Here is a 576,716-nt window from a genome sequence, read left to right as displayed (position 1 = left end):
AACAGAGGTCTCACGGAGCTGGAAGGAACATCTGAGGCACTGCTTTTCTGGCCAGAATTACTCCTGCAACAGCACTTTATTTCTCCACCTCATATAAAAGTTTGCTTCTGAATTTTTTCCATATAATCTTTGTCACTTTGTGTGTGCTCTTCCTGAAAAGCAGCAAGGGCTGAGGGAAAAATGTGTAGATTCCTGCCTGCTCAATTATATTCAATATATACAGAAAAAGAAATTCTGAAAAAGGCAAAAACCCTGTCTGTGGCCGTTGTTCTTTGTTCAGGAATTTACATTACTGAAGTCTATGGTATGGTGGTGTATAAAGAGTCAGTACAGTGACCCTTGCTAGTTTCAATATTTCTCCACCCAGAAGGCTAAATCAAATTTTCTATATAGAAATTCTGTAGCTTTCTATGAAATTCTATGGAAGGACAGTTTAAGAGAATGCAGGGTACTGAAGCTATTATTAGTATTACAAACAATTCCTTTTTTTCATGACATTTCCATCTGTCACATATAATACAGACACTGTGCTTCATTTGCAAACATAGCTGGCCACGTTATCTGTGGAGTGAGTAATATTTCAAAGCCCCTTGATTGCTCAGTGTTGCTCAGATGATAAGTAAAGCCCAAATTTTATATTTCTTATTTGGTTAACTTTCACATTTCTGTTTCGTATCTGTTACCAGTATCTCTCTGCAGAAATGAACAATAAATAAAATGAAGTAGTGCTTTAAGCAGATAATACTGGGCTATTCTACATAACTTACTTAAAGTAACTAAATTTTTTCACAAGACACATTATTGCTAGAACATGAGCATTCAGGCACTAAGGATCTGTTGATTTTGAAGACAAATGCCTTTTCATATTTTGATCAGGGTCTTAAAAGTCAAAAGGTTTTCTAGACATCTAATTTCAATTAAAATGACAAAATATTACTTCGGTCATTTTGGCTGTAAAAAAGCGTAGCACTATTTGTTGCTATACATGATTGCTGATACAATGTGAATATCCTTTATTAGAAATTAGGTATGAAATCCAGCATCATAAATTATCCTAATTGAGGCTGGGATAGAGCTGATTTTCTTCCTAGCAGCTCATACAGTCCATGTTTTGGATTTGAGGCCCAGCTGATAACCCAGCATGTTTTAGCTGTTGCTGGGCAGTGCTTACACAGCACCAAGGCCTTTCCTGTTTCTCACACCCCTCAACAGTGAACAGGCTAGGGGAGCACAAGAAGCTGGGAGGGAATGCAGTGGGATAGGGGACCCCAGCTGGCTGAAGGAATATCCCACACCATTTTCATGTCATACTCAGTAATAAAACTGGGAGAAAGAAGGAGAAAGGGAGGGCATTTGGAGTTGTGGCATTTTTCTTCCCAGGTAACAGCTATATGTGACCAAGCCCTCCTTTACTGGACATTGTTAAACACCTGCCTGCCCATGGGAAGTAGTGAATGATTCCTTATTTTTGTTTTGCTTGTGCACACAGCTTTTGCTTTACCTGCTAAACTGTATTTATCTCATTTTTACCTTTCTGATTCTCTCCCATCTCACTGTGGAAGAGTGAGAGAGGTGGTGTACAAAGCTTATCTGCCTACCAGATGTAACCCACTTCACCCTTTAGTTTTAAAGCAGCACATAGTTACTATAATCTGGTATTGTATTAATGTGGAGCAACTCCTGGAGAAAACATTTGCTGTTTCATTCTGTGACAAAGAGAGAAGTTAGCTACATATATAATTCACCAGTGTTTTAACATCTTTAAATTTCATTTGTTAAGAGTTTGGGTTACATTACTTCTTCCAATTAAAAATGTCCTCTAATATATTCACTTGGGTAAAACTGATAAAAGCCCAATCCACTGAGTAAATGATTAAGATTTCTAAAAAGATAAAAGGCTGTAAAGACTGTGAAAGAAGAGCTGGAATAACTTTACAGTCTAACTTCCCTCTTGACTCACCCAGATAACCTTCAAAGGAATCAAAAGTAATTGAACTTTCAAACATTAGCACAGCACTTACCGGCTGTCACTCCAAACGTAAGGAAGAGGTAGTGCACACTGGAGGCATAGGCACTCAGGATCCAACCCAGGGCATTCAATATCCCTCCAATTATAGCTGTCAGGCGGCACCCACACATGCTGATGAATAAACCAATAAAAGGACCTGTTAAAAAACATGAAAAAAAAAAGATAAATTATTTAATTCTTTATGCTCTAGTAATTTTTCACATTGACTTTTTTAATGCTTTAAATAAAAGGTAAAACATCAGGCAACTTGTGCAATTCAGTTTATTTTCCATATTACCGCTTAAAATTATGGAAAGAAAAATATGACCAACTGATCAAATACTTAGCAAATACTTGCAAGACCTAAAATCAGAGTTGCCTCATGAAGGATAGACAGTTTAAACAGAGGAAAAAGCTGAAACTGCTGTTCCCAATGCTGATGCTGTGTGAGTGCAGGCCTTTTTCATAAGTAACTAGAAAGTAAACATTTTGTTTTGTTTTCAGTGGGATATTTTAGGCAGATCCAAACACAGCTTTTTCAGTCTTCATTTAGGGAGCCATAGGTGTATATATACATATACATGCAACCATATCCTCCAGATCTTATTTTGAATTGATCCAACCACAACTTAAGAGTAAGTTTTAATTCAGCTGCCAAACTGAAATATAAACTGAATCCAACATTTTCTCCTCCTAGATAGAGTACAGGAAGGACCACAGGCTTCACAGATCATCTGTTTCCTTAACTGTAGTGAGACCTTGAAGTCACAGGCTTCCTTTCCTATTCATCCCGTCTCCTGGACTGACATCCCTATCATCTTCCCTGTTGTTCCCTCTCTCCATCTAAATTGTAAAACTCATCCTAGGGACTTCAAAAGGGCAACTCAGGACAACTTTGTCAGCTCTGCTAACAAAATGGGAAACTAAGAAAATACTTTAGGGATGAACGGCAAACATATTCTAAAAATCTATGTAGTTTTGAAGTAACTGATGCTAGAACATACCTACAATAAGTGTAATGCCCATGCTGAGGGAGCTGACCCACGCTGTTAAGCCACGGCTCTGATTGAACTCTTCAAGCCATTCCATGTTGAGTACTCCAAGGGCCATTTGGGAACCCATGATAAGTATGTGCACAAGGAAAGAGGAAAATACAATCATCCAAGCCCATCCTCCATCAATGTTTGGATTAGGCTTAATTGGCTTACTTCCAACTTTTGAGTCGTCTCCAAAATCATACCCAATATCCTCTCGACTAGCATACATTTTCTCCACAGTATTCTGAAACAAATGCAGTAAATACCTACAAAATACACACAAAAAGATCAGACTTTGTATTTTGGCTATAGTGAGTACCACAAATCCCTATCATATTTCACCACTTTTATCTAGTGCAGTTCTCAAGTTAATACTGTGGTTTCATTGTTCAAATGTAAAATGCTTAGAAAATTGTCCAATTAATTTATTTCTTTGTGTACCTTATTATCATGGCTGTCTATGCAGGAGTATTTACAGGCTAAGAGTAGGCTGCATTATTTCCATTACTATAGATTCTACTTACTTTCAGGCAGCTGAGAGCACTCACTCTTCATGGGTTGACTGTGGTCACAAAAAAGACCGGTCTCTCTCTGTATATTTCTTCACTGTATCACCTTCTGCTGTCCCAATAAGATTTTGTGCCTTTGGGTTCAAGTTCATAAAGCTTTCAGTAAAGAAATGAAATCCTCAAGAGGCAAGTAGATGAAGTTACCCCATCTTTTCAGAGGAAACCAGTTTTCAGATGTATTTCTTCCTTAGCAGTGGCAGAACAAGAATGAAGACAGTAAAAGATAAAAAATTAAGGTTCTTGATTTTCAAAATGCTTTGCTTACATAAATCACAACAAGGGGATTGTTACTACCTCTCTGGGAAGCTTTTTGGTAGAGTCAACGTGACAAACAGTTTGCTATTATGCTTTCAGTTTCCATAGTATTAATCCTTATAATCCTACCAAAACCAAAGAATTCTTCCAAATGAATGTCAGTGCCTATTAAAGTCAAACTGAGACGCAGAGTTATGTGCATAGGTGCACATAGGATCAAGCCATACTTAGCTTAATTTCATTACTTCAGTTTATTCTGTTGCTACTCTGTAAACAAAGATTGCAACACAATGTGAAAATAATTTCAAGACCACTTTTAACTGATTAACATGCAAGGTGCAGAACCCAGCCTTCCCTCCATCTGATTTCTGCTGCAACAGATTGAAATATTACCCAACTGTGGAGCACCACACAGGTTTCCATGGAGACTAGAAATGTAATGATACAATTTACCAGAAATGGTAATTTTTTTGTCTTTCCTTCTCCAGAGAAATAAAAAGAAACATCAGCTTCACGACAGTTGAAACAGAGAAGAAAGTTATCAAAAATTGTTTTAAAAAAGCTCCTTATATATTCTGTGAGCCCTCAGAAGGTGTGTTTCTGGGCTAGCTCCTCACTGCTGCAAATGGGCAGTGAATGGACTAACTCAGATTCTGTACCAAATGAAGATTTGTCTTTAAATGCATGACTGCATTTTGCTTCTCAAGGTACTACCTTTCCAAACTATTTTACTTTTTTTCTGACTGCTAGATGAACACAGAGAGATGGCCCTGGAGTATTCCACGCTGATACACAGATGGAGTCAGAGCTGACTGGTCAAAGCTGTTCCTCTCACAGACACCAGTGAACACCTGTTGACATGTGTGACCTCCCCAGCCTGGCTGTTGGGTAAGTTACCTTTGCAGTCAAGTGCCACCTGACCCTTCCTGGCACTGCAGGTAATAATGTGTAACTAAGGGCAGCTTGGACACATAAGTTCCTCCAAGAGCACACTGATTTGCCTCATACAGTGAGCTGGAGCTAAAATATATTGTAATCCTGGCATCAAATTTTTCACAGACAAATACTCTTTAGTGACTAAGTTCTCCCTAGCCCTAATTTGGCCATGGCAGGTACTGGTGACAGGGAGGAAGAAAAAGAACTTGTGTACATTTAACACTGCATGGACAGATAAACTGGGATCGATTGATGAGTCCACACCTGGCTGCCAGTGGAAACAGGTACTGAAATGCCTTATAGGCTTTTGCTTTCCAAACTGAGAAACAGGAAGAATGGGGATGGTGCTTACAGGTCTTTCCAGAGGTACTGCAGGGTGTTTGAGGCAGGAAGGGTAGCAGGGGAGCCAGGCAGAGCCATGTGGGGGTGCAGACTTGTTTTTTGACGAGAAGACAACAGCCTGGGATAGCCTTATTTACAAACATAGCTCATCCTTCCTCTGCAAAGGGTAGGTCTTAAAGGTGACATCTCAACTCTTTCCTAACAATGTACTTGGAGCCAGATCCCCTGTTGCTGTAGTTTAGAGGACTACCTATGGAGGATTCAGCCCACTCACAAGAGAGAAGACTAAGTGCATAAAGGCGATAAACGCAGTGAATAATCATGCTAATGGGAAGTCATGAGAAACAGCAGAATGAAGGAAAATCACAAGCTATTATACATGCTCTGCATAAGATTAATGAAAATGTATGATGGATATTACGGTACATCTTTGATAATGGAATACAAAATTATGTAACTGAAAATTCAGAGTCAGGATGAAATGTGAGGCCTCACCTTTCTCTTTTATGCTTTTGACTGGTTTTGTGCACACCTGAATCCTGATACTGGATACAAAAATTTTCTTCTTTGGACAGGAAATTGATACATCTTTTACATATTTTAAATTATTTGAAGCAAAAATAATTGACATTGAGCTGCAAAGACATGACAGTCAACTTTGCAGTCTTGCTGACAGAATGGGCTTAGACTGAGTAGATGCAAGTTAATGTCATACTTGCATCAACCTCCACAAATCTTCAGAAAACGCATATATTTTCCCTTTGAACTGGATTCTTGCTTATTATTACTGTTTTACTGTTAACTTTTCCCTAACGTCACAATTTCAGAGTGAATACACTCAAAAGCAAGCAAGTCATCTCCAGTAACTGCACAGACTCTCAGGCTCTGGATAAAGTAAGGAATGGATGCCTGGATCACCTTCCCAGTACTGACTCATCTCCCCATGGCCTGTTGTGCCTGGGAGAAATGCACTTACCTGTCCTCAGCCTTCTTCCCACACCACAGCACAGCCAAAAACAGTCTCATGAAAGGCAGAGGAGCTCAAGGGAATCTTTGTAATTATGAAATCCTAGAGAGCCAGGGCAGTTTCCCCAGTAAGCAAGGCAGTGAAGACCCATTCACAGTAACAATGTTTGAATACAGCCCCTCACAGGGAATTGCATTTAAAGGCAGGACAATCTGGATTCCTGTTTGGTCAGCTGGAGAAGACCTAGATTTTTTTTTTCAGAAAAGCTTTTAGGACTGTATGCACACAAAGTATGCAGAGCTCTTAGAAAAATGGCCCAAACAGCAGTGCCTGCAAAGATGCTGAGCTTTTTTGAAAATCTGACTCATGAGCTATTTCAGGGACAAATGCAGGTGTTGTAATAAGACCATAGTTAGCAGCAAAACACCCAAGTTCCCTGTACTATCAGTGGAGCTATGGCTCTTTAGCCTGCAGTTGAATATATCATTGAAAAACATCTGATCTTGATATAAAGTCCATATGATGAATAATTGACATATACTTGGGCAACCTCTTCTAACACACGACTGCCTCAGTATTAAAAGTTACAGAATAAAACTGTACTTTAAAGGCACCTCCAATGGATAACTCATAAACATATTATAACTAGTAATGAGTTTTGCTTTGCAATATTCCCAGTAGACATACCACATGTAATTATTTGTCTGCTGAAGGCATACAGAAAAAAACATTGCTAAAAACATCGTTTATTTTGGTTTTCATATGTTTTGGCAGTCTGACCTCACCTAGCCAACACGAGCACTTCAGCTGTCAACGACTTCACTGGAGATGTGAACACTGGCCACTTCTGCCACTCAGAGCCCCAGTGGCAGGAGTGCGTGTCCAGCAAAGAACACAAAATCGGGGAAATTAAATGTTCAAAAGGCTAACTGCCAGGGTCACAAGTTTGCATAAAGCCGGCAGCGGTTCCATTTCCAGACTGGGAGTGCTTCCCTGCTGTCCCTTCCCGAGAGCTGTTTCCCAAGCCCTGCTCTGACCCCCCCGGGCGATCCCTCGGTGCTGTTCTGCCGCGGTGCGACCCACGCGTGGTGCCACGTCCCCGGGGACTGCGGGGATTGGCTCAGGCAGTAAAACATTTTTCTCCCAAGGGAACGGGCAGCTTTTGCCAAGGGAATGGTCAGCTTTCACCGGGCATGCACCTTTGTTTTGTACGGGGTTACGGGAGCAGCCCGAAGGCAGGGGATGTACTTTTCGCCCCAAGATAACAGATCTGGGAGCTCCACATGCTGAGCCTTCCCCCAGCACTCCAGTGAGGTTTCCCTATGCGATACACCGCCGGGGCGCGCACGGTCGCCCCTGCCCGCGCCGGGGCTGCTCCGAGGGCAGCGCAGCAGCGCCGGTGGCGAGCAGGGCGAGGGCCCGGGCACGGCCCGCGGGGCTGCGGCGGGGGCGGCGTTCTGGAGGGCGGCGCGGCGGCGGCACCGCCCGCCCGCGGAGCACAAAGGATGACCGCGAGTTACCCCGCTGCGGCTGCGGCAGCGGCGCTCCCGGCCCGCCGCGGGTCACAGGGGTCCCCGCAACCCCCGGGCAGCCCCGCGCCCCTGCCCGCGCTGCACCGTGCGGGGACAGCCCGGCCCGGCCCAGCCCTGCGCGCCTTTGCCGCAGGCGGTCCCTGCCCGCTCCCGTCCCGGTGCGGGTGCGGTGCTGCGGCTCCCGGCTCCTCCCGAGGTACTCACCGCGCCGGGCTCCGCCAGCGCCGCCGTCCCTGCCCGCCACGGCGCCGAGCCCTCGCTGTCAGCCCAGCCCGAGCCCCGAGAGCTGCTGCGGTGTCCACCTGCGCCCGGCCCCGCTCAGCCTCGCCCCTGCTCGCCGCCCCGGGGCTTATTTTCCATTGGAGTGCGGCACTGGTCTGGGGCCCCCTGCCCCCCGGGCGGCTCGTCTTCTGCACCGCCTTGTCTCCATTCCCTGCAATTTCAAATCTCCACGCTCTTTCATTCCTGCGATACCGGCTAATTCTGGTTTGGCGGAGCAGATTTGCAATCCTCTCACATGCACACTCTTGTGGCTGAATGAAGTTTATTGCTGCACAGGTTATCGCCGGAAATTTACATCCCAGAGAGTTAGAGGATATAGTCCAATAAAAGCAGCCAGTATCAAGATCTTAACGGCCGTTGAATTATGTTTACTTCTTCGTTGAATTTATGCAGCTAAACCACCCTAAGAATGAAGCTCGAAAGTTTCACTTTATGGTACCATATTTGTGTAATGAATAAGTATCAAAAATATTAGTCCCTTAGCAGAAAAGCTGCAGAAATACATTATTTTTTCAGACCAGTATCCACACCTCGGTCGTATCTTTCTGAATAATCTGACTAATGAGGTATATATTCTGCAGTTCATTGTTTTGATTATTTGCAATGAATATACCCAGGCTAAAGTGATTTTATGCCACCATACAAGACTTTCATCATCGAAGAATCTTGATGTCCTAGCAGTGCACCGAGTAGTATAAATGAAGACTGTTCAAGAATATCTAAGAAGTACTTTGAGAGAAAAGAAAATAAGGAGAGGCCAACAGGAATGTTTTAATGGTGTTATTAATGCTGTCTGTGTGCAAGACGTGGTAGTACAGAATCTGTTAGAATTGGTTTTAGAGGGGTTAAAATATGTGTTTGGGGCTTTTTATATATTTTTTTCCTACATTTTTATTTGACTGTTTGGTTTATCTGCTGTTTACACATGAAAATCTCATCTATTTTTTAATTTTAAAATTGTGCTGCTCCATTATGTATTTAGTCTATCAAATATATCATTATGAAACACTTCTATCTGGGTTAGATTCAAGTGTGTGGCAGACTATGGGCTGTTGCTATGGCTTCAGTCTTTACATAAAACTTACACTACTTTGCATTGTAGTCTTCAAAAAATAATCCTTTCCTACAATAAACAGCTGGGTTACTGTCAGAGACTTGTGATTGGGTTATTTATTTCTCCTTCATAAATAAAGCTAGATTTGTCATTTTAAAAGACTATGACACTGCATTGCAAATGTGTGTCATTCTGAAGTATACATATTCCTTGGTTCCTTTGCGTTTTACAGAAAATACCTTGCCCAACAGTGTATGGGCATTCTTATCCCGGAATTTAGCTTTGGTATTAGCTTTTTGGCCGAAGTCTGGTTTCTTAAAAGGTTAATGCTAGGTATTTGACATTTGAAATCTGCTGCTTATTGACTCATGTTATTACTCAAGTTTGAGACACATATATTCGCACTTGTGAATTATCTAACAAGCTAACGTGCTTTATTAATCTGGCACAGAAATAGATTTGACTGGCTGTTAACCCCACATTGCCTCCAGTACCTGAGATGCTGCCTGTGTGCCTAAATCCTTGTGCCAACAGAGATTTGATCTGATAGAGAATTCACTTAGCTGTGTCATACTGCTTCAGCAGTTCTGCTTCATGTGTCATTGTGGTTCTGGGCTATAAGCCTGGATTTGTGTTGTCTCTTGGGAAGGTGAGTATGTAAGGACCTACTTGAATTTTAACCATTAAATTGTGCAGGTCTAGCAGCAAGGGTACAAACTATGTTCAGTAAGGAAAAAGTCCATTTTGTAAGAATGGGAAAGACAATTCTATGGTATCAGAAAAAGTGCAGTTTTTGGCAAAGATGAATAAGGTGCCTGATCCAGTAAAATAAGATGTAAACCAAGTCTGACAGATTCTGGTGCACCCATGCACGATCCCATGCATCCAGTCACAATTCCATGGACTCGGCTTCAGACTTTTGCTCCTTGTTTTGCCATTCACTATTGCTGGCAAGAGTCCAGCTCAATGATCTTTGCCACTCCCCTTCGGGTAGTTTTAGATCGTTATCAGATCTCCCCTTATTTTCTTCTTTGCCAGGCAAACCAAGCCCAACTTCTTCAACATCTCTTCACAAGTCACGTGCTGTAAGCCATTTACCATCTCATCAGCCCTCTGCATGTCCCTCTCCTGTTTCTTGAAATCCTTCTTGAACTGGGGAGCCCTGAACAGGACATATTATCCCAGGTGTGGACTCATTAGCACTAAATAAAGAGGGATAATAATTTCTATTCATCTGCTGTCCATGCTCCCTTCCTAATGTAGCTCAGTGTATGGTTCACTTTCTTTGCAATGAAAACACCCTGTTGGCTCGTGTCCAACCGAGTGTCCGCTGTAACAGCCACAAGCTTTTCAGCTGCTGCTGCCCTGAGCCTGCACTGGTGCCTGGCACTGTCCAACCCCATCTGTACACTGCACTCCTCGTTAAACTTCATGGGGTTTCTCTTGACCCGGGTCTCAAAGGCCTCTCAACTGAAACTCCGCTGTTTGTTTTGAAAACCACCCCTTCTAAGTTAGTATTGTCTGAAAATCTGCTGCAAGTGCATCCTGTATCCAAGTTACTGGCACCACTATTGACTCCAGACTGTTTTGTTTGTACTGGTCACCAACTAAACATCAACCCATTGATTCCTACTCTTCAAGCCCAGCAATCCATCCAGTTTTACCCATCTAGCAGTACTAGACCATACTGTTCAGCTTTTTCCTCACCCTGGGCTCCAACCACTTGCTTAATTCCCATTGCTTACAAAGGCAGCTGTGCTGGAGAGCTTACAGACCATTCAGCCCTCTGCAAATGTGTATTGATGAACATATAAAGTGCTATTTAACTTCCCAGCATTTTTCCTCCACTTCTGCTGCAGTGCTGATTATTCTCCTCCCTAAAGCTCTCATTAAGTCAGCACCCTGCTTCCCATGACATGGTGGTGCTGCAGTGATTGATGAGGGAGTACAGGTTTGAAATAAAGCCTGGTTGGTGCAGGATCAAGACACAGAACAGAAAAAACATCCTCCTCCCACTTTTGTTCAATCACTGAACTTTTAACCAGTGTGAAGAAGCATCAAATAATCTGTTCAATTCTTTCTTTTACAATTATTGCTAATAGGAAAGATAATTTATGGTATTTATAGATTTTGCCTCTACTTTCTTCCAGAGGCCTCTTTGGGTTACTGAAGAATTCTGTGTATTTGCAAGGGCATGTTACATTGGTCCTGGAGTAAGAAGGAAAACAAGCCAAACTTAATGCTGTAATTTGCTATAGAGACTGCACAGAAGTACAGCTTTCTTATGACACCTTAAAAGCTTGTGTGTTCTCTTCATTTTGGTAACTCCAGATTGCCAAACAGAAATAATGCATATTTTCTTGTTTTCTCACTGCCTGTCTGAGGAGAATCCTTGGTATCTTTGGTGGATTCACCACAAACAACATTCTCAAACAATACCCCGAGCAAGTATGAACATTTTCAGCAACTCCCCCGCCTACTCCCATGATAGCTGCAGTCTTACTCAAATGGGAAAGAATGAACTAATTTGCTATCTTCAAGTTCACCAAAGACTGAGGATAGACCATGGGAATGGAATTCAAAAATAGAAGAAAAAGCAACATTTTTATCATTGCTGCCATGGAGAATTCCTTTTGGAGAATAACTACTTGTCTTTTCTTTTTCTGCTCTCCACAGCTGCATTACAGCAGCTACAGATATGGAGGGACTAAGAAAGTTCTGTCCAATTTTCTTAGATCCTTCAGGGGGACACTGCAGAATCATAGAATGGTTTGTGTTGGAAGGGACCAACAGATCATGTAGTTTCAAACCTGCTATGGTTGGGAACATCTTCCACTAAAGCAGGTTCCTCAAAGTCCCATTCAGCCTGGTCTTGAACACTTCCAGGGATGGGACAGCCACAGCTTCTTTGGGCAACCTGTGCCAGTGTCTCACCAAGCTCCCAGTGAAGAATGTCTTCATAATATCTAATCTAAAGCTACCCTCTTTCAGTTTAAAGTCATTAAACTTGGTAAAACACCCTCTGGGTATCCTATGAGAGATGTGAGAGTTTCCTGGAGTGTATTGAAAGGACAAAACAATGTTTCTCATCAGATGAGGATGCTGCAGGGGTTAACAGTCCTGCCTCAGAGGCTATTTCGTCAATGCCTTGACAAGATTCACATTAGAAGTTCCCCCAGCAAAACTGAGTATTGCCTCACATGAAAGATTGGGGCCAGGCTCTTCCTGCCACAAGAAGTGCAGTACGAATGAAGTGGGACAGTGAATGGGAACAGGACACTGAGCTGGCAGGGTACAGTGGGTGGGTAGGAGTATGTACAGTGGCTTCTGCTCCTGAACTGGAGTGCCACTACCCACATACTTTTAAGTTCTTCAGTGGCAGCAGCAGCAGCAAACCTGGGGTTTCGTGTTGTAGATAAAGATATCCATAGGAAAACTAATGTTTTGCAACTCCTTATAGTTATTTCCCTGATTCAGAAAGTCACAGCACAGGAGGAATGATACTTGCTCACAAAACAAAGGAAGAGATGACAAAACAGTCCTTTCTTGCAGTGCTGTTTAATTTCAGCTTTATACGTTAGCAATCCAAGTTCCATATTGAGGAGGTAAAACAAACTATGTTATCAAAAAGAACTCTATTAGTCCTAAGTGCTGTTGTAACACTAACATGTTTTGCACATGGTGATATCTTGCTTTTCTGGTTTAAAACGTGTGAGCATAAGGGTGTGGTTGCAGTTGGCTGAACATCTGAAGTACGGTGTGAGGAGAGAGAACTCGGGGGCCTCTGATATGATTCACAGTGGCACTGCAGTCACTTCCTCCTGGTCAAACTTGTGCATGTAAGAGATGGCAGAACATTCAGTGAGAACTGCATGACTTGGTCATGGGTCACACCTGTTGCAAATATATGACATTAACTGCAAATTCCAGCAAGGTCAAATTAGGACTGAACTAGTTAATATAAATTATTTATTTCAGTGGTACCAAGGCTGAGTCCTGCACCCTGTGGCATTCAAGTCACAGTATTAATCTGTGTGCAGTAGCTTTCTAAAATTTTCATGCTTGGAATATTTTACTCCAACGGGTCCGAAGTAAATGTTTTGCATGTCTTATCCAAATCAATAAATTTGGTTTTACTGCAGATTAAGCATAAAGTTTTAAATGTATTCCTAGCTTTGTTCTGTAGTTTTCTTCATGCTTATCTTGACGGGCATTTAGGTCAAAAGAATCCTGATCTGTAAATATTTTCAAAATATGATCTAAAACAGTGTTTGTGCTTGTAAATTTTGAGTTCATCTGAGATGGATTTGTGATTTTCCTTTTTGTTTCCCTTTTTATTCTCTGTAGCACCACTGCCAAAGTATTACATTCTTTATAACCAGTGCATGAAATATCAATGCTTTTATGAAATCCGAACATTGACATTTTGGTAACTTGATTTGTATAAAATCCCGAAGCAATATATTTTCAGAAAGGGTAATTTTTAAACACCAGAACTGCAATGATATTATGATTCATGAGAACAGAGCAAGTAAACAATGATTAGAGACAGGAGGAGACACGTACGCTGTCCTCCACTGGATCGAGAGCTGTAAATATGTCAGCCAAGTTAGAGCAGGTAACCCTCAATTCACAGCTAAACTTCATTGTGTGATTAGTGGCTCAGATCTCATAAGGTCGCCTCCATCAGTACTTGAACCAGGTATTTTCAGGTTGTGTGAAGCTGCCAGGGTGTTCTCAGTGTTCTCCTGCTGTTGCACTCCGCAAAGCTGCACGGGCTGTTTTGGAGGGCTGGGGTGTGACTGATCTGCATTAGGCCAACAAAACCCAGAGATTCTGCAACAGAGATCGCTGTGAGAGCTCAGCTGGAACTATTTGTACAAAAGCTGCCATTATGCATCCAAAGTAGAGTCATTCCTTCCTTCTCAGTAACTGTTCCAATGTCACTTGCTTGTTTTGTTGGGTTTTTTTCAGTCTCTCTCTGTACAGCACTCATATTATAGTACTCAATAGCTACAGTTTTTGCTAAACAGAGATAGGGAGGGAAGTGGAATGTATTATTAAATTGCCTCAAGTTCCTTAGAAAATTTTACTAAATATAAACAGGAGTGCAAAATAGAAGTATATTTTGTGGGTTTTTTTGATTTGTGAGCATTTTGTAAACTTCAAAATGAAATTCAGACATTCCATTAAGGCCTGGGTTACGTTTCCCTGTTAAGTTCTTGTTCTTGAGCTGTAAAGGGAGAGCTTCCTTTGAAATGTATAACAGCAGAAACTAAACAGTTGTTGCCTTGTGCTTAGTTTGTCTGTATCTCAGTGTATAAAGAAATATTTGCAACTTTTCAAGGTCAACTAAACTTTCAGTGGTAGATTATCACTGTGCTAATCTACATGTGAACCCCTCCCAGCACTCCTTCTCACCCTTTCTGCAGAGAGTTCCAAGAGAAAATAACAGTTCAGATTATATGCCATCCATGGTTGTCCTACAGGTACCACTACCTACAGGTTGCCCACCTTCCAAATGACATTACATGTATCAGAAACTCGGTCCTATTCAGGACTCTGAAGCTGGACCAAGTGCCTCGTGCTTCTGTGAGCTGGAGCAGTTTCCACACGTTTTGTGGGGCACACAGAGCACCAGAGCTTGTTTTCTTACCACACAACAAACTGCAAACCAGCAGGATCGTGAGTCCATGGGACTAAAGGTGTCAGATCATTTGTGTGGATATCATGGACTGGATCATCAGGGTATTTAGATGAAACTGAAACATTGACACATTCTGAGCAGTTACTGTCAAATTGTCTCTGGGAAGGTGAGACTTCCGTGAGATTAAGGGTGACCTGTTGGGTGGAAGAAATCGTGCTCTGATTTCTAAGGAAGCAGTGAAAACAATGCAATACCTTTAGGAATGTTTCACATCCAATACAGAATGAAAAGTGCAATATAGGTCATTTGTTTCATTATCAAATTAGTAACTGCTCTTCAATAATACAATTTCTGTTACTTTTGCTATTTATTTTAGATTTTTTAAATAAATATGTTAACATCCACATCTAAAGAAATCACCGTGGTGTAGTGATGATTGCAGAAAGTAACCTATCAGCAATGAAATTTTAGATTTCAGGGCTTTAATATTTTAGAAATTACCTCGTATTTGGTAATATAATGGACTAAATTGCTCCGGGTTTTTTTTCCCCCCAAATTTGATAGCATTGCTTTAAGTGGTGCAGAATGAAGCTGTTTTCAGAATCTGCCTAGCAACAAGAGCTGCTCTCTCTCCCTCTAGTGGAAGATAATAAAATAGTTTTCTTTCAGTTTTTTCATATGTAGACCATCAAATAATACTGTCAGAGGTTGAAAGTTTTTCTAAATAAGAATATATCATAATTTGTGTTTACTGTATAACATAAATGTTATACGAATAGCACTGTAATGCTTTATGTTTGCATATTAATATTTTTCTGCAAGTGCACTGTTTTTAAAGTGATTCTATGGATTGTAAAATATTTATATGTATAAGTATTTACAGATACCGAGACACTTTCTAAAAAAAACAATAAAGGCCACGAAGTTAAGATTAAAAATAACTCCTAATCTCAAAAGTAAAATACAGGATGCTTAATGTTGAACACAGGAGCAGCTTGCTTGGTATTTGCCAGATTGATCCTCAGTTTAAAAAGAAAGTACCTAAATTATAAACTTTTTATTTTAGCCCAAAGTGCTTTCAGTATTTGTGGTGTTCACCAAGAGGAGTGCCACAATACTTGGATGCAATGTGTATCTTCTTTTTATAATTAGATGCTACAATCTACTGCTTTGTTTCAGTCTCCTAATAAACAAATTTTTAAAGAACAGCATAAACATCTTCCAAGCATTTAGTATTCATTGGGAGTACAAACTGCTTATATAAGTAAAGATTTACAGGACTAAGTCAGTAATTAGGGTAGTAGAAAATACTTCTTATGTACTACTGATTAAACAAGATATGCCTATAATTACTCCACTTCTAGTTTCCAAAATGTACCAAGACCATTATTTCTTGGCTGGATTCCTGCTGCTGTTTTTCAGGGGCAAGTTTGATTTCTAATTAGGCTGCTGAGCTTCTTTTTAGTGTATTTTTCTATTTTGTGTTTTTATCTCACTTTCTCTATTAGTACTTTTCTTTCCCTTCCCTGTTGCCATACAACACTTCACACAGGTAGGTGAGGAAGCTGCCAGTCCAAGGGGATCTGTAGGCACATGCAGGTAACTTGAGAGTCTTCATCTTTTCGGGAGAGGCACTTTCCCACCTGCAAGTCACTGCCTTGCACTGAGTTTGTCACTGTGAACATTTCAGTTCGATTTCATTTGGATTTGTGTATTTGTTGTTCTTACCAAGTAACTAAAGGGTAACAAAGATACTCGACAAGAAGTGTTGGGCGACAATTCTAGGTTGCCACTGCCTCACTCAAGTACTAGCAGAAAGTAGATCTCTGAGCAAGACAGGAGAGGTTTTATTTTCTTGCACGGAGGAATGACTCCAAGGACTGTGGTGCAATGAGTCAGTCGAATTGTAATTGCTTTAAGAAGCAGAGAAACTTAGAGAGGGGGGTGAAACAGTGCACTGAGAGATGATACAGGAGAGATGGTGGAAATGCTAGTATGGCCTCCTGTCCGCACTTAAAATTCTCCCCCAGCATAAGGAAGAGAGGTAACGGAGGGACAGAGGGATGTGTGAGACAGTGCTTTTGTGGCCGCCCAGCAGCTCTGCACTTTCATCCCAAAAGAGATAAGCTGGCATAAATGCGTCCCATGCTCTGGAATCTGGCAAACTGTTTACGGCTCAGTTAGTTTGTGTTGTTTTGGGAGGGTGATAGAGAACGAAAAGCAGAGGAGCAAAGTGCGAAAGGGACATTTGTCCACAAATGGAGAGAAATAATAGATTGCTGGACAGGATAATGTCATCCCACACACCAGCCTGTAGTCGTGGGTTATGTTTTCCCAAATGCTCATTCCTTTCCTTTCAGTGTAATAAGAATGTAATAAACATTGTTATTTGAGGGAGAGCAAGGGCGTGGGCTCCCGGGGCGTTCATTCAAGCCAGCTCTTAACTTCGCCCTGGTTGCAAAGTGGACTCTGGAGCTCCAGTGGCCAGTGGTGCCGGAGGCCCTGGCACATGATGGAGGTGCCGGTGCTGCTGCTGCAGCCGCTGCAGCTGAACTGGCACCAAACACACTGAATGAAAAAACAAACTCATAAATGTCCTCTAGTTTAAATCAGTTGATCGTCTGTGGGGTTGTATTAATAGGGAATGCAAATATGATTTTAATACAACTTTATTACGTGTTAACAAAGGAAATGGTTGTTAACTTCTATATGTATCATTTTAGAAGTACTTTTGGTTCATGATTTGAAATGTTTTTTCACCCAATTAATGTGTTCCTCACACTGGGATGATGATTATTTCAGCCTCAGAATATTTCCAGGTGCACTGTCTCTAAGGTTAAGTATTGCAGACCTTCTCCTCAAGATCTTTTTCAAAAAGGCACATACTTTATTCAGCTCATTTCATTACTGACCCGACAGTTCCGCCTGTTTGTACCTTTCAGTGCATTTCTTAACAGAAATGTAATGCGACTGTAATGAGGAGCTATAATTAGTATTAATGAGGCTTCCTGGAAGGAGCAGTCATCGCAACATTTTACCGTCCCTAAAAATAATAATGTTCCAGTGCCTCTGGCTGCCTCCGATCCCGGGGCGGGGTCGTTGTCCCCCCGATCCCAGTGCGAGATCGGTGCTCCCCCCGATCCCGGGGCGGGGTCGGTGTTCCCCTCAATCCCGGGGCGGGGTCGGTGTCCCCCCGATCCCAGTGCGGGATCGGTGCTCCCCTCAATCCCGGGGTGGGGTCGGTGTCCCCCCGATCCCAGTGCGGGATCGGTGCTCCCCTCAATCCCGGGGTGGGGTCGGTGTCCCCCCGATCCCAGTGCGGGGTCGGTGTCCCCTCGATCCCGGAGCGGGGCCCCCTCAGGACGCGCGGATCCAGCGGAGGCTCCGTGGCGGCCCCGCCCGCCCGCCAGGGGGCGCCTGGCGCAGCGGCCGCCTCAGGGGCTGGCGCGGGCGGTGCCGCGTCCCGGCCGTGTCCGCGCCGTGCGGGAGCCGGGATCGGGAACACCGATCGGGAACACCTTCAGCCCCGTTTCGTGCCGGACATGGGCAGCACCTCCGTGGGGAACGCCCGGTGCCGATGTGACATGACACACCGGGCGGGCGCTTCGGGCGGTGCGCGTCGGGAGTGACGCCGGTGACACCAGCGCAGTGACAGCGGGTCGCGCTGGGGGCAGGCACCTTGCAGGTTCTGAAAATGTTGAATTATTTGGCAAGAAAACGCTGGTTTTTCTGGTTTTTTTTAGTATTTATTTTGTCAAAAATCCATCTGAAAATGTTGCTACTTCAGATGTAGCAAATTAGATTAAACATGTATTTTAAATCCTCTATTAATTTCTTTTACGCTGTTGCCAGTTTACTGAAGTTTTGATGGGCAATTTAAGTAAGGCCGCTATAGAAAATGGGCGGTTATTGCTGAATGCATAATTAGTCTGTATCCTTGGAATTCTGTAAAACTTTGCTGCACTAAATAACAGCTGTTAATGCCTGTGGAGTATCTTTAGTATGCACGATTCATAGTACTTTGCAAATCATTAAAACATTACATTGTTTCACAAACAATGCCATGTACGTCACAGAGGAGCCAAGACGCACACTGGGAGCAGACTGCCGAGAAGACGGAAATAATGAGCTCGTCCTTTGACCCCATTTTGATGACTCTTTGACCCAAAAAGTGGGTAGTGCTTGATAGGCGGGTAAGGCTGAAAATCAGGCCCTCTGAGGAGGTTACAAATTGCACGCAGGAAACCTTAGAACCTCTGGTATTCACATCAGGCTTAGAAAACTATCCATGGTTTCAATATTTATTGAAATACACCTGACATCTGTTAGAAAGGAGGGATCCTTGCTGTCAGCTCTGCTATTCTGAGTGCAGAATGCAGTACAGCAAGCATATGCAAAGTCTGACCTTTGTGTCAAAGTTAAACGACCCTGGTCTTGCTCCCTGCAGTTCTGGAGAGGTGGCGAAGTTTCTGGGTTTCACCATTGACCTTATCCCCACCTTTTGAGAAAAAATGTTGTGGACTAACTAAGAAGACTACAAAATGATGAGGTCTTCATTTTCCATAGTTACAGCAGCTTTACCAAACCACATCTAATCTTACTCCGTCAATAGCCAACTGCAAGCCCGTGTTACCTTTTGCAGAGTTACCATCAAGGCCCTTGACCTGATTCTGCCAGAGCGCTCCAGGCAGTTTTAGATATCTGTTCTCACAATATCATTTGTCAGACTGAGGTTTTGGCTTACAGAAGATCAGAAAGAAGAACAGTTATCAACTCATTGCCAAGTCATCATTTCAGGGGGAGAGCACAGCAAAAGAAAACTGTTACTACCTCTTCTTTCAAATGTTACATTATTTTAACTAATTTCACCCTCAGTGTTATTCACCATTTATTAATGTTCATTTACAAACAGAAGGAAAAAACCTCCTACATGTTGATAAAAATGGGGTTTGAAATACTTTAGTTATAGTAAATAATTAAATAAATTGGAGAGAAGCCTGGATTATGTAAATCTGTACACTATGAAAATTGCCAATAGATATATAGAGAGTCTCATGAAAGACACAAGTTTCATTATTGCCCACAACTCAGGACCAAGTCCATACCAAGGGAACACATATGACATTGATCCTGTAATTGCACATCTGGGGCCAAAACCATACAGAGAATTTTTCTGGATTTTTTTTCATGTATTTACAGATTTACATTTAAACTTGCTGCCTACTTTAAGTCTCTTGTTTAGAGAGGCGTGATGGGTTACTAGTTTTTAAATATTTTAGAAGTCTTATGTTCATCTGCTTCCTTCTGAACTTCTGGCCTCTTTAAGATGTTTCAATTTGACACCTAAAAATTGAGATGCTAATGACTTCTGATGCTTTGATAGCAGTGCAGTGTGTCGTATTGTTTAATGTATTTTGATTTATGTCTTTCTTAGTGCAGTTAATAATTTTGCCTACAGTTAGCTGGAGTGGCCTGCAGCTGCTCCCCTGAAATCTGTGGGAGTCTTTCAGCTCTGACGCCAGCATGAGCCGGGCTGTGCTCTAACCTAGAGACCATGCAGCTGGCTTTTAACATACTTAGCTGGGTATGAAATCATTGTATTAGTCAGAACAATGAGGAGGCAGAAGCAAAGCTAAAATTGAGGCTTTAAGGATCTGACTCATTCGGTTTCTGGCACAAGGAGGTGCAAATTGCACTTCCTGATTCTGCTGCGCACCTACCAAACCCCAATTACAGCACACCCCAAATGCGCTGGGCTCTGAAAAGACCCACTCACTGCGTCAGCACATCCCCATGTAACCTGTATGTCGTTGCTCTCGTTGCTAATGTACCATTTGGAAGCTGATGTTTGCAGGGTGTTAGCTGGAAGATGGCTGTGTGTTGCTGCAATTCTCCATGCCAGTTTTGCAGTCTTTGCCACCCCGAGAGCCCAGCTTGTAGTGCTGGTGCCCTGAGAGTCTTCAGCTGGACAATAACCTGACAGATGCAGAGCCTCCATCCTCTCTGCTGGCAATGAGCAGCATATTGCCTAGTGGGTTTTTTTTCTCAGAGATAGCAATAATATGGCTTTTCAGACATGTTCTATTTGTTCCATCAACCACAATATGTTATTACCCCAATTCCATACAACTATATACCAAAAAAAAAAAATATGAGAAAAGCCCAAAGCTGGCAAACCCACTGTTGTCTTGCTGAAAGCATGTTGCAGCCCCTTTCAAGTCACAAGCCCTGGCTGGGAAGTATCAACAAAATGCAGTGGGTTGTAGTCATGTGGGTCAGATCCAGCAGGTCCTGTGCATGGAGGCAGCCCCACAGTGCACTCAGCATGAAGAACCAGCCAAAGGAAATTCTGCCTGCAGATCTGTGCTGGTTACAGCAAAGGAGGAGCTTTTGAGGGCAAGTCAGAGAAGATGGTAGACACGTTTTACCCAGTGCTCTCGTCATTCCTGGTGCACACATCCCTGCTTGCTGCTGTTTGCTACATGACATACCAGCCTGCAGCTGGTAGTAAACCTGAACACAGCAGGGCATGCTGCAGCTAATTATTTAGGACTTCCATAAACATCTGCTTTGGGGAAAAGACTATTGTCATTCTACGGCTTGGGACCAAAATTTTGATGAAAATATGGAGGTTTTGTGGTTGTGTCACCCACATTTTCCAAGCCACTTCTGTTTTTCTTCCACAGTTAAAATGCACTAAGTACATCTGAGATTCTCAAAAGATATGAAGAGAGACCCAGGAAGGATTTTTCATTTAAAGGTGAGTTAGTTTTTCAGTTGAATTGTTATTTATATGTATTTATTTCTACAGCATTTAGGAGATGCTCTCTTGAACCTCCCTGGACAAATGGAAGGCCACAGGACTACGTAAAAACAGCAGTGATTCAATCTCAGCTGCAGAATTGAGTAATAAGCAGTGAGAATGATGTAGAGCTCAATCACACCTTTCATCTTGCTTAGCTATACTTACCTTACTGAGTATAGACCTTGTAAGAATCAGTTAATCTATCTCCCATGGGCTATTCTATTTCCTATTCCTTCTCATATTACTTTTAATATTCCATTATTAAGGAGGATTTATTTCTAAAATATTTTTAGACATTTCTTAGAAAATTTGGAAACAACTTTGAAGTCTTGTCTTTGAGCTGTTTAAGTTGGCTGAAGGGACAGGTGAGGTGAATTACATGCAATTAAATAGTTTATATAATTCGTGGCGTAAGAAACATATCAAAAGCTTTTTTTTTTTCCTATTCTACCTGGGTGGAAGAAAGATTTTTGTAAGGTTTTCAGAGAGGAATGCTAGAAAACTGGAACCCGAAGAATATTGACAGAGTGATCAAATGTCCTCCCCAAATAACAACAACAAAAGAAACAATGATGGTATATGTTCTCTTTGCTGTGAATCAGAGCAGCTAAATTATATACAATATGTCTTAGGCTACTAACAGGTATTCTCCTTAACACAACTAATTAATTAGGAGATTTGCATTATAAGTAAGAGGATCCGAGTTTTGTTACTTTGTTTCTCTAAAATTTTAGGCCACATTAAATCTATGATAGCTGTGAGGTTATTGTATTTATTAAATATTCGTATCTCTTACTATTACTTTTTTGAGTCTGTGGTGGCATAAAAAAATTGTAAATGCCTCAAGAAGGACTCACATTCTAAATAAGTAATGACATCCTAGACATTTTGGTTTTGAAGTGACTTCTGTATTTTAGCTTCTCTTTAATTTCTCTTGCCTCTTTTGCTTCTTTTTTTACAAGGAGCAGTATTTTAACAACACGGAGAAGGCAACAGATGCATGAACTACTCCAGTTTCAACAGAGAAAAAATACAAGGTGGGTTAACTTTTTTTGAATATACAGTCAAGTTACTATCCTTTAATTATCAGGTGTTGGTAGGCATTAGTGTACTGTTGAAATGGCTAGCTTTCTTTTAAATTCATGTTTTCCAACTAGAAGTCTGGTTATTCCCCACATAAAATTCCTATCAATAAAGGGATGAATTTAAGACTACAGTTTGTGTTACACTCAAAGAATGAAACTATACCCAGTAGGCTAAACATCAAAAGAATGGAAATACCACAGATTATTTATCTCAGTAGTAGAAAGAACTATTTCTGAGAAATATGGTTTTATACTTAAACTCTGCAAGATATATTTGAAGATTACTCTTAATATTCTTCAGGCAGTCTGCTCCCTAAGATTTGAGTCATATATGTCTTTATTGCCTCAGTAAGTTCAAACTTATAAAATTTTCCTACTTCTGAATTATATTTAGTTCATCATTCTCATAAATTAAGTTCACCATATTGCTATACTCCATTTGTATTGTGAACCTTCTTCAAATGATATTTCTTAGATTTTGGAATAGATCATTGGTACAAAACCAAAATACTTTTGAATGTGTCCCATCTTCTAAACATTTTATCTATAGCTAACAACATTCTTTCTCACGAGTCTGAATAAAACTGCAACACAAATTGGAAAGCATTCAGCATCAATTCCCATACATCCATCTCAAGCCAGTCCTATCCCATTGAAACCAGCAGTACCCTTTGGCTTTAGTGGAAGAGAGTCCATTATTTTAGCTAGAATTATACATCATTTCCTGGCATCATGTACTTTGGTCTGTGGTAGTTTTTTGCATCTAGGCACAGTAAAGAAATCAGATGGTATCCTTCTAGGCAGCTCGGTTTCCTTTGTTGTGAGATATGAGAAGGATCATAGTGGTCCCAGGCAAGAGCAAACAAAAAAACCCCTAGCTATCAAGAGTTTAGATCATAAATAACAGAACATTTGGGGTACATATATAATAGTTCTGGGAGGAAATATGTCATCAAGATTTAAGTAAATAAGGCACTTTTGCACTGTAGAGAGATTATTGTCTTTAAACAATGTAGTGGTTGTATTAGTCCTGTCTTGCCACAAGATGTTGTTCCTGCTGGTGTGTTGGTACTGTATTTCATAAATGGCAGAACAGTCAACAGGCATATTGCAAATGTGCAATATGATTAGATGCAGTCAGCTTTGTGACATTACAGACAGTTTTGAAGTTCCTTATCTGAACATCAGTCTGACCTGTTAGCAAGTGATGCCTTCCTGGATCTTACATTGTAATCCACATTTTTTCTTGTTTGAAGGCTCTCCCATATCAGGATTACAATTAGAATCAGGCCAGAATCAGAGCTGCTCATACAGTGCTATTTGGGATGAACTTCAGTTTCCTAAATAGAGGCTTCAGTGTCTTTAAAAACAAACCACCCTGCGTTGCCCAAGACATCCATATGGGGCCTGTCGGATATGATGGGGCTGTCAGAATAAGGAGATGTTTATTTCTGGAGCACAAAGTGGTTGAAATGTGTGACACTCCATAGCTGCCTCTGTTTAGGTAGGTGAAATCCTCTGGGTACTGTCAGCAGACAGTGCAGAGTCACTGCTGGCACACCTGCCCCCACTGTGGAAAGGGGAGCTCCTTCTCGTGTCACACAGCAGCATTCCTGGCTGCAGGAAGGACCACCTCAGGCTCCTGAGATACGGACACTTCACCATACAGGCTGAGCAGCAAGAGCATAAGGGGTCCTGAATGTCAGACTGGACTGCCCCTCTTGAGAGGGTGGAGTTTGCTTCTGCTGGGTGTGTATTCCTTTTGATTTGCATTACCAGACCACTTCAGGCGCTAAATATATAAGTATTATAAATCTTTTTGTTTTCGCAGTGACTAAACATCACTTTCAGATTATTAAATATTTCCAAATATGCTTAGTCAAAATTAGTATGGAGTCTTGAAAGTCAATGAATGTAGCAATTATAGAAGAAAGGATAAGACAGGGTAGAGTGGTAATCTGATTTTAATTACCTTTAAATCTTTACTAATTTATTTATCAGTGTAATGCCCATTGATAGTGCCTGAAATAATACAACTAACATATATAATGGGTTTATTATTTTGCATAAGTCCCAAAATGAAAGAGTTTTACTTTTGTAGATAGTCTAATTAAAAAGTCCAAATGAAATCTGTGGTGCCTTTAAACTGAAGCTTTAACTTCATGTATAAACATTGCTGATGCACAAACAGGTTTCATTTCTTATCAAATTCAGTGTTAACATTCTTTAAGCTTCTGTAATATTGGAAAGTCTGCAAGATGAAGATTTCTGTGTGTTGTGGGTAAAGACTTGTGCAAACAGGCCCCATGCCTGCAGACTAACGTAGATCAGCGTACAGATCTAAACTGCAGAGAAGACCTTTAACCACTGTTTTCTTTTGCCCGTACATAGGAAATGCCCAACTGACAGACGAATGACTAAGCAAAGCATTCCTTATTTATGCACATATGAAGTTGACTTTCTAGGGCCCCTGGCAACCACAGGGGTCAGTAGTTTAATTCTACCATGTGTATTCTGAGTAATCTAACAAAAATAATAGCAGTTTTCTGCTTATTTAGTGCATACCTTCAATGAGTTCATCGTTCTACACAACAAATGGAAGGTTGAGCGCCTGCTGCATATATATACATTTATACACATATATATGGATGAAGGAACTAAATGCACCATTTGCTAAACAGATTAGACCAGGAGGCTGGTTTGTGACAATGCAGTGCCTTTTAAAAATAGCTCCAGCCACCAGTATTGACAGTGCTGAACTGAAGCTGTGTGACTGCACAGAGCTCCAGAAAAAACAGAAGCTGGGCTGTGTGGAGTAGTTTGAAGCTCTGGAGCTGTAGCTGAAGTGATGCCTTAGTTTTAACAGGGTGACAGGAAGTGGTGAGTCAGCCCCCTGGGAGGGAAGCTGTAGTCACTGGCCACTGCCTTCCCTTTTGCTTAAATAAAAGAACAACGTCAATGTTTCTCTTCTTTGTGAAAAGCTAGTACATATGCAGTGTCTCACCTGATACAATCATCAAAATAAACTTCCCATGCTCTGTGTTTTCCCTCAGGCTTTTTGCAGCATGTGTCATTGTTTTAAATGCTTATCTCTTCTCCAAGTGCCCAAAGGCCACATGTATTTATGGAGACTGTGTGTCACTTTCTTGAGCTTGCAGAGTCAGGAAGGAGATGCTGACTCTGCCCCATACGTGTCTGTCTGTGTTCAGAAGTATTCTTGAAGAAGGTAACTGCAGCTGAATTATGTAAAATCTTGCCATGCAGCTTTGTCAAGTCAGAAACTCTATGCAGGGCCTGTGTTATGGCTTATTGTTCGCTAACAACCAAGCACAGGCTGGTCTTAGTTGTAATAGGAATGAGGCCATTGTGCTCTTGATGCTGAAAAGTCAGAGCAGGAACTCTCTAGACTCGTTTTGAGTACAGAAAGCCAAAAAGCACACACGTTTACTGCGGCGCCAGGTGCTTTGGAAAAAATCCCAAAGGATGCACCCCAAATCACATGGGTTTCATAAATTTATACAACTTTCTAACTACAGATTCAAAGATTACCTCATCTGTCCCACCCCATTCTCCCCCACAGTATGCCCCCCTCAAATCGCTTGTGTTTTTCTTGACTCCTTGGTTCTGGCGCGGTTTCCTGCCTTCTGAACCTGGTTCAAGGCCTAAACCCAGGTTTGTCAGGGCTGTTTCATCTTCTTTCTCGCTTTTATCAGTCTCTCCACAGGTGCAAGCATCCGTCTCTGTTTTATTGAAATTCTTGCCTGTAACGAATCTTTACAAGAAATTATAAACTTGCCCTTGAGAACTTCCAACCTTACTAAAATACATGAGTTCTGTGGCTAACACTCTCCTTTTAAAATGCTTAGTCTGCAATACATTAATTCTATGGCTAACAATTTCTAATAAAGTGCTTAATTTTATGGCTGCACTCTCAGAAGGAGCCTGGAAACCTGCTTGTCAGTAGTGAGCCTACGGCTGACAGCCAAGTGACAGTAGCCATGAGCAAAGTGAAAGCTCCCCTCAAAGTTGTTGTGTGACTTCCAAAAACAGGACTTATGCTCTGAAACTACCCAACTGCTTTGGAAGTGCTTAAACTGTGGTGTCTGTGTACACATGTACTTTCTTAACTGATGGTCACACAGACAAAGCTGAGACTCCTTAGTTCATTTGCAGAATTTTTGTTGCCTCTGAAATACCTGGCTTTGAATGCTTGTCTTGGTTCTCCATTTAAATTATTAAATTCAGTCTTCTCAGTAATGTATACTTTGGTTAAATGCAGGGAGCATCTATTAAAGATGTCTGAATATCATATACAGAATAAATTGCAAGTTACCTCAAGGAAACCCAGCATTTAAGACTGCATTTAAAAGATTCTGCATTTATATACAGTTAAGAGAATATTAGAGGTTGGGGAGACACTGAAATAGCAGAAATACAAGGCTCTGAGACAGGTAAACTTCTGTGGAGAACTGATGCTTACAACAGAACAGTTTCAAAAGCTCTGTGCACATAACATTTATACTTACATATTTTTTATATGTGGGGTTTTTTTGAAGTTGCTAGTGACAATTGGCAAAGTAAATTTATGTTTAAATGAAAATCATATCCTGCTGACTAAAATTTTATCTTAAATACTGCTCAGAACTGACATCTGTTTATATATTTGACATTCAGAGCAGATTATGTCATACTATGTGCCAGATACATACTATCAGCAATGTACCTTATTTTTCTAATAAATGTAGTACTTGTGAAAGATTCTAGAGTTGTGGTTTTGGAGGTTGATATATTTTAGCCATTAGGGTGATTGCATTACAAGTTTATTTCCCTGCACTACCCATCTGCCAGTTGAGGGATCATCAAGAAGGCTCAGTGAGCACCTTATTCTCTTTATTTGTTTGTTCTTGCTTTGCCCCATGAAATAGTTGAGTTGAGAACTGGTTAAAAGCCAGATCTCAGAGGGTTGTAATCAGAGGCACAGGGTCTAGTTGGAGGCCTGTCACCAGTGGTGCCCCCCAGGGTTCTATATGGGGCCCAGTATTGTTTAAGTTACTCATCAGTGGCTTGGATGAAGGGACAGATGCCTCCTGAGCAAGTTCACTGATAACCCAAAGTTGGGAGGAGCAGCCAATACCCCAGAGGGCTGTGCAGCCCTTCAGAAGGACCTCGAGAGGCTGGAGAGATGGGCAGAGAGGAACCATCTGAAGTTCAACAAGGCAAGTGCAGGGTCCTGCACCTGGAGAGGAATAACCCCAGGCACCAGCACAGGCTGGGGGTGACCTGCAGAAAAGCAGCTCTGCAGAGAAGCCCTGGGGGACAACAAGGTGTCCATGACCCAGCAGCGTGTCCTTGTGGCCAAGGAGGCCAGTGGTGTCTGGGGATGCATTAGGAAGAGCATTGTCAGCAGGTCAAGAGAGGTGATCCTGCCCCTCTACTCAGGCCTAGTGAGGCCACATCTGGAGTGCTGTGTCCAGTTCTGTCCTCAGTACAACAGAGACATGGAGCTCCTGGAGCAGGTCCAGTGGAGGGCAACAAAGATGATTAAGGGACCGGAACATCTCTCTTGCAAGGAAAGGCTGAGGGAGTTGGGCCTGTTCAGCCTGGAGAAGAGATGACTTAGAGGGGACCTCATCAGTGTATACAAGTCTCTGAAGGAGGGGTGCCAAGAGGATGGATCTAGGCTCTTCTCTGTGGTGCCAAGCAATAGGAGAAGAGACAACAGGCAGAAACTGGTGCACAGGAAGTTCTACCTGAATAAGAGGAAGAACTTCTTTTCTGTGCAGGTGACCGGGCACTGGAACAGGCTGCCCAGAGAGGGTGTGGAGTCTCCCTCACTGGAGATATTCCAGAATGATCTGGACGCAATCCTGTGCTGTGTGCTGTAGGATGGCCCTGCTTGGGCAGGGAGGTTGGACAAGATGACCCACCGTGGTCCCTTCCAACCTGACCCGTTCTGTGATTCTGTGGGTCAGTTTACAGAATTTTCACAAATGGTGCTTTTTATTATAAGGATGTTTTTAATTTCCATACTCTCTATATTCATTTTTCTGCTAAACGGCCATCAAAAGGAGACAGTTAAGGATATGCTTTAGAGGTTCTGGTATGAGATTATTTCAGCCATGAAAAACAATATCACATGTAAAGGTTACACTAAAATCAGCTGTGTGCAGACAAAGCTATCTTATTGTGAATAGCTGCTAACTGTGCTTGTGGTTGTGGGGAGAAATAGCACCAAGCTCACTGTACAGATTATGATATTTCTGGGGTTTGGGTTGGGGTTTTTTACAGGACCTGAGAGCTGCCTTTAAAGATCATGAACATGTTTATTAATTCATTAGAAGGAAAATGCTCAGTATCACTGCATATAGAAAATGTAGTAAAAATCTTTCTTTTACACAGATTATTTCATTGTTATTACTTCACATAGGTTGCTAATAGCAAAGACAGTTTGAGAATGCTTTCAAATGAAGAAAGAAGTTCAGTATTTTCTCCTGTGCCATCACCCCCTCTGTTTTCTCTTCTGTGACCCTGGTGCTGTCTATTATACAGTACAAGTACGTGATGTGAGAACTCCACAATTTGTAATCTGGATAATCTTTGGAGTACAAGGAGCAAGGGGCAGAAGAACTTTAAGTTTGATGGCCCTTCACCAGTATCTTGCTGTATATGCTGGTCATTGCAGTATTTACCACCGGTGCATCCAGTGAAACGCCAAGTCATCATTTGTGCTCAGATTATAACGAAGCTCAAAGCTACTTGCCTATTACTGTTAGAAGGCATAAAAGAAAGACCTCAAGATATATATTCAAAACAGAACCTCGTGGCCAACCTTGCCTGGAGCTACTTTTGTCAGAACAGCTGGAATTGTTTTAATTGTAGTTCTTATTATCATCACTGTAATTAACTACTGCCTCTTCTGCAGAGAAGAAAAACATGATGGCCATTTAAATAAGTCAAATAAAAAGGTCAGAAAAACTATTATTATTCATGGACTGCAACTGAATTTGCATCTTCTGCTACTTCTAATAACAGCTGTTGGAAGACACCCTGAAAACACTATTTTACAGTTTTTCTTATTTTATAATTTGCACTGTATTTTAAACCTGCGGTTGATGGTCAGAGAAACAAAGAGCTGCAAACCAAGTTATTCAACAGGCACTTACTCACCACATGGCAACTCTATCGACACAGCAGCTATTTAGTTTATTGAGTGACTGATCCTGTATGTAAAACTCTAACTCTTCCACCTTCTAAAAATTATGACTGTCAGCACTGTAAAATAAGAAAGAAGGACTTGGATATCCTGCACAAAGTGTTTTTATGGCACTGGCTGGAACTTAAAGGAAGTTGTACTGGTTGACTCCTTTAACAATTTTCATATCCTTATTATTATGACCCTACTACTATGAAGCTTACTATGAAACAAGATCTAGCAGAAGGAGGAGTATGAGCTGCCATCTGGGAATGCTGCAGGTTTGCCAAAGGAGATCTAAACCAGGATTTATTTGAAAAGAAATGAAAACCTACTTTCACTGGGCTGTAGTAAAAATGATGATTATAGAGAATATGATGGAATCCATCTGAAGGTAACCACTGTTAGATAGGAAAATAACAGCAGTAGAGTAAGTTCCAATTACAGCCTTTCCAAATGCAAAATCCACTTGCAGAACCAAGTTTCGGAACTGTTTTTAATATCTGAAAATATGCACACTATTTTGTCTTTACTTGTTACATTTAGAACAATTAAGTTTTATTAAGATTTTAGCAAGCTACCATTTTTTTGTGATTTTTTTCCCTTTTACTGTTGAATTCTGAAATATGTCAAAAAGTAGGAACACAAAATTTTTTTGTTTATTTATTTAAAGCAATGAGTTCTTGACCTAACCATGCTGATACATTGTTCTTTTAGGACCTCTAAAAGTGTACTTGAGGGAAGGACATGAATATCTTTTTACTTTCTTCGCCACATTCACTGTATGCCCTGGAAAGTCTAGACAATGCCTTCTGGAGTGAAGTAAAGCTAATTAAATCTTTGAGGTTTTATATTTAGAGAAGCTACCTAGACATAGAAATATGAAGAACTAGACTAATTTTTTGTTGAAAATTTTTCCAGCATTGTCAACCCCAAGAGACCCATTCATAAAATGAATGAACTGTCAGTTTTTAAATTATTATAAAACTAAAGGGAAGTGAATCTGGTGTTCATTTGCCTTTTAACCTTCCAGGGTAAAGCATATAATGATGCTTTGATATATATCTCTGAAACTAAAAATCATTTTCAAATAAATGCTAATACTCTTCCTAGTAATAGGATCCCAAATCCTGTCCGGTGATACTATGATGAGGGGAAAAAAGTTGCACTGTATTCAGGATAAAGTTTCAGTAACTGCTGCATTACTGTATCATTCACTACATAGTGACATGCTTAACTTGTGACATTTAAATTTGAAAGTAGTGGCCTTGTGTATGCAGTCTTGCTTTTGCAGATCCAACAAGCAGATGAAAAAGGAGGAGAAAAAGACTGCTTGTTTAGCAGTGAGTTTAGATGAGCCAATGAGATCCTCCACTGTAACCTAAAGTACAAAAAAAATGAGGAAGTATGAGCCCAACCACTTGCCAGTCTCTTCCGTGATCAGGCAGCAGATTAGCTGTTTTCAGCTTGGCCTTTATTTTAGCTTAGTACTGTCATAAATACAGCCCAGGGACTGAAAACTAAAGCCAGCTGATAACAAGTTCCACTTTCCCAGCTGGAATGAGCCCTGAATGTTAGGTATGAGAGGGGGAAAAAGTTTCCTGCCTCGCGGTATAACATAAGGAGAGAATGGTATCCCAGTAATGACTTGGCAAAAAGAAATGGCCTGAGGTTTGTGTGCAAGCTGAGCCAGACTGGGAGGCTGGTGCTGCCTGTGCCTGGAGCAGCCACCACCGGGTTTTGGGCTGGGCTGGGCTGGGCTGGGCTGGGCTGCTCGGCTGGGCCTTTGAGCCCGGACCATGCTTGTTTAAACCGAGGGTGCAGTGAAGGAAACATCACAGGATGTCAAAAACAACACAGGAACTCTGAAGAGTACATTCACACCTACTGAACAGGCCTTCTAGAGAGGTACACATTTCAACATCGCTGAATGCTATGTAAAAATATGAGAACAAACTATATAGTACCATAGGATCCATATTAGCAATGGAAGCTAAACGTTAATTCAGACAAATAATAGAAAATAAAACAACAAATATGTGGCTTTTAATTACTAATTTTTTTCCACTATAAATAAATTGAAATCCTGCTGCTTTTCATATTTCACGCTGCTATGCACAGTGTTGAAGCAGGGGAGGAGAGAGAAGATGAGAAGAGTCCTGCTACAGGGAGGTGGGGAAAGTCCGAGCTGACAGATGGAAAAAAGTGCTGTCATGTGAAGGCTGGAGTAACACACCATGAATTGGTCTGAGTATCACTTAACTGCACTGCAAATACAGGCCCAGATTTAGAATAACTGCAAACTGAAACCTGAACACTAGTGGAAACTCGTCTCTACAGAATTTTGGTAACACAAGTGAATGACTGAGGGGGTCTCTCTTCTGAGTGTCTTGTTCACAAGCACTTATTGCCCTGGCAAAGGGTCTTAGGTCCTGTATACCAGGAAGCAGTTCTCAGTTTTCTCTTTCTATGGCTTCTTTGGGGTTACAGCCCTGGGAGTAGATCATTAATGCAGATTTATGGTGGCTGTTATAACCATACTAATGTCGGTATCTTTTAAAGGCAGAGTTTGCAGTTAAATTCCAGTTGATAAACGTTTAGATAATACCAGATTTTATGCAGTTTAATCATAGTAAGGTGATTAGAGATCACAAGCTAAGGCAACCACAGACCTTTTCAAACAAATATACTCAGCATGTTATATTTAACAAGATGCTAAACATTCCAGAATCATCAAATCCTTTTTTCAAAGTAAGAGGTACTTTTTCAAAGTAAGAGGTAATGCCAGTGGAATCCTTGTCAAGTAGGCAAGAACTCATGAGGGCTGTTAATAATTTCTGACTTTTTCCCCTTATCCCTTATGAGAGTTCTAAAATTGCTACTTTTGCTTTATTGTGGTTTTATGCTTTAAATGCATAATGCACAGTATGCTGTTTCGTCCCTGCTCTTCCTACGCACTTGTCCAGTTGCACTGATCCATTTTATAGCGGCAGAGAACCTCACACAGCAGCAGCAGCCAACCTGCTTACCCACAGTGAGTAACCACAGCCTAGAGATGGCTGAGAACCACATGCTGTGTGGAAGAAAGACACATAGAAACCAATTGTCCTTGTGGTGATCCTTTTCCCTTCACTGACTTATGATTGTTACTGCTGGCTATGATATTCATATATTCTGCACTGTTAATGCAGAGGATATCTTCTGTGATTTACACAGAGGATTTCAGAGTGGTGACAGCTGTTGATGCTTATCATTTCAGAGGATGTAGACAGACACACCTTGGAGCGTATCTTCAAGCTTGCCTTCTGTGGCACTGCATCCTTCCCCCCCTCCTTGGGCCACACTCTGATCTCAGAAATGCTTGTTAGGCCTTGGCCTTGATGAACAGCACCTGGACTAAGGTCCTCTTGACCTTACCAGAAACACTGCTTCCAGGAACTTACGTTGGCTAACAAGCTCCTGGTTTTTAATGAACAGCCTTGGAAACTTGACTTATCTTGCTAAAATAACAACTTGAGTGGAACAACATTTTTGTTATCAAACTTTCAAAGAAAATTGCTGACCCCAATTGCAGCTAGGATGGAAAATTACTATAACTAAAGCCAACTCCCCTGAGATCCCATAAATGATGGTCCTAAGTGAGACACTTTGAGCTCTCCTGGACCACAGTGGACTGTGATGTATCTGACATCCCACTAGAATTTTTCTGTCCTCTTCTCTCAGTGGGACAATCTCTCAGAGCCAGTGAACTCTCAAGTTTGCTATACTATGTTGCCAACATACCAACAGACCACTCATTCACAACACCTTCACTACATATGTTCTACCATCCTGCAAAGTTTTTCAACACTAGTTCCAGGAAGGTCTCTTAGGCAGTGTGGTTCTGCCCACGTGTAAAGACAGGTTGGGAGATTTTACACATTTGAATTGGAAACAGTGATTTGGTCTAAATAGAGGCTAAACAGCAGTTTAAGAGAGCAGCAGGTAAGTTCTCTTCCACAGGAGCAGACATCTGCTAGCTATAACTGCAATCACGGAATTAGTTTTTCAAATTTTAGATTTCTCAGGAGAAAGCATGCTTTTACATGTATTTTTAACTTTTGGTGTTTCCACTTGGAAGTCAAGCTGGCATCATGTTTATCACGAGTATTCTCTCTCAGCGTCTTCAAACCAAAAGGCAATAGGTGTTGGTGATACATCCTGTTCTCTGTATTTGCAAGCACAGTGAGTAGTCAGGTCTCTGACAGTGGAGCAGGGTGATTTTTGCTTCATTTTTAACAAAAATCCTGGAAATTGAGTTCTGCCCTTGCTGGTATACATTCAGCCTGGCTTCCTGGACCTAGAGCCTAGGACCATACTGACTTAATGGAATTTGCAGTGATGTAACAGTTTGAAATTCAGCTTGAGAAAAAATTAAATAGATTTTCAGCTGAGTAAAAAGAAGCTACTTTATTACTTTCCAAAACAGATTCCCTCGCAGCTTTAGATGTTTGCAACAAAACTGGCTAGCACATTGTTGGCAAAAGATTTTGTGATCATGTTTTGCTTGGATTGTTCTGCTTTGTCAGTGTGGTTCAGAACACAAAGGCTATTGTTTAAAAAACCCATGAATGTTAATTTGCATTCCATTGCTGGGTTATTACACGGAGGGTGGAAAGAAAAAGCAAGCTCTGATTTTTAAAAAAATACACTGTTTTCTTTTCCCTTTCTTCTTCCTTGGGAATGGTTCTCCTTTATTTTAATGTTTCTTCTCCAGACTATGCTCTTAGAGACAGTGAGTGTTCTCTAGCACTTTTAGACAAATACAAGTACACCCACAGCTGTGTCTGCAGAATAGAATACTTCAGTTGGGAGGGACCACAACAACCATCTAGTCCAGCTGCATGTAGATCATCTAGGAGAGCTATATAAATAAAAAATTAACTAACAGAATCAATTCCATAATGATGTGTGTGAGCAGAGACACTTGCAATAACACACCTGCTCTTAAATTAGGAGGTGATTGCAGTGTGAAATTCCACACTCAGAGAAGACTCTGAGTATAGTTTCACAAGTGGCATAGACCCCATTTGGACCACACTGCCCCATCTGCCACCATCTATTGATTCTCAGCCCTGAGCCACATGTTCCAGCTGCCTCCACACCCCCAGTTCTAATGTTCATACCGCAGCATTGGGAGATGAATAAGCTCACTAAGACAACCAGAAATAACCTTACCAGAAGACAGTTAGTTTTTGCACTTCGCTGGTCTGGCTCCTCATGCAGCCTCACAAGCACTAAGGCTTAAGGAGGGTGGGAGAAACAGGACACAAGGAAGAGGAAAGAATAGGACTGTCAAGGCCCTGATGGCACTAATAAGCTTTTTATTTGCCTCCCCCACACCCCTGCCCATGGGCCCAGAGGCTCTATTTAAGTTCAGCTGTACCTATTTCTACCACGGCCATACCTGTGCCTGTCTGTAGGTTGTGCCTGTTGATCTGGGTCATTGTGGACTGTTCTGGCCTCAGACTTATGGACTGACTTCACAGCCTGATCTTTTCTCTCTCCTGTCACTATGGTCCTGGCTGGTGGTCACAAGGCTGGGCCACTTCCTGCTTGACCTCAGCCCTGCTCTGGCATCACAGACCCACCTGTGTCTGACCCTGACCTGCAGACTGACTGCTCAGCCTGACCTTGGATCTGCCTCATCGCCATGAGCTTGCCTGATGAGCTGGTTTGGCCCTGGCTACTGTCCCTAGCCTGCCCTGCTCCCTTATTTTAGGACAGTAGGATGGTGTCTGGTGAGCCATCTGCTCTGCTTGCTGTGATATATCTCCCTGTCCCTGGGGAGCAGCCAGCCGTGACAAGGACCCGGCACTGGGAGCAGTGTCATCTCTGACTGGCTCCTACCAGTTTAAACTAATTACAAGACTGTGTTAAGAGGTAGCAGGAACAATGAAGGTGGTGTTAGTTCTTCCAGGAGTTGCCTCCCAAAAGAGGGAGTCACACCACCTCCCCAGCCGCAGGTATATGTTCCAACCCTTCTTCCTTGTGCCAGCACAAGTGTTTGTGCAGCAAGGCAGTGAACCAGGAGTAAGAAAAGTAATGCAGTTAATTCTTGAAATAATGGACTGACCCCTTTACCTGAGGAAGGAACAAGCAACTTGTGTGGAGAAGAGTGGCTGACACAGCTTCAGCCTCAAGTGTTTGTGGAAGTCTGGAAGATCACCAAGGTTAGGGGTCTATCTGGGATCTCGGGAATTCTTGTGACTGGCCTAGGCTGAAGTGAGCGATGATGACGTGTCTTCCTTTCTGTCACTGCCCAAACTAGCTCAGGCAGGAAGGTGCTGCTGCACTTACATCCTGCAACTGGCAATGCAGACAGAGCTGTCCTTATTTAGGCCTTTATTAAACAAAGCAGCAAAACCATTTATGTAAACCCAAAGGTGCTGGTCACAGGGTTTACTTTCAGTTCATAGTGAATGAGGAGACGATCAAAACCGAGGTGTTCTGCACCTGGCTCTGCCCACTCAGTTGTTTGATGATGAGCCCATTTAGTACTGATTGGGGTTTTTGGGGTTTTCTACTGCCCAGCATTTTGATTGTTCTTTCCAAATGTCCTCTTCTGTCAAAACCAGCATGGAAGTAGTATCATAACTGCTATACCTGAACCAGCAGTGTTCAGAAGATGTTAACTGAGGAAATTCTTAAGGCACTAAGTGAAATCTCCAAGAGAAAACTCTCACTGTTGACCATACTGCTAACAGGGAAAACGGTGGTTAGCTGGAAATGGAGAATAAGCTTGTACTGCAGTTAATTAGTCTGGATTTGCTTATGTCTGTAGTGTCCAGCTCCTGTGTTATGCTAATTTAACTTTTATTTAATGAGGAAGAAGGAAAAGTTTTCATAGAAACTGATAAAGCCAGAACTGCCCAGCAAATAAAAGGCATCTTCAACATCAGCAGGTAAGAAACCTTTAAGAAGATTAATGAAGGAGAAAATGGTAATAATTGAGAATTTATTCAGTATGTTGTAGAGGAAAAATACATTTCACTAATTACTTGTTACTTATTGTTGGATATTCATAAAAGAACATTTGCTTTCTTCTGCCATTAATAATGAGGACTTAATTAAAAGTATTTGTTTTGGGACTAACAAGATACATTTGCATAAAGATTGTGGTATTCTAGAAACTTACGAAGCTCCAAAATTTATCAAATATCATGGACGTATTAGGAATGATTGAAAAAGCAGTCTAAAGGTTAGTAAAACCAAGCAGGCACATGAAACAAACTGCCAGTGTAAGTAAGGAGCAAGTGATGAATGGTACAAAGGGTGGAAGAAAGGCTAAGGATTATTCTTGTCTGGAATAGAGTCCCTGATGCTTGCTAAAGATGCACCTGTTATACCTCTTGTTGTGAGCTATATTAAGTCAGATTAAGCTTAATGAGTGCCAGATTAAGTGTTTTCCAGGATATTCAATAAGGAAAGGAGTCCAAGCCAGCTTTTAAATGTTTGTTGTTTGGTGTTTGTTTTTTTTAAGAGCTGAAAATATTGAAGGAGATTGGAATGGTTCTTGGAGAGACAATTTATTATTTTAACAGTTTTGTCCTCTTTTCTATATCCAGTTTGATGTTTTAAAGAAAAGCGGATGCAGTCATGTTGTCCTCTTCTTGGAAGTTATAACTGATGTGAGTAACACAGATGAGTGATTCAGGCCTCATGGCCATTATTTAAAATATCCTCCCACTTTTAGGTATGTATCTGGGTAAACCAACATAACCAGTAAGGAATTCTTGGTGCTTACGAATGATCTTGCAAAGGTCCAGAGAGAATTTCAAAATAAAAGAACGAATGAAAGAAAATTACCTGCTGTAAGGCCACAGCAACAGTATTTCCTTGCTGGTGAGCACTTCCTCACAGCAATTATGTCATGGTTTTGGAAGCCTTTTATAATGTTTGTATCTGACATCTCACTTGCATTTGTCTGTCAGCAATTCTTGGTTGGGATAACCCACTTGAGCACGTGGTTATGGGTTCCTGAGTGAATCATTTAACCTCTCTGCCTTTTTCTCTTTCCATCCATAAAATTAGCATAATAATGCTAATTCATTACAGGCTATACTTAGGCTCAATTAATGTTTGTAATGATCTCTGAGACTGTTGGATAAAACATGCTGTAAAAGTGTATTATTATTGTTAATAGAGCCTTTTGTACTACTGCACTCTAACAAAGCACTACCATTGCTCACCAGCTCCTAAATTTCATTGAAATCCCAAGGAGTTAATGGGATACAACTTTCTGTTAGTGTGTGCATTTATCTTCCTGATTCATTCAAATCATCAGAACAGTTTCAGTTTTGAAACATGGAAGAGCTGTGGAATTTGTGCAAAGAGAAATTACGTAATTTTGTAAGTGATCTAGGACTGAAAGCTTTTTAAACAGGACCTCACACTGACCTCAGTTCCAGCTGAACTAGTTCAGACTGCAGAGAGCTGTGATTTGTGCAGCTTTCCTAAAATGAGGTGCCTGTGTGGTCAGGAAGATAAACAGTCACAACTGTGTAAGGGAGTGGCAGTAGACAAATCTCAATCGATACCACTGAGGAAAAGTTCAGTAGTCTGGGCTTCAGAGTTAATGCTCTGGGGTTTTGGTTACACATACCAGGTTGACAGTGGGAAGACTCACTTAGAACTCCTCTCCCATTTGTCAGGAGCAGATGAAAAAATGAAGGACCAAGCTTCACAACTGGACTGGTTGGGAGAAACGGTTCAAGCAGATCTACAGCCCTCAAAGAACAGCCCACATTTAGCAGCATAATGAACAGCTGAGCTTGAGCATGTAAGTCTGAAATGGATTTTTGGTTGCATTGGTTCTACATTTGTTAGACTGTTTGGAGCTGTGAGACAGTCATCTATACACATGGGTGTTAGGAAATGAGATTTCTCTGTCCTGTTATGTGACATTTTACTTTATCAAATGCTAAACAGTTTTCTTGGGACTTTCAAAACATTTTCTCTTCTGCTGACATACTCCAGCTTCCTGCTTGTTCCAGTACTTGCACTGTTCAAAAATGATTTCTTACTATTTTTGATAATGAGAAATGTGTGTTATTCTCATCCTGTCTGTTCTTCAAAATAGCTGGACAGTCCCTACTAAAGCTTTACAGGGAAAAAAAAAGCAATAATTGAGAGAGAGATTATGTTCACAGACCTGATTCTTCTAAAAGTTATATGTTTCAGAATTAATTTTAATCATGTGTTTATAAAAGGAAAGATTTTGCTGATTTGAAAATGTAAAATGCCTGAATAGATTTTATGTTGACTGCTTCGAGAAACTACTTTTCTTCCAACCTACTTTTTTCCAGCCTAATTCTTATTGCTCTTCTTGTCTACTGCCTAGTACTGCTGAGAATGATTCAGCTTAAATGTCTGTAATCTCTCTACAGGATTTTATGTGACTGAGTGAAGCATCTTTCCATATCAAATCTTTGAGTCTCTTACTCTCTAAAAGAAAAGTTTGGCCCATAAAACTGGAAGAGAAGAAATAGGTGATGTGAACATGGATGTGCTGATCAACACAAGGGAAGCACAGGAAAAGTGCAGGTATGGGCATCAAGCAAGTTGTGCCATTTAGTAGAGAAAAAAAATAGAATTGATAAGAACAAAGTAAAACTGATAAAAATACAATACCTAAATTCACTAATCATGTGAATTAGCCTGGAGTGATAAGAGACAGAAATTTGAAACCTTTGTCATAGTGTCTGGCAGCACTTTAGAAAGCAAATAGGGCCTAAGGAAGTAGAATTAGATGGAGAGGACTACACTTATCAGTAATTAAAGCACTATTCTGAGAAAAAGCAAGGCAAAGCCACTTATTATTGCTAACTACCTTGAGTGTCATGTTACACAGAAAATACAAAAATACAGCTGTAAAGGTGAGCACAAATATCTATAAAGGCATCACTTTCTTCAGATATATGGATAGTATTACAGTTTTTAAAGAAATTCTCTTTGCTATTTGTTTACAGTGAATCCCAGATGTTCTAATCCTTAAAGATTTTATAGTATAGAGTACTAGACTATAAGTGGCTGTTAGAAGCATTTCACAAAAATACCCCATACAGTACCTCAATATATCTTAGTACATGGCTTGTCTGTGATCCTGCAGTTTAGGCATGCCCATAATGCATGTTCATAACACATTGATACAATGGAGTATCTCAGAATACATTTCAGAATATTCAGATACTTGCTATTTTTGTGGAGTCTCTGTATTTGCCTTTTATAAAAAGAAATGCCTTTAAATGCTGCTCTGCTTTTTGTTCAACCCCATCTAACAGGAACAGCATCTTAGACTGCTTACATATTATTTTTGGTGGCCTGTTTATGGGAGTGTGACAATTAAAAATGAAGGTGTGTAAATCATTACAGGAGTAACTAAGAGCAATTGTTTTCTGTCCCGGCAAATAATGGAAGACTTTGTTCAGCCATACAGAGACACAGAAGGAATTGTGGGGAAGTCTGGGAAAACTGTCAGCACTCAACTGAGTCAATCTGTATCCTTGGGGCAACTTAAGCTCCCTGTGTACACAAATGGAAGTCCAGGGCATGTTGGCTGGGTCAGGTACAAATGTGCTTTACTTTGGCTCTAGAAAGGCAAACTGTGGAGGTTCTATCATGAGTCCTTTTTTCCTTTCCATCCCCTTATCTTCTACAGCCCAAAGTGGAGCTTTAGTACTGAAGAAGGTAGCTTCTAAATTGTGTAGGATGTAGCAGTAGGATTTTGGACAGAAGGCATTTGACCAGCAAGTTAATGACTAGACTGAATGCCTGGGTATAGGGATGCCTTCCTGAATGTGTTAGGTCAGAGAATTTTAGTTCATAATAAAGGGTGTGGGTTTTTAATTTTCCAAAATAACTCTTAATTTCAAACTGAGTATTCACCAACAATGTGTTTTTTGCAATGGCAATAGTGGAATGAAAAGACAAATATAATTGATTACAGCTAAATTCAGAGGCTGAAAGAGTCATTCCAAGAGCAGGTTTGCTGAAAGGCTGTAGCTGGTTCTGGTATGCCTTTTAGAAACACCCACCCTGGATTCCCAGCTGTGCTTCATGACCCCTTGTCATTGCTTTGCAGGGATTGTATCACCAAGTAGTTCACTACAGTTTCTTGAGGGCCAGGGTTGATTCTATCCTTTGACTTCCATATGCTGCTCATTTACTTGACAAACTATTTTAGAAACAAACAAAAACAAAACCGTAAGTACTATGTGTCAACGAACCCAAGTGTATATATGTTTGCTCATTCATTTATTAAGCATGTTCATTACTATTAAGCACATCTTTCACATCCAGCATGTCTCCTATAGCTAGAGGGACAGTTTATTCCCTTGGTCCAGCTTGGATGTGAGTTGAATAAAGACAGAAGTGAACTGGTCCGTGTAAAACTGTGTTTGTCACTTTTTTTCTCAAAGTCTCCTAATCTTCATCCAGATATTTGCTGCTACAAGGTTGGTGCTTGGCAGAGTTCCCAGCCTACCCGACTGCCCTTTGTATTTCCTTCTTAGGAAGACAAGGTGTGGCAATACTTTTGAGACAAAAATCAGTACAGGTTTAGGGACTTTATGTGTCTTTCTTTCCACACCCTATCTCCTTTTGCCAAATGATTGATGTGGAGGACTAGGACTTTTCCTCTAAGAAACCATGTACCACAAGGAGGATGATGCAATATAAAGTGATGCTGGAAGTCTTCATTCCTCACCAATTTTGATAAGCTATAGTATGTGAGGAGAGATAAGTGATGATAAATAAAGGAAGAGGAAGCATGTTTACAAGTAGGTTGCTTGAAAGTGGGAAAGGCTGCAGCACAAATGGCCTGTGAGATCCAGTGAGGATACTTGAAATAGCCTGACTTTAAGCTGATTGAATAAAGAACTGACACAAGCTCATAGCATGGACAGAGACACTCCTGGCCCAGCAGAGGCAGAGAATTTTGAAGTCAGGACTCAAGCGAGCCAATGCCTTGGGACTGTAGCAGTTTTGGCACAAATCATGTTAGAGCTTAAAACTAAATTGCTGAGTGAGAAATTACATAAAATATGAATATATCTCTACCTTGAAAAATTGGGCCTACTTTGTACAACTTACAAATGCACCTTTTTGAATTTGTTTATTTACCGTGGCATGTATTGTGAAGCTGTAGAAGGATGTAGAATCTGCTTTCTGAACTGAAATGATGTTGAGTGTGAAGCAAAATCATTGCAAATTTAAGCCTGCAAAATTATTATTAAGCACTGAAAATTGCCCATGAAAGCAAGAAATATGCATAAAGATTTCGACAGACTCACTCCCCTGTTCCATGTGAGATATTTATTCCTCTGCTGTGTTCACTGCCAGCAGGCTTTTAATGTTTCCTAAATCACACAAGCCAAAACACCTTGCTGTGTGTGTCTGTCCCAGAGCAGTACTTCTCTGGGTGACTAAGAATGCTGACCTCAGGAATGCAGGAGCAGACATATTTGTTGCGAGACTCTGCAGAAATCAGTCTTCTGCTGAAAATTACTGTCTTTATACAAAACTATCACTGGCTTCTGAAATAATAATATCATACTTTAACAAACTGCTAATACAGCCCAAATCTTCCCTTCTTGAAATCTATAGGAGCTTTCACTGTGGTTTTAAACAGGGCATGACTAACGTGACAGTATACATTTGACTAAGAGATGAACATTAAATTAACCTCAGAACTAAGCCATATTTAATATTCCTAATTTAAAGTTGATATATGGTGGCATCAGACAGCTCTTAATTAAAAAGGCTCAAACCAAACAAAAATACAAATAAAGGCTTGCTAAAATCCTAACTTATTTTGTAATCATGCATTGCAATAGCAGTTGTTTTTGCTGGTCTGATCTGCCTTTCTGTTGGCTGGGTTCCCTTTCTGTGACAGATGTGCTATTTATGGAAGGGGATTCTGAATATTTTAAAGCACTGACTGTTAGGATCATCTCATTCCCAGCCTTTAAAATGAAAGAGAACAAAATGCCAAATAACTTCCCAAAGAAAAACCTCCAAATTGAACAGATACCTATTTAATCATTAAAAAAGAAACGGGGGGGGAGCCAAAATCAGATTGTCTGATTTTTACAAGAAATGAATACGTACGTACAGCAGCCTAGTTTTTGCTGTGCAACATTTTCTGATTTAACACAATATTTGATATTAGTCTTCACTTTTAAAAAGTGGTGCTCTTTTAGAGAAAAAAATAAATCATAAGGTACACAGGTTCCTAGGGAAAGAATATGTGTATGAAAATTTGGCTGCTTTCTTTCTCAGCCATATTGGCAGGTCGAATGAAAGACAGCGCTTCTCTGGGCAAATCTGGCCTCACAAGGAGCTGTTTATTTCTGCAGTTGGCCAGAAACCATTTATATTCTCTTATACATATGATAAATATTATTTACCTAAAGAATTCTTTCAGTGAAATATTTTCAGAGCTAACATGTTAATCTTCACAATTCTGCTCTTGTGCTGGGCATCAGCTTGCGGTATTCGCAGGTAGAGGGAGAGGAGCTGAGAGAAGTCACTGACATAGTGGGGGAGATTCTACTCTTTAAACAGGTAGATCTTACGGTTTGTTTTACCTCACCTGCTGGTTTAGCCTTCTGGGAAGGTAATTCAGGTTATAGTAAACTGCAGCATGGTTCTCTCATTCTCCCTTTGGAGACACAGTGACAATGAAAACAGAACCATTTTTGCTTATCAGGCGTTTTAAAAAAACCAGATTAGTAGTTTTTAATGTTTTTCTCTTTGCATATTTTTCATTATACATGCAAAATATTTTATTGTGTTTTTAAGTTTTCCAGAAAATAAGCCTTTTTTGACACTTATAAAAATCTAATTCCCACAATTACTCCTGCAGTCTCTGCAGAGGGTGATACCAATTTAACGTATGCAGCGGCTGAACAACATGCATGCTATTAATCTCAGAAGGTAACAGAAAGCCATTAAGTAGGTGATGTGATATTTTTAATTATTATTTCTGCTGGCTTTATGTTTCAAAATTATTTTTTCCTTAAAGACGACAGCACTTTAGTATCTGCATTGACCTCCATGATGTCAGAATGTCATTGTGCAACCGTAGCTAAGAAAAGCCTCCGAGAAAAAAAAAAAAAACAAAGGAGCTTTGCGTCTTCCAATAACATGAGATGTGCATATACAGTACGTAGCATTTTGGAATTCAGACTGTGGTAGTGAGTTGTTGCTTTCAGTTTGATTAGACAATCATTGTTTCGCTTTCCTTGCTTTGACAGTGAGTATGTTCGTACGCTGCTTAAGTCTTCTTAGTGCTATCTAGGTCAGTGTACTTAGGATAGCTTTTATGTTCTGTAAGTCTGACAGATACCATGCTTGACAGAGATCAGCACCAAATTTTCTTTTATTTATTATATCTGAGGATAGCAAAATGTCTTAAAACTGATCAGAATTGTATGCCACATAGCACCTACCGTTTCTGCATTGCAGATATATTTAGCTCTAACACTGCTTGTGGTTAACAGGGTGTAGCGTAGACACAGACAGCTGATCATGCAGTCAGACCCGGTGCTCGTGTGGTTTGTCAATACTGCTCAGGATTTTGATGGACTGTAAAAGAGAGAAAACAGAAAGGAAAGAAAAAGAAATGTTTTATTTGTCTGAACATTAGACTTTTAGCTCTATTATTTCTGCTATCATTGGCTTTTTATTTTATTTTTTAATTCAGAGACTTAAAAATTGAGAAAGCACAGCAAATGCATCCAGGATTTAATATGTGCGACGTGAAATCTTTCTGCATCGAGAGGATGTTACTGTAGTCGCTGCAGCGCTTCTCCAATAAGCAAGAAGACTGTTTTGTTTTCCTCGGCAGGCGACTCAGCCATTGCACAAGCAGATTTTGATAAGAGTTTGAAATGCCTACTACTGTATCATTGTAGAATTTGGAGTTTGCTAACAGTGTTAGTGACTGGAGCTCATCTTGCATCACCAGTTGATGACAATTTTCTTTGTTCCCTCCCACCCAGTTGAACCAAGACTCTGTAGCTGATACGCAATGTCACTTACAACATTAATCAGATACTGCATTTAAGGTGAGCTGTCCCTTGCCTCCTCCCTTACCAGAGCTGTGCTGCAGTATGTATCTTACTCCTGCAAGCCTAAAATGGCAGGCAGGATTAACGTTGCTTGTGCTGTGTGCATGCTGTGTATTGAATTCATTATACTGTGCCTAGTATCTATCTGAGTATGTAAATGGTCTGTGTGCCATGTCATGCAGTAGTGAAGAGTGGTTTGTGCTTCATTACAGGCTTAGATATTTGAGCATCACCTTAAGAATTCTTTTTTCATTTGCAATGTGGTGAGCTGTTAGCTTGTCATCACATTCAAACTACATTATTAGCCCTTGGAAAGGGAAAAAAAAAAAAGCAAACTGTGCTTCCAGATGGTGTCACCCTTTTTCTTCTTGCGTTTACTGTAGTTTAAATAATGTATATTGTATTGTTAATTAATGTGAATATCGAATTAAAGCACTTGAAACTTACATATTTATTATGCAGGTAGGAGGCACGTCGAATCTATTTTTAACTCTTACGCAGTCCACGTTGTGCAATGGGCTTTGGTTGTCGAGTTTATATTTTCAGCTGTGATATCAATAGGTTGATTTTCAGTAAATGTGACAAGTGGCCTTTGCAGTGGTCAGCTTCAAGCTTTGAACCCTCTGAGGAGGAGAAAAAAAAAAAGCCAACCTTGTGTTGCAGTTTCGGAAAACCTTGGATGAGGACGTGGGGTTTTTTTTTTTCCCACTCCTGCTTTCCCTGTTGATAAACTCGGTTCTCCTGATCACGGTCTATTCAAGCTGCTTCCCATCTGAATTTTGACAACTGCTTCTAAAAAATTATCAAGAAGACCAAGAATAGAACTTATCTCCATCGCTTTACATAAAAATGGCTGGGTGCATTGCCATGCTAACACTGCTCTAAGTGGCACATGCAGGTAGGTTGAGATTTGCATGTTTTACTGTTTTCTTGGTCAGTGTTGCAAGAACATGAAATGGGCTTTGGAATGTAGCTTTCAGTTTAAAAATGTACTTAACTGTTAAGGAAAACAACCTATATTAAATTGTTGGCTTCACATAATGGCATGACAGTCACTCATATCTGTTTTTTTCAAATCTATTGTGAAAGTGGAGCAATCATGTCTGTTAAAATAATCATATGTACTAAGGGCGTGGCAACGCTTATGCAACAAAAGAATTTTTGAAAACCCTATTGATTCCATTACATTTTAAAGCTGACTATAAGCATTACTAAGCTTGAAGATAAAATGCAGAAATAACAATTGAGATAGATTAGAAAAATGAAAAATATTTAAATTCTGTCGTAAGCGGTTTTGTGTTTTGTGCGAAATATTAAATAAAGAATAATGTTTTAATGCTTATATTTTCAGTATTAGCTACAAACATAAAACTCCAGTATTTCTTATTATTTAAAGATAGAAGGACTTTAAAGAGAAAGATTGATATAGATGGCCCTGTCAGCTTAAACTGAGTATCAGTTCACTGTGTTTTACTTCACACACAAAAGATTATGAAGTAAAAACTTAACAGCCTTAAATACAAAAATCTGAATTTGAGCATTAAGAATAAAAATAATTATGAGTACTGTATTACTTACCCCAACTTTTGTAATATGTTTGTTTCAGATTAATACTGGGCCAGAACCAGTTTCCTTGGCAACCAAATCCTTTTAAAAGGTTCAATGGTAGAGATGTAGAAAGATGTTATTCTCTTTAATAGCAATATCACAATGCAAATGGAAATGGTTGTTTCCTCCTAGTTCTAACTGAGAACTGATCTCATTTTATGTTTCCATGTGTCTATCAGTTCTTAAATGATGCCATGTTTATAAGGCTGTACACACAAAAACCTGTTTTATTCCTGTTTTGCAATGGTTGTTCCCAGAAACGTACCCTGGTTTCTTTTTTTAATTTAGCCTCGCCTTGCATGTAGGTCAAGGTTTGTACTATGTGTACATAAAGAGATAGTTTCATTATCACAAGTATAAAAATATTACTGAAATATTTAGCAGCTGAGAAATTTAGAGAATCAGAAGTATGTTTAAACCTTCTTTCACCTTTTCTGAATTCAGCCACAGTAATGCTAATAAAGCTTTCTTTAAATACTGAAGTGCAGGTACAGAACTGGTTTTAAGCATACTGCAAAGAACTCCTGTCAGACCTTAAACAAACCTTCAGAGAATAAGGTCACTTGTGGTCTGCGGTAATTTGCAGACCTTACAGATTTTGCAAAATTTGAGTATTATAATTCTTTATTTCTATTTTTAGCTATTATTTTTTACAGTGTCAGTTAAGTAAAATCATATGTGTACCACAGGTAACTGCCTATGCAAAATCAGACGTTACTAAATGTCTCCACTGAGCTTATAACGTAGTGTATCTCCGTGTCGATCCCTTTTGTACGTGACTTGAGAAATTCTCACTACTGCAATGAGACTTTTGCAGCAGGGAAGCCATTTTCCTTTCATGTCCTTGGCTTTAAAATGACTAAGTATATTTTGTGTGTATGAGGACCCAGCACTGAAAATGAATGCAGAGGACGCATTTAGAAGCACAGCCAATTATTAATAATAGCCTTGACAGTATCAGTAATATCAAATTAATTCTCATTTATTTCTAAATATATCAGTTCAATGCATTCCAAATGAACAGAGTGTAACTGTTCAGGAATATGACTTGTCATCTGTTGTAATAGGCAAATGCTTAACAATGATAATAAACCCATTTGATTCATAATTGTAAGATTAGTTTAACACAGTGCAATATTCCTCTGTTCCACCTAAAGAAGCAGAACTGAAAACGTAACAGACAACATCTCTCAAGTGACATATTAAAGTTTGCATTTTTTGTAATCTGATTTATCTCCAGTAGCCTGCTTCTGCTGATTATTCTCCTGTCTAAAATGTTAATATGGAGTGCGCCATTACATGTAGCAAGAAAGTGCATTTCTTTGTTTATTTTTGTGTGGTTATTTTTAAAGGAAATTGCTGAGCAAATGATATGTCGAAGCAGTGTATTTATTGCCGCTGATATTTATCTTTAGAAAGGATGGAGCACTTAGCAATAAACTGTTTTTATTATGTCTTTGTGTTCAAGCATACCCACTTAAGGCATTTTTTAAAAGTAGCTCTGTTCCATGAGCACGCTTCTCTATGGTTGTTTTAAATCCATTTGGCAATTTGCTCTTTGTTAAGGGGTGCGAGTCCTCTTGTAATTAATATGACTGAACTCAAGTGCTTTCATGAGTCCGGAAAAACTCATTGGCAGCCTGTGAACAGTAATTTCTTCCAGCTAAAGAAACTGATTTCTTTATTGAGGAGGAGTCTGGTAATTAGCAAGCTGTTTCCAGTTTGACTGTTATATGTGGGTTGCTGTACGTAGTTCAGAGGTACCTCCAGCTAATGCAGTGTCAGAATGTTGTAGCCAGAGGTGCCACAAGAAATGTGTAAACTTCATCCATTTTATTCTCTTTGGCTAAGGGGTTTAACCCGGGCAAGGAGGAGTAGGTGCAGTTTTTCCCACCTCCAGCACAGCCTGCAGATATTACTATTAGTGGGGCTTGTTGGGTTTTTTGGGGTATATTTTGTTGTGGGTTTTATTTTCAGTTTTATCTAGAAGTCTAATTGTTGATACTGAGCCTCCCTTTTTATAAATGAAATTTGTTCTTTTAAACATGCAAATTCCATTTATGCCAAACAGAAAATCTATACAAAGCATGAGTAAAAATAAAATCAAACTCAAAAACTATTCACTCAGAGATTATTCTACTTTTGATAGCATTTCTGCTTAAGGTTACTTCTACCTCTAAACTTCATTTTGATTTGAAACTGCAGGTCTCTCAGTGGATTCAGATAATATTTCTCAGACTATTAGACAGATTCTGGTTGTAATGAACAGGTACCAATTAACCCTTTCGAGGCATCTAGTGCCTGTTGTATTTTATCACATAAATTGCTTTAGTATGTATTAAAAAGGCTTTATTATGTATAATATTGTATTTGAATTCTAATATTACCAAATTTGGGAATTCTTTATCTTTGGTAAGAACTTTTACTGTTTGATTCCTCCAAATGAGCTGTTTAAGCTTCCAGTCACCATATTTTGGTCACTTATGAATATGCCTTTATTGGAAGTTGAAGTAATAATAACGGCTTAACACAATTTTCCTTCATTCTGGCCTTTGTTAGAGGCGATGTGAGCTACAGAATTCTCATTCAAATTAACCTGTACTGAAATGTACTCGGCTAAACCAACAAAAAAAAATTAGCTCACCTTCTTACCTTTAAAAGCCAAAGTAATGGATCCTGTATTTCCTGTACAATGTTATTTGTAAGAGTATTTGGTGTATTTGCAAATGGAAGATGCATCTCTGTGTTCTTAATTGCTTCCCTCTCATTGCTGCTGTATAAATGCCTATCAGCTGAGTCACAAGGCCTTATCTGTACGATTCTGCGATTGCCCTATGGAACAATTTAATTTTGCTGAGTATCTTCGAAACAAAATCCTGTTCTGAATAATTTTAATACTGTTACATGAAAACCTTTTTAGGATGTTTGATACATAATAACAAAATCCGCATGTTTGAGAAGGATGAATAATCATTTCAGCAGAGAGATAGAGGAAGTATATTCCAGAGAACAAGAATTGCCTAGAAATGTCATTATCACAGATACTCTGATGATATCTGTGACAAGAGAGACCAAAAGGGGTGGAATAGAAAGAGAAGAAAGGAAACATCTTTTGAAATTATTATTTTAAACTTGAAAATGTCCTTACATTTCTGTCTAGAACATATTATGAATCATTATGTCCAGTTTGCACTACACAGGTTAAACCATAATAAAACAATGCAGCAATGCAGCAGAAGTTTGGTTAATGGTACTGTTTTATTGCTGGTGTGTTCTAAGCCTCACAGATGTAGATTTGGAGTCCTACAGCACCCCAGGGAAAATTCTGATGAATTACATAATGTATGCGGAAATTAGTACTTGTCCAATAATTCAGTATTACATCTGGATTTTTCCCTTTGCAGGCTGATACACAGTAGCCACAGAGTTTACAAAAATTACTGAGATGGTTTTGCCGAAAATACCTGTCAATACCACTCTTAAAAGGCTCTAACAGAAGAACAACCTGATTTTAGGTGGGTAAGTTTATGGGGTGATATCACATAGAATTAGAGATAAAATATTTAACACTATAACCACTGCATTACATAATTTTTTTTCTGTTAAGTTCTAATTTATTATAGTAATTTAAGAGTTGTTCTCGCTATGGTACCACACTGCTCTATTCTCATGTCAATACTGCTGGATTTTTCCAGCTCCTGCTGGATTTCTATTGCCATAGAGGTTGGACAAACAAAATCAGGCAGAAGAGATGTTTGAAACAGGTTGTTAGAGCCACCAATGATCTGTACAAACCAAACAGATTGGTAGGGAAGCAAACCTCTGAGCTTGCCAGAATGTCAGCTCGAGATCCCAGTCACGAGTGCTCATTACAAACCTGTGCCACACAGGAAAGGCAGAACTCTTCGTGCCAGTGCCCACTTCTGACACTGTTGTGTTGGTTAAACTGTGTATAGTTCATAGAATCTCTAACTTTATATGTGGCCATAATCAGGGATGGTAAAAACCCTCTTGATTCATGAGCTGGAAAGAGCACTTTGTAGATTCAGTGCGATAAATATTCAGGATATTTCAAAAGAACAGTTCGCATTTTGCACATCTTTTTCAGATTTTAGAAGCTTCCTTTTTTCTTATTGTAATGTTCCATAACAGTCTTGGTTAGAATGAATATGTCTGATATCTGTGCTTTAAATTTAAGATACGTATGTATTGAATGGAAGAATCAGTGAAATCCTGATTAATTCGTTAATTTTTAATGTGGTCCTTTGTACCAAAGAATATAATTTGCGTTACAGAAAGGGAGAAATTCCACTGATTTCAGTAGCACTATTTGCACAAATTTCTGTAGGAAATGGTTTGTTGCATCACTGTCGTTCATGCTGTGGTATCTCTAAGTCAAAATAAGTAATTAAGGTTACCAGGCAGAATGTATGATAAGGAACCAAATTTAAGAACAAAAACAAAAACAACAAACCCACAAGCCAAAAAACCTCTTTGATTCCTAGAATACCTCAAACTGTTTTCTGTATTTAAGTTTATTTTTAATACATGATGTTGTGTGACATAGAAAATGGTAACAGATTTTCAGAGACAATAAAATGGCACTGGTGGTTTAAATTAATCAGGGAAATACTAAAATTAGATAAATTCAGGTCACCTGCACTTACAGAAGCAATGAGCTGCCAAACCTAAGTTGTACCTATTTTAAGTAAATTATCATGGAACACTTGCTCAGTATATTTGAGATAGAATACTGGGCCATAACCTGTTTCCTTGACAACCACATATGAATAAAAGGTACATTAGCAAAGCTGCAGATGTGTGTCAGTGAATGCTTATTAAGCAGCCCCATGCATTTACATACCATGTGCTCACAATAATGCATGCATCTTGAAAATCACCATTTAAAAAGATTTCTGGGCATGGCCCAATGTGGATTCCTAATACTCAGAGGTTTTAACTGAAAATCCCCATGTTTTCAATGGAAATATCTCCTGTGATTTTTTAACTCATCGCACTTTAAATTGGACTTGCGATAACTGGACGAAATTGGTGTGGTAGGCTTGGTCTGCAAATTGAAACCTCTCTCCAGGATTCTGAACACTCATAGCACTGCCTTCAGCAACAAAATGTGGATGGAAATGATGGTTGGTTTACATTCTTTCAGAAATGCTCAGGCATTCTGAATCTGAATCTTGTGCCAGCAGTCAGAAGCAAGCATGATCATATTGTTTTATACAGTGACAAACTAAAGGCACTAAATAAAAATGAAGCTGGTGTTGCTTGCAGCACTCTCGTTCTATCCAATGTACCCAGGGCAAGAGATAAGACCCAAGTGTTGTCTTCTACTAGTCAATGACAGGAAAAGGCAGGGCTGGAGAAAAAGCTGTGGAAGTCAAAATAACAGCTGTTCAAAGACTTTTGGAATAATATTTGGATGTAGCATGTAGGCAGCACTCATACTTTCTGTGCAAGTGTTTGTATAATAGTATTTTGGTTTACAGCCCTGGATTAAAAAGAAGCTCAGATAAATAAGGTCAGTTCTGTCAAATTTGTGTACTGACTTCAGCAAGTTTATGTACAGGTTATTTTTGGCCTTTCTTCTTAAAGTATTAATTTATATCTGGAATGAAAAGTGTATACAATGCTTTGGGTTATCCCAAAATTACATATTTTTAAGAAATAAGTCTAAAATCCTATTAATTAAAAAGACAGGGAAAATGGGAATCTGCAAATCCTGGCTTTAAATTCAGTGTGTGTAATCTGAGAAGTTGCTTATGTGACCAGTAGTCTAATTACATCTGCCTTGAAATCAATGAAAAGATTCCCATTTATTTTTTTTGGAGCGTACAGTAAGAGAGAAGACTTCATACATAACAATTAGATTTAGGAAATGAAGATTATCCTGACAATGCTCAACATTTCCCTAATTCTCAGCAGTTGAGAATCAATACAAGAATCTGGTATTAATTCCAGACAGTTTGAACACTGTCACATGAATCTTTTCATGATCCTGAACCATAAACAATGTGATTATACACCATCACATGCTACAATACCATTAAGGCCTTTGAGCAAGTAAGAGTTTGGGAAATTATTACAGAGAGAGAAAAGTCAACTGTTGTTTGGTTGGTTTGTGGTTTTGTTTTTGGGGTTTTTAAATTATTATTAATAATATTATTTGTTGCTCCCCATCTGAGCTGAGCTCACAGCTGAGCAGTTCATATTGGTGGCAGAGCAAGCAGCAAGACTTTCTTCTTGCTGCCAGTTGTTACCTGCTTTTGTTACAGTCCTTCTCCACTGCATGAGCAAAGGCAGGAGGGTGGAAAAGTAGGACTTAGGCTGAGCCACTTAGGTCAGCACAAAATGGAGCATAAGAAGAGCATACAAAGTTATTGTGTGTCCAGTAAGTTGTCATAATATTGACCACACAGAGTGATGATTCAGAGCAATAGCCATCACCTGCACGTTGGTTTTGGCTCACCAATATGACCAGCAAAACCAAAAATATTTTGGAATATTTTAAGGGATACTGGAGAGCAGTGGTGGCCAGTTAACAGCTTAAAAACAATCCTAGTTTTCAAAATGGCTGTGTCCAGCCCTCTGGCAGACCAACTAAATGAGGTGTTTCCAGGAAAAGGGATTTAGCTCTATTTTCAGTCTCGCATGATTTGCTACATCAGCTGTAGTAAAGGGCAGGAACGGCTGCACTGGCCTGGCCCCCAGCACACCTCACCCAGAATAACAGTGGCCCCTGAGTGTGCAGTGAATGCTGGTTCCCATATTCCAAGGATGTTTCCTCTGAAAATTGGAAAATGAGGGACTGAGTTCAACTGAGTTCAAAAGCTCAATACTTTATCTTTCTGATAACCTAACAGGCAAAAAAATACCACATGGTAATTGCTCTGAATGAGCAAATAATAAATGTTTCATTTGCTCCTTTTGTTTAAAGCTATTCAAACGTATAGATCACTACATTTGACAGCAGTCAACAACAGAAAAATGTCTGTTGTTGTCACTGTGTCTGTAAACACAGCTTCGTGCTTGCAATTGATCTGTGCTAGCTAAGGACTCTGATATGCCACACAAGTGTAGGCGGCTAGAAAATGGCTTGTCAGCAGCACATAAAAAATGAAAGACTTAAATGGAAAATAATACTAAGATTGTTCAGAGATAGCAAGATGTAAAGTCAGCTGATTCTTAGTACCAGTACAACATAAGCTTTTGTAATTTGTGCAAAAGAAGAATTTGGATTTATGTCAGTTATTGCTGTTGCTTCATTTTCTTTTTTTTTAGACTGATGAAAAAGATGTAGTTACACCTTTATGAACTGCTTGTTTATGTTCTGTTCACTGTTAATGGGACCCAGATTAGGCCATGCCTAAATTTTATAAAGGCAGCATACTTTGGAGAAAGACTTGGTTGGTGCACATGCACAGCTCACAGTTTGAGAGCCAAATGAGTTGTCCCAGGTTTCTCTCCTCTCCACCAGACTTGGAGGAGCAGGTGGCTGCTGCAAGCACTGTAACCGTGCTCCTTCTCCCTTCTTCTCCCTCCACTTAATGCTTGAGAGAAGGAGGAGGGTTGCACAAAGGAACTCTTACCCTTGCTCATGTAACACGAAGGGGAGTTGAAGCCACTTTGGGCTGCTGGGTCTTTCCTGTGCCTCACTTCTGAGTGTTGGCGTGTCTGAGAGCTGAGGAGCTGTGTTTCCTTCCTCAGCAGCATCACTGGCTGCTTTGAGCTCAGCAGTGAGAGCAAGGAAGACAACAGTCCATCCAGGAGTTTTCCTTATGGATAGGTTGGCCTGCTGTAGGCACTGAGACAGAAACCAGTCATGTCCTGGCCAAACTCCTGTTACTTATGATGAATTTGCAAGCCTGAGTAATGCTATATATATGTTGTTTCCTGCTGTACCTTAAGAGCTGAAACTGCTTGAGGAACATTGGAACATTTTTTTCCCAGGCAGTCTGAAATACTCTTAAAGAAAGAATGCCACATGCCACCAGCTGCAGAAGTAAGATTATCAGACTTCAGCAAAGCATCCAAACACCACCATTTCAGTAACCTTGGAACTGTTTTATACATTTTAAAGAAACTCTGACAATTTTCTCTGTACCTTGCAATTTTACCATATTAGAAATAATCCACTGCTAAACTACTTGGACTTCCACTGAAAAGGAACATAATATTTGTGTGAGGTTATATGCAAACATTTATATGTTTAATAGGAATTGGTATATATACACTAGCAAGATAGCTATTTTTAAAGTATATAATTTATATTGTGGCTTATACCCTGGAATCAGGACTGCACATGCAAATGAATCTTGTCTGAGTTCTCACAGTTGTCACCACAGTCCATTCACACGGGTCTGACTGCAGCACCAGCACCCCCATTTACTTAGCATGCAGTTGGTTTTACATGAAACATTATGATGATAAATCCTGGGTGAGGCCAAGACAGCCTTAGAAAAAAATTCTTATTATGAAGAATATTTTTAATACACAAGGAGCTGATGGGACTGTGAATTCCAGTAGCTCAAGTCATATATATATATATATATATATATATATATATATATATATATATATGGAAATTAGTTCCTACAATTACAGTATTAGTCACAGAAAAGATAATTCTTTTTTTAGCGGATGAGCTGAAGTTGCCTTAAAAAAACACCCTGTTAAAAAAAAAAAGAGAGAAAAAAGAGAAAGAAAAAAAGTCAACTTTCCTCCAAATCTGTTATTTTGTCTATAAAGATTGCCAGAGCATCCAGTGGTCAAGTACAAATAAATTAATGTCTCTAAGTGGGAGGTATCAGCTGTACAAATGATGGTTATGTATCTGATTTTCAAAATAATTTAAAATAATTATGATTAAGGGGGAATTAATAACCTAATCTTCCTTAAATTTGTTTCATGTAATGAAAAAAGATGCTTGTTCAGTAATGCATTTCTTTCTTTTAAAGGATTACAACAGGTTTAATTTAATCCATTTTATCGTATTGTTACTGACAACACACTTGTCACAAATATTTCTTGTGGCACTTGTGTCAGAAATCTTCATAAATACATATTATTATGTATATACTGATGCCTTAAGATCCTTTTGGTTTTTTTGATTTTTCTAATTTTTATAAACTTTATAAGTAGTTATATAGTAGATTTTAGAAGCATACTCATTGCTTCAGTAGGTGAATTTATAAGTAAGAATTCCAGTGATTCAGAAGAAGGAATTATACTCTTCATGGAGATATTCAGTATCTCTAAGATAATCTTTTAATGTGAACTGTATAAATTAGTGAAAGAAGAGGTGTGTATAGAGAAGTCACTGAAATTATGACAATTGCCTGACATGAACAAATTTCTTTCTGTATCTTTTAAAGAACCAGGAAAACACTGATAGTTCCAAGATAGAATGATGGGGGCAAAACACCTCCCCTCCTTATATTTTCTTATGTTGATATTAAATAGTTTCCTAAGATAATAAGCAGCACTTTTTATGAAGAGGCTCTAGCAAAGTTCTGACGTCCAGGCCCATCAAATATGACAATGACAAAATAGTTCATGCTTCTGGATTTTGTTTTTGTCTAAAATGAATCAGTTCCTACTATTCAGTGCTTCTAACGCATAGGTTTAAGATTTGAAAACAGAGCTACTGTCCAATGAAGCCTTGTACACAATACCTTGTAAAACTAAGCACAGGTTAGCTTTGGACAAAGTATTTTCAAGCAATCTTTAAGACAAAACCCCAAATTGTTCATTTTTCTAATAATGTTTTTCACCTGTCTCAAAGCCCACTTTTTCTCTAAGCTTCATAATTCCAAGTCCTGAGAAAACAGCATTTGCTGACTATTTAAAGTGAAAGGCTGAGAGAGAAAATATCTGGGAAGACTGTACCAAATGTATTGGAGCATCAGGCCAAATGAAATCAAGCTGTGTCCTTCTTTATCTACATGAGCATTTGTCAGTGCTTATGAAGCACTAATGGTAGTGTTGTGCTTGTTTCCTGAGGCAGTAAAAGATGTGAAAAAAACCTAAATTAGTGAGAATACTGTTTAACATAACTTCCTTGTACCATTAGTCTATGCTTTAAAAATATATATAATTACTATAATCAGATAAGGAAAAGGGTAAATGTGACTATACTGCAGTAACCAAATGTAATTTATTTCAGATTTTTTTCAAGGAAATGTTTCAGCTTTCTGGAGGGAAGTGGTAGGAGACAGCATGTCTTGAGATAAATAGCTCTTTGCTTTCTCTTCCTTCCTGGGAGAAGGCTTGGAAGAACAGTGAGGCCCTCGAAGTGCCGAGGCAGGTGTCAGAGTAATTCTCAGAGATGGGCACAGAGCCGCACTGACAGCGGTGGAGCAGGGGCTGGGAACTGGGAACGCCGCATTTCCTCGTCCTTCTGAATTCACAGTCCTTGCCTACGAACAGGTTGGCGGACAGGCCCAATATCCCGCTGTCCCAGTTATCCAGCACGAGGCGTTTGCCGTGGAACAGGGACAGGGCCCGGCCGCGGTGGCGGCGGAGGGCGCCGGGCCCGGCCCGGCCCTGCCCGGCAGACCTCGGGCGATCCCATCGCCGGGATCGGCACAGCAAAATGGCGGCCGCGCCGTCCGCCCGCCGCCGGGCCGGCAACGCGGCCCCGGCCCCGGCCCTCGACCGCCGCCCGCCCACGGGGAGCCCGCGGACACGGCGTTAATGGCCCGGTGTCCCGGGGACCGGGAGCTGCTCTGTGCGCGGGCGGAGCGCGGCGCTGGCAGGGACCGAGCGGCGGCAGGTCAGTACGCGGCTCCCGCGGGAGGGGCAGCGCGGGCACAGCGCTCCGCCATGAGCGGGGCCCCGCGCGGGCCGCGCCGTTCTCGGGCGCACACACAGCGAGGCCGCCGCGCCGGGAGCCCGAGCCTTGCGCGGACGGTGCGGGATTAGGAGGCGATAGCAGCGGCCGCAGCCACCGCCTGCGGGGCCGCGCGTTCCTGCGGCTGTAAAGGGGGTTATTTCGCACCGCGCTGCCCGCGAGGGGCCGCGGCCGTCACGGCGCGGGGGCAGCGCCCCCCCGCGGGCACCGCCGGCAGCGCCCGCGCCCCCCGCCCCGGGCCAAGCGGGAGCCAGGGCGGGACCCCCGGGTCAGAGTGGGACCCCCGGGTCAGAGCGGGGCCCGCGGCACCAAGGAGGGGCTGTGGTTACCTACAGCCGGGGCAGTCACAGCGCCCACAGACCCGGCTTGCTCTGGTGTTCTGAGCCAGGCGCTGCCCAGGCCGTGCACGTTGTTTCTGTGCGTTGCGAAAAGTTCGTGGGAAGCGTAAAGGAGGGAGCGAGAGGTGGGAAAGTTAATAGTGAGAAAGAGTCTCAGCTCTGAGCGTGGGGTTCCTCACCTGGCTTCAGAGGGCTGTTAACCTGACATCACATTCTTAGGCTAAATTCCAGCCCCCCCCCCCCCCCCCCCCCCCGCCCAGCTGTCTGAATTAAAAGAGGAAAGCGCCAGGCTGAAAAACAAACATTTAAAGTCTATAATGCTTATGAGGCTTTAACAAACAGACCAGGTAAGTAAGTGTCCGCTAGTAAAGGAGGAGGATGTGAGCAGCGAGAGTCTAAAAGAATGAAGCTCTAAATGTACTTGTAGAAATGAGGTGTAGCTCCATGGAGCGGAGCGCTGTCCCGCATGGTTCTGCGAGCTGTTGAACGGCGTTAGACATCATTAACATCTTGAGACGTTATTAACATCATTAGACATCATTAACACGGCCCTAGACATCATTAACACGGCCCTGCATGCGTGGGATTGTGAGGAGGCTGCAGGGACCCTGACCGGGGCAGCCATGCCATAGTGCCCAGGGGGCACTGCTGAAGTGATTCCATAAAAAGCTGGGCAGTCGTCATAACAGGGATGGTGGGACAGCAGGATTCCAGGTGAGCAAGGATCAGATCTGGGGGATATAGGCCATGTGTGTACTTAATTTGGGTTTTTTTGTTCGTTGGTGATGCATACCCCCATTTCTGCTGTAGAAGAAAATGGCATCCTTTAGGAGAGTTAGATACAGGGGAACGTCCCTTCTGAGCTTGGGAAGCAGCCTGGAAACAGAGAGAGACCCTGCAAAGTAGGTTAACAGAGTGGGGTGAGACTGAACATGAGGAAATTACGGAGTGAACGTATTTCCATAGTGTCATGTTGGTAAGCAGCAGAAAATATTAGCATCTTCAAAATCCCAGTAGAAATCTAGGGAATAAGAAAACAGGAAAACTCTTCCTACAGTTCATCAGTTATTTTGCTCATTTTTATTTTGACTAGGTACTAGCAACTGCCCCTAATGTTTTGGGGTTTTTTAGTTATGCCACTAGCCTGTGTTTCCAATTTAGCTGACTGAAGTGGAATAAAAGAATCTCTTGTCATATGTAATGGGGTACACTTGCCTGGCAGTGGATTTCAAAAGTTTAGCAGAAGTTAAAAGAATATTCCTAGATTGCAACAGTTCTCTTTGGTAGTAAAAAAAAAATATATTTGGTATTTATTTGCCAGTAAAACTTGTCGTGATCCGTTTGTTGACTTCAAAGTAATATTAATATAAAAATTAACAGTAGCTTCTTGTTTCAGCATTGTTCATGTAGAGCTGGCTGCTGTAGTATTTATAATTAGCAGTGGCCATCTGTGAGGCATAAGCAGTCAAATTTGTGTTTGGATGCTTCAATCTCTGGTACTGACATTAACTTTTAATATTACTTATTTTCACTTATGACTGTTGTCCCGCCATGGTATTCTGTTGATGTCAGAAAAGGTACCACTTATAATTTAATCAGCCTGCTGACCATCACACTTAAGTTTTAGATGAATATTTAACTCTTATTTCTCAAAGTGATTCAACAACTCTTAATGGGAGTTAAAGTCTGTTACTGTTTTTGCAGGAAATCTGCAAATAGAACCCATAACTCCCAAGAAAAAACTCTGCTGTTCATAAACTAAGTTTATCTATAGCTGTGCCAAAGACCATGAGGTTGTACTACACTGGTTGTTCATATTCCTCAGAAATTATTTATGTCTGGATTGAGAGTAAAAAGTGTAAAAATAACAGACATATTTGTGTCAGAAAAGGATGGCTCAGTCAGCTGAAGAGTTTTGTTGCCCTTCAGTAGGTCAGGTGGTATTTACATATATTTTGGGCAACATTTATGAGTAATACTAGAATTTCTTCAATAATTCTATAATTAAAATCATACAGAAGAATAGTTACATTCCAAATTGACTTCCCTGTGTTTTAATCAGAAATATTTAACAATAATACATCTGCAGAGTTTGCTCTCTGTGTATTTTGGTCTTGGTAGCGCTCCCTTGGAAAGTGAAGAGCAGGTTTTCATTTTACAGTATGAACTCCAAATGGAATGTAAAACATTCCTAAAATATTCCATTTATGTGTGTGCTAGGTAGGGTATTCTGATTTGATAGCATTTCAGACCCATTTTTTGCAAATACAAGAAGCACGACAGGTAAAATAGAAGGCAGTGGAGAATCATTGCAGACATGAATACATGGGCTATTTGGGGAGCGCGTAGGTGGAGATGGAAGAAGCAAAAAGTGTTGGCTCTGAAAATGAATTTTCTCTGGATTTTTTTTATAGCTTTCCAGGGAGATATATAGCATATGGTTTAACATGCAGCCAAAAAAAAAAAATTAAATTACCAAATAGCAAATGATAGTTTCTACCATGTTGACACAAGGAGTCTAGTTTGGTATTTTACTGAGCATACCAAAATATCCAGGACCACAAAAACTGTCAATCTGTATACGTGCAAGTGGAAATTTAAAATATTCACTTTTGTCCTTAGGAGGATACATTTTTAAATAGCAAGTTGAATAATAAGACTTGTACTAAACCCACTTGTGTTTGTATGCCTCTCATCATAGCAGTAGCAGGCTGACACACTTAGCAAACAGTCTGTCAGATGATGTGTCTTTGAACTACAACCAGCTGTCTCCAATAAAGAAACAGAAAAAAACCAGGCAAGTTCCTGTGGGGCAGTTCACTGGGAGGTAGAGTTGACATCATTTATTTCCTATACTCAGGAAATAACCCTATCAGTGGCTCCTGTTGTGAAATGTTTTTGATGTCTGACAGTTGGTTTCTAATACCACATCACATGAGCAAGTCAGATGTAATCTCAGACATTGTCAATGAGAAAAAAGAATCAATTATGGGACAGTGGCTGCTTGCTGCAAGGAAAGTGTTTTTGTCAGAATGCTTTCTGTAAAAGACTCGATATTACAGAAATATCTGCAATTATATGTGGGATTTTAGATACTGAACCAAAGCAGATAACCATATCTAAGCATTGTGAATTTCAGGTTATCATGCCAAATGAGTAAATATCTCTTATTTTAAGCAAAATAAGTGTCATAAACAAACCCATTGTAAATTACAATGTTAAGTTTAAAAGGCACAAAACAATGCATCTAGATTTACAGCTACTGTGAGTGTCCCTTTAATCAAAATAATATTCATCTACATTTCTATCACTCTTGCACTGATGAATTAATTTCTTGACATCTGTGGCATATGTAAGCATTAGAGGTATTTTTGTGAATCACAATTTTGTTTGTTCAGAATTCTCTGCCTTGAAAATTCTTAGTCATTTTACAGTTTTGGAAGCTTTGACCATTTGCATAGACAACAACTTGCTGATAGAAACAGTGGCTATGCTGCAAGGGACAAATTTTACTTTAAAGCTTCATCCATCACGTACCAATTTAGGGTCTTGTTCATAGTACATTCTGTTTGTCTTCACACTAAGGTTGTAATTGCTTTTTGGTAATTTGATTTGCAGTAGAGTAGGTGGTGGATTTGTGATAAAGTGTCCAAAGTGTCATTAGCTTAGTGAGGGCAGGGATGTGTGCCCAGTATTACTTACCTTCATGAGAAAGACCCTATTTTCCAGAAAGGGTTCCTTCCCAATTGCTTGGGTGAGGGAGCCAATGTGTTTTAAATGGCCATTGCTGTTTGCTCAGTGAATATGGGTCAAACCTTTATTTTGCCATTTGGATCAAACCCATCTTAATAAATATATTAGCATTCATAATGTAAATTATTTCAGAGCAAGGGTCATCATAAAATTTTTCCAGCTGAACACTGAAGTTTGGAGCAGCAGATGGAATGTTCAGAAAGTAATTCCTAACTCAGAACTACAGTGTTGTACTATCCTAACCTGTCTTACAAAATATCTGCATTGGTAATTTTCTTAAAGGTGCATTTTGATCCACAAGTTGAAAGAAAAGGGTCTTTAATAATGTGATTTTTTTTTTTTTACTGTAGTGATTTGTAAGTGCCAGTAGAACAACTATTTCTTCATGACCTGAAGTCAGAAATGGGCAGCAGTAATTGAAAACACTACACAGAGATGGGGGAAAAAAGGAACAAACCTCATTATATGATACAGATCTGAATTTTGAACAAAACAGAAAAATCATCTGGTTAAGACAGAGATTTTAAACAGATAAAAAAATCAATTGTCAAAATTCAAATTCAATTGTCAAATTAATTCATTTTTTCCAGTCTGTTTTTCATTTGTATTTTGCATATTTCATCTCAATGGAATAAACCAGTATATTCATACAGTAACAGCCTGGTTAATAGAATTATTTGGTCATCATTAAACCTCATTATTATGTATTGGCAGTAATTTAATGGTATTTACTATTGCAATTAAATCCTATTATTTGTTAGAAATTAAGAATACACTATGAAATTATAAAGTGTGAACACTAAATCTAAACTATAACTGAAGAAAACAATTGTTATTCTCTACTTGATTTGCTCACAAATTTTCACTCATTTAAAGTATTTATCTAATAAAATTTAATCACTATTTAAAAAATAATATTCTGTTCATGTAAATAATGTTATATGTACTCCACTGCTCTTTGTCAGATTGTGTTCCTTTTGCATTCGCTTGTTTAGAAAGCCTTATCCTGTAACTGAAGCTCTATTGCATGTGATTTAAATATCAGCTTAGTAGGGGGATCAAATGCACTTGTGTTGTAAAGTCGCTGTCTGACAAACAGCCCCAGAAAACAAAGTCCTCCGTATCCATGGAACCACAGCAATCCAGCCTTCCCCTTCTATCTGCCAGATCCCTCTGCCTGTGCTGGGGAATCACATCCAGGGCTCAGGGTCACTCAGTGTGAGCTGAGCAGGAGCACCCCCTGGTACAGCAAAAGTTGGGAGCCACAGTCCCCAGGGAAAAGCAGGGGATGGAGGACAGAATGACGGGGGGCAGGGGGGATCCTCTGTCTCCTGCTGGGAAGCTGCTGGTGCTCCTGCCTCCTTCATTTGTACATACATTTCCTGCAGTGGTGTTGGCACCAGTGAACGTAAGATGACTTAAACCTGGAATAATATGACGAGATTTACTCATTCTTAAAATTTAAAAGTTAATAAATAAAAAAAATTGTATGAAACTATAACTGTGCTCTGTAACTGAAATGGGTGAAAAATGCCTTCTAAATATCTTTTTTTTCTTGTAGATGACAGTCATGTCCCATTCAAAGGATCTCAAGGATGACTTCCACAGCGACACTGTACTTTCCATTTTAAATGAACAGCGCATTCGGGGTATTCTCTGTGATGTCACCATAATTGTGGAAGATACCAAATTTAAAGCCCATAGTAATGTGCTGGCAGCTTCAAGCCTTTACTTTAAAAACATTTTTTGGAGTCGTACTATCTGTATTTCAGGTCACGTACTGGAGTTAGATGATCTCAAAGCTGAAGTGTTTACAGAAATACTGAATTACATCTACAGTTCCACAGTAGTTGTTAAGAGGCAGGAGACTGTAACGGACCTTGCAGCTGCAGGGAAAAAGCTGGGAATATCATTTCTGGAAGATCTTACAGATGTGAATTTTTCAAGTTCCCCCTGCCCCTATGCATACTGTGTTAATGAGAAAGGGAATGTCAAAGAGGAAAAACACGAAAAGAGACACGAAGACTCCGCTGTGACAAATGGACCACGAATTACAAATGCATTCTCAATTTTTGAGACAGAAAGCAGTTTGTTTTCTCCACTTGATTTGAGGGCCAGCTTTAAAAAGGTGTCTGACACAATACAAGCTCCCAATATCAGCCTCGACAGAAGCGATGTTTGCAAAGATGCTGAGCCAGCCAGTACCTTGGCTGAACACTCCTATGCAGTTTCTTCTGGGGGAGACACTTCACAAGGAGCCCCTTTTGTGGAACAGGACAGCAGCCCTTCATACCAGGGGGGTGAGGACCGCTATGAAAATCACCAAGCCACGCCAGTCATTCAGCAGGGAAAACAAGCAGGTAGTACTCCTAAGCCAGCCTTTAAGCCCCAGAGTACGAGTTTGGCTGTAGCAAAAGTACCAGCCTCTACAGTAACCACTGCAGAAGCCCAGCATGAAGCAGTTACTGATCAGACAATTACTTCCTTTCCAAAACCTCAGAATAAAGCAGGAGATTTCCATTTATCCAGAGAAGAGGGAGACAGTTCTGCTAATGTTTCTGCATCTGAGACAACTGTCATTCCACCTGCTTACAGTTGTAACTGTTGTGCAAAATCATTCAGTGACGCGGCATCACTCACTGCTCATCTTCAACTCCATTCAGAGCATCAGGAAACTTTCATATGCAAATACTGCAGCAAACAGTTTGCAAATCTGAATATACTGGAAAGTCATGAGCAAGTCTGCATGAGATCAAGTAGCTTATCGGTTCACAATGGAAAAGAACAAAATTTTGCAGATAACTATACTGCTACAGAGGGAAGGAATGGAAGTTCATACGCAAACACAGAGCCCCTGTTGTCTGAAAACAGTGTCACTGATCGTTCCAATGCAAACTGCACTTTGCCAGAGACAGATCATTTGGTTAAAGTGGTCGATGGGCAGATATTATACACTTGTGTCGTTTGCAAGCGCAGCTATGTAACACTGTCTAGCCTTCGAAGACATGCAAATGTGCACTCGTGGAGGAGAACATACCCTTGTCACTACTGCAATAAAGTGTTTGCATTGGCTGAGTACCGCACCAGACACGAGATCTGGCACACGGGGGAGAGGCGGTATCAGTGCATTTTCTGTCTGGAGACTTTCATGACTTACTATATACTGAAAAATCACCAGAAGTCCTTCCATGCAATTGACCATCGTCTCTCAGTAAATAAAAAGACAGCCAACGGAGGTTTAAAACCCAGCATGTACCCATACAAACTGTACAGGCTCTTACCGATGAAATGCAGGCGAATGCCTTACAAGTCCTACCGAAATTCTTCATATGAAAATGTTCAAACAACTACCCAGGCCAATGAAACTACTTCTACTAACTGCTTCATTCCGACTTCTCTTAGCTCTGAGCTACCACCACTAAATTTTCAACATAGTATAATAGCAAACAACAGAACTCTGGCCTTGGATACATCTTCACATAATGATACAGCACCTTCCACAAATACTCAGAATTCTTCCTCTTGGGGAGTAAGTATCTTAAATTCTGACTTGCAGAGGGACTTTTTCACAGCTGAAAATAGAGTTTCCACTGCTGCGAATGACTCTGGTTCTCAGGAGTGTGATTCCTCAGTTGTGTCTTTAAGTAATGTGAATGAAAATTCCACCTCTGTCATCAGTTACAGCAGTTCTGCACCCTCTGTTATAATGCACAGTAGCAGAGTTTCATCAGTAATCATGCACAGTAAAACAATCACTTCCATAGAAAACAGTAAGACAGAATCTTCAGATAATCTGCCTAGTCAGTCCGTAAGCGATGATGGTAAGTATGGACCAGATAATTACGGGAAGTGCATTACAAAATCAAAAACTATTAAGGAGAAAAAGAAAACGCTGCAGTACAACAGAGCAGAAGTAACTGAGGATACACAGCATGTCACAGGATCTGGAGGTTCATCAAGCAAAACAGTAAATACTGTCCAAGAATCAAGTAAAACTGAAACATACATTGCAAAGCCTGCCTTACCTGGAACGTCTGCCGACAGCAATGTCGCACCTCTGTGTCAAATAACAGTAAAAATTGGTAATGAAGCTATTGTAAAAAGACATATTTTAGGATCCAAGCTTTTTTGTAAAAGGGGACGAAAATCTAAACATGAGTCCAAGCAGGACAATCTAACTGAGGAACCAGAAATAGAGGTAAAAGAAAAGAGCCCATCTAGACTTTATAGCTCAGAATGCCTGGAACTGACAGAAATGTGTGATGATGTAAGTGACCAGGACTCCAGTGATAAACCCTGGAGACCCTATTATAATTACAAACCAAAAAAGAAATCGAAACAGCTAAGAAAAATGAAAAAGACCAAATGGAGGAAAAAGCACGGAAGCAAGAACACCATTATGGAAAGCCCCAACACGTGCAGTCGAGAGTATGCACTCAGGAATGCTCCTGAGGAAAAGGCCATCAGCCAGGAAGACAACACAGAAATGCCTAATCTTCATTGTGAGCTCTGTGAAAGAGACCCATCTTCCACAGCAGAAGGTCAAGAACACGTGCACTGGCATGTAGCTACTTCAAAGCCTTACATTTGTGAGTTATGCCAAAAACAGTTTCAAAGTCCATCCACTTTAAAAATGCATATGAGGTGTCACACTGGGGAAAAGCCCTACACTTGCAAAACCTGTGGTAAATGTTTCTCAGTTCCTGGAAATCTACAGAAACACGAACGTATTCACCTGGGTGTCAAAGATTTTGTCTGCCAATACTGTAATAAGGCGTTCACTTTAAATGAAACACTCAAAATACATGAAAGAATTCATACTGGAGAAAAACGCTACCACTGTCAGTTCTGCTTTCAGAGCTTCTTGTACCTTTCTACCAAAAGGAACCATGAGCAAAGGCATGTCCGTGAGCACAACGGAAAAGGATATGCTTGCTTTCAGTGCCCCAAAATTTGCAAGACAGCAGCTGCTCTGGGAATGCACCAGAAGAAACATCTATTCAAAAGTCCAGCTCCACAAGATAGAAAAGAACAGTTTTGCAATGAAAGCACTAAACTTCTGGAAAATCCACGTTTCCTTGGCTCAGAAGGAAGTGAGGTGAAAAATACACAAAGTGTAACTCCAGAAGTTATACTCTGAGTGACAGCTGTTCAAAAGAGAATCAAAATCCAAAACTATATATTGGAGAAGATAGAGATGCATTGAATGGGGAAAGTCTCCACTCAGATTAGTATCATTTACTACAATAAAGTTTCTTCATCTAAATGTGTGTCAGTATATGCAAAAGAAGGAAAAATAACAGAAAAACTAGGATTTGCAATAATACAAACTTAATGTGAAATACCCAAAATACTTTTGCCACAATAGACTCTTGGAGAGAGAGAGAAAGGAAAAAAAAATGACCAACCAAAACCCTTCTACTTAACATTACAGGTAACTGGTCACTGAACTATTTTACAGTGCTGGTTTTGAGTCAGAATCGTTCTAGGCAAAAGAAATAAGTAGGTTCATGGTGTATCCCGTAGAAGGATTTTTTGCTGCAGAAACTATATATTGCATTTTTTAAAACAAAAAGTAATGTGTTTATAAAGGACATAACTGTAATCTAGTGTATTCTACAGTGAAGGTGGGAAGTGTTTCATGGGCTCGGGTGTACCGAAGTACAGTTGAGTTCTGCCGTGCTTTTCTGTAACTCAGCATTTACAAAACATAGTCAGGAGTTTAAACTACTCTTTTCCTTTCCATATTCAGTTTTGTAGTTACCATAATAACTGTTAAGTCTGAGTGCTTGTGTGGAGAGTATTCCAGATTTATGATATCTCTGAGACATTTAATAACAATTCAGTAGAAGTCATTATAGCCAGTCTTCCAAACTGCTTAAATCCCTATGTCAATGGCCTGGAGAGCTATTCAGGTGCATTGGTCTTAAGGAAATTGTCCTAAAACAGTCTAGCTTAAAGAAATCCTGTATAGAAATGTCCACCTCCTGGTGGGTCTGCAACTCCTGTCTTTTAGAAATATCCTTCTTCTCAGAAGAAGAGGAGATGTAGACAGAGTTTTCTTCCTCATCCTAGAATAATGCCTGGACACAAACAACAGAGCAATTCCCCATAAATACTTTGATTTTGAGAGGAGTTGGTAAATAAGATTGTTGCTTTCATATATATCCCTGGGGCAGTCCTTGTGTATAAACAGGAACAGGGGCAGTTTGTGGGGTTCCCTGTCATCTCCATGCCTTAAATGCAACTTTTAACCTTCAAATGTCCCTTCTCAGTGCTCCCAAGTGTGCCAGCACCTGGCCCCAGGCAGGCTCTGCCGCAGTGTCCCGTGGCCCATAGCAGAGAGGTGCCGGGAACAGGCTGGAGGAAGGAGTGTTGGCCTTCCTGCCTCCCTCATCCTGCCACACCGAAGGTCTTGGTGAGCCTTACAGCCCCACAGTTCACTAAGGACTGCTAGAATGGGCTTCTGAAAGACATCACCAAAATGTTCCAATTAACATTGTTTTGTGGAAATGTGATAAATTTTAACTGAGATGTTCAAAAAAAGTCAAAGCGGGTGTATGTCTACGAGTTGCATTTTATATGATAGGGCTCTGTTGTATGGTATCTGCATTTCCAATTACTCATATATGTTTATCCCTGTGAAGTGTTAAAAAATTAAGTCAGGACAAGGGTTAGTGATCCTCAGCTTCATTCTGTGTGATGGTTCACAGTTTGTTACTTAACTTCGTCTTCTTGAATATTTTAAGAGAAATTATAGCTTGGGTACAATAAAATTACAATTGAAATGATAATACAGTATTGATTGAAGTAATAATATAGTCCACTTACTTATTCCATCACTGGTGAATGCTATGAACCCCTTGAGAAATTTTGGCTTCATGGTAGCTTTGGTTCCATTTAAATAAGGATAACAGAATAATAAAACACAGGAAAATATAATGATGCTTCAAAGAAAGTACACAAAGATATCTTCTAAGTGGACTTGTATGGTGATAAATATAGACCAAAGCAAATAAGGTAGAATATTTATAAATACAAAGATAATTTTACAAATATTTTATATAACTGTATAGTTCATGAGAAAAATATTGTTAGCTTGCATTAGGTTTGGGGGGGTTTGTATATTTTGATAAAAACACAACAACTTTGTAACTCTGTATATTCTCTACAGTTTATAGCAAAGCAGTTTTAAGATGGCAATGTCATGTTTATAGTTCAGTTGTGGCACTTTTACTACAAGTAACACGTTGCAGTAATTAATTGAGTATTAATGACCAAATTAGAATTAAAGTATGTGTAAGAGAAGGTAAATACTATACGTTGTCAAAGACTGTAATTTGTTACATAATCACATCTGTATTTTTGTTTAGAAGAAAATATTAAATGCAGATGTTAAGGATTGATAAAGAGTCTAATTTTATTTTTAGAAAGAGTGATTATAACTCTGTTTTTGCTTAATTAAAACAACATATTCCTATTTTTCTGTAAGTCTCTCCATTTTTTAAATTGTTTTAATACCTATATAGTCTATAAGATCCACAGATACATATCATCTAATACTTATTTCGTTAGAAGATTAAGCAACACAGTTACCAAGCATCCCTTCATTAGGGTCAAACCAGCAAACTGAGAACATGCCAGAGCTCAAGGGAAGTGATGGTATCTCCTGGCACCGTTTAGGGTGAACACAGTGCTCAGCAGAACACAATCTACCTGCTCAGTGTCTCAGAGGACTTGGAAGACAGGTGAACTGTGTTTAGTACTTTACAACATCTTAAGCGTGTTCATGAAACTTGAAAAATTCTTTTCAGTTCTGATAATAACCTCTGTAATACAGATTGTGTATTTTACGTGCTGTACTTGAACTTTTTGGAACTACTATGAAGAAACATAGTTCAAAATGCAAATATCGAATTGCATATGAAAATATGAAGATACATATAAAATGGAAGACTATGCATATTCAAAGTACTTCCCCCTTCAGCTAGGTGTCACTCGTCTATAACCTGCAGTAAAAATTAAATTTAAGCTAAATTATGCAGGTCATTTTGGGATGGTTCTCAGGAGAGATGTATAACCAAAAAAAAAAAAATGGAAGTTTGCTACTTGTAACAAATACTTTTTTTTCTGTATTTCAAATACTAATTAAAAAGACAAGTGGATCATCATGAAGTTTTTGCATCTAAACAAAATGTTAGTCAATCCTCAGTTATGACATACGTAAAATTAGAACAAATGTACTCAATCATATTGCTGTCTTCTGTGAAATGAGATAGCATGACACAGCTAAACTCCAGGCATTTGAAGTAAGCCACTGCATGTCATCATCACTACTATTTGTTCTAAACATCCTTAATATAGCAGTTACCACTGACAGTTCAACACCTTGGCTGTCAGGTTATCTCACAAAAGCAAAGATCCATCCTCATTGTTAAATGAATAAATCCTTCCCCTAAGTCTGCAAGGCAGCACACCAGTGTTTGTTTTAACAGTGGCTTTAGCTGCACAGACCTACCTGTCATACAGATGCTCCCAAAATGTAACTTTGAGGTAAAAAATGAACATTATGCAATTGAAACATTATTCTCAATATAGTATGCAAGATTAAAAACAAGGCTTTTTTAAAATAAAAGGGAGTGTCAGGAATTGGGCAATGGCAGAAAATAATGTTGATAGGTCTATGCTTCAAATAAAGCTGATATTAAGTTAAAACATTAAACCCCAACTGTAGTCATAACTTTTGAGAGAGTATGGAGGCAGTAGAGTCCCACGATCTAACTTTCAAAATGAGGCAACACACAGTTCAAGCACACCTGTCCATTCTCAGAGTGCTGCCCTGCTCCTCTCTCAGATCAAAGCTCTGACTACCCGGGTTAGCCTCAGTTCACCAGCCAGGCAGGGCAGCCAGCCTAGACAGCCAACTGTACATAATCAACTCCTCAATTTGTACTGTAGAGGAACCTCTCATTTCCAACAGGTTAAAATTCAGCTTATGCAAACCCGTGTCTTTGTTCAGGTTTAGGTTTTGCATGCACACAAATACGGCTCTTAGTGGTGTGATGAAACAGTTCATTCCCCGCCACTCCCTGCCCGCCACCTTTAAACATATCTGTTATCCCCCAACCACCATGTGGAGTGTGGGCATGAGGAAGGAACGTCACCACTGCTGAGTGAGCAGCAGGTGAGAAGTTGGACACAGGAAAAGCCACCAAGAAATGAGGTGCAGCAGTGGCTGTCACATTATATGGCTCAATGCTGTATCATAGTAGCAACAGCAAGATTCGTGCAGAAATGAAAAATGGCCAGAGCACCACAGCAGGGGACTTCAGTTAAGAGACATATGACAGATGCTGGCCTGCAAACTTCCCTTTAACAGAAGGACAGACTGAAGAGGGCTTTTTAGGTGCAAAGTGAAGAATCCTAGTCCTATGTTGCTTTCTGAAACAGCTTTAGCCTGCTGAACTGCCTGTGTTTTAGGGTATGTCAGTCACTAAAGGCTTTCACCAGACTCTACCTAAAGGCCTGGAAGCTGATGTACCCTCAGCCTGACCCTCAGTGACACCGAAGTGGATGTGACACCTGCGGCTGGTGGATTATGCAGGCCCAAGACAGGTGCCCACCACCAATACAGACTGGGGCCAAGTCCAGGTGTTTTAAGCCAGATCCCAGAGTTTCACGTTAGGATCTGCGTCTTCAAGAAACGTTGCTATAAAATGTGAAGACCCTTCAATTCTTGAAGGCGGTGAGCCGCTGGAGCCTGTGAACACCTCTGGGTACCCTGGGACTCCTGAGGGAGGCGTTGCCCATGGCAGCCTGCAGGCAGCGAGACACCTGCTTCTGGGGCAGCGCTGGCAGACGAGCATTTCACACTTGTTTCACGGCATTTCTTACACAGCTGAACAGGCAAACGTGAACCAGTGAGAGCAGAGGAGATCCGACGGAGCCCATGGCGTGCTCTGCACAGAGGCAGGCGCTCGGTGCACCCCAAAGCAAAGCAGGCAGACGCCACTTGTCCTGGCCGTTCGATGTGACCCTTCTCAGCGCGGCGAACACAGCGTTCAACCTGCTGTGGGCTGCCGAGCCCCTGCCCCTCTGGGAGGCACAGGGCACCGAGTCCGTTAGGTTGGAAAAGACCTCTGAGATCATCGAGTCCAACCTATGACCCAACACCACCACATCAACCAGACCACGGCACCGAGTGCCACGTCCAGTCTTTCCTTAAACACCTCCAGAGACGGTGACTCCACCACCTCCCTCGGTGTCTGATCGCCCTTTTCTGTGAAGAAATCCTTCCTAACGTCCAACTTAAACCTCCCCTGGCGCAGCTTAAGAACATGTCCTCTCGTCCTGATTGTGCCCGCAGAGGAGCGGGCGGTCTGGGAGAGGCGAGGCGGCGAACAGGCCGACAGCCCGGCGCGGCCGCAGGGCCCCGGGCGGAGCCCCCGCACAGCCCGGCGGGAGGCGCCGCCAGGGCGCAGGCGCGGCCGCCCCCCGCCCGGGCCGGTGCGTGGTTCCCGCGGGCGGCGGGGGCGGGGCCGGGCCGGGCCGGGCCGCTCCTTCCCTGCCCCCGCGGCGCTCACTGCGCAGGCGGCGGCGCTGGCGCGATGGCGGCCGGGGACGGCGGCGACGAGGTGCGGGTGCTGCAGAACCTGCGGGGGAAGATCTGTAAGTGCGGCACTGTGGCGGAGCCGGGCGCCCACGGCCGGCGCGCTCAGGTGCCCGCTCCTGCCCCGGCTCCACCGCTCCCTCTGCGCGGCGGGGCGGGCGCTGGCGCGGCGGCCCTGAAGGCGGCGGGGCGGGGGCGGGAGGGCGCGGAGGGGCCGCGGGGCCGGTGTGGGGTCGGGGTCGGGCTGCGCTGCGGCGGCCCCGCGAACGGGCTTTGTGGCGGGAGCGGCGGCACGTGCGGGCCGGGCCGGGGTCTGCGCGGGGCCGGGGCCGGGAGGGCGGGATGGGGGCGTGCATGGATGGATGGATGGATGCGTGCATGGGTGGATGCGGCGGGGCCGCTGGAGGCCCGTAGGGGCCGGGAAGCATCCGTTACGGCGAGGGTTCACTTGAGCCAGCAGAAATGCCCCCTCCCGCCCGGACCTCGGGCACCGGAGTCTGTTTGTCAGGCAGAAATTGCGAAATTAGCGCGATGTGCAGGAAGTTGGTGGTGGAGGGCTGTTCTGGAAGCGGTCACTGGCGCTCCCGTGCCTCAGCGCAGCGTGTGTGCGAGCGGAGGGGGGCGGAGAGAGGGGCCGGTGGCTTTATTTTGGTGGTTCGGAAGTGCTGACTGCGGGCGCCCACACGGGCGGTAACGTGGGAACCGCGGCCGCGCTGGGGAGCGCTCGGGGAGCGGGACAGCGCTTCAAAGCCAGGGGCAGAGACAGGATGTGCCGCGGCTTCCTCGGGGTATCGGAACACACTCATTCCGCTCGGACGCGGCCCGTTTGTTTCCTTTCTCACGCAGCCCATCGACTTTTTTGAGAATGAAGCGACACGGGTTGATTCGGGCACGGCGCTGGGGTTGAGAACCGGTTGTGGAAACATGTTGAAGGATTAGTTTTGGTGGAGGAGTGGAGTCGTGTTTACTTAAATACCGTCATGCGGCGTAGTCTTCAGTAAATAGACTGAGCCATGAAAACAGCAGAGGGCCTGGGCTGGAGCTGCTCTCGCTCTGGTGTGTTGGTGATAGAGCCTTGTTGGGTATGCGAGGCTGAGCGCACACTTACCGAGATCTGCTGTTAGTAATTAGCACAGAAATAATACGTCAGATCGCCTTTAAGAAAGAATACTGTTAGGTTTGGGGTTAAAGCATGAATTCATAGAGTGGTTTGAGTTGGAAGGGACCTTGAAGATTATCTGGTTTCAGCCCCCCTGCCATGGTCAGAGACACCTTTCACTAGAGCCCCATCCAGCCTGGCCTTGAGCACCTCCGGGGATGAGACATCCTCATCTTCTCTGGGCAACCTGTCCCAGTGCCTCACCACCCTCACAGTAAAGAATTTCTTCCATATATTTGACCTAAGTTTCCTCTCTTTCAGTTTGAACCCATTACTCCTTGTCCTGTCACTGCAGTTCTTGAGGAAGAGTCCCTCTCCTGCTTCCCTGTAGGCCCCCTTGGGATACTGGAAGGTTGCTGTGAGGTCTCCACACAACCTGCTCTTTTCCAGGCTGAACAGCCCCAACTTTCTTAGCCTGCCTTCAGTAATCTTCAGCAACCAACTTTCTATGTATGCCCTAGGAAGCAGGTCATAGTCCTGTGAATGCTATGACCTGCTTCCTGTGAAATACATAAAAAGTAGGTTGCTGAAGATAACTGAAGCTGACTTATTTTTTGACACTGTTTTTCCTATCTTTTATTATAAGGTTTTGTCAGCATTGGACTACACAGCAACTTGATAAAAGCTTTCCACTTATTTTTTTTTTCTACTGTTAATTAAAGGCAAAACTCAAAATGTCTTGAGACTTACACTGAAACTAGTTTTATTGTCCCATTTATGTGTTCTGGATTGAGCATCTGATTGTATCATAGCTTTGAAAACAGAGGACTATGCCCTGCTTCCCAGGGAATATATAAGAAGTTGATTGCTAAAGATGAACCTGTAAGAACCATTTGGAAAATGAGTGGAAGTAACAGCTGCAATAAAAGATGTGTCTTGAAATAGTGTGAAAATCACTTTGTGAAGCCACTTGTTTCTTCTTACAAAACAAAAACTTTTTAAAAAATAGATGAGTTAAATATGCTGTGGAAACTTGGGAACCCTCTAATGCTTAGATGCTCTTTTGTCTTCTTTGCACAACAAATACTGTTTTATTTTCACTTCTTGCTAGTATTTTAATACTGGGGTTTGTAGGGGAAAACCCTGGAATGAACAATAATAAACAAATGTAACAATGTAATTCCCCTTGATCTGGAGGGATTAGCAGTAGCAGACCTCACTTTGGAAAGCTGAAATTCAGAGTCTGAAGGAATTCCTTGTAACTCATTTCTTACAAGTAGAATAAATTTCTGTGCCTAAACTTTCTTGGCAATTAAACTACTACAAGACTTGACACTGACTCATTTTATGTGTATTGCATGAGAGAGCATGGTAGTTTTAATGAGGTAATGTCAGTTCTGTGAAATTCTGCATGTATAGAAAACACCATCTGCAGTGAGTTGTTATTTATACTGTTTTGCAAAACACAAATAGGCAGTAAAATCTAAAGTTAGTGATGTTATACAAATCCTCTCACTAGATTTAGAATTGAAACATAGACTTAAAGGTGTTTTAAGTAGCCATTATGTACGTAGCAGTGAAAATACTGAGGAAGAAGACATTTGCAGTCCCCGGTGCCCTGGTTTTGTGGGGTGTCAGTCTTTGCAGCCAGTCTCCTGCCTCTGGTTTTCAAGTAAGAGGCAGGATGAACTAGTCTTACCAGTTTAAGACCCCATAATATCTTTGGAAAATGTATTACACTTAAGCAGGTTTTCAGCAAAAATCCACTGAAAGTCTGTCTTTCCTTTGTGATGACTCTTTTGGTGGCTCTATTTTATGTGTCACAGTAATGGCAAAGCTGCTTTACAGAGGTCTGTGGATGTCTGTAGCTTTAGGCATATCTTGCAGTGTAATGTTTTAAGCTGTAGAATTAGCTTCTGTTTTCATTTATGGCATTCAGTAGTACATTTTTAGGTGGCAAGTGTTTTTAGTTGCTTTGATTTTTGGATTGTTTACTGAAACCTGTCTTAATGGAGCACTTGAAAAATGTCCCTGTCGTCTCCTAGAGCTCATTTGACAAAATTCAGGATGCATTCTTTTTCAGACTTGCACTGGGATTTTAACACTGCTTGGTTATCTTGGATTATACTGCACTCCTGGAGTGCATTTAATTGTTCTATATAATGTTTAATCCTGTGAGGAAATGCTTTGGAGTTTATGTGCATTAATGTCTTCTGACAGGGACTCGTAACAAAGAAATCTAGGAGATGTACACTAATTGCACACTTACACTCGACAAAGGATGTTACATATATGCACTGAAAATCCAAACATTCAAGCAGATATCTGATGTTGTTAATACTTGGGTTTTATGCAACCATTATAGCCTTAGGTTTCTCAGAAAAAGGAAAACTTAGTGTAATTGAAGACTCGAGCCTTTTTTTCTTAAAGCAGATAAGCCCCTGGGAAAAGTTGGACCACTTACATGGATGAAAAGTCTCCCACAGTCACAGATATGGTGTTTGAAAAGATGTGAAATCTCATGTCAGGTGAAGTACAGAGCAAGTGCTCTGAGGTTATTTTTAACTCAGAACTGAGAATCATCCTCTGCCTACGAAAAACCTCAATAAATTTGTCTGTGCCTTAAAGCCAGACACTTGGGCTACAGAATAAAGGTTTTTATCTCATTAGGAAATCAAAACTTACATTTCTTCTGTTCCCTTGTGTAAAAAGTTTCTTTTAGTACAGAAAAACTGTGGTAGGCAAAAAAATAGTGAATTATGTAGAAATATTTAATTTTAACTCCTCTTAACAAAACATGAGACTATAGTAATTATGATTTCCTTTCAAAGTCCACTGTATGGTGCTTTTACAGTGATGATTAAATAAAGTTATATCTTAAATATTATACGTGAAAATAGGATGGTGAAGTTACAGAGTGTTAACTAAGAAATAAAGATTCTTATCAGGGGAAGCTGACACATAGTTCATGCTTATTAATTACAAACTTAGGGTGTCAGGAGCTCTCTAGGGTTTACCAACCTTTTTCATTACTTGATTTTTGTATTTCATATGTTTTATTAAAATAGCTTTAAAAAAACCCAGTTCACCAAATTTTAAGGCAGTGTTCAATCTGATGCTTCTCTCTGTTCTTCTGCAATATCTCACTTGAGGGTAACTTTGAGTTTAGTCCCTTTTTGGAGTCTAATGGCATTAAGAACAGGTTCTGTTCATATCTGTCAGTCTGTCAACATTAAGTGTAGTGTTCAAAAATTTCACGTATACTTCCTCCTCTCCCACACCCAAGTTGATGAAAAGCTCATTGATGCTTCTGAGAGCACAAGTTTTAACTGTGGAAGTTCCTTAAGCATCTGTTCATGCTTTCCATCAGTGTACATATCCCTGACTTGGAAAACATCATGCATGAGATTCAGTCTCTGTTCCCATTTAACTGTCATGTTCTCTGCTCTGATATAGTTGAGGTGGCCCTTGCGGTGCTGGACATTACTTACTTAACTTTCAAGACTGTAATAATTTAACTTAAATTAACCATTTAACACATACACACAAAAAAGGACTGTGGAGAAGAGAAAAAAACAGAACTCTGATTTTACATTTTAACAGCATAGCATTACAACTTACTCCACTGTACTTCATATCTGCATTTTTTTAAAAAAGAAATGTGTGACATTTCAAATCTAGTTTCAAACTGATTTCTGAAAGGTCATTTGTTATTCAGACACGATAAGTTATTAAAATTCAATACTTTGACATAGTTTTTATCCTGTTACTTTTTAATGTCTTATGTAAATAGATAATGCTAATTCCACATTTTGTTGGGAGAAGTATTTCCAGTAGCAGGCAAGGATGTGAAAGGTCCTGGCTCACACCTAATGCAGAGTAACACAGTTCTGGTTGCCTGTGGTTTAGACAGCAAAGTGGAACAGGGACAGGGAGCAACTGCTCACCAATTAGGAGCCTCTCCCAGGAGAGAGTTCCAGAAAAGCTTGTAGGTTTTTAGCAGAATAAAAGCTGAGAAGTGTCTGTTTGCTGTCTTAAAAAACATTCAGAGGGGAAGGAAATATCTGGGGGGAAATAACTGTTTAGCTGAAGGACAGTGTTACCATAACTTGATGTAGACGTCTGTGGCATTCACATCTCAGAAGAGCTTTCCAATTTGAACATTGGGAACTGGTTTTAGCTGTGACTGCTTAGGAGCAACTATTTCCAGAAAGGGCTGCCTTATGTCCAGCCTGTTATTGCAGTGGCCTAGCCTGAATACCCAGCAAATCTTTGTATTCTTTTGTTGACAATCTTTCTTTCTCATTAGAAACTTCCTTTTCTGCTTGTTCTTATCTATATTACAATGAGTCAGGAGGTGATTATTTCCCCCTTCTACTAGACCAGACAGTTAGGAAAAAGTAAAACAGTACTCATGACTGGTGTATTTTCAAAGGTTCAGCCAACTTAAAACCTGCTACTCATTGTGGCAAATGAAACAGCGATTTGATGGGCAAGTTCTTATTAATCAGCTTCCTTTAGCCAAAGTATTTGCAGAGAAAATACCAAGTGAACAGTAGCTCAGCCAGGTCATGTCTTGGTGTTATGACCTAATGCCACATCACCTCAGGCTGCTGGGATTTAGCAAGCTGTGCAGGGTCAAGCCCGAGATGAGACCTCTCAAGGGAAAGTGCAGGTGCTGCAGGAAGTGGTGCTTGTGAGTCAGTGTGTGTCTCGTCCTGTCGACTCTCATTCCACGTGAAGCTGGATGTAGCAATTGCTGTGCCCTCTTGGAGCTTATGAATTGAAAATTTATATGGAAATGCATGTGCTAACTGAATGGAAACATTAATTTTGGACACATTAAAACTGTAAACTTATTGTACTTAATATTTTGCAGGTTTTCCCCCTTCAGTATTTGCAGTAATTTTTTTTTTATTTACAGATGACGCCAAACACTTAGTACCCAACAAAATGAGAGACTTTTTCTGTACCATAAACTTGGACCAAGAAGAAGTTTTTCGTACACAAGTAGTTGAAAAATCTTTAAGGTAAGCTCAATTTTTAAATGGATATGCTAAGCAAGACTGCCCGAGTTCTGAATAAAAACAAGATGTGGATGTGCTTCTGCTTGTACCTCTTTAAAATGAGACCTGACTTGTGGCAACTACTCAGATGTTACAGCAATGTGTAAATCATAAGAGTAGTTGCAAGAAGACAGAATTGAGGCTTGTGAGTAGAATGGTGCTTTTAAAATGGAGCATGCTGAAACGCTGGTACTTTATTCTGTTCCATTAGGCATCATAATGTTCTTTTTCTTACCAACTTGTTTTCAAGGGAAAGAAATCTGCTTTATACTTGCTCTCTATGTCATTTCCTACTTCTGACGTGCAATTGGACTGTATTGGTGGAGTTCTGCTCTTAGTGTCTTTCTGGTAAAACCTGTTTCTAGAATGAAGGGACCGGAACTTTTCCATGTATGAGAGTTTTCTATGCTGTGGGATGTCCCCCTGAATAGGCCTCATTCTTTCTTGAAATTCTTCTGGGAACTGTAACCAGTACCCACAGAGAATGATTTGCTCTGCCTCCCTGAGCAGCACTGACCTGTAGATTCTGCTGCTGTTTTACAGCCTTAAAAACAATCAAACAAAAAAGTCATGCTAACAAAGCTGCAGAGATGTAGATGCTTTTATACCTCAAAACTGAGGCTCATACTGAAGCATCACTGCAACTGCATTGTTCAGAATATCTGAGCGACAGCTTCAGTTATCTGGAGGTGACATTAAACCTTCCTCTTAAAACCCAGAAAGTCTGCTCAAACTTTTGCAAGTTTTCCTAATTCCTGTTTCCAGGGGCTTTATTGTAGGTGTTTGTTCTTTGAGCTGTCTCTCCAGATGTTTCCAGGTGAGGAACAGCATATTGCTCACATGGCAAACTTAAATAGGGAGTTTTACTTTTTCAGGACATCATTTCAAAGCCTCCTTATGCTTCTGCATGAAAAACATATGGCACATATACACAATCAGGAACAAATATTTTGCTCCTGATTGCATATATGTGGCATTTGCTTTTTTCCTGATCTGTAATTGCTGTAGTCAGATTCATAAAATTTTCAGAATTTTCCTGTCTGCAGTTGAGATTGAGTACCAAACAAACTCAACTGAGTAATCCTTCAGAGAATAATGTTAAAGAGACTGTACTGATAAAGGAGAAAACATTTCACCTTAAAATAGACAGTAGTTTGATGAGCAAAAAAAAAAAACAACCCAACCCAGCATATCTTTGAAAAAGAAAGACTTTGCTATCCAATTTAATCATATAAACCCTAAAAGTTACTGCCATGCTTAGAAACAAGACCTGTTAAATATGATGTTTTGGCAGACATTTTTATTGTGTTCCGTTTAAGAACTATTAAATTTATATACTTGCACCACCCGATAATAAAAGAAGTATTAGTTGCATAGTAAAACATTTGATAGAACACCTTAGATTCATCCATTTTTTTTTTATAGTATTGAAGTTTTAAAACTGAAACTTGATTAAATGAGAACAATGATGTTAGTACTTTACAGAGGAAATGAAGAAGAAAATCTCACTATAACAAAACACAGTTGGGGAGAGAAAGGCCTCAAATAACACTCATGCCTCCTCCCTCTCAAATTGAGAATTTTTCACATGATAAGAAATTAATATTTTGAAGTTGAGAACATTGTTTTACGAGTTAGAGCCCACTGTTACTTCACAGGTAACTCCTTCATCCTCTGAATTAGAGCTGTTCTAAGTTGGATTCACTGCACGAGTTGGGTTCCAAACAAACTGGAGAAATGTAATAAAATAACTCATCCTCTGTTAGCAGCAACCAGAGCTGGATGCTTACACTTGATTGCTGGTGTGTATGCAGTAATTACAGCATCTTGGTGCTTACTGCTGTGTTAAACTAGAATACTGTACTAACCTAGAGGAGGAACAGGAGATGAAAGCTCCAATCTCTTATTAGTCTGAAAACTTTATAAATTGCTTTTCAGTAAGGTGTAGTACAGTATGATTTTAGTCATAGATACAACTTTGAATTTCATAGTTTTGTTTTATATTATTTGCTTGCTTTTTCTTACACACATAATTCACAGTCTGTCACTGTATTATGAGTTGCAAATTTATACAAGCTGTAATCTAAATTTTAGTCTATGAATATCCGCTAGTTAAACATCTGTGGAAGTACTTATCAATAGAATCAAAATTAGTTTTGGCTACAATGATTGGAAACTATCAAGAAGTGTATTTTTTTTAAATGTGCAAATGGATTTGAGCTTCCATTAACACTGGGAGAGTTGTTAGAGTGCAGATGTAAAATAAATGACTTTCCAAAGTTAGAAAAACAAGCATTAATACTGAAGTGAAAGAGGGATATTTTGGCTGATGACTCAAGAAATATTTCCTGACATGGTGTGGGATTTCTGTGCGTTCTGAAGAAAGAGAATTTTTTTCTGTTGGAAAGTTTAAAAAACATCCGTGAGCCTCTCAAATGTCTGTGGTCAAATATGAGGAATTGGGGGGAGGGGGGAGTTATGGTATGTATGTATCCTTTTTTTTTCCTTTTTTTTTTTTAATTTAAACTAAATTCAGTTTCTTTTTTTTCCAACTGAACTTTGTGGCGGTGCAAGATTATACCAGATTTTAGCACAAATGAAATCTCTTGTTGATGTAACTGTTGCTTTCATCAACTGACAGATCGTGGGGCATTGGTCAGTTCCTGTCACAGAACTGCCGAGTTAATGCAGCAAAGAAGGAAAGAGCAGAGGAGTGTGTCACACACTGAAATTTAATCTCCTGTATTACTGTAATCCAGTTCTTCCTGTATGACAGTCTGGTCTTCCTTTGAATTAGCACTATCTTCTAATTTTGTATCCGTCACACTCTTTAAAGTTCTTGCATCAAAGTCACAAATGAAAGTACTAAACTGACTGAATCCCTGAGGAACAGGATGAGTAAGTTCTCCATTTTAATTATTCCTCATTGGTTTAACCTATATTGTACCCAGTCAGCCAGTTCTGTATCCACCTAAGAATTTCTTTATTAATCCTTTGTATTCTCTACCTTAAAGTCTCTCCCTCTGCCTCATACTTTGCTAAAGAATAATCAACAGCTGATTCATAAAGCAGTGGTGTTAATTTGGCTAAGGAAAATGTATCAACATGAACAAAACTGTGTTACCTTCTGCTTATGTTCATTCTGTCGACCTGCTCTTGCTTGCAACCTCTGAGGCTTTGTGTAAAGTTGAAGTCAAAATAATAATAGTGATTGTTAATGGTTTTTCATTTCATTCATTGGTGGCTGGAGGGGGGGGATATATGTAGTTGTGAAGTTTGCTCTCTTCAGCCATAAGATACAGGTGGTAAAGTGTTTTTTGGAAGTCTCTGCTGATAGTCTTCATCCCAAACTAATTATAATTGGAGGCACATAGATCCATCAAGAATAAGGACTTAACCCTTGGTGATAGGCGGTGGTTGATGTGCAGTCTGGTGTTCCTCTGAGGATATTTGACTGAAGCTGAGCCAGGAGCAGTTTCCCTTGACAGCAGTGCCAGCTCGTTTTCCCACTGTTCCCTCTTTCCGCTGTAGTGCCTCTCTGTTTGTTCTGCTGCAACTATTATTTGTATAGCTGGTGGGGAAACCATAATGTGGAACTGACCTAAGTTTAAAATAAGCCTTTGTCTCATCGTTTTTTGGTCTGAGTTACTGTGTCAATACAATTAAAATGAGCAGTGATGGTAATAAGGAAGTCGAGGTCATTTAGGGCTGCACTGCTGCTAAAGGTAATGCTTGTGAGTTTATACCTTCAGTCATGGTGCTGAGCAGAAGAACCTGGCCCTTGAAATCAAAGCAGAATTGGTTGGCTTTGAAATTATTAATAAAGGAGGGGAAAATGGGTAGCTGAAAAACTGCAAGTGAATTTTTCAACTGATAATTCCTACGTTATTTCTCAGTGTAGTGCGAAGGCTGATACTGATTTGCCTGTTTTGAAGCCTGTGGTAAAAGGTTTGTGTTTGAACGAAAGGAACATTTTCACTTGTGAAATTCCTTATCATGAATTCCTGCAGTTAAAGCTCTTGTTTCTAAACATCTATCCTAGACATTTGCATTACTGGATTTTTCAACTGTTCTTTCCCAGAAGTTTTTAAGTTTTTTTAAGTTAGTTATAAGCTTTTCTTTTTAACTTTTTTAATGAGCCGTTGTCCTTAAGCATTAGATGGTGTTTTCTTTTTCTGTGATTATTTTGGAGGGAAGAGAGCAGGGATGGTGGCCTATTTTTCCTGATATCCTTTGAGTACCTAATAATGTGAACTGCTTGTTCCAAAAATAAGTGTATTTGTATTAGTTTAGTAATACAACAGTGTCAGAATGGTACTTTACTGGGAGACAAAAAAACTCCCAACCTTTGTTTCTGGGTGTGGTATAACTGTCATCACAGTACTTTACTGTATAAAATTAGTTTCATGAACCTGAACACCTTTCCCTGGTGATGTTAATACATTGGAATTGAAACTATTTTAAGGCTTTTAAGAATTCAGTTGTTCTAAAATAGCAGTTTTGTTTGTGGATGCACTTGACTTTCAGAACTCACCACTTGCAGTGACACAAGCAGCATTGTGGTTTTGTTCAGTCTTGAAACAGTGTTCTGACTGCTGGCTCTGATTCCATCAATAAGTATTCCTTAAGTTTAGTGGGAATATAAATTCCGTGAGTGAAGGTACCAACACGTTGTATGAAAGATGTGTAACATAGAGGAACCCAGAATCTTTTCTGCAGAGGGACATGCAAATGGCCCTAAATAGGGTGAACTGTAAACATTACACTGAACTTCACTAGATGCAGAAGTGTGGTGACCATTTCAGTGTGAGGGAGAACGTGTGTATTTGAAATTAACATTCTCTTTTTTACTGTTCTGTTTTATGGCTTCTAATGCTTAGGGCTTCCTTCCACAAGTCTGAATCTTTGAGCAGCAAGTTTGACATGGAAGTCAGAGCTAAGCAAATGTCAGTTACTGCAGTAATTAAATAAATTGTGTTTTAGTGTTATTTAACCTGTGAGTGTCTCAGGAAGTCATCTGAGATGGGTAGAGAACCGACTAGAATAATTTCAGGACAGAAAAATAAAATAGAAGTTGCAGAGGAGACAACACTTTCTCTGTGTGTGCTCTGAATTCTTCCTTTCTTGTGCATACCTGAGGCATTGCAGCATTGCAGTGGTACTGTGTGTTCTTGTAATGAAGTGGCTGGGAATGGCTTTGGCAGGTGAGTGTAGTGCTACAGTCTGGGACAGCAGTAAAAATGCAGCATTTTAATGTACATCTTCAATATAAATGTCATAAGGTGTTTTTCTGTTTTAACTTTGAGTTTTCCTTTTCAGCCCTTATTTTGGGGAAGAGTTTTACTTTGAGATTCCAAGAACATTCCAGTGGTTATCCTTCTACATTTATGATAAAAGTGTTTTGCAGAAAGACCTGCGTATTGGTGAGTGTCTGTGAGGTGCTGTCTACATCTTGCATAACACTTGGTCATTTTCAGTAGCATTATCTGTAGGATTAGGGATACAATTATTGGTGATGCATTTTTCAAAACACTGTGTATAGGGCACTTAAATGTTTCTTTAAATTTTGAAAATCGGGATTTTGTTTCCTTGCTTTATTCTGTTATAATAAAATATGTTTATTTTTTAGGCTAATAGGACATTTTATAATCTTATTATGGTCTCAATATGATTTTGTAATTCTGCTTGTTTCTTCTCCACTTCTACTTCATTGGAATATATGAATAATTGTTACTACTGGTAGATCTTTAAAGAATGAATTGCGGAATAATTCCACAATAATTACAATTGTGGAATAATTCTTAAAACTATTTATAGATAATTTTTTTCCCTGTCAGTGCAACCTGTGACTTAGTGACTTACAAAGCATTTTGCAGCAACTTATGTAGCTTAGGTGAAAAATTACAGGAGGTGAATTTTTTTTCTCTCCCGCTGTATAATGGTTTTATTGCAGCTGATGTTTGGATATAGTTGCTATAAAGCTCTAACAGTCTGCTGTGGAAGAAGCTTCACATTACTTGAATTGAGGAAGGAAATAATTTGCACCAGGATGCCAGATAATTTGGTATAATAACAGCTTTCCAAATAGCAATCAGAAAAGTAGAAGGCATGTACTTCAGTTTCCTGTTTAAACATTCTTCAACACCGTTTCTGTTCTCTCAAATCTGTTATGTTATTTCCAGCCTCCAGTGTGTTCTTTATTTTACCTCATCATCTTATTAGTGAGATCCAAGATAACAAATGGTAATTAACGTCATCAAGCTTTATATAAATTATTTTTCTGCTTTACTTATCCATGATATTCTTTGTTTCCACGTTTTTTTAATATCACATCATAAGCTTAAAAAAAAGCCTAAAAGAGAGTTTAGGAAAGATCAAACTTCAAACCTATTTAAATATTTGTTCTATTCAGATGAAAGTGATATTTATGCTTATCTCTCTGTCCCTTAGGAAAGGTGTCAATCAAAAAAGAAGATTTATGCAACTACACGGGAAAAGAGAACTGGTTTATGCTTCAACCTGTTGATTCTAATTCAGAGGTTCAGGTAACTACTAAATTGCATTTTCAAAGTTAAATACACATAAGGGCATGTGATGGTAGAAATTTGTATTGAGCTGTAGGAGATAGGGCTTAACATCTAATTCTCATGAGACAGTTGTGTCTTTCAGTTGGGTTAGAGAATAATGCATATTCTTCACTTTTAAACTGGTTGTGTTGTTCCTGTTGGTACTTAAAAGCAACTGTTTGGGAAGAGCCTTAACGGTATTTTGGTGTCTAAAATGCTTGCAAGAGGAGCCATGTACTTGAGACTGGTGAATGATTTATGAAACTCCTGAATAATTTTTTCTTTTGTCATTTTTGATGTGAACTGAAACAGTGACTGATTGTGTGACATGAAATGGTTGGTCTCTGAAACTTGAAGGTACTTGTACTGTGCTCATTTATCTTATCTTGAAATACTTTTTGCACTCAGTATCAAATAACTTGCACTTCAGAGTTGTATTTTGGTCTGTGGTTCAAATTCTTTGGACAGGGTTGTCCTAGTAATAGGTAAAAATGAGATGACTCTAGAAATTGTAGCAGTTCTCTTTTTGGTTTCAAGAGCAAAATAGTATTCTTGAGAATCTCTTAGCCTTGTTGCTGTGATAAACTATTAGATTTTAATAGTTTTTTTTCAGATTTGCCTGAGGGCAAAAGTCTTAGACTTGTCAGTGTTTATATTTTACTGGTAACCTGAAAGTCCCTCTGGGTAGGGAGAACCCTGTCTATGTCTACAAGAAGTGAATAGGCACAGAATTCTCATTATTTTCCAGGATTAATCATCTATGAGCTGTAAGTTTAGCCTGCAGCTGTTGGGTATATAGGAGGGCATATGATTTCTTTATATGAAGACAGATTTTCAAAATGTCTGAATACCACTTTCTCTTATTTATTGAAAATCAGTCCTCATTCAGTTAGGATAGGATGGAATACAGGAGTTCATTTGGAAGAGACCTTCAGATCATCTTGTCCAGCTGCAACTTTTCTCATTCTTCTTGAGATTCTTCCATGTAATCTGAATATTCTAGAGTACTTTCCAGATATAAACTGAAAGGCAGTTTCTGCTTTGAATTACACATTGTCATGGTTACTGTTTTTTTCTGTCATAAAAATGGATGTGAAAATTCAATTGTAATACTCCATTAATATAGAGTTTAGTGATTTCTTACATATTGGAAATAAAAAGTTTTTAATTTTCCATGGCTTTGTTACTCACAGCAGAACATAAGCTCTTAATGATACTTTTCTGTGGCTGGGACATGTGTAAAGCACTGTCCTGCATGACACTTCCATTAAAAGATGACCTTTTCTGCTGAGGTGTGCATTCCTCATGTTTCTCTTTCCTTGAGTTAGAGCATTTGGGTAGGTTTCTCCACTGTCCTGATTTATTTTTGCATAAAATTTTTAAGAGCAGAGCTGAGACTGGTTCCCATCTGCCACATTTGGCTGAAATCTTGTTGGTTTGGATGTGCCATCCAGTACTGAAATGTATTCCTAGGAGATGTCCAAGACTGTTGGTCAGACGTGGCTGAAAGTAGCAGGCTGTCACACAGTACATGTGCAGAAGAAGTGCATGAACGTTTATAGAGCTAAATCACAGTTTGGAGGAAAACAAAATATTTCTTCTCCTCATGACATGTAATTGATTGTTTTGTTCCTCTGGTCCCCTCCAGGTGGGTATTTTCCAGGATTTATGATGGATGTAAGGCAATAGAATAGTGTAGAAGTATTTTGTGTTCCATGATTATACTCAGGGCACTTTGCAGTTGCTTGGTTGAGGGGTTGTTGTTTTGTTTTGGTTTTTTTTTTTTTTTCCCCTGCATTTGTTTCAAGAAAACTGTGCTTTTATGTACCAATCATCTGTTCTTTTTGTGTTAACTTTGGTATCATTAGCAGCCTGTGTAGCAGGTATGTTAGTGGTGGAGGTACATATGAGTGTTGTAGATGTAGTTCGTCAGGTCTTGTAGCCTGGATGAGAAATTGTCAATTCTACCTTAGTAGGACAAATTAAAGCGTCACAGCAAAGACATTTGAGTTTTTTATTACCTTGGATAGTTTCTAGAAAGGCTTAGAAGTATGTTAAATGTTATGTCTTCTGTGGAATTAGCAAGAATTAAACTTGCTGATCCCTACAAAATAAAACTGAATTGGGGCAGTGGAAAAATAAACAGACCAGCCATTTTCCAAAACCACCTTACTCGTAATAAATTTAGAGCTTCTCAAGAGTCACAATTCAGTCCTACTGCAGGAGCTGTAGACCAGTTGTTTTCTATTCTGGATCACAGCTAATCTGAAGTGGAGGTGATTAAAAGTTCAGCAGAGTAAAAGCACTGTGTGCTTGAGTTGGTATCAGTTTGTAATGAAAAGGATTATAGGTGTTTCCTTTCAAGTGTGTATGGAAGGAGAGTGGCCTCTCCCCAGCCATTGAAAGTATGTAAAAATTACTTAGATTTTAGAAAGCATCTGCTCTGCTCCCTTTTTTATTTATAAAATCTTAATTTATCTGTTTTGAAATGGGGTCATATGGTTAAACATGCCCTTGATCTTTGTAATTCAAGAAACATTTATAGAGATTTGATCTATACTTGCAGAATACATTGATAAGATCAAAGTCTTTCATGCACTTCTAAGGTTTTTCAAGGTATCTTTAACATTCACTTTTCTCTTAAAATTGATAGAATTTATAATTACTGAAGTAATGAACTGTCTTCCTCTGATCAGTGTTTGAAAATCGATTGTAAGTCCATTTGTAAAGTTAAAATGGTACCTATCTGCCTCTGAACAACCCTGAGATTTACAGATGAAAAGTGCATTCCCATGAAGTGCACTGTTTGTTTATTTAGTATATAAGGATGGCTGATTTCTCTGTTTTGAACTAAACCTCATCTGTACAGCCACCTTTCAAACCCGGTTGCGTGTTATGTCAGAAGTTCTGATATAGATCTGCAGATCAGCCACTTTAGGAAACCATCACGCTGCTCTCAACAAACAAAACAGAAATGTACCCAAAACTCTCTGTGCTTGTTGGGGAAATACTTACTTAGAGCCACGTGTAAGTAGTCATCATGGTAGTGGGTTTTGAACAAACTACATCCACAGGTAGTTTTCAGGAGCAGTAAGATGCTGTTTTAGTGCTACTGTTCAGTGTAGAACACAATTTGTGGGTTTTGGTTTTTAAAGCAAAAAAAAGATGTTTAGGACATTCACAGGATCTGTTTTCTAAAACTAATTAAGTCAGCTATTACAGTAAGTACTACTAATGTTTTTTCATTTATCATTCAAAAACTTTGCCTTGTAAGGCTGTTGGTATGCATCAGTATCCTGTAAATCTATTTTTGTAATGGAGTTTCTCTGCTTGACAAATACTTTCTTAACGTACCTGTGTTCCAATCCATGTAGTAACAGTTTGCAAAACACTTGGCAGGCATCCCAAAACAGTTACGTTTAAAACTGCCTTGTAAAAGAAGCTTCACTTCTCCTCCCATGTGACGTACAGAGAGGGAAACGCAGCCTTTGCCCCAGGGGATTTACAATAACAACATTTCAGTTCTATGTCAAAACATAACTGCTGTAGAAATGTGTGCAAGGTCAGCTCAGGGGTTTAATTCCATTTTAGTGTTGTACAGCAAAGCTGCGGTTCAGATTATGACTTGCTGCCTTTGTCACGCTTGAAAATCACCTTCCGGATCCCTTCCCTGAGAATTTTGGTTGTGGGCAGACCAGTATCATCTGATGCTCCATTTAGCAAATAGACAAATTCTAGGAATACTAAGGAGAACACTGTTAGAGGAAAGATGCTGTCAGTGTCTGATTGTCTTAGATGTGAAAGCCAGCACAGATAGCCAGGCACTGAAAGGAGTAGCAGGTGTTGTTCAGGCGGTAGCTGTTTGGAGTAAGGTTAAGATACCAAATTTTGGTCATCCCAAGAAAGTTGCATATCATGGTTTGAAGTTTTTGAAGCCTTGTATTGACATGGTACAGTAGGTTGGCCCTTGCTGAGTTCTGAAGTTAATCCATGGTGTGCCATAATTTATGGATCATTTTTCTTAATATATCCTACCATATAGAGAGGAAGAAAATGAGGAAGCCGGGTTTAGCACCTATTGCCACCTTTTCCTCTGCTTTGACTGTGTTTGCTGTTTCATGAGTATATCAGCAGCCTTCATGAGATAGTTGAAAGCTGCAATGGGGTGCACAGTAGATTTCTAGATGATCTTCAGTCTGGTGTGATGGACAGGATTTCACAGCTGGATGTTAAATGCTGCTGGTTATGGCTGCTGCACACTATTCTACTTTTCTAGATATGCCCAACCACCTTCAGAGTCCAAGGTCATTTTAGAACTTTCTCCTGAAACGTCCATAAATCTGCTGTCTGTGCAAGGATTGTTCATTCCATGATTAGGACAAAATAACTGAGAGAGACACTTGCTCTTGATACTTCCTCATGCTGAAGAAATACTTGTGTATGTTAAATTTATGGAGGCTTGACCAATTCCTGTTCTGTCTGCAGTTGGAGATAATGTTTTTCTGTATCATTATCTCAAAGTTCAAGTGTATCCATCATACCCTACTTGCTTTAGATGAGGTATTTTTTTAAAGTGGTTATGTTGGAAATACATTAAATAACTTCTGTCTGTAAACTATATTACTGTTCTAATTCCTACTTTTAAAAGAAGGGCTTTTAAAACTATTTGTGTTTCTCTCTTGGTTTTTTTTTTTCAGGGAAAAGTTCACCTTGAATTAAAACTGAATGAACTGATAACAGATAATGGATCTGTGTGCCAGCAACTAGTAGTACAGTAAGAAAATACATCAATTCTTTAATATTTGTTTGTTTGTTAGAACATTATGTGATTTTTCTCTCTTGATACTGGATATCTGCACAACCTGTACCAATAGCATTTTTATATGACTTTCCCTGGAGCCTACCTTATGAGGGAATGGGTATATGCTTAGGGAACTCCTGCAGAAGCTTTTCACAGCTGCTCATCTCTGTTGCTGCTAAAGCACTCGCTTTTATTAGGACTGTTAGGATTAGTGTCTTGTAATTCCAGCTGAATTGGGTCTGGTGAGAAAGCTGGGAACGTCCAGTGTAGCTGACAGCCAGAACTTGTAGTACTGCTATTACTGACAGAACTGAGCTGCTGCTGGTGGTGTTGGGAACAGAAATTACTTTTTCAGTAGTAATATTTTGGGTTGATATGTGAAAATCCACTCCTAGTTTTGCTTCAGAATTAGTTTCTCATGGTTAACCATGATAAGGAATGTTAATAGAAAAAAAAATATAGGAGTTGTGGTTCTGGAGCAGCCACATTTCAGGAAAACTTCTTAGCAACAATGTCACGAGCTTTCATATTTTGACTCCAAAGTGTAAAGATGTTAAAGTGTGTCAAAGAGCATCATAGAAACAATTAATTTTTGATAGATGTTATTTCAAAAAGACAAATTTTGCCGGTATTAAAGCAAAAGCGCAGAATGAGAAATACTGGAAAATAGTAACTCCTCTATTGTTACTTTTAGAGTTGTGTTTGGTAATGATCCAAAGTGATGGCTTTGGAGTCTGAATATACAGGTTACAGTCGTTAGTCACAGAAGGCCAAAATTCCACATGTACTGGACATTCTGTTTCTTTTTATCACTGTTAATCAACACATTTAAATACAGAAATTGGTACAAAGCTAATGCAAATATAGCTGTACAAAAATGTTTTGACACTCATAAAAAGTTTATCTGATAAGGGCATACTAGAGGATACTGGTCTCTAAAAACTAATACTATCCTTTATTTCTGGAAGTCTGACAGCCCTCTATGTTACATGTCTCTGAGAGATTGACTGCTTTCACTGAAGAGACCAGTGCAAACCAGTACCTTGTGGAGATCAGGGAGACGGACAGTGTTCTCTTGTGTCTCAGCATGAGGTTCAGGAACAAGCCAGCCTTACTGCAGTTCAGAAAAAAGGCTTTTCTGCACTTGTCTCCAGACAGGTTGTGGGATAGGCCATGTGAAGAAAAGGATACAGACAGGGGAGTTATAAAGACTAAGGGGAAACTAAAAACTCAAAAAGTAGTAAGATTCTTTAATTTTGCTTTCCTGCATTGTTCATTAGCTTAGATTTATTTGAGTGAGAGGTTTTTTTAAAATCTTCTTTGAGCATTTAGATGAAAACGTGGGTTGTATTGCGAAACTGCGAGGAGAGGAAATGGTGTGTGGTCTTCTGTTTGTAGTGACTTGTTCAGTCATGTTCAGATCAGACTCAGTGAGCAGGGGGAGACCACTACACGGTCAGTTTTGGTAATGTAATTTGCATTATGAAGTGAAGATTATGTTCTTTCTGTTTTAGTCAACTATCTAAACCAAGAGGATTAGTTTAGTTGGAGCAGGACCCCCCAGAGTAGTCTCTGCTGTTCACTAACTTGCTTGGTATGAAAAGAGAATCTGGTTCTGTGATAGAACTAAGCCAGTGAAACTGGTAATGCTTTAGCAGCTGTTGCAGGCTGATAATTCAGATGAAATGGAAACTTGTTGTACATCAAGGAATCTTTATAACTTAAAGATAATTGTGAATGTGTCTACTTTTATAGTGGGTAGCAGCTTGGTTCATTGGGAGTTGTGCTACTCCTATTTTTTCCCACTTGCAGCACAAAGCAGAATTAGAACAGCTTTTCCCCCATGGACTATTCACCACCAAAAGTTGGCTGGAGCTTTACGACTTTCCCAACTTAACTTTCTGACAGATGTCCTTTTTTAAATTTATTTTTTTATATGTTCATGCATTTTTACGTTTCAAGTATTTTTATTTCTTGTAAAAACATGCCTGGGTTTTTCACACCATGAAGAAAAGTTGCTTTAGAAAGTTACTGTTGCAAATTTCAGTAGGAAGTGGTTTACTCACCCCTGGATGTCTTTATGACGGAGATGATTGATCAAAAGGAAACCAGGGTTCTCTTTTGATTGCTGTACTCAGTCACTCACTGACATGTGGGAGAGGACTGTGCGTTAAACACTGCACTGTTACATCAGTGCTTTTGTCTTCATCTGAGGTTGTGAAATACATTAGAGTTCCTTAAACTAAAAATTTTTATTAGTATTTTACCACACATGCTGATAGCCTTGAAATAATTGGATGCATTAGTGATACACTGTACATAAATATATTTCGGATGTACATGTGAGAATGTGAGAAATAAATCTCTCACTGAATATAGTAGTATAGAAATGGATGTGAGGGCATTTTTGAGACCATTTGATCTCAAAGCATGAGGAACTTACAGAAAATACATGTGGGATTATTAAATAAAAAATTTAAACTCTTTGAAAATCTATTTATTTTGTAAATTTCCCATAATAATTACTAAGTGATGCACTTATTGCTACGTTTCAGTAGTTACCAGGCCCTGAGAAGACACTGGATTAGTAACTCCTATAACAAAGCTGAAAGATAGGAAGTAGCAGAGCTGGGATAGAGTAAAAGAAAGACAAGGAGTGGGCACATATGTATATTTCTGTCCCTGACTTTTCTTTATCTGTCCTAAACTGCAAAAGTATTGGCTAAAGAAAGAAAAAAATTGTGGGTGTCTTACTTCATATCCAAATTAATAGTGTCTCAATGTAGTGAGAATGGGAAACTTTTGAACCTTCACCAGTTAATTTCTTTGTAGGATAAGAGAATTCTAAATACTTGTGCTGACTTCTGTGCATAGGTAAGTTGCTAATGGATTTCCACCATGTGTTCCCTGAGAGTCCAGAAGTTCGGGTGAAAAATTGTAGCTACAACTTTCATAACAGGAGATTAAAGATCATGTTCAGCGCACACACAATAGCAAGTAATTCAAGGGCTGTGATTCTGAGCTGTGATTACCTGGAGTCCTGTCACCTTTTTGTCCGTGGCAGAACCGAAGCAATAACTGACTAGGGGATGGATTCCTGTTGTTTTGATTCTGTAAACATGGTTTAAAGAGGTAGAAGCCTTTTTTGCTGGTCTTCTAGATTGGTTTTATGATGAGGATTGATTTGAAAACTTAATTCCAGTCACTTTTTTTGACATTCAAGCATAGTTAATCTTCCTTTGGTTGAAGGACTGTCTTAGAGATCACTTAGATGGGCTAAACCCTGATTCTACACATAATTTTTGTATTAATTGCAAACTTGCTGTTAAGTTCCATACAGATTAAGATCAGAGACTGTGAATTAAAATCGTGTTTTGTCTCTTATACTAATTGTTTCCTTTTCTAATGTGTGAATGAGGAGGGGGAAAAGATAGTGCAGTAGATTACCTGCTGACTCAGTGTGGCCTCTTTTTTTCAAAACCACAATGGCACGTATAGTAACACATTTCAGAAATATATGTTTGCAGGTATTTGTTCTGGGAGTCTGTAAAAACAAGTTTGCATGACCACTGTTTGCACATTTGCCGCTGCTGAAATAGATGATACTCAAACAGTTTCTTGCCAAATTAGGCAATTGGATGGTAGTACTTGCCTTCTCTGTGTTTAACAGCACTTCAGCTCTGAGAGAGGGTTTCGTGTGTTTGCAGTGTGAATACTTGATAGCCCAGAAATGGTTTATTACAACTAGATTTTGACTTCTTTGCATGCACTTTTCTAAATCAGTTATACACCATTCTGTCTTAAGTTGACCTGTTGTTTTGTTACAGCTTATGCTTCATCTGCTCGTATGAAGTTGTTCTAGGGAACCTAACAATTTTTTTTGAAGTGTTCATATCCTAATGGTTGCAGTTAGTGAGTTTTTGCCCTTGGTTAACTTCAGTTGATTCGAATGATAGAGTTAAGAGTCCCTCAATCATTGAGGAAGTTTACTATGGGCTGTGTCTTTTTAAGGACTTATTTTCATCTTATGAGCTGAATGTATGCCAGTTGTATCTGAAAGGCTCTCATTTCCCGTATGAAACTCCTCTTGCACAACAAATTACTGAGACATAAGGCAAGAATTAATGGAAATTGAAGTATATCTTACACTGTACTGGAACTGATCCGTAGTTTGAGAAAAGAACAAAAGTCCTTCTGTTAGCTGTTTCCTAGACTTTACATAAAGATACAGTACTTTAAAATATAAAATAGAATGCTTCTAAGTTCCTGTCTACTTCTTCAAACTCTATGCATTTATATCTTTTGAATGAAAATCGCATGTACCAGCCTAGGTAGATGAAATGATTTGTCAAAGCTGAAATATTTACCATGTGTTAGAAATGTTTTTATTATGGTCGTCAGAATGGGATTGTATATTTACTGTTACTTCTTTTTTTGATTTGTCAAAGTGTTTGACATTTTGTTGTTGCCTTTGATGGGATTTCTTGATAGTTGTTTTCCTGTTTAAGGAGGTAGCAGTTCTAAGCACTGATTCTGTGAGGAAAGGCAGAATTCTGGTGGAATTTACTAACTGGAAGACCTAGTGAGGTTGCACTTTTCCATTACTGTTAAGTCTGCTCTAATTGAGCCACTTAAAACATCTTCAGAATTTTTAAACATGTTTACTGGAGGCTGTTTGTTTAGCAGATGGAAAGTATCTGTAATGATTCAATCTCGGGTACTCAGTCCCGAGGGAGTAACAATCCGGTTTGGTGGTGCTGAGTTGATTTAATGGCTTCCTGCCCTTATTGGCTACTTGCCTTGTGCTGCCTTTGGAGCTTGTGAGGGCTCCTCCACGACCAGGTTAACTCAGTTTGCCAAACTGACAGCTGGCTCAAAACCTAAACAGCTTTGTGTAAGGTTGGTAAACAGAAACACCAGGTCGGTTCAGCTCAGTTGACTCAGCTGTGCTGTCAGATACTGCGTCTAGAGCAGACTCCAGGCAGGACCTGGAGTGAAGGGATGGGTATGACGGGCTAGCTTGGAGTGAGAGATGGAAGGGGAGGAGGTGAGATAGATCAGGAACAAATTCTTGAGCCTGATAGGTGTGAGAGACATTTGTGAATATTAGGAGTTGATGGTCAGGGGAGATGTTGGCCCAGGATAGGATGTCTAAGCTGGGTAGACCACACTTGCTGGCAGCAGAACTGGGACTTGTGCAGGAGGTGAAAGCCAGAGCTGCCCACACAGGGAAACTGACTGGAGCATGAAATCAGTTCAAAGTGACAGATCCGTATGATGAATCCAGAGATTCTGGTTCTGCTGCAAGGCTGTGTAGTTGTCAGTACAATGTTTTTCAACTTGCAAGAAATCACAGACAAGCTTTTCTTTAGTTTGCATATGTTGTGGTCAAGCTGGAAGAAGACCTGGGGAGAACAGAACAACCTGTAACCAAAAGTCCAGCAGACTTACATCTGTTTGCTAGAGAAATCCAGGAGCTTGGTGAACATGACACAGACTGTAAGAAGTAAAATTGTGTTGTTCTTGTTAAAACAGTTCAGTTTTCTTCAGATAAGTTTGACTGATCCATCTGCTATGAATTCCCTATGAGATTCAAGTTGAGGCTCATTTACAGGCACACTCAGTTGCTCTCACCTCAAATGGAAAAGCCCAAGGAGCTGTGAAACAGTCTGTTCACTGCTGCAGAATGCCCATTAGTCTGAAAGAATCAAGTCCTAACTGCCTCAAATCAGGTCCCCCAAATGACTGAAAAGTCTAGACAGTTTAATTTTGTCGCCACTCTTCTGTGCCTCATGTGTGTTGGAGGAGGAATCAATTAATGCTTATGAAACAATTGGATGTTTCAAGAACCCTTTTAAATGGTGGGTTTGAAATCACTGTAGGGTTCATTGTGATTCAAAAATTATTGAAATGCTGAAGGCCACGTGCTTGATAACTGGAAGAAAAATAACAAATGATTGTGCAGTGGTTCAGCACTAAATGTTCCCTGAACTGGCTAAGACAAAGGGACTTTTGGGGGGAAAATACCATCTGTTTTATAATCGTGCATACTCCAAAGAGGGTGGAGTTTTGAGTCAGCGCAGGAGTGTTAGTGTCTCTTGTTTCCCCACTTGAGTTTGAGTTTGCAGCTCCTCTTACTCTTTCAGCACCATTACAGTACAGAAATCATTTACTTATCAGTGTGTGTAGCTACTGTTGCTGCTATGTGACTTTAACTTGATCTGCACAAGTAGATCCCACATTATAGTATTGGAACACTTACTTAATTGTTTATATGAACTTAGAGAAGTCTGTTTTCTCTTTAAGTTACCTAGGTTTTGGATTTTATTCAAACTGGCAAATTATGACAACTGAAACTTACTTTCATTAATTTAGTTAAATTCTTGAAATATGTTTTTTTTAAATAGATTATTTAAAAGAGAGCAGGAATATAAGATTCAGATCTCCTTTGTGTTCTGTTTATGAAATTTTGTAATCTGCTGACTGTTTCCAGACTTAATAAATTAATGCTGCAGTGTACATGGTTACATTAGAGTATCATTTTGCTCGAAGTCTGGTTTCTGCTATGAATTTACCTCTTCTGCTTTGCTTTTGTTGTTCCAGCTGTTTTTAGTTAATGCTCATATGTGGGCAGCATCTGAAGGTTAGGCAGCTTGCTGTCACAGCTCTGTGTTGCTGCTGTGGTGATTCAAAAAGGTTGCAAGCCTTCAGAAAAGGTGTTTCTTTCCCCATGAGCATCAGTTACCAACCATCCTGTCCCTTTTACATCAAGAGTGGTGAACAGTGTGCCTGTGTACCTGTTAAATACCACCTTACCACTTACTGTATGAATTATGGAAGAAAACTGTATTTTTAGAAGGGCCATTTAACCCTGAACATGGGCTATTGTGAAAAGAATTTGAAAATAAACCTTAAGCACTATTTCAAAGGTAGAGCTAGAACTATAAGCTAATAGTTTTGGATGCTTAATTTTAAATAATATTTCAGGGTATGACTTTGCATTTCTCAACATAACTCAGAATGTAGTTTGTCCAAAACAAAATATTTGAATCCATTTTAATGCCTTCCAGATGTAGTTGCTGCTGTTGGATGAGGCCAGATAGCTTCTTGTGGGCCTTGAGAAATCAAATTTAAGAGTTAATGAAGTCTGCAATTTCTCTTAATATAGCAGTTCATTTTACTTAGGATTTTGTCATGCATGTGTGATACTGGAATGTCTTTTATCCAAGCAGTTCCAAGACTTTTGGTCTCACAGAACCCCCTAAGTTTGACTATACACTTGAATATTACTTTGAATTACCATCCAGAGAGCTCTAGTTACGATCTACTTCAGGTACATACATCATGTTGGATCAATGTATATATCAGTGTGTAAAAAAGGCAGGACTTAAAAAAAAGTTTAAAAAGAAAGGGTTGTTTGGGTTTTATTTTTTTAAGCCAAATATATTGCTTCACTGATCTATTGTTTGCTTTTTCCTTGTAGCATAAAGGAGTGCCATGGGTTGCCTCTTATAAACGGACAGAATTGTGACCCTTATGCAACAGTCTCTCTTGTGGGGCCTTCCAGGTAACATTTTAGTGTAGAATTAATAAATCTAAAATGCTGTGATTTTGAATTGCAAAAGAAGGTCGTAGGTTTCGAGCAAAATCTTTAAAACAGAGAAATCTTAAAATGCTTTCGTGCGTACATCACACCTTCCATTGATACTGTTCTTTCACCTTCCCCACCGTAATCTCAAGGTTGGGATGGTGTTTGGTCTGTCTGATTGGCCTGCACTAGTCAAGAACCACTTATCACTCAGTTCTTTCTTAGATTTCTTGATTTCTGCACTGTACTTCCTGTTAATTTTTGTAAAATTTCTGTATGGGATGATACAGTTAATTGCTTACCTTCCTCTCTTCCTTGTTTTTCTTAATGTGTGAGTTTCCTTCCAGCAGATGTTTAGCAGCTGGGGGGGAAGCAAGAGAGCCAAGGTTCTGGAACACCTGCAGGACACTACATTCAAAGGCCCCAGAGTTTAAATGTCTCCTTATTTTGGATCAGTAATCCTGAATAAGTGTTGGGGTTTTTCATTTAAGAAAAATCCCACATCCCACACATTCACTATCTGCAAGTCCCTGCCCTATAAACAAGCTAAGTTTCAGTTGCTTCTTTTCTTACCACGTGAAGCTTAAGTCCCTCTCCCTTCTCCAGTGCTGAGGAATTGCCATTGTGAGCATAACACCAGAATGTCTTACAGCAGACTTGGTTGTTTTAAAGACTGTGGAAGGATTGTCCCTGAGTAAGCCCTGCATGGGGCATTTTTTCTTCCTTGGTAATACATGATCACATTTTTTAGGTTTGACTTGGGGTTCTTTTTGATAGGGTCTTTTGGTTTGGTTTGGTTGGTTGGGTTTTCCTTGAGAGGACTGGGGAGATTTGACCATTATCCCTAGGGGAAGCCTGGGGCTGATTGCCAGAGAAGGCAAATTGACATATATTGTTGTTTGAGTCCTGTGATATGGATTGGAAGTGAGAGAATGTTGGTCCCACAAAATATTTGGCCTGTTGGTATGGGAATATATGTGCAATCTGACACAAATTCCTGGTGAAGATTTTCCAATCTCATGCATGTGTGACTCATGTACCATGACAGGAATATTTATATGGCCAATGCCTGAAAACAGGTAGTTGATACGTTCTTCTCCCTTATCTGTTTTTCCACCCACATTTTATATTTGTGTTTCTTTTAAAAAACCTTTTTATACTATCACAGGCCTTTGCTAAATAAAAAACCCCTGTATTCTTTTATAAACCTTGTAAAATTAAAAAAACCCAAACCAACCCACAAGGAAGTTGGGGAGCAGTTGTTTTTTTTGACCCTGTACTGCTCAGTATCTAACACTGGCAGTGATTGCTTTCGAAGACAACCTTCAGTCTTGGGTGTAGGCCTTTATCTGTGAAGAAGTAGTGGGTATTTCCCCAACAGAAGAGAGTGGGAAAAACAGAAATTGCAGTTGAACAAGATGAGGAAAAGCTTGTAAACTGCAGGCAGTGGTAAAGAAATTTAAATTTTAAATGCACTAGAAATTGTTGGTATATTTTAATTGATGTGTGTAAGTTTTACTTGTTTGTGAAATTAAATACAAACTTTGAACTGGATAGATGCATAATTAACTAGATACAGTATTTAAAATTTTAACTCTTCAAACTATATTGTGAATTAATTATATTTTAAGATTTTCCTCTATTTCTAAAAATAACAGAAAATGTTCTAACTTAAATGAATGGGTCCTTCTTGACAATAGAATGTCTTTATAATTGTGTGTTTAAGTTGTCTATGGTAAAAATTTTACCATATTGGAACAGGAATGACCAAAAGAAGACCAAAGTAAAGAAGAAAACAAGCAATCCGCAGTTTAACGAAACATTTTATTTTGAGGTAACTTTTTGTGTGGTGTTCTGCCTGTCTATCTATTTTATGCAATCCCTCAAATACTTTTAAGCAAGCTGCATGACAGTACCTAACACAGAAAGCCCTCCTCAGTGAACAGCTTTTACTGGCCTCTCAAATATAAGAGCATGACATACTTAAATTTCTGTCTGCCAGACAATAGCATTGCCCTTCAATTGCTCTGTGAAAAATTACTTCCTCACAAGCACATATGTGAAGGTAATTTGTTATCTTGAATTACCTGTTGCCATGAGTAGTTCTGAGACAGCTTTAATTTATCCTGTGGAATTCTAGTTAAATATTTTCAAGAAGATTGAGTTAAAAAATCCGAACAACTTATGTCTTTAATAAAGTAATGTAGTGATTATAGCCAAAAAAGTTTTATTTTTAAAAAAGTTAACATTGTCATTATTTAGGAGTTGATTTAATTTTATAGAAGTTATCCTACAATGAATTATGAGTTTAAATTTTCATGTGATTTATCTTGGTGGTAATAACTGTATTTTCATTGAAGCATGCTATACTGAGAGCTGGAAGGAGTACAACTGTTACATGTGCCTCAAATGTATTATAATTTACTGTATTTTGTATAGAGTATTAACATATGGTGTCTCAGTTACCTGCTCAAGATACTGAGTGTCATTTCTTAGGAAGTAAGGTATTAGGATAAAAATGTGATCCAAACCACTCTGATAACTTTATGACTTATGATTTATTGGAATTAAATTGAGAATGCAGTCAGTGTGTTTATAACTAGGGCAAGAAGAGTGGACTTCTTATTTGTTGTTTCTTTAAACCTTTCAGAACTAACTTTAATGCTTTCTTGGGGCTTATGCTAAAACCAAAGAAATTTTTGCCCGTGTCATGTCATACTACTTGTGTTTTTTCACCTGCTTTCTGGCAGGTTGGTCAATAGACCTTTCTCCTTTTTAGAAGGAACAGTAATTATTTATCTGTGTTAGAGGCAGGGTCTTCCTTGATTTTTGACATTTATAATACGACAGTAAAAAGTGTGTTAATAGGAGGAATTTACTTGCAGGTAACCAGATCCAGCAGTTACACCAAAAAGTCCCAGTTTCAGGTGGAAGAAGAAGATATTGAGAAACTAGAAGTCAGGTAAGTTATGTGGATTAGAAAGTGATTTCATAGAATTATTAAAAAATCATAGTATTTTATCATCAAGACAATAAATATGTTTTATCTTAGAGTAGCTCCAGAGAATTACTGATCAGACTTGTAGAAAAATCATTCTGATATAGAAAATGTCTTTTTTTTTAAATTATATTTCTTACTGAAAGTGAGTTTTGTTTTGAAGTAAATAGTGGTAGAGTGTATCTAGCAACCTGAACTTGTTTCCTGTGCCTGTGAGTAATGAGGTTGAGGACCTCCTGTCAATTTATATTAGTTTGGGCAGAATACTGGTGATAGAACTTGTACTGAAGGATATTAGCATATCCTTCACAGACCTGATCCCAGTATGTAGTTTCAAGGAACAAACCTCTTCTTTGACCTTCCTACAATTTCACATAGCTTTTTAGAGGAACATTCGTGTTTCATCTTTTCCTTGCAAATGCAAATACTCAAAGTATGGTCCCCTTTTCTGCTCCTTTACCCTCAGAGCAGGGCTGTCTGTATTTATTTGATGTAGTCAGAACAGTTGAGAGCCCCATACTCATGCACCAAATCTGCTGAATGACAGAAAGTCTTCAAGGCTAGCATGTTTACCTAATGGGTATCAGGAGAATTTAGCAGTTAATTTTAATAGCCATTATAGAACTATCTTGATACGTGCATTTTTAACTATTAGCGTCATTAATTAGAAATGTATCTTTCTTTATAGATATAAATATATTTAGAAAAATTAGTCATGCCCCAACAAATCTAGTTGTCTTTTGTTTTTGTTTTTGTTTTTTTTGTTCTTAACAACTGCTGTCTGTCAGAAATGTCAGAGAGGTAAGAAGTAATAGAACAAACCCAAGGTGCATGTCTGGAGTCTGGTTCCTTTTGAGGTTGTAAGCATACGAGCTGCTGCTTGGAAAAACAAGCGCATGTGTTGGTGTGGCATTGCAGTGTGCCAGATTCTAGCAGTTAGACAGAGATGTAAATATATGGCTAAAAAGTTCACTTGAATTACCTCAGAAGAAATGTGCACCGTTTTGGGGGTGGAGGCTGCTCAGAACCCATACATATTGCCAATATCACTTTTATTGATTGATGCAAGGTCTGCAAGTCTAACTTTCACTGTTTGTTTCTTTATCTGTTCTTTATGGGTTAATAAAAGCCACTTGTTTGATTCTTCTTGATTTATTTAGAATGGAGTGAGATTTCTAACATTTGCTGCCTGCATGCGTGTGGATTAGTGCTGTAAGGCAGTTATTGTTAACTTATTTCTCTCTGGGGGAAAAAAAAAATCAAACAATGTTCTTATTTTCAGGGTTGACCTGTGGAATAATGGGAATCTGGTACAAGACGTCTTCCTAGGAGAAATTAAAGTTCCTGTGAAGGTGTTAAGAAATGATTCCTTTCAAGCATGGTGAGAAATGGTAGTTCAGAAGTGAATTTGCTTGTCTTGCACGTTTTCCCTTGCAAAGGATATGCTTTATTCTACCTATTCATTAAACTATGTCTTCCTGTTGTAGTCAGGGTAAAACATGTTTTTAGAGTTTCCCTGCTCAATAAATTAACCTTGCTAAAGGGTACATTTGACTCTTCTGCCCCCCCATCTGCCCAAGGTTACAGAATAGTTGGTGTGTTTGAGGGGCAGGTACAGAGGGGGAACACTGAGTGTATCTTTGAGTCTGCTTGTGGGATGTGCATATTTTTCAACCTAACCATCAAACCGGGATTTTCTCAGAATTGCATCACTTATAATTAAATTTCTAAGTTGGACTTCCAGAATGACTGATGAAGAGTTTATTTAGTCCTTAAGTATGGCTTTTTTTCTTCCCGTCTCTAACCCTAATGCTCAGCAGCAGGAAATGATGAGTGTAAGAGATTTGAGTGCCTCAAAGTGTGTAGAATATTCTGCTTTTAGTGAACCTTTCACTCCAGAAAAAAGCATGGAGGAAGCCCTTGTGTGCACGCATAGAAAATGCATAGGAAGGAAGTGGATAAATAGGAATTAAATGTAACACAGGTCTTGGCTGTGCTCCCTGTACCCACCTCAGGCCCCAAGTGTTTTGGATGTGTCAAAGTTAAACTCGGACTCTTAGTGTTTGGCTGTGGTCCTAAACATAATAAATGTTTGTGTTGGTAGTTTCTGGTTTTTACACAGTGTGTTGCAGACACAGACTTGTTCTGCCAGTGCTCTGATCAACAGCTGTACGACCACATTAGCATAATGACATGCCTCTGTTAACAACCTGCTAAGAGAGAGATTAATCAGCATGGGCTCATTACCAGTGTATTGTGTTTGTGTAGCTTTTTGGATTGACCTGGCTCATATCTAGTTAACTTGAAGGATTGGTAAACAAAGTGGTTTGGGTCTGCTAATATGCTTTATAGGAATACCTTACATTGAACATCCCCATGTCCAATTATGATCTGCTTAGCAAAAACAGTTCTGTGATTAAAAATAACTGATTTTTTATACTCTTACTAATTTGCATAATATGTTTTTAAATGTGGCTGAAGTACAGCACATAAAGCATTAGCACTAGTACTAAATATTGGGAAAATAAGCCTAAGAGTCATGCTGTTAAGTAGAGGTTCTCCTGGTAAATCAGTTTTACTTTATATTAGCATGCCTTCATGGGCACTGCATCTGATTATGAAAAAAAAGAAGTCTGATCTCTGGATTGTAGAAGCACAAATATACATGATTGTAAAAGAATATTTGAAGACAGGATTTCACTTTGTTGGGGCGAGTGTTGAAGCTGTACTGTGACACTACTTAAAAGCTGTTAAAATTTTTATAGGGCTGCACCTCCTGTTGGAGCATAGTGGAACTACAGCAAAAGCCAGTGAAGAATTGTTTAGTGTGTTTTGTATTAAGAGCAGAAAAACACCCACTTTTTTCCTTTATCCTGTTTCTCAAGAATGTAGCCTGTTAATATTATGTATTTTTACTGGTTTCAGACTAGACTATTTAAATTCTTCACCCTAACTGTTTCATCTGCAGTGTCCAACACCCTAAATTTAACTTATATGTGAAATGAGATGGTCCAGTGTAATTTCAAACTATTCCTGCTATTTCAAGTAGCCTAGAAAAAGTATACTCTATTTTCCTGTTTTGAAAGATAGGAGAAAATAAATATAAGTTTCATTATGTGCTAAAGATGTATTAAGTGCTGCTCATTTCTTTCTTTTGTGTCTCAAGGTTGAGGCACTGGCATTTTTTCGCCAGTTTTCAGACTTAGTGTATGTATACTAAAATAATTGTGATACTTTATTGTAGAATTAGTCAAATGAATTAAATGGGAATCTAATATTTTAGAATTACCCTGTTGCTTACAGGTACTTACTTCAACCCAAAGAAAATGGAAACAAGTCTTCTAAAACTGATGATTTGGGATCGCTTAGATTAAATATCTGTTACACTGAAGACTGTGTACTTCCATCTGAATACTACACTTCCCTGAGGAACTTGCTGCTAAAATCTTCAGATGTTCAGGTACTTTTTTGAAAATTTCTTTAAAGTGAAAACTTAAAATGAATTGTGTAGTCCTGTGTGAGACAGTATGAATTACTTGTATCTAGATAATTGGTTTTGTTCCTTTGAGGTAATTACTTTTGTCACACCCAGATGAGAAGCTTCTAGAGCTTTTACTTCTGCAAAGTACCAGGATTTTCTTCTTCTTTTAGAAGAACTGGCAGACAGTGACATAACCTGTGCTATGTGACTGGAGGAGATAAAATACTTTTGTTAGTTGCTCTTTTCAACGTTGCATTTTTCCACTGGCTGCTGTTGACTTCCTGAATTTAGAAGTTTTCAAGGGACATTGATCCATTATTGGCACTGAAGAGGCAGATAATTAAAAAAAATGATCTGCTTCAGAATTGGTTTCTGATTCTACTTCTGAATTGCTTCTGCCTTCCCTAGCACGTTAATCAGCGTGACTGGATTTCTCCACGTGGACACAGTGACAAATAGGGAACTGTGGTAGATGGTTTGCATAACATTGGGACAGGAATCAAATTACAGTAACCAGGCTTGATGTTCTTAGGTCTTTTATAGCTTTTCATCACGTCAGTGTTTGTGAAATACTGGCAGAGGAGAAGAAAGATAAAGAGGAGGCAGATGTGACTGAAGTTTTTGCTGGCCTGTATTCAAATACTGCTTCTCTGGAATTCAGGAATAGCTGAGTATGTAGGCAGTGGCAGTCAGCAGCTGTCTTTTCTACTTAAATTAAATAATTTAGGTTTTGTATTGAAACTCCCAACTGCACAGTGGCGACAGACAAGTGTGAGAAGTTTTAATGTCCCCTGATTATAGTTTTAAAAGTCCTATAAAGATACATGACATTATAGTAAAGCAATTGCTTCCTGCCTCTTATTTGGATTTGGAACAAAGCCATACTCTAACCCTTTAGCAAGAATGAGAAGGGTGAGTACCTGCTGAATTCCATTCTTAAATGTCAATTATAGAGTAGATAATATCAATTTTCAATTAAGTAACTCTGTAGAACGGAAGCTTTTAATTGCCATGTTATACAGCAAATGTTGAAACTTTCTGTTAAGAAACTATGTCCATAGTCATGTTAGATCTGATCTGTTCTTTGTCAAATACACAAAAATATTTAACTACTTCACTCATGATTTCATGTTCTGCTTTCTCACAGCCCATTTCTGCATCTGCTGCCTACATCCTGAGTGAAGTTTGTCGAGACAAGTACGATGCTGTTCTGCCCCTTGTACGACTGTTGCTACACCACCATAAGCTGGTTCCATTTGTTGCTGCAGTGGCAGAACTGGATCTGAAGGACACCCAGTATGTATTTCATGTTTATTGATTTCATGCCTTCTAAAATTTTTCTTCAAAGGGCTTCATGACACAACATGAATAAGTAAGCGTGTTGATTTCTTTCTCTCACTATGTAAAACTGACTAAACACATCCGTCTTTTAATGCTACTTTATAAAAACATCCGTTAAAATCACTTTGAAGTTGGGAGTCAGACTTAATGGTTGTGTGCAATTTGGTAAAATTTTGTCTAAGAGCATATAGTTTTTATTTTAAAATGTCTTAATTTAGCCAATCTTCAAATTTTACTGGCCATTGGATTGGAACTTACAAACTTGGATGGAACTAATTAAATGGAACATTTTTTTATATTGCTAAGAATCTTTCCTGTTTCCTTTAATATGTGACTTCAATGAGGGCTACTGTTTTTCTGCAAAAATTCCTTGTAATTAAGAACGTGTCCCATGTGCCTTGAAAGTAGCAAGCACAGTAGTTTTTCCAAGTAGTGGTGTATGGGCTGTGAATTTGCAGTTCTGTGGTTAGGGGAGAAATGAAGAAGACCTGAGTAGTAGCCACTGAGGTGCCAGGTCATGGCCAGGTGTGGAAGGGGTTCTGTCAGCACAGCACAGTTCATTTCAAGGCTGGCTTACTCTTGATTTAAAGAAGGTGAGACAGCTTAACTCTATAGAAGGAAGTGACTCACAGAAAATAATTTTCTAAACTGCATTTTAGTACACACATTCCATTGTAACTGAACTGTAACAAAGAAAGCTTAAACTAAATCCCTCAGATTAGAAAGATACACTTTGCACAGCTGGCTCACCATTTTCTTCAACAGCTATAATGAGTAAAAAGCATAACTCTGGATTAAATATGTTTTGGTTTAAGTGTCTGAGTTTATTGGTGTAGTGGAGCAGTGTTGTATCTCTAAGATTTTTTTTTTTTCCACCATGACTGCTGGAGGAGGAATTGTGTATTAGTGAGGTACAACTTTGATTATTTTGGAGTTTTCTCTGATTGTACTTGCTCACATTTCAAACTGCACTGTGACTTCCATTGTCTAAAACGTCAGGATTTTTCTTATGGTTTTATTTACATTTCTGGCTTTGGTAATAGCTGTAATAACATTCTTGTTTATTCTCTTTCTGTTCCTGCCATTGCAAGCTCAGTATCTAGATTATGGAATTTCTGACTGAAATACATGAAAAATATTTTTAAAAATATTATGTAATAGCAAGATAAAGTATTAATTGAATTTTGTAGCCAAACTTATTTTATCCCTGCTCAAGTAAAATCAATTCTTTCCTTTACAGAGAAGCAAACACAATCTTCAGAGGCAACTCATTAGCAACTCGGTGTGTAGATGAAATGATGAAAATAGTGGGGAAGCACTACCTGAAGGTTACTTTGAAACCTGTTATTGATGAGGTAGGTTATCCTACCAAAACTTTTTACAGGACACTCAACCCTCAGGGGTATCCTGTGTTTTTGATAGGCATTCTGCTTAGAGCTCTGTCTATGGTAGGAATCACTCAAGTGAGGGAATCTGGAGGAAAATGAAATTGAGCAATAAATGGGTTAAGTTTAGAGGGAGGAGCTGCTTTTTGTTATTATGTTCCAAATGCTTCAAAATAAACAGTCAGTGACAGTTGTTCCAGCCTCCAACACATTGCAGAATTTGCCCACGTGATGCTTTATGTAATTGATCCATTAAAAAGACACAAACAAAAGTGAGGATGATCATTACATGCTGCTGTGGATAGTTAGGCCCTATTTAGAGTTTTCCTAAACCTAGGACAGAATCTGGCTTTAAATAGGTGCATTTCTGTACTTTCTGTCTGAGAAGTTGAACTCCTGTAGTTTTGTTTGTTTGTTTCAGATCTGTGAGTCTCCTAAGCCCTGTGAGATAGATCCCATCAAATTAAAAGAAGGGGATAATGTAGAAAGTAACATGGTGAGTTTCCTCATTGATTTTTAATAATTTAAATTTTCTCAAAATCTGAAATAAAAGCATTTTAAAAGCAGCTCTTTGTGATGGAAAGTGAGTAACTTGCAGTAGCAGTATAATTCTCTGATTTCAGAGTAAACATAGAAAAAGCTGTATTTTCTTATCCTTGTATAATTATGAACACAGCAATGGAAAACTCCAGTGGAAAACAGGATGGGGTGGAGAAACTAAAGATTAGTCTTTCTTACCAATTTTGTGGGTGTTTTGATTCCTGATGTTCTGTGCTCAGTGTCTAGATTATGATATACCTAATTAGAACTGCTTCAGCATTTTTCATTGAAGTTTTGCTTGCTGCTTGCCTGTTATTAGAGGATAACGTTAAAGACAATAGTTGCTGCAACAAAGTTAATATTCACTAGGTATACATGGGAAGTGCTCTTTCCTTGTTGTCAGATTACAAAACAGGTATTGATATATAGTTCTATATTGCCAGACAGTGTTTATATACTTTAATGTAAATGAATAGAACTAAATTATCTTTTAACACTAGTAATGCCATATAAATATTATGAGACTTCTTAAATATGCACTGTACTAAAATTCAGAATTGAATAGTCAGGCAGTGTTTGGAAAAAAATAATAATTGTTATGATTGTGTTCAGGGAAAAAAACAAACACAGAAATGTGGATGTTCACAGATTGAAAAAAATGCCTCTTTTCATACTTACAGGACAATCTACGCTATTACGTGGACAAAGTATTCCGTGAAATAGTGCAGTCAAGTATAAGTTGTCCTACCCTAATGTGTGATGTTTTTTATTCTTTGAGGCATCTGGCTGCCAAAAGATTTCCAAGTAAGTGTTCTCTATAAACTTTTGAAAGTGGTGTTTAGAGTGAAACTTTATTTCTGCGGTTATCATATGGGGATTGTTAAAATTCTTGCCCTGTCTAAAGCTGTGCCCTGAACTTCTTACTCAGGCATTTGTTTTTCTGTAAGTTATAGTGAAGCTTTGTGGTCAGTCAGCAGGAATTTTGTATTTTCTGATACAAAAACATAGTAGATCAGAAACTGCAAGACAGCAGCAAATGAGAAGTCACCAACCAAAGTATGAGATAATAGAAGAAAAGCACAAGTAGTACAGGAAGTGATTTATTTGAAAGATATGTCAAATTTGTAGGAGCTGTTCTGTTTATTGCTTCCAAAGAAGCAAGATGTGCACCTCAAAATAAATTCACTGTTTCCATCTTTACATGAACTACCATTCTGTTAACTGTGACTAGCACATCCATAACTTCTCTGAATTTAGCTTTACCACTGCTATAGCTGTACTACTTATGGGTAGTTTTGAGGAGTGGGATAATAAAAAAGTATTTAGTGAGTTTGTAAATACGACCAATATTAGAACAGCTTTATTCTTTCAGAATAGTTTTAATATAGGAATAATGTGGTAGGTCTGAAATACTCTTAAACTTCAGTCAATTAAAATCTGAAATGTCATGTAATAAGCTACAGGTGAAGAATATGCTTCTCATAATGTGGAACATTTCTCAGATTCATGTTTGTCACTGATACTGAAGCCATGAATTGCTCTGGTTTAGACAGTCTTTTTAGAATAGCAAACTTCCCAGATCAGATTCAAGTGGTCATTAGAGTAAGAATGTGATCCCACTGTATTTCCCAATATAAAAGTATAAATATACTCAATATTAAATGCAAAATCCTGATTTACATCATCAAAATTATATAACACTATGGTTTTATGAAGCAACTCAGAACTGGAATTAAACTTGTTCATATGTGTTGACTATTTGTCATGCAACATTAATGTATTTGACTTGATGTGTGAGTAGCTTTCCAAGGGTAATAAATCCAGTAAGCCCCAGTGTTTAGAGGCAACTACTGCAGTGTTTTTTCTCTGCTCCCAGCATACAGCCATACCTAATGAACACTGTGGATGTAAATGCTTGCAGTCATCTCATCATTCCTAGCAGTGGAGCTGATGAGCCAGTTGTATGGGAACAGAACTTCTCAGAGAAATAAACCCTCCATTATAAGTAGAACATTTCTTACCATGATCACCTTTCCCATTTCATGCGCTTCATTGATTTTTCTCTTCTATTTTAAAATATAAATATCTCCTCTGATGTTATCTTCTCAAGGATTTTTGTGTTAACTGTCTTCATTATTTCCTGTTAAGTTTAGTGCATGTTACATTTCATGGTTTTTCTCTGCAGATGACCCTCATGTACAGTATTCTGCAGTGAGCAGCTTTGTGTTTCTCCGTTTCTTTGCTGTAGCCGTAGTCTCACCTCATACTTTTCATTTACGACCTCACCATCCCGTAAGTTTCGTGAAGCTTTGTTCTGTTTTATTCATGCCGTCAGATCTGTTGATGTGGGAAGGCCTCAGTTATTTTCAGTGGGTATGAGTGGGAAATTAGGTGACTAAAATATCTCTAGGATCAGTTTTCAAAGGAAATAAGACATTTGCAGTTCTTTAAACATCAGATTTTTCAGTCTTTCTGGGGTGTTCTGAAATGATGTGGCAGAGCTATTAATACTAAAGATGCCGTGCCTTTTTAAGAAATATGCTTCTTGGTTAAAATAGCAACATGACTGAGGGTTCTTTAAGTTATAGGCCTCAACTTTCCACCAAGTTCTTTCCACCAAGGAAGTTAAATACCCAGAAGTCACTTTAATGTTTATTTCTGTTTGTGTGTTAAGCAGAGGTTGTAGATAATAATAATTGGTTGGTGTATTTATTCTGGACTCCACTAGTTGCAGTGGGTTGCCAAATTTTCTGTTTTCAGTTGTCAGGTAGATACACATAACAAAAAATTTTCAAAGATAGAAATATGGAGATAAAAACCCTGTATTTTCCTCATGAAATACAGAACGTATATGAAATCTGCTTCCAAGGTTATCTTTATTAGCTTATTTTATTTACTTAATGTGTGTTGTGCTTTCCAAAGAAAAAAATACATACTTACTCTAATTAATTCCTTTGATTATCCAGTTTGTTGAGTAAAAAAAAAAATTGAAGGATTTTAGAGAGTTAAACATTTGAAAGGGAACAGCAGGGCTGCATTTGGGGACTGTTTTTATAATTCTGTACTAAAATACAAGCAGTGAGGTAGCAAACAAATTAAGTAAAAGCCTTAAAGACAGCATTTTAGATTCATTTTGTATTGTGAAAATTTATACCATTTGTCCAGCAATAGTTCATTATGTTTATTATTCAGGAGTTTGTTAGATGTGTAGTAATGATTACAGGATTTGAGGGGTTTGAGATATTTTATAGGTAAAAATATTTTTCCAAGTACTAATATTAAATTCTAGTGATAGTGAGTAAAATATTAAACACTGTGCAGTAGTTTATAAACTTTATAATACTTCATATGCATTTTTTCTCTTGGGGCAAAGGAAAGGAATGAAAATGTGTCAGATTTACTACATTGTGTAATATAGCAATTTTTGTGACATTTTAATTTTCAAATCAGTTTTACCTGAAATTTTGAAAAAATGTGACTTCTGAATTTTGTTTCTTTGTTTTAGGATGCACAGACTTCTAGAACATTAACTCTTATATCAAAAGCCATCCAGACTTTAGGGAGTTGGGGAAGTTTGACCAAAAGCAAACTTGTAAGGCTGCTAAAATTATTTCTTATTTAATAGTCATGATGAACATTCTGTGAAAGTTTATTTATGTCAATATATGTTTTCTTTCAGTCAAGTTTCAAGGAGACGTTTATGTGTGAGTTTTTCAAAACATTTCAAGAAGAAAAATTTACTGAATCTGTTAAAAAGGTACCTTTCAGCTATATGTTTTTTAATGGTTGGTGTATTTGATCAGTCTTCATTATTAGAAGGTTGTGTTACTGTTCAGTTTTCTACTAGACAGCAAAAGAAAAGTTGTGGTCCATTTCAGACTTAAAACCCACCAAAAAACAACACAGCAAAGTCAACACAGTCAAAGTTTTATACATAGCAAACTAAGCTAATTTAATTTAAAAAATAAAGTATACTTTTTTTGAGACAGACTTTACTGAATCTGCTGTTCAGGAACTAATTAAAGAAAGCTTGTGTGGCTTATGGGCATCCCTTGTTGCCTTGTTCCAGTCCCTGCAATCTGTTTTCATCTGTTGCATAAAGTAATTGCTCTGTTCAAGGAGAAACTGTCTGTGTATATTTTCAAAACAGCTTTTGGTTTTAATGTGTTTCTGAATAGTATATATTCCCTGTATTTTTTTCCTTAAGTTCCTAGATGATGTTTCCTCTACTGAAAGTAAAGAACCCAGTGGTCTGAGCGAGCCGGTGCATCTAAAGGAAGGGTAAATACATCTTGAATCTGTACCATGTAACAGAATTGACTTTACTGTTTCTTCATTAATACCAACGTCAGATTAAAGCTTATTAAAATGTTTGATAGAGTGCAGAAATTCTGATATCTGTAGTTTAAGATAATTCTTTATTAGTTTGCAGAATGAGTTTAAAAGAACAGCTGTAAACTTTGCTAACACATCTCTTAAATACTGTCGGGGGGAAAAAGGAATTAAAAACAGCTTAAAACCTATTAAAAACTGACTGCATTACTGTCACAGTGCAGCATGTGCTCTGTGATGGTTTATTGAGGATTGCAAAAGTGTATTTTAAAAGAATGTATTAATTTAGAATTAATGCTGTTTAAGCCCAGCCAGCTACATTTAAAGTAGGAGAAAAAATTACTCTGTAATTGAAATACTTAATTTTTATAACAGCATTTTATAACAGCACTTACTATTGAGGTGAAAGTAAGTCATCCTGAGAAATAAACTGTTGTTTTCTTGGTGTTGATCAAGAATAGCTGATAGATTATTCAAACAACGTTCATGGGGACAAAATGTTTTAATTTATTTGAGAAGTAGATTTATAGGAAGTAAAGATTCTTCTGTAAAACAGGCATCGAAATTTCAAACAAGAAGGAAGTGTGTCTCTTATTAAGATACTGGATAGAAATGAAGGAGGAAATTCAAGTGGATCAACACTCAATTATGGTGTTATAAATTGATGGCTGTTGCTCAAAAGCATAAAAATTAGTTAGCAGTGAGTACACTTAAAGTGCACTGAATGCAGCTTGTGTCTGCCCTTGCTATTGAGTCATGTTCAGTGTCATTTAATTTATATTCAGTTTCTGATCCAGGTAAGGCCAAGTACAATCATATGAAGAAAGTGGCAGGAAGGAGAGGATCTTGTAGTTGGATACACCTTACTCCCTTTTGGAAAATTTGGAATTCTGGATCTGAATGAGTAAATATCCCCTCCAGATTTACTGCTACAAACACAAGTCTCAATTGTGTGTTCTTCAGACTCCTTTCCAGGAGTTTTTGGATCCCTCTACACGATCACCATGTTGGGAGGTGATCTTGAGGATCTGTTTTGAACAACCAGGAGATATATTTTTTTTTAAATATATAATGAAGTAGATCTTTATGTTGCTGAACAGTAATGTGTTGTCTCAATAAATGGTTTTGAAAGCTCTTCAGAAGAGTAATGATTGCATTTCATTTGACTGTGTCTTTACAGAGAAATGTACAAAAGAGCTCAGGGAAGGACTCGGATTGGTAAAAAGAATTTCAAGAAGAGGTGGTTCTGTTTAACAAGCAGAGAATTCACATACCACAAACAGCAAGGTAATTGTGTTTATTTTACTAATAGTTTTATTTTTCAGTGTTTTCTAAGTGTATGCATCTAATTTGTGCTTTTAAAAAGGCATCATCTTCTTTTCCTAAAATACCTATGATGTATTTTAGTTACCTTTGCCTTGATTAATAAATGCTTCTCTCTGATTCATGTCTATTTTCTCAATAATAAAAATGCATATTTTGAGAGCTTGAACTGCAGTGTCAGTGCACTGAGGTTCTAAAACAGTTCTTACACATTGCTTCACTCCTGTGTTTACAATTTTTTACAGATAAAGAACCAATTTTCACTATTCCAATCAAAAACATCCTTGCAGTGGAGAAACTTGATGAGAGCTCCTTCAACAAGAAAAATGTGGGTCAAAAGATAGTTTATATGTAATTCTTGATGTGTTCCTTAAATAAAAAAGATTATAATTAGTTTATAGAGTTAATGAAACCCCATTACCAAACACTTCAGCAAAAAGTCTTTTTAATGGATCAAGAATAAGAAGCTATGTGCAGTATCTCCAAGTACTCTGAACATTGTTAACCTGGAAATATGGAAATCTGCACCAGCTTTTCTGACTGATTCTGACTTCTGTCCTCCTTGCCAAATTTCTGGAATGAAGGTTAAAACTACATGACCTTATTACAGAGCACTTTTAATTACATTATGTTCTACTAGATACATATTTATTCCTTTCAATGAGAACTTCCTTCAGTACCCTCATCAGCTCACACAGTTGTCTGTGCTCACAGCCTCATTCTTGTCCTGTAACATATCAGTTATTTCTATTTTAATCCAGAATTCTGAGGCAGTGATAAAAGTTGATAAAAGTACAGCTAAAGCCAAGAATGGCTTAAAAGGAGAGACTTCTGGGAGTCTTCTGTTGCTCTCAGGATAGGAAGGTGAAGGTCATGCTTCATGAAGTCTGGGGTCACACTTGAAGATACGTAAATGAAGAGGGCAGAAAATGCATCATGTTCTAATTCTTTTAGGAATTCTTGTTTGGATGAGGAAGTGGTGTAGGTGGAACACAGGGAGCTGTTTGGGTGGGGTTTTTCTCCTAAGTAGGTCTGTGTATTTGAAAGAGGTGAAATGTCTGTCATTCTCCCTTGTCTCGCTTTCTATCTCAATTTGACATTGAATTGCCTGAACTTTGAAATCTCTTTGGACGTGTTCAAAGTTGCTCAGTAAGCGGATGTTTTTACTGAGCAGGATAACGTTGTGTTTCTTCTACAGATGTTCCAGGTCCTTCATGGAGAAAAGCCACTCTATATCCAGGCAAATAACTGTGTGGAAGCAAGTGAGTGGATAGAGGCTCTTTGCCGGGTAACAAGGTGCAACCAGAAGAGGCTGAGCTTCTACCACCCGTCTGCTTTCCTGAACGGGAACTGGCTCTGCTGCAAGGCCACCATAGAGAACAGCGTGGGCTGCGCTCGCTGCACCGCGTGAGTTGCTCCTTCCTCAAAGGAGAGTGCACGGGTTCTGTAGGAAATGGGTGATTCACTTCAGGACTTGAAAACGTGCGAGCAAGGCTTTCCCTGTCTGCTTCAGCAAGTTATGTACTAAAAACATGCCTTAGTGTAAGGAACAAAGTACTGGATTTCACTAAGTCTGTTACTTTGTCAGCCACTGTATGAAATTAAGGTAATCAGTTCAGCATGTAAATCACAAATATCCAGTGGTTGATTTCTTTTTCTGCAGAATAATAGATTTAATTCAGATGCCAAGGTGAATGCAGAAATAGGATCATCTATATGAAATAATTAAAATACCTTGCTACAGAGAGTTCAGCCTGGAAGTCTTCTCTCCCCAGTGACCTTGTTTCATGCAGTCACTTTTTCAGTTGAACCTCACATTTTTTAAAACAGTATGTTTAAGAAAATCAGCTAAATAACCTTGGATGTAGATTCTGATAAATCATTTGTGTTTTGTAGGTATGTCAGAAAAATGAATAACATCTTACGTAATGCTTTAATGCCTTTCTGTCAGCTGCTGATTTCTGAAAACAAATAAATGCTTTGATCTTTTTTAAAAATAAATTTATCCTTAACTGGATAGGTTGCATAAATTACAGACTATGTTTTGTGAAGCTGTGTGTGAGTGATAAGTATATTAAAAGGCTGTGTATATTGAAAAAGAATCAGTTTTTACTTGCTTTCAAGAATTACTTATCTTGACTACCTGTCTCTTTGTTCACCTTTTAGAGATGTTCCTGCTGATACACAAATTGAGATTGATGGAGACAGAGAGACAGAAAGGATTTACTCACTCTTCACTATCAACAGATCTAAACTACAGAAGCTGGAAGGTACTCAAATGATAATTCAGAAGAATTATACTGATATTATTCAGCTCTAATTCTTTAGGCCTATAACATCATTTTGTCTTAATAATTTACCTGAAAATAACAGAAGAGCAGGAGATTGTATTCCTGTCTTCTCAGTGCACTGGTGTCTGACGTTCTTCTGTCATTCCTTTACAGTAGATATGAGCTGTGCACATTGTTTAATTGAATTTCCATATATGTAATACCTTTAATAGTTTAAGCAGAGAGACTGCAACTATAGCAGCTTGTTCTTGTGTCTTTGCTGTCCCTTTCCTGACTTTGTGGTGAATTCTGTTGAACATGGTTGAGTTGCAAGAAAACATTGGACTTCTGTTAATGTGAAGAGGAGAGACCTGGATGCTCCAGGTGGTGAACACAACTAGCAGAGAATAACCCAGAGAACTGGAAATACACGTAGTTGATGCTGTCTCCTGCTTTTGTCTTCTTCCATTTTATGTATAAGACAGAGTAACTTGGAATTACCATTTATGTAAGAGTTAGATGTGTTTGTTAATTGTTGCAGTTCTGATTGGGATGATTGTGGTCGTTTTTGTAGAGGCGTGTGGAAGTATCGCGGTCTATCAAGGTCCACGGAAAGAGCCAGATGATTATTCAAACTTCACCATTGAAGACTCTGTAGCAACTTTTCATACACTTAAGCAGATAATAGATATAGTAGAAAAGCTGAATGAATCGCATGAAAAATACCAAAAGAAGAGATCATCTAGTGCTAAATATGGTAGTGAGTAAGTATCTCGTGTAATTTTGACATAGATAAATGCATGTTTTGGAAAAAAAAATCACAGAACAAGGCTAGGCTTGTTGAGGTAGAGATAATGAAGATAGAGTTAGACAGCACAGACGTGGAGAAAATAAGGTACATCATTTGTAGTAGTGCAGCTTTTTACCAGTTAGAAGATACAAGTTCTTCTGGTCTGACATTCATCTGTGTTCCCGTTGAGATTCCTCTGAGTGGGTGCAATGACTGTTTCCTTGCAACTTAACACCTGAAGTGCACCCAAAATTTATCCCTAACTATATTCCTACCTTTTAATTTTTTTTTTCCCCAAAATTTTGCATAAGAAATAATTGAAATATCAAGTTGTATGAAACTGTAAAAATTACCCTGCAGAAACATCTCTTTCAGGCAGTAGGTTTACTGTTTGTATTTCACTTGCCATATTCAGTGATAAACACTATTTCTGGTGAAGTTAAAAAAAAACCAAAACACTTGTTCTTTGGAGTACTTTGTTGTTCCAGAGCACATTTTTTAATTCTCTTCAGTCCTGGCTTATGTCTGTGGAACAGCTTAGCAAGTTTTCAGATTTCTTCTTTGCATCAGTAAGGATTGATTCACCAGGCAAAAAAATAAAAAAAACAAAGCTCAAACCCCAATCTGATTTGTTTAGGTTAGTGTTTGACCCAAGTTGTTTGGAAAATTTGATTTTGATTTGGAGGTCTCATGTGAAAGTAAATGAGGTTTTTGCAAATCATGGAATTTCACAATTAATTGTAGAATTTTTCTTTTAATACATTAAAATTGTATGGTGAGAACTACAAAGAAAATGTTAACCTTAAAAATATTTACATATAATATTTCATTTTTTTGCAGAGAAAATCCAATTGTTGGAAAAGTTTCCTAACCAAAACAAACTGTGGCACACTTGGATGAAAAAAAAGAAACTGGAAATGTTCTAGAGCGTTTTGGGGTTTTGTTTCATTTTTTTTGTTTGTTTTTTTGAATTCATTATAAGCATTTTTGCAAAGTATTTAAGAATGAACATAAATGCTAGTTGTGTTGACAATCTATTTAATATTTAATAGAAAAATATCTTCTTGGAAATCTGGTCTTTAAGGTTTATTCTCATTTTGCTGAAGAACTTGAAGTTCCAGGTTCTTGGAGTAACAGGTGTGAATAAATCTAAATGTTGTTTTGCCATTGTTGTCTTATTGGAAAGAACTTTCTAAACAAATAAGCTTTTTTAATGGAAGAAAATCCACACTGCATTTGTTGGTTGGATTACATCTCTCAATACATACACTGCAAACTTGCATGAGTTTACCATGAGTGCCTGCCCTGCTGATACGGATCTTGAAATAGAAATCCCGGGATACCATGACATGGAAAAGATCGGAAGCTTCACACTCGATACATTTGAATTTCTTTTTTTTTTCCTTGTATTAGGTGTTGTCAGGACTTGATTTATCTACAGGTGAAGTTTTACAAAATCTTGCAGTATATGCTGCAAGTAATCTGGACAGCAGATACCAGTGTTAGTTATGTTATTAAGTACTAAAGAAGAAATCAGGGAACTTAAGTTGTACCTCTTGTTTACATTTGGGGTGAGTAATATATGGAGTGACATTAGACCACTATCTATTTTCTTTAGCATTTTTTAAGGTACATATTTTTTCTTAATCTAAAAAGAAATGCAGGGTAGTAACATTCTTTTTAAATAGGTTTGCCTGCAGATAGAAAAATTTAAATGTGAACAGATTGTGGTTAAGTACTGATCAATTAACATCATCCTGTGTATGATTATATTTCTTGTTTTTATAAAAAGTAATAACTACGTCCAGCTCAACTTTTGACTACAAATCTAATAAGTAATCTCTATTATAATCACTCAAAGCACTTTAGATATCTGGACTACCCCAGATTATTTTTAGATACTTTGTAGTATCTGCTTGTTATGATCAGTTGAATGATCAACATTGTTTTGTCTTTAAGCAATGCTTCAGTGAATATTTTTGTATCTTTAGTTATGTGGATTTGTATTTGCCACTTAACACAATTTTAAACTGGCATTCCTGACTTTAGTAAGATTAATTTTTGCTTACTTCATCTGAGAAGTTAGGTTTATGCTGAGAAAACATATATGTATATAACCAGGAAGAAGCAAAGGTATTACTGTGGCAACTTTGCTTCATCAGTATTAAATACAATGGTACTCCTTGGAATATTATTTTTAATAAAAGTTATATGTGGTACTTTTATTTTTGGAGTATTTTCTGTGGGGTCTTTTGTTGTTTTGCTGGGTTTTTTTTTTTTTAGTTTTTGGTTTTGCTTTGTTTTTCCAATCATGATTTGGCCAGATTAATTAGAAATGTACCTTAGAATAGAAATCCACAATGCTTGAAACAGTAAACTGTTTAAATTACCATACATTTATTATACTGTTGTAGGGAGGCTTTCTGTAATAGAAGCAAGGTGGCAAGACAGGATTGAAATCTCTTTTGGAATGAATGTAACCTGTTAGAATGACTATTTGGTTTAATAGCAAACTATTTTAGAATATCCAGGATTCAGTAGTAGTGTCTGCAACGTCACAATCATTTAATCACCTCAGCTGTTTTTGCCTTTTCCTTTTTTACAGATTTGATGTGTTTGAAGGGACTTTTATTTGCCAACTGTTAAAATTGGGGGAGAATACAGTAAGGCCAAGAAATGTGTTTTGCCAAGGTAAAGGTAAAGATTAATTACCATTAATCAAAAGCTGCCATTAAACAAAGTTGAATGTGGTTGAGTGTCAAAGTTAGGTTTTGTCATGTATGGATTAACCTTGTGGCAAATTGTCTGTTCCTTGGAGCCATTTCCTGTTGTTTTCCAAGTCAAATTTATGAAAAATTGAGTTGTATACTCTTGCAACATTGTTGGGGTTTTTTAACATGCACTTTTTTTTTTCTTTGGTACTGGAATATTGAAATAAGAAACAGAGGCCATTGAATATTTGTGAACATTAGGATTTGATTTCTCATAATGTTTTAAAATTTAGTAGATGTTCTAGAATTTAATTAGGTACAAGTAGGATGATTAATAATAAAAGTTGCCTTTGTTTTGATTAGTCTAGAAAGGTGATGTTATTCAGTAATTCGTTCTGTTAGGATTGTAAAAGTTTTAATTTTTATTATGATGATGTATTGTTGAATGTATTTTTATTTAAATTTTATTTTCGTATCAAGACATTAAAATGTTTTGTAACATTGCTTGAGAATAACTCAGAAATAAATGACAACAAACCTGAGATGCTGTGTGTTTATTGTGAGCCCTAGCTGTTTAAAATGTTAGCATTCACCTGGAGACTGAATAAATAGGGGGTTATGTGCAAGACTTGGATATAAAGAGAAACCTCATTGACGGAGGGCAAAATAAAACACCAAAATTAACGTGAGGGGTCTTGCATGGTCATCTAGAGCACTGTAGTGTTCTAAGATCAGTGGCTGGAGAGAGAAGTGCTGGTTCACCGTGTGGTGTAACAGCATGCATAGAAGTCTTGGTGCTTTGGCAGTTTAAGAAGTTTGCAGTGATTAGTCTGATGTGTTGAAGGATACCTGCTACTGAGTTCTTAGTGTTACATGACTGATTTTTTTTCCTGCTTGCTGGTTTGTCTTCCATTACCTGTCCTGTGTACCAGCAGCAGCTACAGAATTTGTCTGAACTATTTTAAATACATTGCAAATGGAAAAAAGTGTTTACTTTTATCAATCTGCTGTTGTGGGGTTTTTTTTATGTAATCTGGACACTTTTTTGCCTTCTGCTGTCCCCTCCTATGTTTATGGCATTTTTTTATAAGATAATTTTGTACAAGCACATTTTAATGTCTTGAGGTGTTTTGTTTCCTTGTGCAGAGAACTGACCTGTTGTTTTTTGCTGGTATGGAAGCATTTTTTAGGAGTTACAGTGCAAACCTTCCAGCAGTTTTGGAATAATTTTGATTAATCTGAGGTAAACTGTATTAAGGCCCCGTATGTGTGGTCACTACATTCATTTAGCAGAGATTAGAAAGCAGAGGAATTTAAATATGAAATCGGAAGCGCAGGAGGAATTTTTTTCTGTGAACATTAAAGTATTCTAAGGATTCTGTGATGATCAGAGCAGAGTGATCTTTTCCTTTCACTGCTAGTATGCTACCTTCTCTAACCATTCCATTAGCCTGAGCTTTCTCTAAATTGTGACTTGAAAAGGGCATTCCCATTTAAGATCTGTAGATGTGGCACTTAGGGACACAGTTTAGTGGTTGACTTGGCAGTGTTGGGTTAACAGTTGGGCTTGGTGATTTTAAAGCTCTTTTCCAATCTAGATGATTCTGTGATTCTGTGAATAATATGTGAGAAAAGTAGAAGACATCTTTAATTTCTGATCATCTATATGTATTTTAAACTGCAAAGTTTGCAACATTTAATCGTGTGATAAGGACAGAATCAGTATTGTTTTTAAAAGAGCATCCATATGAAATCAAAACTAGGCCAGTAAGCTCCCAGTAATAAGCAACTTCCAGTAGAACAGACAATTTACTTAAGGTTCTTACAAATACTTCGAGAAGCATATTTAAAAAAGGTTTAATATGATTTACACACATTAAATAAACCAGAAATTCTTTATTAGCAGTAAGGAGGCTAAACCCGAGGAGATAAAATTATATCTGATACAAGGCAGGATCCAAATATCGGTGAGATGTTAAAAATACTAAGACAAATTGCACTACCTCACAAATTTATAGGAAATGTCAGTATTCCAAAATAGGCAGGGGTTGTACCCCCACACAACAACAGAACAACATAAATTGGCTTTCAGTTTTCAATTCAGAATGTAGCTCCATTCTCAAAACAGCTAACCATAACCACAGTTAAAATACGTATAATTTTATCTCCTCGGGTTTTTTAAATTAATAAATGGAATATGAGACAGGCCTCTAACTTGAAAATGAACACTGTTCAGGGGGTACAGTAATAGCTGAGTTTTACTCCAGAGTAAAACAATTAGCAAACAAAAACATAGTGTAGAATTTCTAAAGCAATCGGGGGTCTTTGTGTTATTGACTTTAAATCTCTGCTACAGGAGAGAGGGATGAGCCTGAGTGGACAGTGGAGAAGTTCCAAGGGCTTAGACTTCATTAAAGCAGCTCAACAAAGTGACATACGTATATGGGAATAGGGGGAAAATGGTGAGGATGTGCTTTATCTCCATTGGCTAGCCTGGGTAGCAATATATTTCTGTGATTTCTTCAGTCTCCCAGTGAGGCCCTCCCAGTGTAAAAGTATGCAGTTTATTCCACAAATGCTGTTATGTTTCCCTAATTCCTATTGTGGTTTCTTTTGTATTTCTGCACACCAGCTTCATGCTTCTGTTTCAGGGAAGGTGTACATTCCAATGTTGAAGTCTCTTTTCCTTTTTGGCAATTGCATCTGGCAGCTTCAGTAAAACCTTAAAACTACTCCAGGTGGGTTTGTCACAAGGGAGAGCCAGGGTGCTGATACAGTTCTGTTTCCTGTGCTCTCCTCCTCTATTGCAGCCCCACTGTCCTGCCCAAGTCTCAGCTCTAACCACAGCAGTAGTTTTAGTGCTGGCCATTCATAGTCCTGTGTAGCATAATCCTATTGGTAAAGTGGCACAGAGAGAGACACAGATCATCTAGAGTTTAACAAATAGTTTTGGCAGAGAACTATGCTTAAATTATTTTCTTTGGCAGATAAATGGACACAGTCCTTCAGTGTTTTGATGTATGTTAGTCTATTGACAGAACAAACAGTAAGTGGGATAATACAGTCCAGCACATGCATTAGTTGGCCAAGATACACACATACTTACATAACTGTTCTTTGCATTATCATAAAACTGACATTGTCATAACAGTTTTGTTTTTAATAAAAATAATTTTGAATTCTATGTTTTGGAGTAAACAAAGTGGGAAAAGAAAAACAAAAAATAACAAAAATTTCAAAAAATTGTAAGAGGAAAGAAGGAAGAAAAAAAGAACAAAATGAAGTTATTTCCAGACATCTCCATTCTCAAAACATTCATGAAAATCTATGAAAAGCATTGTACATGCTTTCAAACCACTGTCTGTGCAATATTCAGCATTTAGAAAGGTGTATAGAGAATGAAAATGTTCTTACAAGATGAAGATGCATCTGCGTATTCATTTGAAATGGGAGTAGGGGTATGAAAAGAACACTGTTATGGCACTTAATGTAAGTTGGGGCTTTGAGTATTTTTTGACATGGAGACAATCAGAACTCAGAATCAGTCCTTGATGAATTACACTGGATTCTTCCTGTGAAATTATTACAGTAAATTAATTGATTATAGATTGTGTAATAGAAAACAATATTTCGGGTTTGGATACCTACTGTTATGAATGTCTCCATTCACAAGTTGGTTTTTTTTTCCATTCTACAGCACAGAATTGGCTGAGCAGCTTTAAATCTTGCTGAACAATCACTTATTGGGCTGAAAGGAACTTGGTTCAAGTTCTCATATTTAGATACTCCATTTGGAATGTTTTCAGTTACGTGTGAATGAGATGAGAAAATGCCCAGTCTGAAATAATGGTTTTTTATTTACAGTAAAGACAGTGAGTACATAGAGAAAACTCACTGAAAAAGCTGTCATGGTTTGTGCCACTTTCCCGTTGCAACCTCCTTAATGTCATGTGTGGCTGTAGGTAGCAGGTGAATTCTAGAACTGTTTCTCCAAATGGCTTGAAAATTTTTATACAGCTCTTTAGGGGATCAAATAGCCAAGAAAATAATTATTAGTTGGGAAACTATCATTTCTATAAAGCAGTATGCAGAGTTAAAGGTACCTGTATCGTATTTGCTCTACTTTCACTGCTAATCTAAGTATGGTTTATATTTGGATTTGCAAAGTGTACGGCACGTGTGACATTTTGACAGCATCCAAACATAATTTTAACCTGTGTCATAGTTTGCTTTTAAAACTGAAAAGATTTGCATTTTTTGCTAAAAAAATTAGAGATGACAAGACAAATTGTGTAAATTAAAAAAAAACAACCAAACAATAAAAAAACCCCACCAAACAACAAAACTCAGGCTATTTTTTTTTTTTTTTTTTTTTTTTTTTTTTTTTTTTTTTTAGAAAAAATAGCAGTTGACATTTTACACAGCAAAAGTTAAACGTGCTTAAGTCTCAGTTGTTTGTTTTTTGTTTTTACTTTAGGAACACATACATTCAAATTTTAAGCATTCATGCAAAAGGATAAAAATACAATGTACTATTAAAGGAAAACTATGTATACATTTTCTTTTCAAGTTTTACAAAAGCAGTTTTAAATTTAAACTTTTCTGTATTACACCTAGTCCCAGTAATTCAAATTCAGGAGTGCCACAAGGGTTTAAAAAAATGAAAAAGGATGATGAGTTAAAATGATGGAGTTAGTAAAGGGAATTGAACAGCGTGGATTGAAAGAAGTCTGAATCAGCTGAGGTAAGAGCAAAAGATTGTTGAATAATGATAGGAAATGATAGGTTTTTCTGAATTGATAGTTGATTAATGTAGAAATATGGAATCTTGAAGATCAATATAATTTTTATTTTTTACTTTATTACCAAAGGCCAGATTTTTGTTGCCAAGGTGCACAAAATGGGAGCCACTGCCAAGGTGTGTGGCTTACGCTGTTAACTGTCTTTGGAAATGTGTCAGGAGTTGGAATTCCAGGAAGATTTGGTCATTTCCCATTAGTCAAGGGCAGTCCAGGCCATTAAGATGAAGCTGTGATTAGCTTGCACTACAACTGCTCATAATACTCTGTATGTAGAGAACATCCTTCATGAGGAATGTCAATTTGGCATCTGCTTGGTGTCCTGTTGAAACATAAAAAATGCTTTAAAACTATATAAGTGCACTCAGTCTTGCAGAAAGTCTTCCTTGGCTTAAAAACATGTGATTACATCTGAAATGGATTGATTTCTATCCACACTTTGTATTACTCTACAGCACTTGCAAAGCTGGATGGATGCACCGTGTACTCCTTTTCTATGCCAGTTCATTGTGAGATCGATTCATTCTCAGTAACTTGGACTCTGCCACACCAGACAAGCAGGAAATTATTTTACATTTAGAGCATCAAACCAATGTGAGTTTTAACACTGATTATATTCAGCGTCACTGAAGGTAGGAACAGTTACAATTTGGAGTATTTAGTGTTCTACAAATAAAGATTCTCTAGCTCCTCAATGTAAAGAAAATTGGGGCTTGATTATAGATCGTGACATTCATGTTATCCAAAATTGCCTTCTCAGATGAATTTCAAAATTTACCTATGTATTCACATATTACATATTACTTTATTGTTATCATCTAAGAGCTGATTTACAGATTTCTGTTACAAGCAGAAGTGCATATTTGGATGGAATTAGATCTTGAATGGTAAAAGCAGATTAAGAAATGCAACTTCTGTCTCTGCCCTTCCTTTCCTTTAAAATATCTCATTTTTTACTTTCTGCCTTATTTATACTGTGTTTTTGCACATCATTATTCCTGTGCCTTTTTCATCATACATAACCCAGCTGTGGCAATCAGCAGCAGTTGTTATTGAAGGTACATTGGCACAAACAACAAGTTAGTGTTTTGAAAACTCAACTTGGCAGCATTTCTGCTGAGCACCGATACTAGGGTTTTTAAGTGGTGTAGTGAGATTAAAAATTTCTCATGTTAGTAAGCAGCAATCCAGCCTAGCTTTTGAAGCTTAGCACCACAGTCCACAGGACTGGAGTGGTCGTAGTGCAGAACAGTGAGGATAAGTACTGGTTGGTGTGACTTTTCTACTAGTGGGTTAATGAATAGAGAATCAACTGAATTTTTTTCTACTGTGCAAGTGGGACCCAGTACACATTTCAGATCTTTTCTCAGCCAACAATGTGTGATTGGAGTAATTCAGCTTTGCAAACTGATGATCAAAGTTTGGCCCAATCACCTAAACCAGTGTGGATATACTGAGATTTCTGCAGTGTGATCAGAGACCTGATAACCTACAGTGAACTAATCAGAAACTAAAGTGGGAGGGGAGCGTGTGGATGTGTGTGCACACAAGGGTCAGAATTAGTGCTAGAGAACACTTTTGCCTTAAGCATTTTGCATTTTTGTGGATAAGCTGAGGTGAACCTGTGTAGTCCACGTGCATCTGTTATGGCCTGTTGTTGGTCCTTCCTGCTTAGGGTGTGTGAGGGGCTGGTATGTAAATGGTTTTGGGTCTACCTCCATGGAAATATCCTAGACTACATAAAATGTAAGTACCGCATATGTTTCTAAAGCTGCCAAGCAAATGATTTGTTGGTGCTCTGAATGGAGTTGATCTGTTTGGCAGTGTCGTAGAACTGTTGTGTAGATTAAATACTACTAAGTCTTGAGAAAGGGGGGAAAAGTGAACTTTAGCTCTTACAACTTCCATTAATTTGTTTCTTCTAACTTCAAATAGAATACTGTATCTTTTAAATTTAATTTGTACATGAAATCAACAGTAATTAACAAACTTTAAGTAGGGGTAAAGAGACAAGGTGCTATATTGGAAAAGTCAATGTTGTATTTTTTTGGGGTAAAGATTAGTAAATAAATATCAATTTCTATTGTCTTTTAAACTAATGGTGTATATTGTTTAGCTTTGTTCTTATGCACACTTTGAAACTCCACTTTTTAAGGTGTATGTAGTTGTATATGTAGACATTTTACTTTTTAATGCAATCGGCCACTTTAAAATTCCCTTTAAAATTTTTAGTTCTGTAGTGCTTCACAACTCATCTGTTTTTCTGCTGATTTGTCTCCTCACAAATTCAAGCTGATAAACTGGCAAGTAAATTCAGGCTGTCCTGGTGCGACATGTCAAAGTAGGTGTATTTAATGGACCATTTTCCAAGAAAGATCACTACCGTGTTGACAGGAGACTTTGAGAGGAATCCAAGACGAAATTCACAGTATCAATTAGATTGGAAAAGACCTCTGAGATCATCAAGTCCAACCTATGACCCAACACCACCACGTCAACCAGACCACCGAGTGCCACGTCCAGCCTTTCCTTCAACACCTCCAGGGACGGTGGCCCCGCCGTCTCCCTGGGCAGCCCGTTCCAGTGTTTACCCACCCTTCCTTTCCGTGCAGAATTCCCGATCCCAGCCCAGCCGGGGCCGGCTCCGCGCGGCCTTTCCCGCTCCCGCCGGGGGGTGGCGCTGCCGCCCCGCGCGGCCGCCGCGTCCCCGCCCCTCCGCCATGGCCGATGTGGAGGACGGGGACGAGCCAGGCGCCCCCCACTCGCTGCCGGGCTCCGCGGGCTCCAAGGCGGGCGGCCCCGACAAGATGTTCTCGCTGAAGAAGTGGAACGCGGTGGCCATGTGGAGCTGGGACGTGGAGTGCGACACGTGCGCCATTTGCCGGGTGCAGGTCATGGGTAAGCGCCGGGCGGGCCGCCATGGCCGCGGGGCGGGGGGGGCCCTGCCGGGCGCTGGGCCGTGCCCGGGCCGTGCCCGCCGCCCCGGCTCGGGGAGCAGCGCTGGGACGCGGTTTCCGGCGGGAGGGGGGGCTGATCCTCCCGCCTCCGCTTCCTCCTCCGCGCCTTCCCCAGAGCGGGAGGAGAAGAAGGAGGAGGAGGAGGAGGGCCCCGCGGGGGCCGGGCCGCCGCGCTCCGGGGGCCACACCAGCCCCGCGGCCTCTCCGGCTCTGTCGGGGCAGCAGCGAGAGCCCCGGGCCGGGCCGCCCGTCCCTCGGCAGGGCTGTGCCGGGCCCGGGGGGGCCGTGCTGCTCTGCCCGGCCCGTCCTGGGCAGGGCCGCCCTCGGCTGAGGGCTGTGCTGGTCTGCCGGCAAACCCCGCAAGCACCGAGTTACAGCCGAGCTGAGCCGACTGCTGCATGTGCGGGGCTGCTGCTTGTGCTGTTTTGTTGGGTTTGGTTTGGGTTTCTTAAATTTTTTTTTAAGAAGCCGTTGCGGATGTAGATATAAATTCATTTTTCAAATCTATTAATCCGAGTGTCTTAACACTACTCCACGAGCCTCCTGATTACTGGTGTTGTTTAACACACATGAATGTACTGAGAAATCTGTTGAAAAGTAAGGGGTTAATTTACCTGGTTTTGAACTCCAGAGACTCTCTTTCAAAGCCTCATATTTGACAGACATTACTGGTTTTTCTGACATCTTTTGCAAATACGATATTTATCTATACAATATCTTCGAAAATTGTTTAAATTTTTCCTCTGCTGTATTTGTAAATCCGATTTTTACTATTATGCTGAGTCATCCTAGATATAACTGTCCTCTTAATTGGGCTTGGTACAGTTTGGCAGGACAAATGATTCAAGATTCCCTCCAGAGCACCTTGCTTTTTTGGGTCCAGGAACCATGATACTGCAAGTCCAGTCAGGATTTGGTTTAACAGAAATGAGACAAAATATGCAGTGCTGTGATTTCTCATATATGTTTTTACTGAGAACCTTCTGTGGAACAAGAGGCAAAAGGATGTACTAGAGGAAAAAAGATGCATCACAGACTGAAGTGGTGGGAGATTCACCTTTGAACATAAGCATGTTAGATTATTTGCTTTTCTATGGTAAACAGAGACCACCGTGGAAAAATGAAATTTACTTCATTTGCCATGTAAGCCATAATTTTAAAGATGTATTTATCCCCATTATAGCTAGCCTGTTATAGGATACTATAAAAGAAGTCTTAGATGAACAAAATCTTTCCCGGAGCTATTATAAAAGTTTAAAAAATTAAAAGGTTATATTTTTTTCATAACTAGTCCAAGGGAGTACTTTTAATCCGAAACTAGCAGAAAAATTTGGGAACCATTTTTTGAGAACAAACCGCATTGTTAGAACGTGAAACTTGATCGTTCCTGACTTCAGTTCGGTAATTTCGTGCTGACCCTGCCAGACCCGGCCTGGCTCCTGTAGAGCCACTGCGTCTGCAGTAACCTTAGGCTGGGGGCAGTGCCAGACCGACACTGGCACTTGTTGAAAGTTAGTTTGTTTGACTTTTGCAAGGGAAGGAGGTGTTAGCTGGCTCAGTTTTCTACTGAGTTTAACTCCTTGAACCAGCGTGGTCTTAAAGTGCACAAGGGAAAGAAGCAAAAATGCAGGTGTTAACTGGGGAGGGCAGGATTGCAGCAGTACTGCCTTAGCTTTCCTTACCCTTTCGGACACACCCTTGGGGTTATGATGTAGGAAGGGGACAGCTTACTTTGGTATGGTGGCATTGATTTCTGCCCTCAGCTCTGTGCTGCTTCTCTGTCTAAAAATACGGATCCGGGGCTAGATAGGACAGCTGCTTTTCCTGTGACTCCCAGTCTGCCACAGCTTTCTGCCCTGGCCCCGGATCAGTGTGCTCCCAGGGACCAGGATACAAGTTGAAGCACTCTGGCAGAATTTTCCCTGCACCTTGGCCCTTAACTGCTGTGGAAATATAAAGTACAGGAACAGACAACAGGAAACTTGTTCACTGTTCTGCTTTTATCTCGGTGAGAAAGAGCAACTGTTTCAGAGTATTCTCTTCTTTGTTCTTTGTTACCTGAGGAAAGGAGGAGTGTCCAGGCAGATGAATCTAAAACAGAAGTACTGGCCCTATCTGGCAGAGAGAGCAAAAATGCTCAAATCTAAATTCCTGTAGCACATTATGTTTCTGTGTTCTAGGAGAGTATGGTCCAACTAGTGACAGGTAGGCCTGATCCAACCTGCAGAACTATTTCCTTTTCTTTGGGGGAGATGAAGATGCCTTTGCTCCCAGAACTGTGGAACACTTTTTGGTGTGCATGATATGTGCAGTGGCAGCCCATGTCAGGGCAAAGGAGAAACACAGCCATTTTTCCACTATATGTGTGTGGCACAGTGGGAAGCCTGGAAGTTGTCACTTCTGTATCTTATTGAGTCCTGGACCTGCCATCCAGTCCTGCAGCTACAGACCAGAATGCATAAAGATGATAAATATTTTTAATTAGATGTTGTTCTGTGTTTATATGTTAATTTATATTATCACATTTACCACTATATTTGCATGTGTGTGTAATTCTTGTGAAAATTACATGCAGGTACTTGTTAAAGAAAATTACTATAAAAAGTAATAGAAGGTGGGAGTTGTGGTGAGAGATGTGAAGCCTAAAAATTCAAAATTGTGAATGATTTCCTTAAAAGGAGATGCTAACATCTGAAAAACAAAGTCCTGTAATTAAGGTTTGGCTTTGTGCTTGCTCTGCTCTTAATATGCCTGAGTGCCTTGGCACAAATCTGCTGGTTGTTATATCTACAAAATGGAGAAGGCTTTTTTTCAGCAAAAGTTATGAAAATACTAAAGCCATAGAAAATAAACAAAACTTGTTGGACCGTTTATAGTTCTTCTGATCTCTTTCAGATATTTATTTCATTGTCATTTGCACAGTTTTAGAATTTAGGAGGGACTATTTAATATTAAAGGGCTGAACCAGATATCAAAACTTATGGTTTTTACCTCTGTAAATTTGTTTTAGAGTTTGTTTTCCTCTGACAAACCTATTCTCAAGATGGAATCCTGAGAATCAAATTGAGTCTTGTTCTTGTTTACTTTTAGATGCCTGTCTTAGATGTCAAGCTGAAAACAAACAAGAAGATTGTGTTGGTATGTAGTGATTTCATTCGCTTGTTTTTCAATTGAAGCTTCTCTCAGTATGGTGCATTTTAAAGTTTGAAGGGAATACTGATTTTATTAAAGGGAATACTGATTTTATTAATGCTCAAAAGTAAACTGGTGTTTCATTCTACGTTGTGTCATCTTTTTACATTAGTAATACTTTATGCTTTGTTTTTGAGCACTAATAAAATTAGTTTTCACGTCAGTTGTGCTGTAAACATGTACACAGCTGTCAAATTTGCTGTCAACATGTACACAGCAGAGAGGTTTAACTTCCACTGTGAGCATATTTGAAGAGATCCTAATGTGCATTTTTGAAGTGGGTAGGAAAAAGCTGCTTTTTTTTACAAGGTACCAGAAGGCACAATGGTAACAACAGTAGAAATCCGGTGTTCTGAAATACATGTATGTCTGGGTTACAAAGTGGTATTTTTCCCACTCTTAATTCAGACATAGTGGAGGCATGGCTTGTTTGTTCACTTTCCTTTTTAAAAAGTGCAGTCACTTGAGTTTGCTATAATTCTATTTAAGCATAAAAGTACTTTCAGTACCAATGTAGGCAAAAGAAAATCTTAATTGTCCAATCTGGAAACAGTGAAAACTGTTTCAAAGAGTTTGCTTTAAACCTTTAAGACAACTTTTAAACCAGTGGAAAACCTTTCCATGCCGTTGTGCTTTGTGTCTTGAAGTATATTGTCTCAAATTTAATCCACTGTTGGTTTTTGATGATTGTTTTAAAGAGAATAGGATTTTCCTGTTCTAGACATCTTAATTGGCTTGCTAAGTGTCCTAGTTAAGATAGAGAGGAAAATGTATGATTTACAGCACTCCTTGGATTGATACCCTTCTCTTCTTGTGGGGAAAATGAGCTAATAAGGGAAAAAAGCAAAGTAACTAGTACTATTCAGGAGTAAATGGCCAACAGATAACACTTTTTGTTGTGTTGAAACAATTGTAGCCTGTGAATAATTCTGGTCCAAGGTCCCATTTTAAGGCTGTATACTGTGTCATATGTGCCTCCTTGGTCTCATACATCTCAGTGGAAACATTTCCCATGAGAATTGGGCGAGACCCTCTTCTGTGATAGTGAGTCAGTAGTGCATTGCCTTTTTTTTGGTATTGGGGAAGATACAGGGAAGAACTTAGATAGTTGCACTTATTTCCTGCACAGAACTTATAAATGTGTTTCTACATTCACAAAACTGTGTCACTTTATACAGGAAGGTGAGAATATATGCAATTCCTTGTTACATAATTGGAAATAAGTAAAAGGTTGATGACAGAGAACTGATTATCTTCAGGATGATCATAATACTCCAGTTTCAATGGATAAATTAGTGATGACTTGTTTTGTCTCTAAAGCTTCCAGTGGCTGTAAATACTTGATAATGACAGTTTGGACCTTGCTGTAGGTGTTGATTGAACAGCTGAGTGTGACTGGAACATGTTCTTTCTTCTCTTTCAGTGGTTTGGGGAGAATGCAATCATTCCTTCCACAACTGCTGCATGTCCTTGTGGGTGAAACAGAATAATCGCTGTCCCCTCTGCCAGCAGGACTGGGTAGTCCAGAGAATAGGCAAATAAAAACTGGAAGTTTTTTGTCTGTTGAACTTGTTGAAATAGTGTGTGTCTTATGCCATATGCTCAGTGCAAAAGAACGGAACATGTCAATCACAACATGACTTGTTTAGTTTGTCTGCTGCAAAGGTCAGTGTGGGTTTGATTTGTGCTCTTTGCTGTAGGAGGAGGCAATGGTCAGTGTTACTGCAGGTGTTCTACAACTGAAAGGAGAGACACTACGTTAAAATGTATCTGCTACAAATAACATGTTACCTTTAGCAGAGCACAGAAGTGTGGTGGTGCAGATTATACCCTAATTTAATGTTTTTCCATAGATAAATGAATTAATTGAAAGGATTACCTTACCTGTAAGTCTGATACACTGCATAGTTTACTGTCAAGATAAGGAAAATGTTTTCTAAGTAATATTTTATTCAAAAACACAGTCAATGTGTTTTTTAGGAACTATTTTGGTTTTTAATCTAAAATGAAGAGTGTGTAAAACATTTACAATGTGCTTTTTCCATCACGCTGTATTAAACATTTCTAATTCAGGTTTTCTTTATGACTTTTGTTGTATCTCTAAGTCTGCTGCTCTGTAATAATCTGTACATAATTTCTACACCATAATATTAAAATTTAACCACATTAATAATTTTTTATTTATATTTCTGTTAACGATCATGGAGACATGTATTTTTAATCCAGAGAGATTTGGTACAAAGACATGGATTTCATATCAGTTAACTAGAGGTGTAGACAATCTTGCTGGTTAGCTCACTAATATAGGAAGCAAACAAAATGGATAATTGAAATATCCCAAGGAAAACAAGCACTAACTAAATCCATGGGAAAAAATGTTTAGTTGTGGTTTCATGAAAATTCAGTTAATAGAAATTTCTTTATTATCTTTTTACTGATTACAGTGTTTTGGAAGCATTGTTTCATTTTTGTGGAAATCCTCAATATATCATCTTTTTTATATGAATTGCGATCTTTTTCTTACAAATATTTAAGTGCTTGCCTCTGACTTTGTCTTTTCCCTAAATATCCAAAGTAATTACTATTAATCTGAACATATGCTGTGGGGTGTTTTTAGTATGTGTAATGGAGAGGTAGAATTACTGCTTTAAGTCTGTAACAAATTCAGGATTAATAAAATGGTTAATCAACATGGGTAAAATTGAAGCAATATTATATGCATTGTTTACTTCAGAATTATCATCTTAAATGTTTAATGTGTTTCTCTGCAGATGTACTTCTATCTGGTTCTGTTTAAGTACATTTAAAGAGGTTTATCTTCACTGTATAAAGTAGTTCCAATGGCAATCTTTGTGTCATCAAACATTTATTCAGAGTTTTCTGTGGTTTTGTTTATTACTTGTAATCTTGTTTTTAAGATGTTTTAAATTTTTTAAATACAGCTTTTGTCTCATTACACACTGAGATCAAAAAAATCCTCTGTGTCACTGTTACACTGTGTCACAACCCTTGTCATTATCCCAGATGATGTCTGTCTTTTAACAGTAGTAATGAAGTGCCTATAGCATTTACATTGTTGAGGAGTATTTCTGCTTGTGTACAAGTATTCCCAAAATTTTTGCAAAAAAAAGTATGAGTGGATGTGGAAATAAATTTTAGCTTGTCATAGTTAAACTGTATCTTACCTACTGTCTATTTTCTCTGCCTGACTTTGGTCCCAGGCTCCATCCTGTAACCTCTGTTAATGCCATCTAGTCCCATCAGAGGACTTCTTTCTTCATTTTTCTTTGGTCTGTAGGTGAATATGGAGAGTAACAAGCCCTACTTTTAGTTCACATCATGTGCATGGCAAGAGTACCTGAGAATTAAAATTGTAGAAGAGTTTTTCCAAAGTGTTGGCTCAAAGGGGTATTGACACAAATGAGGTGTTAAGAGAGTTAATGTTGAAATCAAAGCAGCTGATACTTGTGTGTATCTGTTTGTGTATTGTAAGTATCTTATTGACCAGTAATTAAGGTTCATCTAGAATGTAAGGTAATGAATTTTAAGTCTTGCATATTTTGTCTGTGATGAGCTTAGGTCCCACTCTTTCTATAAGCTTTGCACCAGAGAAATTTTCTTTTCCAAATCATATCCTGATTTTCCATTAGTGTAGTTGTTAGTAAGTCTCCATTTTCAGTTCTGTCATTGTTCACCTCTTGTGCCTGCAAAATAAATCAGTTTTGCTTCTCACCCAAATGTACTGTTTTATGAGTAGGTAACACTATCTTAAACAGCTTTTATCAATTAATAGATTAATGCCGAGCTACTTTTTTCCAGTGTTTAATAAATACTGATTTGGATAAGTCAGCAAGCACATCTAGCTGGAGTCTTCTCCAAAAGTGACTGGAGTAATGAATATGAGTTGAGTGATCATATTGTTAGATTTTGCTTTTCATGAAATTATGTTCTTTTAGTGAAAGTTTACATTCCATAGAAACTAGGAAAGAGTCTTCTTATCAGAGTAGAAGGTTTTTGGAGTGTAAATGTTTGTCTTACACAGGTTCCATAAACATTAGGTGTTCTCTTGATTTGCTTAGACTTGAATATATCAATAGCTGGTGTAAGCTTGAGTTCAGCCTTAGGACCCCAACTACCTGCCATTTGTACTCTGCTCTTTGAGCTGTGGTGCCATTCTGGCTAAATGTAAAGAAGACCCTGCTGAATTTTAGGACCTGAAATGAAAGCTTTGTTACCTCCTTTCTTTCCTCTCTACCCAGGATATTATAGGAATGTGTTGCTGTAGGCACCCTTTTCAGGAAAGCCACCAGGAGAATTCCCCATTCCCTCCTCTGGCTATTTTGAGCTTTACCCACACTGCACTGTTCAGCCCTTTATGTAACCACCTCCTGGCCCTGCTTGCTCTCACCTGGCAGAACTGGCCAGGCTTTCAAATACTCTGCCTCAGAGTACCCCTGTTAACATGCACACACAGCAGTTTGCAATGGATGGCCCCCTCAATCCCACCTGGAAAACACACCTCCAAGGTAATTTGGTTAAGTATGAGTTTTATGTCAAATGGATACAACAAAGATAGGATTAATGCTTGTAAAAACAAAATACTGCATGGTTGTAGAGTGGCAAAAAGCAGCCAAGAAGGGCTTAGCACTTACTGTAGGGGGTCTGAAAGGTGCCTGTTATTACTCTTGATGTTTAGTTTTTGTGATTCAGCTCTTCAGCTTGCTCTAAGACTGGGGGGAGGGAGGGGCAAAGAAACTTGACCTTGACCTCAAGAGTACAGCTTGACCCCAGTGCTACTGCAGGAATCATGAAACTTCTTTCTTGTTCCCATAATACCTTCCTTATATTTAAAGAAAGTTTTAACAGCCAAGTCACCTGACCCCACAGCAGAAGGGGGCTTAGCCTAGTAAGTGCCACACATTCTTATTCTTTTGAGGGAAAAAAATACCTTCTGGTAGGCAGCCAGCAAGCAAAGTCAAGTGGAATTTGCCTTCACTTGATTATAATCAGCTTTGTCCCTTTGTTGATGTCACCTCAGCTATATGCAGTTACCATCTTCTCATCCCGACATTTTCTGTCACAAAGCTCAGCAGAGGAAATAAACTGAGGCCAAAACACAGAAGTGTTTTGGCAAGATTTGGCTGGTTATGTGAAGTGTTTTTCCTTTTTCTGTGGGTAGGAGATGAAGTCAGAAGTGTATGTTGTTTTGTATGTAGGGATCACTATTTTTGGTTCTTAGCCTGCACGTAATCTGCTCAGACAGAGCAACGCCAGGCATCCGGGCTGGCATGAGCTGTCTGTGGAGCTCATCGCTCATGTTGAGTATAACTTGAGTTTTGGAAGTGTGGATGCTCAAATCGTGTGGTAATTTAAAGCTCAGCATCTCATGTTCATCTATGTCGACTGCTGTTTAGGCCTGGCAGATTTGTGATAAAAGCTTTTCATAAAATCAGATCCCAGCATATGTAACTGTGGCTATGCCGGGGTTCTTTGTCGAGCGAGGGAGATCCAGGGCTGTCCTGACTGTGGCCAAAGTGCCCCTGAGTTGGAGAGAGCATGTATTGCAGATGGGAATCTCTGCATGTTCCCACCAGCCAGGGACAGTGCAAGCAGGGGGAATCTCAGTACATTTAAAGGTTGTCAGGGCCCATTCTGAAAAACACCAGCTGAACCACGTGCATTTGGTGCTGCTGGGAAGGTTTGCCCAGGATGTCATCCCTCGGCTATACATAGCAAACTCAAAGCTCCTTACAGAGAAACCTCTTACCAGTCACTTTCCACAAATGGTGCATATATCTAAAGGTACTTAGGGAAAATCCTTGAGAGGTATTTAATGCAAAAGCAGTTGGTCTCTCTGGTGTTTTTCAGAAGACCTCAGCACACCACTGGCAGGGAGAAGTGCAGGGCAGCTCCAGTACAGCACTTGGGCCAGTCACTCATTTTGTGCGAAACCAGGCTCTGCCACCCCAAGAGCTTGCCAAGATGTGTGACATGGGGGGGCTCGACAACCTGATTGCCAACACGGCCTACCTCCAGGCGAGGAAGAGTGGAGAGGCAGACACCAAGGAGATGCAAAAGAGACGTAAGAGCCTTTCACTGCCCAAACTTGACCAGTGCAAAGAGCAGAGAGAGTCCATTGTTGCTGATTATGAAAGCATCTGTGAGCAGCAGCCCATTGGCAAGAAATTCTTCAGAGATTTCTTAGAGACAGTGCCAGAATATTTGGTAGCTAGGGACTTCCTGGATGAGGTATCAAACTGGGAGCTGGCAGAGGACAGCATCAAGAACAGTACCATGGAAAATATGGTCACCAATTTTCTTAAGGAAGGCTCCAAAAACTATCTGTCTTTCATGAGCTCTGACTTGGTCAGCAAATGCCAGGCAGCTACTGCAAAAGACTATGAGAATGTCATGCAGCTGGCCAAGGAGGAAACCAAAGTCTTCCTTAAAGACAAGCCCTTCCAGGATTTCCAGACCAGCCCCTTCTATGACAAATTCATCCAATGGAAAGTTTTTGAGAAGCAACCGGTAACTGATAAATACTTCTATGAGTTCCGAGTGCTGGGCAAAGGTGGCTTTGGAGAGGTAAGAGCTGCACTTTTAAGGATGTGAGTCATCCCTTCCCTTTCAAGACCAGCAGGTGGGTTTGCAAAGAGCAGTGGATTAAGGCATTGTGTAAAGATTTGCAAAACTGCCCCTTCAGATTGCCCGTTTTCCAGAAATTCGGCTGAGTTATTTGTACTGTGATAGAGTTAGTGAAGAGCTGCTTTGAAGTTTTTACATTCTGTATCTATGCTAATAAAAAAACAGGCTTCTTTACAAAAACTTGCATGACTGTCCATATAGTTAAGTATGGACTTAACGCTCCTTGGCACCATTTTAGCCTGTGGTAGCCCACACGGTCCCAGATAATTCCTAGCTGCAGTGTAGGGAATAGCATGATCTGCTCCCAAATTACAGTATGAGTGAGACTACCTTTTTTGAGAGGCAAGAGAGTTAAACTGTACAGATGTAATCTGTATATGCTGCTTATTCTCTTGGTTACAGAATTTTGTTCTTGTCCTTGTTCCTCTTATTTGCTAATACTTGTCTGCTAATGGTGTCCTGAAGAGCTTTGCATCAGGTCAACCATATACTGGTTCAGAACAGAACAGATTGTACTTTTGTTTTTTCCCTTATTTTCTCTGCTGATACACTCTTCCATGGAAGTTAGCATCAGCAGCTACTTATAGGCATCAGTGATTCCCCAGTTTCTGCCTACTACCACCCTTGATATTCCAGTCCCTGTATAAAATTCCTTCATTACTTTTCCATATGCATCTTCTCTAGGTTTGTGCCATCCAGGTGAAAAATACTGGCAAGATGTATGCCTGCAAGAAACTGGATAAAAAAAGGTTGAAAAAGAAAAGTGGAGAGAAGATGGCACTGCTGGAGAAAGAGATCCTGGAGAAGGTCAACAGCCCTTTCATAGTCACACTGGCTTATGCCTATGAGAGCAAAACCCACCTGTGTCTTGTTATGAGCCTCATGAATGGAGGGGATCTGAAGTATCACATCTACAACGTGGGAGAACGGGGTTTGGAAATGAAGAGGATCATCTATTACTCAGCTCAGATCACCTGTGGGATTCTGCATCTCCATTCCATCAACATTGTGTACCGGGATATGAAACCAGAGAATGTCCTCCTGGATGATAATGGGAATTGCAGACTGTCTGATCTTGGATTGGCAGTGCAAGTCAAAGAGGGAAAACCCATCACTCAGAGGGTGAGTACAAATTCGTTGAACATGGGAAGTGGGAAGTGAAGCTGTTCTATTTCTAATGCCTGATAAGTCCAAGACTTAATTCCCTGCAATTTATTCTTTGCTAAAGACCTTACATAGTCATTTCATTCTAAGAGACAGGTTGTAAGAAGATTTGGTTAATTGACTCTCTAACTGCTGCATGTAGTAAAGTAACTTATTTTGCACAGAAAGAGTAGAATCAACCTGACCTGTTGTTTCTCTTAAGCTCTTGAACCAGTCATTTTAGGGGGGCAGATGCCTTGTGCCTTGAGCAATCCTGCATAGTCAGGGATTTAACCAATTACTTTTTTAATGAGCAGCAGTCAAACCACTTTTGCTCCTGGAAGAATACAATTTCTTATACATTACTCTTAAGTGATTGCATTGCAGGCATTCATGGTGCTGCACAATAAACCATTGCCAACCTTCCTCCTCCCCCAAAATTAAATCCTGATAAAGTTAGCACATCTGACACTTTGCAAATGTACCTGCCTGTCTGTATGTGTAGGAAGAAAAAGATGGATGACCAACTGGATTTTGTTGTGTGAATTAGATTGTGCAGCACTTAACTGTGCCTGTGGTCAGCCCAAACTCACCTGGATTTGTGATAATATCAGGAGGTTTACACAAGAAATCTGTAGGTAGCTTAACTATGAAAAAGGCCTATTTTTCTCAAGGTATCTGGAGCTTAAACATATATATAATGAGAGAATGTGTCTAAAATACACTAAGAATATGAAGAAACAGAAGCAACATTATAATAAGCAGGTCTAAGTGCCTTATGTTAAACTCACCAAGTCTTTCACACCAGAAATTCAGTAGAAGAGAGGACCTTCTAGTGGCCTTTTGCATCATGCTTGAAGTACACATTTTTTGATGTCAGTAAATACAGTAATTTTGAAGGAAATTTTCTTTTCCTGGCAATTTAGGAAGTTTGTATTATGAGTGGTTTTAGTTCTCACTGAAAGAAAAGATGGAAACTGCTGAATGTATAGATATTAAATAATTATAAAATGGGAATGCATAGTGTTTTGGATGCAAAAATGCAGTTTCTATGAAAGCTAAGGCAGGTTTTTAAGTAGAACTTAAGTGAAATGGGAATGTGGTTTTGTTTGTGAAGATGGCATTTTGATCAGTGAACCCAAAGCTATAAACTTACTGTGCTGTGCAAGTTCCAGATCCATGCAGTTACTATGGTCAGAAAAAATAACGTTGTTGAAGGGCAGTTTTTCTTACTTGTAAATATGTGGGGTTTGGCAGAGGGAAAAAACCAAAACGAAACAGTGTGTTTAGCAATGTATAACCACTTCTGTGGGTATGAGGGTTGAATCTCAAAGCAATATTGGTCACCTATGACAGTCATCAAGTTGTTAATGACTCTTCTTCTGTTGTTCACTGGTTTTAAAAGCTCTATTCACCATTGTGTGCTTTTATTAGGGCAAAAGCTGCAATGAATAGTGTCCTACATGATTGTAATGTGTTCTAGGAATTTCTGTTAAATGCAGTTTTATTAATTCAGAACATTGAAATAAGAAGAAAGAAAAAGAAGGTATTTTTTTCATTTTCTGTATCATAACTATGAGTGAGTTAAATCGATAATAATTCCCAGTGTCATTTTGCATTTCTGTAAACTAGTCATATTCAAATCCTTTGAAAGCTCCTCCAAAAACCACTGTATGAGGGCTAGATATTGTTATTATTTATACTAATGTCATACACAGGAAGACCAAAGAACAGATTTACACAGTTTACATTAAGCTTCACCATGTACCTCTGTAATAAAAGAAAAATGGTGCTGTTAAAGTAATTTTTGTTCACACTTCTATTGTGACTTAAAATCAGCAGAAAATTTACATCATAGCATGCTTTTTGAGTATGACTGCCAAACTGTTATCACTTAAAAAAAAGTGATTTGTATAGGTTTGGGTTTTTTCACCCAAAAGGATATATGGCTCCAAGACAGGTTTATCAAATGAAATCTAATCAGTTCACCATTTTGTGGACACAGTTTTATAAGGGCATTTTCATAAGCCAAAGCAGAAAATATATTCCTTCCAGGTAAAATCTGTATTGTACTGGTTTCTGAGTGAAGTGCCTAACATCACAGAGCTGTTTCTAGATTTTGGATGATGGTCTGAACTGACAATTTAAGGCTTACAATTTTCAGTCACTAATTAAGGGATATTACTACTAATCTATAGAATGTAATATATGGATTTATCTGTGTATTCATTTCATTAGAAATTGCAGAAAATACGCTATTTCAATGAATTCTGAAAGTTTTGTATACCTCTCATGGGTGTACAAGCTATTAAAGATGAAATTTCTTATGCTTTCAAAGCATAAAAAAATTCCCAGCCCCTCATGTATGAATAAATGCACATCACCCACACATCACCTGGAGGATCCATTAATCCCTTTTCTAAATCTTATTAGGTGATTAGGTTGTCACATGGCACAAGTAATGAGCTAGTTAATGAGTTCCTGTTTTAGACATTTTCTAAGTTTTCAGTGAAGGTGTCTATGAAACTATAATGTTTATATACTGTTCACCAGCCAAATTTTCTTTATGGGTAGAAAGGTTTTTTGACTTTTAGATGGGTGAGTTCAGTGTGGTCTTCTTAAAAAGTAGTGTGTGTTTATGCTGCAGAAAAGGCATTGTGCAACTGGTGATTTAATACTTATGTAATTGAAGTAGCAGCCTTGGTATTCTTTAAGTATTGCCATTACATATACTCCTTTTGAAAAATAGTTGTGTGCTGTGTACCAATTGCCTGCAACTATTATAAATAAAAATACCCTGCTTTCAGAAACACTGCTCCTTACAAAGATCTAGAAAGAGTTGGATACCCAGCCTTAGTTTTCTCCCCTTCTTCTCAATTGCTAAAGCATCCAGTAGAAACATGCGAGTTTCCATGTGAATGTTACTTTGAACATATATAGGCAGTTGTAAGTAATTGGTACAGTAATAATGACAGGATTTAGAAAACTTTTAATTTCACTACGTGTGCTAATTTGTCCTTGTGAAGTGCTAACTGGCTTTGGAATGGAGAAATCACCAAAAAAAACCCCCACACAAATTAAAATAACAACAGTCTTGGAAATAAAAAAAAGTAGAAGGCAATTAAAAGCTACTTACAATATATTTTTTCTTCATCAAACATGGATTAGATGGGATCTTCTCGTGATACATACATGCAATCTCCCAAGAAATGTATATATTCACACTTACTCAGGCAGAGCTCTTACTGACATCACTGGAAACAGAAACTCTTTTCCAGTGATAATAAAATTATTGAGGACTTTAACACATATCATGATTTCATACAAATGTGCCTGTAGCATCTCATCCGATGTGTGGATCATTCTGTGCAAAAACTAGCTTGTATCTTAAAATTATGACTTTTAAAATGTTGATATTCTCTCTGTCTTACCTAATTGAAATAGACAACAAGGAGAAACTGAGAGCCTGCACAGGTGGCTTTCCATAGACCAAGTGTTTTGTCTAGTTATGTACCTGATTGATTCTTGAACTAGTTTTTTTCATATATGACAGAAACGAGGAGCCTCCATCCCAAGTTTCTCCACTTGAACAGTTTGACCTGTCATCTTTTTCTTGAAGTCTCTACAACTTTTTCTCGTACTACTCAAAATTCACTGCTTGTGAGTCAAGTGCTCCTGCCCTTATCCCAAAAAGTAATACTTCTTCATTAGACCTTAATTAAACCTGAGAATGGTTGTGAGAAAAGTCAGTGTGTTCTTCTGTTTAGTACCCTCATATCCTCTGCATATTGAAATATAGAGGACTTAATTCCATTTTTCCAGAAGGCAGAGTGTATTTGCTGTTTATTTCTGGAAGAACTTTCTGCCCTTACTGGGTTTGGCCTTTGTGCGAAGCAACTGTTGCATGTAAATGGTGAAGGACTTTTGTGCAGATGCGTGTGAGCCAGAGAGCTTAAATATTGACATAATAACTGTGAAAAATAACACAAACATATTTTTGTAGTATTTATAAAAGTGCATTCATATCTTCAGAGGTTTCAGGCTTCTTCACAGTTTTCCTGTGCTATGTTTTATATATTTGAAGGACATCATAATATTTTTATAGGAAAAACATGTTTTGGTTAAAATCTTACTCAAAATGTCCTTTTGCCCTCCTGTATGTTTGTTTATCATAAGATTCTATTTCTTAGGAAAACAGAAGGAAATCTATTTAGATGTTCCTGAAACTTGCAGTTTAATTTCAAGGCAGTTGAGAAGCAGGAGGAGGGTTTAGACTTGTGAAATAAAAAATAACTCAGCACGCTATTCTACAGTTGACCTTTGTTCATTATCACATGGCATTCTTATTGGATAAGGTTCTGTAAAAATCTGTTCTTCCTTTGCACTTCGAAAAATGACAGCTCCTTTGTTCAGAATTAGAAGGACTTGCTGCTGTTTTGCAGTTTCAAAACCACTATTCTGCTTATGAATTTTTAAGTATGACATGTAAGATTGGTGTTTTTACTAGCAGAACTTTGTTCTTAAAAATTTTGACAGTCACAGTTGTTTTGAACTGCATCACCATGACAGGTGTTTTGGGTTTTTTTTAATCTCTGAAACATACACTTTACAGAATGTAACCTTATCCACACAAGTCTGTGGGGCCAGCTAGGAGCTGGCAGAGGTGCTCACGAAGCCACTTCCAATCATTTACGAGCCATCCTGGCAAACCAGGGTGGTCCCTGGGGGTCTCATTTTGGCTGGACATGAGCAAATGTGATACCCATCCGTAGGAAGGGCCAGACAGAGGATCTGGGGAACTACAGGCCTGTCAGCCTGACCTCGGTACTGGAGAAGGTCATGGAGCAGATCATCTTGAGAGCTGTCATACAGCACATACCAGACAACTAAGGGATCAGGCCCAGCCAGCACAGGTTTATGAAAGGCAGGTCCTGCTTGACCATCCTGATCTCCTTCTGTGACAGGGTGGCCCACTCTGTGGACAGGGGAGAGGGTGTGGATGTGTCTGCCTGGACTGTAGTAAATTCTTTGTCACTGTTTCCCACAGCATTCTCCTGGAGAAACCGGCTGCTCATGGCTTGGATGGTTGCACTGTTCCCTGGGTTAAAAACTGGCTGGGTGGCTGGGCCCAGAGAGTGGTAGTGATGGAATTACATCCAGCTGGGGCCAGTCACCAGCAGGGTTCCCCAGAGCTCAGTACTGGGGTCAGCCCTGTTTAATATGCCCATCAGTGATCTGGATGAGGGGATTGAGTGCACCCTTAGCAGGTTCACAGATGACAGCACGTTGGGTGGGAGTGTGGATCTGCTGGAGGGGAGGAAGGCTCTGCAGAGGGATCTGGACAGGCTGGATTGATGGGCTGAGGCCAATTGTACAGGGTTCAGTGAGGTGAAGTGCTGGGTCCTGCCCTTGGATCACAATAACCCCCCACAGTGCTACAGGCTGGGGGAGGAATGGCTGGAAAACTGCCCACTGGGAAAAGGGAGTTGTTGGTCAACATCTGGCTGAACATGAGCCAGCATGTGCCCAGGTGGCCAAGAAGGCCAATGTTATCCTGGCCTGTATTAGCCATAGTGTGGCAGCAGGACCAGGGCAGCGACTGTCCCCCTGTACTCAGCACTGGTGAGGCTACACTTCAAGTGCTGCGTCCAGTTCTGGGCCCCTCACTGCAAAAAAGACATTTAAGTGCTGGAGCATGTCCAGAGAAGGACAATGGAGCTGAGGAAGGGTCTGGAGCACAAGTCTGATGAGGAGCAGCTGAGGGAACTGGAGAAAAGGAGGCTCAGGGGGGACCTTATTGCTCTCTACAACTCTCTGAAAGGAGATTGTAGCTGGGTGGGGGTTGGTGTCTTCTCCCAAGCAACAGGACAAGAAATGGCCTAAAGTTGTGCCAAGGGAGGTTTAGATTGGATATTAGGCAAAGTTTCTTCTCCAAAAGGATTGCCAAGTGTTGGAAGAGGCTGCCCAGGGAAGCGGTGGAGTCACCATTCCACCACTAAAGGTATTGAAAAGTCGTGTAGATGTGGCGCTTAGGGACATGGTTTAGTGGTAGGCTTGGCAGTGCTGGGGTAATGGTTGGGTTTGATGATCTTAGGATCTCTTCCAACCTAAATAATTCTATAAATGCCATGATTATGCAAGTGAAGGGAGCAAAAATGATTTTGTGGGACCATTCTGCCTCCTGCAGTTTTGGAGATGGCAGAAAGGATACTATAGTCATCTAAAATTTTGAGAATGCAATATGTCCCATGAAGTGCTTTTCCTACACGACATGTCACTCATGTGACATTTTTTCTGTCTGGGAAAGACAGTGGAGCCCTTCATGATGTAGCATGTGGTGTCTTTTCATGACTTTTAACATTGTTTTTGATTCAGTTTAATCTCACAATAAATGCTATAGCATTTTCTATAAAAATAGTGTACATTCTGAAATGATTTCTGATAAATCATCTAGTGTGCCACTTGTTGACTCACCATCATCAAAGATGTTTTTGTTTCATTGGATAAGAAATGCAGCATTTGGCTGACAATGTAATTCTTTGAACTTTTGATTTGACAACTTTGACCAGAAGCAGTACTGCATGAACAGTAAGCTGTGAGATGGTGTAGCACTTCCATTCTTACTGGACCACATGTGACATCCCACTTACTGTCATGAATAATTTCAGTTAACAAACATATAATTACTTTTTTTTTTTTAAGACAAATCCTAGAATTACAGACACATGGAGGTGAAAACTGTGGGCTTGGTTTAAAATCTACTAGTGAAAGGTGACAGGTGGCTCTCAGCACAGGGTGTAGTTAAGCTGCAGGACTCTCTTGCAAAAGGTCTTGTACTGTCTAAGAATTTATCTAGTTCAGGGGGAGAGTGGACAATTGATGGAAAACAACTTTGCTGAGAGAAACCATTTCTGTCACTGTAAGCCCTTAAACTGCAAGTAGTTGGAGTTTAAGGAAGGTGTTAGAGAAGTCTCAGTGTAACTCAGTGTACACACCAGGTTCTTACAGACCTCCCCATACATCCATTCTTTGGCCAGTTCACCATCAGTAAACTGGCTATATGGGCCTCTGGTCTGATGCAGCCAGTACTCATCTTCCTGGATTTACATTTTAGAGAATTGTACCTCCAACATTAGTCATAATCCTGAAAGATAAGGTGGGTGAAATCCTGTGGATCCAGCAGGAACTGTACAGGCCTCACTGACATTCTCACTGCTTAACCTACAGCAGCTGTACCCACATTGGAGGGCCCATCTCCTTCCCAGGGCACCCTGCAGTCCCCTGGCACAGAGCACAGAATTTCTCTTGGATGACCCCTTTCTGAGAAAGCAGCCTACTCGTGCTGCCATGATACAGTGTTTGCATTCATTATGAAGAGCTTCATAAAATATAGACAGAGCTCAGTAGATGAAGACTTTTCTCCCTTATTAACAGTGTTTATGGAATAATCTGTCATCATTAAATAATGAAACCATAAACATCTCTGAAGTATTATTATTCCCACATTATAAATGGGAAATGGTGAGGAGAAATTTAAAAGGAAATTAAAGGGAAAATCATGTTACAGGAAGACTGGAGAACCCTTATAATTCCTGAATTCTAATTGCGTGGTTATGAGTCTGTACCAAGTGTTCTGCTTGTCCAAAATGCTCCATCCCTATAATGCCTGATTGCTTCCCTGTCTATGAATGTGTATTTTTTCTGATGACACTTCCCCACGGTGGGAATGTTAGCAGGTTCTATCTCCAGTAGGGATCTGAGGCAAAGATTTACGTGAGATCATGCAGAAGAAATCGGGGAGATGCTGAAGAATCCAAAATTAAAATTGGTGCCCAGTTACTGGACTGTCTTTCCTTAAGCCATTTATTCCTTTGACTTCCACAGAGTGTGAATCTAAACTGAAAAACACGCTGTACCTGTGTCTATTTCTCTTCCCAAGTAGGAGCACAGAGGCAGCCTGTCCCTACTGCACAGAGTGGCCTTCCCCTTCGTTTGTGCAACTCCCTTCAAATTTAAAAGAGTAAAAACCAATGGTGGAGTTTTTACTATACCATTTAGTGACATTGAACCCATTTTGTTTTCTTTTTTTTTCTAATATAACATAAATTTGTTTTGTCCCTTTTGTGCTTTTTCTCTGTGAGCTTTTTTAAAAGCAGACAGCTTTCCCTATGAAAATTATGTTCCTATACAAAAACAAAAAAAGTTTGGTCTTCAAACTTGTGTAAGCATGTGGGATTCAGTAGTTACTAAGCTCCTATACAGTCTTTCTCATTATCTCTTGCTGGTATTCTGAATGCTTGGTCCTTGTGTTCTTCTGTCTCAGTAGCCCATCAGTTATAATGGACCATCCCAAAGGAATGGCTGTCCCCAAGGAAAGTCCTTCCCTTTGCTGAGCATTAACAAGACACCAAAACCTTTGTTCTGTGAGACTTTCCAGAATACTTTTTGTCCTATTTAGATTTGATTTTTTATCTTCTTTTGAAGGATAGTTGCCTATTAATTTGATCAGCAGGTATCTTGTGACAATATGAACATGTGGTGAGAAACTGTGGAGTAGCTGCAATTCTGTGTGACATTTAAATTACGCTCCTTCCTCCTCACAGTGGCTGTTGGGAGAAGAATTAAGATGGTAAAGTGAGTGACAGAGGCAGATCAGTTGTTGTTCTCCACATCTAGGGCCTATTATCTTGTGTGCAGAGAAGAGATTTCTGTGGTCTGTTCCTGCATTCCTGCAGGGTCTGTTAAGGCCATTGCTGAAGGAGTGGAGGAACAGCTGGACAAGAGAACAAAGCAGGCAGTGGCACCCCTTGGAGGAAGGAAGGACCAAGCCCCAGGAAACAGCTGATAGAGCTAAACTCAGCTTGTTTTTTTTCCTCTGTTCAACAGTTCTTGTGCCATGGCAAACAAAAGATAGACATTCTGATTTGCTTTACTGTTTGGTTTGTGATATCAATTGAGTTTGTTTTGCAGAGATCTGTGGGAAAAGGTAGAGAGATCTAAATCCCGTTTCTCCTCATTTGCCTGTTGCTGTGCTGCTGAAAGCTCCGGTTTTCTGTTTCTTGCCTGCATCTGCTGGAAGCTGGATCACGGTGGTGTTCAAGGGGCTTTCCCTTCTGGGCCAGCAGTGTGTGAGGATGTGTGAGTGTGGGCACTGTGGGCCTCACTCTGTTCGGAGCTGTGCTGTGCCCAGTACCTGCTGACTGCACTGGGAACTGAGTGCACTTAGTGTTTCACAGGATCACATCTTGTATTACTAAAAGATTATAATTTTGTGACCTTTTAAAAATTTATGCAGGATTGCTTTTCACAGAAGAAAAATTTGTATACTTTCAGATGAGTCATTTCTTCTATGCCCTGTCAAACCACACTGAAAGGAACAATTCCACTTAACAGAACTTCTTCACTAATGTATCCAAGGGCAACATTTGGTCGTTACTTTTTAGAGGATTATTGGAAAATTGTATTTTGTGTTGTTCTCAAGATAGTGCAATAAAGGGAGAAGGAGATTTGTGAACCCTTTTCAAAAGCAAGTCAATTAAAATTTAATTGACTGAAATGTAATGACTATTTTTACATTTCAAACAGCATATGCAAGTAAGGCATCCTGCTCATCATCACAAAAGACAGTATTAAATGGAGAGCAAGCAAAAAATAGCAAGTGTTACACTGACTATAATTCAAGAAGTTGTGTGCCTCTGCAATGGCATATGATTTCTGCCTTCTGTAAAAAGTTGGGATAATATAACATTCCTTGTCTTCTTTGTGATATTTTTATTTACTGTGTCCCATTAGATGCTTCCAGGTCAGTGAAGGTGTAATACCGTGCGTTTGTCTCTGTAAGATTGCTTGAGCAGTCAACACACTTGTTCAAATGGTTCCTTGTCTTCCTAGGAGTTCTACAGGAAAGAAGAAAATAATGTGCTTGGTCTTAGTCTCAGTCAAAACCCAAAGGACGTCCTAGTTGTGTAGAGTTGACAACAAAGGAATTGAGTGTGGTTTTTTTTATTTTTCCTGTTTCCATTAAAAGAGTGAAATTTATCCATGTAAAATAAGATCTAGTATGAAAAAGTGGGTTTCAGTTAATATACAACTTCTGAATTTACTTATATATTACATGGAATTAAAACATCTGTAGAATCATACAAACCTAGTGATTTTTTGTGTGATAGACATACCAGTATCCCATACTCAGAGATATCCATTCTGAGGCATGGTCAGATAATTCTAACTAAATTAAATATTCAATACCAGCCCATGGGAAAGAGACCCCTTCTCAAAAATAATGCATTTATCTTTTCTGGTAGCTTTTAGTTCCTTTGCTTTCTGTCTTTTTTTTTTTCCTTTTTGCATTTGAATATATATATACTTATTTATTCCTTGGCCTGCTGAGAGTAATTTAACTGATTACTTTAATTCACTTCTGCTCTGGGAATCAGTGGATAAGTTTTCCACCTAATACATCATTTTTTGCTGCTCAAATCTCGCTGCTAGTGAGGAGTACAGTTTAAAAACTCCCTTCACAAAGCTGTTTTACCTCCTTACATGAACCTCTCCTGAATCATTGAGGCTGCCTTTCCTGTTGCCATAGGATCTCTTTTCCTTGAAAGATGATCTGATCTTGGACACCTTGTTCTCCATAATGATTAGTGTAGGGATGTTAGGTTTTAGCTTTCCTCTAATGCTATCTACTCTCAAGATTAAAGGAGAATTAAATCTTCATTTGAAAGATGGATGTTTTTCCAGTTCCGGAGGCTGAATATTTCCTTTTCTGTCTTCCCTAATACAGGAAATGTTTATGGCTTCAGCATCGTTCCTCCCAAATGATTTTGCCAAAGCTACACATATGTAGAAATAGGTGAAAAAGACTAAAATTTATGCTATTCTCTTTCTTTCTTCAACTACCTGTTTTGATAAAGATAGCAGAGATTTCTGTATTTCTTCCCCCTCCTTGTTTTGTATTTCTTCCCTCTTAAGCATCACTGCTGACTACTTGTGAAATGTGTTTGTTTCTGCTATAAAATTGTAGTGTTTTAGTGGGGTTTGAGTCTCGGGGGTTATGAGATTAGGTTTAGATTCCTGCTTCTCAACCTGTTCCTTCATTGTGAGTAGTAGGAAAGCTTCAGGATTGGGAGAGATTTCTTTTCAGATTCAAGTTTGGATAAAATTCCATGAGAAAACAGGCTCTCATGAAATTCTGAATTGAAATGGTTTGGCATAGGAGCCTAGCCAAGACTAGGAACAATATGTTTCTAGTCTTCCTCAGACTGAGTTGGATCAACTCAATATGAGCTCAAAAGATTTCAGTGCTACTACTTTAAAATTTTGAAGTTTGGTTCTTGTTCATAGTTCAGCTCATCCACAGCCTGTCACTTCAGTCTGAAGGGAGGCTGTTGTTGGTCCATCTTTATTTTCCATTAAACTGTGGTCATGAGTCTTTCTGGTCTGTGATAACAGCCGTGCTTTCTCTGTCCTTGGGAGACACAAGCACCGTGTCAAAGCACAGTGTTCTTCTGGATGGTGTGTCCTACTGGAGGGTGTGTGGAAAATGCACATGGAAGAGACTGAGGTTACTCAGTTTCTTTTGAAAAAACAGCTATGGAAGAAAGAACGCAAGTGGAAGAAAGAGAGGCAATCTGGAAGGAGCTGCCTTGAGACACATTTGTGACAAATTTCTGACTTTTCCATGTCAGATGTATCCAGGTCCTGTATGATGATGCTAACTTGCAGCAAAGTAATGTCTTATCAGAAAGACCACACTGTGCTGTCAGGGCACATTTTGATTATAATATGACTCATCAATTCTTCAAGGCATTAGTGCCCCAGCTTCACCTCAGTAAAAACAAGAATGTTTATTGCTTCCCAGAAGGAGGAATAAAAAAAAAGAAAAAAATATTTCAGAAACCTCTTTAGAGCTTTGTTCACCAATCCACAATGAGCTCTGTGTGCATCCTTCTGTACCAAAACTTCTCTACTGCTTTCAGCCTCTTCTCTCCCTTCCAGGTTCTTCTGGTGCCAGAGGGATCTGGGTTCTGTGCTCTGTGTTTGAGCACTTTTCTGAATAGAGCAGTAATCATACCTAAAAATGTAATCCTGTCAGGGTATCTCTCAATATTAACTTTTACTTAGAGAAATTCAATGTAAGCAGTACAAATTGCCTGGGGGATGATGTCAGCTGCTGCAGTGCCTCTACTTCTGTGGCTTTAGTGAGGGCACCAGTTTTCTTTTACCCTTTTCTTTGGTTTCAACCTAGCTGATATTTTTGTTTTTCTCATCTCATTTCTGTTTTTCAATGAAATGGAGGATTTTGCTCTATATCCCTAAAAGTAAAAAAAAATACAAAGAGGGAAAACAAACTGGTTTTAATTTTCTGTCCATTAAGCTTATGTTTTAATTGATGCTAACATGTTCTCCGCTGCACATGTTGTTTACAGTAGAGTATATGTCATAATGTGTACTGGCACAAGCTAAAGTTTATAGGGAGATGTGACTTGGAAATATTGTGCCTATATTTGCACAAAATGGAGGAGTTACCCCAACCCCATAAAATAAAATGTATCTGTTGAGCTATGCTTTTTTTAAATACAATTTGCCCAAATGAGCTCTAGGTTAAGTTACCTTTTTCTAACTGTTTTACTTTGGAGTAAATCTCCATCTTGTATTCTGGTAAATCTTGTATTCTGGTAAATCTTGTACTCTGGTAGCAGTAATAATGACAGCCTCGAATAACCTTTAGTGGGATTTTGCACAAACACAGTTTTTCATTTTAAATTGTAATACTAGTAATACATCAGTCCCAGTATTTAAAACAGATATGAGAGGTTCAGGCAACTTCTGACATAGCTGTCAGTGTTGGCTGAGTCTGGTAAATGCAAAAGGTACGGTCTCAGAAGCAGCAGTAAATGTTGGGTCAGCTGAGGGAATGCTGTACGATGGCAGCCTCACGTCCTCGGTGCAGCAGAAAGCACATGGAGAGCCTGATCCCCTCACCTCCCTCCCAGGTGAATCAGCTCTCCAGGGAGGCAGGCAGCAGGAGCTATTTTGGACACTGCAGCCTGTCCCCCAAGGGGAATGTACCAGGCCTGGCCTGGGAAGGAAGCAGGCAGATTCCTCTCCCAGAGAGTGGTCCCTTCTCCAGGAGAAGGGGCCGTTAGTGCTGCGCAGTCTTTATTCAGACAGCTGGTTCTAGTCAGGAAATACAAACTCATCTTTCACCCGAATGAGTGTCATTTATGAATTATAATATATAGATTTACTTTCTTACAATGGTTTTAGGAGTTTTTCTTGGCCCTTGATTGTAGAACTTCCATCCAGACATCAAGAGGGAGGCGGGTGAGAACTGCCTCGTGCAGCTCAGCTACTGGCTCGATGAGAGTTTTCTCACTGGCAGCAGACCCCTGTGTTGGACCAGTTATAACCACTTAACGGGGTGGGAACCAGTGATTCTTTTGCCTGATTTTTGTCTTTTTTAAAAATCTTTTCAAATTGATTGCTATTTGTGTTTGCAGGACGAAGCTAACAACACTATCTTCAACAGAAAAAAATAATATGGAAGAGGAAAGCAAGATAGACATGAATTTAAAAATAAACCACTTTTTAGGTGGAAATTGCACAGACATTTCACTTTCGAAAAGCATATTTTCCCATATGCCAAGATGTTTAAAGACAGATATAGTCCATATGCTAAAAGAGTTATACCTTACAGTTTCCAGATAAAAAGAAGTCAATTATGCAGAGTTTCTAGATACAAAAATCTATCAGTAGTATTACTAATATTTTGGAAGAATTATAGACTAGTCTGTTTAACTGTATGCATTTAATTACTGACATTGTATAGTAAATCTGTCTGTCTGTTTGCAATAGGCTGGGACAAATGGTTATATGGCTCCAGAAATCCTGAAGGAAGAAGACTACAGCTATCCTGTGGACTGGTTTGCTATGGGCTGCTCTATTTATGAGATGGTTGCTGGACGAACACCATTCAAGGATTTCAAAGAAAAGGTCAATAAGGATGAAGTTAGAAGAAGAACTCTGGAAGATGAGGTGAAATTTGAACATGCCAGCTTTACAGAGGAAGCGAAAGATATTTGCCGACTGTTTTTGGCTAAGAAGAAAGAGGACCGTTTAGGAAGCAGGTATGCCTTCTCAGACTCAGTAAAATGCAGATTAAAGCTGCAAACAACATCATTATTTTACATATTGCACAAAATGGGTTACATCTTCACTTTCTACAGAGTACTGAACTTTCCCTTTCATTTCTAGGAAGAGAGAGGTGGAAAGTTTTGAAGATAATATGGAAATAAGGAATGTTGTTGCCATAGTTTGGTTATCTATCCTCACTTCAGACAACTCTTAGGAGTTCCCTTCTGTTATTTTCTGTGTTAGACTCTGTTTTGGGGAGAAGGGGGCAACCCATTTTTGTTGCACATTCTTTCCTAAAGGTAAAAGATATTCAAGTAGAAACCTGCATCTATGGTAGTGCAGACTGAGTGCACAATCTTAGGCTGTATCACTTACTGGAATGATGTGGGCAGGAATCCAAATCTGCAGTGTGGATTCTCTTCCCAGCAGATATCTAACTTGCAAGGCTGCGTCATTGGCTTCTTGCTCAACAGACTTTAACCCCTCTGCTTTCCTCAACTGCTTTAAAAAAATCTTAGACAGATTCTGGTCTTCCTGACTCATCCCGGGGAAAAAAAGGAGGAAAGAAAATATTGGGCACAAATGCCTATAAAGCAAAACATTTCTGGGGACTTTACAGGTGGCTTTGGGTTGATGAAGACTGATAGATGTGTCCCTGACTTAGAAATTTCAAGGAACTGTTCAATAAGAAGAAAACTGCAAAGCTAAACATTGTAATGTGTAACTTGTCTATCTCTGCTGCCTTTGAGGTGTGTTGGTGTATATATATATATTTAAATCATTTAGTGCATTTCCAATGAGACAGATTGTGGACAAAATAAAAAATATAATAAAAATGTAAAAAATTAATAGGAAACTGACAGTACCTATCTTTAGAGTACTCTACATTTGAATCATCTATGAATACAAATATATGTATCAGGTACTTTTCCAGTCTAATGGTGGAATAGACAAAGGATCTTACTGAAAATGCGTAGACTTCTAAATTTATATTTCATAACAACGTGGAACAGTTTTTAAAAATGCTAGGCAAACATTTATCTGAAAGAATTTAATAAAAGGTAATATATCATTAATACACATATCTTTAATATTCTAGTGCTACATGAAGACAGCTACTCTTTGTGCCTAATGAATTTTCCCAACAACTATGCCAGGCAGCAGAAAAAAGTTATTTTCAACAGCTCATAGAGTATGTTTAATACAAAATCTGTATGATTTGAGGATGTTTTAAAAGCTTATTTTAAAAGTAAATTTAACACAAAAACATGTAGAGCATTGTAACTTAGAAGTCAGCATACTTGCAGACATTTAGACTTACAGCATTTTGTGAAGTAAACAAATTTCAGAGTAGGAGAAAATGAATTGAGAGATTCTGAATGACTTGGTCAAGTTCACTCAACAAGTCTGAAGCAAAACCAGCAACAAGTGATTCACTTCCTGTAACCACATCCCCTGTGCCAAGAGAGTAATTTACCATCATTCTCTCTGCTTTTTGTTCCATTCCTTCTCAGCAGTGGGAGAAATGTACACAGAAAGGTAACTGCACATATTATTTTTGATTTTCTGCTGTTTAAGATATCCTTACTCTTATGTGCCATAATTAGAGAAGGAAAGCAATAGGATGTATTCCCTTCCTGGGCATGATAGAGAATAAAAGCTTGCATGTACCTCTTAAACAGGGCAATACTATTCAGGACAGCTCATCCTTTTGTAGAGATTAGTACTGTAAATCTACTAAGGACAACAAGAGCTTGGGTTATCTACAGAAGTGCCTGTTGCATAAGTTAAAGCTGCTCAAAGACAGCTTTACTTTGTACACCTGACCTTTTAAAACACTCTTTTATTGAAGGTTCAATTTCACCAGCTAAGGAAAGATGTAACCCCTTTTCTCCACTCAAGCTTTTTGGGATTGACATCTCAAATCCCAAACCTGAAAAGTGACTTTTAAATTTTTTTTTTAATGGAAGAATGCAAAATTGTCCAACTGCATATGAGTTCATTTGCTCTTCCTGTTAAAGTTACGTAAAAAGGCAGTTCACAGAGGAAGAGCTTAAGTTCACCTCCAGCTATGTGGAAGATGCCTCAGTTCCAGTAGATGGCATTCATGTAGCTTTACATTTTTTAACTTTTTATTGTTTCAGGAGGAGAAACACTGCAGCAATCCATTTTGGAGCCTCCACCAGCTTCTAGTGCTTTTTGGTTTCTGTTACAGAAAGGAAAAGTGAAATAAAGGGGAATTTCTGTGAGTGCATCTGCCCAGTAGAATGTCAGTACTACTGGCCCACGAGTGTCCCAGGACATTAGTTAATTGGAACAGCAGCTCTAATGCACTTCAGACTACCAGTGAAAGTATATATGTATTTCAGGCTGCTCAGGTACTTGGTATCACTTGATACCAACTGGGTAAGTTAGGAGACGATTTTGTAAGACTGTATATATGCAGAGGTCATGATCCCTGTTGGCTTAATCTGTATAATTGTGTTCATATGCCTCTTTTGGATAGAAAATATTTTTTCATTGCCCAGCGTGCCTGGATGGCAGCTTCTCTCATTCTTCAGGCTGTGATTTAGCATCCTAGTCATGGTGGTGTACAGTAGATAGTGGCTGGTGGTGGCTTGCTCAGAGGAACTGGGCACCAGAGGTGCAAAGTGACAATAGCAGGGGGGCTGAAAAGGGCAGCTGATGGTTTCATCCTGGCCATGCCTGGGTAGCACCAATCAGGCTGGAAGCATGGCAGGACAGCATGGGAGGAACAGGCAGTAGCAGCGAACTGGAGAAGCTGTTCTGCATACATAGTATTGAGGCCTTAAAAAATGAAGATTTTTCCATAGTCACACAAATCTTCTACTTCTATATGGTGCTTCTGCACACTTGCAAAGATAAAAAGACTTGCCAAATGTTTGCATTGCCTTTTGTTCATAGAACACTGTCTAGAAATACATGAGTGCTTGCACTTTGCTCAGCGTGATTCTGTAAGGAAGTGGGAAAAGCAAAAGCAGTGTGTTAGGACCTACCATTTTCTGAGGCTGAAACCCAGACAAATTTGGTTTTCCTATATTACTGTTTTCAAGAGTGGTGCATTCATAAATACATTTAAAAAAAGAATGCATAGGTGGAAAATACAGTGCTCCTGTCTGCTCCTCTTTTCCCTAGAATTCAAAACTCAGGTTTTGCATACCTTGACACTAGAGGCACAGTTCAAAAGCTGTGGTCTTCGGTCATACTTTAGTGAGCACACGTTTGAGGCTCAGATGATTCTTAACATTCACTGTGAGTCTACAGTGAAAAAATTCAGTGTTTCTTTTACAGCTAAAGTTCTCCCTGAGGTCTGCAGGTGTTTTTCATAAGATGTATTTAACTTATGCATTTACAATTATTTAGTCCTTTCTTGGTTTTATTATTAGGTATTAACAATATTAATAAAGGATTGTGTTTGTGATGGTGACACACATACTTTTGTTAATGTCATAATTTGTGAATCTCTTGCGTAAAAAACTCTTTGTTCATTTGTAGGAGTATTTATTTTGCATGAACAGAGTCACTAAAAGCAGGAGTGTTTTAGTGACATAACAGTTTTATGATGTAAATGTGTAGCTGCTTTGAATTAAGATAAAACCAGAAATGTCATTTGTCACCAGTTTCCTATTGTTTCTCAGAGTCAGTCCCCAGATATATTAACCCAAGGTACCCCAGCCTAGAGTTTAATATATATTCTTACCCTAGATTATAGGATAGATATTCTTATCCTGGTTAATACAGAGGCAGTTGTTGAACTGCCATTTTTGGACAGTAAATCCCAGAGTCCCCCTCTCATCCTACTCTCTGTTCAGTTCTGGTGGGAATGTATCTTTGGATAGGGGTATCTGAGATGCAGCACTGCAGCTCCTGCATGGCACCTTGCCCAGACTGATTTACCCTGAGAGGTGGAGCAGTGAGTAATGGGATCAGAGTGTTTTCTGCTTCTCAGCTTTGCTTATATTATATTGTGCAATGCAACGTTCTGTGGTTAGGAAAAAAGGAATTGTGTTGCATTATATATATCTATCTCCTTATTTTAAAGTACCCTCATGTATAAAACACAGACACACCTGTACCTCTCTGAGAGCAAAACATCCCACTGATTAACAAACTTTTGCTTTGTTGCAGAAATGCAGACGATGACCCAAGAAAACATAATTTCTTCAAAACGATAAATTTCCACAGGCTAGAGGCAAACCTTATTGACCCTCCATTTGTGCCAGATCCATCAGTTGTCTATGCCAAAGATATTGGAGACATTGCTGACTTCTCTGAAGTACGAGGAATTGAGTTTGATGACAAAGATAAGAAGTTCTTCAAAAGGTTTGCGACAGGTGCTGTCCCTATACCCTGGCAGGAGGAGATCATTGAAACGGGACTGTTTGACGAACTGAACGATCCCAACAGAGTCGAGTCCGGAGGTTACGCCAACGGAGGCGAAGCTAAGTCAGGAGTTTGCTTGTTGTTGTAAATATCGTATCGTTGTCAAAGAGTAGAAACCACCTCCGAACTTTCCATGTTCTGATGCTGTGTCAGAAACTCAGTGCACCTGTTTGAGAAGAACCAACCAGTGTAATGTGACATTGGCAGGCTATGTAGGACAACCAGCTGTATAGACTGTATTATTTGCCTTTGTTCTAACAAAGGAGGTTATATTTTTGTGTTATTGGAGATGTATCAAATGAAGAACCGTATTTCTCCAAGAAACTTAGAATAGAAATTCTGGAATACAAAAAGCAATGATAGAGTGAAGAGGCAACAGCTTTTGAAAATGACTGATTACCGTTTTGAATACAATGATGTGTTGGTTTTCTTTCTTTTTTTCTTGTTATTTCTACTAACAGTTCCTTGTTCTGCAGTTTTCAGGAAGGATTTTTTAATTTTCGAGTAATATTCTCAGTTAGACAGTGGAGCACACATACCATGTCAAACTTGGAATCTTATTGGTTAGCCAGTCTGTCTGTTGTTTTCTTAAGTTCTGTTAGTTTTTGGATGGTTTGATTGTAATATGTTCAAGTTGTCATAAAATATAAAGAAAACTCTACATATCATTAGAAAATAAGAACGACACGATCAGACTATTTTCAAAGTTGATTTTAATGAAGTGAAGATAAGATTGCACCAAATCTAATGGAATAAAGCATTTATTTATTATTATTAAGTGTATTCTTTTAAGTGATAATACCATACACAAAGAAAACATATTTGTAAGTATACATTCTCTTTGACAATTTTATACTTTTATCAGGTTTCTTGCTAATTTTTCTGTATTTTGGTGATAAATTAAGCTACAGATAGACCAAAGCAATATGTTATTGGTTTTTTACAAGACATTTATTTCAGTGCAATATAGGTTTTAATTCAGTAGTTGCAAAATGCATTATACTGTTAAGTGCTGTAATGGTGGAAAGGTTATGTATGCAAGTTGAAACTATCTTCAAATGTTTATTGATTCTCATGCAAATTTTGATGTGTTTTTATTTTCCAATTTTATGACAACCTAAATTGAATTAATTGGAAACATTTCTGTGAATACTTGCTACTGGTGAAGTGTATTACTCATGAGAGGCCTCCTGCTGATTTTCTGTGGTAAGAAAATAGGCAGTAGTTGTTTGCACAACTTCTAAAACTGATCCTGCATGCTGGTTATGTCATTCATCCAGCCACAATTTCCATTGACTAAAGTGGAAGTTGAACCTGCTTCATTCCTGGGAGTCCTGGAGGCTGCTAATGCCCCATTTTCTGTTTTTCATACGGCAAACCCCCAACTGAACTCAAAGACTTCTGTTATAGAGACATTGGGATTGAACCCACACATCTGTTTTAGAAGAGGAAAACCAGTATATACGATGTCTTCTGTAGTCAGGTCTGTCATGTGCATAGCTTTAGCATTTATTTATAATCTAATAGCTCATCCCAAACATTGCAGTAAACAAAAACTCCTTAGTTTTAAATACTTTAAGTGATTTAGTCACAGCTAAGAAATACATTGGTAATACAATGTGTTGTTCTAAGTGAAAAAAATACTTGTTCTTATTTTCCTTTCAAATTTGCTTTTCCAGTGCTTTATGTACTTAATTTTCAAATGAAAATCATGAAGAACAGTGCTACTTAGGATTAGTGGATAATTCTGTTCATTAATTATGAGCATATAATTGTCTGCCTTTTGAGCTGAGACTTTCTGTCAAAGAGTTTAAAACAATATAAGCTGAATTCTGACTTGGTCTTTTAATTGAGAAGGGTGATCCTGAAAGATTGTGAAAAGCAGAGGAAGTTGAAAGGAGAGTGATGTGGTTCTGGCATGGATTTAGGAGAGCACTTCCACTGCTGACATCCGCTGATTTTATTTCTCATTACTCCCATCTGCAGAAAACTCTTACAGAGTGGTATTAGGCTAATATATTTAAGAAATCAAGACCAAAAACTTCATCATATATACATTTTTTAAAAAACAAAGCAAACACAAAACCACACAGAAACCACAACCACTCCCACCACGTTATTACAGCTGGGAGAGACCTGTTAGTCCTGGTGGCATCAAACTTTTGTCCTGAACTGATACACCTCAAATCCATAGAAATGCTGTTTCACAAATCCTCCAGAACCAGAAAGCAATACTCTGTAGGTTTTCCATTGCATAACTAATTTTTCATTATATACACGTTCCCATTTGGAAAGAGGTTATATATAGACAGAACCAGAACTTAATGTCTTGTTTGAGTCACATATCCCCTGTGATACCAGGTGTTGCAAGTCTGGGTTTTTCAAAATGTATTGCAATACTGAGATGTGTGAATTCAGGATGCTATGGGCACATAACGTTAGGTTATTTAGCTTTAGAAATGTTGTGGTGTCACTAAATCCCGGGATGTGTATCACTGAGATACCATAATGTTAAGTGTCTCATGAATCATTCAAAGTAGCACATCAGAAGTCTGATAATGCACAGTTTGGCACAGTGTGTGACAGAGAAGAATGTGTTAGTTTGAAATACTCATTTTAATATTTTTAAAATTCTCCTTCACAACATGAACAACTTCTCTTTGCACTATGGAGAGGGGGGCAGGGCAAAGATTATTTCTGTATTCCTGTTAGAATTTTCAGTGGGTCTTTAAAAATTAACTTCAACTTCTTTTTAAGGAATCCGTGAAATGCTTGGTTCTTTTCTTCTTCCTGCCACTGTAGAGTTCCTTGGTAAACTTTCAGGAGCAAAGTTACTTAACAACCTGCCTCACCTTAACAAAACAAAGCCAGCAATCCCAAAAGATTTACATGTTCAATGAACTGTCTTACTGCAACCAAGGATGCTACTCACGTGAGTAAACTTGAATGTATGTGCAAGTGTTGCAAGATCAGAGCCCAAGACAAAAGTATTGATCGAGACATTGGATGTTTATGGTAGAAAAAGAGGGATGAATTTGTGGGAGGAAAATAACCTTGTGGTTGTGAGCTGAGTTCTTGTGGCAAAAGAAAATTACGTAATTTGAAACTGCAATTTTTTTCTTCTAGCTGTCTCTCTTCTTCCTGCTTTGCCAGCTTTGTGGTGTCTCACTTGGCTGCCTCTTTTTGCAGCAGATAAGATGCATTCAAGTGTTAATCTAATTTAAAAAACTAAATTGCAAACTCTATTGCATTAAATGCCATCTGTGTAAGGTTATAGAGTGCCCTGGCCACTCTGCAGGGACTGTACTACCAGTGCTGTCTTTCCTGCCCAGTTTTAGTCAGTACAGTTCTTAGAACTGCTGGATAATTTGAACTGTACAAGCCTGAAATGGGAGATTTGTAGCAGCTTGAAATCTGTTCTTGTAAGAACATCATTTAAAGCTGGACAACACTGAATAAACACTGCTGGCTCTGAGAGGTATAAAAGGAAGAACTTTCCCTTGTATCTCAAGTCCAAATTTTCTTTGATACTATCCCTGTTACCATTATTCCACTAATTTCACTGAGCACAGAGACAAAATGATGTTTGGCATTAATGTTAACCTAATGAAATCACTGTTCACAGAGATTATTTCTCAGTGGTACCGTGTACCTTCAGTTGTTTCAAGGTAAAGGCTCATTTTGTCAATAAATACCTTGTGCTGCAGCAAGCAGTTTACTTTTCTATTCCAATATGAAATAGATTTAGTGATTGGAACCTGCAGGCAAATTCCAGGCTATGGAGTAGCATCTGTACTAGGGAAGGCAACTTTATATTCAGTTAAGAGCATCTTAGCAATACTTGAGGTAGTTATTTCTTCAACCATAAACAGATGCAAAACAGAAGTAAGTTGAGATCTCTAGTTAGACCAAATGTCTGCAAATGTGCAGTTGTAAAGTGATGCATGGTTTTATGGACTTTTAATATCAGCATAGATTTTAGAAATGACATGCTTATAATACTGTATTTAAAATACTGTTGCTTTTACAGCATTTAATGATACATATGTAACATTTTTCTCATTTGAATATCCACATCTATGATTAGAATGAGTAAGTATGTTCATGTTATTTACCTTAAAAAATATAAATTGCTTCTTTGATGTTATGACAATAATTTTTATCTTTTTATTATTAGTTTTTTAATACTAAAATATTTAAATTCCTTTATTTATGCGGTAATGAGTTGTAAAAAAGTATTTTAATTATGCATAGTATTTTTTCTCTATAATAGGATTTCAATTAAGAATTAATATCTTAGCAACTATGGCTCATAGCACCACAGAAGCACTGAAAAGCCTACCAGTTCTGGGACTTCTGCTAAAAGCAAAGCATACATTTTTCCCAAATGACAAACACATCAGTTTTGAAATCTGCAGATAGAAGAAATTACTGGTGCTTTATATCTGAGATCTGACACATGTAATGAGATGGGCAAAGGTCCCCTACGGTCAGTGTGGCTTAGGGAGTGCATTTGAAACTTTGCATTACAGTGGCCTTGGGGAGCTGTACAGGCACAGTGGGGAGTGCCTGGACAGAAACTGAAAACAAATGCAATGAAGCATATGACTTTTTATGATGAGGTACTGCATTATTACAGCAAATACCTCTCAATCCAGTATTTCATTTTTAAAAAATAGACCAAAAAATTAATGTTTCATAGGAAATCGTTTGGTATTTCTCTGAATTTCATTTATATAACTGTCTGAACCTGAGCAGAGCTGGTATAAAATTCTTACTGCTTACCTCTCTGCCTTTGCAAAAGTGTGAATAAATAGTATTCACAGGGGAGTGGAAATCTTGTGGCCATCTCTTGCCTGGAAAAGAAGAAGAGCAAGAACACAGGGGGTGGCACTGTGTCTCTTGGAATACAAGTACCTTCATCCATGGGAAAGTATGCCTGGTGATGTCTGTAGGTAGCACCATTCTCTTAAGTTCATTTCCTTTTATATGGCATAGCATATGGTCCTTACATTCACCTCAGTTGTGTACCCTCTTCTGTCACCTCCTGAAGGCTGGCACAGTTCTGAATGAAGCCCCTTAAACTTTCAGGGAAACTTAATGTTACTTCTGTAGCTTGGACAGACAAAAGGTGCCATAAATGATAGCTGTCAACACCATTGCAGTCAAGCGCTACTCCAAGTGGTGAAAGGCTTTTGGAGGGAGAAACATGGAAAAAAACCCTATGAGTCTGTTTGGAAGGGCTTCTGGGTATCTTAGGTCTATTCCTATCACTCTGACAACTTCAGGGCAGCTGCAGTGGTTAATTCCTCCCTTTCCTGCAAGCACAGTCTGGTTTAGCAGTTATTTTATCCTGTGTATGCTCTTTATCCATGCTTTTCAATATCTGAGCTTTGTGAGTAGGTCAGTTCTTCCAAGTGTTTTGTTTTCTGGTTAATGTACACCAATATGGTGCTATTGTGGTGTTTGGTAGAATGACTTAAAAAGAAAGAAAATTTTCATTTTTCTTTTGTGCACAAGCATTACGTGAAGTTAAACACAACTGATTAATTCTGACATGTGCTTTATCAGTTGTTCTTTACCAAACCTACATGTTGGCCTATACAATTCATTGAAGTCGTTCTGACAGTTACATTTTACAGAGTGGAAAGATACAGCAAGGCTGAAGGACACACTGTGTACATGTCCTTATGATGGGAGTTCCTCATGATGAATGTTTCTGTGATTCATGTTTTCATAAAGAATGCCAAAGGGATGACTATAGATGTATCGCTTGTCATAACTCGTAGTTCAGTTAACAATAGTGGAGTAACTGTTTAAAAAAACAGCTATTGTACAGGAATGTTCAGTCATGTTTTCTTTGCAATACTTCATGCAAGCATGACATGGGATGTGCTAGATGTGTCTTGTGACTTTTGGATCGCTGGAGTAAAAGGGCTATTGCAAGTAAGAACAGATTTGTTAGTCAGTCCTGTCCACAAGCATTCCTACAGCAATACATGCTGTTCCTGCTGAACACCTTTTGGACAGCACTGAAAGGTTTCTTTTAATTGCATTGCTGCTCTGCACTGCTTAGTTACAGTTCAGTCTGGGCAAATACATTGATGGTACTACAAAGACAGAAATTTTTTCCATAGCCTGGACTTCTCAGAAGGATGTAGAGCAGAGCATATCACCACAGTGGTTACTTCTGACATCAGCAGCATATAAGCAAGAAGTGGCTTTGGGAGTATGAAAGCAAACCAAAAGAAGTCCCATTGCCCAATGCATGGAGTCAGTTTGGTCCCACTGTTGGGAACAGCTTCTCTGGATCCAGTGGCAGTAAAGCTGGTTCTTGATAGACAGGAATGATCAGAGTGGAACCAGTGGGATAATGTCAGCAACAGGACCAAAGGGAGACCCCCAGAACATTCCTGTTTGTGTCCTTCCTTGTCTGAAGGAATTAGATTGATAGTAAAAAGTATGGATCATTTTTATCATTGTCAGTAACAAAAATATCATGATCATAAAGAAGAACTACTAGTACCAATTACCAATTTAGCCTGTTTCTCTGCAATAACTGGAGGGAGATGCCTGATTTACAAACAAGCCCCAAAGAATTTTTATTCTATTCCCAAAACATAATACCAACAGGATGTAATGAACAACAGGAGGAAACTCTGTTGAAGTTGTACAGGACAGTTGTACAGTTGTACAGGCAGAATAGTAATCTCAAATATGGTATCTGGCTTGTAAATCTGTTTTAATCTATCCTAATTATGCAAGAACTACAAAGCTGATTTGAAAATAGTCATTAAGCAAAGAAGTTTTTTCTGATGAATACAGGACTTTTTCCTTTTTATTCTTTCCAAGGTATGTTTCCTTCCTTCCTCCAGACTGACTTCTATCCTATTCCCCATTAGGACTTGATACATTAATGCAGTTCTGCAAACAGATAAGAGGCTATTTTTGACCCCAAAGCTTTGATGGAGTTGGTAAAAACAGAGCTACCTTGAGAAGATAATGAGACATCAGCAATGAACTGGTGTCCAAAATCAACATATATCAAAAATTAGGCTATAATTTAAGAAATATTTTCTTAAGCAAGGAGGAGATATTTTAACTCACATCAGTTCCTTAGTACAATTACTGTACATCTATAAATAAAATGTATCACTGGTGCAGGCTATTTTAATCAACATCCACATAATAATAAATATTCATCCTAATATTAAGTAAGGTTTGAAGAGACTGATCTACATATCTTGGTGCCCAGAGTGAAGGCAAAGACTTAATGCTGGATATTTGATTACAACAGCTAAGCTGTGCTGGCAACAGCATGTACAAGTATGTAAACTTTTGGTTTCCCACGCTTACTAAGTGAAAGTGAGAAATGATAGTGCTGGAATCTGGAACCCAGCACCAAACTAATCAGCTGTCAGAGCACTCTTGCAGAAAACCTTTCAAGTTTAAGGTATCAGACTAAAAAGGATGAACTCTCTCAGAGTTGGTGTAATGATTCTGTAGTTATGTATCTATCGATACTCACATCTGGGTTTATTTAATAAATAGTAAAAGCAGCAACATTCTCAGTACTTTTTGAAGAAATGTGGGCAGCTATGTTCTATAGCTGTATTGCTCAATGGAATCTTTTCATCAAGTACAGGGGAAGAAATCAGAAAATGTGCTCTTATTAAATTGTAAGGATAGTTTGTACACTGCTTAAAATAATCCAATAATGATGTATTGTCTGATACAACCTAAGAATCAGTAGTTTCTCATCCCATAATGAGAATTCTACTCCATTAAATCAAGCAATGGATTAATGTTCAAATACTGTTTTTCCTAAATTCCGTGCTCCACGTGATTTTCGCACTTCTGCAGTTCACATTTTTGCTCCTCTCCCCATCTTTCTGTGTCAATACTAAATCAAAACATTATATTCTTTTTGATGTGGATGAAAATGTGGTGACAGATGCTGGATGAAAAGTCCTATAATTCATGAACTCATAACCCTAATGCAGGATCTACTCCCAGAGAACTAAAACTGAGTATGTGCTCTAATATTTGGTCCTTCTAAAGGCTCTATGTTACACCAGTTCTAGGCAGGGAAAAGAGTAAAGAAATGGATAATCTCTTCAGAATTTTCCATATGCCTTTTACAGAGAATAGTGGATCAAGTGTTTTTAACAAAGAAAGGAAGGAAACTTTGATTTCTTGCCAAGAGATTGAAACCTCCTGATCTCTTGCCAAGCTGGTTTATTTTGCTGCCAGCAGTTTCCTCACCTTAAACAGTTCCTTTTCGTCTGTAAAACTAACAGCAGGGAACAAGGCTCTGCAGAATGGCAGTGCTGGCAGAATCTGCTCTAGTCAATGTGTGGACCAATTCACTTTCAAATTTTGATATGTACCAGAAAACACACCCAGTTCCAGGCAGGGGTGACCTCAGGTGATCCCTAACCAAATTTTACTTTTTTCCCCAAGTACATGAAAGTTGCTGATGTTGTGAATGTTGATCTCTTACTGCACAGAAAATATTTAACTGCTTTTGCTATTGAATAAAATATGACCCTGTTTTTCAGGATTCCACATATTCTGGTGGTTTTTTTTTTAATGTTGAGATTTGCCAAATTTAAGAAACTGAGCTCATTCGAAGTGAACGCATCAGTTCTGAAACTTGGCCTCCCTCAAAACTGGTGAGTTACTGCAGTTACATCATGTCCTTGGTGTTGATACGAGTGATTTCAGAGCAGTCTCTAAGCAGATGTGGAGCACAAGTTCTTAGATATTTTGCTTATCTTTTTTCAGTGAGGAGAAGAAGAAGACGGTAAGGTCTGAAGTCAAAGATTGGCCATGGATACTATACCACAAGGTTTTTAGTTTTATTATGCTAACAGGCCTGGGACCAGACATGTGTGATCAAATTATCTGCTGTGGAGTAATAAAGCATAAATCTTGGGCACCCCTTCAGCCTGTTGTCCCAATCATAGTTATGTAAGGCTGATTAATTAAGGCATTGATCAGCTACAGGTATCTACTAAATAGAGGGAAAGTTTTTATTTGGAAAATTATAAATTGAAACAATAATGGAAATTACTAATTTTGAGGGGGAGGAAATTGTAATTAGTGAGCTGTATTAGCAAACATCTTCCAGTTTGTGTCTGGATGGACAGAGGGATAATCTGTTATTCTGAGATCCATGGAACAGTCACTGCTCCAGACTGTAAACTGTTGTTCTGAAATGACCATGATCTTGACATTATCTGAAAAATAGACTTTTAAAATCAAGTTAAGACAGGATATGCAGGACCTTAAATCTTCACCGTAATCAGGAGTGGCAGTAAATGCATTAATTGTGTTTTGTTCCTGCAATCTTCCGGTAAGGAAAAAAATAGACCCATTCTGTAAAAGCTATTATTTTAAATGAACAATGACTTTTTTCTTTTTTTTCCTTCCAATAGCAAGAGAGGATATGCTGTCTGAATCTTTTTTTTCCCTTGGAAATACTTTCTAACTTATAGTAAATCAAGTGAACAACCCTCTATTAATTTGTTTTTTCCTTTATATAGCTGATAAGAGAATGAAGAAATAATGTTTCAGACCTTGACACATATCTCTGGGTCACTTAGATGATATGAAAATATTTGGACTGTTTAGAAGAAACTAATTTATTTTGTAATAGTAAGTGAAAACGTTTATGAAGCCTCCAACTACCAGCCAAGAACTGCAACATCCAACTTAATGGTGCACACAAAGCTGACTGCAATGAACGTCTGTGTATCCATCCCCAGAGGGATGGTTTACCTACCCATTTCTCAGTTGCTCAACATGCAATTTAAAGACTACTGCACAGTCATTCGTATAGTTTTGTGTTTCTAGTGAAAACAAATGGTTTTGTCAACTTAAAGGGCTTTCATTTCACTGAAGAAGCAAAGCAATGGGGAGGGAGACACAAGGAGGCACTTAAACAGCTTGAGAGCACAGTATATGTGCTCAGAAGAACTCAATTAAAAAATACTTTCTTTTTTACAAGAGTCTCTGTGGTCACAGATGCTTATCTGTAATTCTGAGTGATACCCTAAGGATTTTTCTGGCTATTCTGCTGCTTCGAGTTCAGACAGCAGCATTTTTATTTACTTTTTGCTTAATGCTCCCTTTTTAGAGCAGGGAAAAGTCTTAAAGAAAAAAATATTTTTAACTATATGGGAGGACATACCCTTTTGAAAAAACATGGTCCCTCTGTTCTGATCTGAGCAACAGGCATAAGCTTTAGTGACAAAACACTTCAGATTTCCAGATGCCAAATTGATTTATTCTGAAATAAGTAGCTGAAAAACAAAACAAGAAGTGTACTGAACCCAGCACTACTTGACTCAAACTGCACACAAACTTAGAAAAGTGAGTAATATGACAGAAGGAATTTTTTAATTAATAGGAATCTTAATCAGATAATTTTCTCTAGAAATTGGTTAATAATGTATGATTTGACCCAAAAGAAGTGGAAATCTTATGTCTAGGATACAGCAGAGTATGTATGTCACAATGGGATTTTATCTCTGTTGGTATTACAGAAACCAAGTTAGAAAATAAGATACTCTATTTTGTTTCAGAGTTTACAATTCTAGCATTAAAACCAGGAGAAATGTCTGTATGATTAATAATGGAGATCATATGTGACTGTTCAAGACATCCACTGCTGGAAATTTATCTCCTAGGTTTAGTTTTTAAATGAACCTTGCTGTGTTTTTTTCTGCTACTAAACTACTGTTGAAGAACAATTCAACAGAGAATGTACTAAAATAGAAAAGAAAAATCTGCAGTAGAAGTATTATGGTTAAATTGATTTCAGGAATTAAATTTACTCTTGTTGGGAATATAGATCATAATGCATGTCATTAGCATTTTTAGCTGATTGTTCTATTTACATATTCATAAATATAATTTTCATATAGTATATCATATATTTGTCACTTTTAACTGACAGACCCCGTAGTCACCAAAGGCTTTAAAGCAGACCAACTCAGTCTTTTTTTAAAGTGAACCTGCTGAAAGAACCCAAAAGCTTCCCATCTCTGAAGTGAGATATTAGTACACAAAACAACAAACACGAGCAAGAGTTCTTTACAGAGAAAGCTGAGGCTTATCAGTGGCATTGGATTAAAAATTTTGCAAGTAACCTCCTGGCCAGTGTGCCTTACGGGGTGAATTCCTCAGTTTTGGCTTCCATTTGGGCAACTTTCAGCAGCCTCCTAATGCATACATAGTTTACACAGCTCCCTGTTGGAGAAACACCCTTATTTCTAGGGCTGGTGCTGAGCCCTTTCCCTGCTGCCAGCAAACCCTGTTCGTTCCAGCGTTCCTGCCTGCTGTGCCTCTGCCCTCCCCACCTCCTGCTCCAGAGCTGCTGCTCCAGGAAGGTCAGTGCTTCTCCAGGCTGTTCCCCTCTCCCCAGAAGGCTGCAGGAGAAGGGACAGGGTAGTACAGCTTGCTGTGCCATTCAGATAATACATGTATGTACAATCTCTGCATAAGCCACAAGCAAAGTAAAAGCCAGTACAATAAATACAATCTTTGGCTCATCATTAACTCTTCAGTGTTACTTTCCCAGCTGCACATTAATCACATTAACCTAGAAGTCTGCCCCAAATGTAATTGAAATGGAAGGACAATGATGAGAGAAGTAGAATACTCAAAGCTTTGTAAAAAAATGCAATGCATAAAATTAAAATTACTTTTGCACAGAGATACGAACTGTTCCAAAGTTAACAGCTGAGACTGCAAATGTGGTTTTGCTATTGGTGCCCTTTCTATAGCAGAAAGACACGAAACCTGAATCCCCACTGGCTTCCCCCAAATGCAGAATTTCTTAGGTCTGTGATCAAGAACATTGTTTAGCAATAATTGCTGGCAGTTTCATATGTTGCATAAACAATTCCTCTCCCACCTAAATACAGAGTTTCTAATTTGTGGCTTACTTGTCTTCCAGTTTACTTCAGGGTATGTATACATACAGCAGTGGATGTAGATAAGATGAACTAGGTTTGTATCTTTGTAATATGAATTATTAATGATTAAGTGAAGTGACCTAATTTAATACAAAGTTTTGAAATTAATCCTCCTTCTAAGAATATTTTAAAATACAGGATGCATATTTAGAAGACATGTGGTAGCTGCCCTAGCTTGACTTCACAGTGGGTATTGACACAATGACTTAGAATCTAGCAAAAAATCTGCTCTCATTGAGATCATCTCAACCACTTGACAATTACCAAAGAGGAGGGAACAGACCAAATTGTATTTCATGGTCAAACTTAAGGCAGATGTTTAGTATTTCCTGGTGTGGTATTTGAACACTGTTTGGGGCATTATATAATAGATTTGAGAAATCAGCTCTACAGCATATATTGTGTTAAGAGTATGAATTCACTGCCTACAGTCTACACAAATGACCATTTTCTCTGCAGTCACTTGAGTGTTTTAAATGCAATTTAACTCTTATTTTTCTGCTATAGTTACACAGGGCAGTCATTCCTTTCAAGTATTCATTACTAACCTTTAATAACCTTGTTAATAATCTTTGTTGTGTCCAAATTTCAGAAACCCAGCTTGATGTGAAGTGCAAGGATAGTAGCTGTACATCAGCCTTAAAACTCTAGGTGTGTGCAGTGCAGTGCCCAGCTATCTTAGTCTGTGTTGAAATGCTGAGAACAGTGTTAGTCTCCATAGCACATGGGAAGTACAGTTCCTTCACCAGCTTCACAAATCACCTTTGACACACAGAAACTGCACTGTGATTTCTCCCAGAAATCACAACCAGATTTGCTCCTTAGGATGGCTGTAAGTACTTTCTTTTATTCATGTTATGGAATTATATTTTCAAAAATCCATTCCTGTGGCCTCAGATTTGTTAACAAGTAGATCTCTCAGTTACAATCAATGTGTCTTTGGTCTGAGCATTAGAATGTGCAATTACGTTTGCCCATCTATGCAGATGGACTTTTATTGTAAATTATCTTGTCTTTCTTCTGATAGCAAACAATTTAGCAGATAAATATAAAATGAAGATTGATGGTATTAGAGCACAAAGTGCCCATTACAATTACAGCAACAAAGAACTGCAATAAAAAAGACTGTAGAACATTTCAGTCTATGTTTTAATATGATTTGTTTGTAGTTTAAGATTTTATTTTCTCATAGGCTCTGTGATTATAGGTATCTGTGATTATAACAGACCACATTTTGACAGGGTTTTCTCTCAGTTTTTCAGTGAACTATATCCTGCTTCTTCTACTCAAAACACTTCCATTTGTGTATGAGAAGTATCTCTCCCAGCATGTGGAGAAGATACAGCAGTTTTGCTTATTATGTGAGCACTCAAGTGTAGATTTTTGTTGGTTTTGTCTGCAGTATGAATCTGAAAAAAAACCTTCCCCAGCCACTATGTATTAAAAAACTTATATTTTACCATCATCTTGTAATAACCACTGTTGCCCTTAAAGTATATAGAGATCAGCTAAATGTTCTGGTTTAAGTATAGTTTCCTTTTAAAGGACTGCATCTGGCAGTAGGAGGCTGAATAAACATTTTTGATTGTATTATGATTAGGAAGCAATGAAAAGGGAGGCCTGTTGTATCTGCTTGTTTAAGTGTGAGAGAAATTGGAAAATACATTTTAAAACTAATTTAAAACCTTTATTGGTGGCCCTTTGGGGAAAATCTGCTAGCATTTACTGGGAATTAAACATGCAGGAGCCTGTAGAATCAAAAGAAATGGGCATATGGATCCAATGTAGCTCTGATTCTTTTATATTATTCCTATAATATTTATTTATAAACCTATGTTATAGACTACAAAGTTTATCTACTGCTCTTTTGAAACCACAGATAGTTAAAAATCAACCAAAATCAACTGCTGAGAGTTTATAATTTTGTTTAAAAGGATTTGATAAGTTTGCTGTAAGGAGGTAGTATAATCTTACCAAAAATGCTGTAAAAAAGTCAGACCAAAAATAGAGTAATGGTGGAATTCCCACACATTCAGACTAGAAAGAAAATGCTGACTGTCATTTTCCATTTTCAAAAGTTCTTCTTTTTTCAACTTCCTCTTTCAAAATCATATAAATAAACAGATTGACTGCCCAGCATAAAAAGTGGACATTATCTCAGTTTGTAAGCCTTGTGACTCTCTGTGGACATTCCACAATTGTACTTACTATAGGGATACTCCCTACAAATGAATTTATCAGGAACAGATGGACATAGGACTTAATGGAAAAAATGCTGAGCATCTGCAGTATCATTTGTGGTTAAGGAGAGGAGGAAGGTGGTGAGCTTTTTAACAACTCTAGCTCTCAGGGAGGGACAGAAATACTCACAAAGACTTAATAAATAACCTCAGATAAATAGATTGGTTAAGAGCTGTTCCTATACACCATTAAATATTGAATATTTTTATAACTTCAGTTTGATGCCACCATCACTAAGGTGTATGTATGTAACACACACTGTTTGGATTAGGAAGTAAAACAGAACATACCCGAAACAAGTAGATTACAATACATTTTAACAGTTAAAGGGGAACTACATTTCAGTGGTTTATATAATACTGTGAACTTTCTGCTAAACACTACATAAAAGCTGGCTTGCTATAATTTTTTTTAGCTAATGTATGCTCAGAAGGACTAATAATAGGCCTTGTGAGTCACAAGCATTCATTAAGTAAGCCACCAGAGTTTAAAAAACATAACAGTTGAGATCCAGTCTGTTTGAAGTGAACAAGTAAATTAATATGTTTTAAGAAATAGTGACTCCTTTAAAAACACTGTAATAATACGGTTCTAAATATTTAAGATTCTTTATTCTATGCAAAACCAGCACGTTAATTACTGGATTAGCAAGAATATCTTTCAAGACCAAACTTGAACCCATCTAGTAGATTTTGAAACACATTTGGAATGCTTGACTCCCTCACAGTGGTCCCAAGGGGAAATGTGTTACTCTCACTCGTGTCTGGTTTCTGGAGAAGGCACAGTTCTGACACAGCGTTTGGTTTTCACTGAAGAGCTGCTTTTTACTCCAGTTATCCAGCTGGCTTGATATGGGTACAATTAAATCAAATGATTTGTTCAAGATCACTAAGGGAATTAGTGACTTGACTGGGGGAAGAAAGTTGGACTGGGAAAACTGAAAATACTAGTTCCCATCGTGGGACAATTTCTCAGTAGCATTTAAGTAAATTAAGGGGCAACCTATTGTATTTCAGAGTCATCTGCACAAACTGCTGCATTGTATGGACTAAATTTACATCAGTGGGAAAATGTAGATGCAGAAGGAAAACCAAACAAAAAAACCACATTCATGTGATAGATATCTTAACAGACACATCAGATAAAGAAAAGAAAAATTTAAATTAAAATTTGTCTTCCAAAGCTTTTTGGTTTTTAGGTATCACTTTTAGAGGAAAAGTTTTTAATGAGTCTTTCTTGCTCACCTTTAGTCATGTACTAGCCATGGTTTATTTTCCAGGATTTTTCTAATTTACAGGTGTTCTTTGTCTTTGTTGTTGTTGTTGTTTAATTATATTTTCCTTTCCCCATTTTTTAACAACCTAGAGACATGTCAGTACTATGATGAAACTATCATGTCAGCATCATACCACTTCTTTTATCAGTAAGATTAGATGACTGCAAAAGACTTTTCCCTGCTGCATGCATTGATTACTGATAAGATTAAGGAGTTGTCATCTTCTGTGATAACAGAAAGCAATGACATGCATATTAGCTCACAATTGGCATCCTAAAATTTGGTGGTAAAGGAATAGTGAAATTTAGTATTTTCTAATATGTCTTCGAGGGCAGAACAGAACGCTCCAGCAAGGACAGAGACTCCTGCAATTGCTTTCTACCCTCTTCCTCTTTCCAAACCTGACCTCCCTTCTCTAGGCCTTTCATTGCCTCTAACATCAATTTTTCAACAGTTTTTTGTCTTCATACACTCTTCATTTCAGCCTCAGTCTCCTGCCTTAGCCAGTGCTGGCTTTCTCCTTGGCTTGCTGCCCGAGTCCCCTGCTGAACTCAGGATGTGGTTCTGCCAATCTAATTGTGGGCTGCTACTGAAAGGGGTAGTCCGTCCCATTCCTCCTACTGTCTGTCCTGATCTCCCCTGTGAGCTGAGTCAGGGAACTAAACTTGTATAGATCCTTTTCTTTCAGTTCAGCTCTCCGAATCAGGTCATCATGGGGTGAAATGAACACCGATGCTAAAAATCACAGTCGGGGTTGGAAGGGACAGTGGAATAGGGAGAGGAGGAGGGAATATTCTCTTACAGCAGCACTTGATAATTAATGTGATTTTCATCATTAAACTTAATTTTCAGCCCCAAACTCCTCACCCTGTCTTTCCTGTGCTTCATTTTCCCTCTTTAGTCCCTCTTGCGAATGAGTTCCCATTTGCCCCTGCCCTTTCTGCTCCCTTCCCAGAGACATCCATCAACTAATGCCAGCTGTCTTGCCCAGCTGCTTTTTTCTGCATCAGACCTGTACTTCACTGATCTTGCACAGACAGACCTTACCAGTATCTGCCTGTGGTCCTTTACTCAATTGCTGTTTACAAAGTATTAGCTTAAGAGGAGAGAAAAATGTTTAGCAATTAAGACAGATACCTCATTTTTATAAACTTTTCTCAAACCAGCTTTAACTAAGAAGCTCTTTTACTTGTCCATGAAAACAAAAATCTGAAACTGAACTCTGACTGCATGTGTTATAAAATGGATGAAAACCCTAACAGTTATGAAGTTCCTACAAATCGAGCTTTCCTCGCTTTGAACCCTTTGTATTAAAAATAAGCAGTGAAATAGTTTTCAACAATAGTTAGAGGCTCTTGTTCCTACTGTAAACAAATGCTGAATATCTGGGCAAAAGTCTCCTCTGCGTAATGCAAGTCAACTCCCATTGACTTAACAGGAGTTATGGTGCTATATGAGAGCAGAATCCTGTCTCTGTGAATAAAGGAGTTTTTTCAAGAGTGAGGGGGCTCTGCACAATGAATGCATTTTTACCAGCCCTTTCTGATGCATTGGCAAACTCCCAAACACAAGAACTGTTTCTGTAGTCTTTCTACTCTCACAATGACACACATTTTCTTTTTCATTTTTAGTGGGAAGTCTTTTGTATTTTTTTTTTCTCATGAAAATGTGTGTCTTATGTTTCTTGGTATTTTGTACAGTGAAGTGGAAAGTATTTCTCAGTCATAGTATTTTTGAAGTTGTCCTGAGTTTATCATGTGTCTTCTAATTCCAGCTTAAAACTTAGCTGAAGATAAAGCAGCAGATTTGAGCCTGATGCATACGTCTCTTGCAATTCAAAAGCTGCTTTGAAACGAGACTGGGCAGGCTCCTGGGGAGGTTACAGCAGCCCCAGGGAGCTATCCAAGTGGTGCCAAACTTGTGTCATGCTGTGGTCCACCCTAGACCCAAACTATAAAAGAAGGGGTGGCTTTCTAATCTTCAGGAATTCTCCCATGGGCCAAAGTGAAATTCCCTTTAGCAACACAAGAAAAAATTAACTTGGGCTGAAGAACTGCCCTCTGTAGAGTTTCAGTACTGTAAACGACTGCAATCTTGCTTCCCATCATATTTTATTTTTTGCCTAAAGTTCTGCATGACAATTTTTTAAAAGAACTTAGCATGTATGTTTGGACAATTAAAATTTTTAAAGTTTGGATTTTTTTTTTTTGTTAAATGGTTTACATTTTTATCATCATCATACCTTATTTTCCTGAGAGTGAGTCAAGGTGGTTATCTTCCTGTTGTGCTTTACAATTCCTTGTACCAATTACACAAAGATCTGCCATGCAGATAAAGTGGCCTTTCCAGAGAATCAGGAAATTGTTTCTGAGGAGCATTCCTAGTGCTGAATGGTCTGTGAGGTGAGCCCAAACTTGTCAATGGTCAGACACCTACGTTCAGAACCACCAGTGTCACTCACTCATTTCTCTCTGTGGAACCAACTCAAATATTTCAGTAACCATCTGACACACACAACTGGATTTCTTCCAAAGCTGAGTTAAAAGCTGTCTTTAAAAAGTATATCTAATCTCATGATTAAAATGCAAGCAAATGTGTACCTAGTATCTCTCTTGATATAAAGTATTTAAATATTTAATTGCCCTCACAGTCAGGAAATGTCAACATTAGGTTTGTCTAGTTCCAGTTTCCAGCAAATGGATATCATTGCCTTTGCCAGCGAGGTTGGAAAGGTCATACTATCAAGATCTCTTTTCTATATTTAAGTACCTATTCAAATCCAGTTTCTTGTCAGTTTTTTTGTTTGTTTCAGAAGCTAAATAAGCTGATATGTGGAAGCTCCATATTCTAAGTCAGCATGTTTTCTGCTCCCTGGATAATCTTTCAGTACTCTTTGAACTATCACTAATATTTTCCTGCTCTTGTAAATACCAGAAGTGGCTGCAGGTGGTTTTGTACCGTTTCTTCACCAATGTGTGCAGATATCTTCTTTCTAGAAGAGAAGTTTTTATGCACATTCGGTTGCATTAGTTCTTTTCCCGTGACCTCACGCTGCCAGGGGTGTGCTGGTCCCCAGCCCAGGCTGAGCCCACGCCTGGCCAGAGCCCTGCCCATCTGGACCCCAACTCGGGCTCCTATGGGTAACCCTATAGCAGATCATGTTGTCCTCATTCAGTACTTTGTATTAACTGGAGTATGGAGGGGCCTTTCCATTATTTCATCTGGGATCAGTGTCCAGCTAATGGGTTTGTATGTCCATGAGTCAGAACATTGACCCTTTTGCATCTCAGAAGCAGTTTGATTTTCAGTGGAGGTGAGAACCCACCATTCCATCCAGGTCAGGCTGGGCTGTGTGAGACCACTGATTTTAAAAATAAGCATAGTAGCAATTACACTAAAACTAAGCCTCTGAAACTCACTGGAGCAGAGCACAAAAAGATTCCTATGTTTTATGATGTCCAGACCAAAAAGCTTCAGTGGTTGCTGGGTAATACTAGTTCCTTTAATACTTTGCTTTACATTTTCTTTAATATTTTTTTAATATGAATATATTTAGATGTTGACATTTCATTGCATAACGCAGGGCTTGGTTGTTCCTTAGAGACAATCTGGTTTTTTAATCTGTGTTAACTCCCCCAGTCTTTGCATCTAGCAAACTTTAATGTTATTGAATCAGTATGGTGTCCCATTCCAAAAGATGGTTATAGGTACATTTTGCTGCCATATTATTCCCTAAGAGTGTAGGATACCTATTTGAATTAGCTGGGAAAAATAATTTAGCAAAGCAGTTGTTAGAATGGAATGACAGTCAGTCTTTCGCTTGGTGACATTTAGAAGAAAAATAAAAATGGACAGAGCTTATTTTTGGCCTGAAATGGAATCTGTGAGCTGATCAGTGTGACACAGCGTAATTAGTGAGTGATAGCTATTTTCTGCTGTTGTTTTACAGCAAATAGAATGATTTGGCTGATGTACTGTAACAGAAGAGGCTACTGGAATCAGACAGTTGGGAGGCAAATAGGTTTATTCTGTTTTATACTTTACTGCTTTCTGGCATGAATTATACTGCAACCATCATAAAAATTATAACTAACCACACTGGCTGATAAATAGGTATTTCCTTTTCATTAATTAGTCCTCTTGTTTGTGGTTTATCTATGGTTTATGTATATGTTTATCTCTTATATTGTTTCTCTTACATTTTAAGATGTAGTCTGGTGTAGCTTTTTCACTCGGGTTTTATCTCTGGCTTATTGACTATTTTAACAACTGCTTTGACGTAGGAACTTTCCTCTTAGACTTGAGTTTTGCAAAGTCTCCAGGTAATGCCTTTATTGATACTGGTTGAGGACCCTATAAGGGAGAACACATTAGAGCTGACCCTCAGGGCTGGGGGTGTGCACAGGGGCTGGCACTGCTGCGCTTGGTACTGGGGAAAGAGAATTTCGGGGCTTTTGATCTTGATCCACGCCAAGGAGTAAATGGAGTCTGCTCCTCTGCTACCAGCCAGGGAATGGGGCTATGTGCTGTTCCGACTTGGACCTTCAGGAAGGCGTCAGCAAGTGAGCTTTGGAGGCCTTACGCTCCAGAAGTCGTATTACCAATAGCCCTTCTAGAGCATCCTGACATATTCGTGTTTTTTCTGCCGGTGTTTCGGGATTGTGCAGGATCACAGGGATGCCGAAATGGGGATTACACGTGTCCCCTGGTATTTCCCTAAGATGGTCAGACATCAGGAATCGCCCCGCGGTGCAGCACCCCCGTCCTGCAGTGCCCGGAACCCGGGCCGGGAGGGGCTGGAGCGAGACCCCCGGGCGGGCGGGGAGGGCAGGTGCCGTTTGGGAAGTGATGTGGCCGCAGCTCCGCTCTGTTCCTCTTGGATCTGCCCGTACCCGGCGCCGCCGAGGCCCCGCGGTCACCTCGTGTCCCCCCCCCGCTCCCCTCACGGCCGGCGCGCGCGGAGCCGAAGCGGGCGCGAGGCAGGGCCGCGTGCGGCCGCAGCGGGCGGCGAGGGCCGCCGGGGGGCGCGCGCGCGGCGGGCGCGGATTGGCTGCGGGCGGCGCGCGGCGGGTCCCGCCCGGCGCGGGGGCGGGACCAAGGGCGAGGGGCGGAACCGGGACGGGCCCCGCGCGCCGGCCCCCGCCCGCTCTCCCGCCGGGCGCCGCGGCCGCACTTACTTAGCGGTTGGGAGCGGGCGCTGTCTGCGGCTTTCTCTGCCGGGGAGGCTCCACCGCCGGGGTGCGCGACGCGGCCGCTGCTCGCCTCGCCATGTCCAAGGAGACGAAGAAGCCGTTCCGCCAGAGCATGGCCGAGTGGCGGCAGTTCATCTACAACCCCAGCAGCGGCGAGTTCCTGGGGCGCACGGCTAAGAGCTGGGGTGAGCGCTGCCGCCCTAAGGGGCACAAGGGCGGGGCGGGGCGCGGCGCCGGCGGAGTCGAGGGGCGGCGGGGAGCGGGGCCGAGCGCGGGAGGAGAGGGCAGGGGGTGGGGGGGGGGGTGCGGGGGCGGGATGCGGGAGGTTCCCCGCGGGGGGATGCGGGGGCGGCGCGCGCCAGGTGAGGCGGCCCCGCGCGGCGCGCGCGCCCGGCGCCCGCTACAACCGCCGCGCTAAAAATAGCGCCGTCCGTGACAGCGGGGGCGGGGGTCGGGGGTGGGAACGGGAGTTCCCGGAGCGCCCCCCGGGCCGACTCACCGCCCACCCGGCACCGGTCCGCGCCCGCCGGCTCCTCCCTCGCCCGGGCCGCCCCGGGGGCCGCCGCGGTGCGGCCGTGACGGGCCTTGGGTGGCGAGGTGCGGGGCGGCCCCGCCCGCGGTGTGGCCCCCGCAGCCCGCGCGTGCCGGGGCAGCTCCGCCGCTCCAGCCCTTCCCAGCGCGCCCCCCCCGCGCTCCAGCGGCGCAGGGAATCCAGAATGAATGGGCGCAAATTGCCTTTGTACTTGTAGCTGTGGGACGGGGAGGGGGAGCACAGGAAAAACCCCAAACCCCAAAAAAGTTCATGAGCCCCGATTCCAGAGTGAGCGCTGTCTGTCGTTGTGCGTCATCGTGCTAAATTTGTTCCCGCGTGGGGCTTCTGGGCCTTTTATTTTCTTAAAGGAAGCTTTCAAAGGAAGGCTCTCCAGTAAAGCTTGTGAAGGCAGTGTTTGTTTTCCTATTTTCAGGTAGTCATCCCATTGCTTTCCTCTGAGCTGGAAAGCATGTTATCATAATCTCGTTGCTTCCAGTAAAAATATTTATATTTTCCGAGTGTGTTTTCTCATATTAAACCGTACAAATGCTTAATATTAGGATGTTTCTTCAGCCCTCACGGGACATATTTACTGACTTCAGAAAATGCTGCGTGTCCTCCCAAAACTTGGATGTAGTTGGGATACTTAAACGTTGTCCTTACAAAACCAACAAGAATCTCAGCGTGGTGTAAAGGAACAGGCCAATACATCCTTGGCCTTGACACAATCTCAATGAATACTAATGTTGAAATAGTGAGGAGGAGCTTTAAGCGGGCTGTGCATGGGGTGTGCTTTCTCTGCCGTGCCAGTATCTCCTGTCTGTCAGGAGAGGGCCCGAGCTCTGACAGGAGTTCTCCTCCATTCAGATGGAAATAAGAGCTTGCAGCTACTTTGCCATTTGAATAGCAAAGGAGAGGAAATTTCCACTATGCTGTTGTCTACTGATCTTTCTGTACAGGCAGGTTTCCTCAAGTGCGTGGGCTGGGTGTGTGGATTGCAGAAGTCTGGCTGTGTCATGAGTCTGAGGAGAACAGACTGTAGGCATGTTAGAAATAGCTTGTAAGTTTTTTCAACAAAAAGTGAAGATGAAACCACCTTGTCTGTTTAAACCTGTCTAGTAGGGCAAGTCACTTAGGATGTTCCTAGTCTATGTTAGTCCCAGACCCATAGATAACACTTGAAACATAAGTGAGACAACTTAGTTGGTATTTGAGTTTCTACAGCTGCTAGATAAAAGATGTTTTTGAGAAAGTATGTATAGACAATTTGAATAATTTTACTGTGTACAGTCAATTGGAATAGTTGTACTTCATTAATAAGTTTTCTTTAGTGGATTAGGTGACTGGCATGTAGTTAGTGCTATGTATCATTTCCTCAGCCTGGACATTAGGAGGTGTCACTATGTTTAGTGTCACTATAAATTTTCAGTGTATTTTTTCATCAATATTTGTTTTGGCATTTTGTGATTACCATACTGTGTCTGTTTAATTTAGTTTAGTTATAGTCTGAGTGTTTTGGGATGTGGCGTGTGGCTCTGTGTTTGGTTTCACTTTTTAATAGCAGGACACTAATTGTGTGGCTCTGTTGGCACAGAAGAACGTGCAGGGTTTGGTCTCATTTCTGCCCTTGCAATACTGGTGTGAGCTTAGACCTGTCTCACTGACAAGTGTTCCTCTTCTGTTGCTGGTCTCCTGGCTGAAAGGCGAAGGAGGTAGAAGAGGAAAGCTCTGGTTCCCAGTCTGCTGGGTTTTCAAGTCTCCAGGGGCAGCACGATGAGAATTCAGTTGGCTCTGGTTCTTCTGTGCATATTCTCGTCTTCCTTGCAGAAATAAGACACAGGCAGTAGAGAAACTGTTAAATAATTATTCACAGTATGTGCATGTTTTGCCCTAGTCTGAGACAGTCCCCCGGGCTTATGTAAATTGTAACTGCAAGGCAGCGATTCTCCGTGAAACCCAGTGCTGTGGCATTGGAGTACTCCTCTGTCTGCCATTTCTACACCAGCAATTTGTGAAGAGATCAAACACAAGTAGCTCCTCTACTCATATTTGTCATGTAACAGAGGTATGTTGCCTCTTAGAGTTTGGTAAAGGGTTGCCTGTTTCAGTTTGGTGAAAACTCCATGTCTCCTCTTGTGGAAAATAGTTGGGGAATTTGACATCTTTTGCAGACTTGAGGGATAATTCAGTTTGAATCTTTCACAAATTGGTATCCAAACCTACACACCCTCCCCCCCAAACCTATTTTTAATTATTTGGCATAATCATTTGTTGTATTAAAGAGACAGAAAACGCTGGAAAGACTGTTGATGACTTGAGGTGGTGGCATTCCCAGCAGAAAGGCTGAGGAGTGCTGATAGCCCTTGCAGAAGTGAAGGCAATGAGGATCAGTGCTGGGGTCCACCCAGAATTTAATCAGGTAGGGCAGAGAAAGAGCACTTGGCAGACTGCCATATGGGGCCTTTCTGCAAGTAAAAGGAAGATCAGCATTTGACTCTGCCTGTAATGGCAAGGTGCTGTGTCTGCCTGGAATTAGAGTAGGAATGGAGTGAGATCATCATGAACATACTGTAATGGGGTGCTCACCACACAGTCAGGTGTGTCCATAGCCTTACAGGATAGGCAGTAAATTCTTTTCACACAAGGTTACAGAAAAATAAGTAGTGCCAAAAAAGAAAGGCAATACAGACTCTAGTACATCATCTGTGGTCACACTAGATGTGATGTCAAGTGTATTTAAGTCTTTCTGTAAAGGTGATTGTGTCAAGGTATTTGAGGTAGAGGTGGCATTGTCTTGAAGTACATAGAAAGTCAGACCTACTGAATTTTCTTTTGAGTGGGTAGTTGTATCCTTCAGTGCACAAATATGTGTTTGTAATTACAAACAAACACAAAACCTGACCAGCAAAACCCAACACCTTATTTTTAGGAAAGTTTTCCACCATGTCAGTGGATATACAGTTTGATTGGTAGCCACAGCAAAGGATCCAGTTTTGCTGTTTTGTCTTCACTGAGTTCTTGGTTGCACATACAGGGCTGTTAAAGTTTTAGCTGCTTTTCTGAGTCAAATCATCTGTGTTCTCTCTCAGTGTTTTGAGCAGGGGTTTACTGTAATTTAGCTTTCTTTACAAGTAATATAATATTAAGCATTCTGGCATCACTGCTATTGCAGTAGAATATTTTTCCTGGTGCAGATCACTGAAAAAAGGCATCTTGCCTTTTCTTGTTGCAGGTATCAGTAAGCTCTAGTGGTACAGTGAGGGTATTTGGGGGGTTTAGGGTTTTTTGTGTTCTAAATGCTTAATCATGGCATCAGACACTGGCTTTTGTGGTTCTTTGCAAGTGTTGCACTTGATGGTTTTTATTGTCTCCTGAGGTGTAGCCATGTTATATGTGGAGCCCTGGCTTGTTGTGACGTAAAATATGACATGGGACTGAAGTTATATTTCTTCCAAGTCTTCCTCTTCCTCCCTCTACTGTTCCTCGGATCTAGAAAACAGTAATTCTCAAGTGTGTGAGAAATAAAATTGAAACATGATCAGTGATTATTTAAAATGTATACTTATGTTAGTTTAAGGAAAGAAATCCATCTGCAGGTGGACTAAAATTCCTTGATGTTCCTGGCACTGGTGGTAGTCAGTAGGAACATTACTTGGGTATTTAAATATCACTAGTTAAAGATGCTGAAGAATGGTCATGCAGGTGATAGGATCAGTGCAGCATGGGATCCAACAAACTGGAAAGACAGCATTTAATTTTTTGCTGTTACAGGTAATGTTGAATAGTTTCTTCCATGTCTCTGTCAGTGTGTGTACTGATACCTGGATATATCTCCCTATGTATTGCATGAGGTAGATTTACCAATCTGGTTAATGCCAGACTGACATGCTTTTTTTTTTATCAGCTTTGCCATGTAAAGCGTGGAAAGCGTGTGTTCATCGTGGAAATGATGGCCAGGTGATATCTTGCATTCACCAGTCAGAAATTCTAATTTTAACAGTGGAGAAGTGCTTTGATCCCTGCAAGTGAATTCCAGCTAATGATGGTACCAGCACATTGGTTCAGAAATAGCAGTTTTCCAGCTTTGACTTGCTTGTTCTTGTGGTTAGGACACGAAGAAGGGGTTTTTTGGTACTGTGATGCCCTGTAAAAAGAAAACCAAACCAAAACAACTAGGTAAACTGTAATGCAGAATTTTGGTTTTAGTTTTTCTTATGTTATGGTTTTAATGTAAGGAGATGTTCTGCAACAATTGAATTGAGTTGCGTGACGTGGTAGCTGTACTTTCCATGGAGTAAATGTGGAGGATAGCTTTTCACTGGTACTTGGGTACATCTTGTTTTCTGACAAGAAATCCAGTGTTATGTGAAGTTATTTTGGCAGAGTTTCTTGACAGGTTGTGGCTTGCTCATTGTGATTAGCTTAGGATAATTAGTACTAATAGGCTCACAAAGAGCAGCTTACTCAGTTCGGGGCTGTTGGAAGTTGCAGAGAAGTTTTTTGTTGTTTGGGTTTTTTCCCTCTTTTTAATGTGGCAAAGTAGCATAAATGGGGCAGCTTAGTGCTCAGTGCAGTGCATTTACCAGCTATATTAAAATAAGAATTAAAAATAATCTGTGTGTTTGTACACACATGCGTGCTTTGCTGGACTGGGGGAGCTTAGCAGAGTTTCAGGGCTCTGAATAAAACAGCCTTTCTAGCCTTCATCCTGCTGCATGTTCCCGGTGGAGGGGGTGCTGCTGGGAGGGAGAGGGACTGGGTGAGGCCCTGTGGGCACTGTGGTCCCCGCACGGAGTCGATCCCCAGTTTGGCGCTGTTGTCCCCAGTATTGGCACTCCCTCCCTGGGCATGGAGGGGCTCCCCAGGGACTGCCCACAGAACGGTTCTGCCCTGCCCCTGCTGCTGGAGGGGAGGGGGTCCCAGCACCCCCTGCCCCAGTGCAGTAGGGGGCCTTTGTGGGTGGGCACCATCCCCACAAAGGAGGAGCTGCAGCAGGCCTGGATCTGCTCCTCAGGGAGCTCCTGAATGAGGCCCCAGGCAGTCATGCAGGTGCCACGGTGGTGTCAGCCCAAAGCAGGACTGTGCTTAGGGCCACGTCTGCTTAGAGGGGCACACCAGGTGATGTTGTGCCCATCAGTAATAAACAAGTGGGCAGGGGGTTGTTTTTAATTTGGGGTTTTTTTCCAATGAAGTTTGGCATAATCTTTTAGAGATTAAAATAACGGTGTATTATGAAATAGCTCAATGAAAAAAAGATTTCCCTGACTTTCTTGCTTTTACACTAATTTCCATGGAAACTGCTTGTCTTGTCTTACGTGTCAAACTCTTTTTCTGTTCCATTGGAACTGTTTGATGAATGTCTTGGTCACTTGATGGGAAGTGTACTTTCTAGACAGCTTGATGAAAGTGTATTCAATAATTGATTAACTTACAGGGATCCATGTGAGAGCTGACCTAAGGTTTTGTAAGGGAGCTTTTTTGTTTGGGATGCCCAGAATACACTGAGTATTAATTAGAAGATCCTTGTTCTGGTTTGGATCCAGTTAAAGCAATTATAACCTTATAAGTAAAGCAAATTGCTGTTGTGACAAATACAAATGCAATTTTTGTTGACTAGGATTTCTACTATTTATTTTTATATTCTCTTTTCAGCACCTAAATAGCTCCTAAGTAGCCTTAGATAGTTTATAGTAGATGTCAAGCTCTCTTGTTCATTATAGAGTAAGCTTGGTTTTGTGTTTGCATACTGTTCTACTTCTAATTTCTGCATAGAATCTTGTATCTCATTGGTTCCAAATATATTTTAAATACCTGATCACTCTCAGACTTTGCAGATGGGTAACTTTATCAATACGTGAAATCAAAAACTAAAACCAAACCAAAAATCCAATAACATTCAGCTGGTTTCTGGAGAGAATTTATCTTAAAGATAATTTGGGAATCACCACATTATTTTAATAGATGTACACTGAATTCTTTCAGAAGTAATAACAGGTACTTGCATCTTTAGCAGTCATGGGTTACTGTGGTTTATATTTGCACTGAATATTCCAGTGCAAAATGCAATCATAGTTTCTGGGACAGGAGCCAAGCATTAGGCTTCCTTCTGTCATCTTCCAGTGGACAGTACATATCACTGTGATACAGTCATGTTTGCTTTTGCTCTGTCCTTTTCTATGGAAGGCTGAAAAATACTGCATTTAATCAAGTGTCACTGATAGGATGTTGTGTAATGGTTTTATGTGCTTGTCTTTACCTGGGTTATATCTCTGGCTTCTGATAGCACCCTTATATAGCTAGACTGTTCTATAAAAATTGAATTTCTGTCATCATTTGGTTATGTTTTTGAGTTAGAGAGGTTTTGAAGATGGCTCTGTGTTCAAGCATCTGATTTCCTCAATACTTTTTGACAATGTCTGTGCATGTGTCCTTAAGTCTCAGGTGCTCAGTCTTAAAACAGAATCATGCACTCTTTTAGGTTGGGATTGTATACCAGAGTAATGAAACAAGTTGAAGCTGGTAACATCTGTGTAACTGGTGAATTCCAGTGAGGTTGCTGGGTCTCTGAGGTAGATTGGTAAAGCAGGTGGATGTGTTAGGCAAAGACTTGATAAATCTGAATAGAAGGCTTGGTTTTGTTCTCAAAAATCTGCAGCAGAAAGCATTTTCACCTTGAGGAGTCTCTTGTAACAGGATCTGTGTGTGAATGAATGCTCTGTGTGGAGTTTCCTCATGTATCAACTATGTTTTTAAAGCACTAATTGCTTCCTGCCTGGTTTAGATCCAGTTTAATAATTATATCTCTTCACTCAGTTCTTTCATCTTTCCGACCACCCTTTCCTTTCCAGATACAAACCTAAAATTCCCTTAAATACGTGAAACTTAATTTTTTTCCTCATGCATTGCTTAGTCATCTTTGCCAGTTTTCCTTTGTAGCCCAAAGAGCAGTTTTTAATGCTGCTCTCTTAAAAATAGAAATGCTAAAATGCCCTGTAAGTTTTAAGAATCAGAAAGTATTAAGAAAACCTGTTCGTATGCATTGTTGTGCACTGTGCATTATGTATGTATGCTGGAGGCATATTTACAGCTACAGACATTGTATTGCTTATTTCCTGGTTTTATTTTCAAAATAGATAATGGAATTAGATGAAACAAAAATACTAATTTTAATTTTTGTCTTTACAGGATTGATCTTACTGTTCTATCTGGTATTCTATGGCTTCCTAGCAGCACTCTTCACATTCACAATGTGGGTTATGCTTCAGACACTGAGCAGTGATATACCAAAATACCGTGACCGGATTTCTAGTCCAGGTAACACTGTATTTATTTTTTCGTAAACCTCTGTCTGATTTAACAGCTAAGTTTCATTTGAGAGCTTGTTGGAAGTGTGAACTACTTATGGGAAACTGTGATTATTCCTTAATTACTTGCAGGTTGCAAAGGTAAGACCTGATGTGAGGCAAGTGATATATGCTTATAGCATAAATTCAGTCAGCAGCTTTTTGTGTGTATGTTCTAATTTTTGCTGTGTTTTCCTCTAAGTTCTTTTCAGTTGAATTTGTCCTGTATCTAGAACACAATTTTACCTGCAAATCCAGAGAACATGCTGTTGGAGAAATGGGATTATAATTGAATCAAATTGCTTTAAAGGTACCATAAACCAGTTCTTTTGGCTGAGATGGACAGCCACCTTGATTAGTGTTTGGCACTTTGAAGAAGGTACAGGAAGGCTGTGCTGTGGGTGGGATCTGTGTAAGGTCTGTGGGAGTTTTTAGTACAGAATTAGGTAGTTTTCAATTGACGTGGAATGTCTGTGGATTCCAGGGCTTGTTGGCCTGTTCTGTAGGGATCCACTAAAGAGAGAGGGTCCTGTTGTGTGATGAAGCCAAGTCCATGTAACATGTAGCTGCCACTAAAGGTGGTGTCTTGCTTCCTGGAGCTGATGCTCCTTTTGTTTACATGCTCATCTGGTCCCACTGCTGGCTGGTTCAGAGAGCTGTATGTGACAGACAAAAGCCCTACACAAGTAAGAATGAGTAATAAGGTGGTTGTCTTTTTTTTTTCTTTTCCCTTCCACCGTTTTTTAACTTTTTTTTTTTTTTTTTAAATTGTTTAAAATATATCACAAAATTCTGACATAGGCTCTGTTTTGGTATATCTCCATATTGGAAAAATATTAAGAATTTTCACTCTGAAAGATTTAAAAATTGATTCTGTGTACTTTAACTACACCAAAGAGATTAGTGTGTTCTAGTAACTGTTTCTGGAGAATGTGTAAGTATTTGATTTGTATATGCAACTTAAATGGTCTGGCCACTTGAACATTTGATATCTCAGTTTTTCTAATAACTTGTCTTTTTAGGGACCGAATTTATGTTTAAAACACAAAACTAAATGGTGCAATATTAATATTTTGGTGGAAGTGAGACAACTTTATTTTAAAAACTACTTTCCCCTTTCTCTAAGCTCAGCACTCTTAAAATTGACCAACATCTTGTAGCTGCATCCACACTTAAGATGATACAGTAATCTTTGTGTGAGCAAGCCACAGTTGGACCAATGTGATAAACTTCTCTGGATTCTGAACAGAATTTGTTTGGTGTAGTATTCTGGCCTTCTCTAACAAGTGTTGTCTTGTAAGGGATTTTGAGGATTTGTGTTGTTTTTTCAAGCTAAGAATGGGCTAGATGCTGCAAAGAATAATTTAAAAAAAAAGAAAAAAAATGGGGAAAAAAAGAAGGTGGCTTAGTTGACCATTACTCCCCATTTCCATTGTGGAAGTCAGAACCTCGGTAGTGGATGGAACTGTGAGGAGCTGTGACTTAATACTGGACTTGAATGACATTTCTCTCTTGCAATTCAGGGTATTTTCCTTGACTTTGAAATAAGTCATAGGGGATGTTTGTTTAAAAAGTTATTTATGCCACAATTAGTTTTTAATTTAAGAATTCCTATAACATTTCTGAATTAAATCTTTTTATTAACCATGTCTTTAGTAGCTCATACATAAAAGTTAATAAAATTGCTTGTCTCTGTTTCAATGTTCCTCTTTAACTCTGTCATTTTTCACTTGCAGTGAAACATGTAATGTTCCGGGCTGTAAGACTTTAAATTATAAAAACAAACTCTACACACAAAACCTGGATGGCGTAGGTCAATGGTTTTACTCTTGTTAAACATATTTGGAAATCTCACAATTGATTTATTTTACAATTTTTATTTTACTTGCTTTGTACACTGGGATATAAATCAGATCCAGATGATTTTTTTTAAATCCCTCTTGGAATTGTAATATAATGTAAAATCTCTCTTACAGTCTTAGATGTGATCCTGTGCTGAGGCTGTTAATTCTGATCCTTTAGAAGAGCCCAAATCCTGCATCTCTCTCAGTCTATGCATCAGTCCTTCATATAGCTTTTTCTGTAGAATTCACACCATAGTCTTTAGGCAGACTGTGATCCACTGAAATTCAAGTAGTCCTTTCCTCCTAGGATGTTTCTGAAGTTCCACTGAAGCAATAAATCTCTCCAAATTATTGTTTCATTCACTGATGACTAGTTGAATTATTTTGTCATTATTCCCTTTGAAAAACACATAGATAATAATAATAATAATCTCTTATCCCTCAAAAGCCCTTGGTGTGTAAAACCTCTTCAGTGATTTTTCAGCCCTGCTAATAATTATCTTGTATTTTGTTGAATCCCAGATCAGTGTAAAGGCCAGAAAATGTAATGGTACAAAGCAATCTGCAGTTAAAATAGTATTTGTAGGTTTGCATGGACTGTCAGTCATTGAAGCATTTAGTTGTGGCTTCCATGGAAATAATATAACTGCTGCTATTGCAGAAAAGAGGATCTGTGATTTATTGGGAATCTTATAAAAGAGCTAGAGTAAAAAAGCATTAAATTATATCTGGATTTTTTTTTAGAATCTGAAAGATGTTTGTCTGTGATAAATGTTTAGTATGTATCTTTATTATTTCCCAGTTGAAAGTATTTGTAAGTAAATCCTGCCTTCATTTGAGAAGCTTGGTCATTTCTATAGGTGAAGCCTTAGACCTGCACTTTTGGTATGCTTTCAAAAACCTTACTGTGATTGATTACCTGCAGTATAACATATTAAGAATCCAACATTAAGACATGTTTTCCATCTTTATCTTCCCATTGCGCTCTTATCTTAAATGTTTAGTTTATATTCAGAAGGCCTGATTTATTTAGTTTTTTGGGGGGAGATGAATTTTGTTTTCTGCCTTAAATTCTATTCATTTGGGAATCTAGTTTTAATTGGTTTTGCCATATAATAGGAAACTGCGTGGGATCCTAAGCTGATACAATTAGTTGCTGTAATTGCAACTTCTTTATGCCAAATTTGACTTTGATCAAACCATTTTAATATTCTAACTTAGGAAAAAGTTAATCTGATAAAATATAGGTTGGTATTTTGGGGGTTTGTGTTGGTTTTTGTTGGGTTTTTTTTTTGGTGGGACTGCAGTGTCAGTTCTCAGCTATACTTGAAGAGACAGATGCATGGACACTCACTTCTTAATCACAGCTGCTGGGTTTTTATCTGTGCTAATTATTTATATTAAATTAAAATTACCTTAAGATGCTGTGAATAAAGCAATCAGTCACACACCCTTTTTTGAGGAGATTTTGAACTCTTCTGCAGTGTCTGGTGATGTGGTGCTATTTCATCTGCTGCTGAAGCTGTGATGAATAATAGAAGCATTGGCTGTCTCTGTTAGTGACAACTCCTGATGGCACAGGCTGGGTATTAGCAAGGAGTGTGTCTTTTGCTTTCACCTGCTACAGAAAAATCCCTAAGATTTAACACTGCACCTTTCTTGAGCCATGTGCTGGGAGGAAGGACAGTTCAGCTCTGTGAAGGGCCCACCCACACTCCACATGTGCCTTTTTCATCCATTGGCCAAACGCTCCAGCCCTCGGCAATCCATGTCGATGTTCCTGCTGCCAGCCCTGGCTGCCTGGCTGGGGGGGTTCCTGCTCCTCCAGCCCTCGGCAATCCATGTCCGTGTTCCTGCTGCCAGCCCTGGCTGCCTGGCTGGGGGGGTTCCTGCTCCTCCAGCCCTCGGTAATCCATGTCCATGTTCCTGCTGCCAGCCCTGGCTGCCTGGCTGGGGGGGTTCCTGCTCCTCCAGCCCTCGGTAATCCATGTCCGTGTTCCTGCTGCCAGCCCTGGCTGCCTGGCTGGGGGGGTTCCTGCTCCGGTACCCAGAGCCAGCAGCCAAGTGGAGCCATAGTCCCACTGGGAACGCTGGTGCTGCAGGGCCTGGAGGCAGCTCCGGAGCATTCCTGGGGCCTGGCTGAGCCATCCACCTCTCCAGGGACAGGGGCCCAGGGCTTCATGAAGTGTCTTGTGTTCTCCGTGAAACAGATGGTGCCTAAACTTTCTGTTTGAGGACATGGAGGAGAAGAACAGAAACTACCTTGGCTTGTCTATTTTGATTGGGGTAACTTTCAAGCCATCTTCATGCACAATCAAGATTTTTAAAATGCTTTTTTGTGTGAGTTTCTATGAAAGAAATACAATCATAGCTTCACTCTATACTGCCTGAAGCTTTGAACCATTGCTTGAACTGAAGGCTTTCTGGGTCTGGTTTTGGGTATTTTTTCAATTATTTAAGTTTAATTTGCTGAGTATGGAAAATAGGAAGTGAATTGGTAAAAATCTTTGATTAAAGCTGATTAAGCTGCTAATTTCGCTTTTCCTAATCACTTGGGTTTGCTTTGTGAATTGCAGCTATGCACTGGGTTGGATTTAAATATTAATTAACGTAATGTTGATTTTGATAACTGGCTTCAAATACAAACTACCTTCCAGTACTGTGGAATGTAAGGGTAACCCTGATGTTTCTTTACAGATGCACATTTTCCAGTTTATGGGTATATTGAATAGGTTGGAGTGGTGTAGGAAAGAGAAGTCGTTTAGTTCCTAACTTGCACTTTTTCTTTTTAAGGACTTATGATCTCACCAAAGCCAGACACCGCATTGGAATTTTACTTTAACAAGAGTGACAGCCAGTCATATTTGGAATATGTTACTACACTTAAAAATTTCCTTGAATGTAAGTTACTTCAAACTCCAAAAGTAATTCAGGAATCTTTGTGTTGAGAACATTACTTTCATTTTTTGCTTGTAGTTACTAGTTGCTAATGGAGACCCTTGCAAGTTCAGGATTACTGCAGATATGTGTGTTTTTAAAGTATATACTTTACAGAAGAAGGTAAGTATTGATGCCTGTATTGGACAGGGAGCCCTGGGCAGGAGGGATAATGGAGTACATAATGGAGAGTTTTGTCTCCTAGTCCAGTGTTTTGGTGTCATGGTTATTTAAATACCGTAAGAAGTAGAAATTACATATGCCAAGAGAATGTAATGTAAAATAACATACATCATGTATTTGGAGGCAAAGTTTATCAAGACTTACCTGATTAATCTTAACCTAAATGATTTGACAACTGAGAATCCTGTAGCCTTAAGACCTTAAGTGTCTATTTGAAAAAATAAGGCACACAAAGATTAAATTAATTGCAATTTATTACTTTTCACCCCGATACATAGTATTTATGGGCAGTAATATTAAAATACTGAATTTAGAACACAGAGAAAAGGTAACACGGGCAAGACTGAAGGATGGCAAAATCATTAGTTTGTCATGTGTTATTCTATGTATGTGCCTGCATGTACACTTATTCTACTAATACAGAAATCAATTAAAATATTAGTAAGTTTAACCCCTTAAAAGTTGTAAATCGGAACTGAGAAGGTGCTGTGTGCATGAGTTGCTTTGTTAGCTACACAAGCTATTCTTGGATCTCTCCATATTCATAGTTTTGGTGCCTACTAAAAGCTTCTATGAATAGGCTTTTCTTTCAGAGCTCAGCCAAGGCTCCTGGGAGGAATGCTGCATGTCATGATTACCTGCCTCCTGCAGTTTTGTGGGTTTTGCATCGAGGATGAACTTTCCCTTTCTCCATTTTACTTTGTTAATGAGGGGGGATGGAGCGTAAGGGAGGGGAAACCCCCCCAAAAAATCCTTAATGTGAATAGATTAGCATTTGTGGCAGTGTGATCTGTGTACTCGCAAAACACAAAGAAACAATTTGGGATCTTAGTATAAAACCAATTATACTACCTGATGTAAATGTAGAGGCCATTTAATATTACTTACTGAAGTATTTGAAGTTTTCCTGTGCATTTGTAAAAGAAACATGTGCAAACAGAAAACTGGTTCAGTTTCCAGGTAAAAACTTGATTGTTTATATTTTAATATGTTATTAGTTTAGAACATGTAATAAGTTTATGTACAGGAATTTATGAAGTTGTGACTATTGTTACAGTTTGAAAAGCAAGACAGTATTACTTCTTTTGTAATACTCTTTTTATTCTTTCATTCAAGTGCAGTGCCACTTCTTGATAGACTTCAAAAAAGTGTTTAAGACGGATGTAAGAGACAGTGCTCTGAAAATAGTTCTTTGAGAGAACTCTTTGACAAGTAACACTTGTCAAATTATATACTTATATAGGCATCAGCAGGCTTTGGCTGCTTATTTGTTTTCTACCAATTGACTTATAAGCTATTTCTGTTTCATAGCATACAATGAGTCAAAGCAGTCCCAAAACATAGATTGTACACCAGGAAAGATTTTTGAGCAAAATGATGTTGCTGTTAAAAAGGCCTGTCGATTCAACCTCTCTGATCTGGGGCAGTGCTCTGGAAAGGAAGATACGAATTTTGGGTATTCCAAAGGAACTCCCTGTGTGATTGTGAAAATGAACAGAGTAAGTGCCTGCTTCTTTTTAATTCTTATTATAAGTTCTCCCAACTACTGCTGTATGAAAAATGACTGTAGAAAGGACTGAAATAAGTGTTCAGTTTGCTACTTGAGATATTTGCATTTCTAGAATAGTGTAATTTACTGAAAGGTCTGGCAATTCATGTTTTCAGAGAGTAGAGTGAAGTGAGCTTTTTGAGCTTTCTAATACTTAGAAGTATTGGCTTTGACTACTTGCATCAAAATATCTGAATCCCCTGTTTTAAGAAGTAATTTGCTTTTTGCTTTTGCTTACTGTTCTATAAAATGGATTCTAGACCACTCTGCAAGTAAAGTATGTTTTACTTCATATGTGTGGTGCAGAAATCTAGCTAGGATGTAATGCATTCTGTAACTCCTAAACTATGAAAGGTGATGAAAACTTCACTAAGTATTTGACTTTTTAGTGATGTTACACATTACTTGAATTGCTAATTGGTTGAACCGTTAATGCTACATGCTGAATATAAAATAACAGTCTTTTCTGTGGCTACTGTAACTATTTGAGTTAATTTGAGTAAACTGTTTAACTTAACAATACTTTAAATCTTTGCCCTAATTTAAAATTGTGTTCAGGTAAAAATGACACTGAATAGATTTACTCCCTGTATGAACGCTGTCATTTAATGAGGTGAAAAGTCAAATTCAGTCTGTGAAATTGGAAAGGGGGAAAAAGATCTGTAAATATTGTAACCTTCTCTCCTTTAGATAATTGGATTAAAGCCCGAAGGAGAACCACGTATACAGTGTACACCTAAGGTCAGTCCTGAATGTAAGAAATAAGTGTGTAGTTAATTTTCCTTATGAGTAGGATGAATAGTGAAGTAATTTATTTCACTCTTTCCTTCTTGTTAGAGACTTCGTATTTTTGTTTGGTTTTCATCTTGCTGTATGTCTAATTTAGTTTTAGTGTCTTTAATTTCTTCAGTGTACTTATAAAAATATTTTTCAGTTGTTGTTCATTCATCTTTAAATGTGTTTGAGCTACCTGTCTTGCTGTAGAGTTGTGGAAAATACATACATGTTATTTGTCATCTTATTTATTTATTGTGAGTTATATTTTATTTTCTCATTTCATAACCTATATTTTTATTTTTTCTCCATGCTGCAAGTGCACCTTAGACAGTTTTGTAAATGATGGGTAAGACACTGTGTGTGGAAACTAATGTTACTGCTCAAGTAAAAGTTGCCTTCAAATCAAGTATAAACTACTCACAATAACAGCTAATTATGCATATTTGTTATGTACCAATGGATTTCTACAGAATGTTTTATGGTAATTATAATAATTACTTTGACTTACGGATATTTTTCCTAGACTGCTGGGGGAACAGTGAAACCCTTGGTAAATTTGCAGCTTGAGCAAAGGGTGCAGTCCTGGCTTGTAGCTGGAGGTGACTGGTAAAAATGTAGGCTGGGAAATCAGTTAACAAGACAAATACTCGTAAGGTTTCTGCCTTCTTCCTGGGTACCTGTGGTAGGCATAGGTTTTAATACTTGATTTTTGTGGAGTCTTTGAAAGTTTTGATCTCTCCATGACAGTCCATTGCAAGCAAAGGTGATTCCTTTTCTTATTTGAGACTGATTTCTTTGCTTCCATTTTCAAAAAAGATGTTGTTCTCTTGAAGGAATTATTTGGTTTTTAGAATAAAGGAATTAAGCTTCTTCTAATAGTCTTTCTTCTTTGACTTGTCTAGTTTATAATTTTTTCATAATGTGATAACCCAAACTGGACAGAGGTTGTCCTCTAGCTGAGCTATGGTTAATGGCACAGTTTCTCCCTTTGTAATCACATTGGAAATAATAAGTGTCTCGAGGTGAATTTGCTCTTTGTAATACACTGAGTCTTTATTTTAATTGTTCTAATATTTAGATCTTTCTTTTGGTTATTTTCCAGTCTGTATTTGTAGATGTGAGTTCTTGAAGTTGAATTTCATATTACTATTTTTGATCCCTGCTCTGTAATTCTTTATCATAATTTTAAAAGGATCAAGTTCTCTGAAGTGTTTTGCACTACTTACAGCCTGGTCCCATCAGTGAATGAACTTAGTTTTGCATCTCACAAGTCCTTATTGAAAACACTGAATGGGGTCCAGGACAATCATCTTCATTTCCACCTGAAATGCCTTGTGGTGTGTTGAGAGCTAATGTTCAAGTGATTTATAAAATATTGATGATAATCCTATTTTATGATGATTCTATTTCTTCAGCTTTTTTGTATGGATGCTCTATGAGACAGTGGTAGAAGCTGTAGTAAGCAAATTACAGATGATCCTTTTTCTATCCTCTTAGCTGGTTTCAGTAGGAAAAGAATAAGTTTGATAACAACTTAGTTGACTTTTTCTATCCTCTTAGCTGGTTTCAGTAGGAAAAGAATAAGTTTGATAACAACTTAGTTGATAATGATGGGCTTTTTTACTATTTTGTTTACCCTTTGAGATACTTTGAAATAAATAATATGTATTTTTTTCTATAAGTACAAATTACTTAGCAAATTTATTTAATAAAGATAGAATATAGTTAGAAGGTCTCTGATGATGAGCTAAGCAGGGTCATCCTAGAGCACATGGCACAGGGTTGGGTCCAGACAGTTCTTGAATATCTCCAGTGAGGGAGACTCCAGCACCTCTCTGGGCAACCTGTTCCAGTGCTCGGTCACTGCACAGTAACAAAGTTCTTCTCAGGTGGAACTTCGTGTGCATCACTGTTGTGTATACTGAGAGCAATTTGGGCAAGTGTCTGCCTGGACTTAACACCATCTGACTTTTAAATGGAACTTCAGTTTTTACAAGTGTCTCACATGCAAAATGAGGTTAATAGCTTCTCTCTGCACATCCTGCCAGTCTTTGTCACCTGAAATATCATTTAAATTTTTCAGTGTGAAATCTATGTTCTTCAGGCATTCTCCTGTAAGGCAATTCTTCTTTCTTCTCCCTGTACTTTTTCTATGGGATTTTTTTTTAAATGGGAAAATTAAAAAGGTAGATCTGTGATTTCAAAATCAAATTTTGATTTCAAAAGCACACTTACAGTTGGGGATGCTTCTGCCTCTGCCCTTTTAGTGGTGTCCATCATCACTGTATTTGTCTGTAGGTTCTGTTCACGGTGTCAGACACTAATTACAGCTGGTTCTTCCTTCTGCACCCTGGAGGAATTGATCTGCTGTAGTCTTGGTGATCTCCACGAAGCAAAACAAACCAACACAAGATGGTGTTTCCAAGAAGTTTGAAGATCAGCGTTTTAGGTCTTTTTTTTTGGGCTGGAGATGTGCAGTTTCATGTGCACTGGAGCATCTTGTTGCAGTATTCTTTCAAGTTAAAACTACCTCTATTGAAAACTGGTAGATTTGATGGGAGGTTTTTTTTTTAACTAAAGAAAAAAAGCCTTAATTCTGAAATACATTCATTTCTTCTGTTTAGTGACCATCTTGACTTTGTACTAGGTATCACTTTCTATTGTACAAGAATGAAGAATGGTTGTATGAACAACACTACATGCCTTGCTCCTGTCAGCATAGTCAGGATCTGAGTTAACCTGCTTTTTGTGACAGAAATCTTTGTTGGTTTACAGTTTCCACTAATGCATACTGCTCTTTATCTTGTGCAGTGATACCATTTCTTCTTCTCAAGTTATTAATAGACCATTCCTGCCCAAGTTCTTTCCTTGGGTCTTTGTATATTATTTTAATATCTGGAAAATTATTCTTTCTGAGACACAGTTTTAATAAAGACCAAGTTAGTGAGGTAAAAGTCCCATCTGTCCAGCTAAATTTTCTTATTTTAGATTTGCTGTCAGCAACTCTTTGTGGAAACTAAAGGGTAAGCAGATAAAGTGACACTCTCTAGTGGACTGATTCTTGGAGTTCTTCAGCAAAGGCAGCTTGTTTAGGTGTTTTTTGGTTTGTTTTTATTTAATTGTATAGGGATATTAATTAGAATTAATTATTAAAATCCCAAACCCCACAGCAGTTGCATGAGACAGGCAGCTGCATGTCCCAGAACCCCTCTGTTATTGCACTGGTAGCCTAATGCCTATATAGTTCTGACTGCATGCATACCTTGTGTTTAGCTGCTCCAGAAAGCACTATTTATCTTTCCTGTGTTGTTCTGATTATTTAACCGTTATTTCAAAAATATATTTGAAAAATTAGTATTTTTGGCTGCATGAGCTTCAAATAAAGTATAATGGTGAAAAGCAACACATTTCTACTTAGCAATTATATTTGCTAGCTCAAGGTTCAAAATACTTAATAAACATGTATTGAAGAATTGCAATAATTTAGACTGAGGAACGGGAATGTGGCCATATCCTAAAAAACATGTTGTATGTTCTTTTAAGGAGGTCAGAAGAAGGTGATCTTAAGCTGTGGTTTGTTCTTTACTATTTTTTGATCTTACTGGAGTTGTCTTCTGAACTTTGTAGAGTACCTGTTCAAAATCACAGCTGTTGTATGTGGTAGTATAGAAAAGGCCATGACAGTTGCTGATACACTTTGAACTTGTGTATTACACTGAACAAGCAGTGATGGTCTGAAGATACATTTAGTATTGGGGGGGATTGTTTTAATGGCATTTCCCTTGATTATGTAATATATTTATCTCATTACAGAAAGTCATGTTAGATGTGGGCATTTCCTAGTGGTTTGACATCCTGCCAGGATACACAATCCTGAAGAATACTGTGTGTAGGGAGAGGTGTCTGTGTCTGGACTGCTCAGTCACATCCACATATTTGTTGTATCTCACAGATTGAGCGACTCCTTAGTCAGAAATTAGGCAGCAACTTTGTAGGTAGCTACTTCTTATTCCCAGATTTGGGATTGTAGGGGACAGTTGAGTGAGAAGGAATGCATGTGTATATGTTGTTCCTCTGAGGTGGGGATGACACAGAAGTCTGGTAACATCACCATTTTAAACTTGGATTTCTTTTTAGGTGGCCCATATTTGAAGGAAACATCCAGGCTTGCTTGTGGATACTTGGGATTTTAGTTATATAGGGGTGATTTTTGGTTGTTAAATTATTCATTACAATGAATGTCCTCTTCCCCCTTCGCCATTTCTTTGACTCATAAGAAAAGCATGAAGGCAAGCTGTCTTGATTGCTAATTTAAATAGTACTGTTAATCCTTACTGTAGCAGATGTGTGCAGCATGTAACTATTTGCCAAAAATAAGTGTATTTTAAAAGTTATTCTATAAGTTTGTAGGTCAGTTGCCTTTTTTTTTTTTTTTAGGTATCTTGTGTTTTATCATTGGGTTATAGTTCTAATTTTGTGTTCAATTCTAGCAAGCAGATGTTAACTTTTGCTTTTTTTGCTGTCTCCAATTACAGGATGAAGGCATGGTTGCTATAACTTATTTTCCTCCTCATGGTCTGATAGACTTGATGTACTTTCCATACTATGGGAAAAGCTTGCATGTAAGTCTGCCTTAATGATGGTCTTCATGTGGTGAATGTTTTGGTTCTGTTTGCATTTACAGTTAGCAAGATCAGATTGATTCTGAAGTTTGAACTTTGTAATGAGGTACTCATAAGGAATATTTGATATGCAGAAATTGCACAGTGGTTGATGAGATTAGAGATGCTTTCTCAGACATGAGGAAATAATCTGGGCATTGTCCTAATGAAGAAGTGGCTGTAGCATCAGTACTGAGAGCATCTGCTCTTTTTTAGTCACCGATATCCTTGTGGTCCAGGATGGTTATTTGTCTTTTGCTGCTCAGTACAATGAGCCAGACTCGCTGACCTTAGAGAATGTTCCCTTTTTTAGATGATCTGATATAGTTAATGAGGATGCTGACCCTCTTGCCTCCCAAATTTTTGTTGAGTAGAAGTACATCTGTTTTCAGAACATCATAAAAATTTGTGTACTTATTCAAAAAATCTTGGTGGTTACAAGACTTCTCTCCCTGAGGAAACATGGGAATTTCAGTTCTGATTTTTAGAAAATTCAGTACCTCAAGTATGCTATCACCCTTACAGCTGGAAAGTTTTGAGGGTGCCTTGCCTTGCTGCATTTCCCCCTCCCAGTCTGAAGTTCATTGGAGCACAGGAAAATTTCTCATGTAGTAAAACCACTATCCAGTGAAAGCAGTTACTTCAATCTACTTCTAGTACTTCATATTAAAGATTTTAGCACATCCCCTTCCATGACATCACTTTTTGCAAAGGAGACTGAGTATTCTGTAGTGTTTCCTCTGGTAGACAAGATGCCTAAAAGCAACAGAAATGTATTAAGGAGTCCTTTAAATTAATGAGGGGGAAAAAAATCTTAACACGGGATTTTATTCAATTAAAATTTGAGGCTTATGTTTGTATAATACTGCAGTGTTTTATTTAGTCCATTACTTATGAATTCTTACCAGGAAAATAAATAATTTTGCTTAATCAGCAGTCAGCAGTATTGACCTAAAAATATTAATAAATTATGGGAATACTTTATGAACATTGGATGAAATGCTGCCTTAACAATGTATAATAAATAAGCTCTTATTTAATTCATAAGCACTTTACAAGAGTAATGGACTTGGATATGAGGTATAATATTGTGTTGACGAAAAAAAATAATTGGTTCTGCTCTCATTTTTAAATTTTAATTCTTATTATAAGGGAGCAAAGTCAGCAGTTGTAATTGTTCCACCAAATATGACTGACCAGGAAGGATACTGTCAGGATGTTCAAGGAAAGGTCTCTGTGTAAAACTACCAGAGAACACCTTTTAGAATGGTTTCTTGCTGAACAAACAACAATGGCATAGGGTAGGAGGGAAGCTGATTCATTGGCATTTGTTGAATCACACTTAAAACCTTGCTAGAAAAGTTAGATTCTACAGCAATTACACCCACCCATCCCCAAACCAAACCCAACAGAGACAACAGAATGGATTGGAAGGAAGATACTGATTTCTGAGGTTGTTTCAAGTGGAGGTTTCTGGAAAAATTGGACCTAATATAATAGAAAAGGGTAAAGACATATGCTTCTTGAAGATAGTGTGAATTAAATTATCTTTAATAGATTGGTTAAGAAGTAGTATGAAGAATGTTTACCTGACTAACTTGGAAGAAAAAGTGTCTTACCTGAGTCAGGTTGGGCTTTGAAAAGTTGGGTTCTTAATTAGTTTTTTTCTTAACTGTTCTGATGGATTAGATGTTAATTTAATGCTAACTTACTCTGGTCTCTCAAATATTTTCCCCATCTTTCTGTTTACTAGGCTCACTATTTACAGCCTCTAGTGGCTGTTCAACTAGCAATTCACCCCAACAGTACCAAAGAAGAAATAGCAATTGAGTGCAAGATCCTGGGCTCACCTAATTTAAAAAACGAAGATGACCGTGACAAGTTTCTGGGACGAATTACCTTCAAAGTTCAGATGTCTGAATAGCTGGAGTAAATATTCTCCACAGAGTAAATGTTGTGTTGTCTGTTTTGTATCAGCTGGACATGCCATTCTTAGGATATGAGACCACCTTGGAGAATGTTAAGGTGGTTTATGGCGTTCAGGGTAGCATAATAATATGCTTCCAAATTGTATGTTTAAAATCCCTTAAAATAAATGCCTATCCTGCTTTTGCCTGCCCCATTGGAACAGTGTACAGACTATAGTTATGTCATAGGGACCTGTAAATAGCTGTTTTCAAACACATAATAATGGTGACCTTTGTCCTGTTTCTAAAACGTGGTTTTATCCCCCAAGTGAGTGTCTCAAGCTTAATGTGCTGTGCTCTGTAAATATTGTATTGATTTAACACTGGTTTAACTGTCATATCTCAATGCTGACACAGTTAGAGGGATAAATAATAAATGGTACCTGATTGACATAGTGAGTTCTTTGTAAGAGTAAACACCTCCAACCTAAATTGTGTGGATGGGAGTGGGTGGGTGGATGGATGGCTGAGTGGAGATGCCTTAAATTGTAGACTGGGTGGCGTGGGAGAATTGAAATGAGTTTTAAGAGTTGGTATGGATTTCTGAAAGTAAGTGCTCAACTAGTACTTCCTTGTGCTTGTCACTGTGCAAGTATTGTGTACATGTAATACTTGGTATAGAGTTTGGTGTTCTAGCTGAGGAATTGAATCTTTCTTTGTGTTGTTAATTGCTTGTAATATGTGGAGCACAAATAAAATCTATACAATATTTTAAAACTTTTTAGTTCAGAAATATCGATAGCAAACAGTTTAAATTGTTTAGGGTCATGGTAACAATTGTACAACAGAGCTGCTTGAAAAAAGTGGCTTCACTATTGTGGGAATAGGCTTTCATTTTCCAATTAAAAAGTTTTCTGAAGAACCTCTGTTTATGAAAAAAAAAAAAAGGAAAAAGAAAGGATTGTCTTGATTAAACATTCCTGTTTAATTTATATATCTGTTTCGTTGCATCATTTTAACATGTCTCATGTCTTCATCTGCTCTTTCATCTTGGACTTTGTGTGTATTTCATCATCATCCATTTAGAAAATTGACATCATCAGCTGCTTCATGGAAGTATCCTGTTGACCTGCAGTGGATTACCTGCAGTGTAACTCCAAAGGCAGTTGCTAAAATGCCTACAAACAGACTGGTTTATTTGTGCCTGATACTCACATTAAACCAGGCTGACCCATTCCATTTGGCTGTAACTTTGGCAGCTGTGCTGACATGTGATTTATGCTACTCTTCCCCAGGGTTTTTGTTTGGTTTGGTCTTGGGGGGTGTGTTTTTTTGAGCACATGGTCCACATTCTGATGTCTTCTTAATATTAAAGATCACAGCAAATCCACATTTGTGTAAATACCTGTACGTTCTGCTAGTTAGGCCTAAATTTGTTACTTAATAGGCTTTTTTACCTAATTGTTACAGTGGTTTTTAATATTTTATTTTATTTAAACAAATTAAATGAAGGATTTCTAAATTTAAAGATCCAGTCTTAATGCCCTGCTTTAAAAAAGTTTGAGTCCAGTCTAAGCCACATTAGTGAAAAACTTTTAACAGCTGTGCAAGTTTACACTGGTGCACAGTTGGAGGAAGCTGCTCTTAATGGGACTTGAACAGTGTCTTAAACCTCATTAAAAATAGATTTATACTGATCTGATACCATTCAGCATGCTTTTTGTTGTCTACAAAAGAAAGTTGTTGTTCCTACAATATGCAATGGATATTTTTGTAATAATGGCATGCATTAATACTGAATGAGATGTTCTTTTAACATATTCCATTACTAATGTTTTAAATGATGCACTTTTAGAGCTGGGATACCTGGCTTCTTAAAGATATGACTAATTGCTTCTCCGTGTATTAATACTGCCTGAAAGTATTTTAATAGTTGTGAGGGAACTTAGATGTTGCATCTGACAATGAAAAGGATTCGCTTCATGTAAAAACTTTTCACATTTGTGTTCACTTAGGAATGGTAAGAACTTCTGGAAAAACACTCAGTTTTCAAATGAGCTTGTTTTTTGCAACAATTTCTCTTTTGACTTATCTATATAGACAAAGCATGAAATGGCAACTCTTCACCAGCACTTTTCAGACAGGTAAAACTCAATAAACTCCTGTTCTCCCTAGATTCTGTACAAGTGTTTGTTGTTTTGTTGTTTGGGTTTTTTTTTTTAAATTTAAACACATAAGGATTATCAGTTGGGGGAGGGGGGAGAAATAAACTTTTGAAAGGGTTCAGCTATCAAAATTAGCATGTAAAACCTAAGTAGGTAATGAGTCTAGTCTTAAACTATTTAATTAAACTGAACTGGTTCTGATGTTTATTTCTGGGTCTCAAGTAAGTAAATGATGCAGCAGTTACCTGATAGTAAACAGGTGTATAGACTGTTAGGATAGAATACAATTACTGATTTCCTTCATGTGAATTTTACAGTAAATTAGACTTCATTTTAAATTATGATTAAAGATTTAAATTTACTACTTTGTTACCAGAAACCTGAAATGTTAAACTTCTATACTGTTAAATACTTACTTATTTAGTGTCTTTTAATTTTAAACATTGTGAAATTGCCTGTTGTTGCAGGTTCTGTTTTTCATACCACCTTGACAACCCCCTGGTGTCCAAGTCAGTTGAGGTACCTTCTCCCTGCCATCGCTCCCCGGGGTTAGAGGGGAAGCTGGAGACAAGATTGTTGAGACACAAAGTCAGCTGCAGGCTTTACTTACATCCATCATGCAGTAGATAAGATGATCCCTTGAGGACAGATGACATTCAGCCCTGACTTGCAGTTACTTCCAGCTGGGGATGATGCTGCTTCTAGGACACTAGTAATGAAAAGCCTTTCCTTTTGTGCTGAAATGTCTACTCTAGTAGTTGCCCAGCAGCAGAGAGAGAAAACCCAAATGCAAAGGAAGAGTTGGAGACTAAAGGAGTTGTGAATCAGTATAGAAACAAAACCAGGAGTGGGGAGGAGGGTACTGGTTTTTGTGGTTTTAATACCCTGCCTCTGTAGTAGGAGATTTAGAAATGAAAAATATATTTTTCTGCATTAAGCCCTGCTGGCTGATTCCCTACAATTTTTTAAATGCAGTGTTCTCAGGAACCTGGCACTGAACCTGGATTTGCCCTATTTCAGGATTTTTTCTACCTCTCTTTGAAGCTTATTCATCATAACTTTTGGAGGGTATGAGTCAAATAGAACTTGAAGCTGAACAGGAACTTTGCATTCAGAGAGTACTCTTGGGTCTTCTTACAAAATTAGATGGGTCTCCTGTGATGAAGAAAAAAGATTTAATTGTGTAATTTAAGGTTTACTGGAAAAATAGTAAATGCTAAAAGTATGTGGGCAGCTCTGAGTATGGATTTCAAAACCTCAGAATACTTGAAGCTTCAATTTTTAACTTTATGCAATTATTCAGAGCTTCATCTTCCCTGCTAGTGAAACAAGCATCATCTTGCTGGTTGGGCAGTTTGTTAAAACACATCAGCATTCACACTAAGTCTATTGTCAAATTGTTGAAGCTTTTTAATGAATTTTTTTAATGTTTGTAGTCAGTATACCTGAAAACTAGTGCTTTTATAGAAAAAATCATTCTGTTAATATAATCTATCATGAAAAATCTTTAATTTAGATAGATATTTTTTTTTCACTGTGTTAATAAAATATTCAAGGCATAGATGTGTTCAGAAACAACTGTTCAGTTTTGCCTGTAGGTCAGATCTAGCTCTGCCTGGTGAGAGGAGAAGCAACTTTACCTACAGTGAGCAGAACTCTGGTCTCCCTTTGCTACAAGCTGTTGCAAACTTGGAAAGGACCTGAGGTGATTTTGTGTTCTACCCATGTACACTGGGGGAATATCATTATTTCATTTAGTTCAGCCCACTTTCCACATGAATACTGACTTGTTGTTCTGGTTTGATATTTACTTCTTTAGGCAACAGTAAAGAACACGTGGGGTTTTCTTCCAGCTTCCTTTTGAAGAATATCCCTTCTATGCTGGAAGCTTTACTTGAATTAGTTGCCCTTTAGTTAAAACATGTAAACTGTCATCGTCTTGTTAGAAGAGCATTTTAATACTAAAGATTGGAGTGAGTTCCTCTATAGGATCCTTCCTACAGTTTTTCTTCCTGTCTAAATGGGAGGGAAGAAAATTGGAGAAAAGCTAAGCTGATTAAACTTAAGATGACTTAAGTCTGTTAAATTTGTCACTGATTCTTGATGTAAAATCAGTGTAACATGAGGGGTATCAGAAGCTTGCATGTCACTGTGTAGTTTGTTTGGATCAGAAAGATTTTTTTTTTTTGTCTCAAATGTCAGGCAAGCACCTAAGGAAAGCCAGTAAAGAAAATTTCCAAGTTTTGTTCACTAACTTGTGCTTAAATCTTCTTATGTGCTGCAGCTCTGAACCGTGAGTATTGCGTGGAGCTGTGGAAGCAGTGCCTCAGCTTGATTTTTCATTACCTGAAGGGAGTTTAATCTGGATTTGGTAACAATTCCTTAAAAGAGCTGATGGATATCAATGTATTTGAAACAATAAGTCCATATTTAATTTTACAAAGTACACTTAGCTGTGTATATTATGTGTTAGAGAGGACTGTCATCTTCTGAATCTGCTTTACATTGTGCGGAATAAAAACGTGTCCTTCCAGCACACAAATGTTATGTGACTTGTGAGCATATTACTGCTATTTCTGTTTTTCTGGCACAAGAGAGCCCCTACAGTGATAACTCCTCCAGGGTTTATTGTCCCTAACAAGGTCTCTCTTAAACCTGCTGTGGCTGCAGATTCAAACTTCATAAACTGCCACTTCACTCCTAATTACAAAAGGAACAGATGCACTTACTTAACACTATAAATATTTTAATGGCTTTTGCTTAGTACTAAGTTGTCTGAACGTTTTAAATGTTCTTGTGAATGAGAAGAATCATAATGTAACAGTGCTTGGGTGAGTTTTAGTGCAAGGAGCTGTTTTTGCTTAATGCCTGACTTTTTTTTTTTTTTCCTTCTTTTGCCTTTTAACTTTTGGGAGAGCTTAGCATATAATTAGCACAGCATCTGTAATCCTGTAAGTTCCTCTCTACATTTGTGTTGAGAATTTGCTTAGTTTAAACATTACTTATAAGTGGTGGTAAATTTCAGACCACTTGATTTAAATGTTAGTTTAAAAAAAAATCCACAGATAAGATTACAAGTCTTAATGTGCTCTTAAGAAAAACTGCACGAGTTTCTTTCTCTGCCTTCCTTTCAGGTGGCAGGTGTAGTAACAGATCATGGTCTTGTCCTTTTGTTCCCCCACTGAATCTCTGGGCAAACTGCTCAAAAATTCACGGAACTGTTCACTTAAAGCCAGCTATAACCACAGGTGTAAAGTTTCTGAGACTTTTCCCTTGGTCCCCCACCCACCCTCAGCATTCCAAGTGACTGAAGCCCAGCACAGTGAGCCAATAAAGCACAGAGAAGTTCAGCTGCTAAAGAAAGTAAAATGGGATTCTTGATCTGAGTCTGATTCTTGAGTTTGTAAGAAAACAAGAGAAAATAAATCCGCCTCTGAAAAACCAAAGCTGGATTCAGATAAATATCTCCAGGTAGTTGGAAGTCTTAGTTACTTCATTTGATGTCTTGTATCTGTCTTTCCAGTGGCTGATCCATGGATACCCACTGCCTGCCGAGAGCAAGTGCTGTCTCCTGAGGCAGCGGTTCAGCGTGAGCTGGAGGAGTTGCCTTGCAGGTTCATTGTGGTGCAGTCTCATCTCCGGGCTGACAACCCTTGTGCTGTGGAAGAGAAAGGAGGTTGTGTGGCAGGAGGATGTAAGTTTTGAAAGAGGGGAAATGTTCCTATAGGTAGTTCCGTCAGTCTGGATTGATAGCTCCATATGCCTGTGGATTGAGAAGACTTTTTTCCCAAAGGTAACACAATAGCTGTTAAGGAGGATATACCATGGAGTGGTTAGGAATTGGGGGGTGTCAGGCACAGGGCAGTGAATTGTATAGTATCTTCCTTGTTGGGTGTATAAAGTTCAGTGAATTGTATAGTAACTTCCTTTTTTTTAAGCTGACGGGTTTAGAAGAGTTTGCACTGTGGTTCAAGGTGATGCTTTAACCTACATGTGAAGCCTGAAACACCTTTTAATTTTATTAATTATCTTAAAGGACACAAAAGCAGAACTCAGTGAATAGCAACCTTCATTACATAAAACCCCTGCAATTTGACAGAGAAGTAATGACCCCAAACTAAGAGTGCACCAAAATGCTTGTAGTTTTGAGAATTTACCTCACCTAAAGCCATGGCATTGCAGGGAAACAGTAAAAGAAGGATCATTTGGGCACTGTAGTAAAGAGGTACAAATTATACTGAAATGGCAGGGCAAGAGTGATAAGTATGTATTAAAGAAACAAGGTAAAGCAGCTGTTGGTGAATAATACTGGATATCATTTGGACTTTTTTGTCTGCATGGGAGAAGTCACAATGGCGCGTTTTGTGTTTGCTTCAGCCATGCTTGAGCCTTCCCTTAATAACAACTGGGAAGGGCAAAAAGAAACAACAAAACAAAGCAACCTTTCCAGCATTGGTCTGAAGATCTGCAGTGCTCTGTAGATCCTGAACTTTAACATAGTTTGCAGTGACAAGTGTCTGCAGGCCCACTCAAGTAACTGGTCAGACGCCTTAATCGAATTACAAATTTGAAATTTCCACACAGTGGAATCTGTCCAGAGTCCTGCTTCTTACGTGGGAGAAGGAAAGGATGCTAATTCCAATTTTTTCTTACTACTTCTCTTCAAGGCTTAGTTCTGATTAGTAGTAGAAATAATTCTATTTGCTGTCTTTCCTTTAGCAGTGTTTAGGTCCCCAGCTGTTCACACTTGGTAGTGTAATTAGTAGGAGTATCGAAGATCCTCTTTGATAAGACCTTTAGTTCTCAAAGACCTTTCATTTATTGCTGGAGTGTGGGAGGATATGTAGAAGACAACTTCCTTCTGCAACATCTGGCTGGGGGAGCAAAAGATTTCTGTATTGCTAAAGCCTGTTGTGTTTGATCACCCATCACACACAAACCCTCCCTGAGATGTTCTTCAGGAAACTGCAGCCTAGACAGGCTGAGAAAGAGCACACAGGTCAGTGCATATGTAACATTTACTGATTTTTGAACATTTGACCTTTTTGAAATAATGCAAACTGTCTCTAGCTGAAAATAATAGGTATAATGATTGATCTGGATGCTCCTAATGGTTTGAAGAATACCTTGAAAATTAATGTCTCATCTGTATTTTTTTGGATCCATGTGCTTGTCTAAAGACTTGCTTCCTGCTGCAGTGTAACACTGTCAAGGAAAAAGCTGCTGCAGTAGATCTCGTGTTTCCAAGTGCTCCAATGTGTTAAAGTAGGTCAGAAGTTGCATAAGATGCCATTACTGGAAACTGCTGTAGGCTGACTTGCATATAACAACTCAGCAGTGCAACTAGCAAATGCACTCTGACAAACAGAAATGCAGCCACGGCTTAAAACATGACAAGAGAGCTCTCCGAAATCTCCCTAGGACATGAATGGCTGTGGAATTGCGAGATGTCTTTGCCCCTTCAGTTCATGTCCCTGCTATCTGCTGAGCCAGAGCTGCCTGCCTGGCTTGTCAGGGGTTTCACATTGTTCTTGTCTGAAGGGAGCTCAGGCGCACGACTCCAAACTCCTTTGCGAGAGATGCACTCTGTGTTTCCCCTGCTTACGGAGCTCCTCTTGAGAGCAAGCAGACACAGTACTCTGAAAGTCGTGTAGAGTTAACAATCTGTAATAGCCCTTCCTCTGACTGAATGGTTGCTGGTGATTAGTAATGGCCAGTGGGCGTTTGTGGGGGTAAGCGCACAAGTCCCTGCAGTTTCTGCAGGCAGGAGCGGCCGCTGCTGTTCGGTTTAACACCAACGTGCCCGGGGAGCACTGAGCAGGACACAGTACTGGCATTTTCCCTCCTTTGTGGGACTGTTTCATAACTTCAGCACATTCCCAGGTATTCAATTCATGCAGTGTTTTACCCTCTTTACAGAGTTGCAAAAACGTGTAAATGGGAAGGAAAATTAATTCTGGAAGTACTTAGTATCACCTTCAGTGTGCAGGCTTGTTCTGCTGGATGTGCCTCCTGTGCCCATGGAGCCAGACTCGCTTGGTTAGGAATGTCTGTTGGCCCACTCTGTTCTATGCCCTTGTACTTCACTACATTTTCAGGTTTTTTATCTTTTAGGAGTCTGAACACTGGTAAAGGCAGTCTGTTGTATTTTTTTTTTCTTGCTACTGGTATTTTCATATCAGCTTTTTCTAATGCAAGTTTAACCAGCTGAATGAAAAAGAAAACTCCCACTTGGGAAGGGATTATTTCATTAGTAATCAGAGTGGAGTACATCTTAGCTGCAATTATCTTTTTAAATTATTATTATATTTTTTAATTATGTTTTAGTGCAGTGTATTTTTTTTACTTATGAACAGTTTATTAGTCAGAAAACGTACTGCTTGGTGGATGTATTTTTCCAAAAGTTTGAAATAGGGGTACTCGTTAATTAATTAATGAGTCTGGCAAGATTCTTTGAACTGTGCATTTATTTCTGAAAAATCTTCAGCAGCCAGGGCTGCTTTATTTCCTGGAATTGTTGCATCTCCAGTGGTATATATACCCATCTGTCACCGTGCCAATCACCCATTTCCTATAGATAAGTAGTTGGCTCAGTACCAACCATGTCAGGAACACACAGTTGGACAGTTAGATGGGCTGGAAGGGTCTTCAGCCAGTGCAAAAGCTTCTGCTCATTTTGCTGCTCAAAGGCCAACAAATACTGGTCTGATAAGTGCTCTGATATAGTTGACTCAGTCATTTGGCAATGGACCCCAGACAGAACAACTCTATCACATTCAATCTTAATTTAATAGTCTTAATATATTGCCTGCTGACAGAAAACGGTAGGTAGGAGCTTGGCAGAACATGAAATAAAAGTTTGTAAGCCTGGATAGAATGTTTAGAACTTAGCTTTAGTCATGCTAATGAGATGATGAGAAAATATCAAAGGTGAGAAGGCTTGAAAGTAATAACTATAAAAATCCTGGGCTTTCCCCAGGCTTACATCAGCCTGCCCAGCCTGACTGCAAACAGCCAGCAGCTGCATTAATTTACATCTCACACAAACGTACCTTATTAGCAATAGGTATAGCAGCTGCTTCTACAATTTGGTTAATTTAGTATTAATAATACTTAATGTCTTTGTTATGGTAATGTGGAAATGTTATCTTAGTGTTAAGATGATGATAATTTAAAAAAAAAAAGTGTTTTGCATCTTTTTCTGTCTTGAAGGTTTTGTCTGCAGATTCTCTAGAGCTGTTTGTATTTTTTCTCTCCAAGAACAGTTAAGGATTTTCACCTTCAGAGATTTGCCATCCATTAGATCTGAACCCCCAAGTGTTTAGTTGAATCACTTATTTTTTCCCCAGCTAATAACATACAGATTTCACACACTTCATATTAATGTTTTCTTCCAGTCACGATTACTCTGTATTAGTGATCATATGTTCAGAATTTTGAAGTAACAATCTTTTGGTAAGAGGTCACTTTTTTATGGCAGTGGCTCCGTCAGTCTAGTCAGAGAGCCCATAAAAAGACTAATAGTTGGACAAGTCCCCAGCACTGCTGTGGAGGGCTTTCAAAGAAGAGTTGGTCGAAGCATCTGTGAGAAACCATTGGGTAGTGGCCACTTTTTTCTTAATTATTTTTAAATAAAACTAGGCTCTCAATTTTAAAAGCTGGACAGTGATGACCTACAGATGCTTCAGGCTCTGGAATTTCCTATAAAAGTCCTAAATTCTGATGGAGGCTTTGCAATGTGCCTTGTGAGAGTGGATGGCAGCCAGGCCCAGCTCCTGAGGGTGTCTGTGCCTCTGTGTGCAGGAGGGAGCAGGAGGGGATCCTCGGGAGAGGAGGGTTCATCTGAGCCCCCTGAGCCATCTCCAGACCAACACGGGGCTCTGGCACTGGGGTCTCTTGCTGCAGCACATGGACTGGTGCTCAGAGGTTCCCTTGTGTGAAGGGGTGTTTCCCGTCAAGCTCTAATTCCAAACTCCTAAAAAATCAGGAGTGCTTATAGAAAGGTGGATTTAGCTGTTGTTTGCCTCCAGGTTCTCAGTCTGTTCAGGGCCCTTGGAGGAGGGTTCTATGCCCCGTTTCCTTTGGCCGGAGCCGCCCCTGCGGCCGGTACCAGGTGAGGGGCGAGCGCGGGGCCCTCACGGGCGGGCGGAGCGTGGATACGGCGGGAGGGACAGGGACAGGGATAGGGGCTCCCACCGCCACCCTTGTCGGGCCGGCGCCTCAGCGAGGGTGTGAGGGCGGTGCAGGGCCCGGCGGTGCCGCCTGGGCTCGGCCCACAGGGTCTGTGGGGCCGGGCGGGGAAGGCGCTCGGAACCTGCGCGGGTCGGTGGTGCCGCGGGTGGGGGCGCAGGAGGAGACCCTCCCTGCTGGGAAACGGGAGCGAAAACCGCCCTGCCACCGGCAGGACAGCCCCGTGCCACCGCTCTGGGGCTGTGAGTTGCCTTTCACCCTGCCGTGGGTGAGCTGGGCTGGCTGGGGCGTTCACACCCTGCCTTACCTTGCAGGGACTTGTCGTGGTCCGTGCCCTCGGCCTGGGCCTGCGCCGAGAGCTCTGCGTGCTGTTTGAATTTCACTCTGCAAAGCCGGAGGCAGGAATTGTACACAGGTCAATGCTAGGACACTGTCGTGGGCTTTACTCGTTTGAAATGGTTTTTAACTGCTGAATGTGCCAAGACATTTATGTCCTTGTGGTGCTTATTTATTAAAAATAACTATCTTACTTGTGCCAGCAGCTGCTGTGAAAATGCAATCTTCTGCTCTAACATAATATGGTGGTAAATGGAATTTCTGTTATTTAATATTTGAAAACTATTGTTCAGATAATGGTGATAGATTAGTTAAATCTAATATTTCTATGTTGTCATTGCTGCATAATGTGAACTTTAATGTCAAGATGATGAAAGCTTGGGTTAGCAATGGTCATTTGAACCAAAGGAGGGTATTGATTGCGTGGTTTCATGTCTTGCAAAAGGGTGCTTAGATAATTTTGTCATTTTGTAGCTCTGTTTGCTGCCTTATGCTGAAGAACACACACCCTTCTGTTTGCCTACTTCTTCCTTTTGTTGTCATCTCATTGTTGCGGGCTTTTATATCACTTCCTGCTCGGCTCTGCCTGGAACAATGGTTTTCAGTTTTTTAATGGGTCTCTGAGTTCTCTCAGTGGCTGCTGAGGGATTCTTGAAACGTTACAAAACCAAGCCTGCAGTGGGTTATCCGGGGGCAGCTGTAGGACCCAGCAGGCAGCAGTGCAAACCCTTCAACAACGTGCGGGTTTTTCAGTCTGACAGACTTGTTCTAGCCATTGTGACAGAAAAGGAGTTCTGTGAAATATATAGGAAAGTTTCTTCTGTTTTGTTACCCCTGAACAGTGGTTTCAGCATGGGGACAGTCCCACGGACACGAGGTTTTTCAACCTTTTCAATGGTTTACAGTCAGAGCAGCAGAACAGGGTTTGGTGTTAGGCAGGACCCCCAGAGCAGAGCCAGGTCCCTCCCAGGCAGGCGAAGGACGGTGCTGGAGCTGAGCTGTGTTCAGGAGCAACCTACACGGATCACAGGGAGCCAGGGACAGCACTCGTGACAGGGCACTGTGACAGTGAAGTATTGTTCACATTGATCTCCTATCCTACACTTGGGGTTGAGACAAAGTTTAATGAATAATAAACCTACACAATTTGGTTGGTGTTCTGGTTTCCCTGAATATTTTGAGATATTTTTGCTTTATAACAGAATGTGTGGAATTCAGCAAGATACAATTTTAAAGAGTGTTATTTTTAACCAGGAAAAATACTTGTTGTAGCACAGAATAGCACTTGATGCTGCAGCAGTTGCCATCACTTAGGAAACATAGATTTATTGATGTGAAGAAAAGCATAAACCAGTGTGTATGATGCTGTCTGGTTGGACAGTCAAAGAAATTTTAACCAAAAGCATTTGTAATTTCAGAGAGTGTTATTTGCAGACTCCTCCATTCTTAGGGATCCATGCTGGGTACTTCTTCCTTAGAAGAAAGATGAAAAGAGCTTTTATGCTCTCAATCTTCTCTCAGTTGCTGTGTTGGGTTCTTGGGGAGGAGATCCCCAGGTGAAAACAAAGCCCAAAGAAATAATGCAGCTTACCACAAAAACCTTTCCTTTTAGGTTCTTTAGAGGAGAATATTCCAAGCAGCTTCACCATCAGTTTAATGTTTCAGAATCATTCTGGTAGCAACTTATGCAGTGCTGACACAAAAGAAGGTACAGATTCTTAAACTTTTTTTTTTTAATAAGCATAAATAAGTCATAGATATCTTAATTGCTGAGATAAAGATTGTATCCTCTCATCTCTTCAGTTTCTTTCCTATGAAAAAGACATTGCAGGAGTTTTTAGCTAGTTATTTGCCAAATCTGTTAATGAAAATGCCTTCCCAAATATACCAATGCATTTCAATGAAAGGGGCCTGTGATAGTTTCTATTTTTTACAGAAGAATGAACTCATGGTTTTGCAAGTCTTCTGCTATTGTCTTTACTTTCAGCTGGTTTGATTTTAAAAATAGTGAGTCGTGGGTCTTCTGTGCACATGGGGAAAAACAAACACTGTGACATTACTTGGTGTTTTCATATTCAGCAGAGTTGGAAAACCAACACAGAGGATGAAGAAGAACTGTATTTCATGCTATTTAAATTAGTCTGATTTAGATTCTTGCTGCCAAAATATGAGGAAAGGGTTTAGAAGGATATAAGTTCAGGGTCTATAGGTGTTTGAAGAGTGTTCACAGGATTTGGCCTGAGACATGGGGAGCACACAGAGGACTGGAGTACAGCGTGCTGAGGAAACACTGTTCCATAGGAAGAACGAAGCCTGTGTGAAATGTGCCTTCAGCTGGACATGGAAACTGCTGAGCTGTTTCTGAGGTACTTAGAATACTCTTAGACTGGGTGCATATCTTGAATAGACAGGGACAATAATATCCCTAAGAATTTTGTGAGTTATCAAAATGGAACAATTTCCAAAGTCTGGCATCTCTCCCTGGATAATGAACCTATTGAGGATGCAATTGCTAGATTTTGATATTTATTTCAAAACCAAAGCATGCAATATTTCCTATGTGAAATAGGGTGGTTCTTTTTTTTTTTTTTAATAAGGTACATACTGTCAGCATTAACCTTGTGCAACCTTTTTCTGCAGTGTTTTTCTCAAAAACAAGCCCAATCTTGTTGCCTTGAAAGTCTTTTATTCAGTTCTTCTACAGTTAAGCTTTACATTTCTGTTCATAGACAACTGGATGTTTTTCTCCAAAGCACACACAACTTTCACCTCAGTCAGACTGTCTGCTCCCCACCCCCATTTTGCAATGTACAATTCCCATTTGCAGCATTTTCAGTAAACATGGGATCGAGTATACAGAAAAGGCTTCTATAAAATTTCCATTAAAAAAATAACAAGTTTTTATTTACAAAGTGTTTTCTACTACAAAGTAATATTTCCTATTGGTTCAAATATACTATTTGCTAATGCCAGTGTTCCTATTAGGAAAGTAAAACTTTGTATATGCATTTCTCTTTATACCTTTGTCAGTGTTTAAAGCACATAAAATACTACCACATTTTTTTTTACACTACTCCTAGCCACGTACAATGTGGTAGTAGAAATTAACACTATTTGATCAGGACAAAAAAATCAGCATAGCTTAATAGCAGACTTTCTGCAAAAATAAAACTTTAGCTTATAATTTATAGGTATTTGCAAAGAAAGAAATCTATGGAGAATTGAAAAATTAAAATGAATGAGCAACTTGGACTTTCCTGAAGTCACAGGAGTTTAACACAAGAAAAGGAAAAAAAATTTCCACCGAAGGGTTCATGTGGTGCTTTGTGTTGGGAGAGGGGGAGAGCAAGATGAGTAGATTAAAAAATAATTAGAATTTCAAATCTCAAATAGTCAGCATCCTTATATTGGATTTGTCTCTTCCCACCCACCACGTTTACAAACCCTACTTTGAGTTCAGTGTTGAAGGAGGTCATAAAATAGCTTTGTCCATGACTGGCCTCATTCTTAAAAAAAAAAAAATTAAGTTTTATTTAATTAAAAATTTAACGGACTTTCAAGTGGTTTCTCCATTTAAACATAAAAAGGAAGCATCTCTACAACTCACTTCCATGTAGAATACAGTGGATATTAAAAAGTGCTACTGTTGGGGGGGCGGAGGGACGGCCCTGCCTTTTGCATGTTGCAGCACCTCAGGAACAGGGGCTGAGGGCACATGAGCATTCCCTCATTGCCAGGGCACTCAGCGACTGCCAGAGCACCCCCAGTGCCAACAGACATGTACTGGTGCAAAGCTGTGCCTGTACTTGCTGGTTACTCCTGATGCCATGCAGGATATGCAAACACAGAGGCTGCTGCCTTGGTCCCAGGGCATTGTTTGCAGTCAGGGCCTGAGGAGCAAGGACAAACTCATACCCTACTTCTTACAGGTTTGCTCAAAGTAGGATTAACTTTTTCACAGTAGGTGCTTGTGAGATACAGTGTCATAACATTTGCATATACTTCTCTGAAGTATTTCTCATATATACAGCCTGGCCTTTAAGACAAGGGAATGTGCCAGAAACTTGTATGCTGGGTTATGATTCAGCTGGTGTTTTCCTGGGGAAATTCTGGGAGATCCACTTAATCCCTGCATTAGCACAACGGACTCTACTAATTGTTAAAGCTACATTAGCAATTTAACAAACCCACTAAAAAGCCTGGAGAGTGATTTTGTGGACTTCCTATTTTCTGATTTTCTGATCAATGTTTTAACTTTTGTGGCTGTGACCTGAAAATGTCATCAGGAAGGGCTGTGGATATGGTGTTTTTCCCTCTGGCTGTCTGCCTCGTACGGGGGAGCCATTGCTGCTTCATGGACAGCACACGAGCCAGGCACTGCTGGGGATGGATGTCTCTGTTTCACTCAGCCTGGATAATGAGAAGAGGCTAAAACCAACTCACTGTTAAAGACTCATTTTTTTCCTCAGAAAAAGTTTCTACATAGATGAGTTTGATTTGCATCTCCAACTGGATGTAAATTTTACATAGCTGTATCCTGCTATCCAATGGTGCCTATGTATCTGAAGTGTCTATGCCTGGAGAGTGTTGAGTACTTAGGAATGGCATTTAGAGAAGTCAGAAGGTTTAAGTGATTGCCACTTATTCTAGCCAATACAGAATACTAAGAAGAGATGCAAGTTTGGGCTACTGGGAGGTTCCAGTATCTGCGAGGAATTATGGCCCTGAACCAGGTCAGTCTGCTTTTCTTCTTAGATAAATGAAGATGTATTTATCTGTTCCATATTGTTCCAAAGCAGGAGGCTTTCTCCTGGGATTTGGATGGTTAGATCTCGGATGTTACCTCTGCCCAAATTTGAGCAAGGGTTTTTGGTGGTCCTGCAGCTTACATGGATGTCCTAAATGTTGGATTCTTGGGTGCTGTCAAAAATATGGAAGCAGAAAGAAAACATTTTGGTTTTGGCTGCTCTCTGGGGTAGCCAGACAAGGTGGGAGTATGAAAGGTGTGAAGTGAGTGTGGAATCTCTGAACAGCTGTGATCAACAAGCCCCTGCAGTTGTTACTGTTGGGCTGCTTTAATGAGCATTCCCTCCCCTCACTGGCAGTGCCAGCTGGGTGAGGGATCCAGGGATGCCAACTCAGGCAGTCAGGTTGGAGGAGCTGGCAGGTTCTTGTACATGCACCTCTACAGTGACTTGAAAGGATGGTAATCCTTAGCAGATGGAATGAACAACTGGGGGGGTATTTTTTTAGCAATATACCTGGATCCAGGGGAGCAGAGTTGCTCACAGCCTCTTTAAAACACTCACCAGACTAAATTCTAACAGCTAAATAGGAAAAAGATAATCTGATTTGAGAACTTTGTTAAGTCTAAGGAATGAGAGCTTCAGGAAGTTTTATGGTATCAGGACTGGGTTATGTGAGCACCTGCCAGCAGAAAATTAACTATTTAGAGCTGTTGACATGCTTGGGTAGGTGTGTGATGGCCACAAATTCCAAATGATTCATTGGTGTATTGCTTGTAGACATAGGTCAGGATTCAAGAAGGAGCATATTCTAAAGAACAAAACCTCCATAAACAGGTCCTTAACCTTCCCCTGTTCCCCAGTAATGCTGCCAGAGGTACTCCTGAGGCTGAGGCACCTTCAGCCAAGGAGGCTGAAGCAGAAGGATGTCACCTGAAAGTATGGCTAACACTAGAATTTTGTAAATCACAAATTAAAGCTCATGTAGTCTTTCCCCAGCTTCATTACATCTGGCTATTTAATATACACTGATGTCCCTGAGAGATTCTTGTAATGAAAATGAGGTGCATCAGGCAGAAAATAACTTGTTTTGGTTTGTCTTCTTTATAGCATACCCTGTGGTTACTGGCTTTGTTTTAAATGAAACCAAACCCCAAACATCTTTAGCTCACTATTCTCAATCAGCTGCCTGGATTATTTTCAGCTGGAAAGGGCCAGTTAATTATAAAAAGGATTATTGCCCAGAGTTCAAATGTAGTTAAGTTTTATCCATGCTCTTGAATTAAAATGGTGGATGTGGTCAGAAGAAAGAGAACTTGAGATTTAAAACCTTAACTGTGGAATTCTAAATTCAAGCAGCATTTCATTTATGAACTTGAAGGTCTTAGAGCTTTTTACATAATGTTACTCCAGGCTGAGGTTGATCAGCAAAAGTCCTTCTGTGGGAATTCTTTATACTCAGCAATTTCCAGCTGCTCAAAAGGATTAGGGGTATTTACAAGCTGTAGTTTAAAAAACTAAAGCCCCTTAAACAAAATGGAAACATCTCCAGTGTGGATTGTGCTGGCTTTAATGACATCAGTCATTTAAGTCATACCTTCAGTTAAACTGGTATCATTTGCTTAGATACACACACTTTCTGAGATGAGGTGGATTGTTGCTAATAATTCCAGTGTTAAAATGAGAAGGACTTTAATACAATTTTAAGAACCAAAATCCACAAACATTATGTCAGATTTCCACATAACAGAAAAATGCTGTCTCTTACTCATATTTTTTTCCTCTAGTTAGTGGAGCTGACAAGTTTTTCTAAGTAAAATTTAGATTTCTCAAGCACCACAGAGTAAGTCCAGGAATAAAGCTGTTCGCTGCAATATAACTGCAAATGCATTTACACGCAGCATTACACTGCTTGCAGCCAAGTGCCTCCTGAATGGATAACCAAGAGGGTGTTCCAAGACACAGAAACATGTCACTTAAATTTATCTTAAACAGGAGCTGCATGACAATTGAAATGTTAACCTTTCCTTATCAGAGATATCATCTAGTACTAGTTGCTGCTTGTTTCCTATCGATGAGTGCCAGGGAGATGGCATGAGACGGGAGAGGATGATGGTAACTGAACAGAAAATGGGAAAACCAGTCTTGCTCATGACTATTTTATTCTGGAAAGTATCTGCTGCTGGCTCTCAGTGAGAGGGAGGGCCTGTGTGTTGAAGCAGCTGAGCACAACCACTGCCACAAGCTGCGTGGGAGCTGTGTGGTGAGTTAATATTCTCACCCCCCCCTTGTTACTCACAATTGCTCAGCACTCCAATCAGATACAACACCTCCATTTTGTGAGGTCTTGCATTTACCTGTGTTGGTTTGTGGGGTTTGTGTGTGTGTGTTTTGTTTCTTTTTAAAATATGTCAGCTAAGATCAACAGGAATGATTGAAGGGCTTGTCTGAGATCATACATGAGTGACTATGGCTGGATAAGGCCCAAAATTCTCCTAGTTCCCAGACTTCAGTGTAGCCACAAGACCACAGTGCTTTAGTTGAACTTCATCCTCTACTGGAACTTGGCACAAGGAAGCCCAAGGAAAGAATTTACTTTTGAAGTCTCTTCTAAATGTTGTAACTTGTTTTGTCCTTTGTATTCAACTAGTCCAGGAAAAATAACTTTTAAAGATTTGGTTCAACTGTCTAAATGAATGTTATGTGCTCCTAGATTTTTTTATATTTTATCTTTGATAGTTTGAGGTTTGCCAGAAAGCAAGTAGCTGTGCAGTCTGCGGCTTTGAAGGGCACAGACATCAATGGAAGAAAGGTATCATTTACGATCTTCCTCCTGTAAAGCAGAAAGCACACTGACTGTTAATAAAACACATTCCATTTCTGGGCAAGAAGCCTTTTTTTCCCAGGTTCTTACAGTTCAAAGTGCTGCTCTTTAGGACCTGTTCAGTGTTTTGTTGTTTTTAGTTTTTACACAGTGGGAAGTGTGAATAAAGTGTAAAGTTAAATGTGCCCCTGATGTATTGCTGAGGGATAATTATTTAGAAGATGTTTCTCTTTAAGAGTTCCTTAGGATCCTGCATAAAGGTATCTTTGATCTGCCCTCTCCAATGAAAGCTGACTGACAGTGCAGTTTTTGAAAAAGCAATGGGTTTATAAGAATAAAAGTGATTATCTGTTTAAATGAAATGTCATTCATGAAGCTGCAAATTCCATAATAACATGCCTGGGGTACCTGTTCTCTCCTCCCCCTAGTTCCAAAGTGAGTTGCTTAGCTCAGGTGCATTGAGTCTCTCAGCAAGACTATTACTTTGTATTTGTAAAGCTTTCCTTGGTATAGAGGTAGTGCTACAGATTTGGTCAAAGTGAGGAGGTGTAAAGCCCTCAGTCTGCTCTTGCCTGTGAGCCATGAGCACAGGATAGTCTTAACAGTCTTGCCCAGAGGATGAATAACATGGTAGGCATACAGGAATTCTTTTAATTTGTGCATTTGTAACTGAGCTGTGTAAGCTAGAGAGCTCTACTTGCTCAGCCAAGAGCTGTACTTACATACTGGTGCTGCCCTAACTGTACCTCACGTGCAGGAGTTTGAACTATCTGTGAAAAGTTTCTGGATGCTTTAGTTTTTAATGTAAACATGCAGATGTGCTTGTCTGCTCCTCACAGTTCTGCCTGTCCTGGGTGCAGCTGGTCCTGTGCTGCCTCCTGGTCACAGCCAGGCAGCTCAGGAGCTGGAGCCTCATTTTCTCTGTGCAGCTCAGGCTTGGTGCTCTTGGCCTGAGTGCAGGTCTGGCTGTAAGAGGTGAGTGGGCACAGCCCCTGCTGGGAGAGTCCCGCTCAGAGCCCCCAGGGGCGCAATTGCTGTCAGTGCCCAGGCAGGAACAGAGGGATGAGCTGCCTCCTCTCCCAACACAGTAACATTGCTGAGACAACTATTACATACAGTATAAAAACTGGAAAGAAGTAACACTATTTTAAACTGCATTTACCTAATTAAAAATAGTTAACTTCTAGACTAGTTAAAAGCCTGGATGTTAGAACACCACGAGAAGAACACATCTATAGTGTATTTTGCGCTGATATTGAAGTGTTTTGTTTTTTTTAAAAAAAAGGCCTTTATGATTGGATGTGATGTTAGCTATGGAACACACAGCCTCCTGCTGCAAGTCTTATTCAACAGTTCAGATGGGATTTGTGTTGTGTAACTTGAGCCACAGATTACTTGAAGTGGTCTGATACAATTTTCAAAGGCGCATCAAGGTGAGTGCAACAGAAGTTAATGATAAGGAAGTTCTTCTGTCATACATAACTCAAGCTTACTGGAATGCAAAACATGAAATGACATACTGTTGAAATTTTATTTTTTTCCTAAGAACCTCAGCCTATGACTTTAAAAAAAGTTATGTGACCTACCCAGCCCCCATTTGAAAGCACTGCCTTGAAAACACGCTGCCTGAGAGCCTTAACATGGTGGGAGGCTTTTTTGAAAAAAATCCAACACATACTCTAACATCAAAGGGATTATATAAAGTTAGAACAGTAAAGAAGAAGCTACACTGGATACACTGTAATCTAGAAATACAATTTTTTTTACTTGTTTTCCTTAAAAAAGCTGGTGCAGAGAATACTGGTTTTTTTTCCTGACTGTTTTAATAATGGCTAAGAATAATCACTTATTTATAATAAATTAGGTCTGCAGTATAAATGAACATACGAACCTTTTATATTGTTACTTTTAGAGTATCTAAAATGGATTTAAACTATTTCAAGATCCATTTAATCACTTGCAATTTGTATTACTTTAAGAATCTTCTACACAGCAAGTTGAACAGAAAAAAAGCAAACATTTTAGCAGCCCCTTTTCCCTATAACCATTTTCATATAAGATAGTTTTAAATAGCTTTTTTAGCGCATTTGCATGTGCTCTTCCTCCCCCTTTTTCTAAAGGCAGCACAGCCAAGAGACAATGCAAGAATTGGCATTTGCTGACCGACTCCGTTTTCTTCTCCATCTGGTAAAGACAAGGGGAAGACAGAGACTTAAGTCCCAAAATGGAAAAGGTAAACTTGGGGTTTGCTTTGCCAAATCTCCGAGAACTTTGTTCTTTTCCTCAGTTTTAGCTGATAAAACCCACTTTGCTCTGTCCCTACATGTCACTCTGTGTTCAGTTACAAAAAGTTTTTCCGTTATGAATAAGTTGATTTTGAAGCGTCCATTTTGCTTCACTGAACACAGTGCAAAACAAGGCAAGAAACCAGTAAAATCCAAACAGGAACTCCCATTAAGAATATTTGAGCAGCATTTTGTATATTCCATTTTCTACTATCCTCATTCTGGGGAGGAAGAATCCTCATCTTCATCCTCTTCATCCTCCTCGTTGAAGGAGCAGGGCGTTTCCCCCCGGGACGCTGCGCTGCTGGACTGCTGACTGCTCAGGGCAACGAGCTGCCCAGTTGCTAAGGCCACTTCAGCATCCAGACACAACCCTGCATTCTCACTATCAAAACAACAGAAATGGTCAAGTTTAGAGGGTTTCTCATGAGGTTTTAAGCCTTTTTTTTTGGCCTCAGCTTTTCCTTTAGTCAAAGAAATGCTGCCAACAAGGAAAAATCCAGAAGTGATACAGTGAAAACTGATAAACCATTGCAAAGTTGCATAGAAAAGATTATTGAGTCACTTTTTTTTTTCCATAAACAACTAGGAGAATTGCTCAAGCTGAAGAAATATTAAAGAAGAAGAAACCCATCAGTTTAGTCAATGCACAAAATGCAATGTGAAATGAAGCTATTAATGCTGTAATGAAGAACCTGTTCCAGAATAATCCTTACTTCCATTTCTTATGGTACAGGTAACCTCCAAGTAAAGTATGGCTGTTGAGATGTATTTTGGATTGGGTTTTTACTGGTAGTGGTTTTTTTTGTTTGGTTGTTCGTTTTTAATTTTAAATTATTAATAGACTTTGTGGACTAAATTTGTTTCGTGAGAGCTTAAGCAGTAGTGCATTTAGACACCAAACATTCTTTTGCATTCTGCAGAAATATTACCAGCCTTATATCCACATGTAATTACGTATTTGTAGGCCATGCCCAAGCAGGAATTTAAGGTTAATCAAGAAAAAGGGCTCAAAGTGATTCTATTCTTAAGAAACATAGCTGGTATGTTCAAAATTCAAAGCATGTTGATTTGACCTTTCAAATATAATTATCAAGGAAGACAGAGACTTTTTCACAATCAAAATCAACCATAATAAGAAAACATCTCAATTCATTCATGAAAGTGGTATGAAATAGGAGGTTACTGAAAGTACCACAAGCATATATAACTACCCTTGAATAAAAAATTATTTCATTTACCTTGATTTAGCATTGCAAGTGCCTCCAGCTGCCTCTAAGTGTGAAACTGCTTGTGCTGAACTTGAAAGTAACCCTTGGTTTATCCATGAAAATCCTGCAGACATATCTACAAAAAAAGCATAACTGTGTTTATGATAGCTACTTAAATTTTTTTCTTCCTTTTACAATCTTAAACTTTGCAGTTAGGATTCCATAGTTTAGTTTAGAAGGTACCAGTAGCTCAAGTTGGTTTTATACTGTAGATGTGTCCTAGTTAATCAAGATGAACTTAACCCCTGTGTTTGTGGATGGACTCAAGCCTTGCATTGTTCCCCCCTCACAGCTATGCCTATTTCTCTGAAGCTTTTCCCTCTGTCTGAAGAGGATTCACCTGGCTGGCAGCCATATGGAGTCACAGGTACTGAAACAGGAGTTCTGGAGTCCTTCATGGGGACTTTCTGCTACAGACCAACCCTATGAAATGCCCCAACAGCTCCTGCTCTGCTTGGTGAAGTTCAACTGCAACTGTATTTATGGGGCTGAGGTGCTGCAGTGAAGTCACCCAGGTGGGCTGTGTTGGCTGTGTGTGTTCTGGGGCCAAAGGCAGTTTCATCCTGGTGCTCTCCTGGCTGGCTGTGGTGCAGAATTATTACCTAATCCTAATCCATCTGCCACAGACAGAGCTGGCTGTGGACAAGCACAGACCATGGCAAAGGTCTTGTGCCAAAAGTAGGGAAGAGAAAGCCTGTTGTACACTGTATGTGTGACATGTAAGGCTGTCTCCTCCCTGGGGATAGGAAGTGTTAGGGTTAAGACCATTAAAATGGTCTTGCATTAATGCTGAATTTCTTCAGGTAATTTGTTAAAAGCCCCCTGAGGGCCATGAACAGGTTACTTACAACCCTCATAGCACTTGTTTTCAAATTCCCTAACAAGTAATTCCTGTCAGTTGTTTCCAATTACACACATTTCTGCCAAGAGAATCAGCAGAACAAGTCCATTGACCCAATTACACTTGTGGGATTTTTTTTGGGGGGAGGTTGTTTTTAATTTTTTTCTTAGATAAGGTATTTCTATTGACCTGCCCGAATTCCATCCGACACAAAGTTAACATCAAAACAAAGTTACCAAGACTGTGTAGTTCTTTTCCATGGTGCTTGCACGTGGTTCCAGCTGGATGCATTAAGTCAGCAGTCAGAGTCCTTACTATTAATTCTATTCCTAACCAAACGTCTGTTCTGTACAGCACAGGGGGATTGTACTGCTCATATTTATCTGGAATTGTTCTCTAAGAGCAGGTAAGAGGAATAATTAAATGTGTTTGTTACATACAGGTTCTCATTTGTCCTTCTACATTCTTGTTAGGCTTTGGTTCCTTGGGATTTGGCAGTGTGCTGCCTAGACAGGCAGACACAGCCCTGTAAAACTGGCTCACCATGCACTGGGATGGATCCACAGGCTACCTTGTGCTGTGGAAACCTGTTAGCAGCTGGGTATTAATGACATGTCACAAAGCAAGGCCAGCAAGAGTGGTGTCCCTGCCAGCAGCCCTTGGAACGTGACAGCAAACATTAATAAGTGGCAGTTTTAGGGTGATCTATGAAGGACAGAATAGATGAGGATAGTTAAATGTGGACATAGCTGGATGGCTTTCACTAAGATTGCCCTAAATGTAGGTTTGATGTTACAGAGAACATGTTCTGACAGCTTCCTCCTATCTTTGCAGGAGGAGGCTAAGCCATTTGGAATGACTGCATTGTATTTAGATTAACAGAGATGTATCACAGTGTTGTTTCCTGGTATTATGAAGGAGTGTACCTGTGTGTACATGCTTAATATTCCAGAAGAATAACAAGACACTGCTAGTAATCTTGTGGTTTATTAACATTTTTGGATAAGAGCAAGGTAGAAGAAAGTGTGGCTTTTGCACAAGGCAGAAAGGTGGTTCATAGATGCATATCCCTGCCTTGTATTTTCATTGCCTTACATTTCTAAATTCTATTTTTCAGTGGGCTCTGGGGAGCCAGGGAAAAAAGGAAGTTTGTGAAAGACAGGGAGTTGAAGCCATTTCCAGTATAGAAAAGTCTGTCAAAATAGAAATCTGCCTACAATGAAAGACTTATTTCTTCTAGCAGTGTAGATCAATTACTAATAGCTCCACTTAGGAACCAGGGAAAGCAGCTTGTGGGATACACAAAGTGGGATGCTGTTACCCCAACTGTTAGTGCCTCAGAACTTTTATTGCCTGCCTTTTTTTATCTGTGGTCTCAGTTCTAGGAGGCAGGACTCAACTAACTTGGTTTTGCATTAACTGCCTGTAGTATGTACATGGCTCAAAAGGATGTTACTCTGGATATGGTTCTACAAGTTCATGCTTGTCTCAGTCAGTGGTGTATTTCTGGTCATGCAGCAACCTCACTCCCTCCTTCACACTCGAGCTGTTCTGGTTTGAGCCCTTGGCTGGAGAGTTCTACTTGTTTAATTGTCAGAAACTCCTCTGCCAGACAAAAAGCCTGTAGTTTAGTACCTGGAATCAGCCCAGGAAGAGTACACAGGAAAGTACCTGGCTCAAAATGAAATGGGCAGGAATGTGTAACTAGGACTGGGACCCTGGAATGCATCTTAAGCTGGTGCAAGTGTCCTGTTTTAGACATTGTCAGTTAGGACAGTCAAGCAACAGAAAAGCATGTAACAAATTTAAGATATACAGAATATATTACTCTGTGATGTTAATATGCCTTAGCTTTGGGTGATTTCAATGGCAGTCCTACCTGTACACCAATGTAGTACTTAAAATGCATATTACAAAAATGCAACACTTTTTTTGCTAAGACATCATGAAACTGATAGCAAACCTAGAAGACACTACTTTTAAAATTTGGGCACTTGAAGAATGGCTAAAATACATGATCCTCCTGAAAAGAAAATACACTAATAAGGTTTTGATGCACACATCATCAGTTCAACAATTCCAAGCAATTTATTTGGCTGTTTAACGCAAATAGAACGTTATTTCTTTTCAAAGCTGAGATGGTCCAAGGTTTTTTGTCTATTTTAAGTTTCTTTAATCTAACTGGTTTAGACTTGGATTCTTCCAACTGCTCCTCAAGTTCTACTGGCAAGCATCACAGTACAAACTATTGTTAGTGTTTGGAAGTCAGGAATTATCTGAAAAAATGACCAGGCAAAGGTCAAACTAACACTGCACAGGAAATTACTTACCTACTTAGACTTATTAGAACAGGACTGGCTTCTACAGCAGTTGAGTTCATGGAGTGACTACTGTGATTGTAATAAATCTTGATCACAATAAATTTACTTGGGGAATAAATAGGAGACCTTGATTTGTTTTTCCTGTATAGTAGTAACTGAAGCCAATGTAGTTAAAAGGGCCATCATGACAGCTGTAGAAGTAACCATGGATTCTAGAAACCAGTGAGGACCCTTTTATTTCACTACTCCTGCAGTGTAAGAAACAATGTTTAAAGACTCCTAAGGTTAAAATGGAAAGTTACACTTGACCAAAAATAAATAAGCAAGCAAATGCTGGATTTTCAGGTACTGTGCAAAACATTTCAGTCTGTTTCCCTTATTTGTCACTTACTGCCATTAGAAAACACTACTGTGCAATTCATATCTTAACTGTAGATTAGTGGTGTGTAGTTAAGTGGCAAACAACAGATAGAAGAAGCTTTTAAAATAGATGTCCATGTGCTGGTAGCAGCACCTCTGGGCTCATTTTTTCAGAGGCTGAAACAGCTGAATGTAACCCACGTCTGGATGTGACCCATTGCCTCAATGCAATTTGAGTGAAAACTAAAACCAAGGCATTTCCTGTGAATTAAAGGCTCTATGGGTTCCTGGCTGCTGGTCTGCTACTAGGGAAATACTCAGTAAATAGTGTAATGACACAGGGGTTTGTGCAAATGTAAAAAAACGTTCTGTTCTCTGAAGGTAAATTAACACAGGCTTAAAATTAAATTTTAGTTTGATTCTGGACACATGGGAGCAATTAAGTAACTTAAGCATTGCAACACTATTAAAAAGATATGGGTTCTACTCCTTTCCTCTCTCTTACGTTGCTGATCGTAAATAATTTTTAATTGAAAGAATCTGCAAGGAACAAATCAAGATTTCTTTCAACTTCTCTTTTTGGTACCAGTGCTGTCTTAAAAAGACTTGCGGTGTAATTTCAAAATCGACCAAAATTAAAATATGAAATCTTAGTTTTAAAATGCACAGGACAAGAGGACCAGGAAAACACAAACGAGTGTTGATAAACATAAGCACGTTTGATGTAGTTTGAAATGTTAAGCTATTTAAAGTGTACTAATTTTACTGAATGTAAGTGAATTTAAGTTATATCCACCAGTGTTTTGACATCACAAACTTTAAGGAATTGTTTCACTCTTAATTCTTTCACACAGTTAAATCAAGAATACAAAAACATGTGTTCAACTTCCTGACCACTTAACTATATTTCTCTTGGCAAACAAAATGGCCTTTTTTTTTTTTAGTATAAAGCCTGCATTTTAAAGATCCTGATATGAAGATTAAATATTGCCAACTGAAGGAAATCAATTTTAGGAAAGTTTTAAAAAAATTAAGAGAAATGTTTCCAACCTTCCTGTGAAAGACACAGTTTTATACTACTGTAATTTAAACAAAACCAGAGAAGTCAGGGCAAAAGCTTTGTTCCCTCTGCTCACAAACCAAGGTCTATACACAGGAATTCATTGGGTAACAATTCCTTTACAGATAAAGTCCCTCCAGAAACCTGAGAAAATGTTGGGCTAAGTTCAAGCTGTGGGTAGAGCACGAAGAGCACACTCTGACAATAACTAAAGGAAGTGATGACAAATTTTAGCAGCTCTAATCCAGTGATGCAACACTGAGGGACTTCTAGGTTTGAGTCTGTTTAAGCATGACCTGTTCTAACAGGGGAGGTAAAAGCCTCTGCATGGGACTCCTGTCCCAAAGCCTTCAGAGCCTCTTGCTTTAGTTAGAGCTCAGTTCTCAGATGGCATCTGCTGGCACCTGAGGGATTACACTCAACCCGTTCAAAATGCTGTTTTTCTCTCCTTTTCCTCAACTTGGGAGGAGCTGCCTTCTTCAAGTTTGCTCTTCCATACATCCAGTTACTCAAAATCAATACTAATGCATGAAAATCTGTTCTTGGTATCAATTTAGTTATTTAAGAAATAATTTCTTCAAAATGCAGCTCGCTTAGAAGTTTGTTGTTATAAATCAGTGTGAATTAAATTTACAGGACAACTATGATATAGCTTCCAGAATTAACAGCAAAACAACTGGTTCATATACCAACCCTACTAGGTCCCATAAAACTTCAAATGTTTAGGTTAATATAATTAAATTTGCTTCAGTTAACCAAGGTTATGGATTTGATCCGGAACAACATTTAAAAGTCCCATCTAACTTACCTGTGATATAGCCTTCTAAAGCTTTTGGCACCAGTGATTTTGCAGTTCTTAGGTCCTCAGCTGAGCACTTGCCTGCTTCGAGCCCAAAGGACATTCCCATTCTCTTCAGCACCTCACTGTCATCATGAATCTCGAAAGTGTTATCGAAATTAAAGAGGTATTCAAATCTGCATGTAAAAAATCAAAAGTGAGATGGTTTTGAAAAGAGCACAGCTGTGCTTTTCTTGCTTATTTGTTCTGGTTTTTTTGGTATGCACTGAGGTAAGTGTCTAGATTCTTCATTTTCTGTAAGGGGTCCTTAGGGAAAGAGAATTGCAACAAATGCTTTCTCTCTCCTGCCTACAGGGTTTAAAATGGCACTTTCTCAATTAAAGTGACTTTACCACTGCAGGAAGAAAGTCTAGAATTTTCAATCTCATTAAGCAGTTTCAAAGGGGAAGAGGAAGGCCTTATTAACATGAACCTTCACTTGCACTAAAGCCAATAAGGTCACCTGCAGCCCTGTCACCAAAATAACTGTTTTGTTTTTGCTTTGTTTTACACTTCACTTTCTGTTCTACTGTGCAACACTCCTCCTGTGAACTGACCTATTTACCTTGGTATAATTTTGCTTTTTTGGATGCAGCTAGCAAAGCAGTCTGTTCAGTCCTGTCTGTTCACAACCCACCACTTCTGCTGCAGGACTCTGAAAATGTTTTTCATTGCATATAAAAGTGGAAATTGTGATACTTAATTGTGAAACTTAAGACAGCTTTAAGGAAAGCAGGGGCATCTAGACTGGCCTTAAGCTATGATCACAGGCTATTCAAAGCCTGGACTGTGCTGCTCCAGGCATCACAACATAAGGCTGGTTCCTCATTTGCTGCTGACAAGACCTTTATCCCATCCATGAGATACAATCTCTGAAAGGTAACTCACTAGCCCTTTAAAGAATGGGCTGTTGGGACTGGAACCAAGTGCAGGGCAAGCACTCAAGCTGACCAGTAATGGAGTTAAGCAGCACAAATACTCTCCAATAAACTACAGGATGTGAATTCTCCAAACTGAGTGCCCACTTTTGCTAACTGCCTTATTAAACAGATCAATGTAACAGTGCTTAAACCAGAGCACATTCTGGCAGTGCTTATCTACATATTGCTGCTGCCACTAATCAGTTGCACAAATAATAACCACAGTGGAAAGCTTGTTTAATTTGGGTCATACTCTTCATGACCTCCAGATGACAGAAATACCAAAGCAGGTTATATAAATTGAAGTATCAACAATTTAAATAATTTTGCTCACTTTTAGCAGCAGAGTTTTCATACAGTTAGAGGCTGTTACACGTGTGCTACACTGCTCTAGATCCCAGATGCCAGTTTAACCTCTGACAACTTCAAAAACAAGAGTTCTGAAGTTTCAGTATGGAATTGTTCAACTTTTTAACGACTTCAAAGCTCAGTGTAGAGCCCTGTTCAATAGTGGAGAAAGAACTATATAGTGTGACTATAAAATAAGGGCATAATTATGCTAAACCAAAATTGATCCTAAAATTCCCAGCTTGGTGAACTGCAGTGCTGATGGGAGTATTCCAAAAGTTTTGTCACAGAATGTATTGGACTTCAGTCCAATTTTCTACAAAAATTCAACTTTTAATAGTATTGCTGTTTTGCATGTTGGTGCTTAGGTTACTAGAGCCTGTCTATTTTTGCTACCTGACACAGTTCAGTCCAGGATTTGCACACCAAGAGTGAAATCTATAATCTACAGTATTAAAGCAAAGCCAGCTATTCTCAGCTGATAAACTATTGTGATCCGATTACCAGTTAAAGTAACAGCACCTCACACTTCAGTCATATTTTCACAGGACGAAGAGCACCAGAATTATGTAACTGGAATATTTTCAAATTAATATAAATGCAACTACAGCAGTTTGCTTACAAAGACAGTCTTTCAAATTTCTATGTCATTTCCTTCAAAGAACTAAGTGCCCCTTTTTTGGTGCAAAAAGACACTTTCAAAATTGTTACTTTTGTGTCACATGGATCACCTCTGTTTCTGACTGTATACAGGTTTCTGGCATATGAAGAGTAAATATTCAGAAGCAGTACCATGGCTTCATGAAAAGGTGATGCTGTCCTGGTACATAGTTTCATTCAGTTATTTCTTCTATGCAGTGGATGGTCTTTGAAATGTCAGCCTGAAGTGCCTTTCACAAAGTGACGGTTGACCTTTCTTAACTTGTAAAGCAGTGTTGATAAACTCATTCCTATTACTCTTGCAGTTGCATTAAATATTAAAAAACCCAAATCAAAACAACAAGCAACCCCATGGAGTGACAGCTGCAAATGTAAAATACCATAATTACTTTCAGTAAACTAGAAGAATTTCCCACATTTGTTTTAAGAAAAATTCCAGTCTGTAAAGAAAATAAAATTGTAAAAATTGATTCCATAAACACTCACTTGTCACTTGATATGCTGCAGTCTATAATTGTTCTTTTGCTAGTGTTGACTATTAAGAAGGGCAGCTGTATTGTGGAGTTCAAAGATGGAGGGCCTTGATTTTGCTGTTCATTTTGCTGATTTCTTTGTACCAAGTTTTTAAATGCTATTTGCTGTAAAAAAAAAAAAAAGAAAAAAAGAAAAATTATCACTGACAATAAAAGAGCAGACATCAGTGTTTCCAGGAAATGAACTGTCATAGGTCTTATTTACCAACTCTCAATACCTTATTTTGTCAAAAAGTAAGTTGTGGCCTATCTTTCTCTTTGCACAGTGAAGTTCACCAGGAACAGAAGTTAAAGGCAAATTTCTCACACATATCCTAATGACTATGTCCCATTCACACTCCCTGGAGAAGAAACAATAAAGGAGCACTAAAGCTTCCCCATTCCTTTGGAAAAGGCACTGGAGTCCGAGGTCTTCTCTGGTACTTTTTAAGCATTATTACCTCAGACTAGGAGCTCGTTACACTGAAACAAAAGTTAACAAAAATTCCCCCTCTTCCCATGATCTGTATTCTCTTTCCCCTCTCCTTTATCAACCACTTCTCTCTCTAAAGAACTAGTTTTGAAATTCTTCTCTGGAAGTTATTAAACAAGTGCTGTTTGTGACACCACTCACTGTCTACTGACTTCTTATATCTGACTGCATCTGTATGAAAATGTGTGGGTTTAGGAAATGTACTTTCATTTGCAGAAAAAAAATTAAAATTAAATATACCTGCAGCAGCAGTTCTTGCAGTTGGGCTCGCTTCTGTTTTATCCTTTCAATCCTCTTCTGTTTTTCTATCTTAAAAGATAAATGTAAATGCATCAAGATATTTCCTTAGTTACCTTGTGCCATTGTGCCATTCTTTGAAAACGGGTGAATTGCCTGGTCATATGAGTTTCTCCAGTAAACAGGTCTGTCAAACTGTAATTTCTTTCTTTGTCAACAATTTTAACTCCAGTAAGGAATTAATCATTACAAGAGACTATTATCTCCCCACCCATTGCTCTTCTGTATTGTGAACTGAGAGCCAATTAGCACCAAATCAAACACTTGCTCGAGGGGGTGCTTTGGGGTTTGTGTTTTTTATTTTCAGGGTTTTTTTCCTTCTGCCCCTCCACTCTTCAGCAGTTGTGCTCCTCCCACTGTTCTAACTGCAACCTGCCAGACATAAATGTTTGGAGGCTGGGCTCAGGATCCATCTCCTCCACCTTTCCAGTGACCTCTTTTCGTTTGAGTCTCCATTAAACTCACAAGATTGCAGCAACAAATCTTGCAACATTTTCTATATGAGCACAGAATCCTTCTCTTGCAAGAGTTTTGTTAATGGCAGTTTATGGGGCCAAGCAATCCTCCCCCGGGGTGTGGAGTGTTTGGGACAGCTGGAGTGCTGGATGCCTTCAGGCCCTGCAGGTACAGCAGTGTTTGGAGTGTCCTCCAGGGCAATACAAGAGAACTGGACAACTGTCATCATGGTTACAAGGGGTTCTTCCTCATCCTGTTGGTGCCAACACTGTATCATTGCTCCCCAGAATATTAAACCCTTAAATTACCTCTTCATTCAACCATTGAAAATAAATGATGCAGTCTTTTAAAACTTAGCTGGCCCAACCCCCCTGTCCTATTTACGGTGTTGCTCTGTGGTGGTTCCCTCCTCACACACTTCAATGTTTAAAATGCTTCCTTCAGAGCACAGTAAATGACTTTTTTTTCTGGGATTCTTAAAACCAATAAACAGTGCAGATATCATTTAGGCATGGTTTCTATATAACAATTTTTTTGTACTGGTAGTCTTATTAGGATTTACACTGTAAGAAGAGTTGGCAATTTGTACAGCTTTAAAAGCAAAATTAATTCTGATTTTCACACCATAAAAATGCAGCTGTATTTTACATTCTCTCCTATTATGTCAGAGGAAGCAACGTTTTTTAAAAAAATAAGCCTGGCTTCCATTTTGTGCATATGTAATTAGAGCCTGAAACAGTGAATCATATATGATCATTGAAGATAACACAAGTTCTATATTTGTAACAATAACCTATATTGAAGAGAATACATTCACATGAATGTATGCAAAGGGTAAATTTATCCATAATTTAAAGAACCTTCCACCCTGGAGTATAATTACTGAGCACATGCATTCTCCTTGGGGGAGTGTATTTGGCAAGTACTGTAATGGACAAGAACAGTAAAAGCTTTTCTATTACCACATCTAGAAAGACAATTGATGAAAATGACTGCACAAAAAGAGCTGTTCTGTACTGGAAAGGCACCACCCACCTCATAAGATACCTACTGCACAAGTATCACAAATCTAGTAAATATTAAGATGTATTTGCAGACAGCCATTACATCACGCTGCAGTAAATACAGTGACTTGTGGTTTTATTTATAGCACATTTGGCCTGAAGGACAAGCAACATTTGTGCATATAAATTCTGGCATCCCTGCAAAAAACCACTGTAACTCTTAGCCTGCTGGAAAAATAATGGAAATAACCAATAAGTTAAACTTCTTTTTTGTTTTTCTGGCAGTTCATAACTAGTATTTGACACCCTAGCAGGAATTACTTTTCAATTTAATTTCCTTTGAATTGTATTTCCAAGTACAGACATTAATAGAGAATTGGACTTCTATTCTTTTGACTTTCTTCTGGTTAATTCAAGCTATTACACCACTGTCCATTTTTGTTAGGTAAACAGCTTGGGGTTTTAAAAAACTTTATGTAACATATACTAAATAAACAAAGTTGAACTAATCTTATCAAACATATCCTTTCAGTTTATTCCAATATCAAAAGTTGCATTTTCATAGTGTGCAAGACTCAAAACCAATCAGTTCCAAACTGAGAAAAAAAACCCTCTTGTAAAGAAGAGCAACTCCATTATCACAACCTGGGAACTAAACAGAATTTCCCAAGTACCTCCCTTTACCTCTAGATTCTGACATTCCTGAGCTGAGTTTGTAGGAAGGCCAATCCATCTGATTTCCTTCTTCTCCTTTGAAATGATGTTCATTGCCATCAGGACGTTGAGGGCATCGTAAACTCTCCGTCTAATATTTTTCTGATCATAAGCCTGCTAAGAAAACAATTCAGCATTAATTACAATGAAAGAATTAAAAAAGGAAAGACAATTGAGCACATCCTAGATATGTAGAAGATAAAATGCCAAAATAGCAGTTCAAGTCAGAGTGCTATTAAAATATGATCCTTCACCTGTGCTACTCCTTGGATACCACATGAGCATGTCTGGCTACAGGTGGAAGCTTCAGGCCTGCTGGAAGCATCTGTGCAGGAAATTCCCACCATGGCAAGTCTGTCATTATTGAAAAGCCAGACAAGACCACACATGGTGGGTGCAAGAGTAGCCTTTTCTTAAAGTTAATTATTTTGGCAGACTTGTCTACTTTGTTTATAATTTAGAGGGAGTTCAATTCTTCATTTTAATTCTCTGTTTTTGAATTTCTGAGGATAAGTCTTTATATCTGAGAAGTAGTTAAGTAAGTGAAGGAGAATATGGACTGTGGGAGGATAGTGCAGAACCAGAAGGAACAGAACCCCACGATAAACCAGACAAATGGTTTGGTATAACAGTTTAACTGGTATAACAGTTTCACCCCCTCTTTGCTTACCGAGTCTGCAGCCAAGTGGCTGTTGGAGTTTGTGAACTCTGACACCAGCTCATCAGCCACCTCGTTGTATGAAGTTGTTCCTTTACGTTGAACTTTTTCACAAACTTTCATTGAAAAATGCCTCAAACCCTTCCCATTTTTATCTCCTTTTTTGCTTCTCTTACTGGAAAGAGAAAAATATTATTTTAATAGATTGAATGTTAATAAGCTACTGTGTTACACAGTAAAGGGTCTACCCTTTACTGGACCATTTAAATTAAAACCAAAACTGTTCTGCTTTTTTGCATCAGTTTCTTGTTTCTTACAAGTTGGCAAAAAAGTGCACTGGAGCCCTTTCCCTTTCCTTGACTGTTTCTACATGGGTTGTATTTGAACACATGCCATGGGAAGATGCTTAAAAATAGATCTGGAATTCATCTCCAGGTAGTTTCACAAAAGAACAACCAAAAAAATCTCACAGGGTATTTATGTGCCTGGAACCCAGATTTATGGGGATCTCTCACATGTGTGCCTAAAATAGAAAGGCTCAGACACCCCTATTTAAATATTTAAAATACAGCAAGAGATACTAAACTTGCCCATCAGGGGAATTAAATTCTGTGCCATCATAGTTAAGACAGAGGTACAAGAATTTCTTTAGTGGAGAATAAGTACATATTCACTGGGTTTTATGGTGCCAAATTAACAACTGGCAACTGTCAGGGTTATTTTCCATTCACCTTCTTCTTCCAGAAAAGCAAGAGCTTAGCTAATAGTAACAGAAAAAAACAGGAGCAGTTGGTTTTCTCACACAAACTAGATTTGGATGTGGATTACAACAGAAGCCTTTAAAAAGTTCAGCTCTGTTGTTTTTGGTTTTGGGGTTTTTTTTAATTACAGTCTGAAAAGTTCATTTGGTAATATGTTTCAGGGAGATCTGTTATTTTACAGGAAAAAGGCCTAGTTCTGCCAGCAGTAACAAGCTAAGGAAAATATTAAAATATTAAAGTAAAAGAATGGTTTTCAAAATTTAGAACATATTTAAGAAAACAGAACACAGAAGGAAAAAAAAAGAATAGGAACACCAGAAGATTAAAAAACCCCCAACACTTCCAATCCCTACACAGATATTCAATTTGATCAACCTCAACAGGTAAACAAATAAAACCACCTTGAATGCTTTCAAAAAAAGTTTCAGAAGCAAAGGAAAAGATCATTTGTTTACAAGTATTTGTCACATGGAAAACTAGAGCAATCTTGTTTCTGAAAATCTGTTTTTCACAACTTCCAGTATCATCTGTAACAGCAAATTTATTTATCAGGAAGTGATAAAGCTAAAAGGAATGAATTATAACTACAAGGAATAAGATTCACACAGCTTTTATGTGAAGGAGTGAAAACTGAAAGTGGGAACTGGACACCCATCTCTCTGAAGGGCAGATCTGAAGTAAAACAGGTATGACTGTGCACATAAAATACATGTTCAGCAATACTCACCTTTCTGAAAAATCTGACTCTATAATTTCTTGAGTCCGTTTTCGCTCCCTAAGAAAAGACAATTCAAACTTAAGATGAAAATAACATCATATCTACAGACCACTAAAATCACAGTATGCAGGGCCTTGCTGGATCTGGTGTTTGCTGCTACATGTTTCCCAAAAGGGAAAAATCTGACACACAGAGACTGACAAAATTTGAGAGAAGGTGGTTAGGGCTTTTGGAGGAGCTTGTTGGAGCTCACTGCCAGACAAGTTCTATTCCCAATTTTACCATGCTTTGCCCATATAAATTTAGGTAAGTCACTTCACCTGGAACTACAAAAGTGCTGACGTGAGCTAGATAACCAAAGGCCATCAAAAAGGAGGAACTGGGCTCCTTTGAAAATTCCTATTTAAAATTCCTCCATGTGGAACAAAAATGTCTTTAAACAGTGCCTAGCATATATCCTGTATTTTCAGGCCATTGAATGTTCTGAAATCTTTAAACAAAAAATGAGGTAAACCACTAAACATGTTCATATCAGGGCTGATGCAGACAGAGCTGAAGAGAGAGACTCTGAAGAAGCAGCTGGCGTGAATTTTACACAGGACGAGCAGTTTGCAGTCACTGGTGGTTCCTTATCATCCCATTTATACCCACAGCAAACAGGAGCTGTGTCCCAGACTTGCATTTATTCCTGCAGCTCACACCAGGTACATTGCCTGAGAGTGTTGGGAAGTTACATTCCATTGTTTCCCTGTGTTTCCAAAGCGGCCCCACAGCACAGACTCACAGCTGGAGACCTGACACTGCTGTGGGGGACACTGAACAGCACGTACTTGGTCTGTGGTGCAGAGCACAGGAGGCCTCTCCCTGGGCAGCAGCAGTGGGATTTCTGCCTCACGATCCCTGTCCATGGTGCTTAACTGGGGGCTGAGTGCAGCTGGGGTGGGGGCTGCAGCACTTGCCCTCAGACATCTTTAAATAAGGTAAAAGTCTTACCCCGGGACCCAGACAGAAGCTTCTGTTATGTGTGTCTGTGTGACCATTGTTGGAGGTGGGTTATATGGACTCCCAATCAGAACACTCCCTGAATTGGTCAGTCTTTGTGGTGTGCTTATGATCTGTAAAATTTAGGAATAAAAAACACTGCTGTCTTAAGAAAAGAGAGGTTACCACAGCCCAAATTACTAAGCATTGCACTAAGAAAAGCAGTAATAATTCTGTACCAGAAGCAAGCTGCAGTCAAAATATACAGAAGAGATGTCATCAGAAGATCTTCATAAAGTAAAGTAATTACAACACTGTTTTCTAATTGTAGCATATTACTGTATTATTCATATGGTCAAGAACTAGACAAACAGAAGTAATTCCTAGGTATGGCAGGTAGGATCTGTACCTACAGACACCCAGCTGTTTCTCCACGAGTACATCCAGGCAATGTTTTGATCCCTGTAATCAATAAAACCTTCTTTCTTTCCAATGGATTTGTCTCTTGTAATTGTCTTTGCTACCAAAGACAAACCGAGCTCCAGGCAAAGTGTTCCCTGCAGTTTCTAGCACTCACAAGATCACAGGGCATTCTGGCAAGCTAATAATACAGCACTGTACCTGTGGAATCCAACTTAAAGTCTGTACTGTAGATAGACTTTTCATTTACACAAACCTGGTGAAATTGTAGGTACAGTGGTTAACACCAAGACACCTGGTCTCAACTTTTAAATCACATCCAAGTTCACTCTTCAAAGTAGGTCACCAGAAGAATTTAGATAGTATTTATAGATCAAACAGCATTAATTACTTAATCTTTAAAATAAAACACATTTAATTACTTTGATTCCAGTATGATAAGATTCATACCAAGGTTTCTTGGACAGTGCTTTTTACTCATATACCTTATTTCACTTTTTAAAACTTTATTTTACTTTACTCCATTTGTTAAGTAACATGTTTAGTACTGAGTGTACTAAACATTGTAGTTTCCTTTACTCTTTAACTTATCCAACAACCTTGTAAGTATACAGCATATATATACATATACACACATAGGAAGTGTGTGTATATATACATAGCAAGTGTGTATATATACAGCAAATGTGTGAATATATATATACACACATATGCAACAAATAAGTATACAGAATTTGTTTGGTATCCATCAGTACTGTTTAAACAAGTAGAAATAAATGATATGTGAAGAATCTCCCATTTCCTTAGCTCACTGAGTGTTACTTCACATCCCTCCTGACATCACACCGTCATAACACATATTGTTTTGTCTTAAAGATATAAATTCATCTCAGTTAGTTTTTGTAAACTGATAGCTCGGCAAAATCAAGTGAAAACAGAAATTTAGAGAAACCAAAGCAGTGGTACAAGTGATGTATTTCCTGGTGGATCCCGGAGAACCAGAGGTGCCCTCCCGGCTGCGTTACCCGCCGTGACCCCGCGGGTCCCGTGTCGGGGCCGCTCCCGCCCGGCCCGCAGTGCCACCTGGCGGCCCCTGCGAACAAGCACTAACACTTTATCAGTAACTTACGGTGTTAAAACTTACACCTGCGGACTGAATCTAAAGAAACGGTACCAAACAGTCGTACCCAAGAACCCAGCCAGCAAACAGTGCCCTCTCCACCACTGGCACAGCCATAGCCCGGGGGACTCAGACCAGTGGTCACCGTTCAGCCACCTCACTGATCCCGGGGGCTGTGCTGGTTTGAAGGACCCGGAGCAGTGGTTAAACAAAGCCAACAGCCCCTCCCAGCAGCAGGGTGTTGCTGACACAGGTGGGAGGCCGAGGCAGCGCTAACACTGGCACTGCTGAGAGCTTGTGGGCATTCTCCTTTCAATGGCCTGGCATAACACAGCTGTACCCCGGGTGTCCTAGAAGGCCTGCTTTAATGGCTACTTAATAAGAAAATGTTTTCTGAATATAGATCTATCCTTGCAAAACAGCAGAATAAAAGAATGAAAAGAAAAAAAATTAAAATTGTGTGTCTCACACCAGGTAGTAGCTTTTGCAACTTCCATCTGCTATAGAACTTAAACTGCAACTAGGGCTCACTTAAACCAAAAGCAGGGCCTTGAGAAGTCACCTGTAAGAGTAGGAACTGCATTAACAGACTGCTCTGCCCTGGTCTGGGCTATTTATTGCACTCACAAAACATCTTCTGTGGCAGAACTATTCCAGTGCAATGCTACAGGGCACACGCTCCAGCAAGACGTGCATCAGCACTGACGCACTGAGCAGGGCTGTTCCAGGGCTGTTCCAGGACTGTTCCAGGGCAGTTCCAGGCTGTTCCCTGGCAGCCTGTGCCCAGTGCTCCAGATGGAGAGCTCCACACAGCAGGGAATGCCATGGGGGGGTGGCTGTAATGTGTGTGCCCCTTTGGTGTACTGCTGTCCTTTGGTGCAACCCACTAAAAAACAGTAGTAATGCTGACAGGAAAAAGGCCCAACACAATTATTTATAAAACACACCAAATGGTTCTGTACTCAGGCTAAGGGCTTGGCAGGTGGGCATCAGGTCACCAGAAACTGTTCACGTTTCTAGGTATTGCTTTTTTAGCTCTCTGGCCACCAGAAAACCTAAATTTTTTCTCAAAACTAGATACAAAAATCCCTGAAATGTCAACATATGCCCATATACCATTATCACTGACAGGAAAAGAAGAGTAGTTTCAACAAGTTAAATCTCTCGTGGCACGTCCGAGGCACTCTCAGGCAATGCTGGAGGGAGATTTACTGGTGAGAACATGACTAAAAACATTCAAAGAGTATCAATAACATTCTTAATGAGATTTTTTTTTTTCCTTAATACACTTTTGTTAAAATGTCAGCTGATAAAGCTGTTTTAATTTCCACTCAAAGCCAGGCAAACAGGTGTCCCCCAAGGGCAAACACAGGAGTGTTGTTGGGAGTGGCAATTCTGGGATGCTGAGCCTGCTGTGCCCCCACGTCCCCCCCCTCCCACCCAGGTGGGGCACTTTGTGGCCAGGGCAGGAAGCAGCAAGTTCCTCACACAGTTCACATCTTTGTTTTTCGTGTTTCTACGTTACACCAACAGGAAGTCACACAGGCAGTTACACAAGTTGGCATTACTGGGGTTGCAACACTTACCATTTGGGGTCCAACATTCACATTGATTGGTCCTAAGGTTTTTGGTAAAATCTTAGTCGGAGAGTTGGTGCTGGAAACTGGCAATGTAATTACTGAAATATTACCTAAAGAGAGTGGTAAAAAGAGAGGTTTAAATTACTGCCTTAGTAACCTGTGAAAACCACTTCGGCAAATTCTCACACCACTTCAACGTTCTGGAACCAAATTAGCTTTCTTGCCTCACTCACTGCAAACACACCCTCACGTAACAGCCTCCAGACCTTTCAGCAGATGCCACAAGGACACCTCACCAAACTACACCTTCACTATTTTACCTTTAAAATTAAACGTATTTTATTTCCAGAAACAATTTATTTATTCTTGCCTAAGACGAAGAGCACACAGCCTGCTATACCTCAGCATTAGAAGTTACAATTAATGAGAATACTTTAACAAGTAGCCAGCATACAAATCCTATTTATAATCATAATCACATGTAGAAAATATGCATCCATAAACCTTCCTAGCCTTAACCATTCCTCATCCACCTGTACTAGAGTGTTCTGTAAACACCACTGCAGTGAGCAAATCACAGCCTGCCACTGTACAGATGGAGTAAGTGATGCCTTTACAACTTACCTAAAGTAACAGAGCAGGCAGCTGGATGCCAAGATAAAGCCAACCACGCCACCATGCTCTCATCCCAAGATGTTTATCATCTTTGTGATCCCGGACTGCTTACGGATCTAACCCATTCTGCCTTCGCACAGCTCAACGCTGAGAGCCTCAAAATACTGCTGCTCCTCCTCTATCCCAAGTTGCATCCTGTATATTGATTATTTGGACTGAATGTTTTAATCAAAATGGTCATTGCAGCACTACTGTGTGTTACAGCCCAGGAGTGCTCCAACTGTTGTGCACAAGCCACTCCAAGCAGTGAGATCACTGGCTTATCCATGGACATTGTGGCAGCAGCAGCAGCTTTCTCTGGGACATCTTCAAAGCAAGGGAGTTGGGAATCGATCAAACACCAGCCCCCATTGGTACACACAGCCCTGCTCAAAAGGGGCAGGGACAGTGGGGGGTCTGCAGGCACAACCAAATGTAAGGAAGAGCTGCCACTGCCTCGTAATCCAGAGTCAGCCTGAGTCTAGCTGAGGTCTTGAGTCACGAGGACAAGGATTGGCTCCTGGAGAACTCCTTACACTCTGGCACTGCAGACAGCAACTGAGGGCATCTGAGGTGACAGGTTCCTTCAGCACAGCACAGACACGAGCCCTCCTCCCACAGGAGGCAGCCAACACTCAGCTCAGCCCACAAGCTGATATTAAACATCCCTGGTCTTTTCTCACATCACCAGTTCACCTCCACTGCCCACTTTTCTCACTTGGTCCTGAATCATGGTCTCTTACAATTTATGCTAGCACACCCATGGGGTAACTGAAAAACCATACATTCAATAACGTAATTTCTCTGCAATAGCAAGCAGGAGCAACACAATCAATAGAAAAAGAGTACTTAAAAAAGGATTTTATCTTCTGTAGTCACAGCACAGAAGTAGAAAAGATGTAGACATATGCAAAGTCTCTCCTTTATGAAAAAAAATCAGAATCTGAGAAATACATACAATTTGAGGCAAGGATGTTTTCTTGTTCTGTGTAAATTTTCCAAAAGGCAGATCTGTATCTGAAAACATCTTCAGAAACTGCTTGTTTCTCTAGTCAACAAAATGAATAAATTATTCAGTCACCTCACTCACCTAGAAAAACAAACTTACAACCACACCATCCCAAACTCACCCCCCCAGGAAATCCTTGCTCTATTATGAAACATCTTTTGTGAGGTAGCGCCAGAGTGCACAAAACAGCAATTCATGATTTACATACACTGTGTTCCCATTCTGAGCTCAAAATAGTTCTACTTGTCAGTTTTACTTTTGCTAGAGGATTTTGCCTGGGATTTCCCAAGTTGTGCCAGCATATTCTCATCAAAATCCAGTCTCCCCCCTCACTGCGGGCTGTTGCAATCAATGACGTGTCACTTCCCAGTACCGCTGTAGGAATTTTCCTCTTTTCTGCTGCAGCTGAAACTTTTGACCCTGTTATCTCCAAGATCAGCTCTCATATTATTTGTCCTTGTCCCTCCTCTTACCAGGGAAAAGAAATAAATTACGTTCTCTGGTGCCGACAGCATAAGGTCACATGGCAAAGTGCAGTAAAATTCTGAAATGTCGGGTTTGGCTTCCAGCTCTACCACAGGGCTCCACCACAGAGCTGCCTCCAACAACACTTCCTGCCCTGCAAGAGACACTGGAATGTCATGTTTCACAGAATAAGAGTGAGATGTGTCAGACTTACAGCACTATGCAGTCAGCACAGCAGCACAACTAGTAGCCACTGCTGCACTGTGCCTTCCTTTACAGGGCTCCGCAGATAAATGTACATGGTCACCACTAGGGCAACTTCAGGATATACCAGGGTCATTCAAATTACTTGGTCTTGATTTTAAAAAGACAGCAGTTTACATATGGCATGTGTTTAAATGTCTTTCTGGCTGGAGTTGCTGTCAATAAAAAAGATTTTCATCTTCTAATCCCTACACAAATCCCCCTTTTGGCAGCAGCACTGTCAAAATCATTTTAAGAGTTGATCGAGCGCTCAAAGAAATGTTTCCCTGCCTTTGTTGTTCCTTTTAAATTTCTCCATGGGTAAATATAAGTATGTGAATGTGTAGATTTTTAAATGCAGATAGGATAGAAAGGGACCAGTTTCTTTTAATGAGTGAGGTCTCTTTCATCCACAGTGGACAGAAAGAAAGAACAACCAAATTTTACAACAGTAAGAGGTTGTTCTACATGTTTGTCAGCAGCTGAAAAATAAGTAAACAAAGCTTTATCACTTATGAATAAAATATTCCCTCCCTATTGTTTTCTTTTTCTCAAACATAGCATTATGGTCCACATACTCATGTAACCTCAAATGCTACAAATATTTAACAAATACTATTGGTGGAAACACCACTTCTTCATGTCCCTTCACAGCAAACAGGACAGCTGGTTCACGTTGTTGCTCCAAAAAGTTAATGTGCTTCCAAACAGATCACATCAGCACCCCAGGCTGAAGGGACAGGTCTTGCAGACCAGATCACCAGAGTCACTGCTCTTCTCTAAAAGAGAAATGCAGCTTCCAAGAGCACCCTGCCCTGCCCAAAGCCCTTGCACAGCAGCAGCCCAGGTCTGTGGGACACAGGAACCACTGCCAGACCTGGAGCTGGCCAGGACCAGTCCCAGAGCAGAAAAAGCATCACCATAAAGTGAGAACTGCTAACACAAGTACAACCAGCTGAGGGAACAGGTACTTGCTTGCTAAGATGACTTGTTGTATTTTACATCAAGTTCTTGAGATAAAGGCACCTGTGTTTGCTGAGGAGTTGGTTATTTCTAAAGTTTTGAAGGCAAAGTAGTATTACAGAACAGCAAACACCAACAAGAGCAATCTCTTCAAGTCTTCTTTATGAAACAGCACAGAAAAAGTAGGAGGAAGTAGATGCCACAAAACATTCAGCAGATTTCTGTATTCAACTGAAAGCAGAAATATGGTCAAAGTAACTATATATATATTATCACAAAGCAACTGTAAAGGTTTTAAACATGACCAAATTCTAAATAAATGCCAAGTCTTAATAACACCCACATTTGGGGACAAAAAAGATTACACTGATTTATGTCCCAAGGCACAACAGCAGTGAGTACAGTGATAAGCTGAACACAATGAGACCCATCAGCCTCCGAGTCACGGTAATCTCATTGCGTGGATGAAAAAGGTCAGCTCAGATGGATCAAACTAGAATGATTTGTATAATAATACTCAATTCTTATATAATGTTTCTCAGCAGCACTTTCAAGGCACAAAGGAGGTCAGTGTCATTATTCCCATTTACCTATGGAAACCCAAGCACATGGGAAAGAAACGGACTTAAAACTCTCATCAAGAAGCTTCAACTGCAATGCACATAAAGCCCCCCCTAAACTGAGCCTGCTCCTCACTGATGCAAATTCAAAATAAAAATCTGCCAGTGCACATAAGTATGTTTCTCTCAGAACAAAAGCACTTTGCTTCTGCATAAATTATTTTTCCATCCCTCAGTCACCATTATTGCTGTTCCTCATGGAGAGAAATCAGTGTTGCTATAATTTCATATTTTAAAAAAACATCATCACTACATAATTATTAATCCTCCTGGCATTTGTGCAATAGTTTTACTTGCATGCACAAAGAAAAATTCAATTTAAACAATCTTCAGCTTCAGCAGTCACAGATAAAGTTATTCATGTTTATGTACATGTACACTCACATGCACACACTAACCACCCCACAAGACTCACTTTAAATCATTATGTGGCACCCTAAATAGCTTAACTTCACACAAACAACATGTACTTCTATACAAATATGAAGCTAAAGAGATTTTAGTGATTTTTCTTCCTGTATAACTAAATCTGCTAGGTCTGCAGCTTAGTTGCAAAGATAATCAGAAACAATGTCAACTGGAGAATCTATAGAATCTGTCATAGCCAGTTTGAAGGAAACCATGGCTGATGGGGAGCACAGCCCAGCCAGCTGGGGTTACACACAATGCCTACATCAACAAAAAAAGCTTTTGAATTTCCAAACAAAACACCAGGGAAGTGTTGGTAATTTGGATTTCATATTCAGAGCTCTAAACAAGTGTCCATGTTTTAAAAGTGGACATAATAGCCATTTAAATTAATACAGCCTGTGGCAAAAACCCCCCAGTTCAGAGTTGTGAAATATCAGCAGTCCATCAGGATACTCTGCAATAACATATGTGATGTGCCCTCAGGATGCTTTATTACACTACAGCATAAACTGATCTCCAAGATCAGCTACTATAACAGCATATAGAAAACCCGAATTATTACCATGCTATTAGTACACAAGTATTTTCTTGGGACATTTATTCGTTTATTCATTCCATAAAATTACTGGGCCACAAACCTAACTTATAAAAATTCCACAGTCTGTAGAAGCACATACATATCTAGAAATACCTCAAATCAAAGAGATCTGTAGAAAAGAAAAAGCAAAATGGGGCAGATGATATTTCAGTGTACTTTAGGCATAAACTGAACACTACATTTTCAGTCTTTTACTGCTCAATTTGAAACAAATTTACAGGAGTTAACAGCTGTATGAAACCAAAAGTACCAGGCACAGGTCTATGGATAACCAATTCTGATGTCTGGGTCATTTTAGCAGGTCTCTTCCAGCACATCATGAACAAGTTCATTCCATTAGAGCAGCCCTGTGCAATAAGCCCAATCAGGACTTAATAAAAAATAGGTACAGCATAATAAAAAGATGGATTGAAACAAAGTTCACTGTGAACTTGTATTAAAAGTTAAGGTTCCCACTCAAAGCAATCTCTCTGCAAGTATGATTAACATATCCTCTGTCCTGGAGCCTGTTGCAAGACTGGTGGTCTATGGCTGGACTCCCTTTTCCCTCCACAGCAATAAACAGAGAACAACACGTAAATTCATAGAATTTGCAAACATTGATTTTATTATAAGGCTTCACACCCAAGCAACTCCAACACTCAGCAGATCAGGCAGCCTTGAGACTGTATAAACCAGCAGGGAGCCCTCAAAGCTACAGACATCCTGCATGGAGGATAGGTGAGGTGGTTTTATGGGACAAGTGGTAATACAGACATGCCCTCTTTCTTGGAAAGACTGGAAAAAAGATTTGATTTTCCATTTTTGTAATATATATGAACAGGATTACAAAACTGAAAGTGTGTAAATTACTGACTGGGAATGTCTCCCAAACAGATTAAATTTTAAATTCTTCTGGTTACACATGCAACTTTTTAATATGAATTCTGCTGCTTGTCTGATCTAATTCATTCACAGCTTGCAACAATTACCCCAAAACCACAACAGAACTGTCACTATTCAACTCAATCACAAATCTAATTATACCTGTTTAAGGACTAACTTGAACTATCATACTTAATATTTTTAACAGAATGGGCCAACTCCACAAAGACATCTTGCCACAGACTAGGATTTTCCCTGAATGATGGAATACCTTAGTTCCTGTCAGTTAACTTTGCTAGGCACCAAAGTTCTGTTGGCACCAAGGAGTGTAACAGTCTTGTTAGTATGGAGCATACCAGGAGTTTCTCCCAACAGGCACAAACCCTGACAAAACACTAGAATACCTGACACATACATACAGACCTATTCCCAAGGCCAGGAACAGCAACAGCCACCTTTGTTCTCCAAAACTTGAGAGGAAGCATCCCTTTTGCATTTAGCAAACCAAGAGAATTCATTCACTAAATGAGAACCAGAACCAATGTTTTTCTGAGAGAATTAAAATGCAGGTCTCCTACAGGAATCATTTTCATCACTAGTGTGCTGGATAATTTCAGGTAAAGAAGTGAAGCACGGCCAGCCCAGCATGCCACAGCTAGGAAAAAAAGTCTGGTTCCCTTCAGATTTAGGCAGCAAGTCTTTTAATGAGGATTACAAATTTGGATGTATGTGCTTTGATTCTGCAATCATCACATTTAAAACATCAAATTCCTTAGTAAATCTGTATTGCATTTAGATACACTGGGCACTAGAAACCTTCCTTTTCACAGACATCATCTATACAAGGAATAAAAAAGTACTGAAAGCATTCTAAAAAGCCTGCAGCAAGAAGACAACAGTATTCACCAACAAACACAGGAAACAATAAGAAAACTGAACCTCCAAATAAACCAAACAACCCCTCAACCTATTTGGGAACATTAATTCAGATTCAAAAATCAGCAGAAGTGACACAGCAGTACTTTAACACTTATAGATTAGATTGCAATACCTAAGTAGTCTGTGAGCATTAACTTCTCCTGTAGCAAAATAAACTAGGAAAATACCTAGAGGTTGTGCATGGACACTAAAGGTAATGGTGGGAAAGATAAAAGGAGCCTGATCAAACTGATACTGCAACAGCAGAAACAGAGTAACTGCTTCAGATGGTCCAGGGAAAAAAGGGATTTTGGAAGTTAAGCCTGAGAACAGAAAAAAAGCAGAGGAAGTAATTTTGGAGTGCAAGGGTCAAGTAATTAGCTATTTTGATTACACATTTTTAACGACACAAAGACAGAAAATTTCCTTAACATAATCTTCTCTCGTGGTGCTAATGCTAGAGAGAGAGACTGCAGAATGAGCAACAGCTGACTTGGTGTCTCAGGACCCCTTCCTGCAGTTTGGAACAGCATCCTCAAAGATCCAGGCTGCACTCTACTGTAATTGGGCAAAGTGGCAGAGCAGTGGGTTTACCTAGAACAGTTCAGCATTTTTCAAAATTAAACCCAGTAAACCCAGGGTTACACAACAGATTTCACAGTATAGTAAAAGATCAGAGTTCATTATTAAAAAGGAAGACATTTTGCAAGGAATTTTCTATGTGCTCATGGCTCAGCACTGGAATCTGAAATGCTCCTTTAATGCAATATTGGTAGTAAATTAGTATGTTTGTGCTAGAGGCAAATAACAAATAAACACACACCACAATTGTCTATTTGGAAAAAAAATTATTTAAATGCAACTTTTCTAAGCAAAAATTTCTAGCACTGAAAATCTGATACTTTCAAGAAGATCCTTCTTTGAGCAACTGGCCTCTCTTCTTTGCTCTTGAAGGTATCATAAATCCATCATGCCTCAGTCTAACAATACTATGAAGGCACATTATAGATAGGCCCAGATATGTAGCAATAAAATGCCTTTATTTTTACTGTAGTAAATGTTTTACTTCAGTAATGGATAAAACAATAAAAAGTGTCTTCATTAGGAAGCTCACAAAGCCCTGATAAGATACAATGGATCTGAATGTCTATTCTGAGTTTCTTCCCCCCTCTTTAATTTCCAGAGTCCAGCAGTGGACATGCCAAAAGAAATAAGTAAAGGACACTTCAGATTGAAAGTAAGAGACAGCTTAGACACTGGCTGTATCTATACAAGTTTTTCCAGCTTTTATGGAATATTTGATTCTCTAAGAAGAGTAAGCCATTGTGAACAAGATGTTATATCTCAAAAGAGATGTAAGTGATTTTTAATTATATCTCAAGGCTAAAAAAAATTCACTAGATCATAATATTGTAGAAAATATACCAAAATGGAGGTAAATAATACATCCATCATCCCAGGAGCACAGTCTGATAAAGACTGGGATAAGGATCACTGAGATATTACTACTAACAACATTGTCCTGTACTTATAAAGTTATTCAATTATTTTCTGTATAAATCCATTGCTTGTCTCAGAAATTATTTGAAAACATTGCACTTATTTTAGTCTTTTTCCCTAGAAGCATGACACAATAATCACAAAATAATGAAGCACAAAGGGCAATTATCTCACCAATGCACAATAAATAATTCTCAGAGGCCTACCATCAGTCTGTAATGTTCTGCAAAGTTTGGAAAACTGGGAAGATACCGAAGCTTTAGCCATTTTCTGTTTAGACTCTCTCATTTTAATGCCAGGAGCCAAAAATCATTCTTCCAGCTAGTACATGCATTTGTTTATTGCAGTGGATAACAGCAAACTTTACTTAGAAAGGTTGATTGAAAAGTTTTCTGAATTGCAAATCCTCAAGTTTTCTAATATATATAAGGGGTTGCAGCTTTATTTTTAGTGGAATACTGTAGCTGTTATGACTGATCATAAACTGGTTTTGAGTCAAAAGTGATTAACCTAGAAGTAATAAGATGAAACAGGACAGGACAAAATATAATTGTGCAGAATACTTAAAAGCATGAAGTCATGCTTAACCTTCTCTGCCATTTTGACAACAGAGTATGGGAATTTTAAGGGTGGAGTAGAAATCAGGAAATTTGGCATATTATTCACCATGAAGGAATGAAAAAATGGGCTTATTTTAGCCCCTAATTAAATTACTTTTACTACACCCTCTTTTCCCCTCTGAAAGTCTGAAGATCTTCCAATCTTTTCTACTGACACTTATATGTCAGTAATAAAACATCTACCATTTAAATTTCGAGTCTCCTGAACGTGAATCAACCATATACAGTGAAATAAGTCTTAATGTACACTTCTTTTCTATGTATACAAATAGAATTCTCTTACCTTTTGTTGGACTCTGGTTCTGATCTATAAATCCTTTCAAGTCTCCATTTGTGGAAGTCACACCAACCTGAACAAAACATTTTTGAAGTCTTAAAATATGATAGACCTTTCTTTGTTTTCTAATATGCAACTAACAATATTATGAAAGTAATCTGTTCTGCATTATGAACCATCATAATCCTATGGACAGTAGAGTATAACAAGAGCATGAGATTCAAGGTAAAGAATTCAGTTCAATTGTATTCTGCTACTGCACTACATGTGACCCAAGCAGCCCATTCTGGCTGTTATGGTGTAAGTCACTGTCCCCTCCAAGTCAAATGGAGCAGCTGCCACCAATAACACACCACAAGCCTGCCTGATGTCCAGAACCCTTGGTATTAAGCTGCACAGGGTCTACAGGTCTGAGATGTGACTATTGATGCATTTTAGATACGTTCCCCAGCTTCCAGAGATAAACTGACTTACCCTGTGGGCAAGAGGTAAATAATACTTACTTAGGGTAAGTTACCGGATACATGGAGAACTGAAATCATACACAGAATGGTGCATCTCAGATTTTGGCAGGTACACAAAGCATAGAAAGGTGCAGTTTGTACAGAAAAACGTAAGATCACAGCTCCTGGATGAGGGAGGGAAGAGATGGACAGTCCCTCATACCCCAGCTAACAAGGGATGGGCCCAGCAGCAGCAAGTAATGGTAAGGCACTTTGCAGTTTCAGCACATTATGCTCACAGCACCTTAGAAACCTCTGTCCAACAAAGCATTCTCTTCTGCTTCCAAGCTGGGAGAAGCACTGCGGGACTGAGCTCTGTTGGGGCATTAGGCAACTAAACTAAATACAAAAACACTCTTTTTAAAGCACTATAAAATCTGAGTACTTCTGTAAGTAATTGGGACAAAGGGGCCTGGTATCCAAGTTAAAAGAAAACAATTATATATGACCAAGGATCAAATATTTGCTTTATTTTACAGATGTATGTAGCAACAAGGGAACCAACGTTAGGGCCGCTTGTAGAATTTTAATAATCTCAGATTAGAACATAATTTAATTTTAGACAAATTAAACAGTAACTAAAATAAACTACACAAGAATAAAAAATACCTACCATAAGCATTCAGACGCTTGGTTCCACTAAAGAACTTGTATTCAGCAAATAATTTTTGTAGGGAAGAAACTGCACACGGCATTGTGTGAAACTATTTCTATCAAGATTTTTTCACCATCAGGGGACACATAAAATGATTAACTGTTGCTGCACTACTCTGACTGTAAAACACTGCCTAAATGAGCTAATTAGGTGCTTCTGTAAACAAGCCCTAAAGATGCTCAGTGCAGTCCCTCACTTTATCTCAAACGTTTTTAGTATCCCAAGTGCCCTTGCCTGTCTGTCCTGGCACACCCCTCTAGACTCTCATCACCGTTTCCCGGGGGCAGCCAGGTGCTTTGGCTGTTGCAGGCGATGGTACCACCAGAAGCTGTTTGGAAGAGAGCAAGTGTGTCCCATGTTCCCTCCCCATTTCCCAGGCTGTCTCCCAGCAGGCGGCAGCAGTGCAGCAGAATGCAGCGGGGCTGGGGAGGGAACACCGGGATTGGAGCAGGGCAAGGGAATGAAGGCATGAAAACAAAAGCAAAACCTCTCCTATCACGATCTGGGAGCAGATCCATATGGAAAACTGAAGCACTCTGGTATTTTTCCCCCCGGGTGCTTGGGTGCAAGGAAAGCTCGTCTGGCAAGAAGCCACTGTGGTTCCTTACACTGAAATGTGTTCTCGAGGAGAAGTTTAAACTAGAGGTTGGAGAGGTTGGTAACTGCACAGTGAATAGCACTGGAAGGCCATTCCACTGCCAAGGGAAGAGCCAGCACTCCTGGATCATGCTACTGCTGCCTTTGCACAAACAACAGCTTCTCCCCAGGCCCCTTGCCTCTGCAAGAAGGAACACAAGTAGGAGTAATTCTAAATTCAGAGAAAGAACAGGGGTCCACAGGGATAAATATCATGTTAGAGAAAAGGGCCTCAATTAATCTCAGGAGAAGGGATAATAATTATGATGAACATCCTCAAAGACACCACTGCAATTTGTTCACAATTGAACATTCAGCTCTAGATTTACAACTGCATTTCCCTATTGATTCATATCAGCATTTCAATTAAACACTGAAGGTGATGTACATGTGCAGTGTCAGAATGAAAAGTCTAACACATTTCATTTTCTGAAAGATTATTTAACTGCAGCCATATTTAAGGCAATATAAAAAAGTACTTGAGGGTTTTTTTGTGTATGTTGTACTTCAGTTATCCAAATGACATAAGATTATAGCAGAATTTCAGTTTGCACATAAATATGTTACTTTCATTACAGTGGCCCTAAGAGCACATTTATAAAGAGGATCCAATAAACAGCAGCACTTTTCTAAATTTAACAATCTTTGTATCTAAGTTCAGAAGAGTTTGAAAAGAAACTTGAATTTCGTGAGAACTTAAATGAAAAATATGGCAGACTTAAAGGAATTTGCTTCTCTTAGAGAAGAATAATCATAACTAAGGCCTCAGAAGTAGCAATGTGTGATATAATATTGCAATACTGCAGCAGAACAGATCTTTACAGTATTCCATCTCGGTGTCAGAGGTCTCGGGCCAGGTTGTTATCTGGATCCCACTGCTTCTGGGATCTTGTAATTTAACCACTCCTAAACTAAAACCAGCAAACAATCCAACGCTTAATTGGTATAATTTGTTATTTTTGTATGTCTCATGTGACATTTCTGCTTTATAACAGTGCCCCAGAGTGTGGATTACTGGGAATGGCAGGAGCTGGACTGCTGTTCCTGTCCATCTGTGGCATGATGAGCCCAGTCATGAAGTAAGATGGAGAAAGCACTTGGCAGGCCTTTGCACACTGTTAAATACTTCCACTGAAGTATTATGCCTTTTTTATCAGGCAACTAATTGTCCAAATGGGATGAGGGGAAAGGAAAAAAGAATCACAACAAGCTCTTGTAGCTTCCCAGCCTTCTCTAAGGCTTGACACACTGCTCAGGGCAAGTCTCCTAGACCAACTGCAGCAGTTAAACTTTCCTCCATGCCGACATGTGAAAGGAGAGCTATCATAGCCATTCAACTGACCTCATCTACAACAAGACAACCACCCTGAGAAGCAGTGACAAATAACTTCACATGGATAAAAATTAAGAGCAAACAATCAAAACTAACAGACTTATTGAAAAAATCTGCTTTAGTCATATTATTTATTTGGTCCTAAAAATAAGTTTACCATGAATATTTGCTCATTTTTTCCTCCATTTCTCAACTCTGTTTTGGTGCCGTCTTACTTGAAGGACAGATGGGAATGGCAGTACAAAACAGGCAAGAAAAACACATTTTATGATATAAGCAAAGAATGAAATAACCCAATAAGACAGGGTGTTTAGAATTACATCCAGGTGCAATGTATATTACATATACACAACATCTCATCTCCAAGAGAATCTGTAACGTTTACTCAACATTTTATTATTTGTAGCTGCTTTGTTTGGATTAGTTTTTTATGGAAGGTGAAATTACCCATAAACAATATTTCACAAGCAGATGGTAGAAAGTGTCCTGCATTAAAAGGAAGTGAACAGTGAGCCAGTCTTGATAATTTTCCAACCCTGTACACAAAAAGTTAGGAAGGAAAAACAGTGGTGGGGAATGTTATTCATCTTGCATTCACATCTAGTCTATGGAAACATTTTGGCATGTGCTTGAAGCACAAGCTTCCTTGGAGGGAAGGCTGTTCACCACAGCTTATGGGATGGGAGATGAAAGGCCATTTTAGCCTAAACTCACTGCGCTTGGCTGTGATGCAGAAGGATCACAAACATGCCCAGACTCTGTCCCAGCTGGGGGCAGTGATTTCAGAACATAGAGGTGGCAGCTTCCCTGTGTGTACACGTTTAATGAAAGATATGTGCCCTTTAAGAGTTTTCAGGAAGCTGCCCAAGTTCCAGTACTTTGACGTTCGCTTTCCTTGATGCTTCAACATAAAGGAAAAAAAGATAGAAATACTTTCACAGAGAAGTTCTCTCCCTCAGCTCACTCTGCAGATCATTAAACCATATCCAACAACATAACAGACAAACACTAACCTTGCATCTGAAACAGGTTTTGAACAGCAGAAACCAACAGGCATATGCTAAACCCCCCAACTCTGCAAATTCAGAAGCATTCTTGGGCCTTCTAACAACATCAGAAAACATTAGGGCTGACACCGTTACCCTGAGTGTGCAAGTCTAAGTAACTAAGGTTTGGAAAACCTGAAGAAGTGCTACAAATAAGGACACAAAGCATATGACCACCATTTTTACAGGTAAACATGAAAACTGAGTCCTACATTCATCTGCACCACAGTAATATTTTTTTAAAAAATAAACTCATAAACATTAGATACATAACCAGGTTTGCCTAAGTTTGATATGCAAAATTTCAAAGCACACATACCAATAAAACAACTCTTCTATAAAGTAACCATAGCCTTGCAAAACCACATCTGTATTCAGCACAAGAATAGGTTGCCCAGACTGAAGGTTCACGTCTGTCCTTGAAGACTTTCAAAACCCAGAGCCCTGACTGAACAAAGCACCAAGCCACTGGATTGCAGTGTCAAAGAGCTTTACACAAAGCAGCACAATATATGGCCTCCTGAGATCCCTTCCAACCTATGCCACTCTGGCACTATCACGCAACACTCCAGAGATTTTATTGGGATTGGTATTTATCCTTTGACTGCATCAAACAAAAGGTCAAACCCACAAGTGATCTGGATTTGTTCAGCTGTTCCACATACATCAGTAGAACTACTTATTGAAACTAGAGACTAATATGACCTATGAAATAATAAGTCAAAGGGCTTTGCATATACATATCAAATTATCTTCTGTCTTGGTAAGCCTGAATCAAAAAGTGAGATGTAAGACACCTGTAAGTCTGGAACTACACACCAAATGAAGCTACTAATAAAGCTAACAGAAACTTCTGAGAGTTGAGAATTAATTTAACCAAACTATGCCCCTGGCACCAATGTTACCCAACATGCACAAAAGCTTTTGCAGCTACTGAACAGAGCACCACCCTGGGCTACCTGCACTTTTATCATGGGTCACTTCTTTGGGGTTGGTTCCTGAACCTGTTCAGATTTACCCAGACTGCAGGATGACCTGTCAAAGGCTGTCAACAGGCAAATTGCCCAGGGCCCAAAGTCATGCTCAATTTAGCGATCACCAAACTTAATCAGAACTGTTCTCTATACAAATTGTGTACCACAGGAAGCACAGCTAATTAGGCAGAAAATTCAGGTCAGGATGTTAGACACTTCATAAGCATCCTTAGAACCTGGGATAGAGGAGTCAAACATGGAGCCTCCAGACACCACACTACAGGCTTGTTAATGCAGCAAGAGAAGAAACAGGAACACCCTTGGTCTTCTAGAAACCAAGAGTGTACTGACATTAGTAGAGAAATACGCAGTCTTTCTGTTCTTTCTTGAGTTTTGAGGCAGACTCAGTAGAAGGATTTTGCAAAGGTGAGAAGATTCAACACAATGAGCAGCTCTCAGGTGAGTTTGGAGCAATATTAGAAGAATCACAGACTCACAGAGTATCTCAAGTTGGAAGGGACCCGAAATGATCAACAAGGAAACAGCACAAAGCATTGCCTCACTTATCAACCTGACCCACAGCTGAGTGGACTCCACATCCTAAAGAGCTTCAAGCCCGTTTAAATTTATCAAAACACGGCAGACGATGATGGGATAACACATTTGCGCTGTACAAAAATCAGACAAGATTTTTCAATTTGAAGGTCTTAGGGTTTGATTTCTTATGTCTGTCCATACAGTTCTGAAAGCCAGCAGTGACTGGCAGCGTGCCAATATACAAAGTAATACATGTTGCAGAGTTATACTTACATTTTTAGCCGTCATGTCAGACAGTATTGCTTTATATTTCGTAAAACCATAAGATATCCCTTTTCATCTTCACAGAATCTTTAAAATGAACATCCTGTAAGAAAGTTAGTGAAATATCTTAGGTGAAACCCCACTTTTTGACAAAATCAATCACCACAATAGTCAGGTTCTTCACAGATACTAGAAATGTACATTGCTTGGGACAGGCAGAGATGAAATCCTATACACAGACACCAACTTTTTAAAGAGAGGCCTAATTATATTAATGTGCTAGCAAAGCATGTCATGCCATTACTGAAGCTTTTTAATTAAAACCATGCAATCTTTTGCACCTAATGTAGAGTATGTCTTTATAAAAGGGAAGTGAATTACTTCTTTCCATTGTGTCTTTAGCCACCAACAACAGAGAAAGCTTTTAATGAAATGTATATATATGGAAAACATTCAGTATTTTTAGGAAACATGCAAGAAAAATCACTGCAGTTCAAACTCATCTTTTAAATATTTTATTAAATTTGTGTAATTAGAATTATAATATTAGGATTCCAGGAAAAGACAAAAATTTTGGTATACTGAAAAGTACTTAAAAGTGACTTATTTTTTAAATGGAAGCTTCCAGAAGTCTTAGAGAGAATAGAAGAAAAGTTACAAATCAATGCTGGCAGCACAAACCATTTTAAAGACAGAATTAACTTGACAAAGCGTTTAAGTACTTCAAAAGTACTTTATAAGTACTACCTGCAGTTAAAAATGAACTATAAAAGACATTTGAATTGCACTTGGATGTTTAAGAGAGAGAGAAATGTTCACACTTTCAAGTGTGGAATCAACTCAGTAAAATTAGGAAGATACCTAAACTAGTTACCAAATATGAGTCACAACCATTTACAGCAGAACTCACCACTACAAAAGCAGGGTGAAATTCATGTTACTTCCTCTGTATTTTAACCTACATGAGGTTTGAGAACAGGCAGCGCCTTCACCCCCTTCGAGGAAAGTGCCAGGAATTGTTCCAGTGGGTGCACAGCTCATGGGGCACTCTACCACCACTTCCCATCACTGCATTAGTAGTTTTGGACAGCCCAGAATATTAAATGCTGGGCTGTTTCTATACATGTCTTGGTTTATTCGGCCACCATATCAATAAAACTTTTAGTGGAAAACCATTTTACTCAACACAGAGGTGTCCTCCATTTCCTGCTGAATGAGTTGTATTTAATCCTTAGTGCCTCCATTTATTGCAGCCATGATTAAGCAGTTGCTCCAGCATTGAACACCACACAATTCTACTAAGATATTCTCCTGTGAAAATTTGTACTTTTCACTTTTACGACAAAACATCCAAGAAAATAAGAATAATTTTTCTCTGACTTCAGAGAAGGTGCTACTGAGAGATATCTATTTACAGCCTGGGGAAAGGGGCCACTGCATCTGTGCACCAATCCTGAAACCTGAAGAAGAGTCACAGAAAAGCCCCAAGGCTACAGAGGTCATGGAAAAGAGCAAAAGCTGAACTTTTGCATTGCATCTGAAAATTATGATCTTTGTGCTTGTTCTTTTTTCACCTTTCTCATCCTTCCACACAAACTCTCCAAATATGTCATCTGGAGCTCTGGCCAAAATTCATGATGCAGTTTGACCTCTCTTTCTTTAAGAGGCTTTACAAGTAATTTACTCAAATAAACCATAGTTAAGAACACATTTGCTAAGCAGTTTTAATCCATTTACATATAAGCAAACCAGGTTCATTTTTAACAAGTTATTTGCTGTCAAGCTTAGTGATCCAGAAGGTATTGTCCATAAACTATTACAGTCCTTCTCCACAATGCTCTTCAGCCAGTATGAACAGTTGGTATTCTTCCAGCTTTATGAACACATTTTGTCAAGCTCGAGAAGCCAGACTTTGTGACCCCACCATCTGCCATGACCTCTTGTCAGGTTCAGACAAAAGAACCGACACAGATGGTCTCAAAATGGAGATTCTCTTCACCCCCAATTGCTGCTTGTGCTTGCACCACACAGACGGAAAAACATAAAACTCAACCTTTTTGTTCTTTAGTTGGTTCCTACTGAAATGAAGCTGCATAAAGACAAGTTCGGAGGCAAAGCACTCAAGACACGAAGATTGCTTTATCTGAACTAAGATTGCCCCGTCATAATCTAAGCCTTGGTTTATAATCTGCTCCCATAATTCTGCCTTTTGGTCCTATATTGCACGGTACAAGGAGCCAACCAAATTGTCTGACTTTGTAAACTTTGACTTGTAGCTTCTTCTAGAACATCTGTTTCCTAATTGCTTATACCAATGACATTAAAAAGCCAGTCTGAGCATTAAATTTACAAAAGCCCAGATAATCAAGCTCTGTACCTATTCTCCTTACAAGTTAAAAGTCAGATTTACTGTAAAGTTTCTGTGATACTGAAGCTGAATCCCAGTGCCAGAAACAAAACAAAGCAGAAAATAGTCACCTGCAGAATGACATTACCTTCCTTCTTACGTTTATTTGCTATGGTCCAAAGTCTTATTGTCCAATTGTCCCTATAAGACACATGTAGTGAGTAAAACCTAATAGTAGAAAAGAATAAAGTTACATAACAAAACACTCTGCCCTCGAAAATTAAGATTTACCACACTTATCCTGGTTTCTCTTCTCAAATCATCAGTACTTCACAATCAGACCTTCGCATAGACCAGTACAACACCAAGATCCTCCTCAGTGCCAGAGGCCAGTTCACCACATGAAGTGTCATTTTTATATAAATATTACATCACTACTAAACAGCTGCAAATGAAGACAACTGTTGGATAATTACTCGAACTGTTATGACATTAAATCTTCATGGTACACATCAAAAAAAGGAGATATTTTAGTATACTAGAATGATTTTTATCAAGGAGCACTTTTTTCATTTACTTGATCAAGAGTACTGCAAAATGAAAATTATTCCAAGTAACTGGGTCAGCTAAGAGGAAAGTGTGATCAGTTTCAAGAAAAAGAAACCTGCATTCCACTAGAGATTAATTTATATTCTTCACACCCCTCTCCATAGCACTGACTTTCAAGCTATGGTACTACAAGGCTGATTTCAGAAGACAGAGGTAACAAAAAGATTCCTTATTAATCAGTACAGGCTCAGCGTTAAACCACTAATTTATGCACAGCATCTACATGGCTTAGACCACCTGTTACACATATGCTGCTTCTTTGTGTCTCAGTTTTCTGACCAGTAAAATTTCAAAATTATTAAGCACTTATCAGAACTCCACCTGCTCCCAGGAAGCGTTTCCCTATCTTGTTCCTAAAAAAAAAATTTCAATATCCACCTCCTTTTTGAAGAAATTGAGATTAAAAAAAGACCAATTTTAGTGAAAGTATCTGTATGTACAAGATTCATTTCTTGGTACCCCACACAACAGAAATGCAACTTTGTTAGCAAATTTCTGGAATTTAAATTACAGATTTTGTATCCCTATAAGAAAATTCCATTGATCTGCCAACATTTTTCTGAGTCCTCTTCAGATGACTTAGTCCCAGTTTTATCTTTCATATACACATACAAGAAATAAACTCAGCCTACAAACTGCAAAAGGCAGGAATACCACGTAACATCCAGCCTGTCACTTCATGAAGCACTTCAAAAAGGAGTGTATTCAACAAGTCACGCACAGAGTGGGAAATAAGTCACCACCTTCAGCTATCACACAGTAAGTTGTATTTTGAAAATAATGGTAGAAAGTAGCTCTTAGGAAGCATTTGAAAAGAACTCCCACCATGATGTGTATGATGGAGGAACTGCAGGTGTAACTTCTTTTTCCGGTTTTTACTGTGAGCAACGGTATGCCTTCAGAAAAGTCCCAGTAGATAACAGACAAGGTGATCAGAGAGACTCAACAAAGGAAAACTAAGGGACTTGACCACTAAATGATATTAGAAGTTTTTAACAAAATAAAATAATTTGAGGAGAGTAGTGAGTTTAAAAGCTTCGTTTAATCACTTTTATTTGACTTAAAAGGTTGCAGCCTATGAATCCAAAGTTTTCCCTGCTACAAGACACGAAAATGAAATGAGAATGGCTGCTTTAAACTAAGGTGCAAATGGAAGATAAAACTACCTGAACCTAATTTGAAAGCAAAGATCTCACCATGTAGTTGAGACTGAGCAAAATCCCAGTGTGTCATCAGAACAAATCAACTGGGAACTGGGACCTGACAACAGCAGTAATTATGACTCAAGTTTACACAGCACAAAGAACTTGGAAACACAGCCAAGGCCTACACACAAGTTCAATGAGTATAAACCATAGCACTTCAGTGGTATAATGAACAGCCACCACCCAGTGTGGTTTGCCCAAAGCATGTCAGGGGAAATGCCCCTTTAAGGAGTTCATGCGGCACATCCCGGGGCACCAAATGAATTGGATCTCGGTCAGTACTCTCGGACTCCATCCCAAATGCTACAGCCCCACTACTCCCACCACTTGCTGTATTTACTCTCACTGTTGTACTTATTACATGACTAGCAATGTACATATTATATGCAGATGTATGTATTACGTGACTACCACAAGCACCACTGGTGGACGTTACTGAGCATCTTGAATCCCAGGGATGAAGACAGGTCTGAGTGGATGTACACGTGACAAGAACACACAACACGGGGATAAAATCCAAACCTGGATTCAAACTCTTCCTTAGTTGAAAGTGCCCAAAGTCTCCATGCACTGAACTGCACTGCTGAGCCTCAAGTTCTGCTGCTTGTCCAGTCCTGACAGTGTCAAGTCCCAGATCCCAGCAACCTAGAACTGGATACTCCTGCCCTCAAGCGACTTAGTTTCTTAGCATGTTCTTAGACATGCTCAAAGTCATGCCAGTACTAGTAGTAAACTTTATGTCTAAGAATAGGAGCAGCACTCATGGCTTATGTCAAAATCAATGAGGTGAAGCATGTCCCCTATAGCCCAAATAAGGAGAACATTACATTAAACATGTGGTATAATTCCCAAGTACTTGAACCCTTGAAGGTTCTTTTAATTCCCCAAACCAGCTTATTGTCATTCAAGATAAAGTACACAGGGTCTGATATCAGAAAAGGGAGTAACACTCATACAGCACTTAAAACAAGATGATCTAAAATATCTTTATGAGTTTTTGTGCTGGTTTAAAGATAAACCAGCAGGGGAAATGAACTCAACTCAAAAGAGAGATTATAAGTCAGAATAACAATTTAATAAAATAATACAATAAGTACGATTATACAGACAAACAATTGGTTTTAACCCACAAAATCCAAAGGTATAACCCAGCACCCTGGGGCATGACCAGAGTGGTGTTCTTTGGGCCCCCTAAGTCCAAAGTAAAAGAAGAGGGGAAAACCTGTTGGTGAGTGTGCTGTTGCAGTCTGGTCAAGAGTGGTGATTTGCAGTCCAGTCGAGAGTGGTGGCTGCAGTCTGGTTGAGAGCAGGGATCTGCAGTCTTCCTCTGGATCCCACGACTGGTTAAAAAAGTTCCAAGACTCCAAGATTATATTTCCTCCAGTTCAGGCAGGAATGCCCAGTACTTCCCTCAGGTCGGGGAGTTCCACAAAGGGTGTGAGGACAGAAGCACCCTCCTATCTCGAAGGCCTCTTAACACCTAGTTTATAGCCTGAGGAGTCAGGCTGCTCTGGGCAGAGGTTGTCTATTGACAACAGTTTCTGGGAAATGGCATGGAAAGCTATAGAACACACAGTTTTGGGTTACACCCATACAGTGATGAACTGGTCTCAGCTGTTCTAACTAGGACAGCTTTATATACAACTTCTATCAGCATAGATACATTTGGAATTAACAAAAAAGTAGCTGCAGGTTTTTTTAAGTAGCCAATCTACAAACTCATCTTTTGTTCTCTCACTAGGTTTCTCTCAGTTAAGCTGAGCTGAAAACAGCATCTTTTTGACTACTGAGACTTCACACAAGCTTCTTCACACCAGCTCATGTACTGTATGATACATCAGAGAATGCTCTAGATATTAGATAATCTGGTCTTGCAATGAGTTTTAATTTTGACATTTTAAATTTCTAGAGTTACCAGTACATTGACAAATACATGGAACAGTTGCACCACCCTGTTGAGATATACTTTCGTCTACATCCCTTAGCTGGAAGGATCTTAACATCCAATGAACTGAAAATAATTTTACATTGCATTTAATTAAAGATCACCAAGTTATATAGGGATAAAAAACTTGATGGTGAAGAGACTTAGCAGCTATTTCTTACATTTTCCTTCTAATTTGCTAGAAGCTTTGCTCTAGTTTAAAGCCATTATTAACTCTACTCTCCCATGGATTAAAGATTATGACAGTATTCACTGAAGGGTAAAGGTTACAAAAAATTTCATACTTCTGTAGTTATAATTCAGTACAAAGACAGAAACGGATTTTTCTAGTGATGCACAAGCTCACAAATACTGATTACAGCACACAAAATGACCTGAAGGGTACAATTCCACACGACGTTGCACTGCTCTAAGATCCCCCCCTTGCTAAAAGGGATCTTCCACCTTTACCCACTTCTTCCACTTTCCATTCCTTCTCCAGGCTAAATGGTCTCAACAATTCCCATTCCTACCTGAGCTCTCAGTGAGCCAGTTCAGTTCTCATACTGTCAGGATTGCAACAATGCGGCTGAAAGGGGAGTAGAAGAAAGTTCTCCATGTGCTGCGACCCACTGACAGCTCCAAGGGCCACCCAGGGCCTGTGCACAGGACAGGACCAACCCTCAGAACTAATAAGCTGATTGACCAGCTCAGTCTGGCTTTCAGAACCACATCATGACTCCATTTAAAAAAAAAGCATTTATGATCTCCTCGAAATTTACTGATGAGTTGGAATGTGACAAAAGGTTGGACATGGTTTGTTCATATAAAGACTACTCCATGCTTTTGAAGAGGTCACTGGAGTGTGTGCCTGCTTCAAAACTCTACTAGGAAGAAGGGGGGTATTCTGTCTTCAGATCACAGCTTTCCCAATTTCTTATACAGCAAGAAGTGGGATGAATAATTTGCTTTTGACAGAGAGCAGAAGCCTGCTGTTACACCGAATCAATACACAGCTGGAAATTTTATCAGCTGTAGGTATGAAGATATTGATTTTAAAAAATTGTTTAAATGTATTTGGAATTGTAAGTTGAAGTTTAAATAAACTGAAGTTTATGACAATTTGATTGCACATTTAAGAGAAGAGAAATATATTGCTCATGTTTCTCAAGTCTCAAGGTCAAGTTTATAATAAAAGGAAAGGTTACCTAGCTCGTTCCTCCCAAGGAATAGAGAGCCCACGCACGAGAAGGTTTTTATTGCACCCCGAGGACATGAGCTCACTTTCACTTACAGTTTCTAATCTCATCCACAATTCTTGGTCATGTTACCACCATAATACTTGGATGACCATTGTGGTTCCCAAGTGACTTTTAATGCATTGAGGCACTGGCATTCACAAGCCTCAGTGAGCAAATACTGATACATTTGCTTTAAGATTTTAATTCCCACAAATACCACTATAATAGCTGCTACCAAGTTGAAGAATTCCTCTATACAACTTCACTAAAAGTTCACAGCCTTAAAGATAGCGAGTACCTGTCACAACCTGCTAATTTCTTTCTGAACAAATGACCTTATTTATTTTTTATCCACTTACATCTTGGGCTGAAATTCACCATAACAAAACAGTAAATGAAAATGGTTCCTTACTCTCACAGAAAACATTTGCTAACACCACCCCCAGGAAATGGATTATGAGTTCCTATCAAAACAACCTTCCCATACACCCTCCAGGTGTTACAGTCACCCAACAGGGATTAGTGAGGGACTGTGGAACTAAAGTACTGAAGAGGCTGTAAGACAGAGCTAATTATTTGTATTCCCACCCAAATCAAGACAAATCTGGCAGCAACAGGAATCTGATAAAATACTAGAAACCGGACTTCCCAAACAGAGGAGCATCCCCTACCCTCATAGGAAAAAAGAAATTAAGCTGCAAGGCTAGAATTACATTCACAAATGGATTTGGGTCTAAAGAAGTTAAAAATTCCATGTTTTGGACACAAGCACTCCATTCACTGTTAGGAAAGAATCTAGGAATAGAAGTACAGTCTCAACTACCATCACTGCTTCCTCTTACTACTGTTTGAGTAAAACCTGATGGTCAGGGCACATCTCACTGACTGAAATAATGCAAAACCAGCCAAAAGAAAAGGAATATCACCTTTATGAAGTGGATTATTTCTAGAAGCTTAGTTAATTAAGAGCATGTTCAGAAGTTCTGTGAAAAACCTGTCTGCTCAATGTCTATCAAATATCCTAAGGACTGTAAAACAGGAAGATCACAGTGCCACAACAATTCTGGATGGTGCCTTCAGAGATACCTCTGAAGGAGCCCCTTCTAGAATTCAGTCTTAAGTGATTTGGGAAGGTAACAGTATCAAGTCGCGTTCTACTTCTCTTTTAAACATCATCAAGTCAGAAAGAATGAAAATGCCAACACCTGAACTGCTGCAGTTCTCAACCAAGCACACTAACAAACCCACACGTCTTGTCCCAGCTTAGTTCCAGACTCCATTGTGACAGTCAATACTAGATGTGAGCTGGATAAAGCATTATTTTATCACCAAGTTAGTGGTGCAAAAATCTAAAAGTTTCTACAGGTTTCAGTAAAGACAAATATTTTCAAAAGTGGCTTCAGCAGGCTGCAGATTTTGCAAACTCTGTTCTGAAAGGCAAAGAGCTTCTTCAGCATTACTAAGGGAATAGCTGGATCTAGAATTATTTCCAAACACCATCCCTTTTCATTTAATTACTGTTCTGTATTTCACTAGAAGTGGGATATTCTAAAAGGCTGTGCTTTTGTTGTAATTCTGCTAATGCAGACATGTTAGTATAAACATTAGCATATATTAACATATATAGTAGTTTTGCAAGGTGAACTATCGTAGGCCTGCAGTTTGATTTGCTTAGATTGATTGTTATGCTATAAATATTAAAAGGTATAAAAGTAAAGTTGAACAGTCTGTAAAGACCTTTACTGGAAACTATCACTGCACACAGGAAATCAGACCAAGGAGCAAAGAAGTGCCTTTAATGAAACTCTGAAAGTAAGATCACTTATTACTGTCTCAGCTTCTTGCAAAAGAGCTGTAGTCTCCAAATCAAATAACAGGGGAAAAAAAGAATTAATTTCATTCTACTACTGGATGTTACAAAACACAATCAATCCAGGAAGCTGTTATAAAACTGTCACTCCCTACCACACCTGCACCTTTTACAGTATTTCCTTGCAGATACCAAGTTTCTCAGATCATTCAACAGGCATTTATGATTTCAGTTCTGACACAGTATGTGTACTATTACCACACTGGGACACTGAGATTGTTTTTCACCTAATACTTGAAGTTTTGGGATAAACCTCTGTGATTCCAGTGACTTCTTGGGTTTGCACACAAAAAAATCCACAAGTATATTTCCTTGCACCAGACTAGGCTGTTTACTCTCAATATTTCAAGATTCACTGCTGCCTCATTAGGAGTCCTGTCCTGTGAATGTAATTGGAAAGGTAGAGGAGAAAGCCTTAACCATTACACCCAAAAATATATAGAAAAAGCAAACCATTTAAGAAATTGCCACTTAATAAAGACAACCCTAAGAACACTGTTTTAAGGTAGTACATCAGAAGAAATGCAATTCCAAGAACTGAATTAGGCTGGCTATAACTAGAACTCATTCTGCTTCCCATTAGGATGTAGAAGTTCAAATACTATCACATTTTGGGCTGCAGCAGCTGCCCTTCCTGTCCATGGCAAGTCCCTGTTCTTCTGCTTTTGAGATTCACACTCAGCTTTCAAAGGCACAGTGACAAGGCCTTCACATTGAAACCAAATAACATAATAAACCCTAGACAGGGACGTAATGTCGGAGTTTTGGTTCCTATTTTTTCGCTACACCTGTAACAAGTTTAGCCAAAGCCACTGAAAGATATTCCCTGGAAGGGGGCTCACAACCCTTCAGGAAGTACATCCAGATGCTCCAGAGGCCCCTTCAGCAGTGCCTACAGACAAGAGCAGACAAAGAATTGTCCTGTACTACTGACACCCCTGCAAACTGCTCTGTGCCTTTGCCCAGCTGAATTATTTGGTCTATCCCCTTTACCCTGGAGAGCTGCTGGCAAGATCCTGTACTGCAAACTGCACCTTATCACTCTGTGCAGTGAGGCTGGCAGTCAGAACTCCCAGCAGCAATGAAGAGCATTCCTATCACTGGTGTGTTCTCTGTAAAATTAATTACATCAACGTAGCGCAAGTCAAATGGGGTTTTTTTGTTGTGCTGCATTAGTGATTTTTGTCCAAAGGAAGTGGTTAACAGAAAGCCCAATAATTTGACAGTGAAATAAGATCGCTCTTAAATTCACTCATGAGACAATCTTGTTAGTATTTAATAATTTTCATTTTTTTTTCCCTAGTATAAAACTAAATCATTTGACCTGTTACTCTTTCCTCTCCTAAAGGCACTAGAGTCACTTCACAACAAGAAACATTTCAAAGGAGGAGAATTTTTGTCCCCTCTTATGACCATCTTTCCTGCCAAGTCTTCTGTTTCCTAGCACTCAAACTTCTCCTTACTCTTCCAAGTTTTTTCAAAGTGTTGTAGTTAGCACCCTACATGTTATTTTGAACAGAAGTTCCTGAAACTCAGCACTTCACTGCATACAAAACATCTTTGAGTACACATAGCATTGGCACAAGTATGGGCTGTGAAACACAGTTCTGGGTTTGTCCTGTAAGACTGGTCATCTCATGAGCTTTTGTCCCACGTATACAGATCATACACTACTTGTGTTTGGCAGGATATAATAAAATCAATTAACTGAACTTAATTTGGGAAGGGTAAAGAAATTGAGAAAAAAATATTCATTTCTCTTTTAACAGCACCCATTTTTACTAGCATAAAATTATTTTTTAATCACAGATTGTATCAAGCTGTAATTTTTTACAGCATCACACAACCTCCAACGTTTTGCTGTTTTTTGTCAGCACAATTAAGTTACATCAGTGATAGCAGTTGAAAAAAAAAGTCAACTGTTAAAAGTATTAATGAAGAGTCATAAAAATAATTGAACTAATTTCAAAATTACGAAAACTGATAGAGTAGTAATTTTTAAAAAAATTTTACACAGCATGATAAATCATATCAATGTAAACCACTCATTTTCTCTGTCAAATCAAGAATTTAGAGAGAAAATGAAACCCAAAGTCCTTTTCCCAGTGAACAGCAAGGGCTATGACACAGAGCTCGGCATCCCCCCTTGACTCAGGGAGGGAGTACGCTCTCGTCTGCGGTTTTCTCCCACATTTCAAGGAAGTTTGCTTATTCCGTATTTTCCTCCTATTGTTTGTATTCCCAGCTCCAACAGGCGGTGTTTACTCCGGGTTCACCTCTGCCGTGGAGCCCTTTCCAGCCGGGCGCCGGGGCAGGCCTGTAACTCCCAGGAAGAGGCAGCCGGGGAAGTTTTGTTGTGCCGGGCTGACCCTCTCCGGGTCAGAGCCGAGGGTCAGACCCGCCCCGGCCCAACTCCCAGCACCCCCGGGCAGGGCCGAGGGCCGGGCCGGTCGCTGCGGGTCCCGGGCCCCGCTCAGCCCGCACGGCCCCGGCGCGGCCCGGCCGCCGCTCCCACGATGGAGGAGGTGCCCCGGCTGTCACCGCCGCCCGGGCCCGCCCGCAGGTGTCGGACACCGACTCCCGCCCTCACGGGGCGCCCGCCCGGCGAGCGGCGGCACCGGGCGGGGGCGGCGGCACCGCACTGCCCGCGGTTCTGGGGGGTCGGCGGGGGCTGATCGCTGAACAAACGCGCTGCCCCCCACCCTCCCGGGCCCCCAAACCCGTCCCCCCGCTCCCCGCTCACCCGCAGGCCCGGCCAGGGAAGGAGGGGAAGGCGGGCGGCGGCGCGGGCCGGGCCCAGACAGCTGCGCTGAGGCGACGAGACGGCGACGGTCCCTTGGCAGCCGCGGCGGCGGGGAGCGATCCAGCCGCGCCGCGCCAACGACGCCTCTCGGCCGGGCCGGTGCCGCGCCCCCGGCGTTGGCGAGGAGGCCGCGGAGCCGGGACGCCCCGGCGGCCCCGGAGCTCGGCGGCAGCAGCGCCCGCAGCGCCCCCGGCCCGGTGCGGCCCCGCCGCCCCCCCCGCGCCCGCCCCGCGCGCGGCGCTGCCCGGTCCTGCTCCCCCGCACAAGCTTGGCGGCGTCTGCCGGCCCGCAGCGCCCATTGGCCGCCGCGCCGAGTGACGTCAGGCGCCCCCCCCGCGCCATTGGCCCGAGCCCGTGTGTGTACACACAGCGCCCGCCAATCCGCGGCGCCGCGGCTGGGGGGGCGGGGCGGAAGGGCTCGGCCGACCCAGACCCGGGGCCGCCACCGCCCGCCCCTCGCGGCGCGCGCCGGGCGCTGTCAGGATAGCGGGACCACAGGTTCGAGCCCCACCACAGCCCCCCGCGGCCGCACCTGCTGGTGCTGCCGGCCGGTGCGACGTGAATAAATAAATAAATACAGGGAGAGACCTGTCTCTATACACAGCTCGCGGCGCCGCGCTGTCTGCGGCCGCCGGCCCTGCCGCTTATTTTCGAGGCGGTGGCGGGGCCGCGTCCCGGGATGCAAAGTTCAGCCCCGCCGCGGGTCCGGCGCCTCGGGCAGCAGGAACGTTCTTCCCGGGGCGGGCTCTGCCCCAGCCCCGTGACCTCCCTCCTGCGAACAAAGGCGTCCGGGCCCCGGAGAAAGCGGCGGGGCCGGGCAGCAGCGACCGCGCCCTCGCACCTCGGCCCCGCCCGAGGCGGCCCCGGACAGGCGGGGACAGCCCGGGACAGCCGGGCCCAGCTCCGCACCCTGGCCCAGCCTGGAGAACGATTTGCGTTCAGCATTTCCTTACCTTTATAAAAACTGATTTCAACAAAGCGGGATTAAGTACCTTTACAGAGACAACATCAATAGAAAGCACTCCCAGGAGTAAAAAAAAAAAATGGGCACTAGTTCCGTTGGAAGCGACGCTGGAACATTTGTTAGGACAGGCTTTCTCCAGGGCGGCTGGGCACACGGCCAAGGCTCGCAGTTACCCATCCTTCACATTTGTGGAACAAGCTGAGAAAAACAAGGTTTATGGGGACACAGAAACAATATTTAGGTGCTTCAGGTACCTCTAGATCGTACACATACTGGATTAAACATGGTAAAGTTGTGTTTTTTCTTGCTTTACAGACAATATTAAATGGTCTAGGAAGACACACTCGATCCTACCCCCTTCACTAAGAAGAGAAGGAACGTCAAAAAACAGGTGTTCAACCCATAAAACAGAGTTCTTAAATGTCAGTCTAAGGAAAACATTAGCAAGCTAGTGTTGTATGTTTACCTCAGTGCAGCAGTTCACAACTGAAAAACTAGTATTTGCCCTGGAATTTGCTGACTTCGTGCTTTCAGTTGCTTTTAATCCTCTATATAATACTTCCATCAAATGTAACAAGACCTTTTACCAATATTTGTAGTGTTATGCAAGATCATTAATGAAAGCATTAAAAAAATGCAAACTGTTGTGTATTCTCTTGCAGACTCCCTCCAGCAGGGACAACCACAATTGCTACTGTGATGCCTGCCCTGATACAAGTGCAGAAGGCATGCACTGCCTTGGAAAAAGAAGCAAACCAGGGTGGCTGGGTTATTGCACTATTCAATAAGTTGCCTGAGCTAAACAAATACTTGAACTCAAACCCAATCTTGATAAAGACACTTGGGCTTCATATATCTCTTTCTGGTTCATTGGTCTTGACCCTTCTGCAAGAAACACCAAGGAGCTGAAGTCAGATGGTAGAACTGATTATGAATGTATTAAAAATAGCCATTTTAACCACAAAGGAGAGAAAGAAAAGTCACTCCTGTAGTTTGCATTTGCTTTCTACAGCAAACTGCAGAATAACTATATATATATATATATGTATACACACACACACATTCTTGAGTTTGAAGCTGGTGAGACAGTTATCAGTTCACATGAGGGTAAGAACACTACAGAGGTAACATTTTAAATCAATACACAGTCCTTCAGAACTTTCACAAATCCCAAACTTTATCCTAGACTGAGGGCTGCACTTAAAAACAGCTTAGAATTGGGGTTTTTTAGATATGCTAAGGCGTGAGTTTAGCAGCTACTTACAGTCCAGCCTGCACTGTGGGGAGCTCTCACATCTCCCTCCAGAACCTGTCAGTGTTCTCCCAGCCTTAGAACACCACCTTGCTCCCCTGGCTGTTCAGATCCCTCCTTGATCTCCCCCTTCCCCCTTCCCACGTTTGCTAGTTTCACCACTTTCTTGCCAGCCCACAACCCATGCTATGATAACCTGTACAAACACTAACTCAAACCAGGCTCCCCCTCGACCATCACTACTTTTCTCCTGCTGAACTTGCACTAACTCCCTATAAAGCCTTAAACTAACATGCTGCCCAACTTCTGGGGCAGAGCACTGCCATATTCCCCAACTCAGCCCACAGGACTGCCACACCAGTTTGTCTCAAGGGGGATCAAAACTTAGTACTTTTTGGCTCGGAGCAGTAACAACCCCCTCTCTATGCTATGCCCCACTGACTGGCAAGGAGTGGTTCTTACCCTTTTCCACATGGTGAGAGTCTCTTGTGCTGTGCCCTGATCTTGGAAACAGTGGACTAGCTGAAGGATCTTACTATAGAGATTATACCAATGGAAGTTACGAGGCTGAAACAGCAACTCAAGTGTTTTCCTTTTTTACTGTCTTCTATCTGGAAAGCAAGTCTGAATGCTCTTGTCAAAAACAGGTGAGAGAAACTGAATCAACTGTTACAGGAAAGCAGAAAATACTGCTTAAAAGAAAACAGTACTCAAAAATCTTGACCAATTTCATTACAGGGAGATTTTAAACATAGCTGCTGATTTTTTTCTTAGGTATGTAAGGAAATTCATATCTGCTCAATATGTTCAACTATCTGAAGACTGTTCTCTTGATATGCAACACTTAATCCAATAGTAGTCAGATCCCTCCAACATTAGAGGTATTTTTCATGCCATGTAGTCCCCACACAGATAACAGGACTATATGTTGTTATGAACGATAAAACTGCCAAACTGAGATGGCATTACCTACCATCAGCACTGTGTGTATCTGTGAAGGCAGGATGCCCAGAGATCATTACCACATCTCAACTGAATTGCCCATTCTTCATAAGCTGATGAGGTGCATTGCTACCCAATCCTACGTGAAACATTCACAGTCTCAACACGGTGTAGCTCTTAAAATGATAAAACTACAAACTAGCTAATATTTATCATTTTTGTATTGTTACATTTATTATCAAACTCAGCTAACAGAAAATGTAAAATTGCATATACTTTTCAAACTGATGAAAACTGCCCTGAAATAAAAAAACTAAATACAAGTAAAAACAGCAGCAGTAAAGGCTGTCTTATTTTAAATAAAAGTTAGTATGAGTGAGGTTCTACAGTGGTCTTCACGCCCTTCTGTTAAGATAGCACAGCACCTGTAAAATCATTTCAAATTCATTATCAATTAACAGGTACCACTTTTAGATATCAGCACATTAAAAAATTCCTGGGAAGATAAGATCAATTTTTCTTGTAACAGGTAAGCAAAAGAGACTTTGATCAGTATCCCAATGTCTTCAAGATGGCTATTAGTCTGGTTAGTCTTTGGGCAACTGTGCATCACGAGCTGCAGCAGATTCTCTAAACTCCAAAGGTTCCTCCATCTTGGGAGACTTAAAGACACCTCCCTGTTTGTTTCAGAGACTTACTCACTAGTTTGAACCTCTTCACAACAGAACTCAAAACTCTGCATTCCATTTGAATGGGTCAGCTGGTGAAAGTACTGAGGCTTTTTTGCATCGTTCACTTGCAGTGAAGTTTCTCTCCTGTAGATTTGAGGCTCATGAAAGGAAAACAGGTGAAATTTCCTGCTTCACAAAATTAAACAGTGACAGTGGTAAAATGGTTATCCTGAATAGTTCCTCTAGGACAATCCCTAGAGCAAGAGGACTATATAATGTCTTGAGTATTTGGATATCTTCTATTTCTTTAGCTGTGCTATTGCCAGGAGGAAAACCACCCCTGTGCAAAGGTGCAGTCTAAGGCCCATGGCTGCTGAGTTACCTTCAGCAAAATGATTTGAACAGGATCAGGCTCAGCTCCCATTGGAGCTCCATTGAGGAACACTGCCTGAGCAAGCCCAGCAAAACCACAAGATTAACAAGTGGACATAAGTTAAGGAGCTTTCGTCAAAAGGGCAATAGATGGACATTATCCCAGGGCAGATGTTGATGACTAAACTCTTTCACAGTGAGAGCAAAGTCTAAAATACCAGCAACTGAGGCACAAACTCCAGCCCAAAATGCCACACTGAAAGCCTTTCTGTTCAGCCTTGGAGAACCTTCTTGCTAACAAGGATTTTCTTTAGCAGTGACATTGTGAGGACTGAGAAAAGTCACAAGCTGAACACAGGAGTTAAAGCAAAGCAACTGTTTCATATATCCTGTAATTGCAGGTTCTTACTTCACAGCAGGAGCAGGAGGACTATTTATATTAAAGTCTTAGCACCATTTATAAAAACAGTATGTATAGAGCTATTAACCATATAGACTGTATAGCCTGCCACATTACTTGAAATCAGCAAACAGACCTGTTTCTGGACTTCATTTAAGGATTCCCATTGAAGAAGGTTTAGGAGAGAATGGTCTCTGCAACTTGGAAGGACATCCAGAGGGAAAAAAATTTGCCAAGATGTAGCACAGGTTGAAGTGCAGAAAGTAATAGAAGAATAAAAAAAAAAAGGCATTTTAAGCTAGGGGTGACAAGCAAATGAGATCTACTTTGAAGAACACAGCTAGAGTAGATGCTCCAACTCATAGTATATGATTGACAGAAACTGAGGAAATAGTGTACGATTTGACCTTCCATGTTTCAGCACAAGAAAAAGTGAATGATAGTTCTTTAGCCCTCTTCAACGACAACTGACAAGTCAAAGACAATTTCTTGTCTCTGGTGTCTATGGAATACACTCACCCACAGCTTGAACTCGATATTATTCTGAAATGAAAATGTTTAATCATTTTAAATTTTTGAAGCTGATTTACACATACGCCTGAGAAAATTACAATAATTTAAGAGTAGTGATAAGCAAATACATAATAATTAACTACACATTCCTTTAATTAGAATTTATTTGTTTAAAAAATACAAAAGTAATTTATAGCTTCAAAAATAGACTTTTGACTCCCTTTTAGCTAATAATAATAGGATTTAAGAATGGCCTTGAAAATATTAATGGTACAAATATCTACAAGTTAGATAGTATACCTGGAAGGGTTTTTAATGTATATGGGTTGGCCAGGCTAGATAAGATTGCTTTTGGTCTTTATAAAATTTTTAAAAAAGTGAGCTACAAGCTAGATAGGAACAATAGCTAAAAAATCATGGATTTTTTTTTTTTTAAATGGAGTGCTGAAAGCCTATTTGCTTTTGTATTTCATCCTAAAAAATCATGGATTTTTTTTTTTTAAATGGAGTGCTGAAAGCCTATTTGCTTTTGTATTTCATCTTAATTTAGTGCACAGAAGTGTCAGAGCTGGGCCAAATGTTTTCTTAGAATGTCAGCCAGAAGTTGGCAACCGGCTACTATCAATAAAATGTCTTTCTACACAATTGAGTTCATCACAATCCACCCCCAACAATCATTTTAAGTTTCTCAGCAATGCCTAGGGGAGTGTATGTGCCTTTTACCCTTCCTTGATGATTAGCATACCAAAGATTTTAGAGATCCAAAGGGAGGTGAGCTCCTCAGGAGAAAACCCATCATAGGAAGAACACCCCCTGTGCAGTACATGGTAGGATTCCAGCAGCTGGGCCACCCAGAGGAGGTCATGGAAGGGACACCAATGCTGCAGCTGGACCACAGCTGGACCAGGGGCGATGGGAAGGGTCATTACAGTGTGTAAGTAATCCAGCAGCAGGGGGGTAACCAAGTACCACATAACTCCTATAGATACCATCACGAATTCCAGTTATGGTTTTCACTGTCCTGTTAATGTCAAGATGTTATAAATATGAATTAAAACATCTTAATTCTTCTATAATTAAAATGCCAATTTCTACCAGTGCAGGGAGTGTTTCATTGCTTGTAGCCAGGTATCCATAGCAGGTCTGTATTCCTCTGAGTCCTTTTGGGGCTCAAACACTGCTTCTATTCTCCTTAGCTTCTTTAGTTGTTCTTTGTCAGTCCAAAATCCTATAAACAGAAAATTCATTCTCCAGCTCAACTGTAAATGTTATTTTTGAGTTGTTTTAATCTATTTCCAAGAGATCCAAAGCAGAAACACAGTAAGAAATCATGACAGCTTTTCTTTACTCAACCAACAACTTTCTCAGAGGGAAGCATATTTTTAACATTGTGAAAATCCTTTCCAATAGGATCCACTTGTTTGGAATCCTGACAATGCATCTGCTTAACTGGGATGGTTTCCAAGGAACAGCTCTGGTGCACTGAAGTTCCCTTAGGTTTCATACACAATGTGCTTTCAGCTGCAGGCCCTTCTCAGTGAAGAAGGGCCACAAACCCCAAGATTTAACTGCTTTCCTACTATCTTAAAAAACTGCATAAATGGCAGAAAACAGTTGGTGTTACAGATTCAAATTAATTTATGTTATTAAATCATTCTTGCCTGTCAAGGGCCCCAACTTTCTGACACTTTTACTTGGTGAATAAGTCTTACTCAAGCACATAGTTGTTATCTTCCATTTGTGTTATTTACATATCAGAGCAATTTAATGAAAATATATTTTGTAGGTGCATATTCAGCAAAACTATTGACAGTTTGTAGTTTTAAGTCTGGTGAATGATATAGAACAATTCTGTGTGAGTGGAGCTGTTTTTTCTGTTAATAATTTATTTTTTACTTCCATTTTCACGAAAACCTTTAAGAACAGAGGCTCAGCTCACAGATGACAGGACACAACTTCAGCAGGAATGGCATGGCTGCAGGTGAGTGCAGTGGCTCCCTTGCCACATGATCCACCCCCATCCAGCACTGCTCAGGCAGCACAAATATGGGAATGGACACAGAGTCAAGAAAGAGGAGGCAGCAAAGACAGGGTTCACCTCTTTCTTCTCCAGTACATCCTTCTAACTGTGTACTGTACAGAGAAGCAAACACTATTTACCTTGGATTCCCACAAAAGAGGCTAAAGTAATCATTTGGGGAGTTCTTACAATTATTTGAAGTTATGCCTTTTTTTGGTCTTAATTTTTTTTTCTCTTCATATTTACAAAAATGCATTATAAAGGGAAAAACAACAACATTTTTAATGTCTACATACCTGAAGCAAGGCCTGCTAGAAAAGCTGCACCAAGACTAGACATATCTGCATTTGCAGGTTTTTCTATTTTCTTATTAATTAAATCTGAAGTCATCTGCATAACAAAACTATTATTACTGACACCTCCATCAGCTCTATAGGGAGAAAGGAAAAAGTAGTTAGAAAAATGTGTTAAGTTCAAATGCTTATTGCTGGCATTTCAGAAAACAAGTCTTGGTGTTCCACACCTATGCATACATCTTCCTGAACCCATACACAAATGTGTTTCCACTTTGTGGGTAAGTTTAGAGGCCAGAAGAAAGTGCCAAGGAAAAAAAAAGAATGTTTAAACTGGAGGAGGAACGGTAGACAGAAAGGGACACAGGACACTATCAAAAGCTCTGAAAGCTCTGTCTTTTAAAACCATAAATCATCCTGGCTGAAATGTTAAGAGTTTATAACAGAACCTTTACATAGTTACCACCACAACATGACAATAGTCAAAACCATTACACTAAACAAACCCTTTCAGGTGCTCTCAGATCTGGAAGAGTACCCCTTTCCTTATTACCAAATCTTTGTACTAGTGAGCTAAAATGCCTTCACTGTTGCTTCTTTTTATGAGGAAGTTCAGAATGAGGCTTCCATCTATCTATTTGCCTAATTGCATCATGTTGGGGACCAATTTAATGGACAAAACTAGAACTTATCAATGGTAATCTTTAGTCATCTGAAAGTGCCAAGTAATCACACTTGCAAACAAAAGTAACTGTGACAAAAAGCAATCTTTGAAATGTCATAGATTGGTTCATTATGCTCTTGGACTCCAATACCAGCCAAGCATGGAGCTGTTGCTCTATCAAATGTGGTGTAGAAAAGACCTCTACTGTTTATTGCTATAGAAAGTGTTGGGTAATGAAACTTATTAATTGCTTAAAGATCTTCAATTCAAATATGCCAGGTGAAGTCTTCCATACTATTAAAAATTTCCAAATACTCAGTTTTACATTTAGCTAAATTTTGCTGCTGGATACTTTGAAGATTCAATCTGTACATCTGCTAGCTCCAAGTTCCTTTGTGCCATTGGACCAGGGATGTGCTATTTCACAGAACATGTGAACATTCCAGGGCTCCAGGGACCACCAGGATCATCCTTATAAAGGTTCCTGCAGGCTGTTACAGCACAGGACAGGTGGGCTAAAGTGAGGGTTCTTTCTCTGTGTTTTCCTTGATGGTGTTGAGACAAGCAAAGAGATGTAATAGGAAAGTAGAGGACTAATGAAAACAACTTGGTAGGAGCTTGTAAGAGCCAGAGACTGGGAAAGAACAAGGGATACAGGACAACAGTGAAAAAGGGAATGAAAGTATTTATGGGATAAAAGCAAAAAACAAAAAATCAAAAGAAACTGACAGATACTGAAGATGTGCAGACAAAAGGATGGGAGAGCAGTTTACAACCCTACTGAAAACTCCACTGAGTTTATCTCATTATCTTCTAATGCTTAACCCACAAGTTGAATTACTACCAATGCTAGTTAACTATTAGTCACTATATGAAGCAGCAATTTTCTATCAATGAATAAAAAATAACGTGATCATACAATTTAAAGTTTATATTACAACATAAGTGGGATCAGAATTCTAATGTTCCCTAGGCTGTACTTCCACACTTCCCATTCTTCAGTTCGCACTCTTAATGCGACTTCTCAAATTTTGGATGCAATTTTCCACGTAAAAAAGTTTCCTAAGGAATCAAAAATTCAGATACTTTTAATCTTTTTGTCTCCGTTAAACCCCCAAGCCTGGCTGTTTCTTCACCTTTGCCTACTCTGCTCCAGTACGTGATGGAAAAGAGAAACTTTTAGCTCCTCCCACCTTGTACTCTCACTTTTCTTCCACTACTCAAGAGTGATTTGTGTCCAAATGCCTGCCAGTCTGTTCCTTCCTCCGCAGAGGCACAGGAGGGACAGGAAGGCTGCCTCTCTCTTGATCACAGTGCCATGCTGACCCCTGGCTGCCCGAAGGAGGAATTTTGTCGGAGAGCCTTCTGAGCCCGAGGGCTGGAGGCTCTGACAACTGCTGTGTTCAGAGGAAGCACCTACTGAAATGTGAACTGTAGTCTTCCAGCAATGTATAATTCAGTTAAATTTTCATCAAATGTTGTGAAAGCATATTCACAGTTACCTCACTAAATCTGATCTGCTTCTTCAAAGATTAAAGCAAAACCAACGTCTTAACAACTGAATTGTAAAAATATTCTCCCTCTTTCCCTCACAAATAAAACAAATAGTTTTAACTGATGTCTTCAAAAAATAGTCTGTGAAAGACCTGGCACAAAATGTGGCAGTATGAAAGAATGATTACAAAGGGTAAAATGACCTTTGGGGTAGGCATTGCTATGTGCACTCTAGTGCTACTTGAAAACATACATTTGCCTTCTCTTTTATTATTGTTTTAATAATTAGAGCAATTTGTTACTCCCCTACTGCCAATCATCAATGCAATAGGTGTGGGGAGACTACTGCTGCTTACGCTACATTAACATTTGACTTGGGAATCATCTACTTCTCAACAAGAGAATTTTTACAGTAAGATAAAATGCATAATAAAGTTCACATCGACCTAAAGTCAAACTCCCACATATCAAATTCAGAAGTTACACAGAACTTACCGAATGGTTTGAAGAGGAATGTGCACCTTCTTCACAATGGTATCATAAAGCACTTTGTTTCTTTAAAAAAAATATTCAGTTGAATTAAGCATTATATATTCCATAAAGTGTTTCCAGTATCTACATAGTCAGAAAATAAAATACAAGGCAAAAAAAGCCTCAGTTCTGTCAGAACTGCTGCAATAGCTAGTGAGTCTCTACAATGCACATATAAAAAAACCAAAACCACTGAAACTGGTCTTTAGTCTTTGTCATTACTACAAAGGCACAAGTATGGCTAAATCATGGCCCATTCTATAGCAAGTCACTGTGGAAGGTTCAATGTTTCCACTGAAAATTGCTGATAGTTTCTACAGACAAGATGCAATCACTGATTCCTCACTTAGAGTGAGGAAAGTAGGCCAACAGAGTGTTAACTGGAGTTTACCCAGCTATTTTTTAAGGGTAATATCTGAAGGTTTCAAGTTTGACTTGTTCTGAAACATTTCAGTTAATGGGAGAAAATCTAAACACAAAGGATCTCTACTCTTTTCTATTTATTTGTGTGATTCTTGGGAAGTCCTGTCTAGGGGCAGGAGTTGGACTCTATGATCCCAATGGGTCTCTTCCAACTCAGCATATTTCATGATTCTATAATATAAAACTTTGAGCTTCAGGGGTACTTTAAACATAGCTGGAATGGGTTACAGCTTCTGACAAAACACTGTCACCAGAGTAAGGACAAACTTCAAAGAGAAAACATTTTTAGAACATGCAAAAAACAATATAATTTAACAATCTATATGGTTACTTAATAAAAAAACCTCTGAACTAGCAAACATACACAAGTGTAATTGTAAAGTGTTAAGAAAAAAGGAAGCAGCTGAAACTCCTTTCCAGCATAACAGTAACGGATCACTACTATTAATATTTTACAATCTGCAGAAGTCCAAGTATCCATTTAATGCTGCTGATCTAAATAAAAGCAAATGTAAGAAATAAGCCAGGTAATTAAGCAAACAGTACCTGAAAGCTACAGATTCCAGTATAGCTCGTACAAGATGGTTTCTGGTAGTGGAAGGCTTCAGCCCCATGAAAGAGGCACATAAATATGTGCCATCCACAGAAACCTGCACAAAAGATGTCACCATGAGTTCAGTGAATTGTGTTTGTAGGCTTTTAAGAAAGGAGTCAAAGAGTAAGAAGAAAAAAATAACTTACAACAATTACAGGCAGCAGTGAGAGAAGAAAATTGAAAACAATACGTAAGAGGAATATAGTGTTATTTTAGCTACCTCAGTGAACAGTTTAAATAGCTTCTTTCAAGAGCAAAAGTATTAAGTGTCTTATTTCAAATCTGACATACTAAATAAGACTAAGCCATGTGATTTATCTTCAAAATATGTACAGGGTACACTTTAAGTGTCTAGGACAGGGCACACTGATACTGCTGTTCTCCAACAAGATTTCACACCCCCCTTCCTGAACTATTGAAAGAAAGATGAATTGACTTTTAAAAGTAACACTGAAAGGGATGATAATACTTTTTATTAGTGTATACTACAGCCTATTATCAGTTACACTGATAAACACAGTCCAAGAAAAATTCTAAGTGTTCTTGTTTTTACAGGAGAACTAGAGGACTAATGTATGAATCTCTGTTTCCACCCCTCCACTCCTCTGATGAACTTTATCACAAAATATTAGTTGGCTGATGTGTACCTGTTTTGTGACAACGTTCAATCTTATTTTCAGTGTAGACAGTAACTTTTAAACTGAAACAATCCTTTTCAGTTGTATTGTGCAAAGTATCAATTATGACAACACTTACCAGAAGTTTGAATTTCATGCTTATAAAATACATACACAAATATTTATAGCTAAGAAAATGCTATCATACGCTAAAAAACCCCCAAACACCAGTGTACAGATAGGCAGACACAGCCAAAAAGAAAACTGGCATTTTGAGAAATTCCTAAATAGAAGAAACTTCTGCATCAAAGAAAATATTCTTTTTGTTTCCACATAAAAGTACCCTTACCACTCTAAGAATGGAGCCATTTGTCCAGCTCAGTAGTACAATAAGGATTCATGGCTTCTAAGTTTACTGTTTTTCATGTACAAGATAATCTAAAAGGCGTAGACTCATATTCTACATAAGGGTATCTAGAAAGAATTGATTATTAAAAAAAAGAAGAAAAGAGCATGCACATCCATGCATACACCCCACTGAAGAGCCCTACAGTTCTGCTGTTACTATTAACCACAGAAATTGAAGCCTAGAAACCCATTTCTAGCAGAATGAGTAAAAGGAAAAAAATTATTAATGCAAATATTCACCCCATTTTAAATATAATTTCACAATGATGTTCCTCTCTGTGTACTGCACCACAGCAGTAGAATCCAGCAGGAAAGACACTTGTTCTTATTGCCTAATTATGGATGAGTAGAAGAACATTTTACTTCATGTAGGAAATGGCCACATGAGCTTTCTAAGAACCCTTCCTAAGGGCTGTCATTCTGAGGACTAAGAAATATTATAATAGAATCCATTTGTGTTAGCATCTAGCCATGTGGAGCTACACAGACACATTACAGGCCCAGAAGTGTTCAACTCTGTTATGTCCCTTTTTACACCATGTAATCCCCTCAGTTTGTAAGTGGACACACATCCTGTCACTGAGTCTGCACGCTAAGCACGGTCCACTGGAATAAGCAGGGGGTTTAAAAAGCAAAGAAACCCACACTGGGGGGGACTATTAGTGGCTGCTAGATGTCAGAGTTAAAGAGAAATCCATTCAGTTATCCAAGTACAGCTTCTAAATTTGGACTGGGAATACCAGAATTAAGGAAAAAGACTGAATCAGTATTAACTGGGAAGCTGGTTGGGGTTCCTTACGGAGACAGGGCCAAGAAAGCAAGGGAGAGAAAAACCCACAAAGGAAAATAAAAAGATACAAACAAAAAAGAAATTTTGCCAATATCTCTAGAACTTGAACACTAATAGAAATAAAGGTTCAGAAAATACTGAGACTAACATTTGTTTACCTCAGGATTCCTGTCTGCCAATACTGGAATTTAGCATAGCTCAACACTTGCTTATTCCTAGCACAGTTACTCCCAGTAACTATGAAATGGAGGCCCCTTAGCACAATCAAGTTCTATATCCCTAGAGATTGGGGTGGCTGTTTGAGAGCAGGGAGCTGGGCTACCTGGAGAAAAAATGAAATTCCTCTTTGCTTTGTTCCATCAGCGTACAGGACTTACACAAAGGGAAGGTTAAAGATGTTAAGTTTCTTCAGAAAGAACCACTAGTCCTGAGAATGATTAAAATGAGTATGGTAGAGAAATGAACATTTAAAAAAACCTCAAAAAACTTTTAGAAACATACAGAGATGAGGTAATTCAAAACAATCAATCACTGAGACTTCTAAGAGAGATGTCTATCCTACTCAGTTTGATCATTCCCAGAAGTGTCTAAACATTATCTTCATTTTTCATAACACCAGGAATTGCAATCTTGCTCATTGTAAATATTCTGCTGAATTGCAACATACATCTTGAGAAAAGGCAGAATAAAATGAATTATTTTAGAACAGTGCTCAGAAGTATTGTCTCAGTGATGGCTCTGCAGGAGGTAGAAAAGCTACAGGATCAGTTTTTGTCTCTGCAGGCACTGCCTGTGTTCCTGGGGGCAAATCATTCAGTTTATCTGTCCTTCACTAATTTTCCTATTTGGTAGGGTTTTTCTCAAGGGGAGGATGGTGTTTAAGCATTCTGATATGACAATGGTCTTCATACATTGTGATAAGCGACAGACAGTAAGAACCTGAGTAGTACAGAATAAATACTGTGATAGGATGTAAATTATTACATTTAAACATGTAAAAGTTGAAGTTTTAATAGGGTTAGTAAATTAATAATTTTACCTGAAGACCTGGAATGAAACAAACGCCTTGAGAATCAGCAACACTCTGTGCCATTTCTGCTGTTTCATCTACATTGGTGAAAAGATCTGTAAGGATGCATAAGTTGTGTGCTTTTATTACATTTACTTCAATTTCTTCATTTTGTCTTGCTAAGAGACAGAAATCTAGAGTTTGACTACTGCCTTTTGTAATATTCTCAAACTACATGCTCTAAGGGAAATGATCACTTCTCCTCTATTTCATATCCATCAGTCACATTAAAAAACCCAAACTATTCAGATGAAGGGTAAACTCAAAAGTCCTTAATATCCATATTTTATCAGCACCCTTAGTATCTTTACAAGTGACTGACACATAAATAAGGTTATCACTTCTTATCACATCACCTCTTGGATAGACTTTTATTCTCTGTCCAGCCAGATATTTTCTTTCATAACTCTACTAACACTCCTCTTTAGCTTGTTCTTCACCCACATGCAATTCTTGTACCAACACCAATCTTCGTAATTTTAACTAATAATGTCCTTATGTGGCCACATAACATGTTTTTACAAAAGACTAGAGGTCTTCTGTACATGAGATCTATTGCTTTTTCTTGTCAAAAAAGTGAATTCTCCTATTAAAGATAAATTAGGTTAATCTAGCTAAACTTAGTTTTGAAAAACCCATCCTAGTAACTTATCAGGAGTTTCAATTTACCTTTGTAACCTTCACAAATTTGATTAAAAAACTCTGGACTCTACTGTGCTCAGACTAATAAACCCAAATCCCATCTTTTCTTTCTTGTTGTCTTTGCTGTTACTGAATTATAAATATAGTACCCCTACACAAGGACAGAAAAAAAAAATTAAGATTGACTTCATGTTGAAATTCCACATACTACTACTTCTAAATTCTTAGAAGTTATATGATCACACTAAAAGAAATTAAACTAAGTCTGCCTTGCTGCAGAAATTCCTAATTCCAAACCTTTGCCACTATTATGTCTCATCTTCATCCATGGTGAGCCTCACCACCCTTACTGAGGCTTACCTTGTGTTTTGGCCCAATTACTTCTTAAAGCAAAAGTTTTACCATTCTCTAAAGCTGATAAGAGTCTCTGAATTCTGCTTCTCTGTAATAATATTTTCAGAAAATAAAGATCTTACTTGTTACAGTGTTTAAAGCAGCATACCTTTTTTAATCTCCCTCTAAAACTTCCCTTTTTTTTTTAACTCTGGAATCTGAAGTAGTAAGCTTACATATATACCACTGACACATCTGAGTCTACAGTGCTGAACTGAGTCATTTCCTCAAAAGCCTCACGGCTGTTACTCTCCAGACTTAGTCAAATATTGGATGAGGAAGACCTGAGGACCAACCTGAGTCACATTTAGCCCCCAAGGGCACATACCAGAGAACATAAATACACCATATGCACCAAAAGCTGACAATTTCAAGAAGTGGGAAATTTTGTGGGGAGCTACACTTCAGGAAAACCTTTCCCAGACAATCTTTCCTTGCATCTTAGTAAAAATGTACTAAGTTTCTAAGTAAACCAAATAAATTTCTAATTAAAACACTCAGAACAGTTGTCCTATAAACAACCAGTAGTCAGCTACTACAGAGCTATTATTTTCTTAGTCTTTCATTAAACTGGAATGCAAAGCCTTTCATTACATAATAATACCAGCCAACAGGCACATTACCTCTATGTGAAGCAACACTGACAGCACCATTACTTGAGAAGTTCTCCACGTTATTTTCATGTAAATCAAGCCTGTTATTAACTCTGAGATGTGTAGCTTGAGACCTCTCAAAACCACTGCAGCAAGTGCTTGTGGAATCAGGAAGTTTGTCGTGCTCAAGAGAAAGCAAGGAGTTAAATGTTTCAGGAAGATAAAAGCCTCCATAGGTAGGAGAGTCTGAGGCAGAGACTGAAGAGGAGATGATTGTACAAACCAAACTCCAACTCCCTGCAGCAGACACATCCAGCACAGAACCTACTAAGACACTGCATTTTTGCTGCCCAAAGCATGTGGGCTGGTTTCTTCAGTTATGAATTACTCAATTATTCAGTTATTCAACTACGAATAATAAAACCAAGTCCAGTAACATAACTATGAACCCATAAAAAAAGTTTCTTAAGCAGTTATATATTTTACCCTCTGTAAAGAACTTACCTATATCCTGAGCCCATTTTATGGCAGTGCCGATGTCCGATATAGTGCCTTCAGTTAAGTAAACAACTTCTTTCCCAATCTTCCAACCAATCAGTGGATAAAGACCTTCATTATTTTCCATGAAAGAAAACCACTTAGTTAAATTAAACGTTTACAGAAAAACATATACAAGCATTAACCACAATAAGACCAAACAAACAAACAAAAAATTTATTCAATTCCTTTGCAGAATTGAAGCTAAAAAAAAAGTCAGCAATAGAGATTAAGTATATTGTTTGAAAATTTAGTGATGGGATTACAAGAGACTTGAGCAACAGGTTGTTGGGCCAAAGTTAACAACAACAACAAAAAAATCACTATCAAATAACAAAACAGCCCCCTTTAAACTGAAGAGCTATCTGTACTTACTTTTATTTTTCATATAAGAGATTTTGCATACCTAAAAATTTATCAATGTTTTCCTATTTAAGTCCATCCAATTTTCCCCAAGGGATTCTAAGTCAGATTCTTTTCCCCCCAGAACAAAAAGCATCTTTCAAGGAGCTGACTGCTTGAAGGTACTATTACATTAGGAATAAATAATAGCCAATAACAAGGAAAGACCTGACCATTTGTTCTCCCCTTTGCTCCCCGCCAGATATCTTGAAACCTTATCAATGAAAAGCAAGACTACTTAGAAACAGACAGTGTGAACACAAAGACCTTCTCACTTGATATCCGTTTGAATAAGAACACAGCACAGAAGTCCTGCAGAGCACTGTTTTTAATGCTAAAGCAAAAAGACTTGGTGATGCAGATTGCACACGTTTTGGCAACACTGAAAAAATCAGAACAGCAGTGTGGCTCTAGGGCCACGGCTGTGAAGAATTTGACAGGATGTGCTGTATGAACTTAAGTGACTATTCCAAGTCAGTCCAAATCACACATTGCCACCTTGCATCCTTTGACACAGCAACTCCAGGTGGATGACAGCTGGAACCCATTTGGATCTCTACATTGAGCATGGACATGGTTACAAAGATATTATTGTTTGGACTTTTGCCGTTACTCATTTTCTATGAATATTTTATGTTGTTTTCCTCGTTTTTTTACCTTAATACACAACGTTTCAGAGATGGCACTTCATCAATATGCTGTTTGAGTCGTTCAACAGTGGCACTCTCCAGCCACAGACCCCGCGGTGGAATGTATTTGTGCTTAATCAGATGTTGCTATTTTTTGGTCTGTGTTTGGCCCAGCCACTTGTGAAAGTCTGTTCTTTTCCAGCCAAGTTATGAGAAAACAAGCATCCTTCCCTACACAGGTGCACAGCAGATGTCCCCCAGCACTGCAGCTGGACAAAGGGCTCTTCAGGTCACTCAGTAAGAACCTCAGCAATCAGTGGCCACTGCAACAATTTCACCTAATCAAGCTCGGCAACTGTTGGAGTGAAGGAATCAGCCAGACTTTCTGGGACCCTGCTCAGGACTCAGAGATCATGGGTAATGCAACAAAGGTAAACGAGTCCCAGTTTACTTTTACAAGGAGCAGAAATGCAGCAGAAGAATCTAGGGATTCTCTCTGCTTTCTCAAAGTGACTTTGCTGATAGATGTGTTCCTCACAGAATCATCGCTAGGTTTGCTTGCCTGTGTCCAAGAGAGTTGCATGGTAGCACTAGTGCAGTTCCAGAAATTTGGTTAGTGCTGGAGGCACTGTGGTGCTTACAATATAAACCAATACAAACTGATCAGCAGCATCTATTTAGATTACAGTTTGTATCTGTCTCTTGAAAGGGAAAAAGTGATACACATATCTCCAGACCATTGGTACAGGTGTGCCTTACAATCTTTCTTTTTCACCAAAGATAAAGCCACAATGAAAAAAGACCAAAAAATTAATTGAGCCAAAAGTCCTAAAGAAAGGCAGCTAATTAGGGACAGAGAAGTCCATCCATCAGGTGGCCTTCCTGAAGATGCTCTCATCAGTAGTGTAAAATAATCCTGCCTCTAGGCAATGGATCCACATGACACTCAGCATGACCAGAGTTACTAAGAACTATCAGACTGCCAGAGGGACAGCTTTTACATCTGTACAACATGATTCCATCACTGAACTGTGACAAGTGCTGTTCTTGAAGGAACTACTTTATTTCTGGGTTTTTTTAAACTGTCATATATAAGAGCTAAATGTAGACCAGAAACTAGAACAGCAGCTAATGAACAGCTTGCACAAAGATGCTGTAGGGATTCATCTTGGAGTCTTAAATACATATGTCAACTTTAAAGATTGAACACATTACATTTAATGCCCAGGGCACTGAGAAAGCCAGGTACTTAATTTGTCCTACTAACTGGCCCCATGACTGCCAAAGACATAGGGAAAATCATTTAAACATAAGTAACAGCCTAAAGCAGTAGAAGTTTCACAGCACTGCCTTAGAAGACTTTAACTTCTATCAGATCACAGCTAAGTATTTTCTTAAAACAAAACTGAATGGAAAAACCTTACAGCATGGTTTTTGCTATTAGATTTCCACAGACTACATATGTATGATTTCCTAATGACATGATTAATTAGCCTAAAATCATTTGCATTCATAGGGAATTCAATGTCTATGCTATTCAGTTCTGACACATCTCATTTATTTGCCAAGGTCCTTCAAGACTTGAGCTGGTAAAAGACTCCTTAGCACACTGCTGTCCTCCTTCCCAGCCCCACCCACCCCACTTCGAGTTGCAGACTTGCTAAAATTAGTAACTCTTTAAAAATATGACAGACAGAGAGAGCTTGTGTGGGCAAATTTACTTCAGTATCATCTGCTGCTCTCTTGACAAACAGCCACCTCTGACAAATTAACAAGCTTGACAGACCACAAATGTTCAGAACAATGAGGTTTTAAACACTAGAAGCATGTTGACCATTTCTAGTGTTTTAAAGGAAAACTAATAACTGTTAATCCTGCATTATCTCACTGCAGGTAATTTGATGCATAAGGGCTCAAGGGCAGGAACTTGATCTACTGCAACTTTTTGATGTGAAAAGCCAGAGGACCAATCCCCCTTTTCTTCATTCTTCTACTGTATAATACTGCTATCAAGAACAGGTGAAGAAAAAAAAAGAGGGAGGGATGCGGGTAGCAGACATAATGATGTTCTTAAGTTCTCTTCCTGAGAAGCATATTTCAGGATAACCAAGATGTGTATTTCTAATAAAAAATTTCCACAGTCTTGTGGACCAGCACTCCGAAGCTGGTTTGTTACAGCTAAAGACAGAAGGAAAAGCACAGCCCTATTTTATCCCTTCGTACACCCTCATCATTAACAGCTATCAAGGAAAAGCTGAGAGTGTGAAATACTCTAAAACCAAATGTCACTATCTTACTTCTCTGTGACGCAAAGAGACGCTCTCCAGTATTCACATTCCAAAATCCACCTGTTCCCATTGTCAGTTTAACATCTCCTGGGTGGAAGCAGCATTCTCCAAACATAGCTGACTGCTGATCAGCTACCTGCCAGGGCAACAAAAACGATGGGACAAGTTAGCTGGCAACCACCAACCTGCAATGCTGCCAGGTTTCAAATTATCATTGCAAATGGTTCAGAGTTCTGAAGACAAGTAACCATTCAGAAAGGAACTGAGCATTCAGACAGGACTCATACACAATTTCTTAAGTATTTGCAGGCCATTCCAACAGTCAGCACCAAATTACACCAGGTTTGGACACAACAGGAATGTCTGTAGCATTGCCTGCAACACTGAAAAATGTTATGGAAACAAAAGCAATATTTTATGTTTTAATGTTTGACAAGGATAAATGGGGCATTTGCAATCCCAGAGAGCACAACAGAATAGCTTGGCTTGAATTCTTCTTTCTCCAAATAGAAAGCTGAAGTTTTGAGGTCTTGCCTTCCTTTTTCCCTGATAACCCTCCTGTACCAAATTATTCCATGTTCAATTTTTCAACAACGATAATGGTTATTAAATGTATTTACTTATGGTTTTGCCTTGGTGAAACAGGAAATTTACACATGAATTTAGTCTACAGTTCTTTAAAAATAGCAGGAGAAATTCAAATTATCTAGGTGACAGTTTCTTCACTTAGCTCAATTCAAGCAGATTTTGCTACAAGTCATCACTTTAGAAAAATAATGAGGTTTTCTTTTCCAAATTCTAACTACTGAGGCAAGAACATGTTATTTGCCACTTAGTTTTAGTGGGGAAAAAACCCCAAACATATAAAAGGGACGACAAGTAGATCTATTAAAAAATACTCCTACATTTGTGCAGTCTTACTGAAGTCAAGCCAGAGTGGACTCTGTTGCACAACCCTGTATAGAACAACTGATTTTAAGCCAGAGACACACACATTACCAGAGCTTAGAGTCCTACATTCAGTGCTTAACCATTTGGTCCCTAACCTTAATGAACCTCAACCTCTAGAAATCCCTTCCCCTTCCTCTCTCTTCCTTTTCCCCTGAGGGTGTAAACTGAGTTTTTGGAGAAAAATTCACCAACGAATTGTACTGTAGTTAAGTCATAGCAAAAGAAGCAAGTACCAAATCAAAGCCAGATAAATAGTGTAGGTAGAAAAATACAGAATAAAGTAGGAAAATATTTTTCACTCACCAGTGCCATTATTGGAATAGGTACCCCAAATATTTCAGAGTCAGCTGATCCGAAGTTGAAGCTTAAAACAAATGTTATGGAGAAACATCACAATACTAAATTGAACTTCTTGTTAAAATGAAATCTAGGTACATAAGGCCTGAGTCTGCACCACATATGAAAGGTGATGCTACTAATTTATTTTAAAGAAAACATTAATACTATCACTAACTACTGTCAGAAACACTGACAGTAAAAATAAAGTTTTGGACTTCACATATTTCTACATAAAGTATAATTGCATATACAAATAACTTTGTGTACCTGCATATAACTTAGCCTGTGCAGATTATGTAGTACTTTTAAAAAGGCAATTAATTTAACAGTTACCATATTCTTTTAATTATGTCTTCATAGTTACCTCGTGTCTTTCACTGGTGGATAAATAGACTTCGGAAGAGAAAGTAGATTACATAAAGTGGGGCTCCAGCATTTCTGAAATGAAACAGAAAATGTAAAAATGTCAGCAATCCTCTCAGAAGCACAATAAATAGCAACAACCTTTTCCCAGAACAGCACATACCGTAAAGGGTTCAAAAATGCCTGTAGAACTGGCACTGGAGTAATCTGTAGCATACACAGAACCTACCATGGAAAAAAAATAGAACAAAGTAAGACTTGTAGATATTCAGACATTTAAGAGTTTTTTTCAAACATCTCATTGGCTCCCATCAAATATAAACTGAGTGTGTGTGAGCAAAATCACAATGATACCATGGGCACAGAGACTTCATCTGCCGCTCACTACAACGGCAATAATGACCTTATTTCCTCTCATGAACCTGGATAGAAGAGCCAACACACCCCACACCAACTGCATCACCCTCAATCATAATCCATCTGATTGCTCAGCATTAGGCCTCAGGACAGAAACTTGTAATTCTTCCACATTTGTAACAATTCTTTGGTTTTTTGCTTTCACAGGTACTTTTCTTCAATCAACACCAATTAGTTCTGTTAGTCCTCTTTAAATCCTATACTCTTAAAAGGTTGATTACATTGAATAATTATTTCCCTTCCAGGCAGGGCCCAAAGAATATTTAATTTAGGGTTTTTTTAACAGTCAATACATTAAAATATTTATCAATTATCAAAAAGCACAAATTGCAAAAAAAAATTTGAATTTTAGGATATATAAATGACAAGTCATGAACATTATCTCTTAGATTCCAGTGCATTTTATTAATATTTAAGAGAAACTGTAACATTCACCTTTAGTCAATCTATACAGTAACCATGTGTCAATTGTCCCAAAGCAGCAGTTGTTTTTTTTGGCAGCTTCTTCAGCCTAGAAAAAAATATACATACAAACAAAAAGTATTTAGAACTGGATACAATAAAGAGAAACATATTTCCTAATTCCTTTTATCATTTTCTTCATGGTTAATGAGAAAATATTTTTATTGTTTATGACTTCTGTAAGGAGTTCAAAATGTTATTTTCCTTAGGATCTTATTCCCTTTTAAAATGGGAAATTCGGGTTCCATCTAATTTCCACTAAATGATAATGTTTACAACTACAGAATTCATAAACAGACATACAAACTAATTCTCTCAAAACATGACTGAATACATGGCTCTTATCAAGAGTCATAATCTTCTGAGTTTCTTGGTTTGATAGTCACATATTTTAAGTATCAGTGCCTGAAAAAATGAGGGAGAACGTTCACCTCGCACAGAAAACTCAGCAGCTGCGTGACTTTCACTTTTATAATCCTCCAGATTCACAACTCACATTTTCAACAGGTCCAACAAAAACATGCCTGTAAAAAGTTATACTTGACCTTCTCAATAGTTAGCTTTGGGACAGTCAAAGCTCAAAAGACTCTGGGGTTTCTTTACACTGGATAGAAAATGGATGATAATTTTCTTTTAAAAATTACTTGAAAATTAGCACAGAACATACGATGACTAAAGTTATAAATACTATAGGTAGAAACAGGGAAAATGGCACAGATTAGAGCAATGAATATATAGCTCAGGGCTCATTAGGCCATTAGATTATTCCAGCACAACTTATTTTATGTGATTTTCTAATTCACACTACAACAAAATGCAAATCAAATAATATACGATATTATTTGTGAAACTGCAAAATGCTGGGATAATGCAGAGTGGAAAGATAAGAGTGCCTGTAGAAAATAAATACAATTGTCATGCAAAACTAGAGTGTAAATAGCTTTACACCAAAGTAAAATTACTAATTCTACTAATTGTATAATTATATCAAGTGAAATAAGGTGACTTGATTATGTTTCTTATGTCTGAAGAAAGCTTTTTTACTACTACATATTTCCAGAATCAGAGGAAAAAGCTGTATGAATACAAGTTACTATTTAGGAGGACAGGTTTTGAACATTAACACAGATGAAAGTCTTTCTGGTTCTTCTGAGGAGAAGAACAAGACAAACCTGAAGAAATTACAGCCAACAGTCACAGAATCATAGAATGGTTTGGGTTGGAAGGGACCTTAAAGATCACCTGCCATGGGCAGGGACAGCTTTCCCTAGACCAGGTTGCTCAAAGCCCTGTCCAACCTGGCCTTGAACACCTCCAAGTCACCTGCCATTATCATCACTTGAGAAAGCTGTTGTTGTTCCCTTTCCAGCTTACCTCAGGTATGTTTTTAAAAACCCATGACAACTTCATAGAAGTTTGTTGTGTTGAAAAAGTAAGAAAACTTGGTGCCAAATATCGATCGTTCCCAGTCAAGAAATGAAGCACTGTAAAAATAACGTGGATTACCTGTTTCAAAAGAAAACAGTTACTTAATGTTTAATCTCGCCCTTTAAAGGTTTCTGATCACTTATCTTTAAAGGATGACAACACAGGTGAAAGCTGCTGATACAAGACTAGATTTAGAAAGCTAAAACTCTGTTTTAGAGTATCCTTGTGTAGGATCAAGCTGGGATTTTAAATCAACAGATAGCCTTCCTGCAACACACACCACAGGAAAGAGCAGCTGCGCTAAAGTCTGTTTTTCCAAGTTCTGCTGGAACACAGACACTTCTCTGCACTACCAACACTGGTCACCTACATGAGTACAATGCCTGATGGGGCTGACAGCTTTACACATTCTTATTCCAGTGAAAGTTCTACAGTTGACAGGCTCGATCATGACAATAGATTCAGCAAAATTTAATCATTAATCAAGTGTTCAAAAAGGAAATAAGTGGCAAACCTAAGCATTTAATTTCTTATGGTGAGTATGCTACTTAGTTTCCACTTAGAGGAAAAGTAACATCTGTTTTTCCAGTTGGAGCAAAGCTTTCTCTTCTAAAGGTATGAAGTACAAGCCATGAGCAGCATAAAATACACCTTCTACAGGTAAGTTGAGCAAAGAGTACATGAAAAAAAACACCCAAGAAAAGAAAAAGCCCAAAACAGTGCCAACCAAGAACTACCCACCAACATGCAAAAACTATGCTGTAGCAGTGTTAACATGCAACATTTTAATATAACAAGAGACTAAAAAGTAACAAAATTAATATTAGAACTACAGGTATCTTTTCCCATAATTAATTACCTGCAGGCTGTCAGTACTGCATTTTTTTTCTTGGCACTATCTTCCATGTTAATATTGCTCAGTTAAACATTTTCAGGCTACAGCACATCACATTACCATGTGAACAGGACATTGCAGTATTCCATATACTGCCCTTATTTGTCATAAAAATAAAACAGCTCTAATATGTCCAAGTTGTATCTAGATTAGCACAGTTTTACCTTCAGCAGAAGGGACTTATTCCAGGAACGCACAAGTTCAGCACTTCTTATGTCTTGCCAACTTATGAAATTATGAAAAGGTTTCCCTGTCCTCCTGAAAAACAGCATTTGGACATTTCCCCTTTAAAACTACAGAACACAGACTACCCAAAACATTCAACATTCATCATTCACCATTTGCAATCAGGACAGTTAACACTGGGTCAATTCCCAAAATAAGTGCATATCCTCCTGGTGCATTCAAGGAGTTACTATATAGGCACACAGACATTTGGAGTGCTAGACTTCTCACCAAAAATAAAAAATAAGTATGTGTTCAGCTCTTCCAAAGTATTAAGAACAAAAAGGCCATACACTTACAAACTGTTCTGAACTGTGTGAGGTGTGGCTGTGCAAACACAAGGGAACATGAGTGACTGACATTTTTTACTTTCAGGTTGTGACTTAACACAGTTCAACATTTCTACAGCCTGCTCCCATCCAGTCCATGAATGTAAACAAACACAAAATCATTTGAAACAACACACAATATACATACTTGTGCCATGTAATGAAAGTTCCCCTCTGTGTGGAGATGCCAAGACCAGCAATTTGCCCCATGTGAAGCCCTGCAGCTAAAAACCAAAAACAAATGAAAAAAAAAAGCATTTATTTGAAGAAACAAACAGAAATACAGCTTCTCCAATATAATTATAAAATCTATGGAATACTTAGGAAATTTATATTCTCTTTAGCTGTTAATCTCTACAGGCTGCCCAATTAAGTGGCTAGAGCAGTGAAATGTCAGAGAACTTCGAGTCAGACAACTGATTCCAAAGCAGATAAATAAACCTGTGTATTTAGTAAAAGCAGTTGTGGCACACTGACTCTTTCTGCCTCCTGAAAGGCCTGTTGATACTCTACATGAATAATGCCAGAGATGGGCAGGCAGACTGCATAAACCTATATAATCAATTAAAATGTGCATTTCACATGGATGAATGCAGAAGAAAGCACAAAGAGAAGTACCTTTACAGACTTACAAAAAGAATTTTCATAAAGAAACAAAACTAGATCGATCCTGTAGGCAGTAAAGAGATTAATGTCAATATGGCCTGATTTTTTACATTGATAATGACGTGTCTCACTTTAAATATTTCTTAAGCAACCTTTCAAAATTCCTAAGAAAAAATTGGCTTAAACCATGTACCACTGAATGCAAAGTATACTTCAAAATCAGAAGTACAAAAATGTACATTTGGGTATACACCAACTTTGCTGCTAAATTTTACCTTCAAATAACTCTTATAGAACATTTTTTCTAATATATATAACTGTAAATAATTAAATATGTCCACAGCTATTTTCGTAGCAGCTCTAGTCAGCTTGCTAAGTACCTCCATGCATGCTTCCAGAAGCAAAATTACATGAAGAAAATATACATTAAGAAATTCCACTTAAACGACAGACTACCTATTCTGTCCTAAGTGCTGTTACTCTGAAGGGCTCTCAGTGCAGTTACTTGAACAAATCACAGGTTAAGTATGTCTTGCTCGTACAAGTTCTCATGTCAACTTTCCCATCCAAAGTTACATTTGTGTGAGCCTATCCTGGGGACTCTACACCCACCACCCTTTCAGTAACAACCACAGAAAGGATTTCACAGGGAAAGGGCACATCCTGTGCAGCCCAACTCTACTTGTGCTTCTGCACCTTCCTTTGTCCTGGTCCTTGCATTCCTGCAGGCAGTGCTATGAAGCCCTCAATCAGCTGAAAGTTAAACCAGTGCTTTCGCAAGACAATCTGCTCCACCTGCCTGCACAAGTGCTGCTGTTAGCAGGAGTGTATGGGAGGAGGACCTGGGAGTGGGTGGCTTGAGAACAGCAGCATTTCTTTTCCAGGCAAAGCCATAGGAGTACTAGCACAGCTCACTACAGATTAGTGGCATGTGTTACTCCTCCCCATCTCCACAACCTGCATGCTCCCATAGCTTTCCCTGTGTCAGCTATCATGCTCTCTAGATGCCTACATGAGTGGAGTGAAATTCCATCAAAGAGAAAAACAAACCAGAAGACAAACATGGATATTTTTCAGCTAAGCTGTCTTTTGGATGGAGTACCAGAGTAAGAGAGGGGGGTGGGACTGTGCAGCCAAAAGTTTCCACCTGTAGGTAGGACTGGACTACATCAGCTCACCCACCTGCACATGGAATCACACGTTTAGCTCCACAAGCCCTGCAAACCCAAGTGTATCTGTGCCTTCCTCCTGCTTCCAGTCAGTCATTCCTGCCTCTGGTACCACACCCTCTCTTGCACCAGCACAAACACTGGTGAAGCTCTGCTGGCATAAACAACCGGACAGTGATTCGACTCAGGAAGCTGCTCTGGACTTGAAACAATTCTGTAAAGAAGAGGGTGGGACTGCTTCTTTTGACAGCAGTGTGAGGTCAGAAATGACTTAAAAATGACCTAAAAATGACTTGCCAACAGCGCAGACAGCTTGGCCACAAGACAACCTTCCCCTTTTAAAACTAGCTGAAAAATCTTGCTTCCTGATTTGCCTCACAGAATGGGAGTGAAGGAAGACAGTAAGGTCTCTGGGGGTTGAGGTGGCATTGCTATTCTCGTGACATAACAGTTGTGGCTGCTGAGAAAACAAACCAAGAGCCCAAAATAATCAGCTTACACCTGGTGATGGTTATTTTCCCTGTTCCCTAGGCAGCCTTCCAAAAGAAGAGACAAGCAGTTTTGGCTTGAGCTAGAGCAACACTTGGAGACCAAACGGCGAGAGGGGCTGAACAGGAGGAACTTAAAGCAGTGGATGCAAGAGTGTGATGTGCACACACAGGCCAGGGAAGCTGAGGCATGTGGGAAAGCCGGGGTGCAGCTGACACGTTCACAGCACAGCGTGGCAACAAAGGCAATCCATGCGGGATTGTAGAACACTGGAGCTGGATTAATGGGAAAGCTATGGGAGTTGCAGAGAGCAAGAGTAGAGTAAGAGCAGCATTCAGAAAAGGGGGGAAAAACCCACATCAGAAGTTTGGCAAAAAAGGGAGTTGTGTGCATTTAGTGTGTGGAGTACTAGGAAATTTTAGGCTAAAGCACAAATAGAAAAGAAGAGTAATACAGAAATTGGATGGTAAGAACTGTTCGTAATTTGAATGGGAAAAGCGGGAACATCAGGTTGTAATGGAGGAAGCACAACTGCAGCATCCTGAGTTTATGCTCTCATACAGCTGTAGTCACACATAAAAAGTGGCAGTGGAATAACAGGGCCCTGGAAGGGGAACAAGCCTACTCTCTGTTCATACACAGAGGCATCTGCAGGAACAGGGACACTGGGGAAGGATGCATACACAAAAAGCTGGAGCAACAAGGTGCTGTCACTGATGTGTAAATCTAGTGTTCACTGCTTCTACTTCAATCCTAATCTGGCCCAACTGAAAGGAAAAAGGTAATTCCAGTGCCTTATTTTACATAATTATTGAATAGACCTTAAAGCATGTTGTAGACCTGTGCTCAGTGATGAATTTTCAATACTAGTTAAAAATAATCTTATTATCTAAGAGACTTTTTACTAATTTTGATAAATAAATAATTAATTTCTCAAGCTTTAAGCCCTTACTTTGTACAGCCTCTTTTATTACACCAACAAATTGACTCCACAGCACTTCAGGATCTAATTCAACCCATCCAGGACGAGGATAAAGCGACTCCACCTGTTCAGGAAACGCAAACAACATTTTTATGATCCCTAGTTCACAGAAGCCACCATTCTTGTGCAACTTGGTGCAAACAAATTTGCTTTTGCATTTTTTTTTCTTAATTTTCTGAATCTCTTGTATGAGAAGAAACAACAGTGTAACTTTCAGAACATAGCTGAATCTGGATGTGTGATCGCTAGAAGATTTCCTCTGTTCAGAGGGAATAAAGCCCAAACCCCCAGGAACTTCAGAAGCTGTAAACCCCTTTCAGAGCTGCAGATTGGAAAGCAGATGCTCAGAGAGCCTTTTGGCTCCACTGCTGAACTCAGACGTGGATGCTTGTGAGCTCCTCAGCAGCAGCACGGCTCAGCAGGGCAGGGATCACCCACTAGAGGGTCAGCTCCACCGAGAGCAGCCCCTTCCACCTCTGAAATCCATCAGACTTTTACACTTCTCCTAATTGTAAAAAAGTTAATTCTGGAGACTCTCTTGATCCCAAAATCACGATCAGTACAAACCAAAAGCAGCCCGAAATCCCTGCTCCCAAGTGAACACTTTTTCACGCGGCGCTGTTACACGATGGGACGCGTGTAAACACCAAGTCCTACGCAAGCCTCAGCTATGCCCTTCTAACAAAAGTCTTTTTGTTCCCAGAGGAATTAGTCGAAAAGCGACTGAAGCGAAGGTAACAGGGAAGGGTGGGCGGGAGCGAAGGGGGCGAGCGCTCCGGCGGTACCTGCGGGGCTCGGGTGCTGCGGGCTCCCTTCACCCCGGGGGCCCTGGGAAGGGGGATCAGGGGCGGACCCGGGAGATGCCCGTGCACCGGGACAAGCCAAGGAACGCGCCGGCTCCCGGGGGCCCGCGGGTCGGAAACGCTCCGGGCAGAGCGGGCACGTCCGGCCCCGCCCGGCTCCCGAGGCAGGTGCCGCCCCAGGCTGCTCCCGCCGGGCCGAGCTGAGGGAGCGCCGCGGAGCCCGCCCGGACTCACCTTCCTGCAGCTGGAGCCCCTGACGGCGGCCGCGCGGTCATAGACGTGGCACTTCACCACCGTGCTGCCCACGTCCACCCCCAGCACGTACCGCGCCGGGGCGGCCGCGGCCCCGCTGTCGGGCTGCCCGCACGGCATCGCCCGGCCCGGCGCTCAGCGCGGAGTGAGCGCGGCCGCGCCCGCCACAGCCCGCCGGCCTATGGGCGCGGGCGGCGCGGCCGGGCCGCCGGGCGGGCAGGTGGCGCCCGCCGGGGGCGGTCGGGGCGGCCTCCGCAGGCCGCGGGCCCGGGGCGGAGCCCAGCGCGGGCGGGGCAGCCCCGCCCTTCGCTCCCTCATCGGGAACTGGCCTTCGACCCCGGGGCCCCACGGACGAAGGAGGAACGCCAAAGCAGAGCCCCATGTTGCGTCTGTGCCGTCTCTGTTTAAATCCAGCAAAAGCACGTAAAAGGCTTTAATAGTTAAACACGAAATGTTACAGGGCTTTCTAAAAGGCGGAATTCAGCGAGCGCCGCTGGGATATCTATGTGCCCGCGGTGCGATGTTGAGTCCCGGCGGACAGCCTGCCTGACCCCAGCTCCTCCTCACAGTAAACGACCAGTTGTGTTTGCTCCCGGGATCTGTCACTGAAGGCAATGAGCATCCGCAATTATTCCACAGTCATCGACTGCAGCCATTCTCTTGTGCCATAAGTTTGCTTCATGGAGGGAACGCGTTTAAAATCACTGTTGGAACAGAGTGACTGCCAGAAATGTTGTCGTATTGCCCTGAGATGGGGCTGTGGTTTTAAACAGAAACAACCAGAAATATTCTTAGTTAACCAATAAAATTCCGGATGCTAAACTCCCAACTAGTATCAATAGAATTTAGTTTTAACCCAAATTTAATCAGAAGAATTAGTCAATTAGTTTTAACTCATTTAATTAGAGCAGAAAAAACAAAAGCAAATACATTGAAAATATTTTCCTCTGGCACTTCTGGTTTGACCCCTCTTATAAAAAACTCTATTATGAAAAACAAAACAGTATTATGTGTGATAACAGTCTGATATGATTAGATCTTTAAACCAGGAATACTAATGACAGTGAAAGCCACATTAAGAAGAGGCTTCTCACCTCACATGGGCAGCTGCAGAGGTCACTGGGACAAAGGTTTGGATCACAGGGAAGTGAAGGCACATGAAAGAGAAAGCCAAGGAATGACTGCTTTACTTCTCCTCCTTAAGGAACAACATTAAAAAGTCACAATCTCTTTGACTTTTATATTCTCTTTCACTGTAAACTTGACAAGTTAATACAGCTAATAGATGTATGTCAGAGAAAGGTATCAAGCACTTCATTATCTGATTAAGGCTACTTTCTTCCAAACTAATTTATCAAAAGAGCATATTAATAATTATTTAAAACTCCCAAAGAAAGCTCCCTCAATAAGATTCAACACATGTAACTGTTATAAAAGGCTAAAATCTCTCCAAATACTAAAAAACTAAGAAGCCTTAAAAAAAATTGGAAAATGCATCTAGATATCCTTTGTGTTTTTACAGTATCAATGCAAGTGGGACCTGTCTTACTGCAAGATTAAGCAAAAATTCAAAAAGAAAATGAAGGTGCAGGTTACTTTCTTCTTTTACAAGTTCTTAATGTAACAAATACATACCTTCTGATTGCATGGAAGTGACTGTAAGCAGATTTCTTCTTGCAGATCCTAAATTCTGTGTAATATGTTAACAAAGAACTTAGATGTGTATATGGTGGAAAAAGATAACATGAACCAACTTGCAAAATTGCACTGCATATATAATCTCAGCTATAGGCAGCATGTATTAAAATTGCTTCATTTATGAGAGGCTTATGAAATACAAATTTTACATTATTGTTCTGTTGTAGTGTAATAAAAGTAATGCAATAGAGGAGGCAATGGGCTTTCAGACATGCATAGCTTGTCCACACACGACTTATCTGGCATTAGCTTGTTGTTTTGTCATAAATAATACCATTCCCACACACTCTTCACCTGTCAAAAACCTCTGTCACCCCCGGAGAAAAATCTTATCGCCAATAGTCATAAAACCCCCAAGTAAATCTTAGCACAGACAAGAAACATTCAATTTGAAGTGAAAATGTATGGACTCCTTCCTTTTATACTGTGCTGCAAGGCTGATAGTGAGCCCGTGTAACCTCTACCACCACCCTGTGTCCTCCTGTTGGAGTGAGAGCATGCAGGTGCCACCTCACTGCTCGCCAGGCAGAGAGCTGACACACCTGGGGGCACATACCAAGCGCTGCAGCAGCTGTGTCCTGTACTTCTGCATCTTCTCTGCTGAAATCCTCAGGTTCTTTGATCTCTGGAAAGCGTGACTGGTCTTATCTTTTACTGGACTATCAAACCAAATGAAGGAGTGGAGGCACTCCAAGGATCTGTCCAATGCTGTAGCAAAGGAAAGAGTTATTAAGGAAAACCAATCAAACGGCAGAACATCAGGGTCAGGAAGATCCTACATGGCTGGCAGGGACAGCAAAACCCCTACCATGAGTAATTTATACTGAATATTTGTAAGCAATGTTATCACACTCAGCATGTTTCAGTCAGCAAGAAATACACTTTAGAGGATGATGCCAAGCAAGAGGGAGTTACCTAGAGGCCCTGAGAGATGGGACTGATACAGACCCAGCAGACCGGATTGCCAGAAAGAAAACATGATCTTGAGACAGTCTGGACATTTTCTAGGACCAGATTATTAAATAAAATTTCCAAATTATGAATCAAAGTGTATTTCAGATAGTTAACTTATTTTTTCTTTAAAATAAAGGTATTCTCGGGTGCATTTCTGTTTTGTGACTGATACACAGAAACTTCTTCATTCACCCCAGGCTTCCAGTATGAATCAATTAAACCTGTCACTGGCACTGCTAACAGGATTCCAGCTACTGAAATCTAGGAGAGCAAGACACAAAACTTGTAATGCAGGGTTTTTTTCTCTATCTTTTCCTTAGCTGTATGTTGTCAAGATGCATCTATTCTACTGCCTCATCAGACTCAGTTACCATTTTACCCATTTCCTTAGCTCTACTTTTTAACAAGTTTTAACATTATGAAAGCATTGACCTCAGGGCCTTTAGTCCTTTTGCACTTAAATAAGAAAGAGCCCACTAATTTCTGTTGCTCCACTGGCTGGTGCAGCCCACATCTATCATTCATTAACCCTCACCTGGAACAGACAGCCCAAAATGAAAGTGATCTTGAGGCAAATGCTGCAATAATTTACCATATGACCCTTTCTCAGCAGTTCCTCCTGTACTCCTGCCAGAATTTACTCCTCTCCTCAAAGTCAACAGACAGAACCACAAACAGTGACATGACTTAATATATCATGTTAGATTTGTGTGTCATTTCAGCTTTAGGCAGCCACAGGATGTTTCTTAAGCAGTTCCATTCTTGCTTAATTATGCTGCACTGATGCTACAAAAACTGCAACAACAGAGCTGGTCTTGGGGCTCCACAGTGAACTCTCTGAAAAATAACATAGGGGAAAAAGTTCCAATCAGAGTAATTCCTTGATATGGTTCATAATGTGGCTATTCAAAAGGTTTGGCGTGACCCAGTGGGAGCAAGTAATAAGAGACTGGTTAAGCCTGTATTTTCAATAGAGAATTGCACATCAAATCTGTGCCCGAGGCACAAGCAGTCCTTCTTTGCTGCCAGCTCTGCAGCAGAAGAAACCTTTAACAGGAAATGAGGTGGACTTTGGACAATCAAGTTTTAAGCCAAGAATTTATCTACTAAAGCAAGTGAAGTGAAAATTGGTGTATTTACTCTGTTAGTGTTTCATTATTTGCCTGTTACTTTTACCCAGCCTAAGGAATATCTACATTTGGAGATATGCAATTGGTATTAACAAGATAACGTCCATCATCCTCTGGATGGCTCTTAAAGAATTATTATGTGGACTGAAAATGATGTAACAATGAACAACTTACTTTCTTCCTGTATATATATATGTGTGTGTGTATATACATATGACAGTCATTTGTACCTAGAAAATTCAGGGCTGAACAGCTCTTTAAAAGAACATTGATTTCAAGTCTAGAAATTCACAGGAAAAAAATCTAAATAAAGACAAAAAAATGCCCATTTTAGTCAGAACAAGAGAATGGATATACTAGAGGCTAAAGGGATGAAAAAGCACTTAAGAACTATTGTTTCAATATGACCTAGCCATTAAAAAAAAACATTAGAAAAGAAAGCAAAGGGAACAAAAAGGAAAAAAAATTAAACTGAGGAAAATGTAGAAGGCAGCAGCTCAGTAAACTCACAGGTTCCAGCAGCCTACACTGCCCTCCATTTACCCTGCTGAGTTAAGTTCTGATGACTGACAAAACATTTCAGCTGTTTCAAAGAAATAGGTACTGGAAGAAACATCAGGAACTAACAGTACATGTCACCTTCTATCCCAAATTAGTGCTAAATCTAAAACATGCTAAGTTACTCATAAATAGATCACGTAGTTGCATTGGACTCACACTTCTTGCTTTGCTGTGTACCCTCAACATGCTAAAAGTTGATGACACTGAATTTTATTGTTACTTGCACAGAAATTACAATTTGGTTTTGTTGGGATTTTTTTTGCCAGCCTTTGTCTTTCTCGCAGTTACACAAAATACAGGACTAGGTGTGATCATCAACTTCCATAAAACATTGCCAATGCAGTGATGCTACTGAGCAAGTTCTACCAGGAAAAAAAAAAAGTTTTAATGAAAATTGCTCTGTCCTGTCAAGTAATAGAATCAGGTTTAGTGTTTGCACTTGATGGCATTGCAACTCCTGTTTCGCTTTGGTATGTACTGCCTTTCAAAGCAAAAATAAAACAGAAAATTTGTGAATTATAAAAAAATAAGAGTAAGTACCCCATCAAAAAGTGGCAGCAGTAAGGAACCATTGTTGGAACCATGGATTCTTTTGTTAATAAACAACAGCTACTTACCTCATGAGATTCGATTCTTCAAAACATTTATCAGTTACAGTCTCAATAGTCATGGGTCCTCATGCACCTGAATTTGAATTCTTTTGGCCAAGAGTGTGTATTCAGACTGCCCTTATGCCCTTGGTGTCACTGTGTCCCCTTTTCCAGAGACAGAAAGAGAAGAACATAACTGTCTCTCAGTAGTAAGGAAGGCTGATTATGGAATACATATGGAGATCACATTGCAAATAAAAAGAATAAAAAGCATCCTTATTGTAATTAACAATTCCTTCTTTGAGAGTCCTCACTCACCTGTACAGTTCAGATCAATTCTGAAATTCTGAAATTGAACAGAAGTCCCTTAATTTTTGAATGGGAGCATCCATGCAAGATTTATTATGCACTAACCAATATATTTTCAAGTTTTCTCTTCACTTGTTTTTATTTTCTTTAATGCTATATATGGAGAAAAGTAAGGGGGCAGAACTTGCCATGCAGGGTAATTGCAATACTTAAAAGTTCATTGAATAATAATTTAAAGAAAGCTTAAGAAATGCGAGATTGTATCTTGGGATCTTCAAATTGAGCAATATGACCTGAGTGTGTACACAACCAGAGTGTTCCCTACAGACACACCACGTTGCACACAGGGTTACACAAAGCTGCAGCAGCTGGTCGTGCCAAGAGCCCACTCCATTCTTTGTGTGAGTTGCTTTAAACAAGCTAATTCACACAGTAATCTACAGGAAAGAAAATAACCTCTCTCTACATGAAAAGCTGGTGCTGCAGTTGGCAAAAGACAGATCCTAACAACTAGCAAAAGTCTCAGCACAGTGTTTTGCTTCAGGTACAGCACTAGAGTCAAATATTTCCAGGTAACCATGGCTTCTCCTATTTTTCAGCCATCAGCTGGTTTTGCACCTTGTTCAGAATCACTAGAACTAAACTTACTGGAATGTAATCTTACTGACTTCTCTATAGCTTTTTTTTTGTTTTTAATCTAACTGATGACAAAGGGCAAAGAAGCTTTGGAAGATCAGTATCTTGTTGAATGCTTTTAATTGTAATGTGACCAACACCCTTTTGAAAAAACCTTGTACTTTTATCTCAGTTATAGTTGAAAGTCATCAAGAAACGGCTCAGGAGGGGAGGTGCTACCTCTGAGAATCACAGAAATTGGGCTTAATGAGATTTAATTCTTATCTTAAACTTTTGGGTTGGAGCATACAGCAGTTCCCATACAGTATTTGGAAATAAAACAGTGAAAATAGGTAATGTTTCTTGTTTCAATATTTAATCCAAGCAGACACAGACACAGTTTATAAAATTACTCTATTGCATTAGAGTTCTATATAGCATTTAACTTTTATGAATGTTTTTCCTTCAGTGTAGCATATATTCATATTTCAAAATATCTTTGCACAGTCCTTTGTGCAACTACATGCTAAAAATCTGCAAATGCACACTTAACACTAAACAGCACAAAAAATACATTCTGTATCCATTTATATGCAAATTTTAAACATTTCACTTGGCAGATAAACAATGAAAAGTTATTTTAAAAAAATCAGAAACTACAAAAACACGCACATAAAAGTCTTCCCTTTTGGATTTTTTAGTAAAATACTGCTCTGTATAAGATCTAATGAAAAACTCCAGTGCTTACAAAATACTTTTTATCTATGAGAAAAAGAAATGCTTAAATTTATATCTGTATGAATTAAACATAACAACCTTGTTAAAATATAAAAATGAAATCATGGGGGACATGGCAGAGATCAATGTAATGTCACATCTACCAGGACATGTAGAACTGTAATTAACTGGGCACCAGGCAGCCAATATCAGAGAAGAGATCAACTAAAAATCAGGGGTTAATAAAATATGCAGCAGCTACAGAATAAAGTGTTTAACCTCTATATATACTACATAAAGCAATTCCACTTGAAGAGGGAGCAGAAATCTTAGTCTGAAGTAGAGTAAATAAAAATTGCTGAGTTCACTGGCAAGAGTATAGTGTCCTTCATAACTTTGTTTCTAAAAACTCTGCATAAATTGGCTATCCAGATACATCAAAATTCTGTGATGAAAGAATCTAACACGGTCTCATCTCCATCCAGGTATTTTCTCTTATGACCAGATAATTCACACGGGATATGGGGGATTAACACCTGTGTCTCATAACTAACTTTCACATAACCACTTCTCAAATGGCAACATTGTGTCAGTCTCGTGTTGCTAATGACAATAAATCACCAAAAAATACAGCTTTCCCTTCCAACCCTCTTGAGACCAGATGACTACAAAGAGAACAACAAAATCAATGCAATTTAAGACTCCATACAGACTTTATAGTTTTGTGATACTAAGTAAAATGATATAAAATTTCTTAACCTTGTTTTTGCCTCTGTGATCCTTTTTATAGGCTTGCTGCTATTCTACAAATACTGCTGTTTCGGAGAAATGAAAATTAAAAAATCCTATAACACAGTAACAATGTGAAACTTGATACTACACCAGAAATGGAGGCAAAGAACAAATGAAAGAAAAAGTCTACAGACTTGCAGATCCAGCATGAAACCTGTTTGGAAGCAACAAAATGAATCACTCAAGTATGCTTTATTTCTGTTTCCTGGGCCTTAAGAGGAAAAATATTTTTTCTAGAACATATTAAAATAAAGAAGAAAAATTAAATTTAATCCATGTCAGTAAGCAGCACCAGAGTTTCAAATTTTTTCCTAGACTAAAGATTTCACATTAATGTCCATAAGAATGGTACATGTCGGTTAAAAACAGTATAAGGACCTTTGAGCCTTCTTTTTTTCCTATATGAACTAATGACAGTTCTGTCCAAAAATGCAATTCAACTTTTTGTCTCAATATTCTTATGGAACAAATAGTAATAGTTTCTAATAATTCAATTTAGCAACCCAGAACTTCTACCACAAAACTAAAAAATAAATATTAAAAGTAATGAGTAACAAAAAATAACCTAGTATAGAGAAGGTTTCAGGGCACAGACTATTAAAGGAAGAAAAGGACTCTACGTAAACATAACTTTGACAGCTATCTGGCACAAATGGACATCTTTAAACTCTGGCCATTTCTACAGTTTAGAAAAAAAACAGGATATCATTAGCATTTAGGAAGCTATCCATATGTGTAGTAGATAACTATGTCATTTTATCACGGGGAAAAAAATGAAACTGATAGATTAAAAAAATTAAATGTACTTTACCAAAGAGGTCTCTACTTTGCAAATATATTTTTGTTATTCAATAACATCCTATAAATGAATCTCCTGGAACAGATTGTGCATCAGCAATCACTTTTTGCCAATCTAACACCAGACACACAATAACACCTATGTTCTGAAAGCTGTAAAGCCGTTGCCCTCTAGCACAAACACCAGCAGTTCGTACTTAGAGCGGGTTTGGCAGTTACACTGTAGTTAGCTCTGAGTCACATTGATTCAACTCAGATGGACCTGGAGAGCCAATATAGAAGCTGCATTTAAATGACTTCTCCTTTCTGTCTTCTTAGACTATTTAAAAATAAGCTAGAGTACAAAATGTCACACTGAACAGTGTTAGATGCCCAACTTATTACCGCTCCACATCCCTCCCAAAGAGCAGAGCAATCCCGAGTTAAGGCTGCCACTGTTATTGCTGCTTACCCGATAGAGTCTGTAAGCCACTGTTTAGAAACCTAGGCACAATGGAGGGCATGGCAACCTGAACTCAGCATTTCCTGGCTCTTGTTAATTCAAGTGAAAAGAAAAATAAGTTTTAACATAATTTTTAGAGTTTTCATGACAACCTGAAAATTATAGCAAATAAAATGTATTTCCTTCTATATTATACTTAAAGTGGCTGGTCTTTTTAATAGAGATTTCTGATTTTTTTAAATGATAGAACATAACAGTGGGGGAAGAGTTAAAGATAAAATACACCTAGCTACCATATTTATTCTGAAGATTTTGGTGCGCCAAAATTGACAGCCAGTTTTCTTGGCTTTCGCTTGCTGGAAGTGTTTGGTGTTGATTTGTTATGAGGAACACTTGGAGTAGCCACATTGTCTTGAAATGAAACAGTGGATTGAGCAGCTGGAGGAGATTTTAAAGGAGCTGAAGAACTATCTTGCTGAATGTGGTCAGAAGACACTGGCTGTTCATTCTTTAGTGGTGCAGCTTGAGGGGAACTCTGAAACTCCTTGAGTTCAAAGTTTTTCTTGCTAGCAGCCCTTTTTTTAGTTACCTTTAAATTAAATAAATATTATTTAACAGAATGCATTCTCAAAAAAATATTCCACTTTCAGAAAACATGCACACAATTTCTTAAAATAATTTTCTAATACCAAACAGTACACTTCACAGTGGGGGTGTTATTGCATTCATCACGTAGGCACATTTTTTACAAAAATACCATATTAAGACAAACCTCCTGGTCTTACCTGCAGAGGTATAAACTGGTTGTGAGAACCAACTGGTATCGTTCCTGCAAGGGACACATTTCCTGGATAGGTGCCAGGATAATAATGTTTAGGCACTGGAGTTCCCCAGGACACTGGACCAAACATATGAGATGATGGAGGAGGCATCATATTAGCTACAAAAACAAGGAACTTTTAGCTCACTTTCCCACAAAAGAGGGTACAAACTCCCCAAGAGTAACCCAACTACATTTGTCTTCATGTTGTTTACCTTTCCAATAAAGCCTCATAATTCTTCATATTTACTTCAAAACAGCTAAGTATTTATTATCACCCCCTCACACCAAACAAACAGCTCTGCTTTTACAGAACTACACCTAGATGACAGCACAATTAAGAGCACTAAGTTATGGCATCTGCACTCCAGAGTGCACAGAGCACAGGAGCTTCACATCCTCAGCAGAGAGAACTGTATTAGCAGAAGGCTGCAAGCTCAGGCCATCCTTAGAAACACATCAACAACAGAGAAACCTTGGGGAAAGGAGATGTAGCAGCTGCCATGTGGGTTTCTAGGATGCTACAACTGTGCTGACTCATTAATTACTAGCTGTGAATGTGAGCTTCAGCAGAACACAAAACAGCTGGGAGCCAGAAACAGCCCTAGGACTTCTAGCAATTTTTGGGGGGGGTTACTTACCATGCTCATGTTTGGCTGTGTACAACAGGGTTGTGATGTAGCACTTCAGTGAAAGTTGGTTATAATCAAATAAAAACTAATGTATGGATAAACTTTAACTATAGGGGGGCAGAGGGGGAATCCATGTAGAAAGTCAAGGAAGACACTTCTTATGAAATCTGGACTACGAATATCAGCTTTGAACTAATTCTATTGTTTTAAAGGAAAAAAAAGCCAAAATGGAAAAAGCACCTAAGACCGAATGGATAAATACATTCTTGAGAAAAAGAAATAACTGGGAGAGACACGATTCTTCGTATTGAATTCATCTGCATATTGATGAGAGGAGGTTCATGAACTTTTTTCAAAACAGTTCAGACAAACAAGCACACACACGAAGACCAAAAAATGGCAGTTCTGGAAGACATTCATTTTCATACAAAGAACTGCTACAGTTACAGAATATCATTATATTATTTGAAATGTGTTCCAGTCAGATACTTACCAGGGGGTTGTGCAAATACTGGAGGAATTGATCCAGGCGGTACAGGAACTCCAAGTGGTTGATAATTTGGAAACACTGCTGGAGGTGAAGCAAAGTTTACTCCTATAGAACTCTATGAAGAAGGAACCAGAAAGTTACAAACAGATGCAATGCAAGAGAGACAAAGATTTTAAAAGACTTTACATCCTCACCAAACGCTGTAAAGCAAAAAACGCAGCTTTCTCCTTCGCTTCAGCTTCGGAATGACACTGAGGCCCGTGAACCAACAAACCATTCGACAACTTGATGTGGCAAACTGTCATGGTCTAGAAAAATGACAGAAGATTTTTGAGGGAATTTATATTGCTGGCAAACTGTGAGACAGAAACAGAGGATTTGGTTGCTTGGTTGTTTTTTAAAAAGACAGAGGGAGTTAAGGTTTATTTTCTGATGTATTTCAGTGGTCAGTCTAAATATTTAATATAGGACAGTTGATAAAAAATTGAGAAGTTGAACTTGTGCAGGAAAAGCTTTTTACCTGTGGTGTTTTCAGGAAAGAGAAATCTGGTTGTGACATTCCAAGAAGAGAACAAATACGAGACAGTTCAGAAACAGTGGACAGTGCAGGCTGTGGACAAGCAAAAGGGTGACCTCCAGTTTCTACTGCTGGTGTGTTCTGAGGGCCTCCAGGGCTATAAGGCTTGTTCATATAAGCAGCTGAGAAAAGGAAAAAAAAAAGCTGTATCACAAGCATTTCCTGCACAGAAAGGATGGCAACTTGGTTATTAGAAAAAAAGAAAAAAAAAGTATATTTAATTTTTTCCCCAGTGTTTTCATATTGTTTAACAAAAGACAGGAAACTATATATGAAGAGTATTTTAGATCTAAAGAAGTAAAACTGAAAAAAAGATGAACATCAACTGCATTTTGAAAAACAGTACTATGCTGTAAGGTGTGTTCTAAAATGTCACTACACTAAGTGAAGCTCTGAACTATGAGCTGATGGCTAAACATACCCATTTTTTTTGTTGGTCTGTATTGCACAGCAGCTCCATGGCAATCCTGTCTACTAGAGGGAGTAGGAACATCATTAACTTGGGGTTTCACTTCATTTCTTGTTTCCAGATCAGAGCCATCTATCTTCAAAATCTCTTTGAGCATCCGTGTTCCTTTCTTTAAAAACAAAATAAACCACTCAGGGACATGCTGGCACTCAGACACCACGACCTTCTTAACACTAAATATCATACTTGGTAACGGAATCTGAATTGTTCTTTTGCAGTCAGTTACACTTTATCAAAACACAGATAACAGCATCCTAGCATAAAAAAATGTGTTTGCTAATTTTCTTTGAGAATAGCTAATTAAAAACTCATTAATATGTTTTTAGAAAGCAGAATGAGGTTTCATGGAGTTTCTTTAAATAGAAGCATTGATGCTAAGATAGCAGATGCTAAACTGCAATGTAATGATTCCTGCAGTATACAGACCATAGCAAATGACTGTGGTGACAGATGTTCTTCATTAGTAGCTCTTGCTTCCTTAGAACAAGTCTGCACTTCATTTTCTTTGGAAATTTTCAAAGAAGCTAGAAGGCTTTCCAGTTCATTGTCCTTCTTAAATTGAAAAAGAAAAAAGGTATATCAACTTAGTATATTTACAAGTAGATGCCAGAGGAAGGGTATATTAATTTGAGGTTAATTTTATTCTCATTCAGATTTTTTTTCTCTTAGCTTGGGCAGGTCAGAGTCATGTTTGTTCGGCGAACAGACATCCAGAGACTGCATCAAGGTTTGCATATTAAAAATATGCAAGTATTGAGGAACAGAATTAATTTAAAGAATGGCCAAAGTTATACAGGTTCGTCTTCTGTTATAAACATGAATTTGCACACAAGTGACCAGGAACAACTCAAACAAAATGGACTGGAAACTGAAGTTATTCAAAGAGCACAAGAAAATCAACTATCTAGATCCTACCTTTCCACCTGTACAGGGACCATCAACTGCAGCCTTCTGAATTACAGGCATGTTGGGACTTTCATTCCTTTTCAGAAGTTTGACATTGTACTTATTCACACCTGCAAAATTCTGAGATAAACCGCAGCAGTTATTATTGAATACTCTATTACTTGTTATAACCCAATCATATTAGGAATGTTATGCAAACAGCTTTCACAAGCTAATATCCTTAGAGGATTTCAGCTTACTGAAAACCTAGCACTTGTGTTTTCCCATTACAGTGTAGCTTTAGAGTCTGAGAGGAATAGCAAAATAGCTTGCTATGATCATACATCTTACACACTTTCATATTCTGTCTATAAAATCTCTACTGAAAAAAAAATCTCAAAAATAAAGTTTACCTATTAAAAGAATCAACTAAGATGCCAGTTAAAGGCAAATCTGTAAAATGACAAATCAGATCAGAGTAAAATGACAAGAAAGGAACACATTTACTCAGTACAGACAAAATTACCTGTTGGTTTGATATTTTATTATGTGGCTGATTTTCACTTCTTGTAACTTTGGAATCTTCTTTAACTACAAAAGAATGTATTCTTTTGAAACACTCTTAAAAACTGTAACACTAATCAAGACTCAAAAAATATTAACTCCATACAAGTACACAGAGTTGCATTAATTTGAATGGTTTTATCAGATGTTTAATTCATACTTTATAGGGCATTTGGAATATGCTTTTCTTCTAGGATAAAATAAAATTAAGCATATGGAACGATATGTCTAATTTTGTTTTCTACTAATAGGATCACAAGCAAATTTTCAAAAACACATTGTGTGGTTTTTTGTTTTGTTTTTATATCAGATGGGCAGTGAGTCAATAGAACACAGAACGGCTCGTCCAAGACGTTCAGGATTAAGGACGGAACAATCTAATAGGCACACCAGGGACATCTGACAATAACAAGTGCACTGCAGTGTTTATAAAACTACAATAAATTATTTCCTGTCAATAACTACAGAAAGCCAAAAACCTCAACAGACATTTCAATGAAGATCAGATAAAGCAAGTAGTTTTCCTAAACAGTTTTTCTAATTATAGTACTTACATTTTTTATATGGCTCCTGTTTTCTTTGCTGACATTTAAAGCTGCTGTCGTTGAATCCTGGTTTATAAAACTGATGGCCAGTTCCCAGCTTGATTTCCTGAGGTAGAACTGCATTCTAGGATTTCAAACAACAAAGCTTAACCAAAAAACTGTGTGTCTGTCATTTACAAAGCAGCCCCATATAATCACCTCTTTCCAGAGTGGTGCATGCTCTGTGTAACAATACTGTGATCCAGAGGATTTATTTGTAGCATAAACTAAAAAGTTTTCTGATATAATGAACTAATATATAAAATTATGTGAAATGTTCATATTTTGAACCCAGGGATCTGTTTAAAGTTTATATACAAACCTTCTCATGCATGTTTTGCTGAATGTGATGAGACTTCCCAGAACTCTGCAACGATTGCCATATGCTGCAGAATTCATCATCTTGCTTACTCTGTGCCTGACAAAATAAGAAACAAGATCCCCAACAAACTCAGCAGCTATAAATTCAGCTTTTGAACAGCTAAGCATATACCAAGACATTCCAAAATTGCAAGGTCCAAGTTTAACATAGCTCAGATGAGATATTTTCATAATGACACCAGTACAAGTTGCAAGTAATTAGTTTATAAAATAAGCTATTGTGGTAGGTTGCGCTTGTACAACAACTTTTACCAAGAATCACTGCTGAAAATGTTGTTTTGTTATTAATTCAAGTTATGAACATAGGAAAGAAGACCAAGTACAATTAAACTCAGATAACAATTCAGAAAGGTTTCAAAAGCATGTTTTTATACTCATAGTGGTCTAAGATTTTATTATTAATGACTTATTTCGTAAGGCCTTACCAATCAAGCTCAACTGCTTCATTCCATTACAGGTATGGTACCACAGAACTGAAGCCCAGATATGCAAAAAATACTTTTGAAAATCTAATATCTAAACAAGGATAATACAGGATATTATACCCATTCAAGAACAGAGACCAGTTCTGCTCCACTCTGTATCTGGACTAAAATATTTAAAATACTAAAACAAAGCTATTTATTAATCATGAGAAAATGACACCCACTTAAACAGAGGGTCAAAATAGAGACTTTTGGGTCCAATACTAAATGAATCAGAACACTCACTTTATTTTTCTGATTGCCACTCAGAAATGATCCTTTCTGGGGTGAGTTGCCCTGATTTTCAGCCCTGAGATTGTAATGCTGTCTTCCATTCAGTTGCTAAGTTATTGAGAGAAAAAAAATAAATAAATCAGAAGTGTTTCATTGTCCTAAGCTTTCTTTTGGAAAGTAGTTTTTCCTGTATAGACTTAAAAAATTTGAGACAATTGTCTCAAACACCCCTATAGCAACATGAAGTTACTAATTAAGATGATTTGCTTTAAAGAAGACACTTACTAAGAAAATAAAGTTTCATTAAACCACTAAGAACTCCAATTCACCTATAATTTTTCCTCCTTTATTGCAGTTTCAAAGTAAATTGTAACCAAGAAGTAAAACCAATAGGGAAATCACATCATCTTTTTCTGAGCATGGACAAACTTGGCCTACAGGAAGCATTAACTGGAATAGAACTTTAAAGAAATAACTGCATCTCTGCCCAAAACACACTATTTGTTGACACCAAATGTGGTATCAATGCTCCAAACTAAGTATTTGTCTCTCAGAAATGCAACTGGAGTTACTCAAAGCAAAACAACTGTCAATAGGAAATCTTAGTCCCTTTCATTATTGGATTAATTATTTTCTCCAAAATAAGAATTATCCTACTTCTAATATACTGACACAAAAACTAAATTTTGTTTGGGCCAATGAAGACAATCATGTCAATAATTCAGCTTCGAGGGAAAAACATTTTTGTACAAATGCAAGAAAAGTCTTACTTGAGTAGGAACAAAAAGGGAGCGAGGAGAATGGTTGAGGCCTCCCAGATGCACTTTTTGTGAGCATACAGATGACAGATCAGATGCATATGAGTTGTAGTTATTCACTGCTGGCTGAGGTTTAACTATGGCCATCAGTTTTTGATTTCCCATTTCTGACCGACTACCATGAGACAGGTTAATTAAGGCACTTGATGGCAGGCGATAACCTCTGGCAGGGGAGCACCTTAAGAAAAGTAAATTACACCGTTGTTTCATACAGTTTCATTGTTGCCAAAAGATAATGAGTTTAAACAACAGAGGCTGAAAACTGTCCAATATTGAAATCTAGTAGCATTACACACAACCTTAATCCCACTGTGCTTCCCCCTTTGGCCTCTGGCTGTCAAACCCAGCAAACAACAGTAATTACCACTGAGTTTAGATTGTGCCCTTCAGTGGTGAGCTTAAAGAAATTTGAAAGGTGAGTGAATCGTCTCAGCATAGTTCTGTAGTAAATATTTCTGTAAAAGATTAAGAACCAGGAAACAATATTCTTTTCCTTTTCAGAAATGAAAACTGAAGTTTAAATTGCAGTAGCAGAATTATAAACTGAATTTAAGCAGCATTTCTGAATGCTGAATATTGTCTGTGTTACAGGACATACTCTTGCTCTTGCGAGGGCTATACTTGTGCTATGCTTTGTGAATGCAGGGAATAGGTAAGAATCCACTAACTTCTGTCATTAAAACCTTAATTTATCCAACAACGAGGGTAAAATGAAGCCTGATGCATAAATTTGTGCACTTAGAAGTTAAGCTGTTTGCTTAAATATAGAGGAGTTATCACACTTTTTAAAACAAAAGCACCTCCATGTCCTGAAGAACAGTTTAGGTTTTTAATGGTGTTTGGAATTCAATGCCCAAGTATCAACTACTGATAGTTCAGAGTCTCTCCTTCAAGAGCAGATGCCTACTGACTGGTTTTTAATCTATGTGTTGAAGACATACTGATAATAACCTGTTTTCCACGTATTTGTTTTAAAAAGACACTTGGAACTAGTGCTTTATTCTGCTGGTTCATATTTGCTTTCTACAAATCAGAAGTTTTTAAATACACCAGGAAGAGCCTAAAGAGCATTTCCACTATATAATATGCTTCATAAAAATTATCCATACTCAAGGAGAATAAAGAAACACAAAAGAAATAAAAACTGACCAACACTATCAAGAAACAAAGTTTCCAGAAGAGGCATTACAAACACTCAACCAAACCAAAGGCAACTATATCAATAGCATGAAATGACTGTGAACCCCCCTGCACAAACCTTATAGTGAGGCCTCCAAGGAATTCTTCATCAAACAAAACTTCAAAGAGCACATCTGTTTCTCTAGTAGCTATAGAAAGCAAAGTAAAATGTCATCCTATAAAAGGTACATTAGTTACTTCCATCTAAATTCTGTAAACATCTATATTGGTTATACAGTAAATAATGAAAAGACCAAAAACTAACATGAAAACCCCGATTTATTCCTGAGTAATTTCATTAACAGAAATTTGAAAATGCTTCTCAAAGTCATGTATGTCTGCCCTTGAAGATACAGTTTCAACAGAAATGTACTATGCATAACATCTTACCAGTGTGCATTAACAGAACTGCAATTTATAGCAGAATGTCACAGCTGTCAGAAACTGCCACAGAGGAGATGTAAGTCACTTTTACACTGAGGTAGTCAGAAACCAACAGCTTTAATATTAACTTCCTGCATAATGATAGACTAATACTCCTTTAAAATTATATCAATATATAGTAATTACAGAGAGAAAAGCTGCACCCAAGTCTAGTCTATTTGAGATTCTGTTAGATGCAAACTGCATGAGAAAGCAACCACTGAAATGCCAGGTAAGAAAACAGTTTACATTACTGGATCTCAAACTGCTACTCAGTGGAAGTGGATAAATCCTTTTATTTACTTGAAATAGATGGTTAATCTTCCTGTCAAAGAAGGTATTAATCCATGCCAATGGAGTATCACAGAACAAAAAAAATTTCAAAATAAAACAATTTAAGACAAATCATATTGTTAAAGTTTTATGTTTAATGTAAGTATTAAAGTTAACACTTGTTTTTATGTCTACTTCTCTTAACTCCACTCATATCTTTCCATAACTTCATTTTGTTCCATTTTTGATCTGTCCTCTTCATATTAAGAGGGAACAAAGGGGAACTTCTTATTCATATTAAGAAGGAACAAAGGGCAGGTAATTTCTTATGCAAAGAATAGCTGTGTAACACATGAAATTAAAACAGAATACCTGTAGGTTGAATTCAAGACAGTAAATATGTTCATTAATGGCTTTATGTTGTATGTGCTGCAGAGCGAGAAGTCTGTGTGTGTTCACAACCATTCTGCAAAACACTATTCTGAAGCTGCTCTCCCATCACTAGCTGAGCTGTTATATAGCTACAATCATGAAGAAAATATTACCTCCTTTAATTCCTATAATGGTACCTCGAAGACCAACTGGAACAGAAAAGTTCTCTCTCACATTGACAACCCGGTCAAACAGCCTGTACTCCGCATCCCGATCCGGAACAACCCCCTTCTGCTGCTCTAATGGCTGACAAGAACCAAAAGACTGTGTTAGTGTAGGCAAAAGAATAAGGACTACAATTAAAATGCATTTATACCAGTACCTGAGGCAAAATATGAAGCAAACTTTCTGGAAAAAAACCCCAAACAAAACAAAACCCCCAGGCCCTCTTCTCCTCTCCCATCACTTACTCTGTACAGCAAATGGGGTTTCACAGTCACTCGCACCTTCTTGTTGCTCTTTCTTTGCTGAAGAAAAGGAACAGAAAGTCAGTATAAACCAGTGTAGGAACCAGCACTAGAAGAGCTAAAACAAACCACCTGAGAAGATCATGTAGAATTCTTTAATTTCTTTTAGATAATGGTGTAACAGCTTTCAGGAAGTTTCTAAAATAAGTCCAGTTTTTAAACATGGTGGATTTCTTACCAAAGCATTAGTTGCCTAATTCCAGATTTCACATCAATTTTATTAAGATGCTCTTGCAAGTTATTTCAAAAAAATTAGCCCACTATTTCATGTGGTTTTGCCCTTAGCTTTTACGTTAGTAATTTCCTTGCCCACTTTTTTCAGCTGTGGCCTTTGGAAAACAACTTTCTAATTTTCTGCAGACCAAAGAGAAACTGCAAGGGAAGAACAGCTGGGACTGTTCTTCTGTACTTAGAAAAAGAGCACTTTAATATTTCTGAATATATATATATATATATATATACACACACTGGTACCTGTTCCTTTATGAAACCACCAAAAGACACAGTTCAGAGTATGGCCTACTGCTGCTACATCACCCCCAAAAGAATGAGCCAATTACAAAGATAAATAATGAGCTCTTCTGAATTTCTGGGATAATTCACATTACAAGTTCAGATTTTACATTACAGTCTGTATCCTTTTTCTTTGGAATGAGAAGTAATCTTCAATGGTTTTATACTAATTCAAGACCTTGGAAGATAATGAGCAGGTGCTTTTTGGTTCACCCCTGCTCACAATGACACCAAGCTGCATACCTTGCATTTCTCTATTTCTTCTTCAATTTTCTCAACAATGGCTGCATCCAAAATTTGCAAGTCACAAGATGAGCGAGACAAAGCAGACACAGGATGTGCCTTTAACCAGGCAACAATTTCTTGCACTTTCTCAGCTCTGAATAAAAAATGACAGAAATTAAAGCTTTTAAGTGCATAAACTAGGCATTTTACCACGTTCCCTAATTTAATCAGTCACGTATATGATACAGGCACAATGCCTGTATATATTCATAAAGTAACAGAACCTAAGAGCTCTGTATGAGTTTACAGTAGGGATTAAAAAAAATAATCTGAATTATGCAACACTGTTTCAAAACCATAGCCTAAAGTTTTGTTTCAGAAAAAAAAAATTAATTTCAATTAAAAGTATTCAGCAAATTATGTTTACATCCAATCAAAAAACCATGTCCACATGTGATTACAGGTTCTGTGACCAGCTGTTTCTCACAATACTGTGAGAAAGAACTTCACAGGGCAAGTCTGTCTGGTAAAATGGAGCACAAACCTGAGACTCCTCTAAGAGAAGAGCCCCACAGTGGTATATTCTCCTGGCAAGAGTCCTGTGGGGCACAGTGTCACACAGACTTCCCACCTGGTGCCCATGGACAGGCCCTACCAACTGATAATTAAAGCTTTTCATGTGACCACACTGTATCTGGAACCAAGGCTGCTACTTGTGTCCCATGGAACTGACTAAATGGATACTAAAAATGCGCAAAGGAGTTTAAATTCTGTAAGAGTTATTTTTAAAAGTACTTTTAGACAACTACAACAATTATTGGTTATTTTTTCCAAAAATTGTCTTTATGACTAGTCATAGCTGTGTCTACTGGGGGTTACTTTAAAAGCAAGAATTATGATTCAGGCATAGAAAATTACATTTACTGAACTTGAGATTGTGAGTTGCACTGCACAACTGCAATGTCCAGCATTCAGGTAATTTTTTCAGTCATTGCTGAGGAATAATGCTGCTTAAGGAACACCAAAGCTTCAGTTACAAAGCAGCCAAAACTACCAATTTCAAAATTGTCCATGTTTATTCTCCTTATTCTAGAAAAAAAGAGGAGCAAGATGGTTTACCCATTCTCATCCTCTCCAGGCCAAATGTCATCTTCATAGCAGATATCTTCCTGGCTGTTCTTGGCTACATAATTAAATAGTTCAGGCACCCTGGAAAAAATAAATAGATGGGAGATAACTTTAGTTTCACATCAACAGACCACAAAAAAGCCTCATCAAAACAAAGTCTGATGGGCTTCAAAATTTGTGGAGCCAAGATAAATTATTCTGTACTTAATTTGGTGTCATACTGTACATTTGTCAAAGGTAAGCTGTTAACAAAATTACTCTATCCCAAAATATGATTCTCCTTGGAAAAAGAGACTGTAAGAAGGAGAAAACTGGAATAAAAGAAATTCCATCAAGCAATCTCCAAAGCCAAATTCAACAGTTCTTAGAAGAACTGTGACCAGAGGACAAAATCTAAAGACTAAAACAAAGGTGGCTAATTTGGACGAAGTTCATACCCAATACTTGCCTTTCTAAATACTCAGCAAGTAGTTGTTCTACTGCAGAGGAATACATCCATTCATTTCCAACTTTTTTGGTATAGCCAGGAACTTCTTCATTTTTCTTATTGAACTTCAGGTTTAGCCCCACATTTGCTTTGTGATCTCCATGAGGACTGGAAGCAAGAAAAAGTTCATTAACTTACAGTAACACGTGTGTGTACATACACTAAAAAGCCCCCACATAAACATACATTCTCAGCCTTAAACCAGAGAAAAATTAAATTAATTGTATTGTTTACTTGTTAGCATTGTGTCAAAAATGTTCCAGGCCAAAAGCTGTGCTATGGTAGCTGACCACCTGTGTGCTCCAACTTTATTGCAACAGAGGGTAGGAAATATTTTACCCTTCTTTAACTGAGATCTAATCAACCACAAACTACCTGGCATTTACCAAGTTGTAGAAGAATGTCCTTGAGCAACCAGTAAGGAACAGATGTACACATTAGATCACAAGAAGATGCTCATGCATCAAACATCTTTAGAGATCTGTCCTAGGAAACCACAATTTTGACATTCAGAGGACTATATGGATTGGTTCCCTCATATATTTTAAGTAGTCTTAACTAGTTCTTAAAAGAAGTTACAGGTACAATTAATACCCCTTTATACTAGCAGTGATAAGCACAGTAAATTAGATCTCAATTTCACTTCTTTATTCTCAGTGTGGCACAGTCAGTTTAAACTCCTAATTCAATTATGCAAACAGCTAACCAGGAAAATCAGTTTTATATCTGCCTACAGTATTAAAGCAAACAGAACTCTCTAGTAAACAGAAAGTAAAAACACATTTATGATAGGAGAGAAAAACACTGCATATCAATTTAGTTTACAACAAATATACTTTAAAGAAAGCTTCACATCATAAAATACCATACACTTGATAAGAACGGCACTTAAACCACAGCAGAAATTCTGTAGAGTTGTCAAAATTCACAAAGAGAACTTACTTCTTCTTCGATCCTCTTCCAATAAAGATACTCCCTGTAAATCTGGAGACAAGATATCCACTTACTCCAAGACGGCTGGCCAAAATATAGGCAGGATTGTATTTCACAGAATATTTCTTTAAAACAAACAAATAAAAAATATTGGCAATTCCTGAAGGATAAGGATTTTTATACAAAGGGCAAATGAATAATATGGAAACATCCCATTTTACCATTGCAAAATCTATTTGATACGTGGTTTAAGCTTTTACTAGAAAAGCAGAAGCACTTACATGCTGGTTCTGTATTAAAGTATCAAGCTGGGGCTCACAGGGAATGTTAAAAACTACACGAATTCTGCCTTCTCTGATCACATCACGGGAATCGTGAACCTTAGAGAGAAACACAACACATTAAAGATGCTATTCAAAACCAGCAGCCTTTGGATACTAGACCTTGTAGTCTACTTGATCAACAATTTTGCTGCAGAAGACACAGAAATACTTTGGGATTTATCACTTTGCCCTGGCCTGTACACTGCATCCTCAGAGAGGCAATCAGTCAGCATTAAATCAAAGGAATCCAGGACTGAAAACAGGACAAAATGGGAACTCTATGTATTGCAAATTATCCCCAAGAATTAATAAAAATAATCCTGCTTTCCTGCTATGCTTTTTACTCTTATGTCAGCAACGATGACAGGGAAAACAGAAGAACTCCCTCTTCTCTGACTAAACCACCAGGGAATCTTAGATTCAAAATTTTAGCTGGCAAACTACCACTACTGTCACACAACATCTTAGACTATTTTAGGTTTACAAATGAAGAAATCTACAGGGAAAAAAATATTAAATTACTGGAACTAACTTCTCCCATGCAGCCATAGTAAGGGGATCCCAGCATGAAGGTTGTGCTTCCAGGAGGAAACAAATCATCCAAAGTTCTGATCTTTGAAAAACGAGAGTCAAAGGCTCTGATATCCTACATGAAAAAGACAAAATTCATAATCTCAAATATCATGCAGTTCCAACAGAATAATAAAAAAGTTCATATAAATGGACACTTTTTCTAAAACATTACCTGAATCTGAAATAATTGAAAGAAGATGACACTGAACTCGTATATTTACCTTGACGACCGTTTGGTAAACGAAAGGAAGAACTTGCTTGGACCACTGCTTCTCCAAATAAACTTCTCCATTTTGGTTCAGTTGATACCTATTCCCAGTGAGTAACTGAGCATATACAACTACTGATGTTTCGTGGATAATTATTCCTTTTCTTCTCTGGTAGCTGAATACAAAGCGGAACATTTAGTTTGATTACAATAAACAGAACTGAACCAAGTATTGAAGTAAAAATAAATAAAATAAAAAACCCTCTTTAAAAGGGGATTCTAATAGTTTGCTTCCTATTTTACAAAAAATACCCAGAATAAATGGCTTAACTAACTGCTTACTCCCTGTTGCACAGCCATCACTATGGAGCTAAGTGTATTAATTGAAGCATATTTTATCTTTACAGTGGAAGGGGTCGGTTTAATTATGGCATTTAACTCAAATGACAGATAATAAAATGCCAAACTACTGTAACTCAGTTATATTTCACTGAGCACCCAGACTCTAGAAGTGCAAGAGTTCAAATGCTAAGCTACTTGAGTTGCCAACTGATAGTGTACAACTTCATTCTATACACTTCCTACAACTGAAGATTACTAACACCGGAACAGAAAATTGAGAGAGAGAGTAAATACTGAAACTCATTCGAGTTCTTTTGTAACAACATCTAACTTTAATTACCTAGGGACTAACTCCACATATTCTGAAATCTCAACACAAGTTCTTTTGTGTTGGTTTTTTTTTTAAATTCCAGCAGACTCGATTAACCTTTATCATCAAGTATGCAGCAGCTCTTCTATGCTGCTTAGGTCTGTAATACAGCAACAAAACACAGCTAAGATATAAAATGCAGAGTTACACTTTCATTTTTGAAGTTACTTACTGCTCTGAAATGCCTTGAACTTCTTTTACCCACATGCTTTGTTCCTTATCTCCAACATAAGCCACTTTGGTTGGGGGCACTGCATTTCCCATGTAAAGCTTCTGTGTACCATGTGGTTCTTCCAAATAAAACCTTGAGAGTATTATGACAGGTATGAACTTAACCAAGTAAGATTCATCTAGTTGTGAGCAAAACTTAAAACAGTCAGAAATTAGTTGTTAAGGATGTAGAAAACTTGCAGCACCATTTCCTCTATCCCTTCCACAACAGGCCACACAGCGTATTTCTTTATCAAAAATACATGTGCTGAAAGGAAGGTTGCATAGAAACATTCTCTGTGTGGATTGCTGTGCATGCATTTTTCCCTCAAAATTAAGAATGAGCTCTCCCAAGCTTCTACAACTGCAGCAAAATAGCGAAGGACTAGAACTGCTACAGAGCCAACAAACCTCAGAACAATGTTAGACAAGGGTTCAACCACCAAGCAGCCTTTGCTACATCTGGACTGATCTGCTGTCAGCATTACAATAAAACCGACATTTTCATGTACAGCCCAAGGAACTTAATTTGAAAACTAATAAAGACAACAAATAACTCTGCATCAGGCAGCTCTTACTTGGTTTCTCCATCTGACACTGCAACAACTCTGGCTTCTTCAAGGTGGGGCCAGTTAACAAAAACTCGCTTTCCAAGTATCAAACTGGCAACATTTTCTACCATCTGAAAAAAACCCAGAACTTCCTATTACTAATTGTTTAAGATATTAAAAGATTTTTGTTACAGTATTTTCAAACTGTTTTTGCAATAAAAATTAGTCTAGATAAAAAACAGGCTTCTTGCAGAATAAACAGTTCATTTTACCTTATGAAAATATATTTGATACAGATTACACAATACCTGATAAGAAATGTTGCTCTTTGCATGTTGCATATGTTATGTGTAAGATCTGGACTGATTCACATTTCTGAAATAGCCTGAGTACTACTTTTGTTAAATCACTTAGAACTACTTTTGTCTCTGGGACACAAAAATCAAAATGTCAATTTGAGATTAGAGAAATATTTTGTATCACTGATTTTACCTTTGTACCTCACTGAAATAAAAGATGAGCACTTACAGCCATGACTTTGTAGCACCTGTAATTTTAATCTCACATTATGTTGTGGGTTTTCTAATGAGTTTCTGCTATTTTTTTGATACATTATTTTGGCTTATTTAATTTTTCTTGTCAGGTATCTTATATGCATTCTCTCTGTCTCTCTGCTGTAAGATGCTATCACATTGTTTCCCTCCTCTCTCCTTTCCTGGTTTTATTTATCTCTAAAACATTTTTCTTTTCTGCATTTGTCTTTTGCTACCTTGACTCTTCCCTCTAATTCCTCTATCAAACAGCCCCATTTGAGTGGAAAGTGTTAAGTCTGCTTTGCTGCTGAAAAGGGGCCAGTGAAAAAATGTTTATATCCTCAGCTACACAAAGTCAAACAGCACTGGCCTGGAGACTGCATTTATACCATTAATTAGTCAGCTACCAACTCCTTACCCAAGGACATCCAAAGGTTACCACAGAGAAATGCCAGAAACTCTGCCAAGGAGACTGACACTTCATATTGTGAAGCCTGGATAAATTTAAATCTCTCAGCAGATACTCAAAATTCTAGACTGTTTCCTACACAAATTTTGCATTTTAATCCTAACAAACCTTATTTTTTACTATTGACTCCAACAGCCAACAAAACTTTCAGAGCAAACAAGTACCATCAGTGTTTTCAGTGATCTGATTCAGCTGGTACTTTCAAAATATATACTGAGAATATACACTTATATATATTCTCACATAGAAATAAATGACCACCTAATGGTCTCAGCTTCATGCTGGGAGCTAAGAACTCCAGAGTTCTTACTCATGCAATTAACTCTATGGCCTGGAGTATACAGCTGGGTACCACCTTCCTTCCTATTAATCAAATTTTAACAACTCATACATACAGTTTGGTTTGAAATCAAGTATTACTAGTTAAATAAAGTTTTTTTTAAAAAAATCTAAAGATAGTATTTTAAATTCAATATGTTTATTCTTTTTTAAGAAGTGCTTGGGTTTTAAATTTTTTAAAATTTTTTTCATCACTACTCTATAAGCTTTCTTCTTTATATAGTACACTATTAAAAAGGCATAAATAACCAACATTTCAAATCTAAATATTTAGCATATTCAGTCTTTTAACGACAAGGCTTTTGTCTGCATTTTTTTGTTTGGTTGGTTGATTTTGGATTTTTGTAAGGTTTTGGTCTTTTGTTAGGAGCTGAATGCTTACCTGATCTTTGGAGTTCTCATCAGCTATGATTTCTAACATCATGTTCTCTCCGTGGCTGCTTTGCTGAAACACCTGTACACCACTTTTTCTAAGATAGAACTGGGTAAAACAAAACAGCACATAAAACTCGAACCCTTACATAGTTATTATTAAATACAATTGAAATGTCAGAAGAGAAGTATCTTTTACCTTGTGCTTAACATGCTTTAAAGTAGGAAATCCACAAAAATATAATGCACTCTTGTTGATTTTAGTTATCTTATTTTGGGTTATTTCTACATGCCAAGCATCCAAAGGTATTGTTTTATACCTAAAAAATAAGTAGTACAACACTTGTTCATACAGATTGACCTTTAGCTCTAGAAAAGCTCAATACTCATTCAAATACTCATTAATTGACAAACCCTTTGACGTTCCAGCAATTAATTTAAGTCACTTGGAATCTATAGAAAGGACTATAAAAAAACCCCCCATGCTATTGCTATGAAGAGACAATTCATTAGGAAAAAGACAAAACTTCACGATACATGCCAAACTCATTATTTTAAATAATTGTTATTATCAAATTCTAAACTAGCAGTGGTTCCATATGGTATTAATGGTATCATTTATCTTCACAACTATTCATTCTTTACTGACTGTAATCCAGCAACAGGCATTCCTCCTCTATTCTGGTTTAAGTTTCACTACTATTAAGCTTATGTTTATCTTGAAACCTCAGCCTGTGTGAAATAAAGCTGGCTACTTTTAGCGAGAGAAAAGTGAAAAACACATTTGTGTTCCACTCTGCACTGGATCCAAATGCTTACATTTTTAAAAAAAATACTCTGGAATTATCATGCTGATAAATCATGACTAGTTATCAGATATTTGTACCATCTTCTGTGTCTCGAGATTGTTCTCAATGATTTAGCATTGGTTCATCTGTTTTGCAAAGTAACATTTGAAGGGACAAATACTTCTACTGTGCCATCCAAAACAAGTAATATCTAATTCAACGTTTTACATTTTCCAGTGCAGATGTTGGCATATGCAAGCTTTGGTTAAAATGTTAATAAAAGTATTCCAACTACTTTTAGCCTACTTGAGACTAATTATGCCAGTGTTACCTTGTATGACATCGTTCTATTGCAGGGAATTTCTCTGGCCATGGTGACAGGTACTGAAACTCGACATCTTTCTCATACCAGTACATCAGGCAAGGACTGTGAGTGTTTCTCCGTTTCTCCTCCTCTTTCAGGCCCTTGTTACAGGACTCCATGGCCTGCAGCAGTCGTTTCTAAATTTCACAGAAATCAGTACATGTGAAACTGGCAACAAAAATTAGCATGGAAACCTCTACCCTGGGAAAGTGGATGTGTGCACTTTTCTGGTTCATGTGCTCATTTTCCAAGTGCAGCCTCACCCTTCCTCACGTCCCAGCTCTCTGACAAAAATATGACAGTTACCATGGAACGGCTTTGGAGAATAAAGATCACCTTTTTGCAAATCTGTTTCCACAGTGTAGCCTTATCTAATACTGTTTTCCTATATGCAAAAGGAAAATTATTACTCCGTGAATGCCCCCTGTTACTGGTGTTCATGTGAGGAGATTTCCTGTAAAAATACACTTTTTTTTCTCAAGTGTTTCTTTTATTTTACATACAGACATTCTGTACTTTTCTATGTATATAGGAATATAACTTTTTTTCCTCAAAGAATCTGAAACTAAATATCAAAATAATGGGTGAAAAACATTAACAAACAACATGAAGTTCACAGCCCTTACTTAGGACTACTGCCTCCTCAAGCTACCACTTTGCTTGTGGTACCTTAATCTAGACTTACTCTCCAGGCAGCTAACATTTACATTTTTCTTTGATCTTACCAAGTGTAAATCAAAACTTCCACTTAAATGCTTGTCTAACTGTTGACTAATTAAAGAAGTTAGCAGATTTGTTATGAAGCTTTTATAGACAGATGCTGAAAGAACTTACCTCATCAATAAATGGGATTAATACTACAGCTTCCCATTCCTGCTGTTTTCCATTTAGATCAGTTTTAAAATCAGGTGGATAATATTCTATAATAGGAGAATCTTGACTAGTCATCAAATGCTAGGAAAATAGAACAGAGACAATATCAGAGACAATGTAGCACTAATTGTAAGTAGAGACAGAGGAAGGCTGGTATTAAAACCAGTTCAGGGCTGTAGAGGAATTCAGTACCTAGCTGTCCTAGTCAGAAATGGCTTAGCAAATGCAAAACTTTTTATTTATTACTAACTTTACAATGTAGTAAGAATAGTAACAAGTAGAATATTTATCCATACACCTAAAATTTAGAGATAGAATATAATTAATAAGACATGCAAAAACGTCAAAAGAGTAAAATAAAATAAAACAAACAACCAGTAAGCAATAGATAGATAATGCAGTTTAATTCTATATCCTACCTGGTAGCATTTAGGTAGCAGATCTTTGCTAGCTGCTGGAAGTACAGCAAGAAGTTGTTCAAATGGCATGAAAGGTTTTCCCAGTTCAAACTGGATTTTGAGTTCACTGATGTTGCGAATATCTGACAGGTAAGGTGCATAATGATAAGGATAATACCTGTAAGGAAAAAAAACCTCTTAAGTTACTTAATTATGGCACAGTAGTGTTCACAGATCAGAGCCAAACCAAATCACATGAAATGTTCCCAGCATACAAGGTGAAATATCACTCTGTCCTTGAGCAGTTTCTCATTTGATGTTTTTTCTTACCAGCTCCATGATTGAACTCCGTGGTAGTAATAATGCAAAATCCATTGTATTGCCTGGACATAACATTCAGCTTGATCAGCCAAGAAGTCACTTAAAAGAAAAAGGAAAGATACTAATTTTCACAATATACAAAAAGTACTTAGCACCTTGTACACAGAAATGAAGATAGCACATTTTGGGAATCTAATATACCATGATTTTCTAGACTCATTTAATCCTAATGGACTTCTTCTCTTTGGTCCTCAAATACCTATTACAGAAAACTTGAGTTGCAACTCTCATTGCATTAGGCAAAATCATCACCACTGCAGCAGTCTTACATATGTTCTCTGCTTTCAACATGGAAGAATATTCTGTCTTGTATTAGAATTGCAGAATGGTTTGGGTTGGAGGGGACATTAAAGATGGTCCTGTTCCAACCCCTCTGCAGGGTCCCAGTGGGCTGGGACACCTTCCACTGGACCAGGTTGCTCAGAGCTCCATCCAACCTGGCCTTGCTTCTCTGGGCAACCTATGCCAGTACCTCACCACCCTCACAGTAAATAATTTATTCATTTTTATCTAATTTAAACCTACTCTCTTTCAGTTTGAAGCCATTATGCCTTGTCCTGTCACTACACGCTCTTGTAAATAGTCCCTCTAATAGATATTTACAAACCCTTGTCTTCAGGGCTTAGAATAAGAGAGAAGAAAAAGTATACACTTACTCAGAAACTACTTCTACACCCATTTTAGTCATGTAGTAAGTTCTTTTGTATTGCCTAAACTCAGTTTCAAACAGATCATCATCTTCTGGTTCATCTTCCAACATGGCTGAAAAAACAGGCATGAAAAATAAAAAAGAGGGATTAATGTTCACTTCTCTACTATAATAGGTTTAAAACCACTCACTTTTGACTTACTGACTTAATTTTATCCCTCGATTCGAAGTTATAGGTGCTCATACCTTCCTTGCACTGAAAGTAACACGACACAATCAAACAAAATCTTTTACCCAGAGAAATTCTGGAACTTTCAAGACAGGCAGCCCATTTTTTTAGCTCAATTATAAGAGCAGATAAGATATATAAGCCATCAGAAAAACATCTGAGAAAACATTAAAATAGATTTTAAAATTTAACTATGTTCAGTAACACCATCTCATATCATGGAGTATTATTCATATATCTTTGACAATTAATTTCAAAACATGAGCAAAAAATATTTCCTACAAGTGGAATGAGTTTAAAAAAATAACCACAACCAAAAACCTTAAAGCCATAGAAAAAATCTGTTCATTTGTCCCCAGTATAAAACAAAATAACTTAGACATACAATTATTAAAAACACAGTGTTGTTGAAGATTTGCTCATTCATTCCTTTAACTCATCACAGAAATCCAGGCCAGGGAAGAAGCCCTCAAAAGCTTTAGCCCCACTCTCTCTCTCCAAAGCAGTTCCACTTCCCAACAGCTGACTATGAAAGTCTTGCATTTAGATTAATGTCATCTCTGACATGAAATTCTTACAGTTCTTCCAGGTCTACACATATCTTAACATGGAGGTTTTGTTATATGTATATGAAAAAAATATTTGCACTTACTTTTAAGGGTCACTTCATCTTCATTTTTTTCTAAAGCAGCCAAAGACATAGAATTTTCCTGAGCCTATTAAATTAATATTTGAGATAATGTAAAAATACAGGTTGATATGCAGAAACCTCATTCAATACCATATAATATGCAACTCAAAATGCTTTAATCAAAATGTATAAATACTATTATTATAAAACCCATTTCCTTCCCCTATAATTGCTTAGAGAAAATTATTTAATCAGACAAAAGGACAGATTAGACCAAGAAGCAGCCTCAGATAAAACCTTAACTACCCTTAAAAAAATACTTGAATATTTGTTTTTCAAAATGCTACTATTTTCTAAAACTGTTCAGTACATATTTAACCACTTTTACCTACATCATGCATTGTGCTACAGCACCAGTATGCAGTCAAAGTTCTCATCAGTAAATTTTCAAGAGTTCAAATTAGTTTTGTGGGAAGTAAGGATACGAGAAACTGTGTTTTAGAAAGTCAAAGAAGCCAAATATTCGCTTCATTCCCACACTGCAGTGTCTTTTGTGTGCAGCACTGAGTAATAGAGTCATTAGGTTGGCCCTTCTGTACCTGAGGTGTGCCAGCTCCTGGCTGTCACTGCCATTCAAAGCATCAGTCAAGAGGGCTGGCTAAATACTACACCACTGCTCCAAACTTCTGGGACAAATCAGAAACCAACCACAAATACAGCACACCTTATTAAAGGAAGAGCTAACATCTCACCCTTACAAACCTCAGAGTGCACTAAAGATCAGGATAACAATTTACAGTTACTGACTAAACTGAGAGGAATTTTCAGCTGCTACTCTACACCCTGCTGAAGGCACGTATTGAAGGACAGCCAATGGAAGTGGTGGTGGGGAACATGACACTGGGGCAGAGCCAAGAACTTGAAAGGTGCTTTTCCTTATTAATTAGTTATATTTAGAATTGCAAGTTTACTAGTTAATTAGTTAATACTAATCTAAGATAGCTCACACCAATGAAATTGCTATTTACCTACTCATTGTCAAATAATTGGCCAATAACAAGACACACCTGACTCATCTATCAGTGCATCTGGAATACATAAAACTTGCAGCGGGCTCTGCATTGAAAATAAAATTATAAAGCTGAGTAGATTTGACCTTAACCCACCCAGAACTATGTTTTGCTGCTTCTGAGGAACAGCAAAGCATTAAATTACAGGTTTACAAGACTTCCAAATTCATGAGAACTTGACCTTGACTTAACCATTTCATCACTCCCAACCAGCAATGCATCCTGGTTTTACTGTCTTTTCTGATTTGAAAAAAAAAAACAATCTCAAAACAGAGGTCTATGCCATTTAATTTGTCTAAGATCAAAATACTGATTTGCAAAAAGTAATATTCTACTTTCTGAAATTCTGCCTGCAAAATACTCACCTTTTGTTTCTTTTGCTTATTTTTTCTGGCTTCCTCTGCTGAAATACCAGCTGCCTCATTGAGGTATTTATTGCCCACTTTACTTTCAAACCATTTTAGGTCTACAAAGACTTCACTGAAGTGTTCACGATCAAACTGTGCAGAAAGATTAAAGTAAGTTTGCAAATATTTGAGGGCTGTCCAATTCAGAATGCTAAATTAACAATGTCTTTTTCGTACGTGCATTAGATTACATGTAGAGTCATTTGTCCATAAACATTTTGCCCTAGAGCTACAAGAGATTAATAGTAAAAATCTTGTTTCTCAGCAATATGTAACATATAGCCAAGCCATAATTTATTTACTTTCAGTAAGGCAGCAAGGGGTAATAAAAAGAGTTAAATAACTTCCACACTTCACTATCAACTCTAGAAGCAATCCATATATGGGGTCTGGGTAATAGAGCCTCGTGCCACAGACCTAACACTGCCATAGCTCTAGCAAAGAACCAGAGGACAGGGCTGAAAGCAGGGGCAACAGCTATCTCCCTCCTTCCAAGGTCAGCAGGCTTAATCCTTTCCATTTCTACATGGCCTACACCTTACCTCATCTCTAGGATGCACTGGCACTTAACAGGACTGCCTCCTGTACACCAGTTAGTTCATGACCAACTCTGATGCCCCTGAGAGATACTAATGCTTCATTGCCCCATACCAACGATTTTCACTAAAAACTTGCAAACTGCTCCTCCCCAAGACCTTCAGACACAGCTTACCCCACAGGAAACTGTACCAGCAGGGGAAGCAGAGAATATTGCTGCCTGTGGCAAGCTTTGCCTAATACTGCCACGCTATTCCATGGGAACTGAGGACCACAACTCTACTGGTGAATCCTCATTAGACTTAAAGTACTAAGAGCTGCTGGCTAAAGCACAGATCAAATGATTCAATCTTTCTCCTCTTATACTATGATAAGATCAGACAACAACTGATTGGATTCCATCTGCTAAATGGTAAAACAGCTGATTGAACCACCTGTAAAACACAGTCATTTAACAGTTCATTAAAACTACAGTATAGTTTATTTTAGGGCACTATATTGAGTTTATATTCAACACACTTTACCATTCCATACAGTGCAATTTCAAAGTTACTTACATCTGACAATCTTGTGAGATATTTCTCAAAACGTTCTAAATTCAGATGCCCATTTTCATTGATGTAACCTATTGTGAAAATTAAGTATGTTTTTTAAACTAACAATTTAACAATTTAAAAATTTTAATATTTAAATGCCCCACAGATAATAGAATGCAATCTTGCTGGCTGTCTAAAGAAAGCGTAGTAAATTCTAAACATTCTAATATGGCTAAAAAAGTCAACAAATATTAAGGCAGGAATGTTAATGCTTCTACTTTCCACAGCTGAACTTAGTTTTCTTACCTCCCAGTTCTGGCAGGACAGCCATGTATGTTCTGTAAAGGAGCGGCAGTGCATCATGATTTATGTGTAAATGAGGTAGATGAGGAATGAAATCATTTCCTACAAGGAAACCCATTAAGATCCAATCATCTATTATCCTTTCAATATCATATTCAAAGGAAATCTTGTCCTGGGGGGGGGGAGGGAAAAAAGAAGGAAAAAAAGAAAAAACCCCAGGAGTGTAATTTTTATTGTAATTTTTCACATGAAGACCTCACGCATTTTTTTCCAATCTCAGCTCCATTAGAACTTACTTTTACTGGGGAAAATTCATAATCAATATATTCTCTCATCAGTGATAAGTGCAGTAAATGAAATGTGGTTTCCTCTGGTGCACATGCTCTGTAAATTATTCAAAACACCCAGTTAATTATTTATAAACACACTATCAACATTAATATTAATATAAATCCAAGATTACCTAACCCGAAGAATTTTTCCTAGGATTATATCCTTACAGAAGAAATAATGTATAAACACTTCCTTGAATCTATTTTAGGATTAATCTGGTTTGGTCTATAAAATTTTGCAGTAGAATCTCCATACAGATGTGACTGTATGGAGAACAGCTAGCTTAGAGAAAGCAGGGCAGCTCTGTGGAGTTCCAACCTGCAGGAACTATTTCCTAAGTACTTACCCCACTGTTTTAAAACGGGACAAACTAATCTAACTTTGCATGAAGCCCAACAAATTTTAAGGTATTTTAGAACCAGTGTGAATAAATAGAGAGTACACAGATTCACATCTAAACTGGATGGGTTACTTCTGTAGTCATTTGAAATGCTTCTAAGAAAAGAATATGCTCAACTTGAAAATATGCTCCATAGGTATTATTTAGTGGCTTCATTGTAGCACTAAAGAATAACAAACCTACCATTTGTTTATGGTATAAAGTAGCCAACATTTTAGTACTTATTCTAGTAACTTATTTACAAGCACAAAACCTTAGAGATATATATACATTTTAAAAAGTCAGTATCTGCATAAGACAGTTATGGAAACAATGTCACTACAGCCTGGGTTGCCTATTAATAATATGAAGAAAAAACTGAAACACACCAAAGCTTTAAGGATTTTTTTATCAGCTGTTTTGACAGCATACATTTTGTCATGTAAATTAATCTAAATGCACAATTTAACAAGCTGACTTCTCTCATTTCATGGCTTTTCTAACCCAAAAAATAAACTAAGACTTTATTAACTTAGTATGCAATCAATAAAAAAACCCAAACAAACTATGAAACACAAACCTGTTTTAGTCACCCAGCATCTTTTGGATTTAATTTCATCATATATAAAGTAAGAGTAAAGTTAAACCACTTCACCTTTGAGCCTTTTTACCACCAAATCTGACTTCTTCTCTTAAGAGTGCAAAGTGTGCCTCATGACTTGTTAATCCCAGCATTATCTATTGCAAAGAGATATTAGAAAGGTTTTACTTCATCATTTTTTAAACGAAGCAGTATAAAGAAATGTTGATGTTGTGTTTCATTACAAATTCAAAAGTTTGCAGGAATGCAAAATTACATGCTTGTTTAACAACATTTTAGAACCCTACGAGCTTAGGAAGATATCAAAGATGTACAGACTTTATCAAAGATGTACAGACTTGACAAATTTCTGTTGTTTGTTGTATTTGAACTGCACATACCAAGTCAGCATCTAAGCCATAGAGACAGTGTCTTGTGTTTGGATCATGATGAGGCTTTGCTTTTTCTGATCTGATGAATTCCATAATTTTATGCTCACCTTCCCCAGGAGTCTGGACAAAACAAAACAAATGCAAAAAAAAAAAAAATTAGCTGTAAGTATTTCTCTATAAAATAAAAATTTATTTTAAATAAAAAAATAAGAAAATGCAATGACCTCATGGCCAGATAAGTAGACTGTTATTCCTTGCCAGGATTTGTCTGTGGAAATCTTCATATTTACAAAATATTTAAGATGCTCATTCAATCTGGCCATGAATTCAGTTCCTGAAAACAGAAATCTAAGTTAAAAACAAAGCTTTTCACTAGTTTGCATTTACGTTTTAGAAGTATTAATGAAAAGAAAAACAACAAAAAAAATTCTACCAGAGATGAAGGGGATAACTGGGGTTTTTTTCTAAGACATTTCACTTTTTACATAATAATCTAAAAAATTTTTAGAATGAGACCATACTCCAACCCTAGTGAGTTACTAAAACTTCTGTTCTCAGCTTAAGCCTTTATTGATTTTGTCTTCTGTTTTTTAAAAAACACCCTTAAGACAGAAAAACAGTACCAAAATATAGATGCAAAACCATAAATCTAAACACTTAAATAACTGAGAAATTGTCTTACCTGGTGTAATACAGTTGGAGTCAAATCTGGCTTCTGTAGGGAGAGTTTCTCCCTTTTCTAATGCCTTTTTTATTTTGTCCTCTGCCTCTTTTGCTGACCTAAAACAAAACAGGGTTGAAGAGAGAGCAGAGAAAGAATCATCTTATTCAAATGTTAATAACCTAAGTACAGCTTTACTGACAAAATAAATATAGTTGATTTTTTAGAGTATTAAAACAAAAAGGAAGATAAATTTAATTCCTAAATAGTTTGAATTTGTTTCCCATCCAACAAGGAAGCCTTAAAAATAGCTTTTTCTTCCTAGTACTGATGGTAACCTGCCACTACTCAGATACAGTTAATATTTAGATGATCACACAATGGCTGATCACAATGACTGTTGAAACAGCAGGAATTCTAGGGATCTAAACATCTGCAAATGCTGTCTCAGAAAATAAAGGTAACATAGTGAAACAAAGCAGCAGGTTTGGAATACCAAGGGAGTGAACAATTTATCATCACCAGTAATGGAGAATCTAAAAACATTATCCCAACCTTTCCTGGCCAATGATTTCATAACCATTTGAACCAGAAATAGAGAAATCACCGAAGTCTTAGATTTTTGTCCTTCTCTCAATTCCACTACAATTTTCTATTTAGAACTTTTTTAATCTCTACTTCCTCTCAACCTCCTTTTTTCCTTAAAGAAAAAAAACTCATGAAAAAAACCTCACAAAAAAAGTCCAGTTGCTTGAAAATATTTTCTCTCGGCCCTTCCCCCATTTTGTTTATGTTGCATTTCACTCACCAACCCTGTGCTGTCTGACCACTGGCTTTCTTTCCTTACAGCAATCTTTAAAAAAGCTTCCAAATCTCCCAAAACTCTACTATAATTCTTAACACTATGAACCTACTTGCAGCTCTGTATCTGAGGTAGGTATCTTGGGAACTGGGAACAACAGGGAATCAGTTTCATTCAAAACTTGATTTCTTCCATGACTGTCAAAGAACACTCCATTACAGTTATCAAAAAGGCATATCCAGAACCAGCATTCACAAATACCAAAGATGCTCCTGGGTTATGAAGCCAGTGGAAACATCTGCAAGAGCTCCACTGCAGATATATTTCACAGAAAATGTTGTAAGAAAAAGCTCCCCAGTCCACAAGTGCCACACACACAGAGAAAAGTTTAAGTGACAAGCAAACTTTCCTTTTTGGAATCCTCATTTTAACATTTTTACAGGCAGTAACTCTCAGTTAACTACAAGTTAAAATCACTGTCAAAGGCGCAACCAGTCAATCTATTTTACTTTTTATGGCATACATGTAAGTGGGGTTTTTTAAGTGTTTACTATCCTCAAGACAGAGTCAGAACTAATCTTCTTACCTAAAACGTCTCCCACGCTGCTGATTCATTTTTGCTCTTGGAGCTACTCCATCAACTGCCATGAAGAAAACCTTCCTCGGTTTAATAATGCGAAACAATACTTCCAAATAGTGGAAGATATTGGCAAAAATCTTATCTTCTGAGATTCTGAAGTGAACATCATCATCATTTGGATGTGAGCACTGATGTATAATGCCATTCATGTCCAGGTATAAGTTGTCAAATTCTGGAATCTGCAAAAGCCACAGTCAGTCCCTGTTTGTGAAGCTGAAGCACTGCAATCACTGCCTGAGGCACAGCTGAGAGCAAGGAACTCTGGAAACGAGCTGAGGTGAGAAAACCTCCCTGGAACCTGCTGCACACCAGTGCACTAAGGAAGAACATCTGCTCTGGTTATGGGTTTGCCTGCACATGCAATCTGTTATTATGATTTTTCTCAGTGACCAAAGTCAGCTGAACAGATTCCTATCCTATCCTGGCTGTTTCTGGAACCTCAGGACTTTTGTCCCTGTGCTTGGTCCATCTTCTACATTGTAAAAGGGAAAAGCAAACAAAAATCACTCTTCTGAGAAACATTTATTTCCTTTTTATAACCCCACACACTTCACAGATTCAGTCTTCCATAGCTGTACTACAAACAATAAAAACTACAGAACTGAGGATGCAACTTCCAACAGCATTTCCAAAGCAAAGCCAGCTTAAGAATCTTCAGGGCTCTCCCAGTTAGCCAGTTCCTCCCCTGCCCACAGTAAGCTGCCTCTTTAGTGCTCTGAGCCACCTGGGAGTCTGGAGAGTGGCAATGACCACCAAAAGCAGCAAAGTTAGCAGTGATAACATCAATTTCTTTCCCACACTTCCAAACGTGCATTTTTTCCTTTCTAGTTCTCTGCTCCTCTAACAGCCCTATCTGTAGCAGCCACATTTTCTTTTAAAGGAAAAAAAACCTTCCCAAATGTACACAAGCAACAAAAACACTGTTAAACATACGAAGCAAAGGGGCCATTACTATCTTTTTGTTACCAAATCCCAGGAAACACGCGCAAGATCAATTTGCAATAAACGAATCTATTCTTTAATCCACCAATATGACTGTTCATAAAAACCCTGTTCTCGTTACAACTGTACCCCCTGCTGCAACCCCCTGGTTAAAGCAGACACTGCTCCAGCTTGTCACAGCTCTTCAGCACAAGCTTAAAGGTTCCACAGCTCTGGGGAGCAGCCCAGACTCCTCAGCAGAGAGCAGAAAAGCCAGCACACACTGCTGCCTCTGGCTACACAGACAGCAGGACCAAGCAAAGCATAAGCAAAGACCTAAGCTTTGAAAACTGCTTTGAGACCAGCAGGAAGGGTCAAATATCCAGGTTTGGAATCACTTGAACCTGGTATCTTCGTCACATTGATACAACAGCTATTTAATCTTTAAAAATCATAGCTATTTAGGGAAAATGTATTAACATTCAAACGTGCCCCTGACTGTCACCCCTCTCAGAACATCCTTATTCAGACTATAAAATCACATCTATAACACCACCTGAAAATGATAAAGAGCTTGTACCTAACAGGTACCAAACGTGGCCTCCTTGAAAACAAGACTTTTTTGCCCTACTGTTAAAAGCATCATTTACCACTGTCCTTTTCCAGGCTTGAACCTACTTCCCGATTTAGTTGCTAACGCAAACTGCCCGACGCAGGTGACAACAAGGAAACGCAACAGGGCTGCAAAACCCGTCCCTCGTCATTACTGCGCCATCCTTCGTCAGCAGCTGTAACTTTTCTGAGCCCAACAAGGAAGAAACTCCAACCCGGGGCTCCCCGCGGGGCCGCCGGGGCAGCACCGCGGGGCTACCGACGGGGAGCCGGAGCAGGGGAGCGAGCCGGGCATCGCCACACTGCAGGGGAACGCCGGGGCTGGGCATTTTCTGCGGGAACAGCGCGGTTTGGGTCCGGGACTGCTGGAAACATCGCCGGCCGTAACGAGGGGCTCGAGTGCCGCCGGCCCCGGGCGGCGCTGCCCCAGCGGCGGGCTCGGCCCGCACAGCCGGGCCCTCTGGGGGCACCGAGCGCCCTGTCCCCTCCGCAGCGATCGCCCGCCGCCACCCCGGCACTTCGGGCTGCCCCGAGCTCCGGCTCCCCTGAACCGCGGCCGTCCCAGCTGCGGGCGAGCCGGCCGGGCTCGGGTTCGGGCTCAGCCCCCAAGGGCCGGCCGGGGACAGGCCCGGGCGCTCGTCCCGCTCCCTCGTCCCGTCGAGGGGCCGCTCGGGACCCCCCGGGAACGGGCCCCCTTGTCAGGCAGCGGCGCTCGGCCCGCAGCTCACCTGATGCTCCTTCAGCACCTGGCTGAGGCAGGGGTACCGCTCCGAGATCCACCGGTAGAACTTGGGGACCCCCATGGCCGCGGACCCCGCCGCCCCCTCAGCCCCGCCGGAACCAAACACGGCGGGCCGCGCTCCGCCCTCCTTCCGGCGCGCGGCGCTGACAGCGGCCCAGCGCCCGCCGCACCCCCGGGCGGGCGGGGCCGCCCCTCGGCCACGTCACCACCACACAGGGCTGGGGGCGCAGCGCCCGCCCTTCACAGCAAACCCGTCAGACCGCCCCTCTCCCCCCCCTCCCCGGCTCCTCGGCGGAGCTCCCACGCCGTGCCCGCGGTGGGCGGCAGAGCCGTGCTGGCGGTGCGTGGAGCAGCAGCTCCTCGGGCAGGTCTGTGCGCTCCGATAAACTGATAAAGCCTGGGAAAAGGAACAGAACGCCAGCACTCACCTACCACACCAGAAAAGACCGGAGTATGTTCCAGAGATTTTTACGTTGAAAAATCTTCGCGTTTATGGGACAGTGGCAACAGACCACCCGCTAGATTCACAGACAAACAAACCCACTATAACTAGTTGCAATCCCCATTATTCAAGTCTACTCTCCCGAGCCTCCGGACTTCAGCTGAACAGAACTGAAACTTAAGTCTCACGCCTGTGATAAGAAGCCTGTGATCAAAACCCGACAGGACTGTTTTGTCTCTTAGAATAGCAGAAACACAGATACTGTACAAAAAAATCTAACGATAGCCTACTGTAGGTTAAAAGAGTGTAATTTTTCCTTCTCTTCCCCCCACATTTCCCTACATGAAGAAGCATTACTCTAAATTAGTATTTGCCTTCTGTCCTTATTTATTTAGTCTACTCTTGTCTGTGTTAAAACACTTTTTCTGAAATGGAGCCTGAAAAACACTCCCTATGGCCACGCTTTTCACAAGGGGGAGCAGACGGGCTGTCGGGAGCTGCCTGTTGCAGTCACCGCTACAAACCCTGTCCCCTGCACTGCCCTATGGCCGGGGCCTCCAACACCCAGCTCTGTGCCAGGTCCTTCAGGAGGGTTTCTTAGCACTGCAGGCTAAAGAAAGAGGTTAAGAACATAGTAACACTTTACCAGTTTACTCACGGTAAGATGTAAGATCCAGACTATTTTCCTAGACATAGCCAAGCCACATGGAAGAAAGCTGAACAAAACCAAAATTAAAGGTCTACTGCTGGAAAGAAATGCTAATTATTTATAGAAAGCAATGCTAATTATTTTTAGAAAGCCCTTGTTAGTAGAAAAAGCTGAAAGAACCACTTTACATCATATCAGTATTAAACTTTAATGTCATATTTTCTAATCTACAAGTAACCTGAATGAGAAAAAAAATTTTACAAAAAAATACAGTATTTTATAGAGTGCATCTTTCAACATCATGAAAAATTTTTATATAGACAGAATAAGACACTTGCAGAGATTTGCACAGTCTAATTTTTTCAGCAGTTCTTTTGTACTGCCTTCTACAGTCTACAAAACATAAGTCCTAACACTTTACACATCTGTGAGCGCATTCATGGCATCCTTGCAAAAGCAGTTTACATGGATTTCAGATGATCACAAGACTGTTCTGCTGCTCACAATCAGGAATCAACAGAAGTAACCAGGTCTCACTGAGTCAGACCTTCCCAACAATATTACAGCTACATCCCTTGTGAATGTTATTGTTCCAAAGAGAACAAATCTCACATATATGGAGCCCAGCCCATATACATCTGGCAGAGCAGGTTGTCATCACTTGCTTCTTGAATAAGGTAATGGACATGCCCTTCAATAGATAAAGGTAATCCCTTTATTCTGTTTCTAGTCTTAATGACACCTTGCAGCCGTTGTTCTATATCAAGGACATGGGTTTTGGCCTGGAAAAAAGGAAAAAAAAAATAATATTGCTACTATCCATGAACTTCCACTTCTTAAAATAAAAAAAAGTGTTCGTTAGAATGTGTTTGAAATTGTATTTTAATTTAATACAAAATCCAGATGTCTATACCACATATATTGAAAATAAAGGCTGCTCACTTTCAAAAACAATTCTTAAAATATATATATTATTGGTCAAGTTATAACTTTTGCCTTACATTTCTACAGATAAAAGTTACCAGAGAGACTAAAAGAGCTATACAAATATATTTGAGAATGGTAGAAAGCTTTATTTCATACAATTACTTTCAAATAAACACAACATATTCCTAGCCTTGTTCTTGGAATTCTGGATAAAACTTAAGTCTGGAAAATTTAGGCCAAAATGATGAGCAACTGAAATTGCACAAGTCTAATTAAAGAGGCTGTGCTGAGCATCTCAAAATGAGCTATTCCAAGGCCCACTAGAGCCGCTATTATACTCACATATTTGCTTTTAAAGCCCAAGCTTAACATTGGCACCTCTCCAGAAAAAGCAGTTAATTTACACAACTATGTGGGTGGTCTTGTAACTAAACGAAAGGTTATGTAGACACAGCTTGGTCAGTAACTGTTTGAAAACCAGGAGATTTTCTGTGCTGAAATAGCTCAGTTAAGTTCTCTGTTGTAACACAGCTTCAGTACTGTAGTTTGTCCTTATCTTAGTTGCTGTGTTTGTCAGTGCTCCCTAAGTATTATCAACTATTACACACTTATTTTCATTAAGTAGTCCTTAAAAAAAAAAAAAAATCAGAAATTTTGCAAAGAAGAAAGATAAATACTACAGGCTGTGCAAGCTATATTTTGGATGAATAATATAGTCTTCAGCAGCAGTTAATAAAGGAAGAGTATATATGAAATCCTAATTTTAATCAAGTAATCCTTGACATGTAACAAGGCATGTATTTATTCAATAATAAACTTCCACTCAAGAAAAGCACAAAAACACACATGGAAAGGACTCCAGATGTTACTATCACTGTACCTCTGGAGGACTGTGCAACTATCACTTCTGCTGATGTTGTCCTTGATTTAATAACACTAATAAGGGAATTGTAGGCATTTTGTTTGGTTCCTTAGTAGATAAATTACATTTTCTATCAGTAAAAAAAGTCTCTTTATGGATAAAAATTATGAACACAGAGATACTAAAGAACCTCCAACCAGAGAAATTTTTAAATCAAAGAAAAAAAAAGAAGACAGTTAAGGTTTCAGTTAGAAAATATATAACTCATATAGAACCAAAATGGACATTTGACTTTTGCATACCTCAGGTTATGCTTGTTTTAAACTAACCTTTTCATTGACAACTTCTCCAGTTTCGTTCACCTGGGCTCTTGTATTCCCTTTAACAGGTTTACTCCATTCCACAAGAGGATCATGAAGAAAAGTCTTCAAGACACTAAATAAATTAAAAATAAAAAACAAGAATAAGATATATAAATATATATTTAACTGCATGCCATAGTGAGACTGAGCTGCACGATGGGCACGTGCTGGAACTGGCAGCAGTTCCTGTTTCCCATGTTTAGACTACAGGCAGCTTTCAGGAGTTTGCAGCAGAAGCAGTTGCAGCACCTCATTAGGGGCTCTCTCTGATCACGCATGAGCCTCATGGTGACTTCACAAGCTCTTCGGAAGAGACCTTCTGTTCCCATTGGCCCCATTCCATTCACCATGTTGTGAGTGAGACGGAAAGGAACGATTTCTGGAACTTCAAAAGTTTCTCCCTGTACATGGATAAAAAAGAGTATGCTGATAAAAAAGGGCATACCTTAAGTGTTTTAAGCATTATTTAAGCAAAGAGTAACATTTGCACTGTGTTTTTTCCCCCCACCTTTGTCTCTGGCAGTTTCCTGGCTGACACAGTCCTGCTTAGCTGCTAAGTGGAAAAAGGATACCAATGTCCAAATAACCTTTTTCCATGTTTTAACACACTAATATGGGATATAAAATTTTGTTCTTAAGTGTATACCACTGCTCTATAGTCTCATGCAAAATGCTATTTCTTTTTCATATATGCAAGTTGCAAAAAACATTTTTTAATTAAGTGTCATATATGACAATTTAGACTTATTAAAAAGAAAGCAGGGGAAATAACGTAACAATATCTCTACCTCACTTATCTGAATTAAAAAGGCCACATGTCCCACAGCAAAAGCATCTTTCAACTGAAACACCAAAACTCCAAATCCCACTCTGGCTGCAATTTCTGCTGTTTTACCTTTCCACCTTTGGAATTTTTGTGCTGAATTTGTGTGAGAAAGAAAGAGAAGCTCTCCACAGCAGCAGAATTCTGAATGTAGCAATTACAGTTTTGTTTGGAAGGTGATAGTGGAGAGAGGAGAATCACAAAACATAAATAGTCTAGAATTTGGGCTATTTCAGTGTGTCCACATCAGGTCATTGATAGTGGCTAATCAAAAAGTTGGCTTTCATTAAATGCAGCCTACAGAATGATCAGACTCTACATGTCCCAGACTGTTTGTTGGGTATAATAAAGAGACAAAGTGAGAGACAGAACACAATGGGTATGTTAAAGTAAAATAACGTGGGAAAAAAACAAGACAGTAGAAGCTTATAAAATAAAGAACAAGTTCAGCAAGTGGCATTTCTCACCTTATTGAAAAGGCAGTTGAAATCCACATGCACACATTCCCCAGTCAAAGAATCAAACAGGATGTTTTCCCCGTGCCGGTCCCCCAGGCCAAGGATGTAACCCACCATGGACATGACCGCCACGGAGCGGCAGTAGGCGGACCTGCTGTTGTACCTGTGGGAACAAGGACTGGGAATGTCTAGGGCACTTCCTTGGCTTATCTGTCTCTATTCAGTAGTATCATTAATGCTTAGGGAAACACACAAAGGAGATGTTCTTGAGCCAGTCCAACCCCAGTCACTGACCATGAAGTAGGATCAGGAAACGTTCTAAGAAACCATTCATGGAAGAGAGGAGGATGACGAGGCAGAAGGACTTCTTTGAACATTTTCAGCTTTTCAGGCAGAGGTGCTGACTTTGGAAGCATGTGCTGCCGCAATTCTTTTCCAGTCATGTAGATCCCTGCAACAGACTTCCTCAGTTAGGTAAAAGAAATCCCCAAATATAAAGCCTTTTATGTACTATCACAATATGGTAATTCAGAGAAAATAAATATTTCCATAAAGCTGAAATAAATGAACAAGTGAAAAATAACCCACAGTCTGTGTTGGTTGGTTTACTGGAAAGTAAATTAAAAAAATCATTATGTTAACTGACAGTGAAGACCTGGCAAACAAGCCACCACGGGGTAGAGTGAGGGAGGGGAACACACAAACAGGAAAAGAACCTACCCTCACAAAGCCATTCATTATATTCATTCACATTTGGAGTTCCAAACTCCCAGAATATCTGCATACACGGAGATAATGTGCAAAGTTTTTCCCCAAAGTTTTATTACACTGACCGGAAATCTGCTTTTTAAACAAGAAATTAAAAAACATATCTGATCTTTTCTCAGGAAAGTCACTGTATTCTCAACCTTGTTTTAATTATATATTACCTAAATTATCTCACACAAACGTAGCAGAAATGAAAAATAACAGATCAAATCTAAAGAAAAAATCCACAGTCTGCTCTATGATGTATGCCTGTGCTGCACACACATCCCTGTGCTGCTGGCACTGCTGCTGAAACAATTTACATCATCTTATTACAAGAAAGTGTTAAGATGACTGTGTTATCAGTTCTTGTAAGGAACTTCATTGCAAGCATCAATTCTCTTCCATTTAAAGGTCTGCCACACATATGAATAATAATACATTGCAGACAGTTAAAAATACATGTGACTGCACCTTCCGAGAATTTAGCTTGATTCTTGCCATTTGTTTCATTTACTTATTAGGATAGAAGGTTTTAAAAATATCAAAAAGCTGTCATTATAATATATTTCTGTACCTTTCTCCTTATAAAGCTTTATCAGGATATTTCTTAGCCCAGCAGTATTGTTCACCCATTCGATTATGCCACATTCGTCATTTAATGGAATCACTGCGTAGGTTCGAATGTGGAGTTCTCGCCTACGGGACTCTGCGTCTTTTCTTAAGCACTGTTCACAAAAGATTAACAGATAACACAGGATCAAAATGGATCAATAGCATTTACCATTCTGTCTATTTCTATTTTCCAAACACACAATCTAGAATTTAAAATTCTAAGCTTCACGGTCTGCAGGTCAAACACAAGCAAAATGTGTATCTGTTCTCCGACGGAAATTAAAAAAAGAGAATTTTGCAATAACATAGTCAAACTGCCTAACTTGTATAGGGCTCAAAACCTTTAAAAGTGGTATTTGAAATAAGTCTTTTAGTGTTTCAGAGATGCTATCATTTGCTTTAACCTCACAGAAAACACGGTACCTTAGCCGGAATCACACTGCCAAGAACCAAAATATAACTAAAATAAGAAGTATGGCAACACTTTCAGTATGAAAAGATTAATTTACCTGTTTTTTATAAAATATATTACAAAACACTAAACAAGAAATATTAAGCATGAAAGCAGAAAGTTTGCAGGTATTTAAGTACTGTAAATAACTTTTCCTGCCTATTTTTGCTGGAATAGGCAAGTGTTTTGGCAAAATGTTATATTTTGTTATTGTTTTCACAAGTCTGTAAGAAGTTATACATTATCAATTGCTACTGTTTTCTGCTGAAATAAAATATTTTACACCGGTTTACTTTTCTTCCAGTGAGCTTTATCTCAAGGTAAGTTGGCTCTTTTATTAGATAGTTCAGTGTTCTGTCCTGGTCAATAAGTGTAATGCATCTGATTGTCTCACTCATCAAACCTTATTAATAAGGGAGTTGAATTCCATGAGCCGACAGTCTTTCCTCAGATCATCTTTTGGCTTACACATCATAATGTAAGATTTCCCATCTGAACCTTTCAAGGTGATCTTTTTTGGCTTTTGGAGTGAGGCAAGAATTTCCACCTAGAGAAAAATGAAGTTCTTAATTAACATCTGTATCAGATTATACAAAATTAGGAGTGTAATTGTAATAAAGCACTGCAACCAGTCCTGTCAGCACATCCACGGTGCTGCAGCATATTCAGCTCAGCCCACCCGACCCCAGGCCGTTGTGAAGAAGCCACTCAGTTTCCACAAAAGTAATTATGGAATTTCCTGCTCACTCCTCCATTTCTAGAGAACTAAGATATATTTGCAGCTACATTTGTTTGAGGTGAAGTTAAAACCCAGGTTCCAACTAGAGCCTTACCGTGTCATCAAAGCCTGCAATGTAGGCCCAGCATCCAGGGAAAGGGTCATGGTTAGAGTGGGTGCCAGGAGTTGAAGGAAGAGTTGGTATCATTACAGATTGTAAGGGAATGAGGATTTCACTAAATGTGTGCTCTTCTACTAATCTTTTCAGTGCTTTGAAATGAATATTCATGCTTAATGTTGAGCTGTTTCCATCAACCTTGAAAAAAGTTGTTAAAGTTAACAATAACCCTTAACAAACACTTAAAAGAACACTGCTATTACACATTAACTGATAAATAGAATAGAATAGCAAATGCTTATGGTAATAAGAAAAATAGCAAGTTACACTTCAAATAAATAATCAAAAAGTAAACATATGTGGCCATTATGGCAGATGTATTTTTCCCTTTGAACGTAAATACAGAATAATGAAAGAGTTTCTTTAGTTTTACCTTTATGATTAAGATAATTTGTTCGTAAAAGCACAGCCAGCCTATTTTTACAGTAAAACTTTGTGAAAGTTACTGGGAATGAATTATATGTGAAAGTACAAACCAATTTAAAGCCCATGCACTGTGAAATGTACTGTTACATACTGGAAGATTTTACAATGTGCTCGCTTTAGAGCTATTTTCTACTTTTTTTAAAAACATTTTTATTAAAAAAAACCCAACTTCTACAACTTAGTGTAGTTTCTACTAAACTGCAGTAACTGAATTGGCTAATGAAAGCCATCAGAACCTTTTGCTTTTTGCCTTTTTGAATAATCTTATTACATGCATTAATTTGTTTATTTGTGTAAGTACCGGTTTGTTGCACAGTTCTAGCAGCTTGTCTGTGAGGCGAGTTGCATCTCCAATAAATTTCCCTAAAGATTCCTCCATGTGAATAGCTCTGTTTAGAATCTCCTTGCATCTGTTGACGCGCATAGGGTAAGAGGACTGAAGAAAAAAAGAAAGAAGTTAAAATTTAATAAACAACGGTCAGATTAATTGAAAAATCCTCCCCTCCTCCAGTAATTAATATTCTTTCCTCTACTTACTGCTTGTCATCTGGAGAAGGATGTGCTCCAATTGACAAACTAAAGTGGTATGGTTGGTGTGGGTGTGGGGAGGTGTTATTCTTTCTAAAACCATTCTTGTGAGTCCCACAACATAAAGGTCAATATTCAAGAATATGCCAGTGTATCCTGAACATCATTTCACCAGCCTAAAGAAACAGTATGCACCATGTTTTCCAGTTTGCTTGGGAATGACCTTACTGCCAGGTAATTATTTGGATTAAGTAGTACATCTATCCTACCTTAATCAAGGAACAGAGTCAATTATTTGATTATAAAACTCAAAGTAATATTACACAGTTATTAAATGCAATAAAATCTGTTGCCCATAACTACACAATTCATCAGCTATTTATCATTCAAATTTCCTTTCCTAATACATCATACAAGTTCAGATGCTTATTAGCATTCTAATTTGGAACATTTAAACTGTAATATCTGAATTCAGACTGCAATAAAATATTTTGCAGTGATGGCATCAATATCCTCTTCCATAACACTGGATCACAAAATCTGAAACTCTCAATTCCTTATCACCTTAAACAGGTTATATTTACATTTCCCTCTGATGAAAACAGTTTTGTAAACTGAATAAAGGTGCAGCTATGCATAGCAAGGTACCTTGGACACAGCAGTCATCATCCACATTGCTTGCTGGGGGTAGGCTAAAAACACTTTTGCAACAATCACCATCAGAACCGCAAAGACCTCATCGTGGGAATGGCAGATGCGGGAGATGAGCTGAGAGAAGGCTGTCAGGAACTGGTAAGGTGCCAGGTGGTTTGTGTGCTCTGTAATCACCTTATTTATCTTGGCGAGATCGTGCTTCATTTGAACACGTTCTGAACGACTGGCTGCAAAATAAAAGGACAACACTATGTTCCTGGTTTTCCCCACTGGAAATGTAAAGTCATTTAAATCAAGGCTGTAAAGTTCTTTTTAACACAGCATACAGTGACTGAATACATATGGTATTTAACTATCCAGAATAACAGGAAATTACCAAGCACAGAACATGGGACAGGCAATATCAGGAAAGCTCTTATTACACTCTTAAAATTACTTCTCTAAAATGATGCAACTGCATAGAATGAACAAAACCCACTCCATGTATTTGCCTGATAAAAGGATTCCAATGTTCTTTAGTGGACAGGAAATGAAGGAAGTCTTTACACAGGGTGAAATTAGAACATCTGCTCCTATTTCCACCCCTGCCCCTGAGGATCCAGCAGAGTTCCACATCACTGCCACAGGGAACACGATTTCATGTGCCTGCAGCCAAGCACAGCTGACACAAGTGTGCAGAATGAGGTCAAGATCAAGGAGCCACAACTGTCTACTTCACTCCAGACCTGCAGGCAATGTTTGCCATTTTTATTTGTACAAAAATCTCCCAGCCAAGATGCATCTCTGGTGTTAGTTCCACATGCTTTCCTGCTGTCTGCCAACACGAGTTTTTTCCCCCCTCATTTTGGTAAAACGAGGGGGAAAATTTAAGGAAAAAAGCCCCAAAGCCTAACACTTCACTGTAGCAAGTCTATACAATTACACTACTCATGACTCATGAGGCAACTTAGAAGAGGTGACCAGTGACATGTAAGGATTTTCCCTAAATCTGTTTAATGACTTCAGTTTCCAAGGAACAGTGCTATCTCATTATATATATTTTTTTAAAGTACTGGAGGATTTAATTAAAATAATTAATACTCTCCTGCATATTAACATCCTGTAATTTAAAAGAATAATAGTACTTTTTTGCTTCCATATGATCTCAGGCAATAAGTCTAAACAAAGAACTGTAGATACACTTCACTGCTCCTTCAATCATGTACTTAAAAGAAATAATATATATAGAAATTACGTATTGGGAAAAAATGTTCTACCTTTATCACATTCATATGCTTTTGCTCCAAAGTCCAGCCATAAAGACAGCATTCTTGGCATCGACTGGTAGATGAATTGATTTCCATACTGCAGAGACCTGTGATTACATGTTTAAATCAAAGTATGTTAATGATACATATTGGAAGCAATACAAATTTTACATTCTCAATCGTTTCACATTCCATTCTGAACTTAAGAAATTTATGTCAGCATTTTAATGCATCTGCAACAACCAAAAATTACAAATATACAAAGGTTTTGGTTTTATTAATCAAAACTTCAGGTGAAATAAATAACGGTCTGACAAAAGACAGACTTAGCAAAAAGTAAACTTAATTAGGTGTGAAAACAAAAAGAAAGCATGCAGCAGTTTGTTTTATAATACTGCATAAAAATTTGAGTCGGTCTGAATTGGTGAAAGACAATATATTCCTATAAAAATATTTTTTCCCAGTATAATAGTCATCCTTCTATAGAAACTAAGAAAAGTTCCCCTCTAACCTCCCAAAATGATGAACAATGTATCTAATCAGATCTCCTTGCTTTTCCATCTTGTTGTCAGTTACCATTGGCATTAATTTATCATAATATTTTGCAAGATAAAAATGTCCATCTTCCCATTCTGGCAAGAAAATTGTAACATCCTGCAACAAAATAAAATAAGATAATTACTTTTGAGAGGATGCTAAACTGAAAATAAAAAAATTATTCTCAAGAAACAAGAATCTTGTATTAGTTATGTTGTGCACAGTACATGCAAAACAAGTATTCATTGTTAACTCTGTAACTCCAAAAATTGTAATTTTGCCCCCAGATAATTGCTCCTACAAACTAGAAGTCTGTTTTTAAAAAACCTTTTGGATTTGGAGACAGCAAGATAATTCAGGACAAGATGATACAGAATTCCTCAACTAGGAAATATTATGCTTTCATTAAGAAGATAATAATCAAGTTCTTGATCCTGATAAACTCAATACTTAGTTTCTTTTAGCTTTTTGAAAAATGAAACAGCAGGATTTTAACAGTTGGACTTGATGATATTTCTGACCTAAATGAATCTACCACTCTACATTTTTCACGTTTCCGTTTTCCTTCTAAATCATCATGTTTAAAGAAAAACAAAAAACTGTGTGACATATATTAGAAAATAAATAATCTGGTGAGTGGCACATCCATCCTTTAATAACACTGGCTTGTTTACAGTGCCAATGCTTAGACAGCAGAGAGTTCTGAACATTAGTATTTTCATAGAATCCAATGAAATTTCATTTGTTTCCATTATTTCAACCATCATTTGATTTGATACATTAGTTAGATTTTTCTCTAAATGACTGTTACAGAAGGATGTTACTCAGTAAGACAGCAGCACCTATTAACAGTATCAAATGCCAAAGCTTGGATAGGAGACATAGTGCTTTTAAGGAAGCATAAAGATCTGCATTTCCTACTGGTTTAGTAGGCAATATTAATCAATACCAAGATGTATTTCACAGGCATCACAAGAGGAAGCATGCAGTGCTGTGTTGTTCAAGAAAAACATACCAGGTGTCCCTTTTCCTAGTTCTTCAGAGACTGAAAGCATATTTAAAGCACAGTTATAAGTCACTACCAGAGAGAGAAATAACACTGAAGAGTAGTGCTATATGTCATTAAGTCAACTCTGTATTTAGAAGTAGTCCACATTTTAGTGAGGAATTTTAATTTGTGTAAGCATGAGAAAAAAGCCATGCTCCTGTAATTTGTTTTTTCTTTTAAAAGAATTATATTAGGTATTTGTAGCTCTCACTGATGGGAACTGTAGCCTTCCCATCAGCCTGTATTGATGTGCCACATTAAAGCTAATTAAGATAGTTAAATCTTTACAAGAAGAACTATTTCCCTCCTACACATTGATACTCCATTTAATCCCACTGTTGCTATACTTGGCTGACATCATCAGGAGCATAATGATAGCTTACTTAAGGGATTCAAAACCACTGTCTTGTTAACACTTATCCAAATTACCTTATACTTTTTCATGACTGCATTGCTCTCAAAGTTGGCAGTCTCTTCCATAAACCTGCCCACCAGCAGCATTGCCCGGCCATGGATGAGCTGGTTTTTGCTATCACAGGGTGCTTTATTTTCAGGGAAACATAGCTCAACCCCCTTCTGGAGAACAATGAGTGCTTCATGAACCTCACCCTAAGGGAAAGATGAGAACATTGTATACACTTTAAAACGAGAGAGATGCAAAACTTCCATCTTACGGTGGTTATTAAGGCAGAGCTGTGTCCCCAAGTGTGTTCTAGGCCATTCTGGCTGTGGTAACTGACTATTACTGACTTCAAATGCTTCTTTTATTCCCTTGTTACCTCAGCACTGTTGTGCCTTTAGGTGTACCACAATGATTGCTCTGATGTTTGCTGCTTACCTCTGTCAGTTAAAAGGAAACAAATTAAGGAGAGGTCTACTATTAAGATAATTTAAATTTGCCTGGGCTGCTTTGACAGAGGCGGGTAATCCACCAGTTTTATACATGGCTGCCAGAAGAATCAATAGATACAGAAAAGGGCTGAGTAGCAGCTGGAGGTAAAAACTTCCTGTGGCTCAGCTGCAACCAGAATGTGCTGATAGTCCCAAATGACATACCTTGTTTTACCTACGCTGATTGTGTGCCTGTTTTTCTTGAAGAAAACTAAAAATATTATTTCCTTGCATGTAAGAAATTAAATTCCATGTTGATTTTCCTTACCTTGGACCAGAGCCACTTTGCTCTTTCTATATAAAGTTCAGAGAGTGTAGATTCCCCAGCGTTCAGAAGAGCATTATAGGCAGTCTGGTGATGACCAGCTTTTCTTGCAACTCTTGCACTCTGGAGCCAGCACTGACCAACAAGCTCACTGTAATCCTGGCTGCAGAGACATTTTTGCAGGAAATGGAACATTTCAGTCATGAATGCTATTTTAAAATCTGAAGTAAATATCACAATGTGTTGAAATAGAAAGTGAATTTCTCAATAAGCTCTATACGACATAATGATAACTTAAAAATCTTTAAATACATTTGTTTCACCTTTTTTCCCATTTAGGCTTAGAAACAAAGACACTTTCTCCTTGTCTCCCTTATTGTTTCTATAAACACCACTTTTCCTCCTAATTTTGAAGGTATATAATGTTGGAGAGGACTACTTTTGTTTACAACAAATTTCCAGAGTTTTATCTTCTCTCTTCTAACATGTATGAAAACCCAGAGTATTACTGAGAATACAACATAGACAAGAAACAGTCACGTTCTCACCTTTTACTGAGACTAAGCAAAGCCCTTCTCAGAGCTAAAATGGGTTCCTTTGCTCTGTAAGAGTTTTGGGTCATTTCAATACGAGCACACCAATTCAGGGTATCTCTGCTGTGGTCACCATCTGGTTGCTGAAACATTGGCCCAATACTGTGTTCCAACTCACACAGCATATGCAACCTGTGCCAGCAAAATAAAGGCAAAAATCATTGAGAAATGATTGCTGTTTGAGATATATGCAAATTTTACAAAGCTTTTGCCATTTTCTTTCTAAAAGCTGTCCCTAAAGCAAGAATTCAGCAAAACCAAGCACACAGAATCAAGGATTTGTAAATTGGTTATATTCCTTTGCCAAGCTTCTGAACACAGAGACAATGAGGATCACTTGGAAAGGAAGTCAATCTTTAGAAAGAGTATTTCTATCCATTACTTTTAGCAGCAGTTCTTCAAAGAGTCTGGTATTTTCAACAAGTCCCATTTTAAAATCAATACATAAATTAACTAAAATAAAGTTATTCCATTTATTTTAGAATACCTACTGTTATTAGCTGCCACTGTAAAGTTGCAAACCTGTGCTTGGAAATGCCTCAGAAGTATTAAGCATTTTCATTATAAAAAGGCTACTCACTTTTTAGGCTACTACAGCCAACTTGAAAGTTTATTAATAAAGGAAAAAATAAAACTACTGAAAGGGACGGGGTTTCAATTCTTACTGCTCTTTTCTTAATAAAACAAGAGAGCACTTTTTGGCCTCCATACAGGTTAAAAGCAATGCTCTTAAGTTAATGGAGTTACTGGCCTATATGTACCAATTCAAGCATGGAATTAGATTGCTGGGTTTTATTACTTGCTGGTTTTTATTACATAAAAATGTTTACATAAACTTGCTTGCTGATTTTGAAAGACTAGACTCAATAGTTAAATTTTTCATGAATATTTTTCATGGGGGATAAGTATCAATTCCCAATTAATCGAAGGTTTTCAGCTGGGTGAGTATAAAAAAAGGTGACAAAAAATGCTCATCAGTACCACTTACTGTGGAAATGCAAAACTCTTGCTACTACATAGTTGATTATGTGATTTCTGGATTTGAAAATAGTGACATGAAAATGAGAAACCTGATAATGTGTTCGTATCCTCGCTGGTAGGATCCTCTTTCAAAGCTTGCTGCTGAAAGGGGCACAATCTGTTCTGCTCGAACAACCTTGAGTGTCTCGTAAAAAGCTGCTTCATTTTTCTTCTTGGCTGATAACAATAAATTTCCCAGTCTGACACTCCAAGTAGTGGACTTCACGTCTTTGGGGAGAAAAAAAACAAACCCTCTATTTTTTTAAGCAGCTCAATCTGAACATGCTAATTTTTCTTAACGTACTACTGGAAAAATAAGCTTTTCTCAGAACTAATTAATTGAATTTTAGTAACACTCCACAATGCCAATCCACAATCCACCCACTCAAAAAAATCCAAAATATATTGGGCCTTACACACACTCGAAACTTCTCTAAGACTATACAGTTTACAATCAAATACAGTCAGAAAAACCAGAAGACTGTTAGGACCAACCCTCCAACCAGTAAAATCCAAACCCAAAAAATTACAATAGCTGCCCCTATTAATCAAGATGATTAAACTGAAAATACACTTGTTCAGAAATGCAATGAAGGATTAATATTTTTATATCATGATAACTTACCTGAAGCTAAATAATTTTCCAGTAAATCCCATCGGGACAGTTTCCAGGCTGCTTCCACCCTGTAAGTGTTCAATTCAGAAATCCATTCAGGCCTATTAAAAGAAAAAAAAGGCAATAAAACTTCGTGCTGTTGCCCCTGTTAATCCTACATTATACTAGCAAATATTCTTTATATAAAACTTCTCTTACTTGAAAAGCAGCAAGATAAGCTTGCTTCTAATGAAAGTCAATAAAACCAAAGGACGTGCACTGATAACAAATAAGAGCTGTGCAACACAACCCCACAAATGCAATCTCCCAACAGTGTATTTAACTTCCATGGTCCTCCTTAAAAATTACCAACTTTCAATCCATTTATCCTATTAGACTACAGAATACCTATGGAATCAGTAACATAGGAGACAATGAAAGAGTCTCCCTAACAAATTAAAGCACATCCCAGCACTGCACCCAGTGCAGACAAGAACTACAAAAATTTCTGGACATCTTGAAAGCAATAATTTATAGATAAAGCACTCAAGGTTTTGTAGCTTCACATTGCTAATTGGATATTCCTGATAAGCCTCAAATGCTTGATAATAAGCAGAAATGGCTTTATATTACTCAAAGAAATCTTGCATTTAGATGCTTACAGTACCTGTTTGCCAGCACTCCATTCACCTGAGTAATGACCGTGGACAACTGACCAAGGCCTAACATGGACTTCACTACACCATGATAGTGAATAATCTAGAAATAGGGGAAAAAGAACCACAAAACAACAAATAAAAACCCCACACATATACATGAATGAAATCCACGGCAGTCTGAAGGAGGAAAGATGTCCTTTTGGGTGTTTTTAGAATAGGAAAAGGCATAACTAATTGCACCATAAGCTAAATGAACATTCAAAAAAAATCCAGTAAGAGATTTTTTTCAGTTCATAAGACACTTCCAGTAGCAATAATTATTCAGGAACTGCCACAAAAAACTCTTTTATTCCTATTTTACTTAAATATTCTGAAGAGGTTTTTTTGACTTAGTCTTCTGTGAGCTAAGATTAAAAAATAATAATCATATATATTAAAAAAGAAAAAAAAATGTTTTCTATTTACCTGGTCAGGTTCCAGTTGGATAGCCCTGTCATAGCAGGCTGTTGCATCTCTTAACAAGCCAATACTTTCATGTTCAAGGATTTGTTCCTTGAGTGATGGCTCTCCTTTCCGAATGGCACTCACCCCAGCCACTCCATCTGGCTCATGCATAGCAGCATACAATTTCTTTATGCAAACAGAAATGGAAATGGACATTAAAAACAACTCTAAGACAACAAGAATTTATTTTATATATAACATGTTCAGAATCCCACATCTTCTGGAAAGTGGAGCACACACTGCTCTGCAAGACTTGTTGGCATCAGGCTTTCATGGAACATGTCAGTTTTGCTGGGCTGCTTCCAAAGTTGAGCCCCACTTTTGCTCACCATACCATAATACTCATGATCTCATACTATAGAGAGAATAATACATTAAGTTACCTGAAATGATCTGTATAGAGGGCAAAATAAACATCCTATTATGACATGATAAAGTTGTGTAATATGAAGATGGAGATTACTTCAGGTGGAAATGCAACATATTGAGTTTTTTCAAATTTGAAATGTCACTGAGGAACATAAACCAGAGGAAACCACAAACAGGATCATGTCATAGGTTCAAATACTACTTGAAAATGATTTAAATAATTTTCAACACCCTTAGCAGTAGCTCTTTTTCTACTTTAGAATAAGCCACTTGGATTTTCTTCAAATGTGCTTTGGCTTTTTTGGTTGGTTATTACAGTTGGCTGTGTTTTCTCTGACAAAAGGCACAGAGCTAACTAAAACCAATAAGTGTTATACTTTTGAAAAAACTACATTGAATTATTTTCAGGATTTTACAATCTTATTATACACTAGAAAGCTACTTATTCCTTTTCATGTAAAAAGCATGCCAAGCCAGAGGAAGTACTAAATATTGCTCAAAGACTAAACACTTACATCCAACAGCAAGTGCCCAACTACCTGTTTTCTTCTTCCCATCTCAGAGAAGAATTTGACAAAGCTTTATTCATCATGTACATTTTCATTTTAAAATAAAAAACAAAACCAAAAAGAACTTCAGAACCTGAAGAAATCCAAGATGTTCCTGGATATTTTGTTTCTTCTCTGTGATGAATGATTCAAAGTGCATCACAGCCCTTGTGTAAGCCTTGGAGCGAAAGGAAGCCACAGCCAATGTATCCTGAGGGATGAGGTCCAGAAAACGGGTCACATTTTGATATTCTCCATAGTCCTCACTTGATGCTATTGAAAACAAGACATAATTAATAAGTCTGTCAACTGAGGTTTCATTTATAAGAATTACTTTATGCATCAAAATTCAATTAAGTCATTTAACAATCTAATGAGATAATTTTATTAATTTAAGAACACATTTTCTCTTCTGTCAACAATACTTTTTTTCAAACAATCCTGGTGAACTTCCTCCTTCTTGCAAGACAGCACAGAAACATGTTAAACTGAATGTTTAGAAAACTACCAAGAAATTAACATTTAATTATTTGAATTTTGAATCTGTATTTCCTGTAACAGGCAATCAGAACAAGGCTTTTGGGGTGGGAGGGGGTGGAAATCACAATATGATATTAAGAAGTCATAGAACAGACTTACATATCATGCTAATACTGCATTCTTAAATGGTCATAATGTGAAGCCACAAATGCAAATACTTATTTGAAGAATGCCAATGCCATTTTAAATAAAATAATTATCACTCACTTTTTAGATCACTCCTGTCTTTGCTAGATTTGCCAGTATTTTTCTCAGCAATAAGTGTTTGAAACTTATGTCTAGCCCACTGAGTGAGATGATCAAGCATGGAGAACACTGTCTGTGTGCTCAGCTGACTGAGATCAGATGCACTGTCTTCAAGTCTCCTGGTGGACTGGTCATCGTGTTTCAGAACAGCCATAATCTCCATGTAAACCTACACAGACATTAAGATAAAAGACAGAAGTTTCCTACCAGCATTAAAACAGTAAGAAACAGCAATTAACAAAACTCAAACTAAAATACTAGATATTTTAAATGTATATTTTAATAATTTAGGGCTTAATTCCAAGCTCTCTTGTCTGTCTCTCCAAGCTCTCTCTCTCTCACAGTCTCAAGAGGAAGAAATGGCAAACCAAGTAGGAGTTGTTGTCCAGATATTCCATACAGGGAGAAAGCCTTTAGGTTTCAAACACACAACAAATCCTACTGCATCTCTTCTACAAATACAGTACTTCAGGGCTTGATAAGAACAAAGCTATCTACTGGCTAACAGATCACAGATCTGCTTTTTTGCTTATATTTAAGTAAATGCAATGCCAAAAGACCTGTTTCCTGTTTGCTTTAGTCCACAGAATATGAGTTAACATACATAACAGGTGCTTATTGTGGATGCACTTGTTCACATAAGAAAAATCATCACACACTCACAATGTTTAAACACAGATACTTTAGCAGTGAAATTTCAAAGTAATGAAATCTAAGTTATATTTTTCAGTATCTTCTCTCTAACTCTGCTGTTTCTTCCAGGACATGCTTACAAAAAAGAGTCCTTGCAAACCTGCATCTCTCTGTACATGTATGTGCTGCTCACAGCACAGATGGTAGCACACAGGCACATGCAGTGACAGCTGCAGCAAACTGAAGGAAAGCTCTGGACAACTCTTCTCTCGTATCCCTGCCTTGCCACAAATCCTGCTCCACATGAATCTGGTAGTTAAACAGTTTATCCACTTAAACTGCAATTGTATGCAAGGGAGAGGAAAAAATTATGGGTCTGAATTCTTGGAATTATACAAGTTCAATTTATTGGTTGTTTTTGTTGCACTCTTTGTACCACTCCAGCTCTTGATGTTCCTGCAGCCATAATTAACTAGACGGTATCTCATCCTAGGCCCAACAGAAGAGAGAGATGGAAATGCACAGAAAAGCAGTTCCAACACAAACTTGTATGAGCATATTCAAAACCCTGTCAGAAAATTTATATTATTAATACAGAAAAAGGAGTTTAACACCTAAACAATTTATTCATGTAAGTCTACAGTAATTCTGCAGAGCTGAACAGCTCTTAGGAAGAACAGCTGACCACTCCTACAGAAGGCACTACCATAATAAACATCTCACCTCTTGTTGATCCTCTTGACTGCATCCCAACAAAACATAGACAAGGATGTGTGGCAGCAGATAAATTGTCACCTTATAGTCATTTTTCATCATTATACTGCAGCAATCAAAAACTTTTCTGGCAAGATCATGTCGCACCTACAGAAAGATATTATTTCCAGGAGAAGTACCATTACAAAATGCAAATATCTGAACAATTAATAGGTTTCCTTTTGTTGACAACACAAATTTTGTTCCATCAAATAATTTTAAGATACTTGTCTCATACAGAAGGTTCATCAGATTCAAACCTGCAACAAGGATGGCCAATGGCAGCTGCTATTACACATATCAGCTGTGGATCCACAAAAAGCCAGGGGATTTTGCTTACATGTTCCACTTTCCCATGTTTTTTACACCATTGTGAACTTGCACTGGCTAATAGAAAAAAACCTTAAGGCTGAGAGTCTACCACTACACTCAGCCTCTCTTCTGGCCTAAAAAGCCTCAAAAAGTAGGAAATTAATGAAGATATTCCATTCTTCTCTGTCTGAAAGAGGACAGGGTAGCTACTGAGCTACCGTAATGCAATTCATTTCTTACAGTGGTTGATTTGGAAGTGAAATTTTCAGTGGGTCACTTAGATATTAGAAAGGGGAAAGAAAATGAAGAGATAAGTACTTTTTATGTGCTGAGACTGTGAAGCTACGGGGAAATCTTCCAAAACTGAGAAGGTAAATTCAGAAGCATTTGTCCATGCCTTCAGTTTTACAAGTCTCTGGACAAAGGCAAGTTCCTTTGGCTTTTAGCTTTGACACTACCTGTGAAGCCTGGCCAAGAAACAGTGCTGGGGGAGGGAAAGTGCAGAGTTACCCTGCTGAAGAAGTAGGTAAGTCCTCTAAGAGGCATATTCTCCCATCCACCCCCCATTTCAGAAACCAAAAATGCAGTTCAAGGACTGTGCTGTATACAGCAATAGAGAAAGCAGATTTATTTTCTTACCTTTGTTATAAGATAACCTGCCCAAGTTGCTGACCATTCTGCAAAATTATAACCTAATTTGCTTAAGTAAATTGGCTTCTTCATCTTAGACCAATTTACAGCCTTTTGGTAACTCTTGTACCTGCAATTTTAAAATATCCATTTAATAAGAGTAATGTTTTTATTTATAATATACATATAAAATGCTATAATAAAATGCTATAATAAACAATAACAAATAAACAAAATTTCTTGACTGGAATCTTTAGAAACAGAATTAAGAAAACACTTTCAGTAGTCAACATCTTTTACTCTAAAGCTTCTTAAAATTAAACACAAAATAAAAATTCTCATAACATGTTAGGTTGTTAAGTATATTTCAAAGTGCTATTCAAATCTGTTTTAAGAAATGCAGTTTGATAAATATTTCAGTACTATGTTCTTGACAGGAAAAACCCAGAACATATATGAAAGGCAAGGAAGACCAAAAGTTTTTCTGAAAAGGCAAAGCTTATCACAGATGAGCATGACTGTCTTCATGAGGAAATAGAAAGGAATCAAATTAAGGCACAAACATAATTACATAGTTTGAAGTTTTCTTGACATTATTTTTATCATGACTTCAACAAAATGTAAAGTCAAATTAAAACTCTATAATAGGAGGAGCTCATTAAGGGTAGCAGTAATAGGATATTAATAGATTTGAGTACAGAGGAAAGAAAAAAGAAACAAAACCTTCAAACATCTTATAAGCCAATGCTCTAGGGACAAATAGGCAGATCTGGGCAAAGTATGAGCTTCTAACTTTGCCTGTTTCATTTATAGAGAATTACATTTAAGTAAGTGCTAATTCAGCTTTATGTAGAAAGACCTTACTTGAAATTTGTATCTATACATATCACTCTTCCCAGAAAAGTGACAATCACAAAACCAAATGAAGTCAATAGTAGCCAGGGGGGGTGGAAATCAAGTTGTCACATACCGTGTATTTAAGTGAGGTTCCAAGATCTCCTGCACATGCTCAGGAAACCTCCTCCAAAGCTTGGAGCCAGGGCAGTCAATGTTTGTCTCCCTACAGTCATAGATGGATAATAACTCCTGCAAAGGCAAGGTTTACATGACCATGTTAGCACAGAGAATTTTCACAACCACAGTAGTAACCAAACCTGGTGTATATGCTCTTAGAGGTCTTTTCCAGCCTTAGTGATTCTATGATAAGTAATGAGATAGAAGTTATGGAATGCTTAATTCAACTAACTGTTGATTTCCCAGATTGTCCAGTTGGTTGGACCACACTATCTCATATTCTTTGCGTCTGCCAATAAACCAGGACTACAAGTTAAGTCTGATTCCTCCTTGTCAAACCAGCAGCAAAGACCAGAGTCTGAAAATAAGGGTACACTCTCAGTTGCTTCTTAAAAGTGTAAGCAGAAACTATCTTAGGGATCCTTATTTCATTTCTTCCTGGGCAACCAGCACTAATTCTATGTCACTCTCAGGATTACTCCTTGAATCATTATGAATGGACTGTTAGTTACCTCTGAAACACCAGATGTCTTCTAAAATACTGTGACACAGAAGCAAACAAATCTATCTTTTATTTGACAGTTCCCCAGAATTTTAAGTGTACCTTCTAATTTAAAGCTGTACAGGATGAAGTTTCAATTACTTAAACATGTATCTCAAAATTTACATTTATTTTGCACAATTTTAAGTTCAGTGTTATAGAAATAACTTGTGATGAAAAAATAGGATCTATCATGTGTCTCACCTGAATTGCATATGCTGCAGAATCCTGAGCACGAACATTATCAGCATAAGCAAGGAATGCTCTGGTCAGTTCCATTAGTAATCCATAGGCAAAATTTGGATCTTCCACACCAGCCTCAAACACAAACAGAATGCCAGTTCTATTAAAACAGAGTAATAGCTGTGTCTTTAATCTCTAAATAATCACTTGTAATCTTAACTCTAAACTCTTTTAGGTGAGAAAGCAAGTACAGATTTTCAAAGGGTCTAAAGATAAGAGGTTCCCTACTCCCAGGGACTTGTGAACGACCCTTAATGCTAAACAAAACGCTACTGCAATGCTTCTTACCACAAATGTGAAATGTTTTCCTTGAGTTTCACTTGTTGAAAAATCGAGCCTGCCAGGATCTATGGCTCCCAGTTCACCTAAACATTCTCCACAAAGCAGTCGAGCTTGAGGATTTGCATCCTGGCAGCCAATGAGAAGTACAGTCACCAGCTGGGAGATGACTGGCTCCACAGTCTCACTGTCTGTTACATACTTGATCAATTTGTCCTAGGAAGTTGAAAAATAAAGATGAGTTATTCTACAACCATATTTATGGTAAATAATCATGGAAATTTCCAATCTGTAACTTACTCTTTCTTCCGATTTCATTTGCCCATGACTTTAGGTCAGTGATTCCAATCCTGCCTCAGTGTAACTACAGCCCCATTGCACTGAATTGCTTGTTGCCCTGGGAAGAACTAAACAAATGAAGGGGCCTTGGGCCTTAATTAATAATGCTGTCATGGCCAATAATGTATTTCATTATCATACACCTCTCTACTAAATTAATTTTCTTTCCTTGTCTTACACCAAGAACCTCTCTTTTTTTCTACATTATCTTTTTCACTTATTTGTCCCTTTTCTTCATATGTTCCAGAATTCCTCCAAATTTCTTTCATGCAGCTATTGTCACACCTTCTGGTTTTGCTGCCATTTGTATTCTTATTTGCCATGTCTTGGCCATTTCTTCACTCTCATATCCTAAAAAGCCCAGGATTTCAAGTCCTTTATTAAATGCCCATCATTTTAATTGGGTTTCCTTCCTTTTTTGTTTTGGCCCATCTTTTATTCCCCGGTTCCACATTTTGTCCAAATACAAAAAAAAAAAAGAAGATGTTTGTCATTGTTATGTTTAATGAAAACTGAAACCACAGCCAACATAACAGAGCAAATAGTTCCACAAGCTGTGGAACTAATTAGGTTTGATTTGCCTCAGTTATTTTGCTAAACCTCTAACTAAGCAAGACACAGCAGCATTTTGCTGACCTGAGCCACAAGAATTACAGATTGGCCAGGAATTTACACAATGACTGTTCTTTTAGCTAGAAGGGTTTTTTTAAATTTCTGACTAAAGAGTGTCCCACAATCTTTGAGGTACTAAGGGGACAGATTTATTATTTTTTTCTAACAGGTCACTCTTTGAGATAATAACCACACAAATCTGTAAAGCACTATCTTCAACTTGTACATGGCTATAAAATTTATTTGAATATGGATCAATGGATTCAAATTTTTGAGGGTGGAAGATAAAGAAGGAAGAGGAAAAAACTGAAGGTGTGAGGTGGTCAAACACAATATTACACACACATACAATGCTGGCTTTTACGTATTAGGCTCCTGATGCAAAAGCCATAAATGTTCTAACAGAGAATAAGCCCACACAATAGATTGCTAAAATGGACTCTTAGATATCTCTTTGCTCAGAGTTGAAAAAAAAGCAAATGTACCACATGCTGAATCAGCATGACAAAGATTTGGAAGATTTGAAAGTCCTCTTATATGGAGATGTCATGAAAAAGAACCCATGTCCCCCATTATGTGAAGAAACAGCTTAAAGAACTGAGAAGAGTAACACAGTTCATGGGAACAGCCTACAACAGTAAGGAGCTTTAAACTGTTGCTCCAGATGCTGATTTGATTTGTTTTTAATTCTGCTGAGTGATGTTTTCAATACCTGATTTCTATATAATGTTTCTTTCAGGCTGGTGAGTGCATGGATACGAACATCCACATTCTCGTGCTGAATGGCTCTCATGGACAGCTGCAGTGCTCTCTGCAAGTCGGTGCTTTTGGAGGATTCCTGAACAAGACAGGACATAAGAAGTTCAAGTTAAGCATAACAGGAATCTGATTAAGCAGCATCTCAAAAAACACAAGTGAGAACACATGGGAACAACTACTTTATTGCCTACATTCTCACCTATATCCATAAACCATTGTCTTTCTGCCTGTTTTTTAAAATGTTTTTCCCAAAAGGTGCTATATTTACACTTTTGGATAAATATAATGATGGTGTAAATAAAAATTATAAAATCAGAAGAAAATGCTTTGCTTTGAGTCTATCTAAAACCAAATTAATTTCTACTTTTTCATTCCCACAAAGTAACACCTACTTCCCATCTATTACCTAATCATTCTGAGGGCAAGCAACAGAAATGGACCACAGAGTACTGCTAAAAACAGACAAACTTTGCTCCCTGTGTTTGGAAAAAGGATCAAATGAAAAGTAGTAGCTTTTCTTATAACACAGTCATTGCCATAGCTAATGCTGCTGACTTTTAACCTTCTAATCCCTTAAGTCTCACAAAAAGATGAAAAGTTTGTGTTCAGGAGATGCTACAGAAACAAGAATGTTGAATATGAGTATATTCCATTCCTAAAGAAGAATCAGAACTTGCTTCAAACTATTCCTGTGATACACAAAACCTCTTTTGTGGTGGAAGCAGATAAATACTATTTCCATTTAGCAATAAACTTTAAATGTTTTCCTCAGTTGTCATGAATTCATTTGATGCATTCAAACCAAGCAACTAAATAAAAGAAGCTGTACCTTTCTGTATTCCTGAAGGACAACCTGAATTTCTTTTAGTTCAGGAAGGTCAGGCAGAAAATATATTTCATGTAGAAAGTCTCGTACTGCATCCCTAATAGTTACCAAAAATATTGCAAAGAATATAGCAAACATTAGTTGGATCAGAAAATTATTAAAAGACCCATCCAAAGAAAGCAATGAAGAAACCTCTTTCAATTTTGCTACTATGCCCTCAGACAAGAACTTTATTATTCCTATTGCCAACTTTTGTTTTGAAAACTGTTGGTATGATAGAATGCAAAAAAAAAGAAAGCCCAACAAAAGTAATCAAGATAATAACTATCAACATTCCTGCCAGAAAAAACCCACACATACTTTTAAGCTATAAAATATAAGATGAAAAAGAATTAACATTATCTTCAAAAGGTTTAGTCAAAAAAATTATTTTTTATTAAACCTTAATTTTATTTTCAGTTGGCATGACCACCTGAAGAGAATGTATGAAATCTTACTCAACATTATAATCCATCCACTTCATAATTATAACTCTAATTATTGAAGAAAACAAAGAATTCATTTCCTCCCCATTTCCAACTCTCTACACTTCTCTCTAGCTCAGAGCAAATGTGAGCAATCATCATTATTCTGTAGAGGGAAGTGATTTTCCATCCCAGCAGAAAAAACACAGACTCAAGGAAACCTGGCAGGGTTAAGTGTCTGACTGGGTTGTAACTTTGCCACAGCATCATGTATTTTTATAAGGACAATATAAAACCACCTTTTCAGATGAGGCTATTGCTTGCCAGATTTCAAGATCTAAACACATTTTAGAGAAGTGCAAATGTATAGAAAGTTGCACTATTTAGCAGAAAAACAGTTTTCTCATCTCGGTGCTGGACAACTTAAATTTAGGGTTATCTCCATTCCTGCAACAGGATTTAATCCATATAGCTGAAAATATTTTGAATTGTACCTGTTCTCAACTATGAGGAAGTGGAATATTGCTGTAGTTTCCTTGGGTTGGATATGAATAAGGGGCAATAACACCACAATCACATGGCTAAGCAAGGAGCCAAGGTATGAATGGTCCAGACTTCGAACAAAACAATCCCAGGCTCTAAACAAGAAAAGACAACAAAACAACAGTAATCAATGGTTCTTCTCTGCATAAGACATTTTAGGTGAGTCAAGAAATGCATTTTAAGCTGTTTCAGCTCTGTGGTTTAGATTATTGTCCAGAACAAAACAAACCAGTATATTGAAGGACAGAAACAGCAGGTATGCCACTGCTTTGGTACACCATCAGTTCACCTGCAACACAGTTCTGGAAAGTCATCCTTGTATCTCAGAGCTGTTCTCAGTGTAGTCATCATCTTCACTCTAACTGAACTCACGTGTTTGGGCCCCATGAGCTTCATTAAAGACCTAAGACTATTTAAAGCCTAGACATAGAGAAAAGGCATTTTAGTGTATTAGATACTCAGGAAAACATGTACAAGCCATATTTTCTAAAAAAATCAGGCTACCTCTGTTTAAGAAATCATGCTGTATAAGACATCAAAATCAGTTTGATGTTTCAGTATAGGATTTGGGTTTAGAAAAAAAAGAGAATGAAAGGGAATCTCTAACGACAGAATTGTAACAAGAAACCATGTTATTTAGGCTATTGACAAATTGATGAGGGAAGAACTGTGGACACTAAAGGGGTTAGTTATTATAGATGTCTGTTCTAAGACAAGATTGACTATATATCCAAAGCTGAAAAGAGCAGGCCTAGGAAATAGAGAGAAAATAAATAAACTTGCATTTAAGAAAAGAAATAAGCCCAAACCCAACAAAGCAAAGCAACAAAACACCAACAGATTTGACATACAATTTCTAGCAGAAGTGATTGCAAGTGTCAGGAACAGGTAATAGCTCAGTTGTCACTGACAGAAGAGAAATACTGAGACGCAGGAGATATTTCAGTCCCAGTAACACTACCCCTAACAAGGCAGTACAATGTCCAGCACGACAGATCAGTAACATGGGAATAAACCTGAGCTTGAGGAAAGGTCATGCAAGGGGAAACTCACTAAGAACAAAAAACAGAACAAGAAAAGATAGAAATAATAGCAGGTGCAGCAAAAGAAATGCTATACAAATTAGGAAATTCATAACGTGTGAAGACATGGGGCTATGAAAATGAGAGCATCTCAATATGAATATCTGAGAAGCAAAAAACCACCAGAGAAAATGCAATCTATCAATATAAAGGTTATATCCACTCTAGCACTGAAAATTTCCTGCAGAAATCACCTGCACTACCTCTGTGAGGTGGCTACAAGCCTGGTCCTGTGCTTAGAAGCACTGCCTCAGCAAAATTTTCACACTTTGTCTCAAGCTGTGAGCTCTACTTTCTCTAAATTACTGTAAAGCTTAAAGGAGCTGTTCTGTGAGAAGCAAAACTAATAAAGTCCAGTTTCTCTTGGATTTGCATCTTATTTTACCTTTGCCCTTTGATGCCTTATATAACCCTGTTCCCTGCAGTAACTCCAGCTTTCTCCAGTATTCCCTCATCCTTTCAACTGTTGTTTGTTTCACACATTAAAAATAACACACTTATCCTCCTCTGTAATTCCTCATTGACTGACTTGTTACATATACCATGTCTGACTGAAATATGTACATTATCTGACCATTAAAGAAACAAAACAAAAAGTAACAGCATCAGTTTTAAAGAATCATATTGGAACTTCAGTATCATTGAGACTTCAGTGACAGTTGCATGACACACAAGTAAGTCTGGAATATCAAAATAGCCCTTGCTTATTTTTGTTTTAATATTAAAAATTAATTTTACACACCATTTTTTTATCTTCAATGCCAACACTGGAACTCAGTAACTGCATGTTAAAAAAAGCCAAGATACCAAGCAATTTAGGTTGCAGATAATCAGCCTGTGGAGGAAAAAAAAAATAGGGTAAAAAACCCAAATAGTCTTACTATTAACCCATTCCTAAGCTTAAGAAATTAAAAAGTAGGTATGAAATGCTAATTCTGAAAGACAAATGAGAAGAATCCCAAATACATACACTGCTACTTAAATAGCAGTGTTAATGACAGACATCCCTATTAGGCTGTGGGGTTTGTTGTTTTCATAGTAACTTGGAAATTGCATGTGTGTGTTGTGGGTTTGTTTGGGCACTGTTTGTTTTGATTTGGTTTTATGCATACTTGGTATGTATCTCCCTATTCCAGGAACACTTAATACGAAATGCCAGCCTTTTTGTCTTGAATAATGCCAAAATGTCTTCACTCTCACAATGGACAAAAAGAAACAATTATTGAACAAAACTGAACCAGAACATTTTGATGTCCTTACCATCTGTTCAGGTGATGTTATTTCTCTGGGTCCCCGATAGGGATCATCATGAGAGGCAAAAGAAGCCAATATTGACAGGCCATTGAAGACTTGCTGGTAGTGCTCTCCTATGCGCAGCAGTAACTCATTGTGCAGCCCCTGGTAGTCCTGCCTCAGCAAGCTGCCCAGTTCTATCTCAGTCTCATTCTATAATCAAACAGCAAACAGAAACCAAGTCTTCATTTAATCACAATGAAATTAGCACACTGAGAAACAGGAGGCATTGGGCTCTGGTTGATTTATTATGGAAACCAAAGAAAAAGCTTCCATTCAGCAAAATGTCAGAGAAACCAGGTTTTTAGAATTTATCAAGTTCATAAAGTATCTTATAACCATTCCTCAGAGCCAATGGAACTGATTATAAATAACAAGAACAAAATTTCTGCATATACAATGTCCTACTCTATGCTTTGCAATACCTTAACTTAAATAAAGCAGAAAGGTCACTCTGCATCAATTGCTGCTCCTCACCTGCAGGTAGAAGAGAGCAAATGCCAGTTTACCTTGAGGTAGTGAAGTGCCCGCTCAAGCTCATCCTTGGTGCAGGAACAGACCAAGTGAGAGAAGATATATTTGAAGTTGTTGATTAAAATCTCTCTTCGGTTGACATTCAGTTGTTTTGCAATGGTTCGGATCAGTGTGGAGGCTGCAGGACTGGCCTTGGCTGCAAGGTCAGGAAGCAGAACCTGCAGGGTCCGCTGGCAAATTAAGAACAGCAGTTAGTGGAAAAAAAATAAACAAAAAAACCCTCCAAAACCCCAGGATTAAGCTTTGTTCCATTTGTGTCAGCACCACAACACACATCTGTGGTCATAAGTATGACCATAGGTATTAATAAAGAACTTTAATGAGATGGAAATACCGAGTAAAAATGCAGACAGAACTAATTACTTCAGGAGCTGCTTCACCTAATCAATACTAAGAAACAAGTAAGCAAGAAGTGAGCTGGCATTTTTTGTGTCCATTCAGATTCTCCACATATGGAAATCTTAGAAAACCCCAAAACAAAACAAAAAACCAACATGCCCACATAAAACATGTACACGTATTCCCCCAACCTACCATTCAACTAGAACACTGCTTAGTAACAGTCGTGCATTTCTCATCTATTAACAAGCAAAATACAAGTATGATTATGAAGCTACTTAGTCTTCCAGTAAAACAGATATCTAACCAGATCAGAAAGAGCAGAATCCACAGAACAGGAGTTTTCCTCATTTGAAACAAGAAAGCTGGCACCATGCAAAAATCACACCTTACAAAGGATCCCTCCAAGAGCACCAGATCACTAATACAGATATACTTAATGAGTATTCTAGATCTTTGCTCATTATCTGCCACACTTGAATTAGCATTATGGCCATCCCTCTAACTCCTTGATAAAACTGATCCTCTGTATTTCAGCTCCCAGTTGCAGCAATCACAAAGTAGTCTATTTTATAACAAACAACAGTAACTAGAGAAAAAAAAACCAGATCTTTGACAATCACAGAAAAATTGTGGATTAAAATAGAAGTTCACAAGCACACAGACAAAATATCAAAAATAGAAAGGACTGACCAACTTACCGAGAGAAAGCGATTTAGATCTGGAAAATCAAACACACTGGCAATCTCAGTTAACATGTCCAGAGCCATTTCTCTCTGGTGATCAGCTGTTTGTTTCTGCAGCTCATTGCCCTGGCATGGAGAACCCAACACCACCATCTGGCTGGAGTGCAGGGATTCCACTAGAAACTAAGCATGAAGAAATAGATATTTAGTATTATTTTTCCCTTGTTTGCTCCCTAAAACTAAACAGAGGAGTTTTACTCCTCTTTTTATATATCTGGTTTTCTCTCTCATTTATGGTGCAGAAATCTATGATTATTACTTTGCAACAGAATTGGACTATCATCCACTTAATAATTACATTCAGTTTTGCAACCCTGGATTCAAATATTGCATTATTTAAAAAAAAATTCCAAATTAGAAAAGTTTGCTTTTGACAATTTTTTTTTTAAACAGAACTTTTGTCTTTAGGTAATGGGTAGAACAAAAAACCCAAATCAATCATGTCAGAATTATGCCTGTAAAATGCTGACTTCAATTCCAATTTTAAATCATAGCGTCTTGCAGCAATAGAACTACATAATGCAAGAAACCATACAGACCCTCTATTTCGGAATGACAGCACCTAGGGAATAAAACAGAGAAGCAATATTGTCGAGGGAAGATCAAGACAAAGTCAAAGATTTCCCATTCCTTCCTGAATATTTGTAGGGGCTTTTTTTCTTGAAATCATCTTCCTCATCCTATGAGATTTCACCTTGTAAAAATACTGCAGCTTTTACCTTTAATACTATTTTCAAAATACACACAAAGAACCTAAACACATGCCTTTCTAAACCACCAACTTTTTACCTGGCAGATGGGCTTCTTGTACTGACTGAAGAAAGCCTGCAGTTTGACAGCCTTGGCTGCTGCCAGGGCGCGGATTTCTGTGTACGCTGCTCCGGCCACGGCAGCCGACTTGGACAGCAAACAGTGCAACAAATGCAAGAGGGCAAATGGTACCAACTCTCCTTTTGATGCCCTTACAAAGCAAGCAGAAGAAAAAGAAATATGCAAAATACCTCTTCATTGTATTTGCAAGGCTTATCTGCGCCTCCTGTGACAGGGCAGAAGAAATTGAGGAACAGTCCCTATGAATCAACAGCTCTGTACAGTTGCAGCAGGCTCTGGACAAAGGCTGACTTCAAAATCAGTAATTTAATCTTACACTTGAACAAAAGGTTACTTTGCACCACAAACTGACGTGACTGGGCAATTTTCAAGACACTATCAAAAATACCTTCCAATATCTCCTGTTGTGAGAATCAAGGTGTCTTTAAGCTCATTATTTCTTGATAATTTGGCATTTGTATAGGCTTCTTTCATTCTTGAAACAAACAGCTGGTACACATGAAAAAAACCAAAAAAATAATTTTAGTGTTTGACATTAGTGAAACAAGACACACAAACTCAAAAACCCAAAAATAAATATGAATTCACCTCTTTTATGAATCCTTCCTCAGAGTCTAAGGATTCTAGTATGTTCTTTATGCAGTCACTGAAAGCCACTCTTACATCTTTGTCTGGATCTTCCATTAGATTTAATAAAGACCCAACAAGAATCTTCACACTGGACTCATCAGTGTTAAAATCCAGATGTTTGCAAAGATGAGGTATATTTTTTATAAATGCTGGGTAGTGTGGTTGGAGGAGGAAAGGAAAATATATTTTTAATACTTTTTCAAAATCTATTGAAGTGCACAAAACAGTGATGCAAGCGAGCCATAAAGCACACTATACTTTTTTTAATCAAAAGAGTAAACACTGTAAAACAGAAAAGCTATTTAAAATTCAGATTTTATCAATTATTACAGCTCTAGATATAGTCATAGACCAAAATTAAGCCAAGGTAGTTTAAAAGAATATTAATGACAGTATTAAACATTAGCAGTGATATCAACTGAAATACAACGCTTCAAGTTATAGCTATAAAAAACCCAATACAGAATAAAAGGAATGGAGAAAGGTACAGAAACAGTGACTTAGTACCTCATATGGAAGTATAAAATGTTAATAAAGGTAAAGCCACATACCTAGCTTTACTGAACTGGGTGCTTTACTCTCAAGGAGAACAAGAAATGGCTGGAAAACACAGGCTTGCACAGAACAAGTTTTTCCATGAGTAGAAGTCACAGTGAGGCTGCTACACAGAATATCATGAGTAATATGTTTGATAGCAGAGTCTGCCAAGGAGGGTTGTACACAGAATGTACCAGAAAGACAGCAAGATAATTTCCCCACTATAGCAGCACAAGCCTCCTTGACCAGCTCAGACTCATCTTTGATTTGATTTCTGAAAGGGAAACAAAAATGAAATTATTTTAGTAGATCATTTACATAGAAATTTGTTTTTCTACACTGTCTAAATTCTCTAACTATACTGACAGTACTATCAGGAAAATTTAAGGATCTGTCTCACTAAATTATCTTTGTCCTTTTCAGAGTACCCTCACGTTCTGTTAAATATCTGAAGTAGCACTGGGCATGGTGAGTCTGGCAGGTCATACAGAAACTGAACACAAAAGGACAGAAGACACCAAGACATATATACAAAAGGTAAAGAAACTGGAAAAATTGTAAGAGACATATGGACGAATATGGCATAGATTTCACTGACAAAGACAGCTCCTTTCTCCTCCTTAATTTAAATGAGGCCCTCTAGCCAGGGAAGGAACTTGCATACTGACATGGTAATTGAACACTGTTCTGTCATATAGACATCACATACACCTATACTGTTGATATTTTATGATTTCTGTAATTGAGATCTAACAAATTCTGGATTTAATAGAAATTAACTTTTCTTTTGGTGCTTGTACTATATTTCATAGTTGTCTGGTTTTCTTCTTGCCCAAACCCAGAAAAGCAGTATCAATACTTACAAAAGTGCTTTGGGAATCGTGCTGCAGGACTGCACACTTGTGGGATGAAGCAGAAGAGAGAATCCTTTCACACAAGTAGCCCGAATTACTTCATGGGGACTTTGTAGTGCCCAATGATAAATGGATTTTCTCCAATCCAGATGAATGTTTCTTGGGAAGAGAGACAGAAGGAGCACACAGTATGACTGAGTTCGGAGTGCTAAAGGGAAAAAATAAAGCAAACAATTACTTGATTTAAACTTTTAATACCATCAATCACCATAAGAGGGCAAAGAAAATAATTTTGCTTTAGAAAAATCATTCCAAAGTGATATTAGGTTTTACATACTTTAACATACTTACAGAAACTCTGTGCAGTTTTTTGACTCAAAACTAAAGGATCAAACCCAAACATAGATGGCTTAAAACAAGAATCATCAGGATGGCTGTAAATCCAGGGCAGAGACAGCAATGCACATAAGTTATCAAGAGTCTGATCACTCAGTGGAGTTTTCACTAGGGGAAAAAAAGAAAAAACCACAACAAAAATATACTTTTTCAGCACTGTATAGTTTATAAAACATTTTATGTTCTTAATTTGCTACAAAATGTTACTTTTTCTATCAACGAAGACTAGTATCACTATTCCCACATGTTGATATCCTACATTTTAGACATGTAATAATAAATCTTGTAGTGCTACATCAAAATAACCTAAAAACCTCATTAAAAAGCTGACAGAACGTAATACATGAGCAGCAGAATGAAGTTGGGTATTTCTGGATTTGTGTGAAGACTCTCAGGTGGACTCTGGGATATCTAAAAAGCTAAACTGAAAATAACTCTACAGTCTTAGTCTGTCCTCCATCCTACACCCTGGTTACTTTTTTAAAAAAACATGCAAGTATTTTATATTTTTGGTACAATTCCTGCATGCCACATTGCTGAATCTGGTCACAAGCTTTGAAATTGAGTGGAACTAAGATAATAAGGCATGCTGCCTCTGTGTGTTTTGAAAAGAAAACTGCCTGAAGTTTGTTCCTTTCTTATGTATTTTCACTATCCTCGTTTACTCTCTTGGTCAGATAAAAATCAATAGAAGTACAGACAAAGAGAAGTAAAACATGTTCAAAAAGGAATGCAAATTAAGCTCCCTAAAAGAGAATAATGTTATTTTTTTACTTTATTTAGCTTTTTTTTTACAAGACTTTGAATACTGGCACAAGATCTAGAATTTCAGTACCTCTGCCACAACAGACTAACACAGTCAGATGCATGCCTAATTCACAAATACAGTAAAAGACATGTTACTTTAAAGGATTTCTCACCTTGTGCATACAGCAAGGCATCAAAGATTTTCACTATTCTGTCAATCACTTGTTCTAGATTAACAATCTGTGTAGCAGCCTCTAACAGGTTTCTGCAGACTTTCACTACTCTTGTGATAAAATCAGAGGAAATCCACTTGAACTGTGTATTCACCACTGAATCTGAGCAGCTTGGAGCAGTCTTACACATGCCAGAGTTACATGGATGATCTATACTGTTAAAACAGAAATCACATCATCAATTCAACACATTCTAAACATTTAATATTGTACTGCTTGCAAGCAAAGTTATTATGGAAGTGTATTTCTTTGAAATATAGAGGACTTATCCAACACTTATGCTGATACATGGACAAGCATTAAAGTAATCTACGCCAATCTTAAGGACAGCTACAAGAAAGTGTTGGTCTCACAGTTTCTCCTTGGTCCCTTTACCTGGCAGAATTTGTTGGGGGAGAACAATGAACTATGCCCAGAGCAGCCAGTCGCAGAACCACAGCAATCCCTTCCACAGTCTGGAGAACATCCACTGGCAGAACATCTTTCTCAAGGATGGATATTAAGGATGCAGCTTTCTCAGTGATGGCATTCCAGAGAGAGCTCTTCAGTTTCATGTTCACAGGGCTACGTCTGTAATTTGACCATATTAATTGTTTTCCAACACATACTTCTTTTCAGAAAAGATAAATCATCATAATAAAACCAGTGCTAAACCATGTTTGATACAGGATTAGGAATATACCAAATGAAGCTTTAGCTTAAATGTGCTCTTTGGGAGGAACAGAGACTAACTCTGAATTTAAGTATGACTCAAATCAGACTTATCTGAAAGGCTATAAAGCCATAACTCTACAATCCTTGAAAGGTCTTGGTGACCATAAAAAGCCAAACACTTACACTCATCTTTGAGAAAGGCAAAACAAAGAGGATCCAAGGAATCCTCTAGCCCTGTTAGCCTAACCTCAGTCCCGGGGAAGGTTATGGAAAAAGTCTTCCCTGAACTCATTTCTACCTGCATGAGGGACAGGAAGGTGACTGTAAATGGCCATTACAAATTTACCAAGGGCAAATCCTGCCCTCGATTTCTTTCCACACTGAGAGAGGCAGCTCTGTGGAGAAAAGGAGAGCTGTTATTTCAGAAGACTTCAACTGGCTACAAAACTAGGCCAGCAAGAACTTCATGAAGGTCCACAGGACAAGTCCTGCAACTGACACAAAATCCCTGATGGAACAGAACGGGCTGAGGGCTGACTGACTGTACAGGAGCTCTGCAGAAAGTGACCTGGTGGACTGGTGGAAAAGTTGAACTTCAGCAGTGTGACCTTGTTGCAAAGGTCATACTGGGCTGTACTCAAGAGTGAAGGCTGATCATGAGCCCACAGCTGGAGTACAGCATGAAGCCAGTTTTGAGTGCCTAAATACAAGAAAGATCAACAGCTGGAGCAAGTCCAAGAAAATCAGGGAGCTGAAGCACAGCACAAGCAGAGGCTGAGAGAACTGGCTTTGTTTACCTGTTCTCAACTTGACTCAACTAGATCTGCTTTAAGTACATCCAGCTTAACAGCACAGCCACACACATGATTCTGTCACTTTGTATGGATGTTCTCAGCTTTTCTGTTCTCAGTAGGTAAAAATGAAAATAATTTCCACTGAATATATTAAAAATACAGTCTCTTTAACTAAAGTTTGGCTTAAAAATCACTGTAGATTTTGATCCTTCAAAATATCACTTGGATTTTTTTCCCCAGCAGATATTTCAATCTGGCTGCTAAGAATAGACTGCCTCAAAAAGTTTTTATTTATTATTCAAGAGCCAAACTACTATAAAGGTACTTATTGAGTAAGTGTCATACATTGAAGGGGTAGGTGATCTCCTTGGATGCTTTGTGGGGAGGCTTAGTCGTCGCCTTTTCTCTGGAACTTCATCACTGCTGCTGCTCCACCCATCAGTGTCAGAAGTCTCTTGTTGGTTCTCATGAAGCTCCTGAAAGATTTCTTCTGTTTGTGTTTTTAACACCGTATAAAGTGGACTCACCAGATACTGGGATGGACAAACAACAGAGGTACCATGATGTATGTTCTGCCTTACTTCCCAGAGATGTGCTATTATTGCTTCTGACTTAAAATGGAAAATTTCAAAATATTATGGTAACAAAGTTCTTAAAAACCTTTCTGTCCAAAAACTTAATTATAAGATGAAAGCTCTCATAAGCAATGAAGTTTCCTGTGTTACTAGCAGAGAGGATGCAGCTTGTACAGCTGTTTCCCAGTTCCTGCCATAATACCTTGCTACCAAAGCCATCAGGGCAGACACACAAAGTTTAAGAGACAACAGATACAATGAGTTTAAGAGACAACAGATACAATGAGTTTAAGAGACAACAGATACAATGAGTTTAAGAGACAACAGATACAATGAGTTTAAGAGACAACAGATACAATGAGTTTAAGAGACAACAGATACAATACACACATGAATGCATAGAGTAGAGGGAACATTCAGCACATCAACACCTTTCTGTCTACCTGTCCCTAACAAACATGATAAAAGCATATGGCTAGAAAGTAAGAACTCAGAAGAATGGAAATTACTAATAAAATATGAGTGTACTCTGGGCCTTACTCCCATTTTATACTTTTATGATGTTATTTATGATTATAAACAGTTCTGCCTGCATAACTTATCAACAGTTTAATACATCTAAAAAACATAAGAGTCCAGTTACATTCAACTGATCAAAGAACTCTGACCTGTACAAACATATGAAACAGTTAAAAACCAAGGAGTATTAACCTAAATATGCAACTAAAAATAGCATTTCCTGAATTTTCTTCTTTGTATAGGTTTTTGTATCTGATCTATTCACACAACAGATACCGTTTTTAAAATTAACCTACCTCTTGTTCCTCCTGAGTTCCAACCACATTCACAAAAATCCCACATATGGTACTGATATGGGCTTTTCTTACTTGTAAGGCAGATTCATAGCCAGTTGGAATGAACTCCAGAAAATACTGCAGTATATGGCAAAAAGTAGTTTTCAGCTTTTCAGACTGAAGACACCTAAACACATCCCCTTCAAACAGTGCACAGAGCTTCTCCAGCAGCATATTGAAGTAGACAGGTTCAATCTTTTTGTAAGAATCTGCTTCAAAAGGCAACAATGTCCTCACTAACAGTAAGAGTGGTTCTCCAAAGAGTTCTGATTCCTCAGTATCCATTTCAAGGGCTGACTGCAGAATTTCAAAAAAGACTGTGAAGAAAACACTGGCCAGTTGTTCTGGAGGTCCTCCTAAATGAATTAACTTCACCAGAAACTTCATTGCCAAAGTTTTAACTTTTGGACTGCCATACTCCAACAGGGAGCAGCCTATCCCCCAGAGAATAATATCTTGTCTGACAAAAAACACATCTGCAACAATATCTGTCAGGATAGACATTAATATAACCTCCAAACATTCTACATTGGGCATACCCATCAGCTCTAACGGTGCCAATCTTAAATATCCCACTTTGTCACTTATACTGCTTGAAAATCTCTTTACAGTCACTGGCCAGATCAGTCCATTTCCCCTGGGATGTTTCTGTGCATCTCTTTCGTGCAAGATGATTAAGTCTTGGAAAAGCTGCAGCAAGTCTTTAGTTAGTACTTCAAAAATGGAGCAACTCTTCATTTTAAACAGAAAAAGTAAAGAGCAAATGACATCACAAATGTTCTTGTGCAATGTGTTGCAGTTTGGAGTTGCAGCAATTCGTAGAAGCCTTGTTATGATCCAGTTACTAAATTCTAGGACAATAAAAGAGAAACAGCAACCGGAAAATTATTAAGATAAAACCTACAGTCTCCTAATGAGCACCTCCCTGAGAGCATATTGCTTATCAGTAAAACAAAGGGAAACTTGAGATAAATGCATGTAGGCCTAGTAAACAGAGCATTCAGCAGGACATTTATTCAGCAGATCCCATTGAAAAACAGGAAAAGAGGAGGGAGCAGCACACGGGGGTTGGGGTGGGAATGGAAGACACACATTTTCACTGGGTGGTACCAGCCATTTTCCTCTGCCTAAAAAAACCCCTCAGGCAATGAGTACAGCATTTCTCATCAACATGAGCCAGGTAATACCACTATGCAACGGGAATGAATAACATCAAAATCTGTCCCAATAAACTGCCATTATCACAAGTGCAAATCCATTCACGATATTCTAAGTCTAATCATCATATTCTCTTATAAATTTGTAACAAATTTCCACACCTGCCTCTTTCCCATTTCTGTTCTCTTGGATGACATCCACAACTTTAAGTCTTGAAAATACCAAGCTTCAACATAACATTTTCAACAAACTCACCAATGCAACTGCATTCTGTTTCCTCCTGATTTCCATCCACATTTACAAACATAAGGGGGGAAGATTTCATGATATATTGAATAAAATCAAGCAACATTACAGAACTTGGCTGCGAATCTGATTTCTTAATGAGTTCCAAAGCAACTTCAAAAAGAAAAAGCAGACAACAATATTTGAATTAGCATGGTAATAAATCAACTTCACAAATTTTGTTCACACCTAATGAGGATATTTTTATATATATAAAACACTATGATATGATTTTGAACCTCCCAAATTATTTATTTATTGAGAGTATGCTTTTTTAATCCATGAAGATGATTTTGTGCATATGTACAACGCTCTGTGTGACTCCAAACTGCCTGAAGAGAAATATAAATTCCTCATTAAATATTATTAACACCACATGCACTAACATTCAGTTAACATCCTATCCAACTGTGTGATGAGTGAACAACAGCAAATACCTAACATTTCCCCAGGTTTATAGTCCTAGTAGAGAAACAACTCTGAGAATTGTTCTAAATCTTCAGGAAATACAAGTTTTTAAATGGTAAATCCAGCTTACTGAAACAGGAAGTTTAACAAAACACTAAACATATCTAATGCTGCTCCTTTGAAACAGGTATCTGAATCCCATTGAATGCCACAGGGTTAGCTAGCACAAGAAGGAAACTATCTGAGATTCAGACAGCAGTTACCCAGAAAATTGATATGGCAATGATAAAATACAACACTTATGTATTCAGAGTAGTATATAAAGCAGATTGGATTTTTATTTTTACAGCCTTTCCTTTCAGTACTGTAAAAGAATTAATGAATGCATCACCTACAGAGTAACACGGGTATGAATTGATCAGTTCACTAGACAAAGTATCAGTCTTACTGAGACAGCTACAAGAAAATTATAGCTTGGAAAGAGTAAGTTACCCTTACTCTGATTCTCTTAAATGCAAGTGTACAGATAATTGAAATGATACTTCAATAGTGTATGTATTTCATAATTATCAAAATGTCGGTGAAATATTGTAATAATTGGAACCTTAACATTATTTAGAGAGTACTAAAATAAGGCTTTGTTAGAATTCTAATATTAAAAATAAAGCTGTTTACATCAAAGTATTTCAATTCTGAAAGACACGTGATTATTAAGAATTGCAAGCTATATTATTCATTAACAATCACAGTACATGATACTCCTGCTTTTCAGTGTTTCCAGCACCTGTATTCATACAAGCCTGCACTGCATTTCCCCTCTCCTTTTTTTGGGGGTGTGTATGTGCGTGTGTTTAGGGTTTTTTTCACTTAGGTAACTTCACATCATAACAGAAAATACAGAATTTATTACAAAAATAAGTCACAAAGGGTATTGTATTCAACAAAATCTTTCTGAGAATGAGAGTTGTAACTTGTATTTTTGGCAGGAATTACTTAAAGCATAAAGCAGATAATTTTAAAAGACAGGGATGTAATGCTTACCAACATCTACATCTGTAAGAATTCTGTCAACAAACTGGCAGAGGATTTGTCTTGGTTTCTGCACAACTGTGTTGTACTCTTCTGGGCTAGCACTAAAATTAAAAATACAATATTTTGATGTTATCAATTTTAAAGTATCAAGTAATTATTTGAAGTCTTTCTCAACAACACAATATTAAACACTGATTTTTTTTTTCTTCTAGAAGTCTTCTAAAGGAAACACAAATTGATTTCTTGGTGTTTTTTTTTTTTTAATTTTCTTGTTTTAGTGACCAGCCTGTCACTCCTTCTCTTTAGTCTTCAGAAGTACAAAAGTTTTATAATGACCTGAAGTGCCTTTAGTTATGTAATTATGTTTGATATATATTAAATCCACATCTAACAAACCAAAGGATTTATCCCCATGCTACTACCATGGAAGAAACCAGATTTGGTGCCGAAAAAAAGCAAGATTAAGAACCTGTTTCACTTTTTGAACTAACCAGAATTATTCAACTGACCAGGTACAGATGACCGGGTAAGAAGTAGCAGGGACTGCGCAGGGGACTGAGAAGGCAGTCAGCTCTTGTCAGGTCACATCTCCAACATATAGTTATGCCTTAACATCAGCCCCCTGACTAATATAGAACAAAGCTGCGCATTTCGCGTTGACACTAAAACTTCAGAGCCAGACATGTCCCAGGTCGTTTGATTCACAGTGAGCGCACACAAACCCTCGCAGGTGGCGGGACAGGGGACCAGTTGAGGGGCAGGCGCGGGCCCGGCCCCGGGACACCCCGCACAGCAGCGGGGTAGGAACCTCCTCCTCCTCCTCCTCCTCGCCCTCCCCTGCCCCGCAGCCCCGCACACACACACGGCCCGTCCTACCCGGCGAGCTCCCGCAGCGCGGGGATCATGGAGGCCATGCCCAGGCCCTGCTCCGCCATCGCTGCGCTTTGAATCGGGCGGCGCTCCGCGGGGCGGGCACTGCGGGACGGCGGCCGGCACGGCACAAACCTCCCCCGCTCCCGGAGCCGCTCGGCTTTAACCCCTTCGTCACCGCACACGGTCGCTCAGGGTTCCCGCGGGCTCCGCGCAGCCCCGGCGGGGCTCTGCAGGAACGGGGAGCGCCCGCCGGGGGCCGAGCGCACCCCGCCCAGCCGGGGCACTGAGGGGCCGCCGGCAATGACAGCCACAGCCCGGCCACGACGGACGGGGGCTCCGGGGGACTGGAGGGGAGAAGCGCCGCAGTGCTGAGGGGGGCTGAGAGCGAGGAAGGGAGGGGCGGCGAAGAAGAAACTTCAAAGCAGGCTGAGGAGGCGCCTCTGCACGGCTCGGTGCAGCTCCCGGCCCGCCCCCGCTGGGCGCACCTGGGTATCAGGTGCGGGACAGCCCCGCGGGGACCGGCCCCGAGCGACCCCCGCCCCGGCCCGCCCCTGCCATCGCCCCGCCCGCCCGGCCCGGCCCGGCCCGGCCCGGCCCCCGCGCCAACAGCAGCAGGTGGCGGCGGCGGCGCTGCGGGGACAGTGCGGGGACTTTGCGGGACATTGCGGCCGCCGGCCAGGTGGGCAGCGAGCGGGGCGCGGGGGTCGCTCCCCGGCTGTTCCCCCGAGCCGTGTGCGGGGCGAGCGGGGCGCGGAGCAGCGGGAGGGCGCGCTGGGCAGGTGCGGGCTCAGCGCTCCGCCCCGCAGGTAGCGGTGCGTAACCAGCCTTTAAAACACTACTGGTTTTCTGGTTTATTACTGTTACTTTTTCTTTTTACCACTTGTTGCGTTCTGTTCATGTTTCTTTCACGAAACGTTTAAATGTGTGAAGTTCGGACGGTGCCGGTGAAGCCGCGGGAGCAGCGCGGGGCGCAGGGAGCGGCGGGCGCGGCCCCGGGCGGTGCCGGTGACCCGCGTGTGCCCCACCTGGGCAGCGAGGCTGCGACAGAGCGGGGTAAACAGGGTAAAATACGGGGCTTGTGTGCGGGGAGGAACAGCAGAGAGAGTGTGCGAGTGGACACTGAGCTCTGAGCTTTGTTTTTGTCATTAGGAGCTACGGCTCGTTCTGCATTTGTTTATGAAGTTTGCTTAGTGTTGTTTCTGGGCTGAAATAAAATCCTCTCGGAGGCTTCTAATTCTGTTGCCTGTTTCCACTGTACTAGGGCTGTGTCTTGTGCATGTAAAACAGCCCACAAGGAGCGTGCGTGTGTGTTTCAATTACTGAACCATGTCAAGTGGATACTTTAAGGGAACCTGTTACTAATTGTTCGTAGATGAATATTTTTGTCCTATGAAATGTACGTATGTCATTTCATTAAAATTCTACTGGCTTTTTAAAGGCTGGTAACTTGACAAGAACCTGAAGTACTTCGAGAAACTTCACGAAACATAACCGGGTTTATCTTAGTTTGTTTTTCAGTAGATATTGCAATGTATTATACCAGCTGACTTTATAAAATGCTAGTCTTTCAACAGTCGTTCCTAGAAAGAAAGCAAGAACCATCTAGGTCTATATGTTCTGTCAAGTAGAACTTTAACAGTCCAGGAAGACTAAGTACGTCTGGGTTTTGTTATCGATGTTATTTTGAACACGAAATTTTATACGTAGTTTCAATTTAAAATATTGTGAAAACAACACTGAGTGTAAATTTCCAAGCCTGAGACAACAATCACACTAAGAAAGGTGTAAATTGCACTGCTTGCTAAATTGTTGGGGAGTTAAAATCCCAGTGTCATCCTTGATGAACTTAAGAAAGATAGCAGGATGCTGTTGGTATCTTAGGAGAGTTCGAGCAGCCTGTATTATTCTTTATCTTTCAATCCTAAGAAATAGGCTTTATTGAATTATAGGGGTTTTTTTGTTGTTATTATTGTTGGTAAAGCGTAAATGGGGCATATGAAGTGCTTAATAAAAAAAAATGCTTTTGCTTGGAGCTGCCCTGAGTCACCAGCGAGATCATATTAATATAGATATTGTAGAAACGCTTTCACTTGTGATAGGTAGAATGCTACATGAATTTGTAGTGCAGTTTCTTTGAGCATTTACCAAACATGGAATTCAGGTGGTTTTTGATTTGGGTTGTTGGGTTTTTTTTTTTGTTAATGAGCACTTCTAACAATTCACCAAAAAGAGATCCTCTGCTCCCCATTCTTCACTGGGAGTGAAGTTAGGAGGCTTATTTTCCCTTGCAATTGTGAAGTCCCATCTACTGATTTCTTATCGTACTATCAAATTCCTCCAGCTACCATGGTTTTGGAAAACTCTACGTGAGACTGCCCATAATAACAACTCCATTGTGTTGTGAGGATGTAAGAAGTCTTCTAGATGCTCTCCATAAAAACATTTTCATGGGCACTCACAAAATCTAGTGTCCTTCACAGAAACAGCAACTGAAACACCTGATTTCATTTCTTCCTTTGCTTGAGCACATGATAAGCTCAATAAATTCTTAATTCATCTCATTTCTTCCTTATCTAATTATTTTGTACTTTTAGGTCCCTTGGCCCCCAACAGGAGAAGCAAGTGTGTTATCATCCATCTGGAGGGAGTGACTTAATTGTTTATGAAAATAGTGTGCCTTGAGACCCTCCTCTATTCTTTTCTCCAATGCAGTTGTTCATATTGGTGAAAGGAGTCTTAGGTGTGCAGAGCTCCCAGCTTGCAGAACTTGGGACAGGGCAGAGAAGCTCATGCAGAAAGGTAGAACTAAATATCAAATTCAGAGTATGCAGCGCTACCAAGATTTCTGCTGAAGCTGAGGTTACTCTTTTTTTAATTATTCTTTTCTTCTCCATTCCCCACCTGAGCAGTCCTCTCACTGTATAGTTGCATGATTCCTCCACACCCAGGCCTCTGTCTTTTTCATTACTTTGGCTTTGGCTTTTGATTACTTCTTTACCACATGCCTTTGCAGGTCAATGTACTTATTTTAAGATGCTGAGAGACTTTGCCTTGGGCAGCAGGTCCGAGAGCACAGGAGCATGTTAATTGTATTTTTGTTCCCTCTGTTGTTTAATTCTGAGGTATAATTGCTGTTGTTCTTGGGGCTCATCCACTCTGTGGATGTGTGTGAGATGGTGGTTAGTGTAACTGCAGTTTGATGTCAGCTGTCTTGCAGGTAGGTAGTGAGTGCACTAAAGACATGTAAATACACCAGTGTATTCCTCATGAACTGTGAGATGTGAACATACGTGGTAAGGGTGGTCAGAGGAATGCAGCCAAGATGGTGCAGGGAGGTGCTGTGAGCTGTGCTAAGTCATTTCCTTCAATATCAAGATATCTGACAGTTTATCATCCACATGGCTGCTGTGCTGACACCCACAGTCTGGATGGTGACTCAAAGACAAATTTCTGTCCATAGTCATGCGAGTGGTTGTCAAGACAGTGCGTGACCTTTGGACACAGGGCATTGCTCCTGTGCACTGTAAGAATGTGTGTTGCAGCACTCTCAGGTTTTATCTGTGCCTGGGCTGCTTAATCAACTGGGCTGGAGTGGAGTGGCACAGATTAAAACTTGAATATTGGTTTGATGATTAAAAAAAAAAAAAATCAAAAATTGAAACAGTAAATGGTGGTAAGGATAACAGGCAAGCCAGAAACCTAAAAGCGGATTATGTACACACAAGTGCTAAGAAAAACTAAAACACGTAAAAGAGGGGGAAAAGTGAGAAAAGAAAACATATAACATTAAAATCTGTTTGACTTCTGTGTATAATCTTAACAGGTCCTAGTCCTACAAGCACTTATCCATGGGTTTTTTTGTGAATAAATCTGGTTATGTACTTGAGACTACTGATAATGTAAAGTAAAGTATTTAAGTATTTGGAGAGATAGCACATTAGAGTATAGATTCCTCTGGAACATGGTGTTATTATTTGTATAGGAGGAGTGATTGTTTTTTGCTTATCTTCAAAAATTTTACTACTATTAAAAGTTGTTGCCTATATATTTCTTTTTTTTTCTTACTTGATTCTTACCTCCCAATATTTCTAGAAAAGTATTATTCTTGAGGCTAGTAGCTGCGGAGGAGACTCACTGAAATGTTTTTACTAGCAGGATCAGTGTATAACATCAAGACTTTTTGAGTTGATAGTTTTTGAATGAGAGGTAAGATGCCTGGAATTTAGTTTCCTAGGGCAAAATTTACAGAATCTGGAAATTACTCCTTTTTTAAAACTTGTAGCAACAGTGATGCTTAAAAATCCTTTAATGAAGTGCAAAACTCTGTACTAGCCATGCTAGGAGACTAGTCTCCTAGTCTCTCAACTAGGAGAAAGTTGTGTAATATGCATTTAAAATGTCATTTAAAGTACATGTGAAAATTGTGGCTGTTGAAATTATGTAGATTCTTTTATTCAAATATTTCTTCAATGAAAATCTGAAAAACAGTACTAGCTACAGTTGCTACAGTTTTCATAGTGAAAAGATGTTGTTTTCTGAGAGATTTATTATCAGGAGATAAAATTTTCCATCTGATTCTGTGTCCTCTACTGATTAAAACTAGAATAGAGTTTATGCCTGGGAATAGTGATGGAAGTTCTGCTAAATGTCCCCCTTCTCCATTGCATGGCTTACCACAGAAATCAATGCAGTAGAGGAGAGAGAAGGAGGATTCATGTTTTTGTCCTTTTACCCTTTTTTTTTGGAAGTCAAATAAATTAAATATGGTGGAACGGTACTAATTACTTTTTGGAGGAGGATATATTCCTTGGTGAGTATTTTCCCAGTACTTGGAGCTTGAGGATTGTGTCAGTGAAACAGAACATCACCTTAACAGCATGCAATACAATACCTCAACTAAAAAGTTTAAGTACCCTTACACTTAACACGTCACTTAAAGTCTGAGTGTAATGTTTAGTTCCACTCTTCTTATTGCAGTAATTATTTAAATAAAATACTTTCATAGCATTCACCATGATGTGTGAAATACTTCATATCCATGATAACTGTTGCCATAAAAACTCCCAAAATCACCAGGTCTACATAAATGGATTAAATAAATGTAGAACAACAGTACCAGTGAGTAACAGGATCTGACCCTAACAAACAGAATTATTACTGGGAAAGGCTCCACTGTACTGTGCCACATAATCAGGAAGCAATAAATTGTAGTTCTGGGGAAAGATACTGAGCTAAGCAACTGCAATTGCTGTTCAACCTAAACTGCAGGTTTGAAGACCTTCTGTGTGAGATGTTGTGTTATTAGCTCATCGCAGCCTTGACATCATTCAAAGGGCAACAGTTGACTGGTGATGGTGGTATGATGTGCAAAACAATACTAACAATGGAAAGAGCAACTAACATTAGTCAGCTCAAGATGGATCAGGAATTCCAGGTTATGGACACAACCAGTTCTGCATTATTGGTTACTTTACTAAGGTTTTTTTTTTTGTTGTTTTTTTTTTTTTACTGTGGCTAAATCTTTCAGAAGGGGCTTGAAAATGAAGCAGTAAGGGTGACTTCTCTATTCTCCAGTGTATTACGTTTGTGATAAAATTACTAATTATAGGATTTCAGCTTTGATTCAGCTGGTCACATGGAGGGAATGCTAAATGTATGTCATGGTTTTATTATTTACATAATTATTTGTTTTGGTGCTTCTAAATGTAACTGGATGAATTTGTAGCTTTTTTTGTGGAGGTGTGTACTTGGTTACTGCTATTACATCCAGGTGTCCAAGGAGGATAAAGGTAGTTCTTCACAATAGCTCATCAGAGAGACTGGTATTGCTAAGCCTCAGAAATAAATTATGCATAAAGCAGACTGTGTGCTTCTACATGCATGCTTTTGGTGGGAAAAGGATTATCAACCCACTTTCAGGGCTCTCTTGGCAGATGTTTCCTTAATAATAATAGGCACTAGCAAAACAAAAAAAAATAATGCTAGATCCAGTATTTCCCACTTTCATTCAATTAGTGTATTCATCCTTTCATCTCATTAATAATCAGTGGTAGAATAGACTGATTAAAGACACTGACATGTAGAAAAGCTGAAATATTAGGCTGTATGTTACCGGCAAGATTATATTTACTTGAATGCAATTTAAAGGATTTATCTCTATGTAAGAGTCAGGGACCTAGCTCTTTTCAAACCATGTATTCCCTGATAGGTTTTCTTTTCCAGATTTTTTTATAGTTTGGAATGTTTGCTGATTTATCAAGCTCCTTTTTTAACTCCACATCCCCCGTTCTCCTATTTTGTTTGCACGTGTCCTGCTGTTTCTCCTTGCACTAATTTATCCCCTTATAACAAAGGGAAACCAAATCCTATTTTTTCATATCCTAAAGTTAGGATCATATAAAGTAGTATGAAATTATTCTTTTCCATTGAGCTTATTATTTTTCTTCTGCAGTGTTTCTAGTCCTTCCAAGCTTGATGTATAGAATCAAGATATATTTAATTGAAGCTAGTGAGGTTTTTACCAGTGACATAGCTGGCATCAGGTATGGACTCTCATTCTTTCTTTTCTCCCCCCTTAGGTAGTATGATATATTCAATGAGGAATAACTGAATATACATTTTATTTTACTTGTCATTGCCTGTATCAGGCACTTAATTGTGGCTGAATACTTAATTGAATGAGGCAGAATGTTTTTCACATCCCAAATTATAAAATGTTATAGCACATAAATTTAAATCTTTTCAATAATTCCTTCATTTTAAAAGAGTTAGTTATTGTGGGCTTAGGGTTGCATACACAGATAACTGTTTCACTAGTTTAAGGCCTGTTGGATAAATTTGTCTAAAAGCTGATATTTTGTTCATCTTAATCATTGACATTTATGTATCTTTGATATTTCCAAAGGGATTTCATTATTCTACTGTTACCAGAGATTAAAAGAAATAGTTAAACTAATGTGTGCACTCCTCAGAATTTCCAAAGTCTTTGAGACCTGAAACTCAAACCTCCCAGCTGGTCTCTTCACCATGGGCAAGGTGGTTTAGTCATGTCCTACCAAGGCTGCTCCCAAGAGAAGCTTGGCAGCAACATAAGACTTGTTTGTCATGCCAGAGCAAATCCCTACTTCTGGCACTGTGTGCTGTGTTTGTTTTCATAAGGTGTGTTGCACCCTAAAATGGCAGCTCTTATGCTGTGGTGAAAGAGGTGGTGGGTCAGCCACGCTGGGATTTTTAATCTGGTTCTGTCTGATTGATTACCGTGGAGAAAGTAGCAATTATGAAATTGTCTATAATAATAGAAGCACATATTTCTTTTGCAGTCCAAAATTTCTGCATGCTTTCTCTCCTGAAATTTCATTTTTTTTGGTGGTGATAAATCTGTGGAACAGACTCTTCTGCCATGTAGTTTAAGCTACCATTCTGCTTTTTACTAAGTAAATTAAGATCTAGGCATTTAAACTCAATAGGATTAATCCATATCAGTCCTCCTCAAGGAAACAGGCATATGTGGGATGAGTGATTGGGTGCTATATGGTCTCTGGGCACTAAGAAGTGCTTCATTAAGATGTCACTTCAGTTGTGCTGCTTCCTGCTGGACTCCTCACCCAGCGGGAGACAGACCAGCAATAGTGGGAAAGCTTGGGAAGGTGAGCATGGCACTGACTTGCTAATTGATACTAGTAGCACAATGAGTATTTCTGTGTCATGTTTAGAAATTTAAAAATAGATATTTAAGTATAGATAATTTTTTAATGTTTAAGAGCATTAATTTTGGAGACCTGGAAATAGGAATTATTTTTCATGAATTGTCACTGTAAAGAGACAGTAAACAATGCGACAGTTACCCAGTTTTTGTGGGAGGAGGATGAGCCCCTTGGTGCAGACTTGTAGCTACCTTAAAATACAAAATGTCTCATTAAAGATATTATGGGAAATAAAATGTTTATCTGATAAGATCTCCTTCAGAGACAGGTTTTGTCCTTGTAAAAGAGCTGATTTACCAACAAGTTGATTTATCTGAGAGATCATAGTTTATCATTTACGTATTTTATTTGCTGAACATGTGGAAATCTGCTCTCAAAGTCCTAACAAGTGTTATGGCTTACAAGTGGTGTAAGAAATGGTAAGGTTTACCTTTGAAAGTGTTACAGTTTGGAAAGGCTTTGGACTGTAATCTGGCAACTTGGGAACACTGCAGCATGTACTGCAGGCTGTGAGAGCAAACAGTTGTCACTTTGTTGTGGGCCATCTTAAAATGGCTAACACAAAGGAAATGCAAATACATTAAATTTAGGAATATTCAGAATTCATGTTTCAGCAGAAAGACTCCTTACAAAGGTAATCCATCTTACAGTATTTTCTGTGTTGTAAGAAAACAACACAGGAAAAAAAAAGTCACTTTATGGGACTTTAGGTCATTAATTTTAAAGCCACGAGTAATTTTTTTTCAACTATGATTTTTTGGTTGTTACTAACCTAACACTCTTTTGTAAGATTAATGTTTTTATGATACTTGTAAAAAGGAAATAGAAATTCTAGTTAATAAAATCATACACACTTTTATGCATTGTTTTGCAACAGATGAATACTCTAAAATGTTAGATTTTCATTGTTTCAGTAGAAGTGCATGGATATATCTTACATTTAGGCTTCTTTTTTTAAACTCATGACTTTGTTGCATAGTTGCAATGTATAGTTTAAATGCTTAGGGATGTCTGTTCATGCTGTCAGCTCAAACTAATAAAAATAAAATTGTTTAAACCCAGGATTTTTAAAGGGGTTTTTTTGGTTTCTGATATTTTTAAGAAAGATGGTAAAGTTTTCACTGAAGCATCAGAAATAGTTTTAATTTAAGAATATGATGTTATTTCCTAATCATGTGAATCCTAGGGCTGAGATTTTGAATAATTTAGTTACAAAAAAACTTGCTCAGAAATTTCATTATTTTTCATCTTCAAAATATGATTAAAAATGACAGTTGGCAACAACAACCGTAGATGTTTTATTCTGGTGTAATTATTAAGAACTACAGTGCCAGCAAATGAACTTCATGCATGCCCCAGATAGTCCTCTAGTTTGGAAGGTACTAACAAACAATACCCTGTTCAGCTTTAGTTACTCAGATTCACTACTGTGCTGCTTTTATCCTCAGCACTTGTGCAAACATAGCTCCTTAAGGCTCTGAACTGGCAAACAGGTAGCACTTCTGCATCTGTGGACTCTGCAGAGACAGGTTTTGAAATGCTGCCAGTTGCTTTTGCCATGTACTGTAGAGGACCCTCCTTTTTTCTCCAGCTTGACCAATGAAAAAAAGAAACCCAAAAATAACCTATGAATTTTCCATGACAGAAAATCCTGGCTTGCTTGCAGTATAGTAGCTGATCAGTCTAATCTAATAATCTTTTGAACCATGTGGAGCTGAAGGAGGCATTAGTGGGTGTCAGAAGGCCATACTGCCATCTGATAATTAATGGAAATGGGGAGAATACTCTGGCAACACACATCTATTTGGTACTATTTTGTAATTGCAATTAGCTGGAGTATGAAGAATATGTGGCTGTAAATTCAATTGCTGAGGGCAGAATGAATGCGTGTCTGTTGTTACTCTTAATGATCTTCACATGATTAACTTCTGGAGTGACCTTAAAACTAAGTTCATTAGTAAGAGTTAGCTTGTGTCTCTCTGCTGGAGTTTTACTATTTGTAGCAAGCTGAGGTTTCCTGCTTCTGGCTACCAGAGAGCAGCATAGGGGAGGATCAAGGCAATAGTTTTCTGGAGTGTTGTATTTGAGCTGTTTTAAGGTCTCCCTCCCCTTCTGCCTCTTGGGCTGTTTGTTCACCAACAGCTTTGTTTGTAGTTTTGCTTTCTAAGTTAGGTGCTAACTAAATGTAATCTTCGTGCTCAGAGAACTGAAAAATGGTTCATAATGTTCCAGTTAGCTTAAGAAAAGGATACTCTTCTGAAGTTAGGAATGCCATAGAAGGATAAAGCCTATTCCTTAGCAAAGACTAGAGAGTACAGTATGTCCTACCTCTCCAGCGGCATCGAATCTGGAAGAAATAGAGGCTTGGGACAAATACTGACAGCTTTGCAAAAGTTACTGTAAAACTATCAGTGACACTGTGACAGATTAAACAGTTGAAGGTGAGTACACTTTGCTTGTAGTAGATGGAATGCAAAATCCAGCAAACTCTGAAAAACTGTGAAACAAGCGAAATTGTAATTTGTCACAGTTTTAAAACGAATTTCTAGTCCTTCCAGTTACAAAGAAAAGCTTGAAAATTTAATCTGATAATAATGAGAAGTATCTGAAAACAGAAGATAGATGTCATTCTGTATTTCATGGGTTTTTTAGTTGCTTAGGTTCTGACTTGTGATTGTTTTTGAAAAGTTGGGTTTATGACTATTGCTTCTGGTTAGCTTTTCTGTTTAGTAATTAGCTAGCAATGCTATAGCTCATTAGAGAAGTACAGGAATAATTAAAACATAAACTCCAAGTTGTGAATCTTATTTGAGAATACTGGGACACCAGGAAAGCCTCTCTGTCAAATGAGGGTCCTGTCAACACGTCATGAGCTCTGAGCACGAGTTTCTTACTGATGCAGATACTTCAATAAGAACTTCAGGATTTTTTTTAATCAAAATTTCCTTTAAAAATAATGCAGTTTTTATTTTTCATTGTGGTTGCATGCTAACAAAAGCTGCATATTTCTAAACCTAGACAGAGAAAGAAAGAGATTAAGTATCATTTGCTGGTGTGTCTTTTAACTTGCTCTCTTTTGCTGTTGTAAACTTGATATGTAACAGCAGCCTAGGCACAAAAGAGTGACTTGAGAATGGAGTGCCTGAACGAACTTGCTTTTATTAGTGTAGCCTTTCCATTTATATTTTAGTGTGGTTTGCTCTAATGAAATGCCACAGAGGCACCAAGTTTGGACTTAAAATAATAATTCTGTTCTTCAGAACAATTACTGGTAATCAAATGGGTTTTATGAGAAACTGTTTCATAGTTTCTCATCAAATTTTCTCTATGTTAATTACAGACTCTTTCCATCTAACATGCATTTGCATGCTAAAACTGCTATGATGCTTTGACCTTAGTAGGAATTCTTCTTGCCACAATTTCTGGCTTCGGTGGCTGTTTTGTTGGTACAAACTGTATTTTTTCCTTGCTTTTGGCCCCAGCATCTGAGGCACCAGCTTCCAGTGCTAATTGGAAAGCATGATCCTTGCCAACTCTGGCCCTCCAGAGACAGGGCATTTTCCTGGTCACTGGGTGGATGCATTCAGAAGGCATATGCAAGCCAAGATACTCATATGGGTAAAGATGGGGGATATGGGGACATGGCCAGGGAGGTAAGGGTAGCCTTGTGAAATAGGAAGGGCAAAAGAGGTGCTTGGTGGGAGCCTGTACAAGTTCTCCAGGAAGAAGGGTCTAGCATGCTTGTGGACAGGGAGGCCGAATGATGAGTTAGCCTTGAACATAGGATTGAGTATAATAGACTGATTTTTGGAGAGGAGCAAATGCTCCATCCAGAGGGCCAATGATATTGTGAGATTGGTGAGAAGAGATAAGAAAAGGTCACATAAAATGAAACAGTTTGTTAAACTGATTAAACTTGTTGAAACAAAGACAATTTCTGCTCAAGGCTCAGTCAGATGCTTCCTGGACCAGTGTAAACACTATTATGTTTACACATGTAAAGAAATTTCTTCCACGATTTCACCTTAATCCTGTTACTTCCTTGCTAATTAATTTGACTGTAGTTCTGCAATCATGGATTACTTGAATACAGACAGTGCCATATGTGAAATGGAAAAGTGTGATTTTTGCTTTCAGAACAGTGCCTTCAAATGTTTAGTTTATATTCAAAACCCCAGCTTCAGATTGTTGGATAAAAAGATGAGATGATGGGGTTGCCTCACTTCTGTTACCATTATTATTTTGGGTTATTGTGGGCGGGCTCGGTAGTGTTTTTGAGCTGTCTAAGGAAAACACATTAATGATTAGTGTGAATAAAGTTTTTCTTTGGAAATACACGTGACTTTAATTGTGAGAAGGAGCAGACCCAATTGTAACTAGGTTATATACCAGAAGCACAGAGGTGAAAGTGGCTCTCTCAAATGTGAGCCACACAGCGCTCAGGAATGGGTGGCAAGTTTCAGGAGTTTTATACCAGGACCTGTGGATTTCCTTTGTGAGCACTAATTTGAACTGTATCAGTAAAAGATAAAAATTATTCTAGACTCTGGACAGTAAGGTGAAAGCTAAAGCAACACTAAAATGATTTACATTGGCAGCATTAGTACCACACCCACAAAGGTCACATGTATTACAATCCTAGTGGTTTCTACAAATGTACATTTTCCAATAGGCTTGAGGAGACACTTGTTTTAGGATGTCCTCAACAAATGGAAGATCTTCTGCATAATCTTGTGTCTCCCAAGGGAATTCCTCAGACCCACTTCTCCTGACACTGTTTTTGCCTGCTGTTTCCTGTCCTTGTGTGCCATTAACAGTGTACAGGTTTTATTGCTGGATGCAAGACCTACTTATTGTAAAATCAAAATATTAGTATGTCTGTGACTTTCTGTGTGTATAATGGACAATGGAACTGAGACTTTGAGGAACCTTTCTGTTTACACTTGCATTTCCATAGCAGCACCAAACAAGAGCTGCTTCTCTCTCTCTTGCAGTTGCAATCTCCTTCTAATTGCAGTTATGTTGTACTTGACTTATTTTTGTTTCTAAAGTTTTTCACTAGCTTATTTATAGTGTGATTATTAGAGATGCTGAAAGTCACATATCCAGCTGACTCCAGCTGAAATTGTTGGAATACGACTGAAAAACTTGTTCTCAGTACTCTGGTACCTTTGCTGGGGTAATATGTGATAAAGTGCATGGTGAGCCCTTGATGGGTGTCCTGCACCTGAATGCAAAAGTAACTAATCTCCTTTAGAGCAACTGGAAGGCTTGATTAGGGTGTTCCAGAGCTGAACTGCTGTAGGTTGGTGGCACACCTGAGTGTCTGATGTCCACACATTTAAACTTCTTTCCAAGTTGTTTGCCTACAAGTAGTAGGCTCAAACTTCTTTAAAAGGCATAACAGGACCATTCTTTCCCATTGTAAAATGTTGCAACTCTATTTTTGTTTATTCTATTTCATAAGCTGCTTTTATTCACAATGAGTTCTGAGAACACTTTTTAGTGAAAACAGTCTTACTAGAGAATAGTTGGTATGTTTATGTTAAAAATTAAGTCCTTATGCCTTTTGTGTTCTTCTTCCTGATTAAATATTTATCTTGTTGAAGAATGTATTTATATTGTTGAGGAATGAAAAACATGAAAGATGTTGAGATAGCATAAAAGGTAATTAAGACTTATGGTGTGAGTGTATTCAAGTTCTTACTATGCTTTCATTTTCCCTGTGTGTCTGTACTTCTCTTGACAGAAGTTGGATACCATGTACATGCTGGTGTTGAACTTTTACCAAGGCAAAGGTTCTTGGTAATAAAACCGAAAGCAAGTGCCCCTTTAGCAGATTTACTGTATCCAGCCCTTACATTGGATCAGAGCTTTTTGAATCTAACCATGTTTAAACTTCCCTACTTCCATGTAGGGAAAATTTATTTTTGTGTCCCTTAATTTGTAGCTTATTATGGCACACGTTTGTTATGTACACTTTGATTCTGTACTCCATAATTTATTGGAAAGGCAATATGTTTAAATTACACAAAATATGCAGATTGTCCAGAATACTGAGTCTTGACACTTCCATCATGTAGAACATAAAGCTCCTCTCAAAAGTAGAATGATTTTGCTTCAGATTAAGGGGTGTATTGGTTTTGCAGACAATCTGATTTTGTGTTCTGAGAAACAGAAGTGTTGCCTCTTATCGACAGATCTGTGAGAAAAATCTTGGGTTTGTATTCCTAACACTGATTTGCCTGGAATTGACAACTACCTAAGAAAAATCTGCCTGTGGCTTGGCAGCAGCTTTGTTGACATATGTTTCATCTGGAAATGGTTTGCTGTCAGTAGGGAGCCCTGGACACACTGTACTGTGGAAATACACAAATTGAACTTCTTGCTGTTCTGTTACCTGGAGAAGTGATCTAACTACAACCAGTGTTAGGAATGACTGTATTTATAAACCTCAGAAAACACAGTTAGAATGTAGTAACTTATGGTTATGGCTCTGCAGTGTTGGGGGTATTGACTTGTGCCACCTCAGTGTCCCAGTTTCACAGAGAATGGCACTATTTCAGATTTGCTCTTGCTGTCACAACAGGGGATACAACAGTCTCAGCCCTGTGCTGGAGGCAGGTGAAACTTGTAAACTCCTAGTTAACCAAAGCAGAATGGGATCTGAGATAATCCATTTGGGCAAATTCAACCCAAAATGTTTATGTTGCTAGATTGTAAACACGTGAGGTTTGCAGGACGTTTCAGGAAAGCTGCTTCCACAAACTCTGCGTGCAATAGCCTTTTTCCAAAATTGCTTGCCTAGAAGTGGTCCCTTTGGCATAGGTAAGGTTTCCATTGATATTTTTTATCTGGAGTGCTGAATGCAACAACGCAAAGCCCAGGCAGTTTGAGCTGCTGGTCAATGATGCATGCAGAGGAAACGGCCTGAAACTGATCCCGGGGATACACTTGCGTGGCTGTTCTGTATCCCGGCAGCCAGAAGAAGCTGGAGGCATTTTGTTTGGATGAAAAGGTATCTTTCTGAAGTAAGCTTTTATCTGCTTTGTAGGAGAGTTACTCTTAATCCTGACCTGAGCCTCATGAAATTAATCTGTTCCTATACCAGAGTAAGTGAATTCAGATCAGGCCCATGACCGGTCTGACAGATATCTTGGCTTGTTTTACTGTTTATTCACAAGTCATCCAGGTTTATCCTTAAGGCATAGCAGAGATGTTGATTTTATTATTCTCCAGAGTTACTGTACTACAATGAATAAATTCCTACAGAGTGAATAATTAATTTCACTGTAAATCTAGTCCTCTTTACAAGAGATATGTATTTCATGGACACAGAATTTATCACAGTGGCTGGTTTGATAGCCTTCCTCTAGCAAAGATCAGTACATACAGTTTGGAAGAAGTTAAAAATACCATTTTTCCCATCTTAAATTGCACCTTATTCACTATGTAATGCCTATACATAAAAGACTGAGGAAAATTTCGTGGTTTATTAGTTTGTATGTTGAAGAACAACATTTCTTCATTGTAATTATCTAACTTGTAGTAATTACATACTTTTGATTGTCATAAATGTATCCAGCCATGTTTACAAGCCCAGGCTGAGAAACCTACTCTGAGTCTTCCAGGTTGTGAAGCCTCAGATTGAGTGTGTGGTATGTAAAGACATTTGCTCTTTTTACTATTCTGTTAATAACTGTAACTGATACCATAATTATACCTGGTCTCTTTTTTCAAAAACTAGCAATCTGCTTGCAATACCTCATTTATATATATATATATGCAGGTATATGTATGTGTATAGCTAATTATATTGACCTTTCAGTGCTCTCCTGTTTTTAGGGTTTACAAGCATCCTCTTTGCTGCATTAGGAGTGGATCTATTTTTGTACCTTCTTCCTTTATAAGACCCAGTGCTCTTCATTCTACGGGTGTATTAGATTAGTTCTTTCTATGTTTAGAGAACTGGCCACACCTGGAACACTGTGTTCAGTTTTGGTTCCTGCTCACAAAAAAAGATGAGGACAGGCTGGAAAGGGTCCAGAGAAGGGCCTCAAACATGATCAGAGAACTGGGAAGCTGCCACAGGAGGAAAGGCTGAGAGAACTGGGTTGGTTCAGCCATGAGAAAAGAAGGCTTAGGGGAGACCTTATTACAATGTTCCAATATTTAGAGGGTGACTACAAAGTGGATGGAGACTTTCCCTTACAAGGAATCACATGGAAAAGAGAGGAGGGGTAATGGGTACAGGTTGCTCCTGTGGACATTCCCATTGCTCACAAGAGGAGTATTTTTCCCAATGAGAACAGTCAGCCACTGGAATAATCTCCCCAGGGAAATGGTGGATTCTCCATCACTGGACACTTCTAAGGTTTGACTGGACAGGCTGCTGGGCCATTTTTTCTAGACTGTGCTTTTGCCAAGGAAGGTTGGAGTAGTGAATCCTTGAGGTGCTTCCCAACCTGCTATTCTGTGTTCTGTGACTGTATTCTGCAGTCAAGGCTTCTCTCACTTTGGATAACATAGAGTATATTTCTCTCATATGAATGTCTCCTGCAGCTTTTTCACAGATATGGGAAAGATAAGCTATCTTTCTATATCCTATGCTAGTGCAAACAATAATAATAATAAAAAAATTATGAAGTCACTGAAGTCTAATGATTATTCATTTTGTCATAAAGATTAAGAGCATTATCACAGTAAGATAAAAAGTTAATCTCTAGTAAGTTTAAAAAAAAGTTAGTCTCCACTGCTGTTTTATTACAGACCACTAGTGAAACACATACAATCATTTTTGCTTTCACGTTGTTAAAGAACTGATCTATTTGGCCACTAATCATCTTTATACTTGGAGGTCAAGAATAATTTTGGCATAAGTAAAAAGATCTTTCCAGCTCAGTTTGGGAGGGGAAACCAAAACATAAAACAAAAAAACTTGGGCAGTTTTATCTTCTTGGAAATACATCAGAAACCTTTGTGTGTTCATATCGAGCGAACATTCTGTTTCACTGCTCAAATCTTTATTATATGCAAATATTTCAACTAATTTTTAATTAGCATTTCCTCTTCTATCCTTACTGACCAAAGGGAATATGTGATGCATATTCTTGTTTTAAAGTTCTTTTTGTGTGTCTTATACTTTATAATGCATTATTTTCTTTCTGAGACTGGATAGAACTCCTAGTTCAATCTGACAAGAGATTAAAACACACTAATAGTGCTTGAAAGCTGTTCTGTTCTCATCACATCGACTTAAAGAATCATGGATAGCTAACACAGGAATACTACAAGTTAAACCATGTATTTCTGTGGGGTTTTTTTTTCCATTAAAATCTATAGCAGTTTGATTCAAAGCCCAACAAGAGAAGCAGAATTTTCACGTTTTGTAATTATAGACAGTACATAGTAATAACCAGCTGGTTATTGACATAAAAGCACAACCTGTGTATGCAAATTAGGCTATCTTGACTGTCATTAGAGACAACAGCTTTGAGGATGATGCAGCAATAGATGGTATTTGCAGCAGGGACAGAGGAGGTGTGTCCCCGATGCCAGAAAAAAGAACAGCGACAAAGGAAAATAAGCTCTCGAGTCAGCATTTGTAAAGTCCATTGTCATTGCAGTAGCAGCTGCGTGTGGAAATGAGGCAAATAGAATTTGAAATGAAGAGCTGGAAAAGAAATTGCCACTTGCCTGCAGGGATGGAGACAACTATTGGGCCTGATTGCCAATTAACTGCTCTATTTTTTTCTGGCAGCTTTGATAACAGGTCAAAAAAGTGGCAGGAACTGCTCCTTGACCTACTCACTTCATCCTGTGTGGTTGCTCAGCCACAGATACTCCACTGCACACAGAGAAATACCACGATGGTTGGTATCTGTATTGTGTTGGATGTGGACAATTTCCAGGAGATTCTAGGGAACTGTCTTTAGACACAAAAAGCCTTCCAGGCATAGAAGGCAGGCTAGGGATACATGAATACTGTCAGTTCACGTTAAGGATATTGTCAAGGATTGAAAAGAGGATGAAGGGTGCTTTTTCAGCATTAAAACAGTGTTTGTACCTACCCTGTCCTGGGGCAGCAGGAGACAGTTTGATATAAGTACAGACTACAGACAATCAAAGTGTCATCTGAACGCCACCAGAGTACAGAGAAATGTTCTCTCTATGTACTTTTCAACAGGTAGTCATAGTTCCAAGACAGATACCTTTGGAGGCTAAATCTTGTCAGAATTGCCTGTGCACTGAGTCATCTTGGGTGCTGACTAGCCTGGGTGTGCAAGGTATTTATTAGCTTAGATAGAAGGTCCCTGTTTCTGTATTGAAATTGTCTGAAATGTCTGACTAGTTTGGGTGTTGTCGCTGATGGTTCAAACTGTCTCTCCTGAATGCCAGAACCATGATTGCAGTACTTCTGCCATTTAATTGACCAGCTAATTTACCCTGTAATGATATCATAGGCTATTTAAGGCTGTCTCTTTAGAGCAGAATTATTAGCTTTATTTATCTGCTTCATTCAAGAACAGATGTTTCTACTGTGTAACTGAAATAATCTACATCTTTGGAAATCAAAGATTGCTATTTTCTGAAGTAGAATATGATGTGAAATCTAAATCATGAATCATAAAAGGGCAGCAGTGAAACTAATTGCATTGCAACTTTTTAGAAATTGTTTCTCATAAAATCTGACTCATGATAATGGTAAATAGTTAAAAACATTAATAGGACGACAGAAGTGATGTTGTCTTTTACACCTGCATGGCTAAATAGTTCACTTATGCTTTGTTGTGCTGTTTCTGTGTTTCAGAGAATTGTCATCTGGTTTTTTGCAGATTTGGAGTCCTTTAAATTTCCTTAGTAATTTGGATTTAAATGTTTTATTTTTTCACCAATTTTTCCACAGTTCAGTATTTCTTTAATTGCCAAACCAGGTTTCCAGTGAAGGTACTTGCACTTCCAGAAACATCTGTGTGAAGGGTGATTTTTTTTCTGAATATATATTTTAAATATCTTTTTTCTTTTGAATATGAAGACTGTACATGCTATTGGTAAGCTTAGCAAAATGGATAAGTAGGATTTTAGTACTTAAATAAGATCTAGTGACATGAAGGAAAAAGACTTAACTTGCCACCCACACTCAAGGCCATATCCTGTGTGACCTGCAGGAACAGTCCCAGTGAAGACACAGAAAATACTAACCTAAGTAAAGCAGACAGGAGCTATTTAGAATAACCCACTGTTGTTTAAGAACTCTTTTTACATAGCATCGTGGAAGAAAAGCTTTCCACAAAAGGTGGGAAACAAAGGGACAGTCTTTCCCAAGGGCATCCAGCATGATCCATGATAAAACTAATTGTTGAAGGCAGGTTTCCCCTTCTAGAGTCTTGTCCAGTGGGTAACAGTACTGTTCTGTTGATATGCACAATTTTTGGGGAACAAGCAGCTGCATATAGCAGATCTGAATTTAATTAATATGAGCAAATGATAGCTTGGTCATTACAGGACTATTTTTCTTCTTGCTCTAATGCAAAAACACTAAACCAGAAGGGGAATCATTCTCAAGTATAGAGCAGCTTTGATGGAAATACTTATGTAAGGTGGATTTTTGCCCCTTTTGGCTTATAAAGTAAAAGCAAAGATTAAATTTTGATGTTTATGGAAGGCACAGCCCCACCTGCAGCACGTTGTGCTCTCTGTCTCCAGCCAGGTGCTGTCAGAGCTGAGTGCAGGCAGGTGGTGCTGCCCTGGGCTTGCCTTGTGTGTGCCCGTGGCACGGGCACAGTGGGAAATGGCAAAGGCAAATACAAGCTTGTGTATTGAGACAATTGTGTGTGACTTCTGTACAAAGCTGCACTTAGTACCAACAAGTCTGAATCATCCTGTTGCAGTAAAGCTTCAATAAGAGGAAACGGGCAAAGATCTGTCATGGGGATTTATTGACCTCTTGCCTTCAGTTTTGTTTTGCTTTTTTATGGAGGTCAGTAGAGAAAGATTCACACTGAGACTCCAGTCTTTGCTCAGTAAAAGCCTTCATTCGGCTCTTTGACAGTGTTATGAGACAACAGGGTGTCAAAGGAGTGGTGCAGGTCAGGAGCTGTGAAAAGGCTCTTCAGTGTTCACCCACAGATTGTAGGCAGGTACTTGAAAGTGTCCCACTGAGGTTTATTGCTGTTTAAATGCTGGAGTGCTCAGTGCTTGGCAGGACTAGATCCTAGCACTAACCACTACTTGGCAATGATACTGCACTGCACTTAGGAATTGATGTTTCTAAAAATTGTTTGTTGAAGTGTAAGGAGACCTTAATGTTGGAAAACCACTCAAGCATAGAGGTAGATTGCTGGTCGGTGCTTATATGCAAATGGAAGCACCAAGTGTATGTAAACAGGTGCTGCTGTTGTGAATTCTCAGTCACTATTACTGAGTGAAAAGAATTGCTGGTTATTTGATGTACTTTAAAGTGTTGTTTGTAATGTTTTAAGTGTGCTAGGCCTGGACACGTCATTCAAGTCTGGTACCTTGTGTTGAAAAGATCAGTAACTTTATATGTATGTGGAATTACAGCCTTATATCTTTCCTTTTTATTATTATTAGGTATAGGCAATTGAGGACAACACTTCCTGCTGTCCAAAGATGGAAAACAACATAACTACTATATCTCGTGAAGAGCTTGAAGAACTAAGAGAAGCATTTGGCAAAATAGGTATGTTTTAAATAATAAAACAATAAGGATGCCATTAACATTGCAAAACTGTTTATGATTTGTGGAAGAAATCTTTATGGATCACCTTATTTTGATAGGGACGTGTTTTCCCTCTGTGTTGCCGGTAATATCTAATAAAATAAGAATATTTGCATAGAACCCCATATTTTCACTAAAACTATGTGTGTTAATTTCTTTCACCTCCAGCATTGAAAACAGATGTATTTTCTTACTGGGCAGTTGCATTATTTGTGCCTTTGCATATGCTACATCATAGGTCTCAAAATTCAGTTTTTTGATTTCCTTAAATCTGCAAAAAAAAGTTTGATTAAGCTTCCAGTCTTATATATTTTCATGTTAGATTACTGGTACTTGGTTTTTACTTTACTTTCATGCTTTGGTGAACTAATAATTTCTCTTTTCATTTATTCTATTGGATTTTACATTCTAAGTAAGCTAAACTTGCAGATTTTTTAGTCTTGCTTTTGTAGCTAGCAGATGTTAATAAACAACTACAATTTTCTATGTTTGACAGGATGTTTACAGATTAATCAGAGTAAACAGAGTGAGAAATTAGATAGCAACTAACCCTTATTTCCAGATTGCACTGCTATTGTTAAAGTTCATGTCTGCTTTATTTCCTATTTGCTGCAGTTTTGGGGGGTGATGTGTGACTGTGCAGCTCAGGAAATCAAACAGACATGTTTGCATTCAATCATAATGGGGGGAACAGGGTAATGTCAGGCAAGAAGTCTTAAATGTTATGAGTCTTTACCTTGGTGAAGAAGCTATTGGGAAACTGTATGTTAGAGATTTAAGACAATGAGTAGGAGGAGGTGAAGAAGGAATTATGCAGGTTCTGTCAATAGAAGTATCAGTGATGCCCAATAGAGTCAGAAAGCTTAAAATAAAAAGAAGTAACTTTTCTTCATTATAAATAATTAAACCATGAACCCATTGACTCAAGACCAGAAAAGAGTAGATATCCTAAAAGGAGAAAGATACATCCATGGAAGGTAATTTATGAGTTGCTGTTAAAGACTCCTCATGACACCTGTAGCTCAAGGAGTCTGTAGCCTGCAGGTGCTGGAACAACAGGCCAAAGGGAAGAGCACTGTATACCTGTATCAGTGTAACATCAGGGAGATGTTAACACAGGTAGATACTCACTGGTGTTGTCTAACTGCTTTTCTCTTTGGTTGGTTTTTCACCATCTGCATTCCTTCTTTTTCTCCATTTCCTGCCTGCGTGTTTTCACATTTCTACTGTAAGAATTGTCTGTCCTGCTCCTGTTCACTGAAAAGCACTTTCTTCTTTATGCTTCCTGTAAAATACAGACATTAAACGTCATTAGGTTTTTTTTTTTTTTTTCATTTTTACTTTTCCAATGTCTTTATGGATAAATTCCTTGCAGCTACATTGGTAAACTGAGAGAAGGCATGTATTTAACTCTCAGCTTGTCATCATGGAAACTTACCCCCCGTGAAAGATGAACCTAGAGAAATAAAATAGCTGGTAATCTGAGTGAGCTCATGAGCATGTCCTCTGCTGTTTAGACCATCCCTGTTATTACCTGTAGTTTTACATGTCTGCAAGCCAGTGGATGAATTAATGCAGTTGCAGACATAAAATTTGTCTGTGTAGTGATTTATGAGTTTTTGATAGTATTCAAAACACAAAATTATTTTTTTTAATCAGGTGTTTTTAGCCTTTTGTCAACAGTGAAATGTGGCTGCCGTGTGAAGCTGGACAGAAGCTACACAGTGTAGTATGAATTACGAGAAAATTAGTGTACAGCAATCAATTATGGCTAGAGATGAAAGCATATTTCTCTGCTTGCCTTTCTGCAGTGAGAGGCACATTCATCCACTGTGGTATTATTGGCTGAGTTCTGATACCATGGACAATATGAAGAGAGGTTTTTAACTAGAAAACAAAAAAAAAATCAAGGGAGCACCTTGATAAGTCAGAAAGGTGGTCACATCATCTGCTTCTCTTTTTGACTGATTGTGATGTTCTCTTAAATTGATTCCCTTAGATTGATTGTTGGTAGAGCTGGGAAAATACTATTAACTAATATTTTTCAAGAGCTTTAATATGATCATAGACATTGTAAATTACTGTCAAACATGGAAAATATTAACCTTAAATATATAAAATGATGGGCATTATATCCAGCATTACTTAGGCTGGATATGATTTCTTGTATTTGATTGAACTTCATCTGTACTGTGTATGGACTATAGCTTTTCTGCTTTTAAAAGTACTTCTCTCCATTGTATAGCCAATGCACTACAGGTACAGGTAAGGCTATTTTACTGGCATATTCAAATTCTGCTTGTATAAATATGTGTATACATATATATGGAAATATGCACAGATTTAAAAAAACAGGAACAGTTAATGTGGTTGGTTCATTTATGTGTTACTCTGGGTAAAAACATAGGTGTAAAATGATACTTTATTATACTAAGATGAATTGAAGTCAGCTCTCTGCACAGAGATTGGCCTAAGGTGAAAGTACAAAGGGTATTTTTGATTGTTTCTCTGCTGCTGCATTATTCATGATGAGTAACACAGATTATACTCAGTTTTTCCTAATTTATTTTTATGATACAGCCATTAATTTCCTTCCACAATTGTGAAGCTGTACTATACCTCTTTTTGAAAAAAAGCATTCTGATACTTTGCTGTACATGAACATTCTTGCTGTGTGGTCTTGGGAGCCAAGTGTGAGTGAAGGTGGCAGCACAAATTGTTCCCAACAGAGCTAGTTAATAGATTAAGGAAGGTCACCTTTAATAAACAGATACAGATCATCCTGGATTTATTCTTCACAGGTAAGCCTAACCACATCAAAAGTTTTGAAGAACAGAAAATGTCTATCAGATACTAGGATAAGAAACAAAATGCAGAGTCAGGCAGAGTTCTTGTGTAAGTAGTTTTTCTTGTGTAAGTGTACTCTTCTAATAACAACATGCATCAGGTCTTAGTTTCCTGATTGCAAATGGTATAATATTGACAGGGAAGCATATATTAATTGATCTCCCTCTCACTTGAAGGTTTATAGATAATTTTGTTGGGCGTCTTAAAAAAAAAAAAGCTTCAACTTCACTACTTGAAAATTTGCTATCTTGTTATAGCTGTGCTCTGGATCATAAGATAGCTCCTGAGAAAGTACATCACAAGATGGCACAAGGCCTAGACAGTTGTCCCTGTAATCCACAAGCATTCCTTCATACTTACTTATGTCTGTCAGGAAAAGAAATACTTATCTGCTAGAACTGCATTTCTCACACTTGATTTATTCTTTACAGTTACTACACTTGGTTCTTTATGTAAGTGTAACAACTCGTGCTTTCATTTTCCAGACATTGACAACAGTGGGTACGTCAGCGATTATGAACTTCAGGACCTGTTTAAAGAAGCAAGTCTGCCCTTGCCTGGTTACAAAGTCCGGGAGATTGTAGAAAAAATCATTTTAGTGACAGATAGCAACAAGGATGGGAGAATCAACTTCGAAGAATTTGTCTCTGTAAGACACTCTCTTTGGATGTTTCTCTACTGTCTGATACCTGTTAAGAATTAGGATAGGAAACTGAATTAAGTGCTATAACTAAGTACTATTTTAGATAGATATAACTACTATTTTGAGTTTTCTGTGACAATTTAGAATACCATATATAGTTATTTTACTCTTTCACTCTCCTTTTTAATTTAATAGATCTGATACGAGCAGCATGTGAGAGTGCCTTAGTTGAAATCAGTCCTGTTTTGTTTATTGAAAGATGAAGGGATGGACTACATATTTTAGGAGCTGTTGGGCCAGCCCTTGCTCTGACAAAAGAGCAGACAATTAGATACCAGGCTCTGAATGCTCTTAGTAGTGCAAACATTAGTCTATCACTATGCTTAATCTCTGTACTAAAGGCTGGTTATTACTGGGACTGAGGCAGAGTTTTGCCCTTTCAGTGAACGAATTTCAAAGGTTTAGACTTTTTAAAATGAGGATTACTCACTAGTGGGCTTTAAAAGAAACAAAAGCTTATCAGGCTGTTGATTAGTGTGTGTTTGGGATGATTATTTTCTGCTTCAAATTTGGAGTAGTGCAGCTCATTGCAGCAGGTTGCTTGTTAAACTAGCTATTGGTCTTTCCTTTCAAGGTTCTAATTTGAAGTCGTTCATAGGTGAGATGCAAATATTTGCCTCTACATGTTGAACTGTATTACTTCGTTTTCAGTTTGAGACCTCTACAATATTTTGGCAAATCTAGGACGTGGTTTACATTGCAGGCAGGTGAATAAACGGTATTAGCTTGATTAAGGGCATGTGTAACTGTCATGTTGTCACCTTTTATTGTGCAGCATGTGGTGAAATAAGTGGGAGAAATATGCTATAGGCATCAAAACTGTGCATATCTTTAGATGTGTGTTTCACTTTACTAAAACAGCTACGGAAAAATTGTGTAGCTATTTCTATGTCTACTTTTCTAGTTACCACAGCTTAATTAAGTTATTCACTGAGAAATAATATGTTAGACATCCACTATGCAAGTTTCATAAGAGGATTTAAACTAGTTTTACCCATACAGTAAATTTTTTTTTTAGAACAGAAGTCAATATAAATAGGCAGTCAGGTTAACTACTAACTCTAGAGTACTTATATGGATTAACACTTAGTTATCTGAAAGTATGATCAATCACAAAATACTCTCTACTTTTTTGATTTCAGATAATTCAGGAATTGAAAAGTAAAGATGTCAGCAAATCTTTCCGAAAATCAATAAACAAAAAGCAAGGTATTACAGCGATTGGGGGAACATCAGCAATCTCTAGTGAGGGGACACAGCACTCTTATTCGGGTAAGAAATAATTAAACATGTGCAAATTTTGCATGGAGGAAACTCTTTAAATTTGCACTACAGACAAAAAAAACAAACAATGGAAAAATGTTGGTGTTGAAAGCAAATTAACACAGAGAAAGTATGTGGAGATAGACAAGTGTGGACAATAGTTTATTAGCTATGTTCAGTTGTTACTAGTTTCATGCTGTACTTGGAGGCAAGTGGGACTCTTTGCAAGAGCAAAAGAGCAAAACAAGCATTGACAGCATGTAAGGGGAGAAAAATGGCCCCTTTGGCATTCTTCTAGTAATGGTAGTCAAGCTTTTGCCTTCATTACATGCTAATCTACTCTTATTCCTACATTCAGATAAAAATGAATTCTCATTTTCGTTTCCACAGTGTTAATAGCATAAACTAAAAACCCCTTAACAAACCACCATATATCCTTTGAGGATGGCATGGCCCCCTCAGTTGTCTCTGCCATTACAGAGTTGTTCAGTCCTGCATGGTTTTTGCATAGCCTCTCTTACACTTAAGAAGCTGCTTTTAATATTTGATCTGTTTCTTTCTGCCTCCCCCTGCTGCATGTAATTTAAGTTGGTAATTGTGCCTAATTGCATTGCAGCTCCTGGCCAGAGTGTTAACCACCTTCCAGGATCACATTGCTATCAGCAATATTGCAACTTTTTTGATTGATTTGAGTCTGGAATTTGCTGTGGTTCCAGACCATGTTAAGATTCTGTATATGAGAGAGATTCACTTTGGTTAGCCAGAGGTGGCAATACCCTCTGTTTCAGTGTGATTCTTATAGCACCAGCTGCAATTGGTAGATCCCCAAAGCTGGGAATATGTTCCATCTCAAAGGATGCCTGTAGGGCATCAGAGGTAATGGTTTAGACTCCCTTTCATTTTTGGTAGAGAGAAACAGACCCCACTGAAGTGCAGTTCACATGGCCTGGCTTCATCACCACCTCATTTATGATGAGATGAAGGGTGCACTAGAATTTCACAGTTTCCCACTGACAGTGGAAGAAGTGTAAGGAGTCAGGTGTAGGTACCTCTCGTTTGCTTCTTGAGGTAAGTGAGAGGAATACCACCTGTGCTGTTTGGGAATGTGGATACTGATACTCGACTGACTGTTATCCCAATAAGCTTTCTTAGATACACAGTAATAAATTCTGCACTAAATATAAGGAGAATTTAAAACTGAGATATTAAACTTCTTAAGTTTCTCAAAGCTAAATACAGCTCAGCAGTCCAGATCAGAGTCTCAAAAAGATTGCCAGTGTCTCAGAATGAAATGCTGTGTTTTAAACCAATGGTGTATAAATTGTGTTGTACATTTCTGATTAGAAATCTTCCTCTTTTCTTTGTAATTGCTGAGAACTGAATTTGAAGTAGCCATGAGGATGCCTTCCCTGTGATGTCCCTTTGATTTTTATGTTCTTCAGATAATCACCAGATATTTAGAGGGTGCAGTAGGAGAAAGATCAATCTGTACTTGCCATTTTTGTGTTCTTTCCCACTGGTCTGATTCTTTTCATAACTGGCCCCTGTGAAACTAAGGAGTTTTATTGCAGATGAACCTCTGACCCACATATGATGTTTAGTAGTATGTGTTCATGAAAATGATAATCCACTCTTTTAATGCTGTCTTTTTTTTCAGAGGAAGAAAAAGTTGCTTTTGTTAATTGGATAAATAAAGCTCTACAAGATGACCCAGACTGTAAGCACCTCCTCCCCATGAACCCATCAGATGCCAGTCTGTTTAAATCCCTTGCAGATGGCATCCTTCTTTGGTGAGTCCGAGAGGTTAAATGCTGATCACAGTGACATGAATTGGAAAACTTCTGATAGGCTTTAACATCAAGATTCCACTCCTAAATATTTCAACCAATGTGTAAAATGGGGAAAATCTGTTTGCCCATAGAAATGTGATTTTTAGCAAATTTTTTATATGACTCTGTGCATATGTTATAGAAGTGGTTTTCCACTTCAGAGCCGTAATTATGCTCGTCAGATATGTGCAGGCTGTTTATAAAGGAGATGATAATTACGCAGTTCATATATTCATTAGTGGAAATAATTAGAAAATGTTTAAAATATTTTTAGAAGTTACTAATAGTCCCTGAATCATGGAACAGGAGGAACAGAAATCTGAATTAAATCCATGGCAAAACAGAGAGCATATAGTAGGTCCCTTAACTTCAGTTTGCTGTAACTTTCTAGTTAGTTAAAGTAGATTAATAGTACTTACTTATACACCATGCTAACAAGGGATTAGCATGTTAGTATTGATGTGAATTAGTCTTTGAGATCCACGTAGATACAAGGTACTACAGAAATGCAATGCAGAAATACACTAACTATATTACAAAATGTGTCAGTAGAGACCATTTAACTGACTTTGGTTTACAGTTTTAATCTTCTCAGGACCTTTTTGTGACAGTACAGACATGCTCTATTAATTATAAAAGCCAAATGCTCGAGTTTCTTTTAGCAACATTATCTGGGGCATTCTGAATGAATGTGCAAGTATTTAACGGGGAGAGGAGATTTAGAGGATGATGAGGGTTTTTTTAAATCTTGTCATAAGTATTTTCAGCTAGTTTAAAGTGTTACAAGTTTATAATCAAATAGTATATTTTCTGTAAAATGAAAGTTTGAATTAACTCTTGATTTTTCTTCCTTAGCAAAATGATCAATTTTTCACAACCAGATACAATTGATGAAAGGGCTATTAATAAGAAAAAACTCACTCCTTTCACTATTTCTGTAAGTACTGCATGGATAGGAACTTGCCACAAATGAAAAAGTATTTTTCTGATTTAGTGACAGTTCTCCTGGTGGAGAAAAAAAATAATTAAAACTCCTATGTAATAAAAAAATCATACAGCATGAAATTCTATATTCTAATACTCTGCTAAATTCTCCTGTTTCTTAGATGATTTACAGGAAAACTTGGATTTTTCATGCTTTCCCTAGTTCTTTCCATATTCACTATTTTTATTTTGCTTTGCTAAGTAGCTGAAGAAAATAATTTTAGACTTTTGAGTAGATGGTCAGGTTGTACTTTAGCAAAGCAGAAAGTACCTGCATGGCTGTATGGCAGGATGATGTATTTTCATAGTGGAGAGCACCTTGGACAGAAAATGAGAACCTCAGTTTTTAATTGTGTATGAAGTAATGAAAAAATTTGAGAGAAACAGTTTTTATGATCTTGGGTTTAAGAAAATAGGTCTGGAAGAGGAAGTAGATCCATAAGCTACCAGCCCAGAGAGAAAAAAATGCTGATTAAAAACCTCAGTTAATTGGTAGACTTTTCATTCCAGGCTGTGACGTTAAAATACAAAAAGTTAAACCATACTATGTTTTAAATCCTCCAAGTGGGTTCTGTAATCTCTACTTATTTTAAAGAAGATTTGTCAGCAAAGATAATACTATGTGTGTTTATGTTGTCTCTGTGGATAGTTAAAATGTGACACAAGAAAACAGTAATATTGATGAGAGCTGCCAGCTATTTTTTGTTGGAGTGTTTCATCTGTGGCAATTATTTGCTTTACTTTCAGTGTCAGGGTGTTGAATTGTTGTGATTTTCTTATGCTCTCCATTCAGTTGCAGTTTTACAGTTGCTTGAGTGTGTCAGCCTGTATAAGATTCAAGATGGGATGGCAGTGATGTCAGTAGCCTTCTGCACAGCGCAGAATTCCATAGGAACACGGTATTCCACTGGATCAGGCCACTGATATTTTGAGCAGTTTTGTTAAATTTGTGCATCTGATACTTACGAATTACAAAAAGTGTTTTGATTAGAGTATTCCTCAGTGATCCAAGCTGCAGAAGGTAGTCCACAATTTTTTGTGAGTCCGCATTAAACAGTATCAATAATGTTTTCTACTAAATTTTGGTAAGATATGAGGTAGTTCACAAAAAATCTCTGGAGTGCAGTTTTCTATTGAACTAGTGCATTATTTCTTCCAAAGTTTAATTTGAACTATTTTACTAAGAATTACAGCCTCGTGAGTTTGTTAAACAATGATATTCCAAATAGGAAAACCTAAACCTGGCTCTGAACTCAGCATCTGCCATTGGCTGTACGGTTGTCAATATTGGATCACAAGATTTGCAAGAAGGGAAGCCACACTTGGTATTAGGACTCCTATGGCAGATCATTAAAGTTGGTCTTTTTGCTGATATTGAGCTCTCCAGAAATGAAGGTAAGAGCAGTGCCAGGTACAGCAGTGTCAGCCATTTGGAATTAACTGAGACCACAGTAGCCATGATTTCAGCTTTCTTTCAAACTTGCTTTTAGCTCTTATTGCCTTGCTAAATGAAGGGGAAGAACTAGATCAGTTGATGAAGCTTTCCCCAGAAGACCTCTTGCTACGCTGGGTGAACTATCATCTGGCCAATGCAGGGTGGCAGAAAATCAATAACTTCAGCCAAGACATTAAGGTATGTAGTTATTTGCTCTGATAATTGAACATAATGCTATTAAAATATTATGCACACTATGCATAAAAACAAATCAGTCAGATCAGAAGAATTTAGATAAAATAGTAATCTGCTTTTTCTAGCTGTAGTTTCACCCTGCATTTTTCAACTCTGACAGAGTTTTGATCTCACACATCCTATTCAGTTGCTCATACTATCACATCACAATGTGGACACTTCCAACAAGCTCATATTCAGGGAAGTTTTAATGTTCTGAGGTGCTGATTAGAGTTGTTTAGGACAATTTGCACTACCTTATTAGTTAACTAATAACTCCCAGCCACTGCTTTGCTGGTGTGCCAAGTGACTGACACAGGGGACTGAAGGGTGTGCTTGCTCCTCAGGGCAGGTGGCAGAGCTGCATAATTCTTCTCTCTTCAGTCACTCTGCATAAGGTGTGCAGAGTTCTGTAGTAGCCCAACTTTTTAAAACTAAAAGCAAAAGAGGAAGATTCCCTAAGGTGATAAAACCTCCTTTCACTGAAGAAAACCATGTCATTAATGGCTAGTTAGGTATTTTGAAATGCCACCAAGAAAACTGTTAACAAAGCAAGCATTTAACTAAGGTTTTATATGAAAACTACCAGTATGGTAAAAATATATGCTGTTTAAGAGAAGTATTAAATACTTCTAAAACTAGTAGGATTTTATTTTTTCTCCTGGTTTCCTACTGGGGTGGGGGGGACCCTAGAAGCACACTGAAAACTGCATCAAATTAATATAATTTCTTTTGTCACTAGAGATTCATCCTAAAAGAACCACCTTGCTCTCCTTTTTTAATTTCCATAATGTCACTGACTAAGAAAGAAAAATTTTTATAAACCAGTCTATTTGATAAGGACAGTAAAGGAATAAAACACCAACACTGAATATAAGATGAAAATTGGGTATTTTTCTATATTAATTTGCCCTGAATATCTGAATTACAACAGTCTAGTTAATATTCAGCAGAATAAAACTAGCATTGTCCAGAATAATTAGCAGACATTCCTTTTCTTTGTCATCTTGCTAAATAACTTCTGTGTGAAATAGTGTAATAAAATGGCTGTATGACCTCTTCCATATTCACTGAAATTAGGGTGCTGTATTTTTTGCTTATGTGGCTTTTAGATTGGACTATTAGAGCAATAAATGGCTAGGAAAGGCTACATACTTGCTGCTTTTTATTTTTTTAAATATTACACTGCTCGTTTTAGGATTCAAGAGCGTACTACCATCTGTTAAATCAGATTGCACCCAAAGGAGATGACGTTGATCAACTGCCCATTAAAATTGACTTTTCAGGATTTCATGTGAGTATCCAGAAATGGGAAAATAGACTGGAATTATCTGAGACCTCTGTGTATGTGTCCAACATCCTGGTTACCAAGCTGCCTCTGAATCTTCTTTTGTTTTCTAACACGTGCAAGAACTCAGATTCCTCAGTGTTACAAAGGCTTAAATGGGAAAAAACTTGTAAAGTCCCCGAACGCTGCTGAAACAGGATAATGCATCCTGCAGTCTGAAGTGTGGAGCTGTGTTTTACTTGGAGTAGTGTATGTTTATTTTCAGCTGGGTCATCCAACACAAATATTACAACATCCTGCTCAGTCTTCCTCTTTTGGAATTCAGACAGTGAAAAAGAGTAGACTTCACAAACCTCGTGATCCTTCCTCAAACCTTCCTCAAACAGATTTCAGAAAAAACACATGAGCCCTTCCAATAAAGAGCAGAACAGTGTGGAATCCATCAACCTTGAAGTTGTAAAGGGACAGAGGGTCTAAAACCAGCCTACAGGGATGTGAAAACACTTTTGCCTAAGGTGCAACATAGTGCTCATTGGAAGGATTGTTCTGAGAATGCATTTGATGCAAAGCTGAACTGCATGCCTGAGATATCTATATATCAATCAGAATCTAAAGTAGAATCTTGTTATTTATTATAATAATGAAACCCATATGCAAAGTTGTTTGCTTACATGCTTTAGTTCTCTCAAACTCCTTCATAAGGAGAGTTCTGTTTTCTTTGTTTGCTCTTGCTTTTAGATTTTTTGGGGAGTGAGAAAGAATAGTAGTTAGTTTTTCCATGTAGTTTCCTACAGTTTATATGATCATGTTCTGTAATGAGTTATAAACCTGAATAGAAATAATAAATACCAATGTACAAAACACACAGGTTGCCAACTTACGATGATTCAGAGGCAAAAATATTAAAAGGAAGACAAGTCTGAAGCATTCAAACTTTCACTTAGGATTTTGGGCATCATCTGTAATTACTGTGCTTGAGAATATCAGTTTAAAGCAGTGATGGTGAACCTTTGGCAAAATATGTAACATGGGAATCAACAGTCCGGAAATGGAAATATAATCACTACAGTTCTGGCTCCAGTTGCTGGGATTCATGAGGAATGCTGTGCTGGCAGCCACAGAAGTGAAGGACAGAAAAAAGGTGGATGGAAGGAAGAGGGGAATTGTCATGTCACATCATCAGCAAGAGGTAGCTCAGGCATTGAGGAATGAGGGAGGAACTGACTTGGGTCATTTAAAGATTTTCCTACCTGAAGATCTGGTAAAAAACTGAAAATGTGCAGCTACTTACTGCAAATTAATTTTTGTTTGTTTCTCTTTTTAGGATAAAAATGACTTGAGGAGAGCTGAATACATGCTCCAGCAGGCAGATAAATTGGGCTGCAGGCAGTTTGTAACTCCAGCTGATGTGGTTGCAGGCAACCCTAAACTCAATTTAGCTTTTGTTGCAAATCTCTTTAACACCTATCCAGCCCTACACAAGCCTGACAATTCATCTTATGATCTCAATTTATTAGAAGGTACTCAACTTACTAAGCATACAGAAGATAAGAATATTAGTGATTTATATTTAAGTATTCCTTCTAGGTTGTGATGTAGGATCCCTGTGTGATGGTGCCTGTCTTTCTCACTAGCAATCAATATAAACCTTAGAAGTGCCTGTTGCTGTGTATATTGTTCCCTTGTGTTAGCCTGACCAAGTGGTTATTCCTGAATAACCTTCTATAATTCATTTGCAGGAGCAAAAGCTACCTTCCTACTTTCCTTCCAGTTTCCTATGCTTCTTTCCATACTATTTATATATTAGCTGATGCACAAATTCTAGCTTTTCCTAATTTACAGTGCCATACTATGCAGCTTGTGGGAACAAGTTAAACCAGCAGCACCTGTATTCAGTTAACCAGAATTCCCAGGACTTTTTACGAACTCGATGTTTTGATTCACACACTTCTTCTCAGCTCCAAGGCTGAAACAGTCCCTTTTGATTCTAATTAACTTTATGCAGGTGCTGCTGGCTTAACTTGTTCCCACAGCAACTGTAATAGTCTTTAAAAGTATTTTTCCCATACTTCATTGATATATATTTGTGTGTGTTTGTTTATTGCCTTTTAAGGCAGGAAATTCTTTTTAAAAAAAGGCTTCTGTATCAGCAACCTATATTAATCTATTGCATCAACAACCTGTATAGATCCTATTGTATCAGGGAGTTTGGCCTTTAACTGTATAGTTCAGATCTCTAATGCTAGAGATAAAGGGATAATTGGTAACAGTCTTTGGCTGTTGCCCTTGCTGTGGACCAGCTAATCTAGGATAATGAAATGGCTCCTGCCAGTGTGTTTCACAGTTGTTCACTGATCTCAAAGGAATGTGAGAATCAGGGGTGCCGCACTCGGGAGAATCATCAGCAATGTTCACATATTCCTCTGCACTGCCTTCTCCTGCCTTCCTCTTACTGTTCCTATCAGGTTTCCTTTCCATCTAGGTGAGTCCATCTTCCTTTGCTCCTGTTTTTTCATAATTTGTCTGTGCTGCTGCATCCCTGTGTCACAAATCTTGTATCCCCCAGACCACTCCTGTGTCAGGCTTCCTGCTCTTCTCGCTTCAGCTGGGTGCCAGCTGTGATAGAGGTACCAGAGCACAGTCTTCCCTTTTCAGCTGTGATATCCCCAGTCACTGCAGTCCCTGCTGGCCAGGACAAATGATTGAAGGAAAGGTCTGGTCTTCCTCTGCTGCAATTTTATTAGAAATGTATGCTCTCGCAAATTTATACAGGAGCTGCGTGGAGGTGGAATATGTTTAGTTCAGCTTCTGTGTTCTGAAGACAAAGTTGCTGATGTGATTCAAAATACTGAAAACTTGGTCAAATTTGGAAGTTTTCATTGGCATGGCAAAAAACCAGCTGAACTAGTTTCTGGACTTTCCTGAAATATTTAGATGAGATCAAATCTCAGCTAAAAACAGTTGTAAAAACTTACAATCACTTGAATGCTAGACTACTATTTCATAATGGTAAATACTGGTCAAAATTAACTTACTATTTATAGTAGATATTTTAGAGATGGGTAATCATGCGAATGCTATCTGTTCAAAGGCAAGTAGATGACTCTTCTTTGCCCCCAAATAACAACTCCCATGATGTCATGTAGACCTAAACCATCAAAATAGTTATTTTAGCCAAAAGACAATGTTGTTAATGTTTTTTTCTGTTAATATGTTTTATTTTCTTTCCATAAAGTCCTGTGTTTTTACTGTTATTTTCTCAAGGTAGTGATATAAAATATGACATTAATTTCTCTATAGTTTCATCATAGATTGTCTGTTGAAATCTGACTCATAATTTATAATGCTTTCCTGTTTTGCTTCATGAAATGCAGATTTGACCCCTCCTAATGTAGGTACTGTATTTAGTACTTTTCTGTACTCCATAAAAGTGTTTATTCTGCAATTTTTCTTCTTTTTTTTTTTTCCTAGTGTTTAATCATCTCTGTCCTTTTCTGGTTGATTTTTTGCATTGTTCTTACATGTTTCTATTGTTTTAATATGCTGTCATAAGTAAAAGAGAAGGAAAAAACCCCACAGGTGTGATGCACATAAAATGGGGGCAAGAGTTGCAGTAAGTCAAACACCATACAGTTATTTCAGTGGGTTTAGCCAGTAAGGGCTTTCCATGAACAAGATGTCAAGCTGTAGGCATGTGTGGGTGAGTAGAGCTTTCTGAAAGTCTTCATTTTCCTGCATAAATTCCATCTTTTCAGTGACTGCTCCACCCCAAGGGTATGATGTGGCAGTTCTCCTGAGTTTCAGATAATAAATTCTGGGCATAAACTGACATTTGCCCTGATAATACTGAACAAGACTGGTGATGTGCACTTTAGTACAGAGAGAGTGTATCCCTCAGGAATACTGACACAACCAAATGAACACTTGACATTGTGTGGGGGTGGAGGGGACAGCCCTGACTTCACTTAATGCACAACCTTTGCATGTTGCTCCTGTTCTGAGGAACCTCAGCACTCTGGAGATGAGGTCATACAGAAAGCTGAGCTCTTGGGGGGAGGAAGAGGAGGGACCTGTGTCCACCCCACCCACCTTTCCTCCAGTGTGGATGTCCTCTGGTGTTGCTTAGATTACTGCAGCCTTCATGGCTGTTATTGTGAATTACTCCCACTCAGGCTGGCTGAATTTAGAGTGCAGTTGCATCTTGAGCTCTGTTGTCTTCAGAGAGAATCTTAGGTATTTGGAGCTCTTTGGATTCTTGACCCCTGTGCTATGGCTACTCCCCACTCAGTTCCATGGTATAGTGATCTCAAAGAAAGAGATGGCAATAAATATAAAGGATACTACCAAATTTGCTCCTCTCTCTTTTGTGTAGCTCTGCCCCCTTTCTGCAGTTTTCCAATGATTTTGGCTATCTGCTGCACCACTCAGCAGAAGATATGCTCCTGATAGGATCACAAGGTATATTTTGAATAAAAGAATAGAGAGAAAAAATTGATCAGTTCTCAGCCATCTGGAAAACTTACAAACGCTTATGTGTTGCATGATAAAGGGATTTGTTTAGAGTGGCATATTAAATATAGTATGCTGGGTTTAGTTCCTGGATTCCCACTATCCAAAAGGGTCCAGCCCAACTTGCATGCTCTTGCCTGCTTGGCTACTTTGGATTCTTTCAACAATGTTAAGCATGCCTTTTAAAACTCTCACTCTGAGTGCAGTTGCTGAGTATGTGTTTTTGTAGCTACACTGTTTAGTAAGAGTTCATTAAATAACCCTGGTACTGTCCTTGCAATGGACAAGTGTTCCTAAAAGCACTTTGCAGTCAGTACTTTAGGTACTGCTGCAAATGAACTCAAAGCTCAGTAACCCTAAACACTTTTAAAAATAAAGCAAAAGGTACTTGCTTCAAAATATTATAACCTCTAAAGATACTCTTTATAAACTTAAATTATATCTCATTCTTGAGTTGTGATGGGTTCTTTTTTAAATGGGAAACTGATATTTTTAAAAACTTTGTCACAAAATGTGATTCTTCTTTTAAATTTTAATGTGGGAAGAAATATGAGAAACAAAGCTGACTGATGACCTTGCAAAATAGTGTTTTTCCTTGATTCAGCATATATTCAGCAGTAACTCTTAAGTTATTTTTACAAGTAAATATTTGAAACAAACACTAGTTCAAATTGCGTATGAAAAAACTCATAATTTAGAAAATGTGTCAGTAGGATGAATATAAACTATTTCATAATTACAGGAGAGTAACTGGTAAGCTGGCTGAAACTTTTTAAATAACATTTATTCTGTTAGAAATTGTGAACTACAGCTGAAATTTCTGAAGTCCAGAGCTTTTTGTATAAAAGGCTAAGAGACCTAGATTCAAATTGTAACCTTGATCTAAAAATCAATGTTATGACAATGTTATGCATGGAAAAATAATATTAAAGAGGTTTTCTTTCTAGTCTAAACATAAATACATGTTGAGGCAGTAGTTTCATTTTGGAAAAACATTCATTATTGTGTAGTCAGCCTTGAACTGCAGTACTAAATGAGACAGTTGTCATGCTATATAAACCTCATCAGACAAACTTGGTATCGTTACCCTCTAAGGAGCAAATGAGAACAGCAAAGAAAAATCTTACTTAGGTATTTGTGCTTCAGTCCAGAGAAATCTGTTCTTTCATTGTTTGGGGAGGTTTTCTCCCTCCTCAGTGTCCTCTCTGTTTTCTTAACTGTGGGAATGAAGTGATGAGGTTATTCCAAGCTCACATATTCAGGCAAAATATTTTCTTAAGTGTGTTTCTTTGCTGTAAGAGAAAACAGCTTATGCAGCACTGATTCACAGGCAGTTGGCCACAATTACATTGTTAAAATTTAGGTAGTGTTTATGTAGAAAGTCAATGTGCTATTACAAGCTGTAACTTCATAGAGAAAGAGAGTTGGTTTGGGACTCATGGTGGCAATGGATAAAAGCAATGTAAGTCAGGAAAGTGAAGGTTGGGTTTTACTTCCTAATTACTTTTCTGCCAGTTCTCATAAGCAGAATTGCTGGTTAAAACTGTGAGGATAACTGGCCCCCTTGGCAGCTTCACAAATGTAACCAATACATCACTGCCTTGCTAAGTCTCCAGTGCTAAAAACTAAAAAAGTGAATTTTGTTGCTTTTGGGAGGCCCTTCACAAATTAACCCTGGCAGCTTCTGTGTGGAGAGAGTCGAGCTGTAGTGTCTGCAGCTTGGAGCAGCTGCAATATGTGTGTTAGTACTAACTTTTAATAAAAAGATGCCATTTCAAATAGATTTAACCATACTGTTGAATGCAATTGTCACTCAGTTTTAGGAAATTATTATTAATCATCACTATTTTCTTCATGATATATTATAGTCTATTTTATTTCATCAAATTGTATTTACTCAGAAAAATGTAGCCTAACAGTACTCCCTCTAGTGCCTCTGTCCCTGTGGCCAGAATTAAGTGAGTCTGAATTGGACATTATTGTCTCATGTATTACCCAGTATAGACACTGTTAGGGAAAGTATGAACTCATTTTAGGGAGGGAAGGGGGTATGAGGAGTATGAGAGCCATTTAAAGATTGCTTATTAAAGTGTTTTCTCCAATAATTTATTGAGAATTATATTTGTCACCATAGGAGAAAGTAAGGAAGAAAGGACTTTCAGAAACTGGATGAATTCACTGGGTGTAAGCCCATATGTTAACCATTTATACAGGTAAGGGTTTTTTAAAACAGCTATTGGACTTCCCTTGGATGACAGGGCAAGAAACAAGGGAAGAAGAGAGGGAAGTTGTATTTCTACTAGAACAGTAATTTCCAGGTTTCCAATTAATGTGATAGGAACTTCAAAACTGCTCTGTAGAACCACATTAAGTAGTATCATACTCAAATAGTCTAACCATCATCTAGAAATACTAGAAAACCTGAGAAGGTTTTTATGTTGTCCCGTCACTCTGCTGTGCTTTGAGTTACATTTTTTTAAAAGCTGAGATAATTGTGTTTTTTGATGCGTGGGTTTTTTTCTCAGTAGACTGTAAGGAGCTGTGCAGAGTGGGGTATTCCCTCAAAGGAAGGGCTTTATAACATGCTTTTTAGATGCTTCTGGTCGCTTTCAAATTGTGCCAGCAGTTGATTCAAATCTTGTCAATAAAAGATGAGACAGAGAGAGAAACTGGGAGCATCTGCTTCCATGTGTATTTGCTGTTAGGTTTCATTGTGTCTGTTTTCTGACCTCTGTAAAGCGATCTGTAGGTAGCTTAATGTGGAGAATTTCATTCAGTAAGTAGCTCAAGGGGATTAACAGGAATGCAATATATAATGGGAAAATAATACTTTTACTACTATTCTTTTTTGCACAAGATAAGTACCTTGGTTTTGATTATTCTTTAGCAAAATACATCTGTAGGTGCAGATAAAGCATCAGTATTTAACATTTGGAAAAGTCTTGAGGAAACTAAAACTAGATCAATAAATTAAAACTCTTTAGCAGCTATTTTGTCTATGCTCACTCTATGAAAGCAATTAAATAATAGAAGTTCGTAGAGCCTATAGGTGAGCTTACTTCACTAAGATTTGTGAAACTAATGAAATTAAATGCAGAATTTGATCCATATAATTGCTGAAATCAAGCAATAGAATATAGGCCAGTTTCTCTACAGAGTGACACACATTTTTATTTAAATGTCTGGAATTTTTCAGCGACTTAATTACACTTTGAGGAGTCTCAAGTACTTACTTTCATTGTCAAGATGAGCTTTTGTGCTTAAAAACGTTGTTTTCCTCTGGTCTAGTGACCTTTCTGATGCTTTAATCATCTTCCAACTGTATGATATGACTCGTGTGCCGGTTGACTGGAACCATGTCAACAAACCTCCTTACTCACTGCTCGGTGGGAATATGAAAAAGGTGGGTAGATGCTCTGGAACACAGCCCAGCTTCACTGTCTCCTTTGTGCTGATTGTGTTGTCTGGATTTGTGTGCTACTGACACAGTCCTGGGGTGGGGAGAAGAAGAAAGCATATCTTCCAGATATTATCCCAAGGAATAAATAGTAGTTATAGCATATATCACTTCATAAATGTGGACACCTTTTGGCAATATGTATTTTATGGTCTGGTTTGGATATATAAGTGAAAGTTTCAGGTCTGACACAGCTATCACAGCTTGGTGCTCTTATCCTGTGAGGTGTTTCCTCACAGCTGCCCAGAGGATTTGTGCAGGACTTGCAGAATCCAAGTTTTCCATTAGTTTTGTCACTGTAGAGGATAAAAATTACTGTATGTTTAAGAAGAACACATTTAAATATATTTCCAAGTATAGTTTTGATATAGGTATATTTTAATTTGCTGCCCTAGTGAAAGTGAACTTGTTTTTTTCAAATGTGGCAAAAATATAATCATTTGAATATTACACACTTGCATTTATAGTAAAAACTGTGTTATTTTAATCACAGTGGAGGTAGAGTAGAAATCCTTCTCCAGTTTCAAATCTCACCATACGTAACAGTAAGCCAAAGTTATTCAAAATACACATAGATTATAGGTCTGTATTGCAGTAATATTAAGGTGTTTTCATTATTTGCACACAAAATTTATTTTTAGATTGAGAATTGCAATTATGCAGTGGAACTTGGGAAGGCAAAAGCCAAATTCTCACTGGTTGGTATTGCTGGACACGATCTAAATGAGGGTAATCCAACTCTGACTTTGGCTTTGGTATGGCAGCTGATGAGAAGGTAAGCTGGGCATAATATATGATAAATGTGTATATGTGTGTCTGTGCATGCCTGTATGTGTCTTGTATATCAAGGCAAATTAAGGCCAGTGGTCAGTTCACCCAACGGGTATTTCAGAGAGCAATCTCTAAATATCCCTCTTCTCAAAGATAAACTTTTATATGTGTTTTGTAATTTTCCATACTGTGTAGTGACTGAAAAACATTTTATAGCAACTCTTAAAACCTTATAAACTAGAAACTGGGATTAAAATTATAAATCCTACAGCAAAGTAAAAAGAGCTCAGATTATTTCATGTTGATTTCATGTATCTTTCTGTAAGTAGAGAGTAATTTAAATATTTGTAAAACCCAAGAAAGAGGTAATATATACTATAGTTAAAAGGGTAAAAACAATTGTAGGTCATCATAGCTATAGCAACATAACTATCATAAAATCAAAATCTTGCTAGTGTACTGAAGAAAAAAAAATTATAAAGTGATTTCAATAAAGTTTTTTTTGCAAATGTTTTCCACAAGGCAGTTTTCTTAGACTGATTGCAAAACACTTAATACTTTTTTTCCTCAGACTATTGTGATTGAGTTTTCAAGGTGACTAGGATGGTAGGGAGCCATTTAAAATCATTAAGTAAAATTAATTATGGTGTGCTGAGTTAAATACATGAAGAAGATGTTACAGTGAATATTATGAGGTTTGGGATACTATTTTTTTCTTGAAACCACTGAAAAAGTGATTTAAAGTACATTATAAGGTAGTAGTTTATAAGGTAAGGGTACCTTATGAAGAGAAGTACTTGGCATTGTTACTGTGATGAAGTAATATTTTACTTTTGCTTGTAGCTTTGTACAGTTTGAAGAGTTGAGTTCTACTACTCATTTTAACCTGGGCTCTTGTTTTCTTTACTGAAGGTATACTTTGAATGTACTATCAGACCTGGGAGAGGGGGAAAAAGTAAATGATGAAATTATTATTAAGTGGGTGAATCAGACACTTGCAAAAGCAGATAAGAAAGCTTCAATTACAAGTTTTAAGGTAATCAAATTTATTTACTTTTCTTTCCATATACAATCACACCTCAGATTTTTAACCTGGTATGTTAACAGTTTGGCTTTAACAGTGGCTCTCCCATCAGCTATCATAATTCTTTAAGGAAGTATTTCTGACAGTTTGCGAATCCTCAAAAGTATTTTACAAATTTGTTAATAAGAAAAAGAAATTTAATAGCTGGAGTAAGATAGAAAACAAAAACCCCAACAACAACAAACAAACAAACAAAACCAAACAAAAACACAAAAACCCCAAACAAAAACAAAACAAAAAACAAAAACAAAAAAAAAAAAAGAAAAGAAAAAAAGAAGTTTAAGCGTTCAAAGGGGCTTCTGCCTGAAGTTACCAATGTTTGGGCATGGCATGTCGTGTATCTTTCAAATTTTTAGATATAGGCACATGCTTGTACAGGCATGAAGAACAATTTTGGAAATGCTGTGGGCGGCTCACCAGTTCTACTGACAGCTGGTTAAAAAGGTGTTCTCAGAGTGACAGAGCCAGGAGAGGGAGCCCAAGGTAACCAGCGACATCTTGTGTCTTCCTCGGCACCGCCGACGTGCAGCAGGCCTGTGTCAACCAGGAGCTGTTCCCATGCAGCAAAGGGGAACAAATTGATAAAGGAAGCTTTCCTTCCACATTATTAAAGTGCTAAATGTGTGTGCCAGGTGTGTTATGTTGTGTGAATCTCTAGAAATGGCACATTAATAATGGCACTTCCATGCAAGTATAACGTTCTTATACAGGTTCATTGTATAATCAGCAGCAGTTATGTCTGTGATCCACAACAGGAACATAAGTTAAATATTTGAGAGCTCACTGTGGTATGAATTTTAATTAGGTAAGCCTTATTAGGTAACAGGTAATGTAATTTTGTAGAGCAAAATATTCCATTTCACTCTAGGAGGTAACTTAGGTCTTTTCTTAAGAGAGATTTCTGCTTCTCTTATTTCTGCCTAAATTGTAATAATGTTGCTATTAATTAAATGAAAGTCTGAAGGGAACCTGTCCCAGTATCTTGCTTTTGGTATACCTGTGTTTTTGGTTGGACATTGCTTGTTTTTAAGGTCATTCAACTGGTGTTTTTAAGATAATTTAACTGATGCTTGACCAATAAAAATAAGGAGGTACTGATGTAAAGTGACATTATTCAACATTCCTTTTTTTTACTACTATTTTTTTTACAATATTCACATATATATTGTCTATCACTCTTTGGATTTTGGCATTACTATGGCAAACAGATAGTAGAGAATGCAGAAATGCCTGATATTTTACTGTGGACTATGAAAGCCGAGTGCTATTGAATTGCCATTAGTTCAAACACTAAAAATGACAAAGGTGTGTCCTGTGGTCTTGGGCATATAGTCCATGCATTTAATGTCTTCAAGCAGAATTATATTAGTATTTTTAGATGTATAATTAATATGATGGCTCTGTGGGACTTCACTGAATTGGGAATCATAGCTCTGACCTGGTGACAGCAGCTGTGTTGCGTGGCCTGTGCTCGGCTGCTGCTGTCTGCTCTTGGTTTGGCATCAGCAGCTCCTTCTCTGCCCAAACAGTTGGAAAGGAATAATTGCAGCAACAGCACTTGCTCTTTTAAGAATGTCTGTGTATTAAATACGAAACACAGACTGCTCCTAGTAGCTCAGAATACCATCTGAGTTGAGAAATTATAAAAAGGAGCCATAAACTACTGCAGAAAAGAGTTCCATGGCAAGAAAAGGAGAAAACCAAAAGTACTGGGGAATGTAAATATCTTGATGTTGTCTTGAAAGTCTGGTCCTTGGACTTCTATCAAAATTCCCTTCCTTCCTTAGGGAAGGGGGGAAGTTTCATCAAATAAATTTAAACCATTGGTGTAATAATCTTATCAGCACAGTGAACCTTAAAGTTCTGATTGCAGAAAAGAACATTAGATCTCATAAAGGGTGAGGAAACCTTCACATTATAAAGCAACAAAACAGTATGTATGCAAGAGGTGCTGTAGAGTTTTTTGCATTGTGAAGATGGAATAATCAAAGCAAATTCCTTAAACTAATCTTTTGAGTCTTTTTCTTTTAGGACAAATCCATTAGCACTAGTTTACCTGTCCTAGATTTAATAGATGCCATTGCACCAAAAGCAGTTCGTCCAGAAATGGTCAAGAGGGAAGACCTTTCTTACCAAGACAAATTGAATAATGCCAAGTAAGTTTTAAATGCATGCACTGTATTTTCCTGAAATGCGGGAAATGCATGAATTCATGGTGTAATTAACGATTTACTGATTTGTTAACAGAGAGAGATTACACTAATATTAATTGATTTGTTTCAAATGGAATATATTATAAATTCTAACATTACTGAGTTATTTTTCTAGAGTATCTAAAATAAGAACTCAAATTCACAGGTGATATGACCTCCCACCACTGCACTGCAATTGGTTTCTGAATAGCCTGCCATAACCCATATTGTTTTTGACAAAAATAAATGCTTTGATAGCCAGTAGGAAAACATCTGCCGGTAGAATTGCTAATACATGCTTTCTTCACAATAATATCCATTTGCTAGTAGAGCCTAAGTACTGACTGAGCAGATGTATCCCACTATTAAAATCTCGTTTTGTTGTTGTGGACCGTGACACATTAGAGGTGCCAGACAAATGACAGTATTTGCTTTCTCTCGTTTTCAAGGTATGCCATTTCGGTTGCTCGAAAAATTGGTGCTCGTATTTATGCTCTCCCAGATGATCTGGTTGAAGTGAAGCCAAAAATGGTGATGACAGTGTTTGCGTGTTTGATGGGAAGAGGACTGAACAAAATAAAATAATGAAGACACGTAATATAACTTTCTGCCACGTTAAACACGATGAATGCCTCGCAGTTTACAGAGTTCTGAAGCTTAGTATGAAATGAGAAAAAGTGTATGCACAAATACACTCCTCAATTACCTTTTAATAATGTGTTTATATTAGTTAATTTTATTCCATTTCATAACACATGGATTATTTATGGCTAATACTGTTTTCAGAACCCATTCATTACCAAATTAACATCATAGATTTGTATTGCTTGGAAAAAAACCCACCATATTAATCAAGCTTCATTTGTATTAGTTTTCATAGCACTGTAAGAATCTGCATCGTTTTACATATGTTATTTCAGGACCAATTGTGAAACATTGTTTGATTTTTGTGGGTGTTACTTACATGTAGTCATACACGTTTCAAGGTGCATTCCAATCCTGTCCTGTTACTCCAAACTGCACAGAAGTTATCATCCTTGCCTTATTCTTGGAGAGCTTCACTCCTGTTGGAGACAATGAGAGTCTTGTCATTGACTTCAGGGAGAGCAAGTGAAGGCCTATGATAATGTCTGAAAACTAATGAATACTGATTAAGCTGATGAAACTTTTTTTGTGGGAATAATCTTTAAAAAAATGTAGTAGTTTTGTTCTGCGGGAACTCTTACAGTCTGTGTCATATGAAAAAACCAGCAATAGAAGGCAGAAATGTCATGTCATCATTAGGTCTGCATATGTATTAAGTTTTGCAGTTGGACTAAACATCTCTTGGTTGGTTTTTTTTAATTTTTCATAAAATATTGTATCAAGAAAACAATAAAGAGCTGGCTAGTCCAGTTTGGGGCTTCACGTTACTGTATTGCATTTCCTTACAGGTTACTCCTTTGATTTTCCTAAATTGTATATCTTGGGTGCAAAGGTTTTGTGTAGAAAGACTGGTGCATTGTCTGGATGAGATGAAGTCCATAACTATTTTCTTAGTAGTTTTAAAATATGTATTTGTACTCCTTTCTCTGCAGCTGTAAATTTTCACTTGCTGGAGCTGGACAGTTAATAAAGTTGTTACCAGAAGCCAAACAATAAGACAACTAAATTAAAATGACAGCAATTTTTTTAAAGTATGAAGCTGCTACTTTCTCTCAGCTCCTGAAACCAGTTCAAAGTGTGGCAAAACCCACGAATCATGATGAGTGAACAGTTGTACTAAGCTTTACATCTTCAGTATCTTGCACACAACTTATCAACAGTAAGAGATCCATCCATTCAGTTTCTATTATATAAGAGGATAAGCAGTAGTTGAGAGAATTAAATGCTTGGATTTAGATCCAAGCAGCTGGGATGAAAGAGATTCAGGAAGGACACTGAGTGCTGGAGTGGGCCCAGAGAAGGACCATGTAGTTGGTGAAGGGTCTGGAGCACGAGTCTCGTGAGGAGGCTGAGGGAGCTGAGGGTGTTTAGGCGGAAGGAGGCTCAGAGGTGACTTTATTGCTCTGTACAGCTCCAAAAAGGAGTCAAGTGGGGCCGGCCTCTTCTCCCAGGCAACAGCAACAGGACAAGAGGACATTGCCTCAAGCTGCACTAGGGGAGGCCTGGATTGGACATGAAGAAGAATTTGTTCACAGAAAGGGTGATCAGACACCGGAATGAGCTGCCCAGGGAAGTGGTGGGGTCACTGTCCCTGGAGGTGTTTAAAGAGTGGAAGAGGCACTCCGTGCCATGCTCTGATTGACACGGTGGTGTTGGGTCATAAGTTGGACTAGATGATTTCAGAGGTCCTTTCCAACCTAACTGATTGTGTGATTCTCTAAGGGAAAACGCAGAACTGAGAGCGGTCAAGTGGGGGGCGCGGTGTGTGCGCCCCGTGCCTCACCGTGCTCCCTTCGCAGGCAGCCTGCGGGGCGCCGGCCCCTGAGCGCTGCCGAGAGGGATCGGGGGTCGGGGGGTCGCGGACGCCACAGGGCAGCGGCGCTTCCTTGGGCCGCAGCCCCCGCGATCCGCCCGCCCGCCGGCGCTGCCCTCAGCGCGGGGCCCGGAGCCTGCGCAGTGCGGCGGGGAGCGGCCTCCCGGCCCGGCCCTGCCCGCCCTGCCCCGTGCCCGCCCGCCTGCGGGGTGACCGCGCCGGGGTCGCTGCCCCGCTCCCCGCGGGGCCCGTGGGCACCGGGGACCGCGCCGTGACAGCGCCCCGCCCGCGCCCGCATGGGCCTGGCTGAGCCATGGCCTCCCTGTACCAGAGCGCGGACCCGTCCGCCTCGGCCTCGCCCAACAAGCTGCTGGCGCTGAAGGACGTGCGGCAGGTGAAGGAGGAGACCACGCTGGACGAGAAGCTTTTCCTGCTGGCCTGCGACAAAGGTACCGGCCCGGCCCCCCCCAGCGAGGCCTCGGCCGCTCGCCCCGAGGGCCCGAGCCCCCCCGCCCGCCGGCGCCGGGGGTCAGCCCCGCCATGGCCGCGCCTGGTGCCGGGGGCGGCGGGACCTCCGAGCGGGTCCGGCCCCGCCGCCTCCCGCTGTCCCAGAGCCAGCGGCCCCGGCTCCTTCTGCCGGGAAATAACTCCTGAGGGAGTTCGGTTTGTGCAGGAGCATTTCGTAAGGTATTTATTTGCTGCGTTTGCTGTTAGAAGAGCCTGTGCATGTGGAGCTGCCGTAAAATCGGGGCTTATTTTAATATCACCGCAATAAGCGCGACCGATATCCTGCGATTTGTACCCGTGGTTGTGGGCGGGCAGAGATTTTGCTTTCTAAAATATGCTTCTTTATGCCTGTATTTAGTTACCGTTGAGTAGAAATGTGGTCTTAAATAAAACTGATCTTAACACGTCTGAAATGTTGGACTCTGAGATTGGCTTTGACTGATGTGCTGCGCGGCCCTTCGTGCTTGGTGCACAGGCACGGCTGTGGGGTGTTGACATGTGTGCTGGCCCTGAGTTTAGGTTTGCTCGCACCCGTGGGAGTATTTCTGTGGTGACATCAACCAGCGAGCTTAGGAACTGTGCTCTGCCAGTGAAGTCTGTCCCGAACATCGGATGAAGCCACAGCTTGCTCCCTTAAGTATAAGCAGGGGCTGAGGGAACTAAAATGATGCGTGACAAAAAATGTAGGAAACCTAGTTGTCCATATAACAGCTGATTCAGTGCTCTTGGAGGGTCTTTATGTATTTTATTCCACGTAGAAGTATTCTATATATACTTCTGTAAGTATTCTACACTAAGGTCTGTCTTGATCATGGTCTTCTATGCTGCAAAATAATGGGTTACCCCAGAGACAGTTTCGAAAGCTACCCGTGCTTTTGTGTGTGTTTGGAACTAAGGGCGTAGATGAAGTACATGTCTATTGCTTTCCTGAAAAGACGTAAATCTTTAGTTTTTTGCCTGATGAGAGAATGCTTATCTACCTTGGCTTCTTGCTTGTCTGTCGGTGTCTTGTTGTCAGCTATGGAATGTTCTCTTGTTTGTGGGTAGCTGGTACTTAAAATGTTCACATGCTTTATGATAATACAGAGTGATATCCATGTGTTACTTGTGCAGGTGACTATTACATGGTTAAGAAACTCCTGGAGGAAAACAGCTCAGGGGAAATGAACATAAATTGTGTGGATGTGCTTGGACGAAATGCTGTTACCATAACCATTGAAAATGAAAACTTGGACATACTACAGCTCCTTTTGGATTATGGCTGCCAGGTATACAACACGTTATTGAAAATTTTCTGTGTAGTCATATATGTTCTCTGTTAATCCGTCAGAATTTGGAAGGGAATACAATCTACCTTTATAGGCAGTTCAGTTCTTTTTCCATTTAATAATTGCAAAAGTGGGCTTTTTTCACAAAAATTTACTTTTTTGTATGTATATATGAATGTATAAGTAACATTTTCAATCATATGAACAAGTCTGAATTTTATTTTAAATATTATTCCTGTTGCAGATAAAATGCACAAATTATCTTTAAGCAAAATAAACAGTATATAGTGAGTGCATCATATTAAAAGTATAAAATGCAGATATCCCTTTGGCTATGGAGTATAATAACTTTTTCAATGGTAACACAGAAAAATGCACATTATATTAGCTGATTTTAAGTTAAGACAAATGTGGATTTCTGCAAGTGCTTTCTTATTAAAGTTGATCTGTGCTTGATGGCAGAATAGTTCCCTGCCAACAATGCTTCCTTAACTGTATGCAGCATCTCTGTTGCTGCTGGGAGAGTGGAAGCTATGGTGGCTTAAGTATGTAAGACAGGGAGAAGTAGCATTTCTTACTACATTTTTTGATATTGGGCATGAATAAAACAACAAGCTTTCCCCTCCCTGGGTCAGTGGCAATAATAAAAGCTGTGTCTTTTATTTTTTAAAGTGAAAATTTGAATTTTTGGAAGTGAATTATAAAGAATAATATCAACTGAAGGGAAAATGAAAAGCTGCTTAGCTCAGCTTAGGAGAAGTTGCAGAAGGAGTTACCAGCTAGGAAGGAAAAGCTACTGCAAATGCAGGGCTGAAGTATCCCATAGGCCCAAGATGTGTCACACAGACACTTGCTTTTAATGTTTTTAGTACCATAGGAAACTGTCCCTTAGAACTTGATTTTTGCAAGTATTCAGCATTGTCTTTGCTGGAAAGCAATTTCTGCAGTTTGTTCTTTTGCTGTTTGTGCAATGAAACGAATTGTCAGTGAGGCTTCGTGCACTCCTGGAATGACAGCCTGCATTTGTATCCTGATCATTGGCCTGGTAATAATGCAGAACGTTGTTTTAGTACTTGGAATATAAATTTAAAATAGTATATTAAAAAATGCAGTTTGCCTTGCATTTGACTCTTTATGCTGTTTTAAGTTACTGCTGTTTTCACATATGATTTGTTTTCTTTCCTTAGTCATCAGATGCACTTTTGGTGGCTATTGACTCGGAAGTGGTGGGAGCTGTGGACATTCTACTTAATCACCGGCCAAAAAGATCCTCCAGACCAACCATTGTGGTTGAGTGTTGTTAGTCCTTGATTTTTGGTTGGGGAGTGGGGGCTATCTCATTCTGGGTAGCTGTGGTATTTAAAACAATGTTCTTAAGTTCTGCATCTCTGAGGTGATAGAACCTGGGCACTGAGGATAATTTTTGTAGCCTGATTTGTCTGAAAGATGGAATACACTGTTTTGCTTTATGGCCTAAGGAATACAGCACCTTTATACCTGCCAGTGCTAATAGGTGCCGAGTTTGGAAGAGAATGAAAACAGTGGTTATAAATCTTTTCTTGTAGCCTGTTTGCAAGCTGGTTAGCAGCCTTGACCTAGAAAGGGTTTACTCATGTATTGAAGCTTCATAGATTTTTTGAGCAAATCTATAAATGTCAGATCTTCGCCTTGAAATTAATCACTTGAAACTTAACTTGGAATGCTTAATTGTCAGAGAACTTTTAAAAGTACACAACCAGAGGTGGAGGAAGGGAAGGAATAAGGTATTGTCTGACAGAGTATGGCACATTCAAGATATTTTTTCTGCACTTAGTAAATAAAATAATTTTTTCTCATATTACAGCAAAATAAGAATTTTTAATATCACGCATATATTGGAGAAAGTAGGCATTGAATGTCAGATTTTCTGTGTAAATAAATCAGAAACATTTCCGTGTCTGTTTCTCAGTATTTACCTGAGAGGTGTTTGAATATTTTTGCAAATTTTTCCTTCTTTTCATGTTACGAAACATTGGAAAGCATTTTGAAGAACAGATTCACTGTTAAACAGTCAAAAAACCCCTTACATGTGAGCACTGTAGTAGAACTGTAGGTAATAAATTTAGACACTTGCTGTGCTTTATTCCAGAAATTAATGGAACGCATTCAGAACCCAGAGTACTCAACGACCATGGATGTGGCACCAGTCATTTTAGCTGCTCATCGGAACAACTATGAAATTCTCACCATGCTGCTAAAGCAGGATATATCCTTGCCCAAACCTCATGCTGTAGGCTGTGAATGCACACTATGTACTGCCAAGAACAAAAAAGATAGTCTACGACATTCCAGGTGAGACTCAGCAGTCATAGTACCTAATAAAAAAATTTCTTAGTCCTCACGTATTGCTTGGGTCAGATTCAGTATGTTTCCTTTTTCTTTTTAAGGTGAAGTTTATCAGTGAATTCCTGTAATACATTGTAGCCCATATTGTGAGAGATGGTAGTTCTTGGAGATGGGTTGTACTTGAAAAGGCTGGTGGGAAGTAGTGGCTTTTTTTCCATTTTGGTTTTATACTCTTAGTCACTGTGCATATTAAGCTACATGCCTTTCCTTGCTACCAGTTGTGTCTCAAACACTCTGGCTAACTTTGTCTTGGGAGCATAGGGATTATGCAAATAAAGTTTTTTTCAAATTACTTAATATTGGGGGGGTTTGAACTAGAATGAGGAGGTAGATAATTCTGTATCAGGGATTGATGTATGCAAACACTTTTTTTTTCTTCATTATTTTTAAAAGTAGAAAGGTTTTTAATAAAGGTTCAGGTGAAGAGAGGGATTTACCAGTCTGGTAAATATTTTGTCTGGTTAACTCACACAACATGTGTGAGGATTGAATAAAATTTATATGTGAGAGTTGGGATGAAAAATTACAGAGCTCAAAGATCATAAGGGTACTGCAATTACAATATGCAGTTAATTACTGTGTAATTACTCAGTGTGTATGCAAAATACTAAAAAATAAGAGAAGTGGAAACATAATTGTTACTGGTATTTGGCTGCTCCAGTCCACATTCTCGTGTCCATCCTATACTCCATGTCATCAGCTTCAGTATGAGAAAAGGTGTCAGGGTATCCCAAGCAGACAAAAAAATAGAAACATTTGAGATAACAGCTCTTAGTTTAAACTAGAACAGATAGCATCCTTTTTTTTAGTGTTCTTGAGTCACTCAGTTTGCAAGAGGAAAACATCCCTTCAAACACATTCCCTGATGTTTTTTCTGTGTTGCACATTAAAGCTCCTGACTTCATAGAATCATAGAATCACCCGGGTTGGAAAAGAGCTCTGAGATCATCAAGTCCAACCCTTGATCCAACACCACCCTGGTTACTAGACCATGGCACCAGCTGCAACATCCAGTCTCTGACTTAAAATGTCAGAATTTTACAAATGCTCTTACCTTGACTGATGGCCTTCTGCTGCTGTGCTGATAACAGGGAAAGTAGTGAGGAAAGGAAGAGAGAACCAGTTTGGCCAATTTTTGGTACTTAAGGATTCTAAATATGTCATGGAACTGTGTCTTCCATGACATACCACACTTAATGCTTGTAGTGTCTGATTTTAAGAAAGCAGATTGTTTTGTCTTTCAGCTGCTTGTGCAAACCTTTGGAATAGGTTCTGGTTTGAAACTGCTAATGAAGTGAAACACCTTCATTTTGCTCGCTGTCCTTTTGTCACAGGTTTCGTCTTGACATCTATCGGTGTTTGGCCAGTCCTGCTTTAATAATGTTGACAGAGGAGGATCCAATCCTACGAGCTTTTGAACTCAGTGCAGACTTGAAAGAATTAAGCCTTGTTGAGGTTGAATTCAGGTAGGAATTGAAAATACAAACTAATTTTAATACTTATGAAATTACATGTACAGAAACGTGTATGCATTAGAAAAGGTTTATTCTTAATTTTTTTTTTAATTGGAATGTTTAAACTGATAAATAGACATAATAACAAGTTATATAATATAATTTATGCCTCATTGGTAGTTATTTTGACAGTTTAATTACTTTGAATTTTTTTAGGTGTAGACAGTTCAATCTGTATAGTTGCACCAACAGTTCAAATTTCAGCTCTACTCTGAAAAACAGAAATTATGCTAAAGGCTGACTTATGTGAAAATCATACATCTATTAATCATATCAGTATCTCACCAGTATTCTGCACTTTTTTTCCTATATCAGGATAGAAATATGTAATAACTTGTTTATACTGATCTGACTCCTGTTGAGAGTTGTTTAGAGCATTGTTTCTTAAGTTTGCCCCTTATAAGACTTTGAACAGTGCATGTGTGTGTATATATATATGAAATATGCATATGTGTGGAGATTTCATGTTGAAAATGCTCTATTTAATGAACAAATGGTCAGTATAATTTCATGTTTGAACTATGCAGATTTCTACCATTTTGTAACTTACCAGCACAAAAGCTTTCCAAGAATGTGAAAGCAAGTGTTTATATGAGGTAAAATTCTACTTTCCTAAACAGCATGTGAATTTTTTGTATTTTATCTGCTTGTCTTTCTTAATAAGAGCTCAATTGTTGCATTTTTATGGTACAGGTTGGCACTAAAATGGACAGTGTGCAAGGTGAGACAAGGAAGTCATGTGGTTTCTTTTCCTGTGTTTATTGTATTAATACTTAGTATTCAGTGAATAGACTTTAATTTTCAGATTACAGGAATAAAGGAAAACCCAAAACAACTTCCTGTCAAGTGGCAAGTCCAAGTGATTACTTAGCAGTGCCATGTTTTGTGCCTACCACACTTCCTTATCTCCTGGAAATAATTCTAAGCTTTCATTCTGTATATGGAACTCATGAGATGAGGATTTGTACGCTGTAAGTCTGTTTGTCAGTTTTTCTCTAGTGGTCTTGCAAACTAAACAGAAGTGTAACGTTCATGTCACATGGTGAGAACTACTCAGAGTTGTCTTTGGAGTGCTTGGACCTTGACACATGACTTTTGGGGGGGTTTCTTTTAATTTGTCTCAACGTAACATACAATCCCAACCACAAAGGGGTAGTTAATTATTTAACGGATAATATCAGAACAGTGTAATAGTACCTTCTGCTTCTGTGTCTTTCAGAAATGATTATGAGGAGCTCGCTCAACAGTGCAAAACCTTTGCTAAAGATCTGCTTGCACAAGCACGGAATTCCCGGGAGCTGGAAGTGATTCTGAATCACACATCCAGCGATGAACATGTAGACAAGCGAGGATTGTTGGAAGAGAGGATGAACCTAAGCCGCTTAAAACTTGCAATCAAGTATAATCAAAAAGAGGTTTGTCTTTGCAGTAATTTGTTAGACTTTCCATATCATATTTTGCTACTTGTTGTTGAGCCTCTAGACATAGAAATGGAAATAAATGTGCGGAAGAGATGGTAATACACAGAGTACCAGCATGTAAAACAGGGAAATGATGCTGCAAGATACTGAGTGTTTCTTCAGTACTTACTGTGGAGAAGAATGTAGTATTTTCTGGTTTGGAGTATAAACTACTGCTTTTCTATGAACAGCTCTGGTAGTGTAATTATTTGTTCAGATCCTCATTAAATTCTTGCCTAGGGAGGCATGGATCCTTAGATGCCAAACATGATTTATCATCCTCTCACTAGTCATTAACTGTTCAGCTTTGTCTCAGCCTTGCTGGAGCTGTTCAGTAATTAAGTTGGACCTGTGCTGGTATAACTGAATAGTGCCTCTGTTCCAGAATAGCAGTGCTTTTTATGCCATCAATATGCAACTTATTTCATGCAGTAGATTATTGTCATCTTTGTCCCTTGACAAATTGTAACTCTATTTTTCTGTGCTAGAAGGCAAATGGGTATTTGTGGGATTCCCAGTACAAGGACCAAGGACAGAAAGTTTGCTTTCCATGCAAAATCCGTTTTTAGTTAGCATTTGCAGAAGAAGATGTAATTCTGTCTGTTCTACTTGTCTGGGTTTAAACAGTTGGTGAAACTGTTGAAACACATGGTGTTTAAAAGGCATAAGCCATAGTTATGGAATGCCCTAGAAGCAGCATTACATATTTCTGGTGTTCATTCAAGAAGCACACTAAAGTGTTTCAGATGCTCTTCTGGGTCTGAGCATAGCTTGTTTTTACCACAGTGCTTAGAAAATAACAACTTTTTTGTGTGGTATGAGGAAAGTATCTGCAGAATGTGCTTTATTCCTGGCAAGTTTACTGTAGAGACAGTTTTTATGATGCTTTATAGGATATGATGATAACAGCAAGGTTCTTTTTTGATTAAACGACAGACCATTCTCTGGTGAAATACATTGTTTTGTAACTCATGCAGATAAGCACCTGAAATTTAAAACTATATTTGCATAATATACATAACTTTCAGGACAAACTTGCCTTTTTTTGAGGGATTGATATGTATAACTTACTCTGATGTAAAATTAACCCTGCTGAATAGAGCCATAGTGATTTTAAGAATTCATATGTATAAAACCGCTTGACCACTTTGGTCCTCATCTTACAACATTTTGTGTTTTACATTGTACATAGTATTCAACAATAACAGTATTTTATTCTTCAGTTAAGATCACTATACTTTATAATCACACAGAGTGGAGCTGTCTGAGGTGTGATGTTATTTATCTGCTAGATTTCTACGTTATTAGAAATCAAAATTCTTAACCTAAAACCCATTGACAGTCTGATGTGTATAATTTGTGTTTAGTTGCTGACTCCAAAAGGAAATCAGAATAATGGCTGGTTTTATGCATAGTGGTTCCATATTGCTTTGGTATCTTACGAGATAATTATTTCAAGTTGATATTCTTGCCTTTTCTTGGTATCTACACATGGTTTGAAAATTAATAATGTAAATTAGTAATGTGTATTAAGAAACCTGAGACTGGTTTCTTGTCTGTTTCTCCCCCCCAGTTTGTTGCCCAGTCAAACTGCCAGCAGTTCCTGAACACGGTGTGGTTCGGGCAGATGGCCGGCTATCGCCGCAAGCACACCTGCAAGAAGATCTTGACTGTTTTGATGGTTGGCATTTTCTGGCCAGTTCTGTCCCTGTGTTACTTGTTAGCTCCTAAATCTCGAGTTGGTCGAATGATTCACACTCCTTTTATGAAGTTTATTATTCATGGAGCTTCATATTTCACGTTTCTCTTATTGCTTAATTTGTACTCCCTTGTCTACAATGAGAATAAGAAGAATACAATGGGACCAGCCCTTGAGAGAATAGACTATCTCCTGATAATCTGGCTAATTGGTAGGTGTGATTTGAGTGTGTTGGATGGCAATTGCTGATGTTGATGGCACAGTAATGACCTGTGTAACCTTCTTAGGAAACCAGCATGTTATTCATGTTGTATATGTTTATGTCTGCATGCATACCCCATCTTAGTCTAATTAATTGAAGATGTGCATTTACCTCATGCTTGTTTTAAAACACAGAAACAAGTAGTATTTTCTCAAGGTATGGTTTTCCATTTCTGAATGACATTGCCACTGATTATCATAACTACTGGAAAGACTGCATGTCAATTCTGGTTGATGCAGCAGAGGGAGCACAGGTATCATTTTTGTTGAGTTCTCAGGAACTTTCAGTTGAAAATTCATAAAACCTTTTACCATGTTTTTAGTTGGATGGCATGTGTTTGTTTTTACATTAAAATTTACCTTAATGTGATGATTAGATCTGTATCATTTGTTTGACCAGACTCATAAGAAGCAATGACACGGTAAAAAAAAAGAACAAATTTTTTATCTAAGTAGTTCTGGGTGATTTATTTGATGCTTTAGGGTGGGGTTTTTTGTGTAATGGTGGTTTCTTTCACTGTTGAGCTATATGAAAAATGTTGAGTAGTTCATGCAGATTTTGGAAATACTCAGTACCCCCCACAAACACAGGCAGGTCTTAAAACTTGAAAACTTCACCTTTTGAATGCAAAATAGATTCCTCTTTTAATTTGAGATTTAATATCTGATTTTAGAAATTATTTTGTTCCATCAAATCTTCTGTAGATGAAGTGTGTCTTTAGGTGGTCTTGACTATAAACATTTTATTTTCTTCGTGTAGTATTGTAATGTGGATTTCAAGTAAGATTGAAGTATGACCTCTGAGTAACATAATCATTAAAATTGGGTTACTTTTCACATTACTGAATCTTAACGGATTTTTTAAATAGTAATTGCATTTATAGTTTAAATGCTTTTTTTGTAATGGCATATTGTACTTATTCCTCACAAATATTCAGTAAGTTGAAAAATAATGTATTTAGAAAATGTGTTACAAAATCAGCTGGAATAAAAAGAACCAAGTAACAAGGGTTCACCATATTCCATTTCCCATATGATATTCCATAGTTCCATTAAAATGCGTTCTAAAAATCAATGTCAAAATGGCCACAGCAGAATTTCTAACACATAAAGTTAGTAGTAAGTTTTTCAAAATCAGGAATAAAGTAATTTTCTAATTTATTGAACGTAAATCATACAAGTGTCTTCCACAGGAAAATAAAGCAACAGAACTCCAGTTCTTGTGTATGTAAATAACATCAACTGTAGCATCTTCTCCATCTCCTTTTACTGATTCTGTAACAAATTCACTGTAAAATACATGGTGATTGTATGTAAAAGAATATCTGTTCAGTACAATGGCTTCACTTCCCTGGGTTTTCTATTTTTCCTGCAGGAATGGTGTGGTCAGATGTTAAGAGACTCTGGTATGAGGGTTTAGAAGATTTTTTAGAAGAATCCCGTAATCAGCTTAGTTTTGTCATGAACTCCCTGTATTTGGCAACTTTTGCCCTCAAGGTCGTTGCCCATAACAAGGTGAGCACTTGTCTTCATAGATCCATTTCTCTGAGCACATCTGACAGCAGTGCAGTGCTGCACAGTGCAGGAAGATGTGTTACACGTGGTGTGTTGGCAGCAGTAGGTTGTGGTGAAGGGCACAACATTAGTAACATCCCTACTCTGTGGGTACAGCTCAGGCTTCGGGGTTAAATGTTCTATGGGGTATATGCCATGTAGGTGTCAAGACCTCAGGTCTTGTTGCCTCTTGAGGAGAAGTTGATGAGGCAGATAGGAGTTAGAAAACACATCACGACGTGTCCAAGTACTTGGAGACCTCAAACAGAGCTACTGTCCTCCTTTGTAAGAGCTGGCTGGTCTTCCAGGGGCTTGATTTTTGTTTAGGGAAGTGCATTTCACCTGATGTGGCATTTGAGCTTGCCTGACTCCATAGTACCGTACAGAAAGCTAATAGTAATCTCTGTGTTTGGATTGCCTAATGCTATTTTGTTGCAGAAAGTTTTATTTAACTTTTGATTACATATACTCAAATGTTTTAAGTGGTTGTGGGGGGATTTTTAATTGGTTTTTGGCTTGGTGGGGTTTTTTTGGTTGGAGTTTTCTATGGTAGTAAGGATAAAAACACTGAGACCATAGAGGAACCTTGTCTTTTCTCTATGAAAAGCCATCTGGATTTGGTTGAAGATGTGAGTTTTGCAGACCATCATTACCATTCTATTGCATGTGTTGTTTGCCACACAGCATGTGGCAAGCTGCCAGACCAATTGAATGTGACTATTTTAGCAAAATTCAAGCCAGTGCAGTAGCACCATTATTTTATCTTGCAAACTGTAAGTTGACAGCTGTCTGGTAGTTGGGAGGGAAATAAACTGGTTTGGTTCTTCCCAACTTGGTGTTTGGCTCATTTCCCTATCCTTGGATTGATTCAGAGGCTGGTAAGCACTTGGAAAGGAAGGCTCCATTTTTTGGAAAAAAATAGAGGGAGAATGCCATGTTGGGCTGCCTTCCCAGCCATTTGCTTTGCAACCAGCATGTCTCGAGTAGCAGTTCCTTTGCTGAGATAAGAGCCCTTTGCTGCTAATTCAAGTTGTAACCTTTGGGAAGATGCAGGACTCCTGTCCTATGAAACAGGCACATAATGGTTTTTCTGCCACTGTTATATGACAAAATTTATTTTTATGGTTTATAAATCATTTGAGAATCCAAATAAAAATGTTTGTCTTACATCTTGGGTCCATGTTATAGGCACTTAAGCTGTAAAAAGTAAAGGAAGAGTCTCTGTAGCAGGAGGATTTGTTCACATGCAAATGCAATGTATAAAAACATGTTTATCCCTGTTTCTTGCCATCTTTGTGCAGCAGACTTTTGGGCAAGTTATTTTAAAGCAGCTTTGAGTTCCTTAGTTTTTGAATGTTGATTTTGAGGCAGCAGAAGCTGGTAATATAAATGCTGAGTGTTTTCAGCCAAGCTGAAAGTTGGGATCTGTGAATATTCCATGAATAAGTTGAAATAGTAGTACCTAGTGGATAGTACTTGACGGGTGTGTTTACATCAACAGTTTATTTGTGACTTCCATTCTCTGTAGCCATTCACAAAATTTGTTGAAGGAACCCCAAGTCGTAAGTGTTTCTAAAGCTGTTTAAGGTCAGCTGTTACCAATGTTGCAATCCCACTTGTATGTGTTAGTTTTCTTTATAGCATCTTAATGTTGTTTTTGACTGAGGCCTGTTATACACATATGCACATTTTTATGAAGTACATGAGTCCCTGTTTCAACAAAGCATGCAAAACAGAGGAGGCAGAACAGAGGAATAAATGGTTTCAACAAGTGAGTGGCAGAGTTAGGTGTTGAATTTAAATTGTCTGATTTCTGGCTCCCTCTGGAATGCCTTTTAAACTGCCTTTGTCTAAAAAGAGTGAAATTTCTGAAAGAGGTGAGACATCTATGAATAATATATGTTAATTTCTTTTATGCTATTGCCTGTTTTGGAGGCAGAAGTAGGGAGTGGTGCATGGCTGCATTTCTGTATTTGTAATGTCACTGATCTCTGTTTGTCCTTTTCATGTTTCAGTTCCATGACTATGCTGAAAGGAAGGACTGGGATGCATTCCATCCTACCCTTGTAGCAGAAGGGCTTTTTGCTTTTGCTAATGTTCTTAGTTACCTGCGTCTCTTCTTTATGTACACAACCAGTTCTATTCTGGGACCACTCCAGGTGAGTATCATTTCTGCCTGAGAAGACATTAAACCTAATTTGCCATCAAGAGTCTTATTGAGAATAAATGAAAAAAAGTTAAGTAGGAAAGTGAAAAGTAGAAAGAAGTGATACTGCATTGAAGTTTGATTTTTTTTTCAATCTCTCATGTAGAACATGATTGAGATGGGAAAAGGTAAGAAAAAGAGTGAAAGACCTTGTGTAGTTCACTTTCATGTGGTATTTTTCCATGATAAGTGTACCTATACTGTCTTTTTGTTTTCATCTGTTGTAAGCTTAACATACTGCATAAGTGTCCACAGTTTGAAAAGTGTAAGGATCATTTTCTTCTTGTAAAGTTGTATACAATAATTGGCTTAACTTCTTATCTCTAAAGAGATGGGTGAATGAGGTGTGTAGCAAGGAAGAGCTATCAAAAGCCTTTCTGTTTTTGTCTGTGATCTCATTGAAGCTGCATGTTGAGTTGTGCACATTGCTTTTGTTTGAAAAATATAAATCTCTCAAGAGTATTGAAATAATCATCTATTTATTGGCAGTTATAAGAAGGGAGAACAGGTTTCTTACAAATTCTTACTTGGAATTTGCTGGAGCCTTCCCGTGAGTAATGATGACAGTAAAAACCCCCACATTTCAATGACATAATTTTCTGTTATACATTTTAGGTGGAAATGTACTTGCATACTTTGAAAAAAATACTGAAGTCTTGATGTTGCATTAAGCATTAGGCTTGTTGTACAAGTTGATTGAATGCTGAAGTCTCTCCACATTTTAAAGAGATTCACTGTTTTATGTGTATATTTATTTATGTACTAGAACTTGCACAAGTTTTTATTAGGAGACTCTGTTATGAAATTCTCCAAGTAAATAAAAACAGTCAACAGTGCCCCATTCAGAGGCACACAGGAGCTTATGTTATTACTGTTGGCCAGTAGGGCTGGTGCAACAACTCCTACAGTATTTTCTGAAAGTAGGTCACAAAGTTCAAATGGTGGTAATCAAATATGGCATGGAAACCCAGCAGTGGGGGTGGGGGAAGGCAACTACCGCAGTCTCTTGGCTATTAGGGTTATTTTTAAGCATTCAGTTACTTGACTCATTGGTTAGTAAAACCTATTATAATACAGATTTGTAAGTTGGCTGTGTGGGGTGGTTTTCTATTAACAGAAGGTAGAATAATATTCCCCTAGATTAGACAATTAGATTTCAGATGTGTAGAGAGGGCAAGCATGAATATATGAAGATAGCAGCTGGCATTTGGGATGGGTTATTACACTCTGTTCCAAACAAAATAGTTTTGGGTGGTTTGCAGTTCTTATGTGTTCCTGTTTCATCTGCTTTGTCTCTCTCTTGGCTGAGACTGTGTGTCAGTTAAAGGGTAGATGTTTTATTGTTGGGATTTGGGTTGGCTTATTTTCCATTAAAGGCTTAGATGTGATGAAAAAATAGGATGAGGATGACAGTCATCCTGACTAATGTGCATATAATTGATGCACAGCTCTGCTGCAGTTGCAGAGTCTCCCTGACTGTGACAAACTGCACAGACTCAGGGTGTGCTGTGCTGCAGGGGGTACTCGGGGAGTTCCCAGCAGCGGGAGGGAGCAGGAGCAGGAGTTCATCTCCCAGTGAAGTTGTACTTGCAAAACCTGAGCTGTGTTACAGTTCTGGACTATGATTTGGTACAGGTTTTGATTCAAACACGATTAGGCTTTCCACGTGCCGATTTATGTAGAAGATTACATTGACCCAATCTCTTTTTATATATTTGCGTTCTTTATAATGATATATTGTTCTCAAGAAGTTCTTAGGAACAGTAATTAAATTGTATAAACAGTTTATGCTGTGTCTGTGTAAAAATTTATCCTTATGTCAAAAGCAGAGTCTTTTCTGTGTTGGAAAAAGGCATAAGCATATGAATATCCTGTATAGGATATTTTGAATTGGAAACTAATGATCAGAATTTCCTGTCATACCTTCTGTACTTTATCCTTCAGTTTTTACGTGCTTACACACACATGTTTATTTAAAATCTTACATAGAATGTACAGTAAATTAATACTGTATTCTGCAGACGTGCTATGGTATACTACTTTTAAATTTTTTTTTATTAGCAATGAATTATGATTCCAAATGTTTTGATTAATTCAATGTCCTTAGAAGTATTTTCTTAGCTTTCTGTGGTGGTATTTATGTTCACATGCATTTAATTTACTGCTTTTGTCTGTTGACTTGTGAGTTCCTTACTGCCATTGGTACTGCAGATAAACAGTAAGGTCTAAATACCATTGCTTATGGTTGTGTGTAGGATATAAACTTATCAGGTGATGTGAAAACTACTTACATTTTCTTTGTAGTATCTAGAGTTTTAGTTTGCAAAACAGTACAACGATATCTCCTAATTTTGACATCTGTTTAGCATGTGAAAATTCAACTTAAATATTTAAAATGTAAATAGATTTTTTTTTTTTGCTGATTAGAGGCTGAAGGAGAGAATACAAATAATAACTACATGTTTTACTAAAATAGGAAATAAATCTATTTCACAGATTTCAATGGGGCAGATGCTGCAAGATTTTGGAAAATTCCTGGGCATGTTTCTTCTTGTCTTGTTCTCATTCACAATTGGATTGACACAACTTTATGATAAAGGATTTACTGTAAATGAAGAAAAGGACTGTGCGGGTATTTTCTGTGAACAACAGAGCAATGACACATTTCATTCGTGAGTCTGATATCTATAAAATAGTTGCTTGTTTTAGCCCTTACTCTTTAGTAATTAAACAAAATTGGAATTTTTCAATGAACTTGAATTTTAAATTAAAAACTTTTGGTGTTTGCTTTCCCTAACCAGATTTTTGTTTTTCTTGTTTTTGCAGGTTCATTGGCACATGTTTTGCTCTGTTCTGGTACATATTCTCCCTGGCACATGTAGCAATTTTTGTCACACGTTTCAGCTATGGTGAAGAATTACAGTCTTTTGTGGGGGCTGTTATTGTTGGTACCTACAACGTGGTGGTTGTGATAGTGTTAACTAAACTCCTTGTGGCAATGCTTCATAAAAGTTTTCAGCTGATAGCAGTAAGTGGTTTCTGATTAATTTCCAATAACTGCTCGCTGTATGTTTGGATTTGTACAAATTTCTTCCTCTGATATGTAGACTAATCTACAGACCTTCATGGCTGAGCTCTGTCAGTGAGGTCACAAGGGTCATCTTTCCTTCAAATAAAAACTTCTTATTTATTTTGATCCAAATAAAATGGGTACTTTGCACGTTGAATGTGTGCAGGGCTTTGGCCCTCTGGGAATTGATGACTTTCTTGATACAGTGGCTGTTCAGGATGCTGTTCTTGATATGTGTGGTGCTTTGGCATTTGATAAGGGGGTTATACCTTCATGGCTGAATTTTGTACTTACATAGAGTATATAGTGAATTAAAGAGAGTGTACTTATTTTATGTCTTTAATATTATAATATTAAAACAAGCTTATTAAAATACTACGTAACCTATATCTTAAAATGCTGTATAACCAAAATTAAATAATGGTCAGTTTACAGGTATGAGAAAATAAAACTTACAAAATAGCCTGTTAATATTTTTGCTTCTTTTCTCTGTTAATGTTTGTGATGCTTTAGAATCACGAAGACAAGGAGTGGAAGTTTGCTCGTGCCAAGCTCTGGCTCAGCTACTTTGATGACAAATGCACACTCCCCCCACCTTTCAATGTCATCCCCTCTCCCAAGACTATCTGTTACCTCTTCAACAGTCTCAGTAAATGGATCTGCTCTCATACATCAAGTGGCAAAGTGAAACGTCAGAACAGCCTGAAGGTGAGGATTGACTGGGAAAGCTCCAGGCTCTGAAGCTGGAGAAGTCCTGCTTGCTAAAATGAAATGTCATAAGGTGAACGCTGCTAAGATTAGCACCAACTACAGAATAATGTGTATTGCATCTGAAATATAAATAAGTGGCACCTATTTCTGCTTCAGTAAGGTACTAATAACTTTCTGGTTGGGGAATTTCAACCCCCTTCCCTCCAACTCCCAGTTCCCCCAGAAATAGTCTGGAAAAAAATGCTTTGATTGAATGAAAACACATAGAAACCTCAGGGAAGTATGTGCTAATCTCAAAAATGGTGAGGTTAGAGTATTCTTTGGGGAAGGTAATTGGTTTTAAACACATTACAGAAGTGTCAAAATAAATAACCGAAAACGATCACTGAAGCCTTTCATTGTTGGGGGGAGGAATTTTTATTTTTTTTTTCTTAAATAAACGTTTTTTTGTACCCTGTAATTTTGCATACTAATTTTGCATCTTCTTACTGACAAAAATAGCATTAAATAAACAAACTAAAACACTTCATGGAATTTGCACTGAGAGACATTCAGGACTATGGAACCTCTTAATTGCTCATAGGACAATTACCAAGACAGGTAGATAAAAAAATTTCAGTTTTGATGGTACAGCAGATTATAATTTAAATTTTGCAGGCAATTTAGATGCATTGTATGTTTATGCACATCAGCATGTATTTATAAAATAGCTCTGTTATTCATATTTATTCTCTGTATAGTTGTATGTAGGCCTTAGGGCTCAAAGTTCACTTTTCCACGGTAAATGTGTGATGTTTGTTTAAAGGAGTGGAGAAATCTGAAGCAAAAGAGAGATGAGAATTACCAAAAGGTGATGTGTTGCTTAGTCCACCGTTACTTGACTTCCATGAGGCAGAAGATGCAAAGTACGGATCAGGCAACTGTGGAAAACCTCAACGAGCTGCGGCAAGACCTGTCGAAATTCCGCAATGAAATGAGAGACCTGCTCGGCTTCCGAACTTCCAAATACGCGATGTTTTATCCAAGAAACTAAGGCCTAGCTTAGAAACAAGAAGTGTGTACTTTCAGATACCTGTAGGTAAAAGTGTTGCCCTAATTCTGTTGCTGGATCATATCAACGAGATATTGCACAAAAATACATTTCAAAATGCATTTGCATGAGTCGCAGCTGCAGCGGAGTGGTTGAAATAAATGCAAATAGTCATTTTCTTAGGCTTTCAGTGTGTATATAAAATTTGTATATAGGAGTTTTTTAAATGTTCCTCAGAGTGTGGCTGTCAGGTGTCAGAGCTTCATAACTAGCACAACGTCTTTCTTTCTTCTATTTTTGCTGTTTGTTCTTTTTTGATACTTGTTTTTCAAGTTGTGGGGGAAGATAGGCTTTTTAAACAAAAATCCAGCCTACGTTTATTTTTAATAGAAAAGTCAGATATAGAATAATAGAAAATTTCCAGCACAGTTGGAAATTATGTTTGACTGTAGGTTACAGTGCATGGGAAGACTGTATGGCTCTGAAAGAGGCAGTTCTAGTTTTGTATGTTAATGTTGACTGTAAACTAACATTTATAAAATACAGCACATCAAATCATCAAGACTCTTCCCTTTCATGGGAACACTGACATTTTGAACACAAAATAGACCAACTATTTCTTGAATGTTTATGTTTATATGTAAGACAATCAGTCCCTGCTTGGATTTTTCAGCGGTGCCTCAATAGTACATTTTAATATATGTGCTAAGATTGGGAACAGAATTTTAAAACTAACCTGTGCACATTTAATGTTTGATGTCTTGGGGTTTTAAAATCTGGATATTAAATTATTTGAATTATTAGAACATGTGATTTAATGAAAGTGAGGTGGAGCACATGAGTGCTGTTGTTTGCAGTGCTGAACAATTCCTGTGAAACATTCTACGCTTGTTTCTGTGAGATCATCGAGTCTGGTCATTGGAGAGATGTACTTTAGAATGGTCTGTTTAACACAGGTTTTACATATCCTACTTTTAAACTTTTTTTTTCTTTTTTCCTGTTTTTTACCACAATTGTTGCCAAGCTAGAATTCAGTTTGTGTCAGGAATACTATGTTTTGTGAAAACATGTGATCTGACTTTGCTTACAATGCACAGTAAGGGCTTTGTGGATTTTCTGTGCTAGAGGGTCCTTTATATGCTTATATATATATATTATTCAAGCTGACAAATTGTAATTGAGAAATGTGAGATTCCTGTATTTTTAATTACAAAATAAGTATATTTATGACAGCTAAGGGGTTGACTGACAATTTTGTTGTTATGATGGTGCTGTTCTAAAATGGCTGTATGGCCAGAAGGCGCAGGCAGCCAGAGTGGTCTTTGGCTACAGTAGATTTGAGGAGATTGATGGAGTGGAGGCTCACACGAATGTTTACTTTTTTGAAGGAATTCTTATAAAACTCTTTCTTGTAAAGGTAATATATTTTCTGTACTATGACATTATGTATTTCTGAACTAGGTTTTAATACTCTGCTTCCAGAAATGTTACAGTCTAGAGGGATTCTGATACTTGATTTCATGTGAACAGGAAGTTAACCTCTTGGTTTAAAGCAAAGAGGATCACTGAGTTTTGTATTTGGACTCAGATCTCATGTCTGGATAATGCATCAACATAAAATCTATGTGCTGTCTGTGTTACATAGATCCAAAAAAGGAAGCAGACAAATAAAAGCTCTTTGAAAAATGTGGTTGTCTGAATATTAGTCATATCGCAAACACATTATATCAGGTACCACATTGGAAGTAATTTGTCATGTCAAGGTAATAAGTTTAAGGAAGGTAGCTGGTTTCAGTCTGTTACTGCCTTTTTTCCTCCTGGACTCATCCTGTTTGGTTCATTGAAATGGCATCATCCAGTGCCATGAAGAGACGCTTGAGCTGGTTCCAGACTAGCTAGGCTGGATCCTAGGACCATTATTAGCTGTTTGGTACTGGGCTCACACTCGTTGGTTGTGGGAAGCTGGGTATGTTGAGAGTATGACTGAAGGAGCTGATGGACTGACTGCTTTTCAGATGTTCAGCAGAGTCACTCAGAGCCAGCTTGGTCATTGTCTTGTGGCACAGTGTCCTACTACAGTGTGGATGTCTTTAGGAAGAACTGTTGTACTTCAAGGCTCTTTTGGGGTATTTGGCTGGGAACTAGGGGTCCTGGAGTTTTTATTTGTCACTGAAATACATACCTGTGAAGTGATGGGGACCAGAGAGAGAAGTTTGTTCTCTGTTATACCTTAGTTACATAACATTTTGCATCTGTTTTGTTTGAAAGCTGTTGTAGTCTTCCTGTCTGCTTGGCTGCTAATCAGTACAGAGTGCTAATTACCCAATCTTGTCTCATTTAGATTTTCCTAGTTCATGTGTGTTAAACATTCTATTGCTTTCTTATTTGGCAGTTTAATACTGGCTGTTCCAGTATTGTTGGGGATCCAAGATCTCCTTATGCCCACTCACAGAATAGTTCTGGACATGCAGAGAAATGAAATTTTAGATGTCACAAAAAAAATTTGGAGAAGCTGGAGTTTACTTGGCTGTAGGATTCAGAATGTTCTTGTACAAATGTTAATGCAAGTCATAAAAGTACTGAGTTGGTTTTTTTAAGCTGATTTTTAAGCTTGATTTTTCTTCCCTTTCGTATTAATGTGTGTTTTGTCTTAAAGCTAACTTTGCCTTGATGAATGAAAAATGGAGATGGAAATTTTCATGCCACCTGTATTTGCAACAGAAAGGTCAAAACCACTCATTACTAAAAGTAAAAGCTTATTTTATGTTCTTGCTAAACTGTAATTTTGATTGTTATCTCTGTAGAAATTATTTCAGAAATGGTATTGTGGTTAGATAATTTTCATCCTGTTTGGTTGCAGGTTGGGTTTTAAATGTTCAAAGTTTAGAGTCACTACAACCTGCTTTCAAAAACTTGATAGTTGTTACCTGTATTTTGTAACCAACTCATACTTGATAAAACTGGCAGTGCTCCGTGTTTCCTGTTCCCTGTTTCAGGCCTAGTGCTGCCAGTGCCTTGATTTGGGAAAGGAACTGGTCTAAAGGGAGTGTTGAGAAGAGCATGCAGGAGCTTTCCTTACCTGCCATTTGGTAGACAAGGAATAGGCTGCTAAACCCTTCTTGCCTCACTGGAAAAAGCTGCCTGACAGATGGGCATGTCATCATAAATAAAAATAGATTATCGTAGTTCAGGGTAGTTCTGAGCATGATTTCCACATTGCTCCTCCCCAGGCTGCTGCCAAGAAATGCAGAGAGCACTGTGCATAAACCCCCTTAACCTGCATAGGAATCAATGCTGGAAAATTAAAGTTTTAGTTTAAAAGTTAGAAAACTATATCTGCTTTGCAAACAAGTGTTGCTGTCGGTTCCACGGAGAAATGCTGTTTGGTTTGGTCAGTCAGGCAATCTGTGAAGTGGGGTTGCAGCACTGAGCTGTTGGATGTGAGCTGCCAGCACAGCCTCTTTGTACCTCTGTGCCTCCCTCTGGTCCTTTTGTCCCCTGCCCAGCTACCCATAAAGTCCTTGGAACAGATGCTGCTGAACTACTGAGCTGCACCATGGCTGTGTCTCTTGGCATTACATGTGGGAATCCATAATGGAAGAGAATGGTAATCTGCATTCCACTGCTGAAATAAGCAAAGGGGACTTCCAACAGGGACTGTGTATTCCATTAGTTTTCCTGCCCATGGTTGCAAATTATCCAAAGGACTCCGGTCTGGTATTTCTATACAAGGAAAACAAGTACTTAAAGGTATTTTGGATTCTATTCCATCCATATTGTTCTTATTAGTATTCAGGTTTTCCTAGTTTGAACAGATATTTCATATCTGCTTTTGACAAAAATGTTCTTCAACTTCTCAGTATTATTCTTTACTTGTAATCTGTTTCTGTTCCTCCACAGAAGATTATAGATTTGATTATAATCTTTCAGAGTAACAAATAACTGCATACAACAGACAGGCCAACAAAGACACTGTAACACTGTCTAACTGCTTCCAGTCTGCTCACTGTTTAGTCTCAAAATAGCTATTTGTTCAACCTTTTGCATATAGGCATGAAATAAATTAGACAGATATGCTCCTATTTACACTGCTGGTGCCAGACTGAGCACTGCTGTATTGTCTGTCCTTTCATGGGAGAGATGAAAACTTACACAATTTGCATGTGTACTTTACCACCATGTAATTAATTCCTACCTTCCTCCCTAATTACCTTACAGACCTTATTAGTGACATTTACTAACTAGACAGTCATCAGTGTGAAAAGCATGGTGCTGTTTTACAGTTCTCTAAGTCTTTGAAGAGTAAATCCAGTTCTTGTTCAAATCAGTGATTCACTGACTTCCCTGTAAGGAAAATCAGGCCCTTAATCAGCAAGGAAGTGTCAGTCAGTGTCAGTCAGTCAGTGTCAGTCAGACTGTGCAGGACCATCAAAAGCATGTAAATTATCACAAAAGAGTTTCTATGTTTAGCCTGCCCCACCTGATAAATAATTAATAACTAGTTGGTGTATGATTTAATCTTAAAATATTTTATTAAGCACAGGTAATAATGCAGAAATCCATGTCATAAAAAAACTTTGAAGAAAAAGCGAAGTTAAAATCAGTTGCTATAAATATTGCACTTAGAATTTTTATTTTACATACACAACTCCTTAAAAAAATTGGACAATTATAAATTAACATCTTCCAAGTAATTGGAATTTGTATGTTTGAGATCAGATGGCTATGCTGCAAATCTTCAGCATTAAGACTCAGGAGGATCTGTTCTCGTCCTGTACCTGTAATGGATTTCACTTTGTGCCAGCTGTGCTTGGGTGGATGGGAGGGAAGGAGGGGTCAGCGTGGTCTTGCTGTTGACAGTCAGTTGCATTTTCATGACTTACACTAAGTGAAAATTATTTTTCAAGACAGATGAGAGAATGCAGCTGTAGAGTTCAGTTTTAACACGTTTTGTTTTTCAAGGCATTTAGGATCTTTGAGTTCTTAGCCTTAAAACTCATGACAAAGCTGTTGGGAAAGACTTTGCCTCTACCATCTTCTTCTACTTGGCCCATGATGATGTAGTTTAAACCTACAAAGGACAGAATGAGATTACAAGACAGAAATCTGGGATGTCACTTGGTAAGTACAATTCCTTACCTGTGATCTCTGTTCATTTGCATTGTTTTTTTTTCAATGCCTTCTCATATTTTTCCTTCTACCTAAAGCAAATACTTCCTTACCCATCTTTGCCATGCTTGTTACGCCATAAAGTACAGTTAGGCACAAATCAAGTAGATACATTGCTAACTAATATATAACAATCATTAAATGTAGACTGTCAAAGAGTCTGAAAGACATCAGAAGTGCAGCATAAACACTGGCTAATTTAGGCATCAACACCCAGAGTGGAATGTGTCTCATTCATTTCAATATTTGCACACTTGCTCAGATTGTATGTTAGTGGCCATAAGAGATAGTGCACTTAAATCTTTGCATTCCTTTTCCTCCCCAAAGACAGAAACATTTTCTAGATACATAGAGAGGCAGTCAGGCAAGCAAGGTGGACTCAATGTGTGACAGAACCTGGCTTTGGAGGAATCAAGTGGATTTGCATATTTTTATGGCTCAGAAGGGTTAGGGGTTTGCAAGGCCTTAGGCTGGAAGGATTTGTGTCATAGGGATATAAACAGGGAAGTTTAGATACTAAGTAAAGGCCATTAAATAATTCATAGATATTTAGGATGAGAAACACAAGTGTGTGGTTTGGAGCCAGCAGTCTGTGTAAAAGGAGACAGTTGGTTCCACCCAGGACATTATTATGTCTTCCAGTGTCTAGCTGCCAGATAACTACAGGCAAAAGCTAGTTTCTGATCATGATTTTTCACTTTGTTACTGCCCATCTTGAATTAATATGCTTAAACACCAGTACTATCTGGAACACTATCAGGGTTTTTTTTAATGCTTAATAAATTATTTTGAATGTTTCCTGCTGTGGTTCCATTTATGTAAACCCAAAATCTATTTGAGCTTTATTTGAGAGAACCAAATCATATTTTACATTGTATCACATGTCTTTTAAAGAAAAAAAGTTTTTCGAACTCCTTTGATCTAAGTAAGCCTAATCCTTTTTAAGTAAAACTGAAAAATGCAGCAGAAACCTGGATTACTGGTTATTTTCAGCTTAAATTGATTATTTTACTGACTATAGAAACAATTACTGTAATTTTACTAATTTTTGTGGCCATATTTCAAAAAGTAGTTTTCAAAATTGCTGTCTTTTATAAAGACACAAAGCAGTTACTGTTATGTACTTACTTCTCCTGATGAGAGGACACTGCTTACATACAACGAGAATCTTGGCACTCATACTCTTGCCAGCTTGTTGAATTGCTAAATTCCCCTCCTTATAGACATTAATGATGGCTATTGTTGCATGCAGGCTTCCAGCTCGGGTTATCGTTGTGATTACAGTTCCAGTTATGACTAGGAAAAAAGATGTTTGATACATGTGATACATTTATATTTTAGACATACATTTTGTGGCATCATAAAACTTAGTTAAGTGTATTAGTCCCTAATAAGGAAATAATACTGGCAACAGTTACTAAAAACATTCATATCACCTGTAATAAATAAACCACTACTGTCAAATTTTGGTGGCACCAAATATAAAATTGTTGTAAAATGTGCCAGTCTCTTGCAAGCCCAGTTCTTGGGTTTGGTAATTTCAGTTAAACAGTATGACTTTATCCTCCTTTAATGACGAATTTTAAAACGTGGAGAAGTTGAATTGAAAGTGTTCTAGGCAGAAGCTGGATTGCCAGCTCTCTGACACTCCCAAATGAGTAGCAGGGAATAGTTCATGCCCTAGGAACTAGATTTTCATCTGTCTGAGGCCTGATACTGATATAAATTTGTCAACTTCAGCTAAATGTAGATTACAGATTAGACATCATATCTCCCAAAGACCTCTCAGTATGAAAATAAAGATACTTTCTTTTCCCTGGGATGACCAGATTAACTCTTAAACCATCTTTTTTTTACAGAAGGAAATGGTAACTGGTATTATCTATTTGTTTTCTTCTCAGGTCACCTTTTGTAAATCAGATATTCTATCCTGGGATCAATTAGATCTTCAGTAATTAAGTATGTATAGCCAGATTTATTTACAAAACTGCATAATCCACATTTTGGGTTATGTGTTTGTAAATGTGCACATTATCTTTCTTTAATGCAGAGCTTTTAATTAAATAGGAGTGTTCAAGTTCAGTCAAAAAGAGACCTGTGGATGTTGAAATGCTGGGTATTGCAGCTATATTTCTAGAAACAATAAAAGTGAAATGCATGATGAAAGAAATGCTCTTATTTTCTAAATTCACAAAGTCAGCAAATAAACTTAGAATCAGTCATAATCTATGAACAGCAGACTTCCTATTCTTACCTTAGGATATGCTTACATTCACAGTAGCATATCAAATATCTTTACTCTCAGTCCTGCCATGGAAAAGACTGAAAAATGTCAAGTATTTGATAACAGGTGAGACAGGAGAATGTGATTTATTACCCTGATGGTAGAGAAAAAACCCAAGTTTTTTATAGTGTCATTTACCATCAGCCACAAGTGAGGTGTGGTCAGTAGGAGGAGACCATTTATAGTTTGGGATTTTTTTCCTACCTGCTTCTTTTCGTCTTGGACCAGCCTGTACTGGTGGCAAAACAGGCTGGTGGTCAGGGGTGGTAAGGGGTCCCCTGACTCCATCCTGCCTCAGGGAACAGCTCCAGCCCTCCACTGCTGCTCTGGCAGCATCAGGCAAAGCTGCCCTCACACTCCTTAACCAGATTTCCTCAAATCTCATGGGATTAGCAATATAAGTCAGAAGAATCTGGTTAAAGTGAAAAAAACAAAGGGGGCGGGGGAAGTTTTCCCATCAAATTGTTAGGGATTTTATAGGGGATTAAAAAAAGTTTCCAGTATTAATATGGGAAAATACTCTGACACATAACTGACCAGCCCAGCAGTGACAATGCCATCCTAATGCACAGCAGACACTGCTTTTCCTGAGTGATTTGTGTCTGTACATACAGCAGTGCATGTCAGCTTCCATGACTTCTTTTAAAAATACTTTGGAAGTGTATCCAGTGAATTGTGGCACAGTCAGCAGGTGCAGCATAACGTGTATGGGCTGGTTACAGACACATGAGCTGACAATACAGTAACTGAATCCATACTTCCCTGTGGTTGTCTTTTCAGATTGAGAAAGTGTGTTTGTCTCAGACATCTGTGCAGTGCCTATTTCAAAATATCTCCAAGAATGTATTGAGTGAAACACAGATCCTAATGTCAGGTACACATAAGGTGGTGTAAAAATACAGACTATTATATTAATGATAACTCAGAACTACACCTGGTAAAACTCCCTTGAGTTTAAAAACACAGTGCTGAGTGAATAGTTAAAAAGAAATTGCTTCCTTACCAAAGTTGCTTGAACAATAATTGCTTTCCAGAGTCCCACTCCTCTTACACTTTTGCTGGCACAGGGCAACTGTAGGTTTCGCAACTTTTTGAAGAGAAGTAAATTGACATTGAAATGAAGTATTTGGTACAAGTGCAAAGCAGTATGTTTAAAAAAAAAGAGAAGAAAGATGAATAATCCTGATGTGTACATGAACACCACAGTAACAATATTCCTTTTCTCTGCCATCACCTCCAGTGATCATCTTTTCAGGTATCTCAGCTGTGTCTGATGGAATGGGGTGTTAACAGAAAACTTACACGTGGGATCTTAAATATGTAATCAAGTGCTGTTGCCACACAGCCCTAGTAGTACACTTGAAATATCATAACATGATATTACAGTAATGCTTCTGAGGGAGGGGGTGGCTTTTATTGGAAATTACTGTGCTGTGATGGAAGGGATCAGAGTTCAAATTGCTGATTTTTTTTTTTCAGAATTTTTTACATAGCTTCTTGACATGCAGTACTGCATGGTTTTTATTCATGACAATTTGAAACACAGTGTTTGAAGTATGTATTTAACATTAGGGATTGAGGTTTCCTTTCTGAAATGGAATGCTTTGTTTATAAACAACTGAATACACTTGGTATCTTTCTCCTACTTGGCTGGATATTAATGGTCTCTGTACTTTACTCAGCTGACCCTTTCTGCATAACATGTTGGGATGCAGTACTTTCAGGCTTTTATGTCCTTTTCAAATTTGTTTGGAGTTGGTCAGTGGCATTGTAATTATTGGATGGAGGTGAGACAGATTGATTTAGAAAATGTATTTATAGCATTTATTTCTTCAGGTACTAATATTTTTATGTAAGATGGAGACTGAGGCAATTCTTTAAAGCACCTACTTAAGTTTAATATTTTATTCATGCCTGGAGTTCTGTGCAAGTTTGAACAGAGCTGATTTGCAAGATAATAAGTTAAATCTATTTGAACTGGACACTTCTGAATGCAAATGACTGCTCTGAAATCTAACTAAACTGTAGAGGTTTGGTTTGCTCTGGTTTGTTTTTAAGCTCAGAAATGCCTACATCATGCATAACTGATCAGACAGTGAAAGGACTTCTTGCTTCTGTCTGCCTGACAAGTGCTTCTGAAACATTCCCTCTGTTGTCCTCTCTCAGATGAGTCTGCATGTTTTTATTTTCTAACACTGATGTTGTCATAAAAATTGATTTGGAGTTAATTGGTAAAGCTCACCTCTGTTCCCTTCAGCCCTGAACAGCTCAGAGAGCGAAATGATGGCAAACCCTGAACACAGCACGAGGGAGAACTGACAGCCTGGGTTACTTGAGACCAGGTGTTTGATCTAAGAACTGCATTAAAAAGTGCTTTATAGTGAAGAAGAGCTGAATTATTTATTGTCAGAGCAGCAGTCACATCAGAATGATTTATAGGTCATTATAATTTCATTTTTATAATGTTTATTTTCAGCTATTTTAAATACCTTTTGTTAGCACTATTTAAACACCACAGCCTCTTGGTTTCCTGCTGTCCTCCCTTTTGATGCATTTTAAGTACAAATCAGGTTATGTCTTGCAAAAACATTATAAATAATTTGGTTTTCTGCTATAACTGTTTCTTGAATCTCTCACATTCAGGTTATAGAAATTCTAAGAATTTATCCCTTCAGTATCTCAGTAATGAGCTAGTTTTGGCAATACCTTCAAAAAAACCCTCCTCTGATCTTTCATATATGCTGTCTAGTCTAAAATATAAAAGGAAACTTATTTTTAGTGTGACATATTTCTTTATAAGTTCCAATCGCAGAATTTTTTAAAATAAAAATAATTCTAGGAGAGTGTCACATTGACAGGGTGTTGACAGAATATGAAGAGGGCTCAGGTGGCTTCCATACCAATTTTGCTTGATGTTAATAACTATATGAAGAAAAATACAGTAAGATTTTTACAAATCCACTTCTATAGAAGAAAGAGTTCCTTTAAATAAAACTATTTCTTGAAATAGTTAGAACTTCTTATACAAAAGAAATTTGCTCATCCATTCTTCTATGGCATTTGCTAGTTAACTGTCCCAAATTTAGAAGAGACAGGAAGATTCTCTCAGGTGGAATGAGTTACTGTTACCCTTAACTCTTGCCTGGATGGATTTCCTTTTAAAAATGTTAAGTAGATTCTCCCATGAGTATGTTAAGGTACTCTCTTGAGCCTATTAATTTTAATTAATTCCCTCAACATTTGAAATAGTAACAAACCATAAAACTTTAATTTTTAATATACCTTCTATTACATAGTTCTGTAACCCTCTCCTTGTCTTGGAATAATTAATTTTTCTAAGAAATTGTATAAAGCCAGTAAAACTTACTTGAGGTAGCAGGGACTGTTGTGGTCGTAGGTGGAACTGTAGTTGTGGGTAACTTTTTTGGTCTAAATTTATAATGGCCAATAAAACCATCAGCTGTTAAGCTTAAATCAGACAAAAACTGAATGAGCAACTCATTTCTCTCAGACAGAATAGGCCTGAAATAGAAAAACAAAATAAAATATTTCCATTATTTTGAATGTCAAAGCCAAAAAGCATTAATAGCATTCTTTAAGAAAAAAGAGAGTGCTTCTCTTTAATTACTGGTCTGAATGCAGTAAAACTACAACTGCCAAAGCAGCACTTCTCTCATTCTTTTGAGCTTTCCACAGACCTTGTGTCAATATTCATTAATAATTAGTAACACAAATTTTTCAAGCACAACCAGTTTTTGGAAAGAGAAGGAAAAATAAATATACAGGCAAAAGAATCTTGGTGAGGAGAGAAAAAACCAGCAAGTGATTTTAAGTTGTAGTTTTACTAAAATGACTTGTGTTGTTTCTTCCCAGCAAGTCTGAGTTCATGAGCAGGACTTCTTCAAAACACTTAATCAGGCCTTTCAAGTAAAATGTTGTCATCATCTCCCATTTTTTTGGCAGATTTTCCCAAATCAGTTCACTCTGATGGCCAAGTGACACAAACAATAAGTGCATGGCTGTCTGGAATTCTCTGGATTTCCAGCTGCCAAGGTAGTTGCACAGATCACTCTTTCCTCGCTGCAGCATTGGCACAGGCTGGGGACGTAGGAGGGCACTGATTATCAGCTGCCCAGGAGCTTTGTTCTGCTTCCTGGACACCACGACTACAAGGCCAAATCTGAAAAATCTGCCCCAGTCTGTGTATCTTGTCTTTTTAAAAAGTGGCTGAGAGAGAAATAAGTCAGATAAAGTGAGTAAGGAGCCAAGGAGCCAGAGAGCTCAGCTGGATCCCTGTACTTCAGTATCTATAATCAAAACCTATATTAAGTGATGTTAATGTTCAGCTACCATTAGTATTGGTACTATACCAATATGAATAGCATTAGGATTAGTACTGGTGTTATTAGACAGTGGTCTAATGAGGCCTGTGGGACAGGAGAGAACATGGGTTGGAGCCAGGGCTAGTCATGGAGAGAGAAAAGAGAAAACCTAGAGAGAGAGAAGATACTAAGCAGCTCCTAGAAGTTCAACTGCAGGCAGAAAATATCATGTTTAATTTAAAAAATAATGAAAATCTTCCAGAAGCCTAGTACAAAACTGTAACTGCAGTTACAAACAGTGACTGTAGTACTGTGTTATGACACATAGTGGTGGTGAAGTTCATAATTCAAGGAAGTTACTCACGCTGGGGGACTGTCTCCGCAGTACTTCCCAATCCTTTTGGCATCGTTGATCTCCCCACCATTAAACACTGCTACATAGTCATATCTGCAGTAGTTGTCTCTCTCCACATCAAACTTCTCAAACTTTAACTCTATTAGCTACAAGGAAAATGTAGATAACTCATTTATTGGTGCTTCTTGTAGTAATTGACATCTTCATGTGAAGTACTATTTGATTTTTCTTTCCATAAGGGAAAGTCCTTAATGCACTTCTTTGAAAAGTATTTTGATCCACATGACTTGTCAACACATGGCTCTACTATTCTGTAAAACATTTTCTTCTCAAATGTATGCAAGTAACTTCTCATAAAGTTATTTTTATGAGTGAATAACAACAGGATAGTAGGTGGTAGGTGTTACGTTGCTTTTAAAATAACTGTACAAGGATAAACCACAGAAAAGGGGTTTCATTTCATCATCCAAGATATGCGAAAGAAAAAGCAAAGGCGAAGTTGGTAGAGCCATTTCACTGACTTCATTAACAGCAGGGTTTGAATCACTGGTTGCCAATGCTGTGTACATTTGGTGCAGAATTAAAGAGTTAGAAATTAAAATACTGCTAGAAATAAAATTAACAAATAGTAAGACTAAAACCATGAGAAAGTAAGTAGTTAAAAGGATTGTGTCTCCATGTCAGATTTCCATAAATGTTGAGGCTTTACAAGTCATAAATGAGAACTAGTGTAACTCTGGTATTTCCAGTGCTGATGCTATTATCTCCAATGACTTGTATGTATTGAATTTTTTACTTAAGGAAGAAAAACAATGGACAAGGAAACAGAAATTGAATCTACTACTGTGAAATGAAGCCCTGCAGAATGACTCTGTCAGTCATGTGCAGCAAGGAAGGGAAACACAACCTAACTGCTCCATGGAAACAGAGGTAATATATGCATTTAGGTTGCTTCTTTATATGAAGCACAAGAGTGTTTAAAACATCTTCCCATAAATAGCACAAATGAGGCTTGAATGACAACACTGAATTGTGTTGATTGTAAATATGCAGGATTTCTTTTTAAAGGTCTGTCTCAAACAAAGATGGTATTAAACTTTCTAAGACTGTACAAAAATAAAAACGAGTAATTTGTACATAGCATACACTTGATTTGATTTAATAACATAGTAAAAATTATCTTGTTCTATATTCATTGTAATGGTAGCCTGTTATCACCTAATGTCTTAGTTTTGCCTGAATATGCTTTTGCACTATTCAGATGTTTAAGGCATAATTTTCCTTCCTATAAAGTATGAGTAGCCTTGGGGACTTGGTTTCAGAGATGACTAACAGGCTTGTTTCCAAACCCTCGGCATCATGATGAAAAAATGCCCTTTAAATGGAAGCACCCATATGAATAATATTCTGGTGATTAAAAAAGATGGTATAGAAAGAAGCAATGCAACTGGGAATAGAAATGCTAAATTCTTCCACAGCAGGCAAAACAGCATAATGTCTAATTCACTATTGTTCATAAGTGCACTTTGCACTAATTACTATTTCATGATAGAATAGAAGCTCTTCATGATCAGGAGGAGCTCCTTCATCTTCTATAATATATAAATTATTGGTTTGTATTTGAAGAAGCAAGAGAACCTTGTTTTATTGCTCACGAGCTTATGAAATGGAAATAGAGACAACAACACCTAAACTTTGGGAAAAGGAAGACTGAGGAGCTTTTTATGTGCACTTGAAGAGAGATGTTTATTCACTACTTCCTCAAAAATTGCTTTTGTCACTGTCAAAATTCTGCCTTATTTGCATGCAACCAACCACTGTTGTAGTACATGACTAATATATATTTGGAAACAGGTAGATTTATGGAACAGGATCATCAAAAGACACAGGATATAATGCATATATTTTTACGCTTATATAGCCTTTCTTAAATCTTCTCTATGAGCTTAGGAGAAGTTCTTAGGCTTATCTGGAGACATTTGGAAAGAACCAAAGTAATCTGCAGTTTACAGATAAAGTTTTAAAAATAACTGCCTATCTATAGGATTGTTACATGACCTGTATCTAGCAAACAAGGAATGTGGATTAAAGAGGAGTACAGGAAAGACTAAGCTGACATACTGCTTCAGTTCAAGGGAGAAACTATCTTGAGAAATGGAAAAGTATGAAAGATCAGAAGAATACATTTATCTGGGGCAGCTTTTTTTATTTTGAGGATTACAGTCATGAGCAGAAGATGAAGAGGAAAGTCATCTTTACATGTAAATGAATTTAAAAAGCTGGCTGTGGCAAGAAAAGCCACCTACCAAACATGCTTGGCAACCAAAATATTCAGTCATTGTAGACTGTCCTGCCAAGGTACAAAGCAGATGGCTCAGCAGCAACCAGGAAATGTGGATTGAGATTAGCCCTGTAGCACAGGGAACACACCTGTGTTTGCCATGTGTGGCACACGAGCCCTCTCTGTCTGCTGTCACATCTTTTCATATCTTAATGAAGTGGTAACATATGCTCTCATGGCATCTGGCTAATCAAGCATGTTATAAGATGGAGCCTTCAACATAGGAAATAAAACAAACTTTATGAAATGTATATTGAAAATCTCTGTCCAGGACACAGCCAAATGTATTCCCTGTGGTGTAAGCAGAATAACACAATTTCTGCTTTTAGTAAATTCAATCAGCTCCGCCTGGGAACCTCAATAACAAACTGCAGCAACGCCAGAAAAGCTCAAACATTGTTAGACTTAAACGTAGCAGTGGTCATCATGATGTTTGGTGTTGAGATGATCACCTGCCCTAACTTAATTTGCATAATGCTTTGTGAATTAACAAAATAATCTTTAAGAAAACCCTGGTGTAAAAGCCTCACCAGTCACAGATGCTTTAATAGTCTTGATTTAGGGGAGTGTGTCAGTGCAGGGCAGAGGATGTTCAGTGCTGAGGGAGCACAGGAGAGAGACAGGTGAGGATCTCTGGAGCATGGCTGTGCCTGCGCTGGCTGTACGGACCCGCCCTGAGGCTGCAGCCAGATGCCATTTCATGGCTCGGGGCAGCGAAGGCAGCGCAGGCAGCGTGTCCCTGAGCCGGCTGCTGCTGGCATGGGAGTCCTTGCAGGCCATGGAAGCTGAGCCTTACCTGGTTCTTGGGGGCGACGATGTGCCAGGAGCAGGTCACTCCCGCTGGGTAGTCTCGCTCCGGCCAGTTGGGCGTTTGGAAGGACCCCGACGGCTTCTCCAGTCGTCCCCCACAGTACTGGTCCCCTGCAACACACACACCGAGCTGAGCAGAGCCCAACGGGGGAGCCACAGCCTGGGTAACACCCTTGTGCTGCTGCAGGGCTTGGGGGAGATGGATGGTTCTGGCTGCTTCTGCCATGGCCCCACCACAGGACATGGCTGAGCTCTTCAGCTCAGCTGGTGGCACCTCTGGGAAAACATACTTAATTAAGGGCAACAAAAAAAGAGTACCCAGTACCACAGAACCAGCATTCCTGTAAACACTGGGGCTGGAGGAAGAGAAACCTCAGGTACTGGAGCAGCCATCCCTGCAGCCCATGGGGCGGCTGTGCCGGGGCTGACAGGCCTTCCCAAAGGAACTGCAGCCTGTGGAGTGTTCACGATGGAGGGGGGTCTTTTTTTTCCATATCTCCTCCCCCCAGTCCCAAATTACAAAGCTACCTCAGATATGTAATTCTTATTTACAATATTGTTATGAACCTCCTTTATTAAATTAACTACATCAGCTCACAGTTGTTTAATATATCTTTCAAGAAGTTATCAATACAGAGCTTCAACTGGAAGACCTGATCAATTACTCATCACCAGTCTGCCCAACAACCTGCCTAGTCTGGTATCATGCACTAGCAAAAACCTTGAAAAAGAGTCACTCAGCAGGGCAGTACCACCTCCCTGTGACCTGCCAGCCTCTCACAGGTCATACTCTTCCCAAGTATGAGGTAATGCCTTTATGTTTAATAATATCTGACAAATCTTTCTTTGATATGTTTTTCTAAGTGTTTTTAAACCAGTGTAGAAAGGGACAATCCACAATGTTCCCTGGCACAGCACTCCACCACTTCAAAGCTCACTGAGAAAAATCACCTTTTCCTCTCCACTGTAGCCACTTGCTCATCTGGTTTTAATATTGGAAGAGACAGGGACTGTGGTCCCCATTCACTTTCTCTGTACCATTTATGACTTTAGAGCCCTCTCCTACACTCCCTTCTTTTTTCTTTCTCTTTTCCAGCATGAAGTTCATGCTGTACAGTTGATCTTTGTGTAGATGAGGTTCTTTTAACTCTATCATACTTGTTGTCTCTTATTGCTTCTGATAGTTTTACTGTATTCTCTTCTGAGATGGGAACATCGGAATGGCACACGTTATTCAAGACATAGATGCATTACGGATTTATAGTGGCATAATTTTCTGTTATTGTTTGGTCTTAATTCTCTTTTCTAAAAATTTTTAAGTTTCTGTTTCTTTTTTTTTTTTTTTATTCCTATTAAGCACTGGATTCATGCTCAACTATTATTTTCATAAATTACCTATTTTAAACCTAACATCTCATTCCTAAGAAGCAACAGTCAATTCAGAACCTGCTGTACTTTACACACAGTTAGGATGTTTTCCCCTTATTTGCAACATTTATCTATATTGAATTTCATCTGCCATTTTATCACAGAATCACAGAATGTGCTGAATTGGAAGGCACCCATGAGAATCATCAAGTCCAGCTCTTAACCCTGCACAGGACCATCCCCAAGAGTCACACCATGTGCCTGAGAGGATCATCCAAACACTCCTTGAGCTCTGTCAGCCTTGGTGCTGTGACCACTGCCCTGGGGAGCCTGTTCAGTGCCCAACCACCCTCTGGATGAACAACTTCTTTCTAATATCCAACCTAAACCTCTCCTGACACATTCCCTTGGCTCCTGTCACTGGTCACCACAGAGAAGACATCAGTGTCTGCCCCTCCACTTCCCCTCACAAGGATGTTGTAGCTGCAGTGAGGTCTCCCCTCAGTTATTGATGAGCTATTACCATTTTACTACTAGGCCCAGTTCTTCCACTACTCCTACAGTAGTCAGTCCTTCTCTTTACTACTTTGATTAACTAAGATAGGTAAACAACTATACTTTGCTATTTGCTAAGCAAGATAATGCATGAATATGTTGAACAGCACAATCCCTAATATCTCTGCCATCACATCTTGTTAAGCATTAATGTGGCTCTCCATAGAGCTGCACAGTTATACAGCAGGTATATAATAGTTAATTACCTCTTTCATGTGGTTCTGCTGCAGAAAACTTCGCAATGAATCCACTTCCAGCAGTATTGGCATCTGAAGTCATCTGCACCAACATTTTATTGCTGTTGGATACGAGGGCACCTGGTTTAACAGTGCCGCAGAACCTGCCGATGCGCTGTCCGTTGGCATGGCCATTGTATATATCCACAAAATCATAGCGGCACAGGTTGTCGCTTTCCAGGTCTAAATATCGAAAAGAAAGAACCACCACTTTTCCCTCTGGGACCTGCAGAGAGACACAGAGAGAGAGAGAAAGAGAGAGGGAGAGGTGCATCTTGAGATGAGACTGACACCACATATCTATCAGATCCCACTGTTTGCCTGAGTGTTTTCATACCCCTCACTTCTTGCCAGGAAGCTCTTTTTGTCAATTATACTCCAGGCAAAGCAGTTTTTGGAGTAATTTGGACCAATCATAAATATAAAGCTCTAGCCATCTCTTGCCATTATCTTATTCCTGATCTGCAGTATCCTCTAGTCAGGCTCATGCAGTTAATTACAAACCATCACTGCCCAGTTCGGCTTGGTGTGTTTCTCTTATTTTCTGCTGAAGTACGGAATCAGCCCTGCAGCTCCCTGTCACCAAGCAAGGTGAGGATTAGATTAACATGAAAAAAAAATGGAACAAGCAATTTACTGTTTTGAAATGGCCTCTCTTTCTGATTGTGTTATCAAGTTTCACAGTTTGAAGGATTTTTTTTTTTTAATTTATTGACACACACATTTGTAAATAAAATTAGAAACTTTATGGCTAACACTGTGCAACCCTAATATTTAGTTATTGGAGTGGCTGCAGTGAAAAAATTATATTTGGAAAGACTATGTAAAACTATAAACAGCGAATTCAAAAGAACAAGAGAGTTTTGTTTTCTGGAACATCTGAAGAAACATAAGGCAGGGCAAATCTTCTTACATGTCTGCATCTGTGGACATTGCAAAAGAGGCAAGAGCACTCAGAAGGATGTAAATTAAGACAGCATAATAGTTTACAAGGAGGAGAACATTTCCTGGGATAGAGTTGCAAGCTTTTCAGAGAAAAAGCAGCATACTAAGAAGTGAAAATTATTCTAACAAAGCACTTAATGCTGTGTAACAGGACAGGAAAAAAGGAAACAGTATTTTACAGTATAGAGGGACCTTAGACAGGCAAGTGTAATTATCTGCATTCAATCCATAGCCTGGTAGAGTGGTTAGCTATTAAAATAATTGCAGCTGTTCTGCTTTACTGAGACACTACTATAATTTTCTGCTTTAAACACACCTAATATATCTGCAGTAAGTTCATATTTAAGCCATGTTATTTAAGACTTCATGAATTATTTTCATTCCTTAACAGTGACTCATTTTAAAACACCACTTTGAGATAAACTACAACTAAATTGTTCTTATATGAAGTTGTCAAACAGCGTTTTAATATCATGAGTCTCAACAGTTAAAAATTACTTGTCAGGTCAGGTGTAGATGGAATTGCTGTAGATGGAAGTGACCACTTAACCCACAGCAGATAGTGATACAGGCAGCAGCTCTAGATGTAGTGAAAAATGTGCTGTAGATATGTTAAGGTGACTCATTCATGCAGCTGCTTTTACATCCAGTGCTGATACTGATCCTGCAGCAGGACAGACTTTTGCTTGAGCTGTTCTCAGCTGCCTGGGGCCCACTTGCACACTGGCTGACCAGCCCCACTGCAGTTCCTGTGGCTGGTTTCAGAGTGTTTTCCTTTAAGCTCAAAGTTCTCTCAAAAATTCGGTTCCCCTGTGCTGACGTACATCACTACTACTACATCAAAACCACAGAACTCCCCTCGTCTTGAATCTACTCCTTGAATCATTGCTCTCATAACCAAACCTCTTATCATTGCATTCATTTGTCTTCTGGTCTGAATCACTAAGGAGCATTAAGGCATGGTCAGTTTAACAGAAAGTGAGATACAATGAATTTGGTATTCCTGTCGGAAGACCTGAATATTGTTTATGGTTATTCTATGAACTATGTGTGACTGTACAAATCAGCTCAGAAATGCTGACTGTAAAGTTAGTCAGATAAAGTCAGATTTAGGTAGTTCAATTACAGCAGCCTTTTTTCCAGCAGTTTGTATGTAAAATAACATATGCTCTTTTGGAGTGGAACACTCATTATTCATAAGTTTGTACAGGATGCAGAAGAGGTGACCTTAAAAGGTTATCATGTTCTAAACCAGATTGAACTGTTATGCCTACAGTTGAGATTGTCCAACATTTTCCATTACAGTGTCTTGCAGCTTTGGCTACAAGTTACCCATGTTTAAGAGGTTTCCCCTTTTCCTTCCTGTTTCTGGAAGTTGAGCAGAAGTTGCTCTGGCATATTAGATTAAACAGTTTTATCAGTGCTAAAGAGATTTTCCCCTACTTTCTCAGCTTGAATTGCTTCTTTGAATATACCTGCTCCCTCCCAGTGTTTGAAGAAGGAAGTGGAAATGTGAGAGGTCGCTGGTTCTGGGGTAAGAAAAGGTCTTTTTGCCGTCCTTGTAGAAACACACTCAGATTTAGCCAAGAGGTTCCCCCTCAGTAATGCTGATGGTGCTCACTGACAGCTTTGTTCCAGCACTGACCCAGTGCTGCTCAGCTCTCAGCAGCCTTGAGGCACTCAGTCCTACCCCAGGGTATTCCACCTCCTCATGCTGCCCCAAGTGGGACAGAGGAAACCAGGACATGGGATTGACCCTGCCCAGGAGGGAGAGGGGGCTGGCAAAGCTGCCAACTCCAAACTGCCAGTCAGCTGTTCACTCAAGCCTTAGGTTTCATGGTCCAAGTAATTCTGTGCAGGGTTGTGTGCTTCCTTCTCCTCCCTCCACTACTGGCTATGCTTTACTATACAACATACACTATCTAATTATATTTCATGACAGTTTTTAATCTCTGTAGCTTCTATTAGTTCAGTCTATTTGAACTTGGTCAAGACTGTTTCCCATAGATGTACTGACTTTCTAAGTTTTGTTTCACAGCAGTTTGTAAAAAAAAGTGTAGGAAAAGCTCAGCCACATGATCAGGAACGTTTAACAAGGAGCCTACTCCAGGTTTTAATTGTTAGAATAATCCTTGTCATGTTTAACTGCATTTGGGGAGGTAAGTAATTTAGAGAAATGGGTGGGGCCCTTAATCACAGTCACTGCTTACAGCCATTACTTTATAAAATAATGTACCTGCTTATTAAAATAATATTTATCATTCACAAAAATAACAAATTTGTTCCAGTATGGTAAATCAGTTAAAATTCTGTGATCTGACTGGATGACAATCAGGAGTGCAGAGGATGGTGGTTCCATATTCTGGCAGCAGCCACTCCAGTCTGCAGCTACTCACGAGAAATCTCACTCTAAACACAGGCGTCTTTTCAAAACAGTACTTTTCTTTCATTTCTACCATTTGCTTTTTTAGATGTTGAAAAGTAATGTGCTAAAATCTGCCAGTGTTTATCCTAGGACATTTAAAATATTGTTCCATGAGAAACACAGGGGAGAAAGCAAAGGCCAGCGTGACTCAGTATTGTTTACTTTGAGCCATGTCCGAGCCTGATGCAGTAAGATGATGGGATACCTCAGAGGAAGAACTGGAAGGAATTCCAGCTCTTAAAAGAAAGGGGGGAAAAAAGGAGGGAGAAGTCAAAGGAAGAATGATGTGATGCTTCCTCTGCAGGGTGTGCCTTATTTTTGTTTTATCCATCCAGTTGGTATCTTTGAACAACAGAGGCACTTTAGCTTTTGCCTCTCCTTGTCACGAGGGTGACTGACACATACTCACTCTCTGCTTCCCTTTTTATTTTCACTCTATTGAAAGCTAAGTGACTTTTAGAGGGAGTTTTTCTAGACCATAATTCCATAAAATCACTTGTGTAGATTACTAACTTCTTCAAAAGGGCATGATTATTTCATATATACAACCCCCCTCAAACTGAGGTCGCTAGAGTGTCTTTGGTTATCATTCATTGCAGGTATTTCATATAATGTTAATCAAAGTTTAGTTACATTTAAAGTAGTGAAGCTGTTTTTCTGAACACAAAGCCCTCTTCATCAAAATTACTTGGTTTAGATTATTTACTTTAAAAATAATCTTTTGGTGGGGAAAAACTCTTAGATGCCAACTTTTGTAAATATATTTTGCCTTATCTTTAAACCTGTGCTGTATATGGGCTTAATATATTTTGATACATATTCAATACCAAATGTTTTGCCATAGCAGTCCTAGGTAGAGTTGAAAAATACATCAGCTATCTGCACACCAAATGTATTATTTCTCTCCACTGAGAATGAATGTGGAAATTATTTGGAGTTACATCCTGGGGAGAACCACGATTCCTGCCTAGTGGCTTGTACTCTAGCTGCAATTTTAAAAAAATTGTATTAGCTTACTCTTCCTGACAGACACTCTGTTCATCTCTTTCTTTTGGCAATACAATCATGTGTAAAGATCTGTTCTCCACTGGGAGGGCAGTTTTACAATGATATGGGCAAATGAATGTTTAAAACACAGAAAAAATTATTTAAAATATTTTGCTCCCTCAGGGCAGATTCCCAACTTCCCTGATAAGTAAATTTTTCAGACCTTGCTTATTGTCAGCAAACCTGCTGGAACACAGCTCCTGAACCTATAAAAACATAACCTTACATAACTCTGACAGTTTTCAGTATTGTTGCACATGAAGTTGTTGGAGTTTTATGGGAACTAAGCAGTCTGCCAGAAAAACACAGGAGAGCGGTCCAGATTTTTGGACTATGTGACACATTTATGTGAAGTGATGGCCAAGAAGGATTACAGTGTATTAAAAGTAAATGTATATGACATATTTGAGATAAAGCTATATACATTACTATAAGAAAGGAAATAGCTGTACAAATGACTTCTTAGCAAAGCCAGCTAAAAGCTGCTGGGTAGTCTGCCAAGGTTGTAATATAACCACAAGCATGTGCTGAACACTTCTTAGAGCTCTTAGAATAGAGAAGCTGTTTTCTTTAGCCAGCTGAAAAAGTCCCAGTCTCTTGAAATAACAGAACCATAATTGAGCTAGAGAGACTCTTCTAGCTTTAGCAAACCAGTTGGAAAGATTTCAGCTGATACCTGAATGCTACATTGCTTTATCTATATTACTCATAACATTTTCTACACCTATTTTCTTCTAAAGAATGAATTAGCTGTCATTCTGCCTCTCTGTGCATTTCTTCTGCAGCTGATGAGATCCTGTAGTTGAGAAAACAACAGCTTAACGCTTCTTGTGACCCAGATGCAAAGTGAATCAACGTCTCTTTCGGCCTTGCAGACTTGTCAGATCCTGCATTTCAGGAGGATGTTCACAGCCCTTGGCTAAAACAGACAGGCAGAAAGTCTCAGTCACTTTCTAAGACGATGCTAAATGTGGAAGCCTAACAGTAACTAGAGAGTATTTCTTCATGGCAGTATAATTGGCTCTCTTACTTGGGTGCTATTGCAAGCTATTCTGAGCCTCGGCAGTATTTGGTGAAAGGATTTTGTTGTTTAAACTCAGGCTAAGCAGACCCTTGACTGTAACACTTTCCCTCAGTTTGATAAACCATCCTCTTTTTAAAGAGGGTACAGGCTTAATCTTGCAAGTTTTGTAGTCCTTGCTTTCCCTACATCCTTCCTGTACACTAGAAGACAGTGTGTTCTACACAGTTAATGGGGGAAGAAATCAGCTTGGCTTAGTGCACGATATTGTCTAACAGGGGTTAAATGAGGTGAAGGCACAAGCAAGCCTGGACTACTACAGGTGTGCAGCCCTTCTCTGGCTTTGGATGAGTTACAGAGGACAAGTAAGCAAGTCAAAGAGTGGGAGTAAATGGCAGCACAGCAGAAAACTGGGATCAGGATGATCATGAAATGCCAGATGCCCCAAGAAAGCTCAAGTGCAGACATAGCTCTGCTACAGCTTTGCAGTAATGCTCCTCACCATGTCCAGGCTAACCTGGATGCTGGCACCTTGTTTACAACAGCCACATGAAGTCTGCAATTAAGCCACTCTGCATGGACTTTTTAAGTACAATCATTTGTTCTCTTCTCCCTCTACCCCCGGAATATAAAGGGCAGATCCATGGCATGCTTCAATAATTGCTTCTCCAGTGCTGCCTCCATTTGTAATCTAAGTTTTTGAATGGTAAAAACTTTATGCTGTTATGAACAAAATTATTATTTCCCTCCAGAATCAGTTTTGGACTTTTGAAGGTCTAATATCGAGTCATATGGGTAAACTAACTTTGGACATTTTTTCCCTTTCATTTAAGGCACGTGTGTATGATTCAAAATGCAATTTGCATCTGCTCTTCAGACTGTAAGGTGGGCCACGCTAATTGCTGTCACCTCAGCCCCTCCACAGCAGGAAGCAGGTTTGTGAGCATACCCTGTGTGTCACATCATACTCTTCTGGATGAAGTCAGTCACAGATCAAAGGTAACCTCTAACTCAGCCCCAGTAACAATGCAACAGAAAGGTGCAGAAATCAACTATGCAACTTCACTGGGATCCTTCAGATAAAATGATTCAATTTACATCACTCATTTGGTACGAGAATCACTTTAAACTGAACACTGTAAACAGATCAATGTCTCCTGCTTTGCGTCAGCATCTCTATAGTAGCAGGAAACAATTATCCTGTGACATCCTATTCTCCTGCCAACACCTAGGCTGTGATGCAGTCTTTGAACTGAAGTTGTCTTCAGTGATCTTGTCGGCACACAGACTTTTTTTTTATGCTTTCTTATATTTTTCTATAGGTCTGAATATCATAAGAGTTCTTAGTGAACTGGGCCTGAAAAACAGAGAGGAAATTTTGTGGGCAGTTTCAGATGGTTTAATTTGTGCAGATGTGAGGAAAAGTAATCATTCACTCACATCCCTTCTCTGAGTCTGTGGATAAGGACATCAAGCACTGAATGTTTAGTCCTAGTTGTTTCATGGTATCTGTTGTCCATGAATATGCTGTCTCTGCCCTGCAGTCTCATTTCAGCATCAAAGTATCCATCCTACCACATGCTTTCATTTCACATGGTCATTTATAAACGTAACAGCACTTCCCTATTACTGTCAGGTTGCTGGAAGACAGACTCCAGATGTCCTGCTGGCAGAACATTGCTAGTAGCACACTATGAGCAAACCTGCCTGAATTTTTTGGATTTGACTGAAACTTTTTCTATGTCTTCTTGTCAAGAAACTTCTCTTTTCATTACTTCCACCCCAAACCTTTACTTCGATAGAACTCACTATTGCTTTCTGCAGTGACAGGAAGGGGAGATGTTTGCTTGCAAGTGTGTTAATTTAAAACAATTAGAGGTGTATCTATGGAAGTCAATGAAAATTTGCTTCTGACATGAGGCAAGGCCCGTTCTATTTCAGCCATTAGTATCATGTTACGTCAATCCTAAAAAGCTCCAGATAGCTGAGCTGCTCTCATTACTGCACATATGTTACCCCATATAAAACACTGGCATTAACAACAAATAGCTCTTCATTGTCTTTCAGCTCTGATTTTGTGATATTAAAAATTCTTACTGTGATTTTCCAAGTACATTTGCTGTTTGGAGGGTAGACTCCAGGAAATCCTTCACTCCCAATAAACCCTGACTCTCCAGATACAACTCCTCCACATGTAAATGTAGGCCTGAGAACAATAGGAAAAATAGTCTTAATTTTTAAATATATTTCATTTGTTTTTTTAATAATAGTCGAGGCACAAACAGTCTCAAAAACATTTAAGTACTTAAAAATATTGCTAACATTAAACATATATTTCATTATTTACATAATTTGACTGTTGACACAGAACGTGCAACTTAACGCTCAAACTTAAGTGTAAAAAAAATTAACTCCTTGGGCCTTAATTCTGGGTTTGCACAGACTGTTATCCTTCCCTCCTTCTTTCCTTCATAAGAGCAAGATGTGATACATCATTGCAAATTGCTATTATAATGAAAAAAGTTATTAAAAAGTCATTACTAATGACTTTTTATAATACATATAACAGTAGTTGAAGTAGCACAGTAATAAAAATAACTTTTCATTCCTTCCTATGCTTTGAATTTCGATGTTTTAATCAAGTAATTCTCCGGTACTTTTCTGTACCCCCGTAGCACAGTCCACCCCGTGCACGATCCCCGCGGCCCATCTGTGCACAGGGCGCAGCTCAGGTGAGCTCAGGTGCCGGCTCCGGCCACGCTGCACGAACACACGAGGAGCCCGGGAAAACCTCCTATGGAACCACAGCGTTCCTGCTGAGGACACGAGGGTGAGCGAGTGCCCTGCCGAGCTTTAGATACGGGGGTGCCACACCGTGTTATGCCGCTGTGTTATACACGCTACACGCACCCTGCACGGGGCTGCGCTCGCAGCGGCCCCCGGTCCATGGGAAAAGCCCCGGCCCTGATGCGCTCACGGGCAGGGAAACACCCCAAGGACGCACGGCGGGCGCTGCTCCTGGGGAGGACGGAGGGAGAAGGGGAGGGATGGCGGGGGCGCGGTACCTGTGCGGGGAGGAGGGGACGGCGGGGGCGCGGTACCTGTGCGGGGAGGAGGGGACGGCGGGGGCGCGGTACCTGTGCGGGGGGGCTGCGGGACGCGCCGTCGCCAGCAGCAGTAGCGGCAGCAGTAGCGGCAGCGGCGGCCGCGGGGCCGCGGGCGGCATCTCGGGGCGGCGGCGGCGACTGGGGCAGGGCTGTGGCCGCTGAGCCGCTGCTCCGATCGCCGCGGGCTCCTCGTGTGAGTGCGGGGCCGGGGGAGGAGGCAAAGGCTCCCGCGGCCCCCCGCCCCCGGGGCAGGGCAGGGGCGCGGGCAGGGCCGCCCTCTCTCCCCTGCCCCGGGTGTGCCCGGCCCCGCCCCGGTGCCTCCCGGGGCCGGCAGGGCCGCGGGCTCGGCCCCGGGGGCTCCCCCGGCCCCGGGGACTTTGCGCAGGGACCCCCGGCCCGCCCCGAGCCCGCAGCCCCCGCGACACCCGCTCTGTCCTCAGGTGGCACAGGGCGGGGGCTCGTCCCGGCCGTGAATGAACTCAGTGTTGCCGTTTGTGCAATCGTGCACGGCTTCGCCAGCGCTTGAAAAATAGTAATGCTGCTTTGAAATTTCTTCTTTATTTAAATTCTAAAGTAAACTTGAAATGCTTCGTTTTGTTTACCAGTGGGTGATCTTGACCCATTTAGTAGCCTTTTCGCTCTGGCTGTGAAAGATACTCTTTAAAGGGCTGTGGCAGAGCACACAGTAATGAACTCAATACTCGGGTGTTTGTAGGATTTGGGCCAAAGTTGTTTGACTGAGAAAAGAAACGAAAGATTAAGTCAGTATTCTTACTGAACACAATATTCTTATTGAACGTGGCATTTAAAAACCCCACATTCTTAGTGCTGTTGAATGATGACATACAGATTATCACGTCAATAAATAATAATTTATCTTCTGAGGATTGCTTTAAGAAGAGCCTGTCCCTCTTGTTGTTTTAAGTACTTCTCCTATGCACTTTTTTGCAGGAGAAAGAGGTAAGTCTGTAATAAAGTGTTCAGGCACAGCCAACTGAAGCAAAGACTGGAGTAACTAAACAGAAATTCTGCTGCATACAAGGCAGAATATAAACCTATTACCTTATTTTTAGCTCATTTATTATTAACATTCCTATTCTTGCAAAATACAAAGAAGAGTGGTCCCACTACCACAACTTTAAAGAAGTGTTGTGGATTAGAGAGGGTGCTCTGAGGGTTAAACAGAAAGTGGATGCTGCAGTTTAGTAGACATAGTATCTGTCCTTTCCTTTCTGCAGTTCTGGATGAAGAAAGCAATAGACTAACCTGGATCCATGCTTGCTAAATTTCCAAGAGGATTTTTGTGGGAGAGGTGGAGCTGCTAGTGGAACGTCCCAGATCTCTGGAGGCAGCCTGCGAGACTGCTGGTGAGTAAAGGGGTGCCAACAGTGCTCCTGTGTGCACAGAGGCAATGGAAACAACAGAAGGGCAGAGGCTGAGATGTGAGGGGGTTTGGAGAGGCCCAGGTTTTGTAGGAGTGACCGTGAGTGTTGGCAGACAGTGGGAGTGCCTGGCCTGCAGCCCTGTGGAGGGGCAGCCCCACATCCCTCAGTGGGACCGGAGGAAAAAGGACGCATCTAGGAAAGGCTTGGTGAGGCACTGGGACAGGGAGTCCCATTCATAAAAAGGGGGCTGTGGAAATAGAGAAGACCATAACATGGTCAGAGCAGAGATTATGTTTGCAGCTTTGTTTTGAACTGATTTTAAGTCACAGAAATGGGAAATAAGAAACCTACAAAGGAGGCATTTACTTACTCCATGACCAACATGATGCTGGTTAGCAGCTAAAAGTTTAACCACTACCAGTAAGTATACTGGATTTAGTCATGAAGGTAATACAATATTAATAAAAGTTGTTAGATCTGAAAATCAATGTATATGGCAGAGAGTTGTGTAATCCTCACACCACAGACACACGTGTTCCCTGCTGCTCCTTTCTGTCAACATTTTTTAGTCTAGAGAAGACCCACTGGAAAGGAGAAAGTATTTCAGGCCTTATATCCACTGAAGAGCCTCCATGCAAAACCACCAACAAAGGCTGTTAGTTCCCGTGGATTACATGTTCAAGGACTCTTTTACATGTGGTTGCTGCAGACTTTTAATCTCATGTAAAGGTAGTTTTAAACTTCTGAACAGTTAATGCGTTACCAGGCTATGCATTGCCACCCAAGCATATCTACAGATCTGTGCAGCAACAGGACAATTCAGGCCTGTTGGGCAAATGGAGGCAATGAACAGGCTGCTGGAAAAGCCCCCCACACCCGTACACAGCCCCTGCAGCCAGGCTCCTGCACCTGCACCTCACTGGGAACACAGCAGCATCACTCCCTGGCACTGCCTACCCAGTAACACACCCTAAACGTGTGTTCCCTTAGCACCCTAAATCTAATGTGCTCAAGTGCTTCTTTGGTGTCCCACTATTAAATAGATTATGAATACCACAAATAGTAAATTATAAACAAGGCACTAATTTAAATTAAACTATATTTACCAAATGTAAGTGATGTTGCTGGAGAGAATTCACCCATGAACTGACCCAGAGATGTCTGGCTTGTTTCCATTGATGGCTGCAGAAGGAACAGAAAGTAAAAGGCCAGCAAGTAGTTGCCCATAAATAAATGTGCTAGCACTGACATCAATCTTCAGCTAAATTATGATCTGTTAGCAACACAGAAACAGGAGTGACCTTTCTTCTTCACAAAGCCCAGTCTTCTACTCTTGCAGGGAGCCAAATCAAATAAACCCTTTCATATACTGATGATACTTCATTTTTGAAGTTAGGGAGCTTCTCAATCAGCATCTGTTAGAGTCCCTATCTATTTGGGATAAAACCATGGAATGCACAGTTAGGAATCGTTTGTAGGTAATGCATATAAATTTAGCTGAAAAGGTTTTAAGTTCAAAACCAAAGGATGGCAGATTTACAGTCTCATGCAATCTTAATTATGCTGCCTTGTGTATGTATTCCTTGTATAAATGATGCATAGGTTATGTGACAAAAATAGTATGGAGTTGCATAAGCAAAGTGTCTGTGTTAATGTGGACGAAAAGTGTCTAACTTTTGACAGCTGACTTTGCAACACAAGTTTTTTTCCAGCAGTTTCTTTTCGAAGGTAGAACAAAAACTATTTTCTGTTACGTGTCCCTGAGGTGAGGCATCTTCAGGCCTGAAATGATGAATCTTTAGTGACAGGCATTTAACTTATGAACTACAGAGCTACTGCCGTAGTAATTATAAGAAATGCCCACTGTCCTAGGGTGTCACTGCTTCCTGCAATGGTCTGGCAGAAATGTGCAGCCTGAGTGAACCCTCTTCTCCCATCAGCTGCTGCCAGCTGTCCTGGGCTCAGCCAGTGCTGCTGGTGATCAGGGATGAGTGCTTCTGCCTGTCAGTCACTGAAGAAAGATATCTGGTACACAAAGCTAACAAGGGACAAATTTCCTAATGAATGTCTGGCAAGTGTGACCTTGTCTGCCTGAAAATGAGACAACTGCTGAAGTGGAACGAGGAAACCTCTTCCTGAAATGTAGCCCTGGGTGACAGATTGGCCCCGAGATGTTCTTTGAAAAGACTGTGTAAATGTTGGTGCAAACCACGTGTCCCTCCATGCATCCCTGCCATCTTGCCTGTGACAAATTTAATAATGATGCTGCTGTGCAGCAGCAAAAGCGGCCTGATGATCTGACTGAAAAGAAACCTCCTCCCTAAAATCTTAGTTTATGCTCCAGCTTTCAGGCTTCTCACCAAATCTTCTTTTTCTCTGTGGAAAGTCATCTGTACAAAATACCTTGTACCATGGCAAAAGACCTCTTAGTGCTCTCTTAGTGTTTCTGCACAAGTCCTGTTCAGCTGACGTTGTGAAATTATTTGAATTTAAATTTATGTAAATGCTATCAACAACAGCTCTTTATTTCATTTGAATCCCAGAATCATAGAATTGTTTGAGTTGGCAGGGACCTTTAAAGGTCATCTAGTCCAACACCCCTGCACTGAGCAGGTACTAGACCAGGTTGCTCAGAGCCCCATCCAACCCAACTTTGAATGTTGCCAGAGATGGGGGATCCACCACCTCTCTGGGCAACCTGTTCCAGTGTGTTGTCACCCTCATAATAAAAAATTTCTTCCTTATATCTTGTCTGAGTTTACACTCTTTTAGTTTAAAACCATTACCCTATTGCTATAGGCCCTATTAAAAAGTTTTTCCCCATCTTTCTTCTAAGTCCCCTTTAATTATTGAAAGGCCACAATGAGGTCACCCTGGAGCATTCTCTTCTCCAGGCTAACAACCCCAATCTCTCAATGCAGTCTTAAGTGCCAAAATCTTGATATTTTCACTTCCAAAAGAACTGTGGTATTTCCTGGAATTACAAGTTGTGCCTTTTCAGAATAGCGTTGAACAACATGCAATAGAGAGGATGTATTCCTATTTTCTTGATAATCCTAGCACCTAAAATGACTCTTACAAACTGATGTACCCATCCAGTTCCTAGGAATCCCAAATTTTCTTTGGTCTGCAAACCAAGGATTTATCCATGTCATGCCTTTAATTGAATCTGCTACTTTATAGAAATAAAAACCCTCACAAGAGTTTTCACTGGAAAACTTCGCAGAGCCTCCACCCTTCCCCAGGCTTGAATTCCCACTCTTCTCTCTTTTTGTGTTTCAAGCTTCACTCTCGGCTCATTTATCAAATGACAATGTGGTTTCTGGCTTTATATAAAAAATAGCTGTGATGAATCATAGACCTCCCCTCCCCTGGTTTATTTTGATACTGAGATACCAAGGGCAAATGTAGAATTGCCAGTATTCCCACACCTTAGGAATTAAGGAACTTATTAGGAACAAAGCTTACATTGTCTAATTAACATTTTTGTCTCTTTTCTGGTTTTACCTCAAGTAATAACATATTTAATACAGTTGCAAAATTTCATATTTCATATTGTCATTTAGCAGTGAGACCAGAAGTGATGCATTAATCATAAAAGCAGTACAGTTTTTCAGTATGGCTTTTCTAAATTACCTTCTGGTCCTTCTATTTGTCAGTTTGGGCAATTCTGACATGAGTTTCTACTTACCTCTTCTGTTTATAGGAATATAAGCTGGTATCCAATAATTCCTTTTTTTTTTTCAAATGTTTTACCCTCTATTGTTCAAGGTCAATTGCTTATTTGCCAGCATAAGAAAATAGCAATGTCCCTAATAGTGCACTTATACACATCAGTCCACGGAATGTAAAAGGAACAGGAGCATAAACCATGGAGTAGAAGGCCATAAAACTTAAGAGGCAGAAGCCCTGAGTTGCCTGCAGGTGCCTGTGAATTAGGCAGTCCCCTTGTCTTCCAGCAGCACAGAGAGGAGCAAAGCACCTCAGTCTGTGCAGGACAACTTGTGAGCCCTGGCACAGGGTCAGGAAATGCTGTTCTTACCTAGAGAGCTGTAAAAGCAAAGACAGATCAGCTGCCTAGTCAGTCATTATCCCAGGCTCGATGTAATCTAAATCAGCAAGTATTCAAGTAGATAATATTATGAAAGAAAATTACAAAGCAGATTCCTGTTGCTTTGGCGGATGCAGGAAAGAAACATGAGACCTTTAATTGTGCTTGTGCTTGGGGAAGGAAATAAGTGAGAAGCTACAAAATTGTATTACTAAAATGGATATGATAAATGACACTAAAATGTCACTAAAATGGAAAAAGTAGGCTTTCTTTTTCTGGATACAAAATAGAATTACTTTTATTAGGGATATATATAAATAATCATCCTTGGATCCATTGTTCTCATTTAATGACAAGACTCACTCATGTCTTTATAAGACTTTCTGAAGACTTAGATCAGAGTCTGGTTTGTAGACTGAGAAATGAAAAGAGCTGATATTTCAAACAATCTACTGCACAATAGCATTCTCTCCCCTCCAAAAGCACCACCTCCACCAGAGAGCGTTAGCTCTGACCTGAATGCAGAGAGTGAGAGTGTGGAGCCATTGCTGTGTTCCCTGACACACTGGGTGCTGCCAACAGCCTGGTGATGGTCACAGCCACCTTCCCCTCGAGCTGGCTGCAGGTGACACTGGAGGTGTGAGGCAGAGGCACATGTGAATGCTCTCAGCAGCCTGTGCAGGGAGAGGCTGTCACACTGCTATTGCACAGCTGATACCTGGGACCCAAGACTCATGGTGTAGTTTCACATGTAATTAGTTTGCTGTTACTGGCAACACAGATCTGAAATCAGAATTAAGCCCTGCGAGAAACTGCTTCCTGCCAATGCTCTCATTGCTTTTCCTGAATTTCCCTCTACTATTATTTATAAGGCTATACATGAAAGGGGGAACAGTTTGATCTAATTTATTTACTGCAAATGCTCTTAGGAAGAAAAGTGTTTGAGCAATTTTAGTTCAGCTAACAAACATACTGTTTTCCTACTTTTCCTGGTAAGAAAACTCTCTCTCCACTTCCAAATTCCCAGAAAGGGGACGATGAGGAAAAAACTCTTTACAAAATGTGCAAATGATATGACAGCCTGTGCAACAAGAGATGGGGGAATACAAGGAAATTTCCATCAGCTGTGATCATTCTTGCACTGGTTTTCCTGACTTGAAAAGGAGCCCCTCACTTAACTGAGCAGCTCCACATCTACATCTGAAAGATAGACTGGGGGAGCCCACATCTGGAGGACTTCCTTCGTCAAAGGTGGAAATTCAGGACAGGGAAAACATCCTTTCCTCCACAGGCAGATTAGGTCAAGTGAAGAAAGCTGAAGTAATTGTGAGGGAGTATCTTGATGCAGTCATTCTCTGCCAGGTACAGCATCATGTTGCTGGTACAGACAAGGATTCCCCTTGTTGTTTGTGCTGTGCCCTCAGTTGTCCTTATTCAGCGTAGGGTCCCTGGCAAGAAGTTGGGTGTTGCATCACTGCTGTTCCTGTGCAACAATAAATTGTACCAGGGCAGGGCAGTTCTGACTACAGGAATTACAGTCAGTCCCTATGGCCTCCTTCCCATCAGAGCACAGGGGTCATGGAATGCAAAACTGGGGCCAGATTATTTCACTGGTGGCTGGAACTCAGCTATCTGCCATGTGCATTACAATGGTGAGTTTACTTTTTCTAAGTGCTGAATTACTGCCCTGGGAGATGCACACATGCATTCTGGGCCAGAATTCAGAGTCCAGCCTAATACTATGTTTTTTAAACACATCTGTGATCTATTATGTTGCTGGGTAATGATTTTCACAGAGTCATCGTTATTTAATGTGTAAAGAAATGTCACTGTCAATATCAGGCTCAGCATGGTATTGCAGAGCTTCTTGCTATGGGCAAAACATTGTAGGTCATTAAAATGCTAAAGAATTAAGGAGAAAAGTTATAAAAAAATCGATGGAACATACATGGAAATTTTAGGAGCCAAGACCAGAGACTTCAAGATAGTAGCAGTGATACAAAATGTATCACAAAAGTAACTTAAACACTGGAAAAGCATTAGAGAAATAACATTATAGATTTAAATGAGATATATACTTGGTATAAAAATGCTTCAGTGTTTTTAGTGTTATATGAAAACTATTGCATGATATGCAGTTCTAACTCAGCAGCAGTCCTTTAGTACTTTAGGAATCAAAAGTGCAAGGCCAGAATTAAGCAGCAATTTATCCTTTTTGTATTCCAGGAGTTACTTGTTTTAGTCCTTTCAAGAGCCTCAGACTATTTTTGTTTTAACAGTCTCTGAGAAAATTTCACATATTCACCAAACAAAATAAAGGCCAGACTGAGTAAGTAATACTCTAATTTAATTTCAGTTCCTAAACTATACTTGACTTCAGTTTGGATGTGGACAGTTGAGCACAGGTAACTGTTTTGAATGAGTCTTTATGTTTAAATCCTTCAACTCACTTATTAAAAGGGTACTTTGAGAGGAGAAAAGTTTTTCCAGAATCTGAGTCTGGTCTTTGGGTTCATTCTTGAGATAACAGTCAAGTTTCATTTTAATCTTGGCAGGAAAGGACAGAGGAATGCCTGCCTCTACCACATAACATCTTCTGGTGGATGGGTAGCATCTTTGAATAAAGAATCAAAGAATTTGCAAGGATTGGTAAGTATTTATTTAAATTCCTGTTGTTACCTGTTCTACAGTTGGAGAGCTGCAGTGCTGTAACTCCTTCCACTTCAAAGCAATTATGCCTGGCTTTCAGGCATGAAAGACTGATGCAGCTCTTGTGCTCCTGTTTTATGTATGCTTTCATTCTTTAAGAGGTGCAGTGCTTTGCCTGAGGTATGCTGAGCCAGCATTCCTTCATCTTTCCAGATGTACTGCAGTGCACTGATAATAATTATCCTGCACAGTGTCAAACAGTAAGGAATTCTTTGCTGTAAAGAGGTGCAGATGTAGATATGTGATGCTAGGTATATAGATTCCTGAAAGGGAATGAGAGAAACTGATTTATATGGAGCCTGAGTTATAAGTACAGCCAGTAGATCATGATTATTATACTGTCTGTCCAGTACAACATCTCTGTATTCAGCTTTCAGCTGAGTTTTCAAAGCTCTGGGTTCTTAGGCTCTTAAACAGTACTGACACTTCTCTCTGCCTTGACACCACCCCAAATGCACCTCAAAAGTTTGCTGGCCTGTCTCTTGGTTATCACCCCTCTCATGGCTGCAGTTTTTACCAAGGTGGAAATGTTCTTCTGTGGATTCCTTAATGATTATTAACCCCAGAGTCTCCTCTTAAGTACTGTTATTCAATTATCTGCTTTAACTGTAAGTGAAATCAAATACATCTAATTAAACTAAGTAAATACTAAACTCAGTGTGCTATGTCTCTGACCTGCCCTGGATTGTTAATGTGCTAATTTATACCTGTAATGTTACTTTTACATTTTCTGTATTGTAGAAGAAGACTCCAATGTAGATTCCCAGCCAAGCTCTAATGCAGGACTTAGAACCAAAAGGTTATAACTATAAAAGATTATCAGAGGTTTGATCCAAACACAACAGGACCTTTGATTTTACGACATTCTCTTAGTGTTCAAAGATGGACAATTTGACAATCTGACTCCATTTCAGAATTCTTCAGCTACTTTGTATTAATATGAGAATAAGAGGTTAAATCTGCCACTCAATTTTGGATAGTTTAGCAGTCTGTTCCACTCCTAATTCCAGTTTTGGTTTAGTTTACTGTTTGAATTACCCTCAAAATGTAAGTCTATTAAGCTGAATGTTTTTCAGTGGAGGAAAATGAAGTTTTTCCAGGTTGTGAATTCCCAAGTTACCCTGCCTTTCCCAGAAGCCCTTCACTCTATGACAACAGGCACATTTCACAGTTTTTAAAGCAGAAAGCAAAATCACCTACCTGAACTTCGATTAGACTAAGATAAAAGGTATAGAATTTGTGGAGCCCATACTAGTAAAAAAGATATTATTTGGGAAGGCTTTCTAAGTTAGTTTGGGCTACTAATTGACTGAACACTTGGACAAAAAAGAAAATCTCAGCACTCGAGAGCTTTTTCATATTTCTAAATGAAATTAAGTTTCCAAACTCTGTTTCATTTGGTGCAAATTATTCAATTTAATGCTAAAAATGTATTTTTTATGGAAGTGATTGTCAAAACAATGATACAAATTGATGTATCAAGCAAGGATCACATCAGTGCTCCTGAAGAAGTCAGTGCATACCTCACAAAATAACTCCTACCTGTGTTTGAGAGGAATTCTCCTCTCCTCTGCAAATTCAGGTTAGGTTTCTGCCTCACAGCAGCGACCTGACCACCAGCCCCTTCAACTGGAACAGTCCCACTTTGTAAAATATACTTAAATATTCATGGAGCCAGCTGGTGAGAGAAAAAACAATGCTCTAGTCTGATGGCTCAGTAACCCTCCTGGGGAGGGTGGAGGTGTTAGTCCCAGTCCCAGTGAATGTGTAATTATTTATACAAAGTAGAACAGTGTCAACAGGAGAAGTGACAAGTCCTGTCTCCCAAAAAGTTTCCTTGAAGGGATGAAGAAGTCTAGAGAAACAATAATGCATTTGCCAGAAATCTGCCAGGTATAGTTAACAACGGTTTAAACAAACTCTTAAAATAATTTACAGATTATTCCTGAAATAGCTAAGCTTTTGGATGAATAGATGTTCTTCCACATCTCTGAGACAGACCTTGTTCCTCATATTAAGTGAACAGACCTTTCATCCTCCAAAGCAAAACAGCTCTTAATATAGAAATCATTGAGAACATATTTTAAGAACTTAGTATCTCATAATATCATACCTCCATCCTTGTTCCTATGGACATCAGTGGAAGGAAAACCAGTATTTATATGTCCCACAAGCAGATCTGTCTCTTGGAGAATGCTGCTCTATAATGGTTTGTGTCTGACAGGAATAAAGAACTCTTGAGCCCTGCCCATAGAACAGTCCCTGCTGTATGGAGCTCCAGCAGGGATGTTTTCACAGGGTGCTTCACGAAGGCATCGTGCAAGGCGCGGTTCTGAGGCACAAACGAGTTTTCACTGGACCAACTAAAAAGACAGACAATGTTTCAGGCAACAAATTCTCCTTCAGGGCTGAGGCAGAAGGGGTCAAGCTTCAAGCTCCACGCAGGCTGAGAAGAACTGCTCTCACTTTATCCCAATTTATGAATTAGACAATGTGTCACAATTTTCTAACATTTTCTTACAGTTCGTATGAGTTTCCATCAGAGAACTCAAAAAAGCACAGATAGTTCCAGGACATATGTCTGACCTACAGATGCTCAGGCCTGGCCTGACAAAAAATGGGATCAGAAATTAGAAATTCACCACCTCTGGCTTTAATAAAGGAGTAAAAAAACCGAAGTGGTTTAAAGCTTTAGTCACCAAAATCAGAGCTGTCTGAAAATTGTTTTTAAAGCTCAGCTGTACACAGTGTAATAATTCATAATACAGTAAGCATAGAGTCATATCCCTTTTGTTAGTCATATGTTTTGCCAATAAAATGACTTTCAGACAACAAAGAAAATTTCATAGTAGAAGGCCTTTCAGAGGACTGTATAATTAAAGCACAGTAGTGTCTGACATCTGGAAAGAAATTCTTGACTGCAGAGCAATAAATGACCTGTAACCTTTAAAACAATTTTCAGGTAAAAGATTTTCAAAGAAAATTTTGAAGGAAAGCTGCTGTAAATCAGAAGTCTCAGTCTTGAAACACAGAGATGGAACTGACATAGCAGATTTCTGCATCTACACATCTTATGTAAAAGCTATGAAAGAACAAGCAATTGTCAGCAAGAGGTAAGAATCCACCAAGTGATATTGTGATGAATACTCAAAATTAAGGAATTAAATATTACATAGGCTCTGGCAGATGGAAGGAGAATGACCAAGCAGTAGGTACTGCTATAGAGAAGAAATGGAGGCATAACTGTATACATGTATTCTGAATATAGTGTATTTTATATTTGCAGTTTGGAATGTGGACAAAGGTAAGTGCAGACATTAAAATGTGTACAGAAACACCACAAGGAAGTGTCGTGGACACATGTACTTTTGGAGGAAGCAGCATTTCTCTGTTCCACTCACTGCTCTGCTGTATTCACCACAGCACCTTCCACAAAGCCCAGCCCAGCCCAGGAAGCAGACTTTGGGCTAATGGGATGAAGGCCCCTGGGCTTGGGAAATGAGTGCAGTGAGCTGCTGCCCAGCTGAGGTTGAGGTGTCCTTCCCCCTGGCTGTCACTGGCCAAGTGCTCACAGGAAACAAGCTGCTCTCCTGGCCCAGGTCTCTGATGTGCAGGTGGTGCAGATATAAAACCTCTGCAGTTCTGCAGAGCTTAATTTGTAGCTGCTTGTCTTTGGGTTTCTGATTTGGGGTTTCAAACCATGACTTCCTAACTCTGTCCAGCTTTACTCCTGCCTGTGGGCTGTGGCTCTGGGATGCTGGGCTTAACCTGTCCTTCTTCAGCTTCTTCTCATGGTGGTTGAGGATGTAAGGCTGGCATGGTGGGGCTGCACAGCAGGAAGCACAAGGCTGAGATTTGAGAGCTGTGGCTGTGCAGCAGCAGGATATGGAGGGATGAAGGTTTTGCATGTAGCTCAGAGTTCCATGAAGCCTGGCAATTCTGCATCTTTTTTTTTTTCATCCTGTTAAGTCTGTGGTGTCACACAAATTCTCTGTAAGCTTAAGATAACTATTCAACTGAGCATTGGCGAGAACATTGCACTGTAATGCCAGCTGGACCAGAGAATTACTACCCCCAGCAATCAAAGCTGAGAAACAGATTAAAACTATTTTATTTTATTTTGTTAACAGCTAGTCACAAAGCAACTGATACTTCTGCCACTTGATCTCTTCATGGAAGTAATTTAAGGGAAGGAGAGAATTTTTGAGAAAATTCTTTGAATTAAGGGGATAATGTGGGGAAAGTTTTATTTCCCTATTACATTTCTATTTCTTCTACTATGTTCCCATCATAAAATAAAAATCTTTCAATACACAATTATAAGTGAGGTCTGAAATTAGAGATTTAGCATCAGCATACCCTGTAGATGGTTGTCCTTCCTACTTATAATGAGCTGTATAAAACCCCAGAGTTCTGTGCATACTGTGATAATTTGTGTAAGAGGAACCGTAAATATACTCGCCCTGCTAAATCCTTTAGAAGAGTGTTGTAGATGAGAAACCTCCCCAACATTTGAAGCCTTTCTGTTCTTACCATGTCACTAACAAGGGTCACTGTTTACTGTATTAGCTATGACCTCATGAGATGCTTCCTGTGGCAGATCCAGGACTGGAATAGCCGGACAGATTGTGGTGCTTCTATTATTAGAAGCCTATTATGTTTGACACTGAGCATAAAAGATGTGGCTCATACTGCAGAACATTTCTTATACTCTTAGCTGAGAGTAATCCCAGCAGTTATCAGAAAATACAGTGAGACCTCCGGGTTCTCATTGACTGGATTTGCACGTTGATCAGTCATGTTGAGATCTGCAAAATCTGTCAACAAAGAAATGATGACCAATGTCCTGAGAACAAAATCTGACAAGGAAAATAGTAAATCTTGCTATTGCCAAAGCAAATTCTTCAGAGTGTAGAATTTCACCCTCAAGGATATTTTGTATCTAGATAGTTTGTGTGTAGAGTTAGTTTATATAATGGGTCTGAAATATCTGGAAAAGCTTTACCTATAGCTGGACTGTGTGAGGAGATAAATGCATTCAGTTTTCAACAGTATGTCGGAATAAATTATGTTATTACTGCATTTAATGGAATGTACAAGCAGGATTGCATTTTGACCACTTCTCAGGTGGGACATAGAATTATTTACTCTTCTTTAGTGCTAATACAACCAGTGGTGTAAGACAAGAATAGAAGACTACCTAAAGCCCACAGGTAGTTGGGAAGTCAGTTGTTTGCCGTGCCTGTGTGACAGCAGTAGCTGTGGCTACACAATGTTAAACAAGGCTCAGTCAGGGCACTGGTGTGGCACTGACACAGTGAGCAGTGCCCTGAATGCAGCAAGGACAGTCTCACCTCCTCCTCCACCTTGGTTTCTCTAGGAGAGCTTCCACCCACATTCCAGGCAGTTGACAGTGCTCAGCTTGCACTGAAGGACTCTGATCTGAAAAAATATGGCTTCAGGCTTCAAATTTGTAAAGAGAAGAGGATAAGAGAGTGAAGTTGGGTCAGAAAAAGTGAAGAAATAAATGAAAGGAAGAAAATAGCATAGTAAAGACATTTGGAAACGCTTTGATGAGATGCTAGATCTGCATCCATGCAGTGAGGCTGCTGACTTGCACAGCTTGTGCCAGCACAAGATGTAGGGGTCACTGGCAGCTTGCACAGGAACTCACACTGTGAAACATTTTCCCATATGTCGGTGTTAAATGAGAAAGGAGTGGACCAGGCTCATTCATATCCCAGCTTCTACCAGGGCTGTGGAGATCATCTGACAGCCTCAGGGCAGCTCTGGACTGTGCCTGTGCCCAGAACAGGCTTATCTGAAGGCTGAGCAGTGGACAGTAAAGCACAGCTGTCTCAGAGGTGCTGTGTGATCTTGGGCTGCAGGTGGGGAGTGAAGCATCACTGGCCAAAATGAATCAGAGCTCTGCAGTAGAGCTCGAAGGTCATGGCAAGCCAAGAGCTGGTGTCTGAGCAGGAAGGCTGAGTGTCAGCCCTGCTTTACAAGCAGCAGAGCTAATCCAACAACTCCTGCTGTAAACTAGCAAGCAGAGAGTGAATAATAGCACTGTTATAATACTTTAATTAACATTGCAATGTTAGACCCAAAAGGAGGACTGCAATATTTCAGAAAGTACTTTTTAATGCTTTAGGTGTTGAAATCTGTAGCATGAAATTTCTGTGCATTGTTTGATGCTAGCTGGGAATGTGGTAGGTAGGCTGTATGAACACAGATCTGAAAACTGGCAGATTAAAAAAGTCATTCACATCCAGTAGGCAACAGGTCAGCTGTGGCAGGATGGACATGGCATCGTGCCAGCCAGATGTGTGCCTCATGGTTGACTCAGGCTTTATCAGGGCTGGTCCCTCTCACTTGCCCTGAATTTGTCCTGAGAAATCCTCTCAGAATGTTCTGGGCCAGGAAGCAGCCATTTCTGAATGGATGACTTTGCTCAGCTTTGCAGCCTTCCAGGTACTGGAGGGTGAAATCCTGCATAAGAGGATACTTTCATATTTTTTTTTTTTATTTATTGCCTGGTTTGTTTCTTTGTCAACATGACATGATGCATACTCTCACTCTGACTGACTCATGCTCAGTTTATATTCCAGGAATGCCTAAGAAGGCAGCGTCATCCCCTTCAAAACAGTTTTTCTTTTCATATGGGATTATATCAGCAAGCAGCTGCCTCTAAGGCATTATTTTTGCCAGACGGTCAGGCTCTCTGTGCCAGCTTTTCCCTGACAGTGTTACATGGATGGGGCATCCCTTCCAAATAAGCCCCGGAGGCAGCAGAGGTGCCCAGCGGAGGGGATACACAAAGGGCAGCGCTGCCAGCAGCTGTGCAGCGCCCAGGGCAGGCAGGGCGGGGACTCCTGTGCTCCCCTCTGTGCGCCGCAGATGAGGAATACAGCGGCCGGCTACCACGGAAAAAGTGTGTCCGCGCTGGAGCCATCCCGCTGCTCCCCGGGCTGGCCGAGGGACACCCCGGCAGCGGGAGCGGTCTGAGCGCTCCTCCTGGCGGCTCCCAAACCCCGCTGCGGCCAGGCCGGGCTCGACAGGGACACTGCGCTACACGGCACCGCGCCCCACCTCCGCACAGCTGTGTGCATTGCCTGGGGCAGGGCAAAAAAGGCTGAATTACCTGGTATTTTTCAATGTATGCGAATAATTTATTTTATCTTTTTTTGTTCATTTCAGGCTGGTGAAATTTGAGGGTTCAGTCAGACTCTGAGACTGCAGAGCACTGGCGGCTGAGTTAAAGATTGGGGGTTTTCTTAAAGCTGAGTAAAACCAAACCTTGTCTAGGAAACTCCTGCTGGTTGACCTCAGTGTCCTTCATGGGTCTGCTGGGCACAGACTAACGTTGCAGAACCTTCCTCTGAACAGCAGGCCTGAATCTCTTTATTCCAAGGTTCACTTGGCACAGCAGGCAGGCAGGGCTGGAACTGCCTGGTTCTCAGGCTGCTTTGACTCGTGCGTGGGGGCAGCTGTGGTGGGATCAGATGGCTCTGTGCCACGTATGGACTAGTGCAGCGTAGAGACGTCCTGTGCCACGCTGCGTTGTCCTGTGCCACGCTGCATTCCTGCTGCATCCTCTGTGCCGGCACTGGAGGGATGTGATGAGGGAATAGCAGGGTAAAAGAGCTTTTTACAAGTCCGTATTATTCTCCAGCCTGTTTGAGCCTTCCAGGCAAAATGCCAAGGGAAGAGAATTAAGTCTGGTGCTTGTCTGTGAATTTAGCTCAGGAATTACTTGTGAAGGGAACCTCACTACCGCTGATCTATTATGGTGCACATGGGAAGTTGACACCTTAGAGAATTCATTGACCAGCCTGTTTGTTGCAGACTGTTTCATTCATGAGCTATTGAGAGACTGAAATGGCTTTTAAAACAAAGATTATTGAGTAATAAGCTGGAAGTCGTTCATGACTGGGACATATCTGGCAGTTCTGCCATGACACTGAAGCTAGAAATCATGACACTTCCAGAGCCTGAAAATCATAAGTATTTCTTAGCTATATGTGCATATTTGGCTAATGAATAACATTCTTTGGGGTTACTTAAAAGTAGCAATAAACTGTTTTTGATACTAGATGAACATCTAGTACTTTCCACAGAGGACTCACACTCCGAGCCACAGCTGCTGTAAAGGGAAGAGGGCCAGATTCACTGTGGGTCTTCAGTAACTCTGCTTGGAGAAAACCAATGTGACTTTGAGAACACAGTGATTACTACACTTCATAATATTTGTAAGTCCACCAGTTTATTTGCTTTGTGCAAACCTATGCAACAAGTCTGCCAGCAGTCAAAATCAACAAATCTTTTAAATTCTGTGAGATTAATTTTTCCCCTTTTCCCCCTTTAATAAGGAAGACTTCTAAAATGTCTTGTTGGTAACAGCTGGAGGCCTCAAACCAGTATGTGGGGCACTGCCAACTTTTTTATAAATGTTGCTGTCTGAACATATTTACCAGGTAAGTAATTCAGCCTTATGTCTGAATGCAGGAATTTACTAATCACAGATTAACTCTAATGGAGGTATGTACTATTTTCCATTCATTATATCAATTCACTATATCTTTTGGATTACTGATGGTCTCAGTAGAAGTAGATCTGAACATACCCTGGCTGTATATTCCCTCTGAGGTATTAGGGCTGCTGAGTGCTGAGCTAGCTGTGACTTTAAGTGATGTTAATTTAACAACCTGAGTATTACATTTGAGCAGGCTTTCCATTCTTGTACACCCTCAGTTCCTTATGTTTCACTGAAATCAGTTAAATCAAATTATTTTTTTTTGTCCAAAGTACATCTGAAGTTTAAAATGAAGGAGATGGCATGCTTCTGTTGGAGCAGAACAGCTATAGTGTGAAGGAATATGCTCTCTTGTTAGGGACAAAGGTATTCTTCATAGAATATATAGCTTCTGTGTTTAATCTTTGAGTCTATGTAATACAGAAATAAATACTCTTTTTAACTAGGTTGGCTAGTGAATGTATTTGGTAGCGCTCAGTGATTCTGGTTACTGTTCCAAACTTTTTTTCTCCAAGCTGTGTTTTCTACCAGACTACAAGAAACAGTGTTGGGATAATGTAACTGGTACACATAGAGAATGTGCAGTTTTAATTCATTACTAAGTTGGTGCGTTTCTAGCTTTACATATGTATTTGCTCTTTGTTTTGTATTAAAATCTTCAGACAATGACCTAAAAGGAGAATGCTTTAAAGTGCTAAGGCTGAGTAGGGAATGTGAGTCTTGGGTGTCAGGGGTAGGACACTGCCTAAGGGCTGAATGGCAGAATTGCTGTGCCAGACTCTTGCTGGCAGCATTTCCCTGGCACTGTCTGCTCATTAGGGCTCTGCTTCTATAGCACACTTAAACACAAGGAAAAGCTCACCCCTGTCAATGAACAAAGACAAACATATATTCATATTAAAGTTAAGCATGTGCTTATGAGCGTCACTAAATTTGGGATAATGAGAGATGATGCCTGGGTGTACAAAGGTATCAGAAAAGCTGTCCCAGGGACCTGTTTACCTTTTGCTTATTATTTATATTATTTCTGAGGGCTGTGGATATTGCTGCTTGTTATCCACCCCACTGACATTTCATAGTTGTCTTTCCAAGTGCTGCTAAAAAGAAAAGCTGAGATTTTGCAACACTACTGAGTGCCAGTGATTGAATTCCATAGCCCCAGGGCTGTGGATGCAGAGAGCCCAGCATATAAAGAGAGAGGAAAAAATCAGGGTTTTTCTTCTTGTACAAGTGGAATTGCCCAGTTTCTCAGGACAACAGAGAAGAGCGACAGAGAATAGATGTTTCCTAGCAAACAGAGTATAATTGATGAGAAGTATGCTTAACACCAGAAATGAAAAAAACCTATATTTTCATGTTTCATCAGTCAGGAAGGACCTGAAAGGATTAGATCTTGGAGGCAGGAGAGACTCAAATTAGAGAACTCTATAAAATTGCTTCCTCTCCAAAAAGATTGTGTGACGTTGTTGTTATGCTTCTGTAAAGCATGTAACATATACCCAAAGGCTGTGCTCCCTGGCAAAAGAAGTATTTCCAGCTCCCCACTGAGGGGTATTACCACTCTTGATAAGAAATCTGCCTTATAATAGAGGGCTTTCTGTAGTGCATCTGTAGTGTCTGCCCAGAGACTCTCATCACTAAAACCAAGATTTAGCCTTAGCATTAATACTGATTTGCTCTACATTTTTACCAGCTTTTTTAATTTTTAATGAGTTTCATCTCTACTCACAAATCCTACTAACCATACATTATCCTATGATGAGATAAAATCTGAAGGTTATTGTTGTGTGTCAGATGTTCCTTTGTTCCTCCACAAATACACTGTCCTGACTTTTAGGGCCATTTGTCAGAGAAGTGATGTCACTGTAACAAAATATAGATTGCCTTCAGATTTCCAGTAGGTTATCATGATGAGTAACTATGGAGCCACCTCAGCTGAAGGCTGAGGTACTGACCTCACTAAATTACCTGTCCCAGCAGCTGTCACTTTTGTTGCCTACCATTCTGCTCAGTATTTTGCCATCTTCACTGGCTCTGTCAGTTTTGTGAGGTTTTCCTCCAGCATGTTCACATTCAGCAGTCAGATCCAGAGCCTACTGATAACCCTTTGAAAGGCCTTAAATCTTAACAGCAGGATGCAGTCTTGTGAAGCATTTGTTTATTTGTAGGATGTAGTCTCTTGAAGCATCTGGTTGTGAGGGGGCAATGAATGTTTTTGCTGGGATCATCAAATACTTGAAGTCATTTCAAACAGGATGTACAGTCTGCAAATAAGAGTCTCAAGAATTTTAAAACTTTTGAAGGAATTCTACAGACCTCAACTAGAAGATCCTATAGTTTTCCATTGTGTTCAGTCTTTTAACAGTATCAGAGGGTGCCTGCAATTATGTTGGGATACATCCTGTCCTGCTGAATTTTGACAGAAAAGGCTTAAAGCAGATACTTTATGTAATTGCAGTTCATTGAGTGCTTTTTGGTGCCTGTCTTGGACTGAAAACAGTATTTTGCCACATGAAACGTTCCTACTCTGCCAAATGGGAAACTTTATTTGATGCCAAATAGAACTCTTCATTTTGCAATCAGTATTTTGCTATGATTCTTGACGTTGTTGCTACCAATTTCATGATTTTTCAGTGAGCTCTGTAGGCTGAACACTGATCTCCTTATACATATCATTAATCTTAATATAACAGGGATGTCTATCATTAATTAGTTAGCATAGATATTGGAGAACTAAAAAGGCAATGATGCTATTTTATTGCTTTAAAATATAAAAGACACAAATTGGCAACAATACTTTTGCTGTTATAGTGTTTTCAGAGATCCCAACACCACTGTACAAGAACTGGTAGTTCCTGTACTCATGCCAACAACACCTGTGTTTGAAGATAACTACATTCATCACATTTCTGATCCCACAAGTGTCCCAGTAAGTTGTACTAAGAAATGACAAAAAACTTTATAAATGCATTTCTGCAAAAATGTACTCAGAATTAACTTTATTTATAGCTCACACCTTTTTTTTTTTGCTAAAAATGCATAGTCATTACATAGACAGTAGTCAGCATCCAAAAGTGTACAAAGAGTAAATTTTCAAACCCTCCCAACAGAACCACACAAAATTCACACTTTTTGTTCACTGCATGCACAGACCCTTAAACGTGTTACCTCCTACTGAAGCGTGCTTGAACCTCTAGCAGACAGAATTGACTTGCTATAAGCTGTTTCTCCATACTATGAACCCCCAGCTACAACCACAAATCCTAAGGCATTCCCATGAAATAGCGAAGCCCTACTTCAGAATCCTCCATGTTCTGAGCACGGCCCAGGAAGCAATTGCCCTGAAAGCAGAAGTCTGCTGGTGGTGTTTCCTTACAGGCAACTTTAAGCAAAAGCCTGCTTCCTTTGTCTTGGTCAATAATTTATTACTGAATTCAGTGGAATGAAGCAGCATCTGTCTAAGCAAGATGTGAAAATGATTTCAGTTTATTCCACACCCAGCTCCAAGACACCAAGTGTCTTGAATGGAGGCCAGTGTCTTTCAGTGCATATGACACTGCCTCGAATCTTGCATCTCATCTGAGGAGAAGAGAGTGAAGTCTCAGCTGTAATTTGGGTGTTGGTTGTGTAGCCCTGACTTACATGTGTCACACAGAAGCTAGGAATATACTTGGATAGGGAGAATTTCTGATGGTAGAGGCTTTGACTTAATGAACCACTCAAACCCTTTGATGTCTTTTTTTTCCCTCTGCTACTGCTGCCAGTTAGAAAAGCTCTTAAAAACATGGTCCTCTACTCAGTGGTGCTGTTTATATCAGCCCTTGCAGGAGATGGGCAGAGTGGGTTAGCAGGATTATTATTCAGGGCTCCTTGGCAAAGGAAGAGTACACGTATGGGGTCAGAAGATCCAAGTTCAGTTTTCACTCAATAACAGGACTGGCTCCAAGTTGTTGGTTTTGGGGAACAGGAGGGAAAAAGAGAAAGTTGTTTGATCAATACAATTTTACGTTCCCAAGTGATTACACGTGTTTACTTAAAAGCTTCATTTATTTAAGGTCTTTTTACCCTGATAAGAAGTAGCTTGATGTAGTTTGAAATTCCCAGTGGCAACTGAGACATAATCAGGAGAGACTCAAATTAGAGAACTCTATAAAATTGCTTACAGACAGTGATGGAAAATCTTGCTCCATTATTTCATGGTAACTGGAATACAATCCATGGCTAAATGAATGACGAGGCCTCCTGTCAGTGTTCCAATGCCCTCAGTATGAGTTACCAGTGAGAATTTCTGAAGAGAAAAACACGTAAGTCATGTATCTTTTCTCTTCACTCCTGACCCTTAAGCATTTAGTCAGCCTATTTAAGACTGCTTAGGTCTTGATTGCCCCCTACTTGAAGCCAGTGGAAATTTTGCCATCAGCTCCAAAGGACACAGGACATGAACTTCCTAGGAGCATGGCAATGACAAGGGTTTGTCCCAGGAGTTCATGGTCTAGAAACGTTCATGTTCCTCTCCCTGTGAGATGAGGAAAAAAATAACATTCTCTCTGCCGGAGTTCAGTAATATTTCTTCTTAGCACCTAGGAGGGTCTTTGCATTTTTAAGTGCTTTACAAACATTAGCTAGTCTTCAGAGCAACCCTGCGAGGTAGGTAAGGTATATTCTCCCCATCTTACAGATGTGGAAACTGAGACACAGAGGGTCAAATTCAACCCTGATACAATTCCAGTGTTTGACACGAATTAAATTCATTCAAAATGAACACAGTTTAAACAACTTGCCCTAGATTACAGAACAGACAGTGGCAAAGCAGGGACAAGCCCCCGGGAGTGCCTGACTCCTCAGCTTCTTACTGGCCACTTGGTCATTTTGACTCTCATAGGCAATGAAAAACAGTTTAATCTGGGCAATTACTACAGGTATGACTTGCTTCTGTAAGGCATGTGGATGGTAATCAACTGAGCTTAGTGCAATAATGCTTTATGCATGTGCTGCCTCAGAGTTTACTTAAACATGAAGTAAAACTTTCATACTGTCATTTTCTGCAGGTACACTGTTGACAAAAACCTGACAAAGTAGCTGGATTCAGCAAATAAATAATAAGCACAACATTTGGACAACTAATCAGAACTATCATTTTAGCAAAAAAACCCAATATGTTTCTACTTTTAACTGCTAAATTTCTACAAGTGCAGCATGCAGATGAAACCTTTTCCTGTGTTTCCAGACTGCACATTCCAGTTTTGCTAACAAAGCTGCTCAGAGCTTCACAGATACCCTGGATACTGACCTTCAAATGAATATGCTGCAGACGAAGAAATCATGTATCACCACAGAACACCAGATAATTATTACAGATCAGGTGTATCAATCCTACACAAACATGAGCCTAAAGCTCACAGGCTACTTGGAAGCGCCCAGAAGCTGGGCTTGCTGAATATATGCCAGTGTGTAGACTGCAGTTCTAGGCACATGCTGACTGCAAGGAGGGGTGTCTGTGCCACCACCACTCTGGGAGCTGTCCCCATCAACAGTCAGTTCCCGTGGGCACAGGCATGTCAGTCTGGAGCTCAGTGCTGGCCCAAGGCAGAAAGACACGTAGGCATGTCCCGGCTATCCCACTGCGCTCCAGTGTTCACCTGGGCTCCCATCCCCACACAAATTCTACCACAAAAGGCCCAAAAAGCCTTTTTGGTTTTAAGCATGAGTCCACAGTGTACACCTTATGGCAGGTACCCAGGCAAGAAAAACCTTATGACAGGTACTTATGCAAAAAAGTTCGTTTTCTAGGATGTCCTTATGCATCTAGTCTGCAGGTCAGACCTCTTGTGTAAACTCTGGACATGCTTACACATGTTCAGTCATGTGTGCTTTCACACCAAAAAGTCATCCTGCACCCTTATAAGTCACACAAATGCTGACTCACTTCTATGTGAGCAAATTCAAGCACTATATTTATAGATATCTTGTTCCACTTTTAACTTCTTTTAACTCAGTTTTGTTCTGTCCATATTTATGAAGACTGGCTATCGGACACAGCAAATGGAACAATTATCTCCCCACATGTCCTTCACTGGATAAACACAGACACTTGGTAGCATTTCTCTAGATATTCTCCACGCTTACTGTACCTTTTTAATTTGTAGCCACATTTTTCTGAACAAACAGACAAACAAAAAAACATTAATTAGAATTCTTAAACTCTAATCACATCTCCCTGTGGCTAATCCCTTGGGATTCATGCAGCCTGCTTACAGTGGCTCAGAGTGCAGTGCTTGCAACCAGAGTGTACAAAATAATTCCATGAGGTGCTCAGGCCTATACCTGTGCCCCAACGATTTGCCAACAGAAACTTCTAAATGAAGCAATATTCTTAGTATCAGAGCCAGGTACCAAATCTCCAGCGTGACTGGGGCTCACAGGCACTCTTGTAAGAGCAGTAAGATTCCAGTAAAATTGCAGCTGGTTGCAATCCAAACTTTACACTGTTATCTGTCTTTGAGATATATATAGATGACCCTGCATGGCCTAACTGCAAATATCAAATGTATTTTTACAAGTTAGCAACAGCCATTTTTGACATTGCCTCTTGAGATATCCTCTACATTGTGACTGACAAGCACAAATATAATTCATTATACAGTGTGCTTTAAAAGCCTGGTCTCTTACATTTGGCTTTTACTGTTGCTTGTTTCTGAGCTGTCTTCTAGTGCTGAGATTTGCTGTCCCTGGCCTTTTTGATTTATTTCTTAGTTTTTAATTGCTGGTTGGACATGCTAGTGGCATCTCCCAGGCAAACCCTTTCTACATAATTAGTTTTGAAACTTGAATGAGTCATTGGGCTCTAACTACTATGCCACTATTATTTTAATTTGAATACAGCCCACCTCAAAGATTTTTGGCCTCTTTTTGCAGTTGTGGAAGTTCATAGGATGACATCGTTGCAGGTCTTGATCCACTGGCTTTCTATTGTGAGTTTTCAGGGTTTTCACAATATAAAGCACATTTCAAAGAATAACTGTTGTGAACCAGCCTCCTCTCCCAGTGGTGCAGATCATTTTCTGCTTTGTTGGTTGAATAAAGCAATGCTACATTTATGAGTAACAAAAGTTAATAGAAATATGTAAAAATAAAAATACTTCATGTAGTTTTCATTTTCTTTTAATGGAGGTTGGCAAATGATAACCAAACACAGCCAGCCACATGGGGCCATGCTGTTTTTTATGGCCCATCAGCAATAACTCAAGGGGCCACAGTTTGGGAACTGCTGTTTCAGAAAATTGTAGCCAATCTCTTTAAGAGACCACATGTGACCCTATCAGAAATTATGTACTAGCAGAATTGTGGCTGGCAAAGAGTACATTTTTTGTTGGGCCATTTTAATCATTCACTGAGAATCTAAAATATTCAAACCATTGTACTTAAAATGGGTTGAGATAAAATTAAGTGAGTGTAATTTTCTGTTAGCTTATGCACTTTCAAAGAGAATTTTTCACAAAGCTGACATTGGTACAGGACATATAAATTATTGGTTTCTGTGATGATTCTGACTCATATTGAGGATTTGGCCTCATAATCCCCAGATATAGCTCTTCCTATATTCCCATTATAAACAAAGGGGGCTTTGTCTTACTGAAGACTATGGAATTGGACTCAAAACATTTTCTTGGGGTTCAGATGCCATGTCCATGAATATGGGAAAGACCCAAGCAGAAATATATTTCTACAATAGGGGCTGAGTAAAAGAGCCACTACACTGTTGTGCAGTCTGACACCAGCACTTCATAAGGCAGTACCACCTTTCTTCTGACAATGGCATATACAAGTAGTTTCCCACCTGAAGTTCGATATGTAACCCCCTTGTGTAATATTATTGCATAACTTGTTCTGTCAGACAAAATCAAACCCCATCTGCTTAGAATCTGCATACAGCTTACAAAAATGTCTCTGTGTACAGAGGTAAGTTCAAACTATAGTTAGCTCTTTGTTGTGTGACAAGAATAATATCTGTGTTGCTCTGAAAAGATACTGCTTTGGAAAATATCTCTTAATTCTTGTCTTTGAACTCCCCCAAAGCTTCTGAAAGAGAACTTCAACACACCCAGCTGCAGCCACAATGAGTCAAAATAGGAAAAGGTGGGGAATGATGAGAAAGTGCCAGTGTCCAGTACTTCTGGAGCCAGATTTTAAGTCCCGAACTCAGATTCAGCAGTACCTTATTCCGCAACTAATTTTAGGATGGTAAATCTGACAGTGCTCTAATTTAAGAGCAAAAGAAAACTAGTTCCATGTAGTTCTCTAAAAGATCCAGAATGAGATCTCATGCATCAGTTACTCTCTTTACGTCCACAGAACTCCCACCGAGCTTGGCAGGGGTTTATAGAAAGTCTGGCATCTGACTTTGACTCTGAAGGGCTGATTTGGGGGTGATTTACCAGGGAAGATAAAGGGGCCCCTTAGCAACCCCCTTAACACAACAGATGTTCCTGACGTGTTGAGGGAAGAGCCATGCCATTATGCAGTGTCCTTCTTCTTCCCCTGCCCCCATTCCATTGACCCCTTTCTGGTTCAGTTATTTTACATATCCTTCTATTTTATTTTAGTATCCGAGTGGTTACACCAACCACTCACTGCCTGTCTAATTAAAGTCTCTCCATCAACTGGTAATTCTGTAATAATTCACAGCTGTTTTCCCTCTCTGTTAAATCTATTGTTCCCTGGCTGAAAAGACTGCAAGACCTTAGAAACTATAGATAGCTATCGATTTGTTTGCATTTAAAATTCAGTATGTGGCTGCAAAGGCCTGTTACAGCAGCACAGAGGAAGATAAATGTCAGTGCATAATCTGCTAGGAAATTTCACACAGGAGTTGATCAAAAGTCTATGAGTAATCATTGCACAAATGTCTCCGAGTGTATACATATATATACACATATATGTAGCTAATAAGTATATAGCTAGATATATAAATATATATGTATATACAGAGCTAGTTCAAACCTAATTGTTATGAAATTAGTAAGTGGCATTCACCATTCATGCATTCTTCCTAGTAGCAGAGCTAAATTATTTCAGCTTATACTCTAAGCAGCAACATACCAGTAAGCATTTGCTTGCTTCCCCTGGTAACCTAGTAGTTTAAAGAGCACGAGCAGTTCTGCCATGGTCATTTTCTCCAGCAACCCTCCATGAAAGGGACCCGGCTCTTCCACAAGTGTGTTTCCCCCAGGTTTCACAGCTTCTTCAGGACATGGTGGGACTGGTCTGAGGATCACCGCTCGGAAGGTCGTCAGCCCGAGGGTCTCCAGCCCAAGGGTCACTGGTACAGTGGTCACTGTCTTGAGGGTTGCTGGCCGGGCTAGTCCTGCTTGCAGAGGTCTGCGACGTTGAGGAACCTCCTGACGACCACGGCAAGGCAGACTGTCAGGAGCAGCATGTACCCCACGGTGCCCAGGTAGGTGGGGGCAGCCAGGGGCGCCTTGAGGAACTCAGCCAGCCCGTCCTCCACGTAGTGCACCTGGTCGTAGATGCTGAGGAAGGTGAAGATGTGGAAGAGTTGGTGGCTGTGCCCCACGATATCGAAGAGCCCCGGCTGGATCCGCTCGGGGATCTTGCTGACGTTGAAGAAGGCGGCCACCAGCAGCCAGAAGTAGCGCCGGTAGAAGTAGACGAAGAGCGTGGGGTTGCGGGTGCGGAGGTCGAAGAGGAGGCTCTCCAGCATGATGGGGCAGGCCATGCTGAGCGGCATGGCGAACACGAAGGTGCGCACGGCGAAGGGGTAGGCGCAGCAGGCGGCCCGGCTGCGGCAGCAGGCGGCCGTGCAGCCCACGGCCAGTGCCAGGGCCACGGGCAGCACGAGCACGCGGTAGGCCGCGATGGGCAGGCTGCAGTCCAGCTGCCAGCCCAGCCGCTGCTGCACGTAGTGGCTCATGGCACCGGCGTCCAGCAGGCTCAGCCCCGGCAGCAGGTAGTAGGAGTAGGCCACTGTGCTGGCGAAGCCGTAGTAGCTGATGGAGGCGTAGTCCAGGTAGAAGAAGGTGGCGCGGAGGCGCGGGGAGAGGCAGCTGAAGAGATGGGCCGTGCAGCTCATGGCGAAGGTGAGCAGCACCCCCGAGGCGTAGCACCAGAGGGGCAGCAGGGCCGGGTGGTGGAAGGGCACGTCCCCGGCGCCCCGCAGCAGCAGCAGCCGCCCGAAGCGGCTGAGGAAGAGCAGCAGCGGGATGAAGTGGGTCCAGAAGTTGAGGGTCTCGTTGGTGGGCTGCAGCACCGAGGCCAGGCACTCCTGCGCCGAGCAGTGCAGCCGCCGGTAGCCCGAGAGGATGAAGCACTCCACGAAGTCCTCGGGCACCTCGTCCCACCGCAGCAGGGCGGCAGGGCGAGGCGGCGGCGCCGCCTCCTCCTTGTCCCCCTCGCCCGCCGGCATGGTGCCGCTGCTGCCGCTGACCCGGCCGGCCCCGGGCCCGCCGCCTCCCCGCCGCCCGGGCGAGGCAGAGCCGCTGCGCCCGCAGCCGCCGGCGGAGGATCCGCGGTGTCTCTGCGCCTCTCCGCCCCCGCCGCCGCCCCCGGCAGCATCACTCATTGCAGCAGGGGCAGTGGCGGCACCGCCGCGGCTCCTCCCGCCCCGCCGCCCGGCATCGCGGTAACTGGAGACCGGTGGCGCATCCAGCGCTCCCGAGGAGCGGGAAGAGACGCCCCCGCCGCCCCGGGTAGGGTTTCCCGAGGAGGGAGGCGCTGGACACCCGAGCCTCCGTTAATGATTGATGCGGCCGCAGCGGGGGGGCCCGGCCCGGCAGAGCCCCCGCAGCGGGACTTGCGGCCGAACCGGACCCTCGGGGCCCCGCTCCCGGGGACGGGGACAGGGACAGCTGGCACCGACACCGGCCCGGCAGCGCTCGGCACGGCTCCTGCCCGCCCGGGCGCTCACAAAGGGGGCTCCGGGGCGCCCGCCCGGCCCCGAACGCGGCTGCGCCCGCGCAGGCGGCGGGAGCCCCGGGGAAGGGGAGGTGACCCGGCAGGGCTGCGGGACAGCCCGCGGGAATACCCCCAGAAAGGGGACAGCTGGCACCTGGGTGGCTGTCTGTCGTGTGTGCTTCGGTGAAACCTGGTGACATTATCTCATGCAGTGAACGCAAGCGTTATTTCAAGGCTAAACGTTCCCGGCCGGGCTGCACTGATACACACACGGCACCCACCTTATCTCCGAGCGGGGCTGCTGGGAGAGACACCCGGGAACGGGCTGACAGGAGCTGCTCTGGTTTGACCCGTACACAAATCCTACATTTATTGTCGTTGCAGTTATGCAAGCAGCACAGTTACATAATCAGAATATAAAAATACAGGGGAAAGCGCTGCCCGGGTGTTACTGTACCTTAACACGTCCGAAGGAAATAGGAGGTGGTGGGCAAAGGTAAGTCACTAATGGAGGCACAGGTAGGAGCTAGAGTAACCGATTGCTCTCCGCTGCTTCAACGTGTTTCCTTTTTATTTTTTTTCAGATGGTCTTAAACATGTGATAGCTCTAGGCTTCCAAAAGTATGTATTACATGGTGATATCAGAGATACATGTTTGGTCACATGGTATAAACTGAGGTCCAGTGCAATCAGGACATTCTGCCCAACGATTTTTACAAAAATCTTCTGTTTGATAGTCATGACAATGTGAAAAATCTTCTGAAAAAGGAGGCCATCAGAATTACCTTTTTTTTTTTTAAGTTATCACAAAAGAAGTCGTAAAGTTATGTTGCTGAAAGTGATTTTCAATGCATTTTTCATTGAAGTAAAAATACTGATTTTATGGAACTGTCAAAAAGTAGGGCAGACTGGTGATACTGCTTGTAATCTTTATAAAAATTACACAGGAGACTTGCTGGGAAAATAAACAACTGAACAGTGCTGAAAAGCCAACGTGAGGAGTAAAACATGAAAGAAGACATTTTTCAGATAACAGGCTCCAATGTCCTTGTGTTTTATAGGGGGTCCCTGGTGCAGGGACAACTAACTGGACACTCCTCGTCGAGCTGTGTGTCTCACTGATACACACGGTACCCACCTTATCTCCATGTTCCAAGAGGGGCGGCTGGGAGGGACACCCGGGAACGGGCTGACAGGAGCTGCCCTGGGTTGATCCTTGCACAAATCCTACATTTATTGTCGCTGCAGTTATGCAAGCAGCACAGTTACATAATCAGAACATAAAAATACAGGGGAAAGCGCTGCCCGGGTGTTACTGTACCTTAATGTGTCCGAAGGAAATAGGAGGCTGTGGGGATCCTGCCTAGAGTGAGCCTCAGGAACAAGGAGGGCCCTGCTGCCCATGGGCTCTGCAGTGTGTGATTTAGGGAGAGAAAAGGCTCTTGGGGATTAACAAAAACTGCTCAGCCTCTGGTAAAGGTCAGGCTTCTCATGGGGCTGCTCTGTAGTAGAGAGGCCACCCTGAAGAAGAGATAAGCTGGATGCTGGGCTGTTTGCTCACCTGGTGGCCAGAGAATTCCCCCTCCCCTGCCCTGCTCCTACCACAGCACGCACTGGCACTCCCAGTAAGGCTCTGGTGACCCTTTCTCCCAGGCCCTAAATGACACTTTCATTTATGGTGGTCAGTGCCACCGCAGGCTCTACATAAGAGGGCCAAAGTGACCATGATCTTCAGCCTCCCTCACCAAGGTTAGATAAGAAGAGGTGGTTGACTGAGAGCAATTTGGTTTTAGACCTGTGCTAAACAGCCTGCTGGAAAGCCACCAGCAGCTGTTGCAACAGATGGTGTCTAAAGAACAACAGCATCCACTGCTGATTAGGAACTGCTGGCCCAGCAGTGGCAGCAGGGCTCATTCAACACGTTCTGGCTTTCCTGCAACCTCCAGACTTTCAGGGATGTGGGAGGCACTCAGCCCTTTTGCCTCAGGGAGTACTGGGGTATCACCTGGCCTTGTGGGGGAGACACCCAGGGTTTATGTTTTCATGGGAGGCATCCCAGGCTGGGAAGAGCACATGGGGTTTGCTTGCCATTCAAGATTGACAGTTCTGGTGGCCACTGGACTGTCTGGGTCCTGGTGGAGAAACACACTAATGCTGCAGAGAAGATAAATGTCTGGAAATTTCTCTCCACTTCTGATGTCTTCCTGTAATATTTTAAGATGTCTTAAAATATTTAGGGGATGGGGACTTTTTGCAGAGCTGAGAATCACTTAAGAGACTTGAAAATACCAGCTCCTCTGGCAGAAGCACAGGCCCATGGTAGTTTTCTTAGAATCATGGAATATCCTAAGTTGGAAGGGAACCACAAGGATCATCTAGTCCAGCTCCTGGGCTTTACTCTGTCGCTGGGGGGTTTACTTGTTAAACTGCCTTACAATAAATACAAGCTGTGTACAATAAACATATGTTTTCTCTTCTCTCCCTCTGTGTGGGGATCCAGCTTTGGTTTGCCCCAAGTGCTCTGCTGATGTCATGCATGCATAACCTTGGTCTCCTTGTCTGGCCAGAAAGTGCCAGGGCGATGTCAGAGCTTCTGAAGATCACAGTTCACACCACTGCCAAGTGACAGCGGTGTAGCTTTAGCACCCACATTTATGGAACTCATCACTAGTGATCTGAGTATTTTGCTTATTTCCAAGGCAGACTCCTCACAGGGAGAATGATCTCTGAGGACAGATTGGGCTTTCATAAAGACAACTGCATACATTTTACATTGAGTTAAGTACTCTGTCCCCAAGCCAGCTGTGGAACAGTGTACAGGGAACCTTACAATTTAAAGCACTTACAACCTCAAAATAGCCTCTTATTCATATGTAGTCCATCAAGGTTAGTATTACATGACTATTATGTGGTAAGCCAGGGAGAATCAGGACATCTGGAGGTCACTGAGAAGAGTCCACGTAATGTAGTGCATGAAGAGGCCTCTGCATTTCTCTAACCAGAGTTTATATTTAGAAGGGCATGGCCAGCATATACCAGGGTTTCTCCTAGCATGTGTAGAATTTTCTGCAGGCTTTCTCTCCAAATAACCTTTGAGAAGACTCTTAAAACACTGATGAAGGCACTGCCTAATGAGGTAAGTAATGAAAGATAATTTTAATCAGTGCTGGCTAAAGACTCAAAGAAAAAAAAGATGTGTTCAAATACCAAATGTGAATTTGTTTCTATATTATACCTTTGTTTTATTAATTGTTGAAGTCCTTTCACAAGGTGCCATTTTGTCTGAAATACCAAAAATCGTAAAAAATATTCTAAATTACTTCCCAGTGGAATTATGCCTTTTGGTTAGGAAATTAAAAAAAAAAAAAAGCAAGCTAAATTCATGTTTTGCACTGTAACATATTCAGCACACTAGGGAAGAGGTTGTACTTAGACCTCCTGTTATCCATAGCTTTTCTGAGTAAGTAAATACACTAACTTCCAGGAATCCAGGAAGTCCTAATGTGAACAGGCAATGGTGGTATTTGGGAGATTTGATGCTTTGGAATAGAAACCTTTAGCCCCACCCAATTCAACCCACTCACACTGCCAAACAACAATCTTAAGAGCTCTTGCTTTACATAATCCCCTACCATACAACCATGTCTCTCTCTTTTTTCTTTCTATATCTTCACTGCCAAGACAGATTTCCATGATTTCATTCTCAGTAAGAAGTTTTATCTGAGTAAAAATATTTATCCTTCTTCACTGAAATCTCTTTAGTAAATCTGATTCTTGCATGGAATCCCACTGACCAAGAGTGAATGTAAAATTTGGCTCATTTGAAAAGAGGAGCTGTTAAAGAACGAGAAGCTGTAGCCTTATCTAACTTGGTTTCCTGTACCTCATGGTTGCAGATTCTCTGGGAGAACAACTGAAGAGATACACAGATGTACAAAAGTCATCCTTTTGTTCTATGTGATTTTTTTTTTATCCTTTCTCAAGTGTTTATCAATTTCTTGAAAATAATGTCTTGATGGGTAACTTTCTATTGCAGTGATTATAATAGTTTGTAATAATTGAGTAGACACAGTGCTTTGATCTAATACTGAAGAGATTAACTTGTATTTAGAGATTCTACTCCACTATCTTTTTAAGACTGGATAAACAGGAATCCTTGCATCATTTTCTCCTTCTTGAGTAACTAATTGGGGACAATTATACTTTATAAACCTAATTCCTCAATAGATAAAGAAAAGTGAAAGTGATACCTGTATTTTGAAGCCTCACCTGGAGGGGAGAAAAGCTAGATGTGATAAAAAGGAGTAACAGTAACCAACACCATCATGGTTGAACAAGAATGTTCATTCACCAGAAGCTTCTTATTTTCTGCCCTCTTTACCTTCAAGTTGAATAGCTTTAGGTTTGTACTCTTTATGCTTTAAAAACCAGCAATAAAAAAATCTAAAAAAACCACTGAACACAGCAAACTGGGAAAAATACTTCACATTTTAAGAAAATTTCTCTGAAGGCATGGTTGTTGTCTTTTTAAAGTTCTTGGTTTTGAAAGATTAGAGGCAGAACTTGTGTTTTTCTGGACGGCAGCAAATCTGAACATAAGTATTGCAGTGAAATTAGTTTCACTGTGATGAAGAATAGCATATTGCTAGATGCACATTTCACATGTTTTCCATGGTCAAAATCCACCACTGTCCCAGCTTCCAGTGGCTCATGGTAAGAGCAAAGTACAACTTGTCCTTTGCAAGAGTTGCAGGATTGAAACCTCACTTACAAAGTGCATGGTTAAGAAATTGTTTTGTTTGTATGTGCTGAGTGGGAGTGTTTTGCAGAGCACAAATTGCTACTCACTGTTAGTAACCTGAAAGGAGGGGCTCTCAGTATGGACAAAGGAATGACAGGCATTGCACTCATCTTGAACTTTCATGCTTTTAAGCAGCTGATAAAGGTGCACATCTGGATTCTAGCCGTGTAGGCTAATTCTCTCTGACAAGAAGCTGCAGGAGGACTTTTGCAATTAAGCCTTCATTTGATACTTGCACTAATGCCTGGAAAATGCACTGCAAACTACCAGCCTTTCTCAGCCAGACAGTGCAAGTCAGATGTTGCTCCTGTGACTGGTTTGTGTAATTGGCCTCACTGCTTGAGGAATCCCAGGCAGAGAAAGAACCAGGTTCCCTGATAAGATGTGTCCCAGGAGAGCGGTGGGGTCCTGGAAGGGAAAGCAGGAGTGGAGCAGGTAGAGGGAAGGTAGAGCTGAGGGAAGGTAGAGCACCAACACTGAGAGACAGAGTAACACTGAGATGGCTTCGGCCAAGCAGACAGAGAGCAGACAGAGCAGTGGCAGCAAGTCCAGGGTCCTGGGCACCTCAGAGCCAAACTGCCCTCTCCCAGACAGATCCTCTGTCTCTTTTTTGTTATTCCAGTGGTTCCTGCTAAAGCATCTCCATTCAGCTCAGGCTCTTTATGCTCCAGCTACACATGCTCTCCTCGTCTCTGGACTGCACGGCCAGAGCTTCCCAGCAACACACGATACATGGGGGAGTGGGTACTTACCTATCCTGAGAATTCCTGCCTAGCGGTTGTCAGTCTCAGGGGTGGGAGGAGATGAGGGAAGAAGCTGGAAGACTGCTGCCTGAGCTATGGGGAACACACACACATTCCAGTGATCCACAACACAGAGTCACAAACCTGTACACCCAGCGACTACGCTTTTGTCCTGCTCCTGATCTGCCTGCCCCATGTCCTCAAACATGCTTCCTTGGCTACAGAGTAGGGAACTTCCAAAGCCCTTTAAATCCTTCCTTTCCCCTGCCCTCACATACCTTTGCAAAAGGATTGCAGCAGTTCTGCTGTGCCCTGGCCTGGGATGAGAGCAATGGAGAGCTTTTGTCTGAAAGTAGAGAGAAAAGCAGCCAGTAAGACAAGGGTAACACGTGGTTTACTTAATGTAGCTTAGTGTTAATTATTTATGATAATTCATGATTTTCCCTAGTATATTGCCTAATGATATCTGTCATTGTAACAAGTTAATAAGCAATTCCCAGGTCTGCAGGCAACCAGACCTACTGCATTATAGTGAAAAATGTTTACATTTTACTTTGAAATATTATTATTAGCCTACCCTTCCCAGCATTATTTCTCCACGGATTTCTACCTCTTGCTGCTTCCTTTCCTTCCCTCTCTCCTTCCTCCCCTTCCTCTCCCATTCAGCCCAAGACAGTGACATGTGTTCTCATTCACTATCTGTACGCAAGTGCTACTGTACTATTGCAATGTGTTATAAATAGTGCAGATTCAGGAGTACAGTTCATTCTGAAAAATTATCTTTAGAGATGACCTTTGAAACTCTTAACTGTATCTTTCCCATTTTTCACAGCATGCTCTGGATCATGATGCTCTTAATCTGGTGTAGTTTATTAATTACAAAAGAGCATAGAAGCTGAGCAGTAAGCAGAGGATTTAAACAATGAGGTGGATAATTAAAAAGGATTAATGAGGTGGATTAAATAAAGGGATTGAGGCCAAATGGAGCACAAATTTTCTAAACATTAGTGGCCCCAAAACTCTAGCATCCAAGGGCATGTTCCTCTTTCCAGCTAGATGTTTGGTTTTTATCCACAAATGTCAGTCATTCTTTCACGGCAGGTTTATTAGTGCAGTCCCAGGAGAGCTGAGCAGCATCGAGTGTCTTCTCCTGGCCCTAAATGCCCTTACAGTTCCCCAGTAAGGAAAGTACAAGTTCCCCAGCTTGTTTGCTTTCAAGTCATTGCTGCACCTGTTTCCATTACTACATAAAAAAAACCCAAACAACCAGAAGCAGGTCACAGATGTCACTTATCCTGTGTCTCTGCAAGCTAGTGAAATGGTTCTCAAGTAAACAATGAGAAAGAGTGGGGAAGAGAAAGGCTTGACTTGGATTCTGAAGCAGTAAATCTTGCCTAATCTATCTCTAAATGACCAAAGCCATTCTTCATGTGGAAGGGCTCCTCTATGGGCAAGCTTGGGCTTCAAAATATCCTCAAAAGACTGGTGGAATTGTGCCCAAATCCTGTTGTCAGGGCGTAGGTTTTATTTTTCCCTCCTTCCTTCCAGCTCGGATTTATCCAAGAGAGCCGTGCAGGTGGCTCCTCCAGCGCGGAGGTGCGACCCAGCCATGGGAACAGCACACCCTCATCGTTCTATTGCTTATGTGCCTTATATACACACATCGGCTCCCTCTGGATCCTCAGCAGCCGATCCCTTACCAGAGAATTCCGCAGGTTGTTTCGCGGCTCGGGCAGCCGGAGGACCGCGTGTTGCAGCCCCGCCGGCCCCGCCTCTGCCGCCCGGCCGCTCGCTGGGGTGCGGCGCGAAGCCCCTCGCCCGGAGATCGCTGGGGATCGCTGGGGATCGCTGTCCTTTACTTTGCTGGTTTTGTGTGACTCCGGCACCCTCAGCCGGCTGCGCGGGCCGGGCCTGCCCCCTGCCGGCGCCAGCGCTTCCTGCCGGTCCCAGGTTCCTGCTTCCCTCTGCGTCCGCATCCCGCTTCTCGCGGTGCTGGAGGGACAGGGAATCCCGGTAGTTTTTCCTTTTGCCCGCCCTGCTGTCCTTGCACATTGAGCCGCGTTCTCCGCCTTTGAGGGAGACTTTCCTCTCTTTTTCCAGCCCCACCGCGAGCGCTCGTTCCCGCTGCCGCCCTGCCCAGCCCCGGTACCGCCTCCGGACCGTGCGGTGACAGCGGCTATGGAGCCGCTCCCAGCGAAACCCTGGCCCTGAGACCGTATCCCTGCACACCTGCAGCCGCTGAGGCTTCCCGAGGGCTTTGCCCTCTCTAAACGTCCAGTCCTCTGCAGTTGCCCCTGCTCCTTTCCCCCCTCTCCTTTTGCCTTTTCCCCCCTTCTCTGGAAGCTCCCGCCCCCGTTTCCCGCTGGCCGAGGTGGTTTTCAGCGCACACAGGGCAGCGGGTGTCGGCAGGTGGTGGATTAAAGCTTTCGCTAATTTCTGTGTACCTGTTTCTCTTAAGCGTTATCTCAACCCCAGCATATCCCGCGTTACGCTGAAAATCCATGAAAGCGCAGGAATGCGAGACTCATGATAAAGGCGGTGTGTGTGACCTCTAGCTATGATCTCCGGTTAAACGGTGTTCAATAGAGTTACAGTTGTGTGGTATCAAACCCAGTAACGGAGGATTTGCTGTGCCAGCCTTTTCCCTGTTTATTCAAGGGCTTTTCTCCGTTGGATGGAACAGTTCCCGCCGTTCCCGCGGTGTTTCCCCGTGCCCGCTGCCGCTGTGCTGGGCCCGGCTCTGGCTGTGGAGAGGCAGCAGGGGCGCCCATCGGCCGCTCGGCGATCGGCTGTGCGCCCTCCGCTGCGGGCTCGGTGTGCTCGGCGCTCGGCTCGCCGCCGCCAGGGCTGGGCTCGGCAGAGGCAAGATGGCGGACAAGGCGCCCGGCGGCTCCCAGAAACCCGCCGGGAAGGTGAGGCCGCTCCTCCCGGGCACGGCCCGTGGCGCGGGGGCACGGCCCGTGGCCCGCTTCGCTTCGCTCCGCTCCGCCCAGGGCTACGGCCCGCTGCCGTGGCGGCGGGGCCCGGTGGCGGTAGGGCGGCGAGGCGCGGGCGTCGCGGCCTGGTCTGCTCCCGCGCCGTGCCCGGGGTGACTGCGGGCCCCGGCACCGGGGGGGGGGGGGGGGGGCCGGGAAGGGGTCCGGGGCTCTTGCAGGACACTCCCGCTCCCCGGGGTCGCCCCGGGCCTGTATCTATGCCCGCCCTGTCCCTGTGCCCGGCGGAGGGAGCCGCGGGGCCCGGCGGGGACTGTACCGGCCGAGTCCCGGCTCGGTGCGGGTTGGTCGGTGATGCCCGAGCTCGCCTGCGGGTGGAATTTTGCTGATTCCCTCGTGGGCCGAAGCCTGCGGGGGGTTAGTTTGCGGCTTGCCGGTGTGAAGGACAATTTGAGATCGAACGTGTGCTTTCGATTTGCGATGGAATTACAAGTTCCGTAGAATCGCCGTGGCGTTGCCCGCGCTTTTCACTGCACTCATTGTACTTCCTGTAGTTTTTGTTGGGCGGATTTCCAGAGCAGGAGCCCAGGTAGCGCAGGAGTTCTGGCAAACTTGTCAGTGCTGTAGCCAGCACCGGGCGGGCTTCGGGTGCTCCCAGCCCAGAGCTGCCCGCGCCCTCAGCATCCGTCCTGCCGAGGGCGGAGAGGGTAAGACATGTTTGGGGGATGCGCTGGTGGTGTGAGGATTAGTGATACTCCTTTTCACTCGCTTTTGTTTCAGATTCTAGGCCAGAAGTGTAGAAATCCTCCAGGTTTTGGTGTGTGAGTGTGTAAATCATTTAAGGGGGAAGCCACATTTTGGTTCAGAAATTTCCACTGCTATATAAATTAATAATTTTTGCCCATTTTTTTTTATTAAGCAAAAATACGATTTTGTTTTTCATTTTGCTGCTTAGAAACTCTGTAGTTACCCCTGCCCTTGGTAATAAAATGTGGTTACCAAAAGCCTTTGCATGTTTGCTCACTTGGTGTTATTAGAGTAGGAGAGTTTTATTTTTGTTTCCCCTTTATGATCTGGTCCAAATATTGCCAAGAAACATTTTTTTATCTTGCTTTTGGTTTGGAATTGCAAGTACGAGCTGAACAGAAAACTTGAGTGGTAAATAGGTCTTAATTTATGGACAGTGGCTTTCAGGGAATAAGACATTTTGGGATTTCAAGTATAATTAGACATAGAGTAATTAATTATTGATTTATGCAACTGAAGAGGTGGTGCACAAAACCAACCCAGATGTGACCCCTTTCTTTTCACAGTTACATCATAGACTTTTTTGTCATTTACTATTTCTGTACTGATGGTACTAATTTTTAATATACAGTAATAATTAATTTATGGGAATTGTTTTCTGTCCCATTTCTCAGTTCTGCAGGGGGACATGCAGGTACTTAACCTTTCATTCCAACTCGTCCATCCCAGAGAATTCAGTAGGAGAGTGAGAGAACGTGGGGTCAGACGTGTGTTCATCAGTCAGGGCCTGTTAAGGGTGTGCTGTCCCTGCCTTTCCACCCTCATGCACTTCCCCCTCTCCCCAGTTTCCCACTCCTCCAGATGTCCAGGCTGTGTTTCAGCAGTATTTTCCCCCTGCTTTACATTCTAGATCTTACTTGTTTCTTATTGTCAATATTATTTTATGTACCAAAGAAAATAGGGATAGTACATACCTGGATCCATAAGAATGTTTCTATTGAGAAGTGAGATAAAATAAGACATGCTTAGCTCTTGGGATTTATTTCCCAAAAAATACATCTTGGGAAATCTCAGCGGGTGGGATGGTGTGTTGGTACCTTTTGTTTTGTCATTCCATGAGTGTCTGGATATGTCTATCCATAGAGATACTTCTCAGAGGTCTGCAGAAAGAAGTATGACATAACAATACTGGAATTAGTAGTATCCTTTTTTTTTTTGGTAATTAATTTATTGACACAAGGATAAAAATGTGTATTTTTAGTTGAGCTTGTATGAAAATGGTTTAACAATTAAGCAAATAACCACTTTGCTCAATTTCTTAAAGTAATTATTTATCAAAATTTTGATTTTTTTAAAATAATTTTAGACTTCATTTAGTGACATATCAATATTGAAGTTGTAGGCTTTGTTTCTTTTGGTGCATTGTATTTGCAAGTTGTAAGAGTAATTGTACTTGCAAAACAAATATGTCCTGTAGATTCTGTAGATGTGTTTCAGTGGCAGTTCCAAGATGTGCCTTTGCTGGCTTCTAGTTACCTCCTGGGAAGACACAGTGACCTTTCATTTTCTGTGCTCTACAAAGAACTGTGACCTAGTGCCTGAAATAAAATAGAGTTTTTTCCCTTCAGAACACTTGGTCTTTGTTCTTCACTCTTAGTGTTCAGGTACTGAATTTGAGCCAGTTACTTTGATTTATAGTGTAAAATCGAGGGTTTTTTTTGAAGTCAGGCATTATCTGATTGATTCACTGTTTGAAAAACATCCCTGGAGATGGTGCAGGTTCAGAAGCCCCCACTGCCTGTGTGGCTGTGGTGGCAGCTGCCTCGTGTGATCCTCTCAGCTGCTAAATAAGTTTGAGAGTCTCCAGTGTGAAATATGCTGCGAAAGCACCATCTCTTCCTTTGGCACTTTGAGATCAGAATAGCAGGATACAGACTCGAGATTTCCAAAGTCTAAATAGGGAGGAAGAATAATTAGAGAGAAAATAGAGATTGCTGAAGACTGCATAGAATGTCAGTGTAGGACATGGTTTTGAAATGACAGATACAGATTGTGTTCAGTTATTATCTTTATGTAATGACATTTTAGCTGCTCAGTGACTCTTCCATTTTCTTATTTTATCTTCTGAGAATAGAAGCTATATTGCATGTCCACTGCTCTTATATATGGTGCTGTTCCAATTGGCTGCCGTGTGCAGAAGAAATAATCCACTTGGACCAAGCTGTACTTTTGCCTCTTTCATTCTAAAAAATGTACCTGTTCATCTGAGCTTAATGTTCTCATGGATACTATTCCTTGCAAGTGCTTTGGAGAAAACCATTTTCTGTTTACCTTTATGTAAAGGACTGTTTAAATAGGGAATAATACTGATATGTATTATTCCAGTAACTGTAAAGACTAAATAGATTAGCCATAACATAATTTGCAGGTGTTTTCAGGCATTTGTTTTCTAGAGAGTTAGGGAAAGGAAACCTCCTTTTGCTGGATTTAAACATCTTAATTTAAGCTGTGATTCCATTTGCTTTTCCTTGCTGTCAGTGCTGACACAGTCCCAGCTTCAGCTACTTTCCCTCTCCCTAATGTCCTCTTTAGTTGATTTGGCATGATTTGGAGGGGAGCCTGCTATGAGTTGGAAACTGGTTTGGCTGAACCTCCCCATCTCTCCCTTTCCTGGGTGATCAGTTAGATCAGGAACAGTGATCCAGTTCGGTGTGACCAGCTGCCCAGGCTGGGGGCAGGATCAGTGGAAGGTGTTGAAACAGGGCAGGGGTATCTTACACCAGTTTCTCTAAAAGCTTTACCCTGAAGCTGTTGCTTCTTGCAAGGAGGGGCTTTTATTTTAAGTTGTAGCCATTACAGTTGCAAAAATACCATTCGGCATTTGGAAGGCCACACGTTGTCTCTAGGGTTTTATTGGCAGCTTTTGTGCTCTGTTGTTTTACTAAATGACATCAGTATTAATTAATTAAAAATATTTATTTTATACAGCGTATTTTAAATATTTGTGTAACAGCAGGATCATGCCAGCTTTACCAAGAGATTGTTAAAGTTGGAGAAACTGTAAAGAGCTGGATTTGTGGGCAGGAAGGAAGATTTGGGAGAGCAGTTCTCTGTTTTCTTTGGAAGCTTCCATGAAGCTGGAAGAAAATATAAACATCAGAATCTGAGAGAAGACTCTGCTTTGGCATTTTCATAGGAGTTCATCATAAATCTCATCTATATTGTTCTTTGAAGAGTTTATTTTTCTCTTGGAGGTTCAGTAAAGTTGGCTGGGCTCAGGAATGGAGCTTTGGGCCACCTGAGCTCCAGGACTGGCATTGCACAGGGCTGTATGTTCCTTCAGGAGCAGTGCCGGCTCTGAAATGGCACTTTGGCTCTGCTGGCACAAGTCTTTGGGAAATCTGCAGAGTGAAAGTAATGGAAAAAGTGATCCATCTGTAAAATAGTCTGGTTTAGGAAAAAAAATAAATAAGGATAGGTTTCATGCAAAGTGGTAGATGCAGTGAAGTGGGAGTAAGGCTTTTGCCAGTTGTTTATGGTGGCAGTGACTGAAAGATGGAGTTGCCACCCTTTTGTGTCAGTATTTTGAACATGGAGGAGCTGTGCTCACGTCTCATCAGGTGCAGGACAGAAATTTGGATATCTTTCTGTCAGCAGTTAAGTTTAATTGAGCTACTTAACAGAACAGATGAGAACAGAAAAAACAATTCCATTCCACATTTCAACACAGGTGGGCAGCGTCATCTGAAATGCTCCTCGTGGTGAGTGTTAGGAAGACACTGATCCCGCTGAGTCAGTGCAGCTGCTGTAACTCTTAGGGAAACAAAATCACCCCTTTCCTCAAGGGTGCAGATGGATACAAAGTGCAGTGCTGTGAGAATTTGTGGGGTTTTTTAATAACTGCTATTTAGAAACTGGCAGATAGCAATGTGTAATTTTGTCAATAATCTTGTAATTTTGTGCTTTGTCAGTATAGTTGCTGGGATGGTCAGCAGCAGTATTAAAGGTAGAACTAAATTTATAGTTGGAAAGAGAAGATTTTAAAAATAAGAACTGTTGAAGGAGGAGAATAATGTGGCTCTCCAGAGCTGCTAATTGCTGTGGGATAAAGTTGGTCTGAAAGCTAAAATTGCTTTTAGAATTTTTGAGTGCACCTTAATTCTGCTGCTCCACTGATGTTTGGAGTGGCTCCACAGTGCCCTGATCCCTGCAGGTGGCTTGGGAAGCATCATTGTACTCCCAGTTACTTCCAGACTTTTTTATCTTTGGCCTGCTTTCCTGCAGAATCTCTGCTGCCAGGCACTGAAGCCTTTCTGAGTAGCATCATCTGCTTGTTGCTGGAGAAGCAGACTTAGTGTCTGTTACTTTTTTCTATGTTCTTCCTCAGGAATTGTGCCATTATACTGAGCATTGATACTCGTTATTACTCTGTGTGATGCTTTATCTGTTGTTCTCCCTAAAAGCACCTTCAGCACCCACCTCTGTTGGGAGGTGTTGCTTTCCAAAACTTCTGTAAACAAAACCGATGTGGAGAATTGGGAAATGGTCATTCCATTCTGCTGTTGCCAGACACCTCCTTTCCCTGAGCAGTGCTCAGTCTCTACTCTGTCAGTGCACTAAGGCAGAGAGCATTGTATCACTCTACCTTTGTGACTGGGATTTTTACCTGCAGGTCTGAAATTGTTTTTGTAAGGGTGAGTTGTAGCTGCTGTGTTGGTTGCCGCAGGGTGGCAGCAGGAAGGATGCAGTTTTCATGCTCTGAAATTCCTTTGCACAGTGTCTTTTATCTGTGTGATGATGTGGTATACATTCATTAACTCTCGGGGGAGGACAGGTTTCTGTAAGCTCCATATATGTAACTGTGCTTAACAGATTACTGATCTGAGGGTCACAGGCAGTTTTGAATCAAAAAAAAAATGCAGCACCAAGTACAGAGGAAAAGTTTGTGGGAAGTGGTGTTTGTTAGTAAACGATGCTTGTGATATTTGCTTCCATGTGTATTTTAGTGAACTGCTACTGGTGCATGTGAACTTTGTATTCTGTGCAAAGATGTGCTTTGTGAGCCATGTATGATGTTGCAGGAAAGTGGATTTGGGAGGTCTTTGAGAGTAAGACAGAGTTGTTTTCTTCTGTTTGCTTCTTCCTGCCTCTCTCTTTCTTAAAAGACCTCCAAATGTATTCCTAGGAGACTTTTGCTTCTCCCATATGAGGGCTGTATCTTTGTGTTGGTCTTTACCTTTGTGGACTTAGTTCTTGTTGTTGAAGTGCTTTTTGTTGAAGACCATTTTTTCTAAGTTGATTTTACTGTAAAACCTAAGAATATACTTGTTGAAAGAGAAATGCCTGAGCTGATGAATAGGGGTGCAAAATGAAAACAAGGTCTGGTAAATTATCTTCTAGAGTAGCATTTGCTGCTTGTTTGTTTTGGAAGACTGGAGATGAGCATCATATGTTATTATTTCTGTAGAAACTGTAAATTCCTGGTAATAAGGAGAAGTGCTAATGTTCTGTAACTAATGAAAGATTTCAGCTAATGGAAATCTTTTATTTTGACTTAAAATTCAATTGAGATATGAATTGTGCATCAGGCAGTAATGTGTTAATAGTAGATGTTATATCAGTGAGGTTTTCCGGGATTTGGGCATTATATAATTTAAAAGTGTGTTCTCCATCAGTTAAGCTCATTTAAAAACCTGATTTTGTATATGCTGATTTACAGTTTAAAGCAATAATGTCAGTTAGTACATACTCACAAATTGGACTTAAATTAGTGTTCCTGAGGTGGCCAGCTTCCATCTGTGCACAATATACTAAGATCAATTTGGAAATTATTTATAGTAAGCCAAAAGTAATCAAACACTTGATGTAATCTTTAACAGTCTTTAATGGCAGTTCTTGCAAATGCAATGTAACAAACTTTTTTATTTTCCTTATAGTGCTGTTAGTGGTGTGTCTATAAAATCCAGCTGTGGAAATTTGGATGTTTTTAGTGGTAACAAGAACAGTCTATCTTTAATCCCTTATTTACCTTATATTGACATTATTCCTGATATGACCTGTTCAGATACATCATTAAAATACATTAAATATATCTTCGTTCTTGTGTATTTGGATGTTGAAATTGAAATGAAAATCACATTCAAGGAACTAGATAAAAAAACCCTGAGGTTGTTTGTCTGTTACTTGTTCTGTGCCTCACCTGCTCTTCATTCTCTCTTCAGGGCAGAGGGCCAGATGCAGTACACACCACTGGATCTGCTGATTCACATGTAAGTCCAAAATATTTTAAAACAAACAAACAAAAAACCAAAAGCAAAATTCCAGTGAAACCCACAAACTCAAAGTAGGCCTGTTTTTAAAGAAAACTCCTTGCTGCAGGCAGAGCCTGGTGCATTGGATATGTAACCTGTAGGTGTTTGCAAATGAACCATTGATTTTCATGTTTAAAAATATTCCTTGAAACTTTCAAAACAACCACCAGTGTAGGAAGCTGTGCTGCAGGGTATTGCATTCAGAATAGATCCTTGGACAGGAAGGAGCTGTAAGGACCTTCTGTAGGTTTGTCTCTAACACTGAGGGATAGCTGAAAATAAGAGATGATCAGTATAAGAGTCAGGATATCAAAGAGCCTTTTTGCATACCATTTGCTTCTCAAAGGTGAGTTAGTATGGCCCTAATTCCAGCCTTTATTTTGCTTTCTGATGGAATACACTTAGAGCAAGAGGTTAGAGAAATTCCCTGATCTCACTGGCCACCCCACCCCCTGCCCCCTGGGTAGAGAGACCTTTGCCTGGTTGTGGGGTTGGTATTTTGCAGGAAGACCTATCTATTTCTGAGCTAAAATGAAAACAGGCAGGAAGAGCCAAACAGAGAGTTAAAGCCAGGCAATTCATTCTGTGGTTTGGATTTTCTTCAAAATTTCAGTTTGGTTTTGTGTATGCAAAAGTCAATTACCAGCTGTTAAATTGCCTGTAAGATAGCATTATTCAAGTGGTGATAGCAGACACTTTTCCTAAAGAAGTAGGTTGTTTTATTGATTTGCTTTACTTGCTACAATTTGGAAAATTACCCTAAAATCTCTTTTGAATGTTTTGTGTTGTTGAAGGAACTGGGACTTCAGTACTTTGTGCCACTTCACAGTCAATGCAGTGTTCTGTGTAAGGAGTTTGCTGTCATACAGAGATTTGATTACTCAGCTGCAAGTTGTTTCTTTGCTTCTGTCATTTGCTTTACCCTTTTCTTGGTTTTTTTCCATTTTTTGAAGGAGGAAGGCCTTCAAGTTTTGTATAGTTCTATTGTTAGGAGTTCTGTGAAGCTATAAATGGGTAATAATAATGTTACAATTGCCTACTGGAATCTAACTAACAGGCATAAATCAGTTCAATCCTATTAACTTTACACTGCTCCAGCCACTTCGAAGGTCTTGATTTGTTTTTTATTCCTGAGACCCTTCCAAAACCGAGGAGATCTTTAGTGCCAGAACTCTTTTATCTCACAGCTGCTTCCCGTATGTCACTGGACCATACATTCATGTGACTGGTCTGCAGGTATCCTGTAACATTAATGGGAGAGATTATTTTCTGATGCCAGGATAAGCCTTGGGTAGGAGCGTGGTATTTGTTCTGTTGGCAGTGCTGTGCCATATGCCCACGTTTGCCAAGGTTGTATATTGTTTGTCAGACTGAAATATAAGCTGTTTCTCAGACAGCTGGAAAACTGGATTTTATTAAATTTAAAAAACACACAGATGCATTAAAAGCTTCTGATAAAACTGTCTCAGCAGCTCATGTTGACAAACACGGTGTCATAAACCAGATAACTTCACAAACAAGGCTGCATTCATTTGTAACTGATAGTTTTCCTTTCAGTGATGAAGCGGGGAACACTTCTCAAAGAAATGTGAGCTGTTTGGTAATGTGCTTGGCAGAGATCTAAGAGGTGTTTGTGATACTAAGCAAGGATTATAAACTGGAGATATCTCAGTTTGTTTTTCATTGTGCTTTTTTTAATGAAAAAAAATTTCGACTTGGAAGCTGATACTAGAAATAAAACTCTTTACAAAGAAAGTTGTTCCTCGAGGAAACTCTTTGCAGTTGGTGTCAGAAGTTTTTTCGTAATATGACAGTTGAGTTGTTCACCTGATTTGTCTTGATGTTTTATTGCGCTGTTTTTTTTTTTAAGACCTGTCATTGCAAAAAGGGTAATTTTAAGCATCACTGTGCCCTGTGTAAGAGCACCACAGATATTTTGAAGATGAGGCTGATAGCTTATGTTTTGCTCTTGTGAGCCTTTGTTCCTGTGCCAATTCTTTATGAATTGCTGTGTTAAACTTGGAATTTTCAGAGAAGTTTCTTATTGTGTCTCTGTTTTTACTTCCCATTGCCCATGTCTTTGGAACATGCTTTTCATCCTGCTGTCTTTCTTCTCTTGACACTGGCTGTTAACTCCCTGAGTAAAATCCTAAGAATTTTAATTCCATACTCCAGAAATTACTGTTAAACATAGTGCTCCTTCATCAGGGTTTTGGAAAAAAATTCAAAAGAATCTAGGAATTGAATGAGAGGTCTTTTGTTTTATTTACCTAGTAGCTGAAAACCTCTAGAGTGCATTTTCTTCTTCAAGCAAAGCTATTACATTTTACCTTGAAGTACAACTGAAATTTAGCATCCAGTTTGTTGTTCCATTACACCTGTTCAGCCTTGCACAAACATGGTTCTGGCAAAAATAGTCAGTAATGCTTTTAGAACTTTTCTTTTTTCATTGGCTTTTTGGTTTTGTTTTTCAGAAACTGCAATGATCAAAAGGGTACTGTCATGCAAAGCATGTGTTTCTGAAGGTTTATTAACTGCCTTGCATAGGGATAAGATCTCCAGGTTCTTACAGCAAGTGCCCTTCAGATTTCAGCTGTGTTTGAATGGGTATATCAGAAGCTTCCTTATTAAACCAAGGATGATTTGTTTAAGAAAACCCACATGGATTTAATTGGTTTTAGTTGTATTAGGTAATAACAACTTCAAGAGATAAGTACGGGAAGCCTTTTCTTTGTTTTATTTAAGTTACTGGTCCAGACCAAGGTCAACAGTATCATTATTTTAACTGTTTTGTAAACAGTTTAATGTCTGTTTTCTGACTCCTTTTGCAGCCTCTAATGGAAAGTAAACTTAAAGCATTCAGTATTGGCAAAATGAGTGCTGCCAAACGGACTCTGAGCAAGAAGGAGCAAGAAGAATTGAAAAAGAAGGTAATGGTGTACAGTGAAAATTTTACTTTGTGTGCAGAACTGAAATAAATTTGCTTTTAGGTTGCAACCAGCTTTACCTCCAAATACCTCTATTTTGTTAACTGTAGCTCTCAAAGAACAAGAGCGAATTGTATTTTACATGTTTAATTTGTTTCTGGTATCCGAGGCATTAAGATAGAGAGAGGCTTACTCTTTCCTTCTGTGTGAGAAATCAAGTTCTCTGGCTTCCTGAAATAGGAATTACAGTAATCTTTTGATTGTTATATTGCTCAAAAATCCAGACAACCATCACCTTGAATAATTCTCTGTTCTTCATTTGCTCTCTGTCGCTGAATTTCAGTAATTTGAAAGAGTACCTGTCATCTTTGAAATAGGTTCAGTACACATGCTTGTTATTCTGTAAAACATAATTTTGTCTAATGGCTTTATTTAGAGTTAATACAAATCTTAAAATTTGATACTGCATTTTAGATTACCCAGGAATGTCCAAATTTTAGAAATATGTAGCCGGTGGTTGGTAAGGTGAAAGTTTAGGAAATACTGGGCTTTGAACTTTACACACACAACTCATACTGTATTTCAGTGGCTTATCTCCTACCAGGTTGTTGGAAATACTGGCCTAAAGATCATGGCAGTGCTAAATTCAGTGTCTCAGCTTAAGTCACTGAAGTAACTTGTTCCCTGGGGAATGCAGAAGGGTGATCCTGTTGTTGATCTGCGGCCACGGGGGTTGATGGTGATGGGTAGGATGGAATGGGCACTGTTCTCTCGTGCTGAGGTCAGCAAAGCTCCAGGCTCATGATGCTGGTCTTTGATAAGAGCTTTTCTGTTTGGCATCTTTTGAATGTTAAATTGCTGTGTAAACTCTTGTGTGGGAACAGTCATATTGGAGGCCTTACTGGCTTTGTGTCTTCTGTGTCGTGTTCTTCCCACTTTTCTCAGAAATTTGAATTGCCTAAAATTGAACCTCCTTTGATGCCGTTTGTAGCTTGAATTCTAGAAAATAAAAAGGATTGTCACACAGCTAATTTAAGAGTAACTGTCTAGTGAAGGTTGTTCTGCAATGATAGTAAATAGATGAACATTTGCTGTGTAGGAGGATGAGAAGGCTGCTGCAGAAATTTATGAAGAGTTCCTGGCTGCCTTTGAAGGAAGTGATGGTGGTAAAGTGAAAACATTTGTAAGAGGAGGAATCGTTAATGCATCTAAAGGTATAACTAATCTTTTTTTGGGGGTGGTGGGTCATTTGGCTTTGAGTAGAGATGGAGATTGGCTTTGAATTGCATTTTAAAATTGGTATGTTACATCAGAAGCAGAAAAGAAAATGCTAAAATCTACTCTATGCTTTGACTCACTTAGGTGGGCAGTGGCGTGACTTGTCTTTTAAACTTAAGAGGAAAAAATACTTAGTTTTAAAATACCTAATCTTTGTTCTTTTTCTTCATATTAAAAGATGTTAAATTATGTAGAGTTCCTATTATCTCTTTTTTAAATAAAATTATATATTGAATTGAATGGCTGAAACTAAAGAACAGCGTTCTTTCTAATGATCAGTGTTGTGCAGCATTCGTTAGTAAAATTTGCTTTGAATTTGCCTTTAATTTCAGAGGAGCATGAAACAGATGAAAAACGGGGTAAAATCTATAAGCCTTCGTCACGATTTTCAGATCAAAAAAATCAGCCAAGTCAGCCATCTAACGAGAAGCCTCCATCCCTCCTCATGATCGAAACCAAAAAGCCTGTAAGTTTCTTGCTTGCATATTAACCCCACACTGAAATATTTAGAATTGCTTAGAAGAAGGGGCTGTGTGATCTTGCAGAGTAGCTTTATCTGCATTTATCACGTATTGAAAGAAGGTGGACGTTTTGCTGTGCCTAATCCCATGGCAGATAAGAAGGTGGTGGAATGCAGAGGCCCAGGAGCCCTGTGTCCAGCAGGATGCCCCTGGTGCTGCCCGGCCATGTGGCTACTCCATGTTTGTGCTGGGTTCCTGTTAACTGGGACAGACTTCTCAGGGGTGTGAATTTAGTGACTGTTGGAAAGTAACAGCATCTTCAGTCCTGACAATTTCTGAAGTTTCAGAAGCAGTTCTTGCTGCCATCTGGTTTTAGGTTTTTTTAACTTAAACCCCAAAAATAATTTGACCTTTGCATTAATCCAAGGTTTTCTTGATGAGGTTCTTTGATTTATTTTTTTTTTGGTGGTGAAATTTGAGAAGTCTCTTTAGAAGTCCCTCTTTGAGTTGTACAAATAAATTGTAGAACTTACACAGTTTTGAAGCTGAACACCTTGTTTTTATTTAATTTAGTTTGTCTTCTGCATGGTTTGATAGTTTTTTTTTCTTGTAAATGAAGATTTCATCATAAAAAGTAATGGAAATATTATGAAAAAACATGGTCTTCGAGTCAAGTGATAATTACATATGATTACTGTTACTGCTGTAGATGTGTAATGAATGTCTTGGATGTCTTAAAGTCTTTTGATAGAGCTTACTACAATTTTAAAGCTTAAGTGAAGCATGTACCATGGTGCGTGTTAGGGTGGGAAATGAGATGTAATGTGATAATTGTGGGCAGTTTCATCCCAACCTCCTTCCAGCTTTAAATAAATCTCAGTTTTAGACTAGTGGGGTAATACTGGATGGCAGTTTCGATTTTCATTGTATGTAAAGCTCTACAGTTACAGGGATGAATTGTAGCATTTTTTTATTATGCTGAGCTCTGTTCTGTCATATGCAAGTGTTTGTACTGTAAGAATATTACTGCTTTTCAAACTTGTCATAAATACTTATGAAGTAATGCAATCAGTTTACTCACTTGCCCTCACTTGTCCAATGGTGATTGAAGATAATGAGGTAAAAATGATTTTATTTATTTGGCAGACCCTCCCCAAAAACAAAAACAAACAAACAACTTTGCCTGGGGTGAGTAGGAAGTCCAGTTTTTCCAAAGATGTAGTGTGTAACACAATAAATATTTTGTATGTCTGCCTATTGGAAACGTTTTCATTTAAATTTGGTTATATGAAAGCAATGTTGTTGAAGATAAAATTTCACATGAGTTAGTTAAGGAACATATATTACTGTTAAAGAAAAGTAGTATTGCAGTATCCATATTCTTTGTCATTCAAGAGTTTTTTCTGAGGATCTTGAACCATTTAGAATAACTGTTTATTCAGATTGTATTTACATCCAAAAGGAAGCAAGAGAAGGAAATTCTTTTCAAATAGAATGTTTGTGGATAAAATAATGGAATATATATATATGTAAAATAATTTACATATATATGTACACACATCTATCAAATTAATTAGAGCATGACAGATTGCTAGGAGCCTAATTAGCATCTTAGCTTCCAAGTGGAACAAACTGACAAAATACTTCAGTTATTTTAAATTTGGATGTTGTAGAGAGTGTTTGATCACACATGCTGCATTCTAAGAATGAGAAGTAACAAAGTTTAGTTTAAACTATCCTTAATTTTATATTTTCTAGCTTTGTGTTTGATAGCACTCAGTCTGAATGTTTTCAAGTCTGTTTGGTTGGTGTTTTGTTTTGGTTTTTTTTTTTCTCCTGTAGTTTACTTCGTTTGAAAGCTGTGGGTAAAATATGCATGGAAATTATCTAAAGTTTTGTTATATACCTCTGCTTTTTAATTTTGTTCATTTTGTCTTCTGAAATGTTGTCTTATATATCTTTAATTTTAGCCGTTGAAGAAAGGAGAGAAGGAAAAGAAAAAGAGTAATTTGGAACTTTTTAAAGAAGAATTAAAGCAGTAAGTTTGACTAGTTTTTACTGTAAATAAAGAAGATTGAAGGTTTTTGCCTTGTTTTACAGACAGTATTTGGGATCATTCGTGCAGAGCTGTTTCCTGAAGGTTTTTATTTTGTTTTCCCCCCAGGTGCTTGTAAAATAACTTAATTAACACATAATTACTCCCATTGCTGATGGGCTTGGCCTTGGCCAGCTCTGGGTCCGCCTTGGAGCTGCCTGGGCTTGGCTTTGTCAGACACAGGGGAAGCTTCTGGCAGCTTCTGCCAGAGGTCACCCCTGTATCCCCCCAGTACCAAAACCTGCCCCCCAAACCCAGTACAAGGAGGGAGCAGAGACTGGGGGGGAATTTGAAATATCTGTCAGACTTGGGAAGAATAGGTTTTGTCAGTGTCTCTAAAGTATATCCAGAGGAATTCCAGTATGAGATTGAGCTTTTGTGGTAATGCAGAAATAAGAGTTGTAATTGAAGTCTAGAGATGCACTTCAACTTGTGTAACATTAAAACCAAACTGAATAATGCTTGAAAAAGCAGATTCTTCCCCTTTTGAATGTGTAATACAACAGAAAGAGTAGCACGTATATTGAGTGCAACTGAGTACCATGTATTTATCCTGATGTTAAAGATGGAAAACAAAATAATCTGCATGCATTAGAAAACAATAAGTGCAACATTTTAAATCCATACATGGCTTTTGTCAGTAATATCTGAGCTTCACTGCTACCTGTTCGTTGGTATCAGTGAGTTGAATGGACAACCTTGTATTCCTGGTGCACAGTATCTTCATATCAGAAGAACCAAATGGTTACTGTTTTGAGTACTGTCCTCAGAGGTATAAACTGAAACAAAATCCTGTATGTTCTGGAAATAGTCATTTGTGTGTGCCCGTGGATATGGCCTTAGAAAAGGGTAGCAGGAGAAATAGACACTAAGGAGTTGTGTGCATCTTGAAGAGTCATCTCAATGGGCACTGGATCTCTGGCAGTTGGATGTGGAATTGGAGTCACTTTTTCAGAGTGCAGTTCTTATTCTGGTCTTGCAAACTGCTTCTCAAACCAAGTCAATTCTGTTTGAGGATAAAATACCCTGACAGTATGAATGAGGAAACATGCAGCTGGAATCATTCCAGTTGATGAAACAGAAGTTCAAACATATTGGCAATTTGAAATTTTTAACAAGCCTGTCATTTAGTATTAAGAATTCTCATAATTCTAAAGTTGTTTAAATCAAAATTTTAGAAAAAAAATTTCAAAATGGTTTTGAGTTGTTACTTACATCCAACTTGTTTTGCAGAATACAAGAGGAGCGTGATGAAAGACACAAAACAAAAGGTAGATTGAGTCGTTTTGAACCACCCCAGTCTGATTCAGATGGGCAGCGTCGCTCAAGTAAGTAGATGTTATTTTTGGTGTTAGTTTGGTCTACAAAATTTGTGGACTAAATGGTACATATTTTTCTTCCTTTTATTCAGTGGATGCTCCTTCAAGAAGAAACAGATCGTCTGGTGGTAATATAGATTCTTTTCTTACCGAATTTAATGTTGTCATTTAAATGCATAGCAGGGATTATGACTTTTTTCTTTTTTTTTCTCTGTCATTTTAGTACTGGATGATTATGCACCAGGTTCACATGATGTTGGAGATCCAAGCACAACAAATTTATATCTTGGCAACATTAATCCACAGGTAAGTTTGGAGCCAAGAAATGCAGTGCTGGCATGTTTGGGTCTTGGTTAGTTTTTTTTTGTAGTATTCCTTGAAATAAATGCTCTATACATATTACTGCAGAAGTTAAGGTTTAGACTACCAATCATTAGCTCCGTTAAAATTATTTTTCCATGGATATCTCCAAGCAAGGTGGATCATATCTCAAAAATTTGAGTGTGCTCAGTTAAAAATGCAATATTTAAATTCTTATTTTTGCAGTAGATTGCATTGGGAAGGTATCAATGAAGTGCTGTGTTTCAAGAAACTGAAAAAATTAAAATTTCAGCAACTGGACAACAATATGAACAAATGTCATAAAGTAGCAAAATGCTAAATTTTTACCTTTTTTGGTGTAGATGAATGAAGAGATGTTATGTCAAGAATTTGGACGCTTTGGACCATTAGCGAGTGTTAAAATTATGTGGCCAAGAACAGATGAAGAAAGAGCAAGAGAAAGAAATTGTGGCTTTGTTGCCTTTATGAACAGGAGAGATGCTGAAAGAGCATTGAAGAATTTAAATGGTAAATGGATTTCTCAGTTTGGAATAATCTTTGTAGGAATATTGAGGAGGAACTGTAAGCTCATTTTCAGATTGTTCTATCAGACTAGTGATACATATTCTGTAACTCCAGTAGATCCCAGACTGGCAGCGACTTTAGTTTACACTGTCTTTTTTACTGGCAGGTGAGTGTTGTCAAACTAGAGTAACAGTGTATTGTAGTGTCCTGAACACACACTGGGGGAAGATTAATAAAACATTTCATGTCCTAGGCCTTCATTTGCACATGTTGTAGTCTGATAAATGTGATACAGTCATCGAACATGTAAGTGAAAGGTAAACCATGGCAGGCAAACCTAAATGCTGCACTTACATGGAGAAACCTTGAGTGATGCAGAACCAGTTTATAACGTGATGGGTTTGTTTTCCTTTCACTCTTTCAGGCAAGATGATCATGTCGTTTGAAATGAAGCTGGGCTGGGGCAAAGCTGTACCTATTCCACCACATCCAATATACATTCCGCCTTCCATGATGGAGCACACCCTCCCACCTCCTCCGTCAGGACTGCCTTTTAACGCCCAGCCCAGGGAGAGATTGAAGAATCCTAATGCTCCAATGTTACCACCACCAAAAAACAAGGAAGATTTTGAGAAGGTAACTTACAGTACCCTGGGCCATATCTCATTGTTAAATACTACATCTGTGACAGTATTGCAATGGCTTCATAGATTTGCATTGTTCAGCCTGACTCTGGCGGCCCTTAGTCTGCAAACTCACTGGCTCCCTGCTGTAGCCCAAGGGAACCTACTTAATTCCTGAAGCTCTGATTCATGTCTGTGTTAGGGGACAGTATATTGGCTCTTGAGTAATTTAGTGCTGCTTAAAATCTGGCTATCATTTTCCCCCTCCAGGCTCCCTGGATTTTTTTCTCCTACGTCCCCCCATTTTTTTGGCTGCCAAATTGCGGTATCTAAATTGTTCTATTTAGAGAAAATCCTACATTTTAATTTGAGTAGCATTAGTTTTGCACTAGAGGAGTTGATGTATGTTGTGTATAAGGTAATTAATCTGGACATTGAGTAAGTATTTTATGCTACTTATGGAGTCAGTTTTCAAACTTTTTTTCTGGAATATTAGCTGATAAAAGGGTAAGTATCTTGTAATCACAAACCAACTTGATTTACATTTGTAAGAATTTATTGATTCTTTGAATGACACTTAATTGTCAGGGCTGTTTTCCATAAGACTTGGGAATAAAGTAATACCAAAGTGATCCAAGTCAAATAGTTTAGAATTTTCTCATAAACTTAAGAACTCCTTTCTTAATTATATTCAGCATAGTTCCTATTCAGTGCCTCAATGTACATTCTGACAGGAATGTTCTGATACTTTGCAATTAGTGAACCTTTATGGTTCGCTGACACAACCTTTGCATTTTGTGTAATTGCTTAGTTATAACTTCAGAGCAGTGATTGCCTGCAAACTTGTGATAGATGTGTAGTATTTTCATTGCATATGTATATTTTTGCTTGTTACTTGTTAACAATACTCACATATTCTATGTTTATTATCTGATGTGACTTCATATACAGACTCTGTCGCAAGCCATAGTCAAAGTGGTTATCCCAACAGAAAGGTACATGTTTTTCTTTATTATTACTGATCTAAATATAGAAAATTTCCCCTTCGGAATTTTAAAGAAAAATGGTGATGTTGAGGAAAAGGTAATGGCTTGACTGAGCAATGGTTCTTTCATGACACCTGAAAGGAATGTGTGTGATTTACAGTCTTACTCATCTTAATAACTCTTCTTTAGTGAGGGTAGATTTAAGTAGTTATCTTTTGCATTTAATTTGAGCACTAGAGATAGTTGCAGGGTAATTTTGTGAGTGAACACTAGGGTGAAATAGCTTGTCTTACAGCCACTACATAAGTCCTGGCATAAACCTCTGAGGACTGGGATGCAGCTGTGGGGCTTTTTAATTATTTTTTTCTTTTTTTCACTTACATGTTTTATAACCAGTTCAATTAAAAATCACTTTTGATTTCTCCTATTTTTTTAAAATGTGCAGCAGTTAATAATTTTGGTCTCTTGAAAATGTAGTTTTGTATTATTGCAAGGAATTATTTTGGTCCCCAGCACTGCTCCTGCCTTCACACTAGTCTAGGAATACTCTTGCTCAGTTAAGCTAAAACCCTTTCCCAAACATAGGAACACAACACTGTTTTAAAAGTAAAGAAGCACAAAAGATTACCAAATTCTCTTTGACATTGGCCTTGGTGAGCAACACCAGCTGAACTGTCTGCGGCAGCGGGGGACCAGGAAAACATCATGGGATGGATTGGGAAAGTATACAGTTTTTGACCAGACATTGGTACGATCGGCTCCAATAAATGTGGTTTTATTATAACTGAAAACCTTTTTTTTTGTTGGCCAACTTAAGCTAAATGACATTTTAAAATAATGCACTTTAAACTGTCGGTTTTTTACTACACTGTTTTAATTGTCACAAAGTCCCTTTTTTCTTTTTTTTGCGTGTGTGGGTGGGGCAGAAAGATTCGTGAACTAGTTATAGTGCATTAACATACTTGTCAATAGATGCTCAAATGCACTAGTATTTTTGATGAAATTATAGGACAAGACAGTTTTTGTTGGATAGAGACTTGAATAATTAGTGCGACCAGGAGGAGTCTTGATTTGAGAAAAGTTGAGTATAGAACAAATACTTGTGAAACTGTGCAGTGCTCACAGAGTAATTAGCTTTCAGAGAAAAAGATGTGTCCATTTTATTTACTGTAGCATTTCAAAATATGATAAAGTATGATAAGAACTCATGTTAAATGAACTGTATTTGAAGATACTTTTAATTATTCTTTTCCTAATGACTTTCAGAGTTGCTAATGACAGCTGCTAAGGCTATTACACAGTGCATCACATCATGCAAAAATGTCAGCTGACTTCAGTGGGATCATGTGTTTATTCTCCTTTAGTTAAAAATTTTCAATACCATTTTTAACATTTTTTACTTCTTAGTATTTTAAGCATAAAACCTCGAGTATATACAATCAGAGGTTTTTCTGAGAAATTCACTTCCAAGTAGTCATGTCTTATACACAAATGCATTTAACAACCTCTTTCAGATATCGGATGTACTGAATCTGTTTTCATACATCTGAGGTCATCACAGAGCAGATGTTCTTGTTCAAGCATAAGCTGCTCTTACACAACTTTTTTTTACTGGATGAAAGACAAATTAGATGAAAACCAGTGACATCTTTCTGGAAGTGGAAGCCAGAAAAGATCACGTTGGACTTACCTAAAAATAAATGGATGGTGTAATAGCTCAGAGGCCTGAAAGCTAATTGTAGATTTGTTTCTTACTGATGTTTTCAAATACAGTTCATATAACACTAAACTTTGAGAACACTGCTTTAAATAAAATGGCTACAGAATCATTGAGACTTTGTCCTCTTTACAATGTTTCTGGGATTATAAAAAGCGGAGAGGAAAATCAACTGATAGCTGTTTGATTTTTTTTTTTTTTTTGGTGTGTAATATTTGAGGTAAAAGTAGATTCAGTGCTAGATAGTCTAAAACAACATTTACTAAGTTTGCAGATGGTAGGGACAAGTTTCTATTACAACATTTCTAAGTTGAATTTTTTTTGATCTAGTGCATTATATCTGTAGCAGAACTTGGAATGCTCATGGTAGAAAATAGTCACATTACTAAGAAATGATAGAAAATTCTTCAGCTTTTCAGTATAGCAGTTATTGAACTTCAATAATTAAAAAAGTACTAAAAGGAAATCTAAAGAAATGTAAAGAACCAATATCCATTTGTGGTATCTAAGAAAATAAATTAAAAAATGTAAAAATCCGTATTTTTTTTTTTTGTTTGCATCACATTCAAAGGACACGAGCTATGAAGCTTTTGATATTTGTAGGTAACCTATTTTGAAAATTCAGGACCCTATTTCCGAAAAACCCCAAAGGAGTGGAAACTGGTTATCATTATTTTTGATAAAGCTTATATGAGTGTCTGCTGTTAGCATGCTTAGAAGGGACTCTTCATTTTTAGATGGGGCTTGAAAAATGTGCACTTCACATCCCCTCCTTGCCTGTCTCAGGATGTAGTGCTGAATGAAATGATGCAGTTTTTTATTTTTTTTAATTGTGATTTGATTCACTTGGTTGTACGAGGGAGGAAACATGGGATGGTATGACACGAAATGATAGACAGTTTTGGTCTATGCTAATAATTGTCTTGACCAAAAGGAAATTGTCTAAATTTTATAAAACCATTGCCTTGCTTGGCATCAAGAAGGCTATTTGCTTTTGCTTTCATACTTGAGTAGTTTGAAAGCTGAATGCAGTTTCTATTGAATATTCAAAAGTATGTGTTTTATTTTGAGCATAATGTTCAGCCACTTGTTCCCCTGTAGAACTTTAGCTGACACTTCAATCTTATTTCTAGACAATGTAGATGAGGGCTTAGTTTTTGATAGTTAATTTTACTTTGGTGTTCAGTTGCCCATTTTTGTGTGTATCAGGCTTCTGCTAAGCAAGAGATGGTTGTAGGCTGTGGAAATTCAGGAAAGAGGTCTCCTCTTAAATTCTTACTCCACCAGTGCTAGGTATGTTTGAATTCTTAGAATGCCCGTGTCTGTGATGCAAAGCTATAATATGTTCCATGTTACCTTATCTTTTATACAGATTTCCTAACAATACAGCAAAATAATCTCCTGCAGAGTTGTAGTATCTTAGGTGGAGTGTAGTTTTATATAGTGTTAGGTCTGAATCAATTTTTCTTTAACTGTGTTGTTGTTGTAGGAATTTGCTCGCTTTGATCCATCGAATGATAGAGTTTGTGGTTCGGGAAGGGCCCATGTTCGAAGCCATGATCATGAACCGAGAAATCAACAACCCCATGTTCAGGTGCTCATTACATTGCTTCATTTGAAATAGCACTAACTGTTTTCACTGTTGTTAGTATTTGGCATTTTTGAAATACTAATAAGAGTTGCTTTTGCTGTGTCTATCTTTGTGAGCAGATTTAAGCTGTACAAATGGTAATGCTGTCCATTTATAAAGGAGAATCCGTTTTTATTCCAGTTGTTACTAGTGTGTACGTATAAATAAATAAAATACTATACACACAACATAAAATACATTTCTGTATATATAAAATAAGTGACATTTAACACATACTTTTCTCAGGGAAAAGTCAGTGGAAGCAGTAGCGTACATTTTAGAAAAAGAAAAAATCTCCCCCCAAAACAGCCAGTCTTAACTCCATGTGAAGTCTGCTCTTCCTGGAGCCTGATTTCTAACCTTTAGCAAGAGCTGGAAGTAATTTTTCTTTGATGCAAATGCAAATAGGATTAAACTTTAGCTGACATAGGGAAGTTGTGGGAATTTCCAGCTCTTGTCATTAATGGAATAAAAAAGGATCAATTTCCAACTTTCTTGTGAAATGCGGTCTCTGAAAAATGTTTCCAGGGAAATGCTAAATGTCCTTTTAGCAATGCTTTATTTGCAAAAAACTTGAAGTGCTTCACTATGATTGTTATATATAAAATGAGAAAATATGCAGGTCAAAATATCCTGGCCGTTAAAAATGGGCTGCTTGCTCCCCATATCCCCATCAGATGTTGCCAGTGTTCTGACAGGCAACTTAACTGGTGGAAAGCTTCAAGTTACTTAGTATTTGATCTGAGTCACCAAACTGTGTAACTACAAGCTCCTGCACCGCTTGTGCTGAGGTTGCAGTTGCTCTTGTAGTGACTCCTGGCACTGATGATTCCCCTGCTTTGCTGAGAGGTTGCACAGTTGTTCTTGCTGACCCTGTTCTGCTTTTAACTTTTGAGAAATGCTGTGCTTTTGTGGAGCTGTGCTCTCTCTCTACTTTGCAGACTGTGTGTGTGTGTGTGTGGCAGTTGCACATGCTCTGCCCAGCTGTGCTGTGGGTGCACGTGGTTTTAGCTGTCTGGTGTTCACCTGGGGGCTAAGATGGGCATCTGAACAGGGTTTGGTTATTTGTTTTTATTGCTTCCTTTGAATTTGCTTCCATTCAATGATTTGTAATACGTTTTATCTCTCTTCTTTACCGTTTGGTTTAGGTTTTTATTTGAAAACCAGACTCCAGCCCATGTGTATTATAGGTGGAAGCTTTATTCAATTCTTCAGGCAAGTAGAATTTTAGTGACAATTCATAACTTCAAGCATAGTGAATTAGAAGAACACAAAAATAAAAATTGGGGGTTTTTTGTAGGGAGATGCTCCAACCAAGTGGAGGACAGAAGATTTCCGTATGTTCAAAAACGGGTCGTTTTGGAGGCCACCCCCATTGAATCCATACTTGCACGGGATGTCTGAAGAGCAAGAAACGGAAGCGTTTGTGGAGGAACCGAACAAGAAGGGTGCACTTAAGGAAGAGTATGTACCACCATCCATTTACAGTGATGTTTTACTTGCTAGTCTGCTTGTTTTTCCTCTTGTGGTTTTTGTGTATTTTTGTATGGGTTTTTTTAATATTTTGTATATTTTTGTATATTTTTTAATATATCATCCCTAAAATGTTGTCATACTTGTCATAGTGTTATTTATTTGTCTAAGTGTCTCTTAAACTCAGTGCTTTTCAGTTAGTCTGTTTTGATCATACTTGTTGCTAAATATGTTCTGGATTTGGTTAGGTTTGTCATCATTGAACAACAAGTCCTTTCATTCCAGTTCTTACTAACCCTTAATTTGAAAGGGATTGGGAAGATGAGAGCTTTTCCTCACTTTCTGTTGCTGTCTGTAGGTGAGGATATACAGCACCTTTCCCAACACTTCATGAGCTAAACAGTTATTATAATCTTAAACTTATTGATGCTGTTGATCAGGAATTAAAATTGGGAACAGTTGTTAATAAGCAGGAAGAACCAGATCACCAGAGTTCTTTGCTGTGAATTGTCAGTGTGCTGGGTGTGGCTGTACTAGTGGAAATAGAGACCTGGTTTTCTTAATTGTGCTGCTGTTGTTCCAACTGTTATTAGCATATGGATTTTTTTTCTTGTTTTATTCTTCTCAGCATAGTTACTATACCAGTCATAGTTTTGAAGGTTTTAATTCACAATTTATTTCTTATACTTTCTTTTGGAAAGTCTCAAAAAGATACTTTTTTGAGAATGTTCTCTAAATATGAAGGTCAGGGAAAATGTGATGTAATTGTTTTTTACTGGCTTTCTGAATGTAGTGTTTCTTACTCTGTAGCAGAAATTGCTTTAATGCTTTAGATTTATCCAGTTTGGTTTAGGCTTAAACTAAATCCAAAAAGATAATTACCTTATTAGAGAAACTGATGTGTTGCATTAGGTATTTCTCAGTTATTTTTCCTTGATTTCTCTATGTAGTCAAGACTTGAGTGGGAATTTTTTGCGCTTTATGTAACGTTGATGCATAAATTCATGAGCCACTGAAAGAACTGAGGTAATGGAATATAAAAACATTTAAAATTGCTTTTCTTCTAAAGATGGAAAATTAAAAAAACGTCATTAAATGAAAATTCCCAAAAGTATCTTTAACTTTATATTGAAAGTGTTAAAATTCCTACTATTTCAGACAGAGGGACAAACTAGAGGAAATTCTGCGGGGATTAACACCTCGGAAGAATGATATTGGTGATGCAATGGTTTTCTGTCTAAATAATGCGGAAGCTGCTGAAGAAATTGTTGACTGCATCACAGAATCACTGTCCATTCTCAAGACTCCTCTTCCTAAGAAGGTGTGTAGATTTTCTACGTTCTTGTTTTTTGGGGGGAAGAGCTCACTTAGCAGCATGAGCATATAATTTGTAAGCATTATTTCATGAGTTTCAGATAATGTTGAGGTTTGGTACTAAAACGTGGGCTTGGATTTAAATATGCTTTTTTCCTGGAATTTTGTTACGTATTTTAATTTTTCTGCACTTCCTTGTAAACAACGTTCTGCCTTACTGTGAAGTTGAAAACAGCATAATAATCTGTTCAAACAAGGCAGTTAAAATTAGAATGTTGTGATTTCTCCTTTGTAATACTGTGTTAATATGTTAGTACCCTCAAGCATAACAGGGGGCTAATTTCCTCTTAGCATGTGTGTTAATAATATAGCTGTGCTACACTTAGTTCTAATTAGGTACTTCTAGACAGTTAAAGCTGTCTTGTATCCTTTCTGGAAACATGCACATGTTCTCAGGATAATTTAAACTGGAGTTAATTTGAAGGTTCTTTATTGCAGATTGCAAGATTGTATCTGGTGTCGGATGTGTTATACAACTCTTCAGCTAAAGTTGCCAATGCTTCCTACTATAGAAAATTGTAAGTATAATATTTTAGGCGATTGGCAATTAAAAAAAAGTTCTTATATTCATCTCTGTATGTACATCTCTGGATAAACATGGTTGTAGAGAAATTCACACTTTTCTATGATGCTGCTATTACAGACTGATATTGTTTATATCTGTTTGCGTGAAAATGTATAAGATGTAGCATGTTGGTAATGCAAAAAGTGTATATGCCCTATGTAAGGGAGCACTTGCATGGAACTCCATAAAGGTGAGAATAATGCATGTGCCTCTTTACAGAAAGAAACTGTAGCTAATATTGAAGATGTGGTATAGCAAAGACTTCATGCAAAGAAGTAAAATTTTGAAACAGATTTATTTTTATTAAAGTGTAGGGGTTTCAACTCCCCATGAACTTTGCAGAAGGTATGAGGGGATTATGTACTTTATTTCTAAGGTGCTGAGCAGAATTTAGGAAAAATGTCCGAGGGACAGTATCTTTGTCTTACTAGATGTTTGTGTCTACTCCTGGAGTCTCTCAGATGCTATGGCAGCATGATGGGAAATATTCAGCATGTTATGGAACTCCAGAGATTGCAGTTGATGTTTCCTGTTGCAATGTGTCTGTGCTGTGCTGGTTTATTTTTTGCACATTGAGAGAAGCTCAAGAGAAGTTAGGCAGCTGTTGCTCACTGTGCTTTCACTGAGAACCTCACTGAGTAAACTAGAATAGAAACATAACTAAGATTTAAAAAAAAATAAAATACAAATTGCATTTTGAGACAATTCTTTCATTGTATTTAAGGTTGTAAAACTCCTTTTATTGTCCTCCAGTCTTTCCAGGGTGTATAAAGAGACTGCAGCAGATGTGAAGATCTCCCTTCACAGTTCTGTTGTTGTCCAAGGTGATTTGATATATAGTAATCATATTTGCTTTATAGTTCAGTTCATGGCTACAGTAGGGATCAGAACCTTGTGCTTTTGAGTCCTGTGTCCCAGGTATTTTCATGAATTATGTATGTCCAGAAAACATATATTACAAAGTTTAACTAAAGAAATGTATATGTTTAATTCTAGTTTTGAAACAAAATTATGTCAGATATTCTCTGATCTCAATGCTACTTACCGTACAATACAAGGCCATTTACAGTCTGAAAATTTCAAGGTATGTATTTCATTGTTATTTACATGACATAGAAGTCATATAAATAGATGTTCCTGCACAAGCGATTGCATACTATGATAAGTGGCTTAGACATCAAGGTTCCTAATTAGGCTTTAAAAAAAAAGAGTTTTCTCTTTTGCAAGGATAGCCTTGAAATTAAGGAAGAAAATTAACATCTTCCACCTGAAGTGTACAGGTAGATGTACAGTTGTGGAGTTGAGAGGATATCTATCTAATACTTAAATTACAGACAGGGCCTTCTAGCTTTCTTATTATTTTTGGACCATCTCTATTTCAATTTCAAAAATAAACTTGGGTGCTCAGTGTGGAAAGAAACTCCTGGACAGAACAGCATAAAGTTACTTTTAAACGTTTTTGTGATAGGCTTTATTTTTAGATTTCTGATAACCAGTCTGACCATGGGTAGTTGAGAATGATTTTTGAGATAAAGTGCTCTGCTTCTCACGGTTCTCATGCTTGGCCGACCTTTCATTCTCCTGTTTCCAAGATGCCTCTCCACTTCTTTATTCTTCTTTGTTTTTCAATCAGAAGCTTTAAATACAAAGCTGACAGGGTAGTTAGTTTTTTCTGTATTAAGGTCTTTATCCTGGTTGTCCTGCTTTCTTTGCTCTCAGTTGCTCTAGATTGAGAATCAATTTCTTAACTGCTATTTTAAAACTATTTGTTAAATTATAAGAGAGGCAGTAGATAACTTTTTTATATGTGCATCTTCAGTTACATTTAATGTTTCAAACTTGAACTGAAACCTGTCATTTCAAATATGCTTCACTTCTACAACAGAATGATTTGGGTTGGAAGGGACCTTAAAGATCTTCTCATTCCCACACCTTGCCATGGGCAGGGACACCTTTCACTAGAGCAGGTTGCTCAGAGCCCCATCCAGCCTGGCCTTGAACACTTTCAGGGATGGGACAGCCACAGCTTCTCTGGACAACCTGTTCCAGTGTCTCACCACCTTCACCTGAAGAATTTCTTGCTAATATCTGATCTAAACCTTTCAGTTTAAAGCCATTACCCCTTGTCCTGTCACCATATGCCCTCATAAGAAGTCCCCTTCCAGCTTTCTTGTAGACCCTTTAGGTGCTGAAGGGGCAGTAAGGTCTCCCCAGAACATTCTCTTCTCCAACATTCAGTAATATGTATAAGCCAATGCTAATTTTAGTTATTTTATTTTATGAAGAGAAAGATTTTTATTTTTAAAGAGAAAGTTTTCTCTTACTTTTGGTAGAGACAACTGCTTTGAACATTGAGGCAGAATGAAACTTACTGTCAGGAGAGAACTGTGAACAGCTGAAATGGGTAATGTAACAGGAATTTAAAGGGAAAATGAAATCCAAGTGAGATTTTATAAAAAGTAGTTCCTATATATGTATTTTTGTAAAATTACTAGTCTTGCCCAGCATGGTATCACTGTAATATACTTTAATGTGGAACTACTTAGGAGCAGCTCTGCAATAGTAGGTCTCTGTGGTCTATTTCCCATCACTTAAAATTTCTTAATACAAATTTATTAACTTTTTTTTTCCCCCCTTGCTTCTAGCAACGGGTAATGACATGCTTCCGAGCATGGGAGGACTGGGCAATCTATCCAGAGCCATTTCTGATCAAACTACAGAATATTTTCTTGGGGCTTGTAAACATCATGGAAGATAAAGAAACAGAGGTGAGTGAGCTCAGTGGTGATACTTGGGGGTGACAGGAAAAAAATATGTAAATATAAAGCAGGGCTGGCAAGGGTTATTTTACTGTCTCTTTTAGGGTGAGTAAACCTTTCCTTCCTCCAAGTCCTTGCCCTTGAATACAGGTGTAACATATTTTCAAATGCAAATATTGTTTAATCTGTTTATGAATTTCCTGCTGTGGTGTAGCTGTATTGTGAAACCATTTCAGAGCAAAGACTAGTGCAGAATGACAGGTATTTCCTTTGTATTGGAAATACTCTGTAATATCTGAATTTTGAGTGGAATTTCAGGCATTGTAACTGTGTGGAAACATGCCTTTCAGAACAGCAGGAGGGGCACCCACAGTATAACTGGAAGGGTAACTTATTTCTCTTAGCAGAGGAGCAGGGTTAACGTGTGTATACAAAGGACAGTGCCTGTGCCTGATAAGTTTGAATTTGTAGCTGTGTTCATAATTTATGTGTATTCCTGCTGAAGAGTTGATTTCTGTCAGTTGTTCATTTTACTGATCTTGAGGAATCCTTCATATCTAGTAAGTATAATTTGTCTAATTGGCTCATTTTGAGCTAAACATCTTTTCTTTTGAATATAGGTATTGCAAAGCTTCCAGTACATTGTGGACAAATTCCAAGTTCCTGCCTATAATTTTTAAAAGAGGATATTGTTGTATTATTTCCTCTACAATAAACTTGTTAGCAAAAATTGTTAAAGTTGAGGGTTTTGAGGTTTTGGTATTTTTAAAAGGAATGATTTGATAATTGGAGAACTAAAGAAAAGCAGTGTAGATTTGCACTTCAAATAATTAATTATTGTTTGCTTTCAGGAAGTACCAGATGACCTTGATGGTGCTCCCATTGAGGAAGAACTTGATGGTGCTCCACTAGAAGATGTGGATGGAATTCCTATTGATGCTGCTCCTATTGATGATCTGGATGGAGTCCCAATTAAATCGCTGGATGATGATCTTGATGGAGTTCCTTGTACGAAATGTTTCAACTTTACTTTCAATTTGAATCTTCAGTCTTTGATCTTTTTTTTCTGAGTAGTTTTTACAAATGCAGCCAAGAATTGATGTGGCATGTAGCTTTGTGAGATGTTGAATTGATTAACTTCAGTTTGCCCTCCTGCTTTAAGTTCATAACTGCTTAACGAGAATACACATCAGGTTCCAAAACCTCGTTTCTTTGCAACTAATAAGATGGTGTCTGTTTCAATATTTGATTCTGATTGTATCTTAGTGTTTTTTGGTTTCAGCTTTTCATGAGCTTTGGAAATTATTTTTCTGTGTCTTTCTCCAACAGTGGATACAACTGAAGACTCAAAAAAGAATGAGCCTATATTTAAAGTTGCCCCTTCAAAGTGGGAAGCAGTGGATGAATCAGAACTGGAAGCTCAAGGTTAGTTTTGATTACTTTTCTAAGTAAACTGAAAGCATAATGTCACCTATGTAATGATTATTTTCAGCTTTTCTGTGCTAACACAGTAAAATTTTTAGCTGTAACTTGTTCATGGAAGCTTTAACCAAAAAAGGGAGATACTGTTTTCTATTTTGGTTGTTCTACTTCAATAACCTACCTATCTTTAGAAATAATTTCCAGTTCATTAAGAATAAATATTGAAAGCAAAAAAAATCTTGGTATGTGATTGGCAGTCTTTTCACATCTTGGTTTGGAAGATAATATTTTACAAGCTGACAAATACTTGTCTGCTTTTAAAGGATTTACCAAAACATGATATACATTGTAAGTGAATAACTCTGTGAATAGTAAATATTCTGCTACTGGGCTGGTTTGAGTATTTCTGTGAAATAGAAAGTCTGTATTAAGTACATTAAATAAATTTTACCACATTGTAGTTCTTATTATGTCTACAAATACTAATTTTCTGATTAATTGGTGGGGTTTTTTGTTGTTAAAATTATCTTACTGTCTCTTCTAGCTGTTACTACTTCGAAGTGGGAGCTTTTTGACCAACATGAAGAATCTGAGGAGGAGGAAATTCAAAAGTAAATACTTCTTCATTCTGATGAAAACATACTCATTTTATGAATTGAGTGTCTTTGGAACTCTCTGTAAGATAGATATGTATCGCAAGAGTAACAAACATGAAATTTTGAAAGTAGGAAAATAAGATGGAGAAAGATCAGGGTTTTAGTGCAGCATGCTTTCAGCCCCCGTAATTTTTATCTCACATGATAATTTACACCTTTTGGTAGAGTTGTTAACCGTAATCTTTAAATTGATGCTGATTTGATAATTTAATATCAAATGGCAAGAGCTAAGGCAATAGTGTGGAAATCTTGTTATTAGGTGTATAGGAATGTATCTAAGCGTCTGCCTTTTGCTTTTGAGACAAACGCAGGGAATAATATTCTGAGGTATGTGTATGCTGGATGCTGGTAGGATCCTGCCAACAGAAGTTGGTTTTGAGTAGTCTTTTACTTTGCTCTTCAGGCAACTGAGAGCATCTGTTAGTGCTGTAAAAACCTGCCTGCATTGTGTGTACTCCTGCAGCACTCTAGTGGCCAGTCTGGGAATACCATTTTGGGTATCTGCCATGTCCCAGGTTTATCTCCCAAAAGCAAAAGTGTTGCAGTTTTTTTTTTCTTTTATTAAACTTACTATACCTGAAGAGCACAATTACAGCACTTTGAGAGATTTTGTGGAGGCAGTGGGTTTGTTTTGTAGCTGAGGTAGGTATGTATTTGATGACCATGAATTTCCTGAATTCTGCATGCTGAGAGCAGTGTACGTTGTAAAAACTAACAATTTAATTAAAATACTAAATCTCACAGATGGAGACTGATTTGTAGCTGCAGACTTTTTACATAACTTAATCTTACTTAAGAGATTTCAAAACTAGTAACTAATCATAGAAACTACATAGGAGAAATAGTAAATTTTATATATACTTAGTTATCTGTTACATCTCAATTCTGTATGTTTCCTGTAAAGTCAAGAAGAAGAAAGTGAAGATGAGGAAGACACTCAGAGTTCTAAGTCAGAAGAGCAACACATGTATTCCAATCCTATTAAAGAAGAAATGCCTGAATCCAAGTCATCGGTCAAGTACTCGGAAATGAGTGAGGAGAAGCGTGCCAAACTCCGAGAGATAGAGGTGAGCAGGTGGTGTTCTGTGCCACCCTTCTGGACCTTTCCAATCCTTACCCCACCCTGAGTTCTCTACATATGATAGGGGGTTATTTTAACTGAAATAATTATAGTCTGTTATATGTGGTTCTTTTTTTAAGTCCAGTGTATTTTTGTACAGGTATATTCATTCACAGCCTTGCCTTGCCTGGTTTTGACTTTCAGAATAACACGGGAAAAAATTGAAAAATTGAGTCAGGGGATATTGCATGTTGAGAATTACTGTTCCTTTTCAGTGTCCTGTTTCAGTACCACCGGTAGCCTTAGATTGCTTGGTCCCTGCACACTTTCCTCCTCTCTTGGCAAATGGGAGTGACTTTTGGATGTGGCCTTAGTCCTATACCTTTCTCGTTCTTTCTGTTTCTTGCCTCCAGGTGTCTGTATTTTATTGCATTTAAAAGTGTTTCTTTTCACTGTGTCAGCCATCAAAGAAGTAGATGCAATTAACCTAGGTAGTCCTGGAAATGTGGTACTTCAATTGAAGACCTACATGCTGTTTGTAGGGCTCCCTGGCTCTTCTCTCTTTCCCCAAGCATAGGTGTCAGTGTAGCACAGGTTATGGCTTCGTGCTGGTTTCTGAGCTCGTGTTTTACCGAGAATGGAACTAGAACTGGAATTTAGCACAACCCTTGTCTAGCAGTGAAGCCCTTCTGACCCACTGTGCCACACAAAAAACAAAACCAGTTTAAAACCGTATGTGGCTTTCCAACTTGTACTCTCTATTCAGTGTAGCCTGGGTTTTAATACTGAAATTCTTGTACCTTCTGCTCAGTGCATTTAAATGATATTAAGAAGCTGCTAAACTACTGATCGCAGTTGTAGCATCTCCAAGTGGCAGGTTATAACTTGGGTAATGTTTTGAAGGTGGAATTGTGGCTGCCTACCTGTTTATGCTATAACATGGTAGTTAGTTGAAATCAGACATTAGGAAAACCTTGTAATATTATATTAAGATACTCAGGCAGTAATATTTTAAAATGTCACAACTGTTGTTTCTCTCAAATATGTCTCTGTTTAATAATTCAGATTTTGGAATTAATAGACTATAACTAAGCACTTAGAAATCTCTTGCTTTGCATAGCAGTTTGAAAGTTTGTGATCTGTAGCCATACTAAGTTGGTAAAGTCTGCATTTGAGAAAAGCTGAATGGGATTTATGTCTGACCTGACTCATGGTGGCAGTATTTTTGTAGAAAATACATGTTAGACTAATGAAAGTACAAGTGAAACTAATTTTCACATTGCTGTAATATTGATTGTAGCAGTTATGGAAAGGGCTCCTCTCAGATTGTGTATCTGTTTTAGAGATGTTATCCTGGCACTTGTGGAGGCAGTTTAGGAAGTGATTTGCTCTAACCATTGGCAGTTTTACACTGCTTGAGTGATTTAAGTTCTTTCCTCAATGAATCCTGTCAGGAACAGTTTTAGGTGGCAAATATTTGAGGTTTTCAAGCACAGGTTTGCATTTAATTTTTTTTGGTAAGTAAATTACTATCTTGGTGTCAGACTTTCAGAATTACCAGGAAAGTAGAGTAGAGCAATTTTTTTTTCATTTTCAGAACATTTCAGACACTATGTAGGAGTACTTAAAATTTCCCCTCAAGTTTGTCATTGGCAGGAAAGTACTCCTTGTACTACTTTAAAGCATTCACACTCAAAGTTTCTTCTTAGTATGTACCCAATCCCTGCCAAAACCCACATCCATTATTAAGTTTGAGGGAAGGAACTGAGGAAAAAACAGCCAATTACCAGCTTTAACAGTTATGCCATCTAATAAAAACTGTAAAAAATGTGTACAATATTTGGCAAAAAAATTGGCAGTCTGATTCTCTAACAATCTACACAGTGACTACCAGGGAAGCTGAAACAGATTTTTTTCATGCAGTTTTTGGAAATTCATGGATACAAACAAGAATTCTTTCTCTTGGCACAGTCAGTAAATTAAGCTTGTCAGCCGGGAGGGGAAAGTACAGTAAGAAACAAACTTTGGCCACAGCAATCAGAGGAGGCAACTTAGTAACCTTTTGTTTGCCTTCCCTGCTGCCCCTCTTAATCCTTCTGAAGTGTGAATTCTTTCCAGAACTTAGCAAGAGCAGAGGCTTTCCTATAACACCAAAGAACAGTGATTTCTCACCTGTTTTTTTAAGCGTGGAAAGATTGGCACTTTACAGCATTTACAACTCAAATTTCAGAATGGTCTTTACAGTGCTGTATAGCTGTGTGTCTTTCTTCCCCCATCCTGTGACATATAAAAGAAAGGTGTATTCCTCTTTGTAAAGAGACCTCAGTGCTGTGACGGGGTAGAAAAATGGGAATTTTGTTGCTTAAATTGGTCATTTTGTTTCCTCAGAGTGGTCAGAAACACAGACAAAATAAAGCAGCATTGTCCTCCTTGGACCTTTCTCTAAGGTAACTTTACTTCTGTCTCTGCCTTGCTGCACAGGATTTTATAATCCTGCTGCAAACAGAAAACACAGCACAGGGTTCATCTGCAGCAGGAGGCAGGCTCTTCACAAATCCAGACATATCCATGCTTCCAGAAGGGTCAAGCAGAGTTTTAGTCCTCTTCAGTAGCTGCCTTTACTCACCTTTGTGCTGGCCACCTGAGACCTCAAAGTAGCATTTGACTGAGGTATAAAACTAATGGTCTTGAGTCATCCTGTTCATCCTTTCTACTGGGAACCACTGAGCTCCAGGTGCTGCAGGGAGGATCCTGTTACACCATCCTGTGTCTGTGCTCTGTCAGTGCCCCCTGCCCAGTGCACAAACTGAGATGTTCCACACCAAACACTCCCTGCCCCAAATGTGTCATGGTATTTGAGGTCCAATTTATTTTTCTACCAAGAGCCAAAGTGGATGTCACAAGGGAAAGGTGGCTGCCTTTGTCAAGAAACTGAAGCTCCATACAGTTTCCATTATTTCTTTCTCAGGATTATGGTGCTTAGTGTGAAGAATACTCAACTTTTGTGTATTTGTTTATCAGATCATAAGAGCTGTGTGAGGCTTGTAAGCATCACTAGAAACAATATAACCCTTTGGTCTGTGGAGGTTTCTGTACCTGGTTCATTTGAGGCTACTGCAAAATGACAAAAAGATACCCTATTAAATATCTTACTGATTTAATAATAACAGATGACACAAATTGCCTCTTGCTTAACTGATAGTTTTGCTATTTATAGCAGTTGTTCTTAGAAGATGATGACTATTCAGAAGATTTTGATCTATTTTAAATCTTTGAATGTATTTCTGTTTTACACAAAGCCAGGAATTGCTTGGTTCCAAGACACTTGGCAACCTGTGAGTGTGACTGAGCATGCCAGAGGGCTGTTATGGCAGAGGAGGTATTTCACATGTGTACATCAGTATATCTGTCATCTGTTGTTGATAATACTGTAGCTGCAGAAATTCCACTGTTTGTAGACTTGCTGGAAAAATCAAGCTTTCAAAGGAATATTTTTCTCTGCTCCTGCAAAGTCTAGGACTTGTGACAGCCATTGCTGGGGCAAGGCTGTTCTAAGGAAAATCAATACACTTTGATCTGCTTGGATGTCTGTCTTGTCTGTAATTAGTGTACATTTGAGTGCAACTTCTTATCAAGTAGAAATTCCTATCTTTCATCAAGTATCTGATGATTAACTTCCTAGTTCATGCTAATATGCAGTATGCAGCTAATTGACCTTGAACTTGTTATTTTGAACCTGGCCCTGTCAGCTCTGAGGCTGTGTAACTGTGGAGTGACCTCTTGTGGGAAAAGACCCTGTGTATGGGCTCAGACAGTATCAGCAGCAGATTAGAAAACCAAGAACAGTTTTTGAAAGCATATTAGTTTTAAGTAAGGAAACATCACACCTGTTGCTGTGAAAGTACACAAAGCAGAGCTTCAGTTTGCAGCAGTCTGTGGTTTCCCTGGGCCGTGGCAGCAAGGTGTCACCCTTTCCTTTAGCTTACTTGCTTCCTGGGTGGGCTGTAATCAAGGCCTCACCTTCCAGGAATGCCTGAACCTTTTAAACTCTCCTCAAATGAGTTTGAGGAGAGAGGGGAGAAGTTTCAAGATGAGAACCGACAGAGAAGGGTCACGTTGTGGAGCTGTTTATCTGGAGCTTATGAGGGACCTCCTCCTGTTAGTGGGAAATGCGATCCCTGCATGGGAGTATTTGGTAGCGGTTGCTCACAGGAACTTCAGGATATCTGACACTTCTGCATTGCAGTCTCTGAAGACTGTAAACTGCTGTGGGAGGCTGCTCTGTCTAAGGAAACTGAAAAGTTTTGGCACAGAGTTTTGAAAAATTTTCCCCTTCCGTTTTATCCTGCTGAGTTTGGAGAGAGTCCAGATAAAAGTCAATGTATTTATTCCTAAGGATGAACAGGCTTAACAGTTCTTGTCTGTTGGACAAGAATAGTTAAAGAATAGCCAGTGCAATGAGAATATATTAGTTCTTTCTAAATGCAGGTTTACAAAGTGAAATGCTTACAAAATTCATCGATTAGATGAATTGGGAGATTTAAGCCCAAGTATTAAAGATCTCGTTCTCCTGGGGGAGTATCTGGAACTGTGTGCTAGGAATAAGAGCATCATGTCCTCTGCAGGAAAAGATTGTAAGAAGGTTGTTCACTCTGGCCAGGGTACAATGAATAGTGAAATAGTGAAAGGAGGTAACCAAGTGTCTAAGTTCATATAGTAATTCTGGGTGCAATTCTTTTAGAGAATTCTGTGGATTTTGGGACCTAAGTAATTCCTTTTAAAACATAGTTACAGTGGTGATGTGTTAGAGAAAATAACAAAAGGCTCTATACATGAAGGTGTAGGATGAGCTGATCTATTTAACTGCTCACCTCTGCTGGTGAGGGAACATCCTGATCCTGTGAACTCTGGCACTTGCTCATTCTTCCCCTGACCCAATACATCTCACTACTGGAGGGAAGATTGAAGCCAGGGGTAAGGGTGGGCTTCTGCTGGGATAGTGAATTGATCTGATTTATGGAAAACTCAGCCAAGCACTGCAGCTGCTGCAAGGGCAAGGGTGGAAGGGAAACCCTGAGCTTGGAGTGCAGTAATGGAGAAGGAAGGTGGAAGAGCCTGACCTTTCTTTAGTGAGCTGTTGATACCATCTCAGCATTTTGGAACACTCAGTTGCCTTTTCCAGGGGATGTGCTCAAGCTGATTTCCTGTGCCCACAGCATCTTTCTGAAAGGAGTCAGTTTACAGTTTAAAGGGAGATACAGCGAGTGTGTGGAGGAGAGATCCATTGATGATGGGTCTGTAACAGACCACAGCTGTCTCAGGAAACCATATGATCTCACCATAGTTGGAGTCTGGGGAGGTGTTGAGTGAGTACTTACTGTAGTATAGGCTTTTCCTATGTTCTCTCTTCCTCTGTGCACCTGCCAGTGACCACCTTCAGCCTGCCCCCTCCACCCACAGTGACTGGAGAAGTTACATGCAAATAGTTCCTTTTGCCATTTAAAATGTCATGCCAGCAGTGGGTTGTGTGCTATGCATGGCAGCATTTTTTGGGGTCCAATTTAGCTTATTAAATCAAATAAAGCCTCTTGTTTGGACACCTCGTTTATTTTCATCTCAGGTTAGTTCTGGCTATAGACTTACTTTCAAAATATGGTTAAACAGTGTCACAGCTTTGTTCGCTAAATATGTAAAGGAATAAAATCTTTTAAGGATGGTTTTTTTGTGGGCTTTTGCTGGTTTGGTTTTTTTGTTTGTTTTGTGTTTTAAATTATCTGGTTGATTTACTTGGGAAAACAAAGTTCAGGTGCTATGGGCATGTTCATAGCAGGACAGCCTAAGAGGCTTTCTGGATCAGCTGAGCCTCCTCTGTGCTCCTGTTCAGTACTGATGACCTTGGAGTGTGCATGGTGGTAGGGAATGCAATCCTCACTTCTTACCAGAACAGGGGGTACATGGGGACACTTAAGTAGATGGTTCCAAAAGGTTTTCCTGCCTTTGAATTTGTGAATTTGAAGGGGACAAGAAGAAAAAATGCCTTTATGGAAGGTGGTATGTGACAAATGGTGATGTCAGTTTTCTGTTGGCTGCTGACAATTTATTTGGCTGAATTGTAAGGAAAAATGCTCAAGGGCAGGTAGAGGCTGCTCTGGGAGGGAGGGAAGGAAGCAGAACAGTTGACAGAAATTTACTGTGGTATCAGATAACAGTGGTGGTGGGGTTTTGTCTTTCATTTTTTCCCCCAAAGTGAGTTGCTCGATTATATTTGAAACTAAAATGAAAAAGGTGTTTCTGGCATAAGCTCTGTAGCTGAAGGGGAAGGGCATCTTGCTCAAAATAGTGCTATCCTTGCTTGGATTTTATGCTTCTTAACATATTTGTTCTTGTGATTAGTTTGTTTTTGTGATACCTTTCCTTTCTGTCAGTAATTGGAAGGACTGATTGGAATATATGGTATCCAGTCTGGCCTGCTATTCTTGAGAGGGAAGAAAAAACCTTTGGAATTTGATTTTGTGCTTACTTTATATTAGGAAATAGAGAATAAGATCTTTTCAGATAATCAAAATGGACACAATTGCAAAGTCTTTTCCTTTGTGTGTTTTCAGTGTGGAAAAATTAAATGTTTCTAAAGAGAAACCAATTCTGTGTATTCACTAAAAATAAAACTTTGAGCACTGGAAAAATCTACTCATATATAACTCTGCAGGTCAGTATTGAAACAGAAAATGCAAGAGGGTCAGAGCATAAGCATTTGGAAGAGGGCTGACAAATACAACCTGACTTATTACCAAGTTCCTCCCCATCCACCCCCAAAAGAGACAACTTCTCCTCCAAAAAAATTGAAGGATTGTTTGTACGAGGACATGTCACTAGGAATGAAGGACTGACAAGAGGTGTGAGTGAAGTTTCATGATGTGAATCAACTTGGAGAAAGACCAAAAAAAAAAAACAAACCCCAAACCAAAAAACCTCTGAAAACAACACAGGGAAAAATTCTGACATTTACTTAACTTTGTGACTCTGCTGGGATACTGCAGTAAATTTAGTGTTACATTTAGCAGCACTTGTGAACTGAATTTTGTTGCGAAGCTTGACAGCACATGAAAGAGTATTATGTTAGTAAAAATCAGTTCTTTCAAATCAGCCACTCTGTGCAAATAGCCCTGAAGAGGTGCATTTGTTTTATGTCCTAATTATGTCAGTCATTTGATTTTGATATTTAGGGTTAGATGGAAAAAAAGACAATTTCTGAAGGGAACCTTGGAGTAGACAAGAGAAGTTGAAAGAATTCATTGACACCTGCAGGAAATGATTTCATTTTGAAAGTAAAAAACCAGATAATGACCAAAGAAATACAAGGGTGCAGTGTTCTAACGGTGGGGACAGAATGCAGTAGAATAACAGAAAAAAAATCCCTCTATTTTTAGTTCTTTCCACGTCTGTGAACAACTGCAGGTGCCTGCGGGTGAGTGTGGGGTTTTGTTACTTTGATCCAGTTCAAATAAATTTAGTATCTCTGTGCACAAGCTTGTAGAGAAAGAATGAAGATCACAGATTATAAATCATGGAAATTTCATTTTCAGCCACCTGCCTAACTGGATAATAATAAGCCCAATAACCTAATGGTCAGTATTATTTTCACAGCTTAAGGTGATGAAGTTTCAGGATGAGTTAGAGTCTGGGAAAAGACCCAAGAAACCAGGCCAGAGTTTTCAGGAACAGGTTGAACACTATAGAGACAAGCTGCTCCAGAGGGTAAGAACTGTTCTTTTTGTTTGGTTCTACTTCTGTGATAGGCTTTTATTGAGTTTATCAAATGTAAGGTGGCATTAAGTATAATAACACATGGTTCTTGTTAAAATACTACTGTAATGTCAAACTGCATGTTTAAGTCCAAGTGCTTTCTGCAGAATACATATAATCTCCCTTTTTTAATCAAAATACTGTAGTATTTCACACTGTACAGTTGGGTATCGTAGAGTGTGTAGAAACCTTAGAGATCACTTCTAGATCTACTGCATGAAGGAAACTCTGAGATGTAGGAAAGGAAAGGGAGAGCTGTCCATTGAAGATGTTCATCAGACTTTCCATTTTACTTTTAATAATTGATCTGTTGTGCTAAAGGCTTCCCAAGGAAGATAAAGAATGGTATTAAGTACAGCATGTGTGTTTCTGATTCTCCAGTGTCTAAATTTCCTGGGCAGTTCCAGCTCATACATTCACCCAAATGTGACTGATTCTAATAGTAGTCCTCTCTGGACTATGAAGTCACAGTGGCTTTAAAAATTATCATCATCTGTAAGATATCACGTGACCTCAAATCTTTGAAACACAACAAAAGAACACAGAACCTCTTTGGACAGTGTGTTTAGTGAGGGAGGGTAAGGGACAGTGGCTTTCACAGCCTGGCAGATCAGGGATGACATAGGTACCCCTGCAGTTTCTTGGAAGCTGAGTACAAATAAGCAGTTTCCACCAAGTGTTTGTTGCTTGTTATTTGCTTTATTTGGGGTTCAGTATCTGACTAATTCACTAAAGCAATTTTCCATAGTACCTTGAAGAAGGAGACTTGTAAAAATTAGGCAAGCTGATCCCTGAAGGAGATGTATACCTTGGAGGTTGATATTAGCAGTTAAGACTTCAATTTTTATAAGTATTTTCCTTTTAAATGTAGTTGTATCTTAAAGCTTACGACTTCCTCAGTATTTTCTGTAAAAAAATGATTTATACAGTAAACACAGAATTTTTAGTGAGACAGTAGCTTAAACGAGCAGAAATTGTAACCCTGATAAATTTTTAGATGCCTTGTGTTGAAGTAGTTCAGCCAGCTAACAATATTTCAGATTTTTAATAATTACCTCTTTCACTTTCAATTATGAAGGTAATATATAGTTAAGAAATATTTAATGATAATCATAATAGTTCTTTAAAACAGTAATAACCCTGTTGTTAAGAGAATAACTTTCTTTTGCTTTAATGCCCTAATAAAGTTAGTTTTTATAACAGTAATGTAATACTGGTTCTTCTGTGTAAAGAAAATGTGAGAGTAGATGAGTGTAGCTGTTCTGGTATTTCCTGCACTTGTGTTATTTCCTCTCCTTCTACTGTTTTGTTCTGTTTTTCCCTCCCTCCTTTCTTTCACTTAGCTAAATCACCCCTTCTGTATCTTCTTAATGGAGTATACAGGGAATATCTGTTTATTTTTTGCCATGGAAGGCATTTTTTTTAATGCTGATACTTAAAAACACATCTCTCGATATCTGTGTGTTCAGACTCGCTGGTGGTTTAGGTTTATTTTTCTATAGTTAATTTTCTATTTGTGACAGATGAGGTGTACTCAGGGTATGTATTTTCTTACCAAATGGTGCTATTGATACATAGAAATGGACTTATAGTTGGTTTTGACAGAGTAGATGTTATTGCAGAATCTTGCTTGTATTTTTATGTAGTCTTTAAATATCTTGTAGTTATGAGATTATCTCAGTTTTCAGTCTGGATTAACGAGGTTGAATACATATAAGAAGTTTCTGATATTCTTTCATGTTTTTTAGATACTCAGATTTTCTCACACAGGGTGACATCTTTCACATTTTTGTTAGTGTTTGTGTTCCAGTGAATGTTTGTGCTGTGTCCAAAGCAGGAGGAAAGGTTGAAAGAGCAGGGATGGTGTGACCATTAGTTCAGGTCATGTGCTGTGTTCCCTCAGTGCTCAGTGCTTTTGTGCTGTTTGTGATCAGCTTGGTTGCCTTTAATAATGAGTCACACCTCATCTGAAATCATCAATGCTTCTAATAATTTAGGAAAAAGAAAAAGAGATGGAAAGAGAACGGGACAGAGACAAAAAGGACAAGGAAAAGTCTGAGACCAGGTCCAAGGATAAGAAGGAAAAGGAGGAATGTACACCCACACGAAAAGAGAGGTATGGCTTTCCTTGGAATAAACTGGATGAGAGGAAAAACCTCACAGTGTCTTTGTATGCAATGGCACCCTTGACACTACATTGTATCATGTGTCTTATTTTAAAAGAAAACCACAAAAGCACCCAAGCAAAACAACAAACACCCAACAACAATAAACATGCTTTGGCTATTAAAACATGCTTCAAGATTGTAAAGGAATGGTCATTTTTATGCTGCCCCAAGTCAGGTACTGTACCCCTTTGAACAGAGTCCCCTTTTGGAAGAAATGTAAAATGATGACCAGTTGAAAACAGGGTCTGTTAACTCTTGTAGCAGTGAATTGCCTGCAGTGCTTTATAAAGTCAGAAAACTGTCCTGAGGACAGACCACAAGTGAATTGTAGTGCAATTCACCACAAGTGAATCATAGTGCAAATCCTTCTGAACAACTGGTTTTGGGGTAGTTGATTGTACACTTTGATCATCTAATACTTGTATAGCCAAACTCTGCCAGGGTTTTAAGTGTAGATATGGTAAAAGGCCCTGCCTTTCAGGAAGCTATGACAGAATGTTTTTACACTGTAAGGTGACTCACAGGCCTTCATTTTTTTTCCGCAAAATCTGTTGCACACGTTGGACTTGATTTTTTTTTTTAAATAATAAAACACTGCACTTTATTTGCATAACTGTTATAACATTACGTTGGCAAAGGAAAAGCTGTAGAGAAAGGGATAAATTTTCTTAACCCCCGTTTTCCCCTGTGTGTGTGGCCACCCTGCCCGCAGGAAGAGGCGGCACAGCACGTCCCCCAGCCCGTCCCGCAGCAGCGGCAGCCGCAGAGCCAAATCCCCGTCCCCCAAGTCGGAGCGCTCGGAGCGCTCGGAACGGTCCCACAAAGAGAGCTCCCGGTCCCGGTCATCACACAAAGATTCTCCCAGAGATGTCAGTAAAAAAGGCAAGAGGTAAGCTGGTATCTTCTCTGTTTTGGGAAGCACACAGGTGTGTGTTGGGTGGGGTTTGTGTGTTTGTTTTAGCAGAGCACATTTGATACTCACGTACTTTCTCTCATGATGGTTTTGTTTAACTGTTTAGTGATCATTTTGAGGAATGCTGCTTTAAACCACAGCACCTTGCTGCTTTCTCATCTTTTTATTTTCAAAGGACAAATCTTCTATAGCCCTTTTAAAATTTCTGTACTCCTGCTATAAAACCACTTACATTACAGTGAACATGCAGTCTTTTACACTGAGGAGCTTACATGAAGCTCCTCTCTCCCCTAGTTTGTTTTTTAAGGGAAAAAAGTCTAGATTAGATACTTCTTATGGGGCTTTGTTTCTGAACTAGGTATTTCCTAATCTCCAAACTGACACAAATATTTGTCTCTAGTTAATGTTAAACTTGAGGTGAAATTTTACTAATGTATCAATGCTGCTGTAACTTGAAACTTGAAAGTTCAGCTTCCACTTGTTTTAGAGGTGTAGAATATCTTATTGATATAAAATTCCTCAGTCATGCTGAGGAAAATGCCTTTGCTGTTGAGAAAATCATAGTACATAAGTAAGGATTTCAAACAGAAGTAGAAAAGCACTGGAGGTTTTTCATTAGAGTCAATACAATGGTTATTCAATTTTGATTATATTAGATCAATGTGTTAGGTTTGGGTTAGATGACAGTAAGTTTATCCAGTGTCTATTCTTTTTCTATGGGGTTACATCACAAACTGAATGTGTTTGATGAGAATCAAAAGTATTTAACTTTTCACACAATTCAACATAATTTTTCATTTCTATATGGACATAGGCTGCCATTATTACAAGAGCCAAGGTAGTTGAGGCATGTGTGGAAAGTTGTGAATTCTCGATGTGGGTTTAAAGGCACAAATTGGTGTTATTTTTCTTGTGGATTCTAAGCACTGTTAAGCTCAAAATACTCTAAAAACTTACAAGGCAAAGATTGCCTTTTTCTCAAAAACAAGGTATCATTCTATTACTTTCCCTTACTAGGGAAAAATATTTTTCTACCTTGTTTGGCTCAATAAGTGAATGCCAAATAACTGCAGAAGAAGATGCTGTTATCAATTAGTGTTTGACATAAAACCTTATTTTTTTTGCAGATCACCATCTGGCTCCAGGACACCCAAAAGATCAAGAAGATCACGATCCAGATCCCCTAAAAAGTCAGGGAAAAAATCCAGGTCTCAGTCCCGTTCTCCTCACAGATCTCACAAGAAGTCAAAGAAAAGCAAACACTGACAATGTTAATATTTTTTATGATGCTGTCACTTACTGGAAATGCGGTTTTGTTTTTGTGCCTGAACAGTCTGTTAAAAAACAAAAAAGCATTCCTGATTATTTTTTTTTGTGAATGCACGTGTATACTCATGAGTATCGGCATCTGTAGACCTGTCATTGTTTTATATTGTACAAATATCTTCATTGTGACTATTTCCCAAAAGAAACATTTTTGTGTTTAGAAGTTTCATCAGAAATGTGTGTAACTGATCTGCTGGCAGTAGTGATATTTTGTTTTAGAATGTTGTGACATAGCAGAAATAACTCAAATGTTCCCCTTTTTGTAGCTTTGACAATACGAATTAGATTTCAAATAAAATCTGAACAGAAAATGAAAATGTTGTTTTCTTGCCCCACTGGTGATACAGATCTCTAAGGGAATGCAGAGTTTGTTTGGAAGTACCGTGTATTTCAGACAGGCTGTGGTGCTTGGACCTTTGAGTGTAGTGCAGTTCTGTTCCTGTTTTCACTAGTTTGACTATCCAGATAAAAGCACCTTCTGAATCCAGTGGATGAGTTTTCTCTCCTGCTGTGAGATTGTATTCTAAGAGCAGTTGAACAGTCTGGTACTTACTCTGATAAGCTTTACAAGTAAATCTTTGCTTCCTATTTCTCCATTTTAATTGCAGGGAATATTTGTAACACCGGAGTAATGTTTTTGTTCGTTTTTCACAAAGGGCCTCTGCAGAGACACCTCCCATGGCTGTGCATGTACAGCACATACACCACGGCTCAGGAGCAGGCCGAGTTCGTGGCACACATGGGGAACACTGAAAGGACAGCAACCCTGAGGCTCTCTGACTTCCTAGGTGTAGATACAATAATTGCAACCTACAGGACACTCTTGTTTGCTAAAACTGGTTTTTACTCCAAAAGGACAGCTTTTACATTATTTTATTGAATTTATTCCTCTGTTATGGAAATTCTTCAAAATAGGAAAAATTCATTTTTTATTACATATTTATTAATATTTTGAATCAAGAGGCTGTTTAACTTTTTTTCTTTTCATGAGAAAGGCTTTCCCTTCTCCAAATCTGTTGTGTGTGTTAGGCATTGATGTGGCTTTAAATTACTCCACCCTGGTCTCTTGCCATGCAACCTTTCCGTGGGTGGGAGAGGGGGAGGGATGAGGAACGGGGAGGGTTCAGTGTTTATATGTGGAGGTGTGGGGATATTGTAATAAAAACATAAAATTAAAGGGATCTGGCCTCTCGTGAACTGTTTGTAAAAGCAGAAGCTGTGCTTCACTGCAGGCACAGAGTGCTGGATGAGGGCCTGCTCTTACACTGGGGTGTCCACGGGCTTTACATAGAGATTTGTAAATGTGCTGGGGAAAATCTTGCCTTGTACTTGTATATAACCTCATTGCAGCACTTTCAGAAGCAGGATCTAAAAGGTCTTTGGGAAAAAAAAAATATATTTTCTCTGGTTTTTTTCCTGATGGGAGACATAGTTATAAGATTATATAAATTGTTGCAAATGTGAGAATTAAGTGAGAATTCTCTTTGCTAATGAGAACCTTGAGATGATCTGGAGCACTGAAAATGTGGAGAATGCATGTGTACTGTGAAGACTTTCATAGAATGGGTATTGAATAGATGCACTGATAATGAGAATGAATACCCCTTTTATTGGTTTGTATTGCATTATAAAGACTTTGTTTCAGAAATATGCAGAGTTTATTTTTTATATTTTTCTTTCTCCTGTAACATAAGGTGCTTCAGATGCATAGATTTTGGTAGCTAAACTATTAGAAACACATTTTTTTTTTTCCCTAAATTCTGTGTATTTGCACCTGGAACAGACTAGATGATGCTTTCTGGAACAAAAAGTAGGTACTAAAATCAGTTGGGAACAGGGAGAATCCTGGCTGCTGTGGGAAGTCAATCACTTCAGATCCAATTAACTTCTTTATTACTTTCATCTTGTAGCTGTTTATAAGTGGAGGAGTGATAAATGTCAATGTTCTGGGTCAAGTGAGACTAAAGATGGTTTGCCACAGGAATATTCTATCTGCAGAATCAATTGTATATTTCATTTAATAGCTAAAAACCCTCAGGGTAGAAAATCACTTAGCATTTCAGGTACTTTTCAATAATTAATTTTTATTTCAGCTTTTATAAAATTCTCATCAGTGATTATAAAAGACTCAAGCCAAGTAGAAAGAGAGCTAAAGGAGCACACCCAATAGATTTTATTTGGTAATCACTTTATTATGCAATACCTTTTTTCAGTATCTATTTTCTAAATACTATTCTCGTACCTCTTGTTCTTTGCTTCATATCCTGGGCTCTAGAACAGCTGTTTCTTCATCTAATAGTCTCTTAAGAGCAATTAAGAATCTGTATCCTTAACTGGATTCCTGGTTTTTTGTCCTGCAGAAAAGAGCATCTTTTGATCCTCCTTACTCTGTTGATTTCTTCCTTGCTTTTATAGTTTTGTTTATAGCTTGGCTTTTCCGCAAAGAAGAGCGTGAAGGAGACAGCATCTGGTAACAAATATTTTGTAAAATATGCAAGTTAAAGACTTAAAATTAGGCTGCTTGTGCAATTTATTTTTCTTTAGGTCATGTTGCAGTAACAAGGTACAGTCACAGTATGCCATTACTATGTGACTTGTGTTTCTGCAGCCTTTTGGGGTGAAATGGTGAACAGAGTAATGTAAGTACTGATCCTGGGATTCAGGAAGTAGCATGCAGATGAATCCTTGTGAAATAAAGTTCTGACCTGGGGAGTTGTGGTCCCAGTGGTTTCTGTGGTTGTAGAGGAAGAGAGCCCCATTATGCTGTGAGACCCCTCAGTCTGTGAGTGTCCAGCCCTGTGCTTTGGGAGAGGGAGGAGGCATTGAGTGGGTAACAGGCTTCCCTGTCCTCTCCTGCTCTATGGATGATAGGAGAGGTAAATATTCATGCTTTAGTGTTTAGGTTTAGCCAAAGCAGAGGAAGCGAGTGTAGCTTGCTACAGCTGAGTTCTGGTGCTGCTGAGAACCCCCTGGCACCTGAAGGGCCCATCTTGGAGTGGGGTCACCTTGGAAAAGGGAATATCCATGGTGTGTTCCCAGACATGTGTCTGACATGTTTTGGTGAAGCCTACTCCACACTCCAGGACATCCCAATGTTTATGGAAAGGCCTTCTCAGTATGTGGTTACAGCTGCACTCTCTTCTGAGCTGAGAGTGTGTCCATAAGGCTTGGTCAGGCTCAGCCCTGACTGTGGGCCCTGTCCCAGTGCAGAAAAGCTGCTTGGGGCATAGAGTCTCCTTCCAACAATTAAAAGTATTTCCTTACCAGTGTTACAGAAGTGTTTGTAGTTGAACTGCCTTTTTTAAACTCTCTGACTTCCTTTGACTTCTGTGCACACTAGCTGCATGTATTTTTTGTGCTATTTGAGGAAGAGTTGATTTCTGAAGGTCAGTGTCAGGCTATTGTTTGGGCACTAGGCACGTGCAATGTGGTCTCCCCCCACCTCCTCTTTGCAGGCTTTGAGGTGTGAGAATCAACCACTTGGGAGCAATGGTAACAGAATATGTTTTCCAAAGCATCTATTTAGACTAGCAATGATTGCTAGTGTGAGTTCACCTGTCCCAGTGACATGAGAGTGACAAGTTTATGTAACATGACTTAAAAGGCAGGATCTTGTGATGACAAAAGCAAGATCAGCCAAAAATGGCAAATCTGTTCTGACCATCTTTGACCACTACAGGCAGGTTGCTTGTGGGGTTTTCCTCCACAGGCATGTACAGTGCTTTAGTGGAATTAATGCTTTTAATAAATAAAAATCAGAAGCCTGGTTGTATTGCTGCAGATGGATTAGGGTCTGAACTTGGTATCTAATTTTTAGATAGGTGGCTTGCTGTTCTTTCATACAGCTGCGTGAGGAGTTTGGGGAGGGACATTTCCCAGCCATTGTGGGTCTACACTGAACACTTAAGGTAAATTCTCTACAGCTGAGACAGCAGCAGTGGGATAACCTAGATGAGAATTCTGCAGTTATCGTCTCTTAAAATCAACTGCTCAGCATCATGAGATTTATCAAATTACAAACCTGATATTGACAGTCAAACCCTGAAAATTGTATCAGAGTTTACTTTTCTGAATAAGGCTGTTGAATTAATGTATTTTATTAAAAAAGCTCATAGTAGTGTTTTAAAATTTCGTTTTGTTGTCATTGCTGCATGAGCTGTTGCAAGACTTTCAATTCTTTGCTGGTTCATGCCTCTGCTGTAGCTGCTGCTCCTCAGTTCAACCACTCTGGTAAGAATCATAACTAAAATGCTAATTTAATTTTGTCCAAATCTCTTTCCCATGTAGGATGCAGAAGTCATAAACAATTGCATACTATTTTTTCCTCCACCTGCTTCTGTCAGCACAGTCAGTTTTCATGGGTAAGCCTCTGCCATTTGTCACTTCTGATGTCTAATCTTGTGCTGGGATGTTCTATGTATAACTCTGTCATAAGCTGTAAAGTTTTCTGTTTGTGGTTATTTAGAGGGGAAATGATAGCTTCACATGGCCTTTTTTGTCTTACTTGCTTTTGGGTTTGTATTTTATGCAGAAATTTTTCCAAATGACACGGCGACAATAAAATTGTCAGTTTGCTGATATCCAGAAATGGTTTTATTTTTATCCTGGAAGAGAGCAATGTTTGTGCCTGTTACGCACGAGCAGTTTCTTGGCCTCATCTGCTCTTCTGCTGGTTGATGCTGGTTCTGCCTGTGCTGTTGAACTGTAGTGGCTGCCGCTGTTCCTCTGTCAACAGTGACCTCTGTGCTCCTCAAACTTATTAATGAGGCATGGGCTGCTCACTGTGTAGTTGTCTGTATAATTCTCTCCTGAACCAAAAAAACTCCCACTTGGAGCTGCTGCTCAGATTCAGAGAGGATGAGCAGTTTTCCAGTACTCACAGTGGTTTGTGGGAACTGCAGGTGAAGGGAACAGAGCCCATGTCATGCTGTAGTGGGAAGTTGTTGCTGTGCCTGAGCCAGTGTTGCACTTTGGTGCTGCTGTGTGGTGCAGGTCCTGTTCCTGCCTTCCCTGTGCCTCTTGTTCTCTTACTTTTCTGTCCTTTCTGCTGGTTTGTTTGACAGCTTTCCTCTTGGAAAGGTAGGGCAGGCACAGGGTGGGCAGGTCTGTGGGATGAAGTGCACGGGAGGCAGGACATGTGGAAGTGGGACCATCTCATGGCAGCAGTGAGCTCTTACCCTGGCTGTGCCTCTCCTCTCCTTTTCTCCAACTTGAACCCATCAGTCAAAGTCGAGAGGACCAAATGCCTCCAAGATAATTTAGCTTCTGCAAGATCTGTGAAAGTCCAAAAAGAGGGAAGAGACCTCAGATGCCCCCACAAGATGGGAAAGGCTGATGTTGTTAGAGGCCAGAGTATTCCTTTGGGATAGATTACAAGTCCCAGACACTAACAATCTCTACTTGGAGCTCAGAGTTCAGGAACATGGTATGTTGTGACCTTGCTCTATTTTTACTCGTGTGGACTGGGGAACTTCCCGTAGCTGTTTCCCTTAACTACAGACCACCAGTTTTACTCTTCAAGACCTTGTTAATGGGTTGCCTGCAGGCAAGTGTGGAACCTGTTTCCTGATTCTGCTTCTTGGGCTCTTGAGTCTGGACCTGGGTCTGAGACTTGGGTCATTAGAGCTTGTACATGGTAACTGTGCCCATGCAGAGATGAGCACAGAGAAAAGGGTAAGTGTACGGTCTGTGTAAAGCTCTCAGAAATCTTCCATGGAGAGACTTAACCTAGCAGAATAGCTTAATTCTGTGTGACAAACTGTTCTTGTTATAAAATTTAGCTGACATGGGAAGAGGAGGGTGAGATTCATGCATGCAGTTTGGATTTATGGAAGATGGATCAAGCCTGTTCTCAGGATTGAACTTCAGGATCATTACCAGCAATCAGAATCATCACCAAAGTCATCACTGGGAGTTGAAACCAGTTTTCATCTTTTTTTAGCCATGCTAAAAACCACCTCTGATGTTTCAGTAATGATTTAGCCAGACATTTTCACCTGCTAATACTGCCAGAGCAAACACTGCACTGATGCAAACAGAAACTCAGGAGGCTGGAGATGAATCTTCTCAACTTATTATTGTATAGAGGTTTTCATTACAGCTGATACTGGTCATTTTCATCATAAAATCTGCATCTCTTGGGTTGCTGGTGATTTATTTTTTCCTGGCATTTTAGGTTATCTTCCTGTGCTATGGGAAAAGAACCGTCTGCTGATTAACTGGATGGAGAATATTGCCTTGGGCAAACTCTGTAAAAGAATTGGCTGTAAAATTTAAGACGTGAGACTGGGATTGAATTCTGTCCACTGTGTGAACAGAGGGGCTGTGGATTCTCATCCTCTGTTTTTGCAGAGGGTAATTAGATAACTGAAAAAAAAGAGAAGAATTTGCAGTAAAGCCTGATTTCTAGGCTGTTCTGTTTCACTGGGGAAGCTCATCTTTCATGTCAGCCTGCAGGAAGGTTTCACTGTGGTATGGAGTAGAAATTTAATAATGTTAGAGACAGGGAGTCCCTATTTCTCAAATCCTGAGGATTTTCAAGAGTTAATAGCGAATGATTTATGTTACTCTGTGACTACTCTGAGATGCAATGCATTAATTTCAAGAAGTTTCCTAGACAGTCATTTGTAGCACGCTGCTTGTTAGTTATGAGAGAAACTGAATTCTCACTCTTTTGTCCAAAGCTCTGTCTGAATTTTTAGACAAGGATTGGCCTCTCTCTTCCCCAGGATTTAAATTTGTCCAATCTGTAGTCAAATAAGGGTCAGCTATTTTGCTCCATCATCTGAATGCTCAGATCTGGGGCTGCCTGCTGTCCTTGGGGAGGCAGGAGGCAAGTGAGGCCCCCAGGACCCTGCTGTGCAGCAGGAGGTGTGGGGGGACAGTGGTGCCAGGCAGAGCCCCCCGTACAGGGATGTTATCCAGGGACAGGGATGTTATCCAGGGACAGGGATGTTATCCAGGGACAGGGCTGCACTGAGCAGCTGAGGGGACATTCCTGGGCACCCCAAACACGGGGGTGGAGTGTGCCAGGACAGTCATCAACCCAGCCCCACGGGTTTGGCTGTAAGGAGTTCAGAGATGCCCTGATGTGCGGGGCTGAGGTAGCTCTTATGTGTGACCTGCTAAAGGTTTTGGAAGCCTTTGGTGTGAAACAGTGTACTGTCTGTTGTTTTAAAGGTACATGGTTATAAATGTCTTAATTTCCTTTAGAACTTAAACAACAGTTACACAACAGCTGAAAAAAAAAGATTTCTAATTTTAATAAAAGTCAAATAGAGACTGATCTACACTGCAGTGTCCCCAGGACATTTACAAAGTTCTGGAATTCCTTCAGCTGCACAAACAAGAATTTATAAATATTTTTTGAAATTAAGTTTATTGAAAATGTCACCTGTGCAGCTGGAAGTGAATATAAAAGAGAAACTGCGTGGGGGGCATGGGGATGGGTAGGGGAGCTTGCTACAGGTAGGTTGTCCACTTGGCTTTGTATTTCTAGTTTATGATTAGCTGCTTTAATTTTGGTCCCTGCTAGCTGCTCCTGCACAGCAGAAGGACAGTGGCACAGTTCAGAAGGAACATCCAAAAGGAAATGGATCCTTTAGAAGGCAGATTGCTGTACCCGTGGCTTAATCAAATGGCTGCTGAAGGATTCAACATCACTAGAAAAAAGTGTATTCTGAGGGAAATCAGGTGCCACTGCTGCAAAACATGTTGAATACACTGTTAGATTTCATGCACAGCACTAAAAGGAAGGGTGCAAAATATAGACATCTGCAATCCTAAATGCTACTGTGCAGGTTCTTACCCACCTCTAGTGGTGATACTGAAATACAGTCTTAGGGAAACTCATAGGTTTCCCAAATTTGGAGAACTACTCAATTTTATATAAATTTTGTTCATATTTTGTGGTCTATAATTTTTGCCTTAGTTTTAAGAATGTCACTTTTGTGCAGTGTTTGAGGAATTCAGCATCTATATTTATCCTGAACAGATTAGGCTAGATACAGGAATATTTAATCAGCACCCAGAACTTATCTCACACTAGGTATATAACAGCATAATTCTCCATCTTTCATCCAAACCCACTTTGTTTTAAAAGATAAAGTCTTGCTGAAGTTTGACTTCAGGAAAAACCCATTCCATCCCTGTGAGCAGGAGACAGGCAAGTCTTAAAGCATGAAAAAAAAATCAAGTCAGGAATTGTTCCAGTAAGGATGAAATCTCTTTCAGCCACATCACTTAAATGAAGGGATGTTGTGGGGGGAATCTTGGAGAATTCTGACTGAGGCAGTATCACTTTGAGGGGGGAAGAAATTCAAGTAGTCAGGATTTGGGTTGCCTAAATATTACATGTAAAATTCATAAATATAGTTACTAAATATAAAATATTAAACAGTAACATAAAATATTTAAGCATTAGATGAAAAAAATATTTCTTTCCCCTCGTATTTTAAATTGGGGAGTTTTTATTGCAGTTACTTACCCCTCACTTTATACATTGCTGGCTGCAGAGTCTGAGGTAAATACAGCCACCTTACTTATATCTGAGGTCTGTAGTGTGGAACTGCCTGCACTGGAAAAGGTGCATTCTTTTCTGCTCTATCAAGGGAAACTAGATGTAATGTTCACAAACTGAAGCTGATCCAGAAGTAAGTGTTGGGGTCTTGAATTTTATTTTTTTAATCATGAATTTTACTTGTCACAAAAAGGAAACTTTTTATTATTTGACATAGGTGATCTAGTGTAGAAATTAATAAGCCTGAAAAAATTGACATGAAGTAAAAGAGAGGATGGAAAAAGCACACTGAAGTGTCTGAATAATTTTGTGAAGGGCTATATCTGTTCAACTGCAGACTGTTCCTCTTTCACACACTTTCCATGCCTCTTACCATTTTAGTTTTTATTCTTTTGGGTTCCTTTGCCCTACATATTTTTAATACTTTGCAACAGATGTGTAGATGATTAAAAAAAATTGTGAATTCGATGTTGGCTGTATAAATATTTTCCATATAAACTTATTCAATATTCATGATATTGAGTTACTTAAAGTGATAACTTGACTACCAGGACTGAAACTTCTGGGAGGACCAAATACAGCAGCTGCACTGAAACCTGATGGATTGCAGTCGTGTTCTGCATGGGTATCTGAATCCACCTGCACAGCATAAATACAGACATAGCTCCAGTTTTGAAAAATAAGATTCTATTTTGCAGTGGGTAGGTCAAATTAAAGAGTTTCTTGGACCCGTGTTTTCCCAGTAAAGGTGGAGCAGTCTGATGAAGGCAGCACTGCTGTCAGTACTCGTGCACTCACTGATTCAGAAATGTTACCATTGCATAACAGCAGGGAAGGTGCAGAATCCAGTCACAGCTCTTAATGTTTGGGTTTACTGACTAGTTTTACTGTTTCAAATGTTATACCTGCAGTTCGTGTTTGCTTATCTTTATTTGTTACTTGCTAAATTTTAAACGGTGTAAGAACTGGAGCTGGCATTCTGGTTTTTTTTAGAATCTCTCTTCAACCAAGTAAAATGGAAAGGAGGGATTAATTTGAACTTCATGGTATTTTAATGAATTTTCACTGCTATGAATTGGCTTTGCTCCCTGTAGTCTCTGTCCTTTATTGCATTAGTGCTGCAGTGCAATATTGGCGGGAGATATTGCTTTATGAACCACAGTGTCTCGGTACTGCTGTTGTTATTCATCATCTAATACAGACTAATTGATGCTATTACAGACCATTCCAAAGTGAAAAGTAAACATTTCTGCTTTAGCTGGGTGATGGTCACTTCATCTGTAGTGAGCATGGAAAGCCAAATAAATATTTGATGTGTACCTTTGTAAAAAGGATATAAGCAGTCTTCTTGTTATATGTGAAGAACTCATGGATTAGAACTAAAGAATAAAATAACTGCAAGAATTTTATGTGACAAGATGGTTCAGAGGTTTATCCTTTTTCATTATATACTATGCTTCAGAAGTTACAAGTCAATTTTTTTAAGCTCATCAGGTTTAAAGACATTTATTTTGCCAACTAGATACAAATAATTTTTACAGAATGTGGCTTTGAAGGCTTCCCCTGGAGCGCTGTAGGTAAAAAAAATGGCTTCCCCTTCCCCTCACTGTTTGATGAAATAGAGACTATTCCTCCAATATTTAGTTGTTTAAATTCTGCCGTTAACAAGTTATTTCTACATGAAAAGTCACAGTGACATTTTAATACTGCCACCAGCGTCACTGGCAGCTTGTGAAACGGTTCTCCTGACTTGTCCTGCGTGGATGGATCGCTGCATCCCAGGGGGGACAGCAGGGTGTGGGTGGCAGTGGTGTCTCAGAGCAGGGTTGCTCCCACTCCCCTCACACTGCCACTCACTGCCAAGACTTTTGCCTTGAAGGAGTGAGAAGGGAAGAGTGGAGCCCTCCTTCTATGGATGTTACCCTTCACTTTGGGGCTGGAAGGGGCCTACAAGCTTTTCCAGAGACAGCTTGGCTGTTTATATCCCCGTAGAAAATGTGGGAGAAGTGTAGACATTGTTTTGATTAGGGATATGAAGACTGCTTACACATTTAGCCTCCTTCACCCTATTGTACTGTTTTCTTGCTCTTTTTAAATAGTGTGCTACCAGGCAAGACACACACCACATCAATTTGTGGTTTATCTGCTGCGTGTAAAAGTGTTTGCTGTAGTGTCAGATCTGTGCTGTTTGGAAAATAAACGTTCCAGGGAAAAGTCAGTGCTCTCCGTTGTGGAGGGATTGAAGTATGTTTAGGCCAAGGTACAACTCTCCAGCAGCTCCAGCCTCCCGGCTGCCCTGGAGTGTGGGCCTCGTACATTGTGTGCACGGCAGGACAGGCCACGCTGCTGTGACAGAAAGCAGGACGGAAGAGTCACCAAATGCTCCTGTAACTCTCAGAGCACCTCTCACACTGCTCTGAGCTCTGCCGAGGAAAGGGAGGAAGCCTCTGAGAAAATGCCTTGATGAAACAGTCACTGGGCATTGCCCGGAACCCGGTGGCATTGGCAAGCCTGTGCCCTACAAGTGTCCTGTCCACATGGCACCTGCCCCTCAGTGCCATTTTCAGGTGCGTTTTGGGGATGTGTGCTGCCTGGAGCTGCTCCACTGCTTACACTGCACTGCATACAGCGCTCTAGAGCACAGAGGTCAGGAGAGAGCCCTTCTCTGTTCGATACCCGCTCTGCGGCGGGGAGTTTCGGGGTCCACCCGGCCAGCTGCGGGCCGGGGCAGGAGCTGGGGCAGGGCTGGGGCTGCTCTGGGCTCTCCTCCCCGCACCCGGGACCGCGCCGCGCTCTGCCCCATCACAGACCCAAGGGGCCGAGGGGCTGTCCGGCGACCGGGCACCGGTTATAAAAACATCGTAAAAACCTGCGGGCGGAGCGATTTGTGCCCGAGCTCCGCCAGAAAGATCCAGTATGGGGTGGGTTTTTTTGATATTCTTGGAGGACCCTTGAGACCGCCGAGTTTCTGCACACACCGAGCTAAGGGCCCCTCTCAGGCCTTTCGGGTTTCCCTTTCCCCCTTTTATTCTTCCCGTTACCAGTGCAGCTCTGCTGTCCGGGGGTCCCCGGTGAGCGGCCTGTGCCCGGGGCAGGGCTGACGGAAACTCCCGGCAGGGAACCGCTTCCAACAGCGCCCGGGCGGTGCCGAGCCGGGCGGGCTGGAGCCGGTGCCGGTCGGGCCGGGCTCTCCCTGGCGGCGGACGAGCGGAGCGGGGGCACCCCCGCACCCCGACACCGGGCAGTGCCGCGGCTGCCCCGAGGCGCCTCCCCCTCTCCGGCCCGGCGGGGCGGTCCGTGCCCGGCGGGGCCGCGGTGCCGCCAATGGGGAGCGCGGGGCGGGCGCCGCCAGCCCGGGCCGCCCCTCCGCGGCGGCGTCACCGGCACCGGGGCTGTCCCGCCGCACGGCGGGGGCGGCGGTGCAGCCCCTGCCCGCCCCTCGCTCCCGCCCGCCCTGCGCTGCGGGGCGGAGCGGAGCGCGGCGCCGCCTCGGCCCGGCGGCCGCCGTGAAGCTGCGCTGCGGCGGTGCCCGCGGCCGCTCGGCGATGGCGGCGCGGGAGAAGCGCGGGGCGGGCGGGCGGCCGCGCCGCTGCTAAGTAGGGCAGCGGCGGGGGCGGGGGCGGCGGGGCCGTCGCGGCGGCTGCGCTATGCGGGCCGGGCGCGGGGGGCCGGCCGGGACACGGCGCCGGGGGCGGCGCGCCCTGCCCGCCGCGGGCCCCGGGGCGCCGGGGCGCTGAGCAACAGTTGGCCCCGCCGCCGCCCAGCATGAAAGTGTGCCGGCGGAAGGCGCTGGCGCTGTGCCTGGGCTACGCGCTGCTGGTGCTGCTCGCCGCCCTCAACCTGCTGGAGTACAAGTGGCGGCGGGAGCCGCGGCGCTGCGGGGACACCCCGGGCGCCCCTCGCCACCAGCCGCCGCCGCCGCCCCCGCCGCCGCCGGCCGGGAGCCGCGGCCCGGCGGGTGCCCGGCGGCAGCTGGTCTATGTCTTCACCACCTGGCGCTCGGGCTCGTCCTTCTTCGGGGAGCTCTTCAACCAGAACCCCGAGGTCTTCTTTCTCTACGAGCCGGTGTGGCACGTCTGGCAGAAGCTGTACCCCGGGGACGCGGTCTCGCTGCAAGGGGCGGCCCGCGACATGCTGAGCTCCCTGTACCGCTGCGACCTCTCCGTCTTCCAGCTCTACAGCACGGGGGGCGCCGGCAAGAACCTCACCACGCTCGGCATCTTCGGGGCGGCCACCAACAAGGTCATCTGCTCCTCGCCCCTCTGCCCGGCCTACCGCAAGGAGGTGGTGGGCATGGTGGACGATCGGGTGTGCAAAAAGTGCCCCCCGCAGCGCCTCAGCCGCTTCCAAGAGGAATGCCACAAGTACCGCACGCTAGTCATCAAGGGCGTGCGCGTGTTCGACCTGGCCGTCCTCGCCCCGCTCATGCGGGACCCGACCCTGGACCTCAAAGTCATCCATCTGGTGCGGGACCCCCGGGCCGTCGCCAGCTCCCGCATCAAGTCCCGGCACGGCCTCATCCGGGAGAGCCTGCAGGTGGTGAGGAGCCGGGACCCCCACATCCACCGCATGCCCTTCCTTGATGCTGGCCACAAGCTGGGCGGGAAGAAGGAGGGGGGGGGCGGCTCGGACTACCATGCCCTGGGTGCCATGGAAGTGATCTGCAGCAGCATGGCCAAGACCCTGCAGACTGCCCTGCACCCCCCTGACTGGCTCCAGGGCAACTACATGGCCGTGCGCTACGAGGACCTGGTGGTCGAGCCCATCAAGACCCTGCGGCAGGTGTACGGCTTCGTCAACCTGGCGGTCAGCCCAGAGATGGAGAAGTTCGCCCTCAACATGACCAGCGGCCCCGGCTACTCCTCCAAGCCCTTCGTGGTGTCGGCCAGGAACGCGACCCAGGCGCTGAGCGCCTGGAGGACTGCGCTCAGCTACCAGCAGATCAAGCAGGTCGAGGAGTACTGCCACCAGCCCATGGCCCTGCTGGGCTACGAGAGGGTCGGCAGCCCCGAGGAGGTGAAGGACCTCAGCAGAACGTTGCTCAGGAAGCCGCGGCTGTGACGGGCTGTGCCGAGCGCCCCGGGGGTGGCTGAGCCCTGCGGGCAGAGGAGCCACTCCGGCTGCTTTGAGTGAGGGAGGGAGCCGGGAAAAGCAGCCTGGTTTCCGATTTCCTCCAAAGACTGCTGAAGGGTAACATTCAGTAATGCGATGATTTCTTTTTTTTTTGTTTTTTAATTACCCTCCCCTTTCACTGGGTTAGATGCGATTTGAAAAAAAATCAAGTGAAACTGAAAATATGTGTAAAGCCCCTTTCTCCTTCTCTAAAAGCGCCAGGCAGTTATTCTGTACCAAAATCTTGTTTATGAAGTTCTTGTGGGTTTGAAGATGGTAACAAAAACTCTTGCACAATTCCTAACCATCTTTATCTCCCTTGGTGCGGAGGGGATGCCCTTGGAAAATATAATGCTGAAAATCAGACTTTTGTATGAAAGCAAATGTTCAGACATGATAGTAATAAAAGAAAATAATAAATGATATTCATTTTTATAATTACCTCAATTGTTTGGGAATTACAGTGTTGCTTATGTACAGCTGGAAGGGATGCTTGCTTAAAATAGCGACGTGGACTTTTTAAAGGGTATGAGTGGAGGGCTGGAGTGCAACATTTGATGTGTTCAAAGACTAGGGGCTGCTCTCACAAAATCAAGTAGAGATCTCACGAGTGTAGTGCAGGTTTTATGGCTGTGTCAGAGCAGGTTTCTATTTAACTATTGTCTTTTTTGTTGTATTTAAAAAGTCTTTTTAAGTGCCACTGTATTAGTGTCCTAAGAGTTTTAAAAGGTTTGCCATCACAGCAGTATTTATTTTTGTCTTGACATGTCTGTCCAGGAGTCACTGTCAAACAGAAGTGGATCTACAGTGTGACAAGAAATGCAGGATTCAAAAAGACATTTGTCGTATTGGAAACATTAGCATGTGTAAAAAAAAAAATAAAATTATATATGTTATATATATTCTATAGTGCTAACAATACATAAGATATGTAAGATATTTCTTGACACTGATTGGTAACAGGCATAGCAGGGAAGCATAGAAAAATGCATAAAATGATTTATTTTTTCCCTTTGTCTGTGTCCAGGGGTACATTTCTGTACGAAGAGGGAGGAAGCATACAGCTGTGTGTTCATAGCTGTAACAAAGCTTTTATGGAGCCAGCCTAGCATTTGATTTCAGAGCGCTGGTTGGAGGCTCGGTGCTCGTGAATTGTCATTGCTCTATGATGGAGCCAGATGGTGGTCTGGCTCTTTCTGGGAGCTTTGCCTAGAGACTTGTCCCATCGTTAAAACTTGATGATAAAAAAAAAATAAGAGAGAGATTTTGCTACTTCTTTTGTAATTTCCTGGAAAAAGTCCTGATTTATTAAAGGTTAAGTGGTGTGTTGCATATGTGAAGTGCAGACACCTCAAGTAATTTTTAATCTTGGTGGTGTTCTCTGCTGCTCTTTGAAGGCTCATTTTGCAACTTGAGGTTTTTAAACAAACGTGGTTTTGCCAAACTGTTCTCTTAGGAGACTACAGACTTTTCTACAGGAAGTACATTTTACATTGCCTATTTGGGTGTTGTGCCTTCAGAAAATGTGAAGAGTATGAGTAGGAGAAAGGAAATTGATTTGTGAAAATAAATTGATATAAACAGGATGCTGATGTGGGTATGTGTGTGTATGTGTGAAAATTCTAGTGATGTGTGTATATGTCTATTTCTTGTATTAGTACTCTCAGTTAAACAGCTGATAACTGGCTACTAGGCTTTTTGAGTTCTTGATGAAATTTTGGCATTAGATGTTGAACTTATCCTGAAAAGGAAACACATTTAATAAACTAGTTCAAAGATTATTGCATAAGATTGCCTATACACTTGCTGAATGACTGCATTACACATCTTCTTCCCTCAGTTCATCTTCACCATCAGTAAAATCACATAAAATCTAGCAATGGGAAACCTTTTAATTGGCCCCTTAGGATATATTCCCAAATTCCAGACAGCAGTGCTAAGAATGGGAGGGATACTTTATTTGGTGTTTAAAGTATATACTAAGGTACTTGTGTTGTTGTGGATTGAGGTCTTTTGTGTTACCACTGTACGTGTTCCAGTGCAGTGCTGAGTGGATTTTGGATGTTTGGGTTTGGGCTGTATCCTGTGGTTTTTTTTCCGTTTCTTCAGTCGGTATGTCCTGGGGCAGGGCTTGAAAATCTGATCTGTTTATGGAGTATGTCGCTTGCTTTTCATCCCTCCACTGCTTTATGAAGCTGCCCCGCTGCCACCACCGCACTGTCCTGTCTGTGCTCGTGGCAGCCGCGTGTTTGGCAGCGCTGCTCCCGGCAGGAGAGCGGGTGGGAGCTGTGGAGCCCCTCTGCAGAGCAGGGAGCTGCCCAGAGCCAGCCCAGCTCCCTCGGGGATGGGACACTGCGCCGGGAGCTCGGCTCCCGCTCTCTTTAGCCGTGAAACTTGGCTGAGATTTCTAAATGGGGCTTTTTCATGATAGCATGTTAAAGCATAAGCTCTTTTGATTTTGGAAGCTGAAGCACAGTCCCTTCTGTGTGCAGAATTCCTTGCTCTCTTCTGGAAAAGTTTTCGGGATGAGTAAAGTGGGCAGGAATTAACTACCTTTGAGAGTGTGAAACAGATGAGCCCAATTGACTTAGCTTCCAAAAATCTCCTTTGGATTCTAATTATATTAAAAAGCTCATCCTGTCATTCCGCGAGAGCACTCGCTGCTCTTCTAATAATGGTGCATTGCAAGCATCTGCTTTACTTTACTGATATGTACACTGTGCCAGTAGAGTTACAACATCTGACTCTGGTCCATAATTTGAGCTCCACCTACTACATTGCAGCAAGGAATCACCCAACGTACTGTACAGTTGTACCTCGGCATGTTTTGGGTGAACAGAAGAATTAATGCAATCTCATTTTGTGAAAATAAAGGACTGCAATTTTGTTCAGGTAAAGCTTCAGGAGAAGTGAATGGGACCCTGCTTGTGGAAAATGCTGGTGGGCTAAGCCCTATGTTTCATGCTGCTGTATTAAAAAATAAGTATGTGAACAACTGGCTGTTAAAAGACCATTTTTAGTCCTTTTTTATATTCAGAAAAGAGGATTAGAGGAATTAAAAAAAAACAAATATAGCTGAAAAAAAGTTTTAAATGTGGAAAATTATAGAAAAAATAGGATATGAGAAGGATGATGAACATGATTAAAAAAGAGCTTTTCCTTTTGTGAGAGGGACAGCTAGCTGAGGTCAGAATACTTAAATAAACTCGACTCTTATGCTTAAAAATAGTGCCTGGGTTTGCTTTCTGTCTGATTTAATAATTACAGTGTGTTTCTTCAGCTGAACCTAATGCTTAGTGAAGAATCAATAGCATACACAAGGTACAGGGTGCACTAAGTTGCATGGGAAGTGAGACTGTTCTGAAGACTTGACACGTTGGTTTGATGGAAGAGAAAGGCCAGTGGGCAACTATGTGTTGCCTTTTGCTGTGAACAAAGCCAGAAAATTGTACAACTATGGTAAAATGGCAAGGATCACTCAGTGCATGAAAACACAGGAAAACCCTCTGTCCTCCACTGAATCAAGTAAAACACAAGATGTGTAGAAGTGTGTAAGTTGCTGCCTCTAGGCTCAGAGCTGACAATGAGAAAATCATTAGATCAAGCGTCTTTCAGTCTTTCCAACAAAAGGAGGAAATTCTTTATTTGTCTGATCACTTTGTAATTTGTCAGGTGTCAAATTTCATACCCTGACGGTGAAGAGGAACAAACCATTTTTTTCCCATTATGATTACAACTTGGATCTCTAGAGATGAAATACTGGGGGTTATAATCAATCCTGAAACAAGTGTTTTTCATCCTGTAGGCCACGAGTAGTGAGATTATTCTGTATTTCCCCCTTCATTTCCAATTGCTGTGTCCTTGAAAGTGAAAGATGTTTAACATGAGCCCTTGCACATCACAAGAGGTGGTCTAAGAGTCAGTGTCTCAGCTTTGCTCCCGTGCATCCCGTTAATGCAGGAATGGGTGGGTCTCTTTGGTGTAGTGAGTGGCAACTGTGTCAAAGTGTGTGGGGCTGCTTTACATGAACAGACATCAGGCAAATGCTGCCTGTATTATGTTACTTAATCAAATGGATCAAAAATGTTCTTATTCTAGTGCCATTTCAATTAAGAGTGTTGTATAAATATTACTCTGCTGGAATTATGCATATGAATAAGGTAAGCAGATTTAATTTGGAGGCTCTGAGTGTGAGACTGCTTGCTATTGATGTATCCAACTTCAATTGTTAGTGCTTTCTTCTTGTTACTCTGGCAGTCTATAGATGTGGTTTGCATTTTGAATCAGAGATCCTGAGCAAGATCTTACAAAACCGTGCAAGTTTTATAATTAAAAAATACATGGAATAACATTTCAGCAATACTCATTATATTGAACACATTTAAAGTAAAAAAATAAGGTTTATCTGGTTTATTTGGATTCCCTGGCAACAAATGAGTTCTGTTAATGTGTCTAAATAACGGCTCTTGGCTGCCATGACATCCATGATTCTTTGTATAAGTTGTCATTTCTGCAAAAAAAAAATGGATAGAGTTGGTACAACACAGAGTTGTTTTCAAGTTGGAAAATTTCCTTGTATTTATTTTAATTTGAGGCTCAGGGTTCCTTGTATCGTGAGATTGTGAAAGAATCGCAAGAATGGGCCTGCATTATGAGAGTTGGATCAAAATCGAAGAGAATCAGCGCAAAACTTCAGGTGTCTTGTCTTCCCTCGATTCACGAAGAGCCAGCATTCCTCACACACACTGATACCACGAAAACTATGAAAAAAAATTCATAATATTAATGGCCTTGCAAATGGGAGAGCTGGGATTAAAGAATCATCTGCTTCTGCAGTGAAACATAAGGCTGTAAATTTGTGTGTAAAAATATATGGCATATTCCTTCAGAGAAGAAAATTCTGTATGCAAGGGACCCATTTACAGCCACTGATGCGGGTGAGCTCTCTGGTGTCCATTTCAGTGTCTGAGCTAGAAATGTGCTTGTTATAAACAGGGTGATGAGAAGGGACTTGAGGCTGAGTGGTAAGTTACCATCCTATTGTTCCTATCAAAAAAGTTGGTGAGTAGCCAGGACAGCCTGCAGGTCTTTTAATATGAGGTACCACAGACTTCTGTCTGGATATAATGGCATTATTCTGATGGGGTTTGAATGAAAATAGGACTTTTGTGCTGAAAAACAAGATGAAAATTGGGTTGCAGGAACTCCCCAAACGAAAAATTATTAGCAGGGCAGTCTGAGTGAGGAAGGCTGGTAGGATCTGCTGAGCAACCTGTTTGTAATGGCATCAGTTGAAGTGGGAGTTGCTGACTGGAAGGAGCTCTGCAGCTACAATTTTAAGAACTCTGAAGATGCTAGTTAGCTTTAGGTGAGATTTTCAAGAATATTTTCCTATGCCATTCTCATTGCAATGGGAATATTATGTGTGAGTCGGTGGGAGTTATATTTCAGGGTGCCTCTGGAAATCATGCCCTCATAAATTCAAATTGGAGGGGACCTCTGGGGGTTTCTCATCCAACCTCTTACTCAAAGCAGGGCCAGCTTATGAGATCAAACTAGGTTGCTCCAGGCTTTATCCTGGTGGGTCTTGGAAACCTGCAAGGACAGAGACAGCGCAACGTCCCCAAGCAATCTGTTGCAGAGCTTTACGGTCCTCATGGTGACCCACGATGCTTCAGCAAAACCAGCCCCAAATCACTAATTATGTTACATAAATTCATTAATTTTGTGTTTTGCCTGTGACTACTGACTTGGGTCATGTCCTCACTTCCCCTTGACTGCAATAGATGTTGGCTGCAGCTCAGCTGTTGTGAAGGGTCAGCAGCAAAATGGCTAATGAGTAGTGATCTCAGTGGAAAAATGCGGATTCACAATTAGAATGCTGCATCCAGCAATGTCCATTGTTTTACCCAGGAGGGATAAAGGGGAGAGCAGAGGGAAAAGAAATTCACTTAGAAGAAAGGAAAGGAATACAAAGCGGAGCTTATCAGAAGTTGCTCTTTCTCTGCTATAGGAAGAAAGAAATGCTGCTAAGGAAAATTGAAAGAAACAAATGATACCACACAGCAAGGTCAGGAGAGGATGAATAAAGGCATTTGCATGTTAAAAGCAGCGAGGATAGAAACCTGAAGGATAGAAGATAAAATGTGGTGATGCTATGTGCTATAAGCATTTGTGGTTAATCATGATATGCACAAAGAATTCCTCACTTCTAAATTCACAGTTTTAGATTCACTGATTTTGCTCACAATTCATGATGAATTTCAAACAGGAATCATTTTCATAATTACTTGGATACTTTTGATGTTCCAATTTGTTTTGTGTATAGATAGAAACAGAGTTGCTGAACTTTTGTCTAAATATTCCTTTCTTCAGACCTCTGTGCATAAATTCCCAAGCCCCCTAGTCTGCTAAATTCTTGGCACCTTCTTAGTTTCCATCTGCCAGATGGTTCCTTCTCCCACCAGTCAGGGTTATCAACAATTATCTGTTTCAAGCCATGTGCATGTCTCATAACGGTTTATCATGGGAGACATAAAATGGAAAAGTGACATATTTAGTGTTTATGTAACTTTCAGAATCACTTCTGGCAGCTTTCTTTATTTGCTTATTTGCCACTGGTGGTTCCTGTGGATGTTTCTTGTACTGGTCTGGGATCAGCCCTTCAGATCTCACATTATTTGGTCCATTTGCTAAAATCAGACACTTTGCATGCTCAGTGAGCAGGTGTTTTTAGGTGTACTACCTTAGTTGGTCGAGTGGTGACCTGTTTTGTTCTTCAGAACACCCTTATATCTCCTTACCCTCTCTTTTCCCAAGTAACAAGTGATAGGAAATGAGGAAATAGCCTCAAGGTGCATAAATGGAGGTTTAGATTGGATATTTGGAAAAATTTCCTCACTGAAAGGGTTGTCAGGCACTGGAACAGGCTGCCCAGGGAAGTGGTAGAGTCACCATCCCTGAAGGTATTGAAAAGACTCGTAGCTGAGGTGCTGAGGGACATGGACTTAAAGTTTTTAAAGGTCTTTCCCAACCCAGATGGTTCTGCAGTGAGATGGCTACATCAGATCCTGCCAATGCCACAGTGGGGTGGTTAGAGACACTGGGGGTCTTTCAGCTCATATAGCAATGAAAAAATCTGACTGCCAGAGCAGAGCTTGGGGCTGAATCACACTGACTTCGATGGGGTTATGTGCTTTGCACCTGCTTCGCTGGCTGTAGCTCCAGTGCAAGCTGTCAGTGGTAAAGGATACCTGTTTCAAAGAATTACCATGGTGAAGAGTAAGTGGTGGGAAACAGTTCTTTATGTTTCTCTGCTCCTCTATGGGAATGCAACAGCTGGTGCTGACCACAACACTTCGATTTTGTAAGAGTTTAATATCTGGTCCCTAATTGCACATCCTTTCCTACTGAGAAGAGATAAAAATATAAAAGTGCAGTAATGTGGCTACTGCCCAGAGAATACCTGCTGTGTTGTTTTAACCCAGGAGCTCTCATTCCAGGGCACAACTCACACACAAGGCCCCCCCGCCCTTTTATTTTACTTTAAATATCTGATGGTACTTTAAGTATCTGATACCACACCAGAGAGGCAACCACTGCCTTTCTGGAGGCTGTGCCCTGCAGGTGCTAATTAGGAATGTCTGACACCTGATTTAGAAAACGCACACCTGGAGGCGGTTGGGGGCTCTCGTGGTTCCAGGGCTGCCATGTGCCATCAGCCTGATGGGTCACAGCTGGGTGAGGTGGGGCAGCACCCAAGGAGCTCTCCTGGGGTGGCCTTCAGGGAGGATAAATGCAGCAGGGGAAGCGCTTTCTGGGCTTGGTGGGGTTTTGCCTGAGGTGCTTTTGAGGGGAAGAGTGTCTTTAGCCCCAGGACTGCTGTGAGCCTGCAGGAAGCTGCCTGAGCAAAAGCCCCTTTCAGTGCAGAGGCTTTGCTGTGCCCTGAGCAATGGGGAGAGGTGGTAGGGCTGCTGTGCTCAAACACGCTTCAGTGGAAAGAGTTGACAAAACACATGGAAGAGCATGAGCTGGGACTGAGGAAGCTCCTGAGCACATTGAAGCAAGAAACAAGACTCCCAAGTGATGCAGGTGGCCGTGCACTGCGCAGGAGCTGCAGCCCGTGAGGTGCTTCAGGATGAGGAGGTGAGCCACTGACGGCGGCTGAGCTGTGGGGGTAGCGTGGAAAGGGGAGGGTGGAGGTGACTGTGGCATTGGGACGGGGCCTCTGCTGTCTGCTGAACTGTGCTGAGGATATGGGCACTGGCAACAGGGCTCTGGGAGGGCTGTTTTGGGCTGGCAGTGGGAGAGGGTGAATCTTGAAGAAAACTCATCTGGAGAGGTGTTATAAATGAGTCAATAGAACACAAAGCCCATGCTTAGTCAAGTGGGCTCTGAGGGGGAAATGAGACATGTGGGGAAGGCCTCTGCTCACTGGGAGCCCAGGGTGGGTGAACCGTCATGGGAAGCTGGGAGTAAGCTCCCACCTGGCAGCCCAGTTGCTGTTGCTGGGGAGCCCCAGATGTATTTTGGGGAATGACTGGAGCCTGTGAGGGGCCTTTCTGGAGCAGTGATGCTCGTGGGCTGTCGACTGCAGCCAAAGGGGAAGGTTTGGTGTGCCTGGGGTGTGGGGTGGGTGCTCTGCTGCTGTGAGGTCACTTGGCTCCTGTCTGTGCCATGGAACGCTGGCACACCCGTGTGGGCTGCGTGGTGCCACAGGTGTCATGTTCTGCTGGTCTCCGGACACCTGAGCACTCCTGTGTATGTTCACCTCTTCAGGGACGTGCAATGCTCAGGCAAATCTACAGGTAAGGAGAGGCTTTGGAGCTGATGGTTCATTACACACATGTACTGACAGAAGAAGCTGTATATGCTGCCTTACCATTTTTAAGTCTTGTTGGGGTTCAGTGCAGAGTCCTTTAGTGTATCTAGTGGCAGTCCTGTCCCGTGCCTGCAGTTGCTGATGAATTACAGAAAGTGTTTGTTTCTCTTCCTCTGCTTTCTGAACTGGATACAGCTGCCCTGACCTCTCATCCCTCATGCACAGGTGAGCTCTTGTCTCCTTGCTTCTGTCTCATTCAGAACCTGGAGGTGATCAGGCTCCCTGTCGCTTAATTAGTCCTTTCATAATGAATAATTTGGATAAGTGCTTTGCTCTGAAGGGTAGCCAGCCATTTATCTTTGTCACTTCTATCTGAATGATTATTTTGAAGTTTAATGTTTTGCAATTGCTGGCTTTGGCTGTGGCATAGCCTGTAAACTATACTTAGACAGATGCCTTAAATCCTATCAAGAAATCAATGGCCTTTTCCTCACTGCAGGCTTCAGATCTTGGTACAACATCTAGTAATGGCTCCTCATTTTCTCTTATCAGTCTCTATATAGGAGATACTGAGAAAATGCATGTGTGTGGGCTCACAGCTGAAGTCCTATTGACTGCTCTGAGCCCTGTGAATATGTGTCCCTATAATCTATAATTCCTGGCTAAAACAATAGACATAAATTATTCTCACATGTAAACCTTGGATTTTCTTGCCTTTGGTATACAGGCAGTGTGTAACAACCTTCTGCATAGCCGCTGAATTTATTCCTGTGGGAAGGTGAAATGGAAGAAATGAAAAATCTAAACATAATTTTAGAGAAAGAGGAGCTAAGTGCACAGGCGGATGATGCATTTAAAATGGTTTATGTTTTAAAAAAATCTCATAACTATTTAGTTAGTACTTCTGTTCTATAATTAAGACAATTATCTCAAGTGTTCTCAGCAGTTGTTCTGCATTAGGTTACTGAAGCTAAATCAAGATGCCTACCCTTATTATTTCTTCTCTGACTCATCTGTAAAGGGCTCAGAGGGGAGAGCAAAGGGCTCTCTTTGGAGGCTGCTAGTGCCTGGGCATTCTGCTTCCATGTTATGCAGGTGGGCTTGGAGGGAGAAGGGTGCGTATCCCATGATATGCAGATGATGAATAAACTCCCTGTACTCCCACTGCCTATTAGTGCACCAGCATCTTTGGTACAAGGTTGTGCTGGGTACTCTGGGAATTGATGAACAAGGGGGGCAGTGAGGAGATATGTGGCACAATGACCATGTTATTGTCTGAAAAGCTTGACATATGGCTATTCTAACACAAACAGTAAATACCTCATTATACAAAGCTATTACTGTTTCTAACTCAGCTCTGGTACTTCAGTGAAAGCAATGTATCTCTGGCATTTATTGGACTATAATAGTGACACAAATGCAGCACTCTGGCATCCTTATGTATGTGCAGAACTGTTTTCAGGCCACTGGATACATCACTGATGCAGATTACTCCCCTCCATTATCCACTTACTTAGCCATAAAGTCTTGTTAAGTCTTCTGGTGGCAGTGTGACCTGGGAGAGGCATCTCATGTCTTGTGTGGGACACTTCAGTCTAAGCCAAGCGAAGCTTCTCTACAGAGAGAGGTTATGATGAGGATGGGTGGAAGAGGTCGTGTTGCTCCTCCATGACTCTGGGGGTTTTGGACATCCCCAGATGGGGCCAATTAAGACTTAAAACAGCCATGGGCAGCCTATAGGGCACTGTGCCTGATAGGGAGCCTGTGTCCAAGAGTTCTTGATTTCTGTCCAGATCCCCTAAGAATAATCAAGTGTTTTGAGCCAATGGCTGTGGGGAAAAAAGCCATAAAAATAGTCAATCACTTAAGAAAAGGTTTGCAGTAAGTCTTTTTTAAAATGATATAGCAATGTTGCTAATTGCATATACATTTGCATTTCAGCTACCTGGGCTTGGGCTGTGTGATAAACATATACAGGGGCAGGTGCTGTGGTACAAGAGGTGATTCAGTGGCTGGAGGATCAGGACATGATTGGACATGGGGGAAGTTTGGCTCATTGATTTAACATACTATTAATTTAAAAATCTATGCTTAGTTAAAAATATAATTATGTTAAGATTAGAATATGATCTTAGCTCATCGACATTTAATTTTCACATAAGCCTCTCTTAAGTAAAAAAAGCAGCTGTAAGGTAATTTGAAAAGAAGAAGCCTTTTCTATGCTTATGTCAGGCATTTAGGGAACAAGTGGTGTGTGAGCAGGCCACAGAAGACATGGTGTCTGAAGAACAAAAATGGAGATCACTTTCATTTTTACACTTAATGGCAAGAGCTTATCAGGCAGCAGAATCAAAATAAACTTCTGAAAACTAGGATTGGGAGTTAGGTATGGCAGGACAGATTTACAGTAAAGGCTAGGTAAAGAGGTGCAAATATAGGGTTTTATGTCTTGCCCTGGATGCCTCTGTAAGTTCCATGCTTTGCTCTGCAGTTGAGTATGGAGCAGTAGGTGCCCCAGCACTTGCACCAGTCTGGAACTTTGCCACATCCCAGCAACATCTCTGGCAGGCAGTTGTTTCACAGTTTCTCTCACGTAGAGTTTTACGGCAACCTGTGTCCAAGCAGTGAGGATTGTGTTTACAAATTGCCTTATAATGGAACTTTTAGGGTCAGAGGAACACTTCTGGTCCTAGCAGGAATTTAGCATAATCTCATGCACTGAAACTAGAGTGCTTGATGTGAAAGGAAAGAGGGATTTTGCCCTGTATTTCCAGGAATACTTTATATATAGAGAGATATTTTATAAAAGCAGTTGGCTTCTTGAACACTCCTATTTATTTCTAAGGCGTTGTGGGAATTGGTGTTGCTGATCTGGCACTCTTGCTTTCTTATCTGCTGCTTCATCATGATTTCACTGTAGTGACATTTGTTGTCAGAAAGTCAATACGGTGAGTTTGGGAAAAGCTGCAGCTGCTTGGAAAGTGGAAGCAACAAGCTAAACAGCTGATCTATCAACTTCACTTGCAATATTTGTTTCAGTAATGGATCGTGGTCTGATCCAGTTAAGTGATGGCCTGGGCAGTCACCTCAGTACTGGCTCAGGCTGGCTCCGGTAGCTGGTAAAAGAAAAAACCTCTCAGACAACAGAGAAAATACTCCTGGAGCCCCTGAAGGAAAACGTAGAAGTCAAGCTTCAGATAGGGCAGATGCAGCCCAGTCCTTGTTCCCTCCATACCCTTTTTGACCGTGCATATACCTGGGTTTTGGCACGGGGACAGTGTGGGCTGGTTTTTAGTATAAGAATACACTTACTGAAGTGCTACATTGAGGGACCATGTCTCTTCACCGTGTTTTTCGCTGTTAAAAACTTGAAAAGAGCCCTTAATATGCAAATTGATTGACTGAAATGACTAAAAAGGATGCTGCCATTATTGCCATGAATCAGGATTCAGATTTGATTGTGTATTATATTCTTAAATATATTCAGCACAAAATGCCTTACATTTCAGTATGTGCAATGATAGGCAGGGCATCCGTTGCAATGGGCCATGCACTGACTCATTTGACAATGTGTCTGATTTTTACTGAGTACCTCTATTTCAATGGCAAGTTTAGCTCTTCTGATGGGAAGCAGAAATATACAGTAGGTAATATAACAAAATCAGCTGGTTATTTGGTGGGAAGAGATGAATGGCCTTCTCAGTTCAGCAAGGATGAATATTTCTGAATGAAGCTCATCAGATTCATAACCATGCCAAATCCAGGACTAGCTGGCTGGAAATTTCTCTCTGAAAAAGCATTACTCAGTTTTCTAGAAAACTTTGGATGTGCTGGCTTAAGATATGGTACCTTGTTTTAGTACACAAGTGATGATCAAATGTGTTAGTGGAGTGCATTTAAAGAATACACAAATTAAAAAGCTTATTAAAAAAAGCTCTTAGAATTGGCCAATTTCCACAGAAAAAGCCCTACTCTCTGGGATCTGTTTCAGAGATATTGTCCCAAAGTTCTTCAACACAAGGTTCTTGAAATTATAGCTTTAGAATGGTGAATGCTTAAGAGGTATAGAGAGCTATTAATATATCTTAATTGGTTTCTTCTCCTTTTAAAAATCATATAACTTTAATCTGGTCATGTGCAAATCTAAATCAAGAATTTTCCTATGGATAATGAAGTTGAAATATTGCCTAGTCATTTCCCTTCTTAGAGAAGGACTGGCTGTTGGATTCTGTGGCTTAGAGCTTTCTGGCATGAATACTTTCCAAACAGGGTAGTACTTCCAAATTTATTTGAATTTGCAGGGTTCAAAGTAGCCATGTGATAGCTCTATGTTCCTCAGTGTTATATATAGCTAAGGTTTTTGTTTTGGAAGAGAATTTCCTTTGGAAAGGAAAAGTGAGATTATGGAACACAACTGTGGGATAAAGCTGTTTGCAGTCAACTGTGAGGCACTAAACATCCATGGCAGCCTAATGAACAATGCAAGACCAAATTTCTGTGAAATCAAATGATCTTTAATGCATCTTGAGTGCCAGCTACAGGAACATGTGTCATCTTCTAAGAACTGGCAGCCATCTGCTGGGTTCATGCTCTTTGTTTGTGTGACGTGCCACCCCCGCTGAAAGTGTTTGGTGGCAGAGCCCAAATGAGTTACACAGTCAAATATGTAGATCAGCTTTGAGAGAGGAAAGCCCAGTTTAGTGCTGTGCCAGTGCTTTGCAGACAACTGTCTGTGCATAATATGCCCTCATCAGTATGTGGGGCCTATGTTGTGTTTCTGGCTGCTGAACCAGCAGCAGAGTTGTGTGTCCATCTCTTTAAATCTTCCATGATTATAACTCTCATTATAATCATTCCTTGTGTAAGTGAGAGGGAGGGTGTAATAAACTTGTGTAATTTATTTTCTACTTATTGTCAAGCTCTCCCAATTGTGAATAACGTGAATTAAACCGCGTCAGTAATCTAGTGAATGTGCTCTAAATCAGATCTAACATATGGTTCAGACTTGGGCTACAGATCAAATCAGAATGCATTTTATAGGTAGTTTATAACACACATACTGAACATCAAAATTCTTTTGCGTACTGAAAAACATGAAAAGAAATGTTAAGTTCGATATAATTACCATAGAATGGTTTGGGTTGGAAGGGACCTTAGAGATCATCTAGTTCCACCCCCCTTGCCATGGGCAGGGACACTTTAAATTTTGAATGTTTTTGTTTTCTAAATCTTGTATTTAGGATAGCAGTAATTCAAGTAATTCAATTTTAAGTCTTGGCCCTTTAATCTTTATTTTATTTATGTGCTTTGAGACTTGATTCTGCTGCTTTCCTGTACCACAGTATTTTGTGTGAAGTCAACTGAATTTCATTTTTAAAACCAAATGAAATAAGACTGCCTCATATGTTCTTGGCATTATTGAGTAAAAGAGTCTGTACATGTTTTGCAAATATTGTCACTCTTATTCACGCGATGTATATTTGTGGATCAAAAGCAATGTGAATAACTATCACTCAAACAATACCTTTCATTCAAAGAGTATCCGAAACTATCAAGGTAACTCAATGGGCCAAAACCAGTCTTTTTGCAGAACTTAGGATAATTGCCAATAATTTCCTTAACTAGAAAACTGTTTTGAACACCAATATCTGGATAAACATCTACTTATGTACCAAATATGAAAATTAATCTTCATGCAAAGGTTTCAATTTGAAATTACAATGGACTAGGTACTCTATCAACTACTGTCACAATCGGACTTTTTTATAAAAAGCCCATGAATGCTCAATATCTGCTCAGAGCAGATATATTATTGAGTATCTTATGATGAAATATTCTTAAATCTGGAGGAAAAGAATTTCTGTGTTGAACTCATGTTTCCAGAAGTCCCAAGTATTTTTAGTTATTGAAATCTTGTAGTCATCTCCATTTTTATTGAATACAGTTTAATCTATGTGTATGTGGCCAAGTTTGTCTCTTGACTATAATTCCAAAAAAGAGGCCTGAAGTCAGCAAATAAGAGGTTTCTGATTTTAGGTGTTTGAAAGTCTAAAAGTTAGAAGAATATACATTTTTAGGAGGGAAGTGCAAATGAGTGGGTTAGAGTAGAACCACAGCAGAAAGCTTTCACAGTGCCTGACACGGGTGTGCTGGAGAGGTAGTTCTCACTGCTTTCCTACAGGGAACGCCTCATCTGCAACATTCCCCAGAACAATCCTTTGGCACTTTTGTGATGGAACTTATTCCAAGTTCAGTTTCTCATTGCACAGAGCTACCCGGAAGGAGGGGAGCAGGAAAGGCCTGTAACGAGAAATAAACTGGATGCAAGGAAAATCTGCATTGGGCCTTAGTGCTGTCAGACCATGCGGTGTTGTGACTAATGCTTTTTCCCACTTTGTTACTGAAATCAATGGCAAAACTCCATTTATATTAAGAGCACATGACAAGACCCAGAGTAAATGAAAGAAACAGATGACTAACAGTAATGAACATAATTGGGAAAGAACAGTCCTATCAAAGGGTATATTCAGAGTTGATTTAGAGTAGTAAGTAAAGATCATTCAGTATCTGACTCAAAACAAGATAAAGGCTACAGCCATTAAAGGCATATCCACTGTGCACAGAGGGAAAGGGTCTCTTCATTCATTTAAATTGTGGGGGGAAAAAGTGACTCCAGATGGTGGTTATGCAAATGATCTTTTAATTGGTAAACAGGAATATTTCCCTTTGCCCATATTTATTTTTTGAGATTAAACTTTGCTTGTGCAAACAGTGTCTGCAGGCTGGTACACAGCAATGGACATCTGTGCTTTTTCAAATCATTAGCACTAGATTACAAATTTTGGCTGAAATTCTGAGTACTAGCTTGCAACACCTGATTTCAGTTGATCCATGTGAGGGTTGGGTACTATCCTTTCTCTGGACAAAATTATTTATTGTTCTCTACCAATTTTGAGCTTTTCTTTTGCTGGAGCAGCCTTTCTTTTCCTGTGAAAGCTCTGCCAGATGTGCTGCCTTCTGGGTTCTCTTGTCCCTGACAAGGGACAGCCAGAGAACAGGAGAGCAGCCTGTGCTCCTGGCTCATGTATCATCTAGGCTGTGATTGCCTCATAGGCTAGAGATGAGCTATTTAAGAAGTTGCTCTGAACTTGGCCTTGTTTAATGTCATCCCAAGCACTGCTCTGACAATATTAAGTGTCTGTAGTTATTTTTTCCTTCTAAAAATGTGTGCGTGGACAAGTGCTCGGTGTAGCCATAAAACTAGACTACAAGTGTGGAGGAGACTAAAGCTGGGATGTGAGCAAGTTGGCTATTTGTTATCAGCCTTTGTTATGGCTCATTTAGAATCTAAGGCAAGTAGGCTGTTCAAGCCACTTTCTTCCTTGGTGTGAAGCTGCTGTGTTTGAGTACAGGAACTGTACTTTATGTGTGGAACTGTTGGGTAGCCTGATTAGTGTCTCTAACTAGCATGGAGATTGATGTCTCCTGCTTGATTTATAGGGATAAATGTCCAGAATCCAAACTGGTCTTCCGTGATAGTCTTGTGCAGGGGGAGTTCAAATTTTTGGAACCACTACTTTTAGCTTGGTTGGTTAAATGTATTAAACGGCTAAATGAGGAGTGATGCCACATCCCTGATGTGCTCCCCAGTATTTGTGTCCATCCAGTTTGTGGGCTGCATGGGCACTGTGCTCTGCAGCACTGAATCAGCAAGAAAGTTAGATTGAGTTGCATGAAGAAAATGTAGAGTGAACAGCAAAGAGGAAAACTTTAACCATTTAAACAGTAAAGAGACTGACATTAGAAAGCTAGAGGTGTCAGCAGATGTTGAGGTAAATCTTCAACTCAACTTACTGCTAGGACAGATCTTGGATTTCTTTACTTAAAAACAGCATGTTTAGACCCGATTGACTTCTTCCAGTACTTCTTTTTGTAGCAGAAAAACGTGGTGTGAAATTTTACCTCAGCAGCCGGCAGGGACCTGAAGACTGCAGTGGTGTCAGGATGTTGCTCTGTGAAGCTGTCCCTTTGTCACCTGAAAAACAGTGCCATAATTAAGCTGAAGGGGTTGGTGTAACTCCTGGGTCAGGCTGGTGTTCCAATGAGCTCAGCAGCACTGCATTTGGAAGGAAATAGGCTGTATGAGCATTTTGTAAGGTCAGGAGGTTTTCAGCAGCCTGATTGTCGTGTGGTGTAATCATGACATTTTTGAAATCATTGTGTATTTTACACTGTGTCACCCTGGCTTCCTGTGGAATGCAGAACCATACTGGGGATGGAACTAGATGACATGGCACTTGGTCACCTCTGAAGCCACAGTTCATGGTCTCTGCAGTAACCTGATGTTTCCTGCAACTCCAGCTGTTCTTACTCTCTACTCGTGCCTGGCTGTGCTCCCTGCCCCACTGGCTGTGCTGGTACAACTGGTGTAACGTTGTGCTATGAACTAGATCAGTGAGTGGGGGGCTGGGTTAAAAATAATCCACTTTGAACCTGGATTATGTCACTGATCTTGTGAGCATCGATCACATGGCCAGCAGGCAGGGATGTGCACATCAGGTGTGGGTGGAGGGAGGAAGGCACTGAGTGCCTGGGAGACAGAGGCAGGGGTGGCAACCTGTCCAGCCAGCTTGATGTTGAAATTCTGCACTGTAAAATGAGATATTAGGGTGCTGCACACTTGCAAATGTGGGCTGTTACAGTTCTGTGTTTGGGCCCCTGGCATCAGGCATATGATGTAGGTGGTATAGAACTTAAGAGGAGGCTGACCCTGAAATGGGGCTATGCAGTATCCAGGTTACATGTGAAAGTTTCTAACTGCTCCACGGTGGGCATGAAAGGCAAGACAGATTGTGCTCCAGCAGGCTGATAGGGAGGTATCTCCAGTGACCTCTGGAAATGGTAGGGCTGAGCTCTGCCTTGCCTCCCTGCCTCTCCTGGGAGCCACATCAGGTGTGCACCTTGTGCAGATGCAATTTCTTTTCCCAGGGTTGCTGAACAGTGTTTACAATCTGTAGTTGGTGAGATTGCCAAGCTGTTGGAGTGCCCATGGAGGTAGTAAGGAGATTCTCTTGATTTCTCTTTTGGCTGTAGATATTCCTAGCCATCACTGTAAGTACACTTTGGAGGGAGGGGTAAGGTCCTGGGCTTCTGTATTTCAAATCTAGGTCTTAGAGCTGGGATGAGACTTAAAAAAGGGTGGGCAAGAAAGACTTTGGCTGGCTCTGTAGCCTCCTAATCAGAGCATTCAGATTGAAGTGGTCGTTGGCTCCTGCTTCAAGGACTGTGTTAGACACTCAGTAAAATGTAATCATCCTCCCAGCAGTGAAGCAGCCACATCTTCCAGATTGCACTTCCTGAAGGTGTTCCTATTCCAGCATCTCTAACATTATTCTGAGTTTGTCAGGGCTCTGCAGCTTGTTAGTGGCTAATGGGTCCTGGGGAGACTGACCAGGCAGGCTAATAGAGGGCTTTTCTGTGCTAATGGTTGACATTTGGAAGTAATCTCCAATAGGGCTTCAGATTGAGTCAAAGGTGAGAACCATTAAGGTACCAATCTTTTATTTAGAGCATTTAGTCAAGAGATTTGTGGGCACAATTAAAATAGCTCAACACAGATGCAGCTGAAACCTGTGGTATACAGCTCTGCAGAGTGTCATAGGAGGAAACAGTTGTAGAACACTTCTGTAATCACCACATTTAAAAGACAGAATAATTAATATTTGGCAAATAATGTGTGTTGGTAGTCATCTTTACTATGTAAAGGAACTATGTACATTATTGAAAACTGAGAGAAAGCAATCTACAAATGCCATATTTTGGAAATATCTTAAATTGTGCTCTAATGCTGCAGAAATCACTAGGTTTTCAGTTTTCTTGGCTCTTGACCTTTTGTGAGTTATTTGGCTGCTTTTATTTGTTCAGATTTCAAAAACAAAATGTTAAAATCAAATGCAAAAGTTCAGCTCTTCTCAGAGTCACATGTAAGAGGAGTAATGGCTGTTATCCAGAACCATTTAGCATGTGCCTACACAGTGCAGTGCTTAACAAGGTAGGTCCCAGGAACAGCATAACTGCATTAACACTGTGCTCTGCCTCTGCAAACACGCCCTCCTGCTCAGCAGAGCTGATTAGCCTAAAGACAAGGCTGCAGTGATGTGTTTATACTGTTTCCAGGACTGGGGAGGTCTGACTAAGCTTTTCAACATAAACCTAGCCATCTTTTCCTTGAGGGTCTCTTTAAAATTAATTTTCCCATCTGCAGTGCCTCATACTTGCTATTACTGATATCTTTCTTGCTTTTTCCAGTAGCTCTAACACAAGTTGAAGAGGATGGTGGTGTGTAGTATCAGTAGGAGCAATGCTGGTCTTGCAAGTCTCTCTAGAATGTTTAAACTACTGGAATAAATTAGTGCCTTTTGTATCACTGTATTTTTTTTTAAGGGTACTTTGTAAATGTGATTACTCAGTCATGTTTCTATACCTCAAGATCTTCTATACTTAAAATAGCCATACTTAAGCTTAGTTTTGCATAGTTGTTATGGTAAGATTGCAAGATGCTGCAGTTGATATTTTGAGGGTTTTTTTAATGCTTCTGAAGACACTAGCATATTATATCTCAGTCTTACCACAGCTGGTTTCTTGTAGAGAAGAAAACCATGCAAATGTTTAAGACGACGATGAGGTATTTCCTTATTGTGAAATAGTTGGATAGAATCTGTAGACTGATTTTTGTATATTATTTATAAATTAATGTACGTTAAATAATATATAATATTGTACATAATAAATATACAATTCTATTATATAAATAATGTGTATCTATATAACCTATATTATTGGTGACTCTACCTGTTGTCTTGTACTGCCTGTAACTACGAATGCTCACCTGTAAAATCAGTTGTCTTTCCTATACAGGGTATTACCCCTTATCCAGGTCTTGTATTTTAAGGAAGTGGTTAATGCTCCTTAGCAAGACCAATGTGTTGCTGTTGGCTTTTCATGGAAGCTTTTTTCATTCATGAATCCATTTCTGTATATTAAGTTTGTCTTTCTTGGCTTATTTCTCTTCAGATGTGGATCCCATAACATGGCTCAGTTGTAGTTGTCACACCTGTTCCTCAAATAAGACAGTGTTGAAGGGAGAGTTTTGCTTTAGGGTGTACTGTGAACAGCACTGCTCCTTTCTCGTTAAACCTACCAAAAGGCACAAAAGGGAGGGGCTGTCGTGGGACTCTGCTTATACATTATATCCCAGAGTAGTTTGTGGAGTGACATCTTGAGTCTGTTGCCAAGTATGAGGTGTGATATTGTGATGATTTTGGTTCATCTTAGGCTTGTGTTTATTGAAAGTAGCTACAGGCTCAGGCTATTTGCTGACCTCTTTCTTGTGAGATGCTGTGACTGCAGATATTGACTCTAGCAAGAAACTCATCCTTACAGTTGATGTCCTTGTTTTCAGTGTCAAGAAGAAATCATGTGACAGTGTCTGCAAAAGTTGTTCCCACTTTAATATTCCTCATTTGATATTTTTGAGACACTTAAGTATTCAGGGCTACGAACCTGTCACTTCTCTGGAGTCCTAAATTAACTATGAAAGGATATAGATATCTCAGTTGTTGAAATCTAGCAGAGGCTGCTATTAATGGAGACTTATCTAGCTGTCCATGTTTCATTGTCCTTGCTTTCCCACTTCATGCCTTTTTATTAAAGACATAGCAGTGATCTTTCTTGGTGGTCTTTAGTTGTGTTTTAGTTTCATCCATGTTGACTAGATTTTTTCAATTTATTTCCTGCTCCTACCTCAGGAGAGGTAACTTACTTTACTACTGCTGTTCCCCCTGGATTTTGGACAGGACCTGACTGAATTGGTCTATACGTACAGTTATATCTACCTGGCTTCTGGCTGTCCCTCTAATCTACAGCCTTGGCTGACAAGTTGCTTCCTGTTAAGAGTTGTTACTGATGGTCACCTGCTGGTAGGGGTCTGTTATCTTTGCTGGCTGTTTTCCAGTGACAACAATTTCCTTCCTTCCTTCCAAAACTCATTACCATTTTTTACTTCGAATGTTCTTGTGAGGCTGATATTTATTTATTTATTTGATTTATTCTTTGAATTTATGCAGAACTATGCTAGCTTTAATTAACAGGCATCCATCTGTGCTCTCAGCACCCTGATGGTAATTAAAATTAAACATTTCTGCATTGTCCAAAGCAATATACAAACCAAATTTTTCAAAACGTTTCTGGAAATGTCTACATGTAGGGGTTTCCTCTCCTGCTGGCTTCCCTTGGTTTATGGCATTGGAGTGCAATCATTGCTGTGAATTAACCATGTATTGTTAGAGCTTTGCCTGCTGCTTCTCTTCAAAGCTTAGCAGTTTTTTTTACAGTAGCAATACTTCACAGTATATACTGGAGATCACACCCCCTGCCCAAGGCTAAGAAGGCCACAGGTTCCTGTGAAATGGCAATCTGTTGGGAAATCAAAGTACGGAGTGATGACATAAATGTAAGAGTTTTGTCCTGGTTGGTCCCACAGGCTGTCCTGTTAAAGGCTGTGCTGAGAACTTGCTGGAGGCTTATCAAAGGAGGCTCTTTATGGGTTTGTGGGTTCTAGCCTGCAGCACAACTTCAGTGTTAGTGGTACATGTTTCCTTATGCTTTATTTATTCGATTGACCTCAGTATGGAAATTAGTAATGTGCAAACCAGTTGTTTCCTCCCTGTTCAGTGTCTCAAGTTCTGATGGCCTTTGTCTAATCAGGAAAAGGAAATGCTGTTTATTTAGTTTATTCTCCCCCTTCTTTTTCCCCTCAAAAGCTGGAAAGTGTTTTTCAGAAACTATTATTAGATATAAGGGATTGTACTTTTTTCTCCTGTGTTCCTGGATTGCTCCACCAGCGTTGGCTCATTTGAACCTTCTTGCCTTCGTACCAAGAGGCCTCTTGGCAATGAAGGTGTGGGAAGATGATGGGTTTGTTACACCATACACTGCACTAAAGCCTCACGTGAGGGGCATGCTGCCTGTCTGGAGATGTGATTAAGTAAGTGCAGTCTCAAGCAAAAGTTTAGTCCTCTTCAGTCTGGTGGAGCACAAGTTGCAGCCCAGAAGGCTGGAGGGGTAATTTCAGGACACTGGTAACATGTAGGTACAACTGTTGCTTTAGCCTTGGGGCTGGCTTGGTTCTCATGGGGACTGTACAACCACCGTGTGTTGTGACATTGCAAATACCACAAAATAAGCAGTCTGTCTAATATTGCTTAATGGGGAATTTTTATCTTTAAGGTTTCTGTACTGTTGAATTGCTGATAAGGGTAATGGGAGTTCTGCTGACAAGCAGATCCCAAGGATTGGGCTTTTTTGTACTGTAGGCTATTCAGATCCATTTTGAGATTTTCAGCTATTAGTTTTTCCCCTGTCTTTAATGCGTGTTGCCAGAGTATGTTATAACCCAGGTGCCCTCCCCAAAGCTTTCTTCTGACAGCCTTGGATCAGTGTGCCTGCAACATCTTGCATCCATTAGCATTTCTGCTGTCAGAAGGAAAGATTTTGGGAGCAACAAAAGAGGAGATTGAGAGGAGAAAAAACCTGCATTAAATACCTGA

At 39.4% G+C, this 576,716-nt stretch overlaps 17 protein-coding genes and 7 long non-coding RNA genes across 73 annotated transcripts in view; 13 read left to right on the top strand and 11 right to left on the bottom strand.

Annotated features, from left to right (window-relative positions):
• The window catches only part of LOC116791429, an 8,158-nt gene extending 671 nt beyond the window's left edge, over positions 1 to 7,487 (top strand). Inside the window, exons 2-3 of the long non-coding RNA XR_004358743.1 lie at positions 4,620 to 4,757; positions 6,889 to 7,487. This is a non-coding gene — a long non-coding RNA (uncharacterized LOC116791429). The remainder of the gene's footprint in view (positions 1 to 4,619; positions 4,758 to 6,888) is intronic.
• SLC16A14 (solute carrier family 16 member 14) overlaps positions 1 to 8,209 on the bottom strand; it is a 14,826-nt gene extending 6,617 nt beyond the window's left edge. The window contains exons 1-4 of one of the 4 annotated variants that reach the window (XM_032697372.1): positions 7,851 to 8,209; positions 3,570 to 3,800; positions 3,013 to 3,311; positions 2,022 to 2,165 (exon numbers count right to left, since the gene is read on the bottom strand). In XM_032697372.1, the coding sequence (XP_032553263.1) occupies positions 2,022 to 2,165; positions 3,013 to 3,274 (406 nt within the window). In that variant the 5' untranslated portion in view covers positions 3,275 to 3,311; positions 3,570 to 3,800; positions 7,851 to 8,209. Of the gene's footprint in view, positions 1 to 2,021; positions 2,166 to 3,012; positions 3,312 to 3,569; positions 7,482 to 7,850 lie in introns of those variants that run through there. The other 3 variants (XM_032697373.1, XM_032697374.1, XM_032697371.1) reach the window with 3 other exon arrangements.
• Positions 7,620 to 18,217, top strand: LOC116791743 (translation initiation factor IF-2-like). The gene is made up of 3 exons (XM_032698035.1): positions 7,620 to 8,132; positions 17,024 to 17,147; positions 17,694 to 18,217. The coding sequence occupies exons 1-3, from the start codon at positions 7,620 to 7,622 to the stop codon at positions 18,215 to 18,217; spliced, it is 1,161 nt and encodes a 386-aa protein (XP_032553926.1).
• A 108-nt stretch (positions 18,218 to 18,325) lies between these two features.
• LOC116791428 lies at positions 18,326 to 39,644 on the top strand. Its single transcript, XR_004358742.1, has 5 exons — positions 18,326 to 21,389; positions 22,397 to 22,471; positions 37,319 to 37,381; positions 38,405 to 38,532; positions 39,140 to 39,644. It is a non-coding gene; the product is annotated as an uncharacterized LOC116791428 (long non-coding RNA).
• Positions 39,645 to 43,950: 4,306 nt separating this feature from the next.
• On the top strand, positions 43,951 to 68,870 carry ZBTB38 (zinc finger and BTB domain containing 38). Of its 7 annotated transcripts, none has more exons than XM_032697365.1 (4): positions 43,951 to 44,007; positions 44,756 to 44,821; positions 49,837 to 49,947; positions 62,952 to 68,870. In XM_032697365.1, the coding sequence occupies exon 4, from the start codon at positions 62,952 to 62,954 to the stop codon at positions 66,528 to 66,530; it is 3,579 nt and encodes a 1,192-aa protein (XP_032553256.1). In that variant the 5' UTR covers positions 43,951 to 44,007; positions 44,756 to 44,821; positions 49,837 to 49,947; the 3' UTR covers positions 66,531 to 68,870. The 7 variants fall into 7 exon arrangements, with proteins under 7 accessions (XP_032553256.1, XP_032553253.1, XP_032553258.1 ...); XM_032697362.1 differs by lacking the exon at positions 49,837 to 49,947 and adding an exon at positions 45,287 to 45,722 and having other exon boundaries at positions 43,953 to 44,007; XM_032697364.1 differs by lacking the exon at positions 43,951 to 44,007 and adding an exon at positions 45,287 to 45,722 and having other exon boundaries at positions 44,475 to 44,821.
• Positions 44,116 to 45,336, bottom strand: LOC116791431. The gene is made up of 2 exons (XR_004358745.1): positions 45,272 to 45,336; positions 44,116 to 44,339 (listed from the first exon to the last, which is right to left on the bottom strand). It is a non-coding gene; the product is annotated as an uncharacterized LOC116791431 (long non-coding RNA).
• Positions 68,871 to 71,980: 3,110 nt separating the features above from the next.
• Positions 71,981 to 118,841, top strand: RASA2 (RAS p21 protein activator 2). 5 transcript variants are annotated; one of them, XM_032697976.1, is made up of 24 exons: positions 71,981 to 72,058; positions 78,023 to 78,128; positions 83,484 to 83,587; positions 84,615 to 84,709; positions 89,428 to 89,504; positions 97,015 to 97,098; positions 98,881 to 98,953; positions 100,005 to 100,081; positions 101,400 to 101,498; positions 103,421 to 103,577; positions 104,746 to 104,894; positions 106,180 to 106,294; positions 106,746 to 106,820; positions 107,545 to 107,668; positions 109,050 to 109,156; positions 110,370 to 110,456; positions 110,544 to 110,621; positions 111,072 to 111,145; positions 112,377 to 112,483; positions 112,765 to 112,847; positions 113,718 to 113,926; positions 114,686 to 114,789; positions 115,364 to 115,553; positions 116,420 to 118,841. In XM_032697976.1, the coding sequence occupies exons 1-24, from the start codon at positions 71,998 to 72,000 to the stop codon at positions 116,448 to 116,450; spliced, it is 2,466 nt and encodes an 821-aa protein (XP_032553867.1). In that variant the 5' UTR covers positions 71,981 to 71,997; the 3' UTR covers positions 116,451 to 118,841. The 5 variants fall into 5 exon arrangements, with proteins under 5 accessions (XP_032553867.1, XP_032553866.1, XP_032553869.1 ...); XM_032697975.1 differs by having other exon boundaries at positions 71,984 to 72,058; positions 118,185 to 118,832; XM_032697977.1 differs by having other exon boundaries at positions 71,994 to 72,024; positions 118,185 to 118,832.
• A 1,898-nt stretch (positions 118,842 to 120,739) lies between these two features.
• GRK7 (G protein-coupled receptor kinase 7) lies at positions 120,740 to 159,190 on the top strand. 2 transcript variants are annotated; one of them, XM_032697837.1, is made up of 7 exons: positions 120,740 to 121,028; positions 122,155 to 122,259; positions 123,162 to 124,835; positions 135,084 to 135,823; positions 136,568 to 137,005; positions 150,887 to 151,158; positions 155,315 to 159,190. In XM_032697837.1, the coding sequence occupies exons 3-7, from the start codon at positions 124,736 to 124,738 to the stop codon at positions 155,655 to 155,657; spliced, it is 1,893 nt and encodes a 630-aa protein (XP_032553728.1). In that variant the 5' UTR covers positions 120,740 to 121,028; positions 122,155 to 122,259; positions 123,162 to 124,735; the 3' UTR covers positions 155,658 to 159,190. The 2 variants fall into 2 exon arrangements, with proteins under 2 accessions (XP_032553728.1, XP_032553729.1); XM_032697838.1 differs by lacking the exon at positions 122,155 to 122,259 and having other exon boundaries at positions 123,545 to 124,835.
• On the top strand, positions 125,780 to 132,417 carry RNF7 (ring finger protein 7). 2 transcript variants are annotated; one of them, XM_032697840.1, is made up of 3 exons: positions 125,780 to 125,980; positions 129,137 to 129,184; positions 130,662 to 130,718. In XM_032697840.1, the coding sequence occupies exons 1-3, from the start codon at positions 125,810 to 125,812 to the stop codon at positions 130,716 to 130,718; spliced, it is 276 nt and encodes a 91-aa protein (XP_032553731.1). In that variant the 5' UTR covers positions 125,780 to 125,809. The 2 variants fall into 2 exon arrangements, with proteins under 2 accessions (XP_032553731.1, XP_032553730.1); XM_032697839.1 differs by having other exon boundaries at positions 125,783 to 125,987; positions 130,662 to 132,417.
• Positions 159,191 to 164,510: 5,320 nt separating the features above from the next.
• Positions 164,511 to 175,999, bottom strand: LOC116791979. The gene is made up of 3 exons (XR_004358924.1): positions 175,270 to 175,999; positions 165,765 to 165,876; positions 164,511 to 164,811 (listed from the first exon to the last, which is right to left on the bottom strand). It is a non-coding gene; the product is annotated as an uncharacterized LOC116791979 (long non-coding RNA).
• Positions 176,000 to 176,160: 161 nt separating this feature from the next.
• On the top strand, positions 176,161 to 200,169 carry ATP1B3 (ATPase Na+/K+ transporting subunit beta 3). Its single transcript, XM_032698332.1, has 7 exons — positions 176,161 to 176,447; positions 183,980 to 184,108; positions 188,775 to 188,882; positions 190,413 to 190,600; positions 191,341 to 191,391; positions 195,963 to 196,049; positions 197,842 to 200,169. Exons 1-7 carry the CDS (start codon positions 176,339 to 176,341, stop codon positions 198,010 to 198,012), a joined length of 843 nt encoding a protein of 280 aa, XP_032554223.1. The 5' UTR covers positions 176,161 to 176,338; the 3' UTR covers positions 198,013 to 200,169.
• Positions 200,170 to 217,762: 17,593 nt separating this feature from the next.
• On the bottom strand, positions 217,763 to 264,013 carry TFDP2 (transcription factor Dp-2). Of its 5 annotated transcripts, none has more exons than XM_032698327.1 (14): positions 263,903 to 264,013; positions 251,973 to 252,066; positions 246,022 to 246,088; positions 238,486 to 238,575; positions 236,880 to 236,983; positions 233,766 to 233,887; positions 232,782 to 232,829; positions 231,306 to 231,468; positions 230,606 to 230,752; positions 228,405 to 228,473; positions 227,646 to 227,797; positions 225,202 to 225,368; positions 219,782 to 219,887; positions 217,763 to 218,925 (listed from the first exon to the last, which is right to left on the bottom strand). In XM_032698327.1, exons 2-14 carry the CDS (start codon positions 251,985 to 251,987, stop codon positions 218,757 to 218,759), a joined length of 1,419 nt encoding a protein of 472 aa, XP_032554218.1. In that variant the 5' UTR covers positions 251,988 to 252,066; positions 263,903 to 264,013; the 3' UTR covers positions 217,763 to 218,756. The 5 variants fall into 5 exon arrangements, with proteins under 5 accessions (XP_032554218.1, XP_032554219.1, XP_032554220.1 ...); XM_032698328.1 differs by having other exon boundaries at positions 230,606 to 230,749; XM_032698329.1 differs by lacking the exon at positions 238,486 to 238,575 and having other exon boundaries at positions 263,903 to 264,012.
• A 5,607-nt stretch (positions 264,014 to 269,620) lies between these two features.
• Positions 269,621 to 294,380, bottom strand: GK5 (glycerol kinase 5). 3 transcript variants are annotated; one of them, XM_032698542.1, is made up of 16 exons: positions 293,157 to 293,295; positions 292,090 to 292,183; positions 289,022 to 289,097; positions 288,484 to 288,577; positions 287,371 to 287,502; positions 285,970 to 286,045; positions 285,281 to 285,342; positions 285,119 to 285,192; positions 284,719 to 284,779; positions 283,474 to 283,600; positions 280,113 to 280,217; positions 277,951 to 278,036; positions 275,048 to 275,151; positions 274,043 to 274,102; positions 271,393 to 271,526; positions 269,621 to 270,304 (listed from the first exon to the last, which is right to left on the bottom strand). In XM_032698542.1, exons 1-16 carry the CDS (start codon positions 293,292 to 293,294, stop codon positions 270,168 to 270,170), a joined length of 1,560 nt encoding a protein of 519 aa, XP_032554433.1. In that variant the 5' UTR covers position 293,295; the 3' UTR covers positions 269,621 to 270,167. The 3 variants fall into 3 exon arrangements, with proteins under 3 accessions (XP_032554433.1, XP_032554434.1, XP_032554435.1); XM_032698543.1 differs by lacking the exons at positions 292,090 to 292,183; positions 293,157 to 293,295 and adding an exon at positions 294,269 to 294,380; XM_032698544.1 differs by lacking the exon at positions 292,090 to 292,183 and having other exon boundaries at positions 293,157 to 293,256.
• Positions 294,381 to 295,467: 1,087 nt separating this feature from the next.
• Positions 295,468 to 332,403, bottom strand: XRN1 (5'-3' exoribonuclease 1). 17 transcript variants are annotated; one of them, XR_004358933.1, is made up of 46 exons: positions 332,263 to 332,399; positions 329,948 to 330,180; positions 328,581 to 328,678; positions 328,123 to 328,232; positions 327,908 to 328,018; positions 327,582 to 327,664; positions 326,511 to 326,598; positions 326,218 to 326,386; positions 325,933 to 326,000; positions 324,797 to 324,931; positions 323,383 to 323,446; positions 322,509 to 322,614; positions 321,802 to 321,891; positions 321,493 to 321,649; positions 321,035 to 321,154; positions 320,168 to 320,337; positions 319,248 to 319,368; positions 319,059 to 319,157; positions 317,363 to 317,466; positions 316,747 to 316,878; positions 315,876 to 316,038; positions 315,614 to 315,727; positions 315,040 to 315,138; positions 314,768 to 314,883; positions 313,787 to 313,933; positions 313,330 to 313,419; positions 312,229 to 312,364; positions 311,416 to 311,472; positions 311,119 to 311,251; positions 309,957 to 310,026; positions 308,651 to 308,876; positions 307,893 to 307,988; positions 307,124 to 307,219; positions 306,772 to 306,886; positions 306,180 to 306,244; positions 305,684 to 305,794; positions 305,195 to 305,320; positions 304,721 to 304,877; positions 304,243 to 304,421; positions 303,917 to 304,030; positions 303,726 to 303,837; positions 302,566 to 302,720; positions 302,074 to 302,369; positions 298,135 to 298,272; positions 296,362 to 296,663; positions 295,468 to 295,580 (listed from the first exon to the last, which is right to left on the bottom strand). XR_004358933.1 is itself a non-coding variant. In XM_032698533.1 (44 exons), exons 1-43 carry the CDS (start codon positions 332,335 to 332,337, stop codon positions 302,079 to 302,081), a joined length of 5,301 nt encoding a protein of 1,766 aa, XP_032554424.1. In that variant the 5' UTR covers positions 332,338 to 332,399; the 3' UTR covers positions 297,984 to 298,272; positions 302,074 to 302,078. The 17 variants fall into 17 exon arrangements, 9 of the variants coding, with proteins under 9 accessions (XP_032554424.1, XP_032554422.1, XP_032554425.1 ...); XR_004358931.1 differs by adding an exon at positions 297,467 to 297,559 and having other exon boundaries at positions 295,526 to 296,663; XR_004358935.1 differs by lacking the exon at positions 296,362 to 296,663 and adding an exon at positions 297,467 to 297,559 and having other exon boundaries at positions 295,558 to 295,580.
• Positions 332,404 to 333,556: 1,153 nt separating this feature from the next.
• ATR (ATR serine/threonine kinase) lies at positions 333,557 to 373,083 on the bottom strand. The gene is made up of 47 exons (XM_032698530.1): positions 372,985 to 373,083; positions 372,118 to 372,209; positions 370,639 to 370,782; positions 369,187 to 370,076; positions 368,142 to 368,329; positions 366,724 to 366,918; positions 366,289 to 366,503; positions 365,324 to 365,476; positions 364,982 to 365,180; positions 364,133 to 364,392; positions 363,540 to 363,730; positions 363,340 to 363,440; positions 362,910 to 363,081; positions 362,076 to 362,243; positions 361,011 to 361,205; positions 360,469 to 360,654; positions 359,951 to 360,043; positions 358,416 to 358,546; positions 358,078 to 358,221; positions 357,123 to 357,216; positions 356,247 to 356,372; positions 354,593 to 354,799; positions 354,266 to 354,379; positions 353,477 to 353,592; positions 352,516 to 352,636; positions 351,535 to 351,672; positions 350,140 to 350,347; positions 349,487 to 349,665; positions 348,437 to 348,601; positions 347,980 to 348,071; positions 347,343 to 347,434; positions 346,768 to 346,945; positions 345,653 to 345,829; positions 345,108 to 345,267; positions 344,378 to 344,557; positions 342,875 to 343,017; positions 342,373 to 342,470; positions 341,111 to 341,343; positions 340,236 to 340,370; positions 339,446 to 339,646; positions 339,016 to 339,159; positions 338,124 to 338,274; positions 337,094 to 337,250; positions 336,809 to 336,962; positions 335,768 to 335,919; positions 335,486 to 335,591; positions 333,557 to 334,149 (listed from the first exon to the last, which is right to left on the bottom strand). Exons 1-47 carry the CDS (start codon positions 373,041 to 373,043, stop codon positions 333,976 to 333,978), a joined length of 7,971 nt encoding a protein of 2,656 aa, XP_032554421.1. The 5' UTR covers positions 373,044 to 373,083; the 3' UTR covers positions 333,557 to 333,975.
• Positions 373,084 to 373,578: 495 nt separating this feature from the next.
• Positions 373,579 to 417,677, top strand: PLS1 (plastin 1). 3 transcript variants are annotated; one of them, XM_032697437.1, is made up of 16 exons: positions 373,579 to 373,660; positions 393,279 to 393,387; positions 396,759 to 396,922; positions 398,119 to 398,248; positions 399,897 to 400,029; positions 400,924 to 401,005; positions 402,282 to 402,447; positions 402,543 to 402,685; positions 403,920 to 404,015; positions 405,334 to 405,529; positions 410,653 to 410,731; positions 411,807 to 411,921; positions 412,617 to 412,750; positions 413,659 to 413,782; positions 415,862 to 415,986; positions 416,472 to 417,677. In XM_032697437.1, exons 2-16 carry the CDS (start codon positions 393,318 to 393,320, stop codon positions 416,605 to 416,607), a joined length of 1,893 nt encoding a protein of 630 aa, XP_032553328.1. In that variant the 5' UTR covers positions 373,579 to 373,660; positions 393,279 to 393,317; the 3' UTR covers positions 416,608 to 417,677. The 3 variants fall into 3 exon arrangements, with proteins under 3 accessions (XP_032553328.1, XP_032553329.1, XP_032553330.1); XM_032697438.1 differs by lacking the exon at positions 373,579 to 373,660 and adding an exon at positions 382,914 to 383,125; XM_032697439.1 differs by lacking the exon at positions 373,579 to 373,660 and adding an exon at positions 396,228 to 396,321 and having other exon boundaries at positions 393,283 to 393,387.
• LOC116791458 lies at positions 381,978 to 418,916 on the bottom strand. 3 transcript variants are annotated; one of them, XR_004358757.1, is made up of 7 exons: positions 418,821 to 418,916; positions 416,987 to 417,086; positions 413,527 to 413,683; positions 411,752 to 412,009; positions 409,646 to 409,735; positions 394,558 to 394,711; positions 381,978 to 382,275 (listed from the first exon to the last, which is right to left on the bottom strand). It is a non-coding gene; the product is annotated as an uncharacterized LOC116791458 (long non-coding RNA). The 3 variants fall into 3 exon arrangements; XR_004358756.1 differs by lacking the exon at positions 418,821 to 418,916 and adding an exon at positions 418,451 to 418,589 and having other exon boundaries at positions 409,646 to 409,810; XR_004358754.1 differs by lacking the exon at positions 418,821 to 418,916 and adding an exon at positions 418,451 to 418,589.
• TRPC1 (transient receptor potential cation channel subfamily C member 1) lies at positions 418,594 to 437,834 on the top strand. 2 transcript variants are annotated; one of them, XM_032697435.1, is made up of 13 exons: positions 418,594 to 418,929; positions 420,101 to 420,255; positions 421,443 to 421,544; positions 422,384 to 422,586; positions 423,975 to 424,106; positions 425,374 to 425,569; positions 427,188 to 427,524; positions 428,950 to 429,089; positions 431,144 to 431,287; positions 433,831 to 434,006; positions 434,161 to 434,362; positions 434,918 to 435,112; positions 435,921 to 437,834. In XM_032697435.1, exons 1-13 carry the CDS (start codon positions 418,794 to 418,796, stop codon positions 436,146 to 436,148), a joined length of 2,346 nt encoding a protein of 781 aa, XP_032553326.1. In that variant the 5' UTR covers positions 418,594 to 418,793; the 3' UTR covers positions 436,149 to 437,834. The 2 variants fall into 2 exon arrangements, with proteins under 2 accessions (XP_032553326.1, XP_032553327.1); XM_032697436.1 differs by lacking the exons at positions 418,594 to 418,929; positions 420,101 to 420,255 and having other exon boundaries at positions 421,447 to 421,554.
• A 2,857-nt stretch (positions 437,835 to 440,691) lies between these two features.
• PCOLCE2 (procollagen C-endopeptidase enhancer 2) lies at positions 440,692 to 498,017 on the bottom strand. Of its 3 annotated transcripts, XM_032698158.1 has the most exons (10): positions 497,737 to 498,017; positions 495,545 to 495,612; positions 461,121 to 461,229; positions 453,556 to 453,811; positions 451,413 to 451,537; positions 448,285 to 448,421; positions 446,966 to 447,120; positions 444,602 to 444,685; positions 442,443 to 442,610; positions 440,692 to 441,216 (listed from the first exon to the last, which is right to left on the bottom strand). In XM_032698158.1, exons 1-10 carry the CDS (start codon positions 497,767 to 497,769, stop codon positions 441,086 to 441,088), a joined length of 1,266 nt encoding a protein of 421 aa, XP_032554049.1. In that variant the 5' UTR covers positions 497,770 to 498,017; the 3' UTR covers positions 440,692 to 441,085. The 3 variants fall into 3 exon arrangements, with proteins under 3 accessions (XP_032554049.1, XP_032554051.1, XP_032554050.1); XM_032698160.1 differs by lacking the exons at positions 461,121 to 461,229; positions 495,545 to 495,612; positions 497,737 to 498,017 and adding exons at positions 472,389 to 472,638; positions 474,635 to 474,796; XM_032698159.1 differs by lacking the exons at positions 495,545 to 495,612; positions 497,737 to 498,017 and adding an exon at positions 462,161 to 462,289.
• LOC116791805 lies at positions 463,373 to 479,073 on the top strand. Of its 2 annotated transcripts, XR_004358871.1 has the most exons (5): positions 463,373 to 463,497; positions 470,122 to 470,215; positions 473,238 to 473,388; positions 477,476 to 478,527; positions 478,648 to 479,073. It is a non-coding gene; the product is annotated as an uncharacterized LOC116791805 (long non-coding RNA). The 2 variants fall into 2 exon arrangements; XR_004358870.1 differs by having other exon boundaries at positions 477,476 to 479,073.
• On the bottom strand, positions 481,780 to 489,620 carry PAQR9 (progestin and adipoQ receptor family member 9). The gene has a single exon (XM_032698161.1). It carries the CDS (start codon positions 489,388 to 489,390, stop codon positions 488,170 to 488,172), a length of 1,221 nt encoding a protein of 406 aa, XP_032554052.1. The 5' UTR covers positions 489,391 to 489,620; the 3' UTR covers positions 481,780 to 488,169.
• A 73-nt stretch (positions 498,018 to 498,090) lies between the features above and the next one.
• U2SURP (U2 snRNP associated SURP domain containing) lies at positions 498,091 to 540,975 on the top strand. Of its 5 annotated transcripts, XM_032698157.1 has the most exons (28): positions 498,091 to 498,178; positions 505,168 to 505,215; positions 508,089 to 508,187; positions 509,284 to 509,398; positions 509,795 to 509,928; positions 511,070 to 511,111; positions 511,894 to 511,961; positions 513,252 to 513,346; positions 513,430 to 513,465; positions 513,561 to 513,643; positions 514,021 to 514,186; positions 514,608 to 514,819; positions 515,758 to 515,801; positions 518,999 to 519,103; positions 520,288 to 520,354; positions 520,440 to 520,603; positions 521,771 to 521,933; positions 522,425 to 522,504; positions 523,548 to 523,635; positions 525,197 to 525,319; positions 526,162 to 526,318; positions 526,640 to 526,735; positions 527,277 to 527,343; positions 528,293 to 528,455; positions 536,093 to 536,203; positions 538,249 to 538,367; positions 539,132 to 539,308; positions 540,460 to 540,975. In XM_032698157.1, the coding sequence occupies exons 1-28, from the start codon at positions 498,134 to 498,136 to the stop codon at positions 540,596 to 540,598; spliced, it is 3,006 nt and encodes a 1,001-aa protein (XP_032554048.1). In that variant the 5' UTR covers positions 498,091 to 498,133; the 3' UTR covers positions 540,599 to 540,975. The 5 variants fall into 5 exon arrangements, with proteins under 5 accessions (XP_032554048.1, XP_032554045.1, XP_032554044.1 ...); XM_032698154.1 differs by lacking the exon at positions 511,070 to 511,111 and having other exon boundaries at positions 513,430 to 513,462; XM_032698153.1 differs by lacking the exon at positions 511,070 to 511,111.
• Positions 540,976 to 552,837: 11,862 nt separating this feature from the next.
• CHST2 (carbohydrate sulfotransferase 2) lies at positions 552,838 to 555,541 on the top strand. Its single transcript, XM_032698231.1, has one exon. The coding sequence runs from the start codon at positions 552,942 to 552,944 to the stop codon at positions 554,235 to 554,237; it is 1,296 nt and encodes a 431-aa protein (XP_032554122.1). The 5' UTR covers positions 552,838 to 552,941; the 3' UTR covers positions 554,238 to 555,541.
• Positions 555,542 to 558,683: 3,142 nt separating this feature from the next.
• Positions 558,684 to 562,882, bottom strand: LOC116791841. Its single transcript, XR_004358883.1, has 2 exons — positions 562,775 to 562,882; positions 558,684 to 558,798 (listed from the first exon to the last, which is right to left on the bottom strand). It is a non-coding gene; the product is annotated as an uncharacterized LOC116791841 (long non-coding RNA).
• Between the last annotated feature and the right edge of the window lie 13,834 nt (positions 562,883 to 576,716).

The sequence above is a fragment of the Chiroxiphia lanceolata genome, chromosome 10 (assembly GCF_009829145.1).
Source record: "Chiroxiphia lanceolata isolate bChiLan1 chromosome 10, bChiLan1.pri, whole genome shotgun sequence".
NCBI lineage: Eukaryota > Metazoa > Chordata > Aves > Passeriformes > Pipridae > Chiroxiphia > Chiroxiphia lanceolata.
This window is presented reverse-complemented; position numbering and strand designations above follow the sequence as displayed.

Bases quoted from the DNA above. Each gene is read 5' to 3' on its own strand.
- LOC116791743 (XM_032698035.1), top strand. From the start codon at position 7,620: ATGACCGCGAGTTACCCCGCTGCGGCTGCGGCAGCGGCGCTCCCGGCC. The intron at 8,133-17,023 runs GTTTGGCGGAGC...TTGTTATTTGAG, and splicing joins TGCGATACCGGCTAATTCTG to GGAGAGCAAGGGCGTGGGCT. The intron at 17,148-17,693 runs GTGCCGGTGCTG...ATAATGTTCCAG, and splicing joins GGCCCTGGCACATGATGGAG to TGCCTCTGGCTGCCTCCGAT.
- RASA2 (XM_032697975.1), top strand. From the start codon at position 71,998: ATGGCGGCCGGGGACGGCGGCGACGAGGTGCGGGTGCTGCAGAACCTG. The intron at 78,129-83,483 runs GTAAGCTCAATT...TTTCCTTTTCAG, and splicing joins GTAGTTGAAAAATCTTTAAG to CCCTTATTTTGGGGAAGAGT. The intron at 104,895-106,179 runs GTATGTATTTCA...TTTCCTTTACAG, and splicing joins CTGGATCTGAAGGACACCCA to AGAAGCAAACACAATCTTCA.
- GRK7 (XM_032697838.1), top strand. From the start codon at position 124,736: ATGGCCTGTTGTTGGTCCTTCCTGCTTAGGGTGTGTGAGGGGCTGGTA. The intron at 124,836-135,083 runs GTAAGTACCGCA...ATGCAAAAGCAG, and splicing joins TATCCTAGACTACATAAAAT to TTGGTCTCTCTGGTGTTTTT. The intron at 135,824-136,567 runs GTAAGAGCTGCA...CATCTTCTCTAG, and splicing joins GCAAAGGTGGCTTTGGAGAG to GTTTGTGCCATCCAGGTGAA.
- RNF7 (XM_032697839.1), top strand. From the start codon at position 125,810: ATGGCCGATGTGGAGGACGGGGACGAGCCAGGCGCCCCCCACTCGCTG. The intron at 125,988-129,136 runs GTAAGCGCCGGG...GTTTACTTTTAG, and splicing joins TTGCCGGGTGCAGGTCATGG to ATGCCTGTCTTAGATGTCAA. The intron at 129,185-130,661 runs GTATGTAGTGAT...CTTCTCTTTCAG, and splicing joins CAAACAAGAAGATTGTGTTG to TGGTTTGGGGAGAATGCAAT.
- ATP1B3 (XM_032698332.1), top strand. From the start codon at position 176,339: ATGTCCAAGGAGACGAAGAAGCCGTTCCGCCAGAGCATGGCCGAGTGG. The intron at 190,601-191,340 runs GTAAGTGCCTGC...TCTCTCCTTTAG, and splicing joins TGATTGTGAAAATGAACAGA to ATAATTGGATTAAAGCCCGA. The intron at 196,050-197,841 runs GTAAGTCTGCCT...TCTGTTTACTAG, and splicing joins ACTATGGGAAAAGCTTGCAT to GCTCACTATTTACAGCCTCT.
- TFDP2 (XM_032698327.1), bottom strand. The intron at 233,888-236,879 runs GTAAGTGTTGCA...TAAATTTTACAG, and splicing joins TGAATGTTGGACCCCAAATG to ATCATAAGCACACCACAAAG. The intron at 231,469-232,781 runs GTGAGTATTGCT...TTCTCTTTCCAG, and splicing joins GAGTCAGATTTTTCAGAAAG to TAAGAGAAGCAAAAAAGGAG.
- GK5 (XM_032698542.1), bottom strand. From the start codon at position 293,294: ATGCCGTGCGGGCAGCCCGACAGCGGGGCCGCGGCCGCCCCGGCGCGG. The intron at 274,103-275,047 runs GTACTGTTTGCT...TTTTTTTTAAAG, and splicing joins CTGGAATCTGTAGCTTTCAG to AAACAAAGTGCTTTATGATA. The intron at 271,527-274,042 runs GTAAGTTCTGTG...TTCTCCCTATAG, and splicing joins ATTCCTCTTCAAACCATTCG to AGCTGATGGAGGTGTCAGTA.
- XRN1 (XM_032698533.1), bottom strand. From the start codon at position 332,337: ATGGGGGTCCCCAAGTTCTACCGGTGGATCTCGGAGCGGTACCCCTGC. The intron at 314,884-315,039 runs GTAAGTGCTTCT...TTTGTTTTAAAG, and splicing joins CTTTAATACAGAACCAGCAT to AAATATTCTGTGAAATACAA. The intron at 302,370-302,565 runs GTAAGACCAGGA...TTTAATTTAAAG, and splicing joins ACCAGTTTATACCTCTGCAG to GTAACTAAAAAAAGGGCTGC.
- ATR (XM_032698530.1), bottom strand. From the start codon at position 373,043: ATGGCGGAGCAGGGCCTGGGCATGGCCTCCATGATCCCCGCGCTGCGG. The intron at 370,783-372,117 runs GTAAGCATTACA...TTCTTTTTGAAG, and splicing joins TCTTACAGATGTAGATGTTG to TTGCTTTGGAACTCATTAAG. The intron at 343,018-344,377 runs GTAATTTGGATA...ATTTTGTTGCAG, and splicing joins CAGTCATGAAAAAGTATAAG to GATGTTACAATTTTCTTGCC.
- PLS1 (XM_032697437.1), top strand. From the start codon at position 393,318: ATGGAAAACAACATAACTACTATATCTCGTGAAGAGCTTGAAGAACTA. The intron at 405,530-410,652 runs GTACTCAACTTA...TTGTCACCATAG, and splicing joins TGATCTCAATTTATTAGAAG to GAGAAAGTAAGGAAGAAAGG. The intron at 415,987-416,471 runs GTAAGTTTTAAA...CTCGTTTTCAAG, and splicing joins GACAAATTGAATAATGCCAA to GTATGCCATTTCGGTTGCTC.
- TRPC1 (XM_032697435.1), top strand. From the start codon at position 418,794: ATGGCCTCCCTGTACCAGAGCGCGGACCCGTCCGCCTCGGCCTCGCCC. The intron at 422,587-423,974 runs GTGAGACTCAGC...CTTTTGTCACAG, and splicing joins GATAGTCTACGACATTCCAG to GTTTCGTCTTGACATCTATC. The intron at 434,007-434,160 runs GTGAGTCTGATA...TTGTTTTTGCAG, and splicing joins AGCAATGACACATTTCATTC to GTTCATTGGCACATGTTTTG.
- PAQR9 (XM_032698161.1), bottom strand. From the start codon at position 489,390: ATGAGTGATGCTGCCGGGGGCGGCGGCGGGGGCGGAGAGGCGCAGAGA.
- PCOLCE2 (XM_032698158.1), bottom strand. From the start codon at position 497,769: ATGGATTTTCAGCGTAACGCGGGATATGCTGGG. The intron at 453,812-461,120 runs GTAAGAATTTTT...GTCTCTCTGCAG, and splicing joins AATGTACTTGGAAAATCACA to GTCCCAGAGGGAAAAGTGGT. The intron at 442,611-444,601 runs GTAAGGAAGCAA...CTTTTTTCCTAG, and splicing joins TTATTGTTCAAGCAACTTTG to TCATAACTGGAACTGTAATC.
- U2SURP (XM_032698157.1), top strand. From the start codon at position 498,134: ATGGCGGACAAGGCGCCCGGCGGCTCCCAGAAACCCGCCGGGAAG. The intron at 498,179-505,167 runs GTGAGGCCGCTC...TTCTCTCTTCAG, and splicing joins CCCAGAAACCCGCCGGGAAG to GGCAGAGGGCCAGATGCAGT. The intron at 513,347-513,429 runs GTAAGTAGATGT...CCTTTTATTCAG, and splicing joins AGATGGGCAGCGTCGCTCAA to TGGATGCTCCTTCAAGAAGA.
- CHST2 (XM_032698231.1), top strand. From the start codon at position 552,942: ATGAAAGTGTGCCGGCGGAAGGCGCTGGCGCTGTGCCTGGGCTACGCG.